Raw genomic sequence first — 576,716 nt, 5'->3', positions numbered from 1 at the left:
AATTTGAAAAAAAAAATTGGAGTTTCTTAGAAGCCCCCATAGTCTGGAAACAAAGGAAATGGATGAATTGATATTCTCACAGTTTGTTGAAGACCGTACTGTTTTATATTACGTAACTGTTTCTATAATACAGGGTGTCCATAATTAAAGTTCCAGTTTCAAAACGCTGTAGAAAGAGGATCACTGCTCAGAACACGTCAAATTCGATCTGCATTTTATTGACATACAGGGAAACTTCATGGAAAAAAAAAAGAAAATTGGCCAATAGATGGCGCTGTTTTTGATCAGAATATGCACACCTACAGATGCGCGGCACACGGCTGTTCCCTAGTTTGCTCCCGAGAAGCCGAACATGACTGTCTCCAAGAAAGATAGCGAGCTGCTGATAGAACTCTTTTCAAAGGATGGTGACTGTGCACCAGTAGCCCTGCAGAAGTTCCGGATACCTAAGGGTATTAAAACAGCCGTCGGTCCCATGTCTGCTAAGTGTCTGGAGAAACCCTCTTTCTACAGCGTTTTGGAACTGGAACTTTAATTATGGACACCCTGTATTATAGTACCGGTTACGTAATATAAAACAGTTCGGTCTTCAACAAACTGTGAGAATATCAATTCATCCATTTCCTTTGTTTCCAGACTATGGGGACTTCTAAGAAACTCCAATATTTTTTTTCAAATTGCGGTAGTAACATACTTTATGAAAACCAGAACAATTCAGGCTGTTTTGGCGTTTCAGGGAGTGTATGCACAATTTTAGACAATTAACAAAATGGTTATTTAACGTTCTTATGGGGCGTGTCAAAGTGTTCAACGAAGTGTAACCATTTAATAAAGCGTCATTTCGCTCATAGTGTTTATATACAAGGTGATTCTGTGATGATTTTACAGACTTTCAGGAGTAAGGGACCCTGGTCAGGGGACGATCGAATCGAAAGTTGAGAGCGAAAATCGATCTTATGCCTCTGACAGTGGAATTAAAAAAGATGGATTCTTGTGAAGTCCAACGTGGCAGAGGGAGGTAAGTAGTTGATCCGACATCTGTCGAACGGTGGTATGCGGACATGCAGTGCACGGGAAACTGCCTGAACGTTGGACATGCCTGTGAGGATGGTCCATAAAATTCTACAAAACATTCTGCATTGCTATCCGCACAAAAAAAGCCACGTTCGTGAGTTGCTTACTGCTGACCTGCCCGAAAAGCTAACGTTCTCTCTGAAATTTCTTGCTCGCATGGAAGTGGACAATGAATGGCCATGAAACGTTCTGTGGACAGACGTAGCTCATTTCCATCTCCAAGGCATGTCAGTATGTAGAATCGCAGAATATGGACACACGTCAATTGGTACCATTTCATTCTGCAGAGGTGACTGTGTGGGGTGGGCTGAGGGCATCGTTTATCGTAGGGTCGTATTTTTTCTAAGAGATTAGTTCTATGGGTCCTGTTACCTATACCATCACTGGTTAACGCTATGAGAGTCTTTTGCGCACCAATGTCATTCCAACCCTCAACAGCGCGAATATGTAGAAAGGATCATTTTTATGCAAGGTGCCACTCCTCCACACACTGCACAGCCAGTGAAGTGGCTGCTGCAGAGGTATTTCGGAAATTCTAGAATTACGAGCTGTCATTTTCCCACAGTGTGGCCATCCAGATCAACTGATCTTCATCTGTGTGACTTCTGGCTGTCTGGGGTTATGTGAAAGATGATGTGTTCAGTGCTCCAAGTACGAGCATAGCTGAACTGAAGGCACGCATTGTGCAACACATTCTGAACGTCACCCTCAAGACATTCCGATCTGTTGTGGAACATGCTGTTTCTCAATTTCAACTTGTGGCAGAAAATGGTCGACAGAATACTGAAAATCTCTTACACCAGTCTCACGACAATTAGAAACCGATGCCATTTTGCATTTTATACAGTTTTTGACCGCAGGACAACTAAAAACCTATTTTCACGCCCGATGTGGTACTACCTTGCCGTGGATGGGCTTACCTAACGAACAGTGCCACAACTTGCACAGTCATGCACATTGAGAAGTATGGATGGTGTAATGTGCAACTCAGACCATAGTCGTCCTACTGCAATTTACCTATCATTTGTAGCTGACCCCATTTACGTTAAGACCCTTACAGCGGCCTCTGTTGATAAAATTTTTGTTCATTTCTTTGGTCTATAATCTTTCCCCATGTATAAATATAATTCTGTTCAAATTTGACGTCATTCTGAGCAGTGGTTTTCTTTCTCCTTCGTTTTGGAATTGTAACTTTAATTATTTGTACTTCCAGATTATCTCACTAAACATCTTGCCCTTGGTGAGCCAACTTGGGGACAGCTAACTTCCGGATGATGCAAGAAAATGTACTCTTTTGCATTATAATGCAGTTCGCTTGTCTGATATTCCCAATCTGTTTGTTAAGTCACTTGGTGGTGTACAGGACTTGTATAGAAAGGAAGTTAAGGCTTTAATGTTCAGCTGAGACTTGTGTAAGACTAATAGGTTTGATCCAAATACCAGTCTGTCCAGTTATTCAGCGTGTTGTATATATTAATCCAATTTCATAGCATAGTTATCTAATTCTTCTTTTGTGATTTGCAGCATGATCTTCTTAACATCTGTTGAAGAGTACACGTGCATAATGAGATATTTAATTATTGGTATGCAATACATGAAATTCATTTGCAGTTGCGAATATGAACAGTTATTAGTTGTATGGATGTGTGTATGTATATGTATAACGGGCTTGTAAAAGAGCAGTTTGCTGACCACATGCTCCTCAGTATGTGCATGCAGTTACGCCTGTGGGCTGAGATGACACGGCGGCTGGTCGGTACCGTTGGGCCTTTATGGCTCGTTCAGGCGGAGTTTTATCAGCTATATAAGTGAATGACGATAAGGAAAATCTGAGTCGGACCAGGACCCCAAACAAGATTTCCCGTTTTATGCAAATGGTCACGTTAACCGCTTTGGCTGCCTGTGTGTGATCTACAGACAGACACAGACTTCCATATGTCGTTGTTCCTGAGTGACAACCTGTACTTGTACACACATATGTAATTCCTGTATGGGAGAGGACGTTTCAACCGAAAGTCAATGCCTGACATCAGCGGGTAAACACGATGTTGTAGGGCCTGTGTTGCTAAGAAGAACTATGCAATTTTCCGTTGGGCATGCAAGCATGAACGACGACATTGTAAGTTTGGGTCTGGCTGTGAGTTGTGCATGGATAGACAAAGCAGTAAAGGCAACTGCTCATGTAAAGTGGGAAATCCAGGTTTGAGTCCCAGTCTAGTACAAATTTTAATTGGCATCATTTCCTTATACAGCTGTTGGTTATTTGTATTCACAACTGCAAGTACATTTTATATATTTCATAATGACTGTAATCGCCAAAGTGCATGTACCTCTGGACATGCATGTTAGGTTACTTGGACTTCAATATGAGAGTCGCATCTGACAGGTGGGTCGCCATCATTCTGAGGTCTGAGTGGCTATCCGTACGCATCCCACGTGAGAAACATCAGTATATAATTATTCACAACATCAAAAAGATTTTTATGAGAATAGCACTCAGAAAGTGGGACACTATGGCATGTCATGGATTTAGATATCTAAAGTTCTGAGTATTGATAGGAATGTTACACAAGATGGAGAAAGACATTAATTTCTTTAGCCTTAGAAATAAATCTCCAAATTTGTGGAACATGTAAGTGTAAGAAAATAGGGCATTCAGCTGTTTAGCAAGCTTTTCTCATATAAAGTGATAAAAGGAAATGAAGGAAACAAGCAAGCAACGAGGCTAGCTGACCAGGGAAGGTAATGAGAACATACGATACTTTCAAAAATTGTATAAAAATAAATCTCACGTGGGGGCCATGGTGGGTCTGTCTTATAAATTCATAAGATAAATGATAAAAGTGCACAGCACTCCGTTACCCCTACCCCCTATCATTCTCCCTCATCATCTCCCTCTCCTTCTCTGCCCCTCTATCACACATAAACAAAATAAAACTGGTTGCAGGTGATGTAAATTGGGTTGCCTATCTTAAGGTGCATGAAATATTTTTCTCAGTCAGTTTTATTTTGCCCACACTGTAATCCTAAATAAATCACTGTAAGCCACCTGTGTGAAGGCTCTGGCCTCTCGGCTTGGAAAGGCATTCTTTAGGAAAGATAAATTATTCCTCTTCTGTGTGAAGCCACATTTACTCATAGGCACGTGGAAGAGATTGGATTGTCTTGTCAGACATTTCACAAAAGAATGAAAAGGGTTCAAGCTCCATGGAGAATATGAACATCCAATGAAACACACTCACCATTCCGATTTCTGGAGGAGGACTGTTTGCTGAAACAAAAATCATGGATATAGATGCTTTACATTCTTAGTATTGATGAGCAGCATCATGGTCACACTTGCTGTATTTTCATTTGAGACAATTTTGTTTTGCGTTAGAGGTGGAATGCAGTCATTTTTATTTCAACACTGCCTATTCCTGAGAGTAAGTTTGCAAACTGATGCTTTCTCTGGAATTATTCATTTGTTTGTGTTGTAAAAATGTTATTAGGTGCCAGAGAGAGAGAGCATACAGAACAAGTACAGACTGGAGATGAGTACAGATAGACAGGTACAGACATGATGACTACAGACTTACTGATATGTGTACAGACTGCCAGCCAGACACTGACACTGAGAGTGGCGAGCCCTTCCTTTGCTCGGGGGGAAGGGGGCAGTGGAGGCCAAGCAGGTGAATACTATTCCTGCAGAACCTATAGTTGGGTGGGAGGTGCAAAGGTGCAAGACTGGACTTGTGGGTTAGCATGTGGTGATGTGGAAAAGATCCTGCAAGCTTGAAATCCCTATATCCTCATGGAGCTGACAAGTCAGGTAGTTCCTCAGGAGGTGCAAGGCGAGTTTGATGCGATTGTGCACTCATTACAGTGTTCCAGTAAGGGAGGTAGCAGTGTCATCCCACACTATTGTGGCACACACCAGAACAGGACGGACGAGTAACAGATCTACTGCGCTGTAATGGTGCAGAGCAAGCAGTGACTTGGGGTTGATGATTGGGTAGAGAACGTGAAGATGGCCACTGCCTTGCACCTGGCACCTGACATCTTGGATGTGCAGTAGCCATTTGAAGGGGCAATCTAGGGTCACCCCCAGGTACTTCCCCATCTGCAACTACTGGATGGTGCCTCTAAGGATGGCTGACAGGTGAAAAGGCAGGAGGCTGATGGGAGACCACTGCCTGGCTTTTGGTGGCTTTAAATTTGAGTCTCTATTTCTTGGACCAGGTGTCCAGAGCCTTGCAGCCAAGCTGAAGACAGTGGCGCATCAACACCGCATTCAAGGATCGTTTAGAGCCATTTCATTGGCGTATAAACTCAACTGCATGATTTCCACCTTTGGGACATCAGCCATATACAGAGAGTAGAACACGGGTCTGAGTGCCAGCTCCTTTGGCACCCCTGTTTAGATTGGCTACACTTTCGACATTCCATTCTCTGCCCAGATGTAGAACATTCTATCAGAGAGGTATGAGCATAGAAGAACCCAGTGCGATTTTGGCAGCCCTTGTATAAAGAGTTTATACACAAGGCCTCATACCACATGGAGTCAGACACCTTGAAGACTAGAGCAGGACAGCCCACCTGACCCAGGTAGAGGGAGGGGGGGGATATAGTGCCAGTGGTGAAGGAAGTGCATGGTATGGCGCCAAGCACTGCCATCATTGCCACATAGTGTTGAAATCAGGGCAGCCCCAGTCATGGCGATGGCAGTCTTCAATGGCTGCTTTAATTTTGTGATGCATTATGTTGAGGTTTTTGGCTGACATGTAAGCTGCCATTCATGAAACAGGTGATTTGTCTCCATGATTGCTTCCCCGAACTGAGGCAGGAGTTGCCTGGAGAAGTTGCTGTGGTCAGATGACCTCCTAGGCAGAGCTCTATTCAGCACATTTAGTGTTTGTTCATAAAATACTGCAGTGCATCATCCATCCTGCTCAGGTTGGGTGTATTGTCCAGCCACAAGGGTTAGAACCATGCCACATCGTTGCCATGGTAGGTTTGGTGGTGTGCGGGCTAGGCCGTCCTTTCGAGTGCCACGTCAAACACCACTGGAAGGTTATCAGGGCACAGGCCAACAGGAAATGAGAGACACCACTGAGGATCACGATATCAAGGACGTCACGAGACCCCTGCTATTGGGGTAGAAGGTGGCGTCATGGGATCCAAGGAGGATGGTCCCATTCTGCAATGCAGTGCAAAGAAGACACTGGCTGCTGTGTTCACAGACTGTGAATGCCAGTGAGTATATTTCCCATTGCACTTACCTGCAAGGAACAACTTCCCTGGCATGAATATGAGGACATCAAATTGTGCAGTGTCCAGAATCCCCCTCGGCAGCTAGTAGACTGCAACGTAGCTGATCAAGCCCAGAGAAGGGTGCACTGCAACGCTCATGGCTTTAATAGCAGTGAGCTCCAGCAGGTGAACTTGGAAATGCTGGAGAGACTGCTTGACATAGATGACAGTGCTCCCACCAGCGGTCAAAATGTCTGTGCAGTATCAGGAGTCACTGGCCACCCACATACAGACTGCAGGTTTCAGAAAGATTTTGCTGACCAGGCAGATGTCAATGTCCTTGTCCTGGAGGAAATGGCGAAACTCTCCTTCCTGGAGTTGGAGACTGTTTGTTTTGAAGGCGCAAATGGTGAGACCCAAGATATGGCGATTATCCATAGCAGATCTAAGGGACAGAAAAAAAGATAGTGTAGCTATAGTCGCGACTGCTGCAGTAGCAGTAAACATGGAGGGCATAAACGACCAACAATCAACAGTGTCTATGCTAGTTCAGCAAAAGCAATAATTATTCTGTCCCAATGTAGCACACATGCCAACCAAAGGAGAAAAAACAATATGCCATGCTGAACATAGATTGCGGCAGGTTGCAAACGAGTACAGGAAATTGCTGTGTATTGTAGCTTACAAGAAAACACTTGATGAGAGCCAATGATGGGGGGCTCAGCCATGCATACAGTTGCGAGTGGAGGAGCGAAACAGCTGCTCCAGTGTCTACATGAAGCTCTTTCATGTTGTACAAAGCCTGTGGTGCCAGTTGGAAGTGCAACACGGTGCCTTTGTTCTAGGTGCCAACAGAGTTGTCCATTGCAGTGAGGTTTCCTGGTTGCGTTGTAGCAGCTTCCCCTTCACCCAGCAGGCTTGCTGCTATGCGCCAATGTTTTCCACAAACAATAATGTCTCCATCCCCCTCCCCTTTCCCCTGTGAATGGAAAGCGCAGGAAACAGCGGTCGAGACTGGATTTACACAATGAAGGGTGCACTGACAAACATCTACGGCAGGTACGAGTGGAAGGGTCATATCCCTGAGCATGGAGCCAGTAGATTGCTGCATGAGGAAAAAGTCGATTCAAGTACAAGAGTGCATGAGTGATGAACAACCGAGCCAGTTCTGAAAAAGGGCTAGTCGACACAACTAAGAGAGGAGGGCCACGTCCGGAAATGGGGGCCTACTGACACAACAACGAAGAGTGGATGGCCATTCCCAAAAAGGAGGCCAACTAACAGAACAATGAAAAGAGGAAGGCCTTTCCTGAAAAGGAGGCCACTAGCAGAACAATGAAAAGAGGGAGGCCATCCCTAAAAAGGAGACCATAACAAAAAAGAAGCGTTACCAGTGTCCAAATCCATCACCTAAAAAACAGCAAAGTGTTGGTTGAGCTGTTGGTAGAAACTTGCCAAACCCAACATGCGATTCTTCCCATTTTGCATACTTCATTCTTCTGTTTGTGCAGCAATTTTCAAGTAAAAATCTTAAACTACATATTTTTTGTGTTAAAGTCATTCAGACAGGATCAGGTGGTAGTAATGAAAGTGCAACTACTTACAGAGGTCCAGTGTGGGCTGTAGTTATCGTAAGGCAACAAAACTTAGTAGATATTCTAATGATTTGAAACTGATCAACTCTGGAAAAAATAGTTACAATTTTAGCCACCAGGCACGTGTCTGGCACTGTGAGTGCAAGAAATACATTTAGAAATATTTCCATATGTAATGGATAAGGAATGGGCAGAATGGGTCAAAGAAGTGAGAAAGGCATAATGTTGATTTTAGTATTAGCTGCTGCTTACATAATTTGTTCAGTATGAACACTGGAGACGTCGACAAGATGCTGTACAGCGCCAGATTTGCACCTGGTGGCCAAAATTGTAACTAAACCGCTTCCACATTAACACTTTATCATATCTACCAAGTTTCGCTGCCATACGACTATTAGAGTCCACACTGAACCTCTGAGAGGAACTGCACTTGAATTGTAACCACATGGTACTTCATTATAGGTAACAGCATCAACTGAAAAGAGTCTGAGGTTTCTATTAAGGTTGTCTGACAGATAATTAATATAAAACATGAACAGCATGGGTAAAAACACACTTCCATGGTGTATGCCAGAAGTTAATTCTACATCTGTCGACGCATCTCCATCCGAGATAACATTCTGTGCCCTCCCTAACAAGAAATCCTCAATCAAGTCACAGATTTCCCTTGATACCCTATAAGGCCACATTTTCGATAATACTGAATCAAACGCTTTTCAGATGTGGTGTACTGGAGTTTCAATGCAGGACATTAAAATTGCAACAGAATGAAGCAATAAATGCCACATTAGGATGAGCTAACTGAATATTTAGCTGTGAAAATGATTAGCATTTCAGGTAGCCACACATTCTGTGTGACGACTTGTGAACCACTACAGTCTGTCAGCAAGACGACCATTGTTGCTCCTTCCGCTGACGCCACGCCAGAGAGAGTTGTGTCGACAGTGGCGGCCTCAGTGATAACACTGAACACAAGTTGGAGAGAGACATTCATTTCTTCAGCCTTAGAAATAAATCGCCAAATTGGTGCAACATGTAAGTGTAAGAAAATGGGGCATTCAGATGTTTAGCAAGCTTTTCTCATATAAAGTGATAAAAGGAAATAAAGGAAACAAGCAAGCAAGCAATCAGGCTAGCTGAGCAGGGAAGGTAATTAGGACATACGATACTTTCAAAAATTGTATAAATGAATCTCACATGGGGGCCATGGTGGGTCTGTTGTATAAATTCATAAGATAAACGATAAAAGTGTACAGCAAAGTGACAGCTTCTCTCTCTCTCTCTCTCTCTCTCTCTCTCTCTCTCTCTCTCTCTCTCTCCCTTCCTCCCTCTCCACTACCCCTACCCCCCTACCATTCTCCCTCACCCTCTCCTTCTCCGCCTCTCTATCACACATGAACAAAATAAAACTGGTTGCAGGTGATGTAAATTGGGTTGCCTGTCTTAAGGTGCATGAAATATTTTTCTCAGCCGTTTCAAACGAGTCCCATTCCTATGTAGAACTTCACGATTGACGTATCCATATGTGACAGTTATGAGGAGAATGAAGATTGCCAGACTGCATTCATCATCGTCATACAGCCCCAGTACTGATATGTTGAAATGATGATTTGGATAGCATTGCCGCCTTAAAGCCGATGGTTAAGCCCTATCTTTGGGGGTTTCCTTGACGTTATCATTCATCAAAACAAGACTGAATGTTGCCTGTGCTGTCCCGATCTGTCTTGACAGAGGGTGTTCAGCTACTGCCCTGGCAAGCATATTCTCCAGATCCCTCGCTTGTTGAAAACCACTGGTCATGGGATGCTGACTGATTGGCACACCACCACTCGCTAGTCACTAATACGGGGCCTATTAGACCTGTTAATCAATGTTTTTCATGAGTTTTAGGTCCGTTGTAGAGGAACCTATCCTGAGTTGATGACTAAGGGCTTTTCATGTGATGACCCCTAGTTTTAGAGGAAACTGATGTTGAAGTTTTAGGCGCATTTACTATATCCGTAACGTTAAATTCGAGGAGCGTTCCTCGGTCAATTTCGGTTAGAAAAATGCGGTATCTGTTTTGGGGTGTCGTGGAATACTCCCGCTTCAGCGCGTATAGTTTCGTGAAGTTCCAGTAGGTGGTGACGCTGTACGTAACATTCAAAATGATGTCTATAACAGAGGTGTATTCCATCAGACAGCTGTCATTGAGTTTCTCTTGCGGAATATCAGAGCATCACAGGTACGGGCGCTTGCAGCAGGTCTACGGAGAAATGGCAGTGAACAAAAAGCACGGCGAGTCGTCGGGTGAGATGCCTGTCATCATCGCAACAAGGTTATGAAATCCGGCCGGCCGCACACAGCTGTGATTTCTACAGTGTTGGAACGTGCGGACACTCTCATTCGAGGTGATCGACAGAGCAGAGTCAGTCCACCAGTTGGGAAACTCAAAGATGCGTTCCAGCTGGAGTCCTCGCCGCTTAACAAACGAAACTTCAGGATGTTCGTCACGAAAAAAAAAAATGTAAACGAACGTCTCCTTCTCCACAGGTCTGTGCACGTGAGAGGAGCTCACAAAACTTCGTTGGACTGTTCTTCTTCATCCACCCTACAGCCCGGAACTCGCACTTTCCGACATCGATTTCTTTCACACAATGAAGGATGCACTCTACTGGAAGCAGTACGTAGATCATCTGGAAGTAACTGATGCAACGTGGTGTTGGCTCTGACGTCGATCAGTCGAGGGGTACCATGCGTGCATGCAGGCTCTACCTGTAAGGTGACGTAAGGCGGTTACGATGAACCGAGATTATGTTGAGAAATGATTGAGGGATAATATGGTGTTTTGGAATCCTGAATAAAACCAACCTATTTCAAAAAAAAATGTATTACATTATTTATTGAACGCCCCTCGTATGTTCCGATCGAACTTGTTGGCGCCCTGTGTTCAAACCCTGCAGGTCTGAATTTTTTTTCACTTTCATTGAACGAAATATAATTAACTAGAAGAGGTCATGCAAAATCATTCAGAAACACTTATGTTAGCCATAATAATTTAATTACAAAATCAGTCATGATAGCACACTTTCTTCAAATGTATACTCCACTTGTCACAGAATAGATTGCAGAATCGTCGCTTGCATCACCTGCTTTTCTAGAAAAGAATTCCGGATGGTACTTCTCGCGGAAGCAACACAAATCGTAGAGTGCCATGCGCGTTTAATGGAAACTACTGCCACGTAAACGCACAGATTTTTTAGATACGATACCGCAAAACATAGAACAGTAAAATTAAAGCAAAAAATTGTTCTGTCTTTGATCAACTTCAACGCGTATTTGATCATTCCTGTGAATGCACACGCACTACATTGATACAGAATCAAAGAATCTATTTTTATTGAATCTTCATTTGAAGCAATTTCTCTATTAGCCTTTCGCAAGTCGGGGAGCAATCTGTTTTTATGAATATTTTTACCTACCTATAAAAATAAACACCACAGGGTTGGCAAAGTAGAGCACATTTGGGTGGGATAGATTTTACGTTGTAGGTACATACTTCTCCTTCGTCTACAACGATTTGTTCGTAAACCGTCTGATCAGTCAATCTTCTCCACGAATCAATAATGTAAAGACATTTTTCTTGTCTCATGTACAGAGAAATGACAGATCTGAAACACTCTTCGCGCAGCACTTTCATGCACTTTCCTGGTATCGTGCAAGTCAGAATTACAATTTTTAATTTGTGAGACAAGTCGTGAACTCTTTTTAGAACAATACGACCAAATTTAAAGGATGGTCCTTGCTTGCTTAACGAAACGTAACGGAATATCTTTCCCAACATAGTTATGGTACACTGCGCAGTGAAGGAATGACTAATCTTATTCAGCTCGCTTTTCACTCCTTCTTCCACAAGTGATCTATTGTACGTCGACTGGAACTGGCAGCCAGTTTGATCAACATTAGTTACTCAGTCGAGGTCAAAATTAGGGATGAGTACTTTCGTTGGTTTTGGGTACAACTTCATACATAATGATAGGGCGATGAGGGCTACACAGTGGTGTGGCAACTGTCTTCACAGGAAAGCTGGACAAGAGCCGAAATGATTAGTGAACAAATTAATACAGTAAACAGAAGATTTACTTGTATTTCTCCAATCCTACAAAGACTCATAACAAATATTGCAGCAAGAAACAGATCCGAGCTATCACAATGTCAACAAGGATAAGGCTCTCTCAACTAAGCACAAACGATGGTGTCATACCAAAGAGGCTGGAAGTGAAAGTGGGCGAATGGCTGTTGCTGGCCATCCTGTATTGCAGCTGCAAAGTTCGCTCATGGTATGGAGCCACTAGAGACGTGATGCAGTAGGTATGCACCATTGCGTCCGCCAGCCCCCAAGCGACCACTTTTGGTGTCATATGGAAACTTGCAACCTGTTGCCAGTCCTTCCGCAGCTGCTAATATTTCTTTCGTCATTGAAACCTCTATGAAGCTGTCCAAACATTTGGCATTTTAACTACAAATCAAAAACTGAATACACATTTGAAGAAAGTGTGCTGTAATGATTGATTTATTAATGAAATCAATATGACAAAGACGTCTAGTTTTGAATAATTTTGGATGACATAAACTACAAACATAAAAAAAATTACATCACCTCGGTTCTGAGAGTTCTGAAAGCTGTTCAGAAAATTGGAATAGAGGTCAACATAAACATCATTTTCTCCCTTTTCATTGCGCATGAAAACCACACATTGCATGTTGTACCACCATACAGCGAGACCTTCAGATGTGGCGCTTCAGATTGCTGCACGCAGCAGTACCTCTAACCCCGTAGCACCTCCTCTTGCATTCATGCATGCCTGTATTCGTCGTGGCATACTATCCACAAGTTCATCAAGGTACTGCTGGTCCAGATTGTCCCACTCCTCAACGGCGATTCGGCGTAGATCCCTCAGAGTGGTTGGTGGCTTACGTCGTCCATAAACAGCCCTTTTCAGTCTATCCTAAGCATGTTCAATAGGGTTCATGTCTGGAATACATGCTGACCACTCTAGTCGAGCGATGTCGTTATCGTGAAGGAAGTCATTCACAAGACGTACACGATGGGGGCGCGAATTGTCGTCCATGAGGACGAATGCCTCGCCGATATGCTGCCAATATAGTTGCACTATCGGTCGGAGGATGGCGCTGACGTATTGTACAGCCGTTATGGCGCCTTCCATGACCACCAGTGGTGTACGTCGGCCCCACATAATGCCACCCCAAAACAGGAGGGAACCTCTACTTTGCTGCACTCGCTGGACAGTGTGTCTAAGGTGTTCAGCCTGACCGGGTTGCCTCCAAACACATCTCCGACGATTTTCTGGTTGAAGGCATATGCGACACTCATCGGTGACGAGAACATGATGCCAGTCCTGGACGGTTCATTCGGCATGTTGTTGGGCCCATATGTATTGCGCTGCATCTTGCCGTGGTTGTAAAGATGGACCTCGCTATGGACGTGGGGAGTGAAGTTAGGCACCATGCAGCCAACTGCGCACAGTTTGAGTCGTAACACAACGTTCTGTGGCTGTACGAAAAGCGTTATTCAATCAGAGTTCCTCCGAGCCATATAATCCATAGGTAGCAGTAGTAGCGCTTGGGCGGCCAGAGTGAGGCATGTCATCGACAGTTCCTGTCTCTCTCTATCTCCTCCATGTCCGAACAACATCACTTTGGTTCAGTCCAAGATGCCTGGAAGCTTCCTTTGTTGTGAGCCCTTCCTGTCACAAAGTAAGAATGCGGATGTAATCTAACCGCGGTATTGACCATCTTGATGTGGTTGAACTACAGACAACACGAGCCATGTAACTTCTCCCTGGTCGAATGACTGGAACTGATTGGCTGTCGGACCCCCTCCGTTTAATAGGCGCTGCTCATGCATGGTTGTTTGCATCCTTGGGTGGGTTTAGTGACATCTCTGAACAGTCAAAGGGACTGTGTTTGAGATACAGTATCCTCAGTTAACGTCTGTCTTAAGGAGTTCTGGGAATTTGGGTGATGCAAAACTTTTTTTGATGTGTGTATTTAAGGATATTTCATACGACAAAACTGAAAGAAGAAGAAAAAAGAGGTGCACAGGCAGGGTTTGGGGCCATATCGCCAGCGTGGCAGCCATGAATCTTAGTTCCTGTGTTACACTGACTCAGTCGAAACATGTTTAACGTTACAGGTGTAGGAGGCAAGCATAAAACTTCAACATTTATTTTCTCAGAACCTAGGAGGCGTCTCAAGAAAAGCTGCGAGCTAGGTACTCAAAACAGGTCCCACTACAACATATTTAATGTGGCATCACACTCCACTGGGTCAAAGTTGCCAATGGAACTGCAAGTTTCTGTAAGGTGACGACAGCAGTCATGTAGGATCTGGGGGACCCAATGGAGCATGCCTGCTGAGCCACAGCTCCAGCAGCTCCATACCATGGCTGACCTCTGCCGCCGTGATATAGGATGGCCAGCAGTAGCCACACAGCCCATTCACACATGGGAGTCTCTTTGCTACGTGACGTTATGCAGATGCTGTGTAGTCTCGGCTCCGACTCCATCATTTGTGTTTAGTTCAGAGAGCCTAATCCTTGTTGACACTGAGAACCAGACTCTGATTATTGCTGCATTATTCGTACTTTTGGAAAACACAAGTTAAGTAAATCTACTGTTTACTGTGTTAACTTGTTCGCTAATCGTTTCTAATCCTGTCCAGCTTTCTTATGACAACAGCTACCACACCACTCTGTACCCTATCTCTCCTTACCATTGTGTACGAAATTGTACACCAAACTTAAGATTCATCAGAATCCATAATTAACAGGTCTGATGGTCCCCTTGTAAGCATCATGGAATGACATACACTATGTGATCAAAAGTATACGGACACCCCCAAAAACATACGTTTTTCTCACTGCGTGCATTGTGCTGCCACCTACTGCCAGGTACTCCATATCAGCGACCTCAGTAGTCATTAGATATAGTGAGACAGCAGAATGGGGCGCTCAGCAGAACTCACGAACTTCGAACAAGTCAGATGATTGGGTGTCATTTATGGCATATGTCTGTACGCAAGATTTCCACACTCCTAAACATCCCTAGGTCCAATGATTCCGATCTGGTAGTGAAGTGGAAATGTGAAGGGACATGTACAGCACAAAAGCGCACAGGCCGACCTTGCCTGTTGACTTAAAATGGCTGCTGACAGTTGAAGAGGGTTGTAATGTGTAATAGGCAGATAGCTATCCAGACCATCACACAGGAATACCAAACTGCATCAGGATCCAATGCAAGTACTATGACAGTTTGGCGGGAGATGAGAAAACTTGGATTTCAAGGCCGAGCGGCTGCTCAGTAGCCACACATCACGCCGGTAAATGCCAAACGACGCCTCGCTTGGCGTAAGGAGCGTAAACGTTGGACGACTGAACAGTGGAAAAACGTTGTGTGGAGCGACGAATCACGGTAACAATGTGGAGATCCGGTGGTAGGGTGTGGGTATGGCAAATACCCGGCGAACATCTGCCAGCATGTGTCGTGCCAACAGATATGTGGTCGTGTTTTTCATGGAGGGGGCTTGCACTCTTGTTGTTTAGCCTGGCACTATCACAGCACAGGCCTACATTGACGTTTTAAGCACCTTCTTGCTTCTCACTGTAGAAAAGCAATACGGGGATGGCGACTGCATCTTTCAACACGATCGAGCACCAGTTCATAATGCACGGCCTATGACGGAGTGGTTACACGACAATAACATCCCTGTAATGGACTGGACTCCACAGAGTCGTGACCTGAATCCTATAGAACACCTTTTGGGTGTTTTGGAAAGGCGACTTCGTGCCAGGCCTCACCGATACCTCTCCTCCGTGAAGAATGGGCTGCCATTCCCCAAGAAACCTTCCAGCACCTGATTGAACGTATGCGTGGGAGAGTGGAAGATGTCATCAAAGCTAAGGGTGGGCCAACACCATATTGAATTCCAGCATTACCGATGGAGGGCCCCACGAACTTGTAAGTAATTTACAGCCAGGTGTCCGGATACTTTTGTTGATATAGTGTAATTTTACTTTCACTGTGTGAAGGAGTCTCACTACTTATTGAAATTTCGTCACGCCCAATTGTTCTCTTTGATTGTGTGAAGCAATTTTTAACGCAACTAGTGTGCTACTTCTTCACATCGGCATTTTTCAAAAACAGTTGCTGAAAATCTAAATGACAATATTGGTCTTGCGTTGTGCGGGGACGTGTAGGGGGAAATGCTGACATGTTCGGCGCTCGACGATAGAAGCAGAAACTGCAACGTTTAGCTTCACCATGCAATTTTGACACCTCAGCTGCTAGGTTGCTGGCGTTTGCAGAAATGAGAAAACATATAAGTCGACATGTAGGGTTCCGGACATGTCCGATGTGTGCCGAAACCGAACGACGGACCCATCGGACACCTTTTATTGTGCCACTTACACGCAGTTACCATTCTTAGCAAAGTGGTTATCGCTAAGCGTTAACTTGCATCGTTTCCCTTTAAACTTTTGTTCTAAGGGGGATAAGCAGGCTGCTAGCTTGTTTATGTACAGAATATATAATAATAAATCAATACTTAAATAATGAGCTTTAAAACCGGCAGTATATTTACTATGTGCAGCTGACTTTTGTGGGTCGGAACGTCGATATTTTTTCCGTCGATGTATCGATATGTCGATACTTTTTTCGACATTGTGGGCCGATAATAATATTTTTTAAAATATCGGTATATCGGATTCCCATTATTTTTTGAAATACCAACAGTCCTACCTGCCATCACTGGAGAATAGTCTGAAGATAGTCTGAAAATAGACACAAACTGTTCACCATTATAATAAACGTTTTTATGAGATCAAGATTGTCTTAATTTTTAACTTATAAAAGTTGCGCTGAGTCAGTCATGTTGATTGGACGTTTCCATGCCTAGGCTCCTGTTATTTCTTCCGCTCTTTGTTTTGTAAGCTCGATCCCGTATTTGTTCTTTTCATACCTGTAAGGTATACGTAATTCCCACGAGAGCCGTTGTAAAATTCAATAATAAGGATAGTTCCGGGACACAGCTATGGTCATTTGTGGACATACATAGCTTGCATGTCGTATTTTCCATTTTTCCACTTTCCTTTTCTGTTTCAGTTTTTTCTGTTTCTGATCTGGGGACCATGGGTGACCTCCGTTCCGGAGTCTCCAGAGTTATGCCCATGCAACGACCACTGAAGGATAATTGTGTAAGATTACTTTTAGCGTTGTGTTGCTACTAACGTTAATACTGAAACGAGAAGAAACAAAATCTGATGTCTTATGTATTTAAATGAGTTTATCGATTTCATTTATGTTTTGTATATTTTAATTGTAATCCGAGATAAGAGATTAAAGTGGTCTTGTGAGTCCCTTGTGGCAACTCTCGTTCAAACTGTACTACGGCGTCGTGAACTTCATACGTTACGCCTTATTCAGAGCGTTTGTACTCCATGGAAATGGATTTTGAGTGGTACAGAAAACTTGAGTTCCTTCGTTCAATTATCACCCTTGGAGTTTAGTTTCCATTGCTTACATCGCACTGCAAACACGACAGAATTACTTATACTACAATAAATTTAAGTGCTGAAACAGAAATGATATTAATTGGCTAGTTTGAGAACAATGCACGATTTGCTGTCTTTATCTGTCGAAAGGGGCTTGTCACTAACATCTGATGCGCTGACATATCCGAGCGATATTCCGTGGTACGTGCTTTACGTCGGTCAGGACATCTACTGTTAATCTAGCCTCATCCTTGGTACAAGTGGCCCAGCTGAAATTGTGATGGAGTGTCCTCTCAGGATGTTTTGACGTATATGAGGGGCGTTTGAAAAGTCCGTGCAAAGCCCGAGAGATGGCACCACCAGCGCGTATCAGGTCATATTTAGTTTGTAGCATCTTTGGAAAGAACGCACTCCAAGTTTCAGCAGTACTGGTCTACTTCTTTGTGTTTGGCATTCGTGTGAATCAAGAAAGTCGGGGGATTGTCAAAAATTGGACGAAAAAGAATTTCCTGTGGTGATTAAACATTACTTTATGAAAGGAAAACGCCTCAGGAGACTAAAGAGAAGCTTGATAAACATCACTGTGACTCTGCACCTTCGATTAGAACAGTTTATAAGTGGTTTCAAAATTTTCGAAGTGGCCATATGGGCACGAGTGATGCTGAACGCTCTGGACGCCCTGTAGAGGTTACTACTCCAGAAATCATTGATAAAATCCATGATATGATGATGGATGGCAGAAGAGTTAAGGTGCATGAGATTGCTAATGCTGTGGGCATCATGAATGAATGGGTACAGCATATTTTCTGCAAACATTTGGACATGAGAAAGCTATCCACAAGATGGGTTCCGTGATTGCTCACACTTGACCTAAAACAGAATAGTTTGAAGTGTTGCAAGGATGGTTTGCAGCTGTTCAGGAAGAATTCGCAGGATTTTAATCGTCGTTTCGTCACTGTGTATGAAACATGGATGCATTACCATACTCGTGAGACCATACAACAATCTAAACAATGGGTTACCATGGGAGAGTCTGCACCAAAAAAGGCGAAGACCATTCCTTCGGCTAGAAAGATTATGGCGACTGTCTTTCGGGATTCGCAAGGGATAATCCTTATCGACTATCTGGAAAAGGGTACAACTATTACAGTTGCATGTTATTCATCGTTATTGGACCGTTTGAAAACCGAGCTGCAAGAAAAACGCCGGCGATTGGACCCCGAAAAAGTCCTTTTCCATCACAACAATGCACCAGCACACACCTCAGCAGTTGCGGTCACAAAATTAATGGAAATAGGATTCCAACTCGTTTCACATCCCCCCTATTCTCCAGACTTGGCTCCCTAGGACTGCTGTTTGTTACCCAATTTGAAGAAATGGCTAGTGGGACAAAGACTTTATTAAAACGAGGAGGTCATTGCATCAACTAATAGCTATTTTTCAGACTTGGACAATTCCTGTTATTCGGAAGGGATCAACAAATTAGAACAGCGTTGGACAAAGTGTACAAGTCTAAAATTTAATTTTGCACGGACTTTTCAAACGCCCCTCTTACAGGTTTTGGACGAAAACATGGAAAGACTACGAGAAACGTATGCCTGAACATAAATGCAGATGCTAGCCAAGCGTGCAGGTTGCGCTGTTGTGTCTGATCACGAACGGCACCCGTTCAATGTCCTCAATACGTTTCAGGTGGCAGTCGTGGTCAGAACGGTGTCCTGTGTAGTTGAGTGCAGTTATGTCGAAGCTAAGTGATTTCGAATGTGGACAATTTGTTGGCGCTCGTTTGGCGGGTGCTTCCGCAACTAAGATAGCAGAAGTGTTTGGTGTTTCAAAGAGGCACCGTACAGAAGATTTTTAACGCATACAGGAAAAGCGGAAAAACGTCATCCGCGAAGTCGCGACGCGAACGCAAGTGAGTGATCGTGACAGACGGTCATTGAAGAGGATTCTGATGAAAACTAAAAGGACGACTGCTGCATATTTCACTGTAGAGCCGAATGTCACACTCGCGAAACTTGTCAGTCCTAAAACAATACGAAGAGAGATGCGTAAGCAGCGAATAGCAGGGCGATCTGGTATTCCAAAACCACTCATCAGTGATGCAAATGCCCGTAACAGGAAAGCGTGGTGCTGACGCTATAAAACTTGGACTGTAATGGAAGAAAGTCATTTGGTCGGGTGAGTCCTACTGACCACTGTTTTGGACTTCTGGCCGAGATACTTCCTTAGAATGAAGCAGGACGGGAGTTAAATGACCTAGTAGATACTGTCGGAAGTTCCATGCGCCTTTTCGCGGATGATGCTGTAGTACACAGGGAAGTTGCAGCATTAGAAAATTGCAGCGAAATGCAGGAAGATCTGCAGCGGATAGGCACTTGGTGGAGGGAGTGGCAACTGACCCTTAACATAGACAAATGTAATGTATTGCGAATACATACAAGAAGGATCTTTTATTGTATGATTATATGATAGCAGAACAAACACTGGTAGCAGTTACTTCTGTAAAATATCTGGGAGTATGCGTACGGAATGATATGAAGTGGAATGATCATATATAATTAATTGTTGGTAAGGCGGGTGCCAGGTTGAGATTCATCGGGAGAGTCCTTAGAAAATGTAGTCCATCAACAAAGGAGGTGGCTTACAAAACACTCGTTCGACCTATACTTGAGTATTGCTCATCAGTGTCGGATCCGTACCACGTCGGGTTGACAGAGGAGATAGAGAAGATCCAAAGAAGAGCGGCGCGTTTCGTCACAGCGTTATTTGGTAAGCGTGATAGCGTTACGGAGATGTTTAGCAAACTCAAGTGGCAGACTCGGCAAGAGAGGCGCTCTGCATCGCAGTGTAGCTTGCTGTACATGTTTCGAGAGGGTGCGTTTCTGGATGAGGTATCGAATATATTGCTTCCCCCTACTTATACCTCCAGAGGAGATCACGAATGTAAAATTAGAGAGATTCGAGCGCGCACGGAGGCTTTCCGGCAGTCGTTCTTCCCCGCGAACCATACGCGACTGGAACGGGAAAGGGAGGTAATGACAGTGGCACGTAAAGTGTCCTCCGCCACACACCGTTGGGTGGCTTGCGGAGTATAAATGTAGATGTAGATGTAGGTGATAATTAGGGCAACCATACCGTGAAGTTCCAAGCACCACATGGTTACTCAACAAGGTCACATTACTGCTAAGGATTATGTGAGCGTTCTGGCTGATCATATCCATCCCATGGTTCAATGATTATTCGCCAACGGTGATGCTGTGTTTGAAGAAGACAGGTCCCCTGCTCACATAGATCACATCGTCCATGACTGGTTTTGTGAGCACCAGGATGAATTGTCGCATTTCCCCCCGGCCACCCCAGCTGCAATATCTCAATATTATTGAACCTTTGTGGTCTACTTTGGAGAGAGGGGTGCTTGTTTTCTGTCCATCTCCATCATCGTTACCTGAACTTCCCATTTTTTTCGGGAGGAATGGTATGAGATTGCCTTGAAAGCCATACAGATCCTGTATTTATCCAATCCGAGACGAATGGAGGCTGTTTTGAATGCCAACGGATTTCCTAGACCGCATTTGGTGTGGCAATGTGTTGTGTTTTTGATGTTTCCACAGTTCTGTCCACATTCTGTTTGTCGGTCTTATGCAATTCAAAGCCTAAGCATGATACTGTGTTAGTAAATTCACTGTAAGAGTGGGTTCTGCCTGTAATTACAAATCACATTTTTTATTTATTCATCCAAACATATTTCAACATATCTACATCATCTGAATTTTTTTTTTATATTTGAAAAATGACAACGACAGTGCAAAATTAGACCTTAAACTTTTCGTTGATACAGTTCTGATTTTTTTTTATAATACAAGTTTATATGATTCGTAGCACAATCGCTAGTTCTTGCTAGGTAGCACGTCATCTGCAACAAGATGTTTGCTCTGAAGGATGGGTACAACTAAAGAAAATAACAAACTGTAAACTATCTGCGAAAGTTTGTTCTCTGAAGGTATTTAAAATTCTTACACACACGTGTGTGGGTGTCTGTATATAGCAATACTGACCCTACCACTTATCTTAGAAGATAGATTAAGGAAAGGCAAACTTACGTTTCTAGCATTTGTAGATTTAGAGACAGCTTTTGACAATGTTGACTGGAATACTCTCTCTCAAATTCTGAAGGTGACAAGGGCCAAATACAGGGAGCGAAAGGGTATTTAGAGCTTGTGCAGAAACCAGATGGCAGTTATAAGAGTCGAGGGGCATGAAAGGGAAGCAGTGGCTGGGAAGGGAGTGAGACAGGGTTGTAGCCTATCCTCGATGTCATTCAATCTATATACTGAGCAAGCAGTAAAGGAAAGAAAAGAAAAAGTTGGAATAGGGATTAAAATCCATGGAGAAGAAATAAAAACTTTGAGGTTTGCCGATGACGTTGTAATTCTGTCAGAGACAGCAAAGGACCTGGAAGAGCAGTTGAACAAAATGGACACTGTCTTGAAAGGAGGATATAAGATGAACATCAACAACAGAAAAACGAGGATAATGGAATGTAGTCGAATTAAATCAGGTGATGCAGAGTGAATTAGAAAATGAGATACTTAAAGTAGTAGATGAGTTTTGCTATTTGGGGAGCAAAATAAATGATGATGATCGAAGCAGAGAGGAAATAAAATGTAAACTGGCAATGGCAAGGAAAGCATTTCTGATGAAGAGAAATTGGTTAACATCGAGAATAGATTTAAATGTCAGGAAGTGTTTTCTGAAAGTATTTGTATGGAGTGTAGCCATGTATGGATGTGAAACATGGACAATAAATAGTTTAGACAAGAAGAGAATAGTAGCTTTCGAAGTGTGGTGTTACATAAGAATGCTGAAGATTAGACGGGTAGATCACGTAACTAATCAGGAGGTACTGTATAGAATAGGGGAGAAGAGGAATTTGTGCCACAGAAGAAGGGACCGGTTGAATGGAGGGCAGCGTGGAGGGTAAAAATCGTAGAGGGAGACCAAGAGACGAATACACTACGCAGATTCAGAAGGATGTAGGTTGCAGTATGTACTTGGAGATGAAGAAGCTTGCACAGGCTAGAGCAGCATGGAGGGCTGCATCAAACCAGTCTCTGGACTGAATACCACAACATGTTCCAAACACGAGAAAAACCGCCAAAAAATTCTGTACAACTCACTATCGACAGCACTGTAACTCCTTAGGCGCCAGCCCTGTGAAACACGATGTTCATGTTCGTACTAAGTGTCTGGATGCGTGTGATGTTCAGTTGTTCTACTCTTACTCTTGGAGCATAATTTGGATTCTCTCTCTTTCTTTCTTTCTCTCTCTCTCTCTCTCTCTCTCTCTCTCTCTCTCTCTCTCTCTCTCTCTCTCTCTTTCTTCCTCTCCCGAGCTTTGGGTCTTTGGTTATGTTACTACAAATCTGTTTGGCACGCGCGCGCGCGCGTTTGTGTGTGTGTCTATACATAGTAAATCATTGGCTTTACTCTGAGTACACATAACCGAACATAATTTCACACACTAGGCTGTCAGGTTTTTGTTACTTTTTATCTGAGACATACCGCCCCAGAGTTAAAAGTGGTTCGCATCCCCATTCTGACCAAGGTTTTCTGGAGGTCTCCCTTTGTTGCAAGGCAAATGCCGGAACTGGAAATCCCATCCCAAATATTCCCAACTGACACTCCTCCACTTTACCACTAGCTCGCATCGTGTTTGGCTGAACAGTTCTTGAGTCTCCACTGGGTCATTATTCTACCAGCCCATTTTACTTTTAAGGGGAGGGAATGAAACGTATTTTTAAAAAAATGTATTTGTGTGTGTGTATGTGTGCTCGAGAGCACGGGCGCGCGCGTACTTGCGTACTTCTTCTTCAGTCTCCCTTTCATCAGTCCGTGCTTCTTTTCCCATATAATTCTTCTAATGCACTGGACACAGTGTACTTAATGTTGTCTATTCATTTCAGATCTGTATGTGGAAATATTCGGTTCTAGCTGATTTATCCATCTGCTCCCTTCTACAGATGCCTTTACTCATAGCTGTTCGTTTCTTCATAGTTTCTTCCCAGTTCCCACGCTCATCTGCCCACAGATCTGCTCACAGCTAATCGGTCTCCTATGAATCTAAGTTTCTACTAACGACTGGCGTGCGGCTAACTTTAGATATTCCTTTCTTATTTGCAAAAATGGAAACCCAAAATACGACGAGGATAGTGGAAAAACGAGCCGGCCGAAGTGGCCGTGCGGTTAAAGGCGCTGCAGTCTGGAACCGCAGGACCGCTACGGTCGCAGGTTCGAATCCTGCCTCGGGCATGGATGTTTGTGATGTCTTTAGGTTAGTTAGGTTTAACTAGTTCTAAGTTCTAGGGGACTAATGACCTCAGCAGTTGAGTCCCATAGTGCTCAGAGCCATTTGAACCATTTTTTGGAAAAACGAATAGTGGAACATAAAAACATTAGTCGAAGTAAACAATTGGGCAAATCAGCTGTACGGATCGCGCTTTAAGTGAGGAAACCACATGTTCCTGTTTCATAAGACCCAGGTCATGGTAGCCACGAGCGGAGGTTGGACAGAGATTACCCCATACGGAAGAAATTGTAATGGAGAAGAGGAAGGTGTCGAGCTTCGTGGTTCCTGGTTTTCGCTTATGAAGAGGAGATGCATCAGAGTTGAGATCATCTAAAATTTTTTGGTCCACAGCATGCTACGGTGGCAGGCTTTAAAAACTTATTCCGTGAGTTCCTCCTTAAGCGACACTCAACCCACAAAACCCAACGCGACAAGCTGGGAACTATGACGTATCGGTAGATACAAAAAGATTTATAGACGGTCTTAAGACTCTGACAAACATAATTCATACGAGTAATTAATACAATGCATGAAATCTAGCGATGGTCTTAAAAAGGAAACTGAACCCTACAGTAATTTAACGCAGCTCTTACGAAGGGCGTTGGCAGAAAGGGCTAGCATCAAAGCATCATTCAACAAACTGCTTGACGTAACATACAACTTATGATTAAAACTTCGCACCTAACGCTGATTTCCTAACAGACGTATCAAAACTACAAAACAACTCTCCGACGAGCTTTGCAAATGCGGCAGTGTGACGGAGCCAGCCGGCTACAAGATCAAAAAGTTTCGAGATTTAATTTTATTCCTATTCTTGAGTCACAAATCGCAATGGAGCAACAAACTGAACTGTCTAAAATAAGTATTCTAGACATTATTCGAGACATTCTCCAAAATGAGAAAAGTATGTGAAATGTTTGTTCCAACAACTTGACTCTCGCAAGCAGAAGACTGAGACGTGGATCCCTGCTGCGACTTGATTCAATGGGAAAACGTGGGTAGTCCTTTTCTGGAGGAAGTCACCACGGGTGACACGAATCTGTCACAAAATGACAAAGCGCAGAATGGTTCTGTGATGATCCGCCAAGGCCGGGGCAGGTGCGAATGTGACGCGCGAGTTGAACACCAACCCCAATGAAGGGCTTTTCCGATATTTTCACATGCTTGTCTGAACGTTCTGTGCGTTGCACTCAAGTGGGAAGGTGGGGGGAACATCCGACTATGTAGAACACTCGAAGCATTAAAAACACCGTCTGAAGGTTTCTGTGTTTTTATTAATCCACTCTCGAAACTTCTTGAACTGACAGGTGAGTAGGTTATGAATGAGACATTTTTACCTCAGGATTGACACCATTTATTCGCAACTAAACACGCGGCTTCAAGGAAGAAAATAATTTATAATCGCTACTGATTAATACACCTTTGTCCACATCCACCGTCTGTAATGGTTCAAATGGCTCTAAGAACTATGGGACTTAACAGCCGCGCGGGATTAGCCGAGCCGGCACGGTAGCTCAGCGTGTTCGGTCAGAGGGTTAGCTGCCCTCTGTAATAAAAAAATAAAAAAAACTGAGTCAGATGCAAAAAAAAAAAAATAGCGGTCTGAGGCGCTGCAGTCATGGACTGTGCGGCTGGTCCCGGCGGAGGTTCGAGCCCTCCCTCGGGCATGGGTGTGTGTGTTTGTCCTTAGGATAATTTAGGTTAAGTAGTGTGTAAGCTTAGGGACTGATGACCTTAGCAGTTAAGTCCCATAAGATTTCACGCACATTTGAACATTTTTTTGGACTTAACATCTGAGGTCATCAGTCCCCTAGACTTAGAACTACGTAAACCTAACTAACCTAAGGACATCAAACACATCCATGCCCGAGGCGGGATTCGATCCTGCGACCTTAGCAGCCGCATGGTTCCGGACTGAAGCGCCTAGAACCGCTTGGCCACAGCGGCCGGCCCACCGTCTGTAATAAACATCTTAAAATGAGGCACTACAGTACGTAATGACGTTTCCTGACTATTTTCGTCTATTTCCAGAACAGTTGACGTTGGTAAGAAATTCTAAGCACAAATCTCAAAGCTGTCTCGTATACAAGGCGCAGTAAAACAGCACACTGGTACCGAGTACCCTAGGCGTACACACAGCCATTCTGCTGTATGGTACAGCACCTATGATATTGTAGAACGTGCGAGTTCTTTTTCCAAGCGAATAACATACTATGTGCAATATTCGTCACGTGCACTGGTACCACGCGGCTGCTATGGTCGCAGGTTCGAATCCTGCCTCGGGCATGGATGTGTGTGATGTCCTTACATTAGTTAGGTTTACGTAGTAGGGGACTGATGACGTCAGATGTTAAGTCCCATAGTGCTTAGAGCCATTTGAACCATTTGAACGTGCACTGGTGCGGACACGAATACCTGTTTACAGTGCTTATGTATATAGTACATACAGGGTGAGTCAGGAGGAAAGAAATTCTTTGAGGGGTGATATTATTAGTGGTTCTGAACAAATAGCGTAATTCATTATGAACATTGCCTTATTACGATTGGTTTCCGGGACAGAACGCATTTAATATTACTTTTCTACGTTTTTCCTTAATAACTCGAAAACCGCACCATCCAGGGGAAACACATCGCGGAACAAAATTAAACTACATTAAATTTCCCACAAAAAACGTCTATTCCAATTTTCTCTATGTGCGGAGAGAGCGCGTGAATACTGAAAATCTCGCGTGACGCGCATGCCCTGTAGCTTAGGTAGTTTTTGAAGGCCACTTCGAGATATACCTGACTTGATAGACTACAAGTGTCATGTTTCAAATTGTTCCTCTCAACTTCCTCTACAAGGACAAAGTTTGAATAATACAGAAAATAAGTAACAGTGTATATTTTTGGAAATTCGTAGTAAGGTCTTATGGGACCAAACTGCTGAGGTCATCGGTCCCTACGCTTACGCATTACTTAATCTAACTAACACGCTAAGGACAACACACACACACATGCCCGATGGAGGACTCGAACCTCCGCCAGGGGAAGCCGCGCGGACCGTGACAAGACGACCCAGACCTAGCAGCTACCCCGCGAGGCACAGTGTACATTAACTGTGTTCTATACCGGAAACCATTCGGAATAGAGCGTATGTCCATATGAAGATTTTCGTTCATAACCACTAATACAATCACCCCTCAGAGCATGTATCTTTCCTCCTGACTCACCGTTTGTTGTTAAGAGACTGTAGTTCCGTCCCTACACAGGGAAATGTTCATTTGCGCAACTGTCAGCGTCTTTTTCGTCGAGTGAAGAAAGACAGGAAGAGTGTTCGTAAGACATATTGTAGCCTGCGGCGAGACAATGATTTACCGCTGCACGACATTGAACAAGAGGAGTATGGAGCGGAGGTAAAGGTGAGAGAGGGTCACCAGTCAAGGCCAGAACTGGCGCATCAGCAGCGAGAGTCCCAGCGTCTGTCGTTTGGTATTCAAATGGCGCGTCGTTCATTGATATTCTTCACGACAGAAGAGCGATGAAAGCAGCGTACCACTGCAAGCTGTTCGTCAATGTGAAAGCTGCCCATCGCAGGACAGGGCGCCGGTAGTCCATTTCGAGCGTTCTGCTTCGACATGGAAAATCACGACTCCAAGGAATTCATTGCAAATTCTTTTCACGGTTCCTATTTACACCTCTGTGGCTTCCACATGTCAAGGCCCCCGAAGGATGTACCAGGACTGTGAAAATTCAGCGATCACGCTGCCGAGTGACTTGCCAACCTGGACTGCCCCCTCTTCCTTTTTCAATGAAGGAATCAAGAAGCTGCCCATACAGTTTTGTTTAAGTAACTCATATAGTAAAATAGTATGCTGATTCGTAATGTTTACGCATCACTAACAAACTTATAAAATCAAAACCTGGCTTAAGTCTAAATGACTCCCGCATTACACCCTGAAGTCCTTACTATCCTCTTACCCATTCGTCTTCCTTTCACATTTTGCGACAATCAGCTGTCGGACAGTTTGCACGTTTAATTTCCATGTGTCACTATCAAAGGCAAGAACTAGAGTTCGACTAATGTTGAATTTCCATTTCAATCACAGAGAACAGTTATTTTTGAATTCAATATTCAATTGTCCAGATAAACTCCAAATCACTTTTATCCTCCGCTTCTCTTTTTGTATCCATCCAGTTTTCGTTCCAAATTTCACTGAATGCAGGTTCAGTAATGTCGTTGGTATCCTTCAATTCATTTCTTTCTGTTTAGCAGTTACACATACTTTTGATCTTACCATATTAATTTTCAGCGTTACACTCCTGTTTGCTTCATTAATTTCATCTATTGTCTGTTGATGTTCTGCAAAAAAATGCCATCCACAATCAAACGTGCTTCAAATTAGAATCAATGTTGTGCATACTATAACGAGTAACTTTGTAGCTATTAATGAAAATATAATACTCTTTAATTACTGCGCGTTTTGGAGACTTTCTTTCGTCATAAAGTGAGAATTAAAATTCTTCATAAAGCAAAGATGTCGAAAAATTCAATCTCGATCACACCTAATTATACACTCTTTCAAATCCTCTTTGATCCTTGCTCGGACTACCGTCAGCTTTTTTCCCAAATCGTTAGTGAGAAATTTGTATAAAATGTGATATAAAAGGAGAAGAAGGCGGATTAGATTTCAACGTCCTATTGTCGGTGACGTCATTAGGAACAGAATGGACAAGGATGTGAATGGAAGTCGGCGATTCCCACTTGAAATGAACCCCTGAGACATTCGCCATAACAAATTTAGGATAATGACGGAAGAACCTAAATATTGATAGTCGGACACATTTTAATCCCTCTGTTCTCGGACTGAGTCCACTGCATTAACTAATCAGTGCGTTAGCTCGCTCGGTAAAATCTAGTTTATACGAGTCGTAGTCGTAAAGTTTTAAGTATCATCTCAATAAAGTTATGTAGTTAATTTTTTATTTTCAAGTACACGTCTGCAGTCTCGCGACACAATAACGTGGCACGCCGTTTGAATTAAACTAAATACTTGGGGATTACAATTACAAGTAACTTGGAATGATCACATAGATAACGTTATCAGGAAACCAAAGCAGACTGCGTTTTATTTACAGAACACTTAGACGGTGCAACAGGTCTACGAGTAAGACTTCCTACATTACTCTAGTTTGTCCTTCTCTGGTGTAGCGCTGTTCGCTGTGAGATCCGCATCAGATAGGGTTGACGAAGGACACCGAAAAATTTCAAAAAAGAGCAGCTCGTTTTGTATTATCACGAAATAAAAAAGAGACTGCAACGGATATGATACCGAACTGGAGTGGCAGTCATGAAAACGAAGGCGTTTTTCGTTGTGACAGGATCTTTTCAAGAAACTTTAATCATCTACTTTCTCGTCTGATTCGAAAATATTCTGTTCGCGGCCACCTACATAGGAAGTCACGGTCACCATGATAAAATAAGAGAAATCAGAGTTCGCGCGGAGAGATTTACTTCTTCGTTTTTCATGTGCTATTCGAGATTGAAATGGCATGAAGGTGGTTCGATGAACCCTCTTCCAAGCACTTAATTGTGAATTAAAAAGTAGTCACGTAGGTGTAGATACAGAGGAGCCAAAACAATAAGGCATAGCCCATCGGTAAAGCGGAGTTTCATAAGGTAATTCATTTCCTATATTCGAAGGTGAACAACACCGCAACAATCCATGCTGATTTGATGGACGTGTGCGGGAACAATTCACATTATGTTTGGGATCACCATCAAGTCGGATTAAAGTCATCGAAGAAATTCAGATGTGGGCTGCTAGATTTTATACCGATACGCAACTAATACGGAGATGCTTCGGGAACTCAAATTGGAATCCATGGAGTGCAGGAGACGTTTTTCTCGAGGAACGCTATTGAGAAAATTTAGAGAACCGGCATTTGAAACTAACTGCAGAACGATCCTAATGCCGCCAAGACAGAATATGTGTAACAACCACGAACATAAGAGAAATTAGGGGTCGTACGGAGTCATATGGGCAGTCGTTACCCCCTCGTTCTGTTTGGGAGTGAAACAGAAGGAAAGTAACTAGTAGTGGTACAGGGTACCCTCCGCCACGCATCCTACGGTGCCTTTCTGGGTATGCATGTAGATATAGATGTAGAAGAGGTGTTTGTGCTCCACGACAACGCATTAGCTCATACTGCGCAGCAAGCAGTCACACCCGCTGTTTCATTGGGCCATCGAATTTGGGCTTACCCCCTATTGTCCTGACGTGACTCCCACTGACTTCTTCCTCTTTCTTCAAATAAATAAACCGCTGCATGGCAGGCATTTCCAGAATGACGACGAGCTGATATTACCTTGCAGCCAAAATGCAGACTTCTGACACCAGCGTCTCCACAAAGTAATACACCCTTGGGAAAAATGTGTCGCATCGAAGGATGAATATGTAGAAGAAGACAAATACATCACCGAGAATCACGGTCGTAGCTTGATTTTTTTTCGAGTGATAATCAACAATTTTTCGAGACTACTCCACGTAACTGACAAAAGAGCCCGCCTGGTTAGCGTGCCGTCTAACGCACGGCTTTCCGGATTGGGAAGGAATGCCTGGTCCCTGGCACGAATCCGCCAGGCGGACTTGTGTCGAAGTCCGGTGAGCTGGCCAGTCTGTGGATGCTTTTTAGGCGGTTTTCCATCTGCCTCGGCGAATGCAGGCTGGTTCCCCTTACTCCGCCTCAGCTACACCAGTCCGCAGCTCGTGGTCGTGCGGTAGCGTTCTCGCTTCCCACGCCCGGGTTCCCGGGTTCGATTCCCGGCGGGGTCAGGGATTTTCTCTGCCTCGTGATGACTGGGTGTTGTGTGCTGCCCTTAGGTTAGTTGGGTTTAAGTAGTTCTAAGTTCTAGGGGACTGATGACCATAGATGTTAAGTCCCATAGTGCTCAGAGCCATTTTTCAGCTACACTATGTCGGCGATTGCTGCACAAACAAGTTCTCCACATAGGGGTTACACTCGTCTCGTGTGAGACGTTCTCTGGGGGGAGTGGTCCCCCTGGGCCGAACCGCACAATAACCCTGGATTCGGTGTGGGGCGGCGGAGGGGTGAAGTGGACTGCGGTAGTCGTAGTGGGGTTGTGGGCCACTGCGGCTGCGGTGGGGACGGAGCCTCTCCGTCGTTTCTAGGCCCCCGGATAACATACACTACAAAAAAAAAAAAATGTTCAAATGTGTGTGAAATCTTATGGGACTTGACTAAGGTCATCAATACAACTGACAAAAGACTAATGGACCTATTGGCGTCCCTGGAGGGGTTGGGAAGCAAGAGATGGCACTTCCCCCCCCCCCCCCTCTCTCTTGGACTCTTGGTACAGCCCGGATTAAATAATTATGATTAAAATAATCATTAGTGATGTAATGATTAAAATAATCATTACAGAAGTCTATGTGACGTCTAGCAATCACTGTCTGCAACTCCACTAAGCTGCAGATTTTATATTGCCGACTATGACACGAATATTCGCCAGCTTTAGCTTTCACTATAAATGATTGAAGCGATTTCATAAACTCACTGTAGCTGCGTTAATAGAAATATTTTCACTTGCCTAGAAAAACTCAAAAAAGTTGTGGCAGCTGCACTTGAGATTTCTGCCACAAGAATGGAGGAGTGACCAGTTAGTCAAGAGGGTGACAGGCGCCGAGAGAGTATATGTTGTCCCTGAAACGCATTCACATCAGTCTGCCGTAACAGTGCAACGTCACTTCAGAATTAAGACCAACAAAGATACATTCGGCGATGGTATGTACAGTTTAAAGCTTCAGAATGCCTCTCAAGGGTAAATCGCAGCGATTGGTGTCATGGCCTCCACGCGGTCCAGACCTAACCATATGCGATACTTCTGTGTGGGATTATGTGTCAGATTCAGTGTTTACTTCTCCTTTATCAACAAACTTACCAAAACTGTGAGCTCATATCTAAAGTGCTTTTGAACAGGTAGGAACATACTGTGCCAAACGTGGGAAGAACTTGATTGTCCACTTGATATCTGCAGAATCAATAGGGAGCACGTTGTAATACGTCAAAAAACCTTTCTGAGTTTTTCTACGTGTGTGCAAAGCCCTGTGACAATACGTCCAACAATAAAACCACAGAAAATCCGTGAGATCGCTTCATTCATTAATAAAAACCTTGTATAACTCGGGTTTTCTTAGTTGTCACTCTGCGGGAAATTATGCTGTTTGACTGGTGCAGCTGCGGTTTTGGCTCTTTTCTGCAGTCAAGGTGGATACGCACCTTTACAGAACATTGCTGAAATAACATCTTCAATTGTTTACTGTCGTTTCCTCGTTCAGCCTTTAACGTGCTGCAAAAAAGGAGCCGGTTGAACAGCCTGGCGCACAGCTCCGTTGCCTTTTCCCAGCACATCATAAATATGGCAGCCCTGTATGTGTCAGTCGTTCATTGACTCTTAAAACTATGCAGTCATCTAGTTGTTCTTCCCTGATTTCAGAGCGGCACTCTTCATGTCACAGGATATCCTTGTAGCTGATAGCACGGTTGTAGATAGGTACCTACCATGACCCCATTGCCAAGGACGCCAATTCATGTACGATATTGTGGCACGATTAGGAGGCAGCCAGTTCGAGTCCTAGTGATGGAAGAAATTTTCACCACCAATATTTGGCCAGTAGTAGTAATAGGAGAGGTGATGGCGTAAAGTTCCTGACCTCCAGACTTTGCAACAATGTCTTGAATTAAATTGGAAATCCCTATACACGGTTTCATGGCACGAAGGCATGTGTTTTAAAATTCGCTTCTAAAAAATAATTGACGGAAGCGAATCATACATGTGGTATCATCCAAAAATCATGGTGCCACACCAAAGTTGTCAATGCGCATTGATACCACAGATTTTAGCGAAGTCTCGCTGCAATCCACAATGACGAATGGGAAGTGCTCCCAGCACCACAACGCCATCACACGTAGACCAATATAGTGCGAGCATGGACCCGCTCTGCCCAGTTCGTGATCTCTGATCAAGCAGTCAACATCATATAGTCAGGGCACAAGCGTCATTCGTATCTCAGATGGAACTATACTTCAAGAGAGGAGTTTGTAAATGTGTGAATCAAGTAATACTTTAATATTCAAAGACGGCTGTAAGTATTAGGCGCACTCCTGTGACAATGGAATGTATAAAGTCAAGTAAACATGTTTATCATTCATTTAATAAAGTGAACAAATTACAATCAATCATTTCCCAGAGCAATCAAAGAACCCACAGCTATGACCGAACGGTTGGAGTTGTCAGGTCATAACAATTCAGACATAACCTCGTTTGACTGCTGGACAAAATCCCTCAAGAAGCACACCGAAATAAGTATCGTTGCGTTGAAAAGCAGCTGAGAGAGTTGAAAACCAATTAGTCGCTAGGTCCAGAAGAAATCTCAGTTCCCTTTTATAGAGAGTACTTTCCGGCATACTTTGCTTGCTTTTATCACAAATATATTGCCCACTGGGAAGTCACAAGCACCGGGAAAATAGCTCAAGTGACTATCATACATGAGAAACGTAAAAGAACCGACCCACCAAATTACTGACCAATATCCATAACATCTCTGCAGAATTCTTAAGCGTATTCTTTGAAGAACAATAAATTTCATTTAGAGAGGAGAGCTACTATCCAAAAATCGACACGGAATTACAAACCATCGCTTGTGCGAAACTCAGCTTGTCCTTTTCTCATACAATATCCTGCGAACCACAGATGAAAGGTAGCAGGCAGATTCTGTATTCCTAGATTTCTGGAAAGCGGTTGACATAGTGCCACACTGCAGACTGTTAACGAAGGCTCGAACATTTACGAGTAGAATAGATTTTCAGATTAGTTAGTAGCTAGAAGACTTTTTAAGTAAGAAGACCTAATACATTGTCTAGGAAAGCAAGTGTGTTCATCGGAGACAAAAGTATCGTCAGAAATGTGCCAGGGAAACGTTACAGGACCGCTCTAGTTCTCTGGACAGATAAATGATTTGACGGACGGGATGGACACAAATCTGCGACTGTTTGAAGTGTGCGAGAAGGGGTCGTCTTTGAGTGACTGTAGGCTACAGGAGAACTTGGATAGAATTTTTAGTCCAGTCAACGCAGGAAAGTTAGGGAGAAAAATTCTTGTAGTAGCAAATTTTTGCACAGTGGAAGGAACAGTGTGTAAGCAAATACTAAAACTTCTGACCGATCGGATGTAAGACGTTTAAAGGGCACTTTTTTAGTTTTTTGTTGAATTCCTAAAACCATTGCTCCTAGCGAAAATGTTTCACAGTGCAAAATTAAACTTCATTAAATTTCCTACAAAAAAGATCCGAATGGTGTTTTAATGGTATCAAATCGGTTTATTGTTGAATGAAGTGGATTAAGAACAAATTTTAAATGTATGTACCATATCTAAGTGCAACAGAGCCATATTGATGGATAAGTGTGTTCTGAGAGGGTGTAACAGGGTGGAAAAAGAGGAGGGGGAGGAGGCGGAGGTTAGACGCATGAGAGAAACAGTAATATTCGAAATTGAGTCCGCCTTGATGCAAAACACCTTGTTATTCGTTTATTTCTTTATTCTCCCAAACTGGTTTCGGCGACAAATATCACCATCATCAGTGGGGTTTTTTAATCTAAAACATGCAGAAAATGGTATGGTTTGTCGCCGAAACTAGTTTGGGATAATAAAGAAATAAACGAATAATAAGGTGTTTCGCATCGAGGCGGACTCAATTTCTGATATTATTGTTTTTCTATTCAAACACGGACCAAATGGAAGAGTTCCAAGATAATATTATTGTAACATGAAATAAAAGAAGATAAGTCGCCGGATTGTGGTCATGCACTTCCCTCTTTCATTAGTATGCGTACTTAAAAGCGAGCAGGCAATTCCTCCTTCTCTCTACCACACTATGTCACAGAAAGCAACTACGAGGTGTTTCACAAAGTTATACTGACACTACCGCAGCTCGCCTATTATGAATCACTGGTCACACTGTGTGCAGACATGCGAAGGGTTTTTAATTTCCACAAAATGTGTTAACATTAATTAGAACACAAATATGAATTACTAATAATACTGACACAAGAAATGCATGTGGATAGATCAGATTGGTTCAGTTTTCGTTCCGTAGACCGAAAAATGAGATGATTCTCATGGGTGTGGAACACGTCGGAAAGTATAACATAAAAAAACATAAAAGATTTGAATATATACTCACTACCCAGATCATTTGTCAGAAAAGTGTCAAAATACTTGAATACGAGTACATTACAGTAAATTGGAACTGCTAATATTTACAGAATTAATACACTGTCAGAATAAAACATGGTTATGCACTTCTAATAATTGTACCATACGCAAAATACCTAATCTTGACTGTTGTGGCAAAGCACTGTCAAAACTGAAACCTAACAGACATTTTTACTTAAGCTGGTCTAACAGTTCCTGTTAAGATATTCATCTATAGATTACACGGAGTTGCCTATCAAAAGTCTTTCAAACTGTGTTTAAACTGTGCTTTATCTGAAACCAAGTTTTTAATTGTTGCTGGCAATTTATTGAAAATGTGTGTTCCTGAACATTGGACCCCTTTTAGAGCAAGATAAGCGATTTCAGGTCTTTATGTAGATTGTTCTTATTTCTAGATTGATACTATGTACGTCTGTGTAAGAAGTATCCGACCTTTGATTTTCCCGCGCAAAATAGAGACGATAGCGCTGCGCCACTGTACACAGTAAAGGAAGAGACCTTTATGCCCATGCGTGAATTTTGTCCCCGCCTTCCAGCGCGTCAGTCGCTGCCTGTCGGTCGCTGAGCGAGGTGCTACACAACGTGTTCGTGGGATTACCGATTCTCTCAAGATGACTGAACGTGTTGAGCATAGATACTGCATCAAATTTTGTCAAAAGCTTGGTGATTCTCAAAGTGAAACAATTCGTAAGATTTAGCAGGTGTTTGGAGAAGATGCGATGGATGTAACGCAAATTAAGGAGTGGTTCAACCGCTTCAATAATGGCCGCACATCAGCGGAGAGTGACCAGCGTTCTGACAGGCCCCAAACTGCACGGAGTGCAGCTGTTGTTGAGAGGGTGCAAAATTTGGTGGAGGCAGATCGTCGTTTGATCATGCAGGAGATTTCCCAAGAGGCTGGAATGAGTAAAGATTCTGCACTTGAAATTTTGCTTGATGATTTGAACATGCACAGAGAGGCTGCGAAATTCGTGGCCAAGTAGTTGTCACCAGAGCAAAAAGACCCCGTTTTGACGTTGCACAAGTCCCAGCACTGATCCTGGGTTTCTGAACACCGTGGAACTGGAGATGAGTTATGGGTGTACAGGTACGACCCAGAAACAAAAAGGCAGTCGTCGCAGTGGAAGCATCCCGAGTCTACAACGTCGAAGAAAGTGCAGTAGGTGCGAAACAAAATCAAGGCGATGCTGACTGTCTTCTTTGATGTCTGTGGAACTGTGCATCACAAATACGCACCGGAAAGACAAACAGTGACAAAGGAGTATTATGAAGATGTTCTCCGGAGACTCCCTGACGCGGTTCAGCACAAAAGACCAGACATGTGGATGGCGAAAAACTGGCAACTGCATCACGACAACGCCCCCGCACATTCATTCCACTTGATCCAAACTTTCTTGGCCAAACATGGAATTACAGTCGTTCGTCAACCTCCCTACTCTCCAGACATGGCTCCTTGCTACTTCTGGTTGTTTCCAAAATTGAAGACACCACTGAAAGGATCTCGTTTTGAGAGTAGAGAAGAGATAATGGAGAACACGACGACAGAGCTGAACACCATTCCAAAAGAAAACTTCCACAGGTCTTTCCAGCAGTGGAATGATCGGTGGGCTATGTGTGTGCAAGTACAAGGGACCTACTTTGAAGGGGATTAGGGTCCCAACCTCGTCAGGTATTCGAAATATTTGTTTTGGCCGAAGATTGGATACTTTTTAGACAGGCCTCGTATTGAGCTATTGGTGGAAAATAGACTTGCAACAGCTTTCATTAAGGATTAAACATACTACGGAGCAATGGTTAGAATACAAAGTTCTTTGAACAAGTTTCTTCATGATATTCTTGAATTTAAACCACGAATGATTCTTATTACACGCTTTTGCGTGCTAAAAGCTTTTGCTCGGTTTGATGAGTTATCCCAGAATATGATCCCGTATGACATAATAGAATGAAAGTAAGAAAAGTATGCAAGTTTTGTTACATTTATATCTCCTCACTGCAAATACAGACTTGTTTAGCCGCTTCAGCAATTTTTTTTTTGTATGCACTTCCCAACTGAATTTATTATCAAGCTGTAATCCCTGGAATTTAACACTATCAACCTCATCGTTCTGCATGTCTTCATGTGTCACACATGTTGGAAAGAAATCTTCTACAGGTTCTGAACTGCATATAGTGGGTTTTTTCAAAGTTTAATGCTTTAAGACATTTATTAATATCAGTGAAAAATTGATTTGTAGCAATTTCTAAATCTGTGCTTCACTTGCTACTTATTGCAAAGCTTGTATCATCTGCAAACACAACAAACTAAGCGTCTGGCAATGTAACAGACGAGAGGTCCTTAATTTACACAAGTAAAAGCAACGGACCTACGATGGAACCTTGAGGAACACCAAAAGTAATTAATTCCAAATCTATGGAAATCTTCACACAAATACTAGAGGGAGACAGATTCTTAGGCATCCTGTTTGACAGCTGTATCGTTCTTCTGGGAAAGGTAACTTCCCCACTATGACTGCTGCTTCAGTTTCAGTGTACAAACAGATTGTGCCTTCCCAACAATCCTCATCCACTTTTCTCATGTGACTAAACAAAATAACTTCACTGGGCTCACGTTACATAGAGCAATTATTTTTATTTTATTAGCTGAGTGTTTATTTGCAGTTGTTAAGTGAGCTATCACGTATAAAAGCTCCACACCTGGTATTGTCAGGTGTCAGCCACACTGAAGAGCCTGTCCCAAATGTAAAATACTTGCAATATATGTTCAACAATGTTGATTTCATTGTCTGCACTATCAACAGTACTGTTCGGAGCATGAGAGTATCAAATTCATCTGCCGTACTGGATGACTAACAACCAGTTTCACTTCTAATAGTTTCGGATAGTGTGCGGAGATTTACACGGAATATGTCACAGAGGCGAATAGAGAGGGCGGGAGACTATTGGGCTGCAGCCCCACCGCGCCTACAAATACACCTGTTTCTCCACTTTTTATTTTTTAAGAAAAAAGGCCAAACACAACTTCTTGCAACTTAGCTCTCAGACTCAACTGAATCGAAAGTTTTCTCGTTATTGTAGTTGGTACACATGGCACAGTGATACAAAATATCTGTGTGCTCTCTCCCGTCCCCCCCCCTCCCCCCCACCCTTCGCCCCAACTAAACTCCATTCTGATCTGACCGTATGCTTTCTTGCATTAGTGTTATCAGTGCAGTGCAGTGATAACACTCTTTGTCGTCGGAGGGGCCGAGCGGTTCTAGACACTTCAGTCTGGAACCGCGCTACCGCTACAATCGCAGGTTCGAATCCTGCCTTGGGCATGGATGTGTGTGATGTCCTTAGGTTAGTTAGGTTTAAGTAGTTCTAAGATCGAGGAGACTAACGACCTCAGATGTTAAGTCCCATAGCTCAGAGCCATTTGAACCGTTAACACTCTTTGTGGAAAATAAACACCCCCTGCAGGAGTGTCTGCACACTGTGTGTTAAGTGATACACGAGGCGAGCTCCAGAAGGGTTAGTATAACTTTGTAAAATACCCTGTAGTGGCTTTTTGTGACATAATGGTGTAGAGAGAGTGGGGACTCGTCTGCTCGCTCTTCAGGTTGCAAACCAACAGAAGGGGGGAAGTGCATGAACACAATCCAGTGGCCTATTATTTCTCACGCTTCTAACCTTCGCACCCCTCCTCAGAACACAGTTATCCCATAAAACTATTCCACTGCACTTCGATGTGGTACACACATTTAATATTTGGTTTTAATCCACTTCATTTAACAATAAACATCGATTTATACTATTAAAACACTATTTTAAATAATTTGCAATGTTTACATCCCCTGCAACGCGTATATTATTGGTTCAAGAGAAAAAATAAATGGGGCCTTTTTTGTAGGAAATATTATGTATTTTCTTCTTACTGGGAAATTTTCGCGGGAAGCCTCGGTTTCCGAGATATTCAAGAAAAACCTTAAGATGTAACCTTTAAAGATACCCCGACCTCGCACTATTACACCCTAACGATAAGGATTTTCAGCACATTGTTCATGCGCACCCTCCTACCACTGTACAAAAATTTGGGACTACACGAATTTTTTCTCCCAATCGACCTTTTTGGTCTTCGTTGACTGGCTATTCTATTGGGAGAGATGTATGGTAGCGTGTTCTATAAGTGCAAAAATGTATGTCAGCCCGGATGAGCGGGAGAAAGAACCCTGTAATGTTCGAATACAGTATTAATGACGTGCTGCTTCACGCAGTCACGTCGATTAAGTATCTAGGCATAAAGTTCCAAAGCGATACGGAATGTAAGGTCGTATGAAAGGTGAATGCCAACTTTGGTTTACTGCCAGAATTCTAGCAAAGTCTAGCGTATCTGTAAAGAAGACTGGGCACACAACGCTTGTGCGACCCATTCTTGAGTGCTGTTCGAGTGTTTGGGATTCCCACCAGGTCGGATTAAAGGAAGACATCGAAGCAATTCAGAAGTATGCTGCTAAATTTTGTAGGTTCGATCAAAACGGGATATTACGAAAGTGCTCCTTGAACTCAGATGGAGGGAAGGTAGAGGGAATGGAGGGAATAAGACCTTCGTTTCGCGAAACAGTATTGAGATATCAGAATGCAGACTTTCACAGTCGGTGTCTGCGTAGCTGCTGATATCTTACAAGCGAACCTCCCAATCGCAACCCCCTCAGATTTAGTTATAAGTTGGCACAGTGGATAGGCCTTGAAAAACTGAACACAGATCAATCGAGAAAACAGGAAGAAGCTATGTGGAACTATGAAAAAAATAAGCAAAATTTACAAACTGGTAGTCCATGGGCAAGACATACAGCATCAAGGATAATCTGAGCTGAGGAGCGCCGTGGTCCCGTGGTTAGCGTGAGCAGCTGCGGACTGAGAGGTCTTTGGTTCAAGTCTTCCTTCGAGTGAAAAGTTTAATTTTTTATTTTCAGACAATTATTATCTGTCCGTTCGATGGATTTGACGGTCTACACACGGAAAAATTTGAAAACGTTAAAACATATGTTTTGACAGAGCACAGGGAAAACTGTGCGACAGTGAAACTGTTGCATTCATTTGTTGCACTTTATGTGACAAACTCTTATGTTTTCATCACTTTTTTGGGAGTGATTATCACGTCCACAAGAAAACCTAAATCGGGCAAGGTAGAAGAATCCTTTTACCCACTCGCCAAGTGTGCAAGTTAGGTGGGTCGACAACATATTCCTGTCATGTGACGCATATGCCTTCACCAGTGTCGTGTAGAATATATCAGACGTGTTTTCCTGTGGAGGAATCGGTTGACCTATGAACTTGCGATCAAATGTTATCGGTTCCCATTTGAGAGGCACGTCCTTTCGTCTACCAATCGCACGGTTTTGCGGGGCGGTCGCAAAACACAGACACTAAACTTATTACAGTGAACAGAGACGTCAATGAACGATCGGACAGATCATAACTTTGCGAAAATAAACTTTTCACTCGAGGGAAGACTCGAACCAAGGACCTCTCGTTCCGCAGCTGCTCACGCTAACCACGGGACGACGGCTCTCCTGAACCCAGAGTATCCTTGATGTTGCCTATGTTGCGCGTGGACTACTCAGTTTGTATATTTTCCTTATTTTTTTCATACGCAACTTCTTCCTGTTTTCTCGATTGATCTGTGTTCAGTTTTTCAAGGCTTATCCACTGTGCCAACTTATAACTAAATCTGAGGGGGGTGTGATGGGGAGGTTCCCTTGTTAGGCAGCAGTCTGATGACGTCACGAACTGGCCGTTGCGTAATACATATAAACAGTTCGGCTTGCTGATCTTGTTCGAGTCTGTAACTGTTTAATGAGTTGTTGAAGCCACTTGATGAGGTCTCCAGAGTAGGAAAACGAAACGTTAGGCAGAGAATTGTATCTTGGACCATGGCCCTAAGAGAATAAAAGCAGTTATAAGATTGAGGAACTTTAGATAACTGGCACTTGGCGGTATTAAGGCTTATTTCACATCTACCCGGCACCCAGCAGCCGGCACCGGCTAACCGGTTGTGAAGTGAGGTGCTTACGGGGCGTTTCACACCAGGACGACAGACGCCGTAGACGGTTAAACGACAGCCGACAACCGGGCCGAGGCTGCGGGATGGCGGCGGCCCCCACTGTGTCGACCCATTGTCGGTGTGCGGAAATACCGGCTCAGGTGGTGCGGCATGCAGGGCAGTGAAGCGCTACACAGCTACCCGACAACTATCGTGTGCCGGGCAGTTGTGTTTTGCTTTGTTGGTGGTTCAGTCTGCTCTGGACATTTCTAGTCTGCTGTGTCATGGCGCAAATTGATATCGAAATCCTAATGACATTAGTTCAGGAACGACCAATTTTGTGGGACAAGACTGTATGTACTTTACAAGGACAGGATAAAACAAGGAATGCATGGATCGAAGTTTGCAAAGAACTGAGCGAAGGCTTTGAACGGATGTGTGACAAAGACAGAGACGACTATGGTAAGTACAAATCTTAAATTAAAAAAATAAATAAATAAAAATTTACATCAGCGGCACATTAAATTTTAGATAATTGCCATTTCACAGATCCCTCAGGTGTCATAAAATAATCCGTCATCATTTTTCGTACATTATTGGCAGAAATTCGCCCACGTACACATTCACTTCTTGTTACACTTTCAAGTCCAGTTATGGGCAGTGTATCCTCGGGGTCGTAGCCTTCTTTTTTAAGAATCACACACCTTGACAATTTCAAGAGAAAAATCGGGTTTTAAATTTATAGCTCTGTGGAAAATCCTCCATTTATTAGCCAGTATCCCAAATGAACATTCTACATACCTCCGGGCTCTTAACAGGCGATAATTGAACGCTCATTTAGCAACTGTTAATTGGTGTCCAGTGTATGGTCGTAGAAGGTGTTGATGCAGTCCAAACGCTTCGTCACCAATTAAAAACATAAGGTGCAGCCACAACAACACGTAATGGCAGCGAAAACTCCGTCTATGTTTTGAGAAATCGAAAAAAGTGCAGTGCCAAGCGACCATAGGTTCAGAAGTAAGCTTATTTACATCGCCAACAACACAGGAGAACGCACCACAAATTCAAAACTATGACAAGTTGTATATTGTGTAGCAGAATAGCTACCAAAATAAATAGACAATAGCCGCGCGGGATTAGCCGAGCGGTCTGAGGTGCTGCAATCATGGACTGTGCGGCTGGTCCCGGCGGAGGTTCGAGCCCTCCCTCGGGCATGGGTGTGTGTGTTTGTGCTTAGGATAATTTAGGTTAAGTATTTTTTCAGCTTAGCGACTGATGACCTTAGCAGTTAAGTCCCATAAGATTTCACACACATTTTTTTAAATGGACAATAACATCATGTAAGTTAAATTAACTAAAATATTTGAACCCACTGACGATAGCAGAAAAGTGCTGAAACATGTATGGGTGAAAAAAAAAGGTGTCTTGCATAAGGCGGAGCTTCTCACCCCATTTTCGTAGCAATCACGGATACAACAAGACGAACTGCACCACAAGGTGCTTTAATAAGGTACGTTTGGACTTAACTGTACTACGAAGGCACCTGTCTTCAGGAATTACCAGTTTTTTTTCCATCAGTGATTTCCACAAAGAACATTATTTAAATATCGTAGAATCACTCTCTTTACCATAACTGCCGATATCTACGTAGATAAATCTATAGTCAGGATCAGCCACAGCCATCAACACTATAGACGAATATCCTTTGTAACTGCAGTACACTGACTTAGCCGACGACGACATTGAGTTACATTGATGGACGATACGAATATGCTTTCCATCTATAGCCCCAATGCAGTGAGGAAAATTTGCACTTTGCTCAAATTTTCCAACAATGTTTTCAAAGTCGTCTTTGATTGGTAGAGGCATAAATTCATAAAGTAGAGACCAATTAGCTTGGAGCACACATCTGACCAATTTTCTGATTATATAAATGTCAAGTCTGTAACTATAATGAAGATCTGTGAACGTACAGCCACTGGCCAGATATCTGGAAAAAAACTAACTGTTTCAGTAATAGTACATTTTTTTATATCTTTCTGGAAAAGTGGATAGGGCACACCTAACGTAAACAATAATGGAGAAATAAAGCGCACAATCCTACATTAGGACCATTCCGCGCCCAGTGGTCTAAAATGGGAAAGAATTCCCGCATGATCATCACAGTTATTGATGAAACTACGTAAGAACATTTGTACATATCTCCAATTAACAATGGCAGTGTTCTCCTTTCGCGAATTAAATATTGTGGAAATATAGTCACTTGTTTCACCCCATAACGCACCTTTGCATAGTGTGCCCACAGTTTTCGATAACATTGACACATATCTCCGGCAATATTTTCGTGAAAGCAACACGTCTACGACATGTACAACGTTTTGCGCTATCTTAAATGAAATAATAAAAAACAAAGATTGCATTACCAACTTTCATATAGATAACTTAAAGCTGAGTCGAGCGAAAAAATAGCCCCATGAAAAAAGTGTGAAGTTTGGCCTTTCATATCTCCGGAAGAAATTGCGAAATAAACCTGAAACTTTGTATGTAATAACTTACCAACATTTGGTTTTTCAATGTAAAATTTCGATCTCTTACTGCTCTCCAATACTTTTCAAATTGAGAGCACAACTGACTGGTTTTCTAAAAACATTAACTTCTGTACCACTGGACCATTTAACTTTTCCACTTTTCCATTTTTCCTGACGCTATTATTTCAGACAGGCCGAAAACCATTAAACTTTTTTGTGAGGATAGTAGTGTGACGTACCACTTCAGATAGTATTCTTGTTTCAGGCAAATTTGTTATGAAGAAGTGGGCGAATATTTGCGATTCCTTCCAGAGAAGTGAGAGGATTTATAAGTCTCCGTAGAATCTGGCAGTGAGTGGCAGCCACCCAGAACGCATATATACAGTCAACAGCTTCAGTTTTTGAAGAAGACCACAGGAGGACGTCCGACTGCCTCATTGACAATGATGAATTTACGGAAAGATCACTTTCTGATGACACTTTTTCGGTCACTAACGACGCTCAGCATTGAGAAAATGGTGGTAATGTGACGATCACAGAGGAAGTACGTAGTTTTAAAACTGTAGAATCACGCAATAATAAAAAAAGGAAACTTGAGCCTGTAGACGTAGAGCTGATTAATGCGCTACACAGAAAACCCAATCGGTATACGTCTTTTATCAGCGGGATAGTTCCAACTTTGGAAACATTTGGGGGCGATGAGATAGTCGGGTTTCAGTTAAGGGTTATGCAGCTTGTCTCCGAAATTAAGAAACGTAAAAATTCATTGGGAAACGTTATTACATCCTCTCACCTTAGTACATCACGTGCTTACACCTCAAGTTTCCCTCTATATGAGGAACAACAATCTACAAATGTTGCAGTAAATAGTCAACCACCCACTATCGACACACAGTATTGCGAACAAGCAGTGGAACAATTTTCAGGAACATCTTCCGGATCCCCATGTTTCATAAGTCTGAAAATTCAGTAATGGGTCGCTTAATGTACATCTTTTAGAATAACAATTTTTTTAAATTTTGGCTGTGTTTTCTATCCCTCACCTGATTGTAATTGCCAACATTTTTATACGCTAGATACATTCTTGGAAGGATATATTACGGCGTTGAATGGAACTCTTCATTCGTGCATGTAGATCGTCAAAAGTTAGTAAACTCATCCGAAACCAACTAAAAAAATATATCTTCATCTCCCCTGAATTCCTCAAAAAGAACAAAGAATGCATCCATTTCGTCTCTTCTCATACTGAGTGGATGGAACCAATGCACTCTCCTTCTTCTTCTGTTTTTCAAACGTCTGTAAAAGAGATACAGCTCTAATAGCTGGTCGTGCTCCATTTGTAGTCGAGGTCAACTGAATATGCACAAGACATGGAAGGACGGCACGGTATGCCATGCGGTTGTCGGCTACTCACAGGCGGCAGGTCCCGTGTCGCCCCGCCAAAAATGCCGGCTTGTCGGCTGCCGGGTTGATGTGAAATAAGCCTAAACTGCAGAACGATCCTACTGCAAGCAACACAAATCTCGTGTAAGGACCACGAAGACAAGATAAATCAGCGCTCATACGGACGCATACAGACAGTAACTTTACTCTTGCGTCATTTACGACAGAAGCAGGTTGGTTGGTTGGTTTTGGGGAAGGAGACCAGACAGCGAGGTCATCGGTCTCATCGGAGTAGGGGAGGATGGGGAAGGAAGTCGGCCGTGCCCTTTCAAAGGAACCATCCCGGCATTTGCCTGGAGCGATTTAGGGAAATCACGGAAAACCTAAATCGGGATGGCCGGACGCGGGATTGAACCGTCGTCCTCCCGAATGCCAGTCCAGTGTCTAACCGACAGAAGCAGGAAGGGAATTACGAGGGTCACTCCAAAAGAAATGCACACTATTTTTTTAAATCCATCTTTTATTCTAAATGTTTGAAAGTTTTACAGTGTATAGATACATCCTTTAGGAACAATATTTTCATTTCTCCACATAATTTCCATCCCTATCAACTACCTTATGCCATCTTGGAACCAGCGCCTGTATATTCGCACGGTAAAATTCTGGACCAACCTGTTGGAGCCACTGTTTGGCAGCGTGCACAAGGGAGTCATCATCTTCAAACCCTGTACCACGAAGAGAGTCTTTCAGTTTCCCAAAGAGATGATAGTCACATGGAGCCAGGTCAGGACTGTAAGGCGGGTGTTTCAGTGTTGTCCATCCGAGTTTTGTGATCGCTTCCATGGTTTTTTGACTGACATGTGGCCGTGGATTGTCGTGCAACAGCAAAACATCCTGCTTTTGCCAATGTGGTCCAACACGACTCAGTCGAGCTTAAAGTTTCTTCAGTGTCGTCACATATGCATCAAAATTTATGGTGGTCCCACTTGGCATGATGTCCAAAAGCAAGAGTCCTTCAGAATTGAAAAACACCATAGCCATAACTTTTCCAGCAGAAGGTGTGGTTTCGAATTTTTTTTTCTTGGGTGAGTTTGCATGATGCCACTCCATTGATTGCCTCTTCGTCTCTGGTGAAAAATGATGGAGCCTTGTTTCATAACCTGTCACAATTCTTCCAAGAAATTCATCTCCACCATTCTCGTACTGTTCCAAAAGTTCGCTGCATACCGTTTTCCTTGTTTCTTTGTGAGCCACTGTCAACATCCTGGGAACCCACCTGGCACAAAACTTTTTTAACGCCAACACTTTCAGTATTCTGCAAACACTTCCTTCCCCTATTCCAACGTAGCATGACAATTCGTTCACTGTGATGCGTCTGTCAGCAGCCACCAATATGTTAACTCTCTGCACATTGTCCGGAGTGTGTGCAGTACGAGGCCTGCTGCTGCGAGGACAATCCTCAATATTGCTGTGCCCGCTTTCATCACGTAACCTGCTTGCCCACTGACTAACTGTACTGCGATCGACAGCAGCATCTCCATACACCTTTTTCAACCTCTTGTGGAAGTTTTCACAGCACAGGAATTCTATGACAGCACATTGCTTCTGACGAACGTCAAGTGTAGCAGCCATCTTGAAGACATGCTGTGACGGCGCCACTGACGGGAACAAGTTGAACTAAGTTTGAAAACAAGTGGGAAGGATGTATCTACACACTGTAAAACTTTCACACATGCAGAATGAAAACTGTATTTTTACAAAAATTGTGTGCATTTCTTTTGGAGTGACCCTCGTATTAGCAATGGTGCAAGGTACGCTAATACCATGGCCTCCAAAGTATTTAAGTAGTTTGGATGTATCTATAAACGCTGATGATGGTAACTGGCCCGCTAACCACGGGGACTACTTGATTGTATTTGAGAGGAATAAACTTAGTGCCGACGTTGCTTTTCATCCAGGGCCGAATTAACCTTGTCAGGGCCCCTAGGCAATGCACATCTGGGGGCCCCTTTACCCTTTTCTAACTTCCTAAAATACATTTTTCCACCACAACGCAATTTTCTTCATAATTAAGCTGCTTTTTACTACATTATGAAGGTATGACATCACACTCTTCAATAAAAAATTAAGAAAGTGAAAAGAAAATAATTGTACTTTCTTATTACCATATTTTACGGACTATAAGATGCACTTTTTTCTTCAAATAATTGTCTCCAAAATACTCGAAATTAATATAAAAATGTCCAGTGTTTAATTTAAAATTCCCGCCAGGCTTAAAAATAGCCATATATTCGATGCCACAGGAAACCTCTCTCTGTCTGCCTCCCGCCCCGCCATCAAAAACCCAGAACACTGTCTAACTTCTGACGCGTTCAAAAATGGCTCTGAGCACTATGGGACTTAACTTCTGAGGTCATCAGTCCCCTAGAACTTAGAACTACTTAAACCTAACTAACCTAAGGACATCACACACATCCATGGCCGAGGCAGTATTCGATCCTGCGACCGTAGCGGTCGCGCGGTTCCAGACTGTAGCGCCTAGAACCGCTCCGCCACCTCGGACGGCCTTTGACGCGTCATTGCAGTCTAAGGTGCCAGTGAACTTGAATTGGAAGTGATTTGTATTATCGGTGACAGTACAATATTTTAGTAAGTAGCTTCTTTTGCGATGGGAAAAAATAAAAGGTATTCATATGATGCGGGCTATAAATTGAAAGTAATAACACATGCAGAAGAACATGGAGACAGAGCAGTTGAGCGGCACTTCGGCCTTCCGCCAACAGAAAAAAAAATTCACGATTGGAGGGCTAGCAAAGAACAGAAAAAAACTGAGGAAGACTAAATGTGCAAGTAGAGGACTGAATGCAAAATGGCCAAAACTAGAATATTATGATTTTCAAGTAGTTTAAAAGTCAGTTCGCTTTTATAAACTAATAATTTTTTAGTCTGGGTTTGCAATCATAATAAAAATTGTAATGATATTTTTTTTAATAAAATGCTATTAGTCCATAAAATACGTAAGCCGTTTTGTTAAGGACAATATGTTTAAACATTAACTTTTCTAAGTTTTTAGATACAAAATCTTTTAAATCATCTTGAAAGTTGACCTTTTCCAGTATATCATTTTCATTGTTTACCAGCTGTAAAAACCACATCATGTGGTAAGAAGCCATAACAATAAAAAACACACTGATGATGCTGCAATTACAGTGGAACATGTCTTGGACAATAAACAAAATTGTGTTTTGCTAAAGGCGGACCCCACACAAAAACATATGTTATTGTTAAGGCAAACACAGACAAAAGAACTTCAACCTCAAGAAGAGTATTTTTAACTTTTCTTTTCCTTTGTGCAAACAGTACCTCCAGATCCGTCAACGTGACTCCTATTCCTTCTTCGCTGACTTCCATCACTGTAACGGGTATTAGTTTCCTCAAGGAAGGGAAGGAAGATTGGGTTAAGATTGTGTCGACATCGAGGCCATTAGAGACAGAGCAAAAGCTCGGATTGAGTGAAGGTGGGGAAGGAGATCGGCCGCACTCTTTCCAAGGAACCATCCTGGCATTTGCCTGGAGCGATTTCCGAAAATCACGGAAAACCTAAATCAGGATGGCCGAACGGGGGTTTGAACCGTCGTCCTCCCGAAGGCGAGTCCAGTGTGCTAACAACTGCGTGACCTCGCTCGGTTTACTTTTCTCCTTTGCCTTCATCTCGTAATCGTCAAATAATTCTCACTTTGAAAGGAAAAAAAAAATTCAGTATTTTTTTTCTTTTTAGACTTACTGACACCACTGATTCGATCTAATATGGCAGCCCAGGATACTGCCATTACGGCGTATTCTTATTTTCCCAAGTCCTTTAATAGACATCTGGACTCGTGAATCGACAGCAATAGACAGCGAAGCATTCTGAAAACTTGTAAACTTTTGACAAAGCCTCAGTCGCATTCCCCTTGTACATCACTTTGTATCGGATACTCTTTTTCAGAACTCATGACGAGTATTGCTTACGTTGATCACCTTTTTCAAGACGTCTGAGCATAATTGCCCAGCTAAGAGATGACGCCGAAAAAAGTTGTGTAGTGTCTTTACAAATCCGAAGAATGAAATTGCTCCTCCGCAGCTCTCCGCAGCACATGCTCCAACCAAATTCAGAGAGTGCACTGCACATGGGACGTAGTGTACGAGGTGATCTATTTTCTTGACATGCCCCAGTAAGCCATTGTAACAACCAGACATGTTTGGTGCATTATCGTAAGATTGGACTCTCAAAATTTTTATATCAATGTTATATTAGTTTAAAAAATCTTAAATTATAATGCCTCGTTCTTCCCCTGTGACTTCCTATAGAATAAAATGTTACACCATTTGACGTAACGTATCCCAGCACTACAATCAATTTATCAGTTAGAGATATGTCTGGTGTAGAATCGACGCTGATTGAGAAATATTCGGCTTCAGCAATTGCATTAACAGTAAGTTTTATTTCCCAATATATCAATAAGATCTTCGCAAATCATTGAAGATAAATGTGATTGTTTTCTCTTGCCTACATTGCCATATTTGACTAAATGCTAACGAAGGAACGGGTCGTACTCCGCGATTAATTCTAAAATTCCCAGACAGTTGCCATCGTGTCGAGAACCATGAATTTCATTATCCCCTCGAAACGCTAATCCACTGTATGATAAAAATTTAATCACTGGGACTATTCCTAGTAACCCTTTCGTCGAATATTCTCTTTCTTTGTTGAATGTAGTTTCCAACCAGGTGTCGATTCGTCCGTGAATACGTCGTCTACTAATCAGCTTGTACACATGCTCGTTGTGTCGCATTATTCTCATGCGATTGTATTCCGTGCGACGCCTGTTTCCAATTAGAAAATCCAGTTTAAAACTGTGACTGACTTTGAGCATCATAAAAAAATCATATAGAAAACAGTATACTTTTCTAGCAGATGGAAAACACATGAGCCATTCCCGTTTAATTTTAACACCACATAGATTGAGGAAAAAAATCTTTTTCTATCGTCACATTGTCAGCATGAAGCAGAAAAATCACACTCAAACAGTTGACATTCATTAGGATCTCTGTTGTTGTTGTGGTCTTCAGTCCTGAGACTGGTTTGACGCAGCTCTCCATGCTACTCTATCCTGTGCAGCCTCATCATCTCCCAGTACCTACTGCAACCTACATCCTTCTGAATCTGCTTAGTGTATTCATCTCTTGGTCTCCCTCTACGATTTTTACCCTCCACGCTCCCCTCCAATGCTAATTTGTGATCCCTTAATGCCTCAAAACATGTCCTACCAACCGATCCCTTCTTCTAGTCAAGTTGTGCCACAAACTCCTCTTCTCCCCAATCCTATTCAGTACCTCCTCATTAGTTATGTGATCTACCCATCTAATCTTCAGCATTCTTCTGTAGCACCACATTTCGAAAGCTTCTATTCTCTTCTTGTCCAAACTGGTTATCGTCCATGTTTCACTTCCATACATGGCTACACTCCATACAAATACTTTCAGAAACGACTTCCTGACACTTAAATCTATACTAGATGTTAACAAATTTCTCTTCTTCAGAAACGATTTCCTTGCCATTGCCAGTCTACATTTTATATCTTCTCTACTTCGACCATCATCAGCTATTTGACTCCCTAAATAGCAAAACTCCTTTACTACTTTAAGTGTCTCATTTCATAATCTAATCCCCTCAGCATCACTCGATTTAATTTGACTACATTCCATTATCCTCGTTTTGCTTTTGTTGATGTTCATCTTATATCCTCCTTTCAAGACACTGTCCATTCCGTTCAACTGCTCTTCCAAGTCCTTTGCTGTCTCTGACAGAATTACAATGTCGTCGGCGAACCTCAAAGTTTTTACTTCTTCTCCATGAATTTGAATACCTACTCCGAATTTTTCTTTTGTTTCATTTACTGCTTGCTCAATATACAGATTGAATAACATCGGGGAGAGACTACAACCCTGTCTTACTCCCTTCCCAACCACAGCTTCCCTTTCATGTCCCTCGACTCTTATAACCGCCATCTGGTTTCTGTACAAATTGTAAATAGCCTTTCGCTCCCTGTATTTTGCCCCTGCCACCTTCAGAGTTTGAAAGAGAGTATTCCAGTCAACATTGTCAAAAGCTTTCTCTAAGTCTACAAATGCTAGAAACGTAGGTTTACTTTTCTTCATCTTTCTTCTAAGATAAGTCGTAAGGTCAGTATTGCCTCACGTGTTCCAGTGTTTCTACGGAATCCAAACTGATCTTCCCCGAGGTCGGCTTCTACTAGTTTTTCCATTCGTCTGTAAAGAATTCGTGTTAGTATTTTGCAGCTGTGGCTTATTAAACTGATTGTTCGGTAATTTTCACATCTGTCAACACCTGCTTTCTTTAGGATTGGAATTATTATATTCTTCTTGAAGTCTGAGGGTATTTCGCCTGTTTCATACATCTTGCTCACCAGATGGTAGAGTTTTGTCAGGACTGGCTCTCCCAAGGCCGTCAGTAGTTCCAACGGAATGCTGTCTACTCCTGGGGCCTTGTTTCGACTCATGTCTTTCAGAGCTCTGTCAAACTCTTCACGCAGTATCGTATCTCCCATTTCATCTTCATCTACATCCTCTTCCATTTCCATAATATTGTCCTCAAGTACATCGCCCTTGTATAGACCCTCTATATAGTCCTTCCACCTTTCTGCTTTACCTTCTTTGCTTAGTACTGGGTTTCCATCTGAGCTCTTGATATTCATACAAGTCGTTCTCTTATCTCCAAAGGTCTCTTTAATTTTCCTGTAGGCATTATCTATCTTACCCCTAGTGAGATAAGTCTCTACATCCTTACATATGTCCGCTAGCCATCCCTGCTTAGCCATTTTGCACTTCCCGTCGATCTCATTTTTGAGACGTTTGTATTCCTTTTTGCCTGCTTCATTTACTGCATTTTTATATTTTCTCCTTTCATCAATTAAATTCAATATTTCTTCTGTTACCCAAGGATTTCTACTAGTCCTCGTCTTTTTACCTACTTGATCCTCTGCTGCCTTCACTACTTCATCCCTCAAGGCTACCCATTCTTCTTCTACTGTATTTCTTTCCCCCATTCCTGTCAATTGTTCCCTTAGGCTCTCCCTGAAACTCTGTACAACCTCTGGTTCTTTCAGTTTATCCAGGTCCCACCTCCTTAAATTCCCACTTTTTTGCAGTTTCTTCAGTTTTAATCTACAGGTCATAACCAATAGATTGTGGTCAGAATCCACATCTGCCCCTGGAAATGTCTTACAATTTAAAACCTGGTTCCTAAATCTCTGTCTTACCATTATATAATCTATCTGATACCTTTTAGTATCTCCAGGGTTCTTCCTTGTATACAACCTTCTTTCATGGTTCTTAAACCAAGTGTTAGCTATGATTATGTTGTGCTCTGTGCAAAATTCTACCAGGCGGCTTCCTCTTTCATTTCTTAGCCCCAATCCATATTCACCTACTACGTTTCCTTCTCTCCCTTTTCCTACACTCGAATTCCAGTCACCCATTACAATTAAATTTTCGTCCCCCTTCACTATCTGAATAATTTCTTTAATTTCATCATACATTTCTTCAATTTCTTCGTCATCTGCAGAGCTAGTTGGCATATAAACTTGTACTACTGTAGTAGGTGTGGGCATCGTATCTATCTTGGCCACAATAATGCGTTCACTATGCTGCTTGTAGTAGCTTACCCGCATTCCTATTTTCCTATTCATTATTAAACCTACTCCTGCATTACCCCTATTTGATTTTGTGTTTATAACCCTGTAGTCACCTGACCAGAAGTCTTGTTCCTCCTGCCACCGAACTTCACTGATTCCCACTATATCTAACTTTAACCTATCCGTTTCCTTTTTTAAATTTTCTAACCCACCTGCCCGATTAAGGGATCTGACATTCCACGCTCCGATCCGTAGAACGCCAGTTTTCTTTCTCCTGATAACGACATCCTCTTGAGTAGTCCCCGCCCGGAGATCCGAATGGGGGACTATTTTACCTCCGGAATATTTTACCCAAGAGGACGCCATCATCATTTAATCATACAGTAAAGCTGCATGCCCTCGGGAAAAATTACGGCTGTAGTTTCCCCTTGCTTTCAGCCGTTCGCAGTACCAGCACAGCAAGGCCGTTTTGGTTATTGTTACAAGGCCAGATCAGTCAATCATCCAGACTGTTGCCCTTGCAACTACTGAAAAGGCTGCTGCCCCTCTTCAGGAACCACACGTTTGTCTGGCCTCTCAACAGATACCCCTCCGTTGTGGTTGCACCTACGGTACGGCTATCTGTATCGCTGAGGCACGCAAGCCTCCCCACCAACGGCAAGGTCCATGGTTCATGGGGGGGGGGGGGGGATGACGTGATACAGACGCGAAATTTAACCGTTAGAAAGAAGATGCTGTGATATGCAAATGATTAGCTTTTCAGAGCATTCACACAAGGTCGGCACCAATGGCGAAACCTACAACGTGCTGACATGAGGAAAGTTTCCAATCGCCTTCTCATACACAAACAGCAGTTGACCGGCGTTGCCTGGTGAAACGTTGTTGTGATGCCTCGTGTAAGGAGGAGAAATGCGTACCATCACGTTTCCGACTTTGATAAAGGTCGGACTGTAGCCTATCACGACTGCAGTTTATCGTATCGCGACATTGCTGCTTGCGTTGGTCGAGATCCAATGACTGTTAGCAGAATATGGAATCGGTGGGTTCAGGAGGGTAATACGAAACGCCGTGCTTGATCCCGACGGCTTCGTGTCACTAGCACTCGAGATGACAGGCATCTTATCCACTTGGCTGTAACGGATCGTGCAGCCACGTCTCGATCCCTGAGTCAACAGATGGGGACGTTTGCAAGACATCAACCATCTGTACGAACAGTTCGACGACGTTTGCAGCAGCATGGACTATCAGCTCGGAGACCATGGCTGCGGTTACCCTTAACGCTGCATCACAGACAGGAGCGCCTGCGATGGTGTACTCAACGACGAACCTTGGTGCACGAATGGCAAAACGTCATTTTTTCGGATGAATCCAGGTTCTGTTTACAGCATCATGATGGTCGCATCCGTGTTTGGCGACATCGCGGTGAACGCACATTGGAAGCGTGTATTCGTCATTGCCATACTAGCGTATCACCCGGCGTGATGCTATGGGGTGCCATTGGTTACACGTCTCGGTCACCTCTTGTTCGCGTTGACGGCACTTTGAACAGTGGACGTTACATTTCAGATGTGTTACGACCCGTGGCTCTACCCTTCATTCAATCCCTGCGAAACCCTACATTTCAGCAGGGTAATGCACGACCGCATGTTGCAGGTCCTGCACGGGCCTTTCTGGATACAGAAAATGTTAGACTGCTGCCCTGGCCAGCACATTCTTCAGATCTCTCACCAATTGAAAACGTCTGGTCAATGGTGGCCGAGCAACTGGCTCGTCACAATACGCCAGTCACTACTCTTGATGAACTGTGGTATCGTGTTGAAGCTGCATAGGCAGCTGTACCTGTACACGCCATCCAAGCTATGTTTGACTCAATGCTCAGGCGTATCAAGGCCGTAATTACAGCCAGAGGTGGTTGTTCTGGGTATTGATTTCTCAGGATCCTTGCACCCAAATTGCGCGAAAATGTAATCACACGTCAGTTCTCGTATAATACGAGGGCTATCCACAAAGTACATTACATTTTGGACTTAAAAATAAATAAAGTATTGGAATTTTTTTTATTATATACAGATGAAAGCCACACTTAAATACTACTTTTCGACATAGTTGCCATTTAAATTAAGGCACTTATCGTAGCGATGGACGAGCTTGGAAATTCCTTTGTCGTAAAATTCGGCCGCATTTCTCCGCCTTACACGAGGCATCACAACAATGATTCACCAGGCAACGCCGGTCAACTGCTCTTTGTGTATGAGAATTCTTTTGGAAACTTTCCTTACGTCAGCACATTGTAGGTGTCGCCACCGGCGCCAACCTTGTGTGAATGCTCTGAAAAGCTAATCATTTGCGTATCATAGCATCTTCTTCCTGTCGGTTAAATTTCGCGTCTGTAGCACGTCATCTTCGTGGTGTAGCGATTTTAATGGCCAGTAGCGTAGCAACATTGTGAAGGAAATATGTTATTTGAATAAACAATCGCACAATTGAGGCTATGAAGAAAATATCCATAGCCTTTGCACGTTTAAAAATGTGTTTCGTAAGTGCAGACATGGGTTCAAAGCGCTTCTTTTTCTCTCTTGTTCATGTCTGTTCCTCATCCTTTCGATACTAAATGCGAGGAACGCCACTTCACTAAAAGGAAGAACTGCAGTAGTAAAACATTAGCACACTATTTGATAATGTGGGCTCTGGCTCGATGGCTTTAACCGACGAAGGGCAAATACAGAAAAAGAAGTCTGCTACGACAAATTGTTTCCTCAATTCGTGTATCAAAGAGTACAAAGCCAACATTTAGCTGCAACTGAGTGTAATGTTATTGTTCGGTACATCCTTCCTGGTCCGTATCATCGTAATTCATATCACGTATCTCTGTTCAAAAGAGGAAGAGCAGATTTGGGCATGGGGAACTGGTGCAGCTGTCCGCCTACAATCCTAGCGTCACATGATGATAGCGGCGGTGCGTTAAGGAAATTGAAATGTTCGCCATCTTCCTGCCGCACCCATGACCTAACTTTATTGTTCTGCTTTTGCCTTCTTAAATTCTACTTTAGTTTGGGTTGTGATCTAAACGACGACCAGTCTTTGTATTGGTATTATACCGTTCCCTATCTCGTCCTCTTGTGTGGTAGTCTTTTCATCTGTGAGTGCCTGTTACATCCAACATCCTTGAAAATATATTTCTAATTTTTTTAATCTTCGTGTGGCCTCACATTTTTGTTCCAGTGCCGATGGCTACAACATCAGTTTGATATTCATAAATGTCTTAGCACGTCAAGTAGGTATGACAGCAAGTCATTGAAAGAAATCACGTCCTCTGCTAAGATCATAGCACGCTAAATTGTGAAGTGCTTGTGAGCACAAAAGGGCTCGATACCACTGAAACGGTGCAACTAATTCGCTACAAACCTCATGCTGTTAGAAACTTTTTTTACGTTTCGCTACAATTCTTTTGATGAATGCTGCCGACGCCAGATAGTGCTAGTGTAGAAAATGGCAACTACATTGCAAAAGAAGAGCTGATGCGTCCTTCAGTTACCAAAAAGGACGTCGGTAACCGCTGCGCAACGAGCACTTGAAACACATTTTCCCAGGAACCACCCATCAAAGTCTCCATTCACGCCTAGTGTAAACTGGTTGCTAACAATGGCTGTATTTCAAAAGACAAAAACCATGGTCGGTCTCCCGTATTAAAGAGCAAACTGTTGATTGCGGTTGAGCAACATTCTAGGGGAGCCCACCTAAATCAAGACGTCGCGCAGCCCTTTCCAAAATCCCGCGTAAATTCTTGCACGTGAAACGGTGTTAATTGCAGTTGGTGCAGGCACTCTCTCCAGGAGATTATACTTCACGCTCTGACTTCTGTACTGAGATTTTGACAACGATGGGCAATGACAGTGACACGCCAAAAAGGTTAATTTTTAGTGACGAAGCAACCTTTTACAATTAATGGTAAAGTTAATCGGCACAGTATTCGTTTTTGGGAAGCAGGCAACCCTCTCTTTTCCATCAAATATGAACGAGATTCGCTAAATGTCAGTATGTTCTGCGCGATGACGAGAGAGATGAATAACGGCTCCTTCTTCTTCACGCAGAAAACCGTCACAGGAATTTGTTGCCGCGACGTGCTTTCTTTGTGGCTTCAACCTCAGTTGCAAGAAGACTCTTAACATTTCGTCTTGCTCTAAGGTGATGCACCTCCTAACTTCCATTTGGCTATACGGTAACACCTAATCCCACATCTGTAGGGCGACCAGTTCTCCCGTATTTTCCGGGCTCTCCCGTATTATAGCAATTACTTTTTAATTCTCCCGGTTCCTTATTGATTGCCTGTTTCTTCTACATATGTCGCCAGTGATCGCTGTTATAAAAATTGATCCCACTATCTACGGTTGAAATGCTGTGACCGACAGATCACGGAAAGTTTTCATATAATTATTCGGTAGTAGTCTATTGTCGACTTATACTCTTTTTTCTGTTCGTGCTCCTACGGGAGAAAGACGGTTTAGCTCAAGCGAAGCGAGGAGCAGAGAAAATGGATGGCAGCCTGGGTGTCTAGAGGTATCGTGAGAATGGGAATGTTTACTTGTTTCTCGAGCAGTACTGGCAAACCACGGATGCGCTCTCTCCTCGTACCAATCTGCAGCTATGGTATAAATGAGACACGACAGTAACAAGGACTGGCGGAAGTGGATTACAGATACGTCCATGTTCAGTCACATTCGTTACATTGTTAGTTCTCAATTGACTTACACAGCACAACAGTATTTCGCAAAGTTTCGAAAGAGCCAGCACTGCTAGATCGCTGAAAGTGGTTCAAATGGCTCTAAGCACTATGGGACTTAACATCTGACGTCATCAGTCCCCTAGACTTAGAACTACTTAAACCTAACTAACCTAAAGACATCACACACATCCATGCCCGAGGCAGGATTCGAACCTGCGACCGTAGCAGCAGCGCGGTTCCGGACGGAAGAGCCTAGAACCGCTCGGTCACAGCGGCCGGCTGCTAGATCGCTGAAGTCGGTAGAAATCGAAAGTAGAGGACAGTCAACACAAACGTTCCAATTTGTGTAGTCTTCTTTCAGTAATCGTGCATGCTATACTATACTGAGGCTTATTACACGCTTTTGCACTCTAAAAACTTTCTCTTGGTTTGTTGAGTTACCCCAAAATAGCGTATGACATAATACAGTAAACGTATGCCAGCTTATTATTATTATTACATGTATTATTATTATTATTATTACATATTAACATTTTAATACATTCATAAATAAGCACTGAACGCAAATACAATTGACGTAGGTGCTAGATTCACAAAGGAAATATTTTTGTACTGTATCCAATAGTTAAATGTGCAAACTGCACCATAGTTTACTTTATAATAAAATTTTCTTTATATGTGAACATAAAATTATGCACTGAATGCAGATACAGTTAACAGTTTATAAGAATTAAGTACGTTCACCAAAATTATTTTTGCTCTGCATCCAATAGCTTTACGTTCAAACAGTACTTTAAGTGAAGAATTCATTTCCTTGTAGTAAATTGTTCCATTTCCATCATTGAACCACAAGTTACATTAATCACTTGTATACAGATTTCAACGTATGGATCTTATGGAACACCCTTTTAGAATCTTTAATATTCCTCGCACCAGTGCCCTAATCCACAATGAGCTGGTCAGTTTTCAAATCTTGAAATATTCGTGTTGATAGTTATATTAGTCTTGCATATAGATATAGGATGTTGGTATTTGTAGTGGTAGAGACAGGAGCTATTAAATTTCAAGCAGTACCCTGCTGTTGTTCACAAAGTAGTCTTCTACTGGATAGTTGTGAAACAGAAATTTTCTTTTTTTTCTTGTATCTTTCTTAACCTTTTCCGTAACTGAAAGAATAGTGCCATGTTAGTATGGCAAGTGATACTTGTCTTCAGGCAGATGAAAGTAATCTTCTCATGATTTAAAACGTATTCTTGTAGAAACTAAAATTTGCTCTTTGCCAAATAAAGTAAAAAATAAGAAATAATAGTAAAATTAACATAGTGTAGTAAAGTGAGTTTTGCTGGTTTTTCTATGTTCTTGTGGTACGTTGTTTGTACTAGCACTCCGTCTTCAGGCCACAAGTGGCCCATCGGTACCATCCGACCGCCGTGTCATCCTCACCTGAGGATGCGGTTAGGAGGGGTGTGGGGATGGTCACCCATCCAAGTGCCAGCTACTCCCGACAGCACTTAACTTCGGTGATCTAATTTTGTACTAAGTAGTGACAAAAATAAACGATTGACATCTGCACCATAATTTTCAAGATGTTACCATACATGTCAATGTAATCTCTTTGTCCTCTTATCTCTGCATGTTCGTATTCCATATATGCACAGTATTCTTCAAGTGTTGTATGACAAAGATTGATAGTACAAGCAGCGGTGTGACCTAAAATTCAAATGGCGAAATTTTGCTTCGTGAGAGGCATCGTATTTTTCCTGGTCTGGTTAATTCCGTGATGTCGACGTTGTACGGACCCGTTAATTATCACCAGTCTACTTCGCATGTGCACCCTGATCAGTCTAGCTGTACCACAAGTGAACCTGTGAACTGAGGTGCCACCGTGACCGCGAACCGTACAGGCGGTTCTGGAGCTCAGGTGGATATTGTGGAGTATCTCATTGGTTGGAACTTTGTCGTTGATGATTAGATAACATGGAGACCGGACGCGTGATGGCAGTACAGAGCTATGGATATTTCGCCGGGTGGTGCTCAACTTAGCTTGCGGGTATTTTTGAATGACTCTGTTTTCTGTACCATCTATTGTGGGCTGGGTGTTGTCAGTTTGTCGTATGTAATTGAATTCGCAGTAGCAGAGTCTAATATGGCGAAAGGTTATTGTTATCATACCTTCATACGAGGGGCGTTTCAATAGTCCGCGCAAAGTCCGAGAGATGGCACCACCGGCGCGTATCGAGGCCATGTTTAGTTAAGGGCATCTTTGGAAAGAACTTACACCAAGTTTCAGCCATATTGGTCTATTTCTTTGTGTTTGGCATTCGTGTGAATCAAGGAAGTCGAGTGATTAAACATGGAATTCTTTTAGATAAGCTAAATCATTATGGTTTGAGAGGGGCAGTGCACAAATGGTTTAATTCACACATAACTGGAAGAATGCAGAAAGTTGAAATAAGTGGTTCATGTAATGTTAAAAGAACAGCTGATTCCTCAAACTGGGGGGCTATCAGGTATGGGGTCCCACAGGGTTCGGTCTTAGGTCCTTTACTATTCTTGATATACATTAATGACTTACCATTCCACATTGATGAAGATGCAAAGTTAATTCTTTTTGCTGATGATACAAGTATAGTAATAACATCCAAAAACCAAGAACTAAGTGATGTAATTGTAAATGATGTTTTTCACAAAATTATTAAGTGGTTCTCAGCAAACGGACTCTCTTTAAATTTTGATAAAACACAGTATATACAGTTCCGTACAGTAAATGGCACAACTCCAGTAATAAATATAGACTTTGAACAGAAGTCTGTAGCTAAGGCAGAATTTTCAAAATTTTTAGATGTGTCCATTGATGAGAGGTTAAACTGGAAGCAACACATTGATAGTCTGCTGAAACGTCTGAGTTCAGCTACATATGCTATTAGGGGTATTTCAAATTTTAGTGATACGAATCTCAGTAAATTAGCTTATTATGCCTACTTTCATTCACTTCTTTCGTATGGCATCATATTATGGGGTAATTAATCATTGAGTAGAAAAGCATTCATTGCTCAAAAACGTGTAGTCAGAATAATTGCTGGTGCCCACCCATGGTCATCCTGCAGACATCTATTTAAGGATTTAGGGATCCTCACAGTAACCTCACAGTATATATATTCACTTACGAAATTTGTTGTTAATAATCCAACCCAGTTCAAAAGTAATAGCAGTGTGCATAGCTATAACACCAGGAGAAAGGATGATCTTCACTATGCATGGTTAAATCTGACTTTGGCACAGAAAGGGGTAAATTATGCTGCCGCAAAAGTCTTTGGTCACCTACCAAACAGCATCAAAATCCTGACAATAGCCAACCAACATTTAAAAATACATTAAAAGAATTTCTAGATGACAACTCCTTCTACTCATTGGCTGAATTTTTAGATATAAATTAAGGGAGGGGGAAAAAACAACTTAAACGTTAGTGTCATGCAATATTTTGAGTAATGTAGTACCTTGTGCAGACATCTTTTATTAACCTGACACGTTCCACATCATTACGAAGTGTCGTATTCATGATCTATGGAACAACTATTAACCTAATCTAATCTAATCTAATCTTACTTTATGAAAGGCAAAACGCCTCTGGAGACTAAAGAGAAGCTTGATAAACATTACAGTGCACCTTCGTTTAGAACAGTTTATAAGTGGTTTCAAAATTTTCGGAGTGGCCATATGGACACAAGTGATGCTGAACATTCTGGACGCCCTGTGGAGGTTACGACTCCAGAAATCATTGATAAAATCCATGATATGGTAATGGATGACAGAAGAGTTAAGGTGCATGAGATTGCTAGTGCTGTGGGCATCCCAAATGAACGGGTACATAATATTTTGCATAAACATTTGGACTTGAGAAAGCTATCCGCAAGGTGGGTTCCGCGATTGCTCACGCTTGACTGAAAACGCAATCCTGTGAAGTGTTGCAAGGATGGTTTGCAGCTGTTCAGGAAGAATCCGCAGAACTTTAAGCGTCGTTTCGTCACTGTGAATGAAACATGGATACATTCCTATACTCCTGAGACCAAAGAACAATCTAAACAATGGGTTACCATGGGAGAGTCTGCACCAAAAAAGGCAAAGATCATTACTTTGGCCGGAAAGGTTATGACGACTGTCTTTTGGGATTCGGAAGGAATAACCCTCGTCGACTATCTGGAAAAGCGTAAAACTATTACAGGTGCATATTATTCAGAGTTATTGGACCGTTTGAAAACCGAGCTGCAAGAAAAAAGCTGGCGATTGGACCGCCAAAAAGTCCTTTTCAATCACAACAATGCACCAGCACACACCTCAGCAGTTGTGGTCGCAAAATTAATGGAAATAGGATTCCAACTCGTTTCAAATCCCCCCGATTCTCCAGACTTGGCTCCCACGGACTACTACTTGTTTCCCAATTTGAAGAACTGGCTTATGGGACAAAGATTTTCTTAAAACGAGGAGGCTATTGCAGCAACTAATAGCTAGACTTGGACAATTCCTATTATTCGGAACGGATCAACAAATTAGGACAGCGTTGGACGAAGTGTATGAGTCTAAAAGGAGACTGTGTCGAAAAATAAAAAAGGTTCACCACAAACTCGTAAGTAGATTCTATTTTTGAACGGACTTTTCAAACGCTCCTTCCAAACACTAATCTCCATCGTCACCCAATCCAAGAAAATGCTATGTATTTGTGCAGTTGAAAGTTTTTGCAACTAAATCTCCCTTACAATACCCTTAAAACCATGGTCAGGTGTTGGTCATCTTCCTCAAAAACATGATCAAACGTTGGTCGCCCTGCACATCTGTCTGTACGAAGATTCGTCTGCGCAGCTGCTGATGATGACGTTTGGTGGAGATGTCAACCAAGCTCTTCAGACTTAACCCCTTTTGTTTTTTATGGGGTTATGTGAAAGGCAAAGTGTTTGCTGCATCCCTGCCACAATCCTTCCCACAGCTACAGCAGCGAATCGCAGTTGTGGCAGAGTCCACCACCACCGACATGTCGCACAATGTTTGTTAAGAGTACGAACATCGTATCAATGTTTGCCTTGTGGCTCGAGGAGTACATATGGAGTCCCTATAACTCGTAAAAAAAACCTTTTAGAGGTACGCAGTTGAAGGGATAGGTTTGAAGTGAATCAGTTGTACTGTTTCGTCTGAACACTTTGTTGTCATCCTGTACATGCCCTGGGAACTGAGACGAGAGTCTTAGTTTCAAAAAAAAAAAAAAAAAACAAGGAAAAAAATACCTGCAACGTTTTCTCGCCAACCTCTTGAGTAAATTTAGTGAATCGATATTCGAGGAAGAGCATACTACAAATCAGCTGACTGGGTCGCATATTCCGCTGAGAAACCATGAGAACAAGATAAGAAATAACAGGCCGCCAAGGAATACATACTGTCATTTTTTTCTCGCCCCATATGCATATGGAACAGGATAATCAGTGCCTAATATTGTCATAGCCATGTAATGTGCAGCTGTGCAGTGACCAGAAGAATGTATAATAAGTTTATGATAGATCATACCCCAGAATGCTAGACGCCCTGAGTTAGATTCAAAAATTTATTTTATTTTACGTTGCGGACCAGTTACATGTGATAGTCAACATTCGTTGTGAAGGAACAATTCTTCATGTCGGACAAATAAAAGTTTGGTCGAGATCTATGGTTCTGAAACGATACACTCATCAAACAATAGGGCCTGTGGCCTATAACAACAGTGACCCTTTTCTATTTACAACTGCTTGTCGGTGATTACAAAGTTCGCATATTTGTTATGCTACAGGAGACACAACTTCCGGAAGACGAAAACTGAGTTTAGGTAAACCTTTTTACGCTTTCGTATTTACATGTTAAGGCCTGAAGTGGTTTTGCTACATCCGTCAGATATCTGCTTTACGATCTTCGGTTGTCTTACACAAATGTCTTCTGGAAATCATCTGTTGCACTTTCTGAATTAGTCAGCACAGTGGCTGTTTCTCTTCACTTAAATATCGGAGTTACACAACTTCACGCTGTCTACAATTTCTCCTTCACCGCTCAGAAAATCTCTCTGTCCAGATCAGCAGAAATTTTTTAAAAACAAGACGTAACCTGTCAACACAAGCACGTCTCAAAGACGACTGTACGTTTACAAGAGAGCGAAAATCCACTGTGGATGTGGAAATTCGGCAGCCAGAACCGCTTTTCCATAATCGATATTGGGTGTATTTACACGATTAACCAGAAGCGATATTGGGAAACCGATTTTCGAAATCCGGTTTTGGGAGTGTCATGTAGACGTTGTAACTATGCACACCTATTGGCTATACATCCTAGTCGTACGCCACTACCTTTACGTGCGATGCTTCTTCCGAAAGACGAAAACCGAATTTCGGAAACCGTTTGCGCTGTGGTGTTTGCGTGTTAACTTCTGAAGCAGATTTGCTAGCCCAGTTAAATATGGCGTCTGGACAACAACTGTTACACTTTTGAATTAGCATAATCGCTATTTCTCTTCACTTAAATATTAAAGTATTCAGTTTCATGCTCAGTCTAATAGTTCTGCTTTTTCTTCACTGCACAATAAGTCCATAATAGGCGAATATTTTGAAAACAAGACGTAGCCTAAGAATCCAAGCACATTTCAAAAAGGGCTGTGCGTTTACATGGAAGGGAAAACCGATTGTAGAAATAGAAAACCGACAGCTAGAAACCCACTACCAGAATAGATTTTAAAATGTTTTCATGACCAACCAGAAACGGTATTGTGAAATCGGTTTGTTGGGAGCCCCATGTAAACACAGTGCATCGTGCGATTATTCGTACTGCGTTTTGGTTAATAGGAAAAAGCGACCGTTATCGTTACTCGGCCGCGTTATCTTGAAACCTTCGATCGGAAATGCGTATTATTCAAACACTTTGATATCCATATATGAAAGCCTAAGTACAGAGGCGGTGTAAATCCCCTGGTACAGCCTAACTCCTAGGCGCTAGCTGACGAAACATGAAGGTAATTCAGTCCCGGATCGAATATGCTCGTTATGTCAACGGCTGTTGGCCTGGTACACCGACCAACCCGGTTGTGGTTTCTAGGCGTGGTTTCTAGGCGGCTTCCTAAGTTTGTTTACGAAATGCCGAGGTTATTCCCCGATCTTTACCTCAGAAAAGACAACAGACAATGAGTTACAATACGAAAAGACACAGTAACAGGCTTAGACGATTCGTAGAGAGATAAAGGGTATGACTTACTAAAGTCAACTGATGGCTATGGCGGCATGAGGGGCATCAGGTCACAAAGTTAAAAACAGATACATAATTTCAAAACCATGAAAAAGAAAAAAAGTAGACGAATTCCGTAACCTTTTGAATCTAGCAATTAAACACTTATTCAGCTATTTATTTGTGTAGAACAATGACAGTCAAACTGCGGCCCGCGGGCCGCATGCGGTCCGCAGTTCTCAGCCATAATTTATAACAATAAGATTCTAACAACTAACAGCCGAATTTAAAAAACGTCAACTAACGTTAAGGACTGTCGGTGTCAATGAAATTCACGAACAGCTATGTAACTTAAGATGCTATTGTATTTTATTTTGAAGGCTCCCAGTTTCAGCATTTCACTATGCCATCTTCAGGCTCCATAAGCATCTCCTCAAATAAACGAAAATGTCATATGGAGCCATAAATCTCTGGCTGTCGTGAATCCAGTCGTTACACTAGTGCTTCATTCGAAGACTTGATAGCAACTCTTTAAGTTGAGATTTATGGCTCTATACGTTATTTTCGTTTATTTGGAGAGTTGCACATGGGGCTTGAAGATGGCATAGTGATATGCTGAAACTGGTAGCCTTCAAAATAAAATAAAACAGCATCTTAAGTTACACGGCTGTTAGTGAATTTCATTGAATTTCATTTACTTAACCAAGTAAAACTGGCCTCTTACCTCAGGGGAAGAGGGGTAAATAGTGTGGGCGCTGCGAGATTAATAGATTTGAGATGGGGAATATTTCATTGTTTGTCTTACGGTTCTGACAACTCAAAACGAGGGCGACTCGTGCCGTCAGCTGCTACGGTATTAAAATTTCAAACGGAAGTAACGTGGATTCCTGAATGCGCATTACAGAGAGAGAGAGAGAGAGAGAGAGAGAGAGAGTGAGAGTGAGTCATCTTCAAATGCGGTACGCACTTGTCGCACGGAGTATGAAACTGAATTAAAGCAGTTGTAATACAAAACAGTGAGTAGAACAAATAAACATCAAACCACGGAATAAACATTTGCGACCTGTGTCGAACTGCGTAGTACATTTAAATATAAGTAGAACTCTTGTTATTAGTCAGTTAATCATCCGCTGACACAGATAACACATCACCACTTCATCATGAAATCAGAGTGTCACGACTTTGGAGTATCTGAGGGTGACAACAGTCTGAAATAGAGAACAGTCGACATGAAGTGTTCCACATGTCGCCGACTTTTAACGATCAGTACTTGTGGGGCCGGCGGCCAACTTGGTCATGCACGTGCTACACTAGTCTGTTGGCGCCTCATAACATACTTTATTAACAATAAGATCGGTATAAATGCGTCGCGAGATGCCGCCCCACAACACCAGTATTGGCTCTTGAACAAAAACAATGGAGTACTACTTGTGTAGAAGGTAAATACACGGGTGTACAAAACTCAACGACGAAAGTGAATTTCGCATGTTGTGTCACTACCAAGTAACATACACTATGTGATCAAAAGTATCCGGACACTTGGCTGAAACTGACTTACAAGTTCGTGGCGCCCTCCATCGGTAATGCTGGAGTTCAATAAGGCGTTGGCCCACCCTTAGCCTTGACGACAGCTTCCACTCTCGCAGGCATACGTTCAATCGGGTGCTGGAAGGTTTCTTGGGGAATGACAGCCCATTCTTCATGGAGTGCTGCACTGACGAGAGGTATCGATGTCTGTCGGCGAGGCATGGCACGAAGTCGGCGTTCGAAAACATCCCAAAGGTGTTCTATATGTGCAGGCCAGTCCATTACAGGAATGTTATTGTCGTGTAACCACTCCATCACAGGTGCTCGATCGTGCTGAAAGATGCAATCGTCATCCCCGAATTGCTCTTCAACAGTGGGAAGCATGAAGGTGCTTAAAATATCAATGTAGGCCTGTGCTGTGATAGTGCCACGCCAAACAACAATGGGTGCAAGCCCCCTCCATGAAAAACACAACCACACCATAACACCACCGCCTCCGAATTTTACTGTTGGCACTACACATGTTAGCAGTTGACATTTACCGGGCATTCGCCATATCCACACCCTGCCATCGGATCGCCACATTGTGTACCGTGATGCGTCACTCCACACAAAGTTTTTCCATTGCTCAATCGTCCAAAGTTTACGCTCCTTAAATCAAACGAGGCGTCGGTTGGCATTTACCGTCGTAATGTGTGGTTACCGAGCAGCCACTCGACCATGAAATGTAAGTTTTCTCACCTCCCGCCTAACTGTCATAGTAGCTACAGTGGAGCCGGCCGCGGTGGTCGTGCGGTTCTAGGCGCTGCAGTCTGGAACCGCGGGACTGCTACGGCCGCAGGTTCGAATCCTGCCTCGGGCATGGATGTGTGTGATGTCCTTAGGTTAGTTAGGTTTAAGTAGTTCTAAGTTCTATGGGACTGATGGCCTAAGATGTTAAGTCCCATAGTGCTCAGAGCCATTTGAACCATTTTTAGTAGCTTTAGTGGATCCTGATGCAGTATGGAATTCCTGTGTGACAGTGTGGATAGATGTCTTGCTTATTACACATTACGAACCTCTTCAACTGTCAGTCACCAGACGAAGTCGGCCTCTATGCTTTTGTGCTGTATGTGTCCCTTCGTTTCGATTTCAGTGTCACATCGGAAACAGTGGACCTAGGGATGTTTAGGAGTGTGGAAATCTCGCGTACAGACGTATGAGACAAGTGACACTCAATACCCTGAACACGTTCGAAGTCCGTGAGTTCGCGGAGCGCCCCATTCTACTCTCTCACAATGTCTACTGACTATTGAGGTCACTGATGTGAACTACCTGGCAGTAGGTGGCAGCACAATGCATCTAATACGAAAAACGCATGTTTTTAGGGGTGTCCGGGTACTTTTGATCTCATAATGTAGCTCCCTCAAACTTGGACCACGCGTAGAAGGAACTGCTGCAGTACTGCACAGAAAGTAACTGATAGACACAATGTGACGAACAGAAATGACACTTTTGTTCAAATATTGTTACACTGAAGCCACCACAATTCACGATTGTCCCCTGGATATTACAACGGCGGGGCATAATAGGGTGTGTGACCAACAAAGACGGTAATGCATGCTAGGAAACGTGCTTCCATGGTGGCACTAGACTGGCAAGGAGGTCTTGTGGTAGGGCGACATCATACCTCCGCACACCACAACACCTGGACCACCAAGACGATAACGTTCGTAAATGCAGGACATACCCTCATTAGGCGAGAGTAAACATAACACCAGGAACATTATTGAACGTGATCGGTAAGATGGTGCAGGGAGGGTATGGGGGAGGCATAATGTTGCATAGGCGTACTGACCTCAAAATCTTTGAACACTGTGCACTCACCAGTCAACGTTATAGTAACGATTTGCTCCTTCTCCACGTGCATCTTTTCAGGGGTTCAATCGGTCTGACTTCTGTTTTATGGATGGTCACGCGAGACCGCATCGAACAGCTGAGATAGAGCAGCTTTTGGAACGAGACGATATTGGGCGAATGGACTGGCCTCCCCGTTCCCCTGACTTAACTCCCAACCAGCAAGTGTGGGATGCGTTGGAGAGACGTATGCAGCTCTATTCATGCACCAACGACCACCCAGCAGTTGCCAGCCGCTCTAGTGAAGGAATGGAACCCCCTACCACAAGAACTCGCTACTAAGCATCGAAGCACATTGCAGGGCTATCGACCAGTGTTTCCCTCGCTCTCGTCTGGTGATGGCTATACAAGAGTCCCTCCATACTCTTGCCCGTTGCGGCCGCTCTGTGGTCTTTGTGTCGACCCCGGGTCATGTCGGCATCCCGGGAAACGAACGCTGGCCAAACAGGCTGTCGGGGCACCAGACTTGGAGATTGGCCTTTCGGAGAGTGACCTCAGGTCAGTTTTGCTGCAGAAGGTACTTCGCACCTGGGGTGAAGAATGGCGCACCCTTCCTTCACCCAACAAACTTCGGGCCATCAAGGAGGCTACCGGTGCGTGGCGCTCCTCCTTGTGGGCCCCTCGCAAAGACTCTGTTGTCCTCTGCCGGCTGCGCATTGGCTACACCTGGATAACGCTTTAATGAAATTATAAAAAAATATATAAAAATGAATTGATTTGATTTGAAGATGTTTGGGGATTGAAATGTTGCTTTATATATTTTTGTTATTTTTTTCTTTCAGTACGAACTTTGTTGTAGAACCCCTTATTTAAGTGTGGTAATAAAAATTCATTTAGACAGAATTAAGCACATTTAAAGTTACGTGAACCTTAGTCAACCCTCTCATGCTGATAAATTCATATTAACTGATTAAGAACATGTAGTTGAAAATTGTATAAATTAAATTTTTTTTTACGTATTTCGGCCTTGGCACACATTTTCTAAATGCAGTGGTTTTTTTAAACAGTTACTGAGTTCTTTCCCGGCGTTAGCTATGGAACACAAGACTGTCTCTGCTAGCAGAAAATGGTTAAATATTGCCAAGCCGGCCTGAACGTTTAATTATCATTGATAAAACACACTTCACTATACGTTTAAGTTATCTGCTTTAGAAATTGAAAGAACCAACAGATTGTTAAACTTCAACGTTAACTATCCGCCTATGAATGCACAAATGTGAAACCAGTAATAAATTCCGTCAGTCTCAGGATTGCTGTAAAAGAAAAATATTCTCGTAATTCACTGCTAATTTTATCTGCTCCCGATTTACGGGTTTGGTTAATTTTTCTTAGCGGGACAATTTTTTAAATGTGCCGCCGCTGCAAATCGTTCGGTCGCGGCACAGCCCAGCAACACCAGCGATAATTGCTAAAAATACTGAAAATTCTTTAAAGAAATATTATAGATGACATGGGCAAGCTAATTTACATTAGTAATACACAATTTTGATAAATTATAATGTATTTAGACCACAACAATATTTCAACTTACATTAGTTTGTAATTTCTCCTCTAATGGCGGCTAAAGATAGATACAGACAAAAGAAATCTACTCATTCATAAAATGCTACGTCACAGATTCCTCTCTCTCTCAGCTCTCGAGGAAGACGACAAAGAATGCACATTATGTATTCCTATTTATACCACTGCCGACCGTTAATGTCTCTTTGCAATCTTACAACATTACTCCCCTCTGTGGCTGTATTTTCCATTTTTCTTATCGCAGATATTGACATATTTCGTAATTACATTATGAGTATAGAAATATTACAATCATAAATACATCGAGAATATTATTACAGAAAATATTACAATAATAACGAATGTCCTTTATACAAAATTAAATAATATTTTTTTGTTAAACAATTACAGTACATACGAATTGCTTCATAGCGTACATAGTACAATCAAATGACATTTCCTTTGATTAATAGTGTGTGTGCTGCCAGGGAACGTTACAACGCACAGCTATTTATTGCGCCGCGAGGACCCACCATTATGTCGCTGCGGGTCAGCTTTGACTGTGGTCCACATTTTGTTGGACTGCCCGCTTCTAACTCCGCTCAGGCAGACGTTTGCGCTGCCTGATACGCTTCCTGTACTTTTATCAGATGACGTTGCGATGGCAGATTTATTTTTTAGTTTTATTCGTGCAGGGTTTTTTTATCGCTTGATGTAAGTGTTTGCCCTTTTTTGTGTTGAGAGTCTGGCCTTTGGCCTACGATTTTGGACTGGGATTTTTAATGCGTTTCTTGGTGGTTGGCTTTTCCTTTTTTGTTTCTATGGTCGGCCAACCACTGTCACACTCGGTGTGATTTTAATTCCTTTTTTTCTGTCTCTGTACGTGTCTTTCTTGTCCTGTGTCGTCTCTTGTCATCTCCATTGTTTATTCTTATTCTTTGTGGATGTTTCAAGTTCGTGGAAAAAGGGACCGATGGCCCTAGTAGTCTGGTCCCTTCAGTTCCACAAACCAACCACGTTGCAGAGCACACAGTGCCATCCGCACGTATCACACACAAAGCTAAGAGCCTTTCCCCGTCGTTTGTAATGTCCGTGTCACTGCATATTTTTCCGTTACCTACTGTATTATACTGTAGCAGTTCTTTCTATATATGGCCCAAGTTCCAACGAGCTGCACTATGTGGTCAGAGATATCCGGACACCCACAAAAACACACTTTTTCATATTGGGTGCATTGTGCTGCCACCTACAGCCAGGTACTCCACATCAGCTATCTCAGTAATCATTAGACATCGTGAGAGAGCAGAATGGGGCACTCCGCAGAACTCACAGACATCGAACGTGGTCAGGTGATTGGGTGTCACTTGTCTCATACGTCTGTACGCGAGATTTCCACACTCCTAAACATCCCTAGGTCCACTGTTTCCGATGTGATACTGAAATGGAAACGAAGGGACACATACAGCACAAAAGCGTAGAGGCCGACCTCGTCTGGTGACTGACAGAGACCACCAACAGTTGAATAGGGTCGTAATGTGTAATAGGCAAGACATCTATCCACACTGTCACACAGGAATTCCAAACTGCATCAGGATCCACTGTAGCTGCTATCACAGTTAGGCGGGCGGTGAGAAAACTTACATTTCATGGTCGAGTGGCTGCTCAATAGCCACACATTACGCTGGTAAATGCCAAACGACGCCTCGCTTGATGTAAGAACCGTAAACTTTGGACGATTGAGCAGTGGAAAAACTTTGTGTGGAGTGACGAATCGCGGTGCACAATGTGGCGATCCGATGGCAGGGTGTGGGTGAATGTCAACTGCTAACATGTGTAGTGCCAACAGTAGAATTCGGAGGAGGTGGTGTTATGGTGTGGTCGTGTTTTTCCTGAAGGGAGCTTGCACACCCTGTTGTTTTGCGTGGCACTATCACAGCACAGGCCTACACTGATGTTTTAAGCACCTTCTTGCTTCCCACTGTTCAAGAGCAATTCGGGGATAGCGATTGCATCTTTCAACACGATCGAGAACCTGTTGGTAATGCACGGCCTGTGGCGGACTGGTTACACGACAATAACATCTCTGTAATGGACTGGCCTGCAGAGTCCTTACCTGAATCCTATAGAACACCTCCGGGATGTTTTGAGACGCCGACTTCGTGCCATGCCTCACCAACCGACATCGATACCTCTCGTCAGTGCAGCCATCCGCGAAGAATGGGCTGTCATTCCCCAAGAAACCTTCCAGCACCTGAGAACATAACGCCTGCGAGAGTGGAAGCTGTCACCAAGGCTAAGGGTGGGCCAACTCCATATTGATTCCAGCATTACCGATGGATGGCGCCACGAACTTGTAAGTCATTTTCAGCCAGTTGTCCGGATACGTTTGATCACATAGTGTATGTTACTTGGCAGTGACACATCATGCGTAAGTTGCTTTCGCACTTAAGTTTGCACACCTGTGTGTTTCTTACAGAAACCTGTTTAATTTCGTAGCCTTTTGAAAGGTGTAGTATTCCACCGGTATGAAGAAGCACTCGTTCGCACATCGGTACTTCAATTTCACAGATCTCTAGCCAACACTGTAAAACTGGTCGTCAAACTAATCAAGTGTTAGTGCGACCCGCGGTTCTCGGCCTTATTTTACAATAATATACAACTAGCAACTACCAGCACAATCCAAAAACGTCAACTAACATTAAGAGATTGTTAAGAGAGTATTTTTCTTGCTCTGTGACAAACTAAAACGCTTACAGAGACAGTAATATTTTAAGATGTGCTTAATTTGAATTAACATTGGTGAGTTCGGCCGTGAGCTGAGTAAAGTTTGTCGCTTACTTCAAGGCTAGAGCGGCATGCTGTGCGGCCACTGTGGAGTTAATAGAAGTCACAGGGGGAATATTTTATTATTTGTCTTCCAATGCTGAAAACTCACCATCGTGCGTATCTATGTAACAAAGATCAGCTGCTATGGTATAAATGTCAAACGGAAGTATGCATTAGTGAATGCACATAACAGAGAATGTGGTACATGTCTGCAGCAAGTAATGTGAAGTCAAATAAAGGCTATTGTAATACAATGAAATGAGTAAACGAAAAATGACTTTCAAAACATTTGGCAAACATCTGTGACCGTGTCTCATATTGCAGTTACCGTTATTAATTAATATAACTTAACAAATTGTGAAGGTCAACAACTAATAGCAAGATCGGTAGGGGAAGGCGTGGTAAATGGCCAGGACGGGAAAAGTGGCCACAGAATATTTGTTTTGCTACAAACAGCACTGCTGTCTTCCAAGAAGTTATTTAACTTATTCTAATATACAGCACATTGTTGTCAGCGAGGTTGACAGAGGAAGCTTGTGCCGTTATTTTCAGTAATTTTTTGTTTTGTTTTTGAGTCATCTGAAGTAAGATAAGACATTTATATAAGACATTTATATTATTCTTATTACCTTACGTGTAGGGAGAGTAAAACTTTTTCACAATATCAATGTAACGTCTTTAGACCTACAAATGCAGTTACTTGTTATTTTTTTCAGTTTGACAGTTTCTTCTGAGGACAGAGAAAAGTCGCCACACTACGCGTCTGAAAAAGTGGCGAACATATTTACCTCTAATAAGCGTTACTTACTTCCAAGAACACGCATACTGCAACAGATAAAAGTGACATATAAATTCTTTTCTATGCAAAGCTATGGCCAGAATTCTAGCCCTCATGACAATTTTGAATTAATTAATTGTATTAATTTTGAATTAAGTAAGTTATATCTACATATATTAAGGTGTGATATTTTATAATATGAAGATTCAAAATGTGTAAGTGGTAAGATGTGATAACTTATGACATGTAGATTCGAAACTTGTATTCTATCAATAACCATGATTTGGTGGAAACTGAATTTCTGTTTGAGTGGCCACTTTATGCTCCTCCCCCTTCTTCCGCTTTCTTATGCGGCCTGAGATGTCGCCCTATATTGCCAATATTGGCTCTTAAGCTCAAAGGTTTGACGACCACTGCTGTGAAATGTGAAGAGTCTGTAACCAAGTACCTACCAACCCAGGAATGCTGGGATCTACAACTGTATTCGTCTGAGCCCAAGTGCAGAAACAGTCGATCGTCTTGTGTTGTTGGAACAAAATTGTTCGCTGTACTCTGTTATCGCCTGTCGCCACTGTTATTGTTGTTTCGATCTTTGCTGTTTATGTTTTGCCAATAACCCCTAACTCACGAGGTGTGGTCTCTCAGACCACGCCAGAATTGTCCAAGTGGCTCTCGTAGGTCAGCTATAGCGGAATGTTTTTATACACCACCTACTCTCCTTTAATCACCAACCCTACAAATTATTGTTGTAAGTTGCGTTATCACCTTATTTGATTGTTACTGACATGTGTTGTTGACACGTGGTGGGGTCTCCTAGACCGCGTCTCGTGAACTACCCACCTGATATCGTCAGCTCAGTACAAAATGCGTTCGCAAGAATGTTACAGTTTTACGCACTCTAAGTTCGATGAAATTTTTAGTCAGAGGATGGAGAATGATGTCAATGACCATAATTTTTCAGCACGTAAAATTCTGTTCTCTATCAGTTCATTTATGTGTACTACTGAAAAAGCTTCATGAAAGTATCTGGTTTTTGACTGATACAAAAATAAAATATGTTGACTTTATTTAGGGCAATAAAATCAACAAGGAGTATTTAAACAACACTTGTATAGTTGTAACCAGAAATGTTACATAACATAAATTAATTTTTCAAATGATTTACAGCAACTTGATTTAAAGACAGAAGTCTCAGAGATCACACCTCGTTGTATACGTTACAGAAAAGTCACCTCATGAGTTAAGGGATAAATAGCTTTTCGTTCAGGTTTTAGTCCACGTTTATGAATAGTACATTCACTTAACAGTAAACTTATGTCTGGGTTAGAATGCTGAAACGCTCACTAGCGTTGGGAAATAATATGACGCGATAAAAAGTGAGCCTCAAGATAAATTTAGTGTGACATAAGTGTCTGAAAGGTTGATTCGTACTCTAAAATCGTAGTAATTAACGTTTTTTGTCTCTAAAAAAGTTAGCAACACCAGTCATGGTCCATGAAGAACCGAAAAGGGTAGACTAATATGTTAGTAAAACCACTGAAATTTGGAAGACTGAGTGAAAACATTCACATAACTACCATAACGGTCACAAACGTGTGTCGATTGTCTCTCGTAGATGTTGGTTGTCCTTTTCACTGGAGGAGATTTTCCTGTTTTATTATAAGCGCAGGCATCTACAGAGCCTCGCACGTCACAAAATTCTGCACAGAATTAGTTCGTTGTCTAAGGTATAAAGTAAAGGCGACTTCAAGTTTTGAAACGGGAGAAAGTAAGAAGATAGACAAGGATAACTTTCTATTCATTTCATAGGTCATGAAACGGTAATTTATTTTCGTTCTTCATTTTTGCTAATATTTTGTTGCTTACCGTAGCTCTTTCTTAGCGCACACTGACAACTTTTGCCTCTCCTGTTGAGCGACTGACATCGATGCACAGCGACATTGGCAATAGGTAAGCGACAAGAGAATGCAGTGTTACGTAAATGAAGGGGGAGGGTTGGGGGAAGGAAAGGAAAGGGAAGGAATTAATGATATCAGCTGTATCGGAACCTTGTGTGGAATCAGCGCCGACGAATGAAAATGTGTGCCGGGCCTCCTGCTTACAAGGCAGTTGCATGAAGCAGTAGCCCCCTTGGTCACAGTGTTAATCGCAAATGCACGGATTATCTCGGCGCGCTCTCCGGTAGACTCACAATCGCACTTCGCGCTACCTTTCCGCAGTCCCCTACATCCATGTCTTCCATGCTCGCTAATTTTAGATTCCCACTGGCGGTCGAACATAAATGTTTATCCGCACTGAAGTTCGTGGGTTCATTGCACATTAAAGCTAATCAGTTACATGAATTCGTTGTCTCTCTTCTTTCGGCCATGTCAAAAAAAAAAAAAAAAAAAAAAAAAAAAAAAAAAAAAAAAAAAAAAAAAAAAAAAACACCGATTCATAGAACAGAATGCAGGCTTGTGCTGCCCCTTGACAATAGAGTCGTCACAGCCTGACTACTCAAAAGTCTAATAATTTGGTGCTAACAAGTTGTTATGTCAGAGTACTATTAACTTCTTTTGTCGTTTAATGTGGATACACTCTCGAGAAACAATTTATTCTTTTTTAAGACCAAAGAAAGGTTCCTAAAGACTTCCTAATTAAGCATTTTCCGTGTCCGCTGCTTGATAAACTGATTTACCTCACGAGATTCAGCTGTGCACCACTGAGCCAGACAGCTTCTTGAAAAAGCCCGCTGCACGTTTTAAACACGATGTCTAACGTCAGATCACTGAGCGATCTTTTCCTTTTTCTTCTTCTCCTTCTTTCAAAAGGCTAAGATTTTCTCTGCAGCCAGAGCTCCCTCTCTTCAGCAGATCTCTTCATTTCCATGTATGAAGGATATCCCATCTCCCTGATCCTATTTTTAAAAAATAGGATGTTCCCGATCGTCTCCTCGTTTTCTTTCCTACGATCTTGCCTTCGAAAATGTTTTATAGCAGAATGTCGTGTCTGATTAACAGCCAACTGCACCAACTTCGATTAAAAGTTAACCACAGTTAAGTCGGCCATTAACCCTGGTCAAAGCAAAACCCTGTAAATTGTCGCCGCAACCGCACTGGTGTACTTGTGGAAAGGGGAACTACACCAATGATAAGTGTAATACATCGTGAGAAAATAATAAATAGGGTGGAAACTTCAAAATTATTAGGGGTCCGTACTGATGAGAATTTGAATTGAAAAAAAAAACACATTTTGAACTCCTAAAACTACTGCGTTCAGCCACATTTGTGCTTCGAATCATTGCAAATCTTGGAGAGAGACAAATCAGCAAGTTGACATATTTTGCATATTTATATTCAACAACGTCATATGAGGTACATAATTACAATACCAGAAGGAAAAGTGACATTCATTACTGTACATTAATGTTGCCTTCAGCGTAAAAAGGGGTGCAAATGTTACAACAAAAGTTTTTTATCACTTACCCAGTGATATAAAATGTCTGAGAGACAACAAAGTAAAATTTGATAACAAACTGAGAAAGTTTCTTCTTGACAACTCATTTTATTCCGTAGAAGAATTTCTACTATCGTAAAGGGTGGTAGGGTGATGGGTAGGAGAAAAAAAGCTTAGAAATGTTCAGAATGCAACTTCTGTACAAATTAATTTGTGATATGAAGAATGTAAAATGACTCAGTCCACACTATCACTATCTATCGTGCAAAATGACCCATGGAACATATAAGTAACTAACTTTCGAAAATTGTGGGGATACGAAATACGAAAAGAGATTTCGTCATTCCAAAGAAACTTGGTAGTGATAATAATGTCAGATCAACGAGAGGTTGGAATCTTCTACTCATCGGAACAACCCTAGCTTCCCTGTGAACAGTCTTCCAAAGACATCAAAGACATGCAAATGATGTGCAAGGTGATCTATCGTGGATCGTAGCAGCAAGGTCTCCACGATACATAAAATTTTCTTCACGAGCAGAATTACACTCCGTGGTAGATGATTTCAGCGTGTTGGATGGATTTCCTTGGAATCACTGGTATAGTGGATATCAAAAGCGCTCCCTTTTTATAGAATTTGGCTCAGTTAAATATCAAATAATAATATTTGTAGATGCGGTCTTTACACAGTGTATACATATATGGAGAGCTTGGTATCGCGTTGAACCAGTAACCTAAAAAAAAAAGACCTGTAAACGAATGGTAGTAGTAGGTTCGTGTCCGCGTACTACTAAAATTTTTTAACCTTTTGTTTCCGGAAAGATTCCAGGTGTTTCTTCTTAATTTAACAGCAGTATCACATGCCGTAGTCGATGTTATTTATTATAAATAATGTCTCTGCTGCTGTTGTTGTTGTAAAGGCCAACATCTGTAGTGTTACCCCAGTGGCCAGAAATCTTAACGCAGCTGTCAGTCTGTGACAAAATAAATACAAGTTACACACTGCAAGTTTTTGTTACTATGAACCTTCGGGTAATATTATACAATTGTGCATGTGTAAGCTGATATTAGACGCTATAGTTTAACTATATTCAATCTAAATCTGAAACTTTTGAGTTAAAGAGTAAATTCTACTAATGTGTATCAGATAGTTGTACAGCATTGCCGGCCGGGGTGGCCGAGCGGTTCTAGGCGCTACGGTCTGGAACCGCGCGACCGCTACGGTCGCAGGTTCGAATCCTGCCTCGGGCATGGGTGTGTGTGATGTCCTTAGGTTAGTTAGGTTTAAGTTCTAGGGGACTGATGACCTCAGAAGTTAAGTCCCACAGTGCTCCGAGCCATTTGAACCACTTTTTTGTACAGCATTATTCGCTGTTCAAACCATCGACGAGCCCTGAATCTTCTTAACACTACACCAGTCGTCTTTCTGCATTCTAAAAGGTTCTCGTTCCAGCTGACCAACTCTAAAACGATACCAATTTCAAATTTTCTTGTTCTACGTAACAAGCTGAAACGGACATGTAAGTGCCACAGACAGCGATTATCATTATCTTTGCATGTATAATGGACGCCTTCCCTTGTAACACATGGAGTTAACCGTGGCCAGGTTCCCAGTTAGCTGAACATGTTTTTCTAACTGCATTTAACGTTGGTGCAGCGCAGGGACTACTTACTCACGATTAAGCTTTAACCGTGATCGCGGGACCCTCGGTTATCTTGCTGTTTAATCGCCGTTGGTGCAGCCGGCCGTAAGTGTCCAACAAGTTTTGCTTTGCGTCGACCTATAACTTTCAATAGTTCTTTCTTCTCTCATATTTCCTGTAGAACCGCCTCATTCGTTTTTCTGGCCACCAGCTATTTTTTGCAATTCTCCCCCAGAATCACATTTCTCCAGCTTCGAAGCGAGCTTTCTCGTGCTTTGCTAATGTCCAGGTTTCACACTCATATTTCAGGACACTCCACATGAAGGTCTTTACAAATCTTTTCTTAGTGTGGAAGCTGGCGTGTTTATTCAACAGAAGGTTCTTCATCTTTTGGATGGAACTCTGGCCACTGTTATCTTTCTCTTGACTTCCTTGAAGCATGTATTTCCTCCGCAGAGTTACCGCAGTAGTGAAATTCGATTACTTCATCAAGATGTTCACTTCCTATTTTGTGTCAGTCTTGTCTCCACTTCCTTTCTTGCCCATAACCATGACTTTTGTCTTCTTGGTATTCATTTCTACTTTTGTTTAAGTCCTGAAACATTTTACTTAGTTATTTCTCTGTGTCAGTCACTATTGCGTGTCATTGACAAATTTGATGCAGTTAATATAAATATCATTAATTTTGATTCCAGCTAATTTTTCTTTCATTGTGGTTATTCCCTCCTCGATGAACATATTAAATAAGTAAGGTGACAGACGGCATCCCTGACTTACTCCCTTTCTGATTTTTGCTTCTTTCTTAATACTATTGATATCTATACCCAGAATTAGTCGCCTGCTCTTCCAACCAAGCCCTACTTTGCACATTACTTTAAAAAATAATTTCCAATCGACCATATCAAAGGCAGTACACGCTATTTATGTTTTCTGTTTTCTTCTAATCTTCTTTCCAATATTTGACTTAGTGATAATACTGCATTTCTCATTTCTTTCCCTGTTCTGAAGCCACATTGATTGTTGCCTAAGTTCCACTTTGTTTTCTTTTTAATCCTCTCTGTAACTGTTGATTATAATATTTTTTACCCATGTCACAGAAGGGCAAGTGTTCTATAGTTTGTAAAGTCCTTTGCATTTGCCCTCTCGAGCAACGCAATAGTTCACTTTTTGTGAAGTCAGATAGTATGATACCCTCTTCATAACATTTAGATGCCATAGTAAATAATTTACTTTTGATGTAGTCACTACTGCTTTAAAGGAGTTGTCATCTAAACCCGTTGCTTTATTCAGTTGCAACCTATTTCGTACAAGAAAGAACTCTTCTTTTATTATCGGTGGCCCCTTATTGTTATCATCAATTAGTTTTTCATCTTCAATATTCTCTTCTAAACTTTCAATTTCAGCATCAGTCCATCTGCTGCTTACATCTTATATGTAAACAGCAATTCTTGTCTCTCACCATGTTACCCTTGGTTATCGGTGTTGCAACAGTTTAATTTTGGAGTAAACTTCATCCTTTTCCCCTATTTAGAATCGTCTTCTATTTCTTTGCTAATTTTTCCAGCCACTATTCTTTTTCTAAATGCTACATTGTTGTTAGTTCGTTTTTTATTGCTTTATATTGATCATGGGGCTCTTTTTCTGTTTAGTCTATTCCTTTTGACAATACGTTCCAATATTTCGGGAGTCATCCAAGGATTCCTAGGCTCAATTTCTTATTCCTAATACGCCTGCGGCTGCATTTGTTATATTTGACTTGGTAAAAACCCAGCTGTTTTCTTCCCTGTCTGCTTCCATCGATGCAGCCTTGAATTCCTGCCCAACCTTTGCATCCTTCAATTTATATGGTGCCCATTTCTTTGGATACTGCAGGTGGTGTTTAATAAATCTGATATTGCACTTCGCCACCGCAAGTGTATGGTCGCTATCTATATTATCATATGGATAACTACGACTAGATTTCACTTGGTTCCTGTACCTCTGCTTTGCTATTATATAATATGTCGTATTTCTCCCACTTCACCAGGTGTCTTCTAAGTGTAGCATCTTCTCTTTGAGGCTTCATTATACGTGTTTGTTATAACCATTTCGTCTTGTTCAGAAATTTTAATAATTTCTCACCTCTTGAACTTTCCCATCCGAACTTACCAGCACATCTGTGGCTCTCTTGTATGGCTACTGAGGCTTTAAAACCTCCCATGAGAATAACATTGTCGTTGGTGTTTATCAGTTTCATTAAATGTTCAATGGAATCATCATTTTTTTTATTTTTCTTCGCCGTTACTGTTTGTCGTTGATATGTATACTTGAACATTTTTTTTGAGAAGTGATTTAGCTTTCAACTTTATCATTAATGTCCTATCACTTAAATGGTTGGTATTCATTCCATTATGTATCCATTTCTTTGTTAAAATAATAGCTACTCCATTGTTCTCTGACTGATGGCTTCCACTACGAATTATTCTCAAATCTTCTGATTTAAATTCACCATTTCGACCTCATCTTGTCTCACACAGTCCTAGAATATCCAGTCTTTTTGACTTCCTATAGTCGTCTAAATTTAACGGCGTTCACACATTCCATGTGCCAATGCTAAATTAACCTTTTCCTACTTTCTCAAGTCTTCTTCCTCCCTCTCTGCTTGTGTTTTCACGCCAGACCTCGGTCTCCGAACGAAACCCATGATTCTCAAGGGTACATTCATATGGATGTACCGTGGTGGGGGAGGGGTCAGATTGGGGAAGCGGAAGAAGGGAACAGCTGCACTCCCCCCCCCCCCCCCTCTCGAATTTTATACGCCTGCGCTCCTACTGTTGTCAATAAAAGTTATGTTAGCCCCCCCCCCCCCCCCCTTACGATTTACTTTACAATATATTTTGCGTTAACTTTTGAAAAAATCACGTTGCGCACCCGGTCAAGTTGCGTTAATGCAATACACCGAGCACGGAAAGCAAGCACCACGTTCGCCAGCCACCACTGCGTCGACGACAGACGAAGATTACCAAATCTGGCCGAGTGCGATCCAAAACGGCAGCAGTTGCGGTCGGCTTGCAGTTATTAGCCATGTTGTTGTTTTGAGGGAACCGAACGTAGTTAATGAAAAATATTCATTCAATGTTCATATTACACTAATTTTAAATATCTGGTTGATACTGTGTTGTGATACGCTCATTCTGTTGAACGATAAAAAGGAGTGTCACGCTGAATAACAATGAGATTCGAAATTTTTTGCGAGTACTTTTTATTATTATTTTTAATATTCTACTTACAAAAGGAAGTACCTAGATTTAGGTTAGGAAGGTATCTGATATTATGAATGTTGTGGTCGTCATGTCGATTTATGCAGCTAGAACTGATTTTGCCTACGTAAACACCTTGCAGTTTTTCTATAGCCTGCCTAACGAAAGATGAACCACACGTTTTTACGAACGTCAACACCACACAAATCAAATGTCAGCTTTTAAGTCAAACTTGATGTTTTTGATTTGATAAAATTTCGTTTTCGTCCATCTCTCTTTTTTCACAATACTTTTTTTCTGTCTGTGAACAGGAACTTGAATAAAGATTATTTTGATACATCGTCAAACGTATTTAGTGATTTCAATAGTTATTTGAACTATTGAAGGGCACCACGAGCAATGGCGAATGCGATACCGCTTGTAATCAGTCGCTTGGCTTGATACCCCTCACACGGGCGATTTTGCCAAGTAATTTAAATCAGTGTTAAGAACATCACTGTGTCGAGAAGTTCTGCTATGAAAAATGAACTATGTTCAGCAGCAGGTGATTTCCGTATCCCAGGAATATTTGCAAAACATACATTAAAAATACTTGAGAATTATAATTTATTAATTTTGTTTTGAAACCATTTTCTTGGTAACAATAAATTACTTTACAGAATATATTACGTTTTTCAGAGATGGAAAATGGGTTGTACACATCTCTCCAGAGTGCCAATACACGTCTATTATTCCTCAAATCCTTTTTATTCATTAATCTTACAATTTAACTGCAAGTATTTACACAATTTACTCGGCGTGTCTATAGGGATGTTGTCAATAGCAGCACTACTGATTACCGTAACTCTTGTTATAAATTGTATGAAGGAGAGCTAGTTTACATAAAATGAGAAGGGATTTGAGTGTAACTGAAATGATAAAATCATAAAACCCTTATGTCCAATACCACAAATTTTTCAGAATATGCAGAAACGTGGTTATCAGAAAGACTGATAATTGAAAGTTGTTGAGAGAAATCCCACATTTTCTACTACACGATGTGCTATTCTAGACCCAAAATGTTGCACGTATCTATTATAGGAACCGAAATGTTAACATATATAAGTATTGGACATGAGGGGTTTCTGCTCAAAAGTTGGACATGAGTGTTTCTACATCAAATGAACTGCAACAAATGGCGTTTTAGTGCGATATATTAATGTATCAATAACAAAATTATAATGTCACAAACATATGCTACGGACGCCTCTCCTTCTCTTTCTTGGTGATTCTACATCACTCATATTAGAAATGTTTTAACACTGCAGAAGTATGGTTAAACAATAGAATAATGTATTGAAAACTGAGTATTAATTGCACTACAGTCATACAACTTTTATGTATATTTTTGACTGCCATCGGCTTAGCGGCCCGGTACAATAGTCGTTGAAAACAAAGTGAACCGCCAAGGAAACGAAGGAAATCAAAGGGAAAGATACTTCAACCCCTTAAGTGCAGAAACTCCTCACGTCACTGGACATGAAGCGTTTCTGAACAAGAATAAAATTGACTATCTAATAACATGGAAATCATTAAGTGGACATGAGGAACTTCTATCATAATCAATGCAACTGCCTTCAAAGATATGTAATCCACCATTACCTCACTTTGCAAAAAATATGGACGAGCGGTTTCTGATTTTATCAATTCAACATTTAAATTAAAATGTCCTCTTAAAATTGTAGTAGGTATGTATGTCATTCTGTTTAGAAGTTAAAAACTTTAATAATGCTTATAATTATTTCACATGCAACTCAGAATCATAAGAGGGAGTCTTTTGTATCACAACTGTGGACTTCCTATCAATTCTACTTCTACAGCACAAGCTTCAAAATGTTAATCACTGTATTTTGTATTATTTCTCAATATAAATGGCAACTCAGGCTTCCACGTCACTTCTCAGAGTGATTCGTGGTCATTGGATAACTTTAAATTCTATCGTAAATTTCCTACTCAAAGTGTAAAAAGAAAAACGGAACAAAACTGCAATGAATACAGAAACGGGTCGCTGTCCTAATGCCACACACCTCTGGTAACTATCCAGGTAGTCATACTGGTTGCACAAATCGTATGTAATCCGTAAGATTGCCTGGGATTTCGACATGACCGGCGTTCAGCGACCGAGCGCTGGGTTTTGCTATCAATGGGATTTACGAAGCGATCGGTGGACCATGCTGCGGGTCACTGCGATCCGTCGCTCAGTGTGGAGCCCTTAAAGGATGCTGACAAATACACATGGTGCATAAGTTATTACCTACATATATATATACCTACATATATATATACCTACATATATACAGCTCTAATAAATGAAATCTCCTTTTCTGAAGTCGGTTAAAAATAGTGTTCAGCGAGGGTGTGAGATCAAATTAGTTTATTAAATAAGCCAGCTTTCGCTGACGAGGCTATAACTGAAACATAATTTTTAGGCTTGTTTATTTATTTTTTCAGCCAAAGAAACAAAAATGGGGAAAATAACAAGAAAAGAAGATGAGTCAAGTGACAGTAAATCTAGTGAGGTGGATGCAGCGTCAGTTACACAATTTTCTTCTGGTCGTCCAAGAGAGAATAGTAATAGAAATTTGTGTAACTCATTACTGAATCCCTTAGAAGGATCGTACGCGAAACCCCTAAATTCTGGCAATATTACTAACGAGGTAGCTTGTGAATCTAATGCATCTGAATCCACATCCATTCTGGAAGATGGAGATAATTGTCATGAAAATGACATCGGCTAGTGAGTTGGACTGTCTTTTGTAATGATTTCCGAAAAGCGAATGGAAATGTTAAAGCTGTGCTGGATACATCCCGAAAACTATGATTTTGCTGGTGATGCTTCGGATTTCAAATGCAAATTGAATCACACTTGGTTAGAAATGCACAAGCCTTGGCTTGCTTACTCAAAGAAATTGAATAGTGCATTTCGTTTGTTTTGTGTTTTATTTCCGCAAAACTCTCTAATTGTCCGACCATTAACTAAGTATAAAGATATAAAAATGGTTCAAATGGCTCTAAGCACTATGGGACTTAACATTTGAGGTCATCAGTCCCCTAGACTTAGAACTACTTAAACCTGACTAACCCTAGGACACCACACACATCCATGCCCAAGGCAGGATTCGAACCTTCGACCGTAGCAACAGCGCGGTTCCGTACTGAAGCGCCTAGAACCGCTCAGCCACAGCGGCCGGCTATAAAGATATAGACAATTATTGTAGAGCACATGTAGATAGTCAATGGCACCGAGAGTCGTGTGCGGCTGCCAGGTTTTTTGGCCATTCAAAAACAAATGCACGGGTTGCTCTCCAAAAAGACTACGCAAAAATTATTAAAGATAACAGAAATGCATTACAAGCTGTAGTCAATACAATTATTTTTTGCGGAACTCATGATTTGCCATTGAGAGGAAAAGAAAAACATAATGACGTATTTCAAGATTTGCTTAAACTAAAAATTGATTCAGATGTCGAATTTTTGAGCAAACACTTGCAAAAAGAACATACACATGCTCAATATACACCTCCAAAAAATCAAAATGGGATTTTCAACATATGTGGAGTCCTAACCAGAGAAAAATTAGTCGATAATATCTAAGTTGCAAGTGCCTAAGGCATTTTGGTTGATGAATCAGCTGATATAAGTGGAAGGAAGCAACTATCAATAGGTGTTAGACATTACTATAAAAGGGGAAAAATTGTAAGGAATAATTTATGTGTTTTGGCGAGATAGAAAGAATGAATCCCAAATGATAGCTGCCGAAAGTAATGGATTAATCAATGCTTTAAACACCGATGTTAACAAGTGCGCTGGATAGGGCTACGACGCATGTGCTACAATGGCGTGAAAAGGTGGCGGTGTTCAAAAAATTTTGAAAGTAACATATAGAAAAGCTTTATATGTTCACTGGCCTACCACAAAATAAACATTGTAGTAAACGACTTGAATAACGTAATGTCGAAATTGTGGAAGGGTTGGAAAAGCTTGGTCACGAAGGGAATCCTGAGACAAGAAAAGTAGCTTTCCAGTTGTTTTCCACAGCTGGACAAACCACATTCATATTGTCTTTATATATTGCAGACAATTCCCTACTGCAACCGGTCGCAAACACACTGCATTCTAAGACCTTGGAAGTTATTAAGTGTGCGGAGCACGTCCAAACCATAACAGCTGCAGTTGCAGAACACAAACGTTCTGCCGAAGAAGGGAGTGGAGAATTGTTAAAATCAGCTAGTGAAATTGCTAAGGCTTTGAGCCTAGAGTTCCGTCTTCCAGACAGCAAGCCACCAACAGTATAAGGGGCAGATCATCCAGCTGGTTCGTTGAGCGAGTATTTCCGTCGCTCGCTACACGGGCCCTATTTAGTTCCGTTAACAGCCTCATTAGAAGTGAGCATCGGCAAAGACCAATATCTTTCATTGTTACTCTCTGTACAAAGAATGTATGGAGGAAGTATCTAAATTTTATGAATTAGGAAGGATTACGCGAACGGCCTTGCCGCAATGGTAACATCAGTTACCGTCAGATCACTGAAGTTACGTGCTGTCTGTTTTGGCTAACACTTGGATGGATGACCGTCCGAGTCTGCCGTGGCGCTATTAGCAAGCGAGGTGCACCTTAGACCTCGTGAGGCCAATATTGAGCAGCTACTTAACTGAAATGTAACGGCTCTTGACATGAAAGCTGACAACGACTAGGAGGGTGGCATGCTGATCACATACCACTGCATATCCGCATCCAGTGACGACTATCGGCTGACGGTGCCGTTGGTTCTTCCGAGGCCTGTTCGGACGGAGTTTAGTTTAGAAGCAGCCGAACCGTGGTGCACTTATTGGATAAACAAGCAGGAGAACTTTGAAACTTTGGAGGTAACAGAATTAATCCAACAAGCAGAGTATTTTTATTCTAAGTTGGAAACGTCCCTAGAAATTTTACTGGTTCAAATGGCTCTGAGCACTATGGGACTTAACATCTGAGGTCATCAGTCCTCTAGAACTTAGAACTACTTAAACCTAACTAACCTAAGGACATCACACACATCCATGTTCGAGGCAGGATTCGAACCTGCGACCGTAGCGGTCGCGCGGTTCCAGACTGAAGCGCCTAGAACCGCTCGGCCACACCGGCCGGCAAATTTTACTGACAATGCTTTATGAGCAGTGGTAAAAATTGCTGTTTTGAAGAGCGAGCCGCAGCGCGTAGTGTGAAGTAGTCGCTCTCCGTTTCTAGCGGTGGCGCCGCTGTGGCAATCGCAGCTTTGGTGTCTCCCTCGGGTGGGAAAGGGGAAACGTAGCCTGCTCACGTGCATTTACGGGAAGCTGCGAGCTCGCTAGGCGGCGAGTCTGGTTAGTTGGTCAGCCGGGTCAGTGTGGGGCAGTCAGTGTCTGTCAGTCTTCCGGAGTGCTAGTATGTGTTGGGCCGCCAGTCTGCTCGAGTTTGATCAGGCAATGGTCATTGGCGGTTGGATCGATCGGTTGGTCGGTCGCGTACTGGGACACAAGATGACTTGTCCGTCTTGAGCGTCAGCGCATGTGAGGTCGCCACGTCAGTCCAGTGGGCCGCGCCGTATAGCGAGGGGTAGTCACTTCGCGGCCGACACGAGAGCATCAGGAGCCAACCCACGACATCGGTCTGGCCGGTGCGAGCTGCGACGCCGTGAGACGGGAGATCGGCGCGCGTTCCTGCGTCCGTTGAAGCGGCTGGCAGCGGACGTTTCGGGAGAGCGTTTTGGGGGGTGCTGCGCCAGGTCTTCGCCAGACATCGCAGTTTATTTGAAGTTGAGTTATTCGTGATATGTTGTTTCATTTACTTGCTAAATTCTACTTGTTTTCTTGGTCAGTCTCTCGTCCCCAGCTTGCTCTTCTGTTTCCCGTCCGCATTTGTTAGGCAGTTAGTGTCTGTCTGTCGGTCTGCCGTACGTTAATAGCTGCCTTTGTCATGTTTGTCGGATTTGGTGTTAACGAATTTATTTCTTGAAGTGTAACGGCTCAATTCCTGAAATATGTTTTATCTTGACCATCATCCTGAGAGGCGGTATTTGTGTAATGTTGAGCCGGCCGCAGTGGCCATGCGGTTCTAGGCGCTACAGTCTGGAACCGCGCGACCGCTGCGGTCGCAGGTTCGAATCCTGCCTCGGGCATGGATGTGTGTGATGTCCTTAGGTTAGTTAGGTTTAAGTAGTTCTAAGTTCTAGGGGACTGATGACCAAAGAAGTTAAGTCCCATAGTGCTCAAAGCCATTTGAACCTTTTTTTGTAATGTTGAGCATGTTTGGCTAACCTTGTATATTTTATGTAAGACTGCATTTCATGGGTTTTTATTTAAATGCTTATTTTAGTATATAAAGTTGCCATCCTTCCACCGTAAGAGTTTTTTTTAATCAAGTTGCACCTTCGGTGGCAAGTTAATCTTTTAATGTTAGTGTTTGTACCTTTTACATCCCTCCTACAGGATGCATAGTTTATGTGCTTGTGTGAGTTGTTAAAATTTTTAGTTTAAAGTAATCTGGTGTGTTGCAGATTTGCGCCAGTGTAGTCTTTCAGAGGTTGTTGTCAGCAGTCGTGACTACGGCCATGTCAAAAGGGAGCGGCAAGGTTCTCAGCCCGAAAGCTCATACGGTCAAAAATTGTTCTTTCTGCCTCTGAATAAATTGTAACGTGATATTTAGAGGGTGCTTTCTGATTATAATTTTAAATCTGTTTCTAAAAAAAAGGACTTTTAGGAATAAAAATTTCCATTTGTTGAAAGAAATTTGATTTGTTTTCCATCAGTTACCCACTGGCAACTACTTCCACGCTCATATAGTGTGATTAAATGTGTTAATGTTCTTGATGAATCGCTAGTAAATAAAGTAAATTCTAAAGAAAAAGTTTTGAAAGTAAATTCACGGTTCACTTTATTTCACAGCTACAACTGAAATGTCATTCATTACATTCAGACTCGTTAAATCATGGTTGAGATGATCGAAGACAGGTTAAATGGGCTCTATATACTCAGTGTAGATAAAAACACTTGTAAAGTATGCGTGATTCTTTCACAGGAGACGTCATAAACCATTTTGCTGAAGATCCACGAAAATTACTTTTAAAACAGATGTCTGATCAAACAACTTAAATTAAGTAAATGCTTATTTATATTTATGTTTATTTATCTGACTACCTATAAAGCAGGATCTTGTGTGGGTGTTTACCGTACACACTACGTCCACCTAATGTTTCGTGTAATTGTCTTCGTGCAGGTTGCAGGGCGAAACAAGTGTGGGAGACCCAGCTTAATAAATGTTTTATTTGACTCCCCCCCCCCCCTTGGGCCAAAATCTGGGTACGCCCACATACATACATTATTAGATTCTGACATGGTTGCCATCAATGTAATATCCAAATGCATCTTTAATGTGGTACCTTCCCGTCGTTTTCCACATCTCCATGCCGTTGGCTTTTGTGGCTCATGTGCCTTCATGGACAGTTTCCTAACGCAGCGGGAAGGGGATGCCCTGCCTCTACCACCTCATCCGCCTGCCAAGGAGACTGTTTGCACATGACAAAGTTTCTCTCTTACTACGGAAGACATTTAGTCCCCGCCTACGTTAAGTGCCTGAAGTGTTGGCCGGTCCCCACCACTACGAGGTGTAGGTTGGGTTTTCGCTTCATTGAGGATGAGTCTATAAGGCATTCCTCATACTTCTCCAGTACTTCTAAGGAGCATCGAGCGATCACAGCAACAAAAATTATTTGAAGTCGATTATCCTTGTATAATGTCTTTCACGCGAAGTAAGTGTGTACGGCTCTATAAACTATTCTTTAGTTATGATAAGTCCTCCTACGTGCAAATTTTTTTTTTAATCCGTAACCTAACATTTCATATTAAGTGGAATAGCTGCAATAAGTGACTGTTTAAGGAAAGGAGGTCAAGTACGAAGGTTAATATATAACTGGGGCGTGAAGTGCCTATGGAATCTTTCGTCAGTATATACAGGGTGATTTATCCCACCGTGCACAAACTCTAGGGATTGATCGATGAGAGGATATGGAACAGAAAAGGTCTAATGAAGTTATGTCCGGAAATGCATGGTTTCCACACTAGAGACCATTTATTCAATCACACTTTGTTACAGAGACTGCGTCTAATACGCGCTCTACTATGCAGCTACAGTTACAGTATGTATGGCTTCCTCCTAGGGGGTGGTACTGTCACTCATACGTCACGCCCTAGCGCCGTCTCCTGTAATAGTTATTAGTATTGTTGTGTCCGATTTACTTCTTTTGTTGACTCACCTTGTACTGGACTAGATACGGCGTTGTACGCAATGGTTCCATATTCGAATTGAGAGCTCGCTGACTGTAAGTAAGGCAAATGGCGTGGGACGGTGGGCAGCAAGTTTGTATCAGGAGACCTATTCCCATCGATAACAACCACAGCATTCAATGTTTGCAACAGTGTTTCGCCGTTTGTCTCAGACAGGGTCGTTTCAGGTAGCAGGAAATCACGAAGGATGTATAAAAATGTTTTGACACCAGACTTGGAAGAAAATGTAATTAACACTGTGAAAAGCGACCGCCGTGTCAGAACCAGGCAGGGTAAGCCACTAGACGACCGTGTGGAAAATTCTCCGTGACAACTGTTACTACCCTTATCACTTGTACCGTGTGCAGTGCTTACTAGCGACAGAGTTTCCACATCGGGAGCAGTTTTGTCACTGGCATCTTCACCAGGCAACCACGACTCCGGGATTTGTGTCATCCATCCTATTCACAGATGAGGCCACCTTTACGTGGAGTGTTATCATTAACTTTCATAACAGTCATCTGTGGGGTAGTATACATAACCCCCATGGTATGGTGACAGCGAATCATCAGCATCGGTGCTGCCGGAGTGTGTGTGGGCCGGGATAATTGGCGACTGTATTTTGGGACCAGTCTTCCATCCACGTCGCCTAACAGGTCAGAACTATCGGCATTTCTTGCGGGTGACTTTCCCACACCTGCTGGAAGAAGTGCCATTGACGATTCTAATGGTTATGTGGCTGCTGCATGATGGCGCTCCAGTCTACTTCGCCAATAACGTCCGGAAGCATCTCAATCGTGTCTTCCCTGGTCGATGGATCGGACGAGGGTCCAGTTGCATGGCCTGCTCATTCACCGGATCTCAACCTGTGTGATTTCTCATTATGTGGCTATCTCAAAAGTATCCTGTATGCAGAGCCCATTCCAAATGTGGAGACACTAGAGCAGCGTATTCATGTTGCCTTTGACACTGTTCGGATACAGCCTGGTCGATGTGAACGTGTAAGACGGAACATACTACGGCCTGTACACCCATGCGTTGAGGCACATGCAAACCATTTTCAGCACACGCTGCAACTGTAGCTGCATGGTACACCGCGTATTAGACGGCAGTTTCTGTAACAATAATAAATGGTCTCTAGCATGGAAACCACCCACTTCCGGACATAAGTTCATTAGACCTTTTTTGTTCCGTGTACTCTCATAGATCGGTCCCTAGAGTTTGTATGCAGTGGTAAAAATCACCCTGTGAATTGGACACGGAACAGTCTGGCGTAGCGCTACCAGAAAGGAGATTGAAAAAAAAAAAGTTCGCATCGGCGGAAGTTCTGTAATTGCTAAGTTTCTGCACCATCGGTACCATTAAAAAAAACTTACTTCTATAATTAATTCAGGGCTTCGCGGCCCTCTGCAGATTGCAGATTTCCCCACAGGTTCCTTTCTTACAATAGCCGACAGCTTCCTTGTCAACCATCTACGAGGTGTGAAGCGAAGTGGTACTGAATGTGCCGGCTCTGTCGAAAATGAAAGGGGAGTGCACCCCACACGTCCTGAATTGCTACAGAGTGGCTCCAGGAACACTCTACTGAGTTTAAACACTTCCGCTGGCCACCAAACTCCTCAGGCATGAAGATTATTAAACGTATCTGGGATGCCTCTGACGTGCTGTTCAGAAGAGATCTCCACCTCCTCGTGGTATTACGGATTTGTGGAGAGCTCTACAGGAATCATCGTGTAATTCTCTCCAGCACTACTTCAGACATTGGTCGAGTCCATGCCACGTCGTATTGCGTCACTTCTGCGTACTAGCGGGGGCGCTACACGATATTAGGCAGGTGTACCAGTTTCTTTGGCTCTGCAGTGTACTTCAGACACTGCAGGTAGCACATGTCGAAAATAGTACTGCCGACCAGTGCCTGAAAAACGAACCAGTGGGAGTTTCTACAAATTTTTATTCAGCAAAACGAACTCCAATTCGTGTTTTCTGACCTCTTAATATGGCCCAGTACTTTTGTGAACTGCAGAGTACATTTTAAAACTGATTACAGAAACAAATTCCAGGAGCAAAAATACAGTAAACATTTCAAGGTAAATATTATAATGATCAATCTCTTTACGCGAAACATGAAATGATGCACACAGAACGAAATCTATACGTTTGATGATACTACAGAGATTTGCACACAGTAATAAAGGCGATAGAGGCAGAGGCCCGGTCGCAGTGCGTTCACAAAGCCGCGTTTTTGTGATTGCTCTGTGGTATCGAGGGCTGGGTAGTGACGTCCCAGACTGTACTGCATTCATAAAGATCATCTTACTTTTACACCCCGATCTACTGATTATAATAATTAAGAATTACGTTAATTAAATTCAATTGTTATATAAAAATCATATTATTTTTTAAAAAAGGAGAAACTGTATTTGGCAACAAGTAAATAAAATAAGCTCGTATATGCATCAGCACTGGTTTAATTCTTGAAGAGACAGTTTTAGGTGGAAGAAGGTCAACGCCTAGGGGCTCATTATTTCTGTTTGACGAAATAACACGTTTACAAAATGTTTCGTTTGTTGTAGAAGGCTACTTAATGCGTACTAGCCTTAACTTGCTCTTAATTTTTCTCCCTTTCTGGTGCTTCTCTTTTTCCATAATTTGCGCTAGACAGTTTTCTTTTTTCAGATTTTTTTTACTTCAGTTGGTTCGTCTTTACAAAGACAGTAAAGACACAAAGTAAGTTCACAAAAGTTCTGGACAAGCAGACACATAACAAAGGGCTGGCATGGAACGAGAGCATTCGAGGAGATCAACTGAACACTGCGATCTGGAATCAGGTGTTGCTACCTCATTGTTTGTATGGGGAAGGAGGGTAGGAAGGCGCCACAGATGGTAAGAACGCGTGATTTTGCTTTCGTAAAACAGTTTATACAATCAGTATGGAATCTGCACAATCCCTTTATGTGAATATGAAAGGTAGACACACTAAACATTTCGGTGTAGTTGTCAGTGGACACAATGTACGTAACTAGTCCCTTAGTCTGATTACACTCTAACTTGTGTGTTCTCAAATGTTTTCCTTTACCTGGCTTTCTATTGCCAAATACTACTTACTTTCTTGAAGAACTGTAAATAACACTTTGTTATCTTGTCAAATGAACTACAGCGAGTGTCATGCAGATATGAGTGCTTGTATGCACAACGATAACTGTAGATTTCTTTTCTCTCTCTTTGCAGTATTTGCAGTTCTATATAATATTTATATCTATACATCTGAGAGACATTTTTTACATTTTTAAAGAACTATAAATAACTTTTAGTTATCCTACCAAATGAAGTACTATCAATTCCATGTGGATATGAGTGCTTACATGCACGAGATGACACATGTATATTACAAGGCGTACAACTTTGCTTCCGCCGTTTGCCGATAGGAGGCGACAACGGTAGGTAGCGGTCGAAAGAAACAGATCGCAGACGTCAGGCAGTTAGCTTGGACCTCGGTCAACCTAACCTCATTCGAACATTGGTCGATTTGTATCTGCATCATAAAGTTGTTCTTGATTGAAAATGTCAGTTTATGAGCCTGATTCTCGTCATTTGCGGGAGGTGTTACAGTCTTGTTTCAATATGAAGAAAACAGCGGCTGAGTCTCATAGAATGTTCTCAAGTACGTATGGTAAGGGCGCTGTTAGTGAAAGAACGAGTCGTGAGTGGTTTCAACGCTTCAAGAACGGTGATTTTAATGCCGTAGACCGGCATAGTGGTGGAAGAGAGAATGTTTTCGACGATGCAGAATTGGAGGCATTGCTGAGTGAAGGCTCGCGTCAAACTCAAGAAGAGTTGGCACGATTAGTGGGAGTGACACAGCAAGCTATTTCAAAACGTCTCAAGGCTATGGGCACGGTTCAGAAAGAAGGAACTTGGGTCCCGTGTGAGCAGAAACCAAGAGACGTTGAACGGCGCTTGTGTGTTTGTGAACAGTTGCTTCAGAGGCAGAACCGGAAGGGATTTCTGCATCGCATTGTGATCGGGGACGAAAAATGGGTTCATTACGATAACCAAACCGAATATTCACGGCTCCAAGATCATGCTTTGCATTTGGTGGGACCAGCTCGGTGTCGTGTACTATGAAGTGTTAAAACCAAGTGAAACAATCACAGGTGCTCGTTGTCTAACGCAATTAATGCGTTGGAGCAGAGCATTAAAAGACAAACGGCCGCAATACAGCGAGAGGCACGATAAAGTGATTTTGCAGCACGACAATGCTCGACCTCACGTTGCAAAAGAGGTCAAAACATACTTCGAAACGTTAAAATGGGAAGTCCTATCTCACCCGCCGTATTCTCCAGACATTGCTCCCTCTCACTATCACCTGCTTAGATCAATGGCGCATAGCCTGGCTGACCAACACTTCCGATCTCTTGAAGAAGTCACAAATTGGATCGATTCGTGGATCGCTTCAAAAGATGGAAAATTTTTTCGACATGGGATTCATACACTGCCCGAAAGATGGTAGAAAGTAGTGGCCAGCAATGGAAAATACTTTGAGTGATACATGTGTAACCAATTTGTTTCATTAAAACCTCAAATATTGGGGGAAAAAATGGCGGAAGCAAAGTTGTACGTACACCTTGTATTTTACTTGACTACATTGTACAGCTTATCAGTTTACTATTGTGTACATAACTTATGTATTCTTATGCTTATGTTTGTATAATTTACCAGTTCTGTAAAACATGTGACGCTATTTTTCCCAGTTTTGTTGTGTAAGAATTAATTTGCGGTTGCTCCTTTCCAACGTGTTAGGCAAGACTAAACACACAAAATACTTAAAAGTTAGGGTTGGTTTTATGGAAGCTGGACGTCAATATTTCTTTGGAAAGGTGGCCGCGCGACATGAGAGGTCACAGCCTGCCGTGATCGTGCTAGTAGCACCGGAGGAGACTTTGGTATTAATTGAGGATTTTTGGTAATTTGCCCTTTGCTGCGTGTAGTTGTTGCTTGCTTGCGCACTAGAGGAATTTTGTCTGATTTGTGTATGCATACATTATTTGTTGCGTACAGATATGTGATTATTGATTATAGACTTTGTGGAATAATTAAAGTTGTTGCTAATCAATCCATCGAAGAAAAGGAAAGCTCCGAGCAAAGTTTGACAGTGTTTAAACTGTCAATTTTCTGAATATAGAAAATTAAAACTTTTCATTGGTTTCTTTCATTTTTTACGCCGCTTGTGGTCTATTGACCAAGCCCCTCCTGATCATTCAATTTCTATATAAAAATGGCAGTAATTGTGACCATGCAGTATACTCTGCATGGATCGCAGCATTCCTTCTGAATTAGTTTATTATGCTGCTGGACGCAGAACGTTCACGCAGTTGCAGCGGCAAGATGAGGTAAGTTGTGTCTTGCGTGCAGGAGCATTATTGTATCAATGTTGGGAGATACTAATATTGTCAGAGATGGAACCCTGCACGTTTCCCTATATCTTTCACCAGAATTATAAAAATTGAAAATAGAGAAAAAAAATAAATTTTCGGCCTGCCTGAGTGCGAAACACATTGGACCTACACTTTGAGTTATGGTCTAGGATTCGGGATTTCGTACGGCAGCAAGAACACTCCTATAGTTACCCCACTCAACCTGACTGTAAAACTGTATGTCAATCTGCGGTGCTGTCATTCATGAACAGCATTTCAGGGTATGTTTTCCAACAGGATAACGCTTGCTCACATACCGCTGTCGTAACCCTAGATGGTCTACAGAGTGTAGAAATGTTGCTTTGGCCTCTTCGATCATTAGATCGGTCTCAAATGGAGCACATATGGGACATCATCGGACGAAAGTTCCAGAGTCAGCCACAAACAGTGTTAACCGTCCCTGTACTGACCGACCAAGTGCAACAGGCATGGAACTCCAACCCACGAACTGACATCTAGCTCCTGTAAAACAAGGTACATGCACATTTACACACTTGCATTCAACATTCTGGCGGTTACATCGGATATTAATGTATCGGGATTTCACATTTGCATTTCAGCGATTCTGTTGTTATCTCATCAGTCGTGGCAAAATGACCTCCTCTTTAACCTCGAGAATAGAAAGAAGTGGCCGGGGACCATGTCCGGCGAATATGGTTCCTGAGGCAACATAACGGTTTTGTTTCTTGCCAAATAATCACGAACAAGCGTTGATATATCAGCGGGAGCATTTTTGTGATGCAATTTCCACGAGTGTTTTTGCCACAATTGTGGTTGTTATCTTTGGATGTGCACTATCCTATTATAATCGAAGAAGATACTGAGAAGAATTTCCACATGTGATAGAACTTGGTGAATTTTTTTTTTTTTTTCGGTTTTGGCTCTCTAGGCATTTTCTATTCGGGCGATTGGGCCTTGGTTTCGACGTCATACCTGTGTATCCATGTAACCTTCTTTAGAAGTTCTAGATCGTTGTCGCAATTTCTGAGCGATATCTACGCGAGGTCGTTTATGATCGAAATTAAAAATTTCGGAACAGGCTTTGCTGCTACAGTTTCATGCCCAAAACAACTGAAAAAATTTCTTGACATGGGCAAAATTTCTTGATGTAGCAACTTCTCTGATGGTGACTCGTCGATTTTCCAGAGTCATTTTCTTCCCTTCTTCCACATTGTCGACAGAAATTGATGTGCTAGGGCGTCCGGGAGGTCGTCGTCTTCATTGTTTTCTCGACCCTCTTCGAAACGTTTATAACACTCGTAAACTCTTGTCTTACTCATTAAACAGTTGTCTTACTCATAGTAGATTCGCCAAAAGCCATAATCAACATTTCGAATGCGCAGCTGCATTTTATTCCGTTTTTAAACCAAATTTAACACAAGTTCTTTGATCCATCTTTTTGAAAGTAACAATTCGTTGAGCACTCGAAAACACGTATAACCTTTTCGATTGTCAACAATAAACTAAGTATTCAAAACAGTTGAAAATGCAAATATACATTAGGAACATGTGGATAAACAAGATAAAATTTTTTTAAATTGGATGTATAAATCCCGCGAAATTAATAAATTCCCGTTACTTTTTGATCTTACCTCGTATGGTTCTAACTTTGTTTACAGCCGCTAAAGAATCACGATTACCGAACTTACTTGACTTGCTAACAAGTTTTTTTGTCTGCAACGGAGTGCCATTTTCTCTCCACAAGATATTTCAGCAACTTACCTTGTTCTCTTCCTCCTCATCTGAATATTCGTGGTGTTGTTCCAATACTGCACGGAACCGAGAAAGGTTGCTAAATTCCTGCAGTATGTCATAGACCATCGAATTCAACGGCCTGTGAGGTACTCTGTGTTTATGGTACCGTCATTGGTACTCCATCCTTCTAATTACAGCGATCACCGACGTTCACCACATGATGAAACTGTTAATCAGAGAACACTTACGAAACGACAAGATCAGGCAATTCTTCTCTACACAAGCATTGTGTAAATCTCTGTGTAAGTGATGGTAAGCCGGCGTGAGTGTTAACCCGTTAATACCTGAATAGATTTTTAGGTGAAAGGCAAAACGCAAAAATCGTGGCGTTTAAGAGTTACGCGAAACACTCAGGAGAATGTAGCACTTGCCATAATCAAAGTTCGTACAGAATCAGCATCTAACGGCACTCATGGTCAAAAACAATTAACTTTCATTTTATTATCGCACCACTGGCATGAAGCGAATTCGTGACATTCGGCCTTAAGCAGTTAATACCGCGAAACAGAACATTTACTTATATTGTTTTCATTTTAGAATTATTCACGCACTCTTTGAAATGCCTTCCTTTCCACTTGAAACATTTTGTATTCCTGTAACGTCCCTATCTCCTAACTGCAGATATAAAGGGCGAATCAGGAGGAAAGGTACATACTCTCAGGGGAAACAGTGATTCTGAACAAAAAACGTCATATGAGCAAATGTCCTGTTTTTAGAAACTAATGAAAACAGAAAACAATGGCCAAAAGGACAAATGCAGATAATAGTAAATGAATCATTGCGATGTAATGTTTTTTCAATTGTGTACAGTTCCTCACAGAAGATGTTCAAAAAGTCCACCGCCAACTGCACTGCATTCTGCAGCTCTTGTAGACAGCTGCTGTTTTGCTAATCTGAGCTCATTCGTAAGTCCATTACTTGAGCACACGCATGTAAATTACGAGCGAGAAATTTATCCTTTGTGTCCACTCTGCGCTTGCAGACGTCGCTCTTAAGCTAAGCCCACAAAAGTAATCTAATGGAGAAAGATCTGGTGAGCTTGGTGAGCAAGAAATGACTCCACGGCGACAGATCCAACGCCCAGGATTCGTTTCAGGGATGTGCTGTGACTGGCTGTACGGAATATGCAGGAGCTTCACCGTACTGATAGTATATACGACGCAATGTTGTCGAAGAGATTTCCTCCAAATATGTTGGTAACACATTTTGGAGGAAATAAAGATACCGTACTCAATTAAGAAGGTTATCTAAGACAACTGTACCGATGAGCTGGTCATCAATAACACCGCTCGCATTGAAATGTACAGTAAAGTCAACACTACGTACACTATGTACCTTCATAAAATTCTTTTGACATTACGTAGCCTAATGTCACTTAGCTGGTATTCGCATGTGAGTGCTGGTGAAGAAGGAAATGCGAATGACGCCCGTGGCTTTCAAACACTTACTTGTTGGATACAGTTAAGAAAACGGCATGTGTTCATTTTAAGTTTTTGTTCAGAATTACCAATACTATCACCCCTTAAACGATGTACCTTTCCTCCTGACACACCCTCTATTTTCTCAAGGTACCTAGCTGCCTTTACACCCATCATCATGTCAGACATCTAGGAACTCCTTTCTTGTTGCTCCAAGGCAGTCGCCTGACTGAACTAAGCAGCTACCATCACATCTTGTCACACTTTTTAGCGCTTTGAACGTGAAGACTATGTTGAAACGAGTCTGCTCTCCAAGTATTTCGAAAGCCTGCTGCCGAGGGTTATCGGATAGTAGCAGTCCAGGCAACCACGTAGTGACTTGCTGTCGCAATAGTGGCTCACGCTATCGATAATAAACCGGTAGCGACTCAGCGTGCTTTGCAACACGATTCCAAAAAGGTCTACCGTTTATGAACATTTCTGACGTCTCACGTCAAAATAGCAGTTGCAGCCAACGTCCTTAATTATTTGTTTGATATATTTCAATCTCCGTCTTCCCCTAAAGTTTTTTACCCTCTATAGCTCCCTCTAGTACCGTTGAAGTTAATCCCTGAGGTCCTAACACGTGTCTTATCATCCTATCCCTTCTTCATCTACATCCACACGATTACTCTGTAATTCAATTTAACCGCCTGACAGAGGGTTCATCGAACCACCTCAGCCGGCCGGAGTGGCCGAGCGGTTCTAGGGGCTACGGTCTGGAACCGCGCGACCGCTACGGTCGCAGGTTCGAATCCTGCCTCGGGCATGGATATGTGAGATGTCCTTAGGTTAGTTAGCTTTAAGAAGTTCTAAGTTCTAGGGGACTGATGACCTCAGAAGTTAAATCCCATAGTGCTCAGAGCCATTTGAACCATTTGAACCACCTCAAACTATTACTCTACCGTTCCATTCTGGAACAGCACGAAGGAGAAACGAACACTTAAATCTTTCCGTGCGAGGTCTAATTCCTCTTGTTTTATTATGATGATCATTTCCCCATGTGTAGATGGGCGTCAACAAAATATTTCCGCATTCGGAGAAAAAGTTGATGATGGAAATTTCCTTAAAATATCTCGCTCCAACGAGAAACGCTTTTGTTTTAATGATTGCCACTACAAATCGCGTATCATATCCGTGACACTTTCTCCCATAATTCACGATAATACAATACGAGCGGTCTTTCTTAACAGTGCTTTCTTTATGTACCTTTCCTCGATTCTGCGGAGTGTCTCTTCATTTCTTTCCTTAACTGTTCATTTTATTTCCGACATCCTTCTATAGAACCACACTTCGATTATCTTCTTCTAAACTTTTCCCATAGTCCATGATTCAATTTCCTACAATGCTGTGCCCAAAACGTACATTCTCAGTAATTTATGCCACAAATTGAGGCCAGTAGTGGACTTCTTTTGGCTCGGAATGTCCTCTTCATCTACGCTACTCTGCTTCTTATGTCGTCGTTACTTCGTCCGTCACGGTATTTTGCCTCCACAGCAACAGAATTCCTTCACTTTGTTTACTTCTCCGTAGCCAGTGTTGACGAGATCGCTGGGCGCTCGGCTCGGAGGTAAGCCAGCTAGAATCTTCGTGGTGGATAAGATTTTCACTGTCACTACCTGGCTGACAAGTGGAGGAGAGGTGCGGCGCAAAGTTTCTAATCACCAGTCTTCGCGCCAATGTCCTAGGTTAAATTCAATATCTCTCCGCAATTTGGCATGAAGTGAGGGCATGTGACACAGTTGTTGGCGATCCGTCCGTCGAATGGAAACGTTAAGTTCGGTGACCACTTTGTGCTTTTCGAAAGGAGTAGGCATTGTGCCGGAACCGAGTTTCACGCTCTTCCTTCTCTCATCATCATCAATACGAACATGACACTATGCTCCACACACACACACACACACACACACACACACACACACACACACAAATTACAGTCAGTTTCAACACACGTACACATTACACTCAATTTCAACACACACAAACATACATTACAGTCAATTTCTTTGTTAATTGTTAAGTTTATCGCTAATCTCATTTCTGCTACTCCTCGTTACTTTAGTCTTTCTATAGTTTATTTTCAATCCATATCCTGTCCTCGTTAGTTGCTTGTTTCCTGCAACAGGTCCTACAATTCTCTTCACTTTCGCTGTTGATGTAATCAGCGAATCTTATAGTTCATATCCATTTACAACGAATTTTAATTCCACAGCTGACCCTTTATTTTATTTCTGTCATTTCTTCTTCGGTGTATAGACTGAGCAGAAGTGGCGAGAGACTGCATCCCTGTCTTACGCCCTTTTTAGCCCGAGCACTACATTGTTGGCCTTCAATTTTTATATTCCCTCTTGGTTTTTATACATACTGTATAACATCCGTTTTTCCCTATAGCTTACAGCTGTTTCCCTGAGGATTTCAGAAACTTTGCACCATTTTAGTTGTCGAGCGCTTTTTCTGGTTCGGCAAACCCTGCGGCAGCGTCTTTGATTTTCACTGATTTCCATTATCAAATGCAACATCAGAACTGCCTCTCCAGTGTCTTTACCCAGAACACCTCTCTGGTGCCTTTACCTTTCCAGAAACCAAACTGATCGTCATCTAACATATCCTCAACTTTGATTCCCATTCTTCTGCATATTACTCTTGTTAACAATTTTGGTGCATGAACTGTTAAGCTGATTGTACGATAGTTTTTGCAGTTGCTATATTCGGGATTGGGTGGATGATATTTTTCATAATGTCTGCATGTACCTGTATATCTATAGCCTCATAGAGTCTACAAACCAAACTGAATAGTCGTTTTATTGCCACTTCCGCGAATGATATTGGAAATTCCGAACGCCTTCCGAAAAAAAATGGCTCTGAGCACTACAGGACTTAACTTCTGAGGTCATCGGTCCCCTAGAACTTAGAACTACTTAAACCTAACCTAACCTAAGGACATCACACACATCCATGCCCGAGGCAGGATTCGAACCTGCGACCGTAGCGGTCGCGCGGTTCCAGACTGTAGCGCCTAGAACCGCTCGGCCACGCCGGCCGGCTATCCGCTCTCTCCTCTGCGTTTAACAGCGGAATTTCTCTTGATTCTTTATGAAGATCCCATTGGTTTTAATGTCACCGGGGGCTGTTTTGACTTTCTGTATGCTGAATCTGTCCTGCTGACAACCATTTCTTTTTCGATTCCTTCACATTTTTCCTGAAACCATGTCGCTTTTGTCTACCTGCACTTTCTACTTATTGCATTCCCAAGTGACTTATATTGCCGTATTCCTCTCTTTTCCTGAACATCTTTGTACTTCTTTCTTTCCTCGATCAACTACTGTATTTCTTCTGTTAGCAAAGGTTTCTTCGCAGATATCTCTTTGCACCCATATATGTCTTCCAACTTCTATGATTGCGCTCTTTAGAGACGTCCATTTCTCTTCAACTAAACGCCTACTGTGGTATTCATTATTGCAGTAGCTACAGCTTTAAAGAGCCTCGAACGTCGCAGATTTCCTCAGCATTTCAGTATTCCACTTCTTTCTGTTCTGATTCTTCTGGACGATTCTCTTAAACTTCAGCGTACTTTTCATCATAACTAGAGTGTGATCTGAATCTGTGCATATGCTCCTGGATACACCTTTCAATACACTATCTGATTTCAGAATCTCTGTCAAACGCGATGTAATCAAGTTGTAATCTACCCGTGTCTCCAAGGCGTTTCTAAGTATACCTTCTCCTCTTATGGTTTTTCACAAGCTAAAATCTATTCCAGAAATCACTTCGCCTTTTTACTCTGTCATTTGTACTCCAGAGCCCATATTCTCCTGTGGCTCTTTCTTCCGGTTCCTCCCCTACTACAGCGTTCCAGTAGCAACGAAGCCATGGACCCATGTTGTCAATAACTTACTGTGCAAGCTTTTGGTGGCTCCATAATGGTGTGGGCTGTGTTTACATGGAATGGACTGGATCCTCAGTTATGTTCGTCTACTTGGAAACCATTTGCAGCCACTCATGGACTTCGTATTCCAAAACAACGATGGGATTTTTATGGATTACATTGCGCCATGTCACCAGGCCACAATTGTTCGCGATTGGTTTGGAGAGAATTCTGGACATTTGGAGAGAATGATTTGGTCACCCTGATCGCCCGACATGAAACCCACCTAACACGTATGAGGTATAGTCGAGAGGTCCGCTCTTATACAAAATCCTGCATCGGCAACACTTTCGAATTTACGGCTGGTTATAGAGGCAGCATGGCTCAATATATCTGAAGGGGACTTCCAACGACATTGTGAGTCCATGCCACATCGAGTTGAAGCACGGGCAAAAGGAGGTCCAGCACGATGTTAGGAGGTATCCCACGACTCTTGTCAACCCCGTGAATAATTGGCTTGGTAGACCAGTTCAAAAGCCAGAGGAAGGTGATGGCATCCCACATCCAGTAGTGTCACTATTAGTTAAGCGCTATGGCGCTCAAACCATCCTTCGGTTTGATGACAGCTTTTTAAAAATGCATTATATGCAAACCATTATCAACGAATCCAATAGTGAATCACAATTAGCGTGGAAAATGGATGATACGTACCTAGTTTAGGAGTTACAAGTAATAAAATGGTCTACTTGTAATATTGTTGAAGTGAACTCTCAAAAGTAAAATAGTTTTGTCTTAGAAAATTTATTGGTGTGTTGTGTCGATCCACTGATATCATAACCGCAAGCAACCTGGTGCCGAAAAGTTGAAAATCACTTTAAGAAATAAGCAAAAGTTTTAAAGAGTTAATGGATGTGCTTAATACGTATTGCTTCATTAAGTTCTTATTGCGAAAAACGTTTTTCTGTTTCAAATAAATGAGTTTTAGATTGCAAGCAGTTTTTTTACCTTGTTGCAAGCATCTTTGTAGTACATCTTCGTATCTCAAATGAGTTTTGTAGCTGACACGACGGATATGCTTCCTGATCTTCATCTGTTATCTCAGCTCTTTCTGCAGGACACTTTTGATTTACTGTGCCTTTCATGCCTCCCTATAACAGAAACTGTAGGTACACTGCTGGTCATTAAAATTGCTACACCACGAAGATGACGTTCCACAGACGCGAAATTTAACCAAATGGAATACATGCTGTGATATGCAAATGATTAGCTTTTAAGAGCATTCACACAAGGTTGGCGCCGGTGGCGACATCTACAACGTGCTGACATGAGGAAAGTTTCCAATCGATTTCTCATACACAAACAGCAGTTGACCGACGTTACCTGGTGAAACGTTGTTGTGATGCCTCGTGTAAGGAGGAGAAATGCGTACCATCACGTTTCCGACTTCGATAAAGGTCGGATTGTAGCCTATCCCGATTGCGGTTTATCGTATCGCGACATTGCTGCTCGCGTTGGTCGAGATCCAATGACTGTTAGCAGTATATGGAATCAGTGGGTTCAGGAGGGTAATACGGAACTCCGTGCTGGATCCCAACGGCTCCGTATCACTAGCAGTCGAGATGACAGGCATCTTATCCGCATGGCTGTAACGGATCGTGCAGCCACGTCTCGATCCCTGACTCAAAAGACGGGGAAGTTTGCAAGACAACAACCATCTGCACGAACAGTTCGACGACGTTTGCAGCAGCATGGACTATCAGCTCGGAGACCATGGCTGCGGTTATCCTTGACGCTGCATCACAGACAGGAGCGCCTGCGATGGTGTACTCAACGACGAACCTGGGTGCACGAATGGCAAAACGTCATTTTTTCGGATGAATCCAGGTTCTGTTTACATCATCATGATGGTCGCTTCCGTGTTTGGCGACATCGCAGTGAACGCACATTGGAAGCGTGTATTCGTCATCGCCATACTGGCGTATCGCCCGGCGTGATGGTATGGGGTGCCATTGGTTACACGTCTCTGTCACCTCTTGTTCGCATTGACGGCACTTTGAACAGTGGACGTTACATTTAAGATGTGTTACGACCCGTGGCTCTACCCTCCATTCGATCCCTGCGAAACCCTACATTTCACCAGGATAATGCACGACCGCATGTTGCAGGTCCTGTACGGGCCTTTCTGGATACAGAAAACGTTCGACTGCTGCCCTGGCCAGCACATTCTCCAGATCTCTCACCAATTGAAAACGTCTGGTCAATGGTGGCCGAGCAACTGGCTCGTCACAATACGCCAGTCATTACTCTTGATGAACTGTGGTATCGTGATGAAGTTGCATGGGCAGCTGTAACTGTACACGCCATCCAAGCTCTGTTTGACTCAATGCCCAGGCGTATCAAGGCCGTTATGACGGCCAGAGGTGGTTGTTCTGGGTACTGATTTCTCAGGATCTATATACCCAAATTGCGTGAAAATGTAATTACATGTCAGTTCTAGTATAATATATCTGTCCATTGAATACCCGTTTATCATCTGCGTTGCTTCTTGATGTAGCAATTTTAATGGCCAGTAGTGTAAATGTAGTCCATTGAAATGAGTTTTTTTATTGAAACTATCTCTGCTTACTAAGGAACAGAGATGTAAGTATATTGGTTCCAAAACAAGTAAATGTGTTCTCCTTCAATAATTTCCAAATATGATTTTTTTTCAAAATTTAAACCATAAATATTTGCAGTTGAAGTGGAAAAATTTGAAGTTACTTAAAGTAGTAATTGTAAAATAATTTTTCCCTCACTGAAAAATTAAATTCTGTATGATCAGTTATTACATAATATTTCAGTTTCTTTCCTTAAATTTTGTTTAACACTTCACAATAAGGAAAAATATTTTAATGAAATCATCGAATCGCTTCAAAATACCAACGGGATTTCTAGATGAAAGTGTCCAGTTTTGAGTGACCTGTTCAACGAAATTAATTTTGCAGTGTCCTCTCAATTGAAACTGCGAAATTGACCTAGTTTCCTTCAGCTTACTAAGACCCCTGGCAATGCGAGTTTCAGTGTTCAATTCATTCTTCCTTAATAGTTTGCTCGAAATTCTTTTCCTGACAGAGTTCAGGCGTGCCAGTCAAGACAGCTGCTACGATAGATGTCTGATCCCTAGAACTACGCATCTTCCACAAGAAGGTATATGCTCATTGCGTAGCGTCTTGGCAAATGAAATATTGCGATATATTAAAACTGTGTGTCTCACTAAGGACGGGCGGCCAAGTGAGCGTGTTTAGGATTTAACGTCTTGTGGACTGTGACCTCATTACAACTGAACGGTCGAAACACCGTTAGTTGGACTCATCAATATTTAGCCTACTGCTATTTACATACTCCGATAGCCTGGAGGTAGCGACGGTTGAGCGGATGACACTATCGCTGAGACGGAACGTGCTGACGTTTCTGCGGAGAACAACACACTTAGGTAATTCTTTCTTTCACATTCGTTGGCTTCACCAACCTAACCGAGACCTCGGGCTAACCTACGGATCAATCTGTCACCACAATCTGGTTTTTTACTGTCACGTCCACCGTATTGGCCGACCCACAGACTGTCACCTTCCAGCCTGATCTAGACCTTGTCTGAAGATGTGCAAGCCAGGCTGTAAATGGTAAAGGCGAAATAAATTACAAAAAGTTACTGTTGTAGTGTTTTACCGAAAGGGTATCTTCAACCTAGCGCTTTGATGGGAGGATTGTCTCAATGATCACAGGGATTATGCCTGATTGCCATAGCAATTCTGTACAGTACGGCCTTCAAACGGAAACTTTTTAGTAGTCCCTTATAGATAGATAGAGAATTGTACATGGTATTTAACATAAACTTTTTTTTAGTGAAAACAGAGAGAGAAATTCTTTGACGAGGCAGAATTTTAGGTACTTACGTAATTTGTAATAACACAATGTTACACCCACTACACAAATTTTTAAGTGCTACGTGTGAGAGCACAAGTGAGACGATTTTATTTATTTAATTTATTTATCGTATGGTGATTTTATACAATATACAGCTGATATAAGGAAAATGATTTTATACAATATGCATATGATATTAGACAAGATTAAACCTTAAAGTCCGTGTTTTTCAACCAGTTAATTAAGCTGGGTGTGAGAGTGAACAAGTCATCGGGAATTCCAGGGTATGAATGAAGTGGACAGCGTTGGACTAAATGGTCAATTGTCTGCTCTTCTTGATTACATTCACACATTGGTGAGCTGATCCAGCCCCACTTGTACCTGGAGTACCTACAACAACCATGTTCAGTCCTTAACCTGTTGAAGCGGCACCAAAGGTTCCTCAGTAGGTCAAAACCTTTTGGCTTCTTTGTGGGATCAAGGTGATGGGCTCTTGTTCCCAATGTTTTTGTTGACCATTCATGCTTCCAACTTTCATTTAGATCAAAACCATCCGCGATGAGTTGTCCTGCAGTAACACTTGCTGGTCTTGATCGCAATCGTTGCTGTGGCGGATGACAGAATTCCTAGTGCAGTGGTAGAGAGGGTGATGCAGAGATTTTCTTGGTCTCCCTCAGTAGAGCTTGTTTCCGCCTTAAGTGAGGTGGAGGGATGTGACTCAGTACAGGTAACCAGTGGCATGGGGGTGATTTGATGGAAACAGTAATGTAGTGCATTGTGTCGTTAAGTTTAGTGTCTACCTTGTGTGTACACTTTCCAGCCAGACAGGTGCACAGTACTCGGCAGCAGAGAACACAAGACTGATGCCAGTTAAACGTAGACAGTCAGCAGGGGTTCCCCAGGTGGTACCACTGAGCTTATGTAGTATGTTGTTACTTGCAGCAACTTTATGAGAAAGCTTGGTGATGTGCTCTTTGTAGCTCAGGTTCTATCTAGAGTGATTCCGAGATATTTTGGGAAAGGATTGTACCTCAACGTATGTCCAAGGAGCAGAACTCTTGGTTGGTAGTTCGCAGCACGATTCGATAGATGGAAACAAGTGACTTCAGTTTTTGACGTGCTTGGGATCAATCTCCAGGTCTTAAAGAAAGTTGACATCTTCTCCAGATCCTCCGTAAGAATTTGTTCACCATCTTCGAAATTACTGCTCTGTGCTACCAGTGCGATGTCATCAGCATAGATGAATTTAGTTGATATTGTGGTTGGTAAATCACTAATGTATAAATTGAATAGTGATGGGGCTAAAGCAGATCCCTGTGGTAGTCCATTATTTAGTTTCCGTTTGTGGCTTTTAGAGCTGCCTAGAAACACTTCAAATTGCCTTTCACTAAGCATGCTGGATATTAGATAGGTACGTTTTTTGACGTAAACACTTTTCTGGCGATGTGTAAAACCAAGAGAGAGGAATTTACTGATGAGGCAGAATTGCGTAAACTGCGCAACAAAATTAAAGGGTCACTCTTTCTGGAATCACGTCATTTTCTCCCACTGCGACGCAGAAGTTTGAACTTTGGCTCGAACGTGCCAACAACCTTGCTCTGCAATGATGCAAAAGAATGGCACCCTGTGACGTCACCCTCGGTCTCGGAGACGCTTTAAACAGCAAGGTGTCGACAAGTGCAAAAAAGACCAGAGCTCAGAAGTTCATGCTGGGTGTAAGATGAGTTAATGATGTCGCATTGGCATCACATTTCACCACAATTCTGCTCAACGCCATGGAAAATTTGTGACACCCCCTCTTACTCACATCTACCTCTTCCCTTGACTCTTCTGCGACCGAGTGCAGAACCGCTACAAATAGTGTAGGAATCATGTGATTTGATTATGGGTTGTCAAGTGAAATATTTCGGGAACACCGTTGCTCAGGATCGACGCGAAACGCCTCAGGAGGTGTCATACAGGGCGGGAATGAAACCATCCTTTCCCTTGGAGCATTCGTTTCCACACCTTTCGTGGTCGAGAATGACTATTTGCAGTGCTAAGCATCTCCCGACGAATCAACCCTTATCTTAGTACATCGAAGGACTGCAACCCTACCGAACATGATCTCACTCCTTTGGAGTGTAGTGTGACCTCAATTTTTGCTCTGGTGTATTGGGTGGAAACACTAGGGGCCATTGAAAACCATTCGACGAAATTTGAACGTGGCCTGAAGTAGAAAAGCGTGTCTACGCTTTTCATCCCTCCTGTTGGGAGCCCCCCTGGGACGTGTGCGCAGGATATGCAATGTTGACAGGCGAGTGTATAAAACGACTAACGGTCCCTCTAAGGAGTCGTCGTAGGCCTTTTTGCTCAAGAGCCAACACTGGGATTCTGGGGCGTCATCTCGGACCGCATACACGACGATCTTATTATTAACTGGTAATCACATAAATTAGTATATTACGAGCCCCCAAAAGACTAACTATAGTAAGGGCGCGGTAAGTTGATCGCCGGCAGGCAAATATCTATCGTTGAAAGTCGGCATCATTCGGGACACTTCGTGTCACTGTTCTCTGCTTCACAATCTTGCCGGCCACATGAGCAATCTGAGGGTTATCGAAAGGGTTAACTAACCTGGTGGCGCCTAGGAATCAGTGAATGAGTGTCTCTGCACAGGGTCATTTTTAAAGTGCTCAGCAAACGTGCGGGATAGTACTGAGGGTGTTGCCAGGTTTCATTCACGCCCTAGTGACACCTCTTGAGGCGTTTCCATGCCGATTCTGAGCGATGGTGTGTCTGAAGTATATTCCTTGGCCACCCACTAGACAATCGCGTGATTTCTATGCTGGCTGCTACGGTTCTGACCTACATTGCAGAAGATTCAAGAGAAGGGGTAAGGTATAGGTAAGAGGTGGTGTGACGACCTTATCATAATGTGACAAGTACATGGTGGAGCTGAGCAGAATTGTGGTTAAATGTTGCGTCAGTATCAACCCACGCTACACCTCGCATGCACTTATAACTTCTGGCCTTTTATTTTGCATGTGTAGATACCTTGCTGTTTGAAGCATCGCCGAGCCTGAGGGTGATGGCACACTTTGCTTATTTGTGGGTCTTTGAACAAAATTTCGTATTTCTGTATCACAATGGTAGAAAGTGATGGGGTATCAAAAACTGATCCTTTAATTTCGGTGTGTAGTTTACTCTTGATGTTGGAAGTAATGTTAGAGAGACTAGTTTTGAGTATGGTGCAAAATTCGGGCGTATGTATGTGTGTGTGTGTGTGTGTGTGTGTGTGTGTGTGTGTGTGTGTGTGTGTGTGTGCATGTGTCGGTATGCTACTATGCTGCATGGCGCCAGTTTACCCAGTGTGGGTGAAGAAGTTTATTTAGTATTTACAAATACTTAGATTTACATTGTAAATAATTTACTTGGGACAGCTGGGTAAAATTAAGACACCTTTCTTGGTTAAAGCAAAAAGCCAGGGAAGCAGATAAAGTCCGATGGCTGAGCAGAGTTATGCCAGGACTGCCTGCTGATGTAGCGAGTACTGTTGAAACAGCGAGTTGGTCAGCTCATGTTGTCACCAGCCAGAGGGCCAGAAACGCAAATAATATCGATACTGCAGAAAGACAAAGATACCGCGGTCTGGATGGTCTTGTTGTTTCATATATGAACAAGGGGTTTGTTGTGGCTTACATGACAAAACGAGTGCTGCAGAAAAATAAGGATGGGAAAAGACCTATAAATACTCGACATTTTTAATCAAAGGTATCGCGATTTGCCAGTCACCAGGCCCAAGGATGGACATATATCGGTCCTTGAGTCAACAATCTATGAATAACCACGGCTCGACTAGTCACCCTCTCCAGACTCTAATGCTGCTAGGTACAGCTTTCTGTTCCTGTGGAGTCCAATCCTGCAGACTTCGCTTCTAACTGGCAGGTCAATTTCAGCCTATTTCAGCTGCTGGCGGCCTTCCATCCTGGAAGTCTCTTGCTCTCCTTTAGGACCATGCAGCTGTTCAACCACCATCACCTGTGTGAACAGGTGTGCTGCATCTACAGCTGTTGGCAGCTTTTAGGCAGCAAAGATGATGCAGAGTGATCGTCTCGTTGGGTCAGGGCCTTGCCATCCCTTTAGCCCTGCCTCCACGATGGCTGCTGGCTGTGTGCTGACCACTGAACCTTCCTCGCTGTTCATAGACTGCTGACGTCCTGTGGGCACTGGCTTCCCAGACAATGATACAACTATTGTAACACTGAGTAATAAATGAATAGTTATACACTCATCTTCAGAAAAAACAGAACACCTTGAACAACTAGAGACAGGACGTTCATATTCACAGGACTTAACATTAGTATGTTCTGCAGACATTATTAAAATTTCAGTCACCTCGGTTCAGTATGTGTCCTGTTGCCTAACAGGCACAGTGTCCGCCATGAGCGCTGTTAACTTGTTCTACGCGTGATAGCAGCGACGCGTATAAATCGCAAATGGCCTTGTGTGGTACTGCCACCCATTCTGCATTTACTTGGTTCCAAAGCTCATCTGTGGTGGTTGGCATTGGGTCAGAGCGCTGCACCCTTTGTTTTATACCACCCATTTTCGATTGGCGACAAGGCTGACGATCAGGAGGGCCAGGGAAAACACTGACATCCAGTGACGCCAAGAAGACATATGCTGATGCAGCAACATGTGTTCATGCATTGTCTGGCTGAAAAATGGCGTGTGGGTTGTTGTGCAGAAAGGGTATGGCTGTGGGTTGCAGGATGTCATACACAAAGGTCACACTGGCCACAGTGCCCTGGACATGAACCAGCTGTGATTTGTGATTGCACCCAATCGAAGCCCACACCATACGGCCTTGAGTGGGCACTGTGTATCTTGCGCAAATACAGTCACTGCGATGCTGCTCTCCCCTATCTGCAGCAAGCCAAAATGAGCCATCATTTTCAAACAAACAGAACCTGGATTCGTCGGAAAACACTATCTGATGCCATTCCTGTTCCATACACTATCTGCGTCTAGCGTGTTTCCACACATTCGTCAAAAGTGGGCGGAGAAGTGGAGGATGTACATATAACCCATGCCATAATAAACGGCGACGGACTGTCACCCCTCATAGCGTACGATGTGTTATGCTGTTCCACTGTTGCACCAGAGGTGAGAAGGACATAGATCTGTCCTGCAATGCCATTTGAATGAAGTGTTGATCTTCTCTGAGGGGGGAGTGGGGGGGGGGGGGGGGGGGGAAGGGAGTGGTTGGTTGGTGCCACCTGAAGCATCTCGTCGTGTTCAACGGCCTTCCGTGACCCATTCTGCACACAAACGTTGCACTGCCGAAACACTTCGTCCCCCGCGAGTAGCAATTTCCTAGATGGATGGCTCACATTCTCTCATGGCAATTATGCACTCTCTTTCAGACTCACTGATATGATGATACAGTTCGCGCATACGTCTGCAAGGCAACTTGCACGTCTGCTCTTGTCACACTGATCCACTACCTTCGGTTTAGAGCGACAACGAGAGCCCCAGGAACATTTTACCAGTAGGTGGTGTTGGGCCGAGATACTGATGTTGACCTTGAACCCGAGGGCCGACATGGTACAAATGCCAATTATTTCTGCAGGACATACTAATACATGCCCTGTAAATACGGTCATACTATCTCTAGTGGTTCAAGATGTTCTGCTTTTTCTGAACATGAGTGTACTATGTTGTTTCTATGACGCTTGGTCAGGCATCTACCAGGCATCACTCACCACTCAACTGCTGCACAGCACAGGACAGTGGACTATTGATATCCTGACATTGATCTACACAGCTCCACCATCCACTATAGTGGCTGCCCAGCCCTGTCACTATAGTACTATTGGCACAATCTTTTCTGAACGTGGTACCAATTCAAGTGAAGCTTATGTAATTTTGGATATGGAAATTCTGCATCGGCATTTTTTAACATAGTGACATTTCATGCAAGTCAGGTGAATAAACTTACATAATTTCTTTAGAATTACTATAGTATCGGCAATGCTGTTTCAAACATATTGTCATTTTTACACAGTTCAGATGAAGATTATATGCTGTTTGCTCACATGTGAGATGATAGGTACGGCATCTGATATATGCATTTTTGTTAAAACAATACAAAGGAGGAAATACTCTATTGTCACATATTTCATCAGATGGCACAAAGGATTCAGTACTTTTGAATATCATGATTGGCTCTTTCATTTTCATACCCGCTAAAATACGTTTATTATACGGTGATCGGCTGTTTTACACTACTGGCCATTAAAATTGCTACACCAAGAAGAAATGCAGGTGATAAAGGGATATTCATTGGACAAATATATTATACTAGAACCGACATGTGATTACATTTTCACGCAATTTGGGTGCATAGATCCTGAGAAATCAGTACCCAGAACAACCACCTCTGGCCGTAATAACGGCCTTTGATATGCCTGGGAATTGAGTCAAACAGAGCTTGGATGGCGAGTACAGTTACAGCTGCCCATGCAACTTCAACACGATACCACAGTTCATCAAAAGTAGTAACTGGCGTATTGTGACGAGCCAGTTGCTCGGCCACCATTGACCACACGTTTTCAGTTGGTAAGAGATCTGGAGAATGTGCTGGCCAGGACAGTAGTCGAACATTTTCTGTATCCAGAAAGGTCCGTACAGGACCTGCAACACGCGGTCGTACATTATCCTGCTGAAATGTAGACTTTCGCAGGGATCGCATCAAGGGTAGAGCCACAGGTCGTAACACATCTGAAATGTAACGTCCACTGTTCAAAGTGCCGTCAATGCGAACAAGAGGTGACAGAGACGTGTAACCAATGGCACCCCATACCATCACGCTACGTGATACGCCAGTATGTCAACGACGAATACACGCTTCCAATGTACGTTCATCGCGATGTCGTCAAACACATGCTGTAAACAGAACCTGGATTCATCCGAAAAAATGACGTTTTGCCATTCGTGCACCCAGGTTCGTCGTTGAGTACACCATCGCAGGCGCTCCTGTCTGTGATGAAGCGTCAAGGGTAACCGCAGCCATGGTCTCCGAGCTGATAGTCCATGCTGCTGCAAACGTCGGTGAACTGTTCGCGCAGATGGTTGTTGTCTTGCAAACGTCCCCATCTGTTGACGCAGGGATCGAGACGTGGCTGCACGATCCGTTACAGCCATGCGGATAAGATGCCTGTCATCTCGACTGCTAGTGATACGAGGCCGTTAGGATCCATCACGGCGTTCCGTATTATCCTCCTGAACCCACCGATTCCATATTCTTCTAACAGTCATTGGATCTCGAACAACGCGAGCAGCAATGTCGCGATACGATAAACCGCAATCGGGATAGGGTACAATCCGACCTTTATAAAAGTCGGAAACGTGATGGTACGCATATTTCCTCCATACACGAGGGATCACAACAACGTTTCAAGGCAACGCCGATCAACTGCTGTTTGTGTATGAGAAATCGGTCGGAAACTTTCCTCATGTCAGCACGTTGTAGGTGTCGCCACCGGCGCCAACTTTGTGTGAATACTCTGAAAAGCTAATCATTTGCATATCACAGCATGTTCTTCCTGTCGGTTAAATTTCGCGTCTGTGGAACGTCATCTTCCTGGTGTAGCAATTTTAATGGCCAATAGTGTATTTAATGGCTGTGTTTGGAGTAGAGCACTGGGAAGGGGGAGAGTGGAGGAGGGGAGGGGGAGTGGAGGTTGTAGTGTCTTAGGAAGGGTCCACGTCTTGATATCATGCACAAACAAGGGCAGCACACACTACACACACGCTGTGACTGTTTTTTATTCTGAATGCCAATTGCCTTCCTATCACATCCCTTCTTAAAAGGGCTGAGGAATCTTTGGAGGCATTATGGGATGAACCTTCTTTCATGGCATTTCATACTGCTACATTTCTTTTACTCCTCAGGTAGCGAAATAGCACAAATACACAGCACTCGGGCCGACCGAAGTGGCCGAGCGGTTCTAGGCGCTACAGTCTGGAACCGCGCGACCGCTACGGTCGCAGATTCGAATCCTGCCTCGGGAATGGATGTGTGTGATGTCCTTAGGTTAGTTAGGTTTAAGTAGTTCTAAGTTCTAGGGGACTGATGACCTCAGAAGTTTAGTCCCATAGTGCTCAGAGCCATTTGAACCCAGCCCACAGCATTCTTTTTTGCGGTGGAAAAAGGTTCAATTCCTAGTCCTGGCTTCAAATTCTACAGTCTGCTCATTTTTCCTGAATTACTGCAGGTGTAAGCAGACCGGACAAAAATTTGTCACTTTGTAACATCTCATCCAGCCTTGAAAATACCCTCAGTTCGGTGAGGAAGAGAGTTGACATATTTCTTTAGGTAAGCCACTTCCAGCGAAACCCACTCATTGATGAATAGATCCCTTAGAGCCACCAAAATTTGTGGATGTTGATTGCTGTATTCCACCTGTCCTTCCATGTAGTCCCAGATATTTCCTGTGGAATTAAAATCGGGTGGTTTAGCGGGCCGTCTAGGTGCGACAGGATTCGTGAGTGTTCGTTAAATGAGACATGTAAATCTGCAGCCCTGTGTGCACGGCTGTCGTCATCTTTGCTGACAGGAGTATACACAGCATGCTCATTATGAAGGTACAGAAGAAAGGATAACACCTGGCCACTGAGAATTTTGAAATACGCCCCAGTTCACGTCCGCAGTAACCTGATTGACTAGGCCCAAATAAAATTAAGGAAAACAACCCCGAAACATTACGGAACCACCCCCAGCCTGAACTTCCTTGTCAGCCCAAAACGGTTCGAGAGTGGATTAGCAAAAATAAAGAAAAGTTAAGATGATGCTTTTAATATTTCGATTGTTCTACACAATCTTCCCCCTCTTGAGTACAACGCACAGAACATTCATACAACCATGTGAAACTGCTAGAAAAGTCCTCCTTTAAGATGTTATTCAACTTGAGCGTCACATTGGCTTGGATGTCGGTTTGAAGGTGTCAACTGAGCTGGACATGCCATCTGGCAAAGTCAGTGACCTGCATTGGAGGTACAGATCACTCCCATCGAATGTGGTAATCACAACTGTTGCGCAGTGGAATAACAGTACTGAAAGGGTAGTTTGACAAATGAGTCCGGGGCATTTGTTCTCTCAAAAAGCTTTAGTAAACTCAATAAAAAATGGGGTTCGTCTCTCTACTGAAATAAAACATTTGTCCAATTTGAACCCAATTTATTACAAGCTACTAAGACAAGAACATAAAACGAATCCTGAGATTAAAAAAATGATGTAAGAAGTCACACACACACAGCAAGTAAGATAAATAGTCTTTATAGAAAACGGGCAATTTAAGCAAATACTTGATTCACCAGCCATGACTATAGGGAATAATGGAGAATGAATAAACCTTTTCACACTCGTCATTGATGAAGGTAACGACCGCAGTAAACGAACAGTGATCACTTTGACTTCACCGCAAGGCATAGGATATGAGATGGATCAACCGTACGTAACCGAGGCGCTACTGATCCGAGGAATCCTAACCTAAACCATCAATATTCAGAAATGTAAGTAAGTCGAAATCGCGCGCTAATCGAACAAGTGATAATTCTCATTCCCTGTCACTTTTTCCGCAGATTCTCACCATGGTGACTTGGAGCGGTGTGGGACCAGTCGACAGATTGGCGGCTGCCACCTATGTCCCCACAGCTACTGACCAGAGCCTCCGGTAGAGCTGAGTCCTTACTGATGGCAGAGCAGATTCCAAATGCCAAGTCTCCTCTCCAAAACCCCGGACGGGAGTGCTTAGCTGAGCCCTCTCCGCTCTGCTCTCTCGTAAGTTCTCCCCGAACTGTCTTTCACGAATTGCCGGTCTCCGTCAATAACTGACCAGCCAAAATGGTCGTAACGGAACTGGTAAAACTCCCCCCCCCCCCCTCCCAGGAACTCTGTTCACAGGTGTACAAAATTTCAGCCAATGCGGGGTTCTCCCACGACTCTAATTTTCCGAAAGCGGTCTGCTAATTTTTTAACAACAGCCATTCGAGTTCTACGCTGCGTTTTCTACAACTCGAAGAGGGCATTCGACCCTCAGGTACACCAACCACCTCTGGTAGTGACACCTAAAACGAATTCTGCTGCTTCCTTTCTAAAGAAAAAGCCAGCGTTCTTTATCTGCGTAGGATGTCCGAGTTTCTTACTTTCCAAGAAGGCCCCTCGCTCATAGCAAGCAAATTCTATAGATCGCTGCTCTGACTGCATACTTTGTCTTGTAAATGTGGACAGTTTTCCGCAAAGGCTTAATTTTTTCATCAAGGCTCATTACACAGTTGTTTTAAAAATGAGCCGACGCACTATACTGCTGGGTTGTCCAGAGCTTTCTGAGGAAGCAATGTCGACCCCAGATGAACGGCGTCGTGCTAACAAAAGCGATTGGCCACCTACCTGCCTCGCACCGTGATCGAAGACCAGCTGGGTCTCACCACTGAGAACCTGATGTCTTGCCCCCCCCCCCCCCCCCCCCCCTGCTTCCCCATTAGGAACTGCTTTGAGGCCGGCACGGTAGCTCAGCGTGTTCGGTCAGAGAGCTGGTTGGCTTCTGTAATAAAAAACTGAGTGGAAGGATCAACAAACGAACTTGAACGGATGTCATGTGACGTCCGCAACGACCAAACACAACAATCAACAACGAACAAAATTTAAAAAAAAGAGGGCAATGATCTGCGTGTGTCGCGTCCTGAGCTCATTAACCCGAGTTTCCACAGACATGAATTACTTACAAGTGCATCCCGCCATCGCTGCCTTCACATGCACGTTAGCGTCTCTCCACACCTGAGATGGGTGAACTACATACGCGACTTTCAAGAGGGCGACAAGTGAAATTATTTGTATGGGAGTTGCGCATCTTTTAGATGAAGAAGGCGACAAATGAAATTGTTCGCATGGGAGTTGCACAGCTTTTAGATGAAGAGCTTATAATGACGTTGACAAAGGAAAAACGAACTCACAGGTGTCGGATATGGAAATGGGCATCTAGTATGAATCATTTGGGAACATCAAATACACTAAAAAAAGGAATTATCTGACGTGGAAGAAGTTTCGTTCGAAAGACATTTTAGAATGAGTTAAACAATTTTGAAATCTTTTTCAGCCATATTTCTTGCTCTGTACAAAAGTCTAACACGAGCATGCGCGATGCCGTGGCAGCTCGTACTGATCTACAAGAAACATTGAAATATCTGGCAACTGCAGTCATTGCAGTATACGTATGACATTCCGAACAGCATTAGTTCTAAATTACACTGCAAGTACATCGAAAGTGAGGTTTTTTGTCTCAACAGTTCAGCTTTGTTTTAATTTTCAGAGTTAGTCAAGGTTCTGATAGGTCACAGGAGACGTAAATATGAGTTTATTTTAATAATATGGTACTTAGTTTTGTAACCAAACATCGTTCTCGTTCTAATGTGCAGAACAATCATTACTCAATGATAGCCCCAGTACAAAGCTCTTGTATTTATACAGGGCTTTAATGAAGTTCAAGAGTAGTTTAAACTCTCTAAAGCCACCAGCAAATTTCCATTCACGGTAATACTTACACTCAAAGACTAAAGCAAAAAATTGTCATCACACTGAAATGAAACAGCACTTTACAGTATTACTGTTCTGTCGTAATATGAACTTCAACAAGTTCACAGTCTCAGTTTCAATAGTTTTTAATCTATTTCACCACTTCAAACGCTGGTTTGTTACTCTGTTAGAAATAAGTTATTATGAAGAATTGCTGAATGGTAGAATGATACTCCTATCGCACAGTTTAAGAACATTTTGCCACTTTAGAAAGTATTTATTTAATTAGTTGAAGACTAAGACCATTATTTTGGCACTACGCTAACTTTTCAAGTACATTAACAAACGATTCTAGATGTGCTGTCTAAGGAACCAGAGCGAAGCAGGCGCTGCCATGTTGGCAAGCTCGTAGGCGACGTGGGGGGAAGCGACATAGTACAAGAAAGTAGAATGCCTTGCGACTATCGTAACTTACGCGTAAGCTGACATGACAGTGTACAAGGAGGGTGTTTCCGTATGTAAGTTGTAGAGTGTAGAGATTTTTGGGGGGGGGGGGGGAGGATGCACGGATAAGAAATTCACGCCTATGGAAACCCGATTTTACGCCTCCCAGGCACTCAGCTACACAAATTTTCCTACATGCGTAAACTATCCAGAAAGGAAACATTAGAGAAAGAGGAAATTACAGCTTAATCATCGCAATCAATAAGGGTAGGACATAATCATTAGTGTCCTTAGGTTAGTTATCTTTAAGTAGTTCTAAGTTCTAGAGGACTGATGACCTCAGATGTTAAGTCCCATAGTGCTCAGAGCCATTTTTAGACTGGCGCTTTCCAGATTATGTCATCAAAGTATTGACCCCTTATATGAATTTCTGAAATTTGTCGAACTGTGGTAAGTGCCTATTGGTAATAGCAAGGCTCCTCGTCCGTGATGATTTTTCCAGAAAAAATCTGTCTGCGTTTTGCATTTCAATCACGTCGCGGCTAATGTCCACGCGTCGTGGTTTTTATTCAAGAGTTGAGGTGTTGGGATAAACTTTGTTCACACGTTTCTCATCATCAAAACATACTGGAGAGTGTCTTGAATATTTGATTTATACACTACTGGCCATTAAAATTGCTACACCAAGAAGAAATGTAGATGATAAACGGGTATTCATCGGACAAAGACTTTATACTAGAAATGATATGTGATTACATTTTTACGCAATTTGGGTGCATAGATCCTGTGAGAAATCAGTACCCAGAACAACCACCTCTGGCCGTCATAACGGCCTTGATACGCCTGGGCATTGAGTCAAACAGAGCTTGGATGGCGTGTACAGTTACAGCTGCCCATGCAGCTTCATCACGATACCACAGTTCATCAAGAGTAGTGACTGGTGTATTGTGACGAGCCAGTTGCTCGGCCACCATTGACCAGACGTTTTCAATTGGTGAGAGATCTGGAGAATGTGCTGGCCAGGGCAGCAGTCGAACATTTTCTGCATCGAGAAAGGCCCGTGCAGGACCTGCAACATGCGGTCGTACATTATCCTGCTGAAATGTAGGGTTTCGCAGGGATCGAATGAAGGGTGAAGCCACGGGTCGTAACACATCTGAAATGTAACGTCCACTGTTCAAAGTGCCGTCAATGCGAACAAGAGGTGACCGAGACGTGTAACCAATGGCACCCCATACCATCACCCCCGATGATACGCCAGTATGGCGATGACAAATACACGCTTCCAATGTGCGTTCACCGAGATGTCGCCAAACTCGGATGCGACCATCATGATGCTGTAAACAGAACCTGGATTCATTCGGAAAAATGACGTTTTGCCATTCGTGCACCCAGGTTCGTCGTTGAGTACACCATCGCAGGCGCTCCTGTCTGTGATGCAGCGTCAAGGGTAACCGCAGCCATGGTGTCCGAGCTGATAGTCCATGCTGCTGCAAACGTCGTCGAACTGTTCGTGCAGATGGTTGTTGTCTTGCAAACATCCCCATCTGTTGACGCAGGGATCGAGACGTGGCTGCACGATCCGTTACAGCCATGCGGATAAGATGCCTGTCATCTCGACTGCTAGTGATACGAGGCCGTTGGGATCCAGCACGGCGTTCCTTATTACCCTCCTGGACCCATCGATTCCATATTCTGCTAACAGTCATTGGATCTCGACCAACGCGAGCAGCAATGTCGCGATACGATAAACCGCAATCGGGATAGGCTACAATCCGACCTTTATAAAAGTCGGAAACGTGATGGTACGCATTTCTCCTCCTTACACGAGGAATCCCAACAACGTTCAGGCAACACCGGTCAACTGCTGTTTGTGTATGAGAAATCGGTCGGAAACTTTCCTCGTGTCAGCACGTTGTAGGTGTCGCCACCGACGCTAACCTTGTGTGATTACTCTGAAAAGCTAATCATTTGCATATCACAGCATGTTCTTCCTGTCGGTTAAATTTCGCGTCTGTGGAACGTTATCTTCGTGGTGTAGCAACTTTAATGGCCAGTAGTGTAGATGTGTGTGAGGGATCCACTTGTACGTGAAGCCCGATTTTGTAAAATATTTCATGAAAAATGACATGAAATGGTTATCGCATGTAGAAGAGATTGTATATTTGACACCACTGAACCAAGGATGTTGCCTGAGTGGCATATAGATTGTAAGTAGGGGCGCGCAGAAGTAGGATGTAAGACTTACAGCTAGTGGCTAGCTGTTGGCATATGGACGCAGCATAATACAGTTTTGTAAGGTAATGAAATTTTTTATATTTAGTTTTAAGTTTGCAGCAACGTAATGTGCATCTTGCTAATTTTACAGTTCAAATGGGTCAAATGGCTCTAAGCACAATGGCACTTAACATCTGAGGTCATCGGTCCTGTAGACTTAGAACGACTCAAACCTAACTAACCTAAGGACATCACACACAGCCATGCCCAAGGCAGGATTCGAACCTGCGAGCGTAGCCGTAGCGCGGGCTAATTTTACAGTACTAACCCTTCAATGCAGGAACCAAGTATTTGCTATCAGGTTTAATGTATAGGTTGATTAGATATACCCGATTTGTAATATTTTGTGTATTTTGTAATCCAGATACAGACAAATTAAATTTTGGAATCTGTATTGTCAAACGATGTTAGACGCTTGTCATGTAACAATCCAAGTGCGTTTAATTACGTCAGTAAGTGAGAATGGTAGAACAATTGAGAAGTTCTCTGATTTTGAAGTTAATTTAAACTGTTTCGTATTAGATTTTGTGAAGGAGAAACTTTATTTTGAATATACTTTTCGAACTGAAGCATTCGGTCTTAACGTATTCCGTTATCAGTACCTTATCCTCTTGCATGTCGTGTTTGTTTAAATCTAATGACTATTTTTAAAAGAAATTATTTTTCAATCAAAGTCAGAAAAATACTTCAATAGGGTCAGCATTGCACAGCGTTGAGCCATATCCAAAATTATCAGTGAACATTTGCAAGGTTATTCATTTATCAACTAATCTACTGACATTATTCGTATGAAGCTATCTTACGGCCGGCAATGCACTTCGCTGTGCCAAGATTGAATATTTTATATGCCTACTGTGAAGGAAACAAAATACCAAGATTACATCCGTTGCGAATCAAGAGCTAAGGAAAATGTATTTCATTGTTTATTTACATAGGGAATTTTATCAGTTTATTGCACAGGGCCATAGAACTCGGTTCTCACGAGACTGAGTAAATTTCAGAGGGATTGATTTCATCATAGGCGTTACATGCTGGTTTTCCAGATTAAGTGGTTTAATTTTTCTTTGGATTACAGTAAAACTAATTAAGCACATTATCTGCTCAACAGCACAACACACAGTAAATTTGGATAACACAAAGTCTTTTATTAAAGAACGTTACACTTGGTCATTTTTTATTGAACGTTACATGTGCCACCAATGCGATTTGTAACATAACTATGTTGACAGACTACGACCGCACCTCCATTTCTTGAGACTGCCTGCTTACAACTGCACTTCTGTTGTTTATAGTGGTTAGTTCCAGCTACCACCATAATTATTACGCTGACGTAGCTTATACTTCAAGAATAAAACCAGTCTCGATAGTTGGACGGGCAGTGTACACACACGTAATGTTAAATGCTTGATTGGGCCACCGGTCCACTCAATGTCTTGCATCACCGGAAAAGAGAAAAAATCGTGACTCATCAGCCCATACCTCCAGCATACTGCCCTGTTTCTGTGTTGTTTAGCCGATTGAATATATACATCCTTACTTCCCGCCGTGAGAAATGGCATTTCGCAAGGCAGCCAACTCCGAACGTCCACTGCATGAAGTTCTCATCGCAAAGTTCACTCGAAAACTGGTTAAAATGGGGATGCATTCACTAACAGCAGCAACACTTCACGAGTGTCAAACCGATTGTCATTAACAAAGCGTGACACTCGACTGCAGTACCTGATGGTCAGGACAGTTTTACAAGGTTTGTTCGTAAGTCGTAAAGCTCAGCTCATGGATGTAAACAATTTCTTGTAAATACTTTGGATAATCCACACTGATATGCCAAAACATTTGGAACTTCATTGACAGTGTCGTCATGGGCACGTCCAAACAGCCGGCCGTAGTGGCCGTGCGGTTCTAGGCGCTACAGTCTGGAGCCGAGCGACCGCTACGGTCGCAGGTTCGAATCCTGCCTCGGGCATGGATGTGTGTGATGTCCTTAGGTTAGCTAGGTTTAATTAGTTCTAAGTTCTAGGCGACTGATGACTTCAGAAGTTAAGTCGCATAGTGCTCAGAGCCATTTGAACCATTTGAACGTCCAAACACGGTAGTTCCTTCCTGCCACTGCGCTACGGTCCATGTCGACAGAGCTCGCTAGAATGATTCAATACAACAGCCTGGCACATATGCAGCACCCCACCTACGGCATATGTCAGCCGCGGTGAGTTGGATAACCGTCTGATACAAGTTCTAGCCATATAGAGTTCTCCAGTTTGCTATTATAAGGGGTGAGCTTCTGACGGGATAGTTTCTTCAAAAAAGCTACGAATACTTCAATTTCGCACCTGTCTGAGCTATTACTAGCTGTAATGACCTCGACGGGGATATCATGCCACACTGTAACCTCATTTGTTCGTTTTACTGCTAGAGTTTTCCTGATTTCAGTGCGATCACAGATTACGAAGAGGCTTTCACTCGTCTAACGTTGCAGTGGTTTCGGAGCCGAATACTGTTCCTGGCTTGATGCTGTTTCCGCATACGTGTGCTGAGGATTAAATTTATGTCTTCGTTACTCTCCGCCATTAGTATGTGTGTATTTTAGGCAAAAACTGGAAAGTAGCACTGTAATTGTCTTAATAGGTGTGGAAGGCCACGGCCGATCAACCAGATCGTCCGTCATCGATAAGCTGCACAAACTCGATTGCCATCGAAATGTCGGTTAACTAGAAAGTGAGCAGTTATGTTGCTAGGGAGTCTAGGTATGTAGAGTCCATTCTGGTAATATAATTCATAAAACTGATTTGGAAAAGTTTAATGGCTGAATAAACAAGACTACTTCAGTCAATTGCGTTGGAGATTCCTTGTGATTAATCATCAGAGTAAAGAGCACCAGACCACTTTTTTTGGCGTGGACCTAGTGGTACCACTATTCCTAGACGTTTCTCTAAAATTTTAGTCGGCTCACCCAGTCACTTCGAGGAGATCATCCATGTAAGCTTTGCCCAGGTGTACAACCAACTGGATGATCGAACAATACATAATTAAATCAGTGGAAAACCATACACACTATTTAGAGTAATGTACTAATTTCTCAGTCACATAATTCAGATTATTTTCTGTTAGTTGAGATCAGATAGGGGCTAAAAAAGCGGTCATTTCTTGGATCATGTTAAATTTCCTCTTATTGAAGTCCAGAAATATTCAGTTCTACAGCTCCAATTGAACGAGAGACTGACTAGTAGTTTTCCTCAAGGCTTCATCATCTTGCCCTGTCACATACAGTCGAGCATTATCATGACTAAGAAATCGTTCGTCTTGAACGTGTTTATGTTACTGTCTTGTGAAACCTTCCCTTCAGGTTGACTGTGAGGTAAATATGTGACTAGATCATTAATTTATCGTGTCATAAATCGATAAATAATTTCAAAAATGGTTCAAATGGCTCTGAGCACTATGGGACTTAACATCTGAGGTCATCAGTTCCCTAGAACTTAGAACTACTTAAACCTAACTAACCTAAGGACATCACACACATCCATGCCCGAGGCAGGATTCGAACCTGCGACCGTAGCGGTCGCGCGGTTCCAGACTGAAGCGCCTAGAACCGCTCGGCCACACTGGCCGGCGATAAATAATTTCGTTCTGTACATTCTTAGCGAGGAAATATTCAGAATGCAGAACATGTATAAAAAAAACAAAGATATAGGAAGCGTACTGAAATACTTAGATGCTCTGCTCGTCACCCCCTTTCATAGTTTCACGCATCCCGCGCAATCATGCTAGCCTGAGTCACTTACTTGCAAACTGTGGCGTGGGTAGTGAGTTAGCCCGGCCAGTGGCAGATACCTTTAAGCCGTTTTGAGTGTCATACCTCGGTCAGTTCAGGAACTTTGGCAGACGCGAGCCAGGGAGACCACAGACCGCCTAAATTTAGTTGTCCCGACATGCTCTGAACGAGAAGGCTTTATGCTTGGTTATACGTCCTGCATTGGTGGTATGGATGTTTTTACTGACAGTGATAGTGGTTCAAATGGCTCTGAGCACTATGGGACTTAACATCTGAGGTCATCAATCCCCTAGAACTTAGAACTACTTAAACCTAACTAACCTAAGGACATCACACACATCCACGCCCGAGGCAGGATTCGAACCTGCCACCGTAGCAGTCGCGCGGTTCCGGACTGAAGCGCCTAGAACAGTGATAGTGTTTTGGTGTTTCAGAATGCTGCCAAATACAATACAGATTGTTCAATGCTGTAGGTTTTGGCTGTGCTACTCATCCACGTTTCGATAACTGTTCATATGTTTCAATACATTTTTCAAGTGATGTTTATTCAGAACAGCTTCTTGTGCTGCGTTTTTGTAGATTTGCAATAGGACTTTGACATTCCATTGTGTGTCGTTCCATGTGCCCACATGGATGGCTGTATCCATTCATTATTATTCCATCCGTGAATATACGAGGCTTGCAATTTCTCTCTCTCTCTCTCTCTCTCTTAAAAAGAATAGGAAACATTCTGTAGCTTCCATTGTGGTTTTCACAAATGAATATGTGCTTTACAAACTCCTGCAGCACTTGTATGGTGACTTATGTTGTTCATGTGGGACTACCATTTGTGTGCTGTTGTTTTCAACATTATAACATTCAATTCTCCAATTTTTTCGTACGCATATTTACTGTGTTAAAAGATATTCTTTGTCCGTATAAACGGCGATGTGGCTGGTCCATTCGTATTGCCAGTAGGTAGCCTCAGGGAACCTAGCCCCAGCAGAATGGGGTACTGAAGCACTATATGAATCAAACTTGAGGTTGTTTGCTACAAAGTGACACATCTACCGATTCTGTAAGTTATCTCAATTTCAAAAAATGGTTCAATGGCTCTGAGCACTATGGGACTCAACATCTTACGTCATAAGTCCCCTAGAACATAGAACTACTTAAACCTAACTAACCTAAGGACAACACACACATCCATGCCCGAGGCAGGATTCGAACCTGCGACCGTAGCAGCCTCGCGGCTCCGGACTGCAGCGCCAGAACCGCACGGCCACCGCGGCCGGCTATCTCAATTTCTATATCATTCCAAATTTGTAATACTCTTTTTGACTCAACCTGAACAACGGCTGCTGTTCAAATTACCGACTATGTGAACCCAATCGCACTCCTTACCATGATGACAAATGCAATCCGGCAATGATCATTCTTCTTAGAGCTCTACACATCGTGACACTGTATGCAAAAGCTAGTCTCGTCTTTTCCTGTGTACAGAGTTGTCAGTAGCTGTGGGAAGGACAACAATGGTCGCCGTTTTGACGATCAGTAGTGCTCCAGACGAAGTCACACTGTCCATTTTAATACTTGCCTTGCTACAAACAAGCCTTTCTCGTGATTACAGGTGTGTAATGTGGCTGTGCGATTCTGCGCGGCAGAGCCAACAATTTGTCTATCACAACAGGCACTAGCCATGGGGGAGCAAGCGAAATTCTGTTTCGCGTTTATTGTGGCCCTCCTGCACCCATAGATTTCATATTTGCAAAACGATTGTGGGATTCTGACCAGTGCGACCAGCAATATCAGGGAACACTAAACCCCACACTCGACAGGCCACCTTCCTGCCACTGACGAATTATGAAACATGCTTGTAAACTTTATTCTTTCTTACACAATACATAAGACGATCTTCTCACAAACAGCCATCTTTCAGATACGATTTCTGAATGAGAAAACGGTTATGTAATATTTCCTTCTATATAGGATTTAGATGGCGTAACCGGTGCCTACCTTGTTGGACTGGGCTGATACGTTTGTTTGCGTGGCCATCCTCCGCAGCAAGCAATTTTCTCTCTTTAAGGCATCGTTCCATGCCAATGGACGTTTATACATATATTATTCACGGCACTACCCATAAGTGGATGTACATTAAAGTGTATACTATAATTTTATGATTATTTCCACAGCCTCAGCACTGCTCTACTCCTCTGAAGATATGCAGAAGACAGATTTTATGTAACCCTCACGTTGTGTGATAATCATACATCTATTGCTTCTAAAAATTTCGTCAGAGGAACAGAAGGAGTGGGTAACCAATAACTTCTTCAGCTTCCTCTTCAAATGGTTCATATGGATGTGAGCATTATGGGACTTAACATCTGCGGTCATCAGTCTCCCAGAACATAGAATTACGTAAACCTAACTAACCTAAGGACATCACACACATCGATGCCCGAGGCAGGATTCGAACCTGCGACCGTAGCGGTCGCGCGGTTCCAGACTGAAGCGCCTAGAACCACTCGGCCACAGCAGCCGGCTGGCTTCCTCTTAAAATGTACTGAATTAGAAGTAGAACTTTATGTGGCTGTTAGGAAATTATTGAGAATGTTTTGACTTGAATAAAGTACACCTCTCTGGACCATAATAAATAACTTTATTTTTTATGTTGATTATTCCGGGATGGTTCCTTTGAAAGGGCACGGCCGACTCCTTCACCATCTACCTAATCCGATGGGACCGATGACCTCGCTGTTTGGCCCCCTTCTCCCAATTCAACCACCCAACGGTTTATTATTCTTATTTCAGAAACTGATCCCAAGAACTAAGCTGCTGGTTTGAAAAAGAGACTTCATCGAGGAATAAATGTACGAGAAGGCAATAGTTAGTATATCCCCAGTCCCTTGAACAGGGCTCTGCAAAGCAGTCTAGATTTCGCGCCACAAATGATTCATATTTCACGGGTTTTGACTCGAAAAATTTTAGCTTAGCTTGATGAGTCACTCTAAAATGTGTTCCCTTATGACACATTACGTAATGAAAGCCAAAGATGCCATCATTTTTTTTATGTTACTTACGTTTGAGAACAACCACTTCGAAAATAAACATTTGTTTAGGCGTTTCAGAAATTCTGTAGAGTGTTTTTTTCTAACTGAATTTATTATCAGTTTTTAATCGCAAGAATTTTACATTATTGACCTTTTATGTCCGCCTGGCATCTTATTGTAACGACCCGGCCTATTCCGAGTCGGTACGTGTCAGGATGAGTGAAAGAAACGGTAGGGGAAAGGGCCGATTCACGCTGGGGCCTGCAGTTACGCAGTGGTAGTATTGACAGGTGTTTATTCAAGCAGCACTCCGAGTAGCCTGAGGGCCGCTCTGTACGCGTGCAAACGCAGCCGATCGAGGAATGCGCTGATGCCCCTATCGCACCGGTGACGTCCGTTGCCCTGGGTCGCGGGAGGCAACTGCCGCGGCGCCGTATGCATCGCCAGCCGGCGAAAAGCAAGCGCGGCCCGGCCAGTTTCATCGCCTGTGCAAACCGCGCGTACTCGTTGTCCCAGGTCGTGCGCTTGGGTGCGACAGCCGAACAGCGTTGCCCTGGTCACACCATCCCCCCCCCCCCCCAATCACCCTCTCCCAGGGCTAGACTAGGATGGTGGCCGAAGACGTCTAGGTGTCTAGGAGGCCGCGAGGGCGCGTCCCCTATCCGGATTGTGGGCAGCTTGCAGTCCGTCCGCCGAAGTTCCTCAGAGCGAGGAGGCGGGCTGGACGCCAGCTCCCCGCGTTGATGAAGTTTTCCATGCCCCGCAACCACCACGTCGCAGGTATGGTACGCCTCCTGTCGGAAATCGATGAGTTAATCAGCGGACAGGTAGCCAGCTGACTTTCATCACCAAGTGTTGGCCATTGTTTTTCTTAAACTCAGAAGCACGTCATTCTCTCTTGTTCAAGATGCAGACAGAATAGTGACACGACTGAGTGCCTTGAGCCCCCACACTTCTGACGTAGTCCTACTGGGGGGGAAGGGGGGGAGGAGGAAGGGGAGTAGAGAGGGGGGGGGAATGGAGGATGAGTAGGTTTGCCTCGTATCACTCACACTGTCAAATTTTCCTAGCTTGCTCGCCACTCTGTCACACTGTGTTAGCGTTTCTGTGCGCCTATACAGTGACTGGTGTTGAAAACCGCGTCTGGTCGGCGTGTTTTGATGTGGTTAGTTCCTAGGGTCCCTAGGCATAAACACTGCTTAATCTAACTTAAACCAACTTACGTCAAGGACAACACACACATCCATGTCCGAGGGAGTACTCGAACCACCGACGGGGGGAGCCGCGCGAACCGTGGCAAGGCCCCATAAATGGAGCGGCTACCCTGTGCGGCTCGTGTTTTGATGTGGTGTCAACAATACTGCCCAGTGGCTTACTTGATCAGCACATCGGCCTAGCTGGCCGTTACTACCTAGTAGCAACTGGATTAAATGGTTCAAATGACTTTAAGCTCTATGGGACTTAACATCTGAGGTCATCAGTCCCCGAGACTTAGAACTACACTACTGCCCATTAAAATTACTACGCCAAGAAGAAATAGAGATGATAAACGGGTATTCATTGGACAAATATATTATACTAGAACTGACACGTGATTACATTTTCACGCAATTTGGGTGCATAGATCCTGAGAAATCAGACCCCAGAATAACCCCCTCTGGCCGTAATAACGGCCTCGATACGCCTCGGCATTGAGTCGAACAGAGCTTGGATGGCATATACAGGTACAACTGCCCATGCAGCTTCAACACGATACCACAGATCATCAAGAGTAGTGACTGGCGTATTGTGACGAGCCAGTTGCTCGGCCACCATTGACCACACGTTTTCAATTTGTGAGAGATCTGGAGAATGTGCTGGCCAGGGCAGCAGTCGAACGTTTTCTGAATCCAGAAAGGCCCATACAGGACCTGCAACATGCGGTCGTGTATTATCCTGCTGAAACGCAGGGTTTCGCAGGGATCGAATCAAGGGTAGAGCCACAGGTCGTAACACATATGAAATGTAACGTCTACTGTTCAAAGTGCCGTCAATGCGAACAAGAGGTGACAGAGACGTGTAACCAATGGCACCCCATGCCATCACGCCGGGTGATACGCCAGTATGGCGATGACGAATACATGCTTCCAATGTGCGTTCACCGCGATGACGCCAAACACGGATGCGACCATCATGTTGCTGTAAACAGAACCTGGATTCATCCGAAAAAATGGCGTTTTGCCATTCGTGCACCCAGGTTCGTCGTTGAGTACACCATCGCAGGCGCTCCTGTCTGTGATGCAGCGTCAAGGGTAACCGCAGCCATGGTCTCCGAGCTGATAGTCCATGCTGCTGCAAACGTCATCGAACTGTTCGTACAGATGGTTGATGTCTTGCAAACGTCCCCATCTGTTGACTCAGGGATCGAGATATGGCTGCACGAACCGTTACAGCCATGGGGATAAGATGCCTTGAAAAGTTAATCATTTGCATATCACAGCATCTTCTTCCTGTCGGTTAAATTTCGCGTCTGTAGCACGTCATCTTCGTGGTGTAGCAATTTTAATCGCCAGTAATGTACTTTGTAAGTTTACAATTTGTGTGCCGCACGTTTTCGCGGCACAATACTGTTTTAGATATACACTGAGATGAAACCTCCTACATGTTTTGAACTGAATGTAATGTATTTTTTTCTAAGTTTAGTAATACAGAATTGGACATAAGCCATTTACTGATATAAACGAAAATGTAGTTCACAGCTGTTTCTAAAACTAATGTTGATCTCCTGTTTATCCCATTATTTGTGTCATCTATAAACAAAGAAACTGTAGCGTTTAGTAATGATTCTGACGAAAGATCATTAATATACTCAACTAAAAGTATGGTCGTTACGACGGGATCTTGTGGAACATCACAGGCAATAAGTTCTCAGTTGGACGCTGAATTACAGCTTAACGTAGCTCTCTTTCCTAATGACACCTTTTTCCCCTGCTAGATATAAATGACTTGACCAGTTTCGCAGAAGTTTCTAAGACACCATAATATTCTTATTTTCTTAAGACGATTTATTTATGTACGCTGTCAAACCCCTTCGACACAGCACAGAACGTATCATTCCCATTCAGTTTATTGCCTAATGAACTAAGTACATTCCCTTGATATGTGTAAACAGCACTCTCAGTGGAAATGTAGTATTGTGCAATTTTAAGAAAATTTCGCCTGCTGAAAATACCTATAATTTTCCGTAATGCTTTTGCTACCAGCCGGCCTGGGTGGCCGAGCGGTTCTAGACGCTACAACTTGGAACCGCGCGACCGCTGCTGTCGCAGGTTTCAATCCTGCCTCGGGCATGGATGTGTGTGATGTCCATAGGTTAGTTAGGTTTAAGTAGTTCTAAGTTGTAGGGGACTGATGACCTCAGAAGTTAAGTCCCATAGTGCTCAGAGCCATTTGAACCATTTTTTTCGCTATCATTGTAGTGGATGTAACTCTAATTTTTGAAAATTGTGTTTCAGCCAAAAATATTTTACTTTACATATAGTATAAAAAATACTTAGGGGATCAGTCAAAATAACCCGATCTATCTTAGTATCCGAGGTTACTTGGAAAAAACTGCTGAATGTTACTACACAAAAACGAAAAGAGCCATTCCGCTCATCTGGGTACGTGATCTCACATTTTCAGAACGCTATTAAACTCCGAGAGATATCGTAATCTGGTGGTAGAGTTCACTCCTACAGAGGTAACAATGCTGCACTCTCTCTGCAATAGGATGACGGAATGTGCGTCACGTTGAGACGTTGATCGCTTAAGAAACAAATCAACAGCCACGCCAAACTGCAAATGTCACTGGAATGTTCCGTAGTATAATTTCCGAAGGCTCTTCACCACTGACTACAAAGAGACACTATCTGTATCACTAAAACGGCGAAGCCGGGACACGGTCACCCAGATACAGCCGTGTTGCATATCTACTGCTTCAAGGAGCCAAAAAAAAAAAAAAAACAGATGTTTAATGTTTCAGTAATTGTTGTTCGAATTCAAAAATTTAAAATGCTATAGTAATCTGCCCATTAAGAAGTGTAATCCACTGTTAAAGTACCATGATGAAAAAGACCGTTCCAGCCGTATGATAAATATTTATTTATGATCCAAGTAGTTTCGCAGGAGCCACATATTTAGGGATACATATTTATTTCATAGTTTGCTTTGAACGATAACCGGTATCACTTGCTAGGTGGTCACTGCGGATCTCATGCTGTCACGACGATGTTACGCGTTTGATTTCCTGTATCGGGATGATGTTCCCTGCATTCTGCCCTACTTTAATTTGGACTTCCGACCTCTGGACGGCTGAATATTATTTATCACAAGTGGACAAATAATATTGGGTCATCAACTGGTGGAGACAAGATGGCTGCCGAGTGAGATCACATGTATTTTCTTCGTCCCCTAAAATAACTTATTTAAGAGGAAATAGTGTCAAATTTAAATTTTCTTTGTCTATAGTATACTTGCTGTAGTGTCCGTTCTTGTCATACAACTGAATATTAGCATCTCAGCAGAGCTCGTTCTTGAAGAAACTTCGTGTTATCCGAACTCCCGATAATCGCGACATAATCCGAAATTTTGCGTGACATAAACACAAAAAATTCTATTCAAGTTTTCTTGCTAGCGCAAAATTCGTTAAAAAAAGACAGCTACTAGTTTCATCAGTGTCTGTTGTCGCGATAAATTTTCTGAGTTATAAACTTTTAAAAACCTGACGAAACGCGTTTGATAATGTAAATTCTCTGAAAGCCAAGTAATTACTAATGCATTCTTCTGTCATTGTATCTCTGAATGAGTACAAAAATAACGACAACCGCACATAAGATCCTTGTGTCGTTCTTTGTTTACATATTGCCAATCTCGCGTCCTTGACAAATTTAAAACATTCTTTAAACTTAATTATTCCTTAGAAACTGACCATGAGTGAGAAATGTGAGAGCTGTTATAAGGTAGTGAGTAGAGGGATTTGTTGCCATCCTTGTAGGAAATATTTTCAAGGGGGAGGGGGGGGGGAGCAGTGGGGAGAGTAGAAGAGGCTCTCTCCTGGGACTGCAGAGTATACAGTAGGAACATTTTGATTGGGGAACAGGAAAGGAAAATCTGTGCCCTACAGGCACAGTTGGAGGAAGCAAGGAAGGAGCTCATAAGGATCAAGGGAGATAGGGGAGAGGAGGGTAGTTGGGAACAGGCAGCTGGTAGGAGGATAGGATGAAAGAGAACGCGATCTGACAGTTTTATCATCAACACCAAAAACAGGTATCTACCGCTTCCATAGTTAAGTGGAGAAGAGCCTCAGGTAGAACAAGGAGCACGAAATTTGCAACACACTTCAACCAAGGCCAAGAAGCCTAGGAATGTACAAAGTGTTAGGAAGAAGAAAGTGCTGCTGCTAGGTAGTAGCAATGGGTGAGGTGAAGGCCCTCAGTTACAGGAAAGTTTAGGGGCAGCGTACCAGGCCACCAGTATCTTCAAGCCAAATGCAGGCCTAAGTCATGTGATAGAGGACTTAGAGTCTTTATGTAAGGACTTTACAAAACAGGACCATGTATTGATAGTGGGTGGGGTGGGAAACAGTTTGGACAGGGATGGGACATATGACATAGGTGGTGACCTGGACAAGATAGCTTCCTTGACTCATGGCACCAACATACACTTTGTTGAGCTGTTCCGGCGTCATGATCGACCACATCTTGATGGAGCTGTGAGGCGAATCAGTGTGGTGTTAAGAATGGCTCTGAGGCCAGTCAACTTTGCTCATGTTTCTCTGGCGCCTGTCGGGACTATCAACGATGGGGCTTCACTCGGCATGGCCTACACCTAAACAGGACTGGGAAGGGAAGATTGGTACAGCTGATTCATGAAAGAATAGGGGGTGGATTTCGGGCCACACATGGTCAAATATCTTTTGTCATGGGTAGGAAAAGTAAGTTTGTCTTAGGATAAATCGAGACAGCAGGTTCCCGTGCATAAAGAGTATCTCCAGCAATTTAAAAAATATCGAAACAATCACTCACAAGATAGATTTTAACATTCCAAATTCACGCATACCAGATGTCACAAAGAAAAAAAACCCTTGGAAAGAGTAACATGGGCCATATCACAGATTTAACAATCCTCCATCAAAACATGCAATCAATAAAAAATAAAATAAAAATGTTGGAACTTGAGCTCCAATCTTTGAACTGCACAGTAGTTTGTGTTACTGAGCACTGGTGTAGAGAGACAGAAATTCAACACATAGTATTTTCATCATATGAAATGGCAAACTCTTACTGCAGAACTGCTTCAAGGGTTGAAGGATCACGCATTTATATCAGAAAAGGAACACAGTTCAAATCAAGACATGACCTCAGTACTGTAAGTGAAGACAAACACTTTGAAATAGCAGCTATTGAATTGACAGGGCTTGATACCAAGAAATTAATCATTTTGTGCATGTATAGATCTCCCAGTGGTGTATGGACATTTTTTTTCAATAAATTAACAGAAGTTCTAGATAAAGTCTCAAACACAAAGGTCAACATAATTCTGTGTGGGGACATTAACATCAACACTAATATCATAAATGAATCCAGCAGCACCCTCATAAATATCCTTCAAAGTTTTGGCATGTCCCTATTGGTCAATAGTGCAACAAGGATTACTACAATGACTGCATCAGTAATAGACCATGTGGCCACAAATATAGGCAGGGAAAAATGTTATGTAGCTGTAAAAGATCTCGGAATATCAGACCATCTCTGTCAAACAACAACAGTAAAATCAGGAATCAAATCATTCCTGAAACTACAAGCCTACAGATGATATCTATCAGAAATCAAAATGATTTTTCAAAAGAACTATCAAAACAAAGCTGGGATGAAGTGTATAAGGAAACCAGTGTGAATATGAAATTCTCTAAATTCTCCACATTATTGAAATTGAGCTTTGAAAAGGTATTTCCAAAAGTATGCATGTCTGTATCAAAATCTCACAAAAATAGTTGGATAACAGCAGGTATTAAGAAGTCATCCCAAGCACTCAAATACCTCAGCTCCATGAAAAAGGGTCGCAATGATGAAGAATTCTTAAATTTATATCAAAGATACAAAAAGATCTATAGGAATGTGCTGATTGCTGCAAAAAAGTCATTTAATGACAAAAATATATATATCAGAGAATAAAAGTAAAGCAGTCTGGGATGTTATGAAAAGGAAACTGGGAGAAGCAATCAGACGCAGAATAACATACTGCTAAGGGAGAATGAAGTCAATACCAACGTGTGTACTGAAACAATGCATAGAGATTATACAAGGCCCCTTAACAAATATACTAAATGAATCCTTCACATCAGGGACACTTCCAGAGCAGTTAAAATAGGCAAGAGTTTAACCTTTTCTTAAGAAAGGTAATGCAGAAGTCATAGAGAATTACTGGCCCATTTCCCTGCTGTCACCATTTTAAAAAATAATAGAAGCAGTTATGAAAGATAGATTAATGAATAAATACAATCATTTAAGCGAATCACAGTTTGGTTTCTGAAGTGGCAAAAATACGGAGTCAACCATAGTAGAATTCACAAAAGTTGTACTTGATGCTCTTGACAAAGATGAGCCTTTCTAAGGCCTTTGATACAGTCGACCACAAGATTCTTTTAAATAAATTAGAAGCGTTAGATATAAGAGGGGTAGCAAATGACTGGTTTCAATCATACATAGCAGATAGGGTACAAAGAGTAGAGACAACATATACTTCAAATAGATCTAAACATTTAGTAAAACACTTATCAGAACCAAAATACATTAATATAGGGGTTCTGCAAGGTATTAGAACCAAACAGTATTCCTGATATATATCAATGACTTTCCCAGTACTGTTACTCAAGGTGAAAAAGTTCTCTTCGCTGATGACAGCACTATTATAGTCACTGAGAAAACAAGAGAACTCCTTGGAGAGAATGCAAATGAAACTCTCAGGGAAGTTTATGATTGGTTAATAAACAATAAAGTGACATTGAACATCAAGAAAACTAATGCCATAAATTTCAGTTTGAAGAGGGAAAATGACAACGTTAAATTAAATGTAGATGGCACCTCTATAGACTGTGTAACAAATGTAAAATTTCTAGGAATGAATATTGATTCTCAGTTGAAGTGGTGTGAGCACACAAAGGTACTTGCAAACAGAATGTCATCAGCATGTTATGCCCTTAGAATGCTACCATCTGTATGTAACATGCAGTGTGCTTTAGTTACATACTATTCATATGTTCACTCAGTTCTTAGCTATGGCATTCTTTTTTGGGGAACAAATGTTCAAAATATGAACACAATTTTCAAACTCCAGAAAAGAGCCATAAGAATAATAACTAAAAATAGTAGTCAAGCTGATTGTAAAGATTTGTTCATATCACTGGGGATTTTAACTGCTCCATGTGAATACATTTACCAGTCAGTTGTACACATCAAAAATAACATTGGTAATTACTCCACAAACAGCTCTGTCCATGACCATGGAACAAGAGCAAGACTCAACTTATGTTTACCAAGAAAAATTAAACATAAAACTCAAAACAGCATTTTCTACCAAGGAATAAAACTGTACAATAAATTACGAAAATAAATTAAAGAAATTTAAAAAATACACTTATTTAAAAAGGCAGCTGAAAAGTAGCTATTATGCAATACACTTTATACCTAGAAGGATTACTTAGACAAAACAGAGTAGGGGTTTGGTTAAAAAAGTTATACAAATAAATAATAATAATGATTATAAAACATCCAACATTCCACATAACACCTTCACACATTGTTTTCTTCCTTCTTTTTTCCTTTTCTAGAAAAACTTAACCTAAGCTATGCATAGCATAATACTAACACCTCTTCCTCCTTCTGAACTCAACATCTCACTTATTATAGAGGGATGCTGACTCAGTTTTTCAGGATAGCAAATGGGAAGTTGTGGTAGAGAAAATGGCCCAGAGATCACTAGTGTGTGTGTGTGTGTTTAAGTGTGTAGTGAGTGAAGTGTTATGAAACAATGTGTGTATAGTGTATATACAGCATAATACTAATACCTCTTCCTCTTTCTGAGCTCAACATCTCACTCATTATGGAGGGAAGCTGACTCAGTTTTTCAGGATAGCAAATGGGAAGTTGCAGTAGAGAAAATGGCCCAGAGATCACCAGTGTATGTGTGTGTAGTGAGTGAAGTGATATGAAACAATGTGTGTATAGTGTGTGCAGTGACTGGTATCGAGATATGAGAGAACAGTGTGGCATTACATTATTCAATAGCTTATGTATAAAAAAAGTATCGTATACCAGGAGAAAATCTACCCAGAAGTCTGTAAATGTATGTGTATACGGATTAAATTATTTTAAATTGGTCTAAACTTGTAAATTGAAATGTCCTACATCCTTGTAAAAAGAAATTTACGGATGAATAAAGCTACTACTATTACTATCGTTTGAAATAAACTATGAAATAAATATGTGTCCCTGAAGATATGGCTATAACGCGCTGGAACTTGTTGGATCATAAATAAAAGTTTATCATAGAGCTGAAATGATCTTTTTCATCGTGGTACAATTCTACAGCTGCGGATGCCCAAAATACAAAATCTGCTGCCTGTGTTAAAGGTTTTACACATTAAGACAGCTATTGCAGTTAGAAACTGGGTGTGTGTCTTCAGGCAGCGTACCTCACGACGCGCAAGTTACCCAGACTATACTCATCCAGTATATGAGAATGAGACCACTTAGCGACGTCCAACAAACTTTACGCATAATTTCAAACCTTTACAAAACTTATCCTCGCTGACATCTCCCTTCCCCCATAAAAATGAAAGGAAAAAGAAACTTTTTGGCTTACTACTTTTTCGCTGTTCACGCAGTAAACTTCAGTATCAGCCATGATGTTTTAATTTATTACTTCTTTATTATTAACTCTGTTCGTAACACATTTTACAGATGGTATCCGTATATACCATTGAATATACCTAAAAAATTATATTACTGTACGACACATAGTTCAGTAGATACGCCTTCAGAAACAATAAGATGCGTGAAAATGTATATGTTGCATAAAACGGAGCGCTAATTACCCAGACTATATTCTTCCAATGATTCATAATGAGAGCACTTAGTGACTTACAACAAACTTTTAACATAATTTGAAACCCTCTCTAAACCTTTTCTCACTTACATGCTTAACATCAAATATTTAACATTTTAACTTGCTCACTTTTACTTGTATGCGATCAGGCAAAACACACAGCGCAGCGCTACAGATTTCCTTCTCCATTTAAGTACCGGTACCAACAACTTTGAAACAGTTTTATACAGAGAAATTATATTGTTTAAAGAATCGGGGTGTACCACTGGTTACGTGTTGGGAAGCGCTCCAAAAACATATTAAAGCATAACTCATTCGGTGAGCCTGGAGGCGTGCACGGATAGCCGAGGTAGTTGAGGCGACCACTCGCAATAAGTGAAAAATTCGGATTCGAGTCACAGTGCGACACAAATTTTCATCTGTCGCAAACAGCTACCGTCAATGCGGGTTTGCAAAAATTCTAATCAGTTTCGTAATATTTACCACAGCTGTAATCGTCAGAACAGTGTCTGTTTGGTTCAAATGGCTCTTAGCACTATGGGACTTAACATCTGTGGTCATCAGTCCCCTAGAACTTAGAACTACTTCAACCTAACCAACCTAAGGACATCACACACATCCATGCCCGAGGCAGGATTCGAACCTGCGACCGTAGCGGTCACGCGGTTCCAGACTGAAGCGCCTAGACCCGCACGGCCGCAGCGGCCGGCACAGTGTCTGTTTCTTCAGACATGCATGCAAGTCAGAATGACATGGTAATGTGTAGATAGACACTGTATAAACATGAATATTTTAAACCTCTATGATGTATCCAGGCCTCGATGGGCTAAAATGACGATAAAAATATTTGTCTCTCCCTGTGCGGGAATCACGAAATGTGCAAGGGTCAAGGGTTGTGGACTCCGTGACATGGGTGTTTGGGTCGGTCCTGGATGCGTTCTCGGATAACCGTAGTTGTTAAAGCGAATGATCGCGATATGCAGGCAGTCGAGTTCGAGTCCCGGTCAGGCACAAATTTTCATCTGTCACAAACAGCTGACGTCAATCTGGATTCACAGTAATTCGAATCAATTTCATAACCTCTCACTTTTATGATATCCTCGAGTCTCCTGCACTACACAATGCCACGTAATTTTTATTGACGACTGTGCACATACCAATAAAGCTCAAATGGTGCAGGACTTCTTGCAGGCGTGCCGCGTATTCTCTGTACGTAAATGCTATAAAAATATAGGTGATTCGATTCTAAGACGCATTGCAATAGGAAGTTCCTTGAGTATTTCAGAATTAGGTGTTGCACTCTTTCAGAAGGGGCAAAATACAGGTATCTCTCAGCAGCTGATCAGTAATCTCATTAGAGAGTGATTCCAAATAAATATGAACCAACATTAGCCTTTCTAGGCTTAAAAAGACTGTATTAGGGAACAGAAATAGTATTTCTTGATGAGATACCATTTATGAGATTTAGGCTGATGTGTTTGACATGATATTTTGTCTAACGCGTCGTCTCCTTCTGCAGAAGACACCGTCAGAAATTCTGAAGATAAGTGTTTAATGCAGAAACTCTGAAGATAAATATTTAATGGTCCGAATACTGCAGTGCTCCGCTACACGTTGTCCCTCAGAAGGTGGTATGTCTTTTCCTTCCTCTAGCCTTGGAATTGACTTACACTTTGAATTCACATACCCAGCCATTTATATGAAAGCCCAGCCATTCTGTCGGCAGGGTCAGCCGGACTGGACGAAATACCGTCCCAGCCATCAGCTAACGGCGTCACCTGGATATGTGTTGAGAGACGTGTGGTCAGCACGATACTCTCCCGACTGTTGGCGGCTTAGTACATCCGGAACCATTACTACTTGTTCAACCAGCTCCTCAGCAGGCATCACGGGGCTGAGTGGAACCGTTATAGTCCTCTCCCTCTCTCCTGACAGTGCTGGGAATCGAACCAGGGTCCTCCACATAGCAGCAAGGTACTCTAACCATTCGGCTACGGAGGCGGGCAGCCAGTTATAAGAAGACCTACAATTTATCGTGAACTCTGGACCAATAGGATTTTTTAACCTTAAAAAATCATTGCCAGAGGTGAAAGACTCGACAAGTGTCAGAAAAAATATCGAAATCCGACTGGGGATCGAACCTCAGATCTTTGGCTTGTAGTCTGGCACTTACCCACTGAATCACATAACTTTTACGAAAATGAAAATTTAACAAACGTTGCTAACAGTAATAGCAAGAACAGTTACACTGTTTTTCCAATCCTAACAACGGCCACAGCGTCATGACGTCATCCAAACACTGTGAACAATCTTCCGGTCGAGCCGAGGTTGGTCCTGGAACTCGACGAACCGCTGCGGTCTAACATCAAGATCAATAATTTATCAGATTTGTGTCTTGTTTTTCTGTTGAGCTTGTTTTAATGACGTGGAAACCATTGTATCGTCAAGCACTGTATCATTTCGCCTGTTCGAAAACTATCACACTGGCGAAAACTGGTCTCTTGTGTCGTACGCCATATAGAGCTGCGGTTTTCACAGATTTTTCCTCCTCCCCCCCCCCCCCCCCCCCTATCTGGAGGAAAAAATATCAGCCGCCAAGCCTATTTTATTAATAAAATTAGACATTTTTATATTTTATTCGTGTTTTTCTGTGCTTTATCAAATTCAAATTAGAAGGATTTTAACAAAAGAAAGCAAAATTACATGAATTGTTATAGCTAAAATACGGAAGAAATTGTTTATTTTATCTCATTTTGATTTATTCAGTACATATGGAAAGAATATTATTTATAATTCAGCAAATAAGGATTACAAAGACATTAAAAATTTAAATTACGAAATTCAATATGATGAATGAGCTTCCTTTTGAGAAGAAAGTTTCTCAAGACGTGGTGTAATAGAGGAAACAGGCACTTGAAATCCTTTGTTTACATTTAGATTCGAACGGTAACTGGACTTCGCAGCTACCAGAGCTGAATAGCCAGTCCCGCCCTAGGTTGTTGCTACAAAAGAAATCAGAATCTTCATTGCATTTTGGCTTGGCGTTGGAAATTCCTTGCCGATAAAAATCCAAAACTTCAACAAAGACATTTCATTAAATTTACTCTTCAGTGAAGTACCACAAGTGAGATCAATACATTGTTCTTGCTCTATTATATTTAGACATGATTTCCAGGAGCATTTTTGATTAGATTTTTTATCCAATTAAATTTATTAAAATCATCGCTGAAATACTTTTTGAAGTGAACTTCTAGTGTTGCAAGATGATGAAGAAGGCAGGCTTTTACTCCCTTTGGAAGTATCAGATTATCTGTATCCTCTAAGAGTCATACTAGAGTGGAGATCATACCCTAGCGTGCCAGTTTCCATTCGGTTTTGCCACAGCTCTAATTGCTTTATAAACACCTTCACTTTTTCATCCAAAGTAGCGCTGTTGGCTGATTACCTTGAAGTGAAGTGTTAAAAATATTTAGTTTCTCAAAAAGTTAGCGAGGGAAGCAGTTTTCAATAGAAAATCTCCGTTGCAGAAACAGTCTGTCAGAGGGTAATATTTCTCCTATAAGAAATATAATACCTCATTCCTCAATTCAAACACTCTTTTTAGTTCTTTATCCCTTGAAAGCCATCGAGCATTACTAAAAAAAGAGCAATTGTGTTTGTTCAGCACCCATCTCCTCACATAGTACTTTAAAAGCCTTGAATGCATGGATTTTTCCTTAATAATATTAACTGTTTCTATAACCGTTTGCAGCACTTCATGTAGGGGTGAGTTAATTTCTTTAGTGGCCATAGCCCCTCGATGTGTCATGCATGCAGAGTATCCATACCGTATCAGGAGCTACAGCTGTAACTTTCGCTTGCAATCCACCATCAATTCCAGATATTGAGCGAGTGCTATCTGTGCATACTCCTGTGCACCTGTTCCATGATGTTCCGTTTTGATTTTTTTTAAAATGTTGATAATGTCAAAAAGGCTTTTGGCTGCACTTGTTTTCAGGATCGGCTCACAGATAAGCATTTCTTCTCGAATGTTAAACGAAAATAAGCAGTCAAATGACCATATTTATGAATATCAGTCGCTTCTTGCACTTGAAGGGCAAAACAGTTGTTGCGGAGTTTGTCGATTAGCTGCTCGAGTAAATAAATAATCAGCAATGTCTAAAATTCCTCTGCACACTGTGATTAGAGATAAGAACACCTTTCAACTGTTGAGCAAGGGAGTCAACAAACATTGTTGATACTTTCGGGTTAGCGCACAAATTCGTAACGTTTTTCCGTAAATTTAATAAACACAACAGATACGCTTAACAGAGACTTTGGACTTTAAAAATACACTCCTGGAAATGGAAAAAAGAACACATTGACACCGGTGTGTCAGACCCACCATACTTGCTCCGGACACTGCGAGAGGGCTGTACAAGCAATGATCACACGCACGGCACAGCGGACACACCAGGAACCCCGGCGTTGGCCGTCGAATGGCGCTAGCTGCGCAGCATTTGTGCACCGCCGCCGTCAGTGTCAGCCAGTTTGCCGTGGCATACGGAGATCCATCGCAGTCTTTAACACTGGTAGCATGCCGCGACACCGTGGACGTGAACCGTATGTGCAGTTGACGGACTTTGAGCGAGGGCGTATAGTGGGCATGCGGGAGGCCGGGTGGACGTACCGCCGAATTGCTCAACACGTGGGGCGTGAGGTCTCCACAGTACATCGATGTTGTCGCCAGTGGTCGGCGGAAGGTGCACGTGCCCGTCGACCTGGGACCGGACCGCAGCGACGCACGGATGCACGCCAAGACCGTAGGATCCTATGCAGTGCCGTAGGGGACCGCACCGCCACTTCCCAGCAAATTAGGGACACTGTTGCTCCTGGGGTATCGGCGAGGACCATTCGCAACCGTCTCCATGAAGCTGGGCTACGGTCCCGCACACCGTTAGGCCGTCTTCCGCTCGCGCCCCAACATCGTGCAGCCCGCCTCCAGTGGTGTCGCGACAGGAGTGAATGGAGCGACGAATGGAGACGTGTCGTCTTCAGCGATGAGAGTCGCTTCTCTCTTGGTGCCAATGATGGTCATATGCGTGTTTGGCGCCGTGCAGGTGAGCGCCGCATTCAGGACTGCATACGACCGAGGCACACAGGGCCAACACCCGGCATCATGGTGTGGGGAGCGATCTCCTACACTGGCCGTACACCACTGGTGATCGTCGAGGGGACACTGAATAGTGCACGGTACATCCAAACCGTCATCGAACCCATCGTTCTACCATTCCTAGACCGGCAAGGGAACTTGCTGTTCCAACAGGACAATGCACGTCCGCATGTATCCCGTGCCACCCAACGTGCTCTAGAAGGTGTAAGTCAACTACCCTGGCCAGCAGGATCTCCGGATCTGTCCCCCATTGAGCATGTTTGGGACTGGATGAAGCGTCGTCTCACGCGGTCTGCACGTCCAGCACGAACGCTGGTCCAACTGAGTCGCCAGGTGGAAATGGCGTGGCAAGCCGTTCCACAGGACTACATCCAGCATCTCTACGATCGTCTCCATGGGAGAATAGCAGCCTGCATTGCTGCGAAAGGTGGATATACACTGTACTAGTGGCGACATTGTGCATGCTCTGTTGCCTGTGTCTATGTGCCTGTGGTTCTGTCAGTGTGATCATGTGATGTATCTGACCCCAGGAATGTGTCAATAAAGTTTCCCCTTCCTGGGACAATGAATTCACGGTGTTCTTATTTCAATTTCCAGGAGTGTACATTCTCCTTCACTATTTACAACAGTCTGTCAACGCTGGGGTAAGTTTTCGATTCTGTGACTGTAGAAATCAAGTAGTTTTGAGGCGAAGAACTCGTCGAGCCGTGCTCGGAGCGCATTTTCATCGAGAAAAGAAGTTCCTTGAAGAATGTTCGATACGGAGCGGAAAAGGTAAAAATCTGAGGCTGCAAGATCAGGTTAATAAGATGGGTTCGAAATGACTTCCCAATCCAACTCCTTCGTGGAGCTTTTTGTTAATCTAGCAGAATACGGGCGTATGTTATCGTGGAGTAGCGTCACTTCGCCCAGTCTTTGTGGTCGTTGTTCTTGGATTGCGTCTGCAAAGACGCCTCAGTTGTTGACATAAAATGTCGGCAGTGATGATTACACCTCGGGTAAGCAATTCACAATCCACCACAAGCTCTCACTGTTCCACCAGATACGTAACATTACCTATTGTGGATGCGCGCAGGCCATTGTACAGGGAGTTGCTGCTTTGTTCGCGCTCCTCTCTTTTCCTTACGGAAACATATGACACCATTTCTGGACGCCAGTAACGACACAGGATATGAATGGTCGGTGTTGTTCACGAGTCAATTGACGTCGAGCAAGTATAGATGAACATATGGCCACCCACAGTTTTTTGTGATTTTGGATTAGGGGATGCGGTACCCATACACCTGATTTTTGAACCTTCCCCATGGGATACAAATGTCGCACGATGGTGGAATGATCGCATTCATCACATTTGTCGGTTCTCGAGAACTCCGAGGTGGACCATTGTGGAGTAATGTATTTAAACGACCTTCATCAAACCCCGAAGGTCTTACAGGACGTGGAGAGTCACTAAGTCAAAACGATTCTCTTTAAAACGAGAAGACCATCTTGTTGCCGTGCTCTATCCAGTGACGTTATCCTACACACGTCGCAAATATTTCTCGCTGCCACCGCCGCTATCATACCTCTACTGAACTTAAACAAAGGAATATGTCATAAATGTTACGATTTCTCCACATAGCACTGCATTTATTAGCGTCCGCAGCTCCATTAACTATATCAATTGCAAAATGATAATATGTAATCTTAAATAGCAACAGTGAACTACAAATAAAAATGACACTTGATAAACAAACCAATAGGAACCGGAATACCGAAATGCAAAACAAAAACGATACGAACTTATGCGCCAACCTAATATATCAATCGCTGCTGGTAAAACCAGAGTTTCTGCAACTGTGTGTGGCTTTTTGCATTTAGAAATCCTAAGCGAAATCTCTGGTTTTTTCAGTTTATACAGGTCCCATCTCCTTAAATTTCCAGCTTTTGCGAGTTTCAGAGAGAGCATTAGGGAACGATTTAACAAGAACGGGGGGAGGGGGGGGGGAAGAAATACAGTAGGAGGAGATGGGTAGTTTTGAGAGATGATATAGTGAAGACACCAGAGTATCAAGTAGGTAAAAAGACGTAGGCTAGTATAAATCCTTGGGTAACAGAACAGATATTAAATTTAGTTGATGAAAGGAGAAAATATAATAACTTAGTAAATGAAGCAGGCAAAAAGGAAAACAAATGTCTCAAAAATGAGAAGTGCAAAATGGTTAAGCAGGGCATATGCAACAATGTAGAGGCGTATATCACTAGGGGTAAGATAGATACTGCCTACAGGAAAATTAAAGAGATCTTTGGCGAAAAGAGAACCACCTGTATGAATATCAAGAGCAAAGATGGAAAACCAATTCTAAGCAAAGAAGGAAAAGCAGAAAGGTGGAAGGGGTATATGGAGGGTCTACAAGGGCGATGTACTTGAGGGCAATATTTTGGAAACGAAAGAAGACGTAGATGAAGATGAAATGGGAGATATGATACTACGTGAAGAATTTGACAGAGCACTGAAAGACCTAAGTCGAAATAAGACCCCAGCAGTAGACAACATTCTTTTAGAACTACTGATAGCCTTGGGAGAGCCAGCCATGACAAAACTCTACCATTAGGTGAGCAGGTTGTATGAGATAGGCGAAATACCCTCAGTCTTCAATCCCAATGAAATCAGGTGTTGACAGGTGTAAAAGTTACTGAATTATCAGTTTAATAAGTAACGGCAGCAAAATACTAACGCGAATTCTCTACAGACGAATGGAAAAACTGTTGGAAGCCGACCTTGGGGAAGATCAGTTTGGATTCCGTAGAAATGCTGGAACACCCGAGGCTATACTGATCCTGCGACTTATCTTAGAAGATAGATTAAGGAATGGCAAACCTACGTTTCTAGCGTTTGTAGGCATAGAGAAAGCTTTTGACAATGTTGACTGAAATACTCTCTTTCAAATTATGAAGGTGGGAGGGGTCAAATACAGGGAGCGAAAGGCTATTTACAATTTGTACAGAAACCAGATGGCAGTTATAAGAGGCGAGGGGCATGAAAGGGAAGCAGTGTTTGGGAGAGGAGTGAGACAGGGTTGTAGCCTGTCCCCAATGTTATTCAGTCTGTATATTGAGCAAGCAGTAAAGGAAACAAAAGAAGAATTTTGAGTAGGAATTAAAAACCATGGCGAAGAAATAAAAACTTTGAGGTTTACAGATGAGCAGGTGAACGGAATGGACAATGTCTTGAAAGGAGGATATAAGATGAACATCAACAAAAGCAAAACGAAGATAATGGAATGTAGTCGAATTAAATCGGATGATGCTGAGGGGATTAGATTAGGAAATGAGATACTTAAAGTAATAAATGATTTTTGCTATTTGGGGAGCAAAATCACTTATGATGGTCGAAGTATGGAGGATATAAAATGTAAACTGGCTATGTCAAGGAAAGCGGTTCTGAAGAAGAGAAATTTGTTAACATCGTGTATAGATTTAGGTGTAAGGAAGTCTTTTCTGAAAGTATTTGTATGGAGTGAAGTCATGTATGGAGGTGAAACATGGACGATAAATAGTTTAGACAAGAAGAGAACAGAAGCTTTAGAAATGTGGTTCTACAGAAGAATTCTGAAGATTAGAGATGGGTAGATCACGTAAGTAATGAGGAGGTACAGAATAGAATTGGGGAGAAGAGGAATTTGTGCCACAACTTGACTAGAAGAAGGGGTCGGTTGGTAGGACACGTTCTGTGGCATCAAAGAATTACCAATTTAGTACTGGAGGGTAGCGTGGAGTGTAACAATCGTACAGGAAGACCAAGGGATGAAAACACTAAGCAGATTCAGAAGGTTGTAGGTTGCAGTAGGTACTGGGAGACGGAGAGGCTAGCACAAGATAGAGAAGCATGGAGAGCTGCATCAAACCAGTCTCTGTATTGAGGACCACAACAACAACAACAACAAGCGAAATCTGATAAGGGACTAAAACGGCCTTTTTAGTTACATTGGTCATTAGTTCTTCTGGACAAACAATAAAATATTCAGTTCCTTGACAAAAAAATCTTCTGTTTTTCCCGTTTATTTAGGGTATGTGGCTTCAAGATTTCCCTTTAACTTGTTAGGCTTCATGCTGTCAGCAGCCGAACTGGCTAAACGGGTTACATACTGCGGACGTTCTTCACCATTGATTTTCGTGAAGCCTAAGAATAGTTCTCGTCATCCCATTTCGTCTCTGGAATACTGCATCACTGGTGTATTCATCTCAGTCGCTTCATACTGCAGTCAAGTTTTCCTCACAAAGTCTTGAAAGACTGTAAGGGGGGGGGGGGGGGGGTCGAGATACAGGAGTCAAAGCTTGCATAGCGACCCATCGTTTAGGATACAGGCACAGTGCAGCCCAATCATTTCAAGCAATGCTAAAAATATGACAGCGGTTTCACTGTCATCGACCGAACCTGGTATAATATCGACGACGGGCGGCATTCAGTCCAGATCAAGGACGTCTAATTTGTTCGCAGGCAAAAGGTAAACGTAATTGTTTGTAACTAACCCCCCCCCCCTTTGCACGTCATCTGCGGCTCCCCCTCCCCTTCCCCCTTCTACCTCTGTGGGAGAGTCGCGCCATACAGTTTGAAAACGACTGATATAGAGAATACAAAAACGAATAGCTCCTCTATATTTTTGTGTAAGCGTATGCTGCAAGACATGATGCAAGAGGGACGACAAGATTCTCATTCACTAGAACGTTGGAAAGGTAGACTTCAGTTGAATATTTAAGCATTTGTTTTACAGCAACGCCATTCTGTTCGTCTATTTGACTTCACTGCTGATTTATGTGAGAGTTATTTCACATCTTATTCTATTTACTATCTAACGCTCGTCAGCATAGTTCATGCTAGAAAAACCGACCTTACAGACGTATGTGATTCATTTGCCTCTTATTCGCCCCGTACTGTGTTCACTCCATACAGTAATAGTGCAGCCAGTTACCAAACGCAGTGCGGCTCTGCGGTTGTCTACGGCGACCGAATAATACAGGTCGTTAGAGGTTATCAGTTGCCACTGCTGTATCAATCACAGCTGCTGCTGTTAGAGTGATGCACATCCTCTCAACGCATGTTCAGGAAACTCCTTTTGTTAGCTACGGCTACGAATAGTGTCATTGTCGAAGTCTTTTCAGTGTGAGTTCGTACCAGAGATTTTGCTGATGCGATTACGCGTGTAACGTGTTCACCAACACTTGGAAGTTAAAGCTTTTGCCCCGGTGACGTCAGTGTCTGCCCTATGGTAATTGTCTCATTACCGCCGACCCAATGTCAGCGCAGTTACGCAAATAGCAACAGTGTCGCCACTGGATACACGATTTTCCACATTCACTAGCCGCTGTCGGCAAATTGTGTGAGCTTGCAGTTTCGTTGAAACGGAAATGAAAATTTCCAAAAATATCTTATACGCACTTACTTAACTCCAATCAATTGAATTTAGTTAGTCACACTACAATCTTGATTTCGACGCTCGTCTCGAGTGCAACGACATAACATTTGCATAGCAAAATCCTGTTTCGTTTCGCTTTAGTTTGGTTCTCAGTCAGTGATCTCAGATATCTGATGGGCCTATTACATTTGCATGACACAATACTAATTATTCTTTCTTCATTGAACTTCTTCTTTTGCTAACAGTGTTCTGACTGGTCGGATACGGACCGCCACGAATTCACCTACTGTGCCAACCTCTTCATCTCAGAGTAGCACTTGCAGCCTACGTCCTCAAATATTTTCTGAATTTATTCCAGTCTCTATCTTCCTCTACAGTTTTTACTCTCTACAGCACCCCCTAACCCCATGGAAGTTATTCCGCGTTGTTTTAACAGAAGCCCTACCATCCTGTTCCTTATTCTTGTCCGTGTTTTCCGTATATTCTTTTCCTTGCCGAGTATGTGGAGAACCTTATCATTTCTTACCTTATCAGTGTATCAATTTTAAACGTTATTCTGTAGCACCACATCTCAAATGCTTCAAGTCTCTTCTTTTCCGATTTTCCCACAGTTCATATTTCACTACCACACAATGCTGTGCTCCAAACGTACATTCTCAGAAATTTCTTCCCAGATTAAGGCCTATGCTTGGAAGTAGTAAATTTCTCTTGATCATGAATGTCCGTTTTGCTAGTTCTAGTGTGCTTTTTATGTCCTCCTTGTTCCGTCAGTCAAGGGTTATTTTCTGCCTGGGTAACAGAATTCTCTGATTTCGGCTACTTCGTGATCCCTAATTCTGATGATAAGTTTCTCGTTGTTCTCGTTTCTGTTACTTCTCAAGACTTTCGTCTTTCTTCGGTTTACTCAATCCATTTTCTGTACTCGTTAGACTTCATTTCATTCAACAGATTTTGTAATTCTGCTTTACTTTCACTGAAGGTAGCAACGTGATCAACGAATTTTATCGTTGATGTCCTTTCACCATGAATTGTAATTTCCAACCACGAACCTTTATTTTGTTCCTTTATTGCTTCTTCGACGTATAGATTAGACGGTAGGGGGCGAAAGACTATAACCCTGCCTAACACCATTTTTAATCCGCGCACTTAGTTCTTGGTGTTTAAGTCTGATTATTCCTTTTTGGATCTTGTACGTATTGTACGTTATTCGTCTTTCCCTATAGCTTACCCCCATTTTTTTCAGAATTTCGAACAGCTTGCACAATTCCACAGTGTCAAACGCTTTTTCCAGGTCGACAAATTCTACGAGCGTGTCTGATTTTTCTTCATTCCTGCTTCCATTGCCAACCATAACTTCAGAATTGCCTCTCTCGTGCCTTTACCTTTCCCAAAGTCAAACTGATAGCTATCTAACACAGCCCCAGTTTTCTTTTCCATGCTTCTGTAAATTACTCTAGTCAGCAGCTTGAATGCGTAAGCTGTTACGGTGATAGTGCGATAATTCTAGCACTTGTCGGCTGTTGCAATCTTTGGAATTGCGTGGACAATGCTTTTCCGAAAGTCAAATGGTATATTGCCAGACTCATAATTCTACACACTAAAGTGAATAGTCGTTTTGTTGCCACTTTCCCCCAATGAAATTCTGATGGAGTGTTATCTACTGCATCTGCCTTACTTGTTTTTAAGTCTTCTAAAGCTCTTGTTAAATTCGATTCTAATACTCGATCCCCTATCTCTTCTATATCGACTTCTGTTTCCTCTTCTATCATGTCAACAGAAATGTTCTTCCCCATCGTGGAGGCCTTCAGTGTAATATTTCCACATACCCGCTCTCTTCTCTGCATTTAATGGAATTCTTATTGAATTCTCATTGAACACTTTATGTTACAACCTTTACTTTTAATTTCACCGAAGATTGTTTTGATTTTTCTATATGCTGGGTCAGACCTTCCGACAGTCATTTCTTTTCCTATTTCTTCACATTTTTCATGCAGACATTTCGCATTAGCTTCCTTGCACTTCCTATTTATTCCATTCCTAAGTGACTTGTATTTCTGTATTCCTGAATTTCTATGGACGTTTTTGTACTTCCTTCTTTCATCGAACAGCTCAAGTATTTCTTCTGTTCCCTTGCTTTCTTCGCAGTTACCTTCTTTCTACGTATGTTTTTCTTTCCAGCTTCCGTCGTTCTCCTTTTTAGAGATGTCCATTACTCTTCAAACTGAACTGAACTTATTAAATATTGTTGAACTGCTACCAGCAACGAAAAAGCAGCGATCACAAAATAGACAATATATATTAGGTTGCTGAATAGTGCGTTCCCTCAGGAAAAGAGAAAAAAAAACAATAATATTTGGTTAATTGATTACACACAACAGTACTGGAGGTTACAGTCTAAATCAGGGGTGTCCAAACTTTTAGCTTATCTGGGCCACATTGGAAGAAGACGAGTGTTTAGGCTGACAATGACATACAGGGTGATCAAAAGTCAGTATAGATTTGAAAACTTAATAAACCACGGAATAATGTAGACAGAGAGGTAAAAATTGACACACATGCTTGGAATGACATGGGGTTTTATTAGAACAACAACAAACACCCCATATTGCTAGACGCGTGAAAGATGTCTTGCGCGCGTCGATTGGTGATGATCGTGTGCTCAGCCGCCACTTTCATCATGCTTGGCCTGCCAGGTCCCCAGACCTCAGTCCGTGCGATTATTGCCTTTGGGGTTACCTGAAGTTGCAAGTGTATCGTGATCGACGGACATCTCTAGAGATGGTGAAAGACAACATCCGACGCCGATGCCTCACCATAAGTCCGGACATGCTTTACAGTGCTGTTCACAACATTATTTCTCGACTACAGCTATTGTTGAGGAATGACGGTGGACATATTGAGCATCTCCTGTAAAGAACATCATCTTTGCTTTGTCTTACTTTGTTATGCTAATTATTGCTATTCTGATCAGATGAAGCGCCATCTCTCGGACATTTTTTGAACGTTTGTATTTTTTTGGTTCTAATAAAACCCCATGTCATTCCAAGCATGTGTGTCAATTTGTACCTCTCTATCTACATTATTCCGTAATTTATTCAGTTTTCAAATTTATACTGACTTTTTGATCACCCGGTACTTAATACTAAAATTAAGCTATAAGCAAAAACTAAAAAAAAAAAAAAATACGCGGGTTGTATAATGAGAGAATAGCATCATCATCATGTGGCAAGAGTTCTATATCGTAAGTTTCCGTAAACGTAACTGTATAGTTTTGTTTCTTTTTTTCTTTCTTTTTTCCGATCTTGTGACAGATGCTCACTTCTTGGCTGGCATTCATACCTCCTCTGGCCGTATGCGGCCCACAGACCGCGGATCGTACACCCTGATCTGAATGATATAGTTCATGACTAACATTTCTGTTCTGGGAGAGGGAATGAATTGTTTGCCATAAGTCGGCTTCCGATGCGTGTTGTCTTAGCTATTTCATTTCGACCAAGACCTCAATATCCAGGGCTCAGTGAGGTGATAAAGGTGTTAGTGATTTTGTGAAAAAATTGGAGTGAGTTGACTCGCTTTTATACTGTTAATAGCCGGCCGCAGTGGTCTAGCGGTTCTAGGCGCTCAGTCCGGAACCGAGGGACTGTTACGGTCGCAGGTTCGAATCCTGCCTCGGGCATGGATGTGTGTGATGTCCTTAGGTTAGTTAGGTTTAAGTAGTTCTAAGTTCTAGGGGACTGATGACCACAGATGTTAAGTCCCATAGTGCTCAGAGCCATTTGAACCATTTGAAACTGTTAATAAAATTCTTATTCAGGGATTTACGCAAAGTAGTCATGTAACGATTAGTGTTTAAAATGAAAAATGATTTGCAATGTATGACATATGCATAGACTCAGACAAGATGCATTGATGAGCCAGAACATTATGCCCACTGCTCATCACGAGACTGAATTTCGCCGGTGCCGAGAAACAAAACTGAATACGGTACAACTAGCTTTCTGTTCAATTCAACCCGTTACGTATCGTGTGAATGTAAATATTAGCCGGCCGCGGTGGGCGAGCGGTCCTAGACGCTTCAATCCGTAACCGCGCGACTGCTACGGTCGCAGGTTCGAATGCTGCCTCGGGCATGGATGTGTGTGATGTCGTTAGGTTAGTTAGGTTTAAATAGTTCTAAGTTCCAGGGGACTGGTGACCTCAGATGTTAAGTCCCATAGTGCTCAGAGCCATTTGTACCATTTTTTTTAAATGTTAGGCTACGGTACTGATCAGTTTCTTACCACAGCTTTTATTTGGCTTTCACAATCGTTGGCTTCACCAACTTAAAACCAAATTATCACCTTTCGACCTAACCTAGGCCTCGGGCTGCACTACAGACCAGTCTGTCACCACACCCAAATCGTCGTATTTCATCCGAACGCCAGCTGCACCGTACTCTTTTTAGCGACTCATCCAGTCACATTAATGTTCGACGTCAAAGTGCAATAAGCACTCACAGACCGTAGGTGGCAGCACTAGCGGTGGAGAATATATAAACCAATGCTGGGGAGAGAGGGGATGCGGAAAACAGTGCAGTCGTCGTAATGCTGAAGTGGAGCGACTTACCTGTCGTCCAAAGGGGCATGATCATTAGCTTTCAGGCCAAAGGTGCAAGCATTTTAGAAATGGCTAAGTTTGTTAGCTGTTCGCGTGCGACCGTTGTTAAAGTCTATGGTGCATAGCAAAATGGTGCTATCCAAAACCAGCACTAAGGCAACCGTGCTGCAACACGGGCCATAGATGGCAGGGGTTAACGATGACTGCAGAGATGTCTATGGGCGAATATACGGGCACCTGTTGAGATACTGACTGGCCAGATGAACCAATGTGCTACTTGCTACTATCAGCGTCTCCTCAACGACCATTCAGTGAACATTGGTTCGCATGGGCCTCCTCAGCAGGTGCCTGATTCATTATTCCAAGCTGACTTTTCTTCATCTGCGAAAAAGACTGGAACTTGCACACCAATACCGCAATTTGAAAGTCCTTGAGTGGCGACAGGCGGCCTTTTCAAATGAATCACGTCTTTTGCTCCATCGGGCAGACGGTCATTGGCGTATATGTCGTGAAAGTCTGAAAGCAAACACCCTGCAACAATAGTCGGAAGGGTTCACTGTGGAGGAAGGAGCGTTATGGTCTTCGGAATGTTTTCGTGGCATTTTCTAGGCGACCTCTTTATTCTGGAAGGCACAAAGGATCAACACAAGCATGGTTTTATCCTCTGGGACCATGCCTAAATGCAGATTTGTTTCTCATTGGCACGATGGAATCTACTAATGGGACAATTCAATGTGTTCCATAGATCGCAGTGTACACGTGTGGTTTGAAGAGCACCAGGATGAGCTTACCGTTCACCCTGTTCATCAGTTGAGAATCTGTGTGACCACTTCAGTCGGGCTGTTTGTGCCATGGATCCTAGCACAGCAGGCCACGGCACTGGAGCCAGCATGGTTCCAAATCCTTGTCGGCACCTTTCAGAACCTCACTGGCTCTCTTTCCGCATGTCTTTCAGGGCTCCACACCACAAAATGTGGCATTTAGAGTTTTGGCAGTTGGCCACATTAATGAGAATGGACAGTGTAGTGGAGCAGAGATGAATGAGGGGTCATTCTAGCGACAATACGAGCCACAAATGAGGAACTCCACTAACATAAGCAACTTTGGCAAAGGGAAGATTGTTATGTATCAACGTCCCAGAATGAGGATTTCAGGAACTGTGAAGCTGGATGACTGTTTGTCCATGGTCGAATGGACCATGGTCGAATGCTGAAACTACGAGTAGGCATCAAAATGTTGGATGTCCACACTTTGTCACAGAACGTGAAGGTCGGGATCTTACTCACTCTGAAAAGTAAGGTAGGTGGCGATCTGTAACAGATCTGACGAGAGAGCACTATGCTGATGCAGGCACAAGTGTCCTGGAAAACATCGTTCAGTGCTCACTGTCGACTGTAGGCTCTGTAGCAGACGACGCCTACGCGTTCCCATGTTGATCGAACGACATCGTCAGTTACGATTGCAGTGGGCACAGGGCCACTGCGATTGTACCATGGATCAGTGGAAACATGTCACCTGGTCGGATGAACCACTTTTTTTTTGTTTACGTGTCGTCGATGGTCGAGTCAGGGTACACCAACATCCAGGCGAATCGCTGCTCGAACCATGCGCTACGCCATAGAGACAGGTACGTGGGGTCCGCCAGCTTAGTTGAGTGATAACGAGAGTGCCTCCCACGCAGCAGACCCAGGTTCGATTCCTGGACTGGATGTTGTGCTGTCCTCATCATCATTTCATCATCACCGACGCGCACGTCACCCAATGTGGCATCACCTGCAGTAAGGCTTGTACCTGGATGGGGTGTCCTGGCCATCAGTGCCACATGATCAGTCTTACAGGTAGGTGAGGCCACTATTGTAGCAGTGAGGAACATCTACCTGAGATTTATAATATTGTAAGGTAGCAGATTTTGCACCTTACATGATGCTAAATCAGTACTAATACACCGAATAATAATTGATAATTGGCCCACCGGTAGGTGTGACAGACTAACGAGATGGGCTCAGAGGCGGGAACACGGCCGGAACCCCTAAGGAAGGTGTTTATGTCATGTCAAACTGACGGGATGGCCGCGGCCGGACCCCTTTGTAGGCTGGCACTTCAGACCACCAAAGATGTTCGGAGAGGCTGGGCCATCACAACAAGAAGCGAGGAGGAGCTATATGCGAAAGAGTGGAAAATTTGCGGAAGACTGTGACGGGATTGGCGCAGAGCGCGTAGAGATACGTGTTAAAAGTTTGGCGGCAACAGTAACCGCGGGAGAATTCTGTGTCGTGGTTGGGAACAAACGAGCACGGATGCATGGAAGTCTGTGTCGTGATTGGCTACCAACGCGCACGGATCCATGCGGCGCAGAACAACCAGGTTTGCAAAAACTCTGAAGGAGGGCTCTGGGGTCGGCTGTGGAGGAGAGCAGTCACGGTGTCTGGCTGCCCTGCTTGGAGAGCGTGGAGAGAAGTAGGTTGGAGAAGTTACTGGCATTGAGTCCAGTGGTTACTCTCCAAGTCTGAATAGAGCATACGACTCCACACACGTAGCATTATCTGTTCCTCTGAGGAGAGAAACAGATTTGTACTAACTTGTGGTGTTCATATGCAATCTGAAGTGTACCTTTGCTGCCGCGCACTTGAGTCGACCAACTACTCTTGGTATATGTGCAAGTAGCTTGATTATTGACTAGTGGCGGACTCCGGAATTGAACACTTACGTACAGGAGTTTACGGGCGCAAACAACGTCCACGCTGGAGATTAAAGCCAAGCTCGCTCACAGGAAAGACGGCATCACGACGTTGGCCGGGCCGACCGTCGTAATCATCACGGAGAATTACGGTGATATTAGCAATCATCAGCCAAAGTAGAGCACTGTAATTCTAAATGAGTTCGTATTCCGCTAGCTCTTTGACTGGCGCTCTCTGAGTCTGTGTTCGTTCAGGCAGAACTGCAATAGAGTCACTTGCGGGTTCAGTGTTGACTTTAAGTAGTTAGGAAAAGAGGATACATTGTGCCAATGATAGGCTAGTTAGGTTAGCAAGTATATTGTATTTTCATGTTATGCTAGAAATATTGCTCATCCTGTTCTGAATAAATCTTAATTTGGTATCATATGCTAATCACCGCATTATTGATTTCGTAGCTTGCACTCACCATATTTTTGTTTAATAATTAGAGTGTAATGATAATTTCGATGCAAATGATACTGGGGACATAACCGCGCGTTTAAACAGAGCCAACTTAAGTCAGATAGCAACTCAAGGTCGACTAAGATTACCGATAGATAATTTTTCAATATATCGGTAATTTTACAATAAACTCCCCGTACGTTGCAATATAATAAAAAATAAAATTTAGATATATGGAAACAATGAAAATAATTAATGTCAGATAAGAAAATAATAACGAGTTGATCTGAAAATGGAATTCTGAATACTGTCTCTTATGAAATTTTCCGGCGTGTCGGACAAGCACAATAAGCTAAGCTATGCCTGTAAAAGGGTAAAAAATCTTTTCATATTAGTTCCCCATAAACGAAATAGTCTTTCTCTTGTTGCAGATTTATTCTTACCAGTTAATAATACTACGTCCGATCGCCGTATTCATCTACAAAATCTTAACCCTTTTTCTTTATATTGTTGTAAGTAATCGGATCTTCGTGATAACTCCGAAGTACACAGGTGGGGTTTTTTGGTTTTCTATATATTGCAGTACTACTTGGAATAATGACTCATACAACTTTTCACTGGTAAAATAATACTATATTCTTCCTTTGATGCACTTAAAAAAATGCAGACTTTCTACTTATTCTCACAACCAAAATGGCTACCGCCGATTACGCTCTAAAATAGCGTGCATCTACCTTTGTCCATTAACAGAGAGCGAGTCCTTCCTCTTACCGAGGGACAGAAAAAGCATCTTCTGTTTTTTTGACATCTGAAAATCAAAGTACATGACGGTAGGAGCAGGCTCTACGCTGCGCCACGGCTTCACATTTTCTCTTTGCTTTTGAAGAAAATGAAAAGATAAAAGCGAGAAATACAAAAGGTACATCATAGATTCCGTGGGACCACTGGTCGTAACTGAAGGCACTATGACAGTTAAGGACTATGCAAACATCTGCATCAGTTCATGTTTGATGTCTTCCCCAATGGCGATAGCATCTCTCAACAGGATAACTATTTGTATTATAAGGCCAGTATCGTGCTACAGTGTTTCGAGGGAGAGGGGGCGGGGGGGGGGGGGGGGAGGGAGAGTGATAGTGAACTCACGTTAATGTCTTGGCCACCAAATCTGCCAGCTTTGCGCCCACAAATTACCCGCCCAAAATTTACGGGAATTGCGTGACTTTATGTATAAAAGTTTTCTGTCATACAACTCTGGAAACCTACCAAAAACTTGTCGAATTCATGCCATGCAGAATCGCTGCTGTATTGCGCTCCACAGGTGAACCAACACACTAATACTCAGGTCACAATGTTTTGGCTAATCAATATACTCCAAACTGAGTAATTAATTTGATTACATGTAAATTTATGTGTGGTGTCTGTTCTTTCGGACATGTCCGAAAAAACAGACACTGTACATATAAATACATGCACCTTGAAGGCAAATAATGATACTTTCATTGTGCATGCACTCTTTATTCGACCTCTTGTAAAAATTAGATTAGACTGCGAACAATGAGGACAATGGACAGGGGACACTGCGTGTATAGTGCTTGACATTAGGTTGGACGGGAAGCATGTTTCGATAGCCGAAGCGGTTAGGCGACCACTCGCGAAAGCGGGAAACCCTGATTCTACTCCTGGTCCGGCACAAATTTCCATTTGTCACCACTGGATTTATTTAAACGACCTAATGCAGCTGTTGTCGGAATTTATCTTTCGTCATGTAATTACTTTGTGACATGACATCGTTTTACTATAATAAGACTCCGTTACAGGCAGTAAAGATTTACAGGCGGTAAAGATTACGATGAACCACTGTAGCAAATGAGAGATGAGCACAACGTTGATAGTTTAAACATGAGATACTGCTATATGTCGTCAGATGCTCTTTGAGGCACCGACCATACCTCGAAAGAAGGAGCATTTTTTAGGAGTCATGATGATGTACAGTCTGATATGCCCCAACCGATAGTCCATACTTGTTGGTTGGTGTTAGTCTAACACATTTCGTGCTTTACAGCAGAAATTTGATTGATGGCGAAGACTGTGCAGGTTCAGTTCCCAGACCATGTGAGAGTTGTCTATTTTAAGCTTGCACTGACTGAATTTCAGCCAAGTGGCAAGTACATGTGTTTGGTATCCCAAGTGTTCGATAAGCAAACTGTAAATATCGTCAAATGATAGGTAAGTTTGAAACTTCCTGGCAGACTAAAACTGTGTGCCCGACCGAGACTCGAACTCGCGACCTTTGCCTTTCGCGGGCAAGTGCTCTACCATATGAGCTACCGAAGCACGACTCACGCCCGGTCCTCACAGCTTTACTTCTGCCAGTATCTCGTCTCCTACCTTCCAAACTTTACAGAAGCTCTCCTGCGAACCTTGCAGAACTAGCACTCCTGAAAGAAAGGATGTTGCGGAGACATGGCTTAGCCACAGCCTGGGGGATGTTTCCAGAATGAGATTTTCACTCTGCAGCAGATTAAAACTGCCAGGAAGTTTCATATCAGCGCACACTCTGCTGCAGAGTGAAAATCTCATTCCAGATAAGTAAGTTTGTTACAAGAGTTTTTAACCATCTCACACAACAAACAGTGAGTGCTCTGTGACAAAGAGGATCTAGTCTTATTTGTGATGTAGAGCAAAATAAGAGACACACATTTTTTTGTACACGCAGAGACGGCCGTTCGGGGGTGAAACGGCTACCTGAAAAAACTACGATTAATATTTCTAAGTGAAATTTTTCGAAAACCCCTCCCCCTCCCAGTTTGTTATTAATTTCGACATTTGACTAACTGCAAAACGTGGAGCTTCGCTAATACCAAATTCAACTATATATGATGAAGTGGTACTATAAATGTTCGATGTACTTGATGCGCAAAATCAAAATTCATGTAGCTGGAAACTGCTAATGTAAATCACCCAACTCTAATGAGTTTCGTCAGAATTTGCAGTGGAAGGTACATGAGGATGATACTGGAGGAGGTGCTGGCGATAACTTCTGCCGTCACAAGGTCTGAATTAGTTCCCTGTTCTTTTGTTGTTGCTACTCCAACTGTTGGTTTTGTGCTAACGTTAATCTAACTGTTGCTCCAAGGTACTGTTGTAGACGACCTTGCAGCAGCTGTTGTTGTCATAACTTCATGAACGATGGATCCATTTTGATTTCGTTAACTCCAATGAATTGTACGATTTCAAAACCATTCGCACATAATTACAAATAGGTAGTAGCATCAACGCCTCTTTCATACCACACACACTACCATTTCCTAAAGTAACAAGTCTTTCGTCCCATAGACGCAAACAACTAAGTGATAAATGTATTCATTTCTCCAGATATGCCACAGTCAACACTGTTTGCTCTGTGTTGTCTTGAGTTAGCTAGTTTACGGAACAGCTTGCGGGTGAAGTCAAACCCGATAACAGAATCCGAAGTAGCCCAAACAGAAGTAACAGAAACGTCAAGAAAAAATTGAGGTCGTAATAGAGTGTCGACGGTGCAGATCAAAGCTGTATACAAACAGCGAACTGACTCCGATTACGACGTCACCAGGGTTGGGGGGTTGTGTGGATCACAGGTTCCGCCCAGCATGCATGCTTCTGGCAGTCTCACACGCTTCCTGGTCACTGCCTCGCACAATTGTATGCTTAACAGCGTCAATCCTACCCATCTCACAAGTAAACCTACCCAAGGATACACTTCCATTTTGACTGGCTTTGAATTTGTTGTGATGTAGAGCAAAATAAGAGACACACATTTTTTTGTACACGCAGAGACGGCCGTTCGGGGGTGAAACGGCTACCTGAAAAAACTACGATTAATATTTCTAAGTGAAATTTTTCGAAAACCCCTCCCCCTCCCAGTTTGTTATTAATTTCGACATTTGACTAACTGCAAAACGTGGAGCATCGCTAATACCAAATTCAACTATATATGATGAAGTGGTACTATAAATGTTCGATGTACTTGATGCGCAAAATCAAAATTTTTTGATACAAACAATTCCGTGCTTCCTCATTATTGTACAGATTTACAATAATGTTCCAACAATAATGTACAAAGAATTTCGAATATAACACAATCAAATCCACAAAAGTTACAACTTGAAAACAAAAGCACACCAAATTAAAAACAAAAAACAAACACAATACAAGATCTTTTATACTTCATAAAATGAAAAAAAAAAATATTTATGGAACAACTAGCTTAGCGCCCAGTGCTTCGCTTGCGTAGATTTCATGGCCTGCAGAGATGTTTTTTTGAAGACCATGTAAGCGTGGCCTTTTGCGAAAGTAAAGACAAAATTTTGAAAAACACAGCCCTCAGTCGGGAACACAATTAATTTGTGACTTAGGTTTCGGTGTCACAAGGGACACCTTCTTCGGACAAAAATAAAACTAAATTGTTGACTATAGCAGAGGAAATTTGGCAGCCCCTAGTGGCTTCCACCTCTGTTGCATTTTATTTTAATTTGACAATCTGACGCTGTCAGGTATGACCGCAGCTTTCGTATTTTTTGGTACTTTGTGCTGTAACATTTAGTTTTAATTTTGTCCGAAGAAGGTGTCCCTTGTGACAACGAAACCTAGGTCACAAATTAATTGTGTTCGCAACTGACAGCTGTGTTTTTCAAAATTTTGTATTATACAACAGTCCCTGATTGACAGCCATGTTAAAAACCTTAAGATTTTCCGAATGCATTTCTGACCAGAGAGTCCAAGGATTTGGTTAATCATGCCTTTTGCGTTCTTCTGGAGATATTTCCAAAGCAACTTTCATTGCCTAAAAAATATGTCTTTATATCTGAGAAGTGAAACAGCAATTTTCGTAAATTTAGCATTAAATTTTTTTAATATAATGAAATATTTTGTTAAAAGTTTTCATCCCCTATTGCACTCCCTTAGGTGTCAAATTTCCATAAACACTGAAACACACAGTTTTTTTATTTACAAACAAGAAGCCAAATACTAATTTTCGTATGTGTAGCCTTAAAATCCTTTAGCAGTTCTTTGGTGATTATTTATTTTCAAAAAAACTTTCACCCACTGTTTCATCCCCTTCTTAAAATTACTCTAGTCAGCAGCTTGTATTCCCAAGAACGTTGAAATACGTATTTCTTTGTTTTCTGACTGAGAAAGAAAAGACCAGTTTTTGCAGTTCTGCTTTCAAAATTCCCTTAATAGTGGTATACTTTCAGAAAGCCTTTCATCCCCTATTTCACACCCTTGGGAGTGGAATTCTGGACAATCCATTCCTAAGTGGTCTCTACAGTATAAGATCCACACCCTCTCCAAACTTCAAGTTTCGATTATTAGCGGTTTGGGCTGGGAGGTGATGAGTCAGTGAATCAGTCTGACCGTATGCCACCCCCTTAGGGGTTGAATTTTCATAAGCAGTGGAACACATATATTTTCCTTTCAAACCAAGAAGCCAAACATCAATTTTCAAAGATTTAGCTTTAAAAATGCATTTGCGATTAAATGTTTTCATAAAATGTTTCACCTGTAATTTCCAAAAACAGTGACATGCATATGTTTTGTTTCTAACAGAGAATCTAATTCAAATTTTCATAGATTCAGCTTCAAAAATGCTTGCAAAATCAAATATTCTCTCAAATACTTTCTGAAACCAGTGAAACACGTATTTTTTTTATTTCTGAGTAGCCAACTTTAAATTTTCGTAGATTTAGCTTTAAAAATGTTTTTATAATAAAATATTTTCATAAAAAGGTCTTATCCCCTATTTCAAGCGTCAAAAACACTGAAACACATAATTTTTTATTTGTAACCAAGAAGCCAAACATCGACGTTCATTGATGTAACTTTAAAAATACTTTAGTAGTTCTTTAATAATTACATATTTTCTAAAAAGGTGATTTCACCCACTACTTCATTATTTCACCATCATAAGGTTCAATTTAAAAATATTCTGAAACACATGATCTTTATTTCTGACTGGGAAAGCAAATATCATAGATGTACCTTCAAAATTGCCTTAATAGTGTCATTTTTCAAAAGAAACCCTTCATCCCCTATTTCGCACGCTTAGGGTTGGAATTTCGAAAAATTCCTTCTTAAACGAGACCTACAGTGTAAGACGCACACTGTCTCCAAATTTCAAGTTTCTGTCATTTATATATAGAGATATAAGATGCTACAGTAGAATATACATTTAGAATATGAGAAAGACTTATTAAACAACCCAACATGACAATTGACATTGAAGCAAACACATATAAGATACATGTACAGTGAAATAAAGACATTTTAGCTTATTTCCGACAAATGCACCTTTGGAATACCATTCCATCATATATGACTGAATTTGGTATTAATGATGCTATACATTACGCTATTAGTCAAATGTACAACTGAAAAGAAAAATAGTGGGGGAGGGAGGACTTCGAGAAAATGACTTTTTTTCGACAAATTGGGGTGCACCATTGTAGTTTACATTAAAAACCATAGAACTTTTATTTGAAATTTTTTATATCTGCTACTGTTTCAATGGTGATCATTTAGAAATATTACGCTCTACTTTTTTAGTGGATGTTTCACGTCCTTAATGGCTGCCTGGGCACAAATAAAAAATATGGCTCTCTCATTTTTCTCTGTGCTACAACATATTCAAATCTAATCGAAATAGACGTGTATGTATGTTTACTTGTCAGTCTGATGGTACAGAGATTTAAACTGTAGTTTATTTTCCATCCATGTTCCACACCTCTTCAAATTAGTATCATTCCGAGCCTCAGAGGATAATAAATTATACTTAACCTATTTCTGTTATCGTGGAAGGAAGAGCATGAATGAGCGTTCCCTTAGTTACAACATCATTATATGCAAAACACTAGTTCAGAGTGAACAAGGATGGGTAGTAAATCGGTAACGCATAGGAAAAATAACCATCCTGAAATTTCCTTACGTCATGTAAGAAAACCACAAAAATTTGTAATAACGATGGTCATAGTAGATGACAACTTACACGAGTATTTATAACATACATTCACATTAATGTGAAACTCTGAACAAAATCGATCAGATCTAGTCATGCCATCTATCATCTCTATTTCTTACAGAAGAGTCATTCTTATTTCTAGTGTTATACACATGTATGAAAAGTCCTATTGATTTTTTCTTCTGAACATTTCTTAGTAATATAAAGACGCAAACACACTGTAAATGGACCGAGCGAGGTGGCGAACACTGGACTCGCATTCGGGAGGACGACGGTTAGATCCCACGTCTGGCCATCCTGCTTTAGGTTTCCGTGATTTCCCTAAATCGCTTCAGGCAAATGCCGGGATGGTTCCTTTGAAAGGGCACGGCCGACTTTCATCTCCATCTGTCTCTAATCCGATGGGACCGATGACGTCGCAGTTTTGTCTCCTCCCCCAAATCAACCCAACCCAATACTATGAATGTGCCTGATTACTTACATAATTGTCTGCAGACGAATAGGGATTGTATAAGGCTGGAATTCCACACAAACTAAAGTGGCACTATACCATATGGCATACTGCAGTGACATTGCAGTTGGACATTTTGACAGTAAGTTTTCAATGGCGCAAGTCAACTGCCGCAACTTTTGTCAAATGGTTCAAATGGCTCTGGGCACTATGGGACTCAACTGCTGAGGTCATTAGTCCCCTAGAACTTAGAACTACTTAAACCTAACTAACCTAAGGACATCACACACGTCCATGCCCGAGGCAGGATTCGAACCTGCGACCGTAGCAGTCGTACGGTTCCGGACTGCGCGCCTAGAACCGCGAGACCACCGCGGCCGGCCAACTTTTGTCATGCCACAGAAAGCTCAACTTATTTGTTCTTTGTGAGGCCACTTGCCTCCCACCACTGCTCCCTGGTGGCTGTATTTCGAAACACAAGCATTCTTTCACATTTATTGTGGAGTAATTCTTGCTGTACTCCACTCAATTACAGTGTTTTTTTTATTTTATTACTGAGAAAAGACAAACCAATGGTTTTAGTATGGAAAATCCAATTAATGGATGCAGATGAGCAGATAGGATGCTTACATATGTGCCATCTGTCAGAGTCCCGTCTAGACGCATCAGTGGTCCCATATCACTCCAGCTACACACACTCCACACCATCACAGAGCCCCCACCAGCTTGAACAGTCTCATGCTGTCATGCAGGGTCCCTGGATTCAAGAGGTTGTCTCCATACCCGTACATATCCATCCGCTTGATACAATTTGAAACAGGACTCGTCCAACAAGACAATATATTTCCAGTCATCAGTAGTCCAATATCGGTGTTGACGGGCCCAGGCGACGCGTAAAGCTTTGTGTCATGTAGTCATCAAGAGTACACAAATGGGTCTTTGGCTCCGAAAGCCCATGTAGATGGTGTTTCGTTGAATGGTTTGCATGCTGACACCTGTTGATGGCCCAGCACTGAAATCTGCAGCAATTTGCATAAGGGTTGCACTACTGTGACGATTAACGACTCTCTTCAGTCGTCCTTGGTCCCATTCTTTCAGGATCTTTTTCCAGCCGCAGCAATGTCAGAGATTTTATGTTTTACTGGATTCCTGATACAATACACTCGTGAAATGGTCGCACGGGAAAATCTCCACTTCATCACTACCTCAGAGATGCTGTGTCCCATCGCTCGTGCGCCGACTGTACCACCACGTTCAAACTCTCTTAAATCTTGATAACCTGCCATTGTAGACGCAGTGACCAATCTAACAACTGCGCCAGACACTTGTTATCTTATATGGGCGTTGCCGAGTGCAGCGCCATATTCTGCCTGTTTCTATACCTCTGTATTTGAATACACATGCCTATACGAGTTTCTTTGGCACTTCAGCGTAGAGGAAGTTGTTAGCACAGTCTAACATAACAGTCACGACACTCACTGCTGCAAAAGTTGTTACCGTTTATCAGATGGAGCGATACTAGCGCTCCAAGCGGCGAGTAAGTTGAACGTCAGACGCGTCGTAAGCATAATGTTTGTTTTGCATCCATTTCCTACGTAATTTACGAAATAATTCAGTTATTTCCTTGCCTCCAAGGGTTTGTGTAGTGTCAGAAGGCATGTATGTTTCTAAAAATGATTCTAAAATAAGCGCAAGTTTGGACAAAAACCATGAATCGAGTGGCAAGCTACAACACATTCATGAAGAAACACTTGTGATGTTGGATAGAATTGCAGCTTACCACGTTGATATCAAAAGAATATAAACACACAGACTCACACGTAAAAAGCACAGACATGTACCTCTACATGCAAAAGCTATCGACAGCTCATTTATCGTTCTGTAGGTCTACTTTGTTTTTCATTGTCGCCTGTTGCCACAAGTACGACTTTCATCTTTGTATCATTCTAAGTGGGACAAGCAATTTCTAAATAGTGGGAGGAATATGTTGGAAACATTGTAATGAGCTGATTACATTACTTTTCATGCAAAAGCAAATATGTGAATGATTTTCAAACAATCTGTCAGTAACAGGTGCTAACAAAACAATGTCATCACATGAAGGAAGCAAGGAAAATTAAGTGACTAACAACAGAAGTGAATGAAATACATACCAAACATTACTCATTTTTAAGACACGGATAACTGCATTTAATCTAACCACTTCATCGTAAAAACGGGTCTTTGTTGACGATTTACACGAATCTGCCACTGAGACATGGAGAGTTGAACTGGCTGCTTCTGTGTCATAGGACCGTTTTATAGCTTTAGATGGATTGTCGAATCTTTGTGGCAGTTTCCTCTTCATCGTCAGTTGAGGTGGCTTAATTGGGATGTCAAACAGTGTGGGTACTGCATTCCACACGAGTCTATTGTTGTCTGCGTTCATGAACTGTTTTTGTTCGAAACAAAACCGAATATTATTATACAGGCCTTTTCTCATAAGGTCTTCTCGTCTGCTATTAACTAACCATTTTATGCTCCTAAAACGAAACATTAATCATTAATACACATGTAGTTTGCAAGTGAATGCTGATGATACAGTTTAGTAACATGATGCTATATACCCCTCAGGATCCTTAGGAAACATAAAAAACGACGACTTTGGTGTCTTCTTCCTGTTGCTGCAATTTATTGCGCTACAAACGCGCCCGATTCTAAAAACCATTGGAGAAATCAATATAAACAACCACTACTCGCTTTCACGATCCCGCCGGACTCACGGTTTTAACTTACCGGCCGCTTGTGGCACTGCTGGCGCGGTAGGCAACAAAATCGAGGCGAAGTGTCGCGACTGGTATGTTAGACTGTGCTGTTGGTCAGTGCATAAGTCCTTTACACATTGTTATTAAAGAGAATGGATCGTTACGCCTTGTTCTTGATTCAGACCAGATCAACAACATCATAGTAACAGAAATTGATCGACCACACCCTTTAGACAAACTTTTACAGAAATTTCATGGTATATCTGTTTATTCAACACTACATCTAAAATCAGGTTTTTGGCAGACTCAACATCATCCCAACTGTTAGAAATAAACAGCATTTCTCTGTTTTGGCAATTGCTATCAGTTTTTTAAACTACCATTTGGTTTGACAATACCTTCTGCTGAATTCACACAAAGTATAAACACAGTAATACCAGCTCAACTGAAAGACAGAATAACTGCAAATGTTCATGACATTTTAATTGCGTAACCCACTTGGTCTGTCCATGTCAATGCACCTCAACCTTTACTTCATACATTTCTTCAGTAGGGCCTCACAATTAATCTGAGACTATCCCACTTTGGTAAAGCTTCTATTAAATTTCTAGGTCATGTCATTTCTGCCGACGGCATAGCGCCCGATCCAGTAAAACTTCAAGCAATTAGATATATTATAAGATTCCTACTTCAAAAAAGCAACTTCGTAGCTTCCTAGGACTGACCAACTTTCTTCATTATCCTGCACTGGATACCCCGAGATAATGTCGATAAACAGGCAAAAACACTCTCTGGACATGGGATGAACAAGCTATTTACGAATTCTTGAACCCTAAGCATGCACTCTTGAATGAACCGATACTGTCACATTCTGATCCCACCAAGAACTTTTCGATCGCCAGTAACAGTTCCTCGGTGTGTACATTTTCCAAGAGATAGAAAAAGATGACATCATTCTTATTAAAAGCATTGCATTTGCGAGCCGCATTGTGTCTGTTGCAGAAAGCAATTATTCGATTACAGAGTTGGAAACCTTGTCTATCGTTTGGGCCTTTCCTAAATTTAGACACTTTTTGTATGGAAGACATACCACTGTTTATACTGGCCATGGTGCTATTCAATTTCTGCTTTCCACAAAATTTTCTCACGGCTGCCTTGGACGATGGAAGTTATATTTACAAGAATCTGAATTTATTATAATCCATATTTTCGGTTCTCAAAAGTGGTAGCTGATGCTTTAACCTGTTCTCTTACTACCAGACAACAAGACAGTGCCACACATTTTTGCCAAACTAACTGCAGTATATTGTGCATACAGGAAGTAGCGTTTGAAAACTTTATCTCTTCATCTCTCTAAAAGAACAGGATAAGTACAGTATCTGGAAAAAGATTAAGCGATTTTGGCATGACAAGACCAATTCAAGAATCAGACTTCACTACTTAGTATGTAACAATGTTCCCTTATGACATACACATCCACACAGCAACAATTGGGTCTTATGCATACCTGAAGATTTAGTCATCAAATTAATGTGGTATACACACTTAAGTTGTGCTCATTAAGGTTCACGAAAGTGTTTCCTCATGCTCAGACAAATGGTTCAAATGGCTCTGAGCACTATGGGGCTTAACATCTGAGGTCATCACTCCCCTAGAACTTAGAACTACTTAAATCTAACTAACCTAAGGACATCACACACATCCATACTCGAGGCAGGATTCGAACCTGCGACCGTAGAGGTCGCGCGGTTCCAAACTGTAGCGCCTAGAACCGCTCAGCCACCCAGCCGTCCATGTTCAGACAGAATTGTTACTTTGCAAATATGGAAAAACGTATACAATGTCTACTAGCAACATGCAAGCTTTGTCAGCAAACGAAATCATCGACGACTTCTTATCTCTTCCCATTATACCAATAAAAACGTTACATTGACACTGTGGATATCTATGGACCAATTCCCAGAAGCAAAAGAGTATTTTCTTAGATTTTTGTAGCAGTAAATTTGTAACATTCACTCCGTTACGTAAAGCAACAGCCAAAACTGCTTCAGCAGCTTTCATAAAACATTTCTTACCGATTGTTGGTCATGTACTAAAAGTTACTTCTGATAATAGACCACAATTCAGATCAGCTATATGGCCTGTACTCTGAAAGCTAGGAAGATTACACCTATATACATATCCAGTTACCATGCTTCATCAAACCCATCTGAACGCATTATGCAAGAAATTGGTAAGCTTTGTCTTTAATACTGTCAGAAGAAACACACCGATTGGAATAAATATATCTACACATTTCAAGAAATTATTAACTCCATTCCATATGATTAAACATTTTTTGTTTCTGTACATGGTATTAAAGAATGTTGAACCGCTGAACAAAATTAAGGAATTAGCAGCATTTCTGCTTCACGACAACTACATCACCATGAAGTCACCGACATTGCGATCAACAATATTAAGCATGCAGCTGAATGAAGGAAGAAACAACAGAAACAGATAAGTCTACTCCACGAATTTAAAATCGGTCAATAAGTATAGCACGTACTCATCATCTTTCCAACAAAACCAAAAATAGCTGCAACAACTCTGAGTTGCTGTGGAGTAGCCCGTACAGAATAAGACATTTTCCACATCCAAATGTTGTTCATGTAGAATCTTTGCATACAAAAAGGTCGCAAAGGAACCATCACATCTGTAATGTAAGACATTTTATTGAATGAAACCATTTTTTTCTTGATTGAGATGATATTTTATACTACACTGTCAAAGAGTGACATAATAATTTCTTTTGCATTTTCCTCTAGTTTTAGCACTTTTATTTCCACTATGTACTAAGTATTTTTTATTTTTCCTGTAACTTATTACCATCTTATGGACTATTATGTTTTTATAGATAACCACCTTTTAGGCAGACACAAGATTTCACATGTTTACTGTATATTGTCATTACTATTAATTACTTGAGCTCATTCACTGTTTCAGACGAAGTTGTTACCATGTAAAGTAAAATAAGAGGTTAACATATATACATTCTGAAGCATTAAGGATACGCAATACATTAATGGAAAATGAATTAAACATGTGCAACAAAAGTCATCCTTCATCATATACCAACCAGTTTTTTTCCTTGCAGATTTTACAGGAAACAACAAAGTATAAACTTAAGGGTAACATCCATATACTACAAGCTAATGTATATACTGTCACTAATCATTTTTTTTTTCAAAGTGCTACATGAGTATTATAGCAATACCAAGAATGACATGTACTAACGATTTTTCTACATATGCTAGATACATGTTTCAATTTGAATACGGTAATATTTGATGAAGTGATAATAATGAAGATCCTATGATGTTCTACTAATGATAATAATGATATTATGTGAATGATAGGGTAAAGAAAAGTGATGATACAGAGATCACATTGTTTTAATCAAAAATGTTGTATGATAATTTGAAGTTAATGAAAACACAATGTGGATTAATAGAGGTACAGAAACTATTTTTAACTATTATAGAAGAACGTGAAATTAATCAGTACACAAGTATATTACTCCATGTATTACAAAGAAAAGATTTCCTTTTGAATGGTAGAGTAGTCATGCATGTTCCGCTTGATACACTGCTTTTTTCTGAACTAATGATTCTTTTACATGATATGTACACTGACATTTAGCATCTGCTGATGTTACTTTTGTTTGCATTAACTATGCTATTAACAATTCCAGCATAACAGTTTCCTCATGCTCTACAGGTACAACTAGCCATTTGTCATCACCAATTTTTTTCCTTTTGTATGTTTTGTGATCTACACGTATACTATATGCTTCTAGTTGTTAAGTCATTCTGATTTCTTTAACATTTTCGTATCTATACTTAGAATAGTCTTGTGTTCACACATTTTCATCTCCCTTTATACTGACTGACCAATTTGATGACTATGGACGATAATGATTTTGTTTTGCAGCAAAACTGCACTTTCATTTGCCTTACTCCCACTTTTCCCAGTAGTTATGTGCATTCCTTACATCTGCTACCATTACTTTATTTTCACTTCTCTGTATGAGATATATTACCTATGTATAGTCAATATCTGCAACAAATACCATTTTTAAATCTCATGTAGTATAGAGATATTCTACTGTACTGATCTTTCTTATCTGATCTGACAGCATATAGACTGATTAATAATGAACTACGAAGGTTGACTAAAATGCAATGCCTGCACCTTTGTAACTCTTCAACAGTTGGCAGCATTGGTATGCAGCGGGTACTGGCTTGTCCCATTGCGTCTTCTCTACAGCTCCAGTTGGCGGAAGCATCTTTGTCTAGCAAATTCCAGTGTTTCAGGCACAGACCCAAAAGTTCAGCTTGTGCCTTAGAAAGAGTCAGGTCCTTAACAAGTTCATACAAATCATTTTGTGTCAGGAGACGTGGCGTCATTTCTTCATCATCGAAATCAGAGTTTTCATTCTCCATGTGTATTAGATTCGACTTGGGTTTCAACTTCCAGTGATTATGTGTCTGGACGAACAGGGATAGGTAAGGAAGAAGTGTGCACTATGGGTCGAATAGCTAATTTGATGTAGGTGTACTTGATCGTCTTTCTGTCGTTGCCCTTCAACCCTGCTATTTTAACCATACAGAAATAGCAGTCATCTACGTGATTGATCAATTCAATCCGTTCCACTGCAATAGCAAAAAGGTATTGCAACTTCACCTTTTACTTCACCCACCCATTAAGACGAGATGAACAGTTTACACAGAAAATACACGGTGCCTATTTTTGTTCCTGAGCACCTAACTTGCACCCGAAATAAAGATCATACAATTTCTTCACTACTCGTGTCACATGTAGTCTTCGTGATTTAATACTGTACTTCCCACGCATATAGCGAAAGTTATTTGGGCGGTTTAAAGATACCTGTGACATTGTACAGGCATCTACACAAATGCACAACTAAAACAAAACGAAACACACACACAAGCTATATTTAGATCACACTACTGACACTCGTGAATGCACAGACAAACAAAGGAAGCATGAGAAAGTGGTGTTCAGGAGCAACAGTCAATGAGTCACATCCACTGTTTTCATATTGTACGAGATTAATTATAAGAAAACTTTCCGGTAGTAGTGTCATGAGGGCTGCCTCAGTAGGATCCAATTATTAAGAAATCTAGCTGTTTACTCTTTACAATAAATCCATAAGAAGTGCCCATTTCCATTCTTGAAAATTTTTCATGTTGACTGGTGTAACTGAAGTCTTTGGGTAAGATTTGCAAAGATCAAGCAAAAAGGTGACCATTATCAATTGACTTGTCTTGCAAAGAAAGTTGGGTTTACATTTCATCAGATTTGGCTTCATTTCCTTGTATATAACCAGATGCTTGCTACACAATGTTACGAAATTTGTGTCTAAGCAGATCAATATTTTGAGCTGCGTGAATATTATAAATCTTTGGTGGTCTTTCATCCCGTGACACAAAGAAAGACTTGATGTCGAGTGACAAAACTAGTAGTTTTCTTGCCTCTGGTCCACTTATCAGGATCAGTTAGATAATTTTGAACACTTTCTTCTGGTTTAACCAATTTACCATTAACAATGTCAAAAATTTCGTCAACCCTAAAATAGCTTTCATTATAATTCTCCAAGTCCCGCAGTTTTCTTGTGGAATATATGTTAGCTGTTCTGTGACTGGACTAAGCCCACAGAAAGTGTTACCTTCCAATCGATTTGACGACCTAGTGCTATCCTGCATATTTCTTACCTCAGTTATTTTCTTGTACGATCGTCTTTGTTGAATTATCTTGATGCAGTGCAGCTGCTATGCAGTTCCATCAACTCTTGCCATTCCTTCTCCACCTGCACAGACTCGAAAGCTGCAAGAGATCTTTGATGTACTCAAGCTACTAAATGATGTAAACGTCTTTCTATAAATCTTCTGTATTTCGTTGCTCTGATAGAACAGTTACAGTTTCAACACTGGGTGAACAGATCTCTTATTAATCAGTTCATCAGAACAACATTTCCTCACAGAGTCTTACAACATAACAGTACAAAATCTCAGAAAGAATATATGACATTCCTCATAAGTTATTTCAACTGTTTTCTTGGGCATTGTTTTCTGCCATTCAAACTACTGCCAAGCCACAATGCCAAACCATATGCGATCCCTTCACGGTAGGCGGAGTTACGCAATTGCCATCGTACCTTGATGATGTTCTCTGCTCACATGCCTCACCCTGACTCTGTACACCCATCAAACCAGTGTGTGCATGGTGTACAATTATCTACACACTCTAATGAGAGGAGTGCTCTGATATTTTTGTAATTTATGCCACCACTTAGCGCGCAAGGAGTGCTCTGTAAAGGAAAATATTAAGCCTGTGAACCCAGGCCCTGCCAGGTAGGGAGATCCCAGACATGCCCACTGTTAAAGACACCAGTAGAACAGCTGTTGTTAGTGTACCTAAAATATGTTAGTGATTAAGTGGGATCTCTGTTTTAGGACAAGAAACAGTCTATTCCCTGTATATAGCAATTTTTTATTACGTAAATTACCATACAAATTCGGGCTGAGGACATGAATATGGTAATCTTAGTAAAATCCTCTACAGCTTAGAACGATCCTGTCTGAAAATATAAGTTAATTTCCAAAGTAAGGAACATGCTACATCAATCGAATCAATATGTTGTTGAGAATCACATGTGAGGTGGGAAAATACCCTCCCACGTAACATATCCTCCCCCTTCCAGGTTAGTTTTGGGCTGGATTTAACCAATAGTTGAAACACTGATTAACTTAGTGCAAAATTACATAATACTCTTAGTGTGATAATTAAGCTCTATCCTGCACTGTCTAGCTACTTAAAATTAGACTTACAGTAATATCATAATGAAATTTTAACTGTCATCCAAAGTATCTTTTTTGATGCTAGCTTGAAGTAATCTCAGTGTTGATAATTGTATGTGGAGTCTCATTGCACTAAGTCAAAAAATCACAAACTTTCTTTATCTCTTACAATTCTGAAAAATGTGCTGTCAGTATAGATATGATATGCAGGTGAATTGTTCCAATGTAGTTTAGTGATCCTGATCTCATACTAATGATTAAAATTGTAATATGGGATTTGGGAACGTAAATTATTCATGCTTCTATTCCATGTTCTTTCTTTCCTCTTTCTTGATGGGCTTCTCTTCCATTCTTACTGCATCTTCTCTTCTTCTCTCTTGTAATTCCTTTAATCTTTGGGTTGGGATATGCAGAAAAGTATTTAAATATAAAGGATTTGTGGATATGGTTTACCAGGATATATCCTGATATATTTGTTATACCAGGATATGATATATCACGTGCTAATTATAGGCGTTGTTATAGTAAATTGTCCCAAACACATTCTTTCAGCAGTCCGTTTCACACTTCCAATGCGTGATACAGTAGTCGAATCCTATCCTTCTTGAGAGGAGCACTCTATCGAAGAGCTTCCCATTATAAAACTTGCCGCTTATCGTGGCGAGTGACCCTCTTAATGCCTTTATAGCCCCAGGCTGCTTTGCCGATCAGGTATGCGCTGCCTGCCAAACAGCTCTTCCAAATTCTTGCTGACCCTACGTGTGACATGCCTGGTTCCGCTTTCGCATCCCACTGCGTCTGTCATCTGAATTTCTTAAAATTGTCTGCTACTACAACAATATGAGTGATGATTGCAGTCGCATCTCCGCTCACTCTTTCCGTCATTTTCTATCGCCTTTCTCACGGAAACGTATTGGGCGTGCATGTAGAGTTATTGGTCTGCAGTATCGGTGTTTGCACAGTTGCTTCGGTCTTCTAGTGAACAGAACGGCTTCGCACTTGTAGACGTTTACTCTAAGACGCCATTTCTCCAACCAAGGCTCAGCCACTCTGAGTGCAGTCTGTAAGCGTGACGTAATGTTTGATGGTTTCCAATCTTGCGCGAGGATGGCTGTGTCATCCGCGTAGATTACCATCGTTGTGTTGTGTGTGGTTGGGAGATCGTTTATGTAGAGGTTAAACAGTAGGAGCCCTAGGTTGCTTCCCTGGGGTACTCCCGCGTGTATACCGTGTCGTGTTGATTGTTTTCCCTGCACGTCAGTGTTGAAACTCCTGTCTGTGAGGTATGAGTGTATTAGACGCACCAGCCCGTCGGGGAATCCCGCGTAGCTGAGTTTGCGACTGAGGCCGTTGTGCCATAGACGGTCGAAAGCCTTTTCGATGTCCAGGAACACCGCCCTTGTTGCTTTGTTTGTGTTGTAGCCATGTGTTATATGTTCAACGACCCGTAAGAGTTGTTGTGTTGTGGAGTGGTGATTCCTGAAGCCGAATTGCTCAGGTCTCAGGATGTCATTTGTTATGCAGTGCCTAGTGATGCGTTTGAGAATCACCTTCTCAACAATCTTACTGAGTGAGCTCAGAAGGCTGATGCGTCGGTAATTTTGTGGGTGGCTGTGGTCTTTCCCCGGCTTCCTGAACATCAGGACCTTGGCCGTCTTCCAAAAGGCGGGGAAGTGTTGGTGTTTTAGTATGGCATTCGTTATGTGTGTTAGGTACTCAGTAGCTTTATCCATGAACTCCTGGGGGACACGGTTTTGAATGCCATCATGACCAGGGGCTTTCCTAGCAGCGGAATGCATTATACCCCACGAGACTTCGGCTGTGCTAGCATGTCGAATGTCGTCGCGCGATGGTTGGGCTAGAATGCTTGTAACCTCCTGGTCAGTAGCAAGTGTGAATACTGGATCTGATGGTACCAGGTTCGGTGTGAATGACGCTGCGAGTGTGCGGGCCACTAGTTCTGCTTTCTCTTCCGATGCAGGTCCGTCAGGCCCTTGAAGCGTTGGGGTATATATTTTCTCCCTGGTGAAGTGTCAGGCTAGTTGCCACACGCCAGGTCGCGCGGTGTCCAGCCTTTCGAGTTTTCGACTCTATTCTGTGCTTCGGTTAACCAATAACGTGAGAGTAGCAAAGATTGAAACTTATCGTACGACTTGCAGGTTAAGGCTACTCTTTGCATTCTTTCTGCAGTTGCACTATGCATGTGAGCACAAGTAAATTCTACTTTAGGAGCTAAGGTCGAATGTTATGGTAAACCCACTTTTTTAATTTATAAGTGTTCGGGGAGAATGATATTTCCATTCTCTTTGTAATGTAGAAATTTTCTTAAAGTGAGGAAGTGGTCATTGTCAGATTTCGTTGTGGCGCCATATGGTGTTTGTTCTAATACGCCACGCCTCCCTTCTGTCGTACCTACATTACTCTCGTCTGTACGTTGACAGCCATCGGGTGTTGCAGACTTTCACTGTCATCCAGATGTGTGTTACATCGTCGCAACTGTTCGCAGTGATGTGTCTCAAAATTGCGCCGTATATACTGGACTATCTGTCACGGGTAATGCTTCGCGACCTTGGTTCATGCTGTTCATTACAGAGCCTGTGTCCTGTCTCGCCAGTGGCACTGGACTATTGTATGGTATGTACTGTTCTATACAGTGAGTTAGTGCTACCTGATTCGACTGTTGTGGAGCTGTGTATTGATTTGTTTGACACCTGCCCGCCTGTCAGCGTAATCTACATTTTCGCCTGAAAGAGACGGACTCTGGTGGGCTCCATGTTACTCCATTCCTATCTGAGGATCGTTTGTCCCTGAGCAATTGGTGATTTCATTTACTGATAGTCAGTACTCAATGTTTGCAACGGAATACTTGACTTTTCGCACATGTTTCCCTTTAAAAATTTATCCATTCAGACATACACCTAGATTCTCGCATGTTAACTGCTTCACGATATTTTTTCGTGTCATTACCACATGCAGGTGATTCTGCTGCATTAACAGCGTTATCGTTCGGACTACTGTTGACTCTTGGCGTCACAATAGACTCTGAACACACGCTGCAATTGTCACTCCGACCTTCAATACTCTGCAGCAATTCTGATCTGAGCGGTTGGATCTGGTCCTTGTTTTTCAATTCTATTTTTAGAGTTGGGCTATAAAATGGCTTTAAAGCTGTTTTTGCAAGCAACCCTCCTCTGTACTCTTGTCTCCTAGATTGCATCTTTCGCTTTACGAGTTGACCTCGTTGCAAATACTTTGACCCGTTAGTTAACTTTTTCGACACTCTGTTGAGTATCGTCACGCAACATATTCATGTCTTTTTGTACCTTATCTTTGTCTGTCCGCATTTGTTTGCGACGAGCCATGAACGTCCTTTCGAATTTGATCTAATTGTTTGTTTAGCTCTGTTCGTGTGTGTTGGATTTCGTGACCGATATCCTCGCGCATTTTTTTCTCTTCCTTTTCAAGGTTTCCTATTCCCATATTCGTTTGTTTTAGCGTTTCCAGCAACCCCATTTGCATGGTTTGCATGGTCTGAGTCAAGTATTGAAATATTGCAATCGTATTATATGGTACCTTCGTGCCTCCCCTTGTAGTCATTTGATGCAGCCTTTCCCTGTTCTGCCTTCCCTATGCCGATTCATTGATTTGAGAAGACAGTGCTGATGCATTAACGCTCGTTCTTTCGGTCCTATATTGTGCCAGTTGGTCCAGTATGTCATTTTACTTGTGTCTGAATCTCATGTACAGCTACTTTTACTCTTTATCCGTTGTAGCACATGTGGGGTAAAGTGATTGTGTTGTCGATTCGAGTGCATGAGTGTGAACCAATTTTCGAGGTTTTAGCACAATTCATTTGTTTAAATGAATGCATGGACGCTGATAACCTCGCTACTGAGCGTCCATAAGCTCCAAACATATACACACACAAACACACACACTGATTACGTTCGGTTCTACATTCTCTAACTGAACATTATCTGAATCCACGTCTACCTCACTCAAACCCTCTTCCAGTTGTTCGTCATTTGCAACCAAGTGCATGTGCTATGTAACTATGCCTGTCTCATCATGTGACACTCTCTGCTCTAAATTGTGGTGGTCACGCAAATCATTGTCCTACGTGTCGAGCTCGATCACAGTCAAATATAACAGTCACGACACTTCGCCCCAATTTTGTTGCCTACTGCGCCAGCAGCGCCCAAAGTGGCCAGCAAGTAAATCTGTTGAGTTCGGCGCGATCGTGAAAGCGAATAGTAGTTGTTTATTTTTCTTTGTACAATTGTTAGTACACACGGGAGCCTCTGCAGCGCAATAAATTGCAGCAACAAGAAGAAGAAGACACCTCATCTGTCTTTTTGTAGGTTTCCTAAGGACTCGGAGAGGTATATACCATCATGTATCGTCAGGATTCGCTTGCAAAGTACGTTGTGTTAATGATCAATGTTTCGTTTTGGGAGCAGAAAATGGCAAGTGAATAGCAGACGAGAAGATCTTATGAAAAAAGACCCTGTTTACCATTTTATGTAATGTTAAGTTTTCTTCGCTACACTTTCGAACAAAAGGAGTTCATGAATGCAGACAATAATAATATCATGTGGAATGCAGAACCCACACTGTTTGACATCGCAAATAAGCCACCTCAACTAACGACGAGGAGGAAACTGCCACGAAGGTTCGACAATTCTTCTAAAACTGTAAAATAGTCCTATGGCACAGAAGCAGCCATTTAAACTCTCCATATCTCAGTGCCAGATTTATTTGAATCGTCGACACAGACCTGCTATGACGATGAAGTGGTTAGATTAAGTGCAGCCATCTATGTCTCGCAAAAGCTTGTGAAGTATCAGGTTGTGCAGATCGCTAGACTTCGTGCAAAACTATTATGGGACAAGGTAAGTGACTATCATTTTAAGTACAGACAGCAACAGAAACTGTATTAGAGGGACCAAGTCAAGGACAAACAAATTTTGAATACTATAGGATCCTGATATTTAAAAACAGATGTCCTTGACTTGTTGTTAAGCCAGATTATGATGGCACTGAAGGAGGAACGTGCTGAGGCAAAAATAAGCTGTTTGCTCTAAAATTATTATATCTCAGGCATATAGATTTGTCAGAATATCTTATGCTTCCATCATTGTGTACGTTACAAAGGTATGTGGAAGGCATACAAAAGAAATTTGGGTTAGTGACAATGTATTCCACCTTTAAAAGCAGAAGGTATAGCATTTTTCAAACACCGACAAAGTAGTGAATATGTCACTGGATGAAAAGTCTCTAATTTAATATACGACAGCATTTCTGACAGTGTTATTGGCTTTGAGATCTTGGGATTTACACGCACTGCATTTTTCTCCCAGTATTTGGCATTTGCTTGTCCCACTTAAAATGATATAAACATGAAGGTCGTACTAGTGGGATTTACACGCACTGCATTTTCATCGCACTATTTGGCTGTTGTTTATCTCACTTAGAATAATATAAACATGAAGGTCGTACTAGTGGCAACAGGGTGACAATGACTAAAACACAGTAGCCCTATGGAACGACAAATGGGGTGTCGATCCCTTTTGCATGTAGAGGTACATGTCTGTGCTTCTTACGGGTGATCCTATGTGTTTTTATTCCTTTGATAACAAGTGTTTCTTCACAGATTTGTTGTAACTTGCCACTGGATTCACGATTTTTATCCCAACTTGCTCTTATTTTAGAATCGTTTTACAACCATCGACGTCTTCTGACACTACACAAACTCTTGGAGGCAAGAAAATAATTCAAATATTTTGTAAATCACGTAGGAAAGAGATGCAAAACAAACATTATGCTTACGAAGCGTCTGACGTTCTCCTTTCTCGCCGCTTGGAGCGCTAGTGTCGCTGCAGCTGTCAAATGGTAACAACTTTTATGGCAGTGATTTACGAATGTTTGTTTGTTAGACTGTGGCTCGATCCTGTCCAGGTTGTCAACAACCTTACTTTGCCCTGATCTACGTCTTCCGCCATTTCGGATCTTCCTAAGGACTCAAGTACACAGGGTGTGTTTACAAGCTACTAGCCGGTGGGTTAGAAGTGGACGAGTCGGCGAGTGCGCTAGTTGTCGAGACACGAAACTTTCCTCTCACTCAGTAGCCAAGTAGCAAGAGTGTAGAAATCACGCGGTGTATGCTGTGACGTTTTCCTGTTTGTATTGTGAAAATATGTTACATTTCTGGTTGTATTGGTGTTTCCTGGTGGTCTCCCTGCACTGTCCTACATCCTGTTGTAAAAATGAAGTGAAAAGCGAGTAATATTACGTTGTTTTTACAAGTGTACCAACAGTTTCCCACATTGTGGAACGTTAAAGATAAAGACTACAGCAACAAACTGTTGAGGGATACGATTTTTCAAGGACTTATGTCTGAGCTGGAAGAAAATTGGCTGTTAGGGCAAATGGATGCGAAGCAACTGAAGTCAAAAATCAAGTCCATTAAAGATGTCTACAGAACGGAATTACATAAAGTTGAGAAAAGCCAAAAGATGGCAGTGGGACAGAAGACGTTTATGTACCAAAGCTAACCTGATTTAACGATGCTGCTTCCTTGAGCGAGATTTTTATGAACAAGAAGCAGTACATCAAATTTGGTAAATAAATTTATTGACTTGTTAATTTAATATATGGCAGATGCATACAATTTTTTGAAATGCATTATTTATGCTCTTTTAAATCTAAGTTTCTCCCATTGCCAGGGATTATAGGATTTACTAAGGTGAAGTATTTCATAATAATACTCTGATCTCTGTAGCAGTTTTGCTTGCATTGTTGCTGCCTAGTCTAGTCACTGGTTGTAGGATGTTCGCATTTTGCCTCCATTGACCAGGTGTCACATATCCTCTCCAATGCTTGTTGTGACAAATAACCCAGACAACTCTGTCGATGGTATCAGGTTTCAGCTCAATTGGTCCTGAGAACACTCGAAATCGCCAGGCAAGTATGACAAAAGCTTCATAAGAAAGGGCCGTAGAGGAACAGCGTCGTTCCCGATGACAACAGAGTTCTGAGGAAACCCTATGATTTTATTTTCCATTGCAATGTTCAGGGTATTATCTCTAAATACTGCACTGTCATTTGCTCTGCCATTTCCTCCTGCATCAATGTAAGTGAAGCTATAATCAGCGCCCGCCACAGCAAGTAGTATGATACTGGTGCTTTTCTTGTGGTTATAGAATACTGAACCTGAACAAGGATGTCTCGGCCATACAGCATCTAGGGAAATCCCAGCGTTGGAGGAATAACGTTTCATTTTTTTCTACTCTTCAACAATTTTGGGTACCTGAAAAGGAAATACAGCTTGTTACTACCTTTTACACTCCTGGAAATGGAAAAAAGAACACATTGACACCGGTGTGTCAGACCCACCATACTTGCTCCGGACACTGCGAGAGGGCTGTACAAGCAATGATCACACGCACGGCACAGCGGACACACCAGGAACCGCGGTGTTGGCCGTCGAATGGCGCTAGCTGCGCAGCATTTGTGCACCGCCGCCGTCAGTGTCAGCCAGTTTGCCGTGGCATACGGAGCTCCATCGCAGTCTTTAACACTGGTAGCATGCCGCGACAGTGTAGACGTGAACCGTATGTGCAGTTGACGGACTTTGAGCGAGGGCGTATAGTGGGCATGCGGGAGGCCGGGTGGACGTACCGCCGAATTGCTCAACATGTGGGGCGTGAGGTCTCCACAGTACATCGATGTTGTCGCCGGTGGTCGGCGGAAGGTGCACGTGCCCGTCGACCTGGGACCGGACCGCAGCGACGCACGGATGCACGCCAAGACCGTAGGATCCTACGCAGTGCCGTAGGGGACCGCACCGCCACTTCCCAGCAAATTAGGGACACTGTTGCTCCTGGGGTATCGGCGAGGACCATTCGCAACCGTCTCCATGAAGCTGGGCTACGGTCCCGCACACCGTTAGGCCGTCTTCCGCTCACGCCCCAACATCGTGCAGCCCGCCTCCAGTGGTGTCGCGACAGGCGTGAATGGAGGGACGAATGGAGACGTGTCGTCTTCAGCGATGAGAGTCGCTTCTGCCTTGGCGCCAATGATGGTCGTATGCGTGTTTGGCGCCGTGCAGGTGAGCGCCACAATCAGGACTGCATACGACCGAGGCACACAGGGCCAACACCCGGCATCATGGTGTGGGGAGCGATCTCCTACACTGGCCGTACACCACTGGTGATCGTCGAGGGGACACTGAATAGTGCACGGTACATCCAAACCGTCATCGAACCCATCGTTCTACCATTCCTAGACCGGCAAGGGAACTTGCTGTTCCAACAGGACAATGCACGTCCGCATGTATCCCGTGCCACCCAACGTGCTCTAGAAGGTGTAAGTCAACTACCCTGGCCAGCAAGATCTCCGGATCTGTCCCCCATTGAGCATGTTTGGGACTGGATGAAGCGTCGTCTCACGCGGTCTGCACGTCCAGCACGAACGCTGGTCCAACTGAGGCGCCAGGTGGAAATGGCATGGCAAGCCGTTCCACAGGACTACATCCAGCATCTCTACGATCGTCTCCATGGGAGAATAGCAGCCTGCATTGCTGCGAAAGGTGGATATACACTGTACTAGTGGCGACATTGTGCATGCTCTGTTGCCTGTGTCTATGTGCCTGTGGTTCTGTCAGTGTGATCATGTGATGTATCTGACCCCAGGAATGTGTCAATAAAGTTTCCCCTTCCTGGGACAATGAATTCACGGTGTTCTTATTTCAATTTCCAGGAGTGTATGTTGCAATGAATGAAATGTGAAATTCACATCATTATTCCAGGACCTAAAACAAAGCCAAACATCAGAACAAGGTGAAGAGGGAGACAACATCATTGACCTTGATGAGCCTGGCATCGAGAAAACCTACTCTGTTGAAACAAATGCGGCTCACACGTCTGGAATTGTGATACCACCTAAGCCGCCGAGAAAACGTATAAAAACATATAGAAGCAATCCAGGAATCAGACGACATTGCAAACACTGCTGTTGTGAATAAGCCATGTAATCTGTTTGGCCAGTATGTAGCAGCTGATCTTTGTCAGCTACCAATGTGGGAAGCCATCTTGCTGCAGCAGGATGTACAGAACTGTGTCACTCGTTGCAAGCTGACGATATTGGATAATGAATCAGTTCAGCAAGAAAGTGACAACTTTGCTCTACTCTAATCTCCTCAATCAATGGCTGCCGCAACTGGTTCTCAAATGACTAAGGGGACAACTTGATAACAGCTATAATCAATATGCTTTCACAGATTCCTTAATACTGTATCTGTCCTTCTATTAAATAAACTAAACTCTCCATCCGAACAGGCCTTTGGAGGATCAACGGTACCGACCGGCCGCCGTGTCATCCTCTCAGCCAAGGGGCGTCACTGGATGTGGACACGGAGGGGCATGTGGTCATCACACCAGTCTCCCAGCCGTTGTCGGTTCTCGTGACTGGAGTCGCTACTTGTCAGTCAAGTAGCTCCTCCATTGGCCTCACAAGAGCTGAGTGCACTCCGCTTGCCAACAGTGCTCAGCAGACCAGGCGGTCACCTACCCAAGTGCTAGCCAACCCCACAGTGCTTAACTTTGCTGATCTGATGAAGACCTGTGTTACCCCTGCAGCAGGCCCGTTAGTTTTCTATGAAATAAAGTGAAATTAATTATTTCATCCTATCAGATCATTTTCTTAACCAAAAAGGTGTTATCTCAGATACACAACACGGATTTTGTAAAAGCAAAAAATGGCTCTGAGCACTATGGGACTTAACATCTATGGTCAACAGTCGCTTGTAAAAGCAGATGCACTGTAGATGCAATTAACAGTTTCAAGGAATATTTTATTAAAAGCCTTCAAGCAAACGAAAAGCAAGAGCAAATTTTTAGACATATCAAAACCATTTGATTGTGTTCAACCTAACATTTTAATTCCGATTGTGAACAATTTTGGAGATGGAGAGCTGTATTTTTACCATCTGTGTACATTTTTGAATCCATCTTGTATTGCGTTTAAAAACGTTACTTAATACAAGGGCAAGATGTTCATTCGTGTAAAACGACGTTTTAAAATAAAAATAAAAAAAAATGTATGTACACTTACCTCAGTGAATGGTCGTCGAAGAACGCAACAAATCGCCATAAGTACATGGGGAATGAACTTCGACATTGTTGTTTGTGGATCTCGAAACAGGTACTCCAGAGACTTAAACGAATCGCCAGTTGCTACATAGCGTACGATGATTTCTAATTTTGTGGTTACTGGGATTTCCATTCTCACTGTCATGTCCTGTTTTGACAACATTTCGTCTACCATTTCCAGTAGCTCACCAAACTGTTCACTTGCAAGTCTCAAAATATTTCAATAAGCTGCAGGTCCTTGTTCTTCAGCTCTTTCAGTAAAGTAGTTGATGCACCATAATCGGTATGTCTTCCTACCAGGGGTTTCACGCACACTTTTCTCATACGCACTTTCCATTTCTCGTTTTGTCGCCTAATCAACTCGTTTCAAATCACTTTTGATACAACTACAACCGTCGCTAGAACCAATGCCTCCGACATATTCAAGACCAATGCTACTTTCTGCTTGTGCCCAAGCAACTGGTAGTACACTTGGCTAGTTTACAAGCTAGCTCGCTCAGAAGCAGGCGAGCGGTGTGTAAAGTCGCTGGCAGAGTTAACTTTTACCAGAGCATTTTAAATACCAGCTAATGGAGCGAGTGCTTCTAGTGCACTTGACTAACTTACAAGCTGCTTCTATATATATATATATATATAGAGAGAGAGAGAGAGAGAGAGAGAGAGAGAGTGTAAACTTAAATTGTTTAAGGTCACTTGCTAGTGAATCAGCTTCGAAAATTCGAATTTTTTTCTGTCTGAAATCAATATTTAGCGATTTGTGAACAAAATGGTAGTTAAATGAATCGATTCAGACATCGGGAACATCTTTAAAAACAAATATAAATATATGTCGGTATGTGGTAACCACGCTGTGACTTCTAAAAGATACACTGCGTAATCGTTTTTTTTTGAGTTGGCAGCCCTGTTAGCACACACACGCTTTCCGATGCTCCTTCGTTTTCCTTGGTATATCTATGGTTTTTGAGAGTTGTTTGTATTCAAACTTCTGTACATTGTTGAGTTGTTGGTGCTGTGTCATTCTTGGAAGTAGTGATGCCTCCAAAAAGGTGTTTTGGAATGGGAAAACGTAAGTTTTATGGTAATCGGTTTACTTCGTTGGTAAGCAGAGACTATGTAATTACATCCACGAACCAACTGGATGTTATGTCGACTCCACCAAGTGCCTCAAGACAGAAGCTAAAATATTTGAGTACCCAGAGTGACATTTCTATAAAATATGATCAAAACACTGTAACAGAATGTGTTTCCACACTTGCTGAATTGAGTGCTTCAAGTTCCCTTCTATAGAATGCTGCTGTGTGTCCGCTTTGTGGAAAAGGTGGTATTAAAATCTTCGAAGATTTTGAAAGCAGGAAAGGTGTAGCTAGTAAGTTACAAGTGTTTTGTGATTTCTGTGGGGTAACTAAAACTGAGTATTCTGGATTGTGCAAAGGAAGAGTTTATAACACAAATAACAGATTTTCCTTTGGAATGAGGCGTATTGGGAAGGGTAAAAAGGCAGCTCATACATTTTATGCAATCATGAATTTGCCCCCACCTACAAGATTTGAGAAGTTCACACAGTTAATTCTTGCAAGTCTTGGTCAAGTGAGTGCTGTGTCAATGAAGAAAGCATTAGAAGAAACTGTGTTATGCAATGAAGGTGACACTGATGTAGCCACAGCCTTTGATGGGACATGGCATAAGTGTTGTCACCTATCATTGAATGGTGGTGTCACAGCAACATCCATAGAAAATGGAAAGGCGATTGACATAGAATGTATGACAAAGTACTGCCATGGTTGCAAAGGAAATAACCAGGATCATGTTTGTGTTAAGAATTTTTCTAGGTACAGTGGTGGAATGGAATCAGTGGGAGTTCTCAGAATATTTCAAAGGTCAGAAGAGAATTGTGGTGTATGGTATGTAAAGTACCTTGGTGACAAAGACACCAAATGGTTTGCAAATGTGTTGGAAAATATGCCTTATGGAAGAACTGTAAAAATTGAAAAGTGTCTTGGTCATGTCCAAAAGAGGATGGGTACACGTTTACATAAGCTAATAAAAGATATTAAGGGGAAAAAGGTCAGAGATAGTAAACCGATTAGTGGTTGGGGCCATCTTATTAAGGAAGAGACAAACTACAGCTCTGTTATGGTTTAGCCATAAGAAGGAATCGAGAGAATATTGAGGCCTTGAAAAAAGAATGGGCCACCTTTACCCATAAAGCTTCGAGGGATGACCATCCACAGAATGCTCTCTGCGACAGTGGTATAGACACATGGTGTGAATACAAAAAAGAAATAGTAAATGGTGAGACTTATGCACACCATCAGTCCCTGCCATTTGAGGTATTGGAAGCAATTAAGCCCATATACAGGGATCTAAGTACACTAAACTATTGTCACAGTGCTTACATGGAAAAACACAAAATGTTAATGAATGTTTCAACCATGTGATATGGGAACGCCTGCTTAAAACTGTGTTTGTTGGTCTCAATGCCATGAGATTAGGAGTATTAGATGCAGTTATTTGCTTTAATGATGGGGCAGTTAGCAGATGTGATGTTTTAGAGTTGTTGGGACTATCTCCTCGTTTCAATGTGAGACAAACACTGATGGCAATTGATTCCTTGAGAGTGGTCAAAGGCGAAAAATGGGTCTGTGAGATAACTAAAGAAGTGAGAATAGCAAAGAGGAGCAAGAAAAGGAAGAGAGAAGATGAGGAACACACAAACCAAGAATATGATGCTACTGGAGGGTTTTAAGAATAGCAGCAGTGAGTAACAGATGAAATGTACCATTAAACTGAATTTCCCAAGAATCAAAATTTTCGACATGTTTATTTCATTTAAAAAAATTGAGCTAGAGGTCTGAAAGCTTTTGTGATATTTCAGGCCACCATTTGGAGGAAAGGAGACTACAGAAGCCAGCTTAATATCACCAGTAGGAAAAATATAGTGTTATTAATTATAAAAAATTACCTTAATTTTAATTGTCTAATGTATGTATTTATAGTATAAAAACTATTGATTGACATCATTTGACTGTAGTCTACTTTTTTGATAACAGTCTCATAAATGTGTGCACAAAGTTTTAAGCATCTAAGAAAAGTAGGTAATCAGTCTATAGACTTCAAACTAGGACTGGCAGGAAAAATTTTAAATTACTAACCGACATAAATGTTTATATAATAAAGTTTATATCAAAGAAATTCTGCTTATTATTATACCAAAATCTTCATCCTTAAAACACTTTCCTCTTGTCCTAAAATTTCTTTGTATTCAGAGTTCACATTACGCAGTTAGACCCTCATAAACATTATGAAAATTCTTACTGTTTTTCCAGCAGTTCACTGGCAGGTTACCCTAAACAATCCTAGCGTCATTTTGGAGTAAGAATTGTTTTTCTATCAGGATAAAGCACCTCATGACTGTCACTAACTCACAGAACATCAATCAAATTAGAATCCTGGTAACTAATAGTTAAATGTATTGGCAAATTTTCAACTCTTATTTCCAGTAGGATATTGGCCCTGTACTATTAATGATCAGAATAACAACAATTAAGCACTCTCATAAGGTCGCCATTATTAAACATACAGAGTGCTCTGGTATTTTTGTAATCTATCCTACCACTTAGTGTGGTAGGAGTGCTCTGAAACGAAAAAATTAAGTCTCTGAACCCAGAACCTACCAGGTAGAGAGATCCCAGACACTCCCAGTGTTAGACATCAGAAGAACAGCTGTTGTTAGTGTTCGTAGAATATATCAATGAGGAACTGGGACCTCTATTTCAGGAGAAACAAAAAGGATGTTCCCTGTACACAGAAATTTTGTATTGGATAAATTACCAGACACGTTTGGGTCAGTATGCGAAAATGGTAATCTTAGGAATATCTTATACGGTCTAAGACGATCCCTTTTTAAAAATGTGAGGCAATAAGAGTATATCTATCAAACCTAATAAAATATAACATGAAGAAATATGACAAAAGTGCCAGTAGAAATCTCAACAGAAATTTCTGGCAGAAATATTCACTCTGACAATATAAAAAGGACACTTTCACTTCAGCATTTGGTGTCTCAGTAATGCTTCCTCTACCTTTTGAAGTGTGCAGTGAGAGTGCGGCGGTGGCTGACTGCTGCATGTGATGTATCTTGTACCTGTCAACCTAATAACACTAATCTGACCTCCAACTGAATTTAACCAGTCCAAACTTCCCTAAGTTTCCGTGAAGTGGAAGACTGTATGTGTTCTTGGCTAAGAGAAAATGGCTCTCTACTTTCGTCAAAGCTGGGCAATGTGCACAATATTGCACTCACAGAACGTTAACTAGAAGGACCCATCACGTTTTCTGTACTTCGGAGATCTATGAGGGATTCAGCACGAATATGGCTGAAACAGAGCCTAGTGAACCAAAAATTTTCACAGAAAACCTCTCTCTACTTTACCATAGGGCGTTAAGTGCCCTGTGCAACACTCAATGCCTATTGAGAGAAGAGAACCTCAATTTTCCTTACGCAATTGGCTATATTGTCATTAACTTCCCTCACATCACCGTGGCCTTGCCTCTCATCAACGATGGTATTGGTCAATGGGAGTGCTTGGTAGTTTCTTGCTTGCTTGTTGTTTTCCTTGTTAACTTCGGCATCACAATACCGTCGCCTTCTCCCTCCTTGCTTCCCTTTCATTCAATTGGTGTCCAAGTTTTTGTTACTGCATTTAAGTTTCGCCACGACAGGTGTCTTTCCTGCGAAGCCCATGCGCTATTCATGACAAGATCACGCAAAAAGCATATTTACTAAAACTGAGATGCAGAGGGTTTTTTCCACATCCCTCAGATATGCACAGTGGTGAGGGCCCAGACCATTGTCGTCTAAGATTGGCTCCCTGTGGTGAGGGTCAGTTTGTTGTGCCTTGCTAATGTTTCTGAAAGTCGATTTCCACGTTGCACTTCTGTATCCTAAGCTGAGCGACTGGCCCCTTTCACTTCAGTTTCATATTGCTACAAAAATGTACGCATTTATCTGTATGCAAATTAGGAAAGGACTATTAATATAATGTACATGAAAGCCGTGTATGTGCCCATATCTCATTGCACTCTTCATTATAGAAACTAATCTGACTGATAACATGTTTCACCATAGATTCCCCAATTAAGATGAAAAATGTTGTGTGAAACAACATACTTAACTAAATACGATCATTATATACTTTATTAAATTATTATCATGATATGACTCAAGATCTTTTAAAATCCGGCTCAGTTTTATGCCTTCCAAATGACATACACAGGCAAGCATAGTTCATGGATCAGTCTCCGACTTGTTATTACTTTGTTTCCCAAGTATTGCATTTTCCCTTTTGGTCTATCACATATTTTTGTTTTTGAAATTAAAAAACAGAATATTGTTTTAGTATCATTGTTTTTTTCTTAATGTAACTTGTTCAAATTAATAACTTGTAGATACTTAATCGTAACATTGTTTCATATGCGAATACAAATTATGAGAGATATTAGCTTTTACACAAGGGTAATTTGCTGTTGACTATTGTTTGGTTCATCATCATCTGTAACAGCACAAGGTTCTAGAATTTTTTGAGATAGAAAGGGTTTATGTCCTTATTTAACATAACGAGATTAATAGCTCTCTAATCCCTTCATTTTATATCAAAAGACATAACATATTAATAACTGTCAGAATTTCTTACATTTATGTAAGTCTTCTATGCACTAGCGCACTCTTATCAGGGATAAACTAATCATTTAGACTAATTTCGCTCCTCATTTGTTAGACAAGTGATTAGCGCTCAGTGCTGTCTTGCGAGCAACAACATCCATTAGCATTTACTGCAGTCAAAGGACTTGCATGTACACCATTTCCTTTTCACAGCTGTGATAGTGCATCACAATTTCCTTCAGGGATACCTTCCTGTATCCCCCTCCCCATTTATTTGACGCCGCTAACACATATTTTACATCAAAATACCAAAGATACTTTATCTTACCACTCGAAAGACATTACTGTCTATGTCACTATGTCATATGTTTGTTACCCTGGATTACCTGAATCGTCTATTGGCTTTTCCTGTGAAAACAGTTTGTAATACCACAATGTGACATGGATTAAAGAAGGATTTCAGCGATAGAAACATATGAACCTAGACAGAGGGAAAATGTATTTGGTACTCCTGTTGGAGAAGAAAGGAATGAAAGGTAAGAAAAAGTGTGTTAGGACCAAAAAATAAAGAAGACAGATCCACAAAGACAGGTTCCCATACCACACCTACAAATAACCAATAGCAATTACACAGCAGTGCATCAGTAGAAACTAATTTTTGTTCATCAGTTTGTAAGTCCAGAGTCACTCATTGTATTTTACCATTGTATAATGTATGTACTTGTTTGCAAACACCTTTGTATTTAACGACTTATAGTACTTACTCAACGTCTTACATTACCTAATCTCCCCCGTATATGACTTACAAAACCCTAGCATTATGTGAGGAGAGAAAAAGGTAGAAAATCATTCGCACAGAACATACAAAAGAACATACACTCCTGGAAATGGAAAAAAGAACACATTGACACCGGTGTGTCAGACCCACCATACTTGCTCCGGACACTGCGAGAGGGCTGTACAAGCAATGATCACACGCACGGCACAGCGGACACACCAGGAACCGCGGTGTTGGCCGTCGAATGGCGCTAGCTGCGCAGCATTTGTGCACCGCCGCCGTCAGTGTCAGCCAGTTTGCCGTGGCATACGGAGCTCCATCGCAGTCTTTAACACTGGTAGCATGCCGCGACAGCGTGGACGTGAACCGTATGTGCAGTTGACGGACTTTGAGCGAGGGTGTATAGTGGGCATGCGGGAGGCCGGGTGGACGTACCGCCGAATTGCTCAACACGTGGGGCGTGAGGTCTCCACAGTACATCGATGTTGTCGCCAGTGGTCGGCGGAAGGTGCACGTGCCCTTCGACCTGGGACCGGACCGCAGCGACGCACGGATGCACGCCAAGACCGTAGGATCCTACGCAGTGCCGTAGGGGACCGCACCGCCACTTCCCAGCAAATTAGGGACACTGTTGCTCCTGGGGTATCGGCGAGGACCATTCGCAACCGTCTCCATGAAGCTGGGCTACGGTCCCGCACACCGTTAGGCCGTCTTCCGCTCACGCCCCAACATCGTGCAGCCCGCCTCCAGTGGTGTCGCGACAGGCGTGAATGGAGGGACGAATGGAGACGTGTCGTCTTCAGCGATGAGAGTCGCTTCTGCCTTGGTGCCAATGATGGTCGTATGCGTGTTTGGCGCCGTGCAGGTGAGCGCCACAATCAGGACTGCATACGACCGAGGCACACAGGGCCAACACCCGGCATCATGGTGTGGGGAGCGATCTCCTACACTGGCCGTACACCACTGGTGATCGTCGAGAGGACACTGAATGGTGCACGGTACATCCAAACCGTCATCGAACCCATCGTTCTACCATTCCTAGACCGGCAAGGGAACTTGCTGTTCCAACAGGACAATGCACGTCCGCATGTATCCTGTGCCACCCAACGTGCTCTAGAAGGTGTAAGTCAACTACCCTGGCCAGCAAGATCTCCGGATCTGTCCCCCATTGAGCATGTTTGGGACTGGATGAAGCGTCGTCTCACGCGGTCTGCACGTCCAGCACGAACGCTGGTCCAACTGAGGCGCCAGGTGGAAATGGCATGGCAAGCCGTTCCACAGGACTACATCCAGCATCTCTACGATCGTCTCCATGGGAGAATAGCAGCCTGCATTGCTGCGAAAGGTGGATATACACTGTACTAGTGGCGACATTGTGCATGCTCTGTTGCCTGTGTCTATGTGCCTGTGGTTCTGTCAGTGTGATCATGTGATGTATCTGACCCCAGGAATGTGTCAATAAAGTTTCCCCTTCCTGGGACAATGAATTCACGGTGTTCTTATTTCAATTTCCAGGAGTGTATGTTTTATTAAAATAAAGCATGTAATCGTTATTCACGAAAGTATGTCCTTTACACTCAAATGACAGGGTTTCCCTGTTCCTTTCATAGTTTATGATAGGTCAGTCAAATATGGATGTAGATTACACACAACAGGATAATTGGAGAGGAAGAAATTACATCATGAAGGACTAAATATGAAGTAATGAAGCAGTTAACTTCGACTGCCAATGGATGTCACTCTGCCAAATATGTGAAAGGGTGCAAGTACACCTGGATATTTTATTTTCTTTATCATATCGATATTGTATAAATCTTTTCTTGCCCACATAACTATTTTTGGTAATACTTTTCAGCATCAGGATGACACAATTACACTACTCATTATAAATATACATTTTTAGTACTTCATTAGCATCTCATGATAAAGCAGCACCACTACTCCAGCAACTGTCTTATACCATTAATCTAACACCTGATGTCTAATAACCAAAGGTATTTCTAGTTGTGTTTGTCACTTAGTTCAAAACCTCTGCTTTAGGTTTAAACCACTGAGACTCAGGTAAGTAAATAAAACTAAAAAATATAAAGAAAAAAATTCCTATAACACTCATAAAATAAAAAAAGCATGACAGTGTGCTAGATTAAGCGAGACATTGTATTCGTAACGATCTTTAGGTGCACTCATCACAATAAACGGTAGCCTCCTGCAGGGTAAGGAGAATAGATACATCATACATCTTTACTTGCAACCGTTGCAGTAAACATTACACTTATTACTCATAAACACAGTGCATCCATGTAACATAGGATGTATGAAATATTATTGCGTCCACTTCCAACAATCTTTCCTTCTTTGACTGACAATAATTGACATAACACATTATGTGAAACACATTCTCAGATTAGTATTCCACTCAAATATTCATTAATGTTCACACATTAATTACAATAAGCTTAAACATGATAAACATCTTAGTGCCTCCACTAGTATTCAAACTTCCCTGACAAACAGAGTGTTCAGAGCTTAATTCCTCCTCTGAAGGATTTTCCATAATCAGACTTAATCAGGCTTTACTCTAGCACACTCGCTAGGACACAGAAATTCTTTTTTGCTTCTCTCCTATATTGCCCACAGGATTAAGTGCAATACTTGGCATAAGCTACTTTTTTTGTACTTTAAGCTCCAAAAATTCCTGTAATCGTTCTACCCAATTAGTCTAAGTGTTTGCGCCACTAGTTACATCATTCAATTCTCTACTATGTTCTAACACAAGTATTCGATTTTGCATGTCCAATATTTGACTGTTTATGCTTTTGAACTCCCAAGTGGATAGTCCTCTGTGTTTTATTTTACAGTCAACATCTCTGAACGATTATTGGACCTCTTTCTGGAATAAATCGAATTGTTTTTCCATTTCAAGCTGTAACTCCTCAGGTAAGTTTGTTAAGTTTCTTTTATTATGGAAATTTTATCTACTTTTACAGATACCTCATCTCTTTATATTTCTGTTTCTTTTATTCTTCCCTTAGAGTTACAAGTATATGAATAGTATCAGATAACTCTTTTACAGTGGCTTTTCTTTCACAGTTGATCTAGCTCCTCAAATTTCTTTAGTTTTTCTAATATTCCAGCTAAGCCGTTTTCCACATTATGTGTGGTAATCTGCATATAGCAATAACAGTAATATACAACTCAAGAATATGGGACTCATGTGATTCTATTTTTCATACAATGCAAAGAACCAGTGGGATGTATATACAAAACCCTTCACAAACAGGTCACCACAAAAAATTCAGCTTGGGGCTGTTTATAGCTCACATAATCTGGTGCACTGCAAGCTGTACCATGCTGGCAATGCGGTTAATATGGCCTTTATGACATAGAGATGGTCTGTGGCATGCTCATTGTGTTGTCAGGTGATGAAAACTTGATCATTTACACTCTGCCACCTTGTTAGTAAAACACCATACACAATAACTGAGAAAACATTTGTTTCAAAACTTGAAAAGTACAACAGTATTGAAAAATCCACCAAATGTTCAAAACACAGCTAGCACAACTCAACAAACAGTTTCTATAATGTCAAGTGACAACTTTCAGAGAATATTAATGGATATAACAACATTGAAAACACTAATATTTCTGCACAAAATACCTTGAAGGCAAATATAAAAATACATCCTTTATTTTTAATATTGCTTATCTCATGTTTATTCTGGTTGTGAGAGAGATCATAGGTATCATAAATACAGCTAGTTTTTCTATGCTGCATTTTCAGTAATCCTACTTGGTCACAGCAAAATGAAATCAACATCCAGCAGTCATGCCAATACTTACAGTGTGTATTTGAAGACCAGAGGAAAATATTGCCTCAGTTTAATTATTTAATGGCCACCAATCTTCACTAGAATTTTTATTTGGCTGATATTCTACTCACATCATATGCATTACGTCTCAAAGTTTGCAGTACAACAGGACACCATTATAAAATACATGCAACATTGATTATAATTAAACATAATGTAAATATATACTGATTTTCAGCCCTAGCAATCATTTTGAACGATGTGGCTATTATTAAATGAATGCATATTTAATATGTAATTCCAGAGTATGTTAGGAAAGTAACACAAATTATATTTTGATTATAAATTAATCACATGTAATTCACATTGTTAATTTCTGTATATTATCTTGTTTCACACATCTGAACTGTTTATTTCACAAACTGCCTATACATACTCATCAGGAAATAACGTACCTAAATTACACCCTCCATAGTTTATCTCTGTGTATTAATTTTCTATTGTAATTTTGCAAATTTGCATCTTAAACAATACGCTTGATTGATACTAGAAGCACAAACAGATTGCAACAGCACTGTCATCACACAGATCATAGACAGTTTTCAGAGAGTCAAGGTGTAGTCAGTTTGTAACACCAGTTGTTCATAGCTGCATACCACCTACACAGTAATAAAAAAAACTCATTCCAACTCATGAACATTTATTGATGATTTCCACAATGTGCCAAGATTGCTACAAGATTGAGTATTAAATTCTACTACCAAGTTTACATCACACAAGAACATTATTGACATTTTCATTATTATCAGTTTCAGTCTAAATTTTCGGTACAAGCACCTGGTGGAGGAATCTCTTTTATTATTCATTTTTGGTGAGACTCTTCAGTGAGATTTAAAGGTGAACATTACTATTTAGCAGTTTTAAATAAGTATATCTATTCGCATTCTAAGCAGTTACATGATATCCTCTTGTAGAGAGCTGCAATGGGAAAACATACATTAACAATTTCTTTAAGTACCTCTTTCTTCTCAGTTCCACCTACATCTAACTCGCTTCTGTGATCACAAAGGCATGGTCTTTACTTGTAGATGTTAAGTGAGTGAATGGTTTCACAGAAGTTCTTTGCCATATCATCACTAGGCAATGAAAACCTCGTAACTCCATCTGACAATGAAATCCACGTAACTGCATTACCAAATGTAGACAATTATGCCACATAGGCTGTTGAAATCTTCCTTCTTCGAGTTGAATGGTGTTGCCATCTAGCGGCAATAATGAAAAACTCACATCTCCAGCGATATGTAGTTTGTGCTGTAAACCTCGCATCTCCGATAATCCCCATTGTTAGTGTGCAGAGCGAACACTTGCTCCGAGATTAAAACGTTTTTTGATTGATCGTAACTTTTTTGACTGACAGACCCAACACTGCTTTATTGCTACAGGTAAGCGTTAGTATTTCTAGGTATTTATGTATTGTATTGTAATATACAGAATTAATAATGACCATGTTAAATACAATGTTGACTTCCGAGTTTTTCATCGCGCGTAAAGTAGACTGCACTCGGTACATACGAGGTTCTAACTTTAGAACTAAAGAGAATCCTATACATTCTACAGTAACTACTTCGTTTTCAGCTATGGGTAAAAAGAGTAAATTCACTCTTCACCTTGTGAAACAAGCCGACAACGGATCATATCGTATAAAACCACTGTAAGAAGATTCTAGTCAGGTTCCTCCTTGGCCTGCACCAAAGGAAAGAGAAGACCTACAAAACGAAGGTAAAACATAGTTCATATTGTTGTAACTTCAAGTAAGATCCTTGTTTGGAAGTTGAGGTGATTAAATTATTTAAATATTATTGATGACATTATTGTTTACACTACAGATAATGCGGGAAAAGAAGCCAATACAGAGGCGAATTCCACTTCTGAGTTCGAAATTCTTTTCGAACACAGCAGCGAGGACGATATCTCCAGTGGCAGTAGTGATGTGTATGATCCAGATCAAAACAAAAATGACCATAGCAGTACCAGCAGAATGGAAGACGACGATGACGAAGTTGATGTGGGAGTAAAAATTACTAAGCAGTGCCGTAAAAGGAAAAGCAATCAATCACTTCAAAGTTTGCAGAAAGAAAAACGTATGAGGGGACAGGATTACTTAGGAATGCAAAAAGATGAGTTTGGCAAAAAGAGACCAACAATGAGCAGAAGTAGGAGGGAAATGAAACCACGATGTACTTGTAAACATTCTACCTTAAATCGGAACAGGAATTGCAAGGATATCACAGAAGAGGAGACACAGCTAATATTTAATCATTTCTGGCAGGATATGTCTTGGGGTGAAAGAAAAATTTTTGTTAGAAGTCATGTCTGCTACGTTCCAGTTAAAATCCGCAGAAATAATTCAGAATCTAGTAAATCTCACCGTTTTAACACACTATATTACAATTTTGTAATAGAAGGACAGAGAAAAACTGTCTGCAAGACTATGTTTCTGAATACTTTGTGCTTAGGCGAATGGAGTGTCAGAACATGGGCACCTAGTACATCAGGAAGAACGCTTGCAGAAGGGCTCCAAATGCAGGAGAGACCAACGAAAGTTTCAGGTGTACAGCAATCAGCATCAGATTTTTTTGCAGAGTTGCCGAAACTGGAATCGCATTACTGCCATCGTTCTTCCACAAAACTCTGCTTGGAACCTAACTGGCAGACTGGCAGAGTAAATCAGAACTACATAGGGAATATATACAATTTTGCAAGAAAAGAGGACAAATCCCAGCTGCTTACAAACAGTTCTGCGAGTTATTCGATGAAAATAATCTTAACTTATTTTCGCCTAAAAAGGACCAGTGCGATCTTTGTTGTTCTCACCAGACAGGCAATCTCTCAGACAATGAATACTCTTTGCATATGGTCCGAAAAACTGAGGCAAGGGAAGCGAAAAATAGTGATAAATTAGGATCAGCTAGAGTGTTTACAATGGACCTTCAAGCACTTCTGCACTGTGCTATAAAAGCAAACTGAAGGTCCACAACTTTACCATCTATGATTTAAAAAGTAACGATGGTTATTGTTACCTTTGGCACGAGAGTGAAGGTGGACTAACAGCTTCGGAATTTGCCAGTGTATTTGTGCATTTTATGGAAACGTACGTCCAAAATGATTCAGAAGCTATTTTCTATACTGACGGATGCACGTACCAGAATCGAAACTCAGTCATGAGTAATGCACTGGCTCATCTCGCCAATCAGAAAGGCATTACAATAGTGCAAAAATTTCTGGAGAAAGGTCACACTCAAATGGAGTGTGATTCTATGCACTCCACAATAAAAAGGAAGTTAAAAACAGACACATTTATACTCCTCCTGGCTATGTAGAAGTTTGTGCTACCACAACACAAAGTCCTAGACCTTATGTTGTCAGTTATTTGGACCACACGTTTATCAAGTCTCGTTGTATTCGTCTATTCGGCCAGGATCCAAAATCAGGGATCCAACAGTGACTGATATCTGGTGTCTCAAGTATGATCCCTCCAGAAAAATGGAATATAAATTGAAATTCAGCGATACATGGGAACCACTTCCAAGAAGGATGTCGAACATATCCAGCTCATTTACAGTCCCCCCTCTCTACAGTTGACCACTAAAGATCAGTGCAGAAAAGTTTACGCATTTGTAACAATTAAAGCTGGTCCTTCCTAAGGATGTGCATTCATTTTATGACACACTGCCTCACATTTGTAATGAGAGAACATGTCTATGTCTAAAAAAATGCAGCCAAAAATAAACTTCTTTACAGCCACCTATGACTGTGAGTGTAGCAGCAATAGTAACAGTAATAAATGTTAATAAGCAGCACAAATGTTTACAGTAATAAAAGGTTAATTAAAGCTAACAACATTGTTTCTATGTTTTTTAAACACTGTAATTTATTAACATCCAGATTCCAATATTTTGATCAATGTGAAATTATTCATTTCACTTTATATCTGTAACAATGTATCGTTACAGATATTTCATAATACACAAATAATGCAAAATTTAAGTAAGTTTTTTTAAAACAAATTCATTTCAGTTCTTAACCGTGCACTCGTTACATGCCTCTTATATCCATCACTACCAAAAAAAACTGTAAAAACCTCGCAACTCCAAAAACCGGCAGACAATTTGAAGTGCATAATAAAGTTTTATGTACCAATGACCGGATCCATATTGTGTACCAGAAACCACTACATTTGACTAATCAGGTCCTCATGTGATTTCCATAATTAGTTTTTTGTTTCTCCTGTAAAATTTGACCAATTTGAGTTACGAGGTTTTCATTGCCTACCAACGATATGACTAATTATTCAAGAACCAGTAACTAAATAAACAGATTAAGAAGTGTGAAAGCAAACAAAATAAAACAGACTGAATTATCTTTGGCCATTGTCAAAACTCGCGAGGGATGGTGGAAAAATTGATATATAACAAATAAATTTAACGGTTTTCTTTTCTTTTTTACATTTCTGTCATGACATCCAAGCGTGCATAATCAGGAGTTCCCACATGTAATTTGGTTTACATAAGTCGATGAAACTAAACTGATGGGACCAGGGGTGGTGGCAGCAGGAGGGGGGAAGGGAAGTTTATGCTTGTGACAGTTTTCAGTGTGCACAGAAACTCTACTTGCCAGAATAATAATGTTGGAAACTGTGCACACATGTTCTGAATAACCTGATCGTGGCCTAAGGCTTCTCAGTATTATAAAAACCATGTTGCCCACCCAAAAACCCAAACAGTGGCAGCTGTATTGTCTTCCCATTGGACTTAATGTGCACATCATTTTGTTAGAAAAACAACTTTTATCAAATTAATGATATGGTTAACAGTTGTTTCATGATATGCTTCATAATTATAATCCAGACTGTTGTTCTGCATAATTCAACATACGATATGGAGAATAGAGAAAATGTCATAACTGAGGAGTAATTATTGATGAAGTTCCAGTGGATCAATCGTAGGTATAATATTGCTTCTCATACATATAAAAGAACTCCCATATAACATACTACAAGCTAAATTTGTTTGATTTTCCAGCTGACACAAGTACTAGAATCAATTGCACCGGGCATACTGTAAAAGAAAAAAGTTCAACTAACCAGTCTGAAAGAAATGTTAACTTGTGTTCTAGAAGTTAGCCCATTCTCAATTAAAACTGACTCCTAAAGAGCGGAATATCAATATTAATTAATGAAATAAGTTTTACATAGAGCGCCATATGGGGAAATGTGTAAAGAAGATAAAGCATGGACGCTTCCTGGCTTTTACATTTAAGAAAGTATGAGGTTTCTGAAAAGTCACCAGAAATTTTCAGTGATGAACAAACAGACTCATAACTACAAAACAAGAACTAGAGATGATTTTCACAGAGACATCCACAAAAATCCCTTTACTAAAAAAGTGAACCTTACCAACTTAAACTATTTATGCAATGTTGTCCCACAATTATCTTGTAAATAATTGTTTAAGGAGCAACTTTTTTAACTACAGCATCACAGAACAAAGGGATGCAATCCCTCCTGAAAACTGTTGCAAGAAATCCACTACAGTTTAGAAGGATTAACTGTGTTCATAATGCTAGAAGGAAAAATTCTCACATCTGTTTCTCTTTTTCACAGATGAGCAGATGACTATAACTTAAAAAAAGACAACTAATGTTACTACTGAAGTCTTATCTAATGACGTAATAGTGTTAGAAATACAAAACAAATATTTTTAGATTATGTAATCCCAGACATATATCATACTAGTATATTCTACTTTTGAGTCCTGGTTGTACACACACAGGATAACTATTCGTTTCTATGCTTAGAAAACTGTGGGAAACACATTGTACCACTGTAGAATACCACCTAACTGGAGAATAAGCTAACAATTTTTGTAATGTGTCAACTGATTTGTTCTGGACCATTAAGACACCTTATGTTGTACAAATAACCCTGTGACATATAAGTAACTAGACTGATTTAAACGGGTCTAGTGAAGGAGGGGATACAACCCGTTGGCTTTGACCAATGACGTCAGGATTGGCCAGAGAGCATTTATTACACAGATGAAAGAGCTGACAAGACTGTTCAGAAAAGAGGAATACGAGAGACGAAAAATATAGTTGACATATATAAGGCAAGTAGTATTTTCATGTTAAGGATATCACGTGCTTGTATCGTATTACTTCCGTGGAAAATGAAGGGGAAAAAATGGATGGAAATATTGGTGGCATAGAATACCTCACGTCACATATAAATGGGTTGTATCTCGAACCTCATTCGAATTGTATTGCTTAACTGCAGTACGAGATACCAGTTTAGCGTACGTCGATTTCTTCGTTTTCATTAGCATTAATATCCTGTTGTTCAGTTGAACTATATAGGTCAACTGAAGCACGGGATACAAATTTTACATGAGTTGTTTCTTTCGCCTCCACTACCATTAATAGTCTGTTCTTATGTAGATACTAATACTACCGACGGTAGAAGGAGCTACATACATAATATTTGTATCCAATACTTCTGTTGACCTATATATATGTACACTGCTAACGAAAATGTGGAAATGGACGTACGTTACATTTGCAATTTACCTCAGTTGAACTACGCGAAGAGGCAATAAGATGACATATACAATTTGTATCCTGTACTTCACTATGGGCTACAGTTTGTTTTCCGCCTTCGATCCTATTAGTATCGACTGAAAGTTATAGTTTTGATCACAGCAGTGACAACAGTATCCCATTCTTTATTTGAGCTATATAGCTATACACAACATTTGTATCCCACTCTCCAGTTGACATATATAGGTAAATCTCATAAGTGTTACATATGTCGTTCTTGTCGAATAGGTAGTGTCAGTATAAAGGTCAACTGAAGGACGGGATAGAAATTTTAGTTGCGTCGGGCGTTTCGCCTTTAATATTGCCAGCACAGATCGAAAAAGCCGTACTAATACTAGTGCTGGGAAGCGAAAGAAGAATGATAGCTGCGAAATTTCTATTATGTACGGGAGTACACGAAAACATACCTAATGGTGTAATACAACAATGAAATACGTCAAAACAGTCAAATGCAGTAAAAGAAAAGAATGGAAAACTGAATTTACGAAATGGGAACTTCTTAAAAGATCCGAAGGTTGCCTAGAAAAACATCATAAAAATCACATACCCACATACACAACAAACAAAATATTACGAAAACACACACACACATATACCCACAGACACACATACATGCACAGAAACACACTTTCACCCCCACCCCCAGAGCAGGAGTTGTAATGCATGACATGGGAATTAAAAACGAGTACATGTTTCGAATTAAACGAAAAGTTTACTGTTACCTGTCACTGTTTATTTGTATCCATAATCCACAACACGTTGCAAAAGTATAAATGTCCATCATGAAGTGGATTTACATGTGTTCATATCTCATATGCGTGTGTTGTGTTGCGATTTTGGTGTAACTTGCGGCACTGTCTCCAGTGGTAACAGGCTCCTTTCTCTCTCGTAACACATCACAGGTAAACCACAGTCTAACAGTCGCGACAGTCGGGTCTCTTTTTTGTTACCTATGTGATAGCAGCATGCCAAGCGGCCAGGAAGTTATGTTGTTGAGTTCGGCGAGATCTTGTGAAAACGAAAGCGAATCGCAATTGTTTATATTGGTCTGTAGAGTGGTTTGACAAACAGGAGAGTCTACAGCGCATTAAATTGCAGCAACACCAAGAAGACACATTTCTCTTTTTTAGGTTTCCTAATGACCCTAGGAAGCGTGAACCGCTACGTTACAGAACATTTTATTTGCGATTTTCTTGTAACCTGCAGATATTTACTGGAGAATGTCGTGTTCTTTACGAAAAAAAATTGCTAGTAAACAGCAGAAGACCTGATCTTTTGCAGACAGGTGTAGTATATCTACTCAAAAACTGGAAGTTTTCTTCGCTAATGGAACAGGTAACTCGTATGGAATGCAATACCTATATTATTTAACGTACCAGATAGGCTACCACAACTGTAGCTGAAAGGAAAAACCACGTAGACGCGATAATAAGAGAAAAAAGCAATAAAACTGTTTCCCCAACATAGAAGAAACCGATTCCACAATGTTTGCTGCATCTGAGCCACAAAAGGCGATAAAGGCTTGAATATGTGTTTATATTTTCTTGTTTTCAGTGGAGCAAGCTGCAGTTATACACATATTCTAAAGTATTTCATCATCATTAAGATGTAGCTTATCTCATTGATTCAAGGATACTGGGCTCTTTTTACGTGTTTTCGCTCGGGGCGCTGGTGTCGCACCAACTGTCAGATGGTAGCAATTTTCGCAGCAGTGAGTGTCGCGACCACAGTCTATGTGTGTATGTGTAAACTGCCACATTTTGTCTTTGTTTACAAAATATGACAGTTTACAACTTTACATGTAGTGTGTTACGACAAAGAAAGGATCTTGTGACCATTGGAGACAGTACCTCAAGTTACCCCAAAATCGTACACACGCACACACATACACATATGTAAGACCACCTCATGATGGAGGTTTATACCTTCGAAACGAGTAGAAGATGTAAATAAACAGTGACTGGAAACAGTAAACACACACGCACACACACATATGTAAGTCCACCTCATGATGGAGGTTTATACCTTCGAAACGAGTTGAAGATATAAATAAACAGTGACTCGAAACAGTAAACTTGTTGTCTTATTTGATGTCAGTAACAGTCATGGTGAAGCCTAACCTAAAATGCTCCCATTTAATAAACATGTGCTCATCTACTGAAGGACATGACATATACGAAATCCTGGTGACAAAGGACCATTTGTATGTTACAGAAATGATGTCACAGACAAGGCGATATACTAATACTGAACATAAAACGCTATATTAATCGAAAATGGATTATTGGTATATGAAATTGTAGCCTATATGGTAAGCTGGAAATGTGAAATCATATTTTTTGATGGTTAGACAATAAAACGTGCTCATATTTTAGATTATCACATATTTGCAGCTGATAATGATTTTAACGTCGACGTAAAATGCACCGTAGCCTAAATGTCTGAATAAGCTCGACATTATTGCAGTGGGATATTAAAGGGTTTCCTACAGGATAAATGCTTCATTGAACTACACGGCAAATTATTTCCTTACAGCGTCGCAACTACTGTCATCACTTATTAAGCTTGTTGTTTAATTTTGTACCCGTACATTCCACTCAGAAGTAATAAAACTGAAATAACTCGGTTGTTAAATGTCCACACTTGTGATACCGGTATCACATTTAAATCTCTTCATACGCTCCATGTGTTGGACGCGAAGTTGAAACATCGTATCACATGTACTCTTATCGTCGGATTGTTGGCTGCACTGTGTGTCACATTTTGTCGCAGTGTGGACAGTGTGTTGTTGCGTCAGGTTTAAATTTAGGAAGTGGGTGTAACTTCGCTCACCGTATGAATCCAAGAGAATAACGCCCTAAGCTTAATCATGTCACAGAATACGTCTAGTGCTGAACTCATTACATCTCCCTTGGATAATGTCTTTAGTTTTTTAGGTGGATTACCCCAGGGCCACGAGAAAGCTCTAAAGCAAGCTCTGTACAATGCCCTTGCCCTATTTTTTCTGTTTGTTTGTTGCATTGCGGGAGTGGCATTGTTTTACGTTTTGGAACCTTTTATCAAACCTTTAATATGGGCTCTTTTATGTGGTTCCGTGCTGCATCCTTTCAAGTATTCCTTGTCTACCGCAATGCAGGGATGGATTGATTCATTATCAGCTTCGTCAACGCCATTGATAATTGGCATTGTTTTAGCACCTATCAAGATAGTTGATAACTTATCTGAAATAATTGGCGATATTACTGTTAAATACATAAATTACATTGTAGGCTTTTTTGCTAGCGTTTCAATTTTGCTTTTTGTGTACTACTACACTCCAAGTTTTATGGTATGTCTGATTCTTCGTCTTGGATTCTTTGCTAGTCGAGCAGTTTCTTTTATTACAGGATTAGTTAATCAGTATGTGGTGAGTTTTATATCCAGATTACTGGTTTTTTTTCTATGTTGTTATGTGACAATGTTAAGAAGTATCTGCTAGAGCGACTGATTTTTATTTCATTTCAAATTAAAAGTCTTTGTTTTGTTATACAATGGAAACTGGCTGTTTGATTAATTATTGAATAGCATATGTATATGACAGTTAACTTCGACTGTAGACTTAAATGTTGTATACTATTGTATGTGCCTCAAATATGTTTGAAAGGATATAGACATGATATTGTTGAGAATATGCCTTCGTTCAGTCTGTAGTAATCATTTGGAATGTTGCATTTACTTACATAAACACAGTGTACGAATGTTTAAAATGAATCATTGTTGAACAGGTTTTTGCAGCCATTGCGGGATACATCGTAATGGTGAAAATGTCTTGGAAACGGGAGATAGCACGACAGTTCTGTATGATGTCTTATGGTGTTTGGCTTCTGGTTACGTGCTATGTCTCGGGATTTGCTGGTCCATACAGAGTTGCAGTATTTTTTACCATAGTATTGTTATTACTTATGGGTCTGGCTTATCAAGTAATAAGTGTGCACAGTGCAGTGAAGTCCAGAGGTTAGATTTACTTTACACACTTTACTGTAATAGAGAATTTTAATAGATTTTATGTGATGTGGTACAGACTGAAGATACACATTGTGAGTATTTTTATGTAGGTTATTTTGCATGTTACAAAACACAATATCTCACAGATGTGTTTTAACTGTGATAACGTATTTAAACAGATATTTAGTGTTGTATAATAATATTATCAGAATGAATATTTTGTACTGTGGCATTGCATTAGCTACATATACAGCTTAAAACTGTGTGCCTGTCTGGGATTTTAACTTGACCCCTCTTGCCAGTGGCCAACATTTTTCCATTTCTAGTGGGTCTCACCTCCAAATAGATTAGCTGTAGCGAACCGTTTTCTATCTTTATTTTTACCCTAGAGTCCCAGGAAGAGGGTTGTTTTAGAAATAATGGATACATATCAGCTGACTGAAGGTATTAGCTAGCCCCTGAGATGAGATGTGGCTGGAAAGCTTGGATGATGTTACTATCTCCTGTGAAAGACAAATGCTTGGGTTTTAGTTTGATTACCAGGAAGTTTCAAAGTGATCTGTGTAGGTAACATACCATCGAAAGCAATATTTCTGAGGATTGCTGCTGTCGTTAGATGACATTGCCACTTACGTTTTAGATCTCAAAGGAATGAAAACAGATAAAGTTTTGGATTCCAGGTGTACTCCATATGATTAATTTCATTGTTACTTTTTTCAAAGAGGAACTTTCGTAGTATGAACTGAAGAAAATAATAACTAAACAACTCAATACATTATAATTGTCCTGAACAGTTTATTATTCAACTTTACTTTGTATGCTTGTATGGTCATGGTTACTGTTACCTGAAGTATCATTATAGAAATAAGTTATGCTATTGTTTTTGTGCTCATATTTATGGGGGTTAAACAATATGAGCATTCTTTACCTCCTGTTGACTGATCATGTGCAAAAGCAAAACTGTCACCTACTTCACTGCAATGCATAACCCTCATTCTTGAAGTGTGCTTGCAGTGGACCAAAGATTGCAACATTGCATTTGGGAACAACAAAACACTCCAACTGTGCTACATGTAATATTGTTGGATCTTAAAAGTTGGCAGTTGCCATAAATGAAAACTAGCAGCTCGAAGTATTCAGACTTCTAGTGGTTCAGACATAGTATCAGTGCCTGTGCGACCCCAATGTTATGTTTCGTAGGATAACTTCATGCCTGTGACACAGGCTGTCAGTAAGAACCTTTTCTTTCTGTTAAGACAGTCTGTCCATGCAAGAGGATCACTTCAATATTTCAGTTTGTCAAGTAAAATTTTGTGATTGACACAGTCAAAAACTGATTTGGCAAGGTCAGAAAATATCTACCCACAGCATAATTCTTTTTGTATAGTTTTGCCATCATTTCATTTGTGTGGTACTTTATTGCTTTCTCTGTGAAGAATCCTTCACTAAAGCCAAGTCAAGAGAGGTTTTATTTTTGAAGCTAATGTCTGTTGCTGCAGGCAGTGTTGACACAAATTAATCTAATGCATCTGTATTCAGTTGTTACTGAGAAAGTGCCTTGTTTGCCGCTTCTGTGAGGAAGTACGGTACTGTAATAACAGAATTTGTTGCCCAGTGATTTTAAAGTGTTGCTATTTCTGCCATAACTGTTTTCTTGGGGTTTAGTTTGCTCTGGATCACCAGTTTTGTTTGTTTCTTCTTCAGTAATGTTCAGAATCGTTTCTTTGTTTTTGCAGCGTTTTAGTTGTGAGCGTAGTAATCTACGCGAGATCCAATTTGTTGTTGATAAAAGGCTTGACATTGTAATTCTGTCACAGAAGATACAGGACTTGGGAGAGCAATTGAACAGAATTGATACTGTCTTGAAATGATATTTGATGATGAAACTCTATAAAAGTAAAACAAGGGTAATGGGATGTAGTTGCATTAAATCTGGTGAATCTGAGGAAATTAGATTAGGAAAGGAGACACTAAATGTGTTAGGCGAGTTCAGCTGTTTGGGCAGCAAGATACATGATGATAGCTGTAGTAGAGAGGATATAAAATGCAGACTGGGAATAACAAGAAAATGATTTATAAAAAGAGGAAGTCGCCAGCATCTAATATAAATTTAAGTGTTTCGATGTCTTTACTGAACATGTTTGTGTGGAGTGTAGCTTGCATGGATGTGAAATATGGATGATACTGTATAAGAATTATGGTAGACCAAATAATAGAGGGGAAGGTGCTGAATCAAATTGAGGAAGAAAGACATTTATGATACTACGTGACTAAAAGACAGGACCAATTGATACGACACATGGTGAGGCATCAAGGATTTGTCTGTCTGGTAACGAAGACAGTGTGGAGGATAAAAATTGTAGATGGAGTCCAAAGCTTGAATACAGCAAGTTGTTTTCCAAATGGATGTAAGTTGTAATTAGTTAAGCAGAAATGAGGAGCCTTTCACAGGACTGTCTAACATGGAAAGATGCATCAAACCAGGCGTTGATCTGAAAACCGTAACAACCGTAACAACAGCAACAACAGCAGACTGAGGTAGGTGGTGCAGTGGTTAGCACACTGGACTTGCATTCGGGAGGATGACAGTTCAAACCCGTGTCTGGCCATCCTGATTTAAGTTTTCTGTGATTTCCCCAAATTGCTTCAGGCAAATGTTGTGTTGGTCCATCATAAGGGCACGGCTGACTTCCTTCCCCATCCTTCACTAATGTGACAGGATGGATGACCTCACTGTTTGGTCCCCTCCTCCCAAATCAACAAGCCAACCAACAATAACAGGATAGAGCACTCATGATAATGGAGGTTCAGCTCTTGAATACACCTTATCTTTTGAATTAAGTATAAGTCTTTTGGCCTAGCATAAGGTCATCAAATAATATCATCACATGAAGTTTCAACATATGGATACACCTTGTAGTCTTAGTTTGGTTAAGTCTGTCTAGCGGTTAAGTCTGCATACTCTTTTAAGAGCTGCCTCTATGTGATAATTGAAGCTTATGATAAATCCTTGTAACTAACACCATTACAAGCTTGTGTGTTTCCTGATCCATTACTGTAACCCAGTATTCAAACAGCTGCTCAGCACAATATCCCTTAACCCGAAGGGTGTGGGACTTGAATCCGTTTTTACATACATTGTTGGTCTTCCGTCCAAAGACTGGTTTGATACTGCTCTCTATGCCACTCCCTCCTATGCAAGCCTCTTCACTCCAATGCTGAATTGGTGACCCCTTGTCATCTCAGAATGTGTCCATCAACTGATCCCTTCTTTTAGTCAAGTTGTGCCACATATTTCTTCTCTAACAAATTCTATTCAGTACCTCCTTGTTAGCTACACAATCTATCCATCTAATCTTCAGCATTATTCTGTACACTACATTTCGAAAGCCTCTGTTGTCTTACCTGAACTGTTTAGTCATGTTTCCCTTCCATACATGATCACATTCTAGACAAATACCTTCAGAAAAGACTCCCTGACACTTAAATCTGTTTAGAAGATTAGACTGCTTCAGCTGTAAGTCCTTTATTGATAAGCACAATCAGTTTTGCAACATTTTAGGTGCATGAGCAAATGCAATCTGTACAAGTCAATAGTCAAAAATTCATGTAGGGTGCCAATACGTAACTCAGTGGTCTTATCTTCAAAATGATATATCCAGACTGTGGCTACTCTGGCTAAAAAGTCTGCTGACTTGAATGTGTATTTGATATTAACAAATGTTTAGCTTTTTCACTCACTGCATTTTACCCCTGCTACCTTCAAAATTTCTAGAGAGTATTGCAGTCAGTATTGTCAATAGCTTTCTCTAAGTCTATAAATGATATAAATGTAGGATTTCCTTTCCTTAACCAATCTTTTGAGGGAAGTCCTAGGGTCAGTATTGCGTTGCATGTTCTTGTATTTCTCTGGAATCCAAACTGATCTTCCCTGATGTTGGCTTCTACCAGTTTTTCCATTGTTCTGTAAAGATTTCGTGTTAGTATTTTGCAACAGTGACTTTTTGAACTATCTCAGCACTGGCCTTCTTTGGAATTGGCATTATTACAATCTTCTTGAAATCTCACAGTATTTCACCGTCTCATAAATCTTGCACACCAGATGGAATAGTTTTGTCGTGGCTGGCTCTCCCGAGGCTATCGATAGTTTGATTGAATGTTGTCTACTCCATACAAAATACTTATTCACTTTGCATGTTCTACATCGTAACAGTTACCACAAGATTGATCAATGGAACACGTAACTTAACTAACCAACTAACTAACTACTAGCAGGCCTTGTTTTCATGTAGGTCTTTCATTGCTCTGCCAAATTCTTCTCACACTACCGTATCTCCCATCTTGTTCTCATCTACATCCTCTTCCCTTTCTATATACATTGCCTTCTAGTTCATTTCTCTTGGCTACCTCCTTTATATATTCCTTTCGATTTTCAGCATTCCCTTCTTTGCTTTGTACTGGCTTTCCATCCGGGCTCTTGATTTCATGCAGTTGCTTCTCTTTTCTCCAAAGGGCACTTGAATTTTTGTGTAGGCAGCATCTGTCTTTACTCTTGTGAAACATGCTTCTAAATCTTTGCATTTGCCTTCTAGCTGTACCTGCTTAATCATTTTGGAATCTCTCTCTCCCTTGCGTTCGGGAGGATGACGGTTCAATCCCGCGTCCGGCCAACCTGATTTAGGTTTTCCGTGATTTCCCTAAATCGCTCCAGGCAAATGCCGGAATGGCTCCTTTCAAAAGGGCACGGCCGACTTCCTTGCCCGTCCTTCCCTAATCCGATGAGACCGATGACCTCGCTGTCTGGTCTTCTTCCCCACAACAACCCAACCTCTCTCTCTCTCTCTCTCTCTCTCTCTCTCTCTCTCTCTCTCTCTCTCCCCCCCCCCCCTCAAAAGTCTGTATTCCCTCCCACTTGCTTTATTTGCTGTAAAAATCTGTATCCTACCATTACGTAATCAATCTGAAATCTTCTTGTGTCTCCAGGGCTCTTCTGTGTACATAGCCTTCTTTCATGGTTCTTAAACCAAGTGTTAGTCATGATTAAATTAAGCTCTGTGCAAAGTTCTATCAGTTGGCTTTTTCTTTCATTCCTTTCCCCCAGTCTGTATTGCCCTACTAGTTTTCCACCTCTTCCTTTTCCTACTATCAAATTCCAAGCCCCTCATCACAATCAAATTTTTGTCTCCCTTAAATACCTAAATAATATTATTTATCTCATCATTTATTTCTTCAATCCCTTTATCATCTGTGGAGTTAGTTGGCATATAAACTTGTACTACTTGGCAGTTGTGGGATTAGCGTCTATTTTGGGTACGTTAATGTGTTCACCAGCTGTTCGTAGTAGCGTAAGTGCTATTCTGTTATTCATTATTAAACCCACTTCTGCATTACTCGTATGTGACTTTGTTTGTATAACCCTTATTCATCTGACTGGGAGTTCTGTTTCTCCTGCCGTCGATATTCGATAATTCCTACTTTATCTGATTTCAGCTTATCAAGTTCCCTTTTTAAATTTTCTAACCTACCTGCATGATTAAGGGATCTAATGTTACCTCGCTCCGACCTCTAAAATATCATGTTTGGTTCTGGTGATGACAACCTCCTGTGTAGTCCCTACCCATAAAACCAAATGGGGGCTATTTTACCCAAGAGGATCCCTTCATGATTTAATCATACAGTGCCTGCTTTCCTTTGGGAGTTACCCCTTGCTTTCAGCTATTCACAATATGGGCACAATAAAATCATTTTGGTTGATTTTACAAGACCAGATCAGATAATCGTCCAGATTGTTGCCCCTTCAACTGCTATAAAGGCTGCGGCACCTCTTCAGGAACCATGTTTGGCCTCGTAGCAGATTCCATCAATTATTCAATTATTGTTGCACGGCTATCTGTATTGCTGAGGTACAAAAGCCACCTCACCAATGGCAAGGTCCATTGCTAAATATATTTTGCCTTTCATGTTATTGGTTCTGCAGTAATACTGTCCCTCAAAATCACAATAAAAATTTACTGTAGATATTTTAGCATGCAGCTGAATCATCTCTTTCTTTGTTACAAACAAAAATTTTTAATTGTAAACAAGAAAACTGCCATCATCAGTCGTAAGAGGTTTGAAATCATTTATTACTTGGAAGCAATTTCAGTCACTGTGTGACACCGTCAGTGCAAATATTAGTCTTGAAGACTCATGTAATAAAAGCATGTATTAAAACAGCCATGTTGAAGTTGTAAAATGTGCTTTTATTACGTGAGTCATCAAGACTGTAATATTTGCACTGGATATCGTCACACAGCGACTGAAATCGCTTTCATGTAATACATGATTTCAAACTTCTTAGAATCGATGATGCCAGTTTTCTTGTTTACAATATTAATATTGCAGTCACTGAGCTCATGATTCCCAATGGAATCCAACCTCAAGACTGATTTTTGAGATCTAGGAGGTAAATAGTCAATCATTGCTCTTGCTCTTCAAATGGTGTGTTAAAGAGCCTCACCCATGAAATCATCTATAATAATGTGAATTGTTGTGTGTAAAATAAGGAAAAAGCAGTCGCTCAGCTATGACGGATCAGTCCATGGAAAACAGTTACATATAACAGAAAACAGCTTTCACACTAGCTGTTGAGCACTTTACGGGATTGTGTGCTAGGGTTTTTGTAGGTGTGAATGTGTGTGCTATTGTAACGAAAAAAGCTAGTGTGAATGCCATTTTCTGTTATATGTTATTGTGCTCCACACAGTTATCTGCTGTTGGTGAGTGGTTGCCTTTTCCTTATTTTATGTACTGCTCCATCGAGGGATAGGAATTGTTGTACTGATGATAATATTATCACTCTCTTACACTTCTCCAGTTTTTTTTTAGAGCAAAATAATTCCTTTAATTTCAGTTCAAATTCTTGCAAAGTGCTGCAACTTGATTGAAGGAAATATGAGGAGGTTCATTCAAATGAAGCCTGGTCAGAGCGTCTACCTTTGGCCTACACCATCTGTTGGTAGGGAGAATGACGCGTGCATACCATTTGATGTTGCATAGTGCCAGTGGGGTTTCACGCCGAAGAGAAGGTGGTCACACAAGTTATCGTCCACTACTGAACATGCAAGCAAGTAAGCAGGAACAACGAGGAGTTATTCGAGTTTTGGCGGCGGAGGGAGTTGGAGGCCGTGAAATGTAGCGATGGTTGAAGGCTATGTACGGTGAGTACAGTCTTGAGTCGTTCAGGTGTTGTGGAATGGTGCAAACGATTCCTTGAGGGGTGTGGGTCAGTGGAAGACGGTGGTCGTCCTGGACAGGCTCATTGTGTCATCACACTGGAAATGGTTGCAGAAGTGAGTGCTTTAGTCTTGAACAACCGCAGAATCACCTCTAAAACAAGCTATTCATGGACATCGATTCGCAACTGACGAAAAAGTGTGTGACTGGATCCAACAGCAGCCTACTAGCGTCTTCAAGGTTGGAATCGACTGGTTAGTGTCGCATTGGGATAAATGTGCCAATAGTTCTGGTGACTATTTTGGAGTATGTGTACTGTGTATAATTACGTTTTTGAGTTAATAAAATTGGTACCATTACTTTACAATAGTGACCAAGTTTCATTTGAATCCCCCTTGTATAAGTCTTGTGTCCCGTGTGTTGGGAAGTTGTCACTATTACTTCCTTATATTGTGTCTGTAATAGATTTTTCCAGGCAGTTTTCTTTACAACTTACCTGATAAGAGTAATTTATTCGCGCTGAGTGAGTCTCCTCCTGAAAGTTTATCTTGGTTGATTAAGCATTATGCAGACTGCCATGCATACTCATGAATATGAATATTGTTGGTATCAATATTTAGCAGTCCTTTTTTTTCTTATTATCGCTCCCTCTTTAGTCCTCATTCTGTAATCTGTTTCCCACCTCACTGTTCCACTTCACCCAATTTTCTTTGTTCATTGCCAACAATTTATGAAATTACTGAACCAGAGCATTTGTATCTTGCTTGCTTCTAGTAAAACTGGTAGTGTGTTGTCAAATGCAACACTCCAAAATCTACTCATTCTCTCTAATCTACTGTTGCCAGTTATGCACAACAGCCTTCAAGTCATAGCCAAAACACTTATTTGGTGCACTTCTCTCATCTTCACCCCTAGTTACTTCAAATATTGACAGTCATCACTTGCAGTGTGTTGAAAATTAGTTTAACTGTGGCCATGATGTAAGGCATTGGCTTCAGGAAGGACAGGTTTGCACCAAATTTTGGACTGCATCTAATGAGAGGGTCCACATTGTAAGATTTCGATGTGCCACGATAAGATTGATTGTGCAGCCACACAAAGAATAAGACAGCATTTTTATGACTTCAGTCATGTAACTCCTAGCCAATAAAGAGTTTGTTTAATGACTTAAGTTCACATAATTCATAGCCAGTGTGGGTATTATGATGACTGATAATTCTCTTTTGATTTTCACTTATTTATAATTTTAGCACTGCTCCCAGACCTGTATATGTTCTTGCCCCCAGATGCCGTCTGGATTCCCTCCACATTACGACAGCCTTTACTTTCAGTCCTTCCTACAACTCTCTCCTAACTTACTACCACAGAACATTCACCCTATGATTTCTGTCCTCTCTCCTCTCTCAAGCCTGTGAGGAACATTGACATCATCACTGTCTGCCAATTATGAGCAGGAAAAGGCCACCAAAATTCTTATTTGCTGCCAAAGATGGGTGCTTTCTTTACAAGGAAAGTTAAAATCAGTTCTACTGTCACACTTGGTTGTGGTTATCTCCTCATCGTCTAGAATTTGTCAAGATGCCCATCCCTTCTGAAGATTAATGTCTGAAGTGATGTTCCCACTCTCCAACATCTGGTTTCCAGTAACAATCTGATGCTTGTGACACTGTTAGGCACCAGGCTTACTACAAAATGCTCAGGTCACTGGACTCAGGCAAGTGGGATATCACCTACTAAGTAGATTAACATGGACTTGCAGTGGTTTGAAACTATAGTATGTTCAAGTTAGAAGGCAGTTGCTTGATGTGATCTATGTTGATTGTGTTCTTTGTTTGCATCTCTCACAACAGGCTCAAGTTGTTTTTCTTGTCAACTGGCAAGACTTGGTTATGTTCCACAGTGGGGCACTTGTTTTGCTACTTACTAATCTTTCAAAAAACATTTGTTGTTGTTGTTGTTGTGGTGGTGGTGGTGATGGTGTCGGAGTGCACTCGCAGCATGCCTCAGGCATGCACGCTGACTTTGGTAGCTTATGTTATTGCCCATGGATTTTTGGGATTCCAGTTTTGTTTTCTGCTCCTTGATTGCTAGTGCAATGTAATCTCCATATTTTGTAATGTAACTATGATCTCCTTATTCATACAAAAGGAAAACTGGGTTGTTTTGCAGATTTTCTTCAGGCTGGTAATTTGTCTGCAAAGCATGGAACATTGGAAATGCTAAGGGAAATTCACTTAGCTAGAAACGTCAGGAAAATCACAGTGAACTATGAAAGGCTTGTGGAATTATGAGAGGCTTTAGTGGGTGCTGAACTGTTTGTTAATAGAAATAAATATTTTGTGTAATTTTGTTACAAATCACATAAGAGATTTTGTTTCAGAATGAATTTGTTCTGGAATTGGACAAGAAAGGTGAAAAAGGGCATTGAATTGTTTGTTGCTTGATTGTGGCTACTTCTAGCATGCTTTCTGACTGTGGAGTATTTGTTATTGTTCATAGGTTCTTTGCCTCCTGACCCATTTCCCACTGCAAGATTTTTAGGTATATGGACTATAATGAGCATCTGAGAATTTCATTAATGAAAGATCTCTGAGAATTTTATGAATGAAAGGCCACTCCAATTGCTTGGATATAGTTTATTTAAGTCCATGATAGGTTTCAGCCTCCACATCGAGGCCATGAAATAGAATAGAATAGAATCTTTATTGTCACATGACACATTATATACAATCATTTGATTGAAACATTGGTGACTTGTCAATGAATAATTCTGTGCCTACCTAAGTATACCTTAAAACAAGATACATTAAGATAAAGCATATGGGTGCTCCCAGAAGCACGTTACAACATAAAAAGATAATTACATGTTAAATTTCTTCCTTTTTCTTAAAATTTCCAGTGGTTTAAAATCATTCTTTTTAAGTATTTTTCATATTTGTTTCTCTAGTTTATAAATATGGAGATACTTCAAAGAGCATATACTTTCATAAAAGTAGTATATATGTATACATCTAGATATTTAGATACACAATCAGACGATACATAGTTTATAAGTATGGACGCATATAAATAGAACATATATCTCCATTAAAAGGGAACATAAGCATACACATAGAATGTAATGTAGAAAAAACAGGAAAACAAAACAATATCTCTTACTTGTCTTCCTTGTTTATAAAATCATCCACACTACAGTAGCATTTGCTTTTTAAATATTTTTCAATGTTTACACCTGTGGGTTCTAGCTTGCAGTCCTTCAACTTTGAACACATTTTATTGCTAAGCTTCAAAGCCACCTAATATGGAGTATTTTCAAATAATGCTAGTCTGTGGCAAGTTTACATGTAATCTTGTTTGTGCCTTGTTTCATAAGCATGTGTAAATGAATTTATGTCAAAAAGATGTGGGTTTTTAACTCAAAGAGAAGTGTTTCATATATAAACATGGAAGGAATTGTCAGTAAGTAAGGCTTGCAAATAAAGGTTTGCATGATTGTCTATTATTTCTTCCAGACATAGCTCTGATAATTTTTTTCTGTAGCTTGAACACACTGAGGAGGCTTCCTTTTTCAACTCCCCAAAAAATTATGCCGTATCTTACAACTGATATGAAATATGCATGATTCACAGTTTTTTAATGGCTAAGTCAGTTTCTTTATTTAGAACCCTCATTGCATAAACAAAGCTATTTAACTGCTTCAGTAAGCGGTCCACATGATCAGTCCATGACAAGTTTTTATTTATGGTCACTCCCAGAAATTTAACAGAGTCTGCAGTTATCAGTTCTCTGCATTCATAACTTAACTGTGTTATATATTCAACAGTTTGTTTGGTCCTGAAGTGTACAATTTGTGTTTTTGTTCGTTTTAGTTTCATAGCATTATTATTTATCCAATTTTCTAGTTCTTGAAGAGTCTGTTTTGTTTTCTGTGCTAATTCTTCAGTGTTTTTGCAGCAGACTACTGCTGTTGAGTAAAGTGCATACAAAATCATATCTGAAGTTACCTTGCGTGGCATGTCATTTATATAATATAAAAATAGTAATGGGCCTAGTATGGACCCCGGGGTCGCCCTTATGTTGTATAATTACCCTCTGACCGAGCGAGGTGGCGCAGTGGTCAGATACTGGACTCGCATTTGGGAGGATGACGGTTCAATCCCGTGTCCGGCCATCCTGATTTAGGTTTTCCATGATTTCCCTAAATCACTCCAGGCAAATGCTGGGATGGTTCCTCTGAAAGGGCACGGCGGACTTCCTTCCCCATCTTTCCCTAATCCGATGAGACCGATGACCTTGCTGTCTGGTCTCCTTCCCCAAAGAACCCAACCCAATTACCCTCTGTTTCCTATTTTTGAGATACGAGTTGAACCAGTTTAAAGGTTTTTTCATGGAAGCCATAAGAAGCTAATTTGAGGAGCAGCTGCGTATGGTTTACCATATCAAATGCCTTACTGAGCTCACCGAAGATACCGGATACACTCTCCTTGTCATCGAGGCATTTGCTTATTTTAGTGATTAGTTCATTAATAGCATGCACAGTGCTTCGGCCCTTCCTAAATCCATACTGATTATTACCAATAATGTTATGTTTTTTTGTTATATTTTTCTAGTTGGTTACACACTACTCGCTCAAATATTTTAGAAATAATTGGTACTGGGTGAAAATTTCCTATCTACTCTTGTCTGCCCTTTTTATGCATAGGTGGAACTGCATACTTTAGCCTGTCGGGAAGCAGCCCTCATCAAACGATTGATTTATTATGTGACAGAGTTGGGATGCAATATTATCACATCCTGCCTTTATTATTTTTGTTGGAACTTCATCCCAGCCCACAGATTTGAGATTTTTTTAGGGATTTTATAATGTTAGCCACTTCATAGCAGGATACATGAGTGAATTTGTATTCTACTTATCTGTGCTGCATTATATTGGGACTTTCATGTGAAGAAAGGAGATTGTCAATTTTGTTAGAATTTATGAAATAGCTGTTGACTTCTTTGCAAATGTGTCTGGAGTTTGTGATTATTTCCCCATCGCTTTCTAATTTATGATTAAAACTTTTTGTTTTTTCTGCAGACATTTCACTTCTGACAATTTGCCATGCAGCTTTTGATTTATTTGTGGCATCTGATATGTATTTACTACTTGTCACTTCTTTTGCCTGTTTATCTACTCTACCAAATGTTCTTTTGTATTTGTTTACATAGTTGACAAACTCTGCAACATGGTTGTTCTTTGCTTCCATGTGCATTTTCCTCTTTCTAGTACTAGAGATCCTGATGCTTTCAGTTATCCATGAGTTCTTTTTACAATTATTGTCACATGCTGTTATGAAGAGGAAGCATCATTGAAAACACTTGTGAATTCTGATACAAAAGCATTGTAGTTTGTGTTTACTGAGTACCGCTAGCTGAAAGACCAGGACGTTTCATTTAGTCTTGATACAAATGTATTCACATTGTGTTGGCTGAATCTCCTGACTCGTTTCACTGTTACTGTTTTATCTAAATTTGGCAATGAGATGAAAAGGGCTGAATGGTAAGATATACCTAATTCTAAGATGAACTTTTCTGTGGAACCATAGTTGATGCTGCTCACTGTATTATCTATACATGTTGCGGAAGATGCTGTTATACTAGTGTACTCACAAAAGTTTAATGTTAAGCTGTTTGTAGATAACATGTCCTTCAGAGAAACAGCAAATCTGTCATCAGCTCTTCCATTTATGTTGAAGCAAGCACAAATTATTGCCTTTTTACACAACTTTTCTACCTGCAATCTACACAACAAGATTTCAGATTTGTCTAAAAATGCACATGTAGCTGAGTAGTCAGGGATATGATATATACTAATAATTAATATGCCATTCCAAAAGTTCAATGCAGCAGCTTTCAAATAATAGTTTGTCGTTCAAGCAATTAAAAGTCTGTCTGACTTCAAAGCTTAGTGATTCTTCTACTAGAATGCACTATCCTCCATAATCGTTTTTTCTACAAAAACTTGCTGCTAAATTGTAACCTTAAAGTGAGTTTATAAAGTTTATATTTTCACTTTTGAGCCAGTGCTCGTTTAAACATATAACTTTTACATAACTTGTGTTCTCCAGAAATACTTCTAGTTCATCTAGTTTGTTCATCATTCCAACTGGTAGACCGCCTACGTTAAGATGCATTTTGAAGTTATTATGAACTAAATCAAACAGAGAATCATTTAATTGGTCATCAAATGTGGCACCTGAGTGGGCTTTAATTCTAAATTCCATTCTGTTATTGTGTTTCTCGTGGACCAAATTCCATGGCAATTGGTCCACTCTGTTAGTTTCCCTGTGAAGGATCGCCCAGCATAATAACAGGCTTATTTCTGCTTTCATTGCGAGGGAGATCTCTTCAAGAGCATTGCTTATGTTAGAAGCTAGCATCCTTCTACTTTATCTGTTGAGATGTAATCCAAGGCATGTGAAACAGTTTCTTTCATAGTAACTAATATCTATCACCTTAACATTCACAAACTTGGTGCCTGGTTCATTGTGAAATAATCACTAATAAGATTACTTACAATTCAAAAACTGTAACTACATTCAGGTAGTGAAGCAAAATTTTCTATCACATAAAATGAAAATTTGAACTTTTCAGCCTGGAGAGGGACTTGATGTTTGCCCAGTAATCCCGCATTCTCTGGCTTTGTTTCTCCTTTCTCTCCTTTGTCCAAAGGGCGCAAGTCTTTTTACGGGGTGATCTGCCCTGAATCCCCTTTTCTTTTAGTAGCCTTCTGAGAAGTGCTTGGTTTCTAAAGTCAGTTTTAGTTATGTTCAGTTCCTGGATGTCTTTCTTGCTCAGTCTTGTTTGGTCCATCCTTGTGATAAGTCCGTAGAAAGTGAGATGTCTTTCCCTTGAATTATTATTATTATTAATTATTTCCTTTTTTTTGGGGGGGGAGAGGAGAGAGTCGGAAGTCTGCGTACATGATATAGGCAGTGTGTCTTCCCCTGTCTGAACTCACATACTCAGCCAGTTATAGTGGATTGGGATTACCTGCATTTTAACATGTTATGTAATGCTTTAATTAGCTTGATCACTTGTATATTTTGATATCCTGGGTGACCATTTAATGATGCTTTTTCTTTCATAGGTCGTGGAGTCTCCATTGTGGAAGCCATGAAATTAGCATTGGAGAATGTAACTACAGAAAAGGTAAAAAAGAAAATTCGAGCATTGTTTGCCCACTACTTTGTGTCTACTTAATAAATATTGTTGCTGAACACAGCAAGTGCAAGCAGCAATAAGCTGCATAATGTCCCCATCTACAACCAGGCAATACATGTACTGAAGGGCCAAAGCTTAGGTGTGAGAGGTTCGCCATTGAGCAACATACAGAAGTCACAGTACATTATAGTGTAAGGAAGCAGAAATCACAACCCAGGGAGCAGTGTTCCTCATAGCTAACAAAAGAACCCCTTCAAACCCAGAAAGGTGGTGCTGGAGGCTGAGGTAATAATGCAAGGGATCCAAGGCAAAGCCTGGGGGTTTTCCTGCGGCAACAGCAGATGCTATCGTGGTACTAGTGATGGGAAAACCATCTACTGCATTCTGGTTCTCAGTATCTCAATAGAAACAATGCAACTCATCCTGTTCAAACACCAGGTCCATCCCAGTAAGAAGGCGAGATAAGACATAGGCATTGGCATGTTGTGCCATCAGCAGGTAATGGATTTGATAATGATACAGAAGAGGAATAGAGCCCACTGCTGCAAATGATGTACTGTCTTTTCCAGCACAGAAGTTGAAGGGTTAAAAAAGCAACCAGTGGCTTGTGATTCATGATTAAATGGAACTTAAAAACATACAAAAAGACATGAAATTTCTTGAGGGTGAATACTATTGCTGAAGCATCCATTTCAATGTGAGAATACCACTGCTGAGCGGGAGTGAAAGTCTTAGAAATGTTAGCATTCAGCCCCATCCACATATTTTTGTGCCAACACCACACCAAGACTGTGCTGAGAGGCATCTGTAGCCAACACAAGATGCTGAACTGGTTGAAAAATGTCCAGACACAGATCAGATTGAAGCTTAGATTTAAGCATAGTGAATGCCTGGTCAAGCTAGGAACCAGAAAAAAGGTCACATTTTTAAGCCAAAGCGTGTGCAGAGGCTGAGAAACAGATGATGCATGTGGTAAAAACTTGTTTTAGTACACTACTTTACCTAGAAATGCATGCAGTTCCTTAACAGAGGTTGACTGCAGCAAAGCTGCAATTATGTCAGCATGGTGACACAAAGGCTTGACCCCTGTGCGAGTAACCTCAAAAAATAGATACTCTGTTGATGGCTGAAAAAGTTGAGATTTTTCACTATTGCACTTGAGACCCGCAGACTGCAAAGCAGAAAACAGCGATTGGAGATTTCTAAGGTGGTCTTCAATGGAAGAACCCAAAACAATGATATTGTCGAGTTAGCTGGTGCAGCTGAGCACAGACGCTGTCGGCTGAGAAATTGTGGGCGTGCTAGTAATGCCAAAAAGCAAAGTGTTGATATTGGTATAAACTGAAAGATGTATTGCTAAAAAGAAGATGCCTAGTGCCCTCGTCCAACGAGAAATGGAGGTACGCTTCTGACAAATCAGTCTCGCTAAAGCAGTGCCTGCCTGATAATTTTGCGAGCAACTTGTCAGGGTGGGGCAAAGGGTATGTATTTATCACAGACTGTGCATTAATCAAGACAGTGAAGTCACCACAGAAGTGAAGCTTACCTGTCGACTTCTTAACAGTCACCAGTGGTGTAGCTCATTCCCTGGAAGAAATAGGCCAAATGACATTGAGCAACAACAAACAGTCTAATTCAGCCTTGACAGAGTCGCGCAGTGCGACAGGCACCTGCCATGCCTGGAATAAAACGAGGGTAGACGGACTCTTCCATAGTAATGTGAGCCTGAAAACTGGTAGCACAACCGAGCCCAGGGGAAAACAGAGATGAAAAATTCAGAACAGAGAGTCTCCAGTTGCTGATACGGAACTTGATCAGATAATAAATTTTCCTCATCAGCAATGGAGAAACTGAAAGTGTTAAACACATCTAATCTGAGCATGTCTGTGGTGTGGGATCCACAACAAAGTAAGGGACAGGAGTGTAGAACTGACCTAGGGTTGAAATTTGCTGTTTATTGTAGCTAACAAATTCCGTGATACCTGTGTGGGGAGGGGAGCCCAAGTCCATATACGTTCATGCATTTACTAAAGTCACTCCTGTTCCTGGACCTAATTGCATTTTTAGCACTTTATTAAACACACACATGTCAATAAACAATTTGTTTGGGGAGACAGTCATTGTGGAGATACAGTTTATATCTGTTAGTACTACTGTGTCGGTCCTGTTTGAAGAGGAGTTACACACAGATGCAGTGTGGCCTTCCTTTCGACACTTGCTGCAAACACCACAACGCTTAGGGCACACAGCACGCTCCTGTTGGATAAAGCTGTGTGGGCAAGACGGAATGGGGGACGCACGACCGCTTTTGTGACATGGCCTGTTGCTGTTGTGGCCATAAGCAATGTTGCCCCATGCGATGCTGTCGAAAGTTGTACTGATGCAATGGTTTCCCCATTGTCTTCAACACCAGGGGTTGACTGAGCCACTTCCGGTAACCCCCCCCCCACACACACACACGGCAATCTGATCGCTTGTGGCCTGTGACACTTCAAAGGACTGTGCTGTATTGAGCACATCCATAAGTGTCAGATTCTCACACTGGAACCCTTTTTCGTGAACTTCCATATCTGGGTCCATCCAGATGAATGGTATTGTGCACCATGTGATCATTGTAGGATCCGTGATGCGTATGACAACAGCTCAATCTGTGTAATTCTGCAACTAACACTTTGTATGGTTGGTTTGGGCATTTCTGACAATGGTAAAATTTTACACGAGTAGCAATGACATGTGTTCTGTCTCAGTAATAGATTGAGAGAAGCTTGCTCATGTCATCAAATGACACACTGGTCATGTCTTGTGAAGGCGCAAGGCACAACACTGATAAATGCACAGTAAAAGTCAGGAAAGAAAGAAAGAAAGAAAGAAAGCTCCACACAGGTTTGCATCATCCCCATGAAAAACATGAAAATGTTAGTTAACCATGTCTCATAGGAATCCAAGTCTTCAGCCAATTCATCATATGCTGGTAAGGGCGACAGTTGCGGTGACAAGAGAGTAACCTGCATATCACACAGGTCCCACTTGAATGAGAGTGGTGGCTAGGGCTTGCTGCTGTTCTGCAAAATCTTGCTGCTGGACATTGAGATGTTTGAGTATTTCTTCTATCGAGATGTTTGTCAGGTGACGCAGCACTGACACTAATGTGCAGAGAAAACATGACACTCACTTATTGGAATGTTTGGTATAGCAAGAACAAACACAATCTATGGAACATAGTACTTTATAGAGCAACACGTAAGATACAGGTTGTGTGTAGCACTGAACAGTTATATGGTACACAGTAGGCCAAGCACTCATTTGTGATCGCGTAAATAATACCGTTTCCATTGTGGCTCACCTGAACGTGCCGGGAGGTGACCCAGGTGGCCTCTATGAGCGGGACTGTGAACTGTATGAATGCTCAATCTCTGAAATCAAGTGCATCATGAGTGAAGATGCATCAATGATGGAAACCAGATATTTTAAAATGTATAAATGTTGTGGTTGCGTCAAATAAGAGTTAAGCTGGAGATTTTGAAGATTGTTACTGTTTTCAAAAGAAGACAAACCCACAGCATTCCTCCCATTTACGAAACGTCTGAATACAAATTTGTGCATGTATTATGTAATTATGGTGTTAGGCGAACTTTCTGACCTATGCAGAAAATTTCGGATTTGCTGCATCCAGTGAAAGACAGCTTGAATTTGAGAGTACCTGTTGCAATGCGAATGCTGCGAAAATTATATAGGGCAGACAGTTTGCAGCATAGTCCTATACTGCACTGAAAATAGATAGCACATAAAGTATAGAAACCTTGAGAAATCAGTGATAGTGGAAAATATAGCTTTATGTAGGGGCACAAGATCAGTTTGAGGAAATGAAGGTCTTCTCTCATCCATCAACCTTCTGGGATTCTGTTATAAAATAAGCAATAGAATTTTGCAAGTGCAGTAATAATTTTGATAGAGATGAAGGTTATTATAGTAGTTGTGCCTGGAGATGAGCATTTGAGATGAAGCATCTTCAGAAAAATAGAATCAAAAATTTTAATTCATAAAATGATAGGCAGTGCTGGTGTTGATCTATCCCCTTCAATTGTGCCTGGTGGGGGAAGCGAGGTATACTGCTGCATTGTTAGATTGAAGTTACGTCATCTGACCGATGACTAACTTGAATACCAATAAGCACTCTTTGCTCCTAGATGGTAATCTGATGAAGATGATTGTGATGCGCAGGCACTTTCACAGCTTTGCATTTATTATGTATATATACACACTTGAGAAAGAGTGTAATAATTCCAATTCCAAAGAAGGCAGGAGCTGACAGATGCGATTACTGCCGATCTATTAGTTTAATAAGTCATAGTTGCAAAATATTAACGCAAATTATTTACAGAAGAATGGGAAAACTGATAGAATCTGACCTCAAGGATGAACAGTCGGGATTCTAAAGAAATGTAGGAACACACAAGGCAATACTGATACAACAACTTATCCTAGAAGAAAGGTTGAAGAAAAGCAAATCTATAGTTATAAAATTTGTAGATTTAGAGCAAGCTTTTGACAGTGTTGACTGGACTACACTCTTAGAAAATTTGAAGTTAACAGGGATAAAATAGGAGTAACAGACGTGAGAGGAAAGTAGTGTTTGAGGAAGGAGTGAGATAGCATTGTAGTGCATCCCCACTGATATTTAGTCTGTACATTGAGCAAACTGATAAGGAAAGCAGGAGGATTTTTGAGAGTGGATTAAAATTCAGAGAGAAAACTTTTAAGTTTCGATGATGACGTAGTTTTGTTAGAGACAATAGAGGTGTTGGAAGAATAGTTGAATAGAATGGATGTTGTCTTGAAAAGATACTATAAGATACATATTAACAAAAAGTACAATAAAGGTAATGTAATGTTGTTGAATTAAATTAAATCAAATGATGCAGAGGGAATTACAATAGGAAATGAGACATTAAAAGTAGTAGGTGAGTTCAGCTATTTGGGGAGCTAAATAACTGATGATACCCAAAGTGGAGAGAATGTAAATTGCAGACTGACAATAACAAGAAAACATGGAATATAAATTTGAGTGTTAGGCAGTCTTATCTGGAGGTATTTGTCTGGAGTGTAGCTGTGTACGGAAATGTTACATGAAGGATAAGCAGTTCAAGCAAGAAGAGAATAGCTTTTGAACAAGGTGCTGTGTAGATTAAGTTGGGTGATTGAGTAACAAATGAGGAGGTACTGAATTGAATTGGGGGGGAAAAAGAAAGCTTATGGCACAACTTGACTGAACTAGTTGATACGACGCATCCTGAGTCATCAGGTAATTGCCAGTTTGATGAAAGGAAGTGTGTGGGGGAGGGGGGAGTCCAGTGCTTGAATACAGTGAGTGAGTTCAAATTGATAGGTTGATAGTTATGCAGAGATGAAGAGGCTTGCACAGGATAAATTATCATGGAGAGCTGTATTGAACCATTCTTCAAACTGAACACAATATTGAGAGAAAATAGATTATAATTAGCAAAAGAATAAAATTACTTAAACTGGGTATTACACAATTGACAATTCAGAAGTCGTGAACAAAATTATAGATTGTGGCATTGAGGATGATTTCCTATTGTGTCTGGGAGTCATAGATTTTGAGAAAGCTTTTGCCTCAGTTTTAATTAGATATGTACCTAGACTGGTGAAACAAATGAGGCATATGTGTTATTGGAATGTATCACCTCTGGTCAAGGGGTAGTGTCTTTGATTATAATCAAAATGTTCTTGGTCCCAGATTTGAAGCCCACCACTGTTTAAATTTTGAATAAAAATCATCAGCAGTGGTGACTGAAGACTTCTGGCATAAGAAGTCATCCTCATTCTTCCAATGGCTTTGTCAAAGAGTGTGGAGGAATAGGCAGAGGTTCAGGGCACATGGTGTGGGAAACTGCCCTTAAAAGGCGGAAGAATCAGATCAACAGCATGAGATTGTAGTAGTCAGTAGAAACCACTGCATTAAAGACACAGAATATGGATGCATAGGACATGTGACCTGTAATTGGAAAAAGTGCCATGATTTCGCCATTGGCAGAAGATTCTGGACTAGTCCCCAATTTGTATCACTGGGAGGGGATGGTGACCATGAGAAAAAGATTGAATAACCAATGAAAGGATAACATTCTATGAGTCGGATCATGGAATGTAAGGAGTCTTAAACGTGATAGGGAACCTAGATAATCTGAAAAGGAAAATGGTAAGGCTCAAATGGTGGGCATCAGTGAAGTGAAATGTAAATAAGACAAGGATTTATGGTCAGATGAGCATAGGGTAATATCATCAGCAGCAGAAAATAGTATAAAAGGAGTAGGATTTGTTATGAACAGGAATGTATTTCGGAGAGTAATCTACTGCAAATAGTTCTGTGATAGGGTTGTTCTTATCAGAATCGACAAAAAACCAACGCCGACACCATAAGGTCATGTATATGTGCTGAAGTCACAAACTGAAGATCTGCAAGATAAAGTATATGGGGATATTGAATGGGTAATGCAGTGTGTAAAGGGAGATGAAAATTTAGTAGTTGTGGGGGATTGGAATGCAGTTGTAGGGGAAGGAGTAAAAAATAGGTTACGGGTGAGTATGGCTTGGTAGTAGGAATGAGAGAGGAGAAAGACTAATGAAGCTCTGCAATAGATTTCAGCTGGTAACAGCAAATACTCTGTTCAAGAATCACAAGAGGAGGAGGTGTATTTGGAGGAGGGGAAGGTTTCAGTTAAATTACATCACGGTCTGGCAGAGTTTTTAAAATCAGCAGACATAGACTGACATAAAAATTTAGTAGTAATGAAGATTGGGCTGGTAGTCAGGAAGAATAATTGTGGGAAGAAATGGGATATGAAAGCATAACAAATGAAGAGATTGGCTTGAAGGTTTCTAAGACTGTCAGTGTTGTGACAATGACCAGCTAAATTGACAGTTCAGTTGAAAAGGAATGGACATCTTTGGAAATGGCAGTCATAGAAGTTGGAATGAAAAACATATGGACTAGAAGGTAACTGTGATGAAACCATGGATGACAGAAGAAATACTTCAGTTGTCCAATGAAAGAAGGAAGTACAAAAATGTTCAGGAAGATTCAGGAGTAGGCAAATACAAGTCACTTAGGATTGAAATAAATAGGAAGTGCAGGGAAGCTAATGTGGAATGGTTGTATGAAAAATGGGAAGAAATTGAAAAAGAAATGATTGTCAGAAGGACTGACTTGGCATACAGAAAAGTGAAAACAATCTTCTGTGAAATTAAAAGCAAGAGTGATAACATCAAGAATGCAACGGGAATTCCAGTGTTAAATGCAGAGGTGAGAGCGAATAGGTGGAAGGAGTACATTGATGGCTTCTATGAGGGGTGAACTGGTCAGATGATGTGATGGGGGGGGGGACTGGAACTGATAGGAAAGAGATAGGGGATCCAGTATTAGAATCAGAATTTAAAAGAGCTTTGGAAGACTCAAGGTCAAATAAGGCAGAAGGTATGGGTAACATTCATCAGAATTTTTAAAATATTTTGGGGACTGGCAACAAAACAACTATTCTCATTGGTGTGTGGAATGTCTGAGTCTGGCGATAGACCATCAGACTGTTGGGGAAAAAAATCATCCACACAATTCCGAAGATAGCAAGAACTGACAAGTGCGAGAATTATCCCACAAGCAGCTTAACAGCTCATGCATCCAAGTTGCTGACAAGTGTAATATACAGAAGAATCGAAATGAAAATTGAGGGTTCGTTGGATGATGATCAGTTCGGTTTTAGGAAAAGTAAAGGCACAAGAGAGGCGGTTCTGATATTGTGGTTCATAATAGAAGCTAGACTGAAGAAAAATTCAAGACATGTTTATGGGATTTGTCGATCTGGAAAAAGCGTTCAACAATCTCAAATGGTGCTAGATGTTCGAATTCTGAGGAAAATGGGGGTGAGCTATAGCAAAAGACAGTTGGTATACGTCTACATCTTCTTCAATACCATGCAAACCACTGTGAGGTGCATGACAGAGGGCACATCCAATTGGACCAGTTATCAGGATTTCTTCCTGTTCCATTCACATATGGAGCATGGGAAGAATGATTCTTTGAAAGCTTATATTCCTCGAGTGGTCATTTAAAACCGGTTCTTGAAAATTTATTAATGAACTTTCTCAGGATAAGTTTATGTTTATCTTCAAGAGTCTTCTAATTCAGTTCCTTCAGTATCTCTGTGATGCACTTCCATGGATTAAACAAACCTGTGACCAGTCATACTGTCCTTCTCTGTATACATTCAGTATCCCCTGTTAGCCCTATCTGGTATGGGTCCCACACACTTAAGCAATATTCTAGAACTGAGAGCACGAGTGTTGTGTAAGCAATCTTCTTTATAGACTGATTGCACTTCCCCAGTATTCTACGAATAAACCAAAGTCTACCACCTGCTTTACCCACGACTGAACCAATGTGATAGTACCATTTCACATCCCTACAAAGTATTATATACAGATATTTGTATAAGTTGGCTTATTTCAACAGTGACTCGTTGATATTATAGTCATAGAATACTGTGTTTCTCTGTTCTGTGAAGTGCAAAATTTTAAATTTCTGAACATTTAGAGAAAGTTGCCAATCTCTGCACCATTTTGAAATCTTATCAAGCTCTGACTGAATATATATGCAGCTTATTTCATATAGTACTATATTATAGATAACTGCATCATCTGCAAAGAGCCTGATTTTACTATGAATATTGTCTGCTAGGTAATTAATACACAACATGAACAGCAAAGGTCCCAACACACTTCCCTGGGGCAAAACTGAAGCTATATCTAATGATGAATCTCCATCCAAGATATGATGCTGTGTCCTACAGGTTTCAACCAGCTTTCTGGTACCTAGTGTTATGAGCTTCACTGCTTTTCATGAGCCCTTCAAACTCTGGCACTTTGTTGTGAATGGTTTGGCAGTTCCCATTAGCATTTTAATACTCTCACCTGTGGGAGGCATTTCTTTCAATCTTATACTGATAATTCTGTGTTTCATACAGCTATTGTTACCTGGATTGGATGGAGAGTCGCCTAATGTAAATAATCCTTGTGTGCACCTCACACACACACAGTCGACTACCTGAGTAGCAGCCTCTAATGTGTAATGCACACCTGACCTATTTAGGGGGCCGTACAGTTCTCAACCCTATGGCGCAAGTCCAGGAAGTCACAACCTGGCTTGTCACAGAACCTTTGAAGTCTCTTGTTCAGTCCTTCCACTTGACTCAGAACCAAAGGGCCACAATCAGTTCTGGAACAATGAGCTTCATTGAACTCCATGTGCAAGGCTGGTCTTCTCAACCTTCTCTTCCAGTCACTGGAATGAGCAAGAATGACCTCGAGTCCAAATGACAGGCATAATTTGTTCCAGTGAGTGCCACAATCTGCAGTTGGTTGCAGCCTTTTCCTTCAATGGCTACCAGCATAGGCTCTTCAACATGTTGAATAAAGCTGCCAGGCCTGCACATTGAGTGCATCTGGTATCTTTTCTGCTCCCTTGCTGCCATTTCCTTAAGGGATACCATCATTCGCCGTATGTTTGAACTGTTGACGATTAATAGCCTCCTACCCTTTTGCGTTTGCCTCCTCCTAACACTGGACAAAACTGGTTTCCCTAAAACAGGTGAAGTGAGTCCCACTGGCTCAGTTCCAGTTTCAGTGAAAGACAGCACCTCAAACTTGTTGGTTAGGGGGATCGGTACAACACTCTGAGTAACCCCTGGTCCCCATCCACCCTGTACAGGACACATAGATGAACCTTTGACTCTCATTCAGGTGGACAGTTATTTTTATTTTATTTACTCGTCAAGTTCCGCAGGACCAAATTGAGGAACAAATCTCCAAGGTCATGGAACGTGTCAGTACATGAAATTACAGCATAAATGTAATAACAGATAAAAATGATAGATCTTGTACACTCCGCAGAGGAGACAGATTCAGCAGGAGAATATTGTACTTGAGATACCTCTAGAACATGTATTACAGGTACACGACACTCAGGAGCTCTTCCAACATACTGATTTATAGCAGCTGTCAATCGTTTGTCAGTAGTCAGGGTTAATTCCAGCTGTTTATGCATGCCAACCAACTCATCCCGTGTTTTGAGAACAGCATTCACAATGGTGGGGCTGCATTTTGGCTGGTGCAATGTGTTACAAGACAATGAAGAAATAACTTTGAATTAAGCCTACAGATTATCTTTTAATCTGTTGAGCTAAAAAAGCTGCAAATTCTCTTTAACAAGTGAAGCAGATACACAAAATGAGATTTCTATTAAGGCAACACAGAAACCTGTGGTAAAAAATAATATTTTCCTAAAACATTTTTATGTTGATTATAGTTGTTAACAAGCTCAAAAACAGAGTTAATTTATGTTAAATGCTGATAATATATAGGGCTACTCCTTTTTAATGGAAAACTGGATGTAACACGGTATGTTAGGTAGAAAATCTGCTGCAGTAACTAAATTACGAACACTGATTTGCTGCAGACTGTTCGTAGATTATGCAAAGGACAATGGTAGCTTTTGAAAATTCTCAAAAATGCACGTTTATTTGCATTGATATAAAATGAAATTCAGGTGTGATGTATTGTGGAGCTGAATTGTGAACAACAAATGCTGATTTGCTACAAAATAAATTATGTACGTAAAACACTTGTACAGGTAACTTGCAAAAAAATAGTTTTGTAAACATCCGAAAATTCTCAAACTAACCTATTTCTCACATAATTGTACAATGAAATTACTGAATGATTGTTTTGAACAAGGATAGGCCTACTGTTCTAAAAATTTTGAAAGAGCACAATTTAGTTTAAGCCTGCAATTGACGATAACAGTACTAGTTTATCACAGCACTCGCAAATGTTCATAATAACACAATACAAACTGGTATTGATGCCGTCAGAGAAAGATTACGCAGAAGCAATGTGAACAGAAATATATGTGAATCTAGAACTTTCTGTTGGCACATGATCTTGTACGCAGGGTCTCACACAAGGGAAAATTCGTAAGTTGGCTTTTTATATACAATATGTACAAGAACCAAGAGGGAACAATAAGATTGGAAGACCAAGAAAGAAGTGCATGGATTAAACAGGGTGTAAGACAGGGGTGTAGTCTTTTGTCCCTACAGAAAAAAACAGGAAAGTTCGAGAGTGGGATTAAAATTCAAGGGGAACGGATATTAATGGTAAGATTTGTGATGACATTGCTATCCTCATTGGAAATTAAGAAGAATTAGGGGATCTGTTGAATGGAATGAGCAGTCTCATGATTACGGAATATGGATTGAGAATAAATCTAAGAAAGACAAAAGCCATGAGAAGTAGCAGAAATGAGAGCAGTGAGGAACTCACCATCAAATTGGTGATAACGAAGTAAGTGAAGTTAAGAAATTCTACTATGTGAAGGCAAAAAAAATAACCCATGATGGACAAAGCAAAGATGATATAAAAAGCAGACTGGCACAGGAAAAAAGAGCTTTCCTGGCCAAGAGAAGTCAGTTAGTATCAAAAATAGATTTTAATTTGAGGAAGAAATTTCAGAGAATGCATGTATGGAACACAGCATTGTATTGTAGTGCAACATAGAATGTGTGAAAACTAGACCAGAAAAGAATCTGAGCATTTGAGGTGTAGTTCTACAGAAGAGAGGTGAACTTGCAGAATTAAAATTCAGATGTCAAGATTGATAAAATTAACTTTTTCTCGGTTTGTCATTATTAATGAAAGTTTTATTTCTGAAGATATGAAAGGAATCACCAGTCCCATGCCTTACCCAGTAGAATGTCGCTATCACAATTAATAAGACCTGCCAAACATACTTCCATCAATTCCTTGATAATGGAATTCCAGAAGGCCAATATTTACATGGCAGAATAATCTGTGCAATGCTCAAACCACTCACATAAAGATGGCTGGATGGTTGTCAGCAGGGAATACTCTTTATCCTGAGAAAATTTCAAGAATCGCAACTGTCCATTACTTATAAAAAGTCACACTCTGATACTGTGGTGCAGCATGTTAGTAAAGTTGAAGCAATATCACAATCTCTTACAGATGTTGATGAACCAGTGGGAGATATAGACAAATTGCCAAAGTTTTAGGCAGACTTCCGGCGAAATACATTATGTTTGTTATGGCTTGGAACTCCTGTGATGAAACCAGACTGACTTTTGATAATTTAACAGGAAAGTTAATGAAAGAAGAGCAATGTTTGTCACAGACTGAAGAAACAGCAACTGCATTCACTGCTATTAAGTTTAACTTCACAGGGGATAAAAATCAGTGTTCACAAGGCAATTTAAGCAAATATTCTGTGAACAGAAAAATATTGAGTGCTGTTATTGTCACAAGGAAGGCCATTGCAAGGCTGAGTGCAACAGAAGACTATTTAAATTGTCAAGAGAAAGTCAAGACCTAAACGTATAGCTGTGAGTGCAGACATTAGAAACATTTTGATTACTAATTGTGGTAGCATTTGGTTTTCAGGTAGTGCTTTATGAAAATGTATGACTTCACACCAGGGATGGTTTTTAGTGCTTAAACCATTGGGGAAGTTCGAAGTTCCTTCCTAGAAAGTAGGTAATATAGATGTCTATGTTGATAATATTGCATCAGTCATGTTAAATGCACTAGTCAGTGGCGTATGGCAACCTCTTACACTGGAGGATACATTATGTGGAACTGGTTTAAAAAAGGAAATTTTTTTCAGTGGGAGCAGCAGGCTCTAAAGATTTTTTAAATCACTTTTCATAACAGTAATATTGATGCATGGGTACTTAATAAGAGGCCTGTGACTGTTTTGTATGGGAAATATAGAATAAGCAAATTGTTCATCATCTAGCGTAGCTCTCTTATGGCACAAGAGGCTGGGAATTGCAAACTTTGAGAATATGAAGAAAATGGCTGATTGTGATTTGATTACAAATTTAAAATCAAATACAAGGGGCAGTCAGATGAAAACAAGACAGTTGGAAAAAAAAAAAAGTAAACTGTTTATTATTTCAAATGTAATCATGCTAACTGTTAATACTTTTATCACACTGTGAGACAAGATTACGAATATCTTCATAGAAAAATGTTTGTGGTCACCTACGGAACAATGAGTGTACCCAGGCGTGCACATTTTTGTTCGAAGCCAATGGGGAGGGTGGGGAAGGGGGGGGGGGATAATTCCCATCCATGTGTTGCCAAGAGTGTGCTGACTACACTGCAGAAATTTCACTGCAAAGCCCTTACACATCCTCCATACATCACTATCACTCCTCATGCCTTTTCCATGTTTTTGGAGCTGTGACGAAAGGTATTCATGGCCCCTGATGTGCTTCAGAGGAAGAGATGCACGCCTGGGTGCAATCATCATTCTGTAGGCAATCACTAACTTTTTTCCATGAAAACGTTGACCATCTTGTCTACCAATGAGCTGTGAAATAATAAACAATTTACTTACTTTTTTTCCAATTGTCTCATTTTAGTTTGACATTCCCTATACTTTAAGAAAATTATTTCGTGAATCATTTCAATATGGTGAACTGCATAGTGAGAGGTTGAAATTACAATTGCGAACTACAGGTGAATTTGTTCGTGATTATGTATGTGGAAAGATGCCACACACATCATTAGGTGGAGCCAACTATTTTGTTGTTTTTAATGATGATTGTATATCGTATGGATTTGTATATTATGACAGGAACAAAACTGACATTGCTTCTGTGCTCCAATAGTTTCCACGTTTGGCTGAAAGGCAGTTGGGGAATAGGCTTAAATTTACATGGGGTTTCAAAAAGAAAATATATATTTTGGATGCATATATCTATTAAACTGTAAGATATAAAACTGTGAAACTTGGGTCGCATATTTACGAATCTCTCTCAAGTTTGTATTACAGATGTTTAGTGTGTTCTCCACCAATGACAAGAACAATGGTATATTGATACTCGGATTCCTCCTGTAATTGGGTAAGCATGTACATTGTCACTGATGTTACGGCAGTATGGATCCAGTTCTTCAACACTTCTAGAATCTGTGGTAGTGTCGGTGCGTAAATGTTGTTAATGAAACACGACAGTAAGAAGTCACAGGACATTAAATCTGGTGACCTAATAGGACAGCTAAGAATTGCTAAGTCACTGGCTGTTTGGCAACCAATCCAACAGCGTGGTAGAGTTTCATTCAGATATTCACGCACTTGGCATCTCCATGGAGGGGTGCCTTTCCCTGTCTTGTTGAAAATGAAGTCATCTGTGTTCAGCCTCAGAAACAGCATTTTTTAACTTATCAAGATATTAGTAACTCATTAATCATGTTTCCACCACAGAAGAATGAGCTGTGAACAGATGAGTGGGTATTGTACAAAACTTATTGATTTTAGGTGAATCTTGTACAAGTTCAGTGTGTGCATTTGGGTTCTATACGCCTCAGATATGAACATTGTGTTTGTTTACATTCCCGCTAAGGTGAAAAGTTGCTTCATCAATGAACACAGTGTGTTATGTGAAAGTGTTATCATTGTCAACAGCATTTTGAAGCTCGTCAGAAATTGCTACACATTTGCTTTTGTTGTCATAGTACAGAGCCTGTAATGGCTTAACTTGTACAGCTTTGCAACCAACCAATGTCTCAAAACATGTTAAACTGTTGTTGTAGGCAGTTGTAACTGCCGACTGCCACAAGAAGTTGATTTTGCAGCACTACATTGGAAAGCAGTTTGAATTTGTGTGAAATTTTCTTCAGAAACATGAGGGCAGCCAGAACTGTTTCGTTTGTGTAGACATCCTGCATCTACAGACAGTGAATGTTACATCCATTTGGAGGATCAGTTTGGTACCTCAACCTGAAATGTCTGCACTGTAATCATAGAATTACATTTCGCAAACTCGGAAACACAAAATGATTTCTGCTGTGAAGTAGCCATTTTGCAACATGTGACACCAATTAAGCAAACAAAGACCACCAACATCTAGCAACAATGAATATAAACTAGACAATGCATTTGTTCCTCCAATTCTTTCTGTGGCACAGCAATCGATAGTTAAAATAGCACAACACTTTATAATATATATATTATTTCCAAAACTCCCTGCTTTAGGGCAGACAGTGGGACAGAGTTTGTTGATCATCAACTTCATAGTTGTTTCAAGAAGACAGACGTCATCCGTGAAACCAGTTTGGTATACACCCATAGAATAATGGTAAACCTGAACATGAAATCAGATCTATAGTGGAAAGTGCTCGCACAATGCTTCTTGGTTTTGGCATTCCAGGTACACTTTGGGCAGAAGCTGTCACATAGCAGTCTGTACATTAAATCACTTTCCATCTAAGCCTACTTGTGATAAGATGCCATATGAGAAATGATTTGGAAAAGAAACATCATTAAAACATATGAGGAGGTTTGGAGCTGAATACTTTATGGATGCTCCCAAACGTTTTCAGTTCAAATTTCAAAGCATATCAAAGAAGATGGCAGTGACTAGTTACAACAATAATTGTTTCATGAGATGTGGACTTTAACGAAAATACCACAGTGTATCCTACAGAAACCAGAACCAGCAACATTTTGTTTGGATACAGCAGGTACAGAAGGAGACGTAGTTCAACAACCTGTTAAAAATGGAGATGAAATGGAAGATTAAGGAGCCTGTGTTAGCAGAGAAGGTTGCTCAGTTAGGAATGAATCTTAGAAAGTGTGATGAACTTCATCCTTCAGTTAGTTTCCAAAATTGTGTGGCGTGCACAGCAGTCATTGATGAACCACAAACTTTCAAGTAGGTGATGGTATGCAGCAACTCTGAGATGTGGTACAAAGCAGTGAAATATGAGATGTCCTCATTGGCATTAAATCATACCTGGGATTTAGTGGCTCTACTTCCAGGTCATCAGGTTGTCAGTTGTAAGTTGGTTTACAAGATTAAATGTAAGCCAGATATTAGCGTAATGAGATATAAAGCTAAATTATGTGCAAAAGAATATTATGAGCAACCTGAACTTGATTGTGGAGAAAATTTTACCCTGTTGTGAGGTATGAATCAGGTTATATTTTTCTGGCTTAGAATGATATGGACATGAAGCAGTTTGATGTGAAAACTGTCTTAATGGTGATTTGCAAGAATATATTTCATGAAACAGCCAGAAGTTTTCAACAGTGACAATGCAGATTTAGTCTGCAGGTTAAAGGAAAGCCTTCATGGGGTGAAGCAGCCTCCTTGATGTTGGAATTAAAAATTTGTTCAGTTTATTTTGTTTTTTTTTATGGAGTAGGTATCATAGTAAAACCAGACCTAGAGGAATATGTGGAAGCAGTAGAATACACAAGTGATAGGGTGATGAGGATTCGGCTGAGGACAAGGAATGTAGTGAAGGACTTCATCCATGTATATACACCGCAAACAAGAAATAAAGAAGAGAACATAGAGTGTTTTCTTAAGAGTATTTTCTTAAGAGTATTTTCTTAAGCTATTAGTGAGTAGAATTACAGATGTAGAACCAATAGTAATAGGTGACCTAAATGCGCAGGTAGGCAAAGAAAGGCTAGGGAAGGAGGAGACCATTGGCCCATATGGATATCGGAGGATAAATGAGGAAGGAGAGAAACTGGTTGATTTCTATGAAAGAAACGGGCTGATTGTGGGCACCAAATGATTCCTTAAAATGAATAACCAAAAGATAATGAGATATGAATGGGGTGATAGATGGACGAAGAGGTGGAAAAGAAAAATCGGAGACAGTTGACGGATGTAACTGCACTCCCAGGAGATACTTTGGATGGAGACCATCGAGTGGTGGTGGCAAAGATGAGATTCAGTGAATTGAAAGACATAAAGGAAGAAAGGGAAAGGAAGGAAAAGTGTGGGAACTAAAGGATGACATGGTACAATAAAAGTTTAAGGACTTACTTAAACGTAAATTCTCTAACACCAAGTATGGCAATGTGGAAGAGGAATGGGTTTAGTTCAAAGAAGTGTTTGTAAGCTCTGCTGAGAAGACCTGTGGCAGAGTGCCCGGAAGGGCAAAGGAAAAGGAGACACCATGGTGGAATAAGAGGGTGAAGGAGGCAGTAAAAGAAAAGAAGAAAGCCTGGCATGAATGGAAGAGAGACTGAACAGCTGAATGTGAAAGGAAATACCAGGATAGTAAAAACAAGTGTAAGAAAATGGTAGCAGAAGAAAAGAGGAAAAGTTGGGAGAAATTAACCTGAGAGCTGGAAAAAGATGTTACTAGTGGTAAGAAGATGATATATGGAATTACAAAGAGTATGAGGAAGGAATAAACATACAAAAAGCTAGTGAAAGGGGAAAGCGGAGAGCTATTAATCCAACCAGAGGAGGTAAGGAAAAGATGGAAGAGTACTTTGATAAATTACTAAATGTGAAGAATGACAATGGAAAGGGAATAGAAGTACGGCAGGGAGGCAGGGGTCTGGAAGAAGAGGAGGATATAACGATATTAGAAGTGGAACTAGCTCTGAGAAAAATGAAAACAGGAAAGGCACCTGGGATAGGTGAAACTACTGTGGAGGTGTTAAAGGCAGCTGGACCAGTTGGGCTACAGTGGCTATATAGACTAATAAGATGCATTTGGACTCGAAAATGTGTACCTGAAGAATGGGGAAAGGGAGTAATAATCCCAGTTTTCAAGAAGGATGACAGGAAAGTACGTGACAACTATCGAGGGATCACACTCATATCCCAAGTAGCAAAAATAATGGAGAGGATACAAGAAATAAGAGTGAGAGAAATAGTGGAAGGGCAGTTAAAAGAGGAGCAGTATGGCTTTCATCATGGTAGATCCACAGTGGACCCAATCTTTAGTATGAGACAGTTGATGGAAAGACATTGGGAATATGGGAAAGATCTGGTGATAACATTTCTCGACCTAGTGAAAGCGTGTGACAGTGTTTCCAGGGAAAAGGTATGGGCAACCTTGAAGAGAAAAGGAGTTGGAAAGCAAATACTTGAAGTCCTCCAGGTAATGTATGAAGAAAGCTCTAGTTGTGTGCAGACACCAGTTGGAGGAACTGAGTGGATTAGGGACTAAGACAAGGAAGTGTGATATCACCACTATTATTTATAATGGTGATGGATGAAATAGTCAAAGAGACTAAAGAAGCCCATAGAGGAAGGGGGATGAAGCTGTTACTGTTTGCTGATGATATTGTGGTGTGGGCAACAAGCAGTAAGGGTGTACAAAAACAAATAGACATTCTAAATTATAAGGTCGAGAAATATGGAATGAAATTTAGTGTGGATAAAAGCAAGACCATGGTGGTAACCAGAGGGGATAGAGAGGGCGAGGGACAAATTCATATTAAGGGACGAGATATTGAAATAGTGGACAACTTTAAATACTTGGGAAGTGTATTAATGGGTATTGCACGTTTTGAGACAGAAATTAGCAAAAGATTACCACAGAGTAGTACATTTTACCAGTGTGTGAGGGGCTTGGTGTGCGGAAGGGAAGTGCCAATGAGGTGCAAGCTTTTGCTATACAAGACTGACTTCACACCCTTACTAATTTACAGCTCAGAGACTTGGACTATGACTAAAAGAGAGGAGAGTAGGATACAATCCAGTGAAATGAAGTTTCTGAGAAGTGTGCTAGGGACGACAAGGAGAGACAGAATGAAAAATGAAGATGTTAGGAAGGAAATTGGAGTGGAGAAGTTACTGAGAAAATTGAAAGGAATAGAAAATGGTTTGGGAATGTGAAGAGGATGGGAGAGGGAAGAATACCAAGAAGAATGATGGAATTCAAGATTGAGACCAAGAGGAAGACCGAGAACAAGATGGATTGATACAATAAAGGTGAGTTTGAGGAGGAGAAACCTGCTATGGAACCAAACTGTGAAAGAAGAATGGCAGAGAGACAGAGTAAAATGGCGAAATACCATTGAGAGCCCAACTGACCAGATGTTGATAAAGGGGAAACGAAGATGATGATGATGATGATGATGATGATGATGATGATGATGATGATGATGATGATGATGACGATGATGATTATCCGTGTGACACCTATTGATTACAGTTTATAGTTATGTCTGAAGCACTGCCAAGTTAATGAAGACAAGAAATCCTTGGAAAATGTACCATTTTGTGAGGCTGTTTTGTTTGCTGCTGCAGTGACAAGGCTTGACATAATGTTTTCTTTCAGTCAAGTGAGTTGGTTTCTCAACAACTGGGGATCTGATCATTGGACTCCTGCTGGACACATCCTAAAGTATCTTCAAGATATGAGAAACAAAGCTATTAAGTACAGTGGTTGTCAACTTCACATATACTTAGATTCAGATTTTGCTGGAGGCATCAGTATTCATTTAACGAGAGGCTACGCCATTAAATTGACCAGTGGACTTGTTACCAGGTCATCTCACAAACAAAAATGTATTGCCAGATATACAATAGAAGTAGAGGCTATTGCAACATCTGATGCAGGTTGTTGAAATCACTTGGCTTCTTATGTGCCTTGGGAAGCTTGATGTCAGCATGAAGCAAAGTACTCACCTTTTTTGTGGACAACCAGAGTGAATTACAGGTAAAGAAAGCAGTGAAAATCACAAACAAATTAAACACACTGGCATAAAGCTTTATTACATTCATAATAAAATAAATAACAGTTCTGGTCTTATTTCCTGTGTTAGATCATAAGATCAGTTGACAGACATGTTGACAAAAGCACTTTCAAAAGAAAAGTTAACAAATTAATTGCATATCTGTATCAAATATGTTTTTAAAATCAGCAAATTAGAGTGGAGTGAATAAAGAGTTGTCTGTAAACTTGCCATGTTACAAATCAGATAAAATCCCAAGCTTTCAATGTCTCCATCATAGTTGTCAGGGGCTAAGTTTGACTTGTGGAACTGGCAAGGCTCTCAGTTATAGGCCCAGCGATGGCATCTGATTGGCTGGATTATGTCATGGTGAATCATGGAACTGAAGTGATTACCTCTATGTCCATTGATCATATTTGTACACTCTATCCACCCTCACTAGCAGCACCGTTACTCCCTTTGAGCAATAAGCTATGAGAAGTCTTCCTCTGTACTCTTTCTTTGTCATGTGAATGCTTCCATTCATTGCTAAGTATGTAACTGGTGTCTCTCTTGTCATTTTTATCACAGGGTCTAATTTTCACTGCTTCTTTAATAACTGATTTCCAGCAGTTTGAAGCATGGGCCAGAATTGTTATAAGTTCAGACATAATCTTATGTTTATTTAACAGGCTGTGCTCAGCAATATCTGATTTTTCAAAATTCCTGTATGAAGAGAGAGAGAGAGAGAGAGAGAGAGAGAGAGCATATTATTCTCAATGCATCAATGAAGTTGGTTTGTTAGTGTCTTTCCTCCAACCCAACTATGTTGTCACATGTGTATTTGTGTTAAATTGATGAATGTCACTTGGATGCTGTAAAATTTTATCAAAGAAATCTTATAACCTACAAAGTATTTGAACTAATTCGTACCTTCTGATGCAGGTACTAGAGAAGGCAGAAAGAGAAGAGAGAGTAGAAACTGATGAACCTCAGCTCAAGGCTGTGGAAGAAACTGTGGAAGAACTTGAAGAAAAAACTGAAGACTCAAAGAAGGAATCAACTGAAGTCAAGGCAGAAGAAATGGATATGTATTCACCAAACCGGGAGCAAGAACATGTTCGATTTTCAAAAGTGTCAGATGTTAATAATATGCGGATGTTGCGATACTTAAGAAGACTACAATTCAGAGAAAGTCATCCATTGCATATGCAAGAGCAGAAGAAACCTTTCATCACAAGTCAGACATATCTATGTTTACTAGCCTGGGCTTGTTCTGCACTTATTGTATGGAGATACATTTCATTCTTCTCAATCATCATTCCACCCCTGTTCGTCATCTACCTAGTTAAACGACTTGGTAAGTACATTATCTACATACTCGGTGTTGGTGAATTGGAAAATAATAACACTTAATGCCCAAACTCTTCAAACTTTAGAGGTGTACAATATTGTTGCGAGCATTGCCCGATTATTGTTATAAAGAAAGAAGTTGCTACGCATAACATGTGTGCACTATCACTTGCTGTTGAAGGTGGATGCAAGGAAGGAAACTCATTGATTAACTCTCTTGTCTACCATTATTAGGAGAAGAGTTTTTATTTTTCTACGTTCAAGTATCAGGCCTTTTTCTTTTATGGCACTCAACTCTTCCTTGGTCTTCCCTGACTTCTTCAGCCTACTGGATTATAATTTCTAACCATGTTGGGTAGTCTGCTGCAGTTCATTGTGTCAAGTAGTTGACCATGTTTTCTTCTGTTGTCTTCAATTTAGAGTTTCTTACATTAGATATGTTTATTGCTTCCTAATGCCACTTTTTTTAATCTGTCTGCTCTGGTACAGCTTAAACTGCCCTAAAAATCCCATTTCAGCTTCCTGGATCTTACTTTCCTGTCGTTTGTAAAATTCATATTATTGAGGAAAAAGACCTTGTTTCACAAAGTGCCTAGCATTCAGCACACATTGGTCTGTTGATTACTCATATGATTTTGAACGCATCCCTGTTGGTTTTTGAACATTTTTGATCAAATTCTAAGTTGGTTTCTGATTGAATCATAAGTTGATTTTTGAATGTGTGCATAGTGCACATGATGTCTCTGCCAGGGGAATCCCCGTCGCATCTAGAAATAAACTTTCATGCAGACAAAAGGGGACGGGTCCATACGAACTGAGCAAATAAAGCCAAAGGGGTGAATGACAATCGCTGTTTATGTGGTTGACTGGGTTTGCAAATGATCAGCCTCGTTATAATTACTAGTGAATTCCATTGATTCAGACTGCCAGAGTGGAGATAAGCAACTAACAGGAATAACAGGCAACAAAGATTACGTATTGTCTTCTCTGTGTATCCAAAAAAATGAAATTTTGACAGAAAATTTTTGGCCATACCACTACACCACTAAGGGCCAGTTATACAGTCCCCAGCTAGCAGCCGCAAAAGTTCTGTTCTGGGAGTAGCGCGGAAAACGCGTTGCACGAATGTGTAATAATGCCTAACTGGAGAATAAATGCGGGATAACTAAACTGGTGATTGTGGCAGGGTTAGTGAAGTTAACCAGAGAATAAATTTTGACACCGGCAGGAATGGTTACAGAATTAGTGATAACAAGATTGTTTGTTAGAATGAGGAAGGAGAAGTAACGGGTACTCACACAAATTATGGAAGAATATGACGGTTCCAAATTTATGTAAAAATTTTGTACTACTACTTGTAGTAGGCCTAATAGGCATTTGATGTGGTACCTCGTGAATTATATTCTGTCATGTTATAAAAATGACCATATGTGCCAAAGCAGTCTTGTTTATTTAGTGTGTGTAGCAATTGCTGCACTATTAGGCAGGCCTTTTTCGTTTTATGTAGCAGACAGTAACAAAATACACGTAATCAGATCGAGAAACCACACCAGTCTTGGTACTGTTTGTATAGACAGCTTTTCTAATATTAGACAACAACATTTCGTTTTTTCATGTAGCAAAGTGTTGACGAACTTTGATGAGGTACTAGATCCTTTCCCAGAAAGGAAAGTATGCCATATAACACTGTGGCAAGATTAGAGAGAAAAAAATTGGTAGGACCAAAGGATTGATGAAATGTGTACTGTCTTGCTTGTCTCTAGTCTTTTCTGAATTTATGTATCCTATAATTAATTTTATGTCACACAAAACAGCAAGTTATTAGCTAATAGGCAATAAAGAGTGCATATTTTCTGAAGAGTTCTTGTTCTGCCGGTTATTATTGCGAGATTTTTTAAAAGAAGGGCAGGATGTCAAAACAGCCGATTGGGAGCAGAAGAGGCACCACAGGGCATTTTAATTTCCACTGACCTGAATATAGTTTGGTGGCACCCATTACAAAATTTTATATGTTTGAATTCCACGGAACGAAACATAGAGACGTGCGGTGAAAGAATGCTGTGTGAAGAGGCGTGGCACTGCACTTCGGCACACTTAAGACCAAATAACCTGTCTTACGTTCCCTCAAACGTATATGTTTTATGTATCAGACTCTTAAGAAACAAGTGCACTACAAAATGAAGATATTTTTGAAAAGTCGATTTTTTGAATTTTTGGCGTCCTACCTCAAACGCTCGAGGGAGGAGGCGCCACTATCTAATATTGCCCTGGTCCGGAAATACCGTAGATCCGGACCTGATGCACAGATCAGTCTGAGTTGTAGTGGGAACGTGGTAGTCTCCACGTGACCCGTATTTACTTTAAGTGATCTCGCTGTTTCCTCTTTTTTTATTGCTCTCCCGTCAAATGAAAACAAAACGGATTTCTGTGACTGGGAGCTATAAAGTGAATTGAAATACATTCACATAATTACGGAAGGCTAAAATATGTTATTGGTTCCATATTTTATTTTGTTTCCACCTTTCTGACAGTCAAGCGTTAATCGGCTTGCGGAACAATGAAGTTATTTTTTTCAGTTTGTTAAAGAAATTTGACTTTTATTAATCTTTTCTGCTGAGGCAGTCAATTTATTTGATACGAAGTGTTTAATTCCACGCTATTGGCAAGTTTCAACTGTTCGCTGCATTTCAAGTTCACATTTTCATCTTCTAGCACGCATGGTTATTATGCCTTAATAAAGAACTAAACCTGAGATAATACAGTACTGGTACTCCAAGAAAATTATATCTGAATCTGCACATACAAATGTGCACTTTAAGCCGAATTATACATTTTAGTATGGTTCGCATAATTCCCATGCTCTTGGAGTATCCTCTAATGTTTTCTTTTATGAAATAATGTAAGCTCTTTTAATGTTGTACACGTTATTGTAGCTGCGCAAGCATGGCGACACCTGTCATCTGGTGCAACTGCTGAAACGAATCTATTTCTAACAGGTCGCGGGAAAATATTCTGAATGGTTGTTTGAAAAGTGTTACTTTCAAGTAAAGTAAATTTCCTTTTACACAAGATGAACTCTGAGTGCGAATGTCTGATGAATTTCTTAAATCACAGAGCATTTGACTCTCATTCAAAAATCAAATCTTTGAGGATGACCATTTAAAATATTTTCGAGCCCAGAAGATCAGACATTTATGTCATTGTTAAAAATTTTACTGGCATTTTTTTGTGATGTACCTTAAAGTGTAACACGCTCAGAAAAGATCAACATTATGTGTGAAAGCTTAGCTTCTCTTGAAGCTTATTAATCTTAGAGACCAATGCTATACGTAAAGGCTTTTCTTTTGTTGTAGCAACACTATGTACATCAATTTAAACCATTACCTTTTCCTATTTGTGTGTTCGTGCTACTTAACAGTGATGTTGCCATTGGCTGACTACATCACGTGTCCTATGCTCTGAATACCCGCTGTCATCGACTGGCGAGATCGCTTGACATGAGCTACGACTGGCTTACAAAAATGCATTGCAATGTCGGTTTCAATCCTTTGGAAAGTAACATGCAGTGTTTAGTAGAATTCGAATTTATACTTTCGTAATACGAAATATGCAGTGTATGTGTTGCTGCACATCAGACATCTTTCCAAAACGTGTTTTTTCCCCTGAGTTTCGTTTTCTAAAGTGCTGGGAAATTCTATGCCGGTGTGTAAAACCACAACCATTGAAAGGATTGATAAGTTTTACAGCTCTGAGGAAAAGTATACTGGCCATTAGTTGCAGTAATTCTTGAAACTTTTAAAGTATACTGTTACTTAACACGTAAAAAGTGTATTTTCATCCGGGAGAAAGTGTATTTTTAACCGGGAAATCTGGAAAAAATCCGGGACTTTTTTTTCCTTGTCCACGTATATACCCTGTTTATATATTTATTAAAAAGTGTGGTTAAAATGCTGTTATACTCTTGTCTTACAGCCCTAGTGCTGTCAGCTCTCCATTCATATCTAATGTGATTGTTGTGTTCTTGTGTAAGCTTTTTAAGTTGTTTATTAAATGGAATGGGCACTCATTATTATGCTCTGCAGTTTTATCTGTGTTAACTTTATCAAACACTTTTTCTGGACCAAAAATGCTTACTGGCTCTCATGTTTAAATTTTTTATGTTTTTCAGTGACCTGTTTCATCACAAATACAGTGTCCGTTGTCATTTTCTTCAAGGAAATCCATTTCATTCGTGACTTAATAAACATTGTGACCTTATTTTGAATGTGCTAATCAGGATCCAGCATAAGTCTTGCATGCTGTCTCCGGGAAGGAATCCCTCTAAAATTTTGGTAGTTACTTCTATCTCCTTTTTATTAAGCATTAGGTTAAAAGTGTTTATTGTAGCCACAACTTAAAAATGTGTCCTACCAACCAATCCTTTCTTCTAGTCAAGTTGTGCCACAAATTTCTCTTCTCTCCAATTTTATTCGGTACCTCCTCATTAGTTACATCATCTACCCATATAATCTCCGGCATTTTTCCGTAGCACCGTATTTCTAAAGCGTCTACTCTATTCTTGTCTAAACTATTTATTGTCCATGTTTTAGTTCCATACCTGGCTACACTACATACAAATACTTTCAGAAAAGACTTCCTGACACATAAGTCTTTACACAGTGTTAACAAATTTCGCGTCCTCAGAAATGCTTTCCTTGCGATTGCCAGGCCAGTCTACATTTTATATGCTCTCTGCTTCGACCATCACCAGTTATTTTGCTCCCCAAACAACAAAACTCATCTACTACTTTAAGTGTCTCATTTCCTAATCTAGTTCCCTCAGCATCACCTGATTTAATTCGCTTGCATTCCGTTATCCTCGTTTCGCTTTTGTGGACGTTCATCTTATATCCTTTCAAGACACTGTCCATTCTGTTCAACTGCTCTTCCAGGTCCTTTGCTGTCTCTGACAGAATTACAATGTCATCGGCAAACCTCAAAGTTTTTATATCTTCTCAATCTATTTTAATTCCTTTTTTTTTTTCTTTTTCTTTTTTTTTTTTCTCTCCCCCCCCCCCCCCCCCCCCCCCCCCCCTTTTACTGCTTGCTCAATATACAGATTGAATAACATCGGGGATAGGCCACAACCCTGTCTCACTCCCTTCCCAGCCACTGCTTCCCTTTCATGCCCCCTAGACTCTTATAACTGCCACCTGGTTTCTGTACAGATTGTAAATAGCCTTTTGCTCCCTGTATTTGACCCCTGCCACCTTCAGAATTTGAAAGAGAGTATTCCAGCCAGCATTGTCTGAAGCTTTCTCTAAGTCTACAAATGCTAGAAGTTTAGGTTTGCCTTTCCTTAATCTATCTTCTAAGATAAGTCATAGGGTCAGTATTGCCTTGTGTGTTCCAACATTTCTATGGAATCCAAACTTATCTTCCCCAAGGTTGGCTTCTACCAGTTTTTCCATTTGTCTGCAAATAATTCATGTTAGTATTTTGCAGCCGTGACTTTACTAAACTGATAGTTCAGTAATTTTCACACCTGTGAACACCTGCTTTATTTGGGATTGGAATTATTATATTGTTCTTGAAATCTGAGGGTATTTTGCCTGTCTTATACATCTTGCTCACCAGATGGTAGAGATTTGTCACGGCTGGTTATCCCAAGGTTATCAGTAGTTCTAATGGAATGTTGTCTACTCCCGGCCTTGTTTCAACTTAGGTCTTTCAGTGCCCCGTCAAATTCTTCATGCAGTATCATATATCCCATTTCATCTTCATCTACATCCTCTTCCATTTCCATAATAGAACCCTTAAGCACTTTGCCCCTGTATGGACATTCTATATACTCCTTCCATCTTTCTGATTTCCCTTCTTTGCTTAGAACTGGTTCTCCATCTGAGCTTTAGATATTCATACAGGTGATTCTCTTTTTTCCGATCACTTTAATTTTCCTGTAGGCAGCATCTACCTTATCCCTAGTGATATATGCCTCTACATCCTTACATTTGTCATCTAGCCATCCCTGCTTAGCCATTTTGCACTTCATGTCGATCTCATTTTTGAGACATTTGTATTCCTTTTCGCCTATTTCTTTTACTGCATTATTATATTTTCTTCTTTCATTAATTAAATTCAGCAACTCTTGTATTACCCATGGATTTCTACTAGCCCTCTTACCCACGGATTTCTACGTCTCATCTCTTTTGCACCTTTTTGCAGTTTCTTCGGTTTTGATCTACAGTTCATTACCAACAAATTGTGAGCAGAGTCCACGGTTGCCCCTGGAAATGTCTTCTAATTTTCAACCTGGTTCCTACATCTCTGTCTTACCATTATATAATATATCTGAAACCTTCCACTGTCTCCAGTCTTCTTCCTCCTATACAATCTTCTTTCATGATTCTTAAACCAAGTATTAGGCTATTATTAAGTTATGCTCTGTGCAAAATTCTACTAGGCTGCTTCCTCTTTCATTCCTTGCCCCCATTCCATATTTACCTACTACTTTTCTCTTTCTTCTTTTTCTACTATCGAATTCCAGTCCCCCGTGCTATAAATTTCTGTCTCCCTTAACTATCTGAATAATTTCTTCTGTCGCATCATACATTTCATCAATCTCTTTATTATCTGTGAAGCTAGTTGGCATATAAACTGTGGTATGCATGGGCTTCATGTCTATCTAGGCTACAATAATGTGTTCACTACGCTGTCTGTAGTAGCTTACCTACTCTCCTATTTTTTTTATTCATTATTAAACCTACTCATGCATTACCCCTAATTGATTTTGTATTTATAATCCTGTATTCACTTGACCAGAACTCTTGTTCCTCCTGCCACCGAACTTCACTAATTCCCACTGTGTATAACTTTAACCTATCCATTTCTCTTTTTAAATTTTGTAACCTACCTGCCCAATTAAGTGATCTGCTTCCATGCTCCGATCCGTAGAATGCCAGTTTTCTTTCTCCTGATAATGCCGTCCTCCTGAGTAGTCCCTACCTGGAGATCCGAATGGGGGACTATTTTATCTCTGGAATATTTTACCCAGGAGGCTGCCATCATAATTTATTCATACAGTAAAGCTGCATGCCCTCGAGAAAAATTACGGCTGCAGCTTCCCCTTGCTTTCAGCAGTTCACAGTACTAGTACAGCAACACTATTCTGGTTAATGTTACAAGGCCAGGTCGATCATCCAAACTGTTGCCCCTGCAACTACTGAAAAGGCTGCTGCGCTTCTTCAGGAACCACACATTTGTCTGGCCTCTCAACAGATGCCGCTCCATTGTGGTTGCACCTATGGTACGGCTATCTGTATCACTGATGCACGCAAGCCTCCCCACCAATGATAAGGTTCACAGTTCATGGGGGTGGGGGCAATTCTACTATATTTTGTGAATTTTAATAACCATCGAGTGTCAAAGGAGAGCAATGCAGTCTTGATGATAAAAAATTTCTTTAAAATACATTTCAATCATTCCTTCTCATGTCTCATTACGAGAAACATAAATAAAAAACAGAATAAACTTACTGACAATTTTTCTGAGTGTTCTATATCTTGAAGCTAGCTTTATAAGCAACGTTACTTGTAAAATATTGGATAGTTAAAAGTAACTACAATTTTAAAAAGATATGGAGAAGGGTAAGTACACCCCCCTCCCCCCCCCCCCCCCCCTCTCCCACCTGTGGGATGGTGTTTAGAGTAGGCCCGAGGTATTCCTGCCTGTCTTGTACTCTCTTGGTAACCTTAAATGGTGAAATTTCAAGTAATTCACAACTTTCATTAAATTATTGAAGAGCTGTAGATGGATCTGGTGTATATTCTTGATCTTCAACTTCACATTCATCCATCCCTGGAAGGTTATTCCCCATAGGAGATAAAATGTCCTTACGGCATGTTATGCACAGCTTGTTACCTGGGATATGTCCAAGGGTTTTGTATTTTCTTGCCATTGTTTAAGAAATAGGTTTCAAAGATTTCTTAGCAGGCTTTTTGCCATTCTTCTTAAAAGGGTCACAGCAAATTCTTTGTCTGTCTTCAAATGTTCCCAAATAGAGCCTTTTGTGAGAAGAACAAACACACTCAATACTTTCACAGGTGCTTCTTAGCTTCAATAATTCAATATCAGCTTGATTCAGGCTTGACATATCTGTTAAATCAAGCTCTTCACTGCTACTTCTTTTCTTCTGACACACAACTGCTGACACAAAACAAAAGAACATTTGTTTTCCATTGTGATTTTTAATCAACTGTATATGTTGCAGAAAAGAACTGGATGGTTTGAAACTTTTTCTTGTTCTCTAATTAGTCAAGAATGTACTATGAAGAATCTTCAAGGGAGAAATGTGAAAGAGTTAATGACTACTTTATTAAGTGATCTCTAATATTCACATTATGGAACCAGACAGAATGGCTATTTATGTAAGAAGCACAAAATCAAGACAAAAAAGTCCTTCAGATATATATATAAAGTGCACAGACTCACAAAAACCTAACAAACACGGCCAGGGTTGCATGTGAGAGTTGCTGCTAGACTGAATTTTTCATTGTTGTTTCTTGTATTGTTGATTAGCTATTTGAAGCAATTAGTTATTACAGCACTATTGAAAAAGTATAAGATCTAAGAATAGAGGACAAACACCCTTCTGATTTTTTTAATGTTGAAAAGTATGGCAGTAGGAATTATTTGAAACAAAAATTCAGATGGTGAGACTTGTGATTCTGCTGAAAAAAAATTCCTGAAATTTGAAAAAAATGGTGAGTAATTACATTAATTACAAATTTTCAAACATTTTTTGCTTACACACAGCACTTTAATAATTTTTATATTATAGCTGTATTCTTTTACTTTCCAATGTCACCAAGTTGAATAAAAGTGATTCATAAATAAAGAAGTTATAGTGGTTACAAACTTACGAGGCACTTGGTTTCTCAACACCAGTTGGTAGAAGGGGCCCACATTTCAAAATGGTCTCCTAATTACAATTTTGGTCAAAAAATTCCAGAAAAAATATTTTAACCCTAACTCATTATGTAGATTCTTACACCAAATTTTCAGAAAAATCTGTGACATAAGGGCAACGGCCACTGGGTGATTTCACGTGAAATTAACCACAGGCAACCACCTTTTATCCCCATAAAGCAAGGAAGAAAAGTCTCCAAAACTGGAACAATACCGTAGTTATTCTACTTCATCAGGAAGAAGACAGACAAGCCAAAAAACTATAGACGTATCAGTATCTTTCTCCGTAATGTACAAGATGTTCACAAAAATTATCAGCAGTGACACAGAAAAAACATTGGATTTTACTCCATCAAAGAAAACAAGCTGGTTTTCAGTGTAGTGTCTCCATTGTCCAGTATGCAGAAGTGATACAGTTTTCAGATAAATTAACTGTTAAAATAATTGGTGGTACAGTAAAATACTGAATGAGGCCTATAACGAAACATAACTAGTTGAGTACAATGCTTTCATAGCTATTAAGTACATGCCTTTGATCACTGCCAAAAGTTCTGGATTGTTTTTTGTGTTTGAGTGATTAGAAGTTTGTGTTTGTTGTGATTTTCTAAAATTACATGAAATTGATATAAACCATCACTAATGTTTTCCAGGGCTCAGCAGCATTTTTATCATATTGATGTATAACATTTTTTTAATTTCCTTCCAGGTCACTATTTTGGAGTGTGGGCTATACTGAAAGACAATATATACATCCTATACAGCTCAGTTGAAAACTGGTGCACCGAGCGGCTAAATGCTCTGTTTCCTGCTCCTGTGATTGGCCTATACAAGGTATTTCTCCACATTCATGATATTGCCTGCTCTTCATCACAGTGAGAGTTGAAGTGTTACTGAACCATAATTATGTCCCTGAAGTCTTTTGGAATTTGTTCATAATTCTGTGATTGATAAATTTGGTGAACAGTTGTGTTTAATATGTACAAAACTGCAGAAATGAATATTCTTCAGCTTGTATTCATGATTTTAGATAGTTAATATATCACAGCTCACCACTTTTACCTAGTCTAGGAGTGTTTTCACAGCACTTTTAAAGAGGTAATATATTAATTTCACACTTCAACTACTGGGCACTGGCTGACAAATAACATAGTGCATGTACTGTTTGACTAGCTTCACACTGACATAGAAGTTATCATTTAATTATAGGACATGACCTCACTCACATGGATGGTTACATTTTGAATACCAAACACCAAGTAACTGAATCCTTATGTAAAGATGACACATTGATTAGCAGACAGGCTACACACTGAGCTCAGTGCTTAACATTTTTACATTGTGTGAATATTTTTAAAAAGATAGGTTGCTACTCACCATGTAGTGGAGATGTTGAGTTGCAGACACTCACAACGAAGAGACAGCTAAACAATTAAGCTTTCCGCCAACAGGCCTTCGGTGAATGGACTGTCCTGCCTGATCTCCAACTTAAACCTTGTTGACCACATGTGGGTGCTCAGTAGACCCCACACCATAACACCTGGACCACCAAAACGGCCATGTTCGACAATGTTCATGGGTGCAGTGCATGTACCCACTTCTCACGATATGAGGATACATCCAGATTCATTACACAGACTGAATCTACTCTCATCTGAGAAGAGCGTACCTTCCCAGTTTTTGTTGGCTCAGTCGTTGTACTCTTGGCGTCATTGTAACTTGTGCCACCATTGTGTAGGTGTTAATGGAACACAAAACATGGTCATCGAGCAAGAGACCATCCCCATGCAGTTTCCATGCCCCTGTGAAGTACAAGACTGCATGCTTTGCAGTTCTGTTAAATAAGGTTGCAATTACACGTGCTGTTTGATGTGAGGCCTCTTCTGGTCTTTTGCACAATATTGCAGTGATGTGTTGCTACAGTGGACCGTGGTCAACCACCTCTTGTATTTTGGGCAGCAGTGTGTGTTGTTCAGAATGCTCTCCACACACTTGAAACAATGCTGTGAGCAATACCAATCTCCTACGCTACTCTTGTCACACTTTGTCCCCCTCCTCAGTTTCGTGATGAATCTTTCTAGTATAAAGTCATCTAAATGTTGTCTCCGGGCCACATTGTAATGAAGAATACCGTCACAGTGCACCGTAACTGCTTGCTGATTGACGAACTCTGTCTTTTTCCCATTCCTCCGATTGCCTGGCGTGCAGAGCCTGCCCCATTTGGCACTGTAGCCATGTTAATCTCAAGCCACGTGACATCCATCTTTCTGCGCACGACTGGGAGACCTCTGGTAACAAGCTCCCACACTTTCATTTATTTCCACTGAGTTGGTAATATGTTAATTTATCTTTGTAGCCCTTAAGTTATGCAGAATCACCACATTTCAGAAACAATAGGAAGCAAGTTAATGCTTTCTGATTTAGTGGTGGGGCTGCCAAGCGTAACATCCCCATCTGACTGATGGATCACCAAAAATAATTTCACATGCCCTCACTTCACAAGAAACTGCATCCAGGGTGTAAGTTCTGCAAATATCATATAAATAACATTTTCAGTACATAAGGAATGAGTTCCTGTTTTATATTATACTCTGCTGAAAAAGTTGAAAAAAAAAATAGTACCATCATATCTAACATCTCCATGCATCAGTGACAAATTTCTTTGTTCATAATGATGTCGTCTTCATATCTGTTATAACTGTGTACTTTAAGGTTGGTTACTTAAAAGAAAGCAGTTTATTTTCCCAAGTGAAACATAAGGGACAATACGGACTGTCAGTGATGACCAGTATTGTCAGTTGTATGAGCAGCTGGAGGTGGCATTTTATTCTGACCACCTTATTTTTCCGGTAATGCTTTATATCCTCCCCCAGGAACCATGGACCTTGCTGTTGGTGGGGAGGTCTGCATGCCTCAACGATACAGATAGCCGTACCGTAAGTGCAACCACAACGGAGGGGTATCTGTTGAGAGGCCAGACAAACATGTGGTTCCTGAAGAGGGGCAGCAGCCTTTTCAGTAGTTGCAGGGGCAACAGTCTGGATTATTGACTGATCTGGCCATGTAACACTAACCAAAATGGCCTTGCTGTTCTGGTACTGCGAACGGCTGAAAGCAAGGGGAAACTATAGCTGTAATTTTTCCCGAGGGCATGCAGCTTTATGGTATGATTAAATAATGATGGCGTCCTCTTGGGTATAATATTCCGGAGGTAAAATAGTTCCCCATTCGGATCTCCGGGCAGGGACTACTCAAGAGGACGTTGTTATCAGGAGAAAGAAAACTGGTGTTCTACGGATCGGAGCGTGGAATGTCAGATCCCTTAATTGACAAAACTCTACCATCTGGTGAGCAAGATGCATGAGACACGCGAAATACCCTCAGACTTCAAGAAGAATATAATAATTCTAATCCCAAAGAAAGCAGGTGTTGACAGATGTGAAAATTACCGAACTATCAGTTTAGTAAGTCACAGCTGCAAAATACTAACGCGAATTCTTTACAGACAAATGGAAAAACTGATAGAAGCCGAGCTTGGGGAAGATCAGTTTGGATTCCGTAGAAATGTTGGAACACGTCAAGCAATACTGACCCTACGACTTATCTTAGAAAATAGATTAAGGAAAGGCAAACTTACGTTTCTAGCATTTGTAGACTTAAAGAAAGCTTTTGACAATGTTGATTGGAATACTCTCTGTCAAATTCTGAAGGTGGCAGGGGTAAAATACAGAGAGCGAAAGGCTATTTACAATTTGTACAGAAACCAGATGGCAGTTATAAGAGTTGAGGGACATGAAAGGGAAGCAGTGGTTGGGAAGGGAGTGAGACAGGGTTTTAGGGTATCCCTGATGTTATTCAATCTGTATATTGAGCAAGCAGTAAAGGAAACAAAAAAAAAATCAGAATAGGAATTAAAATTGATTGAGAAGATATAAAAACTTTGAGGTTTGCCGATGACATTGTAATTCTGTCAGAGACAGCAAAGGACTTGGAAGAGCAGTTGAATGGAATGGACAGTGTCTTGAAAGGAGGGTATAAGATGAACATCAACAAAAGCAAAATGAGGATAATGGAATGTAGTCGAATTAAGTCTGGTGATGCTGAGTAAATTAGATTAGAAAATGAGACACTTAAAGTAGTAAAGGAGTTTTGCTATCTGGGGAGCAAAATAACTGATGATGGTTGAAGTAGAGAGGATATAAAATGTAGACTGGCAATGGCAAGGAAAGCGTTTCTGAAGAAGAAAAATTTGTTAACATCGGGTATAGATTTAAATGTCAGGAAGTCATTTCTGAAAGTATTTGTATGGGGTGTAGCCATTTATGGAAGCGAAACGTGGACGATAAATAGCTTAGACAAGAAGAGAATAGAAGCTTTTGAAATGTGGTGCTACAGAAGAATGCTGAAGATTAGGTGGGTAGATCAGATAGCTAATGAGGAGGTATTGAATAGAATTGGGGAGAAGAGGACCTTGTGGCACAACTTGACTAGAAGAAGGGATCGGTTGGTAGGACATGTTCTGAGACATCGAGGGATCATCAATTTAGTATTGGAGGGCAGCATGGAGGGTAAAAATCGTAGAAGGAGACCAAGAGATGAATACACTAAGCAGATTCAGAAGGATGTAGGCTGCAGTAGGTACTGGGAGATGAAGAAACTTGCACAGGATAGAGTAGCATGGAGAGCTGCATCAAACCAGTCTCAGGACTGAAGACCATAACAACAACATATATAATAGAAGGAAACATTCCACGTGGGATAAGTATATCTAAAAACAAAGATTCTGTAACTTACCAAACGAAAGCGTTGGTACGGGATAGAAACAATAACAAATGCAAACACACACACTAATTTCAAGCTTTCGCAACTAACGGTTGCTTCATCAGGAAAGAGGGAAGGGGAGGGAAAGACAAAAGGATGTGGGTTGTAAAGGAGAGGGTAAGGAGTCATTCCAATCCCAGGAGCGGAAAGACTCACCTTGGAGGGGAAAAGGGACAGGTATACACTAGCGCGCACACACACACACATATCCATCCGCACATAACAGACACAAGCAGACATATGTAAAGGCAAAGAGTTTGGGCAGAGGTGTCAGTCGAGACGGAAGTACAGAGGCAAAGATGTTATTGAATGACAGGTGAGGTATGAGCGGTGGCAACTTTGCCTTTACGTATGTCTGCTTGTTTCTGTTATGTGCGGATGGATATGTGTGAGTGTGCGAGTGTATACCTGTCCCTTTTTCCTTCCAATGTAAGTCTTTTCGCTCCCGGGAAGGGAAAGGTGGTGATGGAATTGTTCTGTATGATATTATTGAATGAAATTATGCAATGTAGACCAACTAAGACAAATTATTTCGTAGTGAAAAAATGTATTATTAATACAAAAATCTGAGATAGAGTATACAAGAACATTGTGCTGCCAGTAAAGTTTTCATTCTGTATGAAGACCCAAGGAATTAATAGTATAAACCCCTTGCATCTATTGATTATTGTAGGTTACCATTATTTCCCAAGGGTCTTTGGCATTGTGACATTAAATGAAGGCGGTTTTGTTAGGTTTGCCGACAGAGGGTTAACAGTAACGCAATTCAAGATTTTAAACACTATATTAATATGAGAGATGAATTGTCAGAGTCAGTGCTAGTGCTGTACACAAAAGCAGTAAACTTGCACTATTTGCTGAACAAAATAATGAGTAACAACAAGGAGCTAGGGACAGAAGCGGTGAGGGTCTCCGTAGTGGATAATTCCTCAATCTGATGTACAACTACTCCTGATTTGCTGTTATTTGGCTTCCAAACTGTTTTGTAGTCTTACGATAAGGTTTTATTGAAAGTGATTTATGATTAAATCTCATATGAGGTAATAAAAGATACCCATGATTGTTTCATTCGTCTAAGTTATCAGAGTAGTTCTACAAGTTTCTGACTGTATCACCATTTGAAGGGCATAAAAAGAAAACAGTTTGCCACTTTTCAATATAATCTCTCTTTACTTCAATATATTTCACATATTTTGGTTTGCAGTTGTACCGCAGAAGAAGGGAGAAACAACCAACGTAAGCTTTTATCCCCAATTGATTTGGAACTGTTTCAGAACATTTCCTTCTGGAGTATTCTGTATAAGTTCTGAAAAGAGGCAGATTTCACCTCCCAATAAATCAAAACTCTTGGCCATTAGAACATCCGAAACCTATGGCAGTAACTGCAGTGTTACCCTTAACGTTATTATGAGGGACACTAGTGTCGTAGCTCAGGCACAGAAGTGAAGCTTAGTAGTGCGGTATAATAAAGATATATGAAATTACAGCTTTGATGAGCAATACTCAAGAATCATTCTTACAGGTGCTTTGTTAAGTCACTTCTTTCATGGATGAATAGCATTTCCTGAATATTCTTCCAATGACACTGTCTGGCATCTACTATTTGTTTTATGTGGTCTTTCCACTTAATGTCACTCTGGATGGTTACTCCTATACATTTTATGGTTTTATAGTTTTCAGAGGTTTATCACCGACAGTAATATGTGATCAGTAGTGTGTGTCTAGGCCCGTTTATGTGTAGTACATTACATTTATTTACATTCAGCATCAACTGTGAACCCCACCTCCAGTTATTGAACTTCCATACGTCTTCCTGTATTTCACTACCATCTTCTGGATTTTTAGCTTTCCTATAAACATCATCATCTCGAAACAGCCTCGTGGAGCTCCTGGTTTTATCCTGTAGGTATATGTAAGTTGTGATCAGAAAGTAACGGGAATTTTTGTTTTTCTTAAAGAATCTGTATTTATTCATCAGCATCAACTTTGTCCTCTTCAGAATAATCCTCCTCAGCTGTAGTACACTTCTTCCAATTCTTTTTCCATTCTTGGAAGCACTTGAGGAACTCTCTTTTCGTTAAGGTGTTCAACTCATTCAGTAGTTCTGGTTTTATCTCATTGATAGTAGCAAAGCAACGTCCTTTCATGATTCTCTTCCACCTCAGAAATAGAAAGAAGTCATAGGGGCCATGTACAGCAAATGCAATGGCTGAGGCATAATAACATTTTTATTTTATTATTATTATTATTATTTTTGATTATTCCCATTTAAGAGAGTGTTTGAACTTGAATTCCTTTATGATGATTGTTTATGCCTTTTCTGAGTCCAAATTTTCTTCATGTGTTCACTGTGTTGTTTCTTTCGCTCCGCTGTCCATTTGCATCCTGGTCTCTTCTGGGTTGTGGTGTCAAATTTATGTTTTTTGATGATGTTCCTGAATTCAGTTCTATTTTCTGCATCGTTTACTGTTATGTGTGCTTGTCTGAGGTCCTCTTCAACTTCTTTTTATCCATTTTGTTTTTCCCCTGCCTGAGTTGTTGACTTTAAGAATTCGCTTTGAAATTCTGTTTTCATTCATCCTGTGGATATGTCCGTAGAACTGCATTCTTCTTTTCCTTATTGTATCTGTAATCTTGTCTGTGTATTTATATAATTCTGATGTTGGTCTCTTCTTCCAGATTCCTTGCTCTTGTATCGGGCCAAAAATTTTCCTGAGAATTTTCCTTTCTTGTTTCTCTATTTCTTTGATTTTAGTTTGCGCACCTATTTGTGTTGTTTCAGATGCATACAGTGCCTCCGGAAGTACGACAGTGTTGTAGTGCTTCAGTTTTGCGTTAATGGATATGGACTTTTTGTTATAATAGTTCCACGTGAGTTTATATGCTTTCTGTAGTTTTTTTATTCTTTCCTCATTGGCCTTTAGGTTGATCCCTGATGGCTGGATGATTTCCCCCAGGTACTTATAATGTGGTACTTGTGCGATTTTCCCATGGGTTGTCACAATAGGCAATTTGTCTTGTGGCACTCTTTCTATGTACTGGGTTTTCTCATATGAGATTTGCAGGCCAGTTCTTTGTGTGTTTTTATATTTTTCCCAAAAAATCACGAACAAACATTGAGGCGTAAGTGGAAGCTTTATCATGACACATTTTCCACGAGCTGTTTTGCCATAGTTATGGTCATTTTCTTTGGAGTGCTTCACACAAATTGCATGTAACTTCCAGGTAGTATTCCTTATTGACTCTGCAACCGTTAGGCAGGAACTCATAATGCACTATCCCATGTGTTGTGGATTGGCAAGACAGCCAATCCACTATGAGGAAGCCGAAAGGCACGCGTTTAAGCTCACGCAGTCTGGCGTGAGGTCTGGAACAGGACAAGGTAATTATACTAGCAAAAAAAGTACATAGCTGCTGGAATACTTAACTTTAATCCATAATTGGTGAACATTGCTCTTGACGGTACATGTTTTACAGCATCAATAGTAACTGGTAATGGCGCCTTGCTAGGTTGTAGCAAATGACGTAGCTGAAGGCTATGCTAACTATCGTCTCGGCAAATGAGAGCGTAATTTGTCAGTGAACCATCGCTAGCAAAGTCGGCTGTACAACTGGGACGAGTGCTAGAAAGTGTCTCTAGACCTGCCATGTGGCGGTGCTCGGTCTGCAATCACTGATAGTGGCGACACGCGGGTCCGACGTATACTAACGGACCGCAGCCGATTTAAAGGCTACCACCTAGCAAGTGTGGTGTCTGGTGGTGACACCACATTCCTCCCCCGCAAATCGGCGGACGGTTGTGGCATAAGGCTTCTGCCCGCCGTGGAGAGGACCCCATGTTGGCGTGTGCGACGAGGTGGGCAGCCTAACAACAGGCGAGGCTGTGCCACCCGCACACTGCCATTTGGACGGAGGGGAGCTAGGAAACGCTTGAAAACTTGCTTCAGGGTGCACGCCAACATGCGGTGTACGCGCCCGTAGAGAGACAGGAGGGGCCGAAGGGTCGACCTCCATCGGGCTGGGGCACCCGATGGGCGAAGACGACATACGGTCCGGAGCGGGCAAGAGTTCCATGGCGGAGGACAACTGGTCACGGGAAGCGATCGGCGGCGCGTGACCCAGGGAGGCGCCTGGCGGATGCAGCGACGTGTCCACTGCGGGCGGCGCCGGCGGGAGAACAGGCGGCGGCTGCGTCGCGTCGCCATGGGGCAAAATGGAAGGCAGTGTCGGTAACACCTGGGGCTGAGGCGAGCCAGTAGATGGGTTCCCAGGGCGCTGACCAGACGGCACCGTCGCTGAAAGCAGACGGGGAGCGGCAGATCCCGTGCGACGACAGAGGCGCAGCTGATTGAGATGCCGACGCACCTCACCAGACGCCCCCAAAACCAAATACATAGTTGCAGTAGTAGACAACGTCGCCTGGAGCAAAAGCAGGTGTCTGCCGCTGCACAGGAACCTGATGCGGCAGATGTAGCAAAGACATCGAAGTTCGATGAGGGCGACTGTGAAGCAACTCAGCCAGCGAGCGACCATCTCGGGGCTGAGAGCGATACGAGGACAAAAAGAGCAATAATGCGTCCTCCCGAGAATGCGACTCTTTCAACTTCAACATCTGTGACTTGAAAGTCCTGACCAATCGTTCAGCGGCACCGTTTGACTGTGACGAAAATGGCGCGGACGTCAGATGTTGAATACCATTGGCCTTGCAGAATGACTGAAATTCTGCGGACATGAATTGTGGGCCATTGTCGGAAACAATAGTCTGTGGTAGACTTTCAATGCAAAAGATAGCGGATTACGCTTGGATGGTGGCAGATGACGTCGTGGAAGACATCCAGACAACAAAAGGAAAATTACTGAAAGAATCTACCACAACCAACCATCGAGCATTCCAGAATGGAACAACAAAATCGATGTGTAAGCGTTGCCAAGGGGAAGAGGCTTTTGGCCATACAAAAAATTTTCGCGGTGGTGCTGATTGTTGTTCGGCACACACCATGCAAGAAGAGCACATATTCGTAATCGCGGCATCGATTCCGAACCAAGTACAGTGCTGACGAGCTAGTCGTTTCGTTCGCACTATACCCCAATGTCCTTGGTGGAGAAGCTGTAAGACAGAGGACTGTAAGAAACGTGGGACCACGACACTGGACTGATCATTATCAGAACGCAACAGAAAAACACCACGTCATACAAAAAGTCTCTCCTTGTGAGCAAAAAATCGGCAAATCAACAGATCCCCGATCCGTGACTTTGACAAGGGCCATTGAGTAGCAACGAAATGCAGAATGGTAGCAAGGACAGGATTTGCAGCTGTGGCTGTAGCTACACGACAAAAATCAATCGGAAACGATTCCACTACGTTATCGGTTTTCGAATCAATGAACATGCAAGCAAGTTCGGAGGAATCGAATGCTCTATCCTCAGCAACAGGCAAACGGGACAACGCATCGGCGTTTCCGTGCTTAGCAGTGGACCGATACAAGATATTGTAGCGGTACTGCGAGAGGAAAATAGACCAGTGAATGAATTACTGCGCTGTACGTGGAGGTACAGGCTTGTTCGGATGAAAAAGCGATGTCAACGGTTTATGGTCTGTGATGATGGTAAAGTGACGACCATACAAGAACTCATGAAACTTTGTAACACCAAATATGAGAGCCAATGCTTTTTTCTCGATCTATGAATAATTTCTTTGCGTAAACGAGAGCAATTTAGACGCAAAGGCAAAAGGGCGATCGTGCGAACCATCTTTGTGCGCAAACACAGCACCTATCCCGAAATCCGATGCATCCACCATCAACAAAAGGGGCTTCCGGGGATCGAATGGCGTAAGGCAAGTATTGGAAAGCAACGCCGATTTCAACTGGCGAAAAGCGCGTTCGCATTCCGTCGTCCAGACGAACGAAACACCTTTACGGCGTAAGCGATGAAGCGGAGCTGAAATGGAAGAGGTGTGGCGCACATAGCGATGATAGTAATTGATTTTGCCCAGCACACTCTGTAGCTGCTTCAAATTCTGCGGCGAAGGCAAGTCTTGTATGGCACGGAGGTGCTCGGGACTGGGATGTATGCCTTGGGCATTGAGTACATGTCCCAGGTATGGTAAGTCACGAGCAAAAAACACACATTTGTCCTTCCGCAAGCAAAGACCATTTTGTCGCAAGACCTGAAATAATGTTCTGAGATTGGCTAAATGTTCTTCTTCCGTCTTTCCGGAGATCACTATATCGTCCAGATAGTTTGCTGCAGTAGGGACCGATGCACAAACAGTTTGTAGATATTGCTGAAACAATGCAGGGGCGGATGCACATCTGAATGGCAGTCGGTTGAATCGATACAAACCAAGATGCTTGTTAACCACCTAAACGCGCTGGAATTCTTCGTCCACCGGTATTTGCAAGTACGCATCTGCTAGGTCCAACTTCGAAAAATATTTACCCGGGCACAGTTTGTCAAAAAGATCTTCCGGGCGGGGTAAAGGAAAAGTTGCAGTCACTAGTTGGAGATTCACTGTTGCCTTGAAGTCCACACAAAGTCTCAATTTTCTGGAAAGTTTTTGCAAAATTACTAAGGGGGATGCCCAGAGAGAAGCCTGCACAAGTTCAGTTAGACCTTGTGATTCCAAATCGTGTAATGTTTTTGTGACCTCATCACGCAATGCGTGGGGAACATTGCGTGCTCAGAAAAATTTCGGTTGCGCATTTACGTTCAGTTCCAAATGTGCTTTATAGTTCTTAGCGCAACTGAGACCCGGTGCAAAAATGTCTGCAAATTCCTCACAGAGACGAGAAGCACTGTCTGAAGGCACAGTCTGGTTCACTGATAGGACCTGATTTACTATAGACAAGTTAAACAACTGAAATAAATCGAGACCAAACAAGTTCACTGCAGAAGAAGAACAAAGGACGTAAAATGACACATGTTTTGTTTGTCCTTTGTATTGCAAGAAGGCTGCACTGTCCTAACACAGGGATCGCTTGTCCCAAATAACTACTTAACTTAACATGTGCGGCACGCAACGGAGGTGTGCCCAGCTGTTTGTACGTGTCGTGGCTGCTCAATGAAACTGCAGCTCCGGTATTGAGCTGGAATGGTATCACTTTGCCGTTAATGTCCAAGTCCACTAAAAGTTTATTGTCCTGCTGACGACAAGAGCGACTGTCTCGTGCAATGTGAATTGACACTGGTACAGAATCACTTGAGACTTGACGGGATTTCCGGCGATGTCGACGCACACTATTTGTGGGACGAACACAGTCACTGTGAGAGAGAGTAGCACTGGGCGGAGTGGAGTGAACTACATGAATTTCCATAGGCGAAGTTTCACGAGCCTGAGCATCCTTGGTTCGATTCCGGCGCGAAGCAAAGGGCCTGGAATGGTTTTGAGCTTCCGATTTGAGCTTTTTCTGGCAAACACTTTGAAGATGGCCCTTTTTATTACAGAAAAAGCAAATAGCCTGGCGTGACGGGCAAGTCTCACGCGAATGTCTAGTAGCACACCGCGGGCATGATTTCACAGCATTTGCTTGCTGGCGTGGTACACGTGGCTGAGAGCCAGGTGGCTTTGGCGCGGCCAAGCGCGAGGACTGTTTACTGTTCCGTGCAGCTCACCCGGCTGGCCGGTTAAAGTGACACACGGGGGGCGCAGTTTCAAATGATTCCTGAGAAAAGTCAAATGTGTCATGCCGATCCAATATGTCCATCACTTGTTGAAGGGAGGGATTGACTAGTTTCAAAATCTGTTCCCGTATACGAACATCAGAAACGTTCTGTGCAATTGCATCACGCACCATAGTATCTGAATAAGGGAGTCCACATTGACAATCAAAAGCACAATCCCTAGTAAGGTTGCAACCCACTCCCTGTTAGTCTGACCGGCCGTACGTTTCGTACGAAAGAAGGTATGCCATTTCGCAACTACATTGACTGATTCTTTGAAATATGCGTCTAATGCAGACAAAAGTTCGTCGTAGGACAGAGTTGCTACGTCGCGTCAGGGAAATAATTTGACTATCACATGGTACGTGTGGATGCCGACGGACGAAAGAGGATAAGGCTGCCGCTCATTACCTTGAATTCTGTAGGCGGCGAGATGGAATCCAAATTGGCGTGACCAATCCGTCCAGCTTTCCAGTGCCGCATCAAAAGGACGAAAAGTTGGTGCAACTGCCTGTTGTGGCTGCGGTAGCGGTGAAGCGGCGGCTGCCGCATTGTTTTGCATTGCACGTTGACCCTGGACGAGCTGTCCAAGGGCATCCAGTAAGGCCTGCGTCTGCTGATTCTGTAAGCGATAAAATTCGGACAGTACATCTGGAGATTGTGGCGAAGCCATTACACAAGTAAATCAGGGCAGTATAGTTATGAACGCGGTGTGGACTCATCGCCACTTGTTGTGGATTGGCAAGACAGCCAATCCACTATGAGGAAGCCGAAAGGCACGTGTTTAAGCTCCGCAGGCTGGTGTGAGGTCTGGAACAGGACAAGGTAATTATACTAGCAAAAAAAGTACGTAGCTGCTGGAATACTTAACTTTAATCCATAATTGATGAACATCGCTCTTGACGGTACATGTTTTACAGCATCAGTAGTAACTGGTAATGGCGCCTTGCTAGGTCATAGCAAATGACGTAGCTGAAGGCTATGCTAACTATCGTCTCGGCAAATGAGAGCGTAATTTGTCAGTGAACCATCGCTAGCAAAGTCGGCTGTACAACTGGGGCGAGTGCTAGGAAGTGTCTCTAGACCTGCCGTGTGGCGGCGCTCGGTCTGCAATCACTGATAGTGGCGACACGCGGGTCCGACGTATACTAACGGACCGCGGCCGATTTAAAGGCTACCACCTAGCAAGTGTGGTGTCTGGCGGTGACACCACACCATGTTAATCGAAGAAGTCCGCGAGAAAATCCTTCACAAATGATTGAACATGCCAATTTTTTATTTATTTTTTTTTTTTTTTTTCAGTCTCAGCTCTTCAGGTGGTTTCAGTTGGGACAATTGGGCCTTGGTTTTGATATCATAACCCATGTATCATTGTTTGGTCTCCTGTTTATAACTACCTTTGGAAGTTCTGGATTGCTGTCGATTTCATTCAGCAACTCCTGAAGAACATCATTTTTGGTTGAAATTCAATAATTTTGGATCAGACTTTTCTGCCGCACCATTTTCTTTACTTTTCCACATTATCGTCAGTGATTTCAGTAACATATCTGGTCTGATTCATGTTGAGCTTGTAGTTTGTTCAGTAAACGGCACTGTTAATTTTGGCCCCACTGCACTCGACCTACTTGGTTGCACATGCTGGCGTAACATGCTTAATAAGTCGTACTGTTTCCATTTGAAGACTCCATTGCTTTTTGTCACTGTGGTTCATAAGCTGATAGCAGATTTATGCTTGGGCTCTGAACATGGTGCTTTTTTGTGTCGACACTGGTAGCATGTTTTGAATAAATGACCTTTGGATTAACAATACAGCTGTTTGTTTCAATTTTCAGTATTGAAGTACTTTCCCTTTTTTTCTTGCCTTATTCGACTGCCTTTGGCTTTTCAGTCTTGCCTGTGACTCCAAGAATCATGTCAGATATGTTGCCAGCAGCAGGTACTGCCGCTCTGTGAATGGTCGCCTTTACCTGACTGTAATTTTCCCTGGAGGCAGACACAGTACGAACCCATCGATGTGCACAAGAAACTGAAAATTATCTTATGTTATACACAGTTTATAATTTTCTAGAATTCCTCTCTGTTTTTGATTATCTTAGCTTTTGTGCTACTTTATTCTCCAAAAGTTAGCCAAGAAATTTGGGAATTCATATATGTAACTTTTTTTTTTTCCACCTGTGCTTTGCGGGAGGGGGAGAGGAGGCAGTAGGGTAGAGGTCGAGGTCATGATACTTGTGACCTGCCATTTGGATTTCCATCTTGTATGTTTTACTGTATGATTGTCATAGGGGACAGTCCGTAATGACAGCAGTTAGTATTATATAAAAATATTCCGTTTCATGGAGATATTGTTTTCTACTTATATGATTGGTAGTGAGAAGTTCTCAGGGGGCACTATTAGATGCAATTATCATTAATAGATTATACATCTCTACTAGTGATAGGTCAATGTCTGAATGTGATAAAATACAAGCTCAAGTAATTTTCAAATCGTGATACAAGATCAAACATCAGTTCCTGATTTACCTCTATGCATAGCATCACAAGATTTAATATTGTAGTTAAAGAGAAACATATATGCACTTCATACATGTAGCAATTGAGACTCCATTTGCTAAATTACAACCAAAAACAGTAAGTTGAATACCTGAAACTTTCTAGTGTGGTCATGACAAACATAGAGGCCAAAGGTGATACAGCAAGTTTGACTGTAGGATGAGAAGAAGGAATCTTAATTCCATGAAGTTTCTTCTTATTTACATGTAGACATAAAAACAAAAGGTGTACTGATTGTATGCACTCTATTCCACAGCAGAGAATGTGAAAAAGTTCCTTGTTAGGGAAATGAGTTATGCCTGAGTTTCTTTGTGTACTGTTTCATTATCAGAGATCAGTTGTTTATATAACCACATTCTAATTTTATTTTACAATCCATTATGTATATAACTGCATATTAATTTTTCTGATAATGTAAGAGCTTAAGGAACACACCATTGTGCATCACAGTGTTATAGCAGCTGATGTATTTTGCTGACAGAGGCCACTCATAATATAGAAGTAAAATTTTGTTTTTGACAAAAAAATTTCTGCTTGGCAGAACAGCTGTTTTAACCTTTAACAGATGATAAAAATGCTGTGGAGAGAGAGAGAGAGAGAGAGAGAGAGAGAGAGAGAGAGAGAGAGAGAGAGAGAGAGAGAGAGAGAGAGACTACTGTTGTCTCCAGTTGGTTGAGGGCTTTAGAGCCTGGAGGTGGCAGTGGGCATGTGTACGTGAGTTGTGCATGTGTGAATTCATGTACAATTTTATAAATCTGAAAAGGGGGGTTGGGAGGAAGAGGACTGATACAAAAGCTTACTGTTCTTTTAAATGTGCCTGTCAGTTGCAGAATTCCCCCTTTATGTGGTGAGTAGCAGTCTATCCTAATTCATATCGTTTTTATTCCAGACTGGATTTTCCATTGTTTAAAATATCTTGAATTGTATGTCTACTGAACTGTGAAAATGACTGTTGCATTTTGTGTTGCAGATATTCCTCAGGTGTAATGAAAAACTTGTGGAAGCGATTAAAAACCTAATCGACACTGCTGCAAGCATTACTGTAATCCTGGCATTAATCATATTTTTGTGCTGTACTTCAGTTTTTCTTGCACTTCAGGTAAATTTATTGATCAAACTTTTAATAATCCAATATCAAACACTTAAGCCATGAAACAGCAGAAATCAAGCAGACAAAAAAGTTCAAAAACATAGACAATGAATGTGTAGATTCAGAGTATGAATCAGAAGTTTCACCAGCAGTCAGATTCAGACTACTTGTAACGATGTACATCCAGTCAGTAAGTCAAACATGATGGCATAAACTCGTAACAAATTACTGGATTCTGATTAAAACAAAAGAAGGAAATGCGAATAAACTACTGTGAGGGATACACAGAGGGGCGATGAAGAGCAGCTCATAAAAAGTTATATATTTCAAAATAAATTATCAAGGAAAGACAAAATAATTAACAGAAAAAGAGGGAACTCAAATAAAGAAAATATCAGTATTATGTGATTTCATTGTTGAGAAAATTTTTCGAATTTGCAGCAATCTTCAGCAGTTACATTTAAAAGGATGAGGTTAAGATATGTGTGGATATGTTGGTTGGGGTTGGGTTGTTTTGGGGTAAGAGACCAAACTGCAAGGTCATCGGTCTCATCGGTTTAGGGAAGGACGGGCAAGGAAGTCGGCCGTGCCCTTTCAAAGGAACCATCCCAGCATTTGCCTGGAGCAATTTAGGGAAATCACGGAAAACCTGAATCAGGATGGCTGGACGCAGGATTGAACCGTCGTCCTCCCAAATGCGAGTCCAGTGAGGTTAAGAACATTGTCTAAATGTAACTGCTCAATTATTCTTGTATTATAATGAGCCCTATTTCAACGATAACAGTATTGAAGAATACAATGTTTTGTGCAAGTGCTAAGGTTTTGGTCTATCTATGGTCTATATCTATAAGAGTCCAGATATCATGACCACAGACGGTGTGTGTATGTGGATGTATCTCAGAATTATTATTTGGTGACATGATATTTAAAATAATTAAATTGCAGGAATCCCATGTTTTTTAGGACGATGTACAAATTGTCTCAGTTTACAAGTTTCTTGTACATAGAGATTTTCACTACCTCATTCTGAGACTATCGTTGGGCATTATGCAGCAAAATACCAATGGGATGATACGGTTGAAATTGATAAGGCACAATATGTAGTTGGAGCAACTGCCTATTAATATTAGGGAATCAGTTTTTGGTGCCTTGCTATTCTCAGTGTGTGCCAATCCTACCTCCCATTTATGATAACGTACACAGCTCTCTGCCACTTCTTCCCTGTTTCCTTTATCCTTTTCTGATATTGTGCTATCTTCCTCTCTATTTCTACAGTCTCTCAGTTCTGCCCTTGCTTATTCATCCACATCATTTTTCCTTTTCTACCTGTTTCAGTACTTCTTATTACTTCTGCTTTTGTCTTTACTTTCTTCTTTTAGCATCCTTTCAGCCTTCTATTGTGTTTTTTATTTTATTTTGATTTTCCCCTTACATCACTTCTTTGTTTCACTTTTATTGTTTCCATCTCCCTATTGTTTCTACATAAACTCCTCTTAAAATATAAAATTTCATGTATGCAAAGTTATGAAGAATTATTTTCAATTTGAAACTTCACCACATGTCCTTCTCTCTCTCTCTCTCTCTCTCTCTCTCTCTCTCTCGCTCTCTCTCTCTCCTCTCCCCTCCCAAAGTGGTTACTGTTAGTTAAGTATATTGTGTGTGCCCAAAAAAACTCATCCTCTTCCAATGTGGCTCCAGTAGCCTAAAAGTTTGAACAATCCTGTTCTAAATCTTTATGACCATTTCTTCGGTCCGAGGACTGGTTTGATGCAGCTCTCCGTGCTACTCTATCTTGTATGTGTCTCTTGATCGCCGAATAGCTAGTGCAACCTACATCTTTCTGAATCTGCTTACTGTATTCATCTCTTGGTCTCCCTCTATGATTTTTATGCCCCCCCCCCCCACACACACACACACACATCCCTCCAGTACTAAATTGGTGATCCCTTGATATCTCAGAATGTGTCCTACAACTGATCCCTCCATTTGGTCAAGCTGTGCCACAAACATCTTGGCTTTGTGATGTTCGCCTGCTTTATTTGTTTGCTGATAGTCTTTGGTGTCGACGTACTGACTGACTGTACTGGAGGGGGGGGGGGGGGGGGGTGGAAGTTCAACATTGATGACTGTAAATGATGTAGCCAATAGTAGCACTATTGCATTTTACAGTTCTTTTTTTTCATTTCACTGTTCACAACCTCCCAATATTACACAATTATATGGCCAGTTTGCTTTTGGTAAATGTTGAAAAGCCTCATCAACAGGTTGCAGGCAGTATCAGCACATTGCTACAGTGGTTTACTGTTGATTATCTGTGAGCAAAAAAAACCTAACCAAACAGTTCACAGTTCTTGCAGAATAATACAGTATGTGTGACACTATTTTTCAAATAAATTAGAGAGACATTGTCATTAATTGTTCTACCACATGGCCTATTTGTGTTACATTTATTCCACTGTTAAATTGATGCATTGTTGTTATTCTAATCAATACATGTTCCACATCTGAAAATCGACCGTGGACTGACTGTCTCGGGAGCAAAAATCAGTCCTTTATACAGGGTGCGGCAATCAAACCTGCATTTTTTAAATGAATGTAAAATAAACACGGATGCAGATATCAAAATTTTATTCATACAATCTTATTGTATGTTAAAAAGCATTTAAGAAATATCAACACTTTTTTTTTTCATTGTTTGAAAGTAATTTCAGCAAGATGGTGTCTTTATCGATTGCGGCATTCTCACAGGCGATTTACAAAGTTGTCCATCACATGATGGAGCATACCCTGAGGAATTCTCTCAGCAATTGCTTCATTCTTGGAAAGCACCCGCTTAGGAAAAACTTCATTGAGAACATTAATGCTCATGCTGGCTGTGGGACTTGTTGCTCCATCTTGTTGAAATAATGCGTCAACATTCACTGCATATTGATGAAGCTGAGGTATGAAGAATGTCCTTAATATTGTTGAATAGTGCTCAGCATTCACAGTAACAGATTGCCCTCTTTCATTTTCAAAAAAATAAGGACCTATTATTCCCAATGAGGACACTGCACACCAAACTGTTACCTTGGTTCAGTGTAGGGGTTTTTCATGGAGTTGGTGAGGGTTCTGATCACTCCAATATCTGAAGTTCTGTTTGTTCACATATCAATTGGGGTGAAAAGTTGCCTCGCCAGTCATCCAGAGGTTGTGAACCTCATCATTTTCTTCAATCATTTGCCAAAGACTTTCTCAGAAATGCTGTCGGACCATGAAGTCGTTATTATTCGAAGCATTATCCACTTGGATTTTGTATGGGTGGTGATGTAAGTCTAAGCTGAAAATCCTTCGGACGGTCCTGTCAGAAATTCCAAGTGCAACACTCTGTCTACGAGCTGATCTCCGAGGGCTTTTTCCATACAGCAATTGTTACACGTTCCACATTCTCTCAGGAGTACGAAGTGTCTTCACTCTGCCACCTCCTATCCTTGTTGTTTCACTGATATTTTCAAAGTTTTCGACCTAAGTTTTTATTGAGTTAACCGGAGACACCGGCCTATTACGATTAATTTGAAAAATGAGTCTGGAAACAATGCTGAGCGGCTACATAGCTACCGCTTTGGTAGAATGCTTTCACTGCAAATGACTGTTGTTGCTTAGTCCTTTGCTCCATAGCTACTGAAATGCTTTGTGTTGTGGAATGCTGTGGTGACCTTGGTTACTCACTCCGCACTACTTCCAACGCTTCCACACATTAATAATAAATGCAGGTTTGACTGCCACACCCTGTATATCATTACAATAATAGGAACTGAAACCATACATTGTTCGATGTTTGAGTACAGAAATCACAGTTAAAACATAAGTTAACTGAATACATGTAAAAATTCCTTCTTTTTAACAGTTACTCCTACCAGAAAGGTTAGACCAAATTATTTGGTTAAATAATGAAAGTAACAGATATAGTTATACAAACAATACTTTTGACAAACGTGGTAATTATTTTGGAGAAAGGGGTGGCACTGCTAATATGTTTTCGATTAGAGCCAAGTAAATACTTTAAGAATCCTAGTAGTTTTTGTTCCAAATGTTTGTAATTAGTACATAATTTATATTTGTTTATAAGTCAACTATAGAATCTGAGTCAGGAAACAATTACTGATTTCACCCTATAGCAAAATATATTAACTAGGAATGCTCAAAATAAATTAGGAAATTAATTACATACACAAAACTAAGCACACAATTAGACTGGTGCTATATTCCTTAAGGCTGAGGGCCAACCTTTCTCTTTTATGGAAACACGGATTGTACACATGCTTGTTAATGGTAATTAGGCAAAAGTGAAAATAAAATGAATTTAAGCATGCAGATGGCAAAACAAGAGAGGAAGTGAAGAGATCCCAGCTTGCTTCATCACAGCTTCCCAATACTAGTCAGTACTTCTTCATTAATTATGTGATTGATCCATCTAACCTCCAGCATTCTTCTGCAGCTTTTATTCTCTTTTTATCTAAACCTTTCATCGTGCATGTTCCGTTTTCATACATGGCTACACTACTGACAAATACCTTCAGAAAAGACTTTGTAACACTTAAATCTGTATTTTATGTTAACATATTTATGTTCTTCAGAAATGCTTTTCTTGCCATTGCCAGTCCCCATTTTATATCCTCTCTACATTGACCATCATCAGTTATTTTCCTTTTCAAATAGCAAAACTCATCTACTACTTTTAAGTGTGTCATTTCGTAGCCTGATTCTCTTAGCATCACCTGATTTAATTCGACTACATTTCATTATCCTTGTTTTGCTTTTGTTGTTGTTCATCTTATTTCCTCCTCTCAAGACAGTATCCATTCCGTTCAACTGCTCTTTCGAGTCCTTTGCTATCTCTGACAGAATTACAGTGTCATCGGCAAACCTCAAACCTTTTATTTCTTCTCCCTGAACCTTAATTCTAACTCCAAATTTTTCTTTTGTTTCGTTTACTGCTTGTTCAGTGTACATATTGAATTACATTGGGGATAGGCTACAACCCTATCTCACTCCCTTTCCAACCAGTGCCACCCGCCTGTCAACTCTTATAATCGTTGTCTGGTTTCAGTAAAAGTTGTAAATAGCCTTTCGCTTCCTGTATTTTACCACTGCCACCTTTAGAATGTCAAAGCGAAGATTCCAGTCAACATCGTCAAAAGCTTTCTCTAAGTCTACAGGTGCTATAAATGTAGGTTTGCCTTTCTTTAACCTATCTTCTAAGATAAGTTGTAGGGTCAGTATTACCTTGTGTGTCCCTACATTTATCTGGAATCCAAACTGATCTTCCCCGAGATTGACTTCTACAAATTTTTCCATTTTTCTTTAAAGAATTTGTGTTAATAATTTTGCAACCATGCCTTATTAAACTGATAGTTCAGTAATTTTGTTCCTGTCAGCAACTGATTTCTTTGGAGTTGGAATTACTGTATTCTTCTTGAAGTCTGAGAGTATTTCACCTGTCTTATACATCTTGCACACTAAATGGAAGAGTTTTGTCAGGGCTGCCTCTTCCAAGGCTATCAGTAGTAATAATGGAATGTTGTCTACTCCTGGAGCTGTGCTCCAACTTAAGTCTTTCCTTGCTCTGTCAAATTCTTCATGCTGTGTCATATGTCCCGTATCATCCTCATCTATGTCTTCTTCCATTTCTATAATATTGCCATCATGTACATCTCCCTTGTATAGACCGTCTATATACTCCTTCCACCTTCCAGCTTTTGCTTCTTTGCGTAGTACTGGTTTTCCATCTGAGATCTTGATATTCACACAGCTGCTTCTCTTTTCCTCAAAGGCCTTTTTAATTTTACTGTAAGCAGTATCCATCTTTTCCCCAGTGAAATATGCTTCTAACTCTTTAAATTTGTCCTGTAGCCATTCTTGCTTAGTAATTTTCCACTTCCTGTCAATCTCATTTCTTCAATGTTTGTATTCCATTTTGCCTGCTTCATTTGCTGCTTTTTAAAATTTTCTCTTTTCATCAATTTATTTCATTCTCCTTTCATCAATCTGTTACCCAGAGATTTCTACTAGGCCTTGCCTTTCTACCTGTTTGATCATCTGCTGCATTCGCTATTTCATTTCTTAAAGCTACCCATTTATCTTCTGCAGTATTCCTTTTTCCTGTTCTTGTCAAACATTGCCTAATGCTACCTCTGAAACACTCAGCAACCTCTGGTTCTTTCAACCTATCCAGGTCTCATCTCCTTAGTTTCCTATCTTTTTCTGCAATTTATTCAGTTTTACTCTACACGTCATAACCAATAAATTGTGGTCAGAGTCCACATCTGCCCCTGGAAATGTCTTACAATTTAAAATGTGGCTCCTAAATCTCTGCCTAACCATTATACAGTGTGAAGAAAAATTTGTGCTTTCAGACTTTGTAGCACAATTCCTCACATGCTAGCAACACAAAAATGTCTGTCACAAAATTTCATACTACCCATATTTCCATCAGTAAGTGGACATTAAATATTGGCAATCTAGCAACACTGTAATCACGTAACCACCTCTGTCAGCATACAGTAGTAGTACTGTGCAGTTGGTAGCGTTTTGCATTAGCATGCATGAGGTCGAGGGTTTGATTCTGGGTATTTATTTTTATTTGCCAGTTTTGTTCTGCCATATAACATTGTAGCATACACTATTTCTTAAGCTACATGTATCCGATATTTACATCTCAGTGTTTTGTAACAATGAACATAACAAAAAAGTGGTCAGACAAATCAGAAATTGACTGCTGAAATAAATGACCTGTCATAGGACATAGCAACTACAAAAACGATATCGATTTCAATATGCTAAAAAGGATCACACGGTTAAATAACATGTACTGGTCATTTATACTACACGCAGTAGGGCCTACGTCTGCTCAGATGTAACACATTAGCAACCAGTGACAGTAATAATTTCCATATTAATGGCCGCATGATGTTTGCAAAAGAATACGTTGTCCTCAGAGCTGAGCAGTGAAAAGAATCATACTTCCATTGCTGTGTTCATAGTATGTAAGTGCTTTGTAGAACACTCACTGTAATTGCTTGACGACAATTAAGATGCCAGATACCGTGCCACACAGACTGCATTTAACAAATAAAAACATATACGCCTCAACTCAGAATTGAACCCTAACACGAGACGCTATCCACTGCAAAAACTGCACAGCAATACTCCTGTATGCTGATAGAGGTATTTACTGTACATGTGATCACAGTGTTGCCAAATTGCCATTTAATGTCCATTTACTGACGGAAATGTGCACAGGACAAAACTGTGAGAAAGACATTTTTGTATTTCTACTGTGTGAGAAATCACACTGCAAAATCGACTGTGGGAATTTTTCTTCACCCTGTGTAATCGGTTTGAAACCTTCCGTTGTCTCCAAGTCTCTTCCGCATATACAGCCTTATTTTATTGTTCTTAAACCAAGTGTTACCAATGATTAAGTTACGCATTGTGCTACCAGATGACTTCCTCGTTCATTCATTTCCCCCAGTCCGTATTCACCTACTACTTTTCCTTCTTTTTCTTTTCCTACTGTCGAATTCCTGTTCCTCATCATGATTAAATTTTCGAATCTTTTAACTAACTCAGTAATTTCTTTTATGTCGTCATACGTTTCTTTGATCTCTTCATCATCCACAGAGCTAGACAACAGTCTGTTTTCCGCAGTTTTTTTTATGCATAAGTCCTAGTTAAATTTTTTTGATCTGTTTCCACTCCTGTCTTCCTCTCATGCTTTGCCCCATGGACATCTTTCTTCCATAAGCTCAAAATTGATAATTATTACTAGGAAATTGCTTTCACTTTTCATATTTATATGTACAGGTTTCCTTCTGTTTAATAGCGCTGTTTAGATTAATGTTAATCATCCAAAATGAAAAGAAGCTGTAATTGAAATGTGCTTAATTAGCTAGAACTCATAGCATAGTATTGAATGCAATTTATTGATTTCTTTCCTCCTGTAGCCATTCTACAACTCAATATGTGATAGTTTTTAAGGCAAGTATTTATTTCATCCAAACCAGCCTGATTTTGCTATTATTCTTTTTCTATTTGTCGAAGTGGAAACAAATGTATTATAGTGGGGCCAAATTGATGTAAGTTTGCTGTTTTCTGGGTAATAGATGGATTTTGTTTATGCATTGTCATCATAAAGTAAAATCTTATTTTTAATGTCAGATATTGATTGTTTTGATATATCTCATTGCAAGAAACCACATAATTTTTATGATTATTTAAAGAAAGAAATTGGTGCAGAGGAAAATGGACTTTGTGTTACTTGTAGTCCATGGTCAAGCATTCTGTCATTATAAAAATCAGTGATAGGAACAACTAAATGAAAAAAATCGATTTAGTCAGTTGCTGGAAAACAGTAGATTTGTTCAGTTGTAGTTTTACATATCAGTTGAATTATTCATTCAATCTTTCGAGTGAAACTAGTTGTGGGTCGTGGACCAACCAAATGAAAACAGCCAACACATTTTGGCGCAATCAGTTCTGAGCATAAACATTCCATTGTTTTGCCATTGTTGAATCATCTTTGTTGACTGCTCTCTGTTATAGCCTGCCGTTACTAGTACTTCTGTTTCAATATTTGCTTTTTATTGATTGCCAAAAAGTGGCTTTTTGTTCAGTTTTTCATCCATGTTTATGAGTAGATGTTTTCTTAGTGGTGAACTTGTGTCTAGACTGGGATTCCGAAAAGCTCAGTGGTGTGGAAATGAAGAAAATCAAATGGTTGGGTAAAAAGTGATCCTCAAGATGAATGTGATATATAGTATCAGTAATCATCATCATCAGTTATCTGCTATATTAGCAGGTCCTTTGCCTCTTCATTTTCTGCGATCCATTGCTTCCTTCTTAAGGCTGCTGTATGTTGTACCGTCCATTATGTCATCCAGTATCTGGAATTTCTTCCTTCCTTGCTTCCTTTTCCCTTCTACATAACCTTCTAAAACTGTTTTTATCAGTCCGTCATTCTTTCTTAATATATGCCCAATCCAATTTCTTTTTCTTCTCTTTATTACATCTAGTAACTGCCGTTTCTCTCCCACTCTTCTCAGTACCTCTTCATTTTTTACTCTGTCCATCCAACTTATTCCTTCCATCTTCTGCCATGTCCAGATCTCAAAAGCCTCCAGCCTTTCTCTGTCTTTTTTCCTCATAGTCCATGTTTCAGCGCCATATAGAAGAACACTCCATACAAGACATTTTATGAGTCTCTTTCTGAGTTCTCTGTCCATACCGCTGCAGAAGATTCTCCTTTTCTTATAAAACGCCTCTTTTGCCATTGCTATCCTTGTTTTAATTTCTGTGGTGCACTTCCAGTCGGTGTCTATCCTGCTTCCAAGATACTTAAAATTTTGCACCTGTTCTAGTTTTTCTCCATTCAGCACAATTTTTAGTTCCTTATTTCCTCCTCTTGCCAATACTTTTGTTTTATTTGTGTTAATTTTCATTCCATATTTTTTTCCGTTAGTTGCAATGGTGTCCACCAAATCCTGTAATTCTTTTTCCCCTGTGGCTAGAAGGACCATGTCATCAGCAAATCTCAAGCACCCTACTCTTCTTCCTCCAGTTTCTACTCCTTTGTCATCTAATGCTCATTAGATGACAAAGGAGTATCAGTAAGGATGACTCATATTATGAAACTATATTAATTAAACAAATTCAGAGAAAATTAATGGATAGTGACAAATTTTTCTCACCAAAGAAGTGCTTCCGCCATGACACTAGTGCCTTAAAAGCAAATTATTATGTCATCAAAAAATTCCAAAAATTTTATATTACAAGCTTTCTTTTTATGTGATCTCAGCATTTACCAAAATAGAATTACTGGTGATGGATGCTGAGAACCCGAGAAAATTGTGGTCCTACATAAAATCACCTAGCAGGTCGAAGGCTTCTATGCAGTCAGTCATTGAACAGCATGGTTTGGCAATAGAAGACACTAAAAAGAAAGTTGTAGTTTTAATTTCACATTTAATAAATCATTCACACAGGAGCATCATACAAATGTACAATTGTTTGACTTTCGTACAGACTCCTGCATGGAGGACATAGTAATAAAGCATCACCCTTGAAGCTTATTTAGCCCTTTATTCGCATGATATCCTGTGAAATATGGATGAAGGGCTAAAGGCAGGTGCCATGCTTCTAGATTTCTAAAAAATGTTTGAAATGGTGCCCCACTACAACTATTAATGACTGTACGGGCATACGGAATAGGTTCGCAGATACACGAGTGGTTCAAAAACTTCTTAAGCTCTTGACATTAGCTATATTTAATACTTATAAATGTTCACTGTCTTTGAATATTACTCTTCCAAAATCTGATCATTACAGGTATATGCAGAAGGTATAAATCTGGTCCAAATAATGGGTAGTGCTATCAATAATACATTAGTGAAGAATTCACAATTGTCAGAACTCCTTCCTAAAGATTGGGAACAACAGGTTGATACTCTGGTGGACAATGCATATGTGTATGGACGTGAAGGCATATCAAAGCTGGTTAGTATGATCTGTATATTTTAGCATACACTCTTTAATTTGTTTTGATTTAATGTTATTCAACTTTTCTTATCGCAAAACTTTCACATCTCAACTTTTGTCCAGTTATTTCTGCCAGTATCTCTCTTCAGTAAAGAATAATCCCTATGAAATTCAAACAACAGAAGGCAAATAACAACATAACAAATCAGTGGAAAAAGGTAGGGTGTGATATTTTCATGTGAGTAGATTGTTATTCAGTGAGTACATGGGATGTTACTCACTTGAGTACTTGTATGTGATGGTAATATAGTCTGTGTAAGTATCCCACTGAAATGAACAGGATGTTAATAAAGAAAGCAGTGATTGTAGCGGCAGTTTTAAGTGTCCTACATATAATAAATAAGTACAGATAAGGGTACACTTTTTAAAAATATATTGCCTAAAAATGAAAGTTGACATGTGCAACAGCTTTAACTATGCTGTAAGTTAAAAAGAAGTTGAGGATTATTTATTAGTATTAAAATAATTGACACTGTGAGGTAATAATAGATTTGTTGTGTAAGTAAATCAGAAACTGCCTTAAAGTAGCCCTATCCATGTGAGTGGAGAGTTTCGTGTGGTCGTGTGATGCTAAGAACTACGGCAATGATAGTGCAGCTACTGGCATAGTCTTCCAAACTGGACACGTCCTAGTCAGTGAACGAGACAGATATGTATCCCACAGTGCCCTGTCTTCCCACTCTTAAGTCCATCATTCTGTCACATTTGTAAGGAAAGGGGAGATGAACTTTGAAAACTATAGGGAAAGCTATTCATCTTGGAAAGATTACCCCAGAATCAAAATCCATGCGCCTTCAAGTTGGTGGCTAACATTGGGTTATCCCCATAGAAAAGTTGGTGGTGGTAAACAGACTATAGGGAAAACTCAGAATTTAATAATATGAAATAAACAAAAAGTGCAAGAACAAGGTATACAATTTGGTATTTAGAATAGTTGTAGTTTATGGAAAACAGGTACCTCAGTCAGTCTAGTCAAGGAGATTGAAACATATAGGATGGATTTAGTCACTTTCAGGAAGTTCCCTGTGACAATACTGGTACCATTGATACCAAAATGTACAAGAGCTTTCATGAAAGCTGTGGTTTAAAATACAAATTACGTACTGTATCACTCACCCCCCCCCCCCTCCCCCTCCCTTTTTTTAATGCTGTGTCAAGCAAATTTCTCTGTAGTTGGCTATTTACGTGTCTTACATCTGTCGTAGATTGACTAATGAACTGTAGTTGGTGAAATTGTTGGGCAGAACAAACCTCTATGAGTTTCTTTAAAGTGAAAGTAAATGGTTAATGGTTCATGTAGATTACAAATGGTCTAGCTTCTATATAAGATGGAAATGCCGCACAGCTTTGTAGGGGGCCATCACCTCTCGTTTTATGCACTCCAGTTGCTTTGTGCCTCTGCCAGTTTATAGGAGAAAAAAATCTAAAGATTTTGCAACATATTTACGAAGAGCAGCAGTTGAGACGAGAGGACTGGTTTTTGTAAGCTGGCTTTTACTTTTCCAGAGGTGTGTTGCACCAAAGATAGAACACATTTTATTGGATTTACCATTAAACAGTATTTTCATATTCCGTCGAACATCACACTGAGGTGACAACTCTAGAACACAGAGAAGCTTAAGCAGAATCCAAGATGGGACCTGGTGGTATAGTGCACGCCTGAAAACTGAAAGGTTGCTTGGTCACATTCTGGTCGGACCAAGCAGTTTTGTCTCTTGTTTTTTAATGTAGCAGTCACGTCCCAATCATGTGAAGATTTTCCAAAAACAAAACAAGTTTTGCATTCCACATTTAACTGTAGGTTGCATTTTCCTGGATGGATAACTGTCTCTGGAGACGCAAGTCTCTGAAGTGACTTTTCATTGAAAGACTCATACCAGGACATTGAGCCACACACAGTTATTATTACCAGAATATATCTATGTTTACATACAAGGTGTACAATTTTGCTACTGCCGTTTGCTGATAGGTGGTGACAATGGTAAGTAGTGGTCGAAAGAAACAGATCGCAGATGTCAGGCAGTTGGCTTGGACCTCAGTCAACATAACCTCATTCAAGCATTAGTCGATTTGTGTCTGCATCGTGAAGTTGTTCTTGATTGAAAATGTCAGTTTACGAGCCTAATTCTCATCATTTGCGGGAAGTGTTAATGTTTTGTTTCAATATGAAGAAAACAGCAGCTGAGTCTCATTGAATGCTCTCAAGTACTTATGGTAAGAATGCTAATAGTGAAAGGCCATGACGTGAGTGGTTTTAATGCTTCAAGAATGGCGATTTTAATGTCACAGACCGGCATAGTGGTGGAAGAGAGAATGTTTTCGAAGATGCGGAATTGGAGATATTGCTGAGTGAAGATTGCGTCAAACTCAAGAAGAACTGGCACAATTAGTGGGAGTGACACAGCAAACCATTTCAAAACTTCTCAAGGCTATGGGCATGATTCAGAAAGAAGGAACTTGGGTCCCGCGTGAGCTGAAACCAAGAGACATTAAACGACATTTGTGTGTTTGTGAACAGCTGTTTGAGGCAAAAATGGAAGGGATTTCTGCATCGCATTGTGACCGGGGACGAAAAATGGGTTCATTACGATAACCCTAAACACAAAAAATCATGGAGATATCTCAGCATGCTTCCATGTCGACGGTCAAACCGAATACTCGTGGCTCCAAGATCATGCTCTGCGTTTGGTGGGACCAGCTCGGCGTCATGTACTATGAGGTGTTAAAACCAAGTAAAACAATCACAGGTGCTCATTATGAAATGGAATTAATGCATCTGAGCAGAGCATTAAAAGACAAATGGCTGCAATACAGCGAGAGGCACGTAAAAGTGATTTTGCAGCACGACAACGCTCGACCCCACGTTGCAAAAGAGGTCAAAATGTACTTCGAAACATTAAAATGGGAATTACTACCCCACCCGCCATATTCTCCAGACATTACTCCCTCTGACTATCACCTATTTAAATCAATGATACATGGCCTGGCTGACCAACACTTCTGATCTCATGAAGAAGTCACAAATTGGATCGATTCATGGATCGCTTCCAAAGGTGAACGATTTTTTCGACGCAGGATTCGTACACTGCCTGAAAGATGGGAGAAAGTAGTGGCCAGCGATGGAAAACACTTTGAATGATACATGTGTAACCAATTTGTTTCAATAAAGTGTCAAATGTTGGGGGAAAAACAGCAGAAGCGAAGTTGTACACCTTGTACATTCTCCTTCTATGAAAGCTAATCACAAGTAGGCACATTGATTCACAAGAAAGGTTCGCGTCTATAATTTATACTTATTTGGCGTAAATTGAGTGTACTACGATGAATTGCAGCACTTCACCATGTTTTCCATGTGTAAGTGAAGGCTGCTTTCTGGAATTACTGTACAGTTTTTGATGCAGTGGCTGACACAACCACACACCAACAAATGAGTGCTGCAGAGATGCAGAATCTTCGATGCATGGCTGGCGTTGTTAGCTGGTTGGCTTTAGGCACTGCAGTACGCTAGCAAATTGTGTGTGCTGCTTAAATCATTAAATTTGTATGAAAGTGACGATATTCAGTTAGAAAACATTGTCCTCTGATTTTTCATCATAACAATACGCAGTGTCCCGTAAACAAATTTAGTGCTACGCCACATGAGTTATCTGGCTGTAGATAGTACCCATATGAAACTGGAGCGAGTCACTAGCCCGTTATATTAGGGACTGGCTACCAGTGGGGGGATCACAAGTGCACTGGAAGTGAGCTAATCTCAGCGGGGACTCTCGGTGCCAACTCTCTTCTTCGAAACAGTAGCTGAAGACTTCTGACAGAAGAAGTCACCTTTGTTCTGCCAGTGACCTTTGCAAAGTGCCCAGACGTGTGGACAGAGGTTAAGGGAATTGGCCTGTTGTATGGGTGGGTGACTACCCTTAAAAGGCATAAAAATCAGCAGTGATCAGCTGCATAAGGGTGCAGAAGACAATGGAAACCACTCCATTAACAATACATAATGTGTATCCACAGGATGTGTTGCCAGTAATTGAAAGAGTGTCGTGATGCAGTCTCCATTGGCGTAAATTGTTCTGAATTAGTCTCCCATTTGGATCTCTGGGGAGGGACTGCCAAGGTGAGGTGACCATGAGAAAAAGATGATATAACCAACGAAAGGATAGTATTCTATGAGTTGGAGAATGGAATTTCAGAAGTTTGTATGTGGTAGGGAAGTAAGAAAAACTGGAAAGAGAAATGCAAAGGCTCAGTCTAGGTATATTTGCAATGGAAAGAAGATAGAATTTTTGGTTAGATGAATATAGAGACATGTCAAAAGCAGCACAAAATGATATAACAGGAGGAGGGCTCGTTACGAATAGGAAAGTAGGGCAGATAATGATTTACTGCAAACAGTTTAGTGACGCAGTAGTTCTCATCAGAATTGATACCAGACCAATGCTGATAACAGTAGTTCAGATGTACACTGAAGTGCCAGAGAAACTGGTATAGGCATGCATATTCAAATACAGAGGTATCTAAACAGGCAGAATACGGCGCTGAGGTCGGCAATGCCCATATAAGACAACAAGTGTCTGGCGCAGTTGATAGATTGGTTACTGCTGCTACAATGGCAGGTTATCAAGATTAAAATGAATTTGAACGTGGTGTTACAGTCGGCGCACGAGCGATGGGACACAGCATCCCTGAGGTAGTTATGAAGTGGGGTTTTTCCCGTACGACCTTTTCACAAGTGTACCGTGAATATCAGGAATCCTGTAAAACATCAGTCTTTGACATCACTGCAGCCAGAAAAAAGATCCTGCAAGAACGGGACCAACGACTGCTGAAGAGAATCGTTTAGCATGACAGAAGTGCAACCCTTATGCAAATTGCTGCAGATTTCAATCCTGGGCCATCAACAAGTGTCAGTGTGTGAACTATTCCACAAAACATCATCGATATGGGCTTTTGGAGCCGAAGACCCTCTCATGTACTCTTGATGACTGCACGACATACAACTTCACACCTCGCCTGGGTCCACTAACACCGACATTGGACTGTTGATGACTGGAAATGTGTTACCTGGTCGGATGAGCCTAGTTTCAAATTGTATCGAGCGGAAGGATGTGTACAGGTACGGAGACAACCTCATGAATCCATGGACCCTGCACGTCAGCAGCGGACTGTTCAAGCTGGCCCTCCAGCACTGCTTCAGGTGTCGAGTCCATGCCATGTCATGTTGCTGTACTTCTGCATTCTCATGGGGGCCCTACACATATTACGCAGGTGTACCAGTTTCTTCGGTTCTTCAATGCCGGTGTCACAAGCAGATCCAGTGGATCCAAATTTGGTGTTGCACAATAGGGCAGATTCCTGAAGAAATTTCAATTTCTGAACTAAATGTAAAAATTGACCTCTGCAGGGTGTATATGTCCCAGGACAACTGGAATATCTGGGGTAAACCCGGGTATTTTTCCATCCAGGAAAAAACCTGGAATTTTTTAGATTTCCAGGAATTTTTCATTGTTTTAGTTTCCAGTTAAATTTTTGTAATTTTGTCTGGTAAGAACTAATACTCTAACAGAGAATTTTTTTTCAGCCCACTACTGCCAAATTATACTGCAGTAATGAAACATACACGAGGGAATAACACCAAAATAAAATTTTAATTGCAGAGAAAATGTACCATTTATAACAACAAAACACATTGCACACACAAGCATCTGCTAACAGGAAGATATGTCAAAGGCTTTGGGACCATGTAAAACATCATAACAACAAACAGCTTTGGTGAGGACATCACAGCTATTTAGGTTTTATATCTCTATGGAAAATATTGCAAATGGTGGTTTGAGAAGCGACATTTTTAAACAACATTTCCTTTCACACAAGATGATGTATGTTATGTGTGAGAATGTCCAATAAATTTCGTAATTCATGGAGTATTTGAACCACATTCAAAACTTGACACTTTGACGACCACCCACTTAGAAAAATTTTGGGTCCAGAAGACCAGCCATTTATGTCGTTTTTTAAAATTTTACTGGCTGATTTGTTATAACGTGCTAAAAAAGACAAAGCTTCAAGATTAGTTTTTCACATTTATTTTAGTTCTTTTGTAGATAAAAAATTATACAATAACCAGCGGGGAGGGGGGCAAACACTGAAGTGCCAAAGAAACTGGTATAGGCATGTGTATTCAAATACAGAGATATGTAAACAGGCAGAATACAATGCCACAGTCGTTAATACATATATAAAATAACATGTGTCTGGCGCAGCTGTTAGATCAGTTACTGCTGCTAAAATGGCAGGTTATTAAGATTTGAGCGAGTTTGAATGTGGCGTTATAGTCTGTTATAGCAATGGGACGCAGCATCTCTTGAGGTAGCGATGAAGTAGGGATTTTCCCATAGACACATTTATGGCCAATACTATGTATTAAATCTTAGGTTTTCTCGTAGCTATACTGTGTGTATATTAATTTAAACTTTTCCTGTTTGTGTGTTTGCTCTATTTAACAGTGGTGTTGCTGTTGGCAGATTACATCACATGTCCTATGCTCTGAATATTTGCTGTTGTTGGGTGCAGAGATTGTGTGACATGTACTATGACTAGCTGAAAAAACACTTCACAGTCTTGATTTCAGTGCTCAGAAGCTACCATGCTATATTTGGTGGGATTTGTATTTTTCTAAAATGCATTGTTTTTGGTGGGTTTCATTTCCTAAAGTATCAGGAAGTTCTATATCAGTGTATAAAACCTCTACCACTCAAAGGATTGGTAAGCTTTACAGCTCTGAGGGAAAATATATTGTCAATTGACATGGGAAAAATGTGCTTTCATGAGGGGGTATAGAATATTTTCACCCATGAAAAAGTGTAATTCCACTTGGGAAAAAGTGTGTTTTTAACCAAGAAAAATCTGGGAAATTTTTCTTTTCTTGTCTGCATATATGCCCTGCTCCAGTCAGTGACGTTTATACAAGGGTTGAATGAAAAGTAATGCCTCCACCTTCGTTAATTGGGTTTGGATGGGAATATTTTAGTAAATCAAATGCAGGAATAATGTTTAGAATGTGATATTTAATTACCAATATTCACTTTTCCACATAATCACCAGCCAATTGGATACATTTCTGCTAACGATGAAAAAGTTTTCTGAAGCTGTCACAAAAGAAGTCGACACTCTGTTTCCATAGACCGATGTTTCATCTCCAAGTCATGATGGTGTACCCACATTTCGTCTCCTGTCACAAATGAATGGAGAAAGGCATCACCTTCATTCTCGTAACGCGAGAGGAGTTCCTGGCAAATTTCAAGTTGTGAACTTTCGTTTCAGGATTCAGCATCTGGGGTACCCATTGTGCACAGATCTTCCGATAGCCAAGCAAAGCAATTATGTGACCCACACGTTCTTGTGAAATGGCTATTGTGCCTGCAATTACTCTCTGAGTGATATGATAATCGTCCTGAATCAATCTGTCAGCATTTTGCTTGTGAAACTCGGTGGCTGTTGTCACAGGACGTCCAACTCTTTGTTTTTTACGCAGGTCAGATGTTCCCACCTCAACATCTTCAAACTTACTCGCCCAATTACGCACAGTACTCACATCAACACAATCACCATAAACTGCTTTCATTCTCTGATGACACCTTCTGCTGTCAAGAATTCAATGACTTGTTGCATAAATTGCATTGACCGACCATCTGTGCAGGATTCCATTCTTTACACTGTAACAACACAACTGTTCAAGTCTGCAGCTCGTGGTCTCGCGGTCGCGCTTCCCGAGCATGGGGTCCTGGGTTAGATTCCCAGCAGGGTCAGGGATTTTCACCTACCTTGAGATGACTGGGTGTGTTTGTTGTCCTCATCATTTCATCATCATTCATGCACGTGGCGAGATTGGACTGAGAAAACATTGGGAATTTGTATGGGCGCTGATAACTGCGCAGTTGAGTGCCCCACAAACCAAACATTGTCATCAACAACCATTCAATGCTAAGGCTTCCCGCCAACTGGAGCTGTAGAGAAGAGGCTATGGAACAAGCCAGTACCTGCCGCATACCAATGCTGCCAACTGTTGAAGAGTTACAAAGGTGGAGGCATTACTTTTCAGTCAACCCTTGTACAATTGGCGCTTGAAGAAATGACACCGTTCACTTACAGTATCTTCACTCATCAGATTTGGTATATATACACCATGATTACACTGCATGATAAAAAAAATAAAGCACAAATAAGGGGAGAAGGAAACAAAATGGAATTTTATGATTTGAGAGGGTATGTGACATCATTTCAGTGATTCCAAAACCGAGTTAAATTCGCGGTATGAGCTCTCTAGGGCCCAGATTTGGCTGAGAAGTCATATTTTTTTCCTGAACTTTAGGGTGAATTTTACAACAATTTATGTGCGAATCTAGCTATTTTGGTATAGAAAAATGTATTTTTATTGTGCATGTAAAGTCATATTTACACCTCTTTTAGTAATAGGCCAACTTTTGCCCAAATACATACATTTGTCGTATCTTTAAGGACACAAGAATAAAAACATGAACATTTTGCTTACATGAGAGTGTTCCTGGTGATATTGTCACAAATAAGAACAACAATTACCGCAAAGCTGTATTTGTCAGGATTATAGTAAACAAGCAGTGTAAAGCACTAGTCGGTTCACTGACGTAGTTGCACATGGTTGATAGGACATTCTCGAAGCTAATGAAGAAGTAATAAATATTGCATGTGTAGTCACACTATTTAACTCACAAATTACCAATATTATTATTATTTCTTTATTTTTTTATTTTATTTTATTTTTTTCAACTCTTTGAAGCTGCTGTGGCTGGATTGTATGACGAGAGAGAACTGCTGGCCGCGTGGCCAAGCGGTTCTAGGCACTTCAGTTTGGAACCGCGCGACTGCTACGGTCGCACGTTCGAATCCTGCCTCAGGCATGGATGTGTGTGATGTCCTTAGGTTAGTTAGGTTTAAGTAGTTCTAAATACTAGGGGACTGATGACCTCAGATGTTGAGTCCCATAATGCTCAGAGCCATTTGAACCCATTTGAGAGAGAACTTTTTGTTGCTAGTAATGGATGGTGCTCCATACACAGCTGTAGAAGCTAACAGGCTTTAGATTCTCTATCTCAGTATGGTGTACATCATGTGCCTTGCACATTTGTTACACGGAGATGCAGAAGTTGTGCAATCAGATTACTCTAATGTGGACAGCAGATGAATTAGTGATAAATCTTGCCTGCAAGAAGCAAGGTCTGCTGGTGACAGCGACATGGATAGAAGGCGTAAAGCTGAATATAGAATGCCAGTATCTACAAAACCTAGACCCATAATAGTGAAGCTTATGTCGTCTGCCAAAAGATCTGAAAACTTCAGAACGAAGAAGAAACTCGTGAAGTCAGGTCTGACAATATGAGCGGATATCGCCTCTGGTAGATCAAACATTTTTAACATTATGATTTTGAAATTTGGGCTGTGAAATTGTGTGGTCAAATGATGGCAGAATGATGGTGAAGAATGAAAATGGAAGAAGATCTGTGCTTTAAGAGCTAAGAACATGTCAACTCTTGCTGCCGCTGATTTGTGTGTTGTTATTTTTGTTGTAGATTATAGTTAGCCATAACTAAACTAAGGTGTCAAATGTTTTGTTTTACTTCCTTACTAATGCCTCTGTTTTTTAATTTTTTCTCCCCAGTTACTGTACTAATTATTACTATTACTCATCATTAGCAATATTAATACTGTGAGACTTCAGTTTTATGTTACTCAATTTTATGTTCCCCAATTTTACGTTTTTCCCGATCCTACATGGTAAATTTGTAGCCCCTGTGAAGAAACCCATAAGATTGATGCTAAGAATTCCCTCTTTTTACTTTTCTTCCTAGTAAAATTTACTCGATTCTGTGTTCTTGACATATCGTGTGTTGACATATTGCATGACTTTGTACTGTTTTGTTCATATTGACATTTGATGTGACTAAACAAGTTCTAAGTGGCACAAAAAACAGAAGATTGGCACTGTGGGTGATGACTGAGTTACGGGAATATTTTAGGCCATTGCAGTGAGGGGAGACGTGAAAGAGGAAATGATGATGTAATCCACTATTGATGTTTCCAACACAATTTGCAGTGTTTAGCTTCGTCGCACGATGATGATGGGCCGAGTATGTTTCACAATACTTTTTGCAGGAACTGACATAATCATAACATGACGGCACTATGAAGGCAACCAGGAATGATGCTATTGATCTGTAGATTGCTATAGCATGAAGTCGGTGTTTATGGATGGACAGGAGAATCTCAGATGTAACAAGAATTCTTTAGAGGAGTATGTTTGTGGTTATGCAATGTGCAAAATATTTCTGGCAAGGAAGAATATGAATGTTTATTGCTCATCATTTCACTTGAAGAAATTTAAGCTGTCCTCTTAGGTTCCTGCCTAACCACACACTCTGAAATCATCACATATTTGGGAATAAACTACAAAGTATTTGTGACAAGGGAACAATACAAATTTTATTGCTGCTTCCTTAACTCGCAGGAATGTAAGCAATCCTTTTCGGTTTCTGTCTAACCACACACTAGGGAATCAGTACACTTTTAGAAATAAACAGGCAAATATTTATTTCACCCTTCATCCTCTAATCAGACAGAAATGTTTGACAACATTGAATATTGCAGAACATATTGTATTATGGTCATAATGAATGTCATAACGATACTAAGTTGAAAAAAAATATTGGCCTTTAAGTCAGCTAACCATGACATTCTCCATTATGCTACACACTTCTCATCTGAATTTAGTATTGTGCGTTAGTTACATAAACTCTCTTGAAGCCTCACATCATTGATGCTTTATTAATTGACATCTAATAATAAGTGTGATGTATTTGTGATACACTTTCATTGCACCATTGTTTTGAAATCAATCAAGTAACCAGAAACATGTTTCTAGGTACATGTTTCAAGCTTAGTGTGTATGTGTCTTGAAGTCTACGCAACCCAGTTAAACTGCTATTGGCTACAGAAGGAAAACACACACCACCACTTGTTAGATTCCAATGCCTTTCACTGAACGTCACAGTTTTCAGTTGAATTCACCATATTCATCAATTTTTGCTGTTTTCTGGGTGAAAACAAAGGAAAGATGTCTCAAAAAGGCATGTTTTGATGTATAATTTGTGGGTGCAGCATGTTGGAAAATAGATTGATTACCTTGTACCCAGACACAAATTTCATTTTTTTTAGAAGTTTTGACTTGCTGTTACACATCTGTGATTTTTAAACACATTCATTAACACAAGTTATTGTGTAAACATTGTATTATACATTTAATTTCCTTCACTTATGCAGATTTTATACAATTGGTGAAGATTACGATTTTTAATCATATATGCCAATTTCCTTTTTTTCCCCACATATTTTGGGGGTTTTTAACATTATCCTGGATTCTGCTTTTTCCTCAAATTTACAGTTTTTAAGTCTGGATTCCACAAAAACATAGAAAACGGGTTTCATTGTCGTACACTTTGTTTTTATGCCACTCATCATGTTTTCAGTACTGTTGTGCACTGATTGTTCCAGCTCTGTTTAGAATGTCTTTTCCTGTCATGACTCAAATGTTTCATGACTGGTGCAAAGCCCGCTGGCCTTTGCCATAGAACCTCCCTTCTACCTGCCACTTTCACTTCCTGGAACTGAAACTGACTGCCCTACCCTAGTGTATTCCTTACGCTTTGTTCCCTTGCCAGCACTGACCCAGAGTCATATATGTCCATCAGCAGGATCCTTGCACTTGCTACACCTGAACGCACCAAGTTCCATGTCACACACACAAATGTCCAATATCTGCTAGCTCATCTCAACTTGCGTCGTATGTTTAAGACAAGGACAGCCGTATAATAATTCTATTGGAGATCTGGCTCAAACCCAGTATACCCAGAAGTTTGATAAATCTAGATGCCCACATCTTTCTAAGACACAACAGATGTAACAGACGAAGGGATGGAGTAGGGGCATACATACCTACTGTGCTACATACATCCAACAACAAGGAAGATAAACAAGTGATATTTGTAGAGATCAAATCTCTTAACAGAAAGTACCTAATATGTGTCCTCTGCAAACAAACTAAGGTAGGCAGGGTTAACTGCTTTAAAACTGGTCTCTCTAGTCTCAAATCAACATTCAAGCATATAATTATAGCTAGGGACACTAATATAAATTTTCTGAGCAACTGTGATTTTAGTGTGAAATTTAAGCAATTTTTTTCTTCTTCAAATGTTATGCTACTTCAGCTTGTGTCTACCCAACACACTCTACAAAATCCACACAGTAATTTGTAGTTCTCAAATATCTGCACCTGATATGTTTGCCCATGACATATTTTTTTCCTGACATACTGTTTAGAATGACCAAGAAAGAATCCAAAAGTAACTACATCTTAGGCTTTAAACATATAAATTTATCTGTACTTGCAACTAAGACGCAGGAAATAGTTTGAAGGAAGCAGTCTATTCCCTTCTCGGACATAAAAGAAAATCTTCATGGATTTACTAACAAACTTACGCAACTAAATGACGAATACGCACCCCTGAAGACCAGAAACAAAAAGGAAACCTGTATCATAGCTAACTGAAGGCTCATAAATCGGGCATACAAACTATGCCCTACACATAAAAATTAAATTGCTTACAAGCAGAAACAGAACACTCAGTCAAGTTATGAGAAATGCTAAACTCAAGTGTGCCCATACATTAACGGACAACAGACATAGACCAGCTGTGCTATGGAAAAACCTGCATGATCTTGATATATGCAGAGCAAAGGCTCTAGGTGATCCCACTGTCCCAGCCAATGAATTGAACAGGTACTTCAAATCACCTAGAATTACAATTGAACTGCAGATGAAACAGACTCATTGATTACTTCATGGGGACTCCAGCCACAAAAAATTCTGTCTAAAGAACATTACTTGCAATACCACCAAAACAGGCATCATGCGCATCAGATAAGCATTTGCTGGACATGATGGCATCAGATTCGAAACGATGAAGCTTATTATTGACTCACTACTGTCTACTATAACAGGTATCCTCAACCACACCTTAACCACAAGTGTTTTTCTCTGAGGCCTGGAAACATGGAGTAGTTAAGCAACTATCTAAAAAAGCACCCTCCAATTACCAGTCTACTTGCATTCTTCCTGCACTGTCAAAGGCCTTAGAATATCTTGTACATGACCAGCTAACAAACTACTCGACTACAAACAACCTGCTAGACAAAGACCAATCAGGTTTTTGTAAACATCGTAGCACAAGGTCTACCTTAATAAAGTTAACAGATGATATCAAGCTTGCCGTGGATGGACAAGAGATGACTATCATGTGCTTCTTTGACTTCAGCAAAGGCTTTGATACTGTTGACTTAGACATTGTACATGGTTTCGCTCATACCTGACATCTCACCAGCAATGTCTCATGTCTGGCACCGAATGTCACAAAGGAGGCATGTACTATTAGACATCCCCAAGGACTCAGTATTAGGTCCTATATTTTTTTCGTTGTGTGTCAATTATAATGTCATCAGTTTTGTCCTGTTGCAAATATCACGTTTGCTGGTGACCTCCAGTTGTATCTAAGTCTAAAACCAATAAAAGTGGAGACAGCTATCAAGAATTTTAATACTGACTTGCGTGAACTACCAAAAGCACACAGAATATTGAGTTGAAGCTTAACACATTCAAAACCTAAGCGGTAGTGGTTGGTTGTTATTGGCTCATTAGCCCGAAATATTGGCAATTCTGACCATTTTAAATCCTAAGTGCAACAGGTATCACTTCTCTCTCTCAGCAAAGAGTCTGGAGTAATAATAGCTGAAAATAGAAGTCAGTGTGCAATAATGCAGAAGCTTCCCTCCATGTCCCACAGTATAAAAAGCTCTTCCCTCTTGACATGAAAAAGAAACTTGCACAAATACTTGTATTAGCTTGGTGCATAAGTTTGTAGCATTTTTGTTTTGCGTATTGCTATTCTGATTGCTGTGGGTGTATTTATCAACTGTCATTTTTTATTTGTAGTTCACTGTTGCTATTTGAGTTTACATTTTGTCATTTGGAGGTAGCAAGTGGAGCTGTGGAGGCTAGAAAATAGAGGTCCAAAAAGAGAAATCAGAACATTTCCAAAATATTCTTCTGTTTGAGTTCAGTAGAGCGGTGACAAATATTTGCGCCCTGTATGGGGATAATGCCTTTGGTCATAACACGGCAAGAAAATAGTTTTCTTGTTTTAGGGAGGATCATTTTGACATTGGTGACTCTCCATATTCAGGAAGACCTTTTGGTCTTTAAATACGGTCATCCACATCAGTATTTGAGGACTGGCAGATATGATGAACTGTTATCAATCTACAACCTTGTGACATTCACATGCAGTGGAGGAGGTTCAAACATCAGATGTATGGCTACCGCATGTCCTAAGCCAAAATCACAAAAATCAGCAGGTGCATCTCTTCTTTCTCATCATCAATTGGCTTATGAACACCACCAACCATTCCTGCCTGCTTCATTACTGGTGATGAGAAATGCTGTCTTTACTCTAGCATAAGCAAGAGAAAGGAATGGCTGATCCCAAACAAAGTAGCGACTCTCCGTAAAAAGACCTGCATGCATCCACAAAAGATAGTTATACGCATGTGGCAGAACAGCAATGGTGGGATGTACTAAGAATTGCTTCCCTGGGGTATATCCACCACTGCTCACATTTACTGTCAACACCTGAGACATCTTGGAAGCACAATCCAAGAACAACAACAAGGAAAATTGTGTGAAATGAGGCTACTCCTTGATAATGTCCACCTGCATTCTGCTAGACTGACAAAACACACTATACAGGAGTTTGGTTGGGAAGTCTTTCCCCATCCACCTCATTCACCTGATCTTGTGCCCTCAGCTTTTCACCTTTTCCACCCTCTATCAAGCAGCCTTCATCAAACTTCCTTTCCAGATGAAAATAGGTTCCAAACATGGCTCGACAAGGTCTTCGCCTGAAAAGCACATGATTTCTATGGTCACTGAAATGAAAAGTTATTCCAGCATTGGCAAACTGTTGTAAGTAGTGAAGAATAATATATCAAACAACAGGTATGAATATCAACATTGTAGGAAAAGGCAGATGCTACTTACTGTAAAGAAGACACGCCATGTTCCAGGCAGGCACAATTAAAAGACACTTTAAAAAGCTTTCAGCCTCGGCCTTTATCAGTGAAAAACAAACACACACACACACACACACACACACACACACACACACACAGGTTCAAAAATCAGATGTATGGCTACCGCATGTTCTAAGCCGAAATCACAAAAATCAGCAGATGCATCTCTTCTTTCTCATCTTCAATTGGCTTATGAACACCACCAACCATTCCTGCTTGCTTCATTACTGGTGATGAGAAATGCTGTCTTTACTCTAACATAAGCAAGAGAAAGGAATGGCTGAGCCCAAACAAAGTAGCGACTCTCCTTAAAAAGGAGCGGCCAGGCACATCTCAAGCTGGAATGCAACTACAATGTGGAATGCAAACAGCAGTCTGGAGGGGGTGGGGAAGGGAAAGGGATAATAGTCTATATATGCAGAGAGAAATGAATGCTGTCTGGTGGAGTGTGCAGGGACTAGATTGCTAAACTGCCAACAGGCACAGCATCAGGAGGTTGTGGGCCAGGGAGGTGAGGAAAAAAGGAGAGGAGCAGGGAAAGACAGGTGGATGCATTGGCAGAGGGCTGCAAATAAACATGGTGGGAGACAAGAATGGGGAGGAGATGATAAGACAGAGGTGGTGAACACTGTTGGGGGGGGATGTGAGGACATTATGTTACTGTAGGTTGATGCCAGGATACAGGATACATATGGGAGCAGAGAATGTTTTGTAAGGATAATTCCCATCTGCACAGTTCAGAAAAGCTGCTGGTGGAGGGAAGGATCCAGATAGCTCTGTAGTGAAGCAGCCATTGAAATCCAAAGTTTTATGTTCAGCTGCATGTTGTGTCACAGGGTGGTCTACTTTGCTCTTGGCTACAGTTTGGTGTTGGCTGTTCATCTTGGTGGACAGCATGTTGGTAGTCATACAATATAAAAAGCTGTGCAATGATTGCAGTGGAGCTGGTAAATGACATGGCTGCTTTCACAGGTGGCCCGACCCCTGATGGTGTGGGATAAACATGTGACAGGACAGGAGTAGAAAGTGCTGGGTGGGTGGATTGGGCAGATTTTGCACCTGGGTCTTCCTGGGGATATGAACCTTGTGGCAGAGGGTTGGGATTGGGAGCGCTTAGGATGTTGTGGAGGTTGGTTTGGCAACAGAACACCACTTTAGGAGGGATTTGAAGTGTCTTAGGTAGGATGTCCCATATTTCAGGGCATGATGATAATCAGAGCCCTGGTGAAGAATGTGGTTCAGTCCGGGTGGTTCTGGGTGATGAAGGGCACATGCCTTTGTGGCTGGTTCTTGGGGGTGGTAGGAGGATGGGCGGTGTGAGGGGAAATGTACTGGGAGATCTGTTTGTGGACTTGGTCTGGGGGATAGTGAAGACCTTGGTGATACCCTAACATACAGAGCAAGGGAGATTTCATCACTGCAGACACGCTGTCCCTGGGTGGCCAGTCTGTTTGGATGAGATTTTTTGGTGTGAAAGGCATGACAGCTGTCAAAAAGCAGGTACTGTTGATGGTTGGTGGGTTTAATGTGGACAGAAATGTGTATGGAGTCATCACAGAGAAGGAGGTCAACATCTAGGAAGGTAGCATTCTGCATCTGAGGAGGATCACATGAAGTGGATGGGAGAGGTGTTGAGGCTGTGAACGAACAAAGATAGGGTGTCTTGGCCCTGAATCCAGATCATGAAGATATCATCAATGAACCTGAACCAGACTAGGGGTTTGGTGTTTTGGAAGACTAGAAAGGTGTCCTGTAGATGACCCCTAAGTAGGTTGGCATAGGAGGGTACCATGCGGGTGCCCGTAGCTGTGACACAGATTTGTTTATGTACCTTCCCTTCAAATGAGAAATAGTTATGGGTTAGGATAAAGTCAGTAAGGTGTACAGGGAATGAGGTAGTGGATCTGGAGCCTGAAGGATGTGGGGAAAGGTAGTTTCCAATAGCGTCAAGACCATGGGCATGAGGGATATTGGTGTGTAGGGAGGCGGTGTCAACAGTGTCAGACGGCGATCCAGGAGGTAAAGGCGTAGGGATGGTGGAGAGTTGGTGAAGGAAGTGGTTGGTGTCTTTGATATGGGAGGCTAGATTATAGGCAATTGGTTGGAGGTGTTTGTCACTGAGGGCAGACATTCTTTCAGTGGGGACACAGTAACGAGCCACAGTCGGGCGTCCAGGACAGTTGGGTTTGTGGATTTTGGGCAGTATATAGAGGTGAGTGTGCAGTGTGTCATAGAGGTGAGGAGGTAAATGGATTCTAGGGAGATGTTCTGGAAAGGACCTAAGGCTTTAAGCAGGGCCTTGTAGTTTGTGTTGGACGTCTGGGATGAGATCACTCTGGCAGAGTTTGTAGGTGGAAAAGTCAGATAATTAGCAGAGGCTTCTGCCGGGCAGGGTTTCACTTAGGCTTTCGCAAACCATAATTACCCTCCCATCCTTGTACAAAAACAGATCTCCCATGCCTTATATCTCAGTCACCCAAAACCTCCCAAAGTCTCATTGTCCAGCCAAAGACAAGCATTCTCCTCATGACTCAGTACCATCCAGGACTGGAGCAACTAAATCACATTCTCGCTAGGGTTTCAACTACCTTCATCGTACCCTGAATTTAGGAATATCATACCCGCTACTCTACACGTCCTTCCCACAGTGGTATTCTGCCTCCCACTGAACTTACACAATATCATTGTCCATCCCTGCGCAACCTCTGCTCCCAACCCCTTGCCTCATGACTCGTATCCCTGTAATAGACCTACATGCAAGACCTGTCCCATACATCCTTCCACCACCACCTATCCCCATCATGTCACAAGCATACTACCCCGTCAAAGGCAGGGCTACCTGTGAAACCAGTGATATGACCTACAAGCTAAGCTGCAACCACTGTGCTGCGTTCTACATGGGCATGACACAACCAAAAAGCTGTCTCTCCGCTTGGATGGTCACTGAAAAACGGTGACTAGGAAACAGCTGGACCACACAGTTGATGAGCATGCTACAATCCTTCATTTCAATGATTGCTTCACATCCTGTGCCATCTGGATTCTTCCCACCAACACCAGCTTTTCTGCCTCAATCTTCATTAGTTGTTGTCCTTACCTACCTAGTCCCTTCCCTGATCCCTTTCCAGTATTAGACAGCCTTCTATTCCACCAATGCATCCACCATCTTTTTACTTCTCCTCTTTTTCGTACTCCCCCTCCCCTCCCCCCTCTGTGTATCCTCCTGACTGCATGTAGCTGCCCTACCCTCTCCCTATCTTGTCTCTTTGTGTTTCCACAAGCAGCACTTTAGCGTCCCCCACCCCTATCCTGCTATTTGTCCTCTTCCTTGCCCCAGCCTCTTTATTACCCCCACCACCTGGTTGCTTCTCCCATCATGCACTGCTGCTCGAGTCTGGCCTGTGCAACCAAAGAGTGTGTGTGTGTGTGTGTGTGTGTGTGTGTGTGTGTGTGTGTGTGTGTGTGTGTTTGCGCGCGCATTTATTTCTGATGAAGGTCTTTCTAGCCAAAAGCTTACTTGCTGACTGCCTTTTTGTTGTGTCTATTTCCCACTCAGCATCTTCTTTGTTGGTGACACAGTTTTGTATGTAGTCAATGGCTTTTGACCATTGGAAACGACTTGGCTCACCGAAACAGTACACAGACTCGACTGAGAGAGGGACAGGGGCTGGAACTTGGGCTGCTCTGCATTCTGCATAGTCCAGACTGCAGGTCTCCACAGAACCGCATCTCATAAAATGGTCGTGAAGATAACAAGTATTATCAGTTCACCCAATAGATAGTTTAATACCCTGCCAGGGAAAGACTAGTGTCATTTACATCCAGACTCCATGTCTGGGTGTCAATGTTTATGTTGATGCTTTGTTAAGCAATATATAGTCTTGGTCGACTCAGGAGGTGTGCTATTCACATATGACTCTTTGCCTGGCGACACTGAGCACTACGTATAGCTCTAGAATGAGCATCTTTGGTAATGCAAGTGCCAAATATTTACATATACATCATTTGTTGGCGTCTGCAGTGCTCTCAGCTTCCAAGTGACTGCATTGAATGTTCATTGTTGCTTGCTGCATGGGTACAGTCTGTCTCACAAGTTACAACACCAATTTTACTCTTCACAGTTCATTGCTGTTAAAAAGGATCTGACTGCTTTTCTTAACTACTTATTTACAGAATTACAAAGTGAACGTCCTCCCATTTGGATTGAAAGTGTTGTTCATACTCATAGAACATCTTTTGTTGCACTGATTCCTGTTGCTTAATGTGGTTTATCAGTTCACTTACACATTTCTAACTAGTCATGATTATTTATATGTAGTACTTGGGTGAATACAGATTAAAATTAGTATTCACTGTCTGTACTTCACTCTCTTCATCATTCATACATGACTACTTCGATCAGTTCGTTTAGCCAATCACATCTTTCTACCAAGTAGATCTTAGGAAAATTTCCACCATTGATGTATCATTACATAAAATTACCTTTCCTGGATCACCTTTCTTTTAGTAAAATAGCATCCTTTTCTGAGTTTCTGTCAATTGACCACATTGGACTACAAATACCTGTATATTTCACATTAACATTTCACTCACACAGATTCATTCACTTATTTAGTGACTTTCAACCTCAGTGAGGTCCTATAAGCATGTATCTCAGTCGAAACAAAGAAACAAAATTGAAACATGAACCAAAAAATGCGACTTTACTGTACACAAGGTGAACTAAAATTGACTATTTTTTAAAACTAGAGCTCGGTATATCTCTGGTCCTGTATCAGCCAGTCTGCATGGCATGCATGTATCCTAACTGATAGACTATCTAGTATCTGGGTTCATATTCTCTGTATTTCATACTAATTACTTATGCTGACAGTATTTCACACTATTACATATTTTGGCAGTATTTCACACTAATTACTTATTTTGGCAGTATAATCTGGCTAACCAAACGTAATACACACACATGTATTTGAACATGAAATGAAATCTTTACAAAAAGAAATTAAAACTACTCCATTAAATAAAAAGTGGTGAACGTTGATGCTCACTTCCAGTACTATCTCAGGGTTTACTCAAAAAATGAAGGATTCTTACATACACAATCGCTAATTAACTTTTTGTAACTGGTATTATGCATTTACAACTAAACATACACATGTTGATATAAATACAAGATAACAAAAAGAAAAGAAAAATGTACCTTAAGTAATGCCACTTCTTATTAATTGGTGATGCCTTCAGTTGGGACCTAAGTGACACTAAATCTCCTAAATTGTATGATTGTGTTTTTGTTAATATTTTGTCTGATTGTTTCATATGAAAGCTAGCTTTCTCTGCAAGAATGACAGAGCTTCCACTGTTTTATCTTCCTGGGTTGTTTCTTTAGGAAGATGATTTAACCATTCATAGGGTTCCATAACTGCAAACATAACAGAGTGTATACGACTCAGGACAACCGGGAGATTCAGGAAAAACCGGGGAATTTTTATATCCGGGAGAAAACCAGGAACAACCCGGGAATTTTTTAGAATTCCCAGAATTTATCATTGTTTTAGTTTTAAAGTTAATTTTTTGTAAGTTTGACTGGTAAGAATTGATATGCTAACAAAGGCTATTACTATATCCCACTACTGCAGAATAATACTGCAATAATAAAACATGAACAAGAGAAAAAAACGAAAATAAAACTTAAATTGCAAAAGAAATGCACCATATACAATAACAAAACACAGTGCTCATACAAGTGTCTGCCAACAGCGAAATGTGTCAAAGGCTTTAAGAAGACTGTGCAGTGCTTCATAACAACAAATTGCCTCCAATGAGCGCGACGTCACAACTGTTTCCATTAAATTCATTTGATCAGTTACGAGCTGGCTCATGTGCATGCGCAGTTGAGTCACATATGAGTAGTACCTTCTCCCGCTTCTGGCTACAGAAATGTGTCCATTGGCTCTGTAAGCTGTTGCAGCAAGCAGCCAGATGCTACCTGGTAAAATTTTACTGGCGCACCCAAGCTGCCAGATTCACACATGCACAGAGGGCCCGGATCTTGGGGGGCCGGATGGGGGAGGAGAGACGTTAGATTCATATTATTGAGGAAAAAAACCTTGCTTCAGAGAGCGCCTAGCATCCAGCACACATTGGTGATTTTGAACACATCCCTGTTGGTTTTTGAACACATTCTAAATTGATTTCTGAATGAATCCAAGTTGATTTTTGAATGCGTGCATAGTGTACTTCATGTTTCTGCCAGAGGAATGCTCGTCCCATCTAGAAATAAACTTTCCTGCAGACAAAGGGGGATGGGACTATACGAGCTGAGCAGAATAAAGCCAAACGGATGAATGCCAATGACTGTTTGTCTATGTGGTTGACAGAGTTTGCGAATGATCAGCATTGTTATAATTACTAGCGAAATCCATAGAGTCAGACTGCCAGAGTGGAAATAACGACTAACAGGAGTAACAAGTAAGAAAGATTACTTATTATATTCTCGTTGTATCCAAGGAAATGAAATTTTGACAGAAAATGTTTGGTCAGATCGCTACATTATTAAGGGCCAGTTGTACAGTCACCGGCTAGCAGCCGCTTAAATTCTATTCTGGGAGTACTGCAGAAAATGTGTTGTATGAACATGTAATAATGCCTAACCAGAGAATAATCATGGGATAACTAAACAGGTTTTTCTAGCAGGGTTAGTCAAGTTAACCAGAGAATAAGTCTTGAAAATGGCAGGAATAGTTACAGAATTAGTGATGACAATATTGTTTGTAAGAACGAGGAAGGAGAAGAAACGGGAACATCACACAGGTTATGGAAGAATATGACGATTCCAACTTTATAAAAAAATTTCTTACTGCTGCTTTTTGATCTCGTGCTTGAGAAACTGGAACGTATGAATGAAATGTGTTTCCTAACATAAAGCTTTTTGCTTGTGGTAGGCCTAATAGGCCTTTGGTATTGGTACTTTGTGAATTATGTTCTGTCGTGTTGTAAAAATGACATTTGTGCCAAAATAGTCCTGTTTATTTGTTGTATGTTACAATTACTGCAATATTAGAAAGGGCCTCTTTCGTTTTATCTAGCAGACAGTGACAAAATAAGATGTAATCAGGTCAAGAAACCACACCAGTCTTGGGTACTATTTCTATTAACAGCTTTGTTAATATTAGACAATGACATTTCGATGTTTCATGTAGCAAAACATTTGATGAGGTAATAGATTCTTTTGCAGAAAGTAAAGTGCACCATATAAAGCTGTAGCAAGATAGAGAGAAAAAAATTGCTAGCACCAAAGAATTGAAGAAATGTGAACTGTCTTGCTTGTCTCTTGTCTTTTCTGAATTTATGTATCCTATATTTAATTGTATGTCACACGAAACAGCAAGTTATTAGCTAATAGGCAATAAAGAGTGCATATTTTAGGAAGAGTTCTTGTTATCCCGGTTACAAATAATCCCATCCAGTATTAATTGTGAGGGTTGTTTTTATTTATTTATTTATTATTATTATTATTATTATTATTATTATTATTATTCTTTACTTTCTCAGACGTTAAGTCTGGTTAAAAATGGAAAGTGACGCGGACCTTGATCAAGCGTCACTTCCTTTTAACTGTATGGTATGTGTTATATTGCATTTAGGAACTTTCGGGTAATTGAACATGTATCAATAATTACTGATTTCTGTAGTTGTATATATAAGTTTGGATGTAGCTGTATTGCATTGATGTACTGGTGGATATTGTGTGATATGACTCCTGTAGTTGATAGTATAATTGGTATAATGTCAACTTTATCCTGATGCCACATATCCTTGACTTCCTCAGCCAGTTGGATGTATTTTTCAATTTTTTCTCCTGTTTTCTTCTGTATATTTGTTGTATTGGGTATGGATATTTCGATTAGTTGTGTTAATTTCTTCTTTTTATTGGTGAGTATGATGTCAGGTTTGTTATGTGGCGTTGTTTTATCTGTTATAATGGTTCTGTTCCAGTATAATTTGTATTCATCATTCTCCAGTACATTTTGTGGTGCATACTTGTATGTGGGAACATGTTGTTTTATAAGTTTATGTTGTAAGGCAAGCTGTTGATGTATTATTTTTGCTACATTGTCATGTCTTCTGGGGTATTCTGTATTTGCTAGTATTGTACATCTGCTTGTGATGTGATCTACTGTTTCTATTTGTTGTTTGCAAAGTCTGCATTTATCTGTTGTGGTATTGGGATCTTTAATAATATGCTTGCTGTAATATCTGGTGTTTATTGTTTGATCCTGTATTGTAATCATGAATCCTTCCGTCTCACTGTATATATTGCCTTTTCTTAGCCATGTGTTGGATGCGTCTTGATCGATGTGTGGCTGTGTTAAATGATACGGGTGCTTGCCATGTAGTGTTTTCTTTTTCCAATTTATTTTCTTCGTGTCTGTTGATGTTATGTGATCTAAGGGGTTGTAGAAGTGGTTATGAAATTGCAATGGTGTAGCCGATGTATTTATATGAGTGATTGCTTTGTGTATTTTGCTAGTTTCTGCTCGTTCTATAAAGAATTTTCTTAAATTGTCTACCTGTCCATAATGCAGGTTTTTTATGTCGATAAGTCCCCTTCCTCCTTCCTTTCTGCTTAATGTGAATCTTTCTGTTGCTGAATGTATGTGATGTATTCTATATTTGTGGCATTGTGATCGTGTAAGTGTATTGAGCACTTCTAGGTCTGTGTTACTCCATTTCACTACTCCAAATGAGTAAGTCAATATTGGTATAGCATAAGTATTTATAGCTTTTGTCTTGTTTCTTGCTGTCAATTCTGTTTTCAGTATTTTTGTTAGTCTTTGTCTATATTTTTCTTTTAGTTCTTCTTTAATATTTGTATTATCTATTCCTATTTTTTGTCTGTATCCTAGATATTTATAGGCATCTGTTTTTTCCATCGCTTCTATGCAGTCGCTGTGGTTATCCAGTATGTAATCATCTTGTTTAGTGTGTTTTCCCTTGACTATGCTATTTTTCTTACATTTGTCTGTTCCAAAAGCCATATTTATATCATTGCTGAATACTTCTGTTATCTTTAGTAATTGGTTGAGTTGTTGATTTGTTGCTGCCAGTAGTTTTAGATCATCCATGTATAGCAAATGTGTGATTTTGTGTGGGTATGTTCCAGTAATATTGTATCCATAATTTGTATTATTTAGCATGTTGGATAGTGGGTTCAGGGCAAGGCAGAACCAGATAGGACTTAATGAGTCTCCTTGGTATATTCCACGCTTAATCTGTATTGGCTGTGATGTGATATTATTTGAATTTGTTTGGATATTAAGTGTGGTTTTCCAATTTTTCATTACTATGTTTAGGAACTGTATCAATTTAGGATCTACTTTGTATATTTCCAATATTTGTAGTAACCATGAGTGGGGTACACTATCAAAAGCTTTTTGGTAATCAATGTATGCATAGTGTAGTGACCTTTGCTTAGTTTTAGCTTGATATGTCACCTCTGTATCTATTACCAGTTGCTCTTTACATCCTCGTGCTCCTTTGCAACAGCCTTTTTGTTCTTCATTTATAATTTTGTTCTGTGTTGTATGTGTCATTAATTTCTGTGTAATGACTGAAGTTAATATTTTGTATATTGTTGGTAGGCGTGTTATGGGGCGATATTTTGCTGGGTTTGCTGTGTCTGCTTGATCTTTAGGTTTCAGATAAGTTATTCCATGTGTAAGTGTATCAGGGAATGTGTATGGCCCAGTCCTCACAGTTTGGAAGGTAGGAGACGAGATACTGGCAGAAGTAAAGTTGTGAGTCATGCTTCGGTACCTCAGATGGTAGAGCGCTTGCCCGCGAAAGGCAAAGGTCCCGAGTTCGAGTCTCGGTCGGGCACGCAGTTTTAATCTGCCAGGAAGTTTCATATCAATGCACACTCCACTGCAGAGTGAAAATCTCATTCTGGAAACATCCCCCAGGCTCTGGCTAAGCCATGTCTCCGCAGTATCATTTCTTTCAGGAGTGCTAGTTCTGCAAGGTTCGCAGGAGAGCTTCTGTAAAGTTTGGAAGGTAGGAGACGAGATACTGGCAGAAGCAAAGCTGTGAGGACCGGTCGTGAGTTGTGCTTCGGTAGCTCAGATGGTAGATCACTTGCCCGCGAAAGGCAAAGTTCCCGAGTTCGAGTCTCAGTCGGGCACACAGTTTTAATCTGCCAGGAAGTTTCATATCAGCGCACACTCCGCTGCTGAGTGAAAATGAAAATGTCATTGTAGTAGCATGTGATGTTTGGTGGAATCGAATTTATACTTTTGTAATCAGAAAATATGCAGCATATATGTTGCTGCACAGCAAAGATCTTTCCAAAAGGTGTTTTTTTCCCATGAGTTTTGTTTTCTAGAGTGCCGGAAAATTCTATGCTGGTGTATAAAACCATAACCATTCAAAGGATTGATACGTTTTACAGTTCCAAGGGAAAGTATAATGCCACTTAACTCATCCAGTAGAAAGTTTACCTTTAACTGGGAAATCCGGGAAATTTTTTTTTTTTGCTTGTTCGCTTATACACACTGCATAAGGTCTGAAGATGTAAAACTTGTATTGAGGTATGAGGCAGATTATTGTAAATTGTTTCAAACAGAATGATGCAATCAACCCATTTGGTTTGTTTGGGCTGAGCATAAGTTCTTATAAGTCAATTCAGCTCTTGATATACTCTTTATTTGATTACTGCTTGAGCTGAAGTGGGATATTAAAATATGCTTTATATCCTGTAGTCGCATGAAATATTTCCACTTCCTACTTACAAAATAGGAAGCATTATCAGATATAGTGGAAATAGGCATTGAAATGGGTTTTCTTAGCGCTTGTAGGACATTGCAGATTTTATAGGGTATGTCTTTAAATATTTACTAAAGATGTCATACATAGTGACTAAGTGTGTAACACCTCCACCCTGGCAGTTGTGAAAGGGGTCCTGTTACAGCCAAAGCAATATTAGATGCTGTTCAGTTTTGTTGTACATGTTTATTGGCTTTGACTTTTGGCAAATGACAGAAATTCTTAGTAAGCTTTGTACCTTCTTTTTCAGGTTAGGGTAATGACAATACTGGGTTATCTTGTCTGTGCACATGCCAAAATGCCCCCAGGTATTACAGGTACACCAAAGGGAAAATCCTTCATAACAATGAAAATAATCAGTTGTCAATAATATAATGTAAATGTATTAAAAACAAAGATTCCATGATTTACCAAACGGGGAAGTGTTGGTAGATAGACACAATAAAAAACACACAAACACACACACAGAATTTCAAGCTTTCGCAACCAACGGTTCGTCAGGAAAGAGGGAAGGAGAGGGAAAGACAAAAGGATGTGGGTTTTAAGGGAGAGGGTAAGGAGTCATTCCAATCCCGGGAGTGGAAAGACTTACCTTAGGGAGGAAAAAAGGACAGGTATACACTCGCTCGAGCGCAAGTCCAAACTTGGACTTTTTTAAGTTAATTGTGATGCTAGCATTCACAAACATAATTAGTACCTTCTCAGCAACTTCCACATGCTTTTTCCAAGTAGTGTGGCAATAAGTAAGTTATCGCCCCGAAGCCACAGATTGCAGCATCCATTGCCAGACATATATCCTTATTCATGTCTTGGTGTTGCAGAATCTCTGAATTAACTAGGGCCTTTTATAGAAGTTTCACCCCCAATCTGGTGTCAAGTGCAGCAATAAATACACCCAGATCAAAAGGTAACACCTTAAACTGGTAACTATGTCCAGCAAGTATGAATGCTGTATACTTTTTCAATGATTATGACAATGAAATCTGCCTGTGGGATGAATGCATGTCGGTCGATGTAAGGTATTTCATTCTCTAAAACTTTTGAATCTGTTCTTCTAAGTTTTCCGCTCTAGTCTGAACTGGGATTATGACTTTTTTTATGTCCCTGTGTCGAGTACTAGGTGAATGCTTCAATTTACTTTTGTAATAGCCACAGATGAACTGCTGTAAGGTGAGAATGATGATTCTGTTACATCTCAAGCCAATAGCTGTCTTCTCTTCCTAATGACAATTTCTTTTTGGGTCCACTGCACTGAGTGGGCAGCACAACAGTAGGTCTGATGCTCATAAACATGCGTGTCATATATTGTCATATATGCATCCAAGGATAACATCAGGTTTTTCTGAAAAAACGGCTTCATGTTGGTGCAACAGCTGTGAAAGTTCTTGCTGCTGTGCTGGACTTCGATAGTTAAATTCAGATACTTTGGATTCAATCAAATTGGCAGTTTCCAGTGTATCTTGAATGTGATTCATTTCAATCTCACAATAACCCTTCTTAGATTGATTATTGCCTATTCATAATATATTCAGTTGGATACACCATACTCAAAATGCATGACAAAACTTGCAATGAGTATATATGGTTTTAACCGCCTCCAGTGCTAATTTTTTTCCCTGGTCTATCAGGCTGAAAAGCCCACATGCATCCCTCATGCACATAATATCCCATCCCAGGATATCTGGGACTGATAACACAGGGTAAAACTGATTCTGTGCCACAGGATTTGTAAATCAATTTCAGGTAATTTTGGTCTAATGAATACAAAAAAAAAAATTTTTTTGTTGTTGAATTGACTCTACTTTTGAGATAAAGGCAATCCATTTGTAATGGAAATCAAATTAAAAAAAGAGGAGAATATTTTAAAGCATTTATTTTAAGGTTATCAGATGAATTCAAACAAACAAATTGCTATAAATGACATGAAGAATAATAAAATTAATTGTAACAATAACAACATATCAATAAGAAGTAAGAAAAACATTTTGTATGGGATTTTCTTCAGTGTTTTTGGTCCGGACAGTCCCTATCTTGAAGTCCTGGTGGATATGTTCCCATTGTTCTTTGCTGTAATCGTCCAAGTTGTCAGGAAATTTATCTAAATGACTGTGCAAAAATTGCAATTTGCCACTCATATTAGCTCCTAGTTTTGGGAAATTGTGGAGCATTTTTTACACTATTTCGGAATATTCTTCAGCTTTGTGATTCCACAAAAAATTTTGACAACTGATATGATGCTTGTTCATGCTTCCAATTCAACTTGAGTCACATGGTTTGTGAACACATCAATGTTTGGAAGAGTACAGATTCGTGGCCCATCAAAAATGTTTGCTTTTAACTTTTCTATAGACAGGGAAATGATTGACAAATATATTTGAAGCAATCGCCGTTCATATCTAAAGCTTTAACAAACTGTTTTATAAACCCAAGTTTAATATGTAGTGGCAGAGGAATGATTTTTTCCTGACTGACCAATAGTTAATGGATGATGTTATCTTTTCCTATAGTCAAGTTCATTCTCAGTGGCCAGTCTTTGCTGCAACAATGTTCATTTTTCGCACGACTGTTCCACAGACAAAGAAAACAGGAATATTTAGTGTATCCATTTTGCTGACCCAATAAGAAATTCACAAATTTTAAATCTACGCAAACTGACCACTGATGTTGATGAAATGAACTTTTCTCTAGAACAAGTTTAACATTTTGATATACACAGTAACACACATTTAAAACATTTTTTTTTCCATTGTGCTATCTGAGTCACTAGTCTCTTGGATTGTTTGCTTGAAGACCCATTAAATTTAAAAGCCCGGAAACACTACTACAGTATATTTCATCAAAATGTGGGAGAATATTGCATTCTCTAGTTCAATAAGATGTTATTGATACACAAGGCTGAAGGCAATGTTTTTCTTTTAGTCTTGTCATATGAACATCAGCTGATTTTTAGATAAATTTAAATCTCAAATAAAATTGTTTAGCTGACCCTGAGAAAATCCTTGAAGTGCTGGACCACATTCTTTGAATTCACTTCCACTATTGCTTTTATTCTGACACACTAACATTTTGACATCATCACAGCAGCTGCCTGATAAGGAAGTAAATATTCGTATTGGAAAATCTTCACAGTGCAAGATTGGTGGCCTAGCGGATTCTATATTTGGGTAAACCCAAGAGTGCTTCTTGCATCAACTCATATCTTTTACATTAACAACATGAAAGCAGCAATCATCGAGGTGGTTTCTTGGCTCTGTCCATATCATCGGTATTCCAAACAGAAGCCCTTTTCACATCCATGACTCCAATATTGAAGTGGCTCCACACAAGTTTTACAAACATTGTGTGGGGCCCAACATTTATCTTGTTGTCCAGGTTGTTTTCCAAAATATCTAAATTGTTTACCAAAATATGCCTGATAGCTTTATTTTACAAAATCATTTATATTCCGTCATTGCTTCTCTTGACAATATTTACCATGTACGTAGCAGAAATGGTCAGGATTATTAACACAAGACTTCCGTGAAGAACTCATACTTTCTGTAACAAAAACGCCCAAACAGGACAGTATCACGATTGTAGAAAAATTTTAACAAATGATTTACACAAGAAGCTTACCTGCACGTAAGAATGACTGAACAGTAAACAGTAGAAGCCCACCTGTGAAATGGCTGATAGTTACGGCGCTCTCTGTAAAAAGCAGAGATAGTTAACATAGATTGCCAAATGCACACAAGGTGCCATCTGTTCGATTCCTCTCATAGTTACCAATACAAAGGCACTAGGCTATGTTGAGTCACACAGTATAGTTACCTTACTTCAAAAAAGACACGGTAATAAGGGTAGATCAGAAAAAAAGGTGTATTTTTTATAGATCAGTTTATCATGAGAACTAGAGTTTATTCAAGCAAAATAATTTATAGGCTAAGTACTTTGTCATCAAATGTATCTAAATAGACTCCAGAAACTTCTTACGTAAAAAAAATTTTTTTTTGTTCCTCTGTGTAATTTATTTACCAATGGAAAAGTGCATACTGTTGTACCTTTTCCGAATACCACATTGGCCTCCACTTGGTGCTTAATTATTTGACCTGTTGCACCGAAGGCTCCAACTCCTTTACAGTTTTGCACTGGTAACATGGGTAGCCTTTTAATGTGATTCACACGTCTAAAGAAATTGCTATCCTTAACTTTAACCAATGCTGCGGTATCGATTACCAGTTGTAATTGAATGAAATTTATACTGCAGCAGCTTGGACTTTCTTTACACTTTCCTTCTGATAATTACAGGTTGCATCAAACAGTTTCTGTCTGAGGTCTTGCCTGTCGTTATACCTTAGCGTGTTCAGAACACTGTGCTGTGTGCCTTCGCCCTGTGCCGAGACTGCCTGCCAAAGACTTATAGGGGTTGTCATAATTACATATTTGTGAAGGTTTACTCTGAATGTTATCAGTCATCTCCACAAGATGTACACTATGTTGCGGTGTTTGATTTTGAGTATTTTGGTGCAAAGGCTGCCAGTGCGACTGATTTCCTGCATCAGGCATAGGAATCACATAACTTGATGTAATGGTTCTTTCTGAGGTTGTTGCCCCGAATCAGGGTTCCAGCCAGTGGATCCGGGGCTCGACCTAGACCCGGTAGAGGGTCACAAGTTATTATTTCTGTTTAAATTAAAGCTATTGTCATTTCATCTTTTGGTATTAGAATTGTTGTAGTTATTCTGGTAGGTGCCATTGTTGGGACTACCAAACTGTGACCTACCCTTACTGTTTGTACTGATATTTGAATCTTGGTTATAGTAGCCATTATTTTTGTTACCATTTCTACTCGGTCTGAAACCCTTTCCCTTTTATTACTATCACCTTGATGGTTGTTGTGGTTCCTGCCACTCTCTCCTTTATTATGATGTGCCACATTATTCTCTCTCGAATTCTTCACGTCCTCCTGTGTGACGTCTAATGAACTGACTACAGAAAGAAAATGTTCCAAATCTGTATCGGGCACCTGAACTAGTTTATCTCCAGTAGAGACTGGTATGCATGCTTTAGTATTCGTAAAACATCCCTGTGTGATATCAGCTTGTCCCTGTGTCATGTCACATTCAAGTATTATTTTCTAAGATTCTCCTGCTTAGGGTTACATATCTCTGGGCTACATATCTCTGGGCTACATACAAGTTTCCTTAACTGCTCTTCCATAGAACTTGACAAGAAACACCCTAAAACCACTTTTCAAATTCTGCAAAGGTGTTAACAACTTTCAGCAACATGGAGTACCTGCAATGTGGCATCTCCCATTATGTGTGAAATTACGAATTGAATCTTTTGCCACTCGCTCCACAACTGAGGCAAAACACTATTAAAGCTCCTAATAAAAACTACAGGATGAATTGTTTTCTTATGTTTGTTAAACATCTGAAACTGCTGGTACTTCATTAAGCTTTCTTCCTGCATTAGACTGGTCAATATTGGCATGGCTGGTTGTGTTCCAGTCATACTCTGTTCACTTTTGGCAAATGTGGGCTAACTTGGCCCTCGTCTCCATGAAACATGGATTCGAATCTTGATTGTGGCAAATATTGTTCCCTTTCTGTAATACAGGATGAGATACATTCATTTGCTCAAACATTCAGGTTATCTGACATTACTTCTGTCCCATTTTTGCTATGCTGAAAACTTGTTTTGCAAACCTTGGCAGGTCTCGCTCTTGCCAAAGGTTGCTTTGATAGCTGCACCTCCTCCTCAATGATTTCTCTCATACCTTTTTAATCTCATCCAGAAATGTTTCTGACATCTGCACTCAGCTGATCCACAGTCTGTGGTAAATCTTTGCAACTAGTTTGCAAAACACTGATCTCGCTAGGAATACTAGCTAGATCTTCCCTGATACTTTCAGCAAGAGCTGCCGCAAGTATCAAGTATGTGATGATTTAACCTTGTAAATCGTACTTCGTCACAACTAGCTAAAGCTTCGTTGAACAGTCATATCACCTCTTTCTCCCTAAGAATTTGTTTTTGCTCTCACTCCTCCTCTAAAACTCTTGTTTTTATTTTCATTGTTTTCAAAAATTTGTGAGAAGTTGCCTTTCTCTGATCGCCTATCTTTCCTCTCATTCCTTGTCTAAAACATTTTGTTTTCCTCTCACTGTTTTTCAGAATTGGCAAAAAATTGCTTTTCGCTTATTGCCTATCATTCCTCTTGTTCCTTCTCACACAATTCCAGCATGTTGACTAAATCATTTTCTGGTTTTATTATTGGCAAGGGATCACTTGTTGCTGCCCCTGCCTCATAATGTCTACCACATTACTGCAATGTAACACCGTAGGTACACTTTCACTGTTAAGAATCCAGTGTGACTAAAGATATACTATGTATTTTTTGTTTCTTGTATATAGGATTCAGAATTCATCCCATCATATACAGTCTTGGGATTCTGTACTTGGAATTACTTCCGCATACGCTTTATCTTCCCATTTTGTGCTAACCATTTCACTGTACTAATGTAACACAGTACACACGAACACACAGTGATGCACAGCTTAAATGTGAAGACACACAAATACACAGAAAAATTGGCCAGGTGTCAGCAGAAAATTATTCCTAACAGTTGACAATTACGTAGCAGCTGATACCTAAGTGCAGCTATATCATCAGTTGTTTGTAAAATCTTAACACAAATCGATAACTAGCAGGATGTCCTGCAGGCTCACTGATGTGCGACCTGAAAACACACGACATGCACACAGTTCCTTACCCTTTGTAGACTCTGGATCTATTCTTGTCATATAGTTATTATAACTGTTGTTTCTGGATAATTCTCATATATTACATTTCTCCCTCGGTATATTTTTCATCGGTATATATATGAAAGAAAAATTACACTTGTATTAATATGAAAAAAAAAGACAGCTATCAAACAATGGAAAATCCAGGATGGAATGTAACATTATTATGAGAAGAAAAGTTGCTACAGACCATATAGTGGAAATGCTGAGTCGCAGATAGGCACAACAAAAAGTCTCACAATTATAGCTTTGAGCCTTAAAGACAGCTACATATATATACATTTAACTTAACCAAATACAAATATTGTAAAATGGAGGCCCATATTGTAGGTGGCAATTTAATTCTAAAAAGGATTTTACTAATGTAATAATATGAAGTGATATTTGTTGTACAGTTTAACATTATTTGCAGATGTGGGCTTTTATACACAAAGTGCCAGTAGTTTATGCCTGCATAGTTATAAGAGAGATAGAATTACAACACTGTTATATGAATTCCTAATAATGCAATATTGCTTGTCTCACAGCAGGGATTTTCAAAAGAATAGCTAGGAATGATCTAAGTGAGATGTTGCCATCTTCACATAAAAGCAGTTTTTCAGCCAAGTGCAAGATGTTCTCTTGTTTACAAGGAAAATATGGTCTTTATGTTTGTTTCCGGTGTAATGTAGCTTTTGCTTAAAGCTAAAGAGAACATTTATTACTTTTGATAAAAGATAAAAATTTTAGTTGCGTCAGTGCTGGAACGTATTTGGCTATTTGCAGTCTGGTGCGCTTAAAACATGCAGAAATTCTGGAAAATTAGAATAGTAGTAATAACTTATTGTGAGCAATGACATAGTTTTGCTTGGAATAACTGGCCACTGTGGCCATATAATATTCCAGGAAGGAATGGCTGCCAACGAGAAAATCTCTATCTGACATTAATTCTGCAAATACTCGGAGAGAAGATTTTAATTTTTACACAAATAAAATCACCCATCACTTTAACAAACATAAGTTATCTTTTAAAGATAACAAGCAATGAGGATCCATTAAAACTGTGTCAGATGCTGATAACATTGTCTCACCCGAGCAGCATTACCACGTGTTCGCGGTCTTTTGGCTAAGGTCGAAGTGTAGTATCTGTTCTTATCAGCTTAATGCTGGCAAGGTCGGATACAAAACACACTGATATGCGATGTATTTTCTTTAGTCATTGGTCTCCCAATGCCCGATTATGACGAAGCTGCAGCGGCGGCTCCGGAACGTGGCTGGCCTTGCTGTGAGGGCAGCAACTGCTGGTGTTACTGCCGGACCTGCTCTGCGTTGAGTACTTCACCCTCTTTTTCTCCCGATTTTGACTGAGGGTTGCGAGATGCTCAGGCCCCATCTGCTCCCTGCTCGATCGAGCGGTGGCGATCTGGAGCGAGGCAGATGCAGACCGGTCTCGTGTGTGTCCAGCCTTGCTGTAGACACCGGCGGCACAGTGGTAGCGACATATGAGCCTTCCACTCTGCTCGCTTTCCTTTTTTCCCCCGGCCAGCTACGTCTGGGTTTCCACCGGGGCTTAACACAAGATTATGACACTTTTCATCTTGGCCAGAACACATCTCTGGGTCACACCAAGATCTTATATTCTTGAGATAATTCTTAGTTACGTCCGCCCAAAGTGTGATGCTCCGGTTATGGCAGGCGCCGTTGAACAACACCTTCGCGGCTGTTTCCAATCCTTACCGAATGTGAACCTTTCCCAAGTTCCTTTCCAAGTATTACCTCAATGACTAAAAAATCTGTTTTTATCAGCATAATCGCTTGTAAGCTACAGTGCTGTCCCACACTAAAATGTGACATATGATTCTTCAGACCCTTCTTTTTTCAAAGGGTGACGGCTGCGGTAGCCCTTCCTACGCGAAAGTTGTCTGTCGAACTCTGGCCGTCTTTGGAAAAACCTTTATGGCTCTTCGTGGAATTCCAGGGTTAACTTAGCATTTGCCTCTTTTATCTTGGCTGGACTGTGCCACTGCACTACACATCAACCAAAGATATCCTATTTTCTTGCTAAGATAATTCTTACACCAGCTCTATTATTGGTCCGGTATGAGCTGCTGCGTTATGACTCCCTGGCCAATCTGAAAGCGCGCTACGGCCACCAAACTGGTACTCTGGCTTGATCTATACCTGAAGTGTAACCTAGCTTGTGTTCCTTCCCACTTCTAAGTATTACCTCAAGCCTAAAAAATCTGTCCTTATCAGCTTAATATCTGATACATCCTGCATCACAGGACCAGAATATTAAACTCATTTTTGGCTCATAATAGTTTACGTACCCACTGGTAGTTCGTACACGTTCACATTGACATCCAACTATTTCTTTTGGGTTCTTCAATTTCTTATCAAGCAGTATATCATGGTGAATGTCAACAACTTTGAGAAGTTTTGCACAACATTTGCATTACTGAAGGCATCTCAGTTGAGATTTTCAGTTTCAAGTCTCATTTTGTACAGCTACTGTAGGTGAATGAGAAGAATTGTTACATTCTTGTTACAGCTAATGTAAGCACATTGACCTACTGTGTGTGTCAATGTAGCTATCTCCCCAAGCAGAGATTACTTTCCAGGTAGCCCTCGTTAACTGAGGAGGAGAGAAAATGTAGATCTGATTCCATATGGGTATTGGTTGATGAAATTTCACCAGTTAACAGTCTGTGTATGGGTAGTGTTAATGTAGGGTGAGACAGTACCATTCCTCATCAGTTATACAGGGTACTGGAATGAACTTACCCAGAAAATTGTGCCTTTAATACATGCCATAGGTATTTGAGTAGGAAGCCTGTGATGTTACATATCATTCCGGAAGAGCGATACAGTACCCTACATCTAACTTTTCGGTGGATGATGCTTGTGAACAATAAAAGGTTATAATGAATTAGGATCTAGGAGAATGTAACTATTGTGTTATGTATTCTGCATTTGATGAGTATGGCAAGGGACTCTGTGTATGTACAAGGTGGGAAGGCGATCTTTTATGTGCGTGCTCTGTGCACCATCGACCCAGTTTGGAGTTGCGTGGCAAGCCTGGACTAAGTATCCCAGCCTAATAATGATGGGAACGATTTGAAAAGAAACAGCAGAAGATAGTAATTTTGATTCATGTCATTCATATGTCAGATCTGTACAGAGAAGTTCATGTAATGTTCTTGCAGTACAAAAGATTTATTATGAAAATTGGACTGTGCTTTTTTTGAAGAGTACATTGCAGATGTGTCTGAAGAAACTCTCTGTATTTATTTCAAAGAATTTGATTCTGTGTTAAGCAATATGACCTCCAGCGTTATTCCAGATATCAATATCAGGCAAAGAAGTAGTCATAAAATTCACACGGCCAGAACTACAGTGAACTAAGTAATATTCAATACATGTCGCTCAGCTGAAAGTCAGTGCTTTGAGAAGTATACATACTCAGTGTAGGGAACATTACAAGCTTCAGATGTTGACAAACCAAACAAAGAGATGTTCTCAGACGATGTAAATGACAACAAAAATAAGTTAGCAGGAATGTCAAGTTTTTGTGTTTGTGAAAGATGAAAATGTCTATGATTTGTTAGGTTTTCTTGGCATCATTGATTACCTCCATGTGTACAGCTGAGTTTTGTTTCCATGTCAGGCACAATGTTTTGGTGACACCCAGACGTCATCTTCAGGTGCTAAGAGTTGTGCTGTTCTGTGTCCTCGCTGTGTGGATTCCAACAAGATTGTGAACTGTTTTTGGTCTCGTGCTGCTACTTATATCTTATTGTGATTTCAGCTTGGAATGCTCACAATGCCCTTTTACACTGTGTTTCTTTTCAGCACCCTCACTGATACTCTGTGGAATGCTCATGCTCTCAATGTTTCCAACTTTTTAGTCAACTGAGTGCTGGAGTGAAAACTTTGTTTAAATTGAAGCCTCTTTGTTTGTTTATTAGGTCTTCATTTTGATAGGCTCCTTAATCATATTGCCCAGAAATTGGGTGTTTGCATGGCAATACTAATCTCATTGTATTCCTTATAATAAAGGGTACGGGGTGGCAGCAGAAGGGCAACCGGTCACTCCTTAACATTAACCTAGCCAAATCTGTCTCTAACCATACCGACCCTGCACAGACGCAGGATAAAGGCATTAGGAAAAGAAGAAGAAGATACTTTCTCAGTTTCTCATAATAAAATCACTTAGTCATAAGAAAGCAGAGGTAGGGTCTAGTTTAATGAGAAAGAAATACAAGACTTGATATGTAGTGTGATGAATGTTAGTAGCCATCTGATCAAATGTAGCCAGACAACCCTATGTGATATGGAAGTGACCACTAGATGTCACAAGAGGCAGACGTGCCAAAATAAAAGGAGGTGGGGAATATTGTGTCATCAGTGGAGAAGCAGTAACAGCAGAATGGGTCTCATAGAAGAGCTTGGCATCTTCAATGTGGACTGGTCACCTGAGTAACAAATCCATCAGGTACATTTCAGCCTTTCGAGTGTTGACTAATGTGATTGTGAAGTGGAAATGTGAAGGGGTAACCACAATTAAACCAAGACCAGGCAGACCACGTGTACTGGCTGACAGAGACTGTGAGGCATTCCAGAGGGTGGTTGGAGAAAATCACACAAAACCAGTGGAAGGAATTAGTTGTGATTCCAGAGTAGTAGCAGCTGTCCAGCTAGCGCAATCACTGTGCGTAGGGAGTTAAAAAAAAAAAAAAAAAAAAAAAAAATGGTCCACTTATTGTGCTAAAGAAAACACTAAATACAGAAGGATGTGAACACACTTCACAGCATTTTGTACTGTGTACAGTAGAGAAACTGTTTGAAGATGTTGACTGATGCTCGCTGTCGTAAAGCAGCATCTGTGAGGCAACGGTTTGTGGACAGTAACTTTCCTGAAATATACTGTTCTGCCCAGAGTCCTGGCCTGAACTCAATGGGACACCTTAGGGATGAGTAAAACATTGACTTCGCTCTACACCCTAGTGTCCATCATCATTACCTTCTCTGGTCTCGGTACTTGAGGAAGAATGGGGTGCTACTCCTCCACAGACATTGAAAAACCTGACTGAAATTGTGACCAGCAGACTTCAAGCTGTCATAAAGGTGAAGGGTGGAGATACCCCATATTAATGTCTCTAGTAAATTTCTGGATACATTTGATCAGCTAGTGTATTTGGTGGGAAGGTATGCTGTTGGATGAGGCCAAGAGGTTGAAAGATAGCTGGGCTATATGCTATATTTGCATGAGAGTGCTTGGGGAACTATGGGAGGACAACAATTTGGAGGTAGCCACTGTCAATTGTTGCTTGTGGATTGAACATAAGGGACAGATGATTTTTTCTGCATGATACGTGACACCAGATGGTGAAGAAAGAGATTGATTCTGCTTAGAATGCAGAATGGTCCATTGCAGGACTGAATCATATCCAGAAACGCATATAAGCTTTAAAACTGTTGGAATTTTGAAACAGAAAAGCAGTGAAGATAGTTTGTTACAGGACTGTTAAGTAAAGAGAGGCAACCTTCAAGACCTGTACCAAATGTTGGTAGCAAAAAAAAAAAAAAAATAATTAAATTTTGTTTATTGGGTGTAGAATAAGATCTGCTACCAATCACAGATGAAGATGATTAGCGCGACTGCTACGGTCGCAGGTTCGAATCCTGCCTCGGGCATGTATGTGTGTGATGTCCTTAGGTTAATTAGGTTTAAGTAGTTCTAAGTTCTAGGGGAGTGATGACCTCAGATGTTAAGTCCCATAGTGCTCAGAGCCATTTTTGAAGATGATTTATTTAAAATGTGGCCAGTTCTGGGTTTGTGCCCATCTTCAGGTGATTATACAATAGTTTTCATTTTTCCACAGTCAGTGTTTGAGCTCAATGTAGCTGGAGTGTCCAAATCATAATTGCAATTTTTTTTTATAAACTCATTTTTAAGGGGGGAGGGGTGGCAAATGTGCACTTACAATTATGATACTCCAGGAACATTGAAATCACTGAATCTGGGAACATGAACATGAGTATATAATCATCTCAAACTAGGCACAAGCCCGAAACAGGTCTTGTTTTAAATAAATTACCTTCAACTCTTGAGTGGAGCCGGACCTCATTGTTCACCTTATAAAGGAACTATCACAAACTTCAACACATTCAATATTGATAAAATTCATTTCATTTATTCTTTTTCTTTCATTTTGTGCTTTAGGTCAAAGGCTGGTTGAAGGATGTGGAGCCCCAGAAAGAAGCCCAATTGGAAAGCCAGTTTCTTGAACTGTGGGACAGGACATACCAGGCATGGATGAGCTCTGGAACAGAAGCTTCATTTGTTGGGCCAACTGTGTCAACTGGGGCAATTACCATGTCTTGGGAAAGTGTGATGGACAGTGTTCATAAGGTTCCAGGTATGGTTGTGGTTTATCTTGATATTATTTCTTCACTAAATAGCCTTTCCATTGCACATGGTATTTTGTTTAGATGTTGCTTTCTACCAGAGCAACACTGTAAAGTATTTAACATACGGAGGTCATTTCAAAAGCACTGCACACTGTGCATGCGCAACTGTCACAGTGGCTTAATGAAGTTGAAATTCATGTCACTGTCAGATATGTGTTTACTGGTTCATGTGATTAATTCAAGTTTTAAAATGGAAGCTGCAATCGAGTCAGGTCGGAATGTGCACAGTGACAAGTGTTCCTACATTAAAATTGAATCCATATGTGGAAAGAACCCAACAGAAATTTATAATGCTTTGAGAGAAGTGTGTGGGAATAGTGTAGTGGGTTGTAGCACTGTATCATGGTGGTCTGCTCGTTTCTGTGACAAAGCTTGGTTAAGCACTGAGGACAACCCCAGAAGTGGAAGGCCATCAGCTGGGACAGACACACCTCTGACAGTTTGAGAGAGGATTGGTGAAAAACACATGAGGAAATTGTGTTTGGGACCAGAATGTCTGTCGCTTCAGTTCACAGAATGAAGGCTGAAAAGTTAAAGATGAGAAAAGTTGCTACCAGATGGGTTCTGCAAGATCTGAGTGAAGAGCAGGAAGCAAGTTGCAAAAGGATCACAGAAGAATAGCTTCAATGTTATTGAACAGAAAGAGAACATTTCTGAAAAGGATTGTTGCACTTCATGAAAACTGGGTGCAAGATTTTGAGTCGGAACTGAACTGTCGGTAGTTGTCACAATGGAAAAATTCCGACTCTCCACACCTGGAAAACTTCTTTTGCCAACAAGCAAAGGTGAAACTGATGATCTTTGCATAAGACATGAATGGTGTCACAGCTACAAATAGAGACCCTAGGGGACATCTACAACAGGCGCATACCGCAAACTGTTCTGCAAAATGTTTTGCACCCAAAAATTCGTCAAAGAAAGCCCGACATACTAGCAGCTGATGTTTCCATTTTGCACGATAATGCAAGAACAACTACAAATAGAGACCCTAGGGGACATCTACAACAGGCGCATACCGCAAACTGTTCTGCAAAATGTTTTGCACCCAAAAATTCGTCAAAGAAAGCCCGACATACTAGCAGCTGATGTTTCCATTTTGCAAGATAATGCAAGACCGCCTATTGGTCTACCAATGAGAGAAAAGCGTGACAAATATAAACGAGAAATACTTCCCCACCCTCCATACAGTCAATATATGAGCCCACCAGATTTTGATTTGTTTCCCAAAGTAAATCACTCTGTAGTAAATGTTTTGATACAGTGGATGAAGCTCCCAGTGAGGTGACCCAAGTCAGTAGACAGCTCAAAAATGAAGGTGTCCTATCCAGAATACAGAAGTTGCCAAAATGTCGGGGAGCTGTCATGAACAAGAATGGAGATGATCGTGAAAACCTCTAAAGGTATTTTGTAAAATAACTCATTTTCTTCATTTCTATCGTACAGCATGCAGAACTTTTGAAAGTGCTCTCATAGTATCATATTTATTTGCCTATTAATTCATGTTCTGAACTTGAACTTGCCCAGAAATTCCCCATGTTTCTTCAGTATGGTGTACTGGCTGACATGCTTTAGTCTTTTCTTATGTCTGCTTGCCACTCTGCACCCGTCTCATGGCCCCATGTGATATTGTTTATGTAATTAAACACTTCACAGTTTTGAGAAATCTTCAAGTATCTGTTTGTTTCCCAATTTGACTTACGGTTCCTAAGCAAAGGGTTAGAATTGTTTCCAGAATCTTTATTGGGTCTTAGTGTGAAAGACCTCTTAGCCTTCTTTGTTATTTCTCTTTGCAGTAAAAACACTCCTTCACCAGAGGCCATTAGTAACACCTTATGATCGTAAGCTCCATAGTTACATCTGCAATCATCATTATGTGTGAGAATGGAATGTTGTGGATTGTCTGGAGCAGGTTTATTGACTTAATCACCAAGATCATGAAATTGGTATAAATCTTTTATGAGAACCGCTCACACTCATGAAGAGCTTCACTATGATTGGTTGCATGGTTATTGAGGAAAAAAGCATTAGTGTGCAACCTCTATGGCACATGCTGCACCATGTGACAGAGCCAGTGAATTTTTTCCCTCTCTTATGTTTTTCTGTTCCCAAGAAATAATCTTATTTTCTAAGTTTTATCTTGTGTTTGATACATTTGCTTAATGATACATAGCACTTACCTAAAAACTTCTAATTTTTTTATTTTGACTTGATTTCTCTGGTACTTATTTCTCAAGTTATTGTTTCAACTGTTCTGATATCATTTGTTTAGTTATTTTTAATTAGAATGCTGTTAATTAAAAGTTACACTTAATTAAAGTTAGCACTATAATTCGCTACATACAAAAACCTATGAGATAATCAATCAGCTAGTTCCGTAAAGTAAACCTACCTCTTTTTTTTAAAAAAAAAATTATCTAAAACATATTACCTTCCACAGTAATTAACATCAAAGTTCATAACCAGTACCATTTTCTATTACAGATTTCATCACAAACGCTGTTAGATTCTGAACTTGGACTACATTCTTTTGTTACTTTATTTTTTCTATACAAAATGACCTACAGTGTTGATTGATTAACTTATTAATTAATAATGTCATGTAATTTGCTATGATTTGCATATGAACAAGGGGGTTCACATTATAGAAGAAAAATAGTGTCCATGTATTTTTCTAAATTTGTAACATTTTCTGTAGTCCAAAATCTGATTGGTTTTTGTAGTTCAGCAGCTCCAGCCTAGCTATTTTTCAAAGTTTTTTGTAGTTTCAAATTAACAGTGTGTTCCTGTGCCCATCATCACCAAAAATTGGCAGTCCATGGTTGGAAAGTAAAGGGCTAATGTCTATGCCAGAGTTGCTTACATTGTTCTTTTGATGGACTAACTTGAATGAATCTCCAGTATGTAATTGTCTTTAACAGGAACAGGACACAGTTTTAATCTGCCAGGAAGTTTCATATCAGCCAACACTCCACTGTAGAGTGAAAATTTCATTCTAGAAACATCCCCTAGGCTGTGGCTATGCCGTGTCTCCACAATATCCTTTCTTCCAGGAGTGCTAGTTCTGCAAGGTTCGCAGGAGAGCTTCTGTGAAGTTTGGAAGGTAGGAGACGAGGTACTGGCGGAATTAAAGCTGTGATGACGGGACGTGAGTCGTGCTTGGGTAGCTCAGTTGGTAGAGCACTTGCCCACGAAAGGCAAAGGTCCCGAGTTTGAGTCTCGGTTTGGCAAACAGTTTTAATCTGCCAGGAAGTTTCATATCAGCGCACAATCCACTGTAGAGTGAAAATTTCATTCTAGATAGATCTGTATACATTGGCCTGCGGTGTCCCAAGGTTCCGTCTGCTTTCCTTTGTACCAAAACATCAAGAAAAGGTAAAGTACCATCTTTTCCACTTGCATCGTGAAGTTCATGTTCAGATGGTTCGAATTTAAATGCTGAAGAAACATAGGTAGAGTATCAAGGCCATGTGACCACACCACAAATGTGTCATCCACATAACCGCAGGAAGTGACTGACTGAAGTGCTTTTTCTTCAAAGTCCTCCATAAAATAAATGGGCACCACAGGAGACTGAGGGCTTCCCATGGCAACACTGTCCCCTTCTTTAAAATATTGGTCATGAAATGAGAAGTATGCTGAAGTAAGCTCTTGTTTAAATGATGCTACTATGTCCTCCTCAAACTTGTTGCTAATGAGCCCTAAAGAGTACTGCAAGGGCACCTTTGTTAATAGACGCAACAACAAAACTTACTAAGAGATCCAATGATTGCAATCTTAAGAGTTTTGAGGCAACCTATGAAATCCTCAGAGGTTCGAGTATAATAGCCACAATTGCCTGTGAGAGGTCCCAATAGTGATGTCAGATATTTAGCAACAAAATAAGTAGGTGCTCCTACGTTACTTACAATGGGACAGAAAGGCACCCCATTCTTATGGGTCTTAAGTAGGCCATAGACTCTAGGAGAAACTGCAGCCTGTTAAGGAAAACCCTTGGTGTCTTGTTCTGGAAGCAAACTTTTCCTGATGACTTGCAAAGTCTTTCTTTGGGTCCTACCCGTCGGATCACTTTTTAATCCACTGTATGCAGGATGGTCGGGCAGTTTGTATATCTTGCTATTATATTCTGTGCATCAGAGAAGTGCAGTAGCATTTTCTTTGTCAGCAGGTAAGATCATGATGTCTTTGTCTCCTTTCAATTCTCATAGAGCATTTCTTTCAGCTGGGGTGATGTTAAAGCTGGACTTATTAGGTGGAGCTTGAGTCAAGATGCGGCATGTGTCACGCCTAATCTATTCGGCAGCATCCTTAGGAAGTTTCGAAACAGTCTGTTCTGTTCCACTAATCACGTCTCAGATGGGAATGGTCACCGGTGTAGGTGCAAAATTTAGATGCTTTCTAGCACCAAAACTGTGGCATTGTCCAAAGTTTTCTCCTTGTCTTCACGCATTTGGGCCTCAAGTCGATTGTATTTTGTCATTTGATGAACTTTAGCTTGTCGTTCAGTCCAGTCAGCCAGCGCCCAAGTGGCACTATCAACCCATCCCCAGGATACCGCTGAAAGGTTCTCTGAAATTTTCGGATGGAGTGATAGTAATTGTCCGGAGACCAAGCACAATTCCTGTTTGACAATTTACGTCTCAAGAGAGGTAGATTGTTAAGCACCCTTGCATTTTTACTGAGGTGCTGGCAACAAGCAAATCATTCCTACATTTGTTAAATTTAAAAATTATACAAAATCTGTGGCCACTGTTAGAAATAAAACAATGGGTGAGTGCAGCACTTGAGAGAGAAAGCGTGCACTATACGCGTCAAGAATTGTGGAAGTCTTACACGCTGCACCTACATACTTACTGTCTAATAGGCCATGCCACTTGGCAGCAGACCATATTGCAATGCTGTACAAATTGTTATGTATTTGTTACTAGTTTCTATCTGTAGACTTGTTATTAAAATTAGGCTGGTTGCTCTTCCCAGTTTACTGTAGTAATCGAGTATTTCAAATCAATGAAAATTTTATGAATAAACATGATCAACTTTTTAAAAAAGTTTTATTTAAAAACCAAAAATATTTTGCACTGCTGCTATGACAAATTTTTATAAAAGTGTTTTTTTCCAGGTGTAAGTTAGTAAGGAAGGAAGATTAGAAAAAAACCTATTGTCCCTGAGGTAAAACAAATAAGAAAAAATACTTGTTATTCGGAACTAAAGTACTGATTTCAGTTTCGACCGGTCGGTTTTTCCCATCCCTAACCTGAAGTACTCTCCACTGCACACGGTTGGGTGGCTTGTGGAGTGTGATGTGGATGTAAATGAAATGAGGCACATCAAGTTGGGCAGCATATACCTCTCCTATCCCATCAATGTCAGGGCTACCTGTGAAAGTGACCACATTCTAGAAATCCAACAGGATATCCAGTTCATCTTCAAATCCTTAGACCCATCCTAGAACTTCTGCCCTGAGTCTCTTTCTCTTCTCACTTCTACCACTCCCTGCACTCCTATCCTGTAGATGCTTCGTAAAGCACATAAACCGAACTACCCACTGAGAGAATCTCTGCTCTTGTAGACAAACACCTTCAACCTATTCCCTGTAAACTACCCTTCTACACAAAAGACACATACCAATTCCTCCACAAAGTGTCTACTGTTACTGGTCCTTTACGAAATGACGTCCTGCTCATCGCTGTTGATGCCACCTCCTAAATGCTCATGGCCTTGTTGCTAGTGAACACTACCTTTCCCGATGCCCAATTGACTCCAAACGTACAACCTCTTCCTGGTCCCCATGACCAACTATACCTTCAGCCACAATTACTTCTCCTTTGAAGGCATGACCTATAAACAAATTCATGGTTCAGCAATGGTCACCCACAAGGCACTGTCTGATCCCAACATATTAATCGGCCATCTAGAGGACGCATTCGGGAGGACGACGGTTCAATCCCGTCTCCGGCCATCCTGATTTAGGTTTTCCGTGATTTCCCTAAATCGTTTCAGGCAAATGCCGAGATGGTTCCTTTGAAAGGGCATGGCCGATTTCCTTCCCAATCCTTCCCTAACCCGAGCTTACGCTCCGTCTCTAATGACCTCGTTGTCGACGGGACGTTAAACACTAACCACCACCACCGCCATCTAGAGGAGTCCTTTCTCTAACAACCCAGAATCCAAAACCCCTCAACTATGTAGATTTATTGATGACATCTTTGTGATATGGGCTGAGGGTGAGAACATATTATCCACATTCTTCCAGAAGCTCAACACCCTCTCCCCCATTCACTTCACCTAGTCTTCAACCCAACAAGCTACCTTCCTTGATGTTGACTTCCACCTAAAGTATGGCTACATCAGTACTTCCATCCGTGCGAAACCTACCAACCACAAGCAGTATCTCTGCTCTGACAGCTGCCATCCATTCCAAACCAAAAAGTCCCTTCCATACGGCCTAGCTACCTGCGATCATTGCATTTGTAGTGATGAGCAGTCTGTCTTCATTAATATAGCAAAGATATCATTGGGGCCTTCACAGACCAAAATCGCCCTCTCAACCCTGTACAGAAACAGTTCACCTGTATCTTAGCTCTCCAGTCATCTACCACCTCCTAAATACCCACAAAGAAGCACAATCTATATTGTGACTCAGTACCTCCCAGGACTAGAGCAACTGAATCGCTTGTCCGCCAGGGTTTCAACTACCTCTCGTTGTGCCCTGAAATGTGGAATATCCTGCCCATTATCCTTCTCACCCCTCAGTGTTATTCTGCAACCCACAAAAACTACATAATGTCCTTGTCCAACCCGACTCCATCCTTCCAAACCCCTTGCCTCATGGCCTGTATGCCTAGTTGCGAGACATATCCCATATATCCTCCCACCAACATCCAATCCAGTCTGATCACACGCATCCTCTATCCCATCAAAGCTGGGGCTATCTGTGAAAGCAGCCATGTAATCTACAAACCAAGCTGCAGCCACTGTGCTGCTTTCTATGTGGGTATGACAACTAACAGATTGTTGATCTGCATGAATGACCCGACCTAGTCCCCAGCACACTCCAACATCTTCCCCTGTCCCCACTCTGCTATCCTCCCCCCCCCCCCCCCTCCCCCCAATTGCTTTCGCCTTATAGCCACCACCCATGCCAAATAGCTGCTCCTATGAGGTGCAGTTGCTGCCCACAATCCGGCCAAGCAGCTGGAGACAGTGGTCGTGTGTGTGTGTGTGTGTGTGTGTGTGTGTGTGTGTTTTCTGTTTTGGAAGAAGGCCATTTGGGTGAAAGTTTACCATATTTTATGGATCAAAAGACTCTATGGACATAAGACACAATTTAATTTTTAAGTAGTTTCTTAAAATATAACATTTTTACCATGTTTGTTACTAGATTGCAACACCAGACTAAAAAGAATTCCTAGTTTATAAGACCGAACTGACCTTTAAAATCCTGAAAATCATCATCTGAAATTTTTTTTCTTCTTCCTTTTCATTGTCCTCTTCGTATATAAGATGGTCTTCACTGCTATCGAGAGCGCTACTTACGCTGCACTTTTTGAAAGATTTAACAATAATGTCTTCTCTCACTCTAGACCATGACTGTTTTATCCACAGACACACTTGTTTGATTGTAGGTTGTTTTAAAGCTCCCTTTGACATGAATTCATGTTGGGTTTCATCCATCATCATCAATTTGTTCCATTCCTCTTCTGATATATCTACACTTTAAGTGGTTTATTTATCAAGACATCAAGAGGTTGCAGTTGTGAAGTACATCCTCCCAGAATAACAGAAAGCTCTCTGTTTCAATTTCACTTTCACAGGATTGTTGAAATGACTACTAAACTGATAGAACACAAGAAAAGAACTCTTGTTCAATAAGTCACCACTCCTTTCTCCCACACTCTGTTAATCCATAATGCCATACCAGCTCATTCAACTAACCCTTGTCATGTACATGAACAACAGCAGCAGGCAGTATTTCAGAAGATTTGGACATTGTTTTGTGCTTGAAAATGATCATTGGGTTTAGTTTAGTGCCATCAGTACAACATGAAAGAACAACAGTGTAGTGCATTTTTCCAAGTCCACTTGTTTTTATAATTACAATTTTAGCACATTTCATGGCAACAGTTCTGTTACTCGGCACATGAAATGTCAGAGGAGTTTCATCCATATTCGATATTTGGCTTAGCTCCACACCAGTTTTCTTTCGATGTTGAATAGTAAGGCAATAGAAAGATAATATTTTCTCTTCATGCTCTTGTGGCATTTTCTGAGACATTTTGGGTTTTGGTTGGCATGTTAAGTCCATTATACTTCATAAAACTGTAGCTCCAACCAACTCTACCCTTAAAATCTCTTAAGTTCCACTGTAGCGCTAGCTTATGAGTGTGCGTTTGAATCATTTTTGTATTAATTCCAGTGCCATTTTGTCGGTGTCATTGAATCCATTTCAATACATCATTTTCTAGTTTTTGCCATTTTGCATACAGTCCTCTGTTTGCACATTTAGTTCTCCTCATTTTTTTCAGTTCTTCTTTACTAGCCAGCCAATCATGAATGGTTTTTCCTTTTGGTGGAGGGCCTAAATGCCACTCAGCTGCTCTGTTTCTGTGTTGTTCTGCATATGCTATTACTTTCAATTTATAGTCTGCATCATATGTGAATCCTTTTTATTTTTCCGTTATGAAACTAGCTACTAACAAAAATATTGTACTGTTACCGATAACAAAAATCACTCTCAATTCAATTTCACTGGAACCATAGACTGCAACGACACATTGTAGGCAAGACGGGTTTAGGATGGGAGGGAGAGAAGATGCATCTGAATTTTGGAGGCAGTTTTTCAAAGAAAAAAGTGCTTCTTATATACTGCAACTCAACATTTCCTCTTTATGGTGAGTAGCAATCTGTCCCTTTCTCAATTCCATCTTGGATTTTCCATTGTTCAAAATCTTGATATCTCATACTAAAGAAAGACTCCTGAATTTCTACAGTGGTATTGAAGAAAACTGTCTTGCTATATGTATTTTTTTTTAACTTAACAATCAGACAAACTCCAGCATTGTAAGCCATCATCAAAAGTAGAACGGAAGTTTGTGCTTCATTTCTAACAAGGAAGAAACATACAATCACCAAAATGCATAAAATTGCTGCATTTTGTTGCTTCAGCATGTAAGTATGGAGTGCTGACAAATCTTGTCATCTGTAGTTCTGTAAATGGCAAAATATTTCCAACTGACATTTTCTGTGACTTAGTGAAAGCATTTTATTGTGCAGTTCTTAATGTTATACAAGAGAAGCTCAAATATTATTTATTTATTTATTTAACCTGATCAGATTAGGGCCATCAGGCCCTCTCTTACATCGGACCAGACGGTATTAGACGTCATGCTGGTAACTGGTTCTTCATCCTATCTAACTTCAAGAATGCAGCCTGTCTCTTGAGAAAGCTGGAGAGTAATGCAACAAAAGAGCATCTGCAGAGTGGGGAATAATCATTACAAATGTACCACGTGGATTGTTATTAAGTCTTCTCTTGTACTTTTTGTATGTGAATGATCTGCTTTCATACACTGAACAGCCAAAGAAACTAGTACTGGCATGCATATTCAAATACAGGGATATGTAAACAGACAGAATATGGTGCTGCAGTCGGCAATGCCTATATAAGACAACACGTGTCTGTCGCAGTTGTTACATTGGTTACTGCTGCTACAATGGCAAGTTATCAAGATTTAAGCAAGTTTGAATGTTGTTTTGTAGTCAGCACACAAGCGATGGGACGTAGCATTTCCGAGGTAGCAATGAAGTGGGGATTTTCCCGTACGGGCATTTCATGAGTGCACCGTGAATATCAGAAATCCGGTAAAACATCAAATCGCTGTGACTGGAAAAAAATCCTGCAATAACAGGACTAACAACAACTGAAGAGAATTGTTCAACATGACAGAAGTGCAACCCTTCCGCAAATTGCTGCAGATTTCAGTGCCAGACCATCAACAACTGTTAGTGTGCAAACCATTCAACGAAACATCATCGATATGGGCTTTCAGAGCCAAAGGCCCACTCATGAACCCTTAATGACTGCACGACACAAAGCTTTACACCTCACCTGGGCCCATCAACACCGATATTGGACTGTTGCTGACTGGAAACATGTTGCCTGATCGGACGAGTCTTGTTTGAAATGGTATCGAGCAGATAGACGTGTATGGGTATAGAGACAACCTCATGAATCCATAGACCCTACGTGTCAGCAGGAGCTGCTCAAGTTGGTGGAGGCTCTGTAAAGGTGTGAGTTGTGTGCAGTTGGAGTGATATGGGACCCCTGATACATCTAGATACGACTCTGACTGGTGACATGTATGTAAGCATCCTGTCTAATCACTTGCATCCATTCATGTCCATTGTGCATTCCGATGGACTTGAGCAATTCCAGCAGGACAGTTTGACACCCCACACATCCAGAATCACTACAGAGTGGCTCCAGGAACACTCTTCTGAGTTTAAACACTTCCGCTGGCCAACAAACTCCCTAGCCATGAACATTATTGAGCATATGTGGGATGCCTTGCAATGTGTTGTCCAGAGAGATCTCCACCCCATCTTACTCTTACAGATTTATGGACAGCCCTGCAGTGTTCATGGTGTCAATCCCCTCCAGCACTACTTAAGACATAGTCAAGTCCATGCCACATTGTGTTGCGTCACTTCTGCGGGCTCGCGGGGGCCATACACGATATTAGGCAAGTGTGCCAGCTTCTTTGGCTCTTCAACGTATATCCAAGAACCTAAAATAATTTTCTTCACTGATGGTGCAGGTATTATCAAGTCTAATGGAGATATTCAACATTTCCAAAAAGTTAATAAAATTTTGTTGACTATTATTAAGTAGTCCTCTACAATAACATCAAACAGTGCACATGCAATTCTGTAATGTACAAGGCCTTACCATGCTGTTAGAAATAATGCACAAGGGAAAATTGATAGGTGAAACAGAATATTCTAAATTCTTGGTTGTTCGTTGATAAGAATGTGAGCTGAAATCACATTGCAGATGTTTTTAAATGTGTAGCCTCTACAAGTTTTGCATTAAGGGGTTATCCCATATCTGATTTTCACTCACTAATGTTGTACAGCATCTTATTCAGGGCCAACATGTTATTGAGGAAGAATGTATTCATTGCATAGAAATGTGTAATTCAGGTAATCAGTGTTGTTAAAGCTAAAATGCTTAGTGAACAACTCTTCAAGCAGCGAACCTTCCTGACAACAGAAAGCACATTTTCTGCCATATGTAGTGTAAAAGACCATCACTTAATGTTCAGAATGTTGCCACATTTTTTACCAAGATACAGGGTATTCTTCAAGTGTTTGTAAGCTTATCGCTTCCATGGTGTAGTAAAGGATCACAGTTAAGATCCATGTAACTTATAAATAACTATCTAAAGCATTCACATTTTTGTGAACTGCTTTTTTTATATCACTATTATGTGCCCAGGTCAGAATATATCAGACGGTTGATAGCATGAGGACCAAGATCCCCTTATTAGGTATAACCAGACATCTATTATTCCATTAAACTTATGATGTATGTAGTGTATACTAATTAACCAGTGATATGATAAAATATTATTATTTAAATAAGACAGGTCAGAATCAAAACTTACTTAATTTAATAAGAAATTTTTATTGTATTACGTGGAATGTTTCCCTCTATTATAACCATACTTATATTTTCGTTTTTTCACAGTGCTTGCTTATACACTGTATTTGTAGTTTTATTGTTTTGGCTAGAAATAAACAAATTAACTTGTGAGCATGCGACATACAATTAGCCATGTGAAAAGCATGATTCCTGTAAGTTATCGTCACAACATCAAAATGTTTCGCCCTGTGCTTTGCAGATTGACTACTGTAAGCAGACTTTACTGGAAATCACAGTTGCCTTAAACTGAAGGGCAGTCCAGTTGTCATTAAAGATATTTACTGTATAAATACCTTTGGCTTTTTTTCTTTGCCAGTCATTGTACTGGCTTCGATGATGATGATCTGCAGTTGCTTGGATCTTGCACCATCTCACATTTTTGGCAAATTCAAATTCCACCGTAAAATGACTAGTGAACCAAATTTCTATTTGAGGCAGGGTAGCAGCATTCCTGGAACATGTGTTCTCTTAAAATTATTCCGTTCATGACCCCATACAAATAATAAAGGGTTGTGAAAACACACTTGATCTCTTAGCAACAGATAATCCAGAGCTAATAATGAGTATCAAAACAGGTACAGGATTGTCATAGTGAGATTGAGTATTGCAACCCCCAAATCCTCCAAAAATAAATGGAAAATATGCCTATTCAAAAAAGCAGATAAAAATTCCCTTGACACCTTCTGGAGAGAAAATCTCCACACTTCCAAATTATCAATGTAAGTGTTGACTGGGTGTGGCTTGAATTCAAAGAATTAGTGTCAACAGCAATTGAATGATTTGTACCAAATGAATTAACAAACAGCAGAGCTGATCCCCTATGGTACACAAAATGGGTCAGAACACTGTTGCTGAAACAATAAAGACAGCATGCCAAATTTAAATGAATGCAAAATCTCCAAGATTGGTGATCTTTTACAGGAGCTCAAACTATAGCATGGACTTCAATGCAAGATTATTATAATAGTTTCCACAATGAAACACTGTCTCAAAACCTGACAGAAAATCCAGAGAGATGGTCATATGTAAAGTATGCTGGTGGCAAGACAAAATCAATGCCTTCCCTGGGCAATAGCAATGGAAATACTATCAATAACAGTGCTGCCAAAACAGTATTACTAAACACAGCCTTCCAAATTCCTTCACCACAGACGACGAAGTAAATATTCTAGAATTCGAATCAAGAACAACGGCCAACATGGATAACTTAGATTTAGATATCCTCTGAGTAGTGAAGAAACTTAAAACACTCAAAAAAGTCTTCTGGTATACCAATTAGGTTCCTTTCAAAGTATGGTGATGCAATAGCTCCATACTTAACAATCATATACAGCTGGATATCCATACCCAAAGACTGGAAAGTTGCAGAAGTCACACCAATATTCAAGAAAGGTTATAGGAGTAGTCTACTAAATTACAGGCCCATATCATTAACATCAATATGCGACAATAATTTGGAGCATATATTGGGTTCGAACATTATGAGTTACCTTGAAGAGAATGGTCTATTGTCACACAGTCAACAATGGTTTAGAAAACATCGTTCTTGTGGAACACAAATAGCTCTTTCTGCACGTGAAGTGCTGATGGCGAGGGATTTCAAATTGATTCCGTATTTCTAGTTTTTCAGAAAGCTTTTGACTCTGTACCACAAGTGGCTTGTAGTGAAAGAGCTTCCTTATGGAATATCATCTCAGTTACGTGACTCGATTTGTGATTTCCTTTGAGAGAGGTCACAGTTTGTAGTAACTGACCAAAAGTTCCGATTTCTGGTGTTCCCCAAGGTAATGTTATAGGCCCTCTGCTGTGTCTTACCAATATAAATTATTTAGGAGACACTCTGAGTGCCCATCTTGCAGATGATGCTGTCATTTAGCATCTAGTAAAATCATAAGAAGATGAAAAAACAAATCACAAAACAGTTTAGAAAAGGTACCTGAATGGTGCGAAAATTGACAGTTGACCCTAAATAGTGAAAAGTGTGAGATCATCATAGGAGTCCTAAAAGAAATCCATGAAACTGAGGTTACATGAAAAATCGGTCACATATAAAAGCCATAAATTCAACTAAATACCTAGCAATTAGTCATGAACAACTTAAAGTGGAAAGAACACATAGAAAAAGGTTGTGGGCAAGACAAACCAGAGATTGTGGTTTATTGGCAGAACACGTAGAAAATGTAACAGATCTACTAAAGAGACTGCCTACACTAAGCTTGTTCATCCTCTTTTGGAATACTGCTGTGTGGTCTGTGATTCTCACCAGATAGGATTAATGGAGGACATCAAGATGTTTTGTATTATCGTGAAATAGGCGAGACAGTGTCACTGACATGATACGGATTTGGGGTGGGCATCATTAAAACAAAGGTGTTTTTCGTTGTGGCGGAATCTTCTCACACAATTTCAATCATAAATTTTCTCCTACAAAACAAAAATATTTTGTTGATGCCAATCTCCATTGGGAGAAATGATCATCATAATAAAATAAGAGAAATCAGAGCTCGCACGGAAAGATTTAGGTATTTGGTTTTTCTGCACGCTGTTCGAGATTGGAATAATAGAGAATTATTGTGATGGTGGTTCAACGAACCCTCTGCAAGGCTCTTCAGTGTGATTTGTGGAATATCCATGTAGATGTAGATGTAGGTGTAGATACAGATTCAAAAACTCGGTTGTAAAATGCGCAGTTTCTTACACTTTGATATTTTATGTGTAACAACTACTTTGAAAGATAAATTTATAAATGGGAGTAAAGATAAATTTATAAATGGGAGTAAATTGTTAGCAGTAAGTAATAAAAGTGAAAAAGTTTTATAGTCACATGGATAAAAATTCTAAGAAAACAACTGAAAACAAAAAAGAAAAAAAATGATATTTTTTCCTTTGATCCTTGATTACTATTAAAATGTGACTGATGGAAACACACTGAGCTGCAAGTAATATGAATTATCAGAATTTGGTATGTTTGATTTAGATGTTCTACAAAATTCAGATATATTTGAGTTCATAAACTGAAGAAATATTGCGAGAATTTCATCTTACATGTTTTCAGTTATGTAAAACTAAAATTTTGCTCACCTTATTATTTCAGCACACTCCCCAACCTGTTCTGATCAAACTTATTTTCTCAAAATTTGCTGTTACTGCTGGAAATTAATAAGAGTAAAAATCCAACACCCAACTCTCAAAATTAATGCAAGGCTTCTCATTAACAGCGTTTTGAATACTCTTATTTACAATAACTGTGCATTACAAAGTTTTTACACTATGCAAAACATCACAAAAACATTGTTAAGGACAATTTAATATAAATAACCAGTTTTCTCTTGGCCCTGGGATGTCATGGGCATTGTCGTGGCCACTCTTCCTCTATAGTGCCCAGTGCCCACTATATCTCCAACAGGAACACCCAAAAACCTGGAACAAATCATTCAGCCAGCAGATTCCGCTAACGTGGTACAATGTTTATCATCTTTTCGGCTTGCAGATCTGCTGCACCCATTCACCTCATGCTACATGTGCATTAATAAAACATACATCCAAACAATAGATTATCTAATCATCATCATCATCATCATCATCATCATCTTGCACAGTTTCCAGCCTCTGGCCAGGTCTGTACGGAACATCGTCTTCTGTTTTGCCACCATTTCTCCGTCTTCACCTTGTTGCAGTCTTCTCTTTTCTTCTGGACGCATTCCTCTACTCCTTTCAGCCATCTCTCTCTGGTCTTCCTCTTGGTCTCTTTCCTTCCAGTTTCATCTTGTGTATCCTCCTGGGTATCCTCTTGTTCTCCATTCTCTTAACGTGTCCATACCATCTCAGCCTTGATTTCTCTCTCTCCTCCTGTAATGGTTTCACCTTCATTAACTCTTTGATCCTATCATTTCTTAACCTGTCCATCTTTGTCACTCCAATACTGTTTCTCAAGAATTTCATCTCACTAGCTTGTACTTTGCTTTTCTCTCTTCCTTTCATAAAGCAGGTTCCTGATGAATATGTCAAGATCGGGACATAGTATGACTGGTATATAACCTTTTTACTGATTTGTGGTACATCCTTGTTCCATATCAGGCTTCTGACACACTTCCCAAATGCTTCTGCTTTTCTCCCCCACTTGTTTTATTTCCCTGTCATTTTTTCCATCTTCCTGTATCAGGCTTCCTAGGTACTTGAAACTCTCCACTCTCCTCATCATTCCCCGCCAATTGTTATTCCCGTTGTTCTTCTCTCCTTCCTTCTTGTTGTGACAATCATCTCACTTTTACTTATACTAAATTTCATCCCGTATTCTTGTACTGTTCATTCCCATACGTCCAACTGCTCTTGATTGGATTATCTAATACATTACGGTAATAAACGTTTATTGTGGTGATGATCATTGCTCGATTCGAAAAATGCTTGTGCAACACATCACTTCATCAAAGTGATATGTTACACTACAGGTTCCCCCCTTAGGCTGATGATATCAGCATTACATTGAAACGTTAACGAAACAACAGATATTTAAAGTTCCAACTTCACAACAAGTATTAAAAATTATTTTTAACTTTGATGTACCATTACAGTTGTAATTATATCTCATTTTCAATGAATATATTTATTCATGTTTATTAACTGCGAAATGCTCCTCAATAGAGTGAAAACCATTAATCATAGGTTACCTGTTTTACTTTGACTAAGTTATCTACCAGGTAATCACCCTTACTATGGATATGGAATTTCAGGTAACAAGCATTTATCATCCATAGAGATCATTAGCAGTCCTGTAGTTTCATGGGTTTTGCTCATGCACCACTCATTACTAGGATCTACAGTCCAGTAACCACTTCTTAACCATCTAATCATATATATTTATGCCAGAATTCAGACTTTTCTAGCCATGCTCATAAACAGTTTGGAAGTTACTGGACATTTGCTACATCATATATATATATAAGAAGAATTCCATGATGGAGACTATAGTAAAGAGGGAAGTTAGCCAAGTTACTCTCAGAAGAGAAGACAGAACAGAAAAAAAAAGACTAAGGATATTAGAACATAAGAAAGAAAGAAGGTAGACCCCAAAGACTGATAACCATTCCACCCCTATCTTAGTATTTCCATCTTAACAGGTTCTTTGCTGAAGAGCCAAAGGACAAAGTTGTTCAGCGACCCTTCACAACAGAATTTCCCATTTCCACCCATACGGACCCTGAAAAGTGGTCCTGACACCTTACTATTGACGCCAAATGGAAAGATTAGCAATGTGACACAGGTTGTGCAAGTTCCACATTTAACTAATTCCATGGATTAACTTATCCCTAAACCCAGCCATATTACTTATCGTTGTTGTTGTTGTTGTCTTCAGTCCTGAGACTGGTTTGATGCAGCTCTCCATGCTACTCTATCCTGTGCAAGCTTCTTCATCTCCCAGTACCTACTGCAACCTACATCCTTCTGAATCTGCTTAGTGTATTGATCTTTGGTGGTGGTGGTTGGTGGTGGTTGTTGGGATGTTTAAGGGGGACTAAACAGCGGAGGTCATCAGTCCCCCAGATCTTTGGTGGAAGGAGTATATAGAGGGTCTAAACAAGGGCGATGTACTTGAGAACAATATTATGGAAATGGAAGAGGATGTAGATGAAGATGAAATGGGAGATATGATACTGCGGGAAGAGTTTGACAAAGCGCTGAAAGACCTGAGTCGAAACAAGGCCCCGGGATTAGACAACATTCCATTAGAACTACTGACGGCCTTGGGAGAGTCAGTCATGACAAAACTCTACCATCTGGTGAGCAAGATGTATGAGACACATGAAATACCCTCAGACTTCAAGAAGAATATAATAATTCCAATCCCAAAGAAAGCGGGTGTTGACAGATGTGAAAATTACCGAACTATCAGTTTAATAAGTCACAGCTGCAAAATACTAATGTGAATTCTTTACAGATGAATGGAAAAACTGGTAGAAGCCAACCTCGGGGAAGATCAGTTTGGATTCTGCAGAAATGTTGGAACACGTGAGGCAATACTGACCCTACGACTTATCTTAGAAAATAGATTAAGGAAAGGCAAACCTTTGTTTCTAGCATTTGTAGACTTAGAGAAAGCTTTCGACAATGTTGACTGGAATACTCTCTTTCAAATTCTAAAGATGGCAGGGGTAAAAGACAGGGAGCGAAAGGCTATTTACAAGTTGTACAGAAACCAGATGGCAGTTATAAGAGTCGAGGGGCATGAAAGGGAAGCAGCGGTTGGGAAGGGAGTGAGACAGGGTTGTAGCCTATCCCCGATGTTATTCAATCTGTATATTCAGCAAGCAGTAAAGGAAACAAAAGAAAAGTTTGGAGTAGGTATTAAAATCCATGGAGAAGAAATAAAAACTTAGAGGTTCGCCGATGACATTGTAATTCTGTCAGAGACAGCAAAGGACTTGGAAGAGCAGTTGAATGGAATGGACAGTGTCTTGAAAGGAGGATATAAGATGAACATCAACAAAAACAAAACAAGGATAATGGAATGTAGTCTAATTAAGTCGGGTGATGCTGAGGGAATTAGATTAGGAAATGAGACACTTAAAGTGGTAAAGGAGTTTTGCTATTTGGGAAGCAAAATAACTGATGATGGTCGAAGTAGAGAGGATGTAAAATGTAGACTGGCAGTGGCGAGGAAAGCGTTGCTGAAGAAGAGAAATTTGTTAACATCGAGTATAGATTTAAGTGTCAGGAAGTCGTTTCTGAAAGTATTTGTATGGAGTGTAGCCATGTATGGAAGTGAAACATAGACGATAAATAGTGTGGACAAGAAGAGAATATAAGCTTTTGAAATGTGGTGCTACAGAAGAATGCTGAAGATTATATGGGTAGATCACATAACTAATGAAGTGGTTTCGAATAGAATTGGGGAGAAGAGGAGTTTGTTGCACAACTTGACAAGAAGAAGGGACGGGTTGGTAGGACATGTTCTAAGGCATGAAGGAATCACAAATTTAGCATTGGTGGGCAGCGCGGAGGGTAAAAATCGTAGAGGGAGACCAAGAGATGAATACACTAAGCAGATTCAGAAGGATGTAGGTTGCAGTAAGTACTGGGAGATGAAGAAGCTTGCACAGCATAGAGTAGCATGGAGAGCTGCATCAAACCAGTCTCAGGACTGAAGACAACAGCAGCAGCAACCTAAGGACATCACACACATCCATACCCAAGGCAGGATTCGAACCTGCGACCGGAGTGGTCGCTCGGCTCCAGACTGTAGCGCCTAGAACCGCACAGCCACTCCTGCCAGCTCCAGGTTAATCAACAAACACTTTCAACATTTGTAAAGTGGTACCAACCGGAAGAGTTACATGTTTTGAGCAATTTAAGAAGATTTGTTGACAAACATTCTGTAATCTACTTCCTATCTTTCCAAACCTGAAGAGTAGCATACAATACTTGGACTGTTGTCTCTTTATGATGTCATCATTGTCTCTAAATTAACATTTGGAAAAGATTGACCAACTCAGATAAATTAATCCAGTTTGCTCCTTTTGAGAAACCTCTAAACTAATGGCAGCAACCTATGTAGTAATAGTCAAGATACTCCTCTTTCCTCAGAAAGGTTATCCCAACACAGTCATATAATTAACAACGGCGATATTGTCCCAATTAATGCATTCTTCTTTTTCTCTCAGGAATAGGTCATATTTTTCCTCTAGATCCACGTACCGTATCTTTTCCATTATGCTGTACGTGCATACCCTATCACCCTATCCTGTTAATAACATTTACAGCTCTGCCTTCTCCTTTTATGTCTGTACAGTCAAAACCGGTTATAACAATGTTGATGAGGGGACTGGCAATTTACAGTCATTATAAATGACAGTTGCGCAAACTGGGTTTTTGCTTTGTTTTTTGATAAAAATTTGTTTGTCTAAATTTTAGGCTGCCATAGAGTTAACACTTAGGAATGCAGTACAACTACAGTATTCCCAAAACAGTATTTGTGGAAAAGTACCAAAGAGGAATTTTTCTTATATTTTTGCCGTATGTACAGCAATAAAATGCTACCAAAATGTAAAAGTGAATAAAAAGTAGCAACAGTGTAAATCATTCAGTAGTGTTGAACACGTTAGTGCATAGCGTAATAGTCATTAATGACACAGCTGTGTTCCATTTATTGCACTACAAAAATAAGTCAGTATTAGCAAAATCATAAGACAGTATTCAATACAAAAATTACATAATGCCTACACATTTTCATATGTTTCTCTTTAAAATGTTGTGGTAATGTAATGTAATGTACTGTACCTAACATATTGAAAATATTTAACACAAATAACCACAAAACATCAATAATGAATTCACTGTTATTCCACTTCTGTACTTTGGAAAAAAAGGAGGACACATACTGGAATTTGATTTTGTAGTTTTCTACATTCACAGCAAAGACATTGTTGCTTACATTTTTAACCAGTTGCTTTAACCGTGAAATGCAGTACAGTAGCACATATTACAGTATATTGTCTTACTTAAGGTAATAAGTTATCTTTGTGTGCTTTTTGCATGTAAGATGTACTTCTCCTTTTTTCGTTTGACGATGCATTCACTATAATGCTTGATTTGACACCAACAATCTGCAGAAAACAGGAGTTTGAAAATAAGCATTGCAGTGTTGGTAGTAATCTCCAAATATGTAACAAACAAAAATGAACAATGGCTGTTACAGCTGCTGTATCTCTCTGAAAATGTAATAAAAAATTCATAGTGAAATACAATAAGTTGCAATAATCAGTGTTGTACTAAGTGATATTTTAAACATAGCATTTACATAGGATTTAGACGGGACTGTAAGATTTTGCTGTTAGAGCAAATACGTCAGTAAAAGCAATGTCACTACAAATGGTATCGACTGTGTATCAAGGTAACCTATTCCTACTGTAGCTCGTATTCATACCTCGTTTTTAATCTGTCTTCTGTGCTATATTTATTTTTCTCTCCTGTACACACCCATTACTGTAACTCCAAATGTCCTCATATGTTATTTGGGAATGAGTGTTCTGCAGTTAGGAGGTGCAAGAAGCATATCTGGATGTTAGTCCATCATGTTTATACATCAAATCTAAGGGCATATCCTCAATTTGCCTCTATCATAAGTGACAGAGTTAACACCCATATCACCTAGAAAAAGAAATAACTCCTCTAGGATCTGCAGTCTGTTTGCTGTCTAAAGATTATTAATTTCTATTGTCACCACATCCTAAAGTAAAAGTATGTTCAATTTAGAGGGATGCTTTGTATGACACACATCTTTTGATCATATTTATATTATAAAGACCTCTATCTTTTCCACTCGGTAGATGTACTAAGAAAGCAGCTTTTTGGTGTGGAATCCTCATAATTTTTTATGGACATTCATAAAAATATGAATCATGAAACTTCCTGGCAGATTAAAACTGTGTGCCGGACCGAGACTCGAACTTGGGACCTTTGCCTTTCGCGGGCAAGTGCTCTACCATCTGCGCTACCGAAGCACGACTCACGCCCAGTCCTCACAGTTTGGAAGGTAGGAGACGAGATACTGGCAGAAGTAAAGCTGTGAGTCGTGCTTCGGTACCTCAGATGGTAGAGTACTTGCCCGCGAAAGCCAAAGGTCCCGAGTTCGAGTCTCGGTCGGGCACACAGTTTTAATCTGCCAGGAAGTTTCATATCAGTGCACACACTGCTGCAGAGTGAAAATCTCATTCTGGAAACATCCCCCAGGCTGTGGGTAACCCATGTCTCAGCAGTATCCTTTCTTTCAGGAGTGTTAGTTCTGAAAGGTTCGCAGGAGAGCTTCTGTAAAGTTTGGAAGGTAGGAGGCAAGGTACTGGCAGAAGTAAAGCTTTGAGGACGGGGCATGAGTCGTGCTTTGGTAGCTCAGTTGGTAGAGCACTTGCCCGCGAAAGGCAAAGGTCCCGGGTTTGAGTCTTGGTCCGGCACACAGTTTTAATCTGCCAGGAAGTTTCACATCAGCGCACACTCCGCTGCAGAGTGAAAATCTCATTCTGGAAATAGGAAATCATGCTCATTTCTTTCTTTGTGAAATGTGATGAAAGACTTTACTAGCACAGTGTCATTAAGTTTAAAATTAGATCAAAGTAACTTATACTTTCATTTATATAACCAGTAATGGTGTAAGCACACTTAACATAAGGCGAAAAAATTCCTATTCTGTAATAAAGTATCATTAGATATTGAATCATAGTCTAATAATTAAAGGAATTAACATGCATTACGCAGTGACCCAAATTCACTTAAACACTATTACTTTCCTCCAACAGTTAACAAATATTTATGTAGACAATTTCATTGCCTCAAGTGAGTAAATAAGGGTAAGTAAATAATACTGTAAAATCTTAAACAACATTGTATACTAAAAATGCTTCCATTTGAGATATCAGTGTTCTGGAGGCACGTTCCATCAGGCATATACTATGGTGTCCTCAGCATAAATCAACCAAACCACCTCCAGGATTTGGGCTAGTGACACACATTAAATGTAGGCTTCTGGCTGTTTTACTGAACATCATCCTGATTGCCATTCAGCTCCAAACATTTACACTCATGTTCAGAATAAACAGATCACCTTGAGCAACTAGAGATAGGATGTTCATATTCACAGGACATGTACATTAGTATGTTCTGCAAAAATGATTAGCATTTGAACCATGTTAGCCCACAGGTTCAAGGTCAACACCGATATTGTGGCACAAACAACTCACTGGTAAAATGTGCCTGTGGCTGTCGTTGTCACTATAAACTGAAGGTAATGGATCAGTGTGACTTGAGCAGCCACAAGGGCGTATGCGCGAATTGTACTGTCAAATCGGTGAGTTTGAAAGACAGTGTGTTATTGCCACGAGAGAATGTGATCCATCCATCTGGGGAATGGCTGCTTGTGTGGCACAGAAGTGTTTTGGCAGTGTAACGGATGTGTGCATGATGGTTCATGGAAGACTGTATACGATGAGATGGGTCAGGTCACACAATCCAGACCAGACCAGACACCCCCCCCCCCCCCCCCCCCCCCAAGAAGATCGGCTCTCATCTAAAATGCTAATCATTTCTGCAGAACATACTAATGTACATGTCCAGTGAGTATGAACATCCTCTCTCTGTCTCTAATCATTCAAGGTGTTCATTTTTTTCTGAACGTAAATGTACATAAAGTAGCATGTCTGAAATTACGAGGTATACGCTACTGTACTTATAAATCTTAATGGTTCTGCATATAATAAATTGCATAGTATCATATATCAAAAGCTTTTATAGAATAATGCTCCATTCAAATACACTGACCAGCCAGAACATTATGATCACTAACCTACTGTTGATAAAACCCATCCAGGTGATAGCAGCATCACCTGGTGAGGAATGACTGCTAGTCAGACACACACGGCGCATGTAGTATCAGTAAGCATGCTGTCCCTGTGTAGGATGGGGAAGGCAGGCGATCTTTCTGAGTTTGATCTAGAGTATATTGTGATGCTTTCTGAGTTTGATCTAGAGCATATTGTGATGACCCAGAGACTCAGTAAGAACATTTCTGAAACTGGCATGCCATGTCGGGTGTCCAAGGAGTGTTGTGGTGAGTGTCTTCAACATGTTGCAAAACCAAGGTGAAACCCATCCAGACATTGTGGGGTTGGGCTGCCACCCCTCATTATGGATTTCGGACGTCATAGGCCTAGCAGGAGAGGTGGAAAACTATGGCGGAACCAACATCAGTCAGACTTCAATGTTAGTCAGTGTACAAGTATATCTAAATACACAGTGCACTGAACACTCCTAACAATGGGCCTCCATAGCATGTGCCAGTGTGAACACCACGACATCGGCAACTATAATGGAAAAGGGCACGTGACCATTGGCACTAGACGTTGGCGCAGTGGCAAATTGTTGCATGGTCTGGTGGATCCCAATACCTTCTTCATCATGCCAATGGAAGGACATGAATCTGTCGTCTTCCAAGAGAGTAGCTCCTTGACACCTGTATTGCGAGACAGAGACAAACTGGCGGCAGTTCCATTATGCTCTGGGGAACATTCACATGAGCATCTCTGGGTCCAGTGGAGCTCGTGAAAGCACCATGACAGCCAAGGAGTATTGTACGCTGGTTTCAGACCACTTACAGCCCTTCACACACACACACACACACACACACACACACACACACACACACACACCACCTACACATCGAAGGCTCTTTCTGCTGTGCAGCGTAATTATTCACAAGTGGTAAAGGGGGTGTTAGTTGTTATTTTTGGAGTTAAAAAGTTCCCCATTTTCCTGTATGGGGCAAGGTTCCTCCTCATCGTCAACCACAAGCTGCTGGTTTCCTTATTTTGCCTTTGTTACAAGGTGCCAGATGGGACCGATCATCAGTTGCAGTAACTATTTATGTGACATTCGTTACTGCTCCCACTGCCAAGCATGCCAGTGGTGATGCGCTATTGTGGCTTCTGGTGGGGCCCGATTTGTTGTTCGATCAGCAGGAGGCTCCCGTGTTCGCATTGGATGATGGCATGCAGCAAACTGGGTGATGCCTTCCTAACAGCAAACACTGTCAGATTTTCTATTAGTGGCATGAGAGGTTGCTAACCTGTTTTTACAAAAAAATTGTTTCAGCAGTTCAGGTGGATTGGCTGGAATACCTATCTTTGGGTGCAGATTCATTTTTTCTCATCAGTGATCAACTCAGCATTGTCCAGGGGCATTAAAAATAATAAATTTGTGCGACCAGTTACATTGCTATGAGTATTATTTCTTATTTGAACTGTAGATCTATTTCAGCTACACATCCATCATCAGTTTTTTCTGTAATAGAATATCTTGTACATTTTGATGCATCTGTTGTATTATATGTGAGTTACTTATGAATAATATGATTTTACATATGTTTTCAAGTCCTGAATTGCATGCAATATTGTTGTTTCTGTCGCTGTCTATTTGTTACTGGTTATGTTTTATATTAATGTAATGATAATAATTAGTTTTGTAGTACGTTTTGAATTTTCATTTAGAAGTGATCAGAAATAAATCTTAATCTGTAATGAACATTTAGTGAAAGCAGTTGTGGCAGATCTCATAACTTCTGTTATTTCAGTTGCTGTATATTTGTTTACAGATTATTTTCTTTCATTGTTATTCTAGTATTAATCAGTTGTTTGTTATGTTCTGACATTTCATTAATAATGGTCAGAAATAAAACTTAGTTTCCAGTTGAAATTTCAAGATAGCAATTATATCTGATGATCAGCATATTGAAGGTTACATCTGCTGATGGCTGGGTGTTGTGTGCTGTCCTTAGGTTAGTTAGGTTTAATTAGTTGATGACCTCAGCAGTTTAGTCGCATAGTGCTCAGAGCCGTTACATCTGCTTGTTGACAATTTTGTCAGCAGTGTTTATGATTTATCCAGGATATTGGTGGATGATATCAATAAAGTTTTCGATTATGTCTTTATATTTTAGGTCAATTTGTTTTTTGAGAATTCATTGTGGATTATTTCTTGTGTGTAGATTTATCTCAATTTCCTCCAGTATATTCATTATCAGCCCCTTTGATGTTATGTGTAAAACATCAACAGCATTTTCCAATTGGTGTGTTGTTCATTTTTAATATGATAGAAAAAGATGGATAGATTGTTGTCACTTAGTCTAACATTTTCTTGATATCTAGTGGTGAAGTTCCTGCTTGTCTGTCCTATTACAACTTTTGGTAGTCTTTGCACTGAATTTTACATATTCCTGGGTTTTAGTATATTGGTGGTTTCGAGATCATGTATTTTTGTTTTTGTATTATGTCATGTTCGGTAACCAAAATGTATGTTGGTGGTTTTCAGTAGTACATTAATGTTTCTGATGAGTGTTATTCCTTTAAATACAGTAGATTGTGAGGGTTTTGTGTATTTGTTACGTAACATTATGATTATTTATGGATTGTATTCTTTCTGTTGTGCCTAAGAAAGCAAGGTTCCTGTTTCAGAGGCAGGTTAATCGTTTTATTGATCATTATGTGAAAATATATGTATTTGTGTGATTTTAGTAGGCAGGAATTGGCATCAGTAATGTTATCATACTTTCAGTTTGTTTTGGGGGTTGTTACTTTTACTTATGGTCAAGTCAAGGAAGTTTATTGATTGTTTTGTTTCTAATTCCATTGTAATTTCATTTTGGGTGTTGTGTGTTTAGTGTTATATGTATGTGTTCTGTGTCATCATCGTTTCCATCTGTAAGCATTATTGTGTAGTTGACATATCTGTAGTAATACACTCCTGGAAATGGAAAAAAGAACACATTGACACCGGTGTGTCAGACCCACCATACTTGCTCCGGACACTGCGAGAGGGCTGTACAAGCAATGATCACACGCACGGCACAGCGGACACACCAGGAACCGCGGTGTTGGCCGTCGAATGGCGCTAGCTGCGCAGTATTTGTGCACCGCCGCCGTCAGTGTCAGCCAGTTTGCCGTGGCATACGGAGCTCCATCACAGTCTTTAACACTGGTAGCATGCCGCGACAGCGTGGACGTGAACCGTATGTGCAGTTGACGGACTTTGAGCGAGGGCGTATAGTGGGCATGCGGGAGGCCGGGTGGACGTACCGCCGAATTGCTCAACACGTGGGGCGTGAGGTCTCCACAGTACATCGATGTTGTCGCCAGTGGTCGGCGGAAGGTGCACGTGCCCGTCGACCTGGGACCGGACCGCAGTGACGCACGGATGCACGCCAAGACCGTAGGATCCTACGCAGTGCCGTAGGGGACCGCACCGCCACTTACCAGCAAATTAGGGACACTGTTGCTCCTGGGGTATCGGCGAGGACCATTCGCAACCGTCTCCATGAAGCTGGGCTACGGTCCCACACACCGTTAGGCCGTCTTCCGCTCACGCCCCAACATCGTGCAGCCCGCCTCCAGTGATGTCGCGACAGGCGTGAATGGAGGGACGAATGGAGACGTGTCGTCTTCAGCGATGAGAGTCGCTTCTGCCTTGGTGCCAATGATGGTCGTATGCGTGTTTGGCGCCGTGCAGGTGAGTGCCACAATCAGGACTGCATACGACCGAGGCACACAGGGCCAACACCCGGCATCATGGTGTGGGGAGCGATCTCCTACACTGACCGTACACCACTGGTGATCGTCGAGGGGACACTGAATAGTGCACGGTACATCCAAACCGTCATCGAACCCATCGTTCTACCATTCCTAGACCGGCAAGGAAACTTGCTGTTCCAACAGGACAACGCACGTCCGCATGTATCCCGTGCCACCCAACGTGCTCTAGAAGGTGTAAGTCAACTACCCTGGCCAGCAAGATCTCCGGATCTGTCCCCCATTGAGCATGTTTGGGACTGGATGAAGCGTCGTCTCATGCGGTCTGCATGTCCAGCACGAACGCTGGTCCAACTGAGGCGCCAGGTGGAAATGGCATGGCAAGCCGTTCCACGGGACTACATCCAGCATCTCTACGATCGTCTCCATGGGAGAATAGCAGCCTGCATTGCTGCGAAAGGTGGATATACACTGTACTAGTGCCGACATTGTGCATGCTCTGTTGCCTGTGTCTATGTGCCTGTGGTTCTGTCAGTGTGATCATGTGATGTATCTGACCCCAGGAATGCGTCAATAAAGTTTCCCCTTCCTGGGACAATGAATTCACGGTGTTCTTATTTCAATTTACAGGAGTGTATATTATTTTATTAATGAAAGTGTTTGTGGTTATAAATAATTTTTCTTGTAATGTGTTTAAGAAAATATCCTCTATTGTGCCAGCAATGCTACCTCCCTTTGCTATTCCATCTTTTTGCATGTAAATTTTGTCCTTGAGTGTGAAGTAGTTTTGGTTTAGTACTAAGTGTAGCAATCATATTATTCCATTATTTTCTGTTGTATATGTTTTCCTGTATCTTAGTACATTTTCTTCTCCTTCGCTGGTCCTGGAGCACCCTCGGGACAGGGTGCTCATCTATTTCATGGGTATTTTTTTGGTCAGTGCATGGTTATTGATGGTCTGTGCATTGTACAATTTCCTATATGTAGCCAAACTTTCCTTCTTGTCATAGGGTGCCATTGTTCGTACTTTATCAGCTATTTTTGCCAATGAGAGCTCCCCCAGGACCCTTATGTCTGATAACTGTAGGCATTTTGTAAGACAATTTATTTGTGTGACCATCCTCCTTAGTAACCACAGTAATATTTGTTTTGTAAATAAAGCTGCTTTTTATCGCTGTACTGTAATTTATTTCTCCCAGACCCGTTTCACCTATTTTTTTACTCTAAGGCCTCTTCAGTGGGATAGTTTGTTAGTGGCATCTGCGTTTCTTCTCATTTGGTCTGGAGGTCACTCTACCACTTCATTTCCGACACATAAGCACATTTTTATATTCTGAACTTTTTCTTCACACTGGTCATCATGTTTACCTTTACTTTTACTCTTTTGCCACTAGTTATAGATATTTTTTCGAAAACTGTGTGTTTATAGATGTAAGTATTGAGAGGTCATTATGTGTTTTCCTCCTTTTACATCTACATCTACATCTACATTGATACTCCGCAAGCCACCCAACGGTGTGTGGCGGAGGGCACTTTACGTGCCACTGTCATTACCTCCCTTTCCTGTTCCAGTCGCGTATGGTTCGCGGGAAGAACGACTGTCTGAAAGCCTCCGTGCGCGCTCTAATCTCTCTAATTTTACATTCGTGATCTCCTCGGGAGGTATAAGTAGGGGGAAGCAATATATTCGATACCTCATCCAGAAACGCACCCTCTCGAAACCTGGACAGCAAGCTACACCGCGATGCAGAGCGCCTCTCTTGCAGAGTCTGCCACTTGAGTTTATTAAACATCTCCGTAACGCTATCACGGTTACCAAATAACCCGGTGACGAAACGCGCCGCTCTTCTTTGGATCTTTTCTATCTCCTCCGTCAACCCGACCTGGTACGGATCCCACACTGATGAGCAATACTCAAGTATAGGTCGAACGAGTGTTTTGTAAGCCACCTCCTTTGTTGATGGACTACATTTTCTAAGCACTCTCCCAATGAATCTCAACCTGGTACCCGCCTTACCAACAATTAATTTTATATGATCATTCCACTTCAAATCGTTCCGCACACATACTCCCAGATATTTTACAGAAGTAACTGCTACCAGTGTTTGTTCCGCTATCATATAATCATACAATAAAGGATCCTTCTTTCTATGTATTCGCAATACATTACATTTGTCTATGTTAAGGGTCAGTTGCCACTCCCTGCACCAAGTGCCTATCCGCTGCAGATCTTCCTGTATTTCGCTACAATTTTCTAATGCAGCAACTTCTCTGTATACTACAGCATCATCCGCGAAAAGCCGCATGGAACTTCCGACACTATCTACTAAGTCATTTATATATATTGTGAAAAGCAATGGTCCCATAACACTCCCCTGTGGCACGCCAGAGGTTACTTTAACGTCTGTAGACGTCTCTCCATTGATAACAACATGCTGTGTTCTGTTTGCTAAAAACTCTTCAATCCAGCCACACAGCTGGTCTGATATTCCGTAGGCTCTTACTTTGTTTATCAGGCGACAGTGCGGAACTGTATCGAACGCCTTCCGGAAGTCAAGAAAAATAGCATCTACCTGGGAGCCTGTATCTAATATTTTCTGGGTCTCATGAACAAATAAGGCGAGTTGGGTCTCACACGATCGCTGTTTCCGGAATCCATGTTGATTCCTACATAGTAGATTCTGGGTTTCCAGAAATGACATGATACGCGAGCAAAAAACATGTTCTAAAATTCTACAAGAGATCGACGTAAGAGATATAGGTCTATAGTTTTGCGCATCTGCTCGACGACCCTTCTTGAAGACTGGGACTATCTGTGCTCTTTTCCAATCATTTGGAACCCTCCGTTCCTCTAGAGACTTGCGGTACACGGCTGTTAGAAGGGGGGCAAGTTCTTTCGCGTACTCTGTGTAGAATCGAATTGGTATCCCGTCAGGTCCAGTGGACTTTCCTCTATTGAGTGATTCCAGTTGCTTTTCTATTCCTTGGACACTTATTTCGATGTCAGCCATTTTTTCGTTTGTGCGAGGATTTAGAGAAGGAATTGCAGTGCGGTCTTCCTCTGTGAAACAGCTTTGGAAAAAGGTGTTTAGTATTTCAGCTTTACGCGTGTCATCCTCTGTTTCAATGCCATCATCATCCCGTAGTGTCTGGATATGCTGTTTCGAGCCACTTACTGATTTAACGTAAGACCAGAACTTCCTTGGATTTTCTGTCAAGTCGCTACATAGAATTTTACTTTCGAATTCAATGAACGCAACGCATAGCCCTCCTTACGCTAACTTTGACATCGTTTAGCTTCTGTTTGTCTGAGAGGTTTTGGCTGCGTTTAAACTTGGAGTGGAGCTCTCTTTGCTTTCGCAGTAGTTTCCTAACTTTGTTGTTGTACCACGGTGGGTTTTTCCCGTCCCTCACAGTTTTACTCGGCACGTACCTGTCTAAAACGCATTTTATGATTGCCTTGAACTTTTTCCATAAACACTCAACATTGTCAGTGTCGGAACAGAAATTTTCGTTTTGATCTGTTAGGTAGTCTGAAATCTGCCTTCTATTACTCTTGCTAAACAGATAAACCTTCCTCCCTTTTTTTATATTCCTATTAACTTCCATATTCAGGGATGCTGCAACGGCCTTATGATCACTGATTCCCTGTTCTGTACATACAGAGTCGAAAAGTTCGGGTCTGTTTGTTATCAGTAGGTCCAAGATGTTATCTCCACGAGTCGGTTCTCTGTTTAATTGCTCGAGGTAATTTTCGGATAGTGCACTCAGTATAATGTCACTCGATGCTCTGTCCCTACCACCCGTCCTAAACATCTGAGTGTCCCAGTCTATATCTGGTAAATTGAAATCTCCACCTAAGACTATAACATGCTGAGAAAATTTATGTGAAATGTATTCCAAATTTTCTCTCAGTTGTTCTGCCACTAATGCTGCTGAGTCGGGAGGTCGGTAAAAGGAGCCAATTATTAACCTAGTTCGGTTGTTTAGTGTAACCTCCACCCATAATAATTCACAGGAACTATCCACTTCTACTTCACTACAGGATAAACTACTACTAACAGCGACGAACACTCCACCACCGGTTGCATGCAATCTATCTTTTCTAAACACCGTCTGTACCTTTGTAAAAATTTCGGCAGAATTTATCTCTGGCTTAAGCCAGCTTTCTGTACCTATAACGATTTCAGCTTCGGTGCTTTCTATCAGCGCTTGAAGTTCTGGTACTTTACCAACGCAGCTTCGACAGTTGACAATTACAATACCGATTGCTGCTTGGTCCCCGCATGTCCTGACTTTGCCCCGCACCCGTTGAGGCTGTTGCCCTTTCTGTACTTGCCCAAGGCCATCTAACCTAAAAAACCGCCCAGCCCACGCCACACAACCCCTGCTACCCGTGTAGCCGCTTGTTGCGTGTAGTGGACTCCTGACCTATCCAGCGGAACCCGAAACCCCACCACCCTATGGCGCAAGTCGAGGAATCTGCAGCCCACACGGTCGCAGAACCGTCTCAGCCTCTGATTCAGACCCTCCACTCGGCTCTGTACCAAAGGTCCGCAGTCAGTCCTGTCGACGATGCTGCAGATGGTGAGCTCTGCTTTCATCCCGCTAGCGAGACTGGCAGTCTTCACCAAATCAGATAGCCGCCGGAAGCCAGAGAGGATTTCCTCCGATCCATAGCGACACACATCATTGGTGCCGACATGAGCGACCACCTGCAGATGGGTGCACCCTGTACCCTCCATGGCATCCGGAAGGACCCTTTCCACATCTGGAATGACTCCCCCCGGTATGCACACGGAGTGCACATTGGTTTTCTTCCCCTCTCTTGCTGCCATTTCCCTAAGGGGCCCCATTACGCGCCTGACGTTGGAGCTCCCAACTACCAGTAAGCCCACCCTCTGCGACTGCCCGGATCTTGCAGACTGAGGGGCAACCTCTGGAACAGGACAAGCAGCCATGTCAGGCCGAAGATCAGTATCAGCCTGAGACAGAGCCTGAAACCGGTTCGTCAGACAAACTGGATAGGCTTTCCGTTCAGCCCTCCGGAATGTCTTTCGCCCCCTGCCACACCTTGAAACGACCTCCCACTCTACCACAGGTGAGGGATCAGCCTCAATGCGGGCAGTATCCCGGGCAACCACAGTCTTAGTCCGATCAGGGGATGCGTGGGACGAGCTGGCCGTCCCCGACAAACCCCCATCCGGACCCCCACAGTGATGCCCATTGGCAACAGCCTCAAGCTGTGTGACCGAAGCCAACACTGCCTGAAGCTGGGAGCGAAGGGATGCCAACTCAGCCTGCATCCGAACACAGCAGTTGCAGTCCCTATCCATGCTAAAAACTGTTTTGCAAAGAACGTCTGAACTAATCTACAGAGAGCGCAAACAAATCGACAAAATTTAAACAGTTATTAAAATACGAGATTGGCTAGTAAATGCAGTAATGCTGCTACTTGCGCACTGCTGACACTGCTCGGCGGCGGAAGGAGACTAAGCGAAATTACACTATTCAGGTACTAAAACACGATGCTACACTCTCAAATACTATAATACGCCCGAAATTTATGAATTAAACAATGCAAGTACCAAAAACACGCAAAGAAATTAAGAATTAAAGTATGTAGCAAATGAGTGAGCTAGGAGTATACGACTTGCTGCTGCAGCTGCTTATCCAACGGCGGCAGGGAGCACACTGACTGCGACCAACCGACACTGGCCGTTCAAAACAAAAACAGTAGACAAACGACTACGCGAATTTACACTATTCAGGTACTAAAACGCGATGCTACAACTCTCAAATACTATAATACGCCCGAAATTTATGAATTAAACAATGCAAGTACCAAAAACACGCAAAGAAATTAAAAATTAAACTATGTAACAAATGAGTGAGCTAGGAGTATACGACTTGCTGCTCAGCTGCTTATCCAACGGCGGCAGGGAGCACACTGACTGCGACCAACCGACACTTTTTGGTTTGTTTACCTCAAACAAACCAAACAGGAGGAAAAAATTTGTTAGACATTTACATTCATAACAGTAGCCGGCAGTGTTGGCTGTTAGGTATCATGGCGGGCCATGAAGATCGGCAGTTGTTTGTCATGGATGTTGGTAATGAGCAGCTGACCTGTCATACAAATCAGTTGCACACACCTCCTGTTGGGACATCACCACCATGATCTAGTCTGCCAGGTGGCATGATGTTGGTCCAGGTGCGGGCTCCCACTTGCAGTGACATGCTTCCCTGTTGCCGTCCCCTCTGTGTCCTCGTGGCACCTGCAGCCTTGGATACCAATGAGGCTTGTACCTGCATCTGCTGATGTGTAGCCCATGGGTTTTGATCTGCCCTCCTCCTCCTCCTCCTCCTCCTCCTCCTCCTCACCCTCTCATCAGGTGGTCTCGCCTCCACCTCGGCTGCTGATGGACCCCTGTAGCCTCAGCCTCCGTGCCCTTCCTTTGGAACCGGCAGTGTCAGCATTGCCTTCTTTAGTGGTCGATCTGCTACTGGGTTCTCCAGCAGTCTTTTCTGTTCTGCACCAGAAGTCGTGACCCGAGCTTGGCTATTTTTGGCCCTACATGGCATTCGCAGAGAGCCACTGCCAGTGGACATTGTGATGGAGACAGATGATCTGACTCAGCACGTCGTATGGGACGCACTGGCAGAGATGTTTACCTGCAAGTGGAAGTAAGCCAAGCAGGTGACTGATTACACTGCGTTTGACGACTGTAGACCTAGCCTTGCGCATTGTACTAAGTGTTGTTTCCAGGTGCTCAGTTGACAGCCTCACTTCCAGTTGGATGCTGAGTTATCCCTATGCATGTCTCTGTGAGGGTTTTGACTTTCTACTCTCATGGGGTTATTTTCCCCAGTTATTATGAAGACCCTGTTGACCTATGAAGTACCAACACAGACAGTATAGTGTAGCAACATTATCGCATCGGTGATGATACTAAAGTTTAAATTTTTTGGTTTAGTTCAGTGTGTTATATGGCCCCTGCTCCCCAAAAAATGGGAAAGTTTTATTGCGTTACAAGTTAGTTGATCAATCTAATTTTTGTCAGTTGCCATGTGCAAATGCCCAAGCTAGAATTCTAATGTTTTAGCAACAGCTTTTCTTTTTTATAACAATATAAAGAGAGGACAAATAGTTGCTCTTAGTTTTCCTACCTTAATTGTTCTTCGACCATTAACTCTCCCATGATGTAAAGGGATCCTGTGGAATGACCCAAACTCTGATATCAGTAGGATAGGTCGTGTTTACTTTGATGAAGTTTGGCAGGATTGGTATGCATTGCATGTTAAGCCTTAAGGAGCAACCTGCACTTTACTCTTGGATGTTGATGTTGTCTGAGGATTCTCAGAAAAATTATAAATGACAGATTTTTTTTTTCCCCCCCCTCCAGTTACCTGCCCCCCCCCCCCCCCCCACCTCACACACACACACACACACACACACACACACATATCAAAATGACACAGAAGATTGTGAAGTGCCTGAGACAGCATAAAGAACAGACAGGGTTAGCTTGATAAGGGGAGAGGGGATGTGCAACTCCCCCTCACCTGGTGGATGGAGTTTGGAGAGACAGTTAAATTCTGCCTAAACAATATTGACATTATGACTATAGAGTCTGTGGATAAAAGGTTAACAGTGAATTTACTTATCAAATACAGGTAAAATCTGAAGCTTTCGATCATTGTCTGCATCATCATGGCCAGGGGTCGAGTCTGATTATTGTGAACACTACATGTAATTCAATACCTTCTCTTGCTGACAGTACGGGTAATGTAACTGATGATGATAAACAGAAGGCCGAAATTCTAAACCTAGCTTTCAAAAACTTGTTTACTGTAGAGGACTGCAGCAACATTCCCCCTTTCAATTATTGAACAAACACAAGGATGGCTGACATAGTGTTTAGTGTATCTGGGATTGTAAAACAGTTAAGATCCTTAGACACCAGGAAGGCATCTGGCCCAGACAGTATCCCCATAAGATTATTTGTTGACTATGCAACAAATATAGCACCATTCTTATCCATCATCTATCAAAGATCATTGGGACAGCGGAAAGGTCCACGGGACTGGAAGAAGACCCAGGTCATAGCAATCTATAAAAAGGATAGAAAATCGGATGCACATAATTACCGACCAATTTCACTGACATCGATTTGTTGTATAATCATGGAACATATTTTGTGTTCAGACATAATGACCTTTCTAGACTCTGAGAAGCTCATCTGCAGAAACTAGCATGGTTTTAGGAAACAGCGGTCATGCGAGACACAGCTGGCCCTCTTTGTGCGTGATATACAACAGGCTCTAGATACCAGCTCCCAGGTTGATGCCATATTTCTCGACTTTCAAAAGCCGTTTGACTCAGTTCTGCACTGTTGCTTGCTCCAAAAAGTGTGCGCTTACGATCTATCCAATGACATGTGCTGTTGGATACAAGGTTTTCTAACAGACAGGGAGCAGTATGTTGTCCTGAATGGGGTGACTTCAACGGAAACAAGCGTAACTTCAGGTGTGCCCCAGGGCAGTGTAATAGGTCCGCTGCTTTTTAAGATTTACATAAACGATCTGGTTGATGGTATTGACAGTGGCATTAGACTGTTTGCTGATTTTGCTGTAGTCTACAGGAAAGTAGTATCACACGAAAGTTGTGAACAAATCAATGAGGATTTGCAGAAAATAAATGCTTGGTGTAATGACTGGAAGTTATCTCTCAGTATTAGTGCGTGTAACCTACTGCGTATAACAAGGTGAAAGTCCCCATTAATGTATGAGAAAAAAATAAATGCCCAGTCTTTGAAAGCGGTACCATCCGTCAAGTATCTGGCTGTGACTATTCGAAATGATCTGAAATGGAGTGATCAGATTACACAAGTAATGGGCAAGGCGAATCTAGATTGCAGTTTATTGGTAGAATCCTAAAGCAGTGCAGTCCTTCAACGAAGGAAATAGCCTACAATACATTAGTTCGTCCAGTCTTAGAGTATTGTTCGTCTGTATAGGACCCTTACCAGTTAGGTCTGATTCAACAGATTGAGAAGGTCCAAAGAAGAGCAGCAAGATTCATGACTGGTAAATTTAGCCATTGTGAGAGCGTTACAAATCTTGTAGAATGTTTGAAGTGGGACACACTTGCAGATAGACGGCACGCTAAACGGAAGGAGCTGCTCACTGAATTCTGAAATCCGATCTTCACTGAGGATGTAGAGCATATATTATTACCACCAACTTTCAAATTGTGCAATGATTACCATTCAAAGATAAGGGAAATTAGAGCTCGTACTAAGGCACTTAGACAGTCGTTTTTCCCTCGCGCGATCTGTGAGTGAGTGGAACAGAGGGGGGGGTGGGGAATATGACTTTGGCGCGAATTGTGCCCTCTGCCACACACCGCTTGGTGGCTAGCGGAGTATATATGTAGATGTAGAGGTAGGTGTAGGCTCCCAGTTTTATGCCCAGAGGACAGCATTTGATTGGCTAGATTATATCATGGGGATGTTGCATGCTGAGGTAGTGCCCTCTATTTCCATGGATTATGTTTACACCTACTGTCCAGCATTGCTTTCAGTGCTACCACTTACACCAGACTGTAACCTACAAAAAGTATTTCTTTGTACTCTTGCTTTAAGTGCACAGTTCCGTGAATTGTTCAGTGTGTAACTGGTGTGTCTATTAAAGTAGTTGCAACAGTCTTAACTTACATTGCTTCCCTAATGACAGAAACCCAATAGTTTGATGTATGAGCCGGAATTCTCTTTGTTCAAACATAATCTTATGTTTATTTAATAGGTTGTGCTCTGCGCTCATCCACCACTGATCCCCCCGCCCCCAATATTCCTTCCTGTATTTAAGATCATGTCTATGGTCAACACAGCGATGGGGAAGTAGACGCGACAGATTGACCGAGAACTTTTTATCTATTATTGACAATGCCAGGTTTTCTGATCGTTTTCATAATAATAATGATGATGATAACCAGCTACTTTTTGTCCATGGGACCATAGCAGTAATATTACATGTGGTACTGTGTGTTCAGTTTCATTAAATGCATGTGAGTAGCAGCACCATGTGCTTTTTTGACACTTTATGCGATTTACTGGTAATGTTTTCCTTATTTTCCAGAACTTTTCAATCTTAGTGCACTTTTCACATTTGCAAAAGAAAACGTAGAAACTTTAATTACGCTTTTGGAATCTATATGGACAATACTGAAAGGCAACGTATCACTTGCGTTCGACTCATTTACTGCATTGTTTGCAGTATTATTTGGAGGTGGAACAGCTGTTATAAACTTCTTTGTTAACTTGGTAAGTAATTTTGGCCATGTTTCAATTTAAAACGTTACAGAAAACGATTTTTTTGTGTTTATTAGGTGACTAATTTGATAACATATGCCATCACTGTAAGTTATCTAACAGAGAACTGTTGATAACATTTCTTATAGCTGAGATTAGCCAAGTTACATAACTTGTTTGAAATACTTAAAAATTAATTTGGACTGTGGTAATTCAACAGTTGTGTAGTAACAAAAGACTTTGTGTAACTGTTTGTGTACAGATCCCCCACCCCCCCACAAGCACATAGTAAAAAAACTGTGTCTCTTGCAGCTGAGTAGTACATTAGTACAGTTTGCTAGCAAGAAAATAACAATTCTAAACTGACTACATTTAGTCAGATTCCAACTGGCCATTGCATTAAATTGTACTGGATAACTTATCACTAGATGAAAAGGTTGCTGTAACCCTGTACGTCATACCTGGACGCACGCTGAGGCACCAGATCACCAGTGTGCTACATTCAAATACTCTGCCTGCGGCATCTGTCCGGGTCAGCCACCAGAAGCCACCCATGACTTGTACCCATGGTATGGCACGGCAGGGCACCCACCTCACCATCTTTCGGGCCTCTCCTCTGTACAAGGAGAACAGAGCAGGTGCCCATCCTCAGATTGTGTTCTACTGTTTCTATGTTTGTTGGTTACTTGACTGGGGAAAAACTCTCTTGTTCTTTGTGGCCGCAATATTGTTTGTGTCAGGCATTATGACACAATTGACGATGGGTGTGGCATCAACTTCTGTGCTCAGTCTGGTAGGTTGTTCCATTGGTTCTCGTGTCCAAGGAGGCATGCTCAAATCTCTCCTCGAACAGCAGCAGGCTCTTGTGGTTGCTAAGAGGAGCTCAGCCATATTGCTTTTGCAGGCTCTCCTACTGTTGGTGTACCCGCTGCCCTTTCCCTCTTATGATGATGTGACCGAAGACGGGGAGGCTCATGAGAAGCAGCTGTAGCAACCCTTCCTCGCCTTTCATGTTACTAATGCACATATGTGCAAGACTTAGTTCCTTTCTTGGATTCCTCCTCGGGTCTACCAGTTGATGTGCCAGTTAGTCCCACTCCAGAAATCTGTGTCACTTTTGTTTGACGAAATATGTATGTAGTTGTCAAATTATCACAGCATGTCATTGCAGCATGTGTAGAGTTGTCATATTGTCGTGAACAGCCCTATTAGTCATACTGGACTAGAGCAGCTGAACTCCATGGCCTCAGTCGCACATGCCAGTTTGGTATTGAAGCTCATCATGATTCCTAAGCTGATACTATAGTCCGTGATGCCATAATTCGGTTGGCTCGTGACAAGACAGTGTCTAAATGCTCACTACAGTGTGGGGATCCATCTTTGGCCAACGTGTTGTATATTGCTCCACTTTTCAAGATATTTAGTGCCACTGTTGATCAGATCGAGGCTTTATGTGACATCTCCGTGTTTACTCCTCTTCCTGGTCATCAGGTGGCAGTCAGTTATTGAGGGGGAGGACAATTTGGCAGTCTTACACCATGCTGGACAGAGATGTGTGAAATGATGACAATGATGACAACAACAGTAAACAACAACCACCACAGTGCAACAGTATTTCAGCGAGTTGCAACAACCTTCGGTAAAAAGGACATGAAACATCTGTGTGTCATTCTCAGCCCTCTCCTGCAGATATGGACATGGGTATTACGTGTGTGTCTCCATTGCTTATGAATAATAATAAACTGTCTAGTGAAGTGCAAGTGATGGACAAAGTGCTCAGACTACAAGTGGACATTGGTGCAGCTGTGACATTGCTGTACTCACAGTCTTATGTGGACTTGGGATCTCTGGGATTATCTCCTATTACTCAATGTTTGATGAGATGCAACAAGCAGCGTATCCCAATTTTGGGTCAATTTATGACTCCCACTGTGTACAAGTCGGTGGTTTGTTCCTGGACTTTTCTGGTAGTCCCCCCTGCAGGTTCGGGGGTAAGAATAGGCCCGCGGTATTCCTGCCTGTCGTAAGAGGCGACTAAAAGGAGTCTCAAACGTTTCAGCCCTTATGTGATGGTCCCCTGTCGGGTTTGACCTCCATATCTCAAAATTATTCTGAAGAGCGAGCCGATTGGGGAAGGGTGCCTTACTTGGTGCATTGTGTCCATCGTGCGTTGAGACCTTTCGCCAGCTTATTCGTCGTTGCATTGCGGTCCTGCCCGCTCTCCATCTCTTGGGCATGGATACGTTTCTGTGTGCACTTTCCACCATGCAATGTGCAGTGCCACACTCTGCACAGACGACGACCATGGACTACTTTTCACCTAATATCCAACATGGTAACCAGTCTGTTGTGGTGGGGCCGCCATTTACCCTGTTGGTTGTAGCCCCCTGACACAGGGATCGCTCTGGTGATGCCTGCACTGTTAACTCCCCATGTTTGCCAAGGATTAGATGCCTATCTCCTTGGGGCATCGGGATTCCCGGCAATGGCCATCCTGCCAGGTGGCCCCTGCTGAGGCTGGGTGGCACCCGTGGGGAGGGCCCTTGGTCGGAGTGGGTGGCATCAGGGCGGATGACCCGCAATGAAGCGTGGTACATCTTCTCTCGCTGGTGACCAGCCGCCAGCAGTCTCTAAGTGTTCTCAGTCTCAATTTAACGCTCAGAAATACAATCCAAAAACGTTCCCCTCCCTGGCCACACCGTGGGAGGAGTGTAAGTCTCAGGATGGCAGTGACAGTTACTTGCCCCGGTTCCTAATTTGTACAAGAGCTGATGGGAAGTCTTTCATGTCCATAAAGCCTCAGTTCTTCATAGAGCATTTAGAGGACAAGTTTGGGGAGGCGGAGGGCTTGTCCAAAATGCGCTCTGGGTCAGTATTGATAAAAATGGCATCCTCTGCCCAATCACGAAGGTTACTTGTTTGTGACAAGTTGGGGGATGTTTCCGTTACCGTCGCACCCCATAAGAGTTTAAACGTGGTCCAGGGTATTATTTACCATAGGGATCTTCTTTTGCAGTCTGATGACGAGCTGTGCACCAATTTAGAGCGTTGAGGTGTACATTTCGTCCAGCGCATTCATCGGGGCCTGAAGGATAATCAGATTGCTACCGGTGCCTTCATCTTGGTCTTCGAGGGTGATACATTACTGGAGAAGGTCAAGATGATGGTCTACCATTGTGATGTCAAGCCTTATATCCCTCCACCGATGCGGTGCTTTAAGTGCTGAAAGTTTGGCCATATGTCTTCCTGCTGTACTTCCAGCCTCACATGTCGAGATTGCGGATGCTCATCACATCCCAATACTCCATGTGCCCCACCTCCCATCTGTGTCAACTGCGGAGAGCATCATTCACCTTGCACGCCAGACTGCCGGATCTTACAGAACGAGCGAAAAATCATGGAATATAAGACCCTGGACCAACTGGCCTATACTGAGGCTAAGAGGAAATATGACCGACTACATCCTGTTTGAATGACATCTTCATATGCTGCTGCTACAACAACCATGTTAGCCCCATCAGTTCCGCGAATTCCAGCCAAATCGATGAGCTGTACAACTCCACATGCCCCCTTGCCCATTGGGGGCACTACCAACCCTGTTGCTCCTGCGCCGCCTACCTCGGGAGCAACAGCCCCCCACCCATCGGGGACGTCTGTCCCCGCTTCTAAGCCAGAGAAGCGTCCAACTTCTTCGGCTCCTCTTGCCCGCAAGGGGTCCCTTGGGTCCCTCCCTTCCCAGGTTTCCCCAAGCAGGAAGGATGATGCCCAACAGTGGCATAAGTGCCCACAGGCAGCTGGTCGTAGGGGTTCATGATCCTCCTCCATCCTGGAGACTGAATTGGTGAAGCACTCCCAGCCAGTGAAACCCAAGGAGCAGTGAGAGAAGTCCAATAAAAAGACCTCTAAGACCAAGGGACTTGCGGTGGCAGCCCCCCCCCCCCCCCCCCCCCCCCCACCGCAATCTTCAAGCTCTGCATCTGAGGATGAGGTGGAGATCCTGGCGTCCACTGAGGACCTGGATCTCGCCTATCCCTCAGACACAATGGATAGCACTTGCACAGGTGCTCAATTGGTAGCAGCAGGGGACGCAGTAGCATAATCTGCCTCTCCAGTCCCTTCACGCCTTTTTCGGCCATGGACAATGTCATCCTCCAGTGAACTGCGGCGGTTTTTTCCACCATCTTGCTGAGCTCAGACAATTTCTCAGCCTTCACCCTTTCCTTTGCATTGTTCATCAAGAAACTTGGTTTCGAGCAATGCGAACCCCCGCCCTCCGTGGCTATCGGGGTTATCATAGGAACCGGGCAACTTACGAGAGGGTATCTGGTGGCATCTGCATCTACGTCCATCACTCCCTTCACAGCAAGTCTTTCCCTCTACAAACACCTTTAGAGGCTCTCACTGTTCGGATGTGGACGCCTCAGGCTGTTACTGTCTGCGGTCTGTATCTTCCACCAGATGGTGATGTCCCACAGCATGTCCTGGCTGCACTGATGGCCCAATTGCTGCCACCTTTTCTGTTACTAGGCAGCTTCAATGCCCATAACCCTCTGCGGGGTGGAACAGTGACGACAGGCCGAGGCAGCACCATTGACCATGTATTGGGACAGCTCAACATTTCCCTTTTAAATGATGGTGCCTTCACACATTTCAGTGTGGCACGTGCTCAGCCATCGAGCTTTCGATCTGCAGCCCTAGCCTCTTACCGTCTGTCCAATGGAGTGTGCATGATGACTTGTGTGGTAGTGACCACTTTCTGATCTTTCTGTCACTGCCACGTCATCACTCTTCTGGACGCCCTTTCAGATGGGCTATGAATAGGGCTGACCGGGACTTGTTCTCCTCCATTGCCACTATTGAGCCTCTTTCCAATGACACCCTTGATGCGGTGGTTCACTCGGTCACCACTGGCATCGTAACTGCCGCAGAATCTGCCATTCCCTGTTCTTCTGGGTCCCCTCGGCGGAGGACTGTGCCTCGGTGGTCACCTGAGATCACTGAGGCGATTAAAAATCGCCGGTGGGCACTCCAGCGTCACAAACGACATCCCTCATTAGAACACCTCATCGCCTTTAAACGGCTCTGTGTGCGGGCCCGCCGCATCATTCGCCAACACAAGCAGGAGTGCTGGGAATGGTATGTCTCCACCACTGGCCTCTCAATCGCAGGTTGGGGCCAAGATTAGGCGTGTCCGTGCGCTCTCACTGAATGGTGCAGTTAGTACAACCTCCGACATATTTGCAAACCGCTTAGCAGAGCGTGTTGCTCCGAGTTCCACTTCTGAAAATTACCCACTGGCCTTCCACTCCCTGAAAGAGCGGTTGGAACATTGGAGCCTTTCCTTTCACACGCGTCACCCTGAATACTACAATGTTCTGTTCAATGAGTGGGAATTCCAAAGTGCCCTAGCCACTTGCCCTGATACGACTCCCATGCCAGATCGTATCCACTGTGAGATGCTCAAACACCTCTCGGCGGACTGCCAGCAATGCCTCCTAGACCTTTACAACCGTATCTGAGTCGAGGGTGAGCTCCCGTCGCAATAGCGGGAAAGGATCTTAATCCCCATTTTGAAACCTGGCAAGAACCCACTGGAGGTGGACAGCTACCGCCCCATTAGCCTCACCAATGTTCTTTGCAAGTTGCTTGAACACATGGTGAGCCGGCGGTTGAGTTGGGTACTCGAGTTTCAGGGCCTTCTGGCTCCGTCTCAGGGTGGGTTCCGTAAGGGCCGCTCTGCCGCCGATAATCTGGTGAGCCTGGAGTCTGCTGTCCGTATGGCCTTTGCCTGCCATCAGCACCTCGTCGCTGTCTTTTTTGACATGCGGAAGGCATACGATACGACATGGCGACATCACATCCTCTCTACGCTTTATGGTTAGGGTCTTTGGGGTCCGCTGTCGATTTTCGTACGAAATTTTCTGTTGCATCGTACCTTCCGAGTGCAAGTTGCGGCCTCCCATAGTCCTCCCCCCCCCCCCCCCCCCCCCCCCCCCCCCCCCCCCCCCCCCCCCCCCCGCCCCCCCGAGTTCAGGAGAACGGGGATCTGCAGGGATCTATCTTAAATGTCTGCCTGTTTTTAATTGCAATTAATGGGCTCGCTGCGGTGATGGGAACGTCTGTCTCAGCTTCATTGTATGCTGACAATTTCTGCCTCTACTGCAGCTCCATTGGCGTTGCAGCTGCTGAACGTCAGCTGCAGGGTGCTATCCACAAGGCGCTGTCTTGGGCTATAGTGCATGGCTTCCAGTTTTCGGCTGCCAAGACCTGCGTTGTGCATTTCTGCTGGCGATGCATTGTTGACCCTGAGCCATGGCTTTATCTTGGTGGCGAACCTCTTGCTGTGGTGGAGACACATCGGTTTTTCGGTGTGGGTTTTGATGCCCAGTTGACTTGGCTCCCTCATATTCGGCAACTTAAACAAATGTGTTGGCGGCATTTTAATGCTCTGCGTTGCTTGAGCCACACCAGCTGGGGAGCCGATTGGTCTACCCTCTTACAGCACTACCAGGCGTTAATTCAGTCCCGTCTGGATTATGGGACCCTGGCTTATGGTTCAACAACCCCTTCTGCGTTGCGGGTGCTGGACTCCATCCTTCACAGCAGGATCCAACTTGCCACTGGAGCTTTCCGGACCAGCCCTGTGAACAGCATACTTGTGGAGGCAAGTGTCCCTCCACTGCGGTTACAGCACCAGCAGTTACTGGCTGCTTATGCTACACACGTTTGTAGCTTGCCTGGGCATCCCAATTATCATCTCCTGTTCCCTCAGTCTGTCGTCCATCTCCCAGAATGTTGGCCCCGGTTGGATTGTACAATCGCAGTTCGCATCAGAGAGCTTCTCTCCGGGCTGGGGGTTTTCCCTCTTCCACCTCTTTTCCGGGCCCCTCTCCGTACGCTCCCGTGGTGTGTGCCCCGCCCATGCCTTCGGCTCGAATTGGCACAGGGCCCGAAGGACTCGGTCCCTCCTGAGACCTTCCACCGCCGCTTTCTTTCCATCCTTGTCACGTATCAGGGCTCTGGCGTTGTCTACACTGACGGTTTGATGGTTGCTGGTCGTGTCAGTTACGCTCTCACTCTAGGGGACCATTTCAAACAACACTCATTGCCGGCTGGCCGCAGCGTTTTCACTGCTGAGCTGGTTGCCATCTCTCATGCCCTAGAGTATATCCACTCCTGCTCAGGTGAGTCCTTCATTATCTGTATCGACTCCCTGAGCAGTTTACGAGCTATCGACCTGTGTTTCCCTCACTCTCGTCTGGTAATGGCCATCCAGGAGTCCCTCCATACTCTTGACCATTGCGGCTGCTCTGTGGTCTTTGTGTGGACCCCTGGTCATGTCGGCATCTTGGGCAATGAACATGTTGACGTGCTGGTCAAACAAGCTGTCGGTGCACCAGCCTTATCGATTGGGCTTTCCCAAGAGTGACCTTAGGGCAGTTTTGCGGCAGAATGTACTTCGCACCTGGGGTGAAGAATGGCACATCCTGCCTTCACCAAACCAAACAAACTTCGGGCCATCAAGGAGGCTACTGGTGCGTGGCGCTCCTCCTTGCGGGTCTCTCGTAAGGAGTCTGTTGTCCTCTGCCGGCTGCGCATTGGGCACACCTGGATGACGCACAGCCACTTATTGCACCATGAGGACCCACCTCTATGTCGCTGTGGATCCGCTTTGACAGTTGTCCACATTTTGTTGGCCTGTCCCCTTTTAGCTGTGCTCAGGTAGACGTTTGTGCTGCCTGATATGCTCCCTGCCCTTTTAACAGATGACACTGCCATGACAGGCTTAGTTTTGCGTTTCATTCGGGCAGGGGGCTTTTATCACTTAATCTGAGTGTTTGTCATTTTTTTGTTTTGAGTCTGGCCTTTGGCCGACGTTCTTAGACTTTTTTTTAAGTGTGTTTCTAGGTGGTTGGCTTTTCTTTTTTTGTCTCTATGGTCGGCCAACCACTGTCGCGCTCTGTGTGCTTTTAATTCCTTTTGTCTAGTCTCTGTCTGAGTCTTTCTTATCCTGTGTCATCTGTTGTCATCTCCATTGTTCATTTTTATTCTGTGTGGGTGTTTGAAGTTTTGGAGAAAGGGACCGATGACCGTAGCAGTCTGGTCCCTGAATCCCACAAACCAACCAACCTTTTCTGGTAGTAGATGATATGATGTTGGTACAAAAAAATTAGCTCGGTCTGGCCAATTCAGTGATTTTGACTTTTCCATTCTGGATGTAGCGCACCTCGTTTCCAACCAGATACCGTACCAGAAGTTAGATTTTCTGTGTTCTCTTCTCTTTTCTTATACTGGTTAGATTGTGCCACTAATTTTATGGCCCACTTTACCTTGAAACATGTGGTGCAGCCACGCTTTTTCCGTGTGCACCCTATTCCAGTGGCTGTGCGCAGTCAAGTTAAATCAGAATTGGACAAGTTGATGCCATGAGGGGTCAAACAGCCTATTATGTCCAGTGAATGGTCGACCCCCGTTTTGATTGTTGAAAACTAAATGGTCAGCTTTACATCTGCAGTGACTTTAAAGTTTCCATTAATGCTCAATCTGTCATTGAGACCTACCCTTTGACCCGTCAGGACGAGTTATTGGCCAAACTTTACGGTGGCCAGTTTTTCCAAATTGTATGTCTCCACGTGAGCCATGTTTACATTTAGTGATTTTACTGTTTCCTATTCATTTACAGCTTTCACGCCAAATGAAAACAAAACGGATTTCTTTGTCCAGGAGCTATCAAGTGAATTAAAATACATTCACATAGTTATGGAAGTCTAAAATATGTTATTGGTTTCAGTTTTCAGATTTTATTTTATTTTCAGGTTTTTGGCAGTCAGACATTAATTGCTGTGCAGAACGATGAAGTTTTTTTGTCAGTTTGCTAAAGAAAGTTAGCCTTTATTAGTCTTTTCTGCAGAGGCAGTCAATTTATTTGAAACGAAGTGTTTCATTCCATGCTATTGGTTAGTGTCAAATGTGTCTTTATCTTCTGGCTCATATGGCATTATGCCATAATAAGGAACCAAACATGAGATAATACAGTAATGGTACCAAGGAAATTTGCATCCCCAAAACTACACTGAAAAGCTTAATATCAGGTTGGGGCCTACTTCTTTGTGAATCTGGACATGCAAATGTACACTTTAAGCCGAATTCTGCATTTTAGTTTGTTTTACGAAATTCTGATAATCTTGGAGTATCCTCTGATGATGTGTTCAGTTTATGACATAATGTAAGATCTCTTAATGCTCTATACGAACATATTGGTAGGGCCAACAATATATCGTGGACCACGCATACGGGCTTCCTATCGGTTCATTTGAGCGGTTAACAGAGAGTGCCAGAAAACTGGCCATAGTACACATGCATCACGTAGGCATCCTGTGCTTGGTATTTGCTTTGCTCATACGCTTTTTGTCGAATTTCTGTTTGTAATTTCATATGTGGTTGGGCATCATGTGGCCAGAGCAGCCCTCTGGCATGTTTTTGTTAGGACTTAGGGAGTTGTACCTGGAGCAATAGTTTTATCATACCCTACCTATGTAAGGAATGCAAATAAAGAAGTGGTTCTTGGCATAATATTCATTTCAAAACTAGACCCTGCAGCTCAAAGTACCTTAACATTTTGCTGTGTTGTGACTTTAAAACATTTTGTGTACTCTGCAGTATTGTTTTGTAGCATTTCCAGTCAGGTTTACATGAGCACAGCACTTGTAAAAGCTAGTAAGATGGAATACAAATTTCTAGCAAAAATAAAAGAGACAGTTCCTTGTGTAGCTGACTCCAGAATAAAGGACAATAATTTATTTCATGACTGTTTCAAAATGTGTAAAAAATTAACAAGGTTGTCTGTGAGGCAAAGAAGCTGTACAACTGACAGTTTATATTCTACTCTAGAAATAAGCATAAAGCCATGTGGGGAGTTAAAATGATAAAACACGGTATGCTGCCAGTCTACAATTTAACATGGAACGGCATTCCATAAATTTAACTTGTAGACAACACAAATTAAGAAACAACGTCAAGCCTAGATGAATCACTAGGCAAGTGTTTTGTGATCGAAAAACATTGTGTTTCGCAGAAGGCAGATTTGTAAAATTCTGCTAAAGCTGTAAATATATTTCAAACAAAATATTTAATTCAAAACTACTGACCAAATTTGCCTGCTTAGTCAGCTTCAAGTCAATATTTATGTATGTGCGTACATATATAGCATTAAAAGATCTTACTGTCTCATAAAAGAAACAGGACATCAGAAACTACTTCAACAGCATCAGGATTTCGTAAACCGTGCTAAAATGCTTAATTCGGGTTGAAGTGTACATTTGTATGTCCAGATTCACGTGGAAGTAGCTGATATTCTGTGCAGTTTTTGGGATACCAATTTTGTTGAAGTACCAGTACTATATTACCTCATGTTTTGTTCTTTATAATGGTATAATTAGATTTGTGCCAGAAAATGAAACTGTGCACTTGAAATTGAATGAAGTTGATATCAACCAATAGTGTGAATTGAAACACTTTGTTTCTAATAAATTGACTGCCTCGACAGAAAAGATTAATAGAAGTAAATTTCTCTAGAAAGCTGACAAAAATAACTTCATTAAATTGGTTAATGGTTGATTGCTAATAATGTGGAAATAATATAAAATCAGAAAATTGAAACTACTAACTTATTTTAGTCTTCCATGTATGGTCTTATTCTAAATGGTGTACCCATTTTCAAAGATTCTAATGTATTCAAGTAGAAATCCAAAATGAACAAGCTATATACCAATAAAAAGAGGAAGTTTCAAAGTTTTTGGTGGGTGGGCGGTGATGGTTTTTTGAAGCAGCCTGTTAGAGTTCACGCAGCAATAGGGCTGTCATTACATATCGCTGTCAGTTGTGAGAGAGATGGTGACTGTGGAGCACAAGGTTTTCTGTGTTCTTGAGTTCGTGAAAAGTGAGTCGCAAATTGCAGTGCAGCAGGCACTTCATACCAAATTCGGTATTCAACCACCCAGTTGCAAAAGCATTAGCAATTGCTTTATGTAATTTAAACAGACTGGGAGTGTATGTAAAGGAAAAAGCACAGGCTGACTGCGTGTGTCAGAAGATGATGTCCGACAGATTCAAGAAAGTTTTATGCGTGGTCCCTGTAAGTCTACCAATAGAGCCAGTCGAGAAAGTGTATGGAAAGTTCTGAGACAATGTTTGCTGTACAAGCCCTATCAATTACAACTTGTGCAGGCTGTCAACCCCAATGACAAAGAGAAGCGTTTCACATTTTATGGTTACGTACTAGCAAAGATGGAGGATGATGCATTTCTACAGAGTTTAATTGTAAGCGATGAAGCGACATTCCACCTTAATGGAAAAGTCAGCAGGCAGAATGTTCGCATATAGGGTTTGGAAAATCTACATTCACCGTTGCAACACGAAAGAGACTCAAGAAGATCAACGTGTTCCGTGCTGTATCGTGTACAAAGGTTTATGGACCATTTTTCTTTGTGGAAGAAACTGTAACGGGAATCACAGACCTGGACATGTTGGAACAATGGTTGTTTCCTCAAGTTATGGAAGATTCCCAGGACTTCATTTTCCAACAGGATGGAGCTCCACCCCATTGACACCGTGATGTACGGGGCTTTTTGAATGACTCTCTTCCTCAACGCTGCATCGGTCGCAGGGGACTTGAGGACCTGGCTCTGCACTTCCTGCCACCGAGATCTCCTGATCTCACACTCTGCGATTATTTCTTATGGGATTATGTGAAGGAATGTGTTTACATCGTGCCTATACCAACCACTCAACGGTCTATGGAACTAGACCACTGCTGCCGTGCACTCAGTAACGGCAGATATGCTTTCGCATATGTGGGACGACGTCGATGTTTGCCATGCTGCCAATGGTGGCCACGTTGAACTTTAATAACATTTATCACACTTCTAATTGTTAAATAATTATTAAAAACTAATTAATTACAAATAATTAAAAATTATTAAATTTATTAAATTGGTATCGAACTTCATGAAAAAAATTTTGAAGCTTCCTCTTTTCATTGGTATAAAGCTTGTTCATTTTTATTTGTACTTTAATTTGTACTTTTAATACTTTTCCAAATGGCCCCATCATTTAGAATAACCCTGTATTAATTCACTTTTTTTTTATGGCTCCCAGCCACAGAAATATGTTTTGTTTCCATTTAACGTTGGAGATGTAAACAAAGAGAGAACAGAAATTCCATGAAACATATACACGTGTCATGTGGAGAATGACCCCTCACTATAACTCAGATTGCTCTGCACATGTGTGAATCTGGTAGCTTGGGCACACCAGAAACATTTTCCGGGTAACATGTGGCTACTTGCTGCTACTGCTCATATGGCAGACAGCCACACTTCAAGTAGACAGAAACGGGAGAAGGCACTGCCATTTGCGAATTCAGCTCTGCACATGAGTGTGAGCCTACTGTCAACTACTCAAATGAACCTTATGTCATCGTAGCTGCGCATGCCCAATAATGCCATCTTCTGGTGCTTTCTGACAACTGCTGAAACGAATTCTGAAAGGTCACGGGAAGATATTATGAATGGTGGTTTGAAAAGCATTACTTTCAAAGTAAATTTCATTTTACACAAGATGAATTATGTTATGTGTGAGAATGTGCTTTGAATTTCTTAAATCACAGAGCATTTGATTCTCATTTAAAGCTTAACACTTTGAGAGTTAGCCACTTAGAATAATTTAGAACCCGGAAGACTGGACATTTACGTCATTATTTTAAATTTTACTGGCAGAATTGTGTGATGTATCTTAAAGTGTAACAGACACAAAGAAGACCAATACTATATGTGAAAGCTTAGCTTTCCTTGTAACTACACTGTGTATTTTAATTGAAACCATTAACTTTTCCTATTTGTGTGTTCGTGTTACGTAATAGTGATGATGCTATTGGCTGACTACCTCATGTCTCCCATGCTCTGAATATCTGCTATCATCAGCTGGCGAGTTCACGCAACATAAACCATGATTGGCTTTCAAAAGCTCATCACAATCTTGATTTCAATGCTTTGAAACTAACGTACCTTGTTTGGTGGAATTCGAATATATACTTTTGTAATACGAAAACATGCAGTGTACATGTTGCTGTACATCGAAGATCTTTTTTTCCCCTGTGGTTTGTTTTCTAAAGTGGCTGAAGTTCTACGTCTGTGTACAAAACCTTAACCACTCAAAGGATTTATAATTTTTACAGTTGCGAGGGAAAGTATACTGTCACTTAACACGAAAAAAGTGTATTTCTTCCTGGGAAATCTGGGAATTTTTTTCCTTGTGTGCATATACACCCATTGTTTAGTATGGTTGGCTGGACATGCCTCCAGGCAGAGCTTCTGATCCTTTACGTAACTATTTTGTCTTCTGTCACTGCCTTTCCATGTTTGATGATGTATGTACAGGCTGTCGCCCAGGGTTGTGATCCTGGGCACCTTACGGTGGTATGTGCTTCAGCTTATACGTTCAGGACATGAGGGGGCTCTCTTACCAAGTCATTGGCCCGTCAACAGGTATTTTCGCCCGGCATCAATGGTAACATTGTGTGTCTCATTGCGGCCTCCATGCAGTGTACTACACAACATGCAGTGCTACAGGCAATGGTCTCCCCGTAGCCCATACCACAGCGTCCACAGAAGCATATCCATGTTGATTTTGCAGAGCCCTTCCTAAATTCTTACTGGCCTGGAATCTCCTTCTGCCGCTACCATCACCACATGCGGCGCCCACCACAGAGGTCATGAATGTGTCCTGTCGCCCATCTCAGATGATGCACCCTTTCCTCAAGAGGGGAGGGATGCTGTACGTCATACCTGGACAAGCGTTGGAGCACCAGGCCACCAGTGCACTATGTCAAATACTCTGCCAAGGGGACCTGCGCAGGCCAGCCACTAGAGGCAATTCATGACTTGTGCACATGGTACAACACTACAACCACCGTGCTATCTAGCAGAGGTCCCCTTGATATAAGGACAGTGCGGCAGACACTTGTTCTCAGATTGTTTTCTACTGCTTAATGTACTGTTCATATATTTGTTGTTTATTTGACTGTGAACAAATGCGCTCTTGTTTTTTGTGGCTGCACTATTGTTTTGTTTACAGCATTACAACAAGAGTAGCATGACGAAAGATAATACGAGGGCAGTTCAATAATTAATGCAACACATTTTTTTTCTGAAACAGGGGTTGTTTTATTCAGCATTGAAATCCACCAGGTTATTCCCCAATCTTTTAGCTACACAACACTATTTTTCAACGTAATCTCCATTCAATGCTACGGCCTTACGCCACCTTGAAATGAGGGCCTGTATGCCTGCACGGTACCATTCCACTGGTCGATGTCGGAGCCAACGTCGTACTGCATCAATAACTTCTTCATCATCCGCGTAGTGCCTCCCACGGATTGCGTCCTTCATTGGGCCAAACATATGGAAATCCGACGGTGCGAGATCGGGGCTGTAGGGTGCATGAGGAAGAACAGTCCACTGAAGTTTTGTGAGCTCCTCTCGGGTGCGAAGACTTGTGTGAGGTCTTGCGTTGTCATGAAGAAGGAGAAGTTCGTTCAGATTTTTGTGCCTACGAACACGCTGAAGTCGTTTCTTCAGTTTCTGAAGAGTAGCACAATACAATTCAGAGTTGATCGTTTGACCATGGGGAAGGACATCGAACAGAATAACCCCTTCAGCGTCCCAGAAGACTGTAACCATGACTTTACCGGCTGAGGGTATGGCTTTAAACTTTTTATTGGTAGGGGAGTGGGTGTGGCGCCACTCCATTGATTGCCGTTTTGTTTCAGGTTCGAAGTGATGAACCCATGTTTCATCGCCTGTAACAATCTTTGACAAGAAATTGTCACCCTCAGCCACATGACGAGCAAGCAATTCCGCACAGATGGTTCTCCTTTGCTCTTTATGGTGTTCGGTTAGACAACGAGGGACCCAGCGGGAACAAACCTTTGAATATCCCAACTGGTGAACAATTGTGACAGCACTACCAACAGAGATGTCAAGTTGAGCACTGAGTTGTTTGATGGTGATCCGTCGATCATCTCGAACGAGTGTGTTCGCACGCTCCGCCATTGCAGGAGTCACAGCTGTGCACGGCCGGCCCGCACGCGGGAGATCAGACAGTCTTGCTTGACCTTGCGGCGATGATGACACACGCTTTGCCCAATGACTCACCATGCTTTTGTCCACTGCCAGATCACCGTAGACATTCTGCAAGCGCCTATGAATATCTGAGATGCCCTGGTTTTCCGCCAAAAGAAACTCGATCACTGCCCGTTGTTTGCAACGCACATCCGTTACAGACGCCATTTTAACAGCTCCGTACAGCGCTGTCACCTGTCGGAAGTCAATGAAACTATACGAAACGAAGCGGGAATGTTTGAAAATATTCCACAAGAAATTTCCGGTTTTTTCAACCAAAATTGGCTGAGAAAAAAAATGTGTTGCATTACTTATTGAACTGCCCTCGTAGCTGCTACAAAGTGCAATATCCTCCGTCTTTCTTTCTTTAAAGATGCAGAAAATTGCCAATTGCTTGTCCTGATGGAGTTACTGTTAGTTCTGAGGAAGAATTGCACTGCATCTATTAGCAGTTCATGTGCAAGATACAGTCATGGATGGACCCCATTGTTTCACTTTGGAGTTGTAATTCTAGCTGGCTATAGTGTTAGATATTGTCATTGTTAGTAGACCTAGTTCAGAAGAGTGTGCCCTCCTCCTCATCCCCCTCTCCCCCTCTCCCATCCCCTCCCCTCCCCGAGTTTCTTTGTATTAAAAGATTGCACACATTTACTATCAGGAAATTTCACAACAGAATACACTCTGTTGCAGAACAAATAATTCCCTCAATAATGTTCTCATCATTAAATTTAGCAATAACAAACTCTGCCTCTGTGTTATGTTTAAAAGCTCAGTAACAATGTGTAGGGTGTTGCAGTTGTGGATGACAGCCATGACATCGTCTCTCTCATACTCCAGATTGTAAGAGAAGAGATACAGCAGTTTACAGTAGCCAGTATTGTCAGACTGATTAAGCAAGACATAACAGCCATAAATGTTGACCCTATATGGCAGTGGATGATACAAAATGTTGGATAAGAGGTGTATTAGTTTTTAGAACCAATCTCTGCCACCAGACGAACACACCAGAAAGAACTGACTTAGCCAAAATGGACTTCTGCTGTAGCTGTCAAATGACAACCCAACACAGGTACAACTAACAGCCCCCTACCCCACCAAATATAATGCCCCCTGAAGAAAAGGCATTTGGAGGATAGAAGCATGTTTCCACTTTTTACACCCTGATCGCATTGTATTCTACTGTATAGAAATATGAGTTTTTCACAACTAATGTGCTGCCTGGCATCAACCATTATAACAGTTCAGTTCACATCAGTGAATTGCAGATAATTTAGTCAATCTGTGTGATGAAGCCAATACTATATCCTTTACAAGGTCACTTCCAAACACACTGTAGCCATTCCCTGTCACTGTACAGGGGTATCAGCCGCTCACCTGGCTACCAATTTCAGGAAGACTAAGTGCAATGACTATCTGTGTAAGTGGCTGCCACTGATGAAAATATTCCATGATGACAGTCAGAAAAATGTCCAGAAATCTCATTGACAACATTTACAGGCAACCAGTTCAATTGCTAGTTGATACAGGGGTCTTTCTTTCTGTAATGTTGAATGCTTTTCATCACCAGCTAAAGAAGACAATGTTCCATGAAACGAAAGCAATTGTGTTGAAAATCACAAATGGGAAGTTGTCCAGAGCATGAATTTCAAGAATAACTATCACTAATGGAACATATCCCTTTGAACTTACCACTTTATCAGAATTTAGTTATAATGTTCTTTTTGGGTGGAACTTCTTGAAAGCATTACAAGTAGTCATAGCCCATGGAAGATCAGAACTCAAGATTAACAAAACTATGCCAACAAGCACACATAACAAGATCGCTTTGGACAGTTGTTTACCATTGAAGACATTATTATATCGCCCTCATCAATAAAACAAATTCCAGTCATCAACTTAGATTCTCGTTGAACTGTGAAGCTTTTGTCATTTGCAGAAATCTACTCAGGCTCACAAAAAAATCTGCAAGGCAGTGACAATCATAAGCAGTTTAGGTGGACGAAGAGAACTTTGGGTCACTAAGTGTCACAAGGAGCCACAGTTGATCGCTAAAAGTATCTGCATAGGGGTAGGTGAACCAGTCCAGGAAGGGCAGTTTAAGGGGAGATAGAAGACTATTTTTATCCGTACTCTGCCAATGCTATTTCACCCTTTGAATAGGTACACTTTCCAAAAGGAGTATAAGAGTTGAAACAGTGAAATTTTTACTGAATGAATATAACATAAATGCCTGCATTTACAAGTAAAATGAACAAAAGACCTCTTATGGAGTTTAATAATTTTTTTATTCTTTCAGTAATAAAATTTCACTTTTTTTTAAGTACATTAATTATTATTAAGTTGCTACGCACCATATAGCAGTGATGCTGAGTCACAGATAGGCACAACAAAAAGACTGTCACAATTATATTTTTCGGCCGTTAAGGCCTTTGTCAACAATAGACAGACATATGTGTACACACAGACACACACTCTCTCTCTCTCTCTCTCTCTCTCTCTCTCTCTCTCTCTCACGCAAACGCAACTCACACACGCATTACAGCCTATATTTTCCATTGTTTAATTATTATAAAGCACTTCCTGTTGAGTTACTGGTTCTCAATTTACTTGTAATAACTTATTATCATCCTGAGTACAGATTGACCGAATTTCATATTTGTTTAGAAAATAATGGTATCTAAAAGTCAAAAAAATGTAATTTCAAGAAAAATCAATTTAAAGTTTAGTATTGCAATTGTAGTATAGTTATTGATGAGAATTACTTACTATTAATATTTTCCTATGCCATATTCAGCATCATCTGAATCATACTGATCCTCTTTTCCTCTCTTGGTCCCTCTTCTTTTCTGTCCAGCTTCTTTTGTGCATTTTAAATTAGCAATTTATGCTTTGCAGATTATCTCTTTAATTATTTGCACCAAGGATTTTGTAGTATTTCTACTAGATTTTATGCCCAATACTTCCAAACTATCCAGTTTTATTGTTACACCATCATTAAAGCATAAAATAGCATTATAAACACAAAATTTAAGGGTTGTAATCTGAACAGACACAGTTTTCGGTAACTGGGCCCAAATGACAGAATTCATACATTCATCTAAGTTTTGCGTTTTCCCATGAAGACATTTCTTCAACAAAGTATCTTTACAAAGAACTCTAAATACAGGTTTAATTTCTTTCATTACTACTGTAGTTAAAGAACATCTGTGGTCATGTGTTGCACTTCTCCTGCACTTGCACCAAGTGTCAGGATCATTCGGGCAAAGACAGTACTGAGGATTTCCATTTGTGGAAAGCTTATGGAAAAAGACAGCCCACACAGCTTTTTTCATGTTTTCTAAATTCCCAACATTTCTTCTTATGGCCAAGTCGTCATAATTCTATAATCTATCTGTTTCAGTGCGTCGGGCAACCTTTATCACATATCTTCTCACCAACTTCCAGTACTATTATTTACTTTTCTGTTAATAATTTTCTCAACCTGAACCCCATTATCTTCTGAACATGACCAATGCATTCTAATTTAGAGTAAAAGCAGCAAATAATGTACAAGGAATAAAAGACACCTGTGCATTATCTCTGCATGGTGCAAGAAAGAAGGCATGGCATTTAAATGCCAGAATGCATAGAGCATCAGGAAAACCATCATAACTCACGAAAAAATTATCGTATTTATAGGAAACAAAAACTGTTTTACGCAGGAAATAGTGGGAATTTCAAATACACAAAAATCTAAAAATCGATTTTCTTAGCCCATTTGCCTTCCATCTCCCCTAATGCCTTCTATGTAGAAGGTGCTAAGGTACCATTGCAGACAACATAGGGAAGGAAGCTGCTGTTGAAGTAACAATATGATGTGGCGTGACCAAGAAACAACATTGGTCAGTTCCAGCCATTCTGCGCCACTTTTCGGATACTTTCATATCAAGAGTGGAGAAGGGTAGACCAATTGGTCCACAGTAGAACACAGTATCATCTCTGGCAATCATCCACCTGTTAGCCAGCACTCGTATGGGGTATCATCAGGTGAACAATGGATAGCCCACGGGAGTGGAGAAGATACTGCAAGATAACTTCACTGAATCTTCAGAACATCCTTTGTCCTCTCTTGTGGTCCTGATGAAAGAGGACAGTACATGGTGTTTCTGCATTAACTACCGATGACTGAACCAAATCACAAAGAAAGTTGTCTACCTAATGCCATATGTTGATGACACCCAAGACTTCTTGAAAGGAGCAAAGAATTTCTCAGCTGCAAACATGGAAACGGACTACTGGCAAATCAAGGTTGATAAGGCTGATCAGGAAAAGACCCCCTTCATAACCCCTGATGGATTCTGGGGGTTCAGAGTCATGCCATTTGTTATAAGTAATGCTCCAGCCACCTTCGAACATGTGGTAGACAATCTGTTTGAACACCTTAAATTCATATCTGGATGACAATGTCACTTTTGTAAGACATTTGAAAAACATCTAAGCCATTTGACAATCATATTGAAGCATGTTCAGATTCCGAAAAAGTGTTCCCTCTCCGCCCAAGAAATAAAAATCTTGAGCTATGTTGTGAATCTTGATGGAGTATGTCCAGATTCTAAGAAAATAAGAGTAGTCATACATTTTCCGACTCGTGGCACCTCTGTGATGTAAAAAGTTTTCTCGACCAGTGATTCATAAAGGACTTTTGTACCAAGGCATAGCTACTGCAGGGGCCTGCCACATTTTCCTGGAATGAGGTCCAAGAAGGACCCTTCCTTGTCCTTAAGGAGGCACTAACATCTCCATTTTTAGAATTGTATGATGAGAATGCTGAGATAGAACTTCATACTGATTCTAGTGGTTGTGGGATTAGGTACTGTTCTAGTACAGCTCCAGGAAGGTGCTGAAAGGTGATAGCTTATGCTTCCACAATACTATACTGAAGTCAGAGAGAAAGGTCTCTGCAACCTAGAAAGTGTGCCCTTTGCAGTTGTTTGAGCCATCAACAAGTTCTGCTTGTATTTTTTGGGAAACCACTCACTGTTGTGGTGGACCAAAATACATTGTTACAGTCATATACAAAAACAGATGGAAACACAAAGATGCTGATTGCCTTTCAAGGAATCCTGTAGTGAAACACAGCAGCAAGGATAAAATCTGTCATCACTGCATGATATGGCGTTGCTGCTCAGCAGAGGAAAGGTCCGTCAGTGCTGAAAACTATAGAACCTTCAAAGAATGGGGAACAAACCAAAGGAGAATTCCAATTAATGAAGGGAATATAAATGACTTGACGTAGAGGGTGTGCAGCAGTCTGCAGTTGTTTGCTGATGATGCTGTAGTGTACTGTAAGGTGTCGTAGTTAAGTGACCGTAGGAAGACGTGAGGCGGCTTAGACAAAATTTCTGGTTGGCATGATGAGCCAGCTCTAGCTCTAAATGTGGAAAAATTTAAGTTAATGAGGATGAGGAAGAAGAACAAACTTTAATGTTGAGATAAAGCATTTGCAGTGTCCTGCTTGACACAGTCCACTCATTTAAATATGTGGGCACAACATTGCAAAGCAATATGAAATGGAATGAGCATGTGAGAACTGTGGTAGGGAAGGTGAATGGTTTACTTCAGTTTTTTGAGAGAATTTTAGCAAAGAGTGGTTCACCTGTGAAAGATACTGCATATAGGACACTGGTGTGACCCATTCTTGATGGGATCTGTACCAGGTCAGATTGAAGGAAGACATTGAAGCAGTTCAGAGGTGAGCTGATAGATTCGTTACCGGTTGGTTCCAACAATGTATAAGTGTTGCAGAGACACTTTGGGTACTCAAATAGGAATCCCTAGAGGGAAGATGATGTTCTTTTTTGGGAAACACTATTGAGAAAATTTAGAGGATGAGAACTGCTGAACGATTCTATTGCTGTCAACGTGCATTGCGCGTAAGGACCAGAAAGATAAGATTCGAGAAATGAGGGCTCATATGGATGCCTAGAGACAGTTGATTTTCTCTTGCTCTATTTGGGAGTGGAAGAGGAAAGCAAATGACTAATAGTGGTACAGGGTACCCTCTGCCATCCACCATACGGTGTGGCTTGTGGAGTACCTATGTAGATGTAGGCGTAGATTTTGCGAGGAGCTACAAACTGTTGGGGCAGAAATGCTTGCTTATCATCCCAGCTCATCTACAGTGAGCTAGTCTAAAGTTATTCCATAACGCACGAACATCTGGTGACCTGGGGTCCATGAAGACTCTAAACAGAGTCAGACACACGTTTTACTGGCCACTGGCCACTATGTGAGTCGAGTCATTGTAAGGAATGCCACAGACGGGAGCATGTGCTGCAGTTATCTCCAGCACGTCTGGTACTAAATTTGTCTACAGCAGCACCAGGTACACCAGAATTGGAATCAAAGTCTTGGGGAAATTTGCGAAGTTGACAAATGGGAATCAGCGGGTAATAGTCTGCACTGACTACCTGAATGCTACGCTGTCACCAAAGCTGTGCGGACTACAGTAGATCTGAGGATTGTGAGGTGTCTTGTAGAAGACATCATTATGAAGCACGGAACAGTCCCTGTAATGATCGCTTATCATAGAAAAGTCTTCCAGTTGAGACTAGTATAAGAGGGAGTTTATTATTGCAATGTCACAAGTGCCTGCCATCCACAGGTGGATGATTTCATAAGATGTTGGCAGATGTGCTCTCAGTGTATGTTTCTGTTAAAAAGAGATATTGGAATACATTTCTGCCCATTGTAACATTCACTTCCAACCCAGAGAAGAGAGACACTTCAAATTTCACACTATTCTTTTTGCTCCATGGTGATGAGGCTGGAATGACAGTGGATATACGTCCGATGCTTTGGATGACTATGTGAAACATTTCATCATTAGGACCGAAGAAGCAGGATGGTCATCTTGCATACGGATCCTAGCCCCCCACCCCCACCCCTCTCTATTTTGTACAATATCACATCCATTATTGCTTGTTGGACATCACAAATAAAGTTGAAGATTATGATCCTTTATCAAGAAGATAAAAATGCAGACATTGTGCATGTCATCTCTATGGTGTCCTCCTACGGTCCTGAAGCATTCAGGGCCACTCAAAGATCATGAAGTTTCAATGGGAGGAGCTACCTCTGAAGCTCATCATAGTAAAGAGGATGTGACAACATGACCAGAACATGAAGATCTGCAGATGCTGCCATACAGGGGACCACTGACAAGCTGGATCATTCAGTCCATGTGAAATCAACCAGTGATCTGGTTCTTGACATCACAGATTTTGCTAAGTTTTTGTTCATTTATAGTAGTAATTGTTTGCATGAAAAATCCCAAATTAAAATTTTTTGGACACTTCAATTTTGAGTCATTAATTTTTAAAACTTCCATAAATATGCAGTTTTTGTTACATTTTGAAACCATAAAATCACCTTGCCTCCAAAACTATTTGATTTGCAGATCTAAAATTTACACCATTTTATTCACTTTCTTATAAGCTTTAAAAGTGGATGCTGCTTGATGGTATTCATAATGATGCTGAATTTTCCCAAACAATTTTTTTTTAATTTTTGAAGTGTTGGAACTGGAATTTTTCTGTTTTAATTAAAAAATTTACATTAGTCATGTATTATTTGTTAATGTGTGTGCCAAGTTTCGTAATAGTATTCCAGTGGAAACATATTAGAATACATTTTATTTTACTGTTAAACACAGCAACTAGTGTGTAGTCTGTGGGACTTTTGACATAAGTTATAATACAAACCTTAAATATCAAAAATCAAAAAGGCTGTCAAATCTTTATTATTTTTTATTTGGTGACAATCAGTGTGTTACGTTATTAGACTTACACACTTGAACATAAATTCAAATTTGGGTTTTACATATTAACTGTGAAAATAATGAGAATATTATAAAAAAGATAGTTGGTACTCACCATATAACAGAGATACTGAGCCACAGTACATTAGTCATGTATTATTTGTTAATGTGTGTGCCAAGTTTCGTAATAGTATTCCAGTGGAAACATATTAGAATACATTTTATTTTACTGGTAAACACAGCAACTAGTGTGTAGTCTGTGGGACTTTTGACATAAGTCTGGCAGAGACTGGGGTCGGGTGTTAGTTGCATTTGCACACATGCACATGTGTGTGTGTGTGTGTGTGTGTGTGTGTGTGTGTAATGCTGCTGGAGGCCTTTTTGTTGTGCCTATTTGCGACTCAGCATGTGCGTTGCATGGTGCGAAGCAACTGTTCTTTTCATGATGTTTCAATTTTCCATTGTTTGATTTTAACTGAGAAAATATTTTAACACACACTATACAGCATGTACTCAGAACAGACTCTGAATAATTTAAATAATTATACTTTAAAATACATTAATATTAATTAGTATAATTAATTAAACAGTGTTGTAGTTATTTGACAGTTTGTTACTTGGGTGTCATGAAGTGAGAAATTTTTTAGTCATCTTCAACAAGAAAGACAGAATGTTCTTCCAGTGGCAGTTGTGGGATTTAATTTACAAAGTCTGAACTTCTTTTTAGTACAGTCAGTTTATTTTGTCTGCTTGATTATGAAAATGAAAGAATTGGACCACAAGGATGTATAAATAAATGCTTTATAATGTAATTGGATAGATAAAAAATCTACTCACCAAGCAGCGGCAGGAGAACACACTTATGCAGGTACTAAAGTTTACAAGCTTTTGGAGGCAGTGACTCCTTCTCCTGGCAGAAGAGCTGAAGGGGAAGGAAGAGGGCCGAAGGAAAATGTGGCGAGGCTTAGGAAAAGGGGTAGACTTTGGAAGAGTTGCCCAGAAACACAGGTCAGGGGAGAATAACTGGACAGAATGAGAAGGAAAGACTTATTGTTGGTGACTGCAATCTTGTCTGGTGCTGTCCCCAACAATCACTCTTTCCTTCTCATCCTGTCTGGTAAGTCTTCCCTGACATGAGATTGTGGGTGACTTTTCCTAAACCTCGTCAGCCCTTTTCCGTCATCCCTCGTCCTTCTCCTTCAGCCCTTCTGCCAGAGTCTTTGGCTCTGAAAGCTTGCAGACTTTTAATACCTTTATATATATGTTCAATGCTGCTGCTTGGTGAGTTAATTTTGTATCCTTCCAATTACATTATTTTTCAAAAATTGATTGTTTTTGTTGATGTTAATAAATGGTTTACTTGTCCTTTTTGTTATCAAAAGCTGAAGCAACAAGTCCTGTAATCCATCTGCCGCTTGACTCACATGAATGTTATGAACATGAAAAAATTTTTAAAAACAGAAACAATTTTTCTTAACTTTTAGCTTTGCTCGTTGGAATACTTCTCAGTCCGTGTGACTGCAGTGCCTTCATCAAATCTTTTTGCCAAGCTCCTTTTTTGTGCTTTATGCTCATCATATCTCATATAGAAAAAGTTACTGATGGCATATATTCTTTACCCAACTGAAACAATTGGAAGGAAATTTATATTTGATCATGTTGTGCTTTCGCAACTGATCAATATGAATGTGAAGAAAACCGTCTCAACTTTTATTTTAGGTGCATTTATTGAACAACTGGTTTCATTCCACATTAACATCCTCAAGTGCCAAAGTGGAAAAAGTTTGTTAGTTTCATGATTTAAAATGCTTAATTATCCAACAAAACACTGAAAAGCAGATGATTGAATACAAGTACAATATTCCACTTCAGTGGCTTTGTTTGATACTTCTCATATTCTAACAAGAGCCTTTCAGCATTTTATCGGGCAGTTAAGCATTTTAAATCATCAGACTGATACTTTTCTGTCACTTGAGCCTCTGAGCAAGTGTGCTTAATGAGTTACATGCATGCGCCAAGACTTCTTTTTCCCTCACCAGTTCTTTGGCAATTTTATGTCAACAGCTCATCTCTACTGAAGTGAATTAATGTCAATATGAATTAAGGTTTTTCTTTTAATTCAGGTTGGCAGTATATATTTTTGTGTTGTCCCATAAATGTGAATTAATAGTACATTAAAAGTTACATAAAATGGAAAAGGCATAATATCCATTATATATTTATGTTAAATGTTGTATGATATGGTCTGGTACAATTTGAAAATGATAAACCAAAGTATGCTTAATTAGTACTCAATAATTTCTTTTTAACTATAGTTTTATGAACCAGCTAGCAAACCATGTACAGTTGAGGTACAGTTGGCAGTGTGAATTGCAGTGAAATAAAATTTATTTCCATATGTTCCACTTGGAATACCACTATGAAATGTGAAATGTGACACACATGTTAACAAGTAGAACAACTAACATAACCCCCCTCCCCCCAATAAAAAAAAAATCATATTTTGAAAGTTTCAAAAACTAAAAAATTTTGTTTGAGAACATTTAGTATTCTAATGCATTTCATCAAGTAGCACATGTTTTTAAAGCATGTAATAAACTGAATAAAATGGTATAAACTTCAGGTCAAATAGTTTTCAAGATATTGCCATTTTAAGGTTTACAAAAATCTCACAGTATTGGAAAACTCAAGAATGAAATGTCCAAAAAATCTGTAATTATGGATTTTGTCATCTTTTTTAGATAGAATAAAATGACAAAAAATTACCAATTTCCAGATTGTCAAGAACAAATATATTTTTTATTGTTTGATTTCACATGCCCAGATATAAATCCAGAGTGATGTAGTCAGCTCCAATGAGAACTTCTGAAATGGAGGGTCACTTTTTCTTTCCACAAACAATACGAGACTGGAATAGAAGGGAGAACCGATAGAGGTACTCAAGGTACCCTCCGCCACACACCGTCAGGTGGCTTGCGGAGTATGGATGTAGATGTAGATGTAGATGTAGAAAGGGAGCAATGACGTGAGCTGTGCTGGATACAGTGTGGCATTGTGGTTAGATCTATGGGTCAGGTTGCCCGTTTATTTCTGACCACCAATAATTGTTTTCCATTTAATATTTATCTGTTTTGGAAGGTTCTCAAAATTTCTTGTGTTTGTAATGTTTGTATATTCTGAAATATTTGATGCTTGTATAAATAACAGGACTCTTTGTCCAGGAGTTCAGTTCTGTCCTGGCTATACCTGGCTATACGTTGGTGTTCGTAATAAACTTGCTTTTAGTGCTAAGTATTGTACTTTATTGATGACCCAGCTTTCCAACTTGGACTTTATCATGGTTGCGATGTGGCAATATTTAGAATGAACCAACATGTAATACCTGTCCCATATCAACATACAGGTTTTTATGGTTATGCTATCATTTAAGGAGGACAACAACCGATTCCTTTCCCAACTCTGTATCAACTGAGCAAACACTATATCAACTAGGGACATCAATTTTAAGTTTGCTCCTCTTCACCCTCCTCTTCCTCCTCCTCCCTGTCGTGCTTAAGCATATAAGCATAATACCAGTTCTTGAAAGAATCAAACTCCTCTGCATAAAACAGCTTCAAACCTCAGATTACTTTACAGATGAATAAATATGTTAAATATTTGATGTTAAGTATGTAAACAAGAAGAAATTCAGGAAAGGTTTGAAATTATGCTTAAACTTTGTTGGGAAGTCGCTAACTGCTCTCATTGTGAAATACTGGATGAATCATCAGAACTGTGTGATGTACAATAATATAATTTTGCAGATACATTCAGTGATTGCCTCAAAGTGTAATAAATTAAAACATCATGCCTGATGAAGTTTTACTGTGTGTTGTTTTGATCAGGAGCTAGTTTTTCATGCATATAAATGTCTATGATGTCGGTGTTGTACAATGATATAATCTTGGAAGTGCATTCAGTGTTATATGTGGATACCGTCTATTTCTTCACTACGACTGTCTGGAGAATTGTGTTGCCAGTAGTCGGTAGTAAAGAAGTGGTAAATTAAAATGCCATGTCTGATGCTGAAGTTTTGCAAAGGTTTTAAATTATCTGTAAAGTTTGTTGGCAGTTGCTAAATGTTCTCATTCTCAGATACTGGATGAGTAAAATTCCGTTATTTGTGCACCATCAGTTATGCTGCCTCAAGACAAAGACGAAGTTTCTAACTGTAATACTTATCTTTTTGTGTTCAACTTTTAATGTAAGAGTATACCTCTTAATGAGTAGACTAAGACAGCATTTTAAAAGTTCAAATTCCATTGATGTTATAAAGAATATTGAAAATCAAATCCTTGTTGCCCCTGGAGGTTGTTAGGCAAACTGCAACTGGCACTAGTTTCTATTTCCCGGGACGGTCGCACTGTAATACAAACAGGCAGCCGCCCCAACATGGAAGAATTTTACTTTAGTGTTCATATACTGTATAAGACCTGTTAGATGAGAAATATTCCTGTAACAATTTCTAGATTCACCTATATTTAAGATATGAACAATTTTTCTGTTGCTCATTTGTACTCACTAGATTTAGTGTAATATAATTTTACTTTTTTTTATGGAAAAATACATGCTATTAATACAATTTTTCCCAACTTTAGTGGTTTCTTGAGAGCTGTTCTGTATTTATTCAGTTAGGATTTTTTTTAATGTGTGTATTTAGTTTTAGCTGTTCTTCGTTTGATAACAGTTTTGTTTCCACAAAGAGATTAAATATTTTTTTGAAACATTAAGTTTAAAGCTGTAATTTATGGAATGAATACTGATGACATATTCTTTTAATTTTAGATAGTTTTCTTCACAGCACTGTTCTACCTCCTGAGTTCTAGTGGACAGGAGTACAAACCAGTTGATCTCATACGGAGCTTCAGCCCAGATAGTGGCAGTAGGTATGCTGAAAATTTTTTATCTGAAGAGACTTCCATGGAAATAACATATTTTTATTGTCTTTCTAGCTTGTAGGGAATACAATCTGTTACATTACTTCCTAGTGTGAGTGTGAATGTTGCTGATGGCTGTATCCAAACATGATTTTCAGTTATTAGCCATTCCTGCAATTTCATACTGATACATTCCTGCATGGTTTGAACAAATCAGTGCCCATCCATGCTACTTTCTTCCAATTATTCTCAATATCCTGTGTTAGATAAATCTGGCATGGATCCCATTCCTGGAAATATGGAACTACCCGCCCCATACCACAGTCAACCATGACCACATTTACACAGATGCTAGTGGATAAAGGTATTCTGTAAACTTTTTTCCTCAGCTATTATCTTTTTACCTCTTCATATCAGTCTTAATCTGTACACTCAGTTTTTGACTTTGTTCTGTTTTAGATTATTTCAAAAGCTTCTAGTTTCTTTATGCAGATTTTCTGCAGTCTGGATATCATTTTCATGCCATGTTTTTAACTTTAGCCATTGCCTCTTGGACACAATATGTTACACAATGGTGAAAATACATTGTTAACTTACCTTACATGCTTCTTAACAGGAATTTGACTTCAGTTTTCCCAGATATATTTCCTCCACTTAGTTCTTGTATGCATCTTAGTTTACTCAACTTATTATTCATATTTGAGCATCTTATTCCTTTTTAGAATCTGAAAGACTTGTGTATGCACCATGGCTTAAAGTTATCCTGGTTTTCCTTTACTCTGCCGTTAGTTACTCAGAGCAAAGAAAATATTAGTTATATAATACAACTGTCTTTTCTGAAGTAAAATTAATTTTTATCCAGTATCTCTTCCATTTTATTTTTATTAATTTACTTCAGGAAATGTTCATATAAAACTATCTCTAAAGTTCAAGTGAATAGACTATTAATGACTAGAAAAATGTGTGTATAACAGAACAATTAAACATAGCAGAGGTCCTGTTTGATATACAAACAATATCAGGAACCTTCTTCAGAAACATCGCTCGCAGTACACCAGGTATAAAACAAAGTTTAAAACATACTTGGCTGCTTGAAGACAATAAGTGGAACCATTAATAACTGTTGTAATAAAAACTTATCACAAGACCCGTTACAGACCTTAAGAAATAAAGATAAAGTGACAAAAACTGTTATTTGTACAAAAATTAAAATCCAAACTTTAAATATTATAACGAAAGTCCTTTGTGGAATATAAATAACAACATTTTATATCCCATTTGGTGTAGGCAGAATCAAAGTTCATGATTACTTGCACAGACATTGGCCAAGGAGACCATTGGAACAAACAGGCAGTTCTAAACTGTTGATCATGATGATTTCTCATACCGAACCACTGACTCACTGTGGAAGCAAGCATCACCTCAGTGGTTACACAGCCTCTCTCTGACTGTGTGTATCAGTACTCAGATACAAAAGGGAATGACAATGGTGAAAGTCACCATGTAGCTGGGGCTGCAACCATACTGGGATGAGCAGTTGTATCAAGTGGAGTGGTTGAGGGAAGAAAGGAGGCAGGGAAGATAAGAGACAAAGTAGCTGACAGCTTGGAGCATGATGCAGAGGGCTCACAAGGTAGGAATGTGACATCAGTGAGCTCTCTCTGGTTCAGGTGATGTTATGTGTGACACTTGACAACTGGGGGGGGGGGGGGGGGGGGGGGGGGGGGGGATAGAGGAAAGAGAAAGAAGAGGTGAATGTGGGACAGGTGCTAGCAGAGATCAGGCCAGGAGCACTACAAGTTCAAATGACAATTCTCATGTATGTATTTAAGTGAAGCTGATACTGGGTTATTGGACAGGAGATGGGTTTGATCTAGGTCTTTTGGACTGTGAAGCAGCTGTTGAATGCAAGCATCTCTGTTCAGCAACATTTGCTGCCATTAGGTGCCGAACCTTGCTCTTGCCCACAGTTTGGCTGTGGCTATTGATTTGGGTAGACAGTTGGTTGGTGGTCATTCCCACACAAAATGCCTTGAAAAGTTACAGCAGAGCTGGTAGATGATATGACAAGTTTCTCTGACAGGTCTGCCATGTGTGCTGGTTGCCTCTCCTTGCCAGTTGTCAGTCACCTTTCCCTCTGATCCTTCCATCCCTTCCTCACTTCTTTTATGCCCTTTTTGCTCCACCTGATATCACCCCTCAATTCAGTCAAGCTGCAGTACCATATGTGTGTGTGTGTGCGTGTGCGTGTGCACGCGTGTGCGCATGCGTGCTTTTGTGTGTGCTGTGTGCCTTTCTGTATTAGTTAGCTCTAAAGGTAGAAATTGTGCAAAACCTTCGCAGTGTTTCCCGTCTGAGTTATGTACCTATTGACCACTCAATACCTTCACTCTTCCATTATTAAAATCTATACTTTTCTTAAGGACACAACCATTAAAATAAATTCAAACTAAAATGATCTTCAAAATTGTTGCTACTATTTAATTGTAGAATCATTGTAATGATAACTAATTGAAATATCATACTGGAAATGTAGAAATGTCAAAAACCCCTAAAACTCAGTGAGGCTTCAGGACCTGATGGATTTGCTTAAGTTCTTTGCATAATTTTTAAGGGATTCATTGTGTTATTAAATGTGTTCAGTGCATATCCTTGTACCAGAGAATTGTTTACAATGATTGAGAAAAAACACAGCTGATCTACAGAAATGCAGTTCTTTGTCTCTAACCATTGTCTGTAGCAAAATTCTAGAATGTTGTACATATTCCAACATAATGATATGATTGAAACAAATTAACCTTCTCCATGGCAGCTAGCATAGAAAATTCTGATAACATTGTTCATCTGAAGTGCACCCGCACCCCCTCTTCCTCTCACACAAATTTTAGATACTATCTATTAGCGTACACATGCTCAGGAACATGCACATGCACAGACACCCCCCCCCCCCCCCCCAAACCAACCTGTAGTTCAAAATGGTTAAGGCTTTCGTAACCACTTGTTGACAAACTGCATATTGGCTTCTGTCTTGCTTCTTCGGTTGACGTTCATCTGATGATTTTTCTGACTTTTCGCCAGCGTGAGTGGCCGGCACAGTCAAAGTTTCACCCTCCATTGCTGATGGTGGACTGGGCCCAAGCTTGCAGCCGCAGACTGTATGTACCTGGTGTGCCAACATCACAGGGCTTCTCCATGGTCATTTCCAGTGCAGTTCTCCTCTTGCTACCTGCAATGGTCGTTCGCTGCAGCACTGAGAGCCAGGACCCATTTTCCTTGAGGCTTTCTTCTTTCTAGTTGAAGCTATTCTTGTGTTTATTTCTGTAGATTCTCTGAACAAGCGTGTGTAATAGCTGTTGACTGTAGCCAGAACTTTTGTGCCTGCAAATTTTACTATGTGGTCAATCTCTCACAGCGCGTGCTCTGCCACAGACGATTTCTCCACCTGCCCCAACCTGCAGCATCGCTTGTGTTCTGTGATTGTGGAGTCGATTGATTGTCCAGTAATTCCAACATAAACTTTTCCTCATGTCCATGGTATGCGGTATATTCCCAACATTGCAAGTGGGTCCTTATGTCCTTTCCTGATCTGAGACACTCTTTGATCTTCTTTGCCAGTTTGTAAATAGCCGTTACGCCATGTTCGTGCAGCATACAGCAGATGCTGTCTGTCGCTCTGCGAATGTATGACAGAAAGCCCATACCCGACATTTCTTTTCCTGATGGTATCACTTTGCTGAGTGTTTGATTCTGTTATACTTCTAATATGACTTGTGGAGTAATCATTGTTGTGAGTGTTTGACTCTGTTATACTTCTAATATAACTTGTGAAGTACCCATTGTTCCGCAGAACAGTTTCCAGGTGTTGCTTTTCGCGTCTGAGGTGCTGCGGCTCACATATTGGTCTTGCTCACATTATGAGCATATTAATCATACCTCTTTTCTGGCTCTCGTGGTGATTTTGATAGTTTGTGCAGGTGTTGGTCCGTGTGTGTCAATTTTCAATACACGCTGTGTCCCAGGTTTTCACTGTTCCTTGTGACCAGCACATCTAGAAATGGTAGTTTTTTGTTCTTTTCTACTTCCTTAGTAAATGTTATGAGGGCTGTTCAGATGGCTTAGAAAGTCACCGAGCTCGTCTTTACCATGGCTCCACACAACGAACGTATCATCGAAGTATCTGTACCAAACCTTAGGTTTACAAGGTGCCAAGTCGTGTGCCTGTGCTTTGAGATGTTCCATGAAGAAGTTGGCCATCACTGGACTAAGAGGAGCTCCCATGGAGACACCTTTCAGCTGTTTGTAGAAGTTGCCATTCCATGTGAAATAGCATTGTAATGTCTTGCGGGAAAATGGAGACAATGTGCTCCAGAGAGTCACTCAGAGGCACTTTTGTAAATAAAGAAACAATGTCAAAGCTAACCAGGATGTCATTTGGTGCAAGTTTTAGTTTCTTCAGCTTCGCAATGAAATGTCCTGAGTCCTTTATGCTTGTATCAGTCTTCCTCACATGTGAATGGAACAGAGGCTCTATGTGTTTTGCCAGTTTATGTGTCGATGAGCCAGGAGCACTAATAATCGCTTTTAGTGGAACTTTATTCTTATGGATCTTTGTAATCCTTACAGCCAAGGTGATAGGGCTTCTGTGTTGCAGAGGTTCCTCTGTATAACCAATTCATATTCCATGTGATACGCTGCGTTGGATCTGCACTTAGTTTTTGGTATGTCGTCGGATCTAATAGGTCTCGGATCTTCTGCTTATAATCTGTGGTCTTTATTAAGACGGTCACATTTCCATTATCAGCAGGCACAACCAATATGCTCTTGCCAGCATTAAGATTCTTAATAGCTTGTACCACCTCTTTCTTCAGGTTGTAAGATGTTGGTTTCGCTTGGCGCAGTATCCTGGTTATTTTAGTGTGTATTTCCTCTTCTGTTTCTTAAGGCTGCTTCAGTATTAGCAGTGATGTCCTCCATAGATAAAGTTCTCTGCTAATACTGAAGCAACCATACAGACCCTTCTTTGTAAAAGAGCAGAGGAAATACGCACTGAAACAGGCAGGATACTGCACCAAGCAAAACCACCAACTTGCAACCTAAAGAAAGAAGAGGTACAAGCTATTAAGAATCTTAATACCAACAATAGTATGTTGGTACTGTCTACTGATAAGGGAAATGCGACCATTGTAATGAAGACCGAAGATTATAAGCAGAAGATCCGAGACCTATTAGCTCTGATGCCGTACCAAAAATTAAGTGCAGATCCAACAACGTGGAATACGAATCGGTTAATCTAGGCATCTTCTCTGCCAGTGGACATATAGAAGAACCTGCACTACACAGAAGCCCTACCTCTTTGGCGGTATAGATTACCAAAGATCCACAAAAATAACATTCCACTAAGACCAATAGTTAGTGCTCCCGGCTCACCGATGTATAAACTGGCAAAGCACTACACATCTCTGCTCCAACCGCATATAGGGAAGACTGACACATACATAAAGGACTCTGGACATTTCATGGAGAAGCTGAAGAAACTGAAACTTCCACCAAATGACATCCTTCTCAGCTTTGATGTTGTTTCTTTGTTTACGAAAGTGCCACTGAGTGACTCTGGAGCACATTGGTTCCATTTTCCCTGCAAAACATGACAATGCTCTTTCACGCATGTCTCACTATGAGCTATTTCTTGTGGAAAGCCAACTTCTGCGAACAGCTAAAAGGCATTGCCATGGGTAGGTGGCCAACTTCTTCACAGTGCATTTCGAAGCACAGGCACAGGACTTGGCACCTTGTAAACTTAAGGTGTAGTACAGGTACTTCAATGATACGTTCGTTGTGTGGACCCATGGTAAGGAAAAGCTCAGTGACTTCCTAAGACATTTGAGCAGCCTACAGGCCAACATAAAATTTACTGTGGAAGTAGAAAAGCACAAAAAAACTACCATGTCTAGATGCACTGATCACAAGGGATGGTGAAATCCTGGGGCACAGCATGTGTCGAAACCAACACAACTGACCAACACCTGCACAAACTATAAAACCACCACCCAAGCCAGAAAATAGGTGTGATTAATATGCTCGTAACATGAGCAAGACCAGTATGTGAGCTGCACCATTTTAGACGCAAAATGGGACACCTGGAAAGTGTTCTCAGTTACAGTGGGTACTCCACAAGTTATATTAGATGTATAACAGAGTCAGACACTCAGCAACGTGACACATCAGGAAAAGAAATGTCGGGTATGGCCTTTCTGCTATACATTCCCAGAGTGACAGACAGAATCAGCTGTGTGCTGCACAAACATGACATAAAGACTATTTACAAACTGACAAAGAAGATCAAAGAGAGTCTCAGATCGAGAAAGAATAAAAGGACCCACTTGCAATGTCGGGAATATACCACATACCATGGACATGAGGAAAAGTTTATGTTGGAGGGACTGGATGATCAATCAACACCAGGATCACAGAACATAAGTGACATTGCAGGTTGAGGCAGTGGAGAAATCAGCCATGGCAGAGCACACACTGTGTGAGACTGACTACGTAATAAAAGTCGCCAACTTGGAAGTTCTGGCTGTAGAGAAGAGCTACCATACCAGTTTGTTCAGAGAAGCTATAGAAATACACAAACACAAGAGTAGCTTCAACAAGAAAGCAGAAAGCCTCAAGGGTAATGGATCCTGGCTTCCTATGATGCAGGGAATGACCATTGCAGGTAGCAAGAGAAGAGCAGCACTGGAAATGACCACGGAGAAGCACTTGGATGTTGGCGCACCCCGTAGGTACATTCTGCGGCCGCGAACTACACTCTAGTCCACCATCAGCAATGGAAGGTGAAACTTCGACAATGCCAGCCATTCGTGCTGGTGAAACGTCAGAAAAATCATCAGAAAAATGTTGGTCAAAGAACCCAAGACAGAGCCAACAGGCAGTTTGTGTCAACCTGTAGTTCCTGAGAGGGGCAGTAGCCTTTATAGTAGTTGCAGGAACGACAGTCAGAGTGATTGAGTGATCTGCCTTTGTTACATTAGCTAACACGACTGTGCTATGTTGATACTGCATGTTGCTGAAAGAAAGGGGAAAGTACAGCTGTTATTTTTCCTACAGGCATGCAGCTCCACTATGTGGCTTAAAGATGAACTCATGCTGATTGGTAAAGTATTCTGAAGGTAAAATATTCCTCCGTTCAGACTTCCAGGCTCAGATGCTCAGAAGGATGTCATCTATGTCTATGGGTCAGAGTGTGCAATATAGGTCCCTTATAGAATAGGTAAGTTAGGGAAAGTGAAAAGATAAGTGGATGGGTTGAAGTTTGATATGAGGCATGTTTTTTAAGTAAGTACTGTTTTGAAATTAAAAAAAAAAAGACGTGCTAGGATATCTCAACAATTTTATTTTTACATGAAAGCCTGTACCGTAATCTACTTTTCTACATAATTTCCATCAATATCGAGGCACTTGTCATAACGTTGTACCAGTTTTTGAATACTCTCCTCATAGAAGTCTGCTGCCTGACTTATTAACCGCTGCATCACCACTGTTTTGACTTAGTCATCGTCTTGAAGACACTGACCGCCAAGATGTTTTTTCAAGTGCAGGAACAGATGGTAGTCACTGGGCGCAAGATCAGGGCTGTACGGACGATGACCTAGAGTTTCCCATCGAAAAGATGTGATGAGATCTTTGGTCTGACTCGCTACATGCGGACGGGCAGTGTCTTGGAGCAAAACGATGCCCTTGCTCAACTTGCCACGTCTTTTGTTCTGATTTGAGTGGTGCAGATTGCGCAATGTCTTACAGTAAGCTGCTGCATTGATTGTCTCATTACGAGGCAGAAATTCCACAAGCAGTACTCCTTTTCTGTCCCAAAAAACTGTGCACATGATTTTCCGGGCAGAAATTGTTTGCTTAAAATTCAGGGTGAATCTGAATGCCGCCATTCTGTGGACTGTTCCTTTGATTCTGGTGTGATGTAGGCCACGCATGTTTCATCGCCCGTAACAATTTGGCTTAAGAAATCATCGTCATTGTGGTACTGCTCAAGCAAAGTCAATGCACAGTCTAAACATTTGGTTTTGTGCACATCCGTCAACATTTTCGGTACCCAACGTGTGCACAATTTTTGGTAATTCAAGTGCTCGGTCACAATGCCATACAAAACACTACAAGAAACATTAGGAAAGTCATCCCGCAAGGAGGAAATCGTAAAGCGTCTGTTTTCTCTCACCTTATTGTCCACTTCCTGCACCAAACTTTCATTAATGACCGAAGGACGCCCACTCTGTTGTTCATCATGCACATTTGTGTGGCCATCTTTAAATGCTCTCACCCACTTTCTTACCATTCCATCACTCATAATGTTTTCTCCATAAACTGCACAGATCTCACAATGAATATCGATCGCTTTTAGGCCTTTAGCACTAAGAAATCTTATAACAGCCTGTACTTCACAGTTGGTGGGAGTCACGATTATCAGAGGCGTCTTAAACACTCAGTACACAACGTAAACAAGGAAGAATAAGACTGTAATGGCGTCAGTGCGTAGACAACAGATATAGGTACCCAGTGCGCATGCGCAGAATGCCGACCGCAGCTCTGCGGCAGAGGTGTGGCAAAACGGTACTTACTTAAAAAACACACCTCGTATAATGGGAATTAGTGAAGTATAGTGGCAGGAAGAACAAGACTTACGGTCAGGTGAGTGCAGGATTGTAAATACAAAATGAAATTTGGGTAATGTAGGAGTAATACTGAATAAGAAAATAGGAACGTGGATAAGAGCATAGGGGGATAAGCTGCTGTAAAGAGCATAGGGAACGTGTTATCCCAGCTAAGAGAGACATGTAGCCAACACCCACCACAGCAGTACACATTTATTTGCCTACGTACACAGTAGATGAATAGATACAACATGGAAAGGAATAAAAGTGATCAATTTTTCACAGAGCATAATTTAATCATTGCAGACATTTGGTTCAAGAATCACGAAAGTGGGTTTTATATGTGGAAGAGACCCGGAGAGGCCGAATTGTAAACTGTAAAACATTTTGAGGGGCAGATGCAGACTAAAGTGTTTTACTTTCTTGTACTCGTAATAGTCCATAAAGATTTTGTATTACCACTTGATATTTTTCTACTTCACCCTGTTGAAAGAACATAGTAGTCTTCTTGACTGGCCTGCTTGGAAATTCTGTTTGAAGATACTGACTGCTTCACATTTGTAAGCTGAATATTTAACAATAACCATATACATCATCATCAATCATATAACATCAAACTTTATCAGTATCAACATCCAACACAAAGTTTCTACTTTCTGTCATTATGATTTGATTTTGTATTTGTGTTCTTAAAGCTAAATCAGAGGTATATTCTCACCTTTTGGCATGTAATTTAACTACATTATGCCAATGTGATTGAAAAGTGTGTCCCAGTACTTTTCTCAGCATACATATGTCAGCCCATCTTTCTTATTTTACTTTGGGGCCTGAGGTCTTCTGCCTTTCACTTCAAATCTTCTTCTTCTTTATTCTGCAATAATATTTCTACCTTACAATCTAAACTTAAATGTAATTACATTTTCGTGATGACGTGTTGAGTCTCAACTTTATTTTCAATAAAGATAGAAGGTGATGTAATGAATAAAAATGTGTGCCAAAGCTGGGACTTGAACCTGGGTGTTGTGCTTAATAGGCAGATGTGCTATCCACCACACCACACTGGCATCTTGGCTGACAGTGCTGCATGGACTGCTGTCGTCCAGTGCCCTCCCTAACACAAACTTCAGTTCACACCTCAGCCCATCTTCAGTTTCCCCTTCTTGAATCGTTAGTATTGCCAAGGCTCTCCGATGTTGGAATAGGCTGGGTTGCAGGCAGGTTTTCCCCATTGCTATAAAGTGAAGGTGCTGTTCCGATACCGGTGAGACTTGGTAATACTAACAATTTAAGAAGGGGAAAGTCAAGATAGGCTGAAGTGTGAATTGAAGTTGTGCTGGGGAGGGTATTGGACTGTGGTTGTCTGTGCAGCTGTGTCATCCACTGTGGTAGAGTGAGTAACAAATCTTCCTAATAGGCAGGAGACCTGGGTTCAAGTCCCAGCTTTGGCACAAATTATCAAAGATAAACCAAAATGAACAGCTGAATCTTACTCTTCTCTTCTCATCTGTAATTTTCTCTCTCTTATTGCTGATTTTATGCCAAAATCATTCATTCTGGGTGTATTGACATAAAATGATATTGTAAAATGCAGATCATTCTACTTAGTTTTAAACTGTCCACAGAAATCATTTATATATTTTCACCAGTTCAGCTGTAGTTGTGTATTAAATTTACATAGTTTCTCCCAAGTAAATTGTTTATGGATAATACAAAAGTAATGTGTTAACAGATGACTCAATCTTTTCCTGAACTTTTTGCTCAGTTAAAATATTAACACATCCCTTCAATGTTGTCAAAGTGAAAAATAAAATTTCTGTTTCATATGAAACTGTGCATTGTTCTGAAATTTGAAGCCTGACACTAGTGACTGAAATTTGTTTCAGATCTGTATTTACGTTTCTTTAATTTCTGACAATATTGAACATATACAGAGAAGGGCAGCAAGAATGGTCACAGGCTTGTTTAATCAATGGGAGAGAGTCACGGAGATACTGAAGAAACTAAACTGGAGGACTCTTGAAGATATGCGTAAACCATCCTGAGAAAGTTTATTAATGAAGTTTCGAGAACCGGCTTTAAATGATCACTCTAAGAATGTCCTACAACCGCTACATATCGCTCACAAAGGGATTGTGAGGATAAGATAAGAATAATTAGTGCATGCACAGAGGCATTCAAACAATCACTCTTCCTTTGCTCCTTATGAGTGTGAATGGAATGGTTTGCAGAGTATAGATGTAGGTGTAAATCAAACAGTTTAATTATGTCCTTATGTTCTTCCCCTGTAAAATTTCGTATTGTGGTTTTCAGTTCTATTAATTTCTACTTAGCTTTGTGTTTTCCTGACATGATTCAGCAATGAGTCCATGCAATGCATTGCTTTGTCTGTCCATTTTAACATTTAATTCAGTAGCTGGCTCAGCAAAAACTTCCCTAAACTTAGTGAATATTAGTTTGCTATGACCTCCCAGACCAGTACTTAACTGCTCTATTTTAGTACATAAATGTCCCATTTTAGCATGTAGGCCTGTCTAATACTGCTCTTGTTGTGCCCTAAATAATCGTTCAAATGCCATTCCATGTTTCTGTTAAACATTGGTATATAATCCAATCAATAATAATACTTGAACAACCCTTTCTTTTGAAATTCTACTAAAAATGAACACAATTCTAACTCAACACACAATGTCCTGTTTAAAAAACAAATTTGAAACTTATTTTGGAATACGTACGCTCGGCTGTTCACCATGTAACATTGGAATGACAGTGATTTGCAGTTGGTGAGCGACTGCCTTTCTTATTGCCAGCCACTCCATAATAGTTGGTTGTTCACTGCAATCTGTCACTGTTTGTCACTGTCTGCTAATGCTGTTGGCTGTCAACTTCTACATCTACATCTACATCTACATTGATACTCCGCAAGCCACCCAACGGTGTGCGGCGGAGGGCACTTTACGTGCCACTGTCATTACCTCCCTTTCCTGTTCCAGTCGCGTATGGTTCGCGGGAAGAACGACTGTCTGAAAGCCTCCGTGCACGCTCTAATCTCTCTAATTTTACATTCGTGATCTCCTCGGGAAGTATAAGTAGGGGGAAGCAATATATTCGATACCTCATCCAGAAACGCACCCTCTCGAAACCTGGCGAGCAAGCTACACCGCGATGCAGAGCGCCTCTCTTGCAGAGTCTGCCACTTGAGTTTATTAAACATCTCCGTAACGCTATCACGGTTACCAAATAACCCAGTGACGAAACGCGCCGCTCTTCTTTGGATCTTCTCTATCTCCTCCGTCAACCCGACCTGGTACGGATCCCACACTGATGAGCAATACTCAAGTATAGGTCGAACGAGTGTTTTGTAAGCCACCTCCTTTGTTGATGGACTACATTTTCTAAGCACTCTCCCAATGAATCTCAACCTGGTACCCGCCTTACCAACAATTAGTTTTATATGATCATTCCACTTCAAATCGTTCCGTACGCATACTCCCAGATATTTTACAGAAGTAACTGCTACCAGTGTTTGTTCCGCTATCATATAATCATACAATAAAGGATCCTTCTTTCTATGTATTCGCAATACATTACATTTGTCTATGTTAAGGGTCAGTTGCCACTCCCTGCACCAAGTGCCTATCCGCTGCAGATCTTCCTGTATTTCGCTACAATTTTCTAATGCAGCAACTTCTCTGTATACTACAGCATCATCCGCGAAAAGCCGCATGGAACTTCCGACACTATCTACTAGGTCATTTATATATATTGTGAAAAGCAATGGTCCCATAACACTCCCCTGTGGCACGCCAGAGGTTACTTCAACGTCTGTAGACGTCTCTCCATTGATAACAACATGCTGTGTTCTGTTTGCCAAAAACTCCTCAATCCAGCCACACAGCTGGTCTGATATTCCGTAGGCTCTTACTTTGCTTATCAGGCGACAGTGCGGAACTGTATCGAACGCCTTCCGGAAGTCAAGAAAAATAGCATCTACCTGGGAGCCTGTATCTAATATTTTCTGGGTCTCATGAACAAATAAGGCGAGTTGGGTCTCACACGATCGCTGTTTCCGGAATCCATGTTGATTCCTACATAGTAGATTCTGGGTTTCCAGAAATGACATGATACGCGAGCAAAAAACATGTTCTAAAATTCTACAAGAGATCGACGTAAGAGATATAGGTCTATAGTTTTGCGCATCTGCTCGACGACCCTTCTTGAAGACTGGTACTATCTGTGCTCTTTTCCAATCATTTGGAACCCTCCGTTCCTCTAGAGACTTGCGGTACACGGCTGTTAGAAGGGGGGCAAGTTCTTTCGCGTACGTGTAGAATCGAATTGGTATCCCGTCAGGTCCAGTGGACTTTCCTCTATTGAGTGATTCCAGTTGCTTTTCTATTCCTTGGACACTTATTTCGATGTCAGCCATTTTTTCGTTTGTGCGAGGATTTAGAGAAGGAACTGCAGTGCGGTCTTCCTCTGTGAAACAGCTTTGGAAAAAGGTGTTTAGTATTTCAGCTTTACGCGTGTCATCCTCTGTTTCAATGCCATCATCATCCCGTAGTGTCTGGATATGCTGTTTCGAGCCACTTACTGATTTAACGTAAGACCAGAACTTCCTAGGACTTTCTGTCAAGTCGGTACATAGAATTTTACTTTCGAATTCAATGAACGCTTCACGCATAGCCCTCCTTACGCTAACTTTGACATCGTTTAGCTTCTGTTTGTCTGAGAGGTTTTGGCTGCGTTTAAACTTGGAGTGGAGCTCTCTTTGCTTTCGCAGTAGTTTCCTAACTTTGTTGTTGTACCACGGTGGGTTTTTCCCGTCCCTCACAGTTTTACTCGGCACGTACCTGTCTAAAACGCATTTTACGATTGCCTTGAACTTTTTCCATAAACACTCAACATTGTCAGTGTCGGAACAGAAATTTTCGTTTTGATCTGTTAGGTAGTCTGAAATCTGCCTTCTATTACTCTTGCTAAACAGATAAACCTTCCTCCCTTTTTTTATATTCCTATTAACTTCCATATTCAGGGATGCTGCAACGGCCTTATGATCACTGATTCCCTGTTCTGTACATACAGATTCGAAAAGTTCGGGTCTGTTTGTTATCAGTAGGTCCAATATGTTATCTCCACGAGTCGGTTCTCTGTTTAATTGTTCGAGGTAATTTTCGGATAGTGCACTCAGTATAATGTCACTCGATGCTCTGTCCCTACCACCCGTCCTAAACATCTGAGTGTCCCAGTCTGTATCTGGTAAATTGAAATCTCCACCTAAGACTATAACATGCTGAGAAAATTTATGTGAAATGTATTCCAAATTTTCTCTCAGTTGTTCTGCCACTAATGCTGCTGAGTCGGGAGGTCGGTAAAAGGAGCCAATTATTAACCTAGTTCGGTTGTTTAGTGTAACCTCCACCCATAATAATTCACAGGAACTATCCACTTCTACTTCACTACAGGATAAACTACTACTAACAGCGATGAACACTCCACCACCGGTTGCATGCAATCTATCCTTTCTAAACACCGTCTGTACCTTTGTAAAAATTTCGACAGAATTTATCTCTGGCTTAAGCCAGCTTTCTGTACCTATAACGATTTCAGCTTCGGTGCTTTCTATCAGCGCTTGAAGTTCCGGTACTTTACCAACGCAGCTTCGACAGTTGACAATTACAATACCGATTGCTGCTTGGTCCCCGCATGTCCTGACTTTGCCCCGCACCCGTTGAGGCTGTTGCCCTTTCTGTACTTGCCCAAGGCCATCTAACCTAAAAAACCGCCCAGCCCACGCCACACAACCCCTGCTACCCGTGTAGCCGCTTGTTGCGTGTAGTGGACTCCTGACCTATCCAGCGGAACCCGAAACCCCACCACCCTATGGCGCAAGTCGAGGAATCTGCAGCCCACACGGTCGCAGAACCGTCTCAGCCTCTGATTCAGACCCTCCACTCGGCTCTGTACCAAAGGTCCGCAGTCAGTCCTGTCGACGATGCTGCAGATGGTGAGCTCTGCTTTCATCCCGCTAGCAAGACTGGCAGTCTTCACCAAATCAGATAGCCGCCGGAAGCCAGAGAGGATTTCCTCCGATCCATAGCGACACACATCATTGGTGCCGACATGAGCGACCACCTGCAGATGGGTGCACCCTGTACCCTTCATGGCATCCGGAAGGACCCTTTCCACATCTGGAATGACTCCCCCCGGTATGCACACGGAGTGCACATTGGTTTTCTTCCCCTATCTTGCTGCCATTTCCCTAAGGGGCCCCATTACGCGCCTGACGTTGGAGCTCCCAACTACCAGTAAGCCCACCCTCTGCGACTGCCCGGATCTTGCAGACTGAGGGGCAACCTCTGGAACAGGACAAGCAGCCATGTCAGGCCGAAGATCAGTATCAGCCTGAGACAGAGCCTGAAACCGGTTCGTCAGACAAACTGGAGAGGCTTTCCGTTCAGCCCTCCGGAATGTCTTTCGCCCCCTGCCACACCTTGAGATGACCTCCCACTCTACCACAGGTGAGGGATCAGCCTCAATGCGGGCAGTATCCCGGGCAACCACAGTCGTAGTCCGATCAGGGGATGCGTGGGACGAGCTGGCCGTCCCCGACAAACCCCCATCCCGACCCCCACAGTGATGCCCATTGGCAACAGCCTCAAGCTGTGTGACCGAAGCCAACACTGCCTGAAGCTGGGAGCGAAGGGATGCCAACTCAGCCTGCATCCGAACACAGCAGTTGCAGTCCCTATCCATGCTAAAAACTGTTTTGCTAAGAACGTCTGAACTAATCTACAGAGAGCACAAACAAATCGACAAAATTTAAACGGTTATTAAAATACAAGATTGCCTAGTAAATGCAGTAATGCTGCTACTTGCGCACTGCTGACACTGCTCGGCGGCGGAAGGAGACTAAGCGAAATTACACTATTCAGGTACTAAAACACGATGCTACACTCTCAAATACTATAATACGCCCGAAATTTATGAATTAAACAATGCAAGAACCAAAAACACGCAAAGAAATTAAGAATTAAACTATGTAACAAATGAGTGAGCTAGGAGTATACGACTTGCTGCTCAGCTGCTTATCCAACGGCGGCAGGGAGCACACTGACTGCGACCAACCGACACTGGCCGTTCAAAACAAAACAGTAGACAAACGACTACGCGAATTTACACTATTCAGGTACTAAAACGCGATGCTACAACTCTCAAATACTATAATACGCTCGAAATTTATGAATTAAACAATGCAAGTACGAAAAACACGCAAAGAAATTAAGAATTAAACTATGTAACAAATGAGTGAGCTAGGAGTATACGACTTGCTGCTGCAGCTGCTTATCCAAAGGCGGCAGGGGGCACACTGACTGCGACCAACCGACACTGGCCGTTCAAAACAAAACAGTAGACAAACGACTACGCGAATTTACACTATTCAGGTACTAAAACGCGATGCTACAACTCTCAAATACTATAATACGCCCGAAATTTATGAATTACACAATGCAAGTACGAAAAACACGCAAAGAAATTAAGAATTAAACTATGTAACAAATGAGTGAGCTTTCTTTGCTTGTGACAGGTCATACTGTGGGAGCTTCTGTCTTGCAGTCTTAAAAAATCTTCTTTGTCAATTGTAATTCCAAGACTGTTAATTGTATCTCATTTGCAACACCCTTCTTCTTAATATTTGTATTTCAGTGTGTGTGTATTAATATGCACACTTTCTGTTGCCAATCAGTTACTTATATGGTTGCTATTGCCAACAGCATAATTTCCCAATACATCTTCATGTAAAATGGTTTCTTCTTCTGAACTCTTTTTATTTGAATCATGTTATCACTCATTGCTTCATTCTTCTTCCCTTTTTCACTCTTCTTGGTACCCATATATTTCTCACATAGTTTGAATTTCCTTTAGTTTTAAACAATATTTCAGCCCCACATCCGCAAACTTAACACTGCCAATCTAATCGCTCTTGAATAGAATACTGACTTGCTTCACATTAATAAACTCCATATTAACATCCAACAGAAAGTTTCTACATAAAACGAACTAATCTGAATGTAACATTTTATTTGTCATGTTTCAAACATCATTTATAGTATTAAAGTTATATATCTTCTTGGAGCTTCTGTGCCTCCTCAAAGTAGGTCAGTGATACATGGAACAGGTTTATTTGTACCTAAGCACATTCTTCCTCATGCGAAGTTGCTGCGATCACTCTCCCATCTTGACAGTATGTGTTGTCCCGCAGTATGACCTGTCACAAGCAAAGAAAACAACAGACCTGCGTAATATCTGTCATCTCACCTACTTTACTTTTTTCAGTTTTCATTCGCAGGTATCATTCATTGGTAAGATGCTGTAGGGATGCACATCACTCCTCTGGAGCAGTATGTCTGGTGATAATTTATTGATTATGAACTGTATGTTAAAACTGAAGAAATTGTGGAAAGGTAGAAATTCAAGGAGATATGCCTAACATGGGAGGGAGCATTAGGCAACCATTGACAGAAATAGTGGAAAGAATAGAAGGCATGGATAACTGTGAAATGTGAAATAGTGAAGGCAGCAGAGAACCAAATAAGTAAAAAGACAATGCCTAGAAGAAATCCTTGGATAACATTCGAGATGTTGTATTTAATAGTGGAAAGGAGTAACTGTAAAAATGCAACAAGTGAAGCAGCCAATAGCATACAGACACTTAAAAAATGAAGTTGACTTAAGATGCAAAATTGCCAGTCAGGTATGAGTAGAGGACAAATTCAAGGCTGTAGAAGTGTGTATGACAAGGAGAAAAATGGATACCATCTACAGGAAAAGTAAAGATACCTTTGGAGAAAAGAGAAGCAGCTGTCTGAATATCATGAGCTCAGATGGCAAGCCAGTGCTAAGCAAAGGAGGGTAGGCTGGATTGTGGAAGAAATGTATTGAAAGACAATGTAAAGGAATTTAACTTGAAAGTAGTATTATAGAAAGGGATGAAGAAGTAAATGAAAATTAGATCGGAGATATGATGCTATGAGAAGATTCAACAGAATACTGAAAGACATAGTCGAAAGCAGGCTCCAGGAAGCGTTCCCTGTGAATTGTTGAGATACTTGGAGACCGAGCCATTTTGGAAGTATTCCCTCTGGCATGCAAGATATACGAGACAGATGAAATACCCACAGAGTTCAAGAAGAATAAGATAATAAAAATTCTGTGAAAGGTGAGTGCTGACAGATGTTTAAATTACCAAAGTATCAGTTTAATAACTCATATTGCAAAATATTGACGTGGATTATTTACAGAATAATGCAAAAACTTGTAGAAGCTGACCTTGTGGAAATCAGTTTGGGTTCCAGAGAAATGCAGGAACATGTGAGGCAATATTGAGTGTACATCTTATCTTACAATATAGGGTAAAGAGATACACTCCTGGAAATTGAAATAAGAACACCGTGAATTCATTGTCCCAGGAAGGGGAAACTTTATTGACACATTCCTGGGGTCAGATACATCACATGATCACACTGACAGAACCACAGGCACATAGACACAGGCAACAGAGCATGCACAATGTCGGCACTAATACAGTGTATATCCACCTTTCGCAGCAATGCAGGCTGCTATTCTCCCATGGAGACGATCGTAGAGATGCTGGATGTAGTCCTGTGGAACGGCTTGCCATGCCATTTCCACCTGGCGCCTCAGTTGGACCAGCGTTCGTGCTGGACATGCAGACCGCGTGAGACGACGCTTCATACAGTCCCAAACATGCTCAATGGGGGACAGATCCGGAGATCTTGCTGGCCAGGGTAGTTGACTTACACCTTCTAGAGCACGTTGGGTGGCACGGGATACATGCGGACGTGCATTGTCCTGTTGGAACAGCAAGTTCCCTTGCCGGTCTAGGAATGGTAGAACGATGGGTTCGATGACGGTTTGGATGTACCGTGCACTATTCAGTGTCCCCTCGACGATCACCAGTGGTGTACGGCCAGTGTAGGAGATCGCTCCCCACACCATGATGCCGGGTGTTGGCCCTGTGTGTGTGTCGGTCGTATGCAGTCCTGATTGTGGCGCTCACCTGCACGGCGCCAAACACGCATACGACCATCATTGGCACCAAGGCAGAAGCGACTCTCATCGCTGAAGACGACACGTCTCCATTCGTCCCTCCATTCACGCCTGTCGCGACACCACTGGAGGCGGGCTGCACGATGTTGGGGCGTGAGCGGAAGACGGCCTAACGGTGTGCGGGACCGTAGCCCAGCTTCATGGAGACGGTTGCGAATGGTCCTCGCCGATACCCCAGGAGCAACAGTGTCCCTAATTTGCTGGTAAGTGGCGGTGCGGTCCCCTACGGCACTGCGTAGGATCCTACGGTCTTGGCGTGCATCCGTGCGTCGCTGCGGTCCGGTCCCAGGTCGACGGGCACGTGCACCTTCCGCCGACCACTGGCGACAGCATCGATGTACTGTGGAGACCTCACGCCCCACGTGTTGAGCAATTCGGCGGTACATCCACCCGGCCTCCCGCATGCCCACTATACGCCCTCGCTCAAAGTCTGTCAACTGCACATACGGTTCACGTCCACGCTGTCGCGGCATGCTACCAGTGTTAAAGACTGTGATGGAGCTCCGTATGCCACGGCAAACTGGCTGACAGTGACGGCGGCGGTGCACAAATACTGCGCAGCTAGCGCCATTCGACGGCCAACACCGCGGTTCCTGGTGTGTCCGCTGTGCCGTGCGTGTGATCATTGCTTGTACAGCCCTCTCGCAGTGTCCGGAGCAAGTATGGTGGGTCTGACACACCGGTGTCAATGTGTTCTTTTTTCCATTTCCAGGAGTGTATAAACCTATGTAATAGCACTTGTAGGTTTAGAAAAAACTACCTGTCTGAAATCGTGAAGATGGCAGGAGTGAAATACAAGGAGCCAAAGGTTAATCACAAATTTTACAGAAACCATACTACAGTTATGAGTCAAAGGACATAAAAGGGAGTCAGTAGTTGAGAAGGGAGTGAGATAGCATTGTAGCCTATTACAAATGTAATTCAGTGGATGAGAGCTATTCAAAAAATCCCAGAACATTCATAATATCACAGCAATGGTGTGTTGGAGTGCAATGCTATTGGCATCCCTGCACACGCCTGTGTTTAATGTGTAACTGCCATAAATTTCACTGTCGTATGTCTGTTAGTTTTTGTTCAGTGCTGTACTCAGTAGAATGTTATGTCATGAAGTTTGCAAATTTTGAGATAGCAGAGTTAGAGGAGCAGTGCGTCTGCATTAAATTTTGCGTGAAACTTGATAAAACCTTTACAGAGACACACCAAATGATGCAGGTAGTCTGTGGTGATGATTGCATAAGCAGTAAGCTCTACTCCTTGTTATGAATTGTTCACATGGTTTAAAAATGGCTGGACAGAAGTTAAAGATGACCCTCATTCAGGATGCCCTTCAATGTCTACCGACAATGTTCACGCCAGGAACATCAACGAAATTGTGCATGCCAATCGATGACTGACTGCTCGAGAGACTGCAAAGGAGTGTAGCATCTCAGTTGGAAATTCTAACACAGCCTCTTGAAATGCATTGTGTTGCTGCAAAGTTCGTCTCATGGCTCATGGATCAAGACGAGAAAGGCGCTTGCCTCACAATCTGTGAAGAGCTTTTGGATTGCGTGAATGAGAACAAGATATTCCTTAAGAGAATCATAACTGGTGGTGAGACGTGGATCTGTGGTTATGATGTTGGGATCAAGGTTTAATCTTCACAATGAGTCTGGAAAAATTTTCCAAGTTCAAACAAAGCTTTTCAGGTCAAGTCAAATGTCAAAACCAGGCTCATAGTCTTCTTTGACTTCGAAGGATTAGTTCATCATGAATTTGTGCCTCTGGGACAAACTGTTAATTGGTGGTACTATTGGGATGTGTTGCGATTCCTGTGGGAAACGGCCTGAAATGTGGTGAGACAATTCATGGCTCTTGCGTCATGATAAGCACCCAACATTCATCCATGTTCGTGTATGACTATTGCACAAAAAATGAAATCACTGTGCTGCCTCATCCTCCATACTCTCCAGACCTGGTCCCCGTGAACTTTTTTTAATTTCCAAAGCTGAAAACTTAAGTACAGTGGCTAGTTTTTGTGCGCAGCTGCCTTCTGCCACCGTGTCATATCTCAAATTCACATGCAGCTGTCACCAGCCCACAGCCTGGTGTCCGTTGTGTGGCGCCCAAACGCCTCGTCGTGTTAAGTTCCCTTATATTGTCCATTGGCATTCTCTTAATTTTTCTCTTTTTTTTCTTCCTTTGAATTGTGATTTCTTTAGATAATTTTGTTGATTATCTGTTGAATTAACCTGTGTTTAATTCTGACTAACCTGACCATCTCAACTTCATAACAATTGGACAGTGTTTCCATTATTATACCTAAACAAGTGTTAAGTAGTTTCTCAGTTTTCCTACTGCAGACTTGTTTGTCTGAAGAGAGCCTTATAATTGTCCAAAACCAGTCATGATTGAAATTGATTGGGATATGAAGTGCAAACTGGCAGCAGGAAGAAGAACATTTACAAAGTAGAGAAATTTGTTGATTTTTATTATCACTTTATGTATTAGGAATTTTTTTCTGAAGATGTTTGGCAGTAATGTGGCTTTGTACAGAGGTGAGACGATTGCAATAAACAGACAAGAAGAAAATAGAAGCTTTTCTAATGTGGTGTGACAGAAGAATACTTAATATCAGGTAGGTAGATTGAATAACTAATGAGGGTGTACTGAATGGAATAGGGGTAGAAAAGAAATTAGGTAATTAATGACTCAGTGTGACAACTTGGAGAGATTGACTGATAGAAGTTGTCCTTAAGGACCAAGGAATCGTCAGTTAGATAATGGTGGGAAGTGTGGTGTGTAACAGTGTAGAGAGACCCCAAGGATCAAATGCAGCAACCAGATGGATGTTTGTTGCAGTAATTACGCAGGGGTAAAGTGGATTGCACTGCATAGACTAGTATTGAGAGCTCATCAATTTAATTTTCAGACTGAATACTACTACAGCAAGGTTTGCATGGTTAAACAGGCTGTAGATTCGGCACTAAACTCACACATTCATCCTTATACGCAGAAGTAGTTTGTTTACCAACATGTCTAAGAGGTTAGTTTTTTGTCTTCAGTTACCTGAATGGCATGATACAGTCCTCCACAACTTCCTCTCATGTCAAACCTCTTCATCTCAGAGTAGCACTTAAACCCACTGACCTCATATTTGCTGGATATATCTAAATGTTGATCTTAATTTACAGTTTTTACCCTCTATCAGTCTCTCTAGTACAAGGGAAGTTATTCTGTGTCGTCTTATGTCCCATCACCCTATCCCTTATATCTGTCTTGTCAATGGTTTCCATATACTTCTATCATTGCAGATTTTGTGGAGAACCACCTCAGTTCTTATCTTACTAGTGTACCTAATTTTCAGCATCCTTTCAGTAACAGATCTCAGATGCCTCGATTCTCTTCTTGTGCTGCTGTCCCCACTGTTCATGATTCACTTCCATACAATGCTTTGCTTCAAACATTCATTCTCAGGAGTTTCTTCCTCAAATTAAGGACAACGTTTAATGATAGTAGCCTTCTTTTGGCAAGGAATAACCTCTTTGCCTGTGCTGAAATTAAATTAAATAATGGCCCTGAAGATTGTACAATGTCAACTGGCTGTTGTGTTATCCTCTGCCATGAGGCATAATGTGATGCACTAATCTGGTTTTTATGTCCTCCATGTTTCCTCTATTATATATTAGTTTGCTTCTGAGGTAGAATAATTCCATCATTTTATGTATTTCATGATCCCCCACTTTGATGTTACTTTTATCACTTATCTGATTTCTGCTCCTACTCATCAATTTCGCCTTCCTTCAGTTTATTCTGTCCATTTTCCATGCTCAGTTCATTTCAGTACTTTCTTAATTGTACTTGCTTTCATTGAGAATCGCAGTGTCATCAGCAGATCTCAGCGTTGATATTTTTTCAACCTGAATTTTAATCCCAGTCCTACTTCCATCATTCCTTTTTCGATGTGCAGATTGAGCAGTAGGGGAGAAAGACTGCATCTCAGTCTTACACCCATTTTAATATGAGCACTTTGTTCGTGGTGTTCCATTCTTATTTTTCATGATTTACACCTATTTCCATGAGATTTTTGAAAACCTTGTCCCATTTTTCATAGGTGGGTGCATTTTCTAGGTCTACAAATACTGTATAGATGTCCTGATTTTTCTTTGTTTCCATTACCAAGTGCAACTACCTTTCTGGTCCTTATGCCTTTCATAAAGCAAAACTGGTTGTCACCTAACAGGTCTTCAATTTTCTTTTCCATTTGTCTATCTATTAAAAATTACAGTAATATCTTGATAAAATAAAGTCTAGTGTAAAGTTTGACAAATCATTCTAGATGTAAAGTTGTTTAATGCAAAATACTTAAAAGTATGATATCAATTGGGACAATGATTTACAGTTGTATACCATTAGCAGCGCACATCTTCAGAGTGACAATCAGTGGAAGCGCAAAGAGGAATTATTGTGGAGAATCAGTTCTAGATCATACAAATGACACAGTTCAATTTGTTAATATTTTAACTGTTAAAAAGTTTACATGCAGAATGCTTGTCCAACTTATACTGGAGTGCTGTTATGTGACTGTGGGATTCATGTAATGTTGTACTAATGGGGACATTGAGCATATTCAGAGGATTGCAGTGTCATGGGCCTACATTTTCACTTAGGGCCATGTAATAGAACAACTCAAAAATCTGAGCTATTGGATTCTCATTGGAGAATGCTTAATATCCTGTCAAGACAAACTTCAAGAACTGGGGAATTCTTTTTCTGTGTACCCGTTGGATTTTGAGCCAGTCTGCCTTGTAAGCCAGTAGAGTACACAAAACACAACATTTATACTACTTTATGTTAGAAAAAGAAGAGAAAAATTTAAATTTATGCAAGGAAAGTACATAGCCATCTTCAGGTTGCACTTGTGTTGTAGTTGGAAAAATATACCATTTATTAGACAAACCACAGATGTACACTAACGATTAAAACTTTTTGCCAACCTGTGATAAAAACTGTTTATTTTATTTCAGCGTGTAAACACATACAAAGTAGAACAATAAAATAAATATTTAATTTCTACTTCATTAAGTGCAATGCATCATGGTGTGGATTTCCACCTCTTCAAAGTATCCAACCCTTTCTCTCGGAACAGCAGCACAAACTCTTAGCATTCTGGAGATAAAATTTTGTAGTGTTTCAGTAGATATTGCACTCCAATACATCTGTAAATTATGTCATAGATCTTCAACATTAGACGACATCAGTTTTCTCATCTCCCTGTAAGGTTTATCCTGTAAGAGTTCAGTGGCATTTACATCAAGTGATTGACTTGACTAGATCATATTCTTCAGTTCCCTATATCTCTCTTTTCCATTGACATACTTTCTGCACAATTTAGAAGCATGTTTGGAATCATTGTCCTCCTACAAAACAAACTCTCAATCAGCAAGTCTCTTACCAGATGGAATTGCATTGTTGATGAGTAACATGTGGTATCCTTCCTTCTTTATGTCCCATTAATCATCACTAGATCACTGACTTTACCACCTTCAAAATATGCCTACACCATGACCAGCTTTCCACTGTGCTTCACATTGGCATCACACACTGACTCTTCATACGTTCTCAATGGAGTTGACAGACAGACATTTGACAATGGTTTCCAAATGCTTCAGACTTAGATTTTTCTGTGATTGACACCTTGTACCATTGCTACATGCTCCAGTTTTTCTGTTGCTGTGCGCATTTCAGCCTTTTCACCTATTTTGTTTGCATAGTAAAGGTTTTTAGGCCATTAAGTACCCCTTTAAACCTTGTTCATGAAGATGGTGCTGCACTGTTGAGACAGGGATTGGGATTGCTTGCTTGCTATTTACTTCCTCGCTAACTTCTTTACTTCCTCACAAATTTCAGGGGCAGTATGAGTCCTCTGACATTTATTCTGGACACACATGAACTGATCTCCCCTGTGTGATGTTACTTGAGGTCTTCCAGATTGTGAAACCCTTGCATTGGCACCAATTGGTTTGAACCTCTGCAATGTATACAACGTTGTAGATTGGGCTATGCCAACTTTTGTTGTTATTGTCCTACTAAAATAGCATTCCTGATGCAGATCTACAATTACAGCACTTTTTAAAATTCGAATCTCTTACTTCTGTCCCATTAGGGGGTAATATGGTACAAACCCAATCAAGCTTTTAGACATACAGCTAGATGCACGCAGTGTTCTGTAAACTAAAGCAAACTGGTGGCTACACAAACAGCCTGAGGACTGATGCCTATTTGAATGTAACTGTCTTAGGTAGAGGCACTTTAGTGTTGTTGTGGATACTCATTAGTGTACTCATTAGTGCTCCACATGCAAACAACCAGTCATATACATAACAGAAGTGCATAGTCATTATATGTAAATACTTATTTTGTTATCAGAATGGGGATATGATTGGTTATACAGAACCAAATCCCTGGTTTAACCCCAAATCTATTAGTTGTGACAGGTGACCAAAACTTATCACGTTCATAGTGTAGGTTACATATTATGAAGTTACAGATCTCAAATGAAGTCCAGTTACAGACATCAATAGTAAGCAAATAAGAGTCCACCCAGAACATAATGAAATCAGTTCCAAGCACACAAGCAGAAGTTTTAATAGATTAGTTCAAAGTTGGGCAACGAGTGGCCCACAGGCCAGATACAGCCCACGAGTGGTTTCAACCTGGCCTGTGGAAGGAATTCGCAAAATTACTCTTAATTCATTGTCAGCTGAAATTAACAGAGATTGCCTATCTCTTTGCCATATTATGTTTTTCTATTTTTCTAATATTAACTTTATTGAATAATTCTTGTTTGTTATGGATGTATTAGGGTATCGCAAGTGTTGAAGCTGAAGGTAATATATAACGAATTAGCTGCAACTAGTTGCCTTGTTAGGCATTTATTTTTCCCTGATGATATTTCAAGATCCCTGCGAACTTATCTTCAGATGTTTACATTTATATATGTGTAGTCTAAGTGAGCATTCTTTCTTTATTAATGGCATTGCATAAATTTGCAGCGGAAGTTTTTAAGACAGCTATTGTATACTGGTAATGTCACAAGTAAAGACACAGTGCCCATGATACATAAATATATATAAATGTCATGTATGTGAAGAGACTGTTTACTGATGGATGCTGTAGAAGGAATGGTGAAAGGAAGAAGAAGGAGGAGGAGGAGGAGGAGGAGGAGGAGGAGGAGAAGAAGCAGCACAAGCAACCAGATGGTGGATAAGAACACTGATGGTGATGGTGGTGATGATGATGATGATGTGGTGAACAGAAAATGAATGTATTCTAAAAACACATGTTTTGAGACATAATTTGTCAGCACCACATGCCAGGGTTAGGGAAGAGGTGCTATTCATATTTGTGCAGTACTCCTATGCATTGTCACAGATGCTATAGTTTTTGTATTTATATGCTACAAGTGCTACTGTCACATCTTGTGACTAGGCTGTCTGCGAGCCTGAGTATGTATTTGAATCATGCCCAAGGGTGACCAGTGGGTGCCTCTGACTAGACTAGATGAACAGAGTGTAACTGCAAGATATTGACCTTGGTCAATCTTGAGTATGTCTCCTGCTTATCACGTCTGCATTCTTAAGCTGCCCTAGAGATAAATAGTGTGTTCATTGAGTAGTAAACCATTGTCAGGGAAGTGTAATAGATTGACATGTCACTGCCGGTGTGACCGAATAAATCATATTTTTGTCCCCTGTATCTAAGATGATGTCAGATATGGCACCTTTCTGCCTGCCCATCTGTATGGCACATATAAGTGGAAACCTTGTTGCAGGGAGCAGTTGGTATGTAAGTGTGTCAGATGCTTTAATGTTTTCATCAGTTGTTGACCAATTCATGTGTCCAGCATATAATATTGTGAGAATCTTAACGTGAAGGATGGGTGACATGAATACCTAATAGGATATGTGTTCTATACAAATAGGATGCTGTCTTGAACAGTTAGTCAGTATCTTAAAGCATACTGGCAGACAGTTAAACTAACCAATTACCACTTTATTTTCATTGTGCGCTATGTTATCTTTGATGGATTCAGCTGAATTTGTTCACAAAACCAGTTCTATGTTTCTGCAGCTGTGCTATGCAAGCCACCTTATGGCAGTGTGTGTCTTTGGTACCACTAGTTGATGCCCCCTTCCCTGTTCCATTTGCAAATAGGGCATGGGAAGAGTGACTCAATAAACCTCTGTATGACCTCCAATTTTTTTCTTATTGTCGCTATTCCACGAGATGAAATCAAATAACATAATATGTCGGCCGACTCATCCCAGAATGCATTCTCTTTGAATATCAGTAGTAAATCTGTCTGTGATGTCAGCATCTCTGTTGTAATGTCAGTCACTAGAGATTGTTTAGCATCTCCATAATGATCTCATACCAACAAACATGATGAACTATAGTTCTCCCTGTGTTCCCCCTTCTCCTGCCACTTGCGCATAGTTTTGAGTGTCTGTATGGCTGTGCTTGTGGATGTGTGTATTCTCATTACAGGGTGGGGTAAATAAAAGTGACCTGGATGAGCTGATACAACTGGACATGAATGTATGTGTTCAACCACACCCCGTGACCTACAGTTACTTCCAACAGGGTGGAGCAACTGTCCAGACAGTCGGCCAAACCTTGGAGTACATTTACACATTCTTTACGCCTGACTTGAGTTGTTGACTGAGGTCAGTCTGGTCACAGCCCCAGCTGGCTACACAGGTCACCTGATCTGACAGTGTGCGATTACCTTATGTGGGGAACCCTCAAGTCTAAGGTGTATTGTAACAGCCCTCATAGAAATGGAAAGGCAAATGGGAAATGGAGGTGGTGTGTTTTTGCAGTAGACAAGAAACTCGAATCTGAGATAGAAATTGAAGCTGCATGTGAGATTGTTTGGACAAGACTCAGTATCAGGAGTGGGCATAAAATGGTAGTTGGATACTTCTGTCACCCATCAGACTCACCTTCTGACATAAACCCAAAACTTCAGAGAAAATCTCAGTTCACTTGCACATGAGTTTCCCAATCATACTGTAATCATCAATGGAGATTTTAATCATCCAACAATTAATTGGGAAAGTTACAGTTTTGTTAGTGGTGGGCACAATAAGACATTCTGTCCAGGAATTTCCATTGTTGTAGCACCATAGAAGTAGATATCTGTGTCACATAAAGAGCCGCTTGGAATTGTTTCCCTATTTGAGCATAATTCTGCTGGGACAACTTCTTTGTCTTCAAGAGGAACCTAATAGGCTGTTCTGTGTTCTGATTCCTCCTGTTTGCAAAACAAGGTGTGCTACAATGCTGTGTTGGAAATTGCCATTTCTGTGAAATTAATTTGAAGCTTGTGTGTGTGTGTGTTTGGGGGGGGGGGGGGGGGTGTCCACCTGTGCAGGCAGCTCCTATGAAAGTCATGTCACCTACATACACTGTCTGATAAAAAGTATCCAGACACCCCTAAGTAATGCGGAATTTAGCATTAGAGGTCTTGAGAGGTGAACCTGCCAGTATAAAAGGAGGGTGGGAGTGTTGTATCGTCAGAAAAGAAGCAGTAACAGCAGAATGGGTCAGTCAGGGGAGGTCAGTGTCTTCGAACATGGACTAGTAACAGGTCCATCAGGGACGTTTCAACACTTATAAAGCTGCCTGAGTCGACTTTAGGTGACGTGATTGTTATGTGGAAACTGGAAGGGACAACTATGGATAAACCACGACTAGGCCTCATGTATGATTGACAGGGACCATCACACATTGTGGAATGTGGTTGTAAAAATAGCATGAAAACAGCAGAGGGAATCATTTGTGAGTTACAAAATGCTACCAGCAGTCCAGCTAGCAGAACAATGTTAGGAGTTAAAACAGGTTGGGATAGAGTGGTCAAGGATTTCTCATATGTCACACTTTCATGTAGTCAGTGCTAAGCAATGCAAAAGGTGGTGTAAAAAGCAACACCACTGGGCAGTGGACGACTTGAAACAAGTGATTTGGAGTGAACCCTTTGGCAATCTGATGGAAGAATTTTTGTTTGGCAAATGCCTGGAGAACATTACCTGCCATCATGTGTGTGCAAACAGTGATTTATGGAGTAGGTGATGCTATGGTATGAGAGGGGTTTTCATGATTAGAGTGTGGTGCCCTTATTATTCGTAAGTGAATGCTAAATCTAGGAAGGTACCAACATATTTTATTGCACGGTATACTGTTTACAGTAGAAGAACAATTCAGAGATGATGATCTACATCTACATCTACATGACTACTCTGCAATTCACATTTAAGTGCTTGGCAGAGGGTTCATCGAACCACAATCATACTATCTCTCTACCATTCCACTCCCGAACAGCGCGCAGGAAAAACAAACACCTAAACCTTTCTGTTCGAACTCTGATTTCTCTTATTTTATTTTGATGATCATTCCTACCTATGTAGGTTGGGGCTCAACAAAATATTTTCACATTCGGAAGAGAAAGTTGGTGGCTGAAATTTCGTAAATAGATCTCGCCGCGACGAAAAAAGTCTTTGCTTTAATGACTTCCATCCCAACTCGCGTATCATATCTGCCACACTCTCTCCCCTATTACGTGATAATACAAAACGAGCTGCCCTTTTTTGCATCCTTTCGATGTCCTCCGTCAATCCCCCCTGGTAAGGATCCCACACCGCGCAGCAATATTCTAACAGAGGACGAACGAGTGTAGTGTAAGCTGTCTCTTTAGTGGACTTGTTGCATCTTCTAAGTGTCCTGCCAATGAAACGCAACCTTTGGCTCGCCTTCCCCACAATATTATCTATGTGGTCTTTCCAACTGAAGTTGTTCGTAATTTTAACACCCAGGTACTTAGTTGAATTGACAGCCTTGAGAATTGTACTATTTATCGAGTAATCGAATTCCAACGGATTTCTTTTGGAACTCATGTGGATCACCTCACACTTTTCGTTATTTAGCGTCAACTGCCACCTGCCACACCATACAGCAATCTTTTCTAAATCGCTTTGCAACTGATACTGGTCTTCGGATGACCTTACTAGACGGTAAATTACAGCATCATCTGCGAACAACCTAAGAGAACTGCTCAGATTCTCACCCAGGTCATTTATATAGATCACGAACAGCAGAGGTCCCAGGACGCTTCCCTGGGGAACACCTGATATCACTTCAGTTTTACTCGATGATTTGCTGTCTATTACTACGAACTGCGAGCTTCCTAACAGGAAATCACGAATCCAGTCGCACAACTGAGATGATACCCCATAGGCCCGCAGCTTGATTAGAAGTCGCTTGTGAGGAATGGTGTCAAAAGCTTTCCAGAAATCTAGAAATACGGAATCAACTTGAGATCCCCTGTCGATAGCGGCCATTACTTCGTGTGAATAAAGAGCTAGCTGTGTTGCACAAAAATGATGTTTTCTGAAACAATGCTGATTACGTATCAGTAGATCGTTCATCTTTGAGGTGATTCATAATGTTTGAATATAGTATATGCTCCAAAACCCTACTGCAAACGGACGTCAATGATATAGGTCTGTAATTCGATGGATTACTCCTACTACCCTTCTTAAACACTGGTGCGACCTGCGCAATTTTCCAATCTGTAGGTACAGATCTATTGGTGAGCGAGCGGTTGTATATGATTGCTAAGTAGGGAGCTATTGTATCAGCATAATCTGAAAGGAACCTAATCGGTATACAATCTGGACCTGAAGACTTGCCCGTATCAAGCGATTTGAGTTGCTTCACAACCCCTAAGGTATCTACTTCTAAGAAACTCATGCTAGCAGCTGTTCGTGTTTCAAATTCTGGAATATTCCATTCGTCTTCCCTGGTGAAGGAATTTCGGAAAACTGCGTTCAGTAACTCCGCTTTAGCGGCACATTCGTCGATAACAGTACCATCGGCACTGCGCAGCGAAGGTATTGACTGCATCTTACCGCTTGTGTACGTTACATACGACCAGAATTTCTTCGGATTTTCTACCAAATTTCGAGACAATGTTTCATTGTGGAACCTGTTAAAGGCATCTCGCATTGAAGTCTGTGCCAAATTTCGCGCGTCTGTAAATTTTAGCCAATCTTCGAGATTTTGCGTTCTTCTGAACTTCGCATGCTTTTTCCATTGCCTCTGCAACAGCATTCGGACCTGTTTTGTGTACCACGGGGGATCAGTTCCGTCTCTTACCAATTTATGAGGTATGAATCTCTCAATTGTTGTTGCCACTATATCTTTGAATTTGAGCCACATCTCATCTACATTTGCATAGTCAGTTCGGAAGGAGTGGATATTGTCTCTTAGGAAGGCTTCTAGTGACACTTTATCCGCTTTTTTAAATAAAATTATTTTGCATTTGTTTCTGGTGGATTTGGAAGAAACGGTATTGAGCCTAGCTACAACGACCTTGTGATCACTAATCCCTGTATCAGTCATGATGCTCTCTATCAGCTCTGGATTATTTGTGGGTAAGAGGTCAAGTGTGTTTTCGCAACCATTTACAATTCACGTGGGTTCGTGGACTAACTGCTCGAAATAATTTTCGGAGAAAGCATTTAGGACATTCTCGGAAGATGTTTTCTGCCTAATTTGTATCAGAATGACAATGCACCCTCTCATAAAGTAGCATCATTTAGGCAATGGTTTGTGGACAATAACTTTCCTAAACTTGAACTGGCCTGCCCCTGAACCCAGTGGAACACCTTTGGGATGAGTGAGAATGTCAACTTCACTCTGGACCCCAGTGTCCTACATCAAAACTTCTCTGATTTCAACTCTGAGGAAGAGTATGCATTCCTTCGTAGACATTCAGACACCTCATTGGCTGTGTCACCAACAGAGTTCAAGCTGTCATGAAGACAAGAGATGAACATTTCCCATATTAATGTTCACTAGTAGGTGCCTGGATACTTTGATCAGATAGTGTAATTGCAACATGCAGGGATTTTGCTAATCACCTGCTCTAGGTAATTCTGAATGACAGAGGCACTGTAAATTCCAAAATGAGTCACTAATACTGATGTAATTATTGTGAATCCAAGTGCAATGAAAACTGTACATTGGACAAATTAAACTTGGTGTAGCATTTGTCTCCTTATAATATAGAGGTGGACTTTAGGGCAAGAAATAGTGTACATTTCTACAATATCTTCAGAATTTACTTCTTTTGATGTCTCACAATGTCTAAGTGTGCTGTTAGGCTTCCATATGACCTCTGTCGTTGAAACCCAGAAAGTAGATGTTAAACAAGAAGCTCATAATAGCTTGACATAAACACATGTATGCACTTCCTTTGCACAGCCTAACATGGAAGAAAATTGCTTGAATGATTTAGTATCTAATTCATGTACCCTTTGGAAAGAAATTACAACAGAAAGTAAGTGAATTTTGTTGTTGAAGGTAATACAAAATTATTTCAACATACTAAGACCAAATAGATTCTTAGTGGTAAAAGATATAGTAAGTAATGTGGATATTTTCCTTCCTACATGTTTATATGACACTTGAATTTGAAGTGTCCATTTTATTTTTAACTGATGTTTGCTATATATTGTAACTCTTATTGTTTGTTTGCAATATAGATCCACGAGCTGAGTATGTATTTCAGTTGCGATTCACATGGTTGCTTCCATGCCTACTAGGAACAATATTGCTTTATTTAAAATTTTAAGTCCACTAACAGTTTTTGATGGTTGTCCATTTACGGTTTCCTAGTTTTTCCATTTTAGGCACTGTGTCTCTGTGGTTTGGCATCATTACCTTGCACAAAACTCTATGACAGAGCAAGTGATGTGACCATGTTTCTGACATTGAAAACAAATTGCAGGACTGTCATGGCTATAATTGTGTGAGAAGAACAATTCTGAATCTTAATTACGTGATGTGGAAGTTGGTTGCCTGATTTGCTCTGTGGCCAAGTACCTTACTATTGCACTCTGGAAGTCAGCATGTTTCCATGCTGATAGGGCTAGCCTTTTATTAAAGTAAGCCATGAAACTTCGTGATGGGTTTTCCAGTGCTTTCCTGCCTCTCTGAAATACTCCTTTCAAAGAAATATTTGATAGCCAAAAGGCCTGAATAGATAGCCGCAAGGCCTGAATATGCAAGTTCTTTGTCAGGTATGTAATGTGTGACTCAGTCCCTTTGACACTGTGTCAGCATATTATTGCTTGCCATGTTTGTTTGTACATACAATGCCACCGACATTGCTTGACTTCAGCCATTGGATGAGAACCAGTGTATCCAACATGGCAAGACTGTTGACTGACTGATGCAAACTTTATAGCAAAATGTAATGTGCTCTCTGATGCTCTCAGCCAATAATGTGTTAAATATGTTAACTCACAGTTCTCAAAAAAACAGTTGTGGTGTGATTATCAATAGAAGCAAATAAAAGTCTGGCCAGAATGCAAACCAAGTCGAGTCCAATATGCAAGCAGAATTCATAGTAGAGTAGATGGCCAGGGTCTAACAAGTGTAGTGGGACATCTCTACTGACCCATGTGCTACTCTTGGTGAAAGCTTGTAGCTGGGCACACTACCGGTGATACAGACAAGCAGGTCTGTCATTGTCCTTGATACTGCAGTCATTGTCATATACAAGACTTGGGTTGTAAAATCATGAAGGCATGATGAGTAAAATAATCCTGGTAAAAATCCCTTGAGATTGTCGGCTCTCAGGAGGGATGCTGTCCAATCAGTGCATTATTATACTCCACTAGAAACGCCGTCTTCACCAAAAGAATGACTGTGTTTTAATAATGTATTATTTCTGCTTTTATTATTATTATTATTATTATTCTTTATATTCTCAGACATTATATCTGGTCAAAAATGGAAAGTGACGCGGACCTTGATCAAGCGTGACTTCCTTTTAACTGTACAGTATATGTTACATTGCATTTAGGAACTTTTGGGTAATTGAACATGTATCAATAATTACAGATTTCGAATATAATAGAGGGAAACATTCCACGTGGGAAAAATATATCTAAAAACAAAGATGATGTGACTTACCAAACGAAAGTGCTGGCAGGTCGATAGACACACAAACATACACACAAAATTCAAGCTTTCGCAACCAACGGTTGCTTCGTCAGGAAAGAGGGAAGGAGAGGGAAGGACGAAAGGATGTGGGTTTTAAGGGAGAGGGTAAGGAGTCATTCCAATCCTGGGAGCGGAAAGACTTACCTTAGGGGGAAAAAAGGACAGGTATACACTCGCACACACACACATATCCATCCGCACATACACAGACACAATCAGACATCTTGTGTCTGTGTATGTGCGGATGGATATGTGTGTGTGGCGAGTGTATATCTGTCCTTTTTTCCCCCTAAGGTAAGTCTTTCCGCTCCCGGGATTGGAATGACTCCTTACCCTCTCCTTAAAACCCACATCCTTTCGTCTTTCCCTCTCCTTCCCTCTTTCCTGACGAAGCAACTGTTGGTTGCGAAAGCTTGAATTTTGTGTGTATGTTTGTGTGTCTATCGACCTGCCAGCACTTTCGTTTGGTAAGTCACATCATCTTTGTTTTTAGATATAATTACAGATTTCTGTAGTTGTATATATATGACTCCTGTAATTGATAGTGTAATTGGTATAATGTCAACTTTATCCTGACGCCACATGTCCTCGACTTCCTCAGCCAGTTGGATGTATTTTTCAATTTTTTCTCCTGTTTTCTTCTGTATATTTGTTGTATTGGGTATGGATATTTCGATTAGTTATGTTAATTTCTTCTTTTTATTGGTGAGTATGATGTCAGGTTTGTTATGTGGTGTTGTTTTATCTGTTATAATGGTTCTGTTCCAGTATAATTTGTATTCATCATTCTCCAGCACATTTTGTGGTGCATACTTGTATGTGGGAACGTGTTGTTTTATTAGTTTATGTTGTATGGCAAGTTGTTGATGTATTATTTTTGCTAGATTGTCATGTCTTCTGGGGTATTCTGTATTTGCTAGTGTTGTACATCCGCTTGTGATGTGATCTACTGTTTCTATTTGTTGTTTGCAAAGTCTGCATTTATCTGTTGTGGTATTGGGATCTTTAATAATATGCTTGCTGTAATATCTGGTGTTTATTGTTTGATCCTGTATTATTATTATTATTATTTTAATTGGTATTAATGTACGTGTGAGCACACTGCCCATGAAAGGTAGAGACAGGAGCTTGAATCAGTTTTGCATGCTATCTTAACTTGTCACACTTAATTTTTAGGGACTGTGTGTTTCATAGTAATATCTTTTGTATTGTGTACGGCATGTGTCAAGAGTAATTCTAATGATCTGTTTGTGACTTGTGAGCTCCCTTGCTTGCTGCTAGTGTTAGTACGTAATCATTAGATTCAGGGACCGGTGATATCAAAGTGGCATCTTATCTGCCGTATTGCTTGTTGTAAGTTGAAAATAATTCACATCAATGCTTTTTATTCCATTATTGTTTGATAATGATCTAGATCATGCCATCCATCCCTGCTTCATACTTCCATCCAGTTTCATTCTTGATTATTTTAGGGTAAATCAACATTCAAAGTACTAAGTAATGCAGGTGTTTGCTTCATAAATCTCATTCCAACATTCTCCCCATAAGTTTCCAAAAGGTGAGGTGAGCTTTGACTGTTTTGTGCTTGGTACTGATTGCACAGTACAGTAACTGGTATGCTCCATACTATTCAAGTGTGTAACTACCCGAAATGTGTTCAAATTTATAGGCTTTATTGTACCAGGGTCCACCTCTATCCATATCCAGTTTATTCATCAAATCAAGAGAAAGTGGGAACACTAACTGTAATCTAATGAAAGTGTTTAAGTTCAAATTATTCAATATTTATTTAGGTGCATGTAAAATATGCTAAATCTCACTCATAGTACCTCCCATTCATTGTACACAGAAACATCAGGCTTTACGCAATACAGTTACTAATTGCTCACGTGTTGGACAAAGGATTGCAGATGGCAAAAGGTTCATTGCATGGCTTGATTACTCATATATTTCACAGAATAACTGGTCTGATAATCCTTTGGAAGAGGTGGTGACACACAGGAGAAATTAATAATACATTACTGGCAATAAGCTGGCTAGCAGCCTTCATCTTCTCCACGTTGGTGGCCACATAAAGGAACCACCATGAAAATCATATCAATTTGAACCATGATTGATCACGAAGGATCTCTCACAATCCCAACAAAATCAAGAAAGGGATTGATTGTAATTACTTGGTATCTACAAGCCAGACAACATATAAAAACACCTCGTATAACGTGTTGCAATTGACAAAAGAATTTCAGTAAGTTTTAAAATAATCCATGAAAAGAGCTCTAAACATGATATTAGATTGGGGTTTTAATCAGTTTAAGCTAGCAGAGAAACTGTGGGGGATCTACATGGTATAAATGACTTGAAATACTCTATAATGCCAAGTGAACTCTCTCAAAGAGGAATTTACATATGGAAATCACTGGGTAAGTTAGAAAGCACTATTGAAATAATTTAAATTTTGGGAAGAGCATTGGGGGATGATTTAACTGACCTGAATTACACGAGACTCTGTCTAGCACCACATGCAGTCACACAACAAAGGTAACTTGGTTTAAATGCAAAAATTTTAATAATGAAATGTTAGGGGAACCAGAAAGTAGTGTCATTTTTTTACATTGAATTTAAACAGATCAGATAAATTATCAACAAACTTTTATTTTTAATCAATGATGTAATTATCCCCATTATTAACAACCTATTGCCATATAGTTTGCAAATTGTCAGTGCCAGATCGATAAAAATAAGTGGGTTTTTGAGCAAAATATGTGGAGATGGAATCTCCAGTGAGCAAGCAGTCAATAAACATTTCTGTATTGTTTTGCTGAAGCAATAAGTTGCATGTGATGGACCAGGTACCTTTTTTTGTCTTTAACAATCTGCAGCAAATGTTCATGGATGGTAAACCATGGTTGGCTAAAAGTGGTTGACAGTTCCTCAGTTGTTTGACATGGATTTAATTCCACTTCTGCCTTTAAATTGTCATTGTCTACAGTTGTTGGTCTGCCTGATAGATATGAGCCAGAAAGATCTAAATTACTAGATTTGAACTTTGAGAACCTTCGGCATTTACAAGTATTTATTGCGCGTGGATGAACTTCACAAATGTTTTGGTAACAACTCTTTTGGGACTCAAAAAGTAAACGATGCCAGATGTGTACCTCTTCTGGTATTTTAGTGGACATTTCACCATAAATTACAAAATAGTATTTCATTATATATGAGTAAACAAGTCACTCTAACCTTGAAATATCCTTGAAACAACTTAGAAGTACACAATGACCTGGTAAATGTCAAAACAGATATCGAAACAGGCAGAAATGACACTACTTGCCAGTCCCGTAGTAGCAGAACTGTTGTAAAAACGTAAGTTAAATAGATGTATCGAGTGTGAAGCACTACAGGTCTACTTGGGACTACCAGACATCACAGACCCCACGTGGCCATACATGGTTGCAGTCGCACTCACTCATTCTGTGGATTAAAAATTGTAAAACACCGAAAAATAATGCAGAAATAGTGATTAAGCCAATTTAAAATGGAAAGGATTATAAAATCATTGACTGCACGTATCTAACTTCACATTGTTACATTATCACTCGTGCCTTGACCAAGCCTGAAGGTAATATTTGTCTGTCACATATCAAAGCTACTTGATCTGCTAAGTATGAAATTGAGTAGAAATGAATAGTGTGTAAATGATTTTCATGGTTGACAGTTTATTTGACCAAGCCTGAAGGTAATATTTGTTTGTCACATATCAAAGCTACTTGATCTGCTATGTATGAAATTGAGTAGAAATGAATAGTGTGTAAATGATTTTCATGCTTGACAGTTTATTTTTAATAAGAGAGGATATGTGTGACGACCATATTGGTTTTAACTTTATTAAATTTTTCTGTATATATGTAGGTTTGCTGTTGCACTTGAAGATGCTGTCGGAAGTGTGTTCAAGGCATCATTCAAAATGGCACTTTTCCATGGGTTATGGACTTGGCTCATCCATAATTTATTTGAAGTCACAGTTGTGTATATACCAACTGGTGAGTACATTTTAGTTAGTTTAATAATCTTTTATAAACACAAAAAAGTATTCTGCATTACAGTTCCTAGTTAAGTCACTTTTTAGATTCGTGTCTGTAAATATTAAATAGTGCAGTAACTTGATTACTAAACTTTTATTTCAGTAATAGCAACAATATTAGGAGCTGTGCCTTTTCTGGGAACCTATTGGGCATCTATACCAGCAATTTTTGATCTCTGGTTCAATCAAGGACGCCAAATCAGTGCAGTACTGATGTTAGTGTGTGAAATGTTGGTTACTAGTGTGGTTGATTCAGCAATATATCAGGAGATAACAGGGTAAGTTAACAGAGTGCTGTTTAATCTATAACTACAGATGATAAGTTTCACATATAAGAAACAAGACTAGCAACTGTAATGGTAAGGAATCGTTCATATCTCTCCTCTCCAACTATAAAAATTACTTGGAAAATCAGATGAAGTAATTAATTGTGTCCATGCTGGCTAAGTTCAGGAACCATGACTGTCTTTATTTGTATTTTTCTACTAGCAGGCACATTTATTTATTTTTGTTTTAATTTAATATGTTGCAACGCATTTCGAGCATTTTTTGCTTGTTATTATTTGTTTGTGGGTACAGATGTTACTTCAAGGTAAAATATCTTAGTCTAAATTAACCTAGAACTGTTTTGTTTTCTCTTCTGATGATGAAGTATTTGGGGAGAGGAGCTGGCAGTGGGTGCCTGGAAATCATTATCCAGTACTGTCTTTTGTGCTGGCAGTATTGTAATTGGTACCACAGCCTCTGCAGTATTCTCATAGTTTTGCATCAGCTGTTACGACATGATGATCATACTTTTTATGTCACTTGTTCACTTATATTATTATAATTAATATTATTATAAATAATATTATTATAATTTTAACATCCCAAAGCTTGCATCTGCACGACTACTGGCTTTTTCCTGCGTTACTCACAACACTTACAGTCTGATAGTATTTTGTTTCACACTGCCACATCTTAAATCTATAGTATTAGGATTGGTTTGAGGCTATTGAAGAATTCTGTTATCTCATTAAGGATATTACCACCATTTTTCTTCCATGACCTACATTCTTTTACTTTTTCTGATTTTGTGCAAAATTTCAAGATTGTGTTTGGTTTTCAAAGGGTGGTCTGTGTCATTAGTCTGTTGCTACTGCTGATTTATTACATTTTTATAGTCCGTTGCAGTCTGTATGTTCTTTAAATCAAGTTCTGAAATTTCCATCTGTTTGGTCTGTATAATATTTGTAGCATTGGCTGCTGGTAATCGTATAAATGCCAGAGGCATCAAGACCTGTATCTGACAGTTTCATATTGTGGCTTAAGTCCCCTACATAAGTTACTGGTGGTGCAGTAGCTGACTTTTACATTTATTTATTTACCTATTTACATTTTCTTTGCATGGAGCCAGTACCATGATGGCTTTTTCAAATGTCAGGCATAGTAACATGACAAAAATTATATTTAAAAGATATGTTACATACGACAGTACAGTGTGTTTCAAAAAGAACTTAACAACTTTGAAAATTCGTATAAATTAGTTCATAGTACGTACAGAGGTGATTGTATTTTTCAATTTTTTCTCGTGTTTTCTTCTGTATATTTGTTGTATTGGGTATGGCTATTTCGATTAGTTATGTTAATTTCTTCTTTTTGTTGGTGAGTATGATGTCAGGTTTGTTATGTGGTGTTGTTTTATCTGTTATAATGGTTCTGTTCCAGTATAATTTGTATTCATCATTCTCCAGCACATTTTGTGGTGCATACTTGTATGTGGGAACGTGTTGTTTTATTAGTTTATGTTGTATGGCAAGTTGTTGATGTATTATTTTTGCTAGATTGTCATGTCTTCTGGGGTATTCTGTATTTGCTAGTGTTGTACATCTGCTTGTGATGTGATCTACTGTTTCTATTTGTTGTTTGCAAAGTCTGCATTTATCTGTTGTGGTATTGGGATCTTTAATAATATGCTTGCTGTAATATCTGGTGTTTATTGTTTGATCCTGTATTGTAATCATGAATCCTTCCGTCTCACTGTATATTTGTAGGGAAATACAAGTTTTGTCTCGTGCAGTTCGCTAGTGCCGAATCGCACCATAACGAGCACTAATGGCAGTTGCTTTAAGGCTACCTTCACTGTGCCCAAGTGTGCAAGCTGTGTGTTTTGGTTTGAAGAATCGAAGTCGGGAACAACAGTTCAGCATAATTTCTGTACCAAGTACGCAAAGAATCCTCCTGGTAGGCCTACAGATTGAATGGCATAAATGTTCTATAGAAACAGGGTGCTTGGTAAGACTTGGGAAATCATCAGGTCATCCAAGCACATCAGACGACATTGTGGAGCAAGTGAGACAATGTTTTGTCAACAGCCCTACGAAATCAACCCAGCGTGCATCTCACAAACTGATTGGCATGTGTTGAGAAACCGTTTGCATTTGAAACCGTACAGATTGATGATCGTACAAGCAATAAAAGACACTGATAAAATTGCTCGCAAGAACTTTCATGTGTGCAGATATGTTAAATCGATTACAAGAGGATGAACATTTCTTGGACAAAATCATCTTTTCTGACAAGTCGACTTTTCACTTAAGTGGCAAGGTTAACACACATAACTGTATGACTTGGGCCAGTGAAAATCCATATCAAACATTGCAACAAGTTCGTGATAGCCCTGAACTGAAAGTTTTTTGTGCATTGAGCAAGAACAAAGTGTACAGCTCCTTTTTCTTCCATGCGAGAACCGTCAATGGGATAGTGTACTTGGATATGTTACAACAATTTTTGATGCCACAAATCGATGAAGGTGACCAAGAACAAAATGTTTACTTCATGCAAGATGGTGCACCACCCCACTAACTGCCTGATGCTCAGGATTTTCTCAGTGACCGCTTTCCAGGTCAATGGATTGGCTGTGATGCACCAATTGATGGCCCCACATTCCCTATACATGACACCACTCGATTTTATTTATTTATTTTTTAAATGGGGTTTGATCAAGGATATCATGTTTGTACTTCCTGTGCTGGCTTCTCCACCCGAACTTAGAGCAAGAATTTATGTTGCCACTGAGCAAGCTACACCTGCAATGCTACAGCAAGTTTGGGAAGAAATTGACTTCCAGTGGGATCAGTGCAGGATAACCAACAGAAGCCACATACATCATCTTTAGCATAAGGTAAAAAATTTTGATGTGTTTCCCTACAAAGCAACACTAAACTCAGCTCTATATCTTCCTTCAATAAAGCTACATGAATTTTGAAAGTTGTAAAGTCCTTTTTGAAACACCCTGTAGATGCATCTTAAAGCTATTTTATGCATTTAATATTTTATGTCTGATGTGCTATTGGTTCATGTTGCAAGCAGTGTCTTAGAATTCATTGTGTTTGTTAAACCAAATCAGACCATTTTTATATGGGCTCCTGTCTGTAATTTTTAATTTTGTTCTTTTCTTATGTTAGTTATATTTTGTTCTGGTGTTGTGCTCATGTACATAGCTGCACTTGACAACTTCAGCTCATTGGCTCACAAAAATTTAAGTAATTTAAATATGTATGAAGAATATACTGTTAAGTAATTTTGCTGTGCTGACTAGGAACTATCTTGGAGATCTGAATAAGGAGGTATAAGCCACTACTGACTTTTCAAAATACAAAATTAATGTGGTTAGTCCACTAGATTTTCATCAACATGCACACCTAGAAATTTTTAGCTGCCTTTTCCTGTTCCCAAGATGTTGCATGCATTATATACATTGGGGTGATGAGAACTGCGTGTTTTAAATGCCAGTAATTAAGGTTTAGTGACATTTACCATGAAGCCCTGGTTGTTGAAGTATTTTGCTAATTCTTTTACACCACTAGTAGCGAAAGATTCTAGTTTCTTATATTCTCTACCATAGAATAACATTGAGATATCATCTGCATAGCTTACAATGTTCGAATTAATAGTTTGTACAATGTCAGTAATATATATGAGGAAGCGAAAGGGACCAAGGATTGAGTTCTGAGGTACATCTTGTACTACTGTTTCATCAATATATTGAAAGCTTATAATTTTTTCATCTAATTTGTGTGGCCATTTAGTACATTGCTTACGATTCAACAAGTGTGTTGCTATAAAATGATAGGTTGACATGTATATGATATGACTTCACCCTTAGTAAGCTATGGTTTATTGTGTCAGCTGCCTTTGTCAGGTTTGAAAATGTACTTGCAGTTTACATCCTCTGGTCAAACAGACAGTACACTTCATATAAGAATTGTGTAACTGCTGTGGTTGTGCTTAGCCCTTTTCTAAAGTCATGTTAGGAATTTATAAATACAGTGTTTTGTGGTATAGGCACTAAGCTGAGACAGGATAGTACATTCTAATATCTTACTAAGGTTGGGATTAGTGATCTTGGTCCACAGTTAGACACATCTTCCTTACTTCTCATTTTAAGCTCTGGTTTCACAACACTCATTTTTAGAATGGATGAATGCATGTTTTCTCCGATGCTGCAGTTAATCAAGTAGGTAAGAGGTTTTGAAATTTCTTTTATGAACATCTTAGTAATTGCATTGCATAAACCATCCTATCCAATTGAATTTTTTTTCTTTAGTTTGTGTGTTACCTTGCCAACTTCCTGCTCCTCCACCTCCATAAATTCAAAATCAGTACACTGAGTGAGGTGGCATGGGGTCTCAACCTGTGCATCTACAATTTGTCCATAGTTGTCATGATTTCTAGGCAAAAGTTATAGTCCTACAGGAACCCCTGCTAAAATTACGGAATTTGCTGTTTGATTTATTTTAGTAATTTGACAACACAGTGTTTTTCATTGCATCATTTTGTAAATCAGTATTGTTTCAGAAGTAATGCAATACCCTTTCATCATCTATTTAGCACAGACTATGTAATATACAAAAACTCTTCTCATCTACAGTGGTGCCTCGCTAATTCAACTACTGCGTGTGCATAAACTTGTACGTATGTTGTGATTTGCTGTACTAATGTTTATGCTGTGAAGTCATTGTTGAGTGCAAAACAATTGAGTAGCATTTAAAGTAACTCTCTCATTTCTTTTAGTTTGTTTCGGACTTAAATATTTATTTTTCAAGTGTTACAATTAGGCTTCAAACTGAGGTATTTGTTGTGTGTGTGTGTGTGTGTGTGTGTGTGTGTGTGTGTGTGTGTGTGTGTGTGTGTGCGAGCGCGTGCGCGCAGGTGTGCCTGTGACTGTGCATGATATATAGAGCAACCCCCCACCCCAATTCTATTGTCTTCTTTTCAAACTTGGCATCTCTGTATCTATAATAATTGTTAAATGGTCAGAGTTACTTGAAATATTACAATCATTTCGTACACTGAGTGGTACCAAGTACATCATCTGGGACCTTTGCAATATCTGTCAACTAAATCCCAGGATGCTTTACTTATATTATCAAAGTGCTCTATTGCTGTGTTTTAAATCTGTTTTCTAAAGTTAGTAATTTCAGTTTTAAAATTTTTATGTGCCTGACTGCACTTTTCCTAAAAAATCTATAGAGTAGTAGTTTTATAAAGCAAGCTGAGATTGTAAATAGTCTGCCTGAGTCTAATCAGACTTGGTGAGAGCTTCGGTCTAGGATTACTTTCATTTTGGCAATGCTCAACTGCCTTTTGGATGATAATAATAATAATAATAATGTCATAACAGGGGGGGGGGGGGGACAGAAAAAAAAAAACACTCTGTCTTTAGGCCACGAGTGGCCTATCGGGACCATCCGACCACCGTGTCATCCTCAGAGGAGGATGTTGATAGGAGGGGCATGGGGTCAGCACAACGCTCTCCCGGTCGTCATGATGGTATTCTTGACCGAAGCCGCTACTAGTCGGTTGAGTAGCCCCCCAATTGGCATCACGAGGCTGAGTGCACCCCGAAAAATGGCAACAGTGCATGGTAGCCTGGATGGTCACCCATCCAAGTGCCAACGACGCCCGACAGCGCTTAACTTCGGTGATCTCACGGGAACCGGTGTATTCACTGCGGCAAGGCCATTGCCAACAGAGGTGAAAGAATTTATTCTATTTGTCATCAGACCTTTTCGTCTGGTATATAGAATCCCATTTCTCCTCTGCTAGTTTATATTTAAAGGCATTAATATTTGATCATCTCAGAGTTTGCTTTTGCAGAACAACATTTGTTATTTTCTGCACAGCTGAATTTATGTACTCTTATTACCTAACAAAAGTGATCAGATTGATGAAGATGTAGGTGCTATAACTTACCTGATCTAAAACATTTCTGCTGATTATAGCATAATCTATTCTAGTGGAGCATGTGTCACCCACTGTCTGTGCTTACAGCCTATATTTAAAAGATTATACGAGTCTAATACATCAGTGACCTTCAAATCTACTGTACTATTATAGGGTTCCAGCTCGTTGAAAAACAGGGAAAACTAGGGGATTTTTTATTCTGGGAAACTTGGAGGAAACTCAATAGATTTTTTTGTGTTTTGCCTAAACTTCATGGAACTGGCATGGTACCTAATTTGATTTTGGACAGAGGCATTTACTTGACTTCTGCTGGGCTTGATACATTGCTACCCTCACCATTCGCCCTCAGTTCAGTGCTGTGCGACTAGCCTCCATCTGTGTTTTGGCATCCCCCAACCCCTTCCCTCATTCAGTCTAGTGCAGTGGCCAACCACATAGCACGACCGGGATGAACCCAAACAAGTTTTGTGGTGGTTTATTGTTGTTGATGTGAAATGACATGAGCGACTGTTGCTGCCACCTGGCTGTGCTCTCCTACATTTTTGTTGTCCATGGTTTTGTGCATTTGTGATGCAGTGAGACCAGTAAGAATCTGTGAAGAACATTTGGTATGGTTTACATTTACAACAGTTCAGATGTAAGTATTACTTTATTAGCTAATGCAATGTGATCACAAAGACATGAGCTCTTAGGGGAATTTGTGGCCTGTTCAAATCTATTTATTTTGAACCAGGGATGCTAAGGCATGATAGGTTTGCATACAGTTCATTGTTTTGGATATATACCGAAAACTTATTGTTGTACACATTGCATTGTGTATGAATAAGATTGATTATGGATTTTCAGTGATAGGTGTAAAATAGTGTAACCCCTGCAGTGCCACCTGCCACCTCTGGATGCAATCAGCTGATTGTCAATGCTGACGATGGAAAGGCCAATGCTGATGGTTCCTCCGATTTGTTATCTGCTCTGGAATATAAAATTACTTATTTTAGTGAAGAAAAACAGTATGTCTAATTAGCAAATAATCTGTTGTGGTGCAGCCATAAAATGCATCTTGCAGTTGTGGTGTGGCCCAGCAACCACATCCTACCCCAAGGCATTCGCATCAAGCACCTGCTGCAGGGACATATAGATGACGACCAATGGTGCCAGATTAACATTCAGAGGGATGCCTTGACGAAGCCAGAGATCCATTTGTGTCTGTTGGCGTCAATGAGACACCAATCTTCTGGAGACATTGGCACTCATTAATCTTCTATTGGATGTATTCCCAGTAGTAACATTGCCTCCAAAATGCAGACTGAAAATTTAAAAGTGAATTATAGCATTGTGTTCAGGCCCCAGCTGTTTTTCCCCAAACAACGACAGGATATTGTTGCTCCCTGTGACACGCATGTGATTGATTTTGTCGGTTTGTTGTGTTTATGGGAAAGTGTATTGTGCCAGGTTTCAAGCAAGTATGGCACTCTATTGTTTTGGAGAAAAAGTGTTGCTAAAGATTTAATTGAAGGATTTGAGGCAGTTGCATCCCAGTCCAAGATAAATCTGAAAAAGTAAGTTGTTCAATTGTCCATGGATGGCCCCAATGTTAATGAGGCATTCCTAAGAGGACTAAAAAGCAAGCTCAGAGTCAAGGGTGATCCACCATATGCAATTTTGGGACATGTGGCTTATACACAGTGCATGACAACTTTGACAAGTTGTACGATCATTGGTTGGAAACTTGTTCAGTTTCTGAGAGCTTTATATAATCTTCTAGCTCAGTGCCCACTGCTTATACCTTCTAAATTTAAACTTTTCATGCTAATTCAGGCCATGTAAGCATGGTCTTTTTTGAATGTACTTCTAAACAAAAAGTGATTCTGGTAGTTGGAGGCCAAAGTTTTTGTTAATCACGACTTTTGAATTCTTGTGGAGATATTTCTGGAGCAACTTTCATCCCCTAACAAATACTTCTTTATATCTAACCGAGAAGTGAAATACCAATTTTCATCATAAATCTGACTTAAATTTTTTTTGTGACATAATGTTTTCTTAAAAATTTTCACCCCTTATTGCCCTCTCTTAGGGGTTGAATTTTGTGTTTCTAACCAAGAAGTCAACTCTGTTTCACCCCCTTAGGGGCCGAGTTTCATCTCTAACCCAGAAGCGAAACACCAATTTACAAAGATGTGCTTTCAGAATAAAATATTTTCATAAAACATTTCACTCCTCATTTCACCCTTTAGGGGTTGGATTTCCAAAAACAGTGACATGCATATGTTTTATTTCTAGCAGAGAAGCCAAATACAAATTTTCATAGATTAAGCCTCAAAAATGCTTGCACAATGAAATATTTCCATATAAACTTTCGTCCCTATAGGGGTTGAATCTCCAAAAATGCTGAAATACATATTTCTTTCTCTCTGACTGAGAACCCAGATACCAAAATTCAAAGGTCTAGCTTGAAAATTGCCGTAATAGCAACATTTTTTTTTTAAAAAAAAAAGAAAGAAAATGCCTTCTTAAACAATGCTTACAGTATAAGATCCACATGTTGTCAAAATTTTAAATTTCTGCCCTTAGTGGTTTGGGTTGAGTGATTATGAGTCTGTCAGTCAATCAGGACATTGTCTTTTATATACAGAGATTTAAAATTTTCCGTCATGCCAAGGTGATGTCAACAATATTACAAGCACTTCTGTTTCCTCATGGAAGTTTTGCTCCATTTGATGGGTTGAAAATAAAATGATGTCCATCTGTGATCAGCAAATATTAACTGCTGTTTGAAAATGGGTAAAGGACGTAGAAAGGGTAAAGAAAGAACAGTAGGAGGTAAAACGAAAAGCTAACATCACTACTGCAATTCCTAAGAGTCATAGCTACTGAATAGTGTCTCATGATACTTGAGGGAATTGAGTCTTTGAGGGACAATATGCTGATAGCTCATCTCATCATTTGAGACTATGGCTGCCCAGGTTGATTCGTTTCTGACTAAATGATTCCTTAGCTTCTTTCCTCTATGCATCCCTCCAGTCTATAATCAGAGAGCTAATGAGAAAATTTGTTAAACAAGAAGTTTGTAGAAACAGATTAGCTTTAGAATATATCTTAAGGGCAACATAAATCAGTCGCTACCTCAGTAAGTGGACATCAGGTTCAGAACCAAAAACGCACTGTGTCAGTGTGATACATCAGAATAGATATCTTGGCGTTTGAAAAAGATATCTTGGCATTCTGGAATGAGTGCCTTACATTTATGAACTGTATGATTTTCAAAATTCTGGATCAATTGCACCTAGCATATTTCTGTATGAAGGGCATATTTAGACTCAGAAGTGGGAATTAACGCTGACCATGAGAAGAGATTGTTAGGCATAGCATTGACACATTTAACTACCTTGAACTGATTTGGTTGTACTGAGGCTCATGCCATTGCCCTCCAGTTCCAAAATCTAACAGACATCAGACCAGTAAAGAAAATCCTCAAAGAATTTGATGAGTATTGTGTTCCCATCAATAAATTCTGGTTGATGGTCATCGGGGTGAAAAGTGGACCTGAAAATGTGAAGACATTTATCTTTGCATGAAGTCTCCTCCATGGCAACACCAGCCTTGAAAGAGGTTTCTTTGTCAACTTCATTATGGTGAAAAATTTGCTGAAGCCTCCCTCATAATCATTTGTACTGTTCACAATGTGCTCTAAGTTGTTGGGGATGCTGGATTTCTATCGCAATGCAGTTAATACAGAACTTCGGAAATGCACATGGTTGGTACAATCAAACACTAGCAGAGAATAGGCAACTGGGAAATCCTTTAAAGAAAATGAAAGGAAGGAGAAAGTAAATAGGGAAGAGCTAAGAGTGCTTCAAAGCATGAAAACAAAACTCATTTTGAAGAAGTAGTTCTATTACTAAAAAATTTCTGTTTGTGACCTCACTTAATGTTCATGTATGTGTCCTTATCAGACTAGTCTATTGCTATTCCCTGCATATCATTTTGTTCAAATTGTATTTGAATAAGTGTATTTTGTTATTGAAATAAACAATGCTCTTTATTTTTATGTCTGTGTACTCCAAACAGCTGAGTATTCTGAATGTCTTGTGGCTACATAACTTTGACAAGTGACTTTTGTAACACATCAAAAGAACATGGCCACTCAGCGACAGCCATTAATGACAACCTGCAGATACTACACATTGTCAGCAAAGGAAAGATATTAAATCTCCTTTGAAGAGCTCAAAATTTACATTCATAGCCCCAAGTCATCACGCCTAATTCTGAAAGAACAAGTTTACATAATTTGCCATCAACCATTCTGTATGTTATAACTGGCATAACAATTTCATTTTCATAATTTGTAATATCTGTTTTATGTCTTATGTGTAACATATCTTTACCTCTTAGACCGAAGTCTTTGGACCATAACCTCTTTGTAAACACTTTGGATGTTGCAAGTGCATGTGCTTCTGAAGTTACTAACATCTCAAGTGCCACGTTGTATCAAAGACATAATAAGGAAATACCAATAATTACCATGGCTAATAATGTACAGTTGAAGCATGTGCACGAATAATGCTGTATGGCACACTTTGCAGTTGTTGGGAAATTGATAAAAACTGTTAGTTCCAGAGAATTAATACGATATAATAATGTAATAGCAGATATGTATTGTTTGTGCATACAGACTGTGGATAATATTAATTTCTGGTTTTTAAAATCGCGCTAAGCACAGATTTTTCGAAAATAAATAAGTTTTAAAATGGAATAGGACTGTATGGCAATGGATATACAGCATTATTCCAGATCAGCCAGTGCTCTGCTGTAATTATAAGGTCTCTAGAATCCAAAATTAGTAAGTAAGATATTTAAAACAAGATTCTAAATAATATTTATTGTAAACTGAATTGCTTGATCTTAAAAAAAAAAAAAAAAATACAACATTAGTTTATCAAGTTTAGGCTCAAATCTAGTACATTATAGTCAATTGTCACACTGCAGGTTTTCATAAAACTGCCTGTATTTTGGTTCCATAAATTTCGTCATGTCCAATAGATCCCTTTTCTTCTCCTTATGAACTCTCAGTGTCCCGTTATAGAGCAACCGGAATTCAGAAGGCAATGGACAATTTTTTACTTGATGTTCACAACCATGCTTTACAATACAGTGTCTTTCCCATGGGTGAAGCACATTGTGGGTACGGCGCACGCTTAAACCTCGAGGATCATCACTACACAGCTTCAACCAAGGCGGCTTCTTCAAAAGCAACTCGATGGATCCTATGTCCTTGAAGTCTTCCATCATCATCTCGTGAATGGTCAGTTTTGAAGGATCGACAAAGGCCTCAGCAATGGCGTGCTTCCATTCTGAAGGAACCATAACTTTTGACACTTTCTTTCTTTTCTCGATGACTGAAAAATCCCTGTCACAAGGTAGGAAACTGTGACCCGAACATAAAAACTTCTGATGTATTTCTGTAAAGTACTTGCAGCTGATCAGATAGAAATAAAGCGCTAAAACTCTCCAGTTGTTGATCTGCCCGACACAGCGGTCAGACCAAACAATCGGTTTTCATTCCATACCATCTTCAAGCGTATTATAATTGTGCGTCACAAATTTAAGCAGACACGAAACTATTTCGGCTGAACCTCTCCTTGTGGTGGATTCATCCCATAAATTTACGGTGATGTTTCCAGTACAACGTCATGAATCGTGAAATTATATGACGACAGCTGTCTCTGGTAGAACACTGTAGAATAAGTCAATGTAGGACAAAGTAAAACCTGTTGTAGGTCAACACATATAACATGTATATTTCCAGAATGAGATTTTCACTCTGCAGCGGAGTGTGCGCTGATATGAAATTTCCTGGCAGATCAAAATTGTGTGCCCGACCGAGACTCGAACTCGGGACCTTTGCCTTTCGCGGGCAAGTGCTCTACCATCTGAGCTACCGAAGCACGACTCACGCCTGGTACTCACAGCTTTACTTCTGCCAGTATCTCATCTCCTACCTTCCAAACTTTACAGAAGCTCTCCTGCAGGAGCTTCTGTCATCTCTTGCAGGAGAGCTTCTGTAAAGTTTGGAAGGTAGGAGACGAGCTACTGGCAGAAGTAAAGCTGTGACTACCGGGCGTCAGTCGTGCTTCGGTAGCTAAGATGGTAGAGCACTTGCCCGCTAAAGGCAAAGGTCCCGAGTTCGAGTCTCGGTCGGGCACACAGTTTTAATCTGCTAGGAAGTTTCATATCAGCGCACACTCCGCTGCAGAGTGAAAATCTCATTCTGGAAACACCCCCCAGGCTGCGGCTAAGCCATGTCTCCGCAGTATCCTTTCTTTCAGGAGTGCTAGTTCTGCAAGGTTCACAGGAGAGCTTCTGTAAAGTTTGGAAGGTAGGAGACGAGCTACTGGTAGAAGTAAAGCTGTGACTACCGGGCGTGAGTCGTGCTTCGGTAGCTAAGATGGTAGAGCACTTGCCCGCGAAAGGCAAAGGTCCCGAGTTCGAGTCTCGGTCGGGCACACAGTTTTAATCTGCCAGGAAGTTTCATAACATGTATATTGTTATTCCTCTTAGCCATTTCCGTATTGTTTTTTAGGGCTTTGTATGCTTGGTCTGCCCTTGAATGATGCAACTGACTCTCAATTTCGATCTTGTGCAGTTCTATTTCGTCTGAAGCTGCAATCATTTTGTTAAACAACAAATCGCACAGTCTGCAAGTATCTGATCTAGGTGTTCTGAAATGCAGATTAAAATTGTTTGAAACACCCTTTGATAGTATGACCTACTTATTGACTTATCAGGAAACTTTTTGGTAAACAACCGATACATTCTACAGAGGTTGAGATCGGGGTGCAGACATTCTTTTGAGGATTTATTCCTGCTGTGATGGCTCATCTGCTTTGGTAAACTCGACATGTGTTGCCGAATAAGAGCCCTGTCATCATTTGATATGGCATGTGGCCTATTGCAATGTTTTCCTCTACCATCTTTAGGAGTGGTTATTCCACCTTTTACTTTACATTGCAGAGTCTGCTTTCGTTGCTGGCTGATGGAGAATATGTCAAGCAATGTTTTTTGACACACTTCTTTTGAGTAAACTTTGTATTTGAAAGTAGCTTGTTTCCGTGAAGTATCATCTGTCTTACCTCTCTTGCACCTGGCTGGCACGCCTATTTCCATGGATTTTATTAAGTATATGGACTGCTCACCATATGTTAAGGCATGATATTCTTTGTACAGCTTTAACTTCATTTCCAGGTTTATGTCCTTGCGTCCTTTTGAGCACACTTCTGCATTGCATACACGATCCTGAATCACGAAAACAATCACTTTTACTACCTCTTATTCAATTAGATTATCAAATTTCACATTCTCTTTTAATAATATAGCATTACTCAGACTGAATATTCTATTTTTTCGCCAATGATAACTACAGAACTGTAGTTAATTTCATTCACGTCACATACTTTTACTGTAATGTTTTCAGAAGATACACATTACATGTCATTAGAGCCATGTACTCTACAGGGCACGTTGCCGCTTTACAGGACACATATGCTTCTCTGAAGACATACACCTTTTACAAAACCCATACAGCCTTATTCCACTCACCTGTGTTGGAGGCTGTTTCACAGGAACTACCTTTCCTTTTCGTGATTTATGTTACAGTCCACCATCATGAAGCCTTTTCCTCTTAATATCCTGCCAACTACCTATTTTAATTTTCCTTTTCCGTGCATTATTTTCACGTTTCAAACCACTTGCGGTAAGCGTCACCTTGCTGCACTCCGCCATTGTTGTAACATACAGCATTGTTCGCGCAGAGCCACGAAAACTGTGCGCGTCTCGTCGCTGTTTAGTGCTGCCCTCGGACGGTGAACGTGTCAATTATAACAGCAGGCGATGCAGACTGGCATATACAGCATTATTCCACGCGATTATACGAAATGTCAAAATGTGCCATACAGCATTATTCGTGCGCACGCTTCAGTTGATATGTACTAAATTGAAAGTTTTTTTCTAAAAAATGTAATGTGGAAATAACATGGACATTCCAGTTATACATAAGAACTATAATATCATCAGCACATGTTGCATAGTCACTTCTACATGTGTCAGTTGTGTCTATTTCGTCATCATCACAGTATTTGACAATGTTATGAAAAGGATAGATTGCAACTCGCCATATAGTGGAGATGTTGAGTCGCAGACAGGTATAACAAAAAGGTTACTAAACATGTAAGCTTTCAGCCAGACTGCTACTTCTGAAATAAACACACACAAACACACACACACACACACACACACACACACACACACACACACACACACACTCGAAGAATGTCAGGTATTTAAAAAATATTTATCAGGTGAAAAAATCATTACAGTGACTTGTTACGATAAGACAATACAAGCAATCTCTGATTCTGTTGCCAAGTTACACACAAAATTTCATTATATCTTCAACACTATATTTTTTTATAACACTACAACTTTCACCTTTCATGGCCACCTTCGAGTGGGAGCCAGATCAGGGAGTATGGAGGTTGTTCAAGAACAGTTACCATCTTTGGCACCACAAATTGGTGCACACAGATAGTGCAGCGCAGTGTGCACGGGCGCTGTCTTGGAGCAGCATCCTTTTTCCAATCCTGTGCAACTCTGGCTGAACCCACTGCATATGCTGTAGTAATCAGTTCAAAATGGACTGCTGAAGTGCAGCATTCATTGTTTGACCTGCAGGAACAAATACATTGTTGTCGAAGAAGGCGATCAACAGTGTTTCTGTATTGGATATTTGCAGACAGCTCACATCCCCCCCCCCCCCCCCCCCCCAAAGCACGGGAAGACAGTGAACACCATGACATCAATTGCCATTTCGATTCCGTATAGAACTGGTAGCAGCAAGTCTCAATTCCTGTGATGACGGTTTTCAGAAGTAATGGATCCTGGTCACACGTGGAAAGGAAATGAAATCACCAGCAGTTTCCTTCCGTTTTGCTTTCTACTCATCTGTGAGCTTGTGCGGCACAAATCAGGAACAGATCTTCCGCTTACCCAAATCGTTGTGGACAATGGTGTGCACCGTGACCTTGTTGATGCCCAAATCCTCCGCAATCAATCTGAGAGTCGGTCGCCAATCTTGTGCCAGCATTTGTCACACTTTCTCGATCTTTTCTGGGGTTCTGCTTGTCGATGGCTGACCTGAACATGGATCATCGTCAGTTGTTTCCTTCTCTTCACAGAAGCATTTAAGCCATTAATAAACACATTTTCTGCTCACTACTTCCCTCCTGTACACCTGTACCAACATTTCATGTGTCTCCATTGCAGTCTTCCACAGTTTGTAGCAGAACTTCATGTTTACACATTGCTCCATTGTGCTGTGACACTTCGTCTCACACTATGTCCTGTTGTTGGTCACAGTCTTTTTTTACAGCCAGTCACATGCAGTACATGCTGTGTATTGATGCTCCTCTAGTCTCTGAAGACCCAAGCACATGCGCGAAATTTCTATTCAGATATGACACCATTCACCGAACTTTTTAGACACACCACATATATTGCTCTTACTGTACATGGATAATGTAATTGTTTAATCGTATTTCTCTGCAGTGCTATCTTTAGTTAAAATGAAACTTAATTACTAGTGATCTTTTGTGCTATTTATAGGCACTTGTTTTTAATCAGTGTAAATATTTAAAAATTAATGTATATAATTGCAATTGCAGGACGGGGCACCCATATTTAACAGGTCTCTCAGTGGCAGGTGGAATTTTTTTGATGGGAGTGGAGGGTGCTATTGTGGGACCCATCCTGTTATGTGGCGTGTTCCTTGCAATTAATATGTCAAGTACACTAATGAATGAAGCGTCAAGTTCTGATACCCGCCTTTCTGAACATCTGTGCCACATTACTGACATTAGTTCAATCAGTCATATAAGAAGGTAATTTATGTTCTCTTGAATGGAACGCACCCAAATAGCCAGTATAACAAGTAAAACCAACTAAAATTTATTTATATGATATGTATTTGTTAATTCTGTTTTTATTATTATTATTATCATCATTATTATTACTTTTGTTTTTGTTGATGTTGTTTATTACTACTATTACTACTACTATGAAGCTGAGAAACGTCTATTTGGCATTGTAAATGCTCCCTTTTTATTTCAGCAAAACTCAGTGATGCAGTGTACTTGCCACGTGTTGAAGTAGAATACAGCAACCAAGGTGAGTAGTTCAGTTGACTCATTGCAAATTTTCAATTTTTTTTATTACTTTAACATTGTGTTCATTTCACACATGGGGGTTTCTATCATGAGTCAGCTTCAGAATCTTGGGTTTGTGACCACATTATTGTGTAAAGTATTCCACTCTTTTTGCCATTGTTGTATGTGATTTTCTATTAATTAGTTTTGTTGTGTATGTCTGATAAAGGACTTAGTCCGGAAGTTGAATAATACCTAATTGTATTTTTCATTGTGCCTGTTACCTGTCAACAACTTCTGTATAGTGAATTGTTGTTGATCCTTTCCTTTATGTTGCTACTCCATGACAGATTTTCCATTGTTTGATTTCACTCTAAAATCAGATATATTAATATTTCTTCTGCACCTTATTATAAATTGGAAAATGCATTATAAAACTCATTACTTGTGACTGAATGAATGTTGGAATTGACTCTTTATTGAGAGTTACTTTTATTTGAATATTATTGGGAAATATTTTGAATGAGGAGGAGGTTGCTGCCATGGCATCATGCTACTCTTATGATGTCCTGCAGTGATTAAGAATTAATCAGGCAAGCAGCCTGCCAACATGGACTGACTGATTGTTGTTACGGGCTTACAGCATCCCAACTATCAATAGTATCATATCTACAGACCAATAGAGATATAAAGGCTGCTCCCGGGACCGTAGCTGCAAACATCAACATGATATGTGGACTCATTTTATCTGCTGTAAGGCATAGGTATCACAAAAATAGCCCAACACCATGAAAGCTGTCTCGTAATTCAAATCAAAATTACTGTCCATAAGGGATCTAATTTACATAACTGTACTCCATCTTTGATTTAATGTTGACTCATGAAAGAAAATGATGATAACAGTAGACAGGTTCATATCACATTTGTGATTTATGTTTTTATTCAGTGCAAAACTTTTAATGCATAGTGAAGCTAAACAAGAATAAATTTAGTATATTTTGACTATTCTTCCCCAAAAATATATGGAAATTTTGGCGCAAACTCAGTAAATTCATAATTTATATTGTCCCTTTGACTGCTTTAGATTTGTTAACACACACTGCTTCTTCTGTCCCCAGGTGCTCTAGAAATATTTTAGCAACCTGCCTCTCTTTCCACCAGGTGCTCTAGACATATTTGTCTGTGCCAATTTGTGAATGAATACCTTTGTGCTCTAGATGTATTAGAATGTTGTAGACATTATTAGAATGCTTTAGACGTGTTAGAACATTCTGCTGCATGGACACCTGTATTATTGCTCCAAGCACTTAGCAGCTGCTCATCATTGAGCCTGTTCAGTTGGAGTCCCTGGACTTCTGTTGCTGTTTTCAACCTCTTTTAGTTACTGGCTCTTAACCTAAGATTTTATTTGCAACTAAAATAGCATGCTTCTGTACTTTTAGAAGTGAACTGATCTTGAAGATTCTCACTAGACACAGTGAATTTAAGGGAAGTGTGTGGATCTTGACCACTTTCAATGCCACAGGAATTTTTGAGATGAGAAAGACTTATGAAGAAATAAAGGAACCACAGTGTGTTACAGATTACAACTTGAGACTGGGAGCAGTCGAGCTCACTGCCATGCTACAGAGTTCATTTCAGTCAGCTTGGAAGACCATGGAGGGACACAAAATGTTATTTTTTCAAGTAGTGGGCCTGAGCATTTTATATTCTCATAATCACAGCAGAGTAGCAACTTGTGCTACAGAATGGAGCAAAACTGTCAGAAAAATTCATTCAGATAATGTGAATCCTCTACGATTTACTGCGAGGCATTTTAGAAATGTAATTGAGAGTGAACATTCAAAGAAAGGTACCCCAGTGCTCAAGTGCACAGTATGCTTGAAACAAAGAATGCATCAACAAACTAGGCACGAGTGCAGAACATATAAGAAATCACCTAGTGTTGTGCCATGTTTACTGAACACAAAGACTTAGTATCTATGGACAACTGTAGAAGAAGGATGAAATTACATAGCTACTTCTCTAAAATTAATCGAGAACAAAAATACCCTACCTGACAAAAAGTGAAATACTTAGAAGAAATGGTTGGATGCCAATGTAAATTCATACACGTTCACACTAGAGGTGGATATGTAAATGATTAAGAGTTACGGTACCAGAGAAGGAAGGCTGCTACTCACCATATAGCGGAGATGCTGAGTCACGATAGTCACAATAAAAAGATTCACACAATTAAAGCTTTCATCCATTAAGGCCTTTGTCAGCAGTAGATCCACATACACACATGCGTGCACGCACTCGCGCGTGCACATGCACACACACACACACACACACACACACACACACACACACACACACACACACGCACAAATGCAACTTGCACACACATCTGCAGTCTCAGTGGTCTCAGCTCTCTGAGACTGCAGATATATATGTGTGTGTGTGTGTGTGTGTGTGTGTGTGTGTGTGTGTGTGTGTGTGTGTGTGTGTGTGTGTACGTGTACTGATGACAAAGACCTTAGATTAGATTAGATTAGATTAATACTAGTTCCATGGATCATGAATACGATATTTCGTAATGATGTGGAACGAGTCGAATTTTTCAATACATGACATAATTAGGTTAATTTAACAACATACTTAAGTTAATATAACAACTTTATTTTTTGTGTTTTCTGTTTTTCTTTATTTTTATTTTTATTTTTTTTTATTTTTTTTAATATTTTTTTTTTTTTCTTTTCTTTTTTTTTCTTAATTTATACCTAAAAATTCCTCTATGGAGTAGGAGGAGTTGTCATTCAGAAATTCTTTTAATTTCTTCTTAAATACTTGTTGGTTATCTGTCAGACTTTTGATACTATTTGGTAAGTGACCAAAGACTTTAGTGCCAGTATAATTCACCCCTTTCTGTGCCAAAGTTAGATTTAATCTTGAATAGTGAAGATCGTCCTTTCTCCTAGTATTGTAGTTATGCACACTGCTATTACTTTTGAATTGGGTTTGGTTGTTAATAAAAAATTTCATAAGAGAGTATATATACTGAGAAGCTACTGTGAATATCCCTAGATCCTTAAATAAATGTCTGCAGGATGATCTTGGGTGGACTCCAGCTATTATTCTGATTACACGCTTTTGTGCAATAAATACTTTATTCCTCAGTGATGAATTACCCCAAAATATGATGCCATATGAAAGCAATGAGTGAAAATAGGCGTAGTAAGCTAATTTACTAAGATGTTTATCACCAAAATTTGCAATTACCCTTATTGCATAAGTAGCTGAACTCAAACGTTTCAGCAGATCATCAATGTGTTTCTTCCAATTTAATCTCTCATCAATGGACATACCTAAAAATTTGGAATATTCTACCTTAGCTATATGCTTCTGATTAAGGTCTATATTTATTAATGGCATCATACCATTCACTGTATGGAACTGTATGTACTGTGTCTTATCAAAATTCAGTGAGAGTCCGTTTACAAGGAACCACTTAGTAATTTTCTGAAAGACAGTATTGACAATTTCATCAGTTAATTCTTGTTTCTCAGGTGTGATTACTATACTTGTATCATCAGCGAAGAGAACTAACTTTGCCTCTTCATGAATATAGAATGGCAAGTCATTAATATATAATAAGAACAACAAAGGACCCAAGACTGACCCTTGTGGAACCCCATTCTTGATAGTTCCCCAGTTTGAGGAATGTGCTGATCTTTGCATGTTACGAGAACTACTTATTTCAACTTTCTGCACTCTTCCAGTTAGGTACGAATTAAACCATTTGTGCACTGTCCCGCTCATGCCACAATACTTGAGCTTGTCTAATGGCTGAAAGCTTTAATTGTGTGAATCTTTTTATTGTGCCTACCACGACTCAGCATCTCCGCTATATGGTGAGTCGCAACTTTCCTTCTCTGGTATTGTTACATTCCATCCTGGATTTTCCATTGTTTGATTAAGAGTTACTGTTCTCTGTGACAGGTATAAAAAGCCGTCAGAGTGCATCAGTGTTGTACATGTATAGTGTTGTTAACCGGGCATCGTAAGGTATATATGGTGCATGAACAGCATTAGAAGTAGAGGGATCACTAGGAAGGACGCAGGGACGTCCCTTACTCATGTGAGACAGTGTTATCAACACCTGACAGAGTTTGAAAGGGGTGTCATTGTGGCTTTCCATCTGTCCATCTTATCACTATCTAGATTTGTAGAACTTTCACTTATGAGATTTCACTTGTGAGAGTGGCATGAAGTTGGACAGCATAAAATGTCCATGCATTGTGTTTACCAATGCATTATGTTTCTGCCACCTTGGACAACCATCATTGATGAGTATAGTAGCAACCTGGGGAGAAGCCCAATTCTTCCAGTGTGTTGGAGAGACACTGCAATGTTACTCCTGGCGTCATTACGTGGGGTCCTTTGGATATGTCTTCAGGTCACAGCAGGTGGTGATTTAGGGAATTCTAACAGCACTAAGATGCATCACGGACATCCTACATCCTAATGTATGTGATCGTATTGCTATGCCATTTTTTCAACCTGACAATGCTCGTCCACACATGGAACATGCCTCTGTAAGCTGTCCATGTGATGTTGATGTACTCCTACGACCAAAAAGATCCCCAGATCTGTCCCCAACAGAACATATCTGAGACCAGCTCAGGTGTAAACTGTGTCTCAGAGCCACTGTCCAGGATATCAAGGACTAGCTACAACTGTTATGGGCCACCTTGCCTTGAGAAGATACAGTGGCTTTGCAGTACCATTCCCACCTGATCAGTGCATGTGTAGAGGCCAGAGGGGCTACATTGTCATACTGATAAGTAGAATCGCACTACTAAGTTCTTTGTAAATTTGACATTACGTTTTAATAACTGAAAAATTGTCACACACCCTCTCATCCCTTGAAGTTTCATTCCTTTTCCTTTTACCCTTCTGGATGCTCTTTTGTCACTCATTGGAAAATAATGATGTTAGTAATAATATATTTTTAGCCATAACAGTGCCAGTGCAAAGCCTGGATCAATGGAAAGGATGGGAAATATGTACAGAATGTGTTAAAGTTATTTGAACTCTTGAAAGTTCCTGACATTGAAACTCTTTTCCATAAGAATTGCATACAGACTACATATTGTAGATGTTATATTTATTTTTTAGATGACGTACAAAAAATTACAAACATGTTGTACATTGCATCAATGAAGCTAAGTTGCACCTAAATGTCAATTGCCAATGCACAAGTGTTATTTGGAAACAAACAAAAAATGCTCAGAAACCTTGACTCTTCGTTTTAGAAGGTAGCATTAGGAAATTTTTTTGTGCTTTTGTGGTTGGAGAAAATGGTAAACATCCAAAGAATTTTGCAGTACACAGACATCTTCCCTTGAAAGTTTTGTGCAAAAGTGTTATTGTGCTAGTGATGACATTAAGGAACAGTTTGGTGTTTTGGATTGTACATTCCTTATTCATTCAAAAAACTAAAAATGATGCATAGTAAATCAAAGAAAGCTCAGGTGTGGTCAAATGTTTCAGGTGACAGGAAGTGATTTTAAATTAAAGCATTACTTTGATTAATTACTGCAGTGCATGGATGGTGGCATCTGTGCTTTAAAACTGTTTACACAGGGTACTTACTACAGGTGGACAATATGGCCAAATGTGACAAAGCACTCACTTTACTATAGTCTCAAAAACAGCATCATGAAATTATCAGTCAGCTCTTGTGTAACGGATTCAGTAAAATGGAGCAAAAGTGTTCTTGTTGTGATTCATAGTAAATTACAGTGTATTAGAGTGATATGGTATATGGTCAGTGTAGTCCTTTCATCTGTAAAAGATGTAGTATGACTGAATAAAATCATCTCAGTTTTCAAGCTATGTGAGTTCAAATAAAATTCTCAATCTCTTGATGGCAATCTTCACCGTCTTTTTCAGGAGTATGTGCAACCTCTGTCATCGATTAGAGGGGGTCAAAACTATTCATGAACAGAAGGTGAGTTGGGCAGCTCAAAGCAGCTCCGGCCCACCTTGGGAACAAGTGATGTCAGGTGGCATGAGAGGCCAACGCCATGTTTGAAACTGCCACCGACTGGTGACCTCTGCTGTTAAGTCCCATAGTGCTCAGAGCCATTTGAGCCAAACTGCCACCCTTGTCTCCCTGCAAGCGTCCATGCAGTAGCCACCAGAAAGATCGCAGGAGGTGCACATCAGCACGGCGCGTCACGGACGGTAGTTGCCGCAAGTAGAGTCCCGTCCACCAGAGGGCACGCGAGAATTCGGACGCGACCTCTGCCGGCGTAACAACAACAACAACTCAGGCAGCACAGGCCGTGCCCAGTCAGTTAACATCGGGCATGCCTAGGACACAGTCCCGGTCTATACTAAGTGAAGTGCTACGTAAACGTGAACAGTGTTACTACACAATTGGCGACGAGTAGGGTCGTTCTTTCACGTGTTGCGTCGTTGTTCCGGTTTCGCAGCTTCTCCACGGCATGGAGGATTTAGTGCGGGTTTTGGTTGAGCAGCAGGCGGAGCTCATGGCCACCATGAAACAAGTGCTTCCGGCGTTGCTCTCCACGCCGTCTGCTCCAGCGCCGTTCCCTCCTCCCTTTCCCCCGTATGACGAGATGGCGGAGGATTGGGACACATATGAATATCGCCTTCGGCAGCATTTCCAGGCATTTCATGTTGCCGATGTGGAAGTATTCATGCTCTCTTCTTGTCTTGGATATCTCCCTCGCTGTATCACGTTTTGCGGCAGCTAGCACCGTTGCAGGAACCCTCGTCCTTGTCTTTTGACGCATTGTGTTCATTGCTGTCTTCATATTATCGCCGCCGCACGCATGTTGTGGCGGCTGGGGTCGAGGTCTATCAATGCAAGAAACAGCCCCATCAGTCTTACCGGGCGTGGGCCGCTACCCTGCACGGTCTTAGTCGCAAGTGTCATTTTGTCAAGGAGCAGTCGCGAGAGTCGTATGCCCACGTTATGGTACGCGACGTCATTGTTCGTTCGGCCTCTGATAGGGAGGTCCGGCAACGGGCCCTGCAGTTAGAAGACCATTCCCTTGAGGAAGTCCTGTCCATTGCTCAATCATATGAAGTCTCTCACGCTGCAGGTCAACAGCTGGAAGCGTGGTGCGACGTCGCGGCAGTTCAGGGTGGCGCGTCCGTGTCCACTGTGTCCGGGGTGGACGACGTGCGAGCGGTACAATCCGGCCGTTACGGCCGCTCCCGCACAGCGCGTAAACAGAATTCCGGCCGCCGGCCCCTGTTGCCATCCTGTGCATCGTGGTATATACATCATGATCGGTCAGAGTGCCCCCAGCGTTGGGCCATTTGTCGCAAATGTAATAAAAAAGGTCACATTGCAAAGGTTTTCCGCTCGGCCTCAAAAGAATCGAAGGAAGCAGGTACAGAGGACATGGATGTTGACATTCAGGAAGTTTCATTGGGCCAGGCTCCCGACGCATCGGCACGCAAACTCTTTATCGAGGTGTCGGTTCGGTCGCGCCGGTTACAACTGCAAGTAGATACGGGTGCGGCAGTTTTGTTGTTGAATGCACAAACTTATTCGGACCTTGGCTTGCCCCCGTTGGCGCCAGTTTACCAGCATCTACGCGGTTATGGTAAACAGTTCATTCCCCTACTGGGTCAATTCACTACCGACGTGATATACAAATCAGTCACTCGGCCTATTACTTTTATTGTTGTCAGTGATGCGAGGTCCGCTAACTTTTTTGGCCTGGATGCCTTTCAAGCTTTTGGTTTTTCTATCGCTGACACCATACAGTTGGTCTCCGAAGTCGTTCCCTATCAATCATTGGAGTCTTTGATCTCAGACTTTCCAGATATCTTAGAGGAGGGCCTGGGACGTGTTTCAGATTTTGAAGCTCACTTAACGTTGAAGGTGTCGGCTCGCCCGCGTTTTCTACTTGCGAGGCAGATCCCCTTGGCTTTCCGCCCTCAGGTAAAGGAAGAGCTAGACCGGCTGACAGCCCTAGGGGTCGTTCTTCCCATTTCTTCTAGTGAGTGGGCTTCGCCCCTCGTTATTGTAAGGAAGCCCTCGGGAAAATTACGTCTTTGTGGCGATTTCAAGGCCACCATTAATTCCCAATTGGTGGTGGACACCTATCCTTTGCCTCGTGCTGATGAATTGTTCTCCGCCGCGGCCAGAGGCCAATAGTTTTCGAAAATCGATCTTTCGGAAGCTTATCATCAGATACCACTTGATGAGGACTCCAAATGGCTGGCGGTCGTCAACACCCCGTTTGGCCTTTACCAATACCAGCGGTTGGCCTACGGAATATCCAGTGCCCCAGCGATATTCCAGCGTTATCTTGAGCATGTCACGTCGACAATCCCTCATTGTATTAATTACCTGGATGACATAATTGTCACAGGCCGCAGCACGAAGGAACACTTGCACAACCTTCGCACCCTATTTCTCAAATTCAGGTCTGTGGGCTTGCGTTGCAACCTGCACAAGTCAAACTTCTTCCAACCATCCATTGAGTATGTGGGCTACACAATCTCTCGTCACGGCATCCAGCCACAAGGAAGTTTGGTCCAAGGTATCATCCACCTTCCTCGGCCAAAAAGAGTTACAAGCTTTTTTAGGCAAGATAGCCTATTACCACCGGTTCATTCCCAGGGCTTCCACCATAGCCCGCCCCCTGTACTGCGTTTTGCGCAAGGGTGTTCCTTTTGATTGGTCGCCTGCATGCGAGCGAGCGTTCACCTCGTTGAAGGGCCTCCTCACGTCAGCGCCTTGTTTGGCTACTTTTGACCCCCATAAGCCGTTGGTCCTGGCTAAAGATGCGTCGCAGTATGTGGTGGGGGCGGTCCTGGCACATCGCAACGCAGATGGTTCCGAGCAACCACTGGCATTTGCTTCCAAAACTCTTAGTCCCGTGCAGGCCCATTACTCCCAGGTGGAAAAAGAGGCTTTGGCCATTGTCTACGCTGTTACCAAGTTTCACCCTTTCTTGTAGTCTTCCGGTGGGCCCGGATCCTGCGTTCGATCGAAAGGAGATTATGTGTTTTCATTTGATGTGGCGTCCCGCCAAGCGGTTGATGGCTTCCCGATCACTAGTTCTCGGGTCGCCAGTGAAACGGCAGCTGACCCGGTTCTCCGGCAAGTAGTTCGCCTCATTCAGCAGGGGTGGTCATCCCGCCCTCCAGGCCGGGCCTTGGACCCTCTTCGTAATTATTTTATTCTACGAGACCACCTCTCGGTCTTGGAAGGAGTTCTCCTTCTGGCTACCGATGATACAGCTCCTCGCATGGTTGTTCCTGCAAGTTTACGAACGGAGGTCCTCACGTTATTACATGTGGGGCACTGGGGTGTTTCCCGTACTAAAACCCTTGGCTCGCAGACATGTGTACTGGCCCGGTATTGACAGAGAAATTGAGCACTTGGTGGCCGCCTGTTCCCAGTGTGCGAGCCAACAGGCATCTCCCAGGGCAGCGTTCTCTTCATGGCCGCCAGCAACCCAAGCATGGGAACGTGTTCACATCGATTTTGCGGGCCCGTTTGTCAATGGCTTTTGGTTCATTGTCATTGATGCTTATTCCCGATTCCCATATGTGGTTTGCTGCTCCTCAACCACTTCAAAAGTTGCAATCCAGGCACTAGCAAAAATCTTTTCTGTGGAAGGTCTGCCAATCACCCTGGTCTCGGACAGTGGACCACAGTTTATTTCGCAGACCTTCCAGGATTTTTGTAGGCTCTTCGGTATTCGGCACGTTTGCTCTCCCCCCTTCCATCCACAATCGAATGGGGAAGCCAAGCGCATGATGTGCACATTTAAGACGCAGATGAAAAAGTATGTGCACGAATTTCCTGCGGAGGAAGCATTGACGTTTTTCCTGACGGCATACTGGACCACACCAATGGGAGAACGCAGCCCCGGAGAGCTCCTCCATGGGCGCCAACCTAGGACTCTGCTGCACCTCCTCCGGCCTGGTCCTCGCCAGTCTTCGCAAAGTGGAGTACCTGGGTTTCCACTGGGTATGTCGGTCTGGGCCCGTGGTTTTGGTCACAATCCATGTTGGATAGCGGCGGTGGTCCTGCGCCGAAATGGCCGCCGGCTCTATACCTTGCAGGCGGGGGACCGGGTGGTACGTTGCTCACCAAAATCAGCTACGTCCACGTTTGGGCACCCACCCTCCGACCTCTCGGACACCGGCTTCCCCATTGCCGGCACCCGTGTTGGTTTCTCAGGGGACATTACCGCCTCTCCCCGCTGTGACTCTGCCGCACTGCGATGGTTCTCAGCCTTGGCAGCCTCCAGTAGCTCCAGCACTAGCATCGCCATCGTTCGAGATGCCCCAGCGAGAGCCGTCCCCCCTCTCAGGCCCGGTTTCTCCGGAGGCTGGTTCACCTGTGGTCGTCCCTTCCCCATCGTCCCCGCCACTGGGTCTTGCCCCTCCCAAGGTGGAACAGGATCCGGCGTTCAACAGCTTGACGCCCATTCTGTCCCGGGCTCCAGTGGAGGGACGACGTGGGCCTCTTCGTGTGGGTCACTTCCAGCTGTATTTGAAGGTTCCGGCACGAGGGTTGACGGATCCCCTAGACTCCGGCCTTCCAATGGATGTGGAGGTCATCGCTCCTGCCCGACGCACCACCTTCCGACGCAGTGGATCGCAGTGGCTTCGCTCCCCGAAGGAGGAGGAGTGCAGTAGCCACCAGAAAGATCGCGGGAGCGCATATTGGCACGGCGCGTCACGGACGGTAGTTGCCGCAAGTAGAGTCCCGTCCACCAGAGGGCACGCGAGAATTCGGACGCGACCTCTGCCGGCGTAACAACAACTCAGGCAGCACGGGCTGTGCCCAGTCAGTTAACATCGGGTATGCCTAGGACACAGTCCCAGTCTATACCAAGTGAAGTGCTATGTAAATGTGATGTTACTACAGTCCATCTTTGCTTCCTTTCGATATCCAACCCCCCCCCCCCCCCCCCCCCCCAAAAAAAAAAAAAAAACACCCTCTCACCATACTAAGTGTATACCCATGGTCTCTGTTGAAATTGTTGCTGTTTATTGTAATCTCAGCTGCCTCCTCTATAACAAAAGGGTGGCAAGTCACCATTCTTTGATTTTTAGCTGAGCAGAAGGCTAGCGTGGTCATTAAGTGTACAGGAAACTGACAGACTGATTGGTCCTTGAACATCTATAATTTTCACCACCCTGTACACAAGAAAGCTGTACTGAACACATTAGTTCACAGAGCAAAAGTTATTTCTGATGAAGACCGCCCACAGTGTGAATTGCAGTGCTTGAGACATGTTCAGAGATTATGGTTAGAGCAAGAGAGACAGTGCAAACACTTTCAGGTGCCAACGGAGAAAGTCGCCTTGTGAATCAGCAGAAGGGACCAAGCTGCTATTTCCTACCATATCATGTGACAACGAGCAGCAAGTTAGAGCATGTGCTGCAGTGGCATGGACTGAGATCAGTGTTCCGCCCTGCCCTTGAGGTGTGAGATATGCGGCGCCTTGTAAAGACGACATACCCAGTGTGTGTAGTATCCCTTGCAAATCATACAGCATCTACATAGATCAGACAACTCGTACGACTGCAGAGCGTTGCACTGAGCACAAGTGACATGTTAAACAAAGGGGGCTATACAAGTTGGCCATATATGAGCATTGCATGGAAAATGGACATAAAATATAGTTTGAACACATAAGAGTCTTGGCTTATGCATGAACATATTCTGTAATAAAGGAGGTGGCTGAGATTAGAATGAACAGCAACAATTTCAACAGAGATCAGGGGTACACACTTAGTAGAACAGGAGGATAGGCTTTGGATATTGAAAGGAAGCAAATATGGATGCTTGACACTTGTAGGGAGGTGGGAGCTATGATTTTAAATGGTGCTGGCCCCTCCTGCCACCTGGCATCGCTTGTTCCCATTTCAGGCCAGAGCTGCTTTGAGCTGCCCAACTCACCTTCCACGCACACATCATTTCAGCCCTCTCTAATTGGTGTCAGAGGTGGTGGAAAACTGTACCAGCCCTGGCAATCATTGGTTTTACTCCTGACTGTGATGACAGGAATTGCCATAGAAACCTTCAGAATTTTATTTGAGTTTATGAAGCTTGAAAATCAAGAATATTTTATCCAGGCATGCTGCTGCAAAATACTCTGAGGTTGTAGTATGACATTTGACCTAGGGGGGAAAAAAATGAACTGCAGCTTATTTTATACCGTCTTGAGTTAGTACAGTAAGGAATACATTGAAAGGAGCAGGTATAATGGAGCAGCATTGTACTGCTTAGGTAAAACTAAAGAGCATGTTGCTATTGTATTGAAAATGTCTGTAAAACTGTGTAATTATTAGTCAAGAAAACAATTGTAAAAAATTTATGAGTTTAGGCATTAATTGATATGCAGAGGCATTTCAAAATTAGAAACTTTGTGTCCAATTGATTTACATTCACACAATGTATTTTTGTTGTATCACTGTTGACAAAACTCGAGAGACATTCGGAATAGCCACTTGCTCTAGAAAATATTCAGCAAGGAGTGAGGTAAGCCATGCAAGTAACACTGCCCCATGTAGCAGCCCAAGTGCAAGGCACTAAGTGCGCAGGTAGCCATATTATCAATAAAGATGTAGTGGTCAACCCAGCTAATAGCAGGTACTTCTGCTGCAGTCAGTGTATACGGTGCACATTAATAAAACTAACAAACTGCAGGGATGTATTTCTGACGGAAAATGGGGGGAAAAGAGGTCCTGTGAGAATGTGTCCGGAAATACATAGTTGCCATGGCAGATGTCAGTGTTGAGAAACAGCTGAAATTGTTAATATTGAACATGATGTAACCCCTGTCAGGTTCTCTATTGAATTTGCAGCTGAGTTAGCCTCTCTTCTTACTATGACGTATCGTAGATCCTTGGAACAAAACACCATGCCCAGTTTTTGGAAAAAAGGCACAGGTCACACCCATCTACAAGAAGGGTAGTAGAAGTGATCCACAAAACTACAGTCCAATATCCTTGACATCAATTTGATGTAGAATCTTAGAACATATTCTGATCTCAAACATAATGAGGTGTCTTGAAAAGAATGTCCTTCTCACTGCCATCCACCATGGATTTAAAAAGCATTGAACACGTGAAACCCAACTTGGATTTTTCTCACATGGCATACTGAAAGCTTTAGATCAAGGCAACCAAGTAGATGCAGTGTTTCTTTCTTTCTGAAAAGCATTTGACTCAGTACCACACTTATGGCTTATTGTCAAAAGTATTTTCATGTGGGTATCAAGTAAAGTTTGTGACTGGGTTGAGGAATTTTTGGTAGGGAGAACACACCATGTTATCTCGTATGGAGCATCGTCAGACATAGGAGTAACTTCGGGTGTGGCCCAGGGAAGTGTGCTGGAAACCTTGCTGCCCGTCTTGTACATTGATGACCTTGCAGACAAACAGCCTCTTTGCAGATGATGCAGTTATCTATATTGAAGTAGTGTCTGAGAGAAGCTGCAAAAATATTCAGTCAGATCTTGATAAGATTTCAACATGGTGCAGAGATTGGCAACTTCCTCTACACGTTCAGAAATGTAAAATTGTGCACTTCACAGAATAAAAAAATGTAGTATATCCTATGACTATAATATCAGTAAGTCACTGTTGGAATTGGCCAACTCTTACAAATACCTGGATGTAATACTTTGTTGGGATACAAAATGGAATGATCACATAGATTCAGTTGTGGGTAAAGCAAGTGGTAGACTTCAGTTTATTGATATAATAGTCGGAAAGTGCAATCAGTCTACATAAGAAATTGCTTACAAATCAGTCATGCAACTGGCTCTAGAACATTGCTCAAGTGTGTGGGATCCATACCAGATAGGACTATAAGGGGATATTAAACATGTGTAGAGAAGGGCAGCACAAATGGTCACAGGTTTGTTTAATCTGTGGGAGAGAGTCACAGAGATACTGAAAGGAACTGAGCTGGGAGACTCTTGAAGACAGATGTAAACTATCCTGAGAAAGTCTGTTACCAAAGTTTCAACAATCTGTTTTAAATGATTACTCTAGGGATATAGTACAACCCCTTATGTATCCCTCACATAGGGCTTGTGAGGATAAGATTAGAATAATTACTTCATGCACAGAGGCATTCAGTCAGTCATTCTTCCTGTACTCCTTACATGAATGGAACAGGAAAAAACCAATAACTGGCACAATGGGACACACCCTCTGCCATGCACCTCATGATTGTTTGCAGAGCATAGATGTAAATGCAGATGGTGCTGACGAATAACAGTTTCTCTGACCACATGCTGTGAGGTCCTTGTATGTTGCAGGCTGTGTGATTGACACTGCATAATGTAAGCATCTGAATGCTCCAGTAGTCATGTCAGGAACAAGCTGAGATTGTGTATTTGTACAGCCAAGGTGATGGAAACAGTCAAGAGGCACCACAGCTATACAAAAACAAGTACCCTCACAGACACCAGCTGCATCACATAACATTTCAAGCAGTTTTTGGGAATTTGTGTGATCACGGGTCCTTTCAGACAGACAATTGTGCAGGGAGGTGGCTGGCTTTGAGGACCATGTTCTACAGGATATTGAGACAAAACCTATTACAAGCTCCAGGCAAGTGGCCCGCTAACGTGGTGTAAGCCAAAGTATGCTTATGTGCATCCTGCATGATGACTGCTGCTATCCCCGTCACTGGCTTGAAATATTGTGTGATATGGTTGGTGTCTGTGAGGGCACTTGTTTTGGCATAACTGTGCTGCTTCTCGGCTGTTCCATCCACTTGACCATCCTGACATGAATACCAGACCAGTCTGCTGTTTTGTTAGTGTTCTCCCTGCGTACCATAGAGAAATACAAATACAAATGGACACTTATTTTGTCTTCATTAAGAGCTGCATTTTAGTATAAACTAGTACTGTTTGTCTTCCCCTACCACCTACCCTCTCTACCTGACAAAGTATGAGGTATGTCCAAAGGAAAAGGTACAAGACAATACTGCGAGTAGAATTGAAGTCTTCATTCAAAAGTAATCACCAGAGGGCTGAGCACAACCATCCCACTGTTCCATGCTCCGAAGGATTCCCTGTTCCGAGAACTCCTTTGGCTGTGATAGGAGCCAGACCTCCACTGTGTCCTTCAGTTCATTGTGTGAGTTGAAGTGCTTCCCTTTGAGATGTTTTGGTGGACCAAACACATGGAAGTTGGTGAGCATCACCTGGCCTGCCAAGGGCACAGCTTTGAATGTTTTAGAGGGGAGGTGACGATGCATGCCTTGGGCTTGAAGTCGTTGCACCAGCTCTTGTCACAGGGGCAATCCGCTCCAGGAAAGCAGGGTCTTCATAATATCGGAACAGGTCTTGCAGTGTTAGGCCCCATATGCAGTGCCTTTTGCAGTTTGCTGAGATTCTTCGGCACCCACTGTGCACACAGCTTCTGGTAACCAAACCTATCATGCACAGTTGTACACACTATTCCAACAATAGCCCTCACCATCACTGTCAACATTTGTCAAGTGACACATTGATCATTTCTCACACCAGGTTGTTCACCTTGTCAAAGAGTTTGGCCATGATTACCTTGTTTGCTAGCCTGGTCTAAGGAGATCCCTCATACACTTCCAACCTTCACAAAAACAACTGCTCCACTTTTTCACTGACATGTCTAACACACAGTCTTGCCCCGTATACAAATGCCACCTGTCAATAAATACTGGCCATTCTAACCCTTTCGCAGTTAGAAATCCGATAACATCTTGCTGCTCCTCTTCACTGAATTTTGCAATGTGAACACTTGTGTCAAATAGGTGGATCACAGAACTGCCTGCTTCTCTCTTGTGTCATGTGCCTGCACACATGCACAACCATACCACACACTACATTCGCATCCCTAGATGTTGTGCTATTTTATCTCAAAGCAGCATATGCAAACTTCAACTGGTTTGGTTGTTATGACATTTCATACCTTTTCATTTGGATACACTTTAGGATAAACAGAAGATAAATCAGACAATAACTCAAGTGAAAAGCAACCCACAGCTTTATTCAAAGTGAAACAATGCATTGTATTTATTCCCAAAAATCATCTACACTAAGATTTGTTCTGTGATATTTCCTACACAAAGCAGACTGTTAAGATCATAGTAGCTTGCATATGAAGTCAAAGTCAACATTCTGCACCTTTCAAAATAGATCAGTGGAAAATGCTGCCGATGTTTAAAAAGACCTAACTATCATGCTTCAAGAGAGCAAGGTGGCCCATAGATTTGGCACTGAATTTGCGTTTAGGAAGGCAGTGACTCGATCACTGTTAGGATGATCACATTTTGGTCTTCTGTGATTTCCTGAAAATTGCATAAGCTAGTGGAAAATATTGGAATGATTCTTTTCAAAAAGACATGAATGGTATGCATATGCCATTAAAGTTTGTTTTCTATTTCTGTTGATGTCATCATTGACGAGACATTAAACTCTAATCTTCTTTCCATTTCATTTGGGAGAGGGGCATTGACACTTCATTGTGAATAATGCATCACAGTCGCCTGATTGTATTGTACACAGAATGGTTTGCATTTGAATGCTTCCAGTGAAAAGATACTTACAAGGCTAATTGCCAGAAGCACCCAGTCTGACTAGAGTAATATTCATCCTATCCTCCTGACTTCCAGTCTATTCGTAAGGCACTTTTCAAGGTAAATTTGTCACAAAGACAGAGCTTGGGATAAATACAGTTAATGCAGCAACTAGCAAAATAAAGTGATACTGCCTGGACCAAGACACTGATGTTAAGCAGAACACATTAAATGTCTTCCATTAAAAAATCAGAGTATCTTGTTAATAAAAAGGATGAAGTTCTCGTAAAACATAAGAAAATGCAAGGTCAGACGGACTGTCAGCAGATAGTGTTGGGATGGTAGAGAAGGTGAATGGTCAACTTTGGTTTATTGAGAGAATTTTAGCTAAGTGCAGTTTATGTGTAAAGCAGGCTGCATATAGGACATTAGTCCTACAATAATTTATAAAATTTAGAAACTTCGGAAAAATGTTCTTATGGTATGTAGTAGTAAGAAACAGAAAAATACTCTTCTTCTCCCCCCCCCCCCCCCCCCCCCACTACCACCACCACCACCACCACCAAAAGTAAATTTCCACCTTTTTTTTTCACAAAATGGTTCATTTTTAGAAGAGAACTGTAATTACAAAACAAAATTCCTGATAAAATTGTACACAAAAAATATCTTGGGCATATTTTCAGTCAGACAAATAGCTGTAGAGATATACAATTTGGAATAGAATTCTGTTGATGCATAATTTTTGCAGTGTTTGTTGTTTAACCAGTTACATAAATAAGGAGAGTAATTCAGTATATAGAAATATTTTCTTTATTTTCAACTTGATAAAATTTATTGTGTGTACAGTATTTCTGAAATCAGAATTAGGTGCCCAATAATGAAAACAAGAATTTCCAGTTCTTGTTCACTCACTGTTTCCCCACCACTGTTGCTGCTGTTTATCCCTACATGTGTCCAGTTTGGTTGAGTTTATGTTGTGAACTTATTAAAGCTGTGTAGGATGTTGAGTTTATTGTTATGTAGTATTTCTTCTTACTCTCTTTTCATTTCTATGGACTGAGAAAAGAATGATGCTGGATCCTATGACCTGTTTCATTTGCGATACATCTATTTTAGAAGGAGAGAGATCAAAAGTGACAAAGGGGTTAAAAACTTTTATACGTGTCAGCAAGGAATGGAAGTACAGTGTAAAATTTGTGAATGACTGCTGTAAAAGATGTTAAAAGATGTGGGTATGATTTATATAGCTTGAGTATGCCATTTTACATTACTGTCTGTCACCTCAAATGTCTCTTCTTGATGAATTATTGTATTGCTACTTCATTCTGGTGTTCCAGATCCTCCGTGTCACTGCCATGCTCAAACATCGAACTCTTCCGGACTTCATTCCTTCTTGCAGGGAATGCTAAATAGATCATCACAACTTCTACTCCTAGCTATGAAATGACTGAACAAACTCTCATTTCAACTTCTCATTAACATCTATTACAGTAGCTCAAATAGGCTATATCAGTGAAACCTGACATCAATCGTTAAAACACATCTGACTTACAGGTCCTACAGACAGTCAGTGGTGTATTAAAAGATAGTTAATTTGTCATGATGCTGATGATGATGGCATTGTTGGTAGGCTGCATATTCCGGGCAGTCCGTGACACCTTCAACTGGAGGCATCACAGTCTAAACACGCACACCAAACTGGTAGATCCCATGCAGTCACCTCCAATGTGCCTCAGCTGTCCCATAGCATTTGTGCCAAAATAAAGAGCATCTGACAGTCTCTAATTTCAGCTTACACACTATTTCTACCTATTTACTCTATTGTGAACATCTGTTGCTGGGAAGATTTTTCATAGTGGACCAGGACACTTGCTAAAACATCCTGATACACTACAGAAGGATGAAGCTAATACTATTCTCTCTTCTACACATTGTTGGAATGATTGACATGCATAACTAATTACACAGAAAGGTGCACAAGTATATGAGAAAAATCTAAGATCATCTTTATCCTATTCATTAAATTTCAAAAAAGATTTTTCATATATGCTGAAAAATGTGAGTTAGAAGCTGAAGGAAAAACATCAATCCAGAGATGTCATGGAATGTTTGCAGTTTGTGCTTTAACTCTGAAAGACACACTGCTTGAGAAAGAAAAGAAATGCAATGATGATTGTGGTAGCTGCAGAGGCTCATTATCATCAAGATTCCTATGCTAAATTAGCGTAGAACCCGCCCTCTATTTGAAAAAGAGGCTGCCCTTATGGTTCCAACTTTGATGGTACTGTCTAAGGCATGTACTGTTTTGCAGGTTCTTTGGACAAATGCCAATTTTCACTGCCAGATTTATTGCAGAAAGTCAATGAAAGCCTTCCAGAATGAGATACAATGGCCATAAAAACTAAAAACAAACTGGCTGAACACTATGGTGATGGAGTCCTGTTCAATTGTTCAACAGATGTTTAGTTCTCATGACAAATGATTTTGATTCCAATGTAAATGCATAATATTGAACAAAAACTGTGTACTAGATGTTTTGAATCAACAAGTGACAGTTCTTTGGAATTTCACTTTATTTTAACTTCAGATTTTAATATTAACATTTATGTGCTACATATGTTTCTGTATGTACAAAAGGAAACTAGTTTTTCATAAAAATTTAAAAGATAAAAAGAAATAAGGGGTGGGGAAGGGGATGCTCAACCATTAGGGGAGGGAACTTTTCTCTTTCTGACTACTACATCCCCTAACAGTGTTTTCCCAAAGTTTCAGAAGTTTATGAATTATTTTCCCAATTTTTCCTAATTTGCTGAGGGTATTAGGGAGTTTCAATGTTCCCGTGTAGAACACTTGTTTTAATTTTCCCCATAGCTAGAATTCCAGAGGTATTAGAGCCAGTGAGCATATACTAATGAAGGATCCTGACTTAACCTCAGAAAAGACTTATAATTGCTTAACACCAATTAGTTTGTCTTAATCTCACAAAGACATATTTAATTTCATACAAGCAAGAAAACCTGCTAGCACTGTAAGCAGATGTTAGTGGTCATACATAAAATGAAACATGACATGTAAAATTCCTTGGAGTTCAAGTGGTAACATGTTAAAAGGTAGACAACTCTAAACTAATTAAGAAGCTCAGTTGGAAACATTAGTAAAGGGTGTAAATTTCCTAAAGGAGTTCAGGTCAAATCTCTTTTTTTTTCCATTTTTAAACATTTTACAATGTAATTGATGTCATCATGCAAAATTACATAAAATACAGCACATAAAAACATATACGTAGAAAATACATGGACATTTTATGAAAAAAAGTGTGATGGTTAAAATATTTGCATAACAGAGCTACAAAACTGTAACATTCTCTCACATAAGAGAGTCAGGAAATAGGGCCATCTTTCCAGCATGTATGAAACTCTTCTGGCATATAAAAAGCCTTAGCTTTTAGCCACTTCTTTGTAACAATTTTAAAAGCAGATAGTGGAACACCATATCTCTGTGAAGGCAATGAATTAAAAAACTTAGCTCCTAAGTACTGCTAGTTGTTAATTATCTTGTGAAGCCTAGTTACAGGCATGTCTATTTTTCCTTCCTGTCATGTGCCCTGCAGATGTACAGGGTTATTACAAATGATTGAAGCGATTTCACAGCTCTACAATAACTTTATTATTTGAGATATTTTCACAATGCTTTGCACACACATACAAAAACTCAAAAAGTTTTTTTAGGCACTCACAAATGTTCGATATGTGCCCCTTTAGTGATTCGGCAGACATCAAGCCGATAATCAAGTTCCTCCCACACTCGGCGCAGCATGTCCCCATCAATGAGTTCGAAACAGTAAGGCTTCTGCTTTAGCCTTTTCCGTAAGATTTTCGAAACCGTCGGCTGTGGTACGTTTAGCTCCCTGCTTGCATTATTCGTCGACTTGCACAGGCTACGCATGAAACTTGCCCACACGCGTTCAACCGTTTCTTCGCTCACTGCAGGCCGACCCGTTGATTTCCCCTTACAGAGGCATCCAGAAGCTTTAAACTGTGCATACCATCACTGAATGGAGTTAGCAGTTGGTGGATCTTTGTTGAACTTCGTCCTGAAGTGTCGTTGCACTGTTATGACTGACTGATGTGAGTGCATTTCAAGCACGACACATGCTTTCTCGGCTCCTGTCGCCATTTTGTCTCACCGCGCTCTCAAGTGCTCTGGCGGCAAAAACCTGAAGTGCAGCTTCAGCCGAACATAACTTTATGAGTTTTTCTACGTCTCTGTAGTGTGTCGTGACCATATGTCAATGAATGGAGCTACAGTGAATTTATGAAATCGCTTCAATCATTTGTAATAGCGCTGTATTTATTTTCTTAGGAATTGGGGAACATTTGTGTTGATTTTCTTATATGTGTAATAAACAACAGAGTATAAATAATGATGAGATGGTCAGTGTTTGTAATCATTGTAGATTTTTGTGAATAAGCCTTCTGAATTGGTTAATATATTTGCTTATAAATAATAACATTTCAGCTGCTGCCATTATCAGTTCAAAACTTAAAAGCTTGTAAAACAATATTCAGTGTCCATTTCAATGAAATATGTGCATAAGCTCTTAATTTGCTTGATTCCCCCATTTAGTCATAAGTTTGATTGAAACTTACATTAAATATTATGAAAGGGATAGTTGCTCTCACCATGTAGTGGAGATGCTGAGTCGCAGAAAGGCACAACAAGAAGACTGTCAGGAAGTTAGCTTATGGCCAACAAGGTCTTTGTTACATTCCATCCTGGATTTTCCATTTTTGATATTGCATTGAATATTGTTTTATAAGTTCTGAACTTCGATCTGATTATGATGGAAGTTGCAGAAACCTAATTACAAATGAAGAAATATATTAAGTGATCTAGAGAGCTTAATTCAGTGGAATAAGTCTTGAAATTATGTCTCATTGTGTTGTAAATTCTCTCTCATTGTTTTGTCTTAAAGATGAGAGTCATAAATTATTTAGTGCATTTTCACTCACTGTTGTTTTGTGGAATTATCTTCTGGGGCAATAGACTTAAAGTAAGAGAAATATTATTCTGCAGTCGTAAGCAATAAGAATATTGTATGAAAAGATGACTAGGCATTTCACGCAGGCCTTCTTAAGGTTGCGCTAACTCCTTAATGATTTTTATTGCTTGCAATAAGCAGTTTCAATTAAAAACTATGATCTACATAATCACACTACAGATACAAAAACAATGTTCATATATAATTCACCTCCTTGTCTAGGGTTCAGAATGGAGTTACATATCCTGGTGCAGACGTATTCACCAACTTTCTGACTAACATAAAACAAGAAGTTGTGAATCTCATATAAAGATCACAGCTCATTAGCTACACACTCTACAAATTATCTGAATTCAAACATGAATAGTTCTGTTAGCAGCAGCATGAGAAGTAGTGGTGTTCATTGTACTGCTACGTGATGAATAGTAATGTATTGTAAACAGGACTTTGTATTAACAGATGTGGGTAACTGTTTTCTTTGAAAGTGCCAGTGTAATCCAATAAATACTGAGGTAATAAGAAACAGCTATTTACTATAACTGAGGAAATAGTTCACTTTTTCTAAAAATTTACTGTGTTAAATTTATCTGGCATAAGCATTAAACAATATAGTTACAGACTGTTGTTAATATGGTGTACAGATTAATTTATTTTCTACAATGCACTTGTCTTGATTTCGCCCACATCCCTGATTGCTCTCATTTCTGGCAGTATCTACAGAACATGATGAATGAACGAATGATATGCTTAATGAGAGTTTTAGGGATTTGAATACTGATTTAAATGCCAGAGTGAGAGAAACCAGTCACAAAATGTGATCAACAAATTCCTCAACACTAACTAAATACAGTGTCTGAGGGCTGTACAAATATTCTAAAGCAGTTAATATAATTTTATGTTAATTTTAAATAGTATTGAAAATATTCTAACAAGGGATTAATACTTAGTGGCAGATTAAAACTGTGTGTCGGACTGGGACTCCAATTCGGTTCCTTGTCTTTTACGGGCAAGTCCCAGGTTTGAGTCACGGTCCAGCACACAGTTTTAATCTGCCAGTAAATTTCATCTCAGTACACCCTTTGCTGCAGAACAAAAATTTCATTCTGAAGAAGAGAGTAATGAGTTACAAACCATTTATCTATTTTTGTTTAGATAATCATTGTATCTTTTCTTTGTCGCAGATGTACGGCCTAGGAGGACCCTCTGCTTCGTAGTGTCAGTGCACTGATACTGCATGATTACAGTAACTGTAGACACACTCTGACAAATTATTTTTAATTTGTGCATAACGCTTTATACATCCAAGGAAATGAAGAATCGTTTATGTGTTGTTTGCAGTACATTTTTTGTGCTTTGAACATCATCAGCAAAGTAACTTTTGCAAACTGTTGGCTGAACAGCTAGAGGTAACTGTTCTAAGTTATGAAGCATAAATTATTTTTGTAAATGATTGGAATGATTACTATATCAGTAGTACACCTGTAACACTATAATAGTCCACAAAACTGTAAATATATTCTTCTATTGACAGGAAGAGTTATAACGTTTTTCTGTGCAATGCATAGTTTAAGGTATTTAATTGCTACGTAATTTGGATTTATGTCAGTGCTGCAAGACTGTTTATAAATTCAGAAGATTTGGTTTAACTTGATGTCCATCCCAAAAATGGGATTTTCTTTCCAATGTGGAATTAAATGTGCATGTAACAAAAGGAACAACTGGCAGTCAGAGAAATTCAGAAAAGTAAATGACCAAATACTTCAGTGTCACACTGCTTTCCCTCCTCTTCACTCTTATCATTTTAAGAAGAGGGAATTTATTGCATGGACAGTAAGATGTTACAAGGAACTACATTTGTGTCTATTTCATGAGTCTTACAATCATTTAACACCTCAATATTAATAAACTTATCTGTTGAATGTAAATGCAGCCTCAGTCCTACTGATATCTACAGTCATCAAATTTCTCTACTGGAAATTACTTATAGTTTTAATGTCTCTTCATGGTACACATCTTACATACTGTTGTAGTTTCTCATTAACTGTAATAACACAGCTATATGAGTTTCAGAATATCTTAAGAGAGAGGAGAGAATTGCAGTCCCATACCTGTTAAAGCCATTTCCATGGTATACAAGTAACAAACAGTAGTCAGCATGCTTTGTAACTGCTAGTTGTTCCAAAGATGTCATCCTTGTATTATATTTTTATTGGCAAGAATTTACCGTACATTTTAGGAAATTATGAATTTAATGTTTGTGACATTATTGGCGATATGCATATCATCTGGTGTTTAAAAATATCTATGAAAACTGCCAGAAGTATCTGGTAAAAGTTCATTTAGCATATTGAACTTATCGGAGTTCTAAATATTTGTGCAGAGCTTAGTATTCTGCGTCTTTCAGATTTATTACTTTATTACAGCTGATAGTGTGATTGGCCAAAGTTAACCATGTTAACTATAGAATCAAATCACTGATACACGGGCCTGCAGTGTTTTTGGTGGTGTAGTCATCAACAAAGAGCGATTAGAGCAACAATCCATGAGCTTTGGGGCAGTTTATATAAGTTCTGGTTTATGTGCATAATATGAGGATAACTGAATCTATCATCTACCAGTGTAAAAAAAGGAAAGGGAGCATATATATGTATTATACACCTTAAAAATGTTTAGTTCGATTTTCTAATTAAAGAAAAAGAAAAAAAGGTTTTTGTAGTCCTGGAAGGTAAATGTAATCTGAAAATATTTTATTAATTTAAAGTTTTCGGTGGATTCCACTTTGGACTTCTTGTGGACAAAAATAATTGCTTGACTGCTTCATTGCTAATATCTAGCCATTTTCCCCAGAAAAATATCAGTATTGGAAACTGGGAAACAATCAAGATGCTCAGTCATTCTCTATTACAAACCATTGTGTTTAAACTAATGCACTAACATGTAGTTAAGAATAAATGGAGATGTGAAACATAAAAGATTGAATGAAATATTCTAAATTTGTTTGGGTTGTGATGTACAATATGAAGTGGTTGTGAGCGCACTATATATTACTTTTTGTTGTTATCAGATTGTAGGAAATATGTTCTGCAATTTGAAATGCACATTTTTGACTTATATGCTCTTACCAAAGTTGTTTTCAATTGGCTTGATGTGTTGGCTGTGACAGAATGTAATGATAATTGTTGTGAATATACAACTGCATTTTTGATAAAAATGTTGTTACTGTATTTTTAAAATTGAATATGAAATGTTTTAACTTCATTTGCAATTAGGAAGAACTGTTGAGATTAGTTTCTAGGAAGAATGATTTTGGCTTCACAATGCTCACGCCTTATTGTATATTTGTGTTGCTTTGTAAAGTTTGTTTCCTTCATTTGGCAAAGAGTGATGTTTTAAAATGAGAATATTTAAGAACTGCCGTAAATATTGCTTTTAACTTAAATATTTACTTTCCATGTTGTAGATGAATAAACTTTATATAGTTTTTTTATTTTGTAAAAGTTTTAATAACTAAATAATGTGGCTGTGTCTTTTTTTACCTGTTCCTTGTTTATTTCTGTGAATTTGCTGATGTAGAAAATTATTGTAGTTTTAAAATAAAATTGAAATAAATTGTGTGCTATAATTATTTTAAGCTGTAACAAATTTTCATTATTCATTAACAACATTTTTATCTTCATTCAGCAAATCTTTGAGAGAAGATATATTTACTGCAGATCTTGTCTCTTGTATTTAGGATGCTTAACACCATTCTGATGTAAACTGATTGCAGTCTTTTCATTTTATGTTAGGGACACTGGGAAATTTTAATATTTCAAGTATTTTGCAAAAATGATTATGTGTATATTCTAGTTGTAATATAAGAAGTTGCAAAAGTCCTAGCCTTTTCTCTGCAAATGGAAGCAGGCATAGCCTATGTTTCTGCTTATGTCACATTTCTGCATCTGCGTTGCTGTGTCAGCTTTTTGAATTTGCCGTTTAAGAGCTGAAGCAAATGGAGTTGTGTCCATTGGAGTTTTAAGAGTACCTTGTTTTTTTTTGTTTTGTCAAGTGGTATTGTTTTCATGATGTACTGTATTTTTGAAACTGAAGTTAAGTGTACTTGTTTAGATCAGTAAGCTGTTCTTTTTCTTTGCCGCTGTGTAGCATGTTGTGGTTCCCATACAGCGAATTCCTTAGTTAATGATGCATGAATTTTCCATTAGACATTCAAATAGTTCTAGTGAGCTAAATATCAGTATTGTTTCTATCAATCTGACTTCCTGTATACCGTTCCACTTCTTGTTGGACAGTATACAAAAAAATTAAAAGTTCAGAGTGCTATACAACTCTGTTAAAATGATGTAATTTTTGTTTCTCAAGTTTTCTGAGTGTGTGACCTGGTGGCTAATAGACATTCTTGAAGCAAGTGACTTTTCTCAGTAACATAACATATTCTGATGCCCCAGGAGTCTCATCCAACCTGTTACTGATCTATAGAAGGGAGACTGCTTTTCAAAACAGCAACCTTCTTTTTCACAACATTGAAAATATTATGGTATGCTACCAGTCTTTTGTCACTATTGTTGTTTTTACCTGAATGTAGAATGCTTCTTACAACATTCCAATTGATCTCCCTTTGTTGGTGCTCTTCCAGGGTAAAGTTTTTTCTTGGGCTCCATAGTATTCCTGCATGTAAATATGAAAGAAACAGTGCACCGAAGCATCGTCCTGCAAGCTTGGATAAGCCTAATGAAACTAGAGTGTAACAGCTGCTCCAAATTCTCTCTGGATACTGTTACCTGATCTTTCCAGAGATGGTAGCCTTGGACTAGTAACACATTTATTCTGTTATTACAGTATTTAATCTTTAGAAATTGGTTTTCCATGAAATTTTGACATTCTTCCTGTAACTTGATGAATAATTGTTGCCAAATTCTTCAAGAAATTCTTCTGATATGTGCATTACCTTCTGGCAAAATAGATTTGATAGGCTTTCTATCATGGGTTTAAGCAGATCAGTCCATCAAAACATACTGATTTTAGAAAGCATCCCAGGTTTGCATCCCAATCCAGCGGTTAGTTTTAATTGCCCAGGAAGTGTCCAACTGATTTTATTTAAAAATTACAATGCAGTGGTCTTTTTCTTGTGCCCAGGATCATTCTCTCACTAATACAGAAAAGGATCAGTTTCAAGCTGTTGAGTGTATTTAAAAGTGTTCAATGAGAAAAAGATTTCCATAAAGACCTGCTTTCATTTTGGCATTGATCAATACTAGTAGTCCAGCCCTAAAACAGAAAAAGCAGCCCCAGAACATCAAACTTCTCCATAAAGTCTTCCATAGTGGAGTCCCTGGATAAAAAATTTTTCAGTTTCATGCTGCATCAAATGTGGATAAAATTCCAAGCTTTTGATGACTGCCTTCTCATCATTGATGATGATAAAGGCAGTCAAGAAAAACATGGGAATTTATTCCAATTGATGCTGCAAATTAATTGAGAACTTTTTACCTGTCAAATGTTCCATTGAATTCTTAAACTAGCACTTGCACCCAGTACCCCTAATTATTTGTTGAATATATTCCAGTATCTGTCTTCCCTTATTTTTTTACTCTCTATGGCTTTCTCTAGTACTAGATTATTTCCTGATGTCTTTATCCTTTCAGACCTAGCACGCATGATTGTGTGAGTGCAGTTTGTTTGTGTTACAGCATCATATGATTGCACTAAGCAGTTATGTCCTGAGTTAAATAATTGCGCAGTAGTTGCTGCTACATATACAACTCTAGAGCATATTGGTATCTTTTTACAGGCATGAGATATTGTCTTAAACTTTGGAAATTTTCAAGATGCAGATCAGGAGCATCTGTGTTGAGGGAGGTCTTGACTATGCATTATTTGTCGTGTTTTGACACTTTCAAAATGTTTCAGAATCTGAAATGCATACAACAGTAATTAAAAACTAGTGTGCCAATTTTTTAAAAATATTTTCATAGCTGCAATGACTATAACTTTCATGCACACAGTTGTGAATGTTGAGACTATGTTACTGGCACACACTCATTTTAGCCGATATCTGAGGTTAGGATTCAAAGCAGACTACAAAATAAATATGTCATTTTACCATTAGCTTTACACATTATTGTCATAGTGTCTATTTTTATTTTTAGGGCTTACTGATGAAATTTTAGCTGAAGTAGATGAATCCAAAAAAGAAGTTTCTGACAGGTAATTGGAGAAGTGCTTATTTCTTCACCTTCAGTTGAAGAACACATTAGTGGATCAATGAAGAGCTACCAAAAAATAAATAGATAAAAATAAACCATCAAATATACCATATGATGATAAGGAACTGAACAGAAATCAGCACTGGCAATTGATGATTTGCACTCCACTTAAAAAAATAAAAAGAAAATCAAAATCTGAAGGTGTGCTGCATGCCAATGAGATGGATGTCTGTTTAGGCAGAACAGTTGTTAGTGGGCATCTCTAAAGAACCTGCTGAATCTCAGCTGTATTAAGTTTACATAGGCAAGTGGTGCTGTGTCGGTGCTGATCCTTATTTCCCGAGTTGCTCTTGGGATACTCATGAAGGCTGCATCTCTTTCTGACACTGTCAGTGGTTTGGGTAGTATGTTGAGCAGTCTTAGCACCTAAATGCCAAAGAGACCTCTTGTGGCAAGTCCATCTGAAGTGTGTCTCAGTACCAGTAACAGACCACATCCTGTGGAGAACAATATTTTTATCATTAATAAATGTGTGGATGATACATTTGAGAAACTGTTGTAGTTCTGCATATATAAAGCATTGGGGACCGGGTGGGAGGCAACCTTCAGGGTAACTTCAATCAATCGAAAGGCTGTGTAACAGTAATGGCAAGCTACTAGCCAAGACAGAAAGCTACCCAATAAAGAAGATTTCTGTAATGGTGCCGTAACCTGTCAGGATATCATGGTTGTCGGTGTCAAAGAACTGTAACAGGAATGGGAAACTGAAGTAAAAAATTTCATGAAAAGAATAAATGATGAGTGTGGGACTCCACCATCTTCTATTCCTGTGTGGCAATTCTTCTGGAAAACCTGGAATTCTCAGGGAATTACAAAGCACCTGTAGAAAATCAGGGAATTTCATAAAACCTCAGGGAATTCTATGTTTTTAACCTAGCATTGTAATTTAATTTTATTGAGTTTTATAAATCACAATTTTTAAAATACTTAATATTTCAAAGTGTGTTAATTGTATGTCTATTATTCCATATAAATTATCAGTGGTGTTTAAAAACTGTAGTTAAACTACTACATATTGCTTGTATATCTCAGCTGAGAAGAAAGAAAAGTCGGAAAAGTCATTATTGTAGTGTCGAAGTTACTTGAGTACATTGCAGCAGACTGTATTCAAGTTGAGTCCTAAATACCTAAACCAAGTGCTGCTTTATATGTCAATACTTCAGTCACACCACCATGGCTTGTAAATATCAAGCTAAATATGGAAGATGTGTTTCAACTGTCCATGAATCAGGCAATCAGTGCACTGCTCCACATGTGTAAATTGTTCCCAGAAACGTCCAATTTGGTGCAAAGAATTTTCATTATTTGAAAAGGAGAAGGAGAGGTACAGATTATACAACATGCTTCATATTTGAAAATGAAGAAGGCCTCCATTATTACACATACGCCTACTTTTGTGAAGTCATTTTCAGCATCGAAGCACCTTGTTCTAAAAAGTAGGGTTAGCACCCAAACATTGACAGCTGAACAGAGCATAGCAACCTTTACATGTGAGTATAGCTGTAAACTTGTGACACTGGCTGTACCAATAATTTTGCTTTGTGGCGGCAAAATGTACTTTCAGAAACAATTATACACCCTCACAGCAGACAGAATGAGGGAGACAGAAACATTGCTGCAAAAACAGCTTTGTCGAAAGTCCAGCCACAGAGGAACAGTAAGAGGAAGGATAGAGAAAAACTTCATTGCTAAGATGGCATCCATACTGAAGTGGAGCTTGAATTGGTTCAGAACTCACAAAGAAGAACTGCAACTTTTAGCTCAGGAAATACCAGTGTATATGTATCTCTGATGCCCATGAGCTACATAGCTATATATTCCACAAAAAGGACGACTTCAGTGGAGAGAGGGACAGGAGAAGTCACTACTGTCATTTAGTATGCATACCACTCATTGCCTTCCCCTCACCACCAGCTTATAAGCAGTGCTGTAGTGTAGCTTCATGCCTTATAATGCAAGAATAACCAATCACATGTCCTCCAAGAATTACAAATTAGTGCATTACATAAGTGGTTGCAGGAAGTGCTATGGGAAATAGTGACACAAACTTGCATTGAAAGGTTAACATATGGGTAGTGCCCACCCCGATAACTGAGTGGTCAACGCGACGGAATGCCATGCAAAAGAGCCCAGGTTCAATTCCTAGCTGGGTCAGAGATTTTCTCCGCTCAGGGACTGGGTGTTGTGCAGTCATCATCATCATTGCCATCATCATCACTCATCCCCATCAACGCACAAATCGCCAAAGTGGCATCAGCTCAAAAGACTTGCACCAGGCAACCGGTCTACCCAACGGGAGGCCTTAGCCACATTACATTTCATTTTTCCATATGGGTCACCACCCATGGTGTAGGATATACATACACATCCATCATAGGTTAACAATATGATTCTGTACCATTCAGTAACTTAATATTATACTTTCAATGCAGCCTTGTATTGCCATTTCCTGTAGCAGTTAACTGCAACCACCAATGAATTGAAAGAATTTGTAATTTTTGGAGGATGCACTCTTCGTCATCCTTGTGCTACACTACAAATTTAGTGACCTAACTATAGGCCAGATAAGATAAGGAGATTGTTTAACATGTACTGTATATGTCATTTGCCCAAGACTGGACAGCAAGTGTCATGCAAAAATTTGTATTGAATATACTAATTTTGTATTGAGTACGCTGTCTACACTTTCTTTGCGACCTTATAGTGCTATACTAGAAGTGGACTAAGAAAAAGAATAGGTGGTTATTTATTGTTAGAACTGTTCTGTCTCATTAAACTATGTCTCTCAGCTATGTTAATTGATATAAGTGAGGAAGAGCATTTTCTTTTTTTCTGTTAGTTTCCAGACAGTATTTTTGACTTCCACCTCAAAGGGTGAGGCAGTATTATGAAACAGGACATGGTGAAGTTAGTGCATAAGAATATTAATAATCTTTATTTAGCCATAATAACTTTACAGTCTTGAACATTGAAGGGTTAAGTGTACAAAAAATGAGAGTGATATCATGATACAAATATGATGAATATATAAAAGTAGCACATTAGATACTATCATATATACAGTTACAATTTACCACCACTAATACACTGAAATATACAAAAGTACTACTATGAATCATGGAGTTCAGAAATCTTCGAGTATAAATGTCTGTTAATTAACAACTGTTTCAACTTGCTCTTGAGAAGATTTTCACGCAATTTCTTCATATTATGTGACAACCTTTTACAGAATTGTCTTCCACTTACTATAGTGGGCTGCAAGCTGTGGCTCTTTTATTAGTCAGCATCCTATGATGATCACATCTGCTTTGTTTATTGTAATTATGAATGTCTCTAGTCATTACTCTAATTTCACCGTTCTCTTTTACATAAAGAATTATGTTAAATATATCACATTGATTACACAGTCAATAAACCATATTCGATGAAGTAATCTGATGTTTGCTAATATTAACAGTTATTGTAAATGAGCTTGCAATTACTGTAACTGATCTTTTCTGAAGCTCGAATATCCTAGCCATATAGGCTGCAGGTGCCCTCTCCCAAATTTCAATCCCATATTGCAAATGCAAATGAATCTGTAGTATATTTGTTTGAGAAGAGGATGAGTTGTATTTGTGAGATGTTTGAGTAAGTAAATGCACCTAATCTTTTTACAGGTGTAGCTGACATACTCTTTCAACATAAGATGTTTATCAGTCACAATGGTTAAAAATTTATGTTTAAGCTGCATACAATGATTCAGCATTTATGTCCACTTGAGACTGGTTTTCATTTAATGAGAACTCCTTTGAAACTGTCTTTTCCTTATTCAATGTATGCAAAATTGGCCAAAAATATTTCCCTGGGGACTCCATAGATGAGTCTTTCATTCTTATTTTGCTGTTAAGATCCTACCTTTCTTAAAATGTAGCTTAGAACTCTGTCTTCCATCTTGGAGATAAGAAATGCAGTGGCACTTCTCTGCATGTAGTTTCTAATTTGGATAAAAGTTCTGCAGCTCACAGACTGCAAGGCTGTAGACAAATTACGAAAAGTTTCAATGAAGAAAAATTGTATTTGATGTAGAATTACTTTTTCAATTAATTTGTCTGCACACTGTTATGTACTTCTCCATTCATTGAACTGTGGATGTTACTGCTGAATATCTTATTGATTTATATAATTTTGAAGAATTCAGGTAGTTTTACATTTTATGTATATTTGATTCTCTAGAGAGTGACACAGTTTAAAAATGGGTACAGTTGATATACCTGGATAGAATGTGACATTTTACTCTGTTACAAAAACAATAAAACCTAAAGAAAATGTTTGCTGGAATTTTCTGCAATAAGTCTCCTATTAAAGAGACTCGTACACCTATTATATCCACAGAAATTAAGCCAGTGACTGTACATTCTGCCCTTTGGAGTTTGCTACTATTTTTCTATTACCCCATAGATGAGAAGATATTCAATCTGTGGCTTTCTTATATACCTCTCAGAATAATTTTCAATGAAGGGCCAACAAATATGGAGAAAATTTTACTTTATCATGCCTTGTTTCTCACATCTCGTATTAAAACGACTTGTGTGTTTACCATTACGGCTTTCAGTTGTCTTGCATGAAGACATTAGGTGATTCATCTTACTTGCATGTAATTTCAAGTATGATTCCATGGCAGAATTATAACTGTCAGCCAAATTAATTTTTTTATGTATGATTTAGTGTTGGTTCTGTATCAGAAGACGTAGGACTCATATTCAGGAGGACAGTAGTTCTACCTGTCTAGATTTTGCTTTCATGTGGTATAACTGGCAAGTCATGTAGCAGAGTAAACCAAATAAAAAATTGTAATTTACTGACTGTTGCATTTTACTCATTTTAGGCAAGGGAATTCTGAGACTGTATTGAAGTACTGGTCGTATCGCATAAATACAGGGGGTCAAAATATAACTGTCCCAGAGACGTCTGACACAAAATGATTTAACTATTAATCAACAGGGAAACAGTTATATGCTGGAAACTGTGACTGTTTTCATCAATGTAGCGCTATAAATGATTTATGAAAGTGTAAGGAGCTCTGCTTGAGGTAAGGGCAGCAGTAGTGTTTACAGTGTTCTGCTGGATCTCTTTCAGTGCGTGGGGTTGTTTGAGTCCACTGGACCCATCAGCTGGCCTCACCTGTTAAAGATCAGAGGCAGAGAGAACAAGTGATCTGGGAAAGCGAGAAGGTTTGACTTCTTTGCTGACTGCTCTCTGCTCCCTGAACACATCACGAATTCGTTCTAAAATAGAATTTGCTATTGCTCCACGCTGTAGACAACATCCATGCAACTGTCCCTATAACATGATTTGTTTGCTGCTTCAATTATGTTGTTACTATATTTGTGATTCTGGAAACTCTTTTTAGGCTAGTTTTATTTTGTCTATCCTGTATTCATGCAAATAAATACCTAGGCACAGGTGGGGATTTTTTAAAAGCAGGTCAGTTATGTGCTGAGAAATGGTATTCAAGAAACACCACAGATGTGTACTTAACATGGTAAATTAAAACTGTTTACAGGCCAGTTGTGTAATTTCATTTCAGGTTTTTTTAGTAATATTCTCTATTTATAACAGTCTATTAAGGTTTGGTGATAAGACTAACAAACATTTCATATTTCATAATAATTAAAAATCTTGTGTATTGAAATTGCTTTAACTATTACATAATAATTAATTTGTATCAAATTCTCTTCCACAGTCCATAAATCTTATTACGCATAACCTACAAATTGTCTTTTACTTTTCATTTTATTAACTGTCACCAGTGTTACAATGAAGTTCACATTCAAACTGGAAACATCATGTTATTGGTGATACTGATACGGTTACTATAAAGGAGCATAACATACAGTTGTTGTCTCATAATTCATATAAGTTTCTCATTTGCTGCGAGTGCAAATATAAACTTATTGCCTGTATGTACAGATATTGACAATAAATAAATTTTCATTCCTTAGATTTGCTATCCTTGTTTCACTGAATAACAGTCTCCTGGCAGTTATCAGTGGAACATTACTTTGATTTCATATGTTTATGCTTCTTGTGCAATCACACATGAATTTTTTCCATTAAAAATGAAACTATAAACTAAAACTTGTTTACAAAATAAATTATCCACATGCTAGTGTTTATTTACTTTATACAAATAAAGCTTGGGCTCAGCACATTCCATCACAGTATGGAAAGGTTTTATTTAACAGTTTAATCTTATTTAACAGCTTAATGTCTGTGATCAAATACATCTTCATTAGCCCTTTTACTTTGTAAGGCAGTTTCTGCCAGAATGTAAATACTTTAGGAATAAAGGAGACCACTCATGACTAGTGGAAGAACTGAGTTATCCACAGGCAGAAATATTACTGTCCCTGACCATTGTGGTTATGTGTGAATTTTGCAGCTTTCTATAACACCAGTTACAGCTGCTTCAACTGAATCATGCACCATCCTATAAACCTACTGGCAGCTGGGTCACAATTATACATTGTCCAAGCAGCAAATCCCTACATTTGGTTTCCAAATTGATCCACTTCTCCTCATACACTGCATCCATATAATTTTATATTTGTTCTTTTTTCCTGCATGTGACATTAGCTTACACGTGATCAAATATCATCGCATCGCAGAACTCTCATACAATTCTCAGCACAATTTCCCATTTCACTCCCCAAACCCACACCTTGTTATCCATTGTTCCCTTTAAAACAATCTAATGGTTTCATTCATTCATTTCTTTTGTGTTTTTCACGCTGCCCTAGTGACATTCACTTCAAATGGACTCCTACTCCACCTATCTACATTAGTTCAGGAAAGATCCCTACCCCTAGGTAAAACCCAGTCCCAAATACTCTTCCTTAAAATACTGCCTAAGTGTTGGGTAACCCCCCCCCCCCCTCCCCCTCTCAGCTCCAGCCGCAAAGGGCCTAACGATAAAAATTTCTTTCTCTGGATCACACCCTTCCTTTTGGAATGACCTTCATATTTTCAGATCCCCACAATCACTACCCCTCACAAACATGGTACTACAGAAACAAATCACCATGGAGCAGACACCCCAAAGCCACCTCTGCTGTGTCTCAATGTACTCTTACTGTGCAAGTCCAACTACACTTCTCCCAAATTGAAATCCTTGCCCACCAACACCCAGAAGAGCACTACAGACACAACCTTCATTAATTGTCAAACTTATTGTACCACTAACAATAAATTCCCATCCTACTCACAGTGAACCCCCTGTCAACCCTCCATAGCTCCCAGACACTGCCTTGCTGACTTCCATTTGCCACACTGCTCAAACACTTCTTTGCTACCAATCCCTGCAACCAAAGATAACCTAATCCCAACACTGGACGTTGCCTCACTGAGTTCTTACCATTATTCAACCATGACCCCTCCCACCTAATCACCGGTGGTCACTTTCCAGGAATTCCTTACCTCCAACGTGGCCACATTAGGGCCCTTCCCAAGAACACAAACCTCCAAACAGGAGGAACAACAACCTTTTGCAACCTCAAGCCAACACTGATTTAAACATCCTACCTACACACAAAGGTTTCAACACTGTCATGATGAATTGCAGTGACTGCCAGACAGTCTTACTCCTCCACCAACATAGCTATCCATCCAAAAGTCCAAAATAACCCCCTAAATAGGTCAGGGGTGCACTACACAAAGGAAGCAGCTACTTGGGTAGCAGAGTACTTGTGGCGTGCGTGCACATGGTTTTTTTTTAGGATAGGCAGTAGTGCGAGGTGTCCTGATCAACACTCACCAGTCGACATGTAGGCAGGGAAATCAGGATGCGCTCAGCGTAAAGACACTTCAGCTATTAAGATATTAGCAGTAAATTTTAAGAGTGTTCGGAATAAAGTTCCTGAATTTACTGCCCTCCAGGAAGCATGTGGCGCGCAAATTATTCTCGGGACTGAGACCTGGCTGAACCCTGAGATAGGAAGTTCTGATATATTCATTGCAGTTGACAAAAATATTGTGTCTACTGAGGTCGAAATAGAGTGTGATTGTGAAGTTATCTCGACACGTTTAACAGGGCTAGAGGAAATAAAGTTAATTGTGTAGAGTTCCACTGTGACAGTTCTAGAATCATTCGTAGGGAGTCTACATTCTGTATCGCACAAGTACCAGGATCATGCTATATTAGTCGGAGGCGACTTCAACCTACGTAGTATAGACTGGGATGTCTATGGATTCATTACAGGTGGTGCAGACAAACCGTCGTGGGAATTACTTTTGAACACATTGTCCGAAAACTGTCTTGAGCAGCTGAATCGACAGCCAACGCGTAATGGAAATATTTTAGATCTGGTAGCCACGAACAGACCAGACCTCATCGACGGTGTCAGTGTTGAGACAGGGATTAGTGATCATGATGATGTCATTACAACTATGGTTACGAAAGTTAAAAAGTTGGTCAAGAAGGCTAGGAGAGTATTCTTACTAGAAAGAGCAGATAAGCAGTTGTTAGCATCCCACTTAGTAAATGAATCGACTTCATTTACTTCCGGTACGACGGACGTGGAAGAATTATGGGCAAATTTTAAACACATTGTAAATCACGGATTGGACAAGTATGTGCCGAAAAAGTGGGTTACGGACGGAAAAGACCGATCGTGGATTAACAGTGCAATTCGGAGAATGCTCAGGAAGCAAAGGCAGTTGCAATCGCAGGTGCAAGAAAGATCAGGAGAATGAGGACAGGCAAAAGTCAGTAGAGATTCGCTCTGCTGTAAAAAGAGCGATGTGCGAAGCATTCAACCACTACCACCGTCATACCTTAGCAAAAGATCTTGCTGAAAACCCAAGGAAATTTTGGTCTTAGGTAAAATCAGTAAGTGGATCGAAGGCTTCCATCCAGTCACTCACTGATCAGTCTGGCCTGGCAACGGGAGACAACAAAACGAAAGCTGAAATTTTAAATTTAGCATTGGAGAAATCTTTCACGCAGGAGGATCGTACAAACATACCGCCGTTTGAGTCTCGTACAGATTCCCGTATGGAGGACATAGTGATAGACATCCCTGTGGCTGTGAAGCAGCTGAATGGGTTGAAAATAAATAAATCTCCAGGTCCTGATGGGATTCAAATTCGATTTTAGAGAGTACTCTACTGCATTGGCTCCTTACTTAGCTTGCCTTTATCGTGAATCTCTTGCCCAACGTAAAGTCCCGAGCGACTGGAAAAAAGTGCAGGTGACACCTGTATATAAGAAGGGTAGAAGGACAGATCCTCAAAATTACAGACCAATATCTTTAACATTGGTTTGTTGCAAGATTCTCGAACATATTCTCAGTTAGAATATAATGAATTTCCTTGATACAGAGAAGTTGCTGTCCATGCATCAGCACGGCTTTAGAAACCCTCACTCCCGTGAAACGCAACTCGCCCTTTTTTCACATGATATCTTGCGAACCATGGATGAAGGGTATCAGACGGATGCCATATTCCTTGACTTCTGGAAAGCGTTTGACTCGGTGCCCCACTGCAGACTCCTCTGTTGTTTTCTATCTACATAAATGATCCTTTGGATAGGGTGGATAGCAATGTGTGGCTGTTTGCTGATGATGCTGTGGTGTACGGGAAGGTGTCGTCGTTGAGTGACTGTAGGAGGATACAAGATGACTTGGATAGGATTTGTGATTGGTGTAAAGAATGGCAGCTAACTCTCTATTTAGATAAATGTAAATTAATCCAGATGAATAGGAAAAAGGATCCTGTAATGTTTGAATACTCCATTAGTAGTGTAGCACTTGACACAGTCATGTCGATTAAATATTTGGGTGTAACAATGCAGAGCGATATGAAGTGGGACAAGCAAATAATGGCAGTTTTGGGGAAGGCGGATAGTCGTCTTCGGTTCATTGGTAGAATTTTGGAAAGATGTGGTTCATTTGTAAAGGAGACCGCTTATAAAACACTAATACAACCTATTCTTGAGTACTGCTCGAGCGTTTGGGATCCCTATCTGGTCGGATTGAGGGAGGACATAGAAGCTATTCAGAGGTGGGCTGCTAGATTTGTTATTGGTAGGCTTGATCATCACGCGAGTGTTACGGAAATGCTTCAGGAACTTGGGTGGAAGTCTCTTGAGGAAAGGAGGCGTTCTTTTCATGAATCGCTACTGTGGAAATTTAGAGAACCAGCATTTGAGGCTAACTGCAGTACAATTTTACTGCCGCCAACTTAAATTTCGCGGAAAGACCACAAAGATAAGATAAGAGAGATTAGGGCTCGTACAGAGGCATATAGGCAGTCATTTTGCCCTCGTTCTGTTTGGGAGTGGAACAGGGAAAGAAGATGCTAGTTGTGGTACGAGGTACCCTCCGCCACGCATCGTATGGTGGATTGTGGAGTATGTATGTAGATGTAGATGTAGAATTCCTACTCTCAAATACATAGGTTCAGCATATAATCTCTGCCCTAAATCCATCTACCACTTCACCCTGACACCCCCCCCCCCCTTCCACATGTTTCCCAAAATCCATAAACTCAACAATCCTGGACACCCCATTGTAGTCAGTTCCTATGCCCCGATTGAAAGAGTCCCCACTCTTATCAACCAACACCTCCAACCAGTTGCCCATAGCTTAGATCTTAAAAGATACAAACTATTTCCTTCGTTCACTATCAACCATCCCCACTTCATTAACAGTTGGGTCCCCACTTATCACTGTTGATGCTTCCTCCCTGTAGACCAACATCCTTCATGCCCAGAGCCTTACTGCTATCGAACACTACCTCTCCCAACATCTTACTGATTCCAGACTCACTACCTCATTGCTTATACACCTCATTAATTATGTCCTCATATAAAACTGCTACTCCTTTTGGGGGCAGATATTTAAACAAATCTGTCACACAGCCATGGACAACTGCAGGACACTCTCCTACGCCAACTTGTTTATGGGTCACCTTCCTAGCCTCCAAAACTGCCAAACCTGTTGTCTGGTTCTTCATGTTCAAGACCCAGAACCAAGATATCATATTCTCATTCTGCCACAACTGCAGCACCTTCTCTCCCATTCGCTTCCTCGAGTTCTCCTCAGCCCAATGTGCCTCCCTCCTGGTTTATGACCTCCACATCTCTGGTGGCTCCCTCTGTCCATATGAAGTGCACTGACCATCAACAGTACCTGAATTTTGATGTCATCATTCCACACCAAAAAAATTCCTATTTCACCTGGCTACCCATGGACAGCTTATCTGCAGTGCTAATAATTCCCTTGACTAGTATGTGGAGGGTCTCACAAAGACCTTCACAGGTGGGCAGTACCCCAAAACTTAGTCAGCAAACAGATTTCGTTTGCCATATTCTCACACATACGTTATCCTCCCACCACCCCCTAGAATCAACTGCAATGGACTGAGACCCTCTAATCACCATGAACCAGAGCAACTGAACCATATCCTTCGCCTGCGCTTTGACTATCTATTACCATGCCCAGAAATGAAGGACATCCTACCGAGGATATCTCCCAGATCTCCTAAAGTGCTGCTCTACCACCCACCCAACTTACAAAACATCCTAGTCAATCCCTATGCCATGCCCACTCCCAACCCCTTGCCACAAAGTTCACATCCATGTGGAAGAGCCAGATGCAAGACTAACTCGATTCACCCACTTAAGTTCTGTCGCAGGCTTACGCTATGCTATCCTACCCTGTCAGAAGCAGGGTCATCTGTGAAAGCAGCCATGTCATATACCAATTCTGCTGCAATTTCTGTACAGGATTTTATACAGACATGACGACCAACCAGCTATCCAGCACAATGAATAGCCACCAATAAACTGTCCAATATGAGAGTTGATCACTCAGTGATGAAACACACTGGCTGTCTCTCCGCTGAGAATTGGGATAGTCAATTATCAGTGCAAACCAGCTGCTAGTCAGTTGATGGGAGTTTCCTTTCAACACATGCTTCACTCCTGCAACCCTACTGACCTCAAGCTCCATTAATGCACTGTAGCCACACCTTCTACCCAACAGTCTCCCCTTCCTCTATCATGTCAGCCCCTTCCAATCCATGCCTCCACATCGTCATCATCCTGCACCACATGACCTCACCAGCTCCTGTACCTGTGTGTTGCATTCCTAGTCCATACATCAGCTGTCTCTCCATCCCACATTCATACTCTACGCACCTACTGCCTCCCTCCAAGCCACCAGCTACACTTCTCCAACTCCTGCTCCTGCTCCATGCCTTTTTCTCCCTCTATCCACCCTATCCAACTCTACCCCTCAACCCAGTCGTCCTGCCAAACTTCACTACTGGCAGTGTATGTTCAGTCAACACTGTGTGTGTGTGTGTGTGTGTGTGTGTGTGTGTGTGTGTGTGTGTGGGCGCGCGGGCGCGCGCGCGCGTCTCCTTGTTAAAGAATTTGTCTGAAAGCCTTTGTGTGCCTGTTGATGACTCCATGCTTCTACTATTCAGTGAGTGATCTCCCTTACTCCTAAGGTATGTAAGTCCTTTTATTTTGTTTCATAATAAGTTATTTCCGTATTTAATTCTTCTCTCTTTCCTTAAAAGCAGGGCTATCATGAGATATGCCCTGATTTGGGTAAAAAATATGTTAGTGGAACTCAGTAATCTAAATGTTGTGGTAGTTTTATGAAAGTGGCTTTTTGGTCATTTGTAGCCAGTAATAACCCCTGTTAACGTTGTGTAAAACAATGGCCACCATCATCACTGATTTTGCACATGCAAAAACTTACAAAGCTGGTCATTGCCGAGTTGATATTTGAAGTGTGTGGTTGTTCTGTACTGATTTCACTGATGCAGTTGCAAAAGTTTTTCGTTTATAGAAATTTTGTGCAGTGTCCAAAAAGGTACGTGTCCATTTGTCATTTTAGTCCCTCTGCTGACACAATGGATTTTCATGATCAGTTTTCTTCCTTTATCACACACATATGCATTTTCTAAACTAAGTACAAAATTGTAGGAACAAATTACATAGTTAAGGAGTGTTACATTGTCCCTCCCACACTCTACAAATAGCAGTTTTCTATTATGGGTACCAGGAATGAACCTTAGATAGACACTGTGGCTTTACCATTTTTGGTTCCTTTCTCTGATAAACTTGACACTTATGACCATATTTTAATCCACAGAAGTACTTCGTACCTGTGATCTTCCATAAAGCCAAGCAGAATCTTGCAAAGAAGTAGAGTATTTCCACACATGAGAGAACACTTACCCCTAAGAAGAGACTCATGATGCCTCCAAAGGAAACTGTTGACCCAAGAAAAGCAAAGAAATATGAATTTGTGTATGCACACACCAATTAATATTTTAAATTATACATCTTAAATTTTTGAGTTAAAATAATGTATACACAAAAATAGTATATTGGCTCTTATCTTTTATTGATAACAAAATGCTGTGTCAGTATTATGTAGTAATCACAGAGCAGTAACAATCTGAATCGTTAGCTTCAGTAATCATATGAGCAGAAATTTAAGATCTCATCCCTATACTGATTTACAGATACTGTGGGAATAGGATTATCTCAACTTCTCACTCTAAAGACATGCAGTTATTTCTGGCTTGGTAGTTTCGCAATTATTTCAGGATGCTGTCTCATAAATTGTTTTTGTATAATGTTACAGATATTATTTTCTGTCATCTCTTCACTATAGTGAGACATCATGCTGTGAATACCTAAAATGAAGCAAGTGATTACACTGTAACTGCCTTAGCTGAATTCGCATGAAAAATTTTTCATTAACTATCTAACATGTCACTTGTTGTATAATGTCTATAATGTAATATGGCACTGACTTTTACCAGTTATCATTAGCAGCAGCAGCCATTTGACATACACGGCTAGATAAAGGCCCTATCTATATTTTTCTGAGCATTATAGTCTTTAGTTACATGGATCCATGTCACCCCTATGCATTTTCTAATATTATTTAGATAAAGGCCCTATCTATATTTTTCTGAGCATTATAATCTTTAGTTACATGGATCTATGTCACTCCTATGTGTTATCTAATATTATTTACCCACCTGTTATTTGGTTATCATCTCTGTATTTTGCAAGTTTTGGGATCCAGCAAAGAACTTCTCTGCTTGCCCACATATATTGCCCAATACCATTTTACGTGAGTTAATAAAGTGCGTTATTTTCTTCATACTCTTGAACAAACATAAACAGCTAAAAACATTCACAATCATGATTATCGTGCTTGTACCTAAGTTAATACATGTTTCTACCCTCAGGAGACTAACTTATTATTTCTGTCTAGACCAAGTTTGCATAAAGCCCCAGGGAGATTTCTTTGAATGTGCTGAACATAAATATAAACAAATGTGGTGGTGGGGGGACAGTAATAAAATCTGCATGAACAATTTGTCCTTCTCAGTTCATCAAGTTGTCTTTTTGGCTGTTGATTTCTACACCTCTGATAGCATCTTAAAAATCTACATTCATATGAAATGCATCAGCCTCTAATAATACCTCCATCTTGAAGGCTCTCTCCTCTGAGACTTTGGATAGTCAATTACCACTGCAAACCATCTGCTAGTCAGTAATACCCTTAATCACCTAACTGAGTTCCTGAATAGCTCTACTCCATTCTTTGCGAACATGTGAGATGATACATGGTTTACAGTAATAGCCTTAGGTCCTCCATGGCCCTAAATGAATTTAGGCCATTCTTTAGATGGGTAGTTTGAAAAGGATTTGGCCTATTGTCTTATCCATTGTAGTCCAGTTCAAAAGTGTGCTCCATCTCTAATGATCGCATCATTATCAAGATGTTAAATTAAAGTTATCTTCAAATCTTTCACCAGAGCCTTGACTATCTCTCTAATCCCTCAGTGTTACTTCACCACCCATCCAGTCAATGCAGTGTCCCAATCTGCTCCTTATTTTAAATATGCTATGTGATCTACATAAGTGAACTGGCTGTGATATATGTTTGTTATGGAATCGGGCTTAGGTATTGTTTGATTATCCACAACATGGTGTTTATATAAAAAGCTGCGTACAGGGTGTATACAACCCGGGAGATCCGGGAAAAACCCGCGAATTTTTTCATCCGGGAGGAAACCGGGAAAAATCCGGGAATTTTTCATTGTTTTAGTTTTCAGTTAATTTTTTGTAATTTTGACTGAGAAGAACCGATACTCTAAAAGGTTATTACGGTATCCCACTACTGCAGAATAATACTGCAGCAATAAAACATGAACTAGAGAAAAAAAAACTAAAACTTAAATTGCAAAGGAAATGCGCCATATACAACAATGAAACACTGTGCTCATACAAGCGTCTGACAACAGAAAAATGTTTGAAAGTCTTTTGGAGACTATGCAATGCTTCATAACAACAAATTGCCTCCGACAGACAGAAAATTTTTGGTCAGATCGCTACACTAGTAAAGGCCAGTTGCCAAATCCCCAGTTAGCAGTCACTCAAGTTCTATTCTGGAAATAGCACGGAAGACGCGTTGTATGAACATGTAAAAACGCCTAACCGGAAAATAATCACGCAATGACTAAACCAGTGATTCTGGCAGGGTTAGTGAAGTTACCCGGCGAAAAAGTTTTGCCAGTGGCTGGAATAGTCCAAAAATTAGTGATGACATGATTGTTTGTTAGAATGAGGAAGGAGGAGAAACACTGACATCACACAAATTATGGAAGAATATGACGATTCCAAATTTATAAAAATTTCGTACTACTACGTTTCGATCTCATGCTTGAGAAACTGGAATGTATGAATGCAATGTGATACAAACACAACGCTTTTTGCTTGTAGTAGGCCTAATAGGCATTTGATGATGGTACTTTGTGATTTATATACTGTCGTGTTATAAAAATGACCATTTGTGCCAAAACAGCCTGGTTTATTTGATGTGTGTTACAATTGCTGCAATATTAGAAAGCCTATTTTGTTTTATCTAACAAAGAGTGACAAAATAAACGCAATCAATCTGAGAAACCACACCAGCCTTGGGTACTATTCGTATTAACAGCTTTTGCAGTATTAGACAATGGCATTTCAATTTTTCATGTAGCAAAACGTTTGACGAACTTTGTTGAGGTAGTAGATTCTTTCACACAAAGGAAAGCACTCCATGTAGCTGTAGCAAGATTAGAGAGAAAAAAATGTTAGGAGCTAAGGATTGAAGAAAAGTGTACTGTCTTGCCTGTCTCTTGTCTTTACTGGTTTTATGTATCCTATATTTAGTTTTATGTCAATCAAAAGAGAAAGTTATTGCCTAGTATTCAATAAAGAGCGCAAATATTCTGGCAAATAATCCCATCAACTATTGATTGCGAGGTGTTTTTTTTTTTTAAAAAAAAGGAGGTGCAGGATGTCAAACAGGCCAACTGGGAGCAGGAGAGGCACCACAGGACATTTTAATTTTCACTGTCCTTAATACAGATTGATGGCATCAATTACAAAATATAAGCATTTCAATTCCACAGACCGAAATACAGTGACGTGTGATAGAAGAATGCTGTGTGAAGAGTCGTGGCACTGCACTTTGGCACACTTTAGACCAAAGAACATGCCTTACATTTCCTCGAGCACATATGTTTTATATATCAGAATCTTCAGAAATATGTGCGCTACAAAAGAACATATTTTAGAAAATTCATTTTTTTTTAAATTTTTGTCATCCTATCTCAAACGCTCAATGGAAGAGGGCAAGGGCGGGAGCGTCACTATCTGTTAATGCCCAGGTGCAGAAATATCGTAGATCTGGAGCTGATGCGCAGAACAGTCTGAATTATAGTGGGGAAGTGGGTAGTCTCCATGTGACTTGTGTTTACATTTAGTGATTTTGCTATTTCCTCTTCGTTTACTGCTCTCTCGTCAAATGAAGACAAAGCGGATTTCTGTGGCCGGGAGCTATCAAGTGAATGTCCACCCCCGGTAACTGAATGGTAGCCGGCACAGTAGCTCAGCCTGTTCGGTGAGAGGCTTACCTAACTCAATGCAATAAAAAACTGTGTGAACGGATCAACGAAGAACCTAAACGGGTGTCATCAGACGTCTGCCCCGAACAAATTCAACGAACAATATAGAACAAAATGAGATAAAAAAAGGTCAGTGTGACGGATTGTCAATCCTCTGGGCCCGGGTTTGATTCTCGGCTGGGTCGAGGAATTTCCTCCGCCCAGATACTGGGTGTTTCGCTGTCATCATCATCATCCTCATCGACTGCAGGCCGCCGAAGTGGCATCAAATTGAAAGACCGTCACCTGGCGAACGGCCTGCCCAGCTGGGCGGGCGGGTGGGGTGGGTGGGGGGGTGTTTTCTAGCCATACGATTAAATAAATAAAATCGAATGAATTAAAATACATTCACATAATTACGGAAGGCTAAAATACACTCCTGGAAATTGAAATAAGAACACCGTGAATTCATTGTCCCAGGAAGGGGAAACTTTATTGCCACATTCCTGGGGTCAGATACATCACATGATCACACTGACAGAACCACAGGCACATAGACACAGGCAACAGAGCATGCACAATGTCGGCACTAATACAGTGTATATCCACCTTTCGCAGCAATGCAGGCTGCTATTCTCCCATGGAGACGATCGTAGAGATGCTGGATGTAGTCCTGTGGAACGGCTTGCCATGCCATTTCCACCTGGCGCCTCAGTTGGACCAGCGTTCGTGCTGGACGTGCAGACCGCGTGAGACGACGCTTCATCCAGTCCCAAACATGCTCAATGGGGGACAGATCCGGAGATCTTGCTGGCCAGGGTAGTTGACTTACACCTTCTAGAGCACGTTGGGTGGCACGGGATACATGCGGACGTGCATTGTCCTGTTGGAACAGCAAGTTCCCTTGCCGGTCTAGGAATGGTAGAACGATGGGTTCGATGATGGTTTGGATGTACCGTGCACTATTCAGTGTCCCCTCGACGATCACCAATGGTGTACGGCCAGTGTAGGAGATCGCTCCCCACACCATGATGCCGGGTGTTGGCCCTGTGTGCCTCGGTCATATGCAGTCCTGATTGTGGCGCTCACCTGCACGGCGCCAAACACGCATACGACCATCATTGGCACCAAGGCAGAAGCGACTCTCATCGCTGAAGACGACACGTCTCCATTCGTCCCTCCATTCACGCCTGTCGCGACACCACTGGAGGCGGGCTGCACGATGTTGGGGCATGAGCGGAAGACGGCCTAACGGTGTGCGGGACCGTAGCCCAGCTTCATGGAGACGGTTGCGAATGGTCCTCGCCGATGCCCCAGCAGCAACAGTGTCCCTAATTTGCTGGGAAGTGGCGGTGCGGTCCCCTACGGCACTGCGTAGGATCCTACGGTCTTGGCGTGCATCCGTGCGTCGCTGCGGTCCGGTCCCAGGTCGACGGGCACGTGGACCTTCCGCCGACCACTGGCGACAACATCGATGTACTGTGGAGACCTCACGCCCCACGTGTTGAGCAATTCGGCGGTACGTCCACCCGGCCTCCCGCATGCCCACTATACGCCCTCGCTCAAAGTCCGTCAACTGCACATACGGTTCACGTCCACGCTGTCGCGGCATGCTACCAGTGTTAAAGACTGCGATGGAGCTCCGTATGCCACGGCAAACTGGCTGACACTGACGGCGGCGGTGCACAAATGCTGCGCAGCTAGCGCCATTCGACGGCCAACACCGCGGTTCCTAGTGTGTCCGCTGTGCCGTGCGTGTGATCATTGCTTGTACAGCCCTCTCGCAGTGTCCGGAGCAAGTATGGTGGGTCTGACACACCGGTGTCAATGTGTTCTTTTTTCCATTTCCAGGAGTGTATGTTATTAGTTTCAAATTTCATTTTGTTTCCACCATTCTGACAGTCAAGCATTAATCGCCTTGCAGAACAAAGAAGTTATTTTTGTCGGTTTGCTAAAGGAATGTGGCTTTTATGAATCTTTCCCGCTGAGGCAGTCAATGTATTTGAAACGAAGTGTTTAATTCCACACTATTGGCTAGTTTCAACTGCTCGCTGCATTTCAAGTGCTTGTTTTGATATACTAGCACGTATGGCATTATGCCATAGTAAAGAACCAAACATGAGACAATACAGTACTGAGAAAATTTACATCCCGAAAACCGCACTGAAAATCTTAATATCAGGTCGAGGCCTACTCCATTTGGAATCTGGACATACAAATGTGTACTTTAAATATGCAATTTACATGTACATATTTTAGTATGGTTCACAAAATTCCGATGCTTTTGGTGTATACTCTGATGTCTTGTTTCTTTTATGACATAATGTAAGATCTTATAATGGTTTACACATGTGAACATACAGGCTTCCTGCGTCATCGTAGCTGCGCACTCTCTCTCTGCTCTCTGGTGTGGACAACCTCCCCTGAGGTAGTCTACAGTATCGGAGTCTCTTGTCTATTGACATTTACTCCATGAATATAAGATAAAATTGACTGGGATTAAAAGGGTTAGCTAAAACTTGTCTGAGCTCGACAGGATAAAATGCAGTGGGTGCTAGGAAACCAGCGGTGTGAGGAAGAGGAATGTTTGTCCTTCTTCTTCTGCTTAATTCTTGGAATAGCAGCCATTATGAGTTGCCAGTCATACTCGGTAAAAATAGGGAAGCAGTTTATAAGGTCCAAGTCCCTCTTAGGAACGACGGCGGTTAGATTTGCAATTGCCCAGCCGAAATCATAAGGCTTATGGGGTAGAGGTGGTTTAGGAACATTGGAGTCGGTAAAAGGGTACGGGGTATTGTGATGTGCGTACGTCTTGTCACACAATGATTTTGCGACTGTCTTCAGTAGTCCTGGTGCAGTCATCTCTGTCTCTGCTGGCTGTGCATTGACTACCTCTACTGTGTGTTGTTATTGGATGGGCGTAGCAGTTGTGTCTTCGTCTTTCAGCAGCGGCTGTTCCGCCTTGTCCTCGGGAGGGTGGGCAGGCGGTTTGATGCCTTTGGCCACATCATTCCGTGTTGCTGGTGGAACTGGCTTGGAATCTTGTTTCTGCAGGTCCTCCCCTATTGAGGAGGGGGCATACATCTCATTCGCCACCTCTGTGGGCACCCCCACAGCACCCTGCGTTACCGCAGGAGCCGGGAGAGCGTCCATCTGCATGATGGTGGTGGCAGTCTTAATGTCTCGCCTCTTGCAAGACTTGCAGGCCAGCAACTCACGAAGCTGCACAAGGTGGAGGTGTACCTCGGCCCAAAGTGTGGCCCTCTCCTCTGCCTTGGCAGATTTGAGAGTGGCTACTGCGTTGGCGACAGCATCATCAATCTTGCGAATGCTATCGGGACTGCAGCAGCACGGTCCTCCACTCGCACCGACAACAGCAAAAGTACCAGAGGCATGATGCACGGGCGGAACGTTTACCACATCTTGGTCCATTGCCAACGCCGTTGACATGTGTGCCACCCCTTCCCGCGACCCCAGCTCTTGAAATAACTGCAGCCTTGGTGGTTGGTGGCGTGTGCGCTGCCGCAGTTGGAACATGTAGCGGCGGCATCCCTAGGCATGTGATGTGCAACTTTTCACACTTTAAACATGCGAATATGCCTGTGCAGTCCGCGGCGAAGTGCCCCAGCTTCTGACAGCTTGACAGCGGAAGCACTGTACTGGCTTCTTCCTCTTCTGCTTTTTGTCCAGCCCGAGCGCTTGGCGCAGGAGGCTAACGATCGCGGCTAATTGTTCTTCTTGTCATCCCTTCGGGCATCTAGATCTGTTGGTGCGGCGAGCGAGAGTAGCAGAGAGCAGCAGCAATGTGGCCCACACTGAGTCATAGCTGCGCAAGCACAGTGTCACCTGCTATCTGGTGCGCTCTGACAACTACTGGGACGAACCTGTTTCTAACAAGTTGCGGTAAAATATTGCGAATGGTGGTTTGAAAAGCGTTACTTTGAAAGTGAATTCCTTTTACACAAGTTGGACTTTGTGCAAGAATGTACGACGAATTTCTTAAATCACAGAGCATTTGAGTCTCACTTAAAAATCAGCTCTTTGGTGACAAGGACAAGTCATTGGACTGAGCAATGACTGGCTTACAAAAGCGTATCACAATCTCGATTTCAATGGTTCAGAAAGCAGCATGCAGTGTTTGGTGGAATTAGAATCTATACTTTCGTAATATGAAAATATGCAGCGTACATGTTGCTGCCCATCAAAGATCTTTCCAAAACATGTTTTTCCCCCCAGGGATTGATAAGTTTTACAATTCTGAGGGAAAATCTACTGTCATTTAACATGGAAAAAGTGGGTTTTCACCTGGGAAAAACTGTGGTATTTTTAACTGGGAAATCTTGGAATTTTTTTTCCTTGTTCATGTATACAACCTGTGCATAAAGAAATAGCAGCAAGATAATCACTCAATTGAGTCAGATATGTTGTACTGTGGCGGTGAACCCAACAGTTTTCCTAGCCACTACTCCAAAGCAAAGAGATTGGTTTAATTAATATAAAAATGGTACATATTCATTAGAGGTATAGAACAGCATCATGGAACCACCAAAATGTTTTGTGACATATTTTTTTATCGCAGACAAGAAGTTTAGTAAAGTGGCCATCTTCAAATCACCTATAAGTGCTGTGTGGTTAGGGACAGTCTGAAAAGAATGTAAAGGAGTTGCAGGATACAATACATTAAGCTACTTCCAAGTCATCTTTTGGCATGCCAGAAGATGACGAGTATGTCACTTGTCGAAACGTCGCAGTTTGAAGACACCGCCACCCGGCTGGAAGCCCGAGAACTCTTCGCCAGATGTATACGCCGAGAAAGCATACATTCACATTTACTTCCAAGTTAATTAGCATTTAAGTTAACCAATCAGGCTGTTGAGCATGCAAATTCAAGTGGCTTGCCAGATATTGTCACTGTCAGTTGTTGTCATAGCGTAGATGGTAGCACACAAGACTGCTCAGCCTTTGGTTTGGGTTGAGTCCTTGCTATTGTCCGATATCCAATTTTTGGATCAGTCTCTTGTTTGCTTTTAGGGCAAACAATTATTTCTCAGCACACGGCTGTCTATGATCAAATATATCAACACAGCATTTGGTGGCTCCATGATGCTTTTTTAAAAAAAAACACCATGCCTATCCCAAAACACCGACACCATGATTCTGTGCTGGGACAGGTGAGTGTGTGTGTCTCCATTCCATGCTCTGTTGCTTCTATTTGGGTGTGATATGCGATATGTTTCGTCTCCAGTTATAATCTGACTCAGGAAGCCATCACCTTCTTCGTGATAACGAGTCAAGAACTTCATCGCACACTCAAATCTTTGGTTTTTGTGGTCCTCTGTAAGGAGTTTCGGGACCCAACAGGAGCACAGTTTCCTAAACTTTAGGTGTTCAGAAACAATGTTGTAAAGCACTGACCTCGACACATCAGGAAATTTGTTTGAGAGACCTGTTATTGTGAAGTACTTGTTCTCACGAATCCTCACTTCAGCTGAAGCCACCAAATCGTCTGTAATCAAAGAAGGGTGACCGGAGCGGTCCTCATCATGGACATTTTCACGGCCATCTTTGAATTCTCCTACCCACTTACGCACTTTGCTTTCACTCATAACGGTATCACCATACACTTCTCACATCTGTTGATGAATTTCTGCAGCAGACAGGTTCATTGCTGACAAAAACTATATCACTGAGCAAACCTCACACGCGGCGTGCGAGTTGATAGTCTTAAACATTTTGAAAGCACAAAACAGAACTGTACAGGTTAGCTACAGAGCTGAAACTGAGCACAGTTGTTCATGAGGCATGCCAGTACACGATGCACATGCTTGTTGCGGTATGCACGCGAACTACTAGTGTCTACAACAAAACGGACCTTACTTAAAAAACACGCCTTGTACATTGCTACTCTGTTGAGCCCACAACTAGGTCGATGTGCGCATCAAATTAAGAACACAGCATATTTCTTACACTGATTCGAGGGACTGCATTTGAAAGAGTGATATTTTAGTAAGTTTTTATGTGATCTCTCTCTTCAATCTCATTCCTCTGACTGATTTGTTACGGTTAATTGAGATAAGGCTGGTGTTGAATTAAGTAAGTAACCTTTTTTTAAATATGTTATATTGACTTCCACTTTCTTTTCATTCAATACCAGCTCTATGAAAATGTAGATGGATTTGTGATGGGAGCCCTTTGCCAACATATATTGCCAATCTGTTCATGGAAGATTGCAAGGAATATGCTCTGGAGTCACTGCATTGAAACCTGTATGCTTTTTCAGATATGTAGGTGATAGATTTGTTGTTTGACATCATGGAATTAAGAATCTAAACAGTTTTTTAGTCTTACTTCAGTCTATGCAAATATTCATGTCACAGTGAAGATGAAAAGGAATGGCTGTCTCCCGTTCCTTGACATGTTGGTCAGAAAGGAGGTTGATGGTATATTGGGACACGCTTTTTATAGGAAGGCAACTTACACTTGTTTATATCTTCAGGATGATAGTTGTCACCATCCATCTCATCAGGAAGGGATACTTTTTTTATCTTGGTTCATGAGACCCACATAATCTCACATCCTGAAAGCTTTTTAGCTAAGTTAGCCACTATTGACCAACTACGAATTGGGTGAGTGATGGAAATCATGAAATGTCACTAAGTCTTCATTCTTATTGCCTTGCGCAGGTGGTACTTTCAGCAGGATTGGTAATATTATGCAGAAACATTGTGTGAAGTATGTTTTTCAATCACCACCTAATATCAAGGCCGTTTTAGAGCCTATAAAGAATGGTCATGGTTTGCTTAAAGTGGGTGTCTGCAATGTCTCTTGCAGTTGTGGCATGTCATACACGAGTCGGACCCTGAGACCCATGTATTGAGTATGAGCGTCATACATACATACATACATACATACAACAGCTCAGCAAATCTGCAATTACAGAACATTGTGTTGGTACCAGTCATCCCATGGAATACAACACAGAGATCCTGGCATGTACTCCAGTTATCAAAGTAGTGTTATTAAGGAAGAAGTTGAGATTAAATAAGCAAATGAACTTATAAATAGAGTCAAAGGGTTTTGCTTAAATTCTGCTTGTAATCCTGCTCTCTCCCTGATTAAGCACCTGTGGAACAGAGTTAATACTTCTTGAGCACCCACTGGTAATAAATATTCACCATCAATAACTTCTGGCATTGGTCATCCTTGGCTCTGTGTGTGTGTGTGTGTGTGTGTGTGTGTGTGTGTGTGTGTGTGTGTGTGTGTGTGTTTTTGTTGGTGTAGCCCTGGCATACTGAAGTGTTAAATTTTCTTCCACACCGCTATCTCTTTGCATTTTTTCCTTGAAAATGATGGGGGTGTGCACAGTCAAAATAGCTTCTGTTGCCAGAGAAGTCACCCAGGTACAGTCCTGCAATTTGTTTAAAGATTTTAGTCTTATTTCCAATGCTGTTGCTCATTTATATACACTACCTAGTCACATTAATGTGACTGTCTATCAAAAACCCGAATAAGAACCTTTAGTAGCACAGACCATGTAAAAACATGCAAGAAGTGTGTCATTGAGATCTGGAAGGCACTGATGGGAATTGGAGCTGTGCCAACTCCAGTGCTGTGGCCAGCTGTACTAGGTTTCTCGGTTGAGTATCCATGGCATGAACAGTCCAATCGAGTTGGTCCCACAGATTCTTGATAGCGTTTAAATCCAGGGAGTTTGGTGGCCAAGGGAGTATGGTAAACTCATACTTATACTATTCAAACCATGCACGCACATTGCGAGTTGTGTGACACATTGCATTGTCCTGCTGGTAGATGCCAATGTGCCTTAAATCCAGGGAGTTTGGTGGCCAAGGGATTATGGTAAACTCATACTTATACTATTCAAACCATGCACGCACATTGCGAGTTGTGTGACACATTGCATTGTCCTGCTGGTAGATGCCAATGTGCCAAGGAAAAACAAACTCCATGTAGTGCTGGACGTGGTCCCCAAAGATAGATGTGTACTTGTATTGATCCATTGTGCCTTTCAGATTGACAAAATCACCTAGGGAATGCCACGAAAACATTTGGCAGACCAGAACACTTCCTCCTTAGGCCTGGACCCAGCCAACCATTAATGCAGGGTGCTTGCTTTAAGATGTTTCATGCAGATGGTGCATAAAACGTGACTCATCTGAAAAGGGCATATATCACCAGTTGGTGGACATGAAGTTCTGCAATTGGCATTCGAATTCCAGCCTTTGTTGGTAATGAACAGCAGTCAGCATGGGTGTGTGAACCAGGTGCCTGCTACAGAGACCGTTAAGGAGCAACATTTGCTGAACAGTAGTTGAAGAGAGACTGTTGGTAGCCCCTTAGTTCATCCGAATGGTCAGATGCTCAACAGTTACATGTCTAATTGCTCGTCCACATCTCTGCAAGCCATAATTCACTCTGTCAAATACGGCCTATGGTGCATCACAGTTGCCTCAGCACCAGTTTTGGATAGTGCCAGTTTGTCATGCACAATATACTTTAACCATGGTGGCTTGTGAACAGTTTACAGGTTTAGCCGTTTCATAAATTTTTGCACTTCTGGCCTAAAAGCCAATGACCTTGCCATTTTGGACGAGATAAAATTTCTCTGTTTCTGCTTTTTGACTACAACTGCACTGTTTCTCGCATCTCCACCGACACGATATATCTACCCTCCATTGCTAATGCTGCCACTTGCCATCTGTGAGTGGTTACTGTATGTTAATATAGAACATAGGTGATGGTCACATTAATGTCACTGGGTCATGTATGAAACATGCATATCATTAAATATGTTTATAATTAATAATAATAATAATAATAATAATAATAATAATAATAATAAAAGTAGAAAATTAATTTTTCTGCCTATAATTAATCACTGATCTACAGAAATGCACACTCACTGCATGAGTAATTCTTTGAAACTGTCTGTTTCAACCATGAGTAACAGTTAAGGTGTATTACACTGACAAGCTGTATGCAGATGGCCATTAAAATTGCAACACCATGCAAATGGCATGCAGCAAACACCAAATTGGGTGAACAGCATTTCAGTGCAGCTGCACAAAGTGGGCAGCAGGAAGACCATGTGCATTCTGAATACAAGAGCTAGTCATTAAATATTATTTTCACCCAAAAAGTTACGTAACTAGTTTTCAGTTTGTTTGTTAGTACATGTCTCCAGTACTGGTACATATTGTAATCCCTGTGCCTTCTCACACTGCTAAAGGAGCCAAAACAAAATTGTGCAGCTCATTGATAAAGTGTAGTATTGCGCGATAATTCATGTTCTGCATTTGAGGGGAAACACTGCTGCAATAATCCATACTAAGTTGGAGAAAGTGTGCTGAAACAATGCACTATTTTATGATACTCATGCTCAAAGATGAGTGTATCACATTCGAGGTGATTGTGAGAATCGTGAAAATCAGTTATGGGTCAGTTTTCAATATTGTGCATGACAGTTTGAACATGACAGATGGTGCCTCCTATTGTGTTCTGTAAATGCTCACACCCATTCAAAAAGCCCATTGAAGTGAAGCAGCAGTGGAAAAATTGCAGCTGTGTCAGGCCAAACCAGATGACTTGTTCACTCACCTAAATGCAATGGACGAATGTTGATTTTATCAGTATATCCCAAGGTAAAGACAAGGCAATATTGAAAACATATGGGTACACCTCCATCAAAAAGATAAAGATCCGACCATCATCAGGCAAGACGATGTTGTTCATTATGGCCGTCACAGTGGTGGTAACAGATTATACTCATAAGGAGCAACAGTTACAGGGGTATACCACCAAAGCACTGTGATGAAGGTATGGGAGACTGTTAAGATGAAGCATTGCAGCAATCTGTCCAAGGGAAAATTTTTGCTCCATCACAACTGCCCAGCTTATTTTACAAAGGACACAGTCACACATGCTGCTGGTTTGTGCAGTCAAATTTTGGTTTACCCTGTATCCCCCTGACATGGCAGTTACAAAGAACCCCTCGAGAGTGCAGTCGCAAAAGGTGAATGATGTTTACAGCATTTGATGCCCCACATATTGTCTCCCCATGCAACCGCTATACTGGCGGCTAATGGCACCAGGAGGCAGGGCTGGAGGTATCAAATGGTGAGCACAGCATGAGGCTATGGAGCATAGTTGAACTGCTTAGTCAACAAATAACTCACAACAGTGCTACAATGCAAGTGATGTTGATACAAAGCAAATCAATGGCAATGATAAAACAAAGCAAATATAGCGTTATGCCTACTTCCGTTATATCTACAACAGTTGCCAAAGTTGACATTTCATCAGAAAGGAAACCAAGAAGTTTTGCAAAGTGAGATAGAAGTGGCAGATGAAATATTAGCGTTTCTGCAAGATGAGTAAGTGGAATGTGTGGTGTCGTATACACACAACCATCTGGAAATGTACATGAAGAGTGCCATTGTGATGATACATGCGGAACAAGTGAAAGTGATATTGAAATAGGTGTCGTGCCATGTAGTTCATCATGCTTGTCAGACTGGGAGTGACAAAACCCATCTTCAATAAAATGTAGCAAAGGAAAATCGTTGTCCAACGAGCTGGTACTAAAAATAATTGTGATTGTGTACGTGGAAGATCATTTGCTGCATAGTAAAAAAACAATTATGAACAGATTTTGAATAAGTCTGCAACAATATGACTATGTAGTGCATAAGGAGAACTAGAGATATTGAAGGGAGGGCCAGGTGCACTTCTTACAAAAACTGGTGTTTGCGCATTTCAAAAATGCTTGATGTAATTTACAGGATGTGCATGATAGTGATCTACTGTGTTATGCGCATCAGATTGCACACGACATAGATTACAGTGATTTCAAGAAAAGCCATGAATGGTTGCATAACTCCAAACAGTGCTACAGAATTGGAAGACATAAGATAAAGAAATTTCTAACAAAGTGTCAACTTTACAATCACAGCCAACTGTGGAATCAGCCTGAAAATTTGTCGCTGAGATAAACAAACTTACCCCACCATTTGTTAAGTGATGTGTATTCAACTGTGACCAGCTTGAATTTGAAGAGGAAATTAATATCAAAGGAACCGGAAATTAGAGGTACCGAGAGAGTTTATCATGATCAACTAACATGCATTCGTATAAAATAAAGCCAACTGTTGATCTGGATGATAAATTGGGTGGAGAGTTATTTATTATGTTGTGAGAAGATGGAAGTGCTCTGCCCTACATGCGTTATCTTGCACGGGCAGTAGAAAATATTTATGTCACAGCAAGCAAGAGTGACAAAATGGGTGTAAGACAACTACAACTATGATATGAGCACTGCTTTTGACCAAACAGCTGGTCAAAATAACTTGCTTTTGCTTGATTCCTGGTCTGCATATAAAAATCATACACTCTTAGAGCAAACTATCCTTTCTGATAGTGTGTGACATTGCAATTCATACCACCTGGAACCACTGGACAAATTCAGCCCAAGATTTTTCTTTCCATGTGTATAAAACATATTATTGCACTGTTTGCAGCTACAGCTTAAAGGATAGCCAGTTTCATGATAAGCTCCATGACAGACTGTTTCACATTCAGTTGCATGCCATCATATTCCATCAGTTCTCATCACTCTGTTACAGCAATATGATTCTATATGTATTCCTGAAGAGTGGATACCCAGTTGAACATCCTCCACAGTTTGTAACTCCCAAGGAATTCAACTTCGATCTTGATGGTATGGTTGTGATCACTGTGGTGTTCCAGTTTTCATTCAGTGTTCATGGTGCATGTTAATGGTTTGCTCTGAACATTTATAGAATATCAACATTGTCCGTTTTATGGAGTGTAATACTTACTTCTCATAGAAGGTCGATCTCTGTACCTCCTACACACTCATTTTCTGTCACCCTCCTAGTGCACCGGTAAGTCATTAGCAGCTAATATTTTTTTGTCATTATTGTTGACACTTTCAGATAAGCCTTACTAAAGACTGAACTTGTGATCTCGCACTCCAGGGCTTTTTCGTTCAATGGTTGAAGAAACCATTGTTTGTCAGGCATTACCAGTATGACTATAAGTTGATTTTCAAGGTGGAGTGTTTCCTGAACAGCCAAAATGCAGACGTGTCAACCAAGTCCTTCACAAAGTCATCCGTTATTGGGGAAAATGTGTTGCATTGATAGGGAAATATACACTAACACTATCAGCATGTTTCATGGTCACACATTGATTTTTTCTGGGTGATAATAAAAATTTATTAGTACCCCTCTTAAGGAAAGCCTATGCAAGTATTTCTCATTCAGAAATCACATCTGAATGTTAACTATTTGTGAGAAGATTGTGTTTGGCTTCATGTAGGAATTGTATCAAGTTCCTGGAAAAACATTGCAGTTGAATCTAGATTTATGTGGTCTGGAATTTGAAACCCACAAAAGCACCTAAATTGAGAATGTAAATTGTCATCAAAGAATTTACCAATTGTATAGCCAAATTTTTGCATTTGGCTTCGACTGCAGTGTGAGCCCCCACAGGATTTACTGCCCGGTGCTTGTCACCACTCTTAGCTGAGCTTTCTACAGCAGTGGTTGACTAATATACCAATACTTATCCAGTGTAATCAAACACGCAGCAGTGCCTGTGTCCAGCTGAAAGTCTGCTGCAGCATCACTGACTTCCAGTTACAATGTGAGCTTCTGTTGCTTTTAGTCAGCTGCTGAAAGCACTGGTTGGATAGCATGTAGCATGCTGGCAGCTGTTATTGATTGTTAGCCACAGATAACTAGCTGTTCTGGAGCTTTTTTTTTTTTTTTAGTTTCTGCCCATTTTGTAGGATGATGGCAAACTAAGAGTGCGCATCTACCAATAATGAAGATGATGACTGATCTAACTCTTGTCGCCCACATCACCAGGCTATTGGGCAACCAAGTGCTTGGTAATTCAGATGAAGATGTTGGCTGACTGTCATTAGTTCATTGATGAACACTACATCAGTTGCTACTAACAAATAAACACTATTATCATTAATCATTGCTTGCAGTGAAGCTGTTATTTTGTGAACGTTGGTAATTTTTTAAATTTTATTCAACATTTGATTGATGCTTTAGCACTGAACTTCCCCACTGCTCATTGCTTACATGAAAAATAAAACTTACTTGCTAAGTCTTGTAAATCTGCAATCCATGTTATACATGTTTGCTTATGTTTGTTAACTCACTGTTGAAACTTGGCAACCATAGTTGTCAGCCAGCAGACCATAAAAATCAGGAAAAAAACCAATAGGATCTGAGAGTGGTCACAATTTTGCCTTCTCCATAGTGTTTTCCAGTATTTTATAGACTTAGTGACAATCATTGTACCTTTGAAGTGACCAGCATCATTTATCTGTCCAGTGACACCACAGTGGTGTCATGCGCAAAATAGCGGTCAATGGCAGGCGACACCACAGTGGTGTCATGCATAGAATTGCTCAGTGGCCAGCGACACCACAGTGGTGTCATGAGCATAGTATCGCGCAGTGGCTGGCAACAGCACTTTACTATCTTTTGCATTCTGTTGGTGTTTTATTCAGGTAACAATAAGTTACACACGTCAACAAGTTTTTCGTTTTTATAATTACTTGTGCTCTTGCATCATAGCAGACGAAAGAGACGATACGATTATTTACAATGAATACGCAGAGCAAAATTTGGAGGTTGTCAGGCACATCTCATCATGATCCAGTTGACAGAATTTCTGGTCACATTAAACAACACCAACTAATAGGCCTATATATTTCCGAAACGAATACAAAGAAACTGCCATGTGTGTTCCAAAAACAAAACAATAAAAAAAACAACAACTTAATGTGCAAGTCTTGTGGAGTTGCGTTACATCTTGGAGACTGCTTTGCTGGATATCATATGAAAGAGAAATACTAAGTACCAGAGACAATGCAAATAAACAAATATATGAAACAAATAAATTTTGTATTTTTTTTTTTTACATGTGTACATCTTCTAAATTTCATGAAAGTAGGGGGACAGGGTTGAGAACTTATGAGAACTAAAGATGAGATTAGTAAAACATAACAATTTATAATCTCCCGATAATGTCAAGTAATCTGAATTACCATTGCCGGCGCCAAGCAAATAGATTTGTACAAGATGTGTGGACGGCAAAGTCTTAATATTGCACCCCACATGAACACAATGCTGACAACCCTTACACTGATTTCCATTCCAGACAATTCTGTTGCAGTATGCACCCTTATTTGTATTTCGCTTAAGGTGTTTAATTAAAGACCTTTGTTTAAGGAAAAATGACAACTAACTGATTTTTAAATCTGAATTGTTGATAAAATAGTTTATGAATGAGAAATATTTTGCAACAATTGTGATATGCTATTTGAATGCAAATTTTTACCTGAAATACTTCGCATAATTAAATTTACTTATAAGAGAAAATGGAAATTTTTACGAAGGATAACATTCACAAAATTTATAACTGTTGTGACTCGCCGATCATTCAAAGTGCCGCCGCGCAATTACGCACGTCCTCTACGTGCGGCGCTGTCTGCCAGCCATGCAGCAGCTGCGCCACCTAAGCTGCCAGCCGAGCAGCGGCCGCTAGACTGGGACTCACTGTTCATTCGAATGCTCAAGTGTACACATGTCTTGCTTGTCAACTTACTCTGTGACTTATATGTGTTGTGTCGTTCTGAAATATGTGTTAAACTTGACGTTATAACAATTGGCGACGAGGTAGTGGATTTTTCCTTTTCACCTTGACCCACAGGGTTCCATGGCTACTGTCGTGCAACTATTGCAAAATCTCCTTGAACAGCAAATGCTTCTGACAGCGGCGATTCGCGATATCGTCTCGGCGTCAAATGCGGGGCGTTTCTCATCGTTGGCTATATCTCCTTTTCCTGCTTACGACGAGACGGCGGAAGACTGGTCTGATTATGAAAAACGTCTTCGACAGCACTTCTTGGCATTTCATGTCACAGACGAACAACCATGTAAGTCTCTGTTCCTTTCCTGGATTGCACCTCAAATGTATCGGTTGTTGTCGCAGTTGGCTCCTTTGAAGGATCCTGCGTCTTTGTCCTTTGCTGAAATGTGCTCACTTCTGTCTGTCTATTTTCAAAAGCAAACGCATGTGGTAGCCTCTCGTGTTGCCTTTTATCGTTGTCAAAAACAGCCACATCAATTCTATCGTGCTTGGGCTGCTGAACTTCAAGGCCTCAGTCGAAAGTGTCAATTTGTTACTGACGTTCACAAAGAATCCTTTGCCGATTCCGGTCGGCGCCCGACAAAGAAGTTCGGCAACATGCCCTTCAGTTGGCGAATCCGACTCTAGATGAAGTTCTCTCCGCAGTCTTTTGAAATTTCTCGCGTCGCTGGGGCGCAAATAGAGGCGTGGGGTGATGTCGGGGAAATACCTCTGTGCGCTGTTGACGACACGTGCGGTGCGTCCCCGCCGGCCGACGTGGCCACAGTGTGCTCCCACGCGCAACCTCGGCCTAGCCGTAAACAACCCGCTAAGAAACTGCAGCAAAACCCCCGGCAACTTCCTTCATGTCCGCGGTGTTTTACGAATCATTCACGCGAGGATTGCTCCCAACGTTGGGCTGTGTGTCACAATTGCAAAAAGAAAGGTCATGTGTCTTCCGTTTGCAAATCCGACCGCATACATGATGTTCATGACCATGACACTGATTCAGATTCTGTGTTGTCTGTCAATTGCTCTTCTTCCCCTTCAGGGAATTTATTCCTCACTGTCCAAATCCTTGATCGAGACGTTCGCATGCAAGTGGATACCGGTTCTGCTGCCACTATAATTAATTCTCAGACATATCTTCAGTTGGGTTCTCCACTCCTGTCACCTGTCACTCGGCAATTACGGACGTACAATAAACAGAAGATTTCTCTCTTGGGACAGTTTAATGCTGAGGTATCTTACAAATTCGTCGTTCGCACCTGTTCCCATATTTGTGGTCGACCAGAGCAACGCAGAAAATCTTTTTGGTTTCGATGCCTTTCGCGTTTTTGGGTTCTCCATAGATGACTGTCAATTTTGTCTCTGATGCTATTCCTTATGCTCAACTGGATTTCTTGTCGACGACATTTTCGTCCCTTTTTTCTCCTGGGTTAGGCCGTTGTGATATTATTGGATTTCAGACATTTTGCATATGAGGAAAGGACAGCCATCGAGCTGTAGTTTGTAATGATACTACGCATGACAACGCGAGAGTAAAGAAACGAAATCTGTTTATAACGTGCGCCTATACCAAGGTACTTTCAAACACTATGACTCGCTGGGCGTAGATATTTAAAATCATTGCCGCAGCGCTTGATAGCAAGAAGCTGCGAAACAGAAAAAAGAACAATTTATCTTTTGTTAGGAAAATTCTAGAGTCTATATAGTTGTTGTACTTCTGGTCGCCGATATGTTAACATGTACTTCATTACCTTTGATGTTTGGTCGCCGACTTGTTAAGACGTGTTGTGCAGCACCGCTACAAGTTATATTTCATTTAGTGTGAAAAACCACGTTATCATCAAGAAAACAAAAACGCTTTTGTAAACCTTGTGACGATAAAAATACTTACGCGCACGCCAGGACATTTAATTTTTACAAAATATCACACATACAAAAGCAGGGACTGTTGGACTGTTCCATGTATGAGAAAAACATAAAAAAGTAAGTTATGTATTCATTGTAAATTTGTTAATGTTTATACTTTAATGCCTTTGTTCTTTGAGAATATATTGATGCTTCACTGTACAGAAAATCTATGCTTATTCTTTTCTTTAAATTAACCACAAATAATGTTTATGTTTAAATGAACTTTGTTACAGGTTCGCTCTTTATCGCCGTGTCTCGATTGTATTTGGGAGACCATTAATGTGTTCAGTTTCCGATCTAACAACTTTTTTACAAAATTTCACTGTTTTGCATTTTTTTATTATTCAAATAGGTCCCTTAGGTAATTTCATTGAAGAGTCTGATTGCGTGAAAGCAATCCGGGTTAAGAGGTCATTTGAGAAACTATTTTCACGCAATCAATCTGTACGTCTCCTGAACACAATCGAGAACCGACGCATCGTCGATCATTCATTAATTTTTCTTTCCAAGTCGTACAAAAAAAAAAAAAAAAAAAAAAAAAAAGGCCAAGGAGAACTGCCGTGAGTACGCAATCTAGTGTTAAAAGGTTGCATTCTTTATCTTGTCGGCAAACATTGCCATAAATTATCATCATCAATGTTATATTTGGTTAAATACGAAAAGCCAAAAAAAAACCTTTTAACGCTAGATGTGGCGCCCGAACAGGGACTTGACTAAAAAACTAATTTGTTCCTTTTATTTTCATGCTACCGTCTGGAGAAAATTGGAAGCCAAAACCAGTGATTAAAAAAAAAGACGAATATGCAGAAAATCGCAGTAAGAATCCACAACAGCAATAAATAGCAGCGCGGAAGACAACTAATGTGAGTACGATTTTTCATTGCGTTTGAAGCTTTGCGTACCGAGCATTCAGTCGGCTCGTGACATTCACTCTCTACACTTTTTTTTTCCTTTTCCTCAAGCAATTTAATTTCCAAATTTCTGTTTCCTTTTGCTATTAGATCCGCCTCTATCTCATCATTTCGCTTACAATAGTTAGAAATAGTTAGCAATAAATTCCATTGTTGTGCATTTTAGTAAATCACAATGGCCGCTATCTGTGCCAGTTTGTGCTCTATAAGTGTTTTTCATTTATTTTATCACTCCCGTTGCCATATTGGCATTTTCGTGTGTCAGTTTCAATTGTTTATAACGCGCAAGCAATATCTGTGAAATTAGGACGTGAAATCCTTGGCGCACCTGACAAGTGAAAATCATAATTTTAAAAAAAAATTATCTTTCCTAGCTCGTGCAGTGTAACTACTTTAAATTTACGATGGCTGATGAGCAACCAAGGCAACTTAGACCGCGCGCGGGTGTAAACAAACCTGAATCTCGTAGTGAGGGAACAACTGACGACGAAGCGACAAGTGAGCTGTCGGCGCCACAGACCGCGTCGCAGTCACGTGAATGCTCGCTGTCAGATATACTAAAATTGTTTGCTGATATGAAAACCAGTTTTGAAGCAAACATGGGTAATCTTGGAACGCAAATCAGTCAGTTAACAAACCAAAGTGACAATATTGAAACGCAAATCAGTCAGTTAGCAAACCAAAGTGACAGCAGGTTCAACAGTTTAGAATCAAGGATAGAAGACACTCAGGTGCGAATGAACAATATAAATTCTGTTATTACCGACATCCAAGCACAAATCAAAAATTCGAATGACACCATGGAGGAAAAAATTAAAGCCATTACCACTGCTTACGCAAGCGAGCTAAACCCAAGCGTACACGCAAAAATTGATAGTGTTCTTTCGATGGTGGAATCCGCCGAGACCAATATTGGTAGCAAGTTCATAGATATGCAGGCCCAAATAGATGTGTGTAAATCAACTGCGAGTGACTCTTTGAAACATTACAGTGATGTTTCAAAGAGAGTGAGCCAATTGACAGAAGGTGTCAACCACGTTGGCGAGCGAGTTGAAGACCTTGCTCAGCAAATATCCGATGTCAATATTGACAAAAAGATCGCAGATGTCAACACCGGTATAAGCAATATACTTAATAGGGAATTTGAAGAGTGGATGCAATCCAAAGAACAGTACATTGTCAGCAAGGTACACGCTGAACTAAAGGGTACGGTTAAATCTGCTACAGCAGAAACCTTAACCGCTCCCGGTACTTCTGGTGACACTTTAACCAGTGAATTAGGTGAAATCAGACGAGCATTTAGCCACGATCTTACGGAATGGAAACGTCAGCTAAGCTATGATATAGATCAACTGAAACGACAATTTACGGAATTGCAAGGTGACAATCAAAGTGAGTATACGCTACCGCCAGATTATGATAATCGTCAATATCCCGAGTGTCAGGTCCAATTCTCACCAGCAGTAAATAATATGTGTGACGAAACTTCTACGTCACGTAGTCATGCCGGTCAACTAACACTCGTTGAACTAATGCGAGACGAGAGTGTGCTAAAACAGAGTTTTTCAGCCTTTTATACCTGAAAAACGAGATATACATCCCATGGTATTTCTAAAATCATTCACAGGTGCTTTTCCGGAATCATGGAACGACAGGCAGCGGATACAGTTCATCTTAGGCTATGTACACGGTGAAGGATCAATTTGGGGTACAGAAATTATAGACAAATGTCACACCTATGCAGATTTTGAAAAGCATTTTTTGAATAAATTCTGGAGGTCAGGTATACAACAAAGACTCCGAAAGGAGGTTTACAACGCCGAACCTTTCAACACCAAAGGAGGAGGTTTCAGACGATATTTTGAAAAATATCTACGTAAAATTCAGTATTGGGACACGCCCATTTCAACCAAAGATGTAATCATGATCTTAGTCAAAACTTCCTGTGTCAATAAGAGAAAAACTAGTTAATGTGAGTGAAGAAGACCTAGAAGCCTTTCTTTCTGTTCTTGACAATTTGGATATGATCTATGAGGATGTGCGTGCGAGCGCGCGGAATAATTATAATAATGGAACGCCCGCTCCGCAGCAGCACATAACAAACACGGGACAGCCAAACGCTCAGCCTTACGCTAATCATAACAGTTTCAACGGCCGTAATGGAAAACAATATAACAAATATCCACACCAGAATAGATACAATCCGATTTGTCAAAACACACAGCAACAATACGGTAATTCACCGATAAATCACAACGGTAATTACCAGTACCAGAACAACAAGACGAATAATGGAAATCGTCACAAGGGAAAGAAATGGAACAATTATAACAGACCACAACAGTACAGTCAGCCGAGTCACTTCACTCCCTCTCAGCAAATAAATTTTTCACAGCCGAAAAATGCGACATTTTCTCACCAACCCAACCAACAAACAGTTCAGGAACAATAGTCAGGAAAATTCGTCGCATGCTTTTCCTGACACCGCCGGTCATAATAACCAAGGGAATCCGACCATTTTCTACACACAGGCGAACCAAGCACCAAACGCGTTGTCAAATAACACGCAATCAAGAGGTGCACAAGTCGTATGGGATACGAACGCAAATTTTCGACCTGGTAGGTCGCAAAATACTAGTCAAGTAAAAATAACTGACATTTCAGCTCCATCCCAGTCGGAAAACCACTAGTAGCTTCTTTATGCCTCCACGGGGAAGCTGCGGACCGAAATTACAACACCCTGAAGTAACATTAGACGACAAGTTAAGACAAGCTCTCATATCTTTAACCACTCATGCCAACCTTAGAAAAAAAGGCGCATGACAACACATTAGCAAAGTCTTATCGTATCGTGTAAATGAACGAGTGCTATTAAAGACCCATTTCAAACCATCTTCGATTCATCATAAGGTTGGTTGGTTGGTTTGGGGAAGGAGACCAGACAGCGTGGTCATCGGTCTCATCGGATTAGGGAAGGATTGGGAAGGAAGTCGGCCGTGCCCTTTCAGAGGAACCATCCCGGCATTTGCCTGGAGTGATTTAGGGAAATAACGGAAAACCTAAATCAGGATGGCCGGACGCGGGATTGAACCGTCGTCCTCCCGAATGTGAGTCCAGTGTCTAACCACTGCGCCACCCCGCTCGGTCATCATAAGAATCGCAAGTGACAGCACTTGTATGAAGGACCATATATTATCTTAAGAAAGCCGCACATTGGTTGCTATCTATTAGCTGACCCTGTATCTGGACGAATAAAAGGATTGTTTCATCACACAGTCTGGAAGAAATACAGAGTCAACCATTGAAAATATCTGTTAAGTTAAGCTGCTAAAATAAAATATGCACACACTAGAAGTTGTCATACTATGTGTGAAGTACCAACGTATGTAAGAGTAATGCACAGGACTAACACCCTGTTGACCTGCCACAGCAAGATAAGTAATTTATATGAGCACCTTAAGTAAAACACATTTATTGTAGGAGAGAAAGATTTGCCTTAGATGTAAGTTAGTTTTAAGTTAATTGAGCCATGAACGGCCACAGCCGAAAGAGCTGACAAATAAATATTATAGTAGGGACGTGCTAAGTGCCACCTGCTATAACTAGTTTTAAGTATAGCAAAGCTCTCTCCTCTTGAATGATATAAATTAAAATGATCATTCAGACCAGAATGATTGCTCGTAGGTAAAAAAAAAAAAAGATTAAGGTCGCTTACTCTAATGAGGTAAATGTTATGTTATGCATAAGGAGTGTGTGACAACAAATTTTATGAGACCACCTATGAAACGCAGCAGGCAAAAAGCAGCAGCTTAGCATATAAGAATCAAGTAAGTCAATAACGATCCAGGTAGCAGGAAAGAAGTGCGCAACTCAATTATTTTATTATAATACGGAGAAAACCGTATACGCACATAAGAATTTTACGGCACAGTGCAGCTGAAATACTTACAAAGATCATTTATAAATAAACTAATTTAGTACTAGAATTATCAATTTCAGGTCCTCGATGTTGGACAATTTTTTTTTGAGAAAACCAATTTTACGATACATGGAACAGAAGATAGTTAACAGACACAGTTCACTGCTAATGGATGGTTTAAGTAATTTTAGATATGTATAGAAAATTGTTTAGAGAGCTGGATCAGACGACACTGAAACTACTGTATGGATTTAATTATACTATTTGTCATGAAAAACTTAGGTGATAATAATTTATGTTAAGCTCATCATCTCATACGTCATTAACACTGTCTTCAAATCTCTTCACTCCATAAAAGTCTTTTGTGTTTTCCTCTAACCAGTACCCTTACCATCCTACCTTATCCAGTAGAGAAGTGAATTTTAAGAGCTGGTTGCATGATTGATACATACAGGCTATACGAATGGATAGTCGTGACACATTGGTTGTCGACGGGCTATGCTTATTCTCCGCAAATTGCGAGTTCAATTAAGATTTGTTATGTGCAACTGCACGACAGGGAACACCAAGCTTCCCAATTTCCCTAATGGTAGTTTGAACACGAACTGTTCATCACGTAAACGAAGCCACATTAACTATGTCTTCAAACTAACGACGTAATAGAGAGAAAATAAGAGCTGAACTTGAGAAAAGAGTAACTATTGTAAAAAGAAAAGAATAACAAGATTTCGAACAAAGTGTAAACCTAAAGTGCCTTGGAAGCACAAACTACGAACAAGAGACACGCTTTTCGTTAGGCCTTGTAGTCACAGAGACTAAATATTTCTTTGTAAATAACTGTACTTTGTAGTAATAATGCAATCAGTAATAAATGGACACGTATATGCTGCTGCGTGTGAACCGACTATAGACAAGTAATTAATGGACACGTATAAAAGTGGTGCGTGTGAACCTTAACATGACGACCAAATAAATGTGAACACGAATTAATAATAACGTGTTAACTGAAAAGGTGATAACTCCAAGGACACGTGTGAAATACCGCGTGTGAAGTAATGTTATAAGTACCTGTACCACGAAACCACGATGTAGAAAGCCGAAGAGTGAAAGTGAATAAGTGTTGTACCTACCACAAACGGTACTGTACGCCTTTCCACGGACACATTCTTCGAAACAGCTGCGGGAGTCGCCGCATCTGGCTACTTCCGTAATCCAGAGTCGATGAAAAACTGTGTAAAAACTAACACCACGGCTAGTAGACACCAAACGCTCTGCTTCTCGCAGAATACTGCTGCTAGCGTTGTGGAACTGTCAAGTTATTATCACGTGATTGTGACCAACGGACGTAACACTGTGTACGCTGAGCGCTCAACAATCAATTTTTCTTTGCACAACGAGCGCGGATGCCAAATGTGTTTGAAATGCATTCAAAATAAAATATGATAAAGCAATGAATTAAGCACTCATGTAGCTTGTGAAATTATAAAGACACTAATCTGAAGAGTCTTAAGCTCGATTTTGACAATTGCTATCGAATTTACTGATCAGGCCGAGTAATGACGAAAACGTGTCGAACCAAATAAAACCAGAAAAATATATAAATATGAGAACTGAGCATTCCTAAGAGAATGAGACCTTACGTACATAAACAATTGTTATCCTTACTTAATCCAATTATCTTTTAGACTAAGTTATTAGTAAGTAAGCACATTCTAATACAGATTTTTTTTCTGTATTTTTCATGTACGAAAACATAAATGGAAGCACGGACATATATCAAGTGAAATAGAGACCGCCACCATACGGCTCAACATGTTGCAGAACCAATCTTCCAGTTCCTGACGCACGACGTATTTCCAACGCAACGTCACACCCCGACAACTACTCCAACTTCCACAGTGAAAGTGATGCCCTACTTTTCCTCCACTGTGAAAGTGTAATCAATTTCCCCACTCAAGTTCAGTGCTATCATTTATACCCGAAGTTCTACCACTCCCAGTGCAACTCATACCTACCCAAGTGTAGTGAATTTCTTTTTTTTTTTTTTTTTTTTTTTAGCTCATGAAAGCCACAAATAAGTGCTACGTATTTACTGCAAGAAATATTCGACGAAACAACGACAAAAATATTCCTGTAATATGTCATTGTAAAACAAGAATGTCAATTTTTTGTAACATATTTTTTTCCACGAGTGCACACAGCACTCAGACTTCCTGTGAAGTCAAGTAATTTATCTCTTTGTCATTTTTTAATATTTATTGTGCCATGTATAATGTATCTATGTATGTGTATCTTTGTCTTAATTTCATTATCTTTTACCGAGAAATGAACACTTTTTATCCTTGTACAATACATTAGAAAGAGCACAGTTCAATTGTCATGTAGTTACCCTATGGACAAATTCCTATCAATTTCAGTCGTACGAATATACTTACCTGATACTCTGTATGTTAACCACTTTGCCTGATGTAGTGTGTAAAATCTACTGTAAAGAATTTTTGCAAGTAATACTAACTTGTTTCACGAAAATAGTAATATCACGACTACGCGTGAGTCGCGATGATCCTGACGGAGTCATCGCTCCTCACGCGGGAAGCAATGATATTATTGGATTTCATACATTTTGCATATGAGAAAAGGACAGCCATAGAGCTGTAGTTTGTAATGATACTAAGCATGACAACGCGAGAGTAAAGAAACGAAATCTGTTTATAACGTGCGCCTATACCAAGGTACTTTTAAACACTATGACTCGCTGGGCGTAGATATTTAAAATCATTGCCGCAGCGCTTGATAGCAAGAAGCTGCGAAACAGAAGAAAGAACAATTTATCTTTTGTTAGGAAAATTCTAGAGTCTATATAGTTGTTGTACTACTGGTCGCCGATATGTTAACATGTACTTCATTACCTTTGATGTTTGGTCGCCGACTTGTTAAGACGTGTTGTGCAGCACCGCTACAAGTTATATTTCATTTAGTGTGAAAAATCACGTTATCATCAAGAAAACAAAAACGCTTTTGTAAACCTTGTGACGATAAAAATACTTACGCGCACGCCAGGACATTTAATTTTTACAAAATATCACACATACAAAAGCAGCGACTGTTGGACTGTTCCATGTATGAGAAAAACATAAAAAAGTAAGTTTTGTATTCATTGTAAATTTGTTAATGTTTATATTTTAACGCCTTTGTTCTTTGAGAATATATTGATGCTTCACTGTACAGAAAATCTATGCTTATTCTTTTCTTTAAATTAACCACAAATAATGTTTATGTTTAAATGAACTTTGTTACAGGTTCGCTCTTTATCTCCGTGTCTCGATTGTATTTGGGAGACCATTAATGTGTTCAGTTTCCGATCTGACAACTTTTTTACAAAATTTCACTGTTTTGCATTTTTTTTATTATTCAAATAGGTCCCTTAGGTAATTTCATTGAAGAGTCTGATTGCGTGAAAGCAATCCGGGTTAATAGGTCACTTGAGAAACTATTTTCACGCAATCAATCTGTACGTCTCCTGAACACAATCGAGAACCGACGCATCGTCGATCATTCATTAATTTTTCTTTCCAAGTCGTACAAAAAAAAAAAAAAAAAAAAAAAAAAGGCCAAGGAGAACTGCCGTGAGTACGCAATCTAGTGTTAAAAGGTTGTATTCTTTATCTTGTCGGCAAACATTGCCATAAATTATCATCATCAATGTTATATTTGGTTAAATACGAAAAGCCAAAAAAAACCTTTTAACGCTAGACCGTGCAAACGACTTCGAAGCTCATATCACGCTCAAAACCACTACTCGGCCTAAGTTTATTCGGGCTCGGTCCATTCCTGTGGCCCTTCGTGATCGGGTAAAACGGGAGTTGGATCGTCTCACTACTTCAGGGGTCTTGCTTCCTGTCACTTCCAGAGAGTCCCCCCAGGGGATCCACAACTCTTTTGTGGATACGTGCGTAGCGAGCACGGGACCCCGAGCTAATGTGGCCTTCCTTCCTTTCTGGGCTGCATACCTTCCCTTTCCGCATCCTTCCCCATCCTCCATCTTCGCCCCCCCCCCCCCCCCCCCTCACCTCTGGCTCTTTCCTTCCCTTTCTCCCCCTCTGAGAGTATGGTTTGTACCTACGTCCGGAGACGGACGCTTGTAAATGTACCACATTCTTCGCCTTCCTTGCTTGTATGTCTTCATCCTTCCTTTGTCCTTCTCTTTTCCTTACCTCTTCTCTTTACCCTTTTCTCCGCTGCGGCGTTTGAGACCTCTCTTCTTTCCTTTCCCTTTCTCTTTCTTCCTCCCTGTGCGTGTCTGAAGGCTGACCCATGCACTTCCATGCGTAGCTGGTGACGGGGTAACGCGTAATTCCCCGCCCCGGGTAGACGGGTAGGACACGTACGTACCCCCTGGTAACGGCCAGGCCCAGGGAGGGGTGATTACCCGAGCTGATACCTTCCGAAAGTGCCGATTGGTCCCTCCGTCCGTTTGTCGGGAGGTGTGAACAATCACCTAAGGCGGGAGTGCCCTCAGAGAGGGCCCCCACAAGGGAGGAGCGCGCCATCGGAGACGCCGGTAATCATGGGGACTCTTCCGCAATGGTTTCCTCACCTTCCACTATGTCTGCTCACAAACGTAAGTTCACTGAGTCTCAGCCACAGTCAGTTCTTCCATCGTTGCCACAGTTCCTTGTTGTTTCTCGGTCTGACGAAGGTCACGACTTCTCCACGGTCAACCCTTTCATTATTCAGAAAGGTGTCGACGCAATTGCAGGTCCTGTAAAGTCTTGTTCCAGATTACGGAATGGCACCCTGTTGTTAGAAACAGTCAGTGCCCTCCAGGCACAAAAACTGCTGCGTACCTCACTACTACACACCTTCCCTGTCCGGGTGGAACCGCACCGTACTTTAAATTCCTCGCGTGGAGTCGTTTATACACGCTCCCTCGATGGATTGTCTGACGAAGAAATTCAGCACTACCTGTCTGACCAGGGCGTAACGGCTGTTCATAGGGTTATGGAAAGGGTTGACACGAACATCATTCCAACCCGCACTGTCTTCTTGACATTTGACAAAGTTCAACTCCCATCGAAAATCAAAGCAGGCTATGAGATAATTTCCGTTTGCCCTTACGTCCCAAACCCTACGCGTTGCTATTGGTGTCAGCGGTTCAATCACACCAGCCAGTCCTGTTCCAATCCGGCCAAATGTGTTACGTGTGGCAAGGATGCCCATGAGGGTGCTTGTCCACCTCCATCCCCTCGCTGCATCAACTGTATGGGTGACCACGCTGCTTCCTCTCGAGATTGTTCCGTTTTTAAGGACGAAAAGCTCATCCAGGAAATCAGAGTGAAGAAAAAGGTGTCGACCTTTGCTGCTCGAAAATTATTCGCCAGTCGACAGCCCACTGTGCCTCAGAAAGGAAAATAAAGCACTGTCCTTGCTTCTCCTCGGCCAACAAAGGAGGCGGCCACTCAGACTTGCGACCTCACCTTTAGTGCCACGGTCGTCAGATCGGCCAGCGCAAGGATGCCTGTTCAACCTCACCACTTTCGCCTGCCCACTCTCTGGCTCACCCTTCGTCGAGTTCTGCTAAATCTCGAGCCCAAAAGTCAGACACCAAGACTTCGAAAAAAGAGCATACTTGTGAAGAGTTTTTACATACGACAACTTCCCAACCATAGGTTCCTCCTTCCTCTAAACATCATACTTCCAAGAAGGCTACAAAGAAACCCAGTTCCTCTCCTTCTCCGCCAAGGCGTGTCCCATCTACAGCACCACCTGGCGGAAATCGCCCTCGGCCGTCTTCTGTGTTGCCGAGGCGCACTGCTGGCGGCCGATCAACCGGCCGATCGCTGGTGGCAGGAGCTCCTCCTGACCAACCTATGGATCAGGATCTTCTGCCTTCGGCTGAATGCCATTCCATGCTGTCGGTCGCAAGCTCAGAGCAGTCGTTGAGTTGACAGCGACCTTGGTCACACTCCTCCATTTTCTGTTCACCCTATGTCCATTATCCACTGGAATATCCGCGGTATTCGAGCCAATCGGGATGAATTGTCGATCCTCTTACGATCCTACTCGCCGGTCATCTTCTGTCTTCAGGAAATAAAGCTGTGTCCCCATGACCGCTTTGATCTCCCTCATTTTCAGTCCGTCCGATATGGTCTCCCCTCTGTTGAAGGCACTCCAGCACATGGAGGACTCATGATTCTTCTCCATGAAACTCTCCATTATCACCCAATCCATTTAAACACTTCCTTCCAAGCTGTCGCCGTCCGTCTTTCCCTTTCAGGATACACGTTCTCTCTTTGTACTGTATACATTCCATCGTCCACACCAATGGCACGAGCTGATCTCCTTCATCTTCTTGGTCAGCTTCCACCCCCATATTTGCTGGTTGGGGACTTCAATGCCCACCACCCACTTTGGGGATCTCCACATCCTTGTCCACGTGGCTCACTATTGCTAGACGTCTTCCACCAAGCAGATCTAGTTTGCCTCAACACTGGGGTCCCTACATTTTTGTCTGCCTCCACGACAAATTTATCTCATTTGGACCTTGCGGTCGGTACTGCTCCGCTAGCTCGGCGCTTCGAATGGTTCGCCCTTGATGATACACTCTCGAGTGACCACTTTCCATGTGTCCTTAGACTGCAGCCTCAACTGCCCTACATGCGCCCGCAACGCTGGAAGTTTGCCCAAGCCGATTGGACACTTTTTTCGTCTTTAGCGACATTCGATGACCGTCACTTTCCCAGCGTCGACGATGAGGTCACACATATTACCGACGTTATTCTTACAGCTGCGGAACATTCAATACCACGCACCTCCGAATTGCCCCGGCGCCCCCCAGTTCCTTGGTGGAACGAGGCATGCCGTGATGCAATACGTGAGCGGCGACGTGCTCTCCGCGTTTTCCGCCACCATCCTACTTTGGCCAACTGTATCCGCTATAAGCAGTTCCGAGCGCGATGCCGTCGTGTCATCCGCAATAGCAAGAAGGCAAGCTGGAAATTCTTTATTAGCTCATTTAACACCTTCACTCCCTCCTTGGAAGTTTGGAGTCGTCTTCGACGGTTCTCAGGCGCGCCTAGTTTCTCCCCGGTCTCTGGGCTCACTGTCGCGCATGACACATTAGTGGACCCCGTCGCAATTTCTAACTCGTTGGGTCAGCACTTTGTTGAGATTTCGAGCTCTTCAAATTACCCGCCAGCGTTTCTCCCGAAGAAACGTGCAGCGGAAGTGCGACCTCTTGCATTCTCCTCTCAAAATCGCGAAAGCTACAATACTGTTTTCTCCTTGCGGGAACTCCAACATGCACTCTCTTCTTCTCGCTCCTCCGCCGCAGGACCGGATGGTATCCACGTCCAAATGTTGCTGCATTTATCAACCCATAGTCTGCGTTACCTCCTTCACCTTTATAATCGAATTTGGATCGACAGTACTTTTCCCAGACGATGGCGGGAAGCTATCGTCGTTTCTGTTCCGAAACCTGGAAAGGACAAACATCTCCCCTCTAGCAATCGCCCCATTTCTCTCACGAGTAGTGTATGTAAGGTTTTGGAGCGTATGGTGAATTACCGTTTAGCGTGGTGGCTGGAATCCCGCAGTCTTTTAACACCTGCCCAATGCGGATTCCGAAAGCATCGTTCTACAGTTGACCATCTTGTTGCTCTCTCCACTTATATCATGAGCAATTTTCTCCGGAAACGCCAAACAGTAGCAATATTTTTTGATCTGGAGAGAGCATATGATACCTGTTGGAGGACAGGCATCCTCTGCACACTGTTCTCTTGGGGCTTTCGAGGTCGGCTGCCCCTTTTTCTTCGCGAATTTATGGCAGAGCGCACATTTAGAGTGTGGGTGAACACTACTCTCTCCCGTACTTTCTCCCAAGAAAACGGGGTACCCCGGGGCTCCGTGCTGAGTGTTGTACTGTTTGCCATTGCCATCAATCCAATTATGGATTGTCTCCTTCCTGTTGTCTCGGGCTCCCTCTTTGTGGACGATTTTGCGATCTACTACAGCTCTCAACGGATCAGCCTTCTTGAACGACGTCTTCAAGGATGTCTCGATCGCCTCCACTCTTGGAGAATCGAAACCGGCTTCCGTTTTTCTCCCAGTAAGACCGTTTGTGTTAATTTTTGGCGACGTAAAGAGTTTCTTCCGCCCTCCTTACATCTAGGTCCTGTCAATCTTCCGTTTTCAAACGTCGCTAAATTCTTGGGTCTTATGTTTGACAGAAAACTGTGCTGGTCCTCCCACGTTTCCTATCTTTCGGCTCGCTGTCTGCGATCCCTCAACACCCTCCATGTCCTGAATGGTACTTCCTGGGAAGCGGACCAAGTGGTCCTTCTTCGCCTCTATCGCGCCTTAGTGCGCTCGAAATTGGACTATGGAAGCATAGTCTACTCCTCTGCTTGGCCGTCTATTCTTTGGCGTCTCGACTCTATCCACCACCGTGGATTACGTTTAGTGTCTGGAGCTTTTTACACCAGCCCTGTGGAAAGCCTTTATGCTGAGACTGCTGAACCTCCGCCGTCCAATCGGCGAGCAGTCCTTCTGAGTCGTTATGCTAGCCATCTGTCTTCCATGCCTGCTAATCCAGCCCATGACATTTTTTTCGACGCCTTCTTTGATGTAGGGTATGCAGGCCGCCCCTCCTCCCTACTACCACCGGGAGTCCGCTTCCGTCAACTGCTCCATTCTCTTTCCTTCCGCTTTCCTAAAACCTTCTTGACAACTTGGGGTACAGCACCGCCTTGGCTCCGTCCCTGGATCTGCCTGCTCCGTGACCTTTGTCGATTTTCCAAGGATGGTACCCCTTCACTTGTTTATCGTCAGGCATTTGCTACTCTATGTGCACAAATGACGGACGCCACATTTATTTACACCGACGGCTCGAAAACATCGTTAGGTGTAGGGAGTGCCTATATTGTTGGCGACACCCCAAATCACTTTCGGCTTCCCGACCAGTGTTCGGTTTATACTGCGGAGCTTTACGCTGTTCTCCAGGCTGTCCACTACATCCACCGCCATCAGCGGATACAGTACGTTATCTGCTCAGATTCTCTCTGCTCTCTCCTCAGTCTCCAAGCTCTTTATCCTGTGCACCCTCTGGTCCACCGGATTCAGGACTGTCTGCGCTAGCTCCACCTGGGGGGCGTCTCGGTGGCGTTCCTCTGGCTCCCGGGACACGTTGGTTTCTGTGCAAATGAGGCAGCCGATATTGCAGCCAAGGCTGCAGTCTCTCTTCCTCTGCCAGCTATTCAATCGATTCCCTTCGCCGATCTACGGAGCGTTCTATGTCGACGTGTTGTTCATTTATGGCACACGCATTGGTCGACACTTACCCATAATAAATTGCGGGACATGAAAGCTCTTCCTTGTGCTTGGACCTCTTCCTCCCGAACGCGTCGTCGGGAGGAGGTAATTTTAACTAGACTCCGGATAGGGCACTGTCTTTTTAGCCATCGACATCTTTTAAGCGGCGATCCTCCCCCACTCTGTCCCCGCTGCTCTCAGCTGTGGACGGTAAGACACCTTTTAATTGAGTGCCCCTATTTTAATCCGTTACGCTCCCGTCTACAGCCATCGCCTGATATATCGTCGATTTTAGCAGATGACACGCGCTCAGCCGACCGCGTTCTCAAGTTTATTAGTGCCAGTGAAATGACGTCAGTCATTTGAAGCTTTTTTTTGGGACAACCAACCCCTTTCTGTAGTGGAGTTTTAAGCCTTCCTTCTGCTCCTAGTTTCTCCAATATTATGACTTTTGTTCCCATTGCTGCTGGTTTTCAATTTCGGTTTTTTACTGTTTCCTAAGTCACGGACCGGGCGCTAATGACCATAGCAGTTTTGCGCCCTAAAACCAAAACAAAACAAAAACTTCCAGTGAGTGGTCGTCTCCTGTCGTCGTTGCTAAGCCAAATTGTGATATTCCTCTCTGTGGCGATTTCAAAGCCACTGTAAATGCTCAATGCCTCATCGACACTTACCCTATGCCCCGTCCTGAAGAACTGTTCACTAGACTTGCTGGAGGCCAGTATTTTTCTAAAATTGACCTATCAGAAGCTTATCATCAACTTCCTCTCGACGCTGCTTCCTGGCAGTTTCTGGTCCTTTCGGCCTCTATCAATACCAACGCTTTCCATTCGTGGTTGCTAGCGCCCCTGCTCTCTTTCAGCGATTCTTGGAGCAATTATTGCTCCCTGTCCCTGGGTGTATCAATTACATGGACGACATTGTTGTCACTGGCTCCACCACTGACGAACATCTTCAAACTCTCTGCACACTATTTCGTGTCTTACAGACTGCTGGTCTTAAGTGTAATCTTCATAAATCACAATTTTTTCAGGCATCTATCACGTACTTGGGGTTTCAACTCTCTCGGGATGGTATTCGTCCGCTTCAGCAAACTGGCGCTGCGGTCGATGCCCTTCCTCGCCCTACATCTGTTAAGGAACTGCAGGCGTTCTTGGGGAAAATAGCATACTACCACAAGTTTTTACCGTCTGTGGCTTCGGTGGCTCAGCCGTTGCATCGCCTGTTGCATAAAAATGTGCTTTTTCACTTGTCCGCGTCATGCGAAGCGGCTTTCCAGAAATTTAAGACTATGCTGAAACAGGCCCCGTGCCTGGCTACTTATCGACCTGGCCAACATCTTGTTCTTGCCACAGACACCTCCCAATATGGGATCGGTGCAGTTCTTGCACACCGTTTTTCTGACGGTTCGGAACAACCCATTGCTTATGCCTCCAAAACGCTCACGGATGCCCAACAAAAGTATTCTCAAATTGAGAAAGAAGCTTTGGCCATTATTTATGCTCTTCATAAGTTTGGTGTTTTTCTCTATGGCTCAAAATTTCATCTTGTTACGGATCACAAACCACTTGTTTCCTTGTTTCATCCATCACCGTCACTTCCCGACAAGGCTGCACACCGCCTCCAGCGTTCGGCTCTTTACTTGTCTCGTTTCAATTATGAGATTCATTTCCGGCCAACAGCTCAACATCTGAATGATGAGGCTCTGACTCGCCTTCCCATGGGTCCTGATCAGGCATTCGATAGGGACGAACTTTTGTGTTTCCACCTGGATGTTGCCGAGCAGCGGGTTGTGGACGGGTTCCCCATCACTGGGGACAGGCTGGCGGCTGCTACGGGTTCTGAGCCTACCCTCTCCCGGGTTTTACGCTGTATTCAGAAGGGCTGGACAGATCGCCCGTCTGCTAAGACTTCTGATCCATTGTGGAACTACTACGCTTTGCGCTATTGCCTCAAGGCTAGGGATGGTGTTATCCTCCTCTCCACTGACAATGCTTCACCACGCGTTGTGGTACCTGCGTCTTTGCGTGCTTCGGTCTTGCACCTCCTTCACCAAGGGCACTGGGGTGTGTCTCGCACAAAATCTCTGGCGCGCCGTCATGTGTACTGGCCTGGCATCGACTCTGAAATAGCACACATGGTCGCTGCCTGCGGCCCTTGTGCGTCACAGGCCGCCGCCCCAAAGTCATCTTTGTCACCGTGGCCTTCGCCTGAGAAGCCCTGGGAGCGCATTCATGCTGACTTTGTGGGACCCTTTTTAGGTACTTATTGGCTCCTCGTAATTGACGCCTACTCTAACTTTCATTGTCCGTTGCACGTCGCCTACCACCGCGGCAACCACCAGTGCTCTCGTCCGCATTTTTTCTTTGGACAGCCTCCCCTCTACTCTTGTTACTGATAATGGTCCGCAATTTGCCTCTTCCGAATTTGTGGATTTTTGTGCTCGTCACGGCATTATGCATGTCACGGCCCCGCCGTTCCATCCACAATCCCCCCCCCTGCGGGTCCGGGGATTAGAATAGGCCCAAGGTATTCCTGCCTTTCGTAAGAGGCGACTAAAAGGAGTCCCTCCCCCTCAAGGGGGTAGTTAGCGCCTGCGTCCGGAGACGGACGGTTCCACGACCTCTATTTGCGGTCATTTTTTTTTCACTTCTCGTTTCTTCCTGCCTTTGGTTGGTTCCTTTCTTTGCTCTTCTCCACCTCACTGTCTTCCTTACTCTTTCCCTTGTCTTCTTCTCCTTGCCTTCTCATTGCCTTCTTCTCATTGCCTTCTTCTCATTGCCTTCTTCTCATTGCCTTCTTCTCATTGCCTTCTTCTCATTGCCTTCTTCTCATTGCCTTCTTCTCATTGCCTTCTTCTCATTGCCTTCTTCTCATTGCCTTCTTCTCATTGCCTTCTTCTCATTGCCTTCTTCTCATTGCCTTCTTCTCATTGCCTTCTTCTCATTGCCTTCTTCTCATTGCCTTCTTCTCATTGCCTTCTTCTCCTTGCCTTCTCTGGTCTCCGCCTCGGCGTTTGAGACAGTCTGTCCTCTCTCTCCCTCTCTCTCTCTTCTTTTTCCTCTTCTTCCTTCCTCCCTGCGCGCGCCTGAAGGCCGACCCACGCGTTCGCACGCGTAGCCGGTGACGGGGTAACGCGTAATTCCCCGCCCTGGGTAGACATGTAAGGCACGCACGTACCCCCTGGTAAAGGCCAGGCCCAGGGAGGGGTGACTGCCTGAGCTGATACCTTCTGACCATGCTGATTGATCCCTCCGTCTGTTTCTCGGGAGGTGTGACCTGAGGTGTAAACATTCACCTAAGGCGGGAGTGCCCTCTGAGAGGGTCCCCACAAGGAAGGAGAGCGCCATCGGAGACGCTGGCAATCATGGGGGATTCCTCCGCAATGGATTTCACTCCATCTCTCTCGACTTCTGCCCAAAAACGGAAACTTGACCAGCCACCGGTTACAAAAGTACTACCGCTTGCCCCACAGTTCCTCATCGTTTCTCGATCTGAGGACGGAAAGGATTTTTCCTCTGTCAACCCTTTCGTTATCCAGAAGGGCATAGATGCCATAGCCGGATCTGTCAAATCTTGTACCGGGTTGCGTAACGGTACCTTATTACTAGAAACTGAGAGCGCCTTTCAGGCACAAAAACTGCTTCGGGCCACACTCCTGTACACGTTCCCTGTCCGGGTGGAGGCTCACCAAACTTTGAACTCGTCTCGTGGTGTGGTCTATACTAGATCCCTCGATGGATTGACTGACTAGGAGATTCAATCTTTCCTCTCTGAGCAGGCGGTGACAGCTGTCCATAGGGTCATGAAAAAGGTCAACAGTGACCTTGTACCAACCCGGACACTTTTCTTGACCTTTGATAGTGTTAAGCTGCCATCGCGCATCAAGGGGGGCTATGAGGTTATTTCTGTTCGCCCCTATGCCCCGACACCTACGCACTGCTACCAGTGTCAGCGTTTTAATCACACTCGCCAGTCTTGTTCCAATGCGGCTAAATGTGTCACTTGTGGCAGGGATGCCCATGAGGGTGACTGTCCACCTCCGTCTCCTCGTTGTGTGAACTGTCAGGGTGACCATGCCGCATCCTCCCGCGACTGTCCTGTCTATAAGGAAGAACGCTGTATCCAAGAAATTCGGGTCAAAGAGAAAGTGTCCACCTCAGCTGCTCGCAAGCTATTGGCTAGTAGGAAGCCCACGCTGCTCCCAGCGGGGAAATACAGTACTGTCCTCGCCTCTCCTCGGACTACCAGGGAGGTGGCAACCCAGACATGCGATCTGACCTTCAGCACCACGGTCGTCCGTTCGACCAGTGTTAAGATCGCGCGGTCGACGTCTCCTCTTCCTCCCATCACCCCACAGACACCAGCCCCTTCATCAGCTTCTGCTAAGACGAAGACCCAGAAGTCAGATGCATGGGCCTTCAAGAAAGAACCGTCCCGTGCAGACTTCCTACATACCTCGACCTCCCAGCCTTCGACCGGTACTTCCACCAAACGACCTTCTAAGAAGGCTCATAGGAAGCACAGTTCTCCTTCTCCGCCACGGCGCATTTCTTCTCCTGCGCCACTCAGCGGTTGCCGCCCCAGGCTGTCATCCGTTTCGCCTGGCCGCACTGCTGGTAGCCGAACATCTGGCCCTTCACCGGCGGAGGAAGCTCCCCCTCCTGGCCATCTTACTAAGATGGCTGATGAACCTATAGACCCAATGGACGATGACTGTCCGCCTACTGATAGCGGTGGCAGTGCTTGCTCGAAGCCAGGCCCTCAGCGGCCTTCAAGGTGACCCCTTCTTTCATCTTCCTTTTCTTCTTACAATGGCACTTATTCACTGGAATATTCGCAGCATTCGCTCCAACCGAGAGGACTTGAAGTTGCTGCTCCGCTTGCACCATCCGCTCGTCGTAGCCCTCCAGGAAACGAAGCTACACCTATGCGATCAAATTGCCTTGGCACACTACACCTCTGTGCGTTTTGACCTACCCCCTGTGGTAGGTATTCCGGCTCATGGAGGGTTTATGTTGCTGGTCCGGGATGATATTTACTACGATCCCATCACATTGCACACTGGCCTGCAGGCAGTTGCCATCCGCATTACTCTCCCCACTTTTACATTTTCCATTTGTACCATCTACACTCCATCGTCATCTGCCATTACCAGGGCAGACATGATGCAGCTTATTGCTCAGCTACCTGCCCCATTTTTGTTAACTGGAGACTTCAATGCCCACCATCCCCATTGGGGCTCTCCGGCATCCTGCCCGAGGGGCTCCCTGTTAGCAGACCTTTTCAACCAGCTCAATCTTGTCTGCCTCAATACTGGCGCCCCTACTTTTCTTTCGGACACATCTCACACCTATTCCCATTTAGACCTCTCTATATGTACTACCCAACTTGCACGCCGGTTTGAGTGGTATGCACTTACTGATACGTATTCGAGCGACCACTTCCCGTGTGTTATCCATCTCCTGCAGCATACCCCCTCCCCGTGCTCATCCAGTTGGAACATCTCCAAAGCAGACTGGGGGCTCTTCTCTTCCAGGGCGACCTTTCAGGATCAAACCTTCACAAGCTGCGATCGTCAGGTTGCACACCTCACGGAAGTCATTCTCACTGCTGCTGAATATTCCATCCCTCACCCTACTTCTTCTCCACGTCGCGTACTGGTCCCCTGGTGGACCGCAGCATGTAGAGACGCTTTACGTGCTCGTCGACGTGCTTTACGCACCTTTAAACGCCACCCTACAGTGGCGAATTGTATCACTTATAAACGATTACGTGCACAGTGTCGTCGTATTATTAAAGAAAGCAAGAAAGCCAGCTGGGCTGCTTTCACAAGCACCTTCAACAGTTGTACTCCTTCTGTTGTCTGGGGTAGCCTGCGCCGGCTATCTGGCACTAAGGTCCACTCACCAGTTTCTGGCTTGATGGTCGCGAATTACGTCCTTGTGGCCCCGGAGGATGTCTCCAATGCCTTCGGCCGCTTTTTCGCAGAGGTTTCGAGCTCCGCTCATTACCACCCTGCCTTCCGCCCCCGCAAACAGGCAGAGGAGGCTAGGCCACCTAACTTCCGCTCCTCGAATCGTGAAAGTTATAATGCCCCATTCACCATGCGGGTACACCGAAAACGCACTTGCCCGGTCACGGTCCTCCGCTCCAGGGCCTGATTCTATTCATATTCAGATGCTGAAGAACCTTTCTCCTGCGGGTAAAGGTTTTCTTCTTTGTACTTACAATCGCATCTGGACTGAGGGACATGTTCCCGCATGCTGGCGCGAGTCTATTGTTGTCCCGATTCCTAAATCGGGGAAGGACAAGCACTTGCCTTCCAGTTATCGACCCATGTCGCTTACCAGCTGTGTCTGTAAAGTGATGGAGCGAATGGTTAACTCTCGTTTGGTTTGGCTGCTCGAGTCTCGACGCCTACTGACCAATGTACAATGTGGATTTCGTAGGCGCCGCTCTGCTGTTGACCATCTGGTTACTTTGTCGACCTTCATTATGAATAACTTCTTGCGGAAGCGTCCGACCGCGGCTGTGTTCTTTGATTTGGAGAAGGCTTACGACACCAGTTGGAGGGCGGGCATTCTCCGCACCATGCATACATGGGGTCTTCGCGGTCGCCTTCCTCTTTTTATTTGTTCCTTTTTAATGGATCGACAGTTCAGGGTACGTGTGGGTTCTGTCCTGTCACACTTTTCACGAGGAGAATGGGGTGCCACAGGGCTCAGTTTTGAGCGTCGCTCTCTTCGCCATAGCGATCAATCCAATAATGGATTGCCTCCCAGCTGATGTATCAGGCTCCCTTTTCGTGGACGATTTTACCATCTATTGCAGCGCGCAGCGTACATGTGTCCTGAAGCGCTGTCTTCAGCGTTCTCTTGACTGTCTATACTCCTGGAGTGTCGCCAATGGCTTCCGTTTTTCTGCCGAGAAGACGGTCTGTATTAACTTCTGGCGCTACAAAGAGTTTCTCCCACCGTCCTTACGACTCGGTCCCGTTGCTCTCCCATTCGTGGAGACAACAAAATTTTTAGGTCTTACATTTGACAGGAAACTTAGCTGGTCTCCACATGTGTCATATTTGGCTGCCCGTTGTACCTGTTCTTTGAATGTCCTCCATGTTCTCAGTGGTATGTCGTGGGGAGCGGATCGAACCGTCCTACTTCGTCTATATCGGTCGATCGTCCGCACCAAGCGGATTATGGGAGCTTCGTATACTCCTCTGCACGGCCATCCATCTTACGCCGCCTCAACTCCATACAACATCGGGGTTTACGACTTGCGATCGGAGCATTTTATACTAGTCCCGTAGAGAGTCTTCATGCTGACGCTGGCGAATTGCCACTCACCTACCGGCGCGATATACTGCTTTGTCGGTATGCCTGTCGGCTACTGTCAATGCCCGACCACCCGTCTTATCGTTCCTTTTTTGACGACTCTCTCGACCGTCAATACGGGTTGTATGTCTCTGCCCTGCTACCCCCTGGAGTTCGCTTTCGTCGCCTCCTTCAACAACTTAATTTTTCACTCCCTGCAACCTTTCGAGTGGGCGAGAGCCACACACCACCTTGGCTCCAGGCTCAGGTTCGCGTTCACCTTGACCTCAGCTCGCTCCCAAAAGAGGTTACCCCTGGTTCGGTCTACCACTCCCGTTTTGTCGAACTTCGTTCGAAGTTCATTAATATGACCTTCATTTATACAGATGGCTCAAAGACCAATGACGGGGTCGGGTGTTCCTTTATTGTTGGGGCACAAAGTTTCAAATACCGGCTCCATGGCCATTGTTCGGTCTTCACAGCGGAGCTCTTTGCCCTCTACCAGGCTGTTCTTTACATCTGCCACCACCGACATTCTGCTTATGTCATCTGCTCCGATTCCCTGAGCGCCATCCAGAGCCTCAGTGATCCGTATCCGGTTCACCCTGTCGTGCACCGGATCCAATGCTCTCTTCAGCAGCTGGTTCCTGGCCATGTCGGTATCCCTGGGAACGAAGCTGCAGATGCCGCGGCCAAGGCTGCGGTCCTCCAGCCTTGGACAGCTTCTTGTTGTGTCCCTTCGTCGGATTGTAGCAGGGTAATTTGTCGGCGCATTTTATCGATGTGGCATGCCGATTGGGCTGCACTTACGGACAACAAGCTTCGGGCCTTGAAACCTCTTCCCGCGGCTTGGACGTCCTCCTCCCGCCCTTCTCGGCGGGAGGAGGTCGTTTTGGCCCGGTTACGCATTGGCCACTGCCGGTTCTGCCATCGCCATCTGCTGACGCCTGCGCCGGCGCCGTTCTGCCCATGTGGGCAATTGCTGACGGTCCGCCACATTTTAACGTCCTGTCCGGATTTTAACACACTGCATTTTGATCTTGGCCTGCCATGTACTCTAGATGCCATTTTAGCGGATGACCCACGAGCAGCTGCTCGCATTCTTCGTTTTATCAATTTGACAAACCTCTCTAAGGACATTTGATTATGCTGTTTTTTTAATCCTATGCCTGTCAATCTGTCTTTTATCATGTTTTCCCTTTTAGTTGTTGTTTTAAACTTGTGCCTCGCGGTGCATTCTTAACGTAGTCTGGGCGCTAATGACCATTGAAGTTGTGCGCCCTAAAATCACAAAAAAAAAAAAAAAAAAAAAAAAAAAAAAATCCACAATCCAGTTTCTGGCGTCTTACCGTTTCACCCCCATGGCCGACCACAGCCCTTCTGAGCTCTTACATGGCCGACAGCCCCGCTCATTACTTCATCTTCTGCGGCCTTCCACCTCACGGTCGCAGGTGCCTTCACTTGGCCAGTTCCCCGCCGATGACCTCGTCTGGGTACGGGGATATGGCAGGCGGCCAAAGTGGAGCCTGGGCCGCATCTTAAGACACCATGGCAGATGCCTGTATGAAATCCAGACGGACACGGGTGTTGCAGTGCATCATTCGGACCAGCTTCAGCCTCGTGTGCCAGCAACGCCTGTTCCAAATGCTGCTACACCACCTTTGGCTCTACCTGACGCTCGGGATCTTGGCATCTCTCAAGACTCACAACGCAGCCCTCTCACCGTCATCGCGATGCCAGCACAAGAACGGACGCCACCAGGAGATGTGCCCATGCAGGAACCGGATGACCATCCTCTGTCAGAGCAAATCTACTCGCCTCCTCCTCCAACGGACGCCGACACATCGCCCATGTCTCCTGTCATATCAGCTGGATTTGCTGCAATGGGGAGATTGGTGCGTGGGGCCCCAGTAGATTCGACCCCTACGTCTCCTGTCATCTCGACCCGTTATCATTGGGGACACTTCCGTCCGTACGGGAAGCCTTCTCCTCGAGACTTTACGGCGAGTTACACAATGCCTATGGACGTTAGCCATCTCCAGGACACCTCCATCAAGACCAGTGCAACAATTTCAAAGGGGGGAAAAAGTGTTGTGACTCGCCGATCATTCAAAGCGCCGCCGCGCAATTCTGCACGTCCTCTACGTGCGGCGCTGTCTGCCAGCCATGCAGCAGCTGCGCCACCTAAGCGGCCAGCCGAGCAGCGGCCGCTAGACTGGGACTCAGTGCTCATTCGAATGCTAAAGTGTACACATGTCTTGCTTGTCAACTTACTCTGTGACTTATATGTGTTGTGTTGTTCTGAAATATATGTGTTAAACTTGACATTATAACAGTAACAGCCATTATTTGCTCTAAAGTATTGATTAACAATGATTATAAGATAAATGAGAACACTGACCACCATAGATATAGAGGCTATTTTTGTTCACAACCTGTACACTATCAAGATAAAGGATAAACTTTTGTCAGTCAGATGATGTTCAATCAATAGTTTTATGAACAATGAAGTGACACAGAACTAGTTACTACAAAAATATACAAATATATTTGTAAAAACTAAATATAGTTTTGTTGGACTAGATTGTTATATATTTCCCCACTGTAGTACGTTTTACCCCATTAAGTACAGAAACACTGATGTTGCTGTAGCTGAAAATATACTGAAACTGAACTTCAGTGTTTATGAAACCTCATCATCTAAACTATTAATATAGCTGATCTACACAGTACTTTGGTTACAAGACATTCTTCATAGTGCAGCTACTGCCACTGCATTGTGCCTGGTAAGGTAGCATGTGCATTCTTGGCTAGCATAGACATTACAGTTTTTGAACTATCACTTAATTTTAAAGTCATTGACAAATGGTTTATGCAAGTCAATAACAAAAGGAGATCCACTACAGATCTTTGTGAAATCCTGCCATTTACATTGCCACAATCTGGAGTTAGTTTCATTTCTGTGACACTCTGCTTTCTGTATTGAAAGTATGATTCCATGCACTGAAGATGGATTTCATTAGTGCAATAACACTGCTGAATGCCAAATAGAATTTTGTAGCCCACACAATCAAAATAATTGGAATGGTCACAGAAGATGCAAACAGGATAACTTTTTCTGGATTATCTATGGGAGGACTACATTTATGAGCCTTGCGTCCCAATTTTTATTTATCTGTTGCTTGATAATATTCCAAACTGCCAGTCAGCCTTTGTGCCACCTATAGTACATTTAGTCAAGAGGGTAGCAGACTTCAATTCACCACACTATCGCAGTGTCATTTGGTGTGGAATGTTTATTCCACATAAAGAGGTCCATCAGGACACTATTGGTACTAACAACTGCATGATGTGAACATGTGGATTAGATACTGGGATGCAGCCTAGATGGTTCCCTTAATTTTCACTGAGATGTAATTTTGCTATTTCCTCCCAGTTCTTACAGCTTGTTAGTAAAGTTACTTTTCTCAGGTAATTATCTGCTTACAAATTTCTTTTCATATTGTTTCCTCATTCCTCAGTTCTTACCCAATTCAGGAAAGTCCTGCTGAAGCTCGCTTAAAGGATTGAGTATGTTAGTATATTTAATCCTGAATGACATTTGTCACAAACAAGATACTTCTTTTCAAACAAACAGCACAATCAAAAAATCAATCATAGGAATGAGAGCATTTGAGTTAATGATATAATAAGAGATATTTGGGTCCAAACAAATGTAAATTATTCAGGACCATAATTATATTTTCAATAACTTACTGACAACCATAAAAAGTGTAGTTTCTAATGAAGGTGAGCTTAAGAGGAACTTGCAAAACTCATTGGTGGTCAACTCCTGTTCTACCAATTTATTTTTTAACACAGCAGACTGATACTTATAGTTTTACATAACAATAGTTCTTTATAGTATTTGACTTCTCCATAAGTCCAATACCATTATTGATGTAAATAACCAATTGACAATATTCATATTTAAGGGCCTAGGAACGTTTTATGTACTGTAGTTTGTATATATTCACATTTTAATCCAACTATTGTACTAATTTATAACTGGAAACTAGTTTTCTTACTTGTTCCATATAATGTAGGACATTTTTACTCTCTGTGGAACAAGCATTAAGCCCAAGCATATTAATTATTGTGTAAAATGTGTATTTGATTCTTTCTATCTGCTGCTGCTTTGTGTGTAGATTTGTCTGTATCCATTCACAAATATTTTCATGTTACTGAACACTTTCACAGATACATGTTATATTGTCTTTTTTTCTGACATCATATGCATACAAAGTGGTCTCCTTAATGTGGGGTGTGAAACAAACAATGAATGTTATCTAATCTAACATCAAGGAACAGAAGTGGCATTTTCAGTTTGTTTGTGCTTTCCTTTTTTCCAAGTCTAATGATCTCAATATCAATAGATTTTAATCTCTATCCTGCCATATTTTTAGTCTTTAATTTGCCCCACTCGAAAGAGGCCCCACAAACAAACATTTGCTTAAATTACACTTAAAGGTTTTGCATAAAAAATCAGGAAATGAAATTGAATTAACATATTGTACCTCCTTCATGGGGAAATAAAGATGAATCACAAAACGTGCTGGAGGCAACCACCCTCAACTTTTAAACACAGTTGAACACACCGCTGCAGATCCTCAAATGTTGCTGCCAAAACCTCTGATGTCACTACCTGGATTTCACAGATGTGAATCTCCCAAGTTGTATGGTTTATTCATGTAGACGTAACCTTTTAGGCCACCCCAGAGAAAAAAGTCAGATCTTAAATCACATGGCCACAGGTGCCACAGTCCTTTCAAAATCACTCTGCCAGGGAAAAGTGATTTTACCTCAGCCATGGTCACTCGAGATGTGTGGCATGTGGTGCCATCCTGTTCATACCAGCTGAGGGTAAGTTCTTCATTGTCCAGCTGGTTCACAAAAATTCCTGAAACATTTCAACGTAAACTGCACTTGTCACAGTAGGCTTGAAAAAGATTGGTCCGATGATGCAACGCTGTGGTACTGCACAGAACATGCCAATCTTTTTTGAATGCAGGGTTTGCATGACCAGTGCATGTAGATTTTCGTTACACCACAAATGTGTATTTTGAGAGTTTAGCTTTCAGGGGCCCAGCATTCGTTTGCTGGGTACGAGCTTGGTGACTCTGGGGTTCACGAGCTGGGGACTGGTCAGTGCCGCCAGTCCTGTCACCGTAGGCTCTGGACATGCTTCAGCGACCACTGTGTGACATGGCAGTGGAACATTGTGTGTCTCAGGGAATGTGGATCTTGGCTTAACCACGTGGATCATGAGGATGGTAAAAACCTCTATAAAAAACTCCTCAATCTCATGGTGTGCTGCACACTGATGAGGTGCATGGCTGTTGAGTTGGAACAGTTGCTATTGGGCAACATCTGGGGAATCTGCTGCACCTCAGTTGTATAAGGCTTACTCAGGCATGCGAGGCTCTGTCTGAGTGGACCCTTATTTCCCTAGATGCTCATGGGACCAAAATGGATCCTCCAGAATTTTCTTTTCCTCCTCCCAGAGGAAACACTCCATCTAACAAGAGGTCTGATGTTGCCAGTCCTCCTGACTCAGGAGTTCATTTGAAAAGTACAGTCTCTAGTAACAGAATGCAAGCTGGTCCTCAGAATACATTTTTAGTAGTGAAATGGAAGGAGGGCAGTTCAAGAAGGTTTCACCCTTCTATATACAAAAGGGTTTAGAGGGAAATCTGTGGCTCCTTAAAATTGGTAACATGTTTGTGCAATGGGACAGTGATAGTTGGAAACTTCAAATTCCCAGCAAGCCACTAACCTACAAGCATCTAAATACCTCGGTGAGTATGCAATACACACTGAACTGCACAGCATCTTGAATTACAGCAAATGTGTTGTGACATACAGGGATGTGGTCAGCATTTCAAGGAGGAATTGCAATGTAAGCAAAACATCATGAAGATGGTGGATGGGGATCTTATCAAATCCGACTCTTTTATCCTGACATTCAGTAGCATGAAACTTCCAGAGCATATTAAGGCTGGCTTCCTTCACCTTAGAGCATGGCCTTATTTTCTGAACCCAATGCAATGTTTTAAATGCCTGTGTTTTTGGCATACAGCCCTAGTGTGTAAGGGAGAAGTGACATGTGGCTACTGTGGTAAGGCCACTCATTAAGTAGCTGGTTGCCCTTCTCCTGCCAAATGTATCAACTACTCTTGAAACTATACTGTTTGGACTGCATAATCTTTCTAGAGGAACTCAGAGTGCAGGAAATAAAAACAACCAAGTGTATCCACTATGGTGAGACCACAAAGATGTACAAGCCCCTGCAGCCTTCCACATTTGCTACATCTTTTGCATCAATGCTTCAGAAGCCTACTCCAAAAGTTGATACCTCTACACTAACAGAGATGGCAGTCTCCTCATCCCGGCAGATCCCCATGATAGATGGCTCCCATACTTCAGTGGAACTTGCAGTGGTTGAGGGCACATGTGGAGGAACTTTGTCTACTATCTCAGGGTAGACCACTGTGTCAGTCTCTCCAGGAGACTAATTTCAATCAATCGTGCACCCCCTGAGCTCCGAGGCTACATACTACACAAAAAGGACAACTTTAGTGGAGAGAGAGCTAGGGGAGGAGTAGGTATTTTCATCAGTACTGACTACCACTCCTTGCCTCTCTCACTTACAATGAATTTACAACCAGTTGCCATTTCAGTGCATGTACCTCATCCATGGACAGTATGCTCCTTATACCCGCTGCCACATGATGCGCTCGATAAAGAGGCTGTACATGACCTTCTAAGACAGCTCCCCCACCCCTTCACCCTCTGTGGTGATTTTAATGCACACAATGTGCTTTGAGTCTCTGCAACTATATGTCCCAGGGGTAGGACAATTAAGAGGCTTCTCATGCCATGATATGCATATTTTTAAATACGGGAGAGAGCGCACACTTATGCACTGAACTGGGTCATTCTCTGCCACCAATATCTTGCTTTACTCTCCAGCCCTTGCTCACACTGCTCAATGGGAAGGGGTCAACAACCTGCATGGAAGTGATCACTTCCCTGTCTGGATTCACCTGCCAGATAGTGTGGAACCCAAAAGGAAACTACTGTGATGGGTGCTCCATAGAGCAGACTGGACACTTTACAGACAGCTGCCCCGGTTTGAGCATCATGTCAATGTTGGGGAATGGGTGGTTCATATTACCAAAATGATCCACCACGCTGCTGAAGCATCCATTCCACAGTCCAAGGGTACAACTGAAGAGGTAGCCTTTCCTTAGTGGAATGATGAATGCCACTCCGCAATCAGGACTAGGTATGCAGCTCTGTGTCAGTTTTCAAGTGCTGGCCAGCAGCAGAGAATCTTGCAGCCTTTTTGGTGGTAGGGGCAAAATGTTGCCAGATTATTTGAGAGAGCAAGAAGAGGTCATGGCAATAGTTCCAGAACACCATTAATCATTCCATGAAGAGTTCTGATGTGTGGAAGACCATCAAGAGAATTTCTGGGAGAGGAGGGATGTGCCTCATGGATGCTGTAATGGGGAACAGCACTTTCCAAACCAATCCATGAGATATTGCAACCATCAGTCATGATCCAGATTTCCCGCACCATAGAGCAGTTGCTGAGAGGAGCAGTTCACCACTGATGAAGATAACAACTGCCTGTTCTCCATGTGAAAGCTGGATTCTGCATTGTATGTGGCTTGTGACACATCTCCTGGTCACGACAGAATCCATTACAATATGCTGTGGCTACTCAGAAGGTGAAATAAAGATATCCTTCTAGCATTTTTTAATACCATTTGGGTATCAGGTCACTTTCCCAATCATAATGTAAGGCAGTTTTAATTCCTCTTTTAAAACCTGGAAAAGACCTTACATGCCTGAGTAGTTACTGTAATGTTGCCCTCACTAACTGCATGGGAAAGACCTTGGAGCAGATGGTTAACCGCTGCTGTGTCTGTATCTTAGAATCCAGGCAACTCCTTAGTCACTTTGAGTGTGGGTTCAGGAGGCATCACTCCACCTTTGGTGACCTGGTCCTACTGGAGGTGTATAGACAACAGGTTTTCCTGCACCAGTATCACCTTCTAGGTATATTTTTTGACATCGAGAAGGCCTGTGATACTACTTGGAGGCATCTTATCCTTGAGCAGCTTTACAAATGGGGTTTTTGTGGTTGTCTTCCCATTTTTATTTGGTCCCCTCTCTCACCATGGTATTTTTAATTCTGAGTCAGTGATGTCCTATCTGATCGCTTTGAGCAGGAGAATGGTGTCCCTCAAGGTAGCATTTTAAGTGTGACTGTCTTTGCCATAGATATTAATAGCATTACATCAGTAGTGAAAAGTCCTGTCCAGTGTTCTTTGGTCGTCAATGACTTCTCTGTGTCTTGCTCTTCAAGCCTTGTAATGACAACAGATCCAGTGCAACTAACTGTTCAATGTGAGGATGAATGGATGCAGAAGAGTGGTTTTAAGTTTTCAACCGAGGAGTCTTTGTGTATTGTTTTTAACCATTTTCATTCCATTTTCACCTTTCCTGTGTTGAGGATGAGGAATACTGTTCATAATTTTACAGATAAACTGAGGTTCCTGGGCCTCTTATTTGACTCTAAGCTTACATGGTTGCCACATCTTAAGGATCTGAAAAAACAGTCCCTTAAAGTGCCAAGTATTTTAAAATGGGGAGGGGAGGGGGGGTAGGGGTAGTAGACAGAACTTGTCTACTCCAGTTTCACATGACATTTGTGCGATCTTAGTTAGCTTATGGGTGCACAGTGTATGGGTCTGAGAGAATCTCTCATTTAGAGATGTTGGATGTGGTACACCATGAAGGGATTCGGTTGGACACTGGGGCATTCAGAATAAGCCCCATACAAAGCCTCTGTGCAGAGCCTGCTGAACTGCCACTTCACATAAGGCAACAGCCACTTACAGTGCACCAGACATATAAAACACTGTCCATGCCATACACACCCACATACCATATTGTTTCTCGACTTCCAAAGGAAAGGCTTTTTTATAATCGGCAACGAGCAACAAGGCCCTATAGGACTTGCACACAGGATTGCCTTTTACAGGTGGGTGTGGCTAGTGTTAATGTTTTACATCAAGGTTGGAGCAGATTTCCATCTGAGCTCCTTTGGAGACCCAGACTTATGTTAGACTTGACTAATTTTTAGAAAGATAGTATGCCAGATTTTACATTCCATTCTCCGGTTTTTAAAATTTTAGATACACATCACAGTTCCACAGTAGTGTACGCTGATGGCTTCAAGCAAGGGAATCCCTTGGCTGCTCTGTCATGTTCCCCAACCATGTCACCAGGATTCGCCTTTGTGATGAGTGTACCATTTTGTCAGTGGAGCTCCACATGATCCTGAAGGCACTGGGAGCAGGTGTGACATATTCAGGGCAAATGGTTTCTCATCTGCTCCAATTCCCTTAGTGCCTTATAATTGTAACAGAATCTGTATCCAGCTGAGAAGTTGGCCTAGCTATTATATGGCCAACTATACTTGCTCCAACAGCAGGGCAAGCAGGTGTCATTCTGCTGGGTGCCAGGTCATGTAAGGATACGAGGACATGAACAGGCCAATCGGGCTGCCAAGGAGGCTTTCAGAGGACAGGATGTGGCACAGTGTCCTATTCCCTTGTAGGCCGTCGTTTCTGCACTACACAGGAAGAGCATACAATTGTGGGATGAAGAATGGCAGGTGGTGACAGCCAGTAAGTTGCGGTTGGTGAAGTCAACTACCTGGCCAGGGCGTTCCTGGTGCCAGTTGGTCAGGCAGAATGAAGTGACCCTCACATGTCTTCAAACTGGGCACTGCCCTCTCACATATAGCTTTTTACTACAGTGAGAGGATAGAAAGAAACATTCCACATGGGAAAAATATATTAAAACAGAGATTCCATGACTTACCAAACGGGAAAGCGCTGGTAGATAGGCACAATAAAAAACACACACACAAAATTTCGAGCTTTCGCAACCCCCGGTTGCTTCGTCAGGGAAGGAGAGGGAGAGATTGAAGGATGTGGGTTTTAAGGGAGAGGGTAAGGAGTCATTCCAATCCCGGGAGTGTAAAGACTTACCTTAGGGGGAAAAAAGGACGGGTATACACTCGCACACACACACATATCCATCCACACATATACAGACACCAGCAGACATATACAGAGGCAAAGAGTTTGGGCAGAGATGTCAGTCGAGGCGGAAGTGCAAAGGCAAAGATGTTGTTGAATGACAGGTGAGGTATGAGTGGCGGCAACTTGAAATTAGCGGAGATTGAGGCCTGGTGGATAATGGGAAGAGAGGATATATTGAAGAGCAAGTTCCCATCTCCGGAGTTCGGATAGGTTGGTGTTGGTGGGAAGTATCCAGATAACCCGGACGGTGTAACACTGTGCCAAGATGTGCTGGCCGTGCACCAAGGCATGTTTAGCCACAGGGTGATCCTCATGACCAACAAACACTGTCTGATTGTGTCCATTCATGCGAATGGACAGTTTGTTGCTGGTCATTCCCACATAGAATGCGTCACAGTGTAGGCAGGTCAGTTGGTAAATCACGTGGGTGCTTTCACACGTGGCTCTGCCTTTGATTGTGTACACCTTCCAGGTTACAGGACTGGAGTAGGTGGTGGTGGGAGGGTGCATGGGACAGGTTTTACACCGGGGGTGGTTACAAGGGTAGGAGCCAGAGGGTAGGGAAGGTGGTTTGGGGATTTCATAGGGATGAACTAAGAGGTTACGAAGGTTAGCATTTTATACCATGATGCGAGGGCAGAAGCAAATATTTTAGCTGATGATGGGAAGAGCATGACTAAGGATTTAAAGTTTTGTGATGTGTCTGGACTGTGGCCTAATCTTTTAGGCTGGAGGTTTTAGTGTGCTGCAGAGGGCTGGTTGCTCCTTTTTAATTTTTGCAATCAGCCAGCTGCATCCATCTGAAGTATTGTTTTAGCTCCTTATACCACTTTCTACCTGTTTACTTAATGTTTTAGTATTGTCACAGTACTTCGTTCCATGCTTCTGTGTGGGACACACACAGTTGTCTAATTTTTGTTACCTTTACTTTGCCTGCTGTTTTATACTCTTGATCAGTGTATTTTACCAACACTCATTCAAACTGTTTTCATGCTGGCACTGAAGAGCTTGCTGTCATGCACTCATACCAACATATCCATCCATCCTGAGAGTTACATACCCAGAGAGGTGGAACCATGCCTCATCACTGAACTATGTGTACTGCAATATTTCTACCTCTGAGCAATAAACTGTGAAACCAACAGCAGAATGTAATGCATTCATCTTTGTTATTGAAATTCAGTTCCTGAACAACTGTAAACATTTTGACTTCCTTCACAGCTCTGTGACACTGCACATTCCTGAGATAAACATCAAAAAGACTTTGCAGGAGAGGCCAACAATTATTGTTTTGTATCAGTCGCTTTTTCTTCCAATAATGGTGGCCGTCCCCCGCCATAAAGATCTAGAACCGTTCCATTGTTCACTAACTTCTGTATGCAGCATTCAGTTGGTATAAACCAGTCACTAAACCGTTCAACAAACATTCGCTGGCATTTCTTAATAGAACCAATTATCCATCATTATTTCACAAGAAACACACCCTCTTTGGAAGAGTGGCTGTACATTGCCACTAAACAACAAACACTGAGCTCCAGCCACAGAGATGTGTGGAAACACACTGTTGTGTCAAACGACATTTCAGAGTGCAGTTTTGGCATTTCAAATGTCACGAACTGTATAGTGCAATTTCAGTGAAATTACTATATGCTTTTGAGTGGAATGCCCTGTAGTTCAGTTATTGGGAAATTGGAATGTATTTTTGGTTAATGTTTCTTGTTAATGTGTTTCCAGAATGTGATGTTTTTGCTAGTGAGCTAAACAATGTGATTCCTGTCTTGAGAACTAAAAGTGATGATACATCTAATGTGGACTGTTCAGTAAGTATGAGGAACAACCATTCATAACTCACCTACGAGTTCCATTGGTGTGAAGGCAAGAATTCTTTCGTACTTTATTGCACTGTTTTTTGTGTAGTGGACATCAATGTAAGGACCATTAAGAGTAATATAGTTTTCTTCTTCAGTATAAATATCCAGTGTGTATGCATGTTGAAAGCATGTTGGTAAACATGTGGAACAGTTAATTGAGCCATCCATAAATTTGGAGCCACTGTTAATGCTGTCTCTTGGTCGATGAAATCTCAGATCCCCTAAAAAACAGAACAATAAAGTAATAAGAAATGAGTATAATGAACAAAAATTATGAAATATCCTAGAGTTATCATTAAACAGCTGTTAGTTCAAGGAAAAAAGTTTTCAGCCTGCAACAAGTGACAGTCATTTTAAGTCAAGAACTTACTTTTCTAGTGATAAACTCCCCTTTTAGGTCAATGCATTTATCAAACAATTATGCGGTGGGTAGATTCCATCTCTGAATTTAGATTCTGGAAGGTCTGCAAATTAGCAGTCTGTAGCTGTAATAACTCCTTGTTTTACCAAATTACTTTCCATCTACAAATTTCTTCAGATGTGGGAATAGGTAGAATACAGTGTGTGCCAAATCTAGTGAGGGCGATGGATATTTCAGCAATTTGTACTTCATATCTTCCTGTTTTCCCCTTTACAAAGCATTTTTCCATTATGGTATCAAGGATATAAGTAATTGCGAAGTTTTCTTTAGAGATGTGGAGTATAACTCAGATAAAATGAGTGTTTGTGTGTGTGTGTATGTGGGGGGGGGGGGGGGGGGGTCAATAGGTGTGACCAAAAAATAAATCTTTTTTTCATGTGTATTAGACTGTGTTCTGTGTCACATGTATGGATTCATTCATTGTGTCAGAAGATCTTACAAGTGGTAAATCCACATTGTGAATGCAGCTTTGTACAGTGCAGTTGACAGGACATTCCAATGTAACTGAATAACATGTGTTGTGACTCGCCGATCTTTCAAAGTGCCACCGCGCAGTTACGCACTTCCTCTACATGCGGCGCTGTCTGCCAGCCATGCAGCAGCAGCGCCACCTAAGCGGTCAGCCAGCAAGTGGCCGCTAGACTTGGACTCAGTTATGATTTGACTGTTAAAGTGTACACACGTCTTACTCTGTTTATTTGATCTCTGGCTTTCATGTATTGCGTCTTCCTTGCAATATATTTGTTCAACTTGAAGTTATTACAATTGGGGACAAGGATGGGATTTTTCTTTTCCATCGTTGATCCACATGTTTCCATGGCTACTTTAGAGCAACTATTGCAAGGTCTCATAGAACAACAAAGGCTTCTCACAAATACGATTCATGATTTCGTTGCGGCATCAAATGCGGGGTGTCTCTTATCGTTGTCTCTAACTCCCTTTCCTCCTTACAATGAGACGGTGGATGACTGGTCTCATTACCAAAAACATCTTCGACAGCACTTCTTGGCATTTCATGTCACATACGAACAAACATGTAAGTCTCTGTTCCTTTCGTGAATTTCACCTCAAATGTATCGGCTGTTGTCGCAATTGGCTCCTTTTAAAGATCCTGCGTCTTTGTCCTTTGCTGAAATGTGCTCACTTCTGTCCATCTATTTTCGAAAGCAAACGCATGTGGTAGCCTCTCGTGTTGCCTTTTATTGTTGTCAAAAACAACCAAATCAATCCTATCATGCTTGTGTTGCTGAACTTCATAGCCTCAGTAGAAAGTGTCAATTTGTTACTGAAGTTCACAAAGAATCCTACGCTGATTCCATGGTACAGGATGCTATTATCCGATCGGCGCCCGACAAAGAAGTTAGGCAACGTGCCCTTCAGTTGGAAAATGTGACTCTCGATGAAGTCCTATCCATCGCTCAGTCTTTTGAAATTTCTCGCGCTGCTGAAGTGCAAATAGAGGCATGGGGCGACATCGGGGAAATACAACCTCTGTGTGATGTTGATGAAGCGTGTGGCGTGTCCCCGTTGGCCGACGTGGCTGCGGTATGCAGCCTCAGCCTAACCATAAACAAACCTCTAAGAAACTACAGCAAAACCCACGGCAACTTCCTTCATGTCCGCGATGTTTTACGAAACATTCACAAGACATTGGGCCGTGTGTCACAAATGCAAAAAAAAAAGGATCATGTGTCATCCGTTTTTAAATCCGACCACATACACGATGTTCATGCACATGAAGCTGATTCTGATTCTGTGTTGTCTGTCTATTGTATTTCTTGCCTTTCAGGGAAGTTATTCCTCACTGTCCAAATACTTGGTCGAGATGTTCGCATGCAGGTGGATACTGGTTCTGCTGCAACTATCATCAATTCTCAGATGTATCTTCAGTTGGGTTCTCCAATCCTGTCACCTGTCACTAGGCAATTACGGACTTACAATAAACAGAAGATTTCTGTCTTGGGACAATTTGATGCTGAGGTATCTTACAAATCTGTCATTCGCACTGTTCCCATATTTGTGGTTGACCATAGTAACATGGAGAATCTTTTTGGTTTTGATGCCTTTCGCATTTTTGGGTTCTCCATAGATGACTCTGTCAATATTGTCTCTGATGCAATTCCTTATACTCAATTGGATTCCTTGTCAAAGACATTTTCGTTCCTTTTTTCTCCTGGGTTAGGCCGTGCAGACGACTTTGAAGCTCATATCACACTCAAACCCACTGCTCGGCCTAAGTTTTTTTGGGCACGGCCCATTCCTGTGGCCATTCGTGTTCCCCATCACTGGGGACCAGCTGGCAGCTGCTACGGGTTCTGACCCTACCCTCTCCTGGGTTTCAGAAGGGTTGGCCAGATCGTCCATCAGCTAAGCTCATTTCACACTCAAACCCACTGCTCGGCCTAAGTTTTTTCGGGCTCGGCCCATTCCTGTGGCCATTCGTGTTCCCCATCACCGGGGACCGGCTGGCAGCTGCTACCCTCTCCTGGGTTTCAGAAGGGTTGGCCAGATCGTCCATCCGCTAAGACTTCTGATCCATTGCAGAACTACTACGCTTTTCGTTACCGCCTCACAGCAAGGGATGGTGTTATCTCCCTTTCCACCGACAATGCTTTGCCGCGTGTTGTGGTACCTGCGTCTTTGCATGCTTTGGTCTTGCACCTCCTTCACCAAGGGCACTGGGGTGTCTCTCGCACAAAATCTCTGGCGCGTCATCATGTGTACTGGCCCGGCATCGATTCTGAAATCGCACACATGGTCGCTGCCTGCGGTCCTTGTACGTTGCAGGCCGCCACCCCAAAGTCATCTTTGTCACCGTGGCCTTCGCCTGAAAAGCCCTGGGAGCATATTCATGCTGACTTCGCGGGGCCTTTTTTAGGTACTTATTGGCTTCTTGTTATTGACGCCTACTCTAACTTTCCTTTCATTGTCTGTTGCACATCACCTACCACCGCGGCAACCACCAATGCTCTAGCTCATATTTTCTCTTTGGAAGGCCTTCCCTCTACTCTTGTTACTGATAATGGTCCGCAATTTGCCTCTTCCGATTTTGCGGATTTTTGTGCCCGTCACGGCGTCATGCCTGTCACGGCCCCTCCGTTCCATCCTCAGTGAAATGGTGAGGCTGAACGACTGGTCCACACATTTAAGGCTCAGATGAGGAAACTCCTGACTTCTTCTGCTGATGATGCGCTTCTCCAATTTCTGGCTTCTTACCATTTCACCCCCATGGGCGACCACAGCCCGGTTGAGCTCTTACATGGCCGACTGTCCCACATGCTACTTCATCTTCTGCAGCCTTCCACCTCACGGCCGCAGGGGCCTTCACTTGTATGGGTATGGGGATATGGCAGGCGGCCAGAATGGAGTCCTGGACACATCTTATGACACCGTGGCCAACGCCTGTATGAAATCCAGATGGACACAGGTATTGCAGTGTGCCATTCGGACTAGCTTCAGCCTCATTACTCACAATGCTGTCCTCTCACCATCATATCGGCGCCAGCGCAAGAACTGACACCACCAGGAGACGTGCCCATGCAGGAACCAGATGACCATCATCTGCCGGAGCAACTGTACTTGCCTCCTTCTCCTATGGACGCGGACACATCACCCATGTCTCCTGTTATAACAACCGGACTTGCCGCAATGGGCAGATTGGTGCACGGGGCCCCAGCAGATTCAACCCCCACGTCTCCTGTCGTCTTGACCCGTTATCATCGGGGACACTTCCATCCATACGGGAAGCCTCCTCCTCGAGACTTTATGGCCAGTCAAACAACTCCTATGGACGTTAGCAATCTACAGGCCACCTCCATCAAGACCTGTGCAAAAAATTCAAAGGGGGGAAAAGTGTTGTGACTCACTGATCTTTCAAAGTGCTGCCACGCAGTCATGCGCATCCTCTACATGCGGCGCTGTCTGCCAGCCATGCAGCAGCAGCGCCACCTAAGCGGCCAGCCAGCCAGCCAGCCAGTGGCCGCTAAACTTGGACTCAGTTATGATTTGACTGTTAAAGTGTACACACGTCTTACTCTGTTTATTTGATCTGTGACTTTCATTTATTGCGTCTTCCTTGCAATGTATTTGTTCAACTTGAAGTTATTACAACATAGCTTGTAAGTGCTGTACTGAGAAAATATGTTCATAAAACTAAAAATCTTGATGCTTTTATTAGGAGAAACCAATCATGCTGATGATGACAGTGTACATACAAGGTGTGATTGGAAAGTTTTAAGAATGGGCTTATAATTGTAGAGCAGTGTTACTTACATGCTACTGTGATGCATCTTCTTCAAAAGAGTCCCCTTCTGACTGAACACACTGACTCCAACAGTGTTTCCACCTTTGGAAACATTCCTGGAAAGTTTTTTTCCTGAAGTGTGTCAAGGACACTCTCCGTATTTGCATGGACGTTTTCAGTCGAGTCAAATCGCTTCCCTTTCAGTTAAAATTTCAGTTTAGAAAACAGAAGTCTGCAAGGGCCAAATCAGGGGCATATGGTGGTTGTGGAAGCATAGGAATTTTGAATTTGGTCAAAAATTCAGCGAGGAGAAGGCACAATGAGCCAGAGCATTGTCATGGTGTAGCACCCAACTCCTGTCTTTCCACAATGCAGGCCTGTTCTTCTGCACCTTTTCACGCAAACACTCCAGGACACATTTTTAGTATTCCTTGTTAATTGTCTGTCCTCCAGGGGTAAATTCATGATTCACAAAACTGGTAGAATAAAAAAAAATCACCAACAGTGTCTTCATCTTCGACCGACTTTGCTGTGCTTTTTTCGGTCATGGTGAACCTGGCATCTTCCACTGCAAAGACTGCACTTTGGTTTCAGGATCATATCCATATACCCATGATTCATCACCTGTAATTACCCTATTTAACAAATCTGGATCATTTTTAGTCCGTTTAATCAGTTCTTGGCACACTTCAAGTCAGTATTGTCTCTCAGTTTTGGAATGAATTTTGCAGACACTCTATGCATGTTCAGATCTTTGGTTAAAGTAGACTGAACTGCATAGAAAATTAAATTAAGTTCATCAGCAATCTCCCTAATTGCAAGTCTATGATCAGAGTGCACTAGGTTGCGAACTTTTGCAACACTTTCATTATTTTTTTTTTTTTTTGGGTGGAAGGACGGCTGGACTGTGGTTCATCTTCAAATGATTTGCAGCCATTTTTAAATCTGTTGAATGAGACAAAACATTTGACTTGCTCGTACAGTTATCTCCAAAAGCTGTTTTTAATAGTTCGTAAGTCTCAGAAGCTGATTTCCTGGTTTTAAAACAAAATTTCACACAATCTCGTTGCCTCGTTTTTAAGTCCATCTTCTTGCAGACAGAATCCAGCAACAAGCCCTAACAGACCTTCACACAACCACCTGCACAATGAACTGAATAAAGGAAATGCACCGAGCGGGGTGGCGCAGTGGTTAGACACTGGACTCGCATTCGGGAGGACGACGGTTCAATCCCGCGTCCGGCCATCCTGATTTAGGTTTTCCGTGATTTCCCTAAATCACTCCAGGCAAATGCCGGGATGGTTCCTCTGAAAGGGCATGGCCGACTTCCTTCTCAATCCTTCCCTAATCCGATGAGACCGATGACCACGCTGTCTGGTCTCCTTCCCCAAACCAACCAACCAACCAACCAAAGGAAATGCAGTTTCCTGTAAGTGGTCATTCAAGGACAAGGCAATGACTCACTCCCCACCCTCCGTGTATCTGCCTGCCAAACTGGTAAGCAGTAGCAGATCCATTCTTAAAACTTTTCAATCACACCTTTTACAAAAGAATTTCACTCAAAATTACATGGTCCTGTTAAATTTTGCGTGGAAAATATTTATGAAGAATGAGCAAGAACTAAATGCACTCCACAGCTAATCAAGACTTCATATAGGTGTAAACTGAGTGTTTTTGAGTGGTATAGCAAATATTGAGCTGAAAGGTGTAATGCTAAATAAATATTTTAAACAGTGCACAAACTCAGATGACTTGCATAATGAGCATATATACAAAACAGAAACATTCACAAGGAGAATAACATGTTTATTCTCACAGACAGTCATGGATGAAAAACTACAAGAACATCCATGAACAAAATTTAACAGCAACAAGTTAAATGAAGCCAAGTACTTCTATAGTCCAGTCAAATAGCAGATATACCTTGCAAAAGGTGGGGTAGAAGAGTTTATTTTTTCAACTCATTCATATGGTTGGAAAGATTAGAAAACCGAGTTTTGCCAACAAAATTTCGCTTGGGAAAACTTTCTGCAGTCAAAAAACTTGGAAAATTTCGGCCTTTTTTCAGTTTTTTCACAATATCTCAGTTTTTTTGCTCCTATCGCTTTAATGTCTATTTTCTTTTTTAAAGAGCACAAAATTCTCTACAAATTTGATTCTTGCCATTTTTTTCTACTCCCAATATCTAAGGCGCTACAGCGCCTCAAAAAATGCCAATTTTTCAAATTTTGAGCATAGTGGCAAGATACCTTATTTTTGAGCACTATTTTTTCAGTTTCTGTTTGTGTAGTATAGATACATTATACATCATGTTATATGTTGGAATTTACCACCTCACTTTCAGGTATTCAATTTCTCTGCATACAACAAGAGGATTGCTGGGCACCCAACTATTGTGATTCTTACATCACTATCTGAAGTTCACTATGGGCCACCTCAGCCCTGGTATTTGTAAAACTATAAACATAAAAATATATCATTAAGACACACACAAACACACACACACACACACACACACACACACACACACACACAAGATAAATTGCCTCAGGAAACTGAACTATTATTAGCTGCAATAGGCAACCTAATTAGGTAGTTAATTATTCTTGTGTATAAAAGCCACACAGTTGACATTAAAAATAAGTAGCTTTATTACAATTAAAATGCATTGTCAGTTACTAAAAAATGTTGACAGTTCTGGGTGTGTAATACTTGTAATATCACACTTTAGCGCACTTGAGACAGATATGAGCATCACTTCCAACGTTTTGATGGGCTAGGTTCCTCAGTGTCACCAGAAATACCTTGAGTTATGGATTCAGGATCTGTACATAGAGTTAATCCCAGATTGACCTTTTCTTTAAACAGCAAGTCAGCCTCAGCAAGTTTGATGATTTCGTCAGCGGATTCCTCAACATCTTCCATAACATCTTCTTCACTGTCTTCATATAAAAATTTTGGCACATTTTCACAGTTGACCCCAATACATTTCTTGCAAATTGAAGAAAATTTCAAACCCGCTTTTCTGCAGGAGCATGCTCCACCACAGTTCAGCTTGCATGAACATGAAACAATGTGAAGAAGTGCTTCAGTTGCTGGATATTGGCTCATTACAACGGGTATTGGACCGTGGTCACTGTGATTCCAGCCCCATTTCTCAGGAGGTTTCCAGTTTCCCACCCTACATTGGACTTGTTGGTAAGCCCACAACGAATGATGTTGTGCAGCTTCTTGTGTAGGTGGCAACCGTGCAAGATTCAGTTTGCTTTTTGTGGTAGACTTGGCGAATAACTGGTACTGCAAATGGTCTAGTGTGTGGGAACTGCTGACACCTCCACTATACAATGTAATAGTAAACTGTTCTCCTGCTGTTATTATTTCTTCACGGGTAGCATGTGGTTTATTGAACATGCAAAGCGCTGAGGTTAGGTGTTCATTTTTCGCAACAATATTGCAGCACGTAATTTTTCCTTGACCAAAAAAAGCTAAAGGCGTGAGTGAACAGAATATATTCACTGTCAAACTTGTAAGATGCAATGGAAAACCGCTTGTCTTCTGCATTTCCTCTTCCTGGCTTTAAGAAAAATGAGTTTTCAATGCCTTGCCCCAAACTGGTCATGAGCACAAGCAGGTCAACATCTTCTCCTACAATCACAACACTTCCAAAATCTGTGGTTCTTGAAATGGCAGATGTTACAATCATAACGTCACCGTCTTCCTGTGCCTGGTGCACTTCAATGCTACATTCCATAAATTCCTTTTTAAGAAGTGTGATCAAATGCATCTTGTTTCGTTCATTGTACAAGAACTTGTCCTGAGGGACTTGGTCCACCATCTCTGATTCAACCACAACGTCAACCAAAGAATGTTTCCTGGACCTACGAATCCTCTGAGCTTTCTTTGTGCTACATTTGTCTCCCTCACATGGATACTCATCAAATACAATAGCAAATTGAGATCCAAAATGACGTTGCAGGTAAGAAACATAGCTTTGGGCTATTGACTTGAAGCAAACATTTCGAGTCCAAGTCACTTTGTGGGTAAGGTACCCTCCATCAACGACAAAAAATTTACTTGGTCCACCTGACTTCACATCTTCCACTGGAACGAAGGCATTGTAGAATGAAGATTTTGTTCCTTGTCGCATGCCTTTTTCTGAGAATAGGGACATTGGGTAAGGAGAAAGTTCATATTTCAGAAAGGCTTTTAACTCTTCTTCACTTTGTTTCATTAAACAAATCCTTTAGAAAAGAGTTAAAGGATCAACAGGAGTAATTTTAGAGCTCCCAGCTTTTACAGAATTGAACGCAGAAAGGAGAGTCACAACTTTATCTTTTCTGTGGAACTTTTCATCGTGGAAATTGTCACCAACTATTCTTTTCATTCCTTTTTCCCCCTCTTTGTGACACATATGACAATTAACATCCTCTGTTCCGACAACACCACTGCTGATAGACATTATAAAATCACTTTCAGGAAAGGGAGGGTGCACTGAAAACCAATCATGCAGCTTACGCAAGTCTATGCCCTCTCATTTGATGCGACAACTTCTGGCATCTACATGCTGTTCTGGTGTTACTGTGCTCACTTCGCAATATGACTCAATTTCTTCACAAATGTTCTGCATGTGAATCACACCCAATGTCCATCTGGTTAATACACTATCCGTAATTCCTCGGCCAGAAGTAAGTCCTCCAGAACTCTTCATGGTTCTCATCAATGTTTGTTCTATAGTCATGTCAGAAGGAACCCCTGACCAATACTTTTCTGATCGCCGGATTGTAAAATGTCCTTTCGTTGTGAACTTCTCATATTTTGATAAATCCATTTTTTCCTGGAGTCTGAACATATCCTGTAAGTAGAGGTGGCCACTTTTAGCGTACATAAAATGTCCAGCTGAATGGAAGTAGGGAGGCATTTTTCGCACGCTTTCAAGATGGTTTCCAATTGCCTGATTGATCTGCTTCAATAATTTGTTTCATGAGAGTGACCATATTGTAGTACTGAACCCATAATTTTGCAGTGGGTCCCTTACTTTCAATTGTTTTCAGGGCAGTTATAAGTTTTTTTGTGACTTGTTCCCTGAGAACACTGATATCCTGGCCAACTGACAGTTCTGACTCACCACAAGGAGAAGACAAGTCATTCAATGTCCCATGTTAATCTTCTGTTAGCTCAATGTGATCCCACACTTGACAGGCCAAAGCAAGGTGACACAATAAATGCGCTCGCACAGCCCTGGAATATGCATGTCCTAACAAAATCTTTTCAATGTTGTTTTCAGCGAATATTACACCAAATAAGTCCTTTAATCCACTTCCACCCATTATCATACCGATAAATCCCATGAACGACATAAGGAAATGGAAACCTCCAAGTTGGACCTCCACATTATGAAATTCAGCAAGGTCAATCTCCACAATATCCCTTGCCTTCCAATACAGAGGCAGATCAAATGTGACAAAGCATGTAGTCTGATTATGTCTTTTACATGCATCTCTAGCTATAATCAGAGCAGTATATATACGGTGTCATAATGGGTTGTTGATGAATTAAGAAATGGAAGACACTTTATTTTAGAACGTTCATATTCTTTGCCTGCCGTCAAGTGTTCCATGTAACCATTCCATCCTGAAACAACTGCATTCTGAGACCATTTCCAATATAACCACGTAATTTCCGCTGTTGAGATGACGATCTCACCTTTTGCAGGAGCAATTATGTCAAAATCTTCAATTTTTATAGCCTACAGCCCTCCAACTTGCGTTCTGTGGAATGTGTGTATGTCATTTTTTCCGGCTTCACTAACAAGTTGAGCTGAGGGACGATGATTCAACTTTTTAATATTTTTCTGAGTAAGCAATCCATCATGAGGAGTAACACACATACCTCCCATTGCATGAAAAGTACCAGTTCCATCTAGGTTGTTTACATTGAAATCTGGATTAGCAAACACAAATTGGCAAAATGCATCACTTCGTTGCCTTTCGTCGTCAAGCTGAAGGATTGAAGACACTTCCAATAGGGCAGCTTCCATATAAGATGCTGCAAAGCCTAGGGAAGACAAAACCTGGATGAGTTGCTTTGAGCCAAACTTCTGGTACAAGTATGCACTAATAGCAGTCAAAAGTGATGAAATAAATGAATGTGGCCTCACAGCATTTATGAGTGCATGAGCAAGAGAAACACATATTTTCCCCCATTTTCTGGGAGACCGCTTGTGTTTCAAAATTATAGTTCCAAAGAGCAACCTTACAGACTCTGGTATGCAGACTCTACATCACATAAAAAATTATCAGAGGGAGGGTACTGTTTTACATCATACACTACTGATCTTATATTGTCTAATATGATATTTGCAGCTGCTTTGACGATTCGTAGTCTTTCTTGCTGAGGATCTGAATTTCTTTTGGTGTACCAATTTTCACTGAGTAGTTGGTGCCCAACATTCTTTAAACATACGACTGCTGGCTTTGAAGCTGTTTCAGCTATCAACACATCGTCACCATATTTCTGGAAAAGGCGAGCCTTGACAATTCGAATATAAGGACGAGTTGATCTGGGTATTTGCTCTAACAGATTGTCCATAGAAAACTGACATTCTTCCGTATTAGTTTCCAGGTAGGCAAATATAGCCTCCATGCCTTCATCTACTTGTGTTGCAGGTCGGTAACCTCATTTCTGTCCAGTAGCTGAAACACGGTGAAAGAACTTTCTGTAGCAAAATCTGTGGTACCGCCCATCTGCAACAACCAAATCATTTACATTTTGAATCCGCTGTATCACTTGTTGACCAAATTCATCACCACGTTGTTTAGCCTGTTCTAATACTGTAGATTGCACTTCCAATTTCATTACTTTGTAAACAAAATTTCGTTTGGCATATGGGAATCTTAACTGCTTGGTTAAAAAGTCATCAGAATTCCCTTTTGCACATAAGAAGCATTTCTCTTTGAAATTGAACTGACCTTTTTCCTGCGACCGATGTAGCATGCCTGTTGGTTCCTGAGGATGTTGAAGGCTAGCTGCTATCATTCTCTCATTAAAGGTCTTCTTGTAGCATGCTTCATGCACCATCACTTCACTGAGCGTTTTCAAAAAACGGGTGTGAGCAGACTCCCTGCGTTTAGCACTACAATCGATAAGTGTGCTCAGTCCTTTCTCTTTCACATTGCATCCACCACTCACCACAGTTTTTTCGCAAATGAAACACAAATTCATGTCAGACATACTCATTTTCAGCACCACAACAAATACTGAATGGAAGCGACTCCAAACTGTAGGACCGTTATTGTTGTGTGCTAATAGCTGTCAGCGCGCTGTGAACAATCACCAGAGATAATCGCCTTCCACCCGCCAAAGAATAAATACGCTTTTGTCCGCTAAAGAACAATTCCTACATACTTTTTCTTATAACTGATCATTAACGTCAATCAACTGTAGAAAATGTACGGCACCTGCATGCAATCGTATTACATATTGTAACATAAATAAACTTCACGTAATCCAATGTGAATGTGTTGTGGAGTTCCATTTGTGCCAAGTTTATTCTCCAGGCTTATTGTGTGTTTGTACACTGGCATGCTGTGAGCTCTATCTGCAACAGCATTGAAGCACTATGCCTTGCCGACGTGTCTATCGTCAACGCCGCCACCGCATGCCAGTGCACAAACACATAATAAGCCTGGAGAATAAACTTGGCACAAATGGAACTGCACAACATATGATGCCGTTTGTCCTGGCCTTGCAGCAGAGTGAGATGCTAAATTCCAATGAATAACATGATGAGTAATATGTTTATACTACACAAATAAAAACTGAAATAACAGTGTTCAAAAATTAGGTAATTTGCCACTTTACTCGAAATTTGAAAAATTGGTATTTTTTGACACGCTGTAGTGCCTTAGATATTGGGAGTAGAAAAAAATGGTAAGAATCAAATTTGTAGAGAATTTTGTGCTCTTTAAAAAAGAAAATAGACGTCAAAGCGATAGGAGCAAATGAAACTGAGATATTGTGAAAAAACTGAAAAAAGTCCGACATTTTCGAAGTTTTTTGACTGCAGAAAGTTTTCCCAAGAGAAATTTTGTTGGCAAAACTTGTTTTTCTAACCTTTCCAACAATATGAACGAGTTTAAAAAATAAAATCTTCTACCCCACCTTTTGCAAGGTACAGGCTTTTTTTCTGACAGTTTCATTGGACTACTATGTTTGAAGTAATATGTGACTGCAGAAAGCAGAGTGTTTGACAAACAAAATATGGCCATAATTCCGTCTTGCAATTATGGAGGGTGGGACAGTGGCTGGTCAATGAACTGTAAAAATATTATTCCAACAGCTGTTATTTTTATAACTTTTTATTTGGGTTACCAACTTAGACACAGTAGAGTTATCCTCAGGCCCTGTCACATGAATGACAACAACCATCTAGTCACACTAGTATGTAATAGGAAACCAATATCTGCACCTGTTTTACATAGAAGACTTCATGGACAAAACCATTGTGCACAGCAACTGTATATTATTATAAGGAAGGATAGAAATACAGCAATCAGTTGCACTTCCATTACTTTTTATTTATCCTTGCATATCCAGATTACAGATGTAAACAGCCATCTCCAGTGCATTTAATTGAGCTATAATCCAACAGACTTCTAGCAATATGTGCCAACACATGACATTACTTGTGTACAGGCAGGGGAAAGAAAAGAAAGAAAGCCAACGGGAATGTGACAGTTTCTGCAAAAGATTGTTGAACTTGATGAAACCTGGATGTAAGGTTCTCAGCCACAGTTGAAGTCTCAGTCATCACTGTGGAAAAGTTCTGACCCTTCATGCTAGAAAAAATTTTGCCACCAACTATCAGAGGTGAGCATGATGATGATTTTATGTCTGACATGAATGGAGTTATAGCTACAAATACAGTATCCCATGTGATGTCTGTAACAGGCACGTACTATAGCCTCTTTCTGCAAAATGTCTTGCATTTGACAATTCTTCAAAGAAGACCTGACATGCTTGCAGCTGTTGTCCTCACTTTGCACAATAATACAAGACTACATACTGATCTGGGGAAATGCTCGATAAATCATTTCCCAAACTGAAGGAACAACTACATAGAAAATATTTTTGATACAATTGATGAAGCTTCCAGTGAGGTGGCCTGAGTGATCAGACAGCTCAACAGTGAAGGTGCCCTATCCAAAATACAGAAGTTGCCAAATTTTGGGAAGAACAGGAATTATACTGAGGGCATGTAAAGGTATTTTGTAAACTAAATTGTTTTCTTCAGTTCTATCTTACAGTGTGCAGAACTTTTGAAATAACCCTCATATTTAAAAAAAATCCTATTTTTTAATAGGTTGATACGTACAAATACTAAAAATCCAGGATAGAATAACACAATACGAAAAGGATAGTGTGCTACTTGCCACTTGGAAGAGGTATTGACTGCAGACAGACACATTGAAAAAAAGAGTGGTAGATATTGTTAGAAATCAGACTAAGTCCTTCATCAGATGCAGACAAAACAAATTCACACATACTTAACTCACACACACGTGGTCACTGCTTTTTCTGAGTGCTAAGGTCTGACTGAGACTGCATGTAAGGTGAGCAGAAGTATTTTGTGGAGCATCTTACACTACCTGTCCCAGCAAAGGACGCTGCCCACACCTGTACCCCAACTACCTGTCCCAGCAAAGCTGGTTGCCCACACATGTGCAGTTGCACAAGTTTCTTGTTTCTCATTTACTGTGACTAACACACCACCTACATTTCCTATTGGCCTATCCTTTTGATATACATATTGGTTTACACCAAAGTTCTCATTGTTGTTAATTTTGGGTTATAACTAACCCACTGTATCTAGTAACATATGAGATCCAGTGGTTCTTAGGACTGCTTGAAACTCTGTGTCTTTGTTGTGAAGGCTCAGCTACTGCTCACAAGGGGACGTGATAGGGGACATTTCTGTGAGTCTTATACTAATACAATTGAGTCTCCTAAAGCTTTCATTGTCTGGACTGAACGGAGACTTGCCTGAACCAAGAAACCACTGTGTGCATTCAGCACACACCTAGCCACCTGGATAACAGCTCCTTATGTGTAGTGCACCCCCAGGCTCATTTAGGGGAACCCTAAAATTCTCCATACTGTGTTGTAAGTCCAGGAATTCGTAGCCTAGCTTGTCACAGAATTTCAAAGTCTCTACTTCAAGCCTTCTGCTTAGCTCACAACCAGAGGATTCAATCAGTCCTGGGGACAATATTACAGATAGCGAACTTAGTTGAAACTCTAAGAGCATGGCTGGCCTTCTCAATGCTTTCTGCAAGTCACTAAAATGCTACAAGTATGATATTAGAACCCATATGGCAGGCATCATTCATTTCAGTGCGCACCACAATTTGTAGTTACCTGCACCTTGTCCCCTTTAAATGTGAAATGTGATTTGTTTGTTCATTGCTGGAATGATCCAGTGACCATACAACAGGCATAATTCATTTCAATGAGCACCACCATTTGCAGTAGTTTGCACCCTGTTCTCTTGAAATGTGGTTTTTCACCATGTGACAATTTTCAAATCATTTGATATGATGTAAAGATTTACAGTGAGAACACTTTTAAGAGGAATAAAAATATTAACATTTTTATACACTTTTACACACACACACACACACACACGCACACACACACACACACACACACACACACACACACACACACACACACACAAACACATACACTTGCATGTGAGGCATCAGGCGCATTTTCTCTGGTGTTTCAGCAGGTATTTAGGTATTTGCAATTTAGTTTGTAGTGTAGCTGACTCAAATCAAACAACTATAGTCCATCATGTGATGCCCAATGTTGACAGAAAGCATCAGTTTTTTTCCATGTTACAAACAAAATTATTTTTTAATTGAAATTTTAATTATGCATTTGATACAGTGGTTCCAAATTAGTCTAGTGCAATACTCGATTCACCAGTATGCATTTACAGTGACATTAAAACACGGTAAATAACCGGTACTCTAGCAGTGACTGGGCAGTGCTGCTGCATGATGGTAGCAGTTGGCACGGACCAGGGTGGCACATGAGTTGCTGCTGGAGTTGGGTCACTCTTAATTGTTTTACTGTCTCTGTTAATACATATCGATAAAACAAATATTGCAGTAGACTAATTTGCCACTATTCTATCGAATGCGCACATAAAATTCCACTTTAAAGATCATTTGGTTTGTAATGGGAAACAAACCGAGTGAAAGGCACCTGGTCTGTGTGTATGTTTCTACTGTGAAACTGTACTCAATGAATTCAAAGTAGCAGTGGTAGACTGTCTTTTGGTGTCTATGTGTAGCCTTAAGAACTTCACAGGTTTTCTTCTGTGTTATTGTGATCATTGCAAGTTATTTTTATTTTAGTCCATTCTACTGGCTTAGTTTAATTTGTGTCATTTTGGTTTTAGATAGATTTGGTTTTAGTCCATCTTGATGAATCCAAGACTCAAGCTCTTCTTAAGTATTTTGGACACTGGAATTCTTTTAGGCACTATTTTCAGTTAGAACAGATTCAACATGTTCGAAACACTGATGATTAATAGACCCCTACTCTTTTGCACTTGTTTCCCCCTGGCGCAGGACATAGTAGACTACACAATGGGTGAAGTGTATCTCACTAGCTCAGTTTTGGTGGGAGACACCACCTCATACTTGTTGGTTAGGGGGATATACACTGAATTCTCCCTGGTCCATGCCTGCCCTGTGCGTAGTATATAAACCTACCATTGACACACTACTGACAGTCAAGTGCACAGGCAGTTTTAGATTCTGCACTTTTGAGGAGACAGTATTAAAGTTGTGCCCTACTAGTGGTCAACTCTCCTCTTGGCCACAGTCTCACAATGACCATTAATTTGGGTGTATAGATGGTTGATAATCATGAACGTATAAAAGACTCAAGAGGTTATACAAGTGGTGGGACATGATATGTCTGATAAGACATTGGTCTGAAGGGACTAGAATAGGATGTTGTGAGTGGATTCATAGGACAGTCTTCAACATAGGTATTCCAGAAGAGTGTGGCCCATGTAGTGGGGTTCATGAGCAGGATGTTGCATAAGGGTGGAATTATGGTATTTTATAGATTGGATAAACAGTAAAGTATTACTTTTTGTGGGATGGGAAAGTTTTCAGGTAGGATGCACCTTGGAATGAGAGAGAGATGTATTTGAGGGAGAGGTTGTATATGCCAAAAACCTCCATTCCACTGAAGTCTGGGTCACATCGAAATGGCTCACCTTCAGTCCCACGCCTGAATTCAATCTTAATAGGCTCATCAAAGACCTTGTTCCCCTTCTCTCATTCCCTACTGTGGAAACATTTTTTTGTCATCAACCCTCCTGACCAAATACAACCAATAGCCAACACTGAACCTTGTCACCCTGAGTTCATACCTCCATCCAATTGTGACCCTACATGACTCCTATCACACCAACCTCTGGTCCCCTGGTTCCCTTCCAAGAATTCTGTACTTCCACCTTGACATGCCCTTCCTTTCCTAGATCTTCACCAATAACATTAACTTCTCAGCAGAGGAGAGAATAGTCTTCCATTACCTTAAAGGCAGACACTCACTTAATCATCCCTGTTAGGCAAACATTCCACCACCATCATGATGAGTTATAGTGGTTACCTCATAATAAGTACCCAGCAACAGATTTCCCCCCCCCCCCCCCCCCCCCTGCACATCCAGTTCCTACATACCTCATAAAATCCGTAAACATAACCATTTGGGAGACCCAATTGTAACTTGTTACTTTGCTCCAAAGAATATCAGCTGTTGTTAACCACCATCTCCAACCCAGTGCTTTCAGCCTGGCTTCTCACAACAACGATACAAACCACTTCCTTTTTTGTCTTTCAGGCATTACCATCTGGATCCGTCCTCATAACTGTCGATGCCATCTCCCTGTATACCAATATCCCCCATACCCATGGCTTTCCCATGGGTTCATCATTACAAGTACCAATGTTGTAATGGCTCCAAACACACCACTTCATTCCCTGCACTTTACCATAACTATGGGAAGATACACAAACAAATCTCTGACATGGCTACGAGTAACTAAAAGACACCCTCCTATACCAGCTTGTGTGTGCCCAGTCTAGAGAAAACCTTCCTAGCCACCTTCCTTTGTTTAGTTCAGTTTAATTGATGATATGATCTGCATCAAGGACCAAGACACTGCTCTGTAGTTCGATTTAAACTAGTTGTCACGTGACATCTTAAGCTCCAAAGTTGCATCATTGTTGTGTGAAATACAATCTGCGCATTGCTCTCCATGCATCAGCATCACTTTGAAGCCTCGGTCTTCCACAAAGATCAAGTAAAAAATTGCAAATTCAAAAACAGTGTGGATCTGTATTGTGCATCAGCATGTCAAAAATCTGTTTTGAATTTTAATTGGTGTAGTAAAAGCATTAATTTTTCTGAAACAGAGTAGGTTCCCATTTGTAAACAGCTTTTTACTTACCACTTTGTATCTTAAAAACTAGTGCTGTCACAGCAGTACCTATTTTTTTCCATTGATTGCTAAAATATCTCGCTCGGCAGTGAATATTTTAAACTTTTTGTCCCGCATTGCATTTCTTATATATATGCATGTGAAAATGGCGTTTTTGTGCAGTTTTGTCAGTGTTTAACTTGTTACAAGCACGAAGTTTAAAGTTTCAATTTCCTACAAAAATAATGTAAAAATTCTGGAATTTATGTATAGTCGCTAAGCTCCTCAGTGGTATCTCTAAGTGTTTCGGTGTAACAACAAGCACCAGCATGAAGATCAAGAATGCAAGAGCAGAGAGGGCTGTAGGACGATGTCAGGCAATAGCATGCTGACTAGGACGTCACCATGACAGGAGCGGCCTCTACATGAAGAGAATAAAAGCGACATGCTAGAAAACAGAAACTAGAAGAGCCGTGACTTATGACCTTGTGTGATTAGCTTGCACGGAAATTGTATATTTCGGACACTAATTATTTGCATGTCGCCAATTGCTTGCGACACCACCTTGTACTTATGCAAGTTAAGTATTGTCAGTTCTGTTTCCATAATAAACTCCAGTAATATGATTTGCTTGTATGTTGTCTAAATATCTGAGAAAACAGCTTCCTAGGCACCCTATAAGAGATGAGTGAGCAGTATCCCACACTAAAAATGTCAAAAATATTTTCTTAATTTTAATTACGGCTAATGTTACATTGGTTATTGAACAGAGAGAAATTTTTGAGTCCAGGAAAGTTTCCTTCTTATCATTGCATATCTTGAAAACTATTACACACATGAACTAACATCTTGATGTCCATGCAAAATAAATTATATCGAAAATGCAGTCTAACTTATGATAAGGAGATGATAAGAGATGGCAGAACAGCATTCCACAGTCTCACAGCAGGAAAGAGAAACTGATCAAAATAAAGTCACAAACACAAGGTTTAATGGAGGTAAGATACTCATTGAAGTACACATACACAGACAATGGGAAGATACTGCTTCTGTCAGTTTCAGTGGAACTATCTGCATCACTGCTCATAGTAACGGATATCAAATCTTCGATGCACTGTTGTAACACACCTTTATTGTTCCATGGCTCCTGTATCACTCCTTTCACATAATTCATACCTTTTGCCAGTCTTCTGGTGTCATTTTTTCAGCTGCCTCTTTCAAAAGCTGTTCCACTTTGGTCAACATAAATTTTTTTATTTTCTGTAGCAATATGACATTTAACCTGAACCCAAATCAGTTCTGTTGCATTGAAATAGTAATCTGAGCTCTTTATGCCCATATTGTTTTGTTATGTTATCCACAATGTAAACTGGGTTCTTTGGCCTGTGTTTTGACAGAAGTTCTAATAATTCTGCCCTTGTCAAGTTACTGTTCACAAAAGTTTTGCAGTTCATATCTTAATGGTAGTTGGATGTCTCATTTAAAGTGAATAACAGAAGACAATTAGAAATGAAACCTTTTAAATTTCTTGCATACTCTGCAATTAATTCTTGTTCCTCTGCCAATGGGAGTTGTTGTACTACTGCTGATGGTATCATCTTTCCAGCCTTTTTTTTAAACTGTGTCCCACATTCACCCATGTTTCATCAAGCCAAATGATATCATCAAAACTTGTCCCAACTAGTTCCCTAAGAAAGCAGAATCACCAGGCTGCAATATCTTGGTGTTCCATTAATAACTTTCGGCCTGAATTGATTTATACCAGAATCCTAAATTTTTCATGACTCGTAACAAGGATGATTTACTATCCTGAAATAGGTCTGCTGTTACAAGGACAGCATGTAGCTTTGAGCATTGCATACTCCTCCCATGAATAATATGCATATATCTGGTGATGAATTGCATCTTTCTGAAAAGAATCAAGATTTGCAATCTTATTTTTCAGATTCCTCCTCTTCCGAAGTGTCTCCATTTTGGATGACTTGCCAGATTCTTCCTTTGTGAATTTCTCCTTGCAGATTCTTATCACTGATCATTCACTGATTTGTAGAGCAGCTGCAGTTTGATCCACCACTTTATCCAAAGTAGAGACACTCTGGCATCTCACTCTCTCTCAAACTACTCCCTTGTGGAACACAAGAATTCACACAACTGATTGCATATAATCACACTGTATTGGACACTTTTTGAAAGTTTCCCGGAGTGTGCAGCCTCAGTCTGCCCCTCTTTTGACTACTTTCATCACACACTGTAACGCACATGAAGCTGAAAATCTCTCAAATCTCTCACTACAATGGCTGGCTGAGGACTAGCAGGTACAATGCTTTAGGCAGTGCACTAGAAGTGACAGTGCCAAGCTCCCATTGGTGTATTGGTGATGGGAGCTGTGCATCCATCTATCTGTCAAGTGACAAGTAGTTTAAATCCTCCACAGCTGGGTATGCCACTCTCCTGGACACTGGTCTTCATTTGTTTAATGGCTCCTTAAGTACCTGTGTCCATTGGTCTATATCAAACCCACCAACCACAAACAGAATTTCCATTTCAATAGTCATGATCCTTTACACACTAAAATATCTCTATCATACAGTCTGCCCACCCATGGCTAACACATAAACACTGATGATCCATTCCTTGTGCAGTACGCTGACAGTCTTGCTGAGGTTCTTGCAAAACCTAGTCCAGAAACTTATCTCCCATACCACATGCTGATACCTTCAACTATCCACATGGACCAACTGCAGAGGAGCAAACCCCCCCCCCCTCCCCCCCATCCCCACTGGCTCACCAGTCTTTTCAATATCCCTTTCCAGAGCTTCAGGTACTTGCTATTGTGCAAGGAAATGAGGAACATCCTACCCACAATCTTTCAACCCCTACCAAAGTTTATTCCACAGACCATCTAATCTACAGAATATATTGCACCATGCCACTTTTACTCACAATCGACCACTATGGTCGCAGGTTTGGATCTTGCCTCGGGCATGGATGTATGTGATGTCCTTAGGTTAGTTGGGTTTAAGTAGTTCTAAGTCTAGGGGACTGATGACCTCAGATGTTAAGTCCCATAGTGCTCAGAGCCATTTGAACAATTTTGAACTCACAACCACTTGCCACATGGGCCATACCCCTGTGGAAGACCCAAGCATAACATGTGTTATGTTCACTCATCCACCAAATACTATTCCAGTACTGTCACAGGCATATCCTATTCTATCAGACACAAGGCCGCCTGTGAAAGGAATCATATCATACATCAACTTTGATGTAAATAATGTACAACCCTTTTATGTGGGCATGATAACCAACACTCATCCTCTGAAATGAGTAGTCTCTGCCAACCAAATTGTGGTCAACAACACCCTGTTGATCACAACATACAGAACTTCAGTGGCTGCTTCACAACCCATACCACCTGGATCCTCTCCTCCAGTACCAGCTCCTCCAAAATACGTAGATAGAAATTGTCCTTACAACACATGTTTCTACCCCGCAATCCTCCTGTCCTCAGTCTCCACTAGTCTATGTTCCTCACCCACCTCTATCTATGTCCACATGACCCACTTCACTCATTCTACAATCATATCCCTCTGCTCTGCAAACTCCCTCTTCTTATGTTCTACCTCTCCCTCTCAGCCCACTGACATCGTGGTACGCTATACACAACTCCCTTTATCTGTTTGAGAATGAGCTCACTAGTGCAACAAACGTATTTGTGCACTTGTTTCCTTTCCCTCCCAGCTATCAGTCGCCCTTCCTGCCAACCTTCCATCCCTCTCCCAGCTGCCTTTCTCCCCTATGCCACTACACACCATACAACCCGTCACCCCAGAGAAGGACATCATCCAAAAGCTTAGCAATGTTTTCAGTCTTGTTCACACATGTGTTAACCAAATTACACTGGCTTCAAAAAAGTGAAGCACCCAAAACACGTTTCCTGTCTATGTAATTTTCTACTTGTACACACCAACTGATGAGAATGAGCGTTATTAAAGTTGCAAATGTATGTGATAGGTATAATAGCCACCAGAGTGCAATAGGATTGTTCATGTGTAGTGTTCTTATTACGCCAGGTACAACACATAAGGGGCATGAACAGCATCAGAGATTGAGTGATCACTGTGAAGGACACAGAGGAGCTGCATGCTCATGTGCGACAGTTTTACCAGCACCTAACAGAGTTTGAAAGCAGTCTCATTGTGGGTCTCCATTTGGACTGATGGAATCATGCAATATCCAGATTTGTGGGGCATTTGGATGTGACATTGAGCAACTGCTGGACTGCATGGAAACATAAGGGCAGGTATACTTGTCATCCAGGTTCCAGTTGGCCATGTCTGACCACCACAAGTGAGAATTGCTTTATTGAGTGCAGAACAAATAGTAACCCCATCACTTCTAGACCTGCCATCCAAGAACAAGTAATGGACTCCCTGTAATATTCTGTATCATCCCACACCATTGCTTGGATATTAACAACTACTGGATTAGGGAATTACTGTTGCACATAGGCTGCAATTAACACCACAACATAAACAACTGGATTTTTAGTGATGCCACAGCAGAAAACCGCAGACTGCTGTTGAATGGCATTGCATAGTGTTCAATGATGAATCATGATTGTACACTATCCCTGGTGACCATTGTTGGCAAGTATGGAAATGACCTATGCTCTGGAAAGAGGTCTCATTCTTCCAATGTTTTGGGGAGCCAGCAATGATACTCCTGGCATCATGGTGTGAGTAAACATTGGTATGACTTCAAGTCGCAGCTAGTAGAGATTTACAGAACTCTGAAGACACAGTGGTACATCAGAGACATCCTGCATTCTCATGTGTTTCCTCTCATGCAACAGCACCATGGTGTCATTTTTCAACAGGACAATGCCCATCCACACACAACATGTGTCTCTATGAACTGTCTGCTTGATGCTGATGTTCTCTTGTAGCCATCAAGATCACCATATCTGCCCCAGATAGAACATGTGTGGGACCAACTTGGACGTCAACTCTATCCCAGTGCGGCATAGTCGATAGGCACAGCGCTGACGCTTGCTGTCGACATCACCAAGATCCTCCTTGTTTTTGGAGCTTTGCTGGCCATACCATTGAGATGGAAGTAGCAAGGCACATCCACAGAAGTTCTCCACACCACTCTCGGGTGCCTGTCTTGAAATAGACCGACACACAAACGTGAGGTCATGTCTATGCCAGGCTATGTTCCAGTCAATGCCTAGTCCACAGCAAGCTGTGAGAAGAATACCATGTCCGGTAACAAAAGAGTTAGAGACAACCAGTTAGACTCTTCAAGTTAATATGCAACTGCTTGCAAATGTTTGTGAACTTTGTCTTTGAACAGTGTTATGGGAACGAGTTTCTATTGAACTAACAGTGCTATGAGAAAGCCTTTCTATTGACCAGAAGCTATGAATTGTGTGAGGAATGACAGTCTATTTCATCACAACTGATAGACTGGTTCTATCAATGTATGTAAATGTACCTGCACTCTGGCCCACAGTCACAGCAAAGAAGAAATTGTATAAGAAAGATAAATATCCATTTTGATCGTGAATATATTACAACTCGTACATTTTATGCTTGTAATACTCATTCATTCATCACTTGTTCAAAACCCAATTCATTTGTGACAACCCATCACAACCCCTTACATCAAGGAACAGTTAGAACAGTTGTGGGCCAGCTTGTCTCAGGAGAGAATGCAACAGCTAAATGGCACTATTTCCAACCAAATTAGAGAAAGCATCCAGACCAGAAGGGTGTGCAGTGTCATACTGATAAGTGGGCTTGCACGGCTTCTCTGTAAATTTCATTCAGTTTTGTAATCACTGAAATAACATCATGTACACTCTTGGCCCATGAAGTTTCAATTCCTTTCCTGCTCCCCTTCTGGGTGCTTTACTTTCTTTGTCACACAGTGTATAAGGTGAGTTGTCACCTTTATTCTGTCCATTATATTTGCATGTGCTACCTTGACTTTATGTAAACAAGACAGCTCATATTACTAATGAACTCTTTGTCAAGGCATATTAGCTAATGATTAATTTTCTGCCTTGAACTATGTTGTAATGCTGTAACAAATTTTCTGTATTGATCATCTCAGTGACAGTGAACAAGTAGTCTACTACAAACATATTCTTTTATTTCACAAGAAATTACTGTGTCAAGGTATTATGCAAAAGAAATGACACTCTTCCACGAATTTCTAATGTCTACAGAATAGGACTTATTTCGTTCCTTCCACCATTTTGGCATTCATCTCTCTGTGATGGTGAGCAGTAGTTCTGATATATATTTCTTACGGCAGAATACAAGAATATGTCTGTAGTAAAGTGTTTGTTTACTGCCACTGATATGATCAGTTTGACGAAAGTTGTAACATTGCAAGGACAGAACTGTTCATTTATTCATTCATTTATCATATTCCATAGGTCCCTCAAGGGATGTGTCATAAGTCAAGGTATACAACCCTAGGGACCTTAAACTGTCATCTGCGTTAACAGGACACCGTCACTGTGGCAGTAAATTCCATTTGAGCTTACTTTGCTTCAGTGCAGCCTAGTAAATCTACAGGAAATCTGTTAATCTGAAAAAAAGATCTTGTTCATTTTGTTGTATTAAACAACTACCATTTATTTCCTATTAGTAGCATAATATTAACAAGAATGCATTGGTGGTTTTCACAGAATTGTAACTTCCTACATTGAATTTAATTTCTGACATCTGTAATGGCAGATAATCGTATACAAAACACAAATATTCCTCAGAAGCTGTACAATAGTTGCTACTTGCCACATAACTAACAGAAATCTACAGTTCTTAAATCTATATAATCAGGTAATTAGTAAGAGTGGTTAATGATGTATTTTTTTATTTTATTGTGTATAGGTAGGGATTCCCAATTTCTCACTTCTTATTAGATCATAATTTGTTGAAGGCCTTTGCTCCAGAATACATAATCCTACCCAGAGCACTAGACAAAGAGGCAAAATCTACATGAAAGTTATTTTATATATGTGTATATCTTTTGGTCAAAATAATGAGAGATACAAGAATGTCAAACTGAGCTTTTTGGTTAATGTATTCATATATTGACTCCATTAACTTGTTATCCAGCTGGGTCTTGAGGAATTATACACACAGCACATCATTTCGCATATCACCATTAATGCCTTGTTAATTCTTACTCATAGCAGATCATTTCACTTGTTTGAAATGGTTTAATGTGTGTCTGTATGAAGTTAAACTATTTGCAGTGAACTAGTTGCAGGCCAGTTCAGCTGTCATCTGGGACATGCCTGGTAAAGTTGAGTTTCAACTTCTAATTAACACGCTTATGTCATCAGCAAACATGACCATTTCTGAATCAGTCTTTAAACACATTGAAAGGTTATTTATGTATGTTACGAACAGGAGATGACCCAGCACCAAAGTGTTCCTCTGATTTGTATGTGGATGTAGCACTCGTGTCATGCAAGAGGGGTATTGTGTTAATATGTTACAATAAACAGTTCTTCAGGAGTATGAGCAACCTCATATGTTTTATGTCATGGCAGTATATTTTGTTTTAACTGAAATGAAGGCTATGTTAAAAGTAGAATTAGTAACAAATTTGGGGCCTTTCATTCAACACTAATTCTAAAAAGTAGCCCATCAATGAATATATACTTACATCCAATAGATGAAATGCAGCTCATATCTGTCAACTTACATATGTGGTAGCCTAGAAAAGATTTAGCTTATCAGTACAGTGACAAAATTAAATTAACAAATGCAGAATTTTGAATGTGTGTGGAAATACAAGTCTTAGATATGTTAAATAGCTAGTAAAACAGAAGTACCGTACATACTAAATTAGACATATTATGCTAAGCATTAGTATTGTCAGTTATTACAAAATAATTTCTTTTTCACTCAACCACAAATGACTTCAGCATCTTTAAATGATTTTGACATTATATCATCATCATGTATTGTGACTCATCTTAAGTAAACTTCTATAGCTAAATGTGTAGCTGCTCCTCAGCTTCAAAATTCCACTTATTTTATACTTATCTGAAATGTCGCAAATAGGCAGTATGTCTATACTTAATGTAGTGAATGTCAAAGACCAAAGTCAGTGAATAAATTTTGTAATATTCAACGTTATGCTAAGATATGGGTATTTTTAAATTTATCCAAAATGGTCATTGGGTATATATGTAATATCATAATTCTGTTTCCTGGTTTATACATCCCATAACTGGCCACTAAGAACTTGTCTCTGTGATTGTTTTTTGATTTGTTCTATACTCATGACACCCTGTCTGTAGTTCTTTTCAGTTAGGAACTTCCCAAAAGTTAAGCCACATTCAATTGGGTCAGTTGCTTATATATCATAATGTTTGTGATTACTCAAGAAAAACTGATACCGCAATTATAGTTTCCTCAGTCATACATTACAGCTGTTTCTATTAATCAACTAAAAATCATTGATGAACAGATACTATGAGTTAAAAACGAAATTATTTGTAATGTGATTAATGATGGTGTGAGCGAGTGCTCAGGTTGAGAAACAGATGGGGATTACATTGTTTCCAGTTTCAAGCAATACTTTCGGTACATGTACACTCGTTCTTTGCGCTTGCTGTAAGGTTGTATCCTGCAAATTATGTTCTCTCACTTCCTTGTGTAGAATTTGTCACTTACCACCACTATCAGCCATGACAACTCACAACAAATGGAATAAAAACTCACTGAATAACTTACTACGGTCACATTTAATGCTCACATTAGGCGCGACACTCACAGCAAAGCACTCAGAACACTACTCAATGCTCATTGGCTGTCAGAGAATGTGGGACATAGGTGTGCAGAAGGAGCCTAAACTCATCCACCACCATTTGTGTCTCTGACGATAACAGTGCAGATTGCTGGAGTGTGGCTGTAATAATGACAGTGTGTACAACACATATGCACCCACTGCTGTAGGATATGTTGAAGCAAAACTTGTGTTAAACTAGATTTTGCTGCCAAGCTTGCCAACTACAATGTTCAAGTCCTCATTGTGGTATAGGGCATATATAGTTTCTGGGTAGAGGAAGGTGGTACAGTAGCAAGCAAGTCTCCAATCCAACCTGCAGCACATGTCACTGAACCATCACTGCAGACCTAATTACGACGACTCCTTCAGAAAACCACAACTCTTTGATAATGCTGTGTCACCTGTTACAGCCATGTCCACAAGTATCTGTTTGAGGCTGTACATGACTCTCGTCTCCACTGATCTCCCACCAACATTGCTTTTGTAGCAGTGTGATGTGAATGAGCTAAATTGTCACAGTGTTATCAGGTCAGTTATCTTCTCGATTCTCATTCTTCATTTCAGCACAACTACTGTATGCCCACATCATCAAAAATTTATATTCTGTACTCACATCTAGGCCTGCCACTGTGGTTCTTTTTATGTATCATCCCTTCAACTACAGTTTTCACCTACAGCTAATGCTTTAAATTGTTTACAATCATTCTAGCACTTCAATTCAGTAAGTTCTTTATTATTCATTTTTACCTGTTTTCATTGTGGGACTTCTTCATTCCTAACTTGATCAACTCCTTTTATCCTCAACACCCTCTTATAACACCCCATTTCAAAGATCTAATTGTTACATTTCTGTCTTCCTCATTGTCCAAGTGTCACATCATACTGAGCTGTAATCCAAAATGTAGCTTTTAATTAATCTCTTTATGGTTACAAGGTTTATACTTTTGAATGTTAATAACTGTTTGTAGGAACTTCTATTGCCTTGTGAAAGCCTTTGCAGCTATGTTTTTCTTCTAGCTTCCTTTCTTATAAATTCATCTTCTGAGGTAGCCTGAGTCGTGAACCTCTTCCACAACCTGTTGTCCTGTTACCATCTTCAATCATCCAGCATGTCCATTCCACATTAGCTTAGTTTTCTTTTCATATTCATTTACGCTCACTTTTACAACAGACCAAAGGCTGTAGGGGGTGATGTTAAACAAGAGACAAGACAACCAGCCACAAACCATGATAACATCACTAATGGATGGGCTATAAATGATGGCTCACAGGTAGCAAATATACTTAATATCTATTTCTTAAATATAATAGAATGTGTAGGATAAACAAAGAGAAAAATCACAGAAGTACATTGAAAAAGCAGCTCTCATCATTTCAGTTGTGTGAATGTATCACCAACTTCTTTTTCTGAAATTAAGAAAATTATATAATATCTCAAAAATAAAAGATCATCTGGATTTGATGGTGTTTGCAATGGAGTGTGAAGGATTTGTTCTCATATAAGAAGCCCTGTCTTATCTGAAATATGTAATGCATCAGTAACTCAAGGCATTTTTCCAGAGAGACTGGAAAACACCATTATTAAACTGCTGCGTAAAAAAGATGATAACAGAGAGGCCAATAACTATCAATCTGTTTCAGTACTGATATCATTTTTCAAAATTTTTAAAAATGTGAGGTATTCTAGAATAGTATCTCATCTGAGTGACAATAATACCCTCAGCAAACCACAATTTGGATTTCAGAAGAGTTGCTCTACTGAGAATGTGATTTACATTTTGCTTCACTAAATTTTACAAGCAATAAATGTCAAAATAATGGCAGTTGGTATTTTCTGCAACCTATTTAAGGCATTTGACAATCTGAACCACAATATCCTCCTAGATAAACTGAAGTTTTATGGGATCGATGGTATAGCCAACCAATGGATACTGTCATATCTAGCCAAAAGAATGCAAAAATTTCTACTTAGTAATTCAACTAGTGTAGTCCAGGGACATTATTTTGACTAGGAAGAAATCATGTATTGGGTTCCTCAAGACTCAGTCTTAAGTCCGCTGTTGTTCCTCGTATATGTAAGTGATCTTTTTGTCGAAGACACCAGTATTGTAATCAATCAAAGCAAACATATAGCAGTAGAAGAAATAGTAAAGATGGTTTTAATAGTGTCATTGACTGGTTTTCTGTGAATGGTATTTTAAAAAGACACAACATATTCAGTTCTGCACATCCAGGTGTGCTACCCAGTAAGTTCTGTAACAACTGGTGAGGAAACAATAAAACAGGTGGAAGCTTCAACAAAATTTTTTAGTTTCCATGCTGATAAGGATTTAAACCAGAGAAAGCAAATTTTGGAACTCTTAGGAAACAAGTTAGTTCTGTCATATTTGCACTTAGAACCATTGCCAAACTGGGGGAGAGACAAAGTGATAAGTTGACATATTCTGCATATTTTCATTCAATAATGTCATGTGGAATAATGTTCTGGGGTTTATGTTTAAGAAAGAAAGCCCATTGCTCAGAATCTGTAAGAAGAATATGTGTCGTTCTGCTGTGATCATCCCGTAGAAATCTGTTTAAGGAGCTGGGTATTCTGACTACTGTTTCACAATGTGTTTATTCCCGCATGAAGTTTGTTGTAAATAATCCACTGTGGTTCAGAAGGAACAATTGTGCACATAATTACAATATGAGAAGGAAAACTGACATTCATTACTCCACATTAAAATCGATTTTATCACAAAAAAGGGTGCACAATGCTGTTACTATAATTTTTGATAATTTACCCAGTCATTACACATCATTATGATTTATTGTGCAAATGATCCATGCAACATGAAACTAACTAACTAATCAACTTGGGTACATTGCATTTCAAAGAGTAACTGACTAATTCACTTTTGACAACTACTGTCATGTTATAAACAAACTGTATCATATTGGTTTGCTGTCCATGACAAACAACTCCCATGTGAATATAGTCCTTTAGTTCCCTCATTCCCTCTTCTACACATAGATTATATGTCAGTGGTCACAATCCATATGCCTTTCACTTTCCTTGATTTTCTCTTATCGTATAATTCTAATAGTGTTGACTCCTTCAGTCTTACTCGCATAAAGAAAAAAGATTATCTTTCTATCCCTACAGTTAATACCTCTCTGCGTAGTAACAGAAAACATTTTATTGCATTACATATTATCAAAATTCTTTTACAAATCTAAAAATGCAGTTTGGTTCTTTGTTTTTCTCAAATCTGCCCTGCATTATTAAAACTACATGTGAGTGTCTCTGAAACCCCTAAAACCTAATTGGATCTCTCCTGATCTTCTTTCAGTTTCCACTTTCTTTCTTCAGTGAAATGTACTTGTCAATATTTTTAATGGTTGTGATTCTAAACTGACTGTGCAGTAATATTTACATCCATTCAACTTGCCTTTCTTTGGGAGTGACATAATTAACCATCTTCTTATGCTCTTGCATTTCTAGTGCCAAATTATCTTTTTCTTCTTCTTGTTCTCTGACCTCTGAGTCATTGTTTATTAGTCTGTGTTCAGCAACAACATTATGCTGTTTCAGTTTTGTATCATTCTCATGACATCTTTCATATACACTCCTGGAAATGGAAAAAAGAACACATTGACACCGGTGTGTCAGACCCACCATACTTGCTCCGGACACTGCGAGAGGGCTGTACAAGCAATGATCACACGCACGGCACAGCGGACACACCAGGAACCGCGGTGTTGGCCGTCGAATGGCGCTAGCTGCGCAGCATTTGTGCGCCGCCGCCATCAGTGTCAGCCAGTTTGCCGTGGCATACGGAGCTCCATCGCAGTCTTTAACACTGGTAGCATGCCGCGACAGTGTGGACGTGAACCGTATGTGCAGTTGACGGACTTTGAGCGAGGGCGTATAGTGGGCATGCGGGAGGCCGGGTGGACGTACCGCCGAATTGCTCAACACGTGGGGCGTGAGGTCTCCACAGTACATCGATGTTGTCGCCAGTGGTCGGCGGAAGGTGCACATGCCCGTCGACCTGGGACCGGACCGCAGCGACGCACGGATGCACGCCAAGACCGTAGGATCCTACGCAGTGCCGTAGGGGACCGCACCGCCACTTCCCAGCAAATTAGGGACACTGTTGCTCCTGGGGTATCGGCGAGGACCATTCGCAACCATCTCCATGAAGCTGGGCTACGGTCCCGCACACCGTTAGGCCGTCTTCCGCTCACGCCCCAACATCGTGCAGCCCGCCTCCAGTGGTGTCGCGACAGGCGTGAATGGAGGGACGAATGGAGACGTGTCGTCTTCAGCGATGAGAGTCGCTTCTGCCTTGGTGCCAATGATGGTCGTATGCGTGTTTGGCACCGTGCAGGTGAGCGCCACAATCAGGACTGCATACGACCGAGGCACACAGGGCCAACACCCGGCATCATGGTGTGGGGAGCGATCTCCTACACTGGCCGTACACCACTGGTGATCGTCGAGGGGACACTGAATAGTGCACGGTACATCCAAACCGTCATCGAACCCATCGTTCTACCATTCCTAGACCGGCAAGGGAACTTGCTGTTCCAACAGGACAATGCACGTCCGCATGTATCCCGTGCCACCCAATGTGCTCTAGAAGGTGTACGTCAACTACCCTGGCCAGCAAGATCTCTGGATCTGTCCCCCATTGAGCATGTTTGGGACTGGATGAAGCGTCATCTCACGCGGTCTGCACGTCCAGCACGAACGCTGGTCCAACTGAGGCGCCAGGTGGAAATGGCATGGCAAGCCGTTCCACAGGACTACATCCAGCATCTCTACGATCGTCTCCATGGGAGAATAGCAGCCTGCATTGCTGCGAAAGGTGGATATACACTGTACTAGTGCCGACATTGTGCATGCTCTGTTGCCTGTGTCTATGTGCCTGTGGTTCTGTCAGTGTGATCATGTGATGTATCTGACCCCAGGAATGTGTCAATAAAGTTTCCCCTTCCTGGGACAATGAATTCACGGTGTTCTTATTTCAATTTCCAGGAGTGTATTTTTTCTTCCTTAGCATTTCTACAGTTCTGGATAACTGCATTTCTCTCAGAACTATATTGTTTACTATTGATAGCTTTTACTGTTCCTTTATTAATTCCTGTGTCACATCTGGTATCCTTGGCTGCCAACTTTGTGTCTCTTTAATCATAATGCATTTTTTGTTGCAGTGACATTTATTTTAAAGTGATCACATCAGTTTTCTACACCTGTAATTCCTTGAAGTGTTGTTATTTGTTTTGTTGTAGACTATTTGTCAAAAAATTTATGAGACTGAGTTTATTCCTGTTGTATAAGCAACGTCAGTGCAGTAACTACAGTGGCAACTGTAAACAACAGATGTGCATTTGACCAGGATCTTTTCCCAAGTGTCCATTAGTGTCATGTCCCGGAAGATCGTGTGCAATGCGCAGCAGGAGCTGAAATTAGGGGTTTGATCCTTCGGTGTGAGAACACAGTTAAAATCCCCTCCTACCAAGATGTGGTCATATCTCCCATGGAATAGGGACGTAATCTCCTCCAAGTAGAATCGCACTCACACCCGTCGATTGTCAGATCCGGAGGATGCATAGATGTTGAGAATACGAATGCCGTTGACAGTCATCGCCAAACTCCGAGCCGAAGAGAGGTAATCGAGGTCACACATCGGAATCCCTTCTCAGACTAATGTCGTTGTGCCACGTCCTCCATCTGGAGCCGGCGCTAGGTAAGTGTTGTAGCCACACACGTTGGGAAAGGCAGTATTGCAGGTTTCCTGCAGCAGCAGAATATCCATGTCTGTGGCTTAAATCGTGTCCCAGAAAAGTTGCATCTTTGCAAGCGATTGTGTGATGTTAATGTTCACTGTTCCCACCTTATATGCTTGATGTGTTGTCGGTGTCATGCTTGTGTCATGTCAACGTGAACTCCAAGGGCTTTAGTCTACTATTCGTGCTCAGAGGGGTGCCCACCAATGGGCTGCCATCCGTTGTTTTCGTTTCGTGGTGTGCATACTGTAAGTGAGTCGTCATCAATTGCGGCTGCCACTTCCTGTATCTCTTCAACTAGTTCTGCCCAGTCGCAGTGGTCACCAATCCCAGAAGCGTCCTCTGATGCTTTTCGATGTGGCCGCCGTGACATCATCCCTCACTCCTCCGTCGGCAGTACTGGGTCAGTCGGTATCAATGAAGAGGGACCGTCTGAAAGGCAGGACATACGGTCAATATCTGAAGGAATCCTGTCACTGTCCTCTAAAGGCACGTGTTCCGTGTCAGACAGTTCTTTGGCTCAAATAACTTCCGTGTCCCGTAGGCTAGGGGAGGACGTGTCACCCGAACTATGGAGACACTTTTTGCGACGCTTCGACCGCCATGCTCCCCTAGCTCGGTCTGCTCTTGCATCAACATGTCCTTGTCACGCTCCGAGCTCGACAACACCTCCTGGTGGGCCACTGACACGTACGTCATCGGCAGTTGCGTGGGAACTTCTCGCTGTGACGCTTCTCCATGTGGCAGTTGCATGACGCTGCGTTGTATGCACTCCTAGCGGATATGTCCTTCTCCACCACTGCCAGAACAGGTGCGTGGCTGGCCATTGTAAATCGCAATAGCTCGACATCCTCCAATATATAAATAAGATGAGATATGTTTGTTAAGGACGATCCGCATCTGTCGGATGCCGTTTAGCACAGGATAGGTGCTGAAACTCGCCTAGCGTTCAGGCGTATCACTGAGTACCGTTCCATCTGGTCGCAGCCATTCAATGACAATCGATTCTGGTACCTCAAACGGCAATTCAAAGATACAAATGACTCGCACACCCAAGCCTGAAGGAGCTACCGTTACATCGCTGATATGGCCATCAGAGAGTCGAAATTTAAATCCTCTTCGAGTGGCGGCGAGAATTCTTTCACACGCAGCTTCTTCGGTCATCTTGATGTAGACTGTACTGCGTACAATGGATAGATGTATTCCTATTAGGACTGTAGCAGGTAACCGAACTTCTTTCCTCAAAAAAAAAAAAAAAAAAAAAAAAAAAAAAACGCTCTATTTCGAAATCCTTGGGTTTGGCATATTCGTTGTCGAACGTAAATTGGAGCGTAGTCTTTCTAAAATTGTGTGCCATGGCGGTCTAGTCAGACAACAACACTCGCGAATATCGGTGGTAAAAACAATTCCTCGTCCACGCGCGCCCGCGGCCGGGACAACAGGTCCGTGCCGTGCCACCGCCTAAAGCGGACTGTTACAAATCTCATCCGCAATTGGCTACTGATTTCAATTCAGTGACGACAAGTAAAAATTAGTGCTGAACCAGAACTCCAAACCAGATTTCCCACTTTACTTGAGTGAACGCCTTAACCGCCTTATATATATGTATATATATATATATATATATATATATATAGTTCGTCGTTGCGTTTGGTCTGGGCGGACGTCACAAGACATTCTTTCAAGTTGATCGTTGATTCTTTGACTCAGTTTTTTTATTACAGAGAGCACGCAGCCCTCTGACCGAACACGCTGAGCTACCGTGCCGGCAAATCTCATTTTTTGTTCGTTGCGGACGTCCCATGACAACTGTCCAAGTTCATCGTTGATCCAGTTACTCAGTTTTTTTTTTTTTATCAGATGGCAGCTAACCCTCTGACCGAACACGCTGAGCTACCGCGCCGGTAACCGCTTCAGCTATCCAGGCACACCTTCTGCCCAATCCGAATTCACAACTTGTCGCTCACGACTTGTGTAGTGTTCACCATCCATTATCCTCATTACTCACTGCTTTACCTGATTCCTCCACGAGTTTGGACGCAGTGTGCATCCGCACCGAAGTTGTCATTACCATCAAGGCAAATGTGTATTATTATATGTGTGGCATGTTTTCTCTCAGAGAAGTCTGATAACTTAAATTGGGATGACCACGTAGATTATGTTGTAGGGGAAAGTGAATCAAAGACCGCGACTGAACAGTTTTTAAACTTGGGATGGGATCTACAGCTCATTCCATTCTCGAGAAAATGGATTGTGCCGAGTCCAATCACATTAACGTGGCCAGCGCCTATGTTTTACGTCAATGTGCAATAAATACTCACAGATAGCAGGTAGCAACACTAGCGGTGGAGGGTGTATAAAGCATGTTGGGGAGAGGGGAGGCGAAAAACAGTGCAAGTCGTTGTCATAATGTGGAAACGGAATCATCTATCTGACGTCCAAAAGGGCATAATGATTGGCTTTCCAACCAAGGGAGGAAGCATTTCTGAAAAGACTAAGTTTGTAAACTGTTCCCATGCCGCTGTGGTTAAAGTATACTGCGCATGACAAAATGGAGCTATGCAACTGTAGCGCACCACGGGCGATACATGATGGGGGAACGACGCCTGCTGAGAGGTGAAGAGACGAATGGACATGTAACTTTGACAACTGACTGCCCAGACGGACCAAGGGGCTACCAATAGTGTCTGCTCAATGGCCCTTCAGTGACTGTTGCTGCGTGTGGACCTCTACAGCAGGTCCCTTGTTCATGCACCCTTGCTGACTGCTGTTATCGGCGATGAAGACTGGAATTCGCACGTCAGTATCGCAGCTGGACGTCCACTGAGGCCCACAGGTGGTCTTTTCAGATGAATCACTTTTCACACTCCATCGAACAGATGGCCGTTGGCATTTACAGCGTGAAACATCCGAAAGCATAGACGCTGTAACGATTGTAGGAAGGGTCCGGACTGGAGGGCATTCTCTGGGTGTTCTCATTCTCGAAGGCACAGTGGATCAACACAAGTATGCATCTATCCTTGGAGACCACGTTTACCCCTAAATGCTGTTGACTTTTGCTCAGCACAAGGGCATCTACGAGCAGGAAAATGCAATGTGTCGCACAGCTCGCAATGTACGTGCGTGGTCTGAAGAGCACCAGGATAAGTTTACCGTACACCCCTGACCACTAAACTTCCTGGTTCGCCTTGATCGGGCTGTTCGTGCCATGGATCCTCAACGGAGAAGCCTAGCGCAGTTGGCCGCGATACTGGAGTGGGCATGGCTCTACATTCCTGTCGGTACCTTCCACAATATCATTAAGATTCTTCCTGTACATCCCGCACCGGTCTGCGCTGCTAAAGGTGGTTATTCAGGCATTTGACAGGTGGTCACGTTAATGTGATTGGACCGCGTATATAGTGCACTTTGTTCCGCTCGCGCGCCCAGAAGATAGAGCGAGAATGAAATATTCGTAACATCATTGTATCTTATAAATGATTTGGGTTACCGAAACGAGGTTTTGGCAAATCGTGGAACGCTAAGAGGAGAGAATGTTGCCATATGGTTACTGTGCGTAATTTTCTATCTAGCGCGATATACGTAACTACAGATTTTTTTCAATGAAGTGATGCTATTTTTTAAGCTTCATCGCCTGCTTATGAAACGAGAATTGTTACAGGTTCCTAGAAATCTGAAGGAATTTTCGAAACATCGCTCTGATATTGACCATAGAGTTCACAACAGTTGTAGTAATTGCGGAGTCAACTCAGCGTTGCCAGCTGTACGATGTGGGTCGTACATATACGATAATCTAAGATGGTGCATTAACGCACAATCTGCCCTGCGGATCGCACGACTATTGTACGATCTTTTGAAACGCTTACTATTGTTAATATTTCATCTTTATTATTTTAATTTTTATGGTTTATGTAATTTTTGACAATTTATTTCACAAATACGATTTTGAGCAGCGTACATACCAGTTATCTAGCCGCGAGGCTCCACAGTTTCATTACACTGCAGCTGCAGAAGTCAGCTTAGGTTATTCCTCGAGACGAATCCCCTGGGAAATTCACCTTATTGGCTGCTTTGCATCCTGCGTGGTGTTCATATACAAGCGAAAACGATTACAGTTGTCTTGTTGGCTCAGGTGAGGACAGTGAGCGGTTTATAAGATATTCAGCAGTGCAAAATTGTGTCAGTGGAACCCAAAGACTGTGATATTGGTCCCAGTACTTTCAATAAATCTGCAGTGGGCGTGTTTAAATGTGAGAGACGAAAACAGAAATATAGAAAATTCTGAGAAACTAATTCTGAATTCAAAGGATGGTTGTGCGCTGATGAATCGCACTCTGGATGGGCTAATGTAGACTCTGGAACGCAACTTTTGTGCCTGAATTGGGATGTGTTAAAAACATTCTAAAAGTGAAAGTCTTGTTAAAAAAGCGAAGGTGGTGTCATCTAGTAGCCATAAAATTTTGAGTATATTTTTTAAATCAGCTATAACTGATGCGTCTTTAAATAATTGTTGCATCCATAACTGACGAGATGGCTATCTTTGATGGCCGTTGTAATGAGAATGTTAGAATTGTGGAATGCTTTGCGTCTCTATTTTAATTCTGATTACCTAGAGGAGATGCTGGTGTCGACAGAAGTAATTCACCAATTCCTTAACGACAATTTTTTAAAATTATTGTATTTGTTATATTATGCCGAAATTCACAGATTTGAATAAGTATTTACAGAGCGGTAAACTTGTTATTATTGAGATACCTGAGAACCGGTAGAAGGGTACAAGGAAATGTTGCTTCCCTGCGTGGACCGGCAGTATATCGTTACGAGTATAAAGCCTCTGCCGTGCCGGCCACGAGTTCTTCGCAATGCGCTACAACAGTCATAATAGCGCTCTAATTCCGTTATTCTTGACGATAAGTGAGTGAGAAAAAGTTCAGAAAAGAATTGAAATTATGCTTAAAGTTTGTTGAAGTCGCTAAGTAATTTCATTATGAGATATTGGGATTATAGGATAGGTAATTTGCGCTCCGTTTTAAGCAGAAGCGCTTTTTTGGCGCATCACATTATTTCTGACGTCATATCTGCTGAACTATTTGCTGCACAGTGACATTATGTCGCAGGTGTATTCAGTGATATATGTAGATGCCACATGCAAAGATCTCTCCCATGAGGCACCGCCTTATCGTAGCACTGTCCGTGTGGGCGGGAGAGTTTGTGTGCTCAAAGGAAGCTGAGAGCTATATCGGCGGTAGTGTAGCTACTGGCAGGTCCAACCTAGCCGGGCAGGTCTCAGCAGAGGAGCCAGACAAAGTGTGCCTCACAACGACCCGTCTTATATCCTATATCCTATATATCCTATTCCCTACCCTCTCCTTAGTTACCATTCCTTTTCTTTCTCTAAGTACCTTAACACACCACTGCCTTGTGGTTGGTCTCGGGAGGGATGAAGGCTAAGGGAGAAAACCCTGAAAGAAAATCTGGAGTGGGGCGCCAAAGGCAGTTGGAAGGCGCACTACGTCCCATTCCGGCAGCTCCTGCAACCGAAGTGATACCAGACTTATTGGCTTGCCTTTCCTTTGGATATTATCATTTAGGTCGAGAGGGAGACCGTGATGATTGGGCAACTCACACGAGTCTTCATACACTCCTGGAAATTGAAATAAGAACACCGTGAATTCATTGTCCCAGGAAGGGGAAACTTTATTGACACATTCCTGGGGTCAGATACATCACATGATCACACTGACAGAACCACAGGCACATAGACACAGGCAACAGAGCATGCACAATGTCGGCACTAGTACAGTGTATATCCACCTTTCGCAGCAATGCAGGCTGCTATTCTCCCATGGAGACGATCGTAGAGATGCTGGATGTAGTCCTGTGGAACGACTTGCCATGCCATTTCCACCTGGCGCCTCAGTTGGACCAGCGTTCGTGCTGGACGTGCAGACCGCGTGAGACGACGCTTCATCCAGTCCCAAACATGCTCAATGGGGGACAGATCCGGAAATCTTGCTGGCCAGGGTAGTTGACTTACACCTTCTAGAGCACGTTGGGTGGCACAGGATACATGCGGACGTGCATTGTCCTGTTGGAACAGCAAGTTCCCTTGCCGGTCTAGGAATGGTAGAACGATGGGTCCGATGACGGTTTGGATGTACCGTGCACTATTCAGTGTCCCCTCGACGATCACCAGTGGTGTACGGCCAGTGTAGGAGATCGCTCCCCACACCATGATGCCGGGTGTTGGCCCTGTGTGCCTCGGTCGTATGCAGTCCTGATTGTGGCGCTCACCTGCACGGCGCCAAACACGCATACGACCATCATTGGCACCAAGGCAGAAGCGACTCTCATCGCTGAAGACGACACGTCTCCATTCGTCCCTCCATTCACGCCTGTCGCGACACCACTGGAGGCGGGCTGCACGATGTTGGGGCGTGAGCGGAAGACGGCCTAACGGTGTGCGGGACCGTAGCCCAGCTTCATGGAGACGGTTGCGAATGGTCCTCGCCGATACCCCAGGAGCAACAGTGTCCCTAATTTGCTGGGAAGTGGCGGTGCGGTCCCCTACGGCACTGCGTAGGATCCTACGGTCTTGGCGTGCATCCGTGCGTCGCTGCGGTCCGGTCCCAGGTCGACGGGCACGTGCACCTTCCGCCGACCACTGGCGACAACATCGATGTACTGTGGAGACCTCACGCCCCACGTGTTGAGCAATTCGGCGGTACATCCACCCGGCCTCCCGCATGCCCACTATACGCCCTCGCTCAAAGTCCGTCAACTGCACATACGGTTCACGTCCACACTGTCGCGGCATGCTACCAGTGTTAAAGACTGCGATGGAGCTCCGTATGCCACGGCAAACTGGCTGACACTGACGGTGGCGGTGCACAAATGCTGCGCAGCTAGTGCCATTCGATGGCCAACACCGCGGTTCCTGGTGTGTCCGCTGTGCCGTGCGTGTGATCATTGCTTGTACAGCCCTCTCGCAGTGTCCGGAGCAAGTATGGTGGGTCTGACACACCGGTGTCATTGTGTTCTTTTTTCCATTTCCAGGGGTGTATTTATCGCTCAGGCTTGTAGCATCCTGGAGAGAACACTTCAGCGACGTCCAAGGACTTCGGCACAACACGGGAAGAGGCAGTTACCGGTTATAAGCTCTGTCTGATTGGCGTAAGACTCGAGTGTTAGGGGCCACTTCCGACGATGGGAGAGATCATTGCATCTCATTGGACAGCTACCGCCCGCCTCAATCTGGGCAGCCCCCAGCCAATAAGGTGCTGTCCTGCCACCATCCGCCTGCTTCACGGGGTGTGTGGAGCTTACAAGGGAACCTCCTCATCGCACCCCTCTCAGATTTAGTTATAAGTTGGCACAGTGGATAGGCCTTGAAAAACTGACCACAGATCAATCGAGAAAACAGGAAGAAGTTGTGTGGAACTATGGAAAAAATAAGCAAAACATGCAAACTGAGTAGTCCATGGGTACGACAGGCAACATCAAGGACATAGCGAGCTCAGGAGCGCCGTGGTTAGCGTGAGCAGCTGCGGAACGAGAGGTCCTTGGTTCAAGCCTTCCCTCGAGTAAAAGTTTATTTACTTTATTTTCGCAAAGTTATGATCTGTCCGTTCGTTCATTGACGTCTCTGTTAACTGTAATAAGTTTAGTGTCTGTGTTTTACGACCGCACCGCAAAACCGTGCGATTAGTAGTCGAAAGGACGTGCCTCTCCAATGGGAACCGAAAACATTTGATCGCAAGGTCATAGGTCAACCGATTCCTCCACAGGAAAACACGTCTGATATATTCTATACGACACTGGTGACGGCATGTGCGTCACATGACAGGAATATGTTGTCGAGCCACCTAACTTGTACACTTGGCGAATGGGTAAAAAGATTCTTCTACCTTGCCCGATTTAGGTTTTCTTGCGGATTTGATAATCACTCCCAAAAAAGTGATAGCATCGGAGGGGCAGGTAATAATTGTCTAAAAATAAAAAATTAAACTTTTCAGAAGTGGGAAGCTTTGAACTAAGAACCTTCTGTTCCGTAGCTGCTCACGCTAACCACGGGACCACGGCGCTCCTGAGCTCAGCCTAATCTTGATATTGCCTATCTTGCGCATAGACTACTCAGTTTGTATATTTTGCTTATTTTTTTCATAGTTCCACACAACTTCTTCCTGTTCTCTCGATTGATCTGTGTTCAGTTTTTCAAGGCCTGTTCACTGTGCCAACTTATAACTAAATCCGAGGGGGGTGCGATGGGGAGGTTCCCTTGTTAGAAGTAATCTTTGACAAGCGGGTTGATATAGTACACCTACCAGCAACAAAAATGAAATAATAAAGAAATCACTATTTCGTATTGCCACCTGGAATGTTTGGATCATGTGTCCAAGGTACATTGACGATGCCCAAGAGGTTGATTTCATCGGTAAGACTGCTGTAATTGACAGAGGTCTCCATCGTTTGAATGTTGACATCGCGGGACTGCAGGAGACGCGGCTTCCAGACGCGGGCTCTATCAGGGAGGATAATTACATATTCTTCTGGCAGGGGAAGTCTCAAGACGAGCCAAGACTTCATGGCGTAGGATTTGCTGTTAAAAACACCCTCCTGGACTGTACTGTGCCACCATCCGGTGGAACAGAGAGAATTAGTGCTTTAAAATTATGCTCCTCAAGTGGCACTGTCAACATTCTAAATGTATACGCTCCCACCTTATCATGGAAGAGAAGGATCTGTTTTATGATTTACTCAGCGACAGAATAGCCAAGGTACCTAGCACCGAGACACTGTATATTCTAGGGGACTTTAATGCTAGAGTTGTATCAGATAATGACATATGGCCGAATTGCCTGGGACATCATGGGGTGGGAAAAATGAATGAAAATGGCCAGCGACTGTTTGAAGTTTGCTGCTTTTATGGACTCTGTATTACAAACACATATTTCCAGCTTAAGGATCAGCACAAGGTGTCTTGGAGACACCCACGCTCTCATCACTGGCATCAACTTGACTTAGTCATAGCTAGGCGTACTGGTCTCGAAAACTGCTACTGACACGAAGTTATCATAGTGCTGATTGCAACACTGACCACGCCCTGGTGGCGTGCACATTGAGGCTCACTCCTACGAAATGTCACCACGCCGAACTGAGAGGTCATCCCCGTATCAACACAGATCATGTTCATGACACACAAAGAAAGCAGGATTTTGCCAGTAATTCTGAAAGTGCTTTCCCAGGAAACGTGCAAGCAGAAAGGAATGTTGATAAGAAATGGGCAAAACTCTCGGGTGCAATCTACAACTCAGCAGTATTGGGCTATGGAATAAAAGGAAAAAGAAATAAGGACTGGTACGATCAAAATTGGAAGAAATGGAACCAGTCACTGAGGCTAAACGGAAAGCCCTGCTTGCTTACAAAAGAAACCCAAATGAAAGAACTCGAGAAGACCTACGAAAAGCAAAGAACAGAGCACAGCAAACATCCAGGAGATGCGCAAATAACTACTAGCTGAATTTGTGTGCAGGTATACAGAAAGCGGCCGATTCTGGGGATGCTAAGGTAATGTACGATGGTATTAAGAAAGCAATTGGACCAACAGTCAGAAAAACAGCTCCTCTGAAGTCCAAGACGGGTGAAGTCATCACTGATGAAGGCAAACAAATGGAACGCTGGGTTGAACACTACCCCGAGTTGTATGCAGCCGAGAATGAAGTTAGCAAGGATGCATGTGACGCCATCAAACAAATGCCAGTTATGGGAGAACTAGGTGCAATGCCTACTATGGAAGAAATTAGTAGAGAAATAGATTCTCTTGCTAACGGGAAGGCCCCAGGTGAAGATGGGATCCCTGCAGAGGTTATAAAGTATAACAAGTCTGTTCTTCTCAAACATTGATATTCACTTATCACAACCAGCTGGGAAGAAGGTTATGTCCCGATGAGTATGCGGAATTCGACGATAGTTACTCTATACAGGGTGTTCCAAAAAGGTACGGCCAAACTTTCAGGAAACATTCCTCACACACAAAGAAAGAAAATATGTTATGTGAACATGTGTCCGGAAACGCTTACTTTCCATGTTAGACCTCATTTTATTACTTCTCTTCAAATCACGTTAATCATGGAATGGAAACACACAGCAACAGAACGTACCAGTGGGACTTCAAGCACTTTATTACAGGAAATGTTCAAAATGTCCTCCGTTATCGAGGATAGATGCATCCACCTTCCGTCGCATGGAATCCCTGATGCGCTGATGCAGCCCTGGAGAATGGCGTATTGTATCACAGCCGTCCACAATACGAGCACGAAGAGTCTCTACATTTGGTACCGGGGTTGCGTAGACAAGAGCTTTCAAATGTCCCCATAAATGAAAGTCAAGAGGGTTGAGGTCAGGAGAGCGTGAAGGCCATGGAATTGGTCCGCCTCTACCAATCCATCGGTTACCGAATCTGTTGTTGAGAAGCGTACGAACAATTAGACTGAAATGTGCAGGAGCTCCATCGAGCATGAACCACATGTTGTGTCGTACTTGTAAAGGCACATGTTCTAGTAGCACAGGTAGAGTATCCCGTATGAAATCATGATAACGTGCTCCATTGAGCGTAGATGGAAGAACATGGGGCCCAATCAAGATCACCGACAATGCCTGCCCAAACGTTCACAGAAAATCTGTGTTGATGACGTGATTGCACAACTGCGTGCGGATTCTCGTCAGCCCACACAAGTTGACTGTGAAAATTTACAATTTGATCATCAGAATCGAGGAAGTACAGTACATACTGACGAAACTAAAATGAGCTCTAACATGGAAATTAAGCGTTTCCGGACACATGTCCACATAACATCTTTTCTTTATTTGTGTGTGAGGAATGTTTCCTGAAAGTTTGTCCGTACCTTTTTGTAACACCTTGTATAAACAGAAAGGGAACAGAAGTGGCTGTAACAATTACCGAGGCATTTCATTACTAACTGTAGCCGGGAAAGCTTATGCAAGAGTCATCCTAATGCGATTACAAATCTTAGCTTCCAGAATTTACTCAGAATCTCAGTGTGGCTTCAGGCCCGGCCGATCAACCGTAGATATGATCTTATCCTTAAGACAGCTACAAGAGAAATGTCGTGAGCAGCAGAGACCACTTTATATTGCTTTCATTGACCTTGTTAAAGCGTTTGATTTAGTGAGCAGAAATGGGCTTTTCAAACTGTTGCAGAAGATTGGATTGGATGCCCACCTAAACTACTACAGATAATTGTCTCTTTCCATGAGAAAACACAAGCAACAATCTGCTTCAACGGTAAAACTTCAGAAGCATTCCCTGTTAATAGTGGTGTGAAACAGGGGTGTGTGTTAGCTCCTACATTATTTGGGATTTTCTTTTCCCTTCTGCTCAGATTTGCCTTTGAAGAATGTGAGGAGGGAGTGTATCTACATACGAGGTCTGATGGAAATCTTTTCAACATTGCTCGCCTCAAGGCCAAGACCAAAGCAAATACAGTTGTTATCCGTGAGTTGTTAAATGCGGATGATGCAGCTTTAGCCGCGAACACAGAAGATGAGCTACGGTATATAATCAACAAATTATCAAATGCCTGTGAAAAATTTGGTCTACTCATCAGCCTTCAAAAGACTAAGATCATGGCGCAGGGCACTACCAACCTTCCATCCATCAACATTGATGGCAATCATCTCCAGGTGGTTGATGACTTTACCTACTTGGGATCCACAATATGTAGCAACTTGTCCATGGACACTGAAATTACTAACAGAATCGCAAAGGCATCATCTGTCATGGCTAGATTGAAAAACAGAGTATGGAACAACGGACTGCTTACCACAAAAACTAAATTAAAAGTCTACAACGCTTGTGTTATAAGCACCCTTCTCTATAGCTGTGAGACATGGACAACTCTTTCTAGGCATGAATCTCGACTCAACAGCTTCCATCTTCGCTGTCTCCGGAAGATGTTTCAGATCTCTTGGAGAGATAGAGTACCCAACACCGAAGTCTTTCATCGTGCAAGGACAACCAGCATCTTTGCACTCCTGAGTCATCGACGTCTAAGATGGTTGGGAGAAGTCAGGCGCATGGATCCTGAATGGATACCGAAACAACTGCTGTACGGAGAACATCAGAAGGGTGTGAGGCCAGTGGAACGACCGCGTCTTCGTTTCAAGGATGTCTGCAAGAGAGACCTGACCAAGACCAGAATCAAAGTCGCTGGGAAAGCATTGCAGATGACCGTGTCAAGTGGCGAGTAACTGTGCGCAACGGCGTCAAGCTCTCAGAGAACGAACGCACACAGGAACAAATCAGGAAGAGGACAAAGCGAAGAGACAGAGCGGCTTCTGTTCGAAGTTCCTCAAATTTCACATGTCCAAACTGCAGCAGGGACTGCCACTCTCGAGTGGGCCTTTTTAGCCGCAGCAGACGCTGCAGGCTCTGAACCAAGCATGCTACACCATCATCCCTCAAGGATGGACGGATGCCTATATGCAAAATGTGTTGCTAACGGCGTTGGTCGTAAAGAAGTGATAAATTAAAACGTCACGTCTGATGATGAAGTTTTACTGCACGCCAGTGTAAGCAGAAGCTTGTTTTCGACGTCTAAGTGTCTGTCACGTCATACCCCTGAACTATGTATATGTGCTGTACAGTGACATAATTTTGCAGGTGCACTCAGTGTTATATGTAGATACTGCTTGAAAAATGTGTTGCCAACAGCGTTAGTAGTAAAGAAGAAAAAAAATTAAAATGTCATGGCACATGCTAAAATTTGACCACATTAACAGCGAAAATGTAGTAAGCGATAAACATTTTGCTTCCATCATTTTCTGGGGTCCGTCAGCAAGAAAAAGTTTCGTAAAAGTTTGAAGTTATAAGTGAAGTTCGTCGGAAGTCGCTATGCGTTTTCATTTTCGAGTAATGGATAAACAAAGTTGGAATATTTGAGAGCGCCATCAGCTTCAAGACAAATATTTAGTTTATCGTTGTAATACTTGTCTTGTTAACGTACTCTTAATGAGTAGATTATGATAGCATGTTAAATTTTTAAACTCTATAAATAATTACGCAGAATATTGAAAAATGAACTTTTTGTTGCCCCTGGAAGCCGGTAGATAGGCCATCTGCACCAATAAATCCAGGCTAGACATCCAAAAACGGATTTTATATTGTAAATTTTAGATACGTACGATCACTTAACGAAATGTGCGATCATTTCGATCTAACTATGCGATCCAGTAACGCTGGAAGGTTGGCAACGCTGAGTCAACTGCCAGAGTGTCGAGGGGTTGCCTCCGGCTACTCCATATTCCTGAAGACGATTTTCTAGCTACTGTAATTTATTTATATAACATACAGAACTTCCCAAATGCAGTTGGTGATATTGAGTGGAAACAAATTCGTCATAATGCCCAGAAAATTCTAGTAGCATGTTTTATAGTTATCAACATTTTCATTCAATCGTTGCTACAAGCAGTTGCGGATTCTCATGGAAAATTCGTTATAATCGATATGAGGGGGATATGGGAAGGAAAGCGAAGGTGATAGATTTCACTCTTGCAGCGTATTTCGCTTGATGCAAGAAGGGTAGCATAATATGCGGCCAGGCTTTCCGCTATCAAAGACACCAGTTGTATTCCCTTTTGAATTCTTGGAGATGTAGCGTATCCATTTTTGAAGCATTTTACCAAGTCTTAAAGTCGATGGGTTTAAGATCCAGGGAAAGAACATTTCAACAAACACTTTTCCAGACGATGACGGTTAATTGAATGTAATTTTTAACAATTTCTCGGTAGAGCATATTTTGGAAGCCAGAATTTGCTAACGATACAGTATTGTGAAATGTAAATGTTTTTCACAACACAAAGGATTCCTGAGTGCTGATGAACAACACAGCAGAAATCAAGCGTTCTGTGCAAGGCACGTATCAGACGGGACGAAACTTTAACAGAGCTTTAAATGAAGCTCTCCAAATGAGACGATTTTGAAAACCTTTTCTCTAATAATAAAACATGATTTTCATGTGATTGTCATTTATGACACTTCAACTTTATTTTCGCCTCTCGTTTGAAGTAATAAAAGAACTAAGAGATCAAGAAAATATATTCTGTACTTGTAGTTTGTAATTCTGTTGCTACCTTATCTGATATCTTGTACAAAATGACTCAGTTGTAGTGATAGTTGATCTACAGGTACCATAAAGAGCACTGACAAGGGGAGGCCGCCAATTGTGAAATTCAGATTCGATTCATACTGCGCATAATAAAAGCTCACAGCCAGAGGTGTAATGTGGCAAAGCACCAAGATGCACTTCTCAGCCGTTGTCGAGAAAATCGACAGTTAAAAGAAACCGTTGCCGTGAAATACTCTCTACGATTAATAATGTTCTACAGCGTCGGGGCGCAGCGGTAAGCGCTCGGGTTCGTAATCCAAAGGTCACCGGATCGAATCTCGCGCCATCCAATTTTTTTATTAGTTTTTTGTAATTCATATATATATATATATATATATATATATATATATATATATATACTATTAACGAACTGCTTATGCATGTTGGTGAAGGCGGATCGCTCTCCAATTGTACTGCCTCCATTTTTCCGTTTGTTTAACAGGGTGTACCAAAGCTCTCCCGTCCGCACTGATTTTCGACGATGTTATAAGTTGCGCTAGGGACCGCATCTACCTTCTTCCGAAGTTAGCAGGCAACTACGCTGTTATGCGGCTGCTCGTTTCGGCCCATTCAACATCTATCCTTCAAGTGTAACGAGCGAGTAACGGAGTCTATATTTCATACCTGCCACAGCAAATTTGTGTCCGTGGGGTCTCTGTTCTAATTCGAACGTTTGACTGACGCTACACGTATTCGTTTCGGAATATCATTTCTACGTCTTCCGTTAACTATACGTGGTTAACATTATGAAGACAATTAATAACATTTGTGAAATACAACTTTGTTTGCGGAAAACATAATGATGTTCGAAGTCGCCAGTTTTTCCACGAGAAACGACTTTCAACAACTTATTATATGCATAATTGTTGCAACTAATTGCCGGGAATTATATATATATATATATATATATATATATATATATATATATATATATATGTGTGTGTGTGTGTGTGTGTGTGTGTGTGTGTATACACATTTGAATTACAAAAAACAAATACTAAAAAAAAAAAAAAAAAAGGTTCCATGGCGCGAGTTTCGATCCCACGACCTTCAGATTACGAACCCGAGCGCTTACCGCTGCGCCACGACGCTGTAGAACATTATTAATCGTAGAGAGTATTTCACCGCAACGGTTTCTTTTAACTGTCGACTTTCTCGACAACGGCTGAGAAGTGCATCTTGGTGCTTTGCCACATTACATCTCTGGCCATGAGCTTTTATTATGCGCAGTATGAATCGGATCTGAATTTCACAATTGGCGGCCTCCCCTTGTGAGTGTAAACAGCTGCTTTCAACGCCGTTTTCTCAACAGTACAACAGATGAAACATAAGCGCTAGCAACAACATTGACTGTGCTATTTAAACCCGTCTTTATTCATCTTCAGTGAATGTTACATCAAAAGGGGTTGCAAAGTTGTTGCAACTTACAAAGTTTCTTAACATCTAAATG

At 41.2% G+C, this 576,716-nt stretch overlaps 1 protein-coding gene and 1 pseudogene across 1 annotated transcript; one reads left to right on the top strand and one right to left on the bottom strand.

Annotated features, from left to right (window-relative positions):
- Nucleotides 1–202,604: 202,604 nt before the first annotated feature.
- LOC124613070 (transmembrane protein 245) lies at nucleotides 202,605–458,491 on the top strand. Its single transcript, XM_047141653.1, has 15 exons — nucleotides 202,605–203,247; nucleotides 203,606–203,834; nucleotides 218,170–218,231; nucleotides 238,753–239,167; nucleotides 248,813–248,937; nucleotides 264,110–264,238; nucleotides 274,595–274,762; nucleotides 313,824–314,019; nucleotides 350,975–351,159; nucleotides 378,949–379,049; nucleotides 416,792–416,922; nucleotides 417,067–417,241; nucleotides 432,905–433,120; nucleotides 433,350–433,406; nucleotides 456,186–458,491. Exons 1-14 carry the CDS (start codon nucleotides 202,711–202,713, stop codon nucleotides 433,360–433,362), a joined length of 2,682 nt encoding a protein of 893 aa, XP_046997609.1. The 5' UTR covers nucleotides 202,605–202,710; the 3' UTR covers nucleotides 433,363–433,406; nucleotides 456,186–458,491.
- On the bottom strand, nucleotides 422,857–422,974 carry LOC124614635 (annotated as a pseudogene).
- Nucleotides 458,492–576,716: the final 118,225 nt, after the last annotated feature.

This window comes from Schistocerca americana, chromosome 4, assembly GCF_021461395.2.
Source record: "Schistocerca americana isolate TAMUIC-IGC-003095 chromosome 4, iqSchAmer2.1, whole genome shotgun sequence".
NCBI classification, from domain to species: domain Eukaryota; kingdom Metazoa; phylum Arthropoda; class Insecta; order Orthoptera; family Acrididae; genus Schistocerca; species Schistocerca americana.
The sequence above is the reverse complement of the archived record's forward strand: the minus strand, read 5'-3'. Positions and strand labels throughout refer to the sequence as shown.

Bases quoted from the DNA above. Each gene is read 5' to 3' on its own strand.
- LOC124613070 (XM_047141653.1), top strand. From the start codon at position 202,711: ATGTCACAGAATACGTCTAGTGCTGAACTCATTACATCTCCCTTGGAT. The intron at 239,168-248,812 runs GTAAGTACATTA...ATTTCCTTCCAG, and splicing joins CTACCTAGTTAAACGACTTG to GTCACTATTTTGGAGTGTGG. The intron at 417,242-432,904 runs GTAAGTTAACAG...TTGCAATTGCAG, and splicing joins ATATATCAGGAGATAACAGG to GACGGGGCACCCATATTTAA.